General features: G+C 47.6%; 9 protein-coding genes and 1 long non-coding RNA gene across 42 annotated transcripts; 5 read left to right on the top strand and 5 right to left on the bottom strand.

Annotated features, from left to right (window-relative positions):
- Positions 1-146,364: 146,364 nt before the first annotated feature.
- Positions 146,365-237,684, bottom strand: Chst1 (carbohydrate sulfotransferase 1). Of its 2 annotated transcripts, none has more exons than XM_037205027.1 (4): positions 237,590-237,684; positions 149,849-149,978; positions 149,404-149,504; positions 146,365-148,463 (listed from the first exon to the last, which is right to left on the bottom strand). In XM_037205027.1, exon 4 carries the CDS (start codon positions 148,419-148,421, stop codon positions 147,186-147,188), a length of 1,236 nt encoding a protein of 411 aa, XP_037060922.1. In that variant the 5' UTR covers positions 148,422-148,463; positions 149,404-149,504; positions 149,849-149,978; positions 237,590-237,684; the 3' UTR covers positions 146,365-147,185. The 2 variants fall into 2 exon arrangements, with proteins under 2 accessions (XP_037060922.1, XP_028734815.1); XM_028878982.2 differs by lacking the exon at positions 237,590-237,684 and adding an exon at positions 161,444-161,902.
- Positions 237,685-292,971: 55,287 nt separating this feature from the next.
- Positions 292,972-299,883, top strand: Slc35c1 (solute carrier family 35 member C1). Of its 2 annotated transcripts, XM_028878981.2 has the most exons (3): positions 292,972-293,073; positions 294,319-294,848; positions 297,862-299,883. In XM_028878981.2, exons 2-3 carry the CDS (start codon positions 294,350-294,352, stop codon positions 298,419-298,421), a joined length of 1,059 nt encoding a protein of 352 aa, XP_028734814.1. In that variant the 5' UTR covers positions 292,972-293,073; positions 294,319-294,349; the 3' UTR covers positions 298,422-299,883. The 2 variants fall into 2 exon arrangements, with proteins under 2 accessions (XP_028734814.1, XP_028734813.2); XM_028878980.2 differs by lacking the exon at positions 292,972-293,073 and having other exon boundaries at positions 293,645-294,848.
- A 20,024-nt stretch (positions 299,884-319,907) lies between these two features.
- Positions 319,908-352,847, top strand: Cry2 (cryptochrome circadian regulator 2). 3 transcript variants are annotated; one of them, XM_028878978.2, is made up of 12 exons: positions 319,908-320,192; positions 327,997-328,105; positions 330,408-330,550; positions 332,025-332,209; positions 332,802-332,890; positions 338,630-338,770; positions 341,033-341,344; positions 341,558-341,709; positions 341,824-342,026; positions 342,241-342,333; positions 342,916-343,057; positions 350,682-352,847. In XM_028878978.2, exons 1-11 carry the CDS (start codon positions 319,981-319,983, stop codon positions 343,053-343,055), a joined length of 1,779 nt encoding a protein of 592 aa, XP_028734811.1. In that variant the 5' UTR covers positions 319,908-319,980; the 3' UTR covers positions 343,056-343,057; positions 350,682-352,847. The 3 variants fall into 3 exon arrangements, with proteins under 3 accessions (XP_028734811.1, XP_037060921.1, XP_028734812.1); XM_037205026.1 differs by lacking the exon at positions 319,908-320,192 and adding an exon at positions 326,184-327,726; XM_028878979.2 differs by lacking the exons at positions 319,908-320,192; positions 327,997-328,105 and adding an exon at positions 331,740-331,851 and having other exon boundaries at positions 330,447-330,550.
- A 2,236-nt stretch (positions 352,848-355,083) lies between these two features.
- On the top strand, positions 355,084-372,926 carry Mapk8ip1 (mitogen-activated protein kinase 8 interacting protein 1). 2 transcript variants are annotated; one of them, XM_028878975.1, is made up of 12 exons: positions 355,084-355,330; positions 365,373-365,478; positions 367,303-367,608; positions 368,970-369,051; positions 369,193-370,005; positions 370,138-370,213; positions 370,640-370,812; positions 371,088-371,197; positions 371,306-371,422; positions 371,583-371,653; positions 371,770-371,868; positions 372,178-372,926. In XM_028878975.1, exons 1-12 carry the CDS (start codon positions 355,233-355,235, stop codon positions 372,248-372,250), a joined length of 2,124 nt encoding a protein of 707 aa, XP_028734808.1. In that variant the 5' UTR covers positions 355,084-355,232; the 3' UTR covers positions 372,251-372,926. The 2 variants fall into 2 exon arrangements, with proteins under 2 accessions (XP_028734808.1, XP_028734807.1); XM_028878974.1 differs by lacking the exon at positions 355,084-355,330 and adding an exon at positions 363,823-364,341.
- A 71-nt stretch (positions 372,927-372,997) lies between these two features.
- On the bottom strand, positions 372,998-375,125 carry C4H11orf94 (chromosome 4 C11orf94 homolog). The gene is made up of 3 exons (XM_028878977.2): positions 373,545-375,125; positions 373,316-373,389; positions 372,998-373,154 (listed from the first exon to the last, which is right to left on the bottom strand). Exons 1-3 carry the CDS (start codon positions 373,646-373,648, stop codon positions 373,033-373,035), a joined length of 300 nt encoding a protein of 99 aa, XP_028734810.1. The 5' UTR covers positions 373,649-375,125; the 3' UTR covers positions 372,998-373,032.
- A 316-nt stretch (positions 375,126-375,441) lies between these two features.
- Pex16 (peroxisomal biogenesis factor 16) lies at positions 375,442-381,069 on the bottom strand. Its single transcript, XM_028878976.1, has 11 exons — positions 380,641-381,069; positions 380,410-380,445; positions 379,565-379,641; positions 379,091-379,224; positions 378,861-378,961; positions 378,008-378,088; positions 377,733-377,885; positions 377,575-377,647; positions 377,330-377,449; positions 376,204-376,268; positions 375,442-375,626 (listed from the first exon to the last, which is right to left on the bottom strand). Exons 1-11 carry the CDS (start codon positions 380,750-380,752, stop codon positions 375,568-375,570), a joined length of 1,011 nt encoding a protein of 336 aa, XP_028734809.1. The 5' UTR covers positions 380,753-381,069; the 3' UTR covers positions 375,442-375,567.
- A 1,647-nt stretch (positions 381,070-382,716) lies between these two features.
- Positions 382,717-383,797, bottom strand: LOC119087864. Its single transcript, XR_005091359.1, has 3 exons — positions 383,276-383,797; positions 383,029-383,114; positions 382,717-382,848 (listed from the first exon to the last, which is right to left on the bottom strand). It is a non-coding gene; the product is annotated as an uncharacterized LOC119087864 (long non-coding RNA).
- Positions 383,798-385,358: 1,561 nt separating this feature from the next.
- Positions 385,359-391,565, top strand: Large2 (LARGE xylosyl- and glucuronyltransferase 2). 11 transcript variants are annotated; one of them, XM_037205021.1, is made up of 15 exons: positions 385,365-385,453; positions 385,542-385,700; positions 385,777-385,874; positions 386,180-386,262; positions 386,482-386,605; positions 386,815-386,986; positions 387,104-387,208; positions 388,688-388,800; positions 388,876-389,001; positions 389,079-389,234; positions 389,358-389,518; positions 389,923-390,201; positions 390,505-390,657; positions 390,768-390,963; positions 391,098-391,565. In XM_037205021.1, the coding sequence occupies exons 2-15, from the start codon at positions 385,601-385,603 to the stop codon at positions 391,305-391,307; spliced, it is 2,076 nt and encodes a 691-aa protein (XP_037060916.1). In that variant the 5' UTR covers positions 385,365-385,453; positions 385,542-385,600; the 3' UTR covers positions 391,308-391,565. The 11 variants fall into 11 exon arrangements, with proteins under 11 accessions (XP_037060909.1, XP_037060916.1, XP_037060918.1 ...); XM_037205023.1 differs by lacking the exon at positions 387,104-387,208; XM_028878973.2 differs by having other exon boundaries at positions 385,416-385,700.
- Positions 391,566-395,620: 4,055 nt separating this feature from the next.
- On the bottom strand, positions 395,621-575,269 carry Phf21a (PHD finger protein 21A). Of its 18 annotated transcripts, none has more exons than XM_028878959.2 (20): positions 574,282-575,267; positions 573,742-573,800; positions 546,522-546,562; positions 544,972-545,083; positions 539,145-539,285; positions 531,152-531,184; positions 528,839-528,925; positions 435,611-435,844; positions 425,903-426,154; positions 424,619-424,708; positions 422,819-423,112; positions 410,548-410,646; positions 408,438-408,489; positions 407,712-407,791; positions 407,231-407,291; positions 404,765-404,928; positions 399,291-399,446; positions 397,585-397,660; positions 397,154-397,257; positions 395,621-396,375 (listed from the first exon to the last, which is right to left on the bottom strand). In XM_028878959.2, exons 4-20 carry the CDS (start codon positions 544,996-544,998, stop codon positions 396,121-396,123), a joined length of 2,205 nt encoding a protein of 734 aa, XP_028734792.1. In that variant the 5' UTR covers positions 544,999-545,083; positions 546,522-546,562; positions 573,742-573,800; positions 574,282-575,267; the 3' UTR covers positions 395,621-396,120. The 18 variants fall into 18 exon arrangements, with proteins under 18 accessions (XP_028734792.1, XP_028734793.1, XP_028734801.1 ...); XM_028878960.2 differs by having other exon boundaries at positions 574,777-575,267; XM_028878968.2 differs by lacking the exon at positions 404,765-404,928 and adding an exon at positions 404,999-405,021 and having other exon boundaries at positions 573,742-575,268.
- On the top strand, positions 508,688-509,450 carry LOC114699709 (histone H3.3A-like). The gene has a single exon (XM_028878972.2). The coding sequence runs from the start codon at positions 508,734-508,736 to the stop codon at positions 509,142-509,144; it is 411 nt and encodes a 136-aa protein (XP_028734805.1). The 5' UTR covers positions 508,688-508,733; the 3' UTR covers positions 509,145-509,450.
- Positions 575,270-576,716: the final 1,447 nt, after the last annotated feature.

Raw genomic sequence — 576,716 nt, 5'->3', positions numbered from 1 at the left:
TCTCTTGGGTAAGAAAATTCCCCAGAACTGGCAAAGGAAGCGATGCAGGATTGAACTGGTCCATTCCTCACCATCGCCAGGCAGGACTCTCACTTCTGGGTGACGGGACAGGATATCCACACGGTTTTTAGGATGCTTAGATTCCACGCTGGCATCGTCCCTCCAGGAGGACCAGTAGACTGCTGGACATACACAGGACACCCACCCTCATGTCAGAGAAAACAGCAGAGAGGGCTGTTGGGGAACCTGACGATCTTTTCGATGGAGTGTGGAGACATGTGATCAGCAGGATGTGCAATAGTAGATCGTGATTCTACTTAGATTGTCAAAACCAAGCCCTGGTCTGATATTTTAAACTAGAGAAACACAGACAACAAATCAATTTTGTAAGAAAGAAAGCAGAAAGCTCGCACAGATGAGGTCTGAGCCTGCAGTCAGAGCAAATGACAGAGGACAGTTACAAAGAGCACACACACACACACACACACACACACACACACACACACACACGGACGCACGCACACGCGCAACACAACAGGGCGAGAAAAATGAGGCAGGAACTGGAGCAGAGCTGAAGGTACTGTCTTGTTTTATGTGTGTGTGCATGGGTGTGTACATGCATGTGTGTGTGCACTGCATTATGTGTGCATGTGCCTGCGTAAGTGTGCACATATGTGAGTCTGCATGTGTACACGTGTGCAAGTGCATGTCTGATCAAGTGGAGGTCAGAGGTCAACCACAAGCACCTCCTTCAGTCGTTCTCCAACTTGCATTTTGAGACGGGGTCTCTCTGAACCTGGAGCTCATCATTTGGCTAGACTGGCTGTGAGCCTGTCTCCATCTCCCCAGGACCGGGGTTACAGATGCTCACCATCATGCCCAGCGTTTACAGTGTGGGTGCTGGGATCTGAACTCGGGTCCTCAAGTTTGCTGGCAAGTTCTTTATCCACTGCCTTTTGGTGGGTTGAGGCCTGTCTGAGAAAGGGGCAGCTGAGCATGGACCTGAGGTGGAAAGGAGTTGATCCGCAGATGACGAGAGGAAAAGCATTGTAGCCTGGGGGACAAGCAAGCACAGATGCTCGGAGGCAGGAGTCTGCCAAAGAGACCAGTCTCATCTGATCTCCCCAGAGCATCACAGCCTCCCGGAAGGAAAGTCACAGGCTGACCTCCTCCTTGAGGTGAGGGGTAAATCGGCTATTTATGAGAACAGTGACTGAGGCAGAGGGAGGCCCAGGCTCCAGTGTCCCAGAGTCCCATCCAGGGGTCGTTGGCAGGTCCCAGCAGCCTCTTCTACTGATTATAGTCCCAGTAGTTTGTTGTTGTTTGTTTTTGTTTTTTTTCTCTTTCTTTTCTTTTTTTCTTTTTCTTTTTTTTCCCCCAAGACAGGGTTTCTCTGTGCTGTGGTTGTTCTGGAACTTACTTTGTAGACCAGGCTAGCCTTGAACTCAAACATCTGCCTGCCTCTGCCATCCAAGTGCTGGGATTAAAGGCCTGTGCCACCACTGCCCAGCTCAGGCCCAGTAGTTCTTAAACCAAGACAGCTCAGGGTTCTCTCTGGGGGCTCAGCACCTGGGGTGGCTGTGGGGGGTGGGGCACTGGTGAAGTCAGAGCATCCTCAGCAAGAAGAGCTCTGAGTGATGCTGTCTGTCCTTCCTCTTGCCTTTGCTTGCCTGCTTCATGTCTGGTGGCTTGAGAATGTCCCCAGAGGTTTGGGTACAGGGACACTTGGTCCCCGGTGGGTGGTGCTCTTTTGGGGAGGTTGTGGATCCTTGCTGGGGGAAGCATGTCACTGGGGATGGGCTCTGAGAACATACAGCCTCACCCCACTTTCAGTTCAAGTTCTCTGCTTCTTATGTGTGGTTGAGAAGAGATCTCTGAGCTTCCTGTTAGATGGGCCGGCGGCCATGTCTCCCCTGCTGCTGTGGACTCTTCTGGAACTACAAACTTAAATAAACATTTCCTTCTGCAGGTTATTCTGTGATTTACCATACCTACAGAAAAGTAACCAAAATACCATCTTTTTGGTTCACTGGGCCTGAGCTGGGCAGTGGTGGCACCAGTAAACCGTCTAAACCGTCTAGTAAAGGTCAAAGGTCACTGTTTTCTCTTGACACAATCTGAAACTCTTTCCAGGTCTCCTGTGTCTCTTCTACCAGGGCAATTCTCCTGTGTGTTTTGGGTGAGGACTGCCTGCCTTACTTCAGAAGAAGTCTTTTGATCAAGTCCAGGGGGCCCAGCTCACACCGGCTCTTCCCAGCTCACACCAGCTCTTCCCAGCTCACACCAGCTCTGCCCAGTTCACACCGGCTCTGCCCAGCTCACACCAGCTCTTCCCAGCTCACATCAACTCTGCCCAGCTCACACCAGGCCCCGTGGATGTCATTGGGCCATGGCCCACCTCTGATACAGTGAGTCCTGACTGCCGATGATGGCTCACAGGAGTCTCATCTAGAGACTCAGCCTCGGTCCAGCAGGAGCTGGCGGCCAAGGGAGCGTGAGTGGTGAACAAGAGCGGTTGGTTTACTCCATACCACACACTTCCCACTGGGACTGGTCCTGCCCCATCTCTTCCCTCACTTCTCTCCCCCTTCTCAGTCAATCATGTGCACTGGAATCCCTGCCTCAGGCTCTGCTTCCGGCGACCCAGACTGGAGACACCGGCCTGCTGTGACTCCAGGCTCAGAAAGTTCCCCAGATGTACAACCTCACAGACTGTGTTCCCCTCTCTTTCTTTCCTCTGATTCCCTAGAGCAGCCGCCTCACCAGCCCCGCCCGCACACACCTCCACCTCCCTCCAGGTAGCTCCCAAGCCATGGGGCAGCCATGTTTGTTTCCCCCAGCTCTGCACATGGCTGTCTGGCACCTAAACACACCCTGACTCTGAAACTAGACTCTCTCGCCAAACCCAGCTCCTGCACACTGCAGTGGATGACATCCCTCCCTCCAGGCTCTTTCCTGGCTCCGAGCCTGACTGTATCCCTGTCCCAGCTCCCCTGCCAGCTCTGGCATCTGTCCTCTGCTCCCTCCTCACCACCAGCAGCCTCCCACCCTCGTCTACCTCATCTGTTTTGAAGTGATCTTGGCAGACACTTGCTAAGAATGTACCAAGTGACAGACGCGTCCTGCTCAGAACAAACCCTGAGACGGAGAGAGAAAGTGTTAATTTTTCCCATTCTCAGAGGGGGAAACTGAGGCACCAGCAATTAATGACTCACCCAAACTGGGTTGTTTTCTTCTGTCTTCCCCAAATTTCAGCCTCAGGAAAACAAGAGAAGTGGGCTTGGGAGGAGGTTCTGAGACACGCTGGGACCAGTACGACACCCTGCAATCCCACTGCTGAGGCAAGAGAACGGTTTGCTCCTGAGCGGCCTACGCAGTGAGACCCTGTCTAAAAAACAAACAACAACACAAAGGGGAAGGGGCCAGCAAGATGGCCCAGAGACAGGCACTTGCAGCCAAGCCTGAAGACCTGAGTTCAATTCCCAGAACTCACAAGGTGTGGGAAGAGATGGACTCCAACAGATCTCTGTATGTGAGCCATGACACTCAGATCTGAGGGCGCACACACACTAGGAACATAAATAAACGTTTTTTTAGAGCTGGAGAGACGGCTCCGTGGTTTAGAGTACTGGCTGCTCTTCCAGAGGACCTGGTTTGGTTCCCAGCACTTACACGACAACTCAACAACGCCCTGTGACTCCAGTTCCGGGGATCTGACATCCACTTCCGGCCTCCACGGGCCCTGTGTGTGGTACACAGCCGTACACGCAGGCAAAGCACCCACACACAGAAAATCAATAAACAAAATTTTAAAAAAATGTATTTTAAAAAAGAAAAAGAAGGAAGGAGGGAGGAAGGAAGGCCGTAGCAGAGTAAAGTGAGGGGACAGAGGGTGTGACAGCCCAGTGCCCCCAAGTTACCACTGTGGGAATAGGGGGGATTAACTCCCCTGGGGAACACACACGTATGCCCTGTCCCCACTAAGTCACATGCCCTCCCACCCCTCCTGCCTGCCACTGCCCGTTCCCCCTCCCCGGTCCCTCTACCAAGACCCCCTCAGTGGCTCCAGCACCGGCGAGCTGAAGCTTTGGGGTTTACTCTATAGCCAAGGCTGTCTCAGAACAGCGCTCACCTGCACCCCATACGTGCCCCCTGCTGCTCCTACAGGGGGAGTCTTGCCCCCAAGTCTGTGCGTCGGCTAGTCCCCTGGGAGCACCTGCTCTCCAGCGCCAACCAGTGGCAATGCCTATCCTGGTCCCACAGCCCTTCCCAGTGCCCCTTGCTGCAGTGAACACTTCCTCTTAGGACTCCATATTTTGGCCACGCTAAGAACATTTGTCACTGCTGTGACTTGTGCTGTGACGGTAGGTAAGCCCTCTGCCCCAGTTGCCAGTCTGCTGGACACTGATCCCTTACTCTGCACCTGCTATGTGACCTTAAACAAACAAGTGGATGACTCTAGCTCTTGATTTATTCATCTGTGAAATGGAGAGATACTCTAGATAAATCCCATTCTGTCCTGTGATTGCTGTGGGAAACGCTCAAGGAAACTGGTGTGGAGTTGGAAAATGGCTCAGTCTATAAAGCTCTTGCCTTGCAAGCCCAGAACCTGAGTTCCATACCAAAACCTATATGTAAAAAATACAGTGTCACATGCTTGGGATCCCAGTGCAGGGGAGGTAGAGACAGGCAGATACTTGGGGGCTTGCTGGCCAGCCAGCCTAGCCTACTGGGCCAGGGAGAGACTCTGCCTAAAAAACTAAAAGTCTCTGAAAGGACCAAGCAGATGCAATAAACAGGCTGCTCAGTCTTCTCTCAGAGATCAGGCCTCAATTTCAGTTTCCTGAGACTGAGCACAAGCAGTCTCTGGGAGGGCCACGAACAAAAGACATAGTCCTTGCAGTAGCTCCCTTTCTACACGTACACTGACTGCTCAAAGTTCAGCCAGATGTTTACTATCTGGGACCCCTTACCAACTTAGAGGTATGTGCACGAGTCAAGGACAGAGCCTGGACCACTGAGTCAGCCCCCACAGTCAGTAAGTGCTAGGCCAGCCAGCTCCCATGGCAGCTCAAGGACAAAGCCTGGGACTTGTGCCAGACTGCCCCCAAAATGATAATTGTAACCCCCAACCAGTAAATTCAAAGGTTACATACTCTCACCCAATTAAAAGAGAACAGAGACTTTCAAAAATAAAAACAAGCCAATCCCAGTTGCACCCGTGACAAATGCCCCAATCGCCCTGAAGGGCTTGTGGTTTCTGCCTTTAAATAGCTAGCCTCACAAGGAAAGAGCAACTCCTCCCTGCCTCACTCTATTGGGTGTAGGGATGAGTTCCCTGTCTAGACTTGTATCTACAGAATAAACCTTGCTGTTGCATTCTGGACATCCACGGTCTTCAGTGGTCTCTTTGGGGTCACAATCTGGGCATAACAGTCTCTGGCTCCTGAGGTTGGCATTTAAGCTTGATCTCCACATGCACATGTACACGCATGCACACACACAGCAGAGAGAGAGAGAGGGAGAGAGAGAGAGGCAGCCACTACAAGTGTACAAGAGCCAGCCCTCCTGCTGAGCCCCGTCCCTGTGCTGAAGAGCCTCTGCCCCATAGTTAGCCGTCTTTACCCCACATGGCTCTCGGCATAGCTTCCCCACGACGCGGACAATGGATCCTATTAAAGTATCAGTTTGACCCGGCAACCATCTCCCTTTCTTCATGCTCCCCATCTCTCCACATAGACCATCATAGATCCTGAGCTTCCCTCTGCCCTTGGAGACCCCACATGGCTGTCTCCGTCTTCATCTCTAGCCCCTCCCCCCACTTCCAGCACTATGGCCACGGCCTCCCTGCGGCTCTGCCCATACCAAAGGGCCTTTGCAATTTTCACCGCTGGAGGGCCCTCTGGCTGCCACACAGCCCATTTAGGTGTCCATGTCACCACACAGAAAAGCCTCCCCAGGATGCCCTCTCATGCCTACCCCTGGCACAGAGGGCTTTGTTTGCCTGACTGACTGACTTCCTTATCTGCCAGCTCCCACTTCCTGACATTGTCACTCAATGACATTGCGTTTATTCCCTTGTTCACTTATAGGACATCTCTGCTGACTGATTCGAAACTCCTCAGTGACAGAGAGCCCAGATGCTGCAGAATGTGACAGACATACAAAGCGTATTGACTGACTGACTGACCGACTGACGAGTAAATGGATGAATGGAGAGATGAGTGAGTGAATAAATGAGGGAGTGGATGAATGACTGAATGTATGAGCGAGTAAATGAACAAGTGAGTGAGTGAATTAATGAACTGAGCAAATGTTCACTTAATGTGTCTCACCCCAAAGACCCTCTCCTAATATCCTGCGTCCTTCATGCCAACCCAGGCCACAGGAAGTCCAGTGAGGTCACTTCCTCCCTGAACTGACTTCCAAAGGCAGTAGCTCAGCCATGCAGGTTCCTCCCTGGATGCTGAGCCTCTCCGCGCTCAGCCTTCCTTCCAGGTCCTTGAGGTCCAGCTTAGCCCATCAGAAAATGGCAGTGGAAAACTCTCTCAGGCCTCTGGGGACCCCGTCGCCCTTTGCACATGGCCCTGTTTCTCTTCCCCACCCCGTCTAAGTTTCTTTCAGGAAATGCATACTGGGTCGGATTCCCAAGGGACCTGAACCACACCAGGGGGTCCATCTGTTACACAATTCCATTCACTGTCCAGCGCCCCCGAGTGCTGGGGTTTGGGAGAGAAGAGAAGGGAGGAGATGGGCCGGAGTGACTCAGTGTTAGGGTCCCAGGAGAAAAGGAACTGTTTGAGTGACTCAACAAAGGGCAGGGGCTACTGAGGGCTGGAGTGGACCAGGCCGGAAGCTGAGCGGAAACTGGGGACCCGTGACACATGTGTCTCCCTCACAGGACAGCAGCCAAACGCACTGTGGCTTAAAGGAAAAACACCCAGGAGCCATGCGTCCAACAGGCCTCATGCCCATCTCTCTGGGTGCCTGGTTTCAACTTGGAAGCCTCCCTCCTGCAAGGTCTGTTGGACCCTAGTCCCTAGCCTTCTCCAGCCACATGGATCCAGGTATCACCAGAAGCTTGTCCCCGCTTTGGCTGCCTAGTCCCTGTGGGGGCTATGTCCTTGCTTATAAGGCCCCTGACCCCTGAGCAGCTGTTGGAGTTCATGCCAGTCCTTGCAAACACATAGGTATGAGTCCTATGCTCTTCCCTGCCCAATCAGCCTCAGCCTCAGCCTCAGCCTCACTGCAGCATACAGGGCCTGCTTTGCCTTACAGCCTGCTTTAAAAGCCTGGCTCTATGAGGAGTCAGATCTGAGGAGGTGCAGAGCTCTCGAGACGGTTTCCATTCGGAAGACCTGTTACTCTCGTTGCCCAACAGGAGGGTGCAGGCCACACCACCCAGGCCAATAAGCCCAAGGCCACAGAGCCACCTGGGGAAGTGCCAGGTGGATCAGGAGGCAGAGTGGAAGGACACAGGGACTCGAGCCTCTGCTGTGGCTTCTGTGGGGAGGTTTGGAAGGGCCACACAGGTAGACTGAGGTTAGTTGTGTTGGACAGTGTCAGCTGACTTGGGCAGGTGCCTGATCCTTACTATGCAGCTCCTGGTCTGGTGTGAGAAAAGCAAGTGCCATGTAAATTTCCAGAAGGCTAACATGGGCCGTGGGGGCAAGTTGCTTAGTGTCTCCAAGAATGGGCGAGGCCAGAGGGGCCGTTCTCTCAGGCTCAACTGCTGCACTCAGTGGAGCTTCAGGGACTGACCTGACAGGTAGAGAGGGAATGAGGAAAGGACAGACACACAGACACGTGTATAGAAAAGCTGGGATTGGGTGAACTGGGCTCTCCACTAGAGAAGTCACAGTACCCTCAGGGTGTTGATTCTATACCTTTGAGCAGGGAGGCGGGTTATTGCATACAGTTGAACAAGGAGGCAGGGTTATTGCATACAGTTGAACAGGGAGGCAGGTTTATTGCATACAGTTGAACAGGGAGGCAGGCTTATTGTATACAGTTGAACAGGGAGGCGGGGTTATTGTATACAGTTGAACAGGGAGGCGGGGTTATTGCATACAGTTGAACAAGGAGGCAGGGTTATTGCATACAGTTGAACAGGGAGGCAGGTTTATTGCATACAGTTGAACAGGGAGGCAGGTTTATTGCATACAGTTGAACAGGGAGGCAGGTTTATTGCATACAGTTGAACAGGGAGGCGGGGTTATTGCATACAGTTGAACAGGGAGGCGGGTTATTGCATACAGTTGAACAGGGAGGCGGGGTTATTACATACAATTGAACAGGGAGGTGGGGTTATTGCATACAGTTGAACAGGGAGGCGGGGTTATTGCATACAGTTGAACAGGGAGGCGGGGTTATTGCATACAGTTGAACAGGGAGGAGGGGTTCACTAAATCTCAGTAGGAGCAGTCTTCAGGCCATAAACGTACGGGGAGATATACGATGGGCATTTTCTGCACACTGTCAGCATTTGCACTTGGACCCGAGGAAGGCTTTGTCATCCCTCTGAGCCTCACTCAGGGAAGGCTTTGCCACCCCCGTGGGGCTGAGACATTGACATCCTTGACATGGCCATGCCGCTCACTCCCTGGTCTCAGCCAGGACCACAGCCCAGCATCAGGAATCTGTGATCTGTACTGGCCCTCACCAGAATGCCAGACTTGTCAGCCAGACTGGAAGCTCCTGAGGCCACAGCTGGGCCATGGTTGAGCGGTCACACCAGCCTCGCACTTGGGGCCTTTTCAATATTGAGAAGGAGTCAGCCGTGCAAAAAGTTTATGGCAGAGTTCTCTGTTGAAGAAAGGAAGAGGGAAGGAAGGAAGAGGAGAGAAGGAGGGAGGGAGAGGGAGAGGGAGGGAGGAAGAAGTTAGAAAGTTGGGAGGGAAGGAAGGAAGGAGGAAAGGAAGGGAGGGAGAGAAGGAAAGAGGGAACAGAGAGAAAGCGTTCACTTGTCCTTCAGGCTGGTATCCCACTTCTTGTAGCTGGCGCATTTGAGGCTCTGGTAATCCATGCCAGAGTCTTGTGTGCGACAATAACTCCACCCAGTCTCCTGTCACTCACAGAGCATTGCTCGGAGTGACCTCTGCCCTTTGAGCAGGCATTTCTGAACCGCAGGGCGGGACACAGTTTTCAGCATCTTTGCAGTTGACTCTTCACCCTGTTCTCAGCAGAGCCGGCCATCTTCTTGCCAAATGTGTCACTGGTGATAATTAAAGAGGTTGATTTATGGCCCTAGACAATGACGCCTCTCAAATACAAGCAGACAAAGGGTGAGCCCTGCTCACTGACTGAGAAGTTACCTTGCCTCTGGCTAAGCAGGCCACAGGAAGCAGGCTGAGGGAGCCCTAAGGGCCAGACCTTTGGGCTGCCCTGTTCCTTTCTGTAAGGCTCCTTTGGCAATGAGGCTGGGGTCTCAGCTGCAGGGGGACAGAAGCCGTGGGTCCCTCAGGGTTCCCTGCCCATCCCCAAGCTTTGCTGAGAGAGCTGACTGTCCAACCAAGTCACAATGAGCCATTTGTGGAGGCGCTGGGGGAAAGAGGGTGGGAATGTGCTTGTCTAGTTAGAGAAGAGGACACTGTGATTAAGCCCTCCATCCTAGCAGGGAGGTGGGATAGACAGCTTCCCTGGTCCTTTGGGAGACATTTGGGGTGTTCTACCTCCAGCCTGAGGACTGGTGTCAGCAGGGCTCCCTGCAGGCCTTGGGCTCCCACACTCTCACTAGGAGGGCTGGCTGCTGCCAGGGATCCTAAAGGTGGAGGCTGGGGCTGCTTATGGGAGTCAGAGACTTGTGGAGCCCCCAAGTGACTTCCCCCAAGGCCATATAGAAGGCATAGGTCTTTCTTGGTATCACATGGCATAGTGTTTCTACCTCCCCATAACCTTCATTCATCTGCTGGTCCACCCGGTAGGGAGTAGGGAAGCCCTGTTTTCAGAGTCCAGACCACCTTGCCTCCAGGCCTGCTTCTAAGCAGCTCCCACACTATCTGAGTAGATATTGTTTGCCTCAATGTCCTGGCAATCAGAACAGCCTCCACGCCCAGCCAGGCACTCACGGGAACAGGGAAGAATGTGTGCATGTGTGAATGCATCTGTGGCTATCTGTACACACCAATGCGTGTTGATCTCCTTGCACAGACTTATATACCCCAACACTGGCTTGAGAACTGTGAAACCTTCCATTAGTTTCTAGGTGGGCTCACATGGGCTAGGTCTCTCTGCTAAAGACATAGCTCCTCCAGGTATCTCTTCCTACATATTATAGTTCTCTGAAGGTTCTGGAAGTTTCTGGCAACTGATCCTTTCTCTTTGTCTTTCCAAATTACGGGGGGTGGGATGGGGGTTGGGGGGTGTCTCCAATTTTTTAACCATTTATCTATAGGTCCAGGGCTGGAAAAGACAATATAGTTGCAAGCATCAGGTTATGTAACACTGCTCTCTGAGTTCAGAGGACATGGGACCAACCTGGAGGGATGTCTGACAAAGGGTATTGTTTGAATCTTAGATGATCTTTTTTTGTTTTGTTTTGTTTGTTTTGTTTTATTGGTTTTTTGAGACAGAGTTTCTCTGTGTAGCTTTGCGCCTTTCCTGGAACTCACCCTGTAGCCCAGGATGGCCTCAGACTCAAAGAGATCTGCCTGCCTCTGCCTCCTGAGTGCTGGGATTAAAGGTGTGCACCACCACCACCAGCTTTTAGGTGGTCTTTTAACAAAAAAACCCAGAGCCATATAGTAGGGTGAAAGCGGAAAGATCAGAAAAGCAGAACAGCCAGCCACTAGTTCTTACCTCTACAGAATCCTCAGCCTAACCAGAGTGAGTTCCTGTTTCCTCGTGCCTTATTTACCTTTCTCTGCCCTGCTGTATTGCTTCCTGGGATTAAAGGAGTGTGTGCTTCCTGAGATCTCAAGTGCTGGGATTAAAGGTGTGCGCCACCACTTCCTGGTTCTATGTCTAATCTAGTGGCTGGCTCTGTCCTCCAATCCTTAAACAAGTTAATTAGGGTACACAAAATATCACCACAGGGTAGGAGCAGCAAAGAAGAGGAACCAATGAGGATTGAGGCTGTGTGTGGCTGGAGTCCACCTTCCTCATATCTCTGCCTGGAAATACTTATCTAGTGTCGACCTTTTGTTAAAAGAAGGCTCCTCTGTCTGGAGGTGAATTCCATCAGCACCCTGCAGACACTTGGGCAGCCTGGGCAGAGAGCACAAGAGGCCACATGGGGCTGAATGTGGGGCAGGAGGCCGGCCTCTGTCTGGGAACTGGGTGACCTTCTTTTTGAAAGGCCCCTCCCTTCTCCAGGGCCTCAGCTGCAGGCCTCTGGAGCCAGGGTCTGGGAGCAGAGTTGGCTCCTGAATAGTAACACCTGTCGTGAGGACCCCACCTGCCCTGCCCATCTCCAGCCCAGCAGCCCGTGAGCTAAGAGAGAGCATACATTAATAGAGAGGAGAGGGTCACGGTACAAGCTGTCACCTTCAGGGTCAGAGAAGCGGGCAGAAAGGAAAGGGCTGAGAACTTCTAATTTCCACTCATCTCTTCATTTTGAGACAGAGTTTAAGGTATCCCAGACTAGCCTTGAATTCACTAGATAGCCTAAGATGACCTTGAACTCCCGATCCTCCTAAATGCTTCTACTATAGTTGGATAGTACTACATCTGTTTTTATGAAGCGCTGGGATCTGACCCAGGATTCTATGTACACAGACTCCACTAACTGAGCCACATCCTCAACCCTGAGGATTCAATCTTTGGACCAAAGCGGCTCTGCTTAGAAGAAAGGCCTCCCAGAGCCCCTCACTCATGCCACAGGTGGAGAAACTGAGACCAGAGAAGGGGCGTTACTTGGACCTCACAGACCATGCTGGCGCAGCCCAGGCACACCCAGCTCTGCCACCTGCCCCTCCCCCAGCCCTCCCACTGCCCACAGCCCTCACACTGCCCACAGCCCTCACACAGCCCTCCTCACACTGCCCACAGCCCTCCCACTGCCCACAGCCCTCACACTGCCCACAGCCCTCACACTGCCCACAGCCCTCACACTGCCCACAGCCCTCACACTGCCCACAGCCCTCACACTGCCCCAGCCCTCACACTGCCCACAGCCCTCCCACTGCCCACAGCCCTCACACTGCCCACAGCCCTCACACTGCCCCCAGCCCTCACACTGCCACAGCCCTCCCACTGCCCACAGCCCTCCCACTGCCCCAGCCTCCTCCCACTGCCCACAGCCCTCACACTGCCCACAGCCTCCTCCCACTGCCCACAGCCCTCTCACTGCCCCAGCCCTCCCCCAGCCCTCCCACTGCCCACAGCCCTCTCACTGCCCCCAGCCCTCACACTGCCCCCAGCCCTCCCACTGCCCACAGCCCTCCTCACACTGCCCACAGCCCTCCTCACACTGCCCACAGCCCTCACACTGCCCACAGCCCTCCTCACACTGCCCACAGCCCTCACACTGCCCACAGCCCTCACACTGCCCACAGCCCTCACACTGCCCCAGCCCTCACACTGCCCACAGCCCTCCCACTGCCCACAGCCCTCACACTGCCCACAGCCCTCACACTGCCCCCAGCCCTCACACTGCCCACAGCCCTCCTCCCACTGCCCACAGCCCTCCACTGCCCCCAGCCCTCCTCCCACTGCCCACAGCCCTCACACTGCCCACAGCCCTCCTCCACTGCCCACAGCCCTCTCACTGCCCCCAGCCCTCCCCCAGCCCTCCCACTGCCCACAGCCCTCTCACTGCCCCAGCCCTCACACTGCCCACAGCCCTCACACTGCCCCCAGCCCTCACACTGCCCACAGCCCTCACACTGCCCCAGCCCTCCCACTGCCCACAGCCCTCCCACTGCCCACAGCCCTCTCACTGCCCCCAGCCCTCCCACTGCCCACAGCCCTCTCACTGCCCCCAGCCCTCCCCCAGCCCTCCCACTGCCCACAGCCCTCTCACTGCCCCAGCCCTCACACTGCCCCAGCCCTCACACTGCCCCAGCCCTCACACTGCCACAGCCCTCCCCCAGCCCTCACACTGCCCACAGCCCTCTCACTGCCCCCAGCCCTCCCCAGCCCTCACACTGCCCCCAGCCCTCACACTGCCCCCAGCCCTCACACTGCCCACAGCCCTCACACTGCCCACAGCCCTCACACTGCCCACAGCCCTCACACTGCCCACAGCCCTCACACTGCCCCAGCCCTCACACTGCCCACAGCCCTCACACTGCCCACAGCCCTCACACTGCCCCAGCCCTCACACTGCCCCCAGCCCTCACACTGCCCACAGCCCTCCCCCAGCCCTCACACTGCCCCCAGCCCTCACACTGCCCACAGCCTCCCCCAGCCCTCACACTGCCCACAGCCCTCACACTGCCCCCAGCCCTCACACTGCCCACAGCCCTCACACTGCCCCAGCCCTCACACTGCCCCAGCCCTCACACTGCCCACAGCCCTCCCCCAGCCCTCACACTGCCCACAGCCCTCTCACTGCCCACAGCCCTCCCACTGCCCACAGCCCTCCCACTGCCCACAGCCCTCACACTGCCCACAGCCCTCTCACTGCCCACAGCCACATCCATGCCACCTTTGCCTCCATGTCTCACTGCCCGAGACTGCTTCTCCCTCAGCATTTGAACCCAGGAGAGCAAAGGAGACCTGAGTCATGAGTGACTCACATGGGACACTTGAAGCTGGGGTGTTCCCTCTGTGTCCCACTGCTCTGTGACACACTGGTGCTCGCCTTCCTTCCACGGACAGGAAGAGAAGTCAGGCCCTCGCACGGCTGAAGATGGGCATGGCTTTGAGCAGACAGGACGGAACATGGGAAGGGGATAGAGCTGGCCCCTGACAGTGATGAGAACACAGGGTTCCCTGGGCAGCAGCTGCTGTCCTCCGTACGGTGAGTCTGAGTGTGACCTGCAGCCTGCAACAGAGGCACCGTGCTGAGCCTGTCCGGGAGCTCAGGACCTGAGGCACCATGGTCAGTCACCTGAAGGAAGAGCAGTGTGAGGCCAGTGTGGCTGTGAGTGGCTAGTGTGGGGGCGACTTGTTCCGAAACACTGCTCTTGGGGTTGGGGATTTAGCTCAGTGGTAGAGTGCTTGCCTAGTAAGCACAAGGCCCTGGGTTCGGTCCTCAGCTCCTGCAAAAAGAAGAAGAAGAAAAAAACATTGCTGCTGGCAGTAGCTGACAGATACACAGGTCAAAGCTGGAGTCAGGGAAGGCATCTAGAACTTGTTTTGGAGATGTGGCCGAGGGAGAAGGACTGTTGGGGACCATGCCTTGGAGTCTACAAGCTTATGCAAACATGGGAGGGCCTGACACATCCTGGGCACTCACTGCGTCTCAGGGAGGGAATTCTGGACAGCGGCACAGCGACGACGGCTGGACTCTCCTGGCTCCTGACTGTACTTGGCCAGGCCCCCAAACCTCAGCCGGTGAGCAATGAGGCCCTTAAGAATTGGACCTGTGACCAAGCGGGGCCTGGCTGGGTCATCCTGGGTCATCCTGGGACAGAGTCTGGAAGGTCAGTGTTAGGGAGTGCTGTGTCAAAGTGGTAAACAAAGTAGCAGTGTGTGGTTATGTCCCAGCCACCAGGTCAGGGGTCCAGACGTGGCCTCCCGAGCCTGACAGAATTACTTTTCCCAGCTCTACCTCCATTACACAACCTGAACGGTGGGCATCAGAGCACTTGAGCCTTGTGAGAGGTTGTACGAGGTGTGCTGAGTGGCTGCCATTGCCACACAAAGCCCCGCCCCTCCGTGTCTGTCTGTGTGTCTGTCTGTGTGTCTGTCTGTCTCTCTCTCTCTCACACACACACACACACAGTGTTGGTGTAAGGCTGGAACGGGCAGTGGAGGCAACACAACAGAAAGATCATTGGGACTTGATGGCCACTGGTCCAGCTTTAAAAAAATCACCATGACAGATCCTGTCTCAAGGGAACAAGGTGGAGAACAGTGGAGGACACCGGATATCCCAAACATCAGGTGTCCTGAACACTCTAGTCTTCAAGTGTATGCACACAAACTTGTACACCTGCATGCATGTGTGAACACATATATACCACACACACACACACACACACACACACACACACACACTTAACTAATTAATTAAAATAAATGAGGAAAATAGCTTGAGACACCAGCAACTATCTCCTTTGTCCCATAACGCTTCCGGTTAGCTAGAGCGCACACCTGGGTTCCACCGCAGAGCGTTCAGCTCCCAGCAGCAGCCAGGAGGCCCTTAGGGGGCTGGTTTCATTACCTTGTATTTATCTAGCTCCCTAGAGGTTGGTTAATAATTGCTAATCCTATGGGAAATAATTGGGGTTGATTGTCAGTTTGGAGTCTCGGTCTTTCCTTCTCTCAGTTCTCACAGGTGGGTGGAGAACAGCATGGTGGAGACCACACACCGGGAAGCCAGGCAGCCTCAGCTTAGGCTCCAGTCCTCATGCAGATTCCTTAACCTCTCTGTGCACACCACCTCGTTTGTTTGTTGTGAATTGGGAGTGATTAGTCAGGTCCAATCTAGTCTCTGCCTACCCCAGAGTCTCTCTGTGGTGGTATTGTGTTCCCCAAAATATTGTGTACTCTAATAAATTTATCTGGGGTCAGAGAACAGACAGCCACTAAATACAAAGACTAGAAAATGGTGGCACTCACACCTTTAATCCTAGCATTCCAGAGATAGAAATCCCTCTGGATCTCTGTGAGTTCAAGGCCACATTGGAAATAGCCAAGCATGGAGACACACACCTTTAATCCCAGAAAGCCAGCCTTTAATCCCAGGGAGTAGTGGTAGAAAGCAGAAAGATATATAAGGCGTGAGGACCAGAAACTAGAAGTTTTGGGCTGGTTAAGCATTTGGCCTGGTTAAGCTTCAGGCTTTTGAGCAGTAATTCAGCTGAGACCCATTCCGGATGAGGACTCAGAGGCCTCCAGTCTGAAGAGACAAGACCAGCTGAGGATCCGGCGAGGTGAGATAGCTGTGGCTTGTTCTGTCTCTCTGATCTACCAGCATTGACCCTGATAACTGGTCTCGGGTTTGATTTTATTAATAAGAACTTTTAAGATTCCTGCTACATCTCTCCAATGAGCCACTGGTTGTGAAGGCCTAGGTCAATCTCAAATGCTATTCACCCTCATCCTAGGATGTACACACTGAGTGGCTCTAAGACGCAGTTGAGTCCTAAGGAAAGATGAAGGGCTCCCAGTGCCATCAGGAGGTCTAAAATCAGTCCACTTGGACTTGGAGAACTCACCAGTGGAGAAGTCAGACACCATTCCACAGCATATGTGATTGTGTGGGTGGGTGTGGGTGTGTGAGTGTGTATGGGAGAGAGAGAGAGAGAGAGAGAGAGAGAGAGAGAGGCTGACATGAGCCTCAAAAGTGGGAAAAGCAACACATTTGAAAAATAGAAAATGAACCCTTCCCACCAGGTTCCAAGGTCCAGGGAACACAGAGGAAGAGTGGACTGAAAGATTGCAAGAGCCAGAGGGTTGTGGAGGACTGCTGTGAAGTATTGTCTTCCAGACATGACAAGGGAGTCATTATCATGAACTCACAGTAACTATGGTGACCTACACAAGACCCACACAAGATCAAGCCAGTCAGCACTCCAGCGTGGATGAGGAAGGAGCTCGGGAGGTCCCGCCTCTAGCTGAGAGCTATTGTAGGTTGATGGCTTCTGGAGGAGAGAGTGGTGTTGGCCACTGGTAGGTTATCCATGCTCCAGCAGATGGCCCTTCATCCTTGGGCGTACAGGCAGCACTAATTGCAGTCTGTGGTTTAGAAAAAGGAGGAGAAAGGGAAGGAGGGTCAGGGGGAGGGAAGAGAAGAGGGGAAGGGAGGGGAGGAGGAAGAAGGAACCTTAAGCTGGGAGACGTGGAGGAGGAGTCCTGGAGGAGTCGGAGTGGAGAGTGAGGAATGGAGATGATCTAAGTGCATTGATTCACGTATGAAATTACCAAAGAATTTACAAAGTAGGAAAGGGGACTGTGCAAATATCCTCCACACCAGGGCAGTTCGAGAGTCACCTCTCCCCGTCCCCTTCAAGAGCACCTGGGACTTGTCAGGTAAGGATGGAGGGAGGGAGGAGAGAGTGGTCTCAGACCCGGGATCAGCCAGCTCCAGGGCGTCTCCTGACAAGTCCTGTGTCCTTGGGCCATCTCTCCTCCCTCATTTCTCTACTCACCTCACCTTCTTAGCAGCACCAGGGAACGGATGCTGCCTGGACCCATATTAAAGAGACAGAAACTGGCCGGGCGGTGGTGGCGCACGCCTTTAATCCCAGCACTCGGGAGGCAGAGGCAGGCGGATCCCTGTGAGTTCGAGGCCAACCTGGGCTACCAAGTGAGTTCCAGGAAAGGCGCAAAGCTAGACAGAGAAACCCTGTCTTGAAAAACCAAAAAAAAAAAAAAAAAAAAAAAAAAAAAAAAAAAAAAGAGACAGAAACTGAGGCCAAGCTAAGTCACAGAAGACATGGGAGGTCACCAGCCTCTGAGGGTAGAGATGTGATGTGGGCCCAAGAAGGCTTTCGAGCCTATCCCTTCAGCACTGGAAAACGACCCCCTGGAGTCCCAAACACAGGGAAATGCGCATGTGTGCTGGCGCATGCTCAGAGCCGAGATGTCCCTGGCAATCTGTACACTGTTCCCAAGGAGGTCACAGAGAGCCAGAGAGGCTGCATCCAGTCCCCAGCCACGGTCATCCCAGGACACAGGCTGCGGCAACGGCCGGCACAAACCCAGCCGAGCCTTCCTGCTCCCTGCCTCGACTTCCTTCCCAGCTCGGAGGTGAGGGCTCTTCCCGGGAACAGCTTCCTGTCTTTCCAGCTGTTTTCCTCCACTGGCAGGGGGCCACACCCCTGCAGAAGCACTCTGAGCCCCCCAAGGGGTTCCCTGTCCACGTTCCTGCAGCTCTTTCCCAGAAGGGCTGGCTCCGCCTGAGGTCACCCACTGAAGCAGGAAGTGATGCTGGAATCTGTCTGTCTCACCTCCTTCTTCCTTCAGTCCAGGAAATGGCTGTGTGGACAGGAGCTGGGCTCCAGGCTGCGCATAGGAGCTCAAATCAGGCCACTCCAGCTGCATGCAGAGACCTGCATTTGATACTCAGTCTGGCCCTGTAAGGTTCTTCCACGTTATAGGTGAAGGCACAGAGAGGTTGAGCTGCCTCCCTGAGGACACACAGAGAGCTAGTCCAGGAACTGCTAGGTCAATTTTCTTTCTCAATCACCACATCTAGATATTGAGCTAGATAACTAACTTGTGGGCTCAGGGTCTCTTGCCAAAATGGCTAGATTTTTTCTCGCCACAGACACCACATAGAATAGCAGATATCTGCCATCTGGGCTTCCACTGGCGGCTCCATCCACCTGCCATTTCCTCCTTCTTCTCCCTGCTCTGCTTACTGAGTCCCTGTCACCTAGTGCCTATAGCTGAATTTCTAAATGGTTAATTAAATAAAAAACATGGAACCAGAAATTTGGGTTAAAGTCTTAGAGAGATCCGGGAAATACCCAAAGCTGCCAGCTAGCCTCACCTCACCAACCCCGCAGCTTCCAAGGAGCACGACTTCCTGTCTACCCAGGCTTCTATGCCTTGCTGTTCTGCCCTCTCACTGGCCCTTAGCCCAGCTACCTCACTTCCTCTTTTTACACAGCTCTGTCACTGTCCGTCTATACAGACCTCCAGGTCTCTATGGTTGGTACTGGGATTAAAGGTGTGTGTCACCACGCTTGGCTCTGTTCCCTAGTGTGGCCTTGAACACACAGAGATCCTGCCTGCTAAGGGATTAAAGGTGTGTGCTGCCTGACTTCTTTTTTTATTTAAAAGGGCCGGCCTTTTCCCCCTGATCTCCGGGCAAGTTTTATTTATTAACGCACAAATAAAATATCACATTTCGGCACAAATAAAATATCACCACACCTGCCCAGCTGTCTGAATGATGCCCCTTAGCAGGCACATGGGTTCAAATCCCTGCACACTCTCAGCACAGTGAATGACTTCAGTCCACTCACTCATGCATGGGAACTAATGTAAGGTGCTGCCCTCAGAGCCAGACTGCGGCCATCTTAATAAGATCAGGTATGCCTACTTCCAAGCATCCATCCTGTGGGTCCATGGACTGATGGACTGTTGGTATTTCCTCCCAGAATAAGGGGTGGGAAAGGTCCTTGGACCCTTGCCTGAGTATCCAGCCCTTTGCATACAATCCTGTTCTAACTACACATGGCAGAGGTCCTCAGAAAGGGTTAGACTATATGACCCGGGAAGGAGACTCCATCCATGTGGCTGGGAGTGGGGGAGCCATCATCTACCCAGTTGGCTGTTTTGGGGTCACCCTGTTCCTATCAGTAGCCCTTCATGCATGCTCTGTAAGTCCAGGAAACTCACTGGTTTCCCCCGGGTGACCTATGGTTTGTCACTGGGACCTTGGGAAGAGGCAGTAAACGGTGTTTACAGCTTTCCCAGGGAAGAAATCCTCACTATAGGAACCGAGCCTCAGTTTCCTCTTCCACAAATGGGGTGATGGTGCTGACGTGGGTGTGGGGAGAAGCTGGAGGACTGCCAGAGCTTATGGGCATAATTCAATCAGAGCATGAGGACTGCTGAGTGACGGCGGCTTTGGTGGTGTGAGGACCAAGGGTTACTGATGAGACTTAGGCAGACGGAGGCTGGAGAGGTACCAAGGGATGACCACGATCATGTCTAGAGGACCCTAAACAACAGGACACGCCGCCAGTGGGAACAGCAGGTGTGACTAGGCATCCTCCTGGGTTGTGGAGGCCAGCCTGGATACCTGGCAGATAAGTAGTGGATTCCATTCGAAGCCTGGCCTCAGGCTGGTATTGGAGGAAAAAACTCAGACTAGTCCCCCAAGAGCAATGTTTCACTGCATTTTACATTGAATTTTGAGCCAGGATCTCATTATGTAGCCCAGGCTGACCTTGAACTTCTACCGGTTGGGGGTGTATTTCTATCTCTGCTTTGCAGAGCAGGAAGCAAGGCACAGAAGGAAAAGTCACTTCCCACGGTCCAATGGCCCAAAACAGCCAAACATACCTTAGGACCCAAACTACAGGCTTCTAATCCACCCAGCAGTCTACACTGGCAACCAGGGCTTTAGCCGGGAGACTGCTATAGCCGGGTGTCCCCTGACCCCCTAGGACAGAGCCAGGCTGTGGTCAAGTTCCCAAGGGAAGCAGGAGTGTCAGGCTGAACCAAGCAGGCCCCTCAACCCATCCCAGGACTTGTGTTCCTCTCCCTGGGCTCCTGCCCAGGAGCTACTAGACAAAAAGCCAGGTTTGAACACCTTGTTTTAAACAATTAAAATTAACTAAGAGGAAAAGTACTCCATGAGGGAATGAGAGGGCCATGAACCTGTGAACTTGCCGAGTTGGGGCTGACTCCAGCTCTCTTTCTAAAAATAGATCTCAGGGTTTGGACAGGAACCAAATAAGTAAGCCCCGTGGCCCAGTGACAGGCCTCGGGAGGCCAGGCCTATCCGAGACTCTGGATGCAATGGCCAATTGCTCTGCCTGGTGACTCTGTTCATTAGCCTTCACCCCAAGGGACCTCCATGTCAGTTCTGGAGCTGGCCCCACATCTTCCAGCTGAGCACCAGCAGGCTCCCTTTCCCGGAAAGGCCTTGAGTAGAGGAAGTAGTGTGTACACTCCCTGTGGGGGCCTGCTGAGAACCTAGACCAGAGCAAGGCTCAGTCTTCCCTTACTCCTTTGGGGCAGTGTGACCTCTGGCCAGGGGTTTAGGCCTCAGGGCACCTATTAAAAAGGGCAAAGCTGTTATGAGGGTGGGAGCTACATGGAGGTGCCTTAAAATGCTTAAAACTGAGGCTGGGTTGTGGCCAGTGGGTAAGAGCACTTGCTGTGTAAGACACTTGCTGTGTATGAGGACCTGAGTTCAGATCCCGCCCAAGTGTCCATGTCAAAATCTAGGCCAAATGACGCTGTAACCCAGCCCTGGAGAATATGGAGGAAGTTGGTATGTGTGAGATGAGCTATCTGCCCACAGCAAGAATAACAGCTGTATTTAACACATGCCTTCTACGACTGACCCATGGGAGCATGTGTGTGTGGTGTGCTAGCTCACTTCGGCCTCACACGTGTCTGGAGCAGAAGACTCTCCTCTACACCCAGCACATGGGGAAGTTGGGGCGCAGAACAGAACCAAGACGGAGCCTAATCCCAGGAGTTCAACAACTGGCCTCTTCCACTTCTCCCCTTGTTGGCGGCGGCCGATGAAGGCTTGCACCTGCCAGTGTGGAGAACTATGCTAGCTTCTCCCATTCCCCGCCCCCCCAGGAGCCAGTGCTCTCAGAGCCTGAGGGAGCCTGTCCCCCCAGGAGCCTTCTTTGGGGACAGTGGGGATCATCCATTCCCCTGCCTGCCCTTCCTATGCCTCAACACCCCCATTCCACAGGAAGCCCTGCTTGTCCCCTCCTGCCTCTCGGCAAGGAAGGATTTGTAGCTTTAATAATGCAGGTTTTTCTCCAGCAGCCTCCCTTGCTGCTCAGTCCCCTCTAAAGATCCTCAAAATTAAAACACTAATCAGGAATTTATTTTCTCATCAATCCTGCCTTTCAGATTATGAGGCCCTGGTGTTTTCACAACCTGCTGACTGGCCGTGGGGGAGTGTCACTTCAGAGCCAGAGCTGGGGACACGGGGCACAGGGATGCGGGTCCTGACAGGCAGAAAGGAGGCGGGCGGGACAGAGTGAGAAAGATAACAAGGGACGAAGATGGTCTGAGAAAAAGGATAATCAGCAGGACGGTGCCAGAGGGAGGTGGTCAGAGAGACCCCCTGATGAAGGGAGGGAGCCTGAAATCAGACACACAAGCAGCATGGCGGGGGGGGGGGGTGAGCAGAAACTCAGCCAGACTAGAGGGAGAGAAGGGAGGAAAGGAAGGGAGGGGCAGAGAGAGGAGAAGAGAGATGGAAGAGAGAAGAGAAGGCAGCCGCAGGCGGAAGAAGGGGGGATCGCACCAGCTTGAGGAATGCCCCGCTGTAAGTGTGCCTCTTGGGAAGGGGATTGTGAACCGCGTCTGTCTCCCGCTTTCCAATGCCTGCTGTGTGACAGAAGGGCCAGCTGCTGGGAGGCCACAGGGTGGACCAGGTCAGCCCCAAGCTCCTAGGTGAAGCCCCTGAAAAATCCCCCCCTCCTCTTCTCTCTTCTCTCTCCTCGTCCCTCCCCTCCTCTGGCTCTCTCTTCATGAACCATCTGAAGCTTGCTGGACTCCAGGCTCCATCCTCCTTCTATGAGCACACCTCTGATTGGCCAGCACCCCACTCCACCTGCCCAAAGCTGCTGCTTGATCTGGGTGTGTCTTCCCAGCGTCTTCGCCCCTGGGTAGCTCTGTCAGGTCATCCCAAGCATTGGGCACAGAGTCTGCTAGGCCTGATCTCCCTCTACACACTGTGATCACAGGCAAGCTACCCATCCCCAGAAGCTGCCAGCCCTCCAGTTCTTCCTTTGTTTGATCTTAAGGGGTTTTTTCCTACAGTCCACCTGCTTCAGAAGACCCAAAAGAAGCGAAGAGTGCAAAGGCCAGGATTGCATTCACTTGACGAAAGTACCAGGGGTCTACCGGTCAGCTGAGGTGGAGGATGCTGAGCCTGCCACCGGAAGGGTTGCTGTAGAGATCCGGGAGCCGACACTGTCTCTGGCTGCTTCTACTTGTCCATCTGTATAATGGAAGGAGGTAGTGCCCCACCCATCTTGGAGTGTGACTGCTCAGGGTTTTGCCAATAACAGCCAGGTGTCAGAAAGGACCACCCAGCATCAAAGGTGGCAGACACCTCCTCAGAAGCAGGTCACTCCACAGCCAGCCCCACAGCCCCGCATGGGCATTTAGCTGGAATCAAGGTTGGCAGGTGCCCACAGGCCTGAACTTAATAGGTATCTCAATCCCAGAAGGTTTACACTGGAGCCAGACCCAAGTTCAAGTTCAGCACGGACAAGGTCAGTGACCTTAGGTAAGCCGCTTGCCCTGTAGTGTTCCCAACAGCCCTTTGTCACCTAGGATGGAGTCTGAGATTTAGGCAGGAGGTCAGGGGAAGGACAGGCCACAGGCAGGCATTTCACAGAGCTCAACACAGGGCATGGTGTAAGCCAGTGGAGTCCCTGGAAGCAAGAGTCCAGGATGTCAGTGTTATACACAGGCGGAGCTGGAGTCCCAGGGTGCTATTGGAGCTTCCAGGGCACAAGCCTGGCTCTGGGGGCCATAGGCTAGGCTGGGCCATCCATCCCTAGCAAGCTAATTAGAGCTAGCAATGGTGAAATCAGAGGGATTTCTTCAATGTGGTAACACCGGGAAGAGGAGCAAAAAATGGGGCTCAGGGACCCCTGCATCCCTCCTCAGGTACTAACACAAGGACACTAGATTGAGGACATGAGCTTCGGGTCTAACTGGGGTCAGGGAGACATACAGGTGTTTAGGTTGTCCTAGTCAAGGTGTAGGCTGCTGGGTCACTGTCTCAGCATCCATTTGGCATGTGGTCCCAAGAAGTTATCACCACCATTGCCCGAGGATCCCCCGAGTGTGGTGACTCCGACAGCAGGAGCAGCATGGCCAAGTTGGATAATTGCCCTCATCTAAGGGGTCTGTTTGGTAGGTCCTGATGTTGTTTCCAACAGTCCTGATGCCCCTGAACCCAAGGTAAGGGTGGGTCAAGGAAAACAGCTGGAGGCCCTTCTGTGGTAGAGGAACAGGACACTAAGAACGGACAGGGAGGTGCCCAAAGCCAGCTCGATCCTCAGCAAAGGCAGGGTCAGGCTTTCACTGTGTTGGTTCTGCCTAGTGAAGCCCAAACAGTTTCAAGTGCCTATTAGACCTGCTGGGTAGATACAGAGGCCCTGGCTTCTGCCTGTGAGCATCAAGGCTTGCCAGGTCCCGGCATTAACATCCTCCACTGTGAGTCAGCAAAACCCAGGGCCAGGCTGGGCCTCCCCTTCATGCCCAGCAGCTTGTTCCTGCCACGGCCCAGCATGTCTGCCTGATAGGAAATCAATGTGTTTATGATCCGAGGCCTCTTGTACAAAAAGAGAAGGAATAACTACATCCCAGAACCTGTTCTACTGCGTTAGCTCAGGGATCCTTCCTGTGCCAGACTCAGCAGCCCAGAAAGAGGTTGAGGACGCTTCATGCCGCACCTCACTCGGCTGGGAGTCACCAAGGGCTTCCTTCTGTTTGAGAATCGAGTCTGTCTCCTAATGAAATCTGGCTAGCCAGGTCCTCGGAGGCTCTGAATTCTGAAATAACTGTCACAGGCTCTAAGTTAGACCCCTATAAAAAATATTCACCCTTGAGGGAAAGGTAGTTTTTTGTAAAAAGGAACAAAATAATTAGGTGCTTATTGTGTCCTTGTATACCGTCGCCATACTCAGAGTCACCCCTGACACTTCTAGACAGTAAAATACAGGATTCACAGGTGAATTTAATATTCTAGACTCTAATAGAGTTTACCAGAATATGGACGCTTATGACCACACACACTGGGAGAGAGAATTAAAGTGCCTTCCAGTGACGCCCCTGCGGAGGGAACTAGCCTGGAGGAGACTCAGATTGGATTAACTGCAGGTGGGCTATGGGTCTTACTCACTCAGAAAATGTCTGCCATGGAGGGCAGACAGCTAGAGCCAAGGAGGCCACAGCACCACTGTTGGCCACAGAATGTGAGAATTCGGCAGTGGCAGTTACTGGGTGACTGCTATCTGTCTCAATCTGGGATGGCCCCTCTCTGGCAGCTAGAAATACAGGCATCCAAGTGAAAGCACTGTTTCTGTCATACACAAGTGTGGTCCTTTCATGTGTAGCCCTTGTCCGGGGGCAGGGGTGCCCAGAACTGGGAGATCTTTAGGTAAAGTCCCTGGATGACTTTGACTCCAGGTTAGACGGAAAACTAGATAAGGGTATGCGTCTGTCACCGGGGCAGGGGAGTTTCCTGGTAGCTTTGCCCAGCTTGCCAACATGGCTGACGTATAACCATGGGAGGGATGGCAGGTACCTGGTCCCAGTGAGACCCCTGGAGGGTACTACTATCGAAGCTGGCTAGGTGATTCTCAGGTAGCAAAAACAAACACCCCAAGTCCCAGGTCTACCCCTGGGAGTCTCCCGAGGACCACAGGACACACATGCCTCGACCCTCCAGGCCCCTCTGCTGTGGGCCACCTTTGCTGAGGTGACCAGCCAGACCTCAGGATTGCCCCAGTGCCTCAGGCTTACTTGAAGGAACTGGCTTCGTGAGCCTTGCCATCTACAGTCTTACAATCTGCTACTGTTAGAGTTAAAGACAGGCCTTGTGTATTTTATAGACGAAGTAAGCAGAGAGGAAGAGAGCTTTACCCAAGTCACATAGCAGGTAGTTAAAGGCTACACTAGACTAACGCTGGAGTGTTAGTACACTTCTCTTACTGTTTGTTTGTTTCATAAAGAGGGGGTTCTATGTAGCCCAGGTTAGCCTCAACCTCACTCTATAGCCCAACCTAGCCTTGAACACTCCATCTTCCTACCTCAGCCTCCCAAATACTAAGATTGCAAGTCTGTATGGCTCAGTGTGCTCCCCTCTACCCCTTTCTTTGTTCCTTGGAGATGAGAGGTCACTTCCCAAGGAGCCCTGAAGAACCACTGGGGGAGCATTGACCACTAACTTGGGCAACAGAGTAGTGTAGAATCACCACTGGAGGAGGTGAGGGTGGAAACCCAAAAGCAGGATGCAAACCCCGAGGCTCAGTGAGATGAGCAGCTAGAGAGAGAGGCTGAGGACTGAGTCATTGAGTGAGGGTGGACCAGTCAGGGTAAGGATAGCCACTGTAACAAATGAGCCCAGATCTCAGGCCCCGAAGGCGGGAAGAATCCATCTCTTGTCCGTGTTTGTGTGAACATGTGTGGCCAGAGATCAAAGTCTTTGTCTACTGCTCTTTGTCCTATTTACTTGTTTATTTGAATGTGTGTGATGTGTATGTGGATATGTATGCACATGTATGTGCAGCTGTGCTGGCCCATGCCTACATGGATAAAGGTCAGAGGTTAAGACTGGGTGTCGTTCTCTATGTTATTTTTTGAGATAGGGTCTCTCACTGAACCTGGAGCTTGACATGTGTGCAGGGTTGACTGGTGGGTGAGCCTCAGGATCCACTTGCCTCTATTCCTCTAGCCTAAGGTTGCAGGTGCATACCGACACATTTGGCTTTGACGTGCATGGTGCTGAGGATCCAAATTCAGGTCCACATTTGCATAACAAGCACTTTATCAGTTGAATCATCTCCCCACCCCGTTTGAAAACCGTTTGGCATCTGGTAGAAACAGGCTATTCTCCTGGGAGCCCTGGGTGTGATCTGGCTTTGGGGAGGAGGGTGATGGAGTTCGACGTTCAGCGAGAGAGCGGATGCCAGGAAGTGGGTGGCTGTGTAAACGCAGCTTTGTGCAGATCTCTTTCAGCACTGGACTAGTTGGTCACCTTGCCTGGGCTTGTAAACTGCACTTGTTAGTCAAAACAACCCCAATCTAATCCATTTCTCCCAGAGAAGCAGCAAAAGGATGTTCATCTCTGAAGAGCCATGTTCTCTGTTTCTTTAAAATGACCACAGATATCTCTGTTAATTGCCCCAAAATGGCATGCCTAGATTCTGGCCAATTCCTGGAAAGACTTCTAAATCAATTAAACAGAGTGGCCCAGGAACTCACATAAAATACTGGTTAACATAAAAGCCCAACACAGAAAGGTCGTCCAAGCCCTTATTTTTCACCTCGTTTTCTCTATGGTGAATAATGCCCTGCATTTTGGGTGTGTTTACCATGTGTCAGGTCCCCATGCCCAGTCCATTACTGACACCTGTCTTTAAGTCCAACCCACCCTCAACATGGAAGCTGGGGACTGGGAGGTTGATGGCCCCTCCTATAGTCACTTTGATAGTTAAACTTTATCCTCATCTTGATTAAGAATCACAGAGGAGACAGACTTCCAGACTGTTTGGGTGAGTGTTTCTAGAGAGCGAACTGAGGAAGGAAAACCCACCTGGAAATGGGTGGGACCAATCCCTTGGGCTGGGTTCCCAGAATGAATGAAAAGGGTCATAGCAGGAAGCCAGAGGGGCACCAGCATTCACCTGCTTCCTGACTGTGGACGGATGCAGTGTGAACAGCTGCCTCGGGTTCTGGTTCCGGTAGCCACAGCCAATGTCTCTACCATGCCTTCCCCGTCATGAGAGATTGCACGCTCAAACTGTGAGCCCTTCCATCCCTAGGCTGCTCCTGTCTGGTGTTTTTTTAGCAGCGTTGAGGACTGTAATCTGACCGAGGAGCCATGATGGGTCCTTCAGGCCTTGGAGTCATTTGAAGAACTTCAGACCATGACTTCTGGGTAAGGACAGATCTGTTCGTCCTCACTGTCATAGCTACAAGCAACAGAAAGCTCAATGTCTCAAAAAGTTTTGGCTTATATAACTGAGCCCATCAGTGGTCACTGCATTCAGGCATGGCTGGATCCAGGTGCTCAAATGGTATCGCCTGAAGTCTGCTCCCTCAGCCCACCCAAGCTATCTGACTTTGGTTGAACCCTTGTGTGGTGTGTGTGTGTGTGTGTGTGTGTGTGTGTGTGTGTGTGTGGTGGTGGTGGTGGTGGTAGGAGGGGACACAAAGGGCCTGATCCTGACAGCTCCAGCCACAGTCCTAGGGCAGGTAGAAATCAGCTTCCACGGCTTAACTGGCTGATTTCTGGGGTCACTGAGGGCAATGGGTACAGTTTTAGTCTTGACACAGTTGACTGGCCTTCTGAGTCTCACTTTCCAACACACTCCACAGCCCACCTGTTCCAGGTGCTGCCTGGGTTGCACTGTGGTGACTGCAGAAGCCTGGAGCCAGCAAAGACACAGCTGTCCCCAGTGGGGTAGGAGTGCCGCTACCCACATTCTACTTCCGGTCTCCACGGTTAATAGCAGTGGCCAACAGGAGGGCTGTCCAGTGGAACAGGCGAAGGCAGCAGTCATAGCCTCTCTTCTGTCCCCGGCCCTGGGAAAGGGCCTAAAATCCAGCAGCACAGCATGGCCGCCCTCTGTTCCCTCGCAGCCAGCTGGAGGGTGTGCAGGCGAGCCATTCCGCTCCAAGGCAGCAGGATGGCTTGGCCAGAGGTGAGGATGATTAACCTGTGTATTGAATTTCCTATGCATTTTCCCTTCTGAACTATCACAGGATTTGCTGAACTCTGACCCTGGCCAATTTATGATCCAGGTCAGGGACACGCTTTTCTCTGGGAGCCAGGAGCTATTCCTGTGTGGACTTGCTGGCTGTGGGCAGCCAGGCTCCACTCTGGCGGGCTATTCATCCTCCTGAAGGTTGCAGTTTCCTGCACTCTAGCATCCCTTTCTTCTTCCTGGTCCTCCAGGTGGCCGCTGGTCAGATGTCCATCCCATCTCCTGTGTTACCTGACACCATGGGGGTACCTGTCCCCACCAGTCACTGAGCTCTCGGGGGGACAAGGCTCTCGGCTAGATAGCGCTGGCTCATGAGGGGTCTGCCCAGATGACGCCTGCAGAAGGTAAAGAGACACCCAATCCCGACCAGGATTTTCCCTCCATACACACATCCTGGGCTGGCAAAGATGCCCTGCCTGTTCTGAGGTGCTACCTGGCAGAGATGAAACCGTACCACACTGGGCAGGCTCTGCCTTCCCACCTTCCTGATGCTCTCCTCCCCTTCCCCTCCTCACTCCTGCATTCACTCCGAGATTTACTGAGCACCTACTAGATGTTGGGCCTTGTGCCTGGTCTCGGTCCCACCTGGGCACACGGTCCAGACAAATCTCTCCCACCCACTGTCTCGCATGCAGCCACTTATAAAATAACTATTCGGAGGCTTCAATATTAATTACAAACTGTTTAGGCTCATTACTAACTGGCTCTTATAACTTAACTCAACCCATTCCTATTTATCTATGTTTTGCCGCGTGGCTTCATGGCTTCACCTGTTCTCTCACGTTTTGCTTCTCCTGGCATCGGCTCGCAGCTTCTGCCCCAACCCCACCTTTCTTCCCTGTCTCTCTGGGATTTCCCACCTGACTCCATTCTGCCCTGCCATAGGCCAGTGCAGCTTTATTTATTAACCAATGAGAGCAGCACATATTCACAGCGTACAAAAAGACATCCCTCAGCCGGGACACTGCAAATCAGACTGCAAGGTCCCCAAGCTGAGACACAGGGGAGACATGGCAAGTGGTCTCCAGGCCTCACAGCCACGGGATACCAATGGAATACAGGCCAATCACAAGAGCGATGTATGACCTGGGATCCAAATGAGGGAGCGAAGTGCTCTGGTAGAGGGAAGAGATGGGACGAGGGCCCTGGGGCAGGAAAGGACTTAGCTACTATTCAGAATGGAGGGAGGCTGGTATGCCAGGGTCAGGGTCAAAAGCACAGCCAGCAGGAGAGAAGAAAGCACTGAGTCAGTACCCCGCCCCCTCATGCTCCCATCGCCACCACACACACACACACACACACACACACACACACACACACACACACACCTTGAGTCCTTGTTTCCGCCACAGGACACCCAAAGACAGGGACCAGCAGGAGTCAGGAGCTCAGAGGTCAGGAGCAGATGGCCAAAACCCCAGGCCAGGAAAGACAGAATAAAGGCTACCTGCAAACACCTGGAAACTCCAGAATGGGCTTGTCATTTAGCCTAGGGGCTCAGGGAAACTTCTCCCTAAGAAGTGTGTGTGTGTGTGTGTGTGTGTGTGTGTGTGTGTGTGTGTGTGTGTGTCTGTCTGTCTGTCTGTCTGTGTCTGTGTGTCTGTCTGTGTCTCTGTGTGTGTGTGTGTCTGTCTGTCTGTCTGTGTCTGTGTGTGTGTGTGTCTGTCTGTCTGTCTGTGTCTGTGTGTGTGTGTGTGTCTGTCTGTCTGTCTGTGTGTAGGGGCAGGGCTGCTGCTTCCTCTGCAAGGAAGGACTGAGTCCTTCCAGAGGAATGGGAGGTTCTGTGAACCTACAGACTCACATGTGAGAAGGTCTGGAGGCCCATGGGGTGGAGGCAGGTATGCAGGGAAATTCCAGAGGCTTGGAAACTCATTCCTCTCAAGAAATCGGGGGGGGGGGGACACCAAACAAGACTGCTTTGGGGGCTTTCCACTTAGAGGGTGACGGCGGGAGGTGGGGAGCATAAAGAGAGGTGACAGAGGGGGAGGGGCTGGGGAGATGGGGGTTGAGCGACAAGGAGAAAAAAATCCCCCCAAAGAATGTCCTTGGGACCTGGATGACAAGATCTAGAACCCTGGATGGCCTCTGCTAGACACCCCTCATCCATAAGTGGTGGGGGTGGCCCCGGAGCTCCTGACCCCAGTGGAGTTCTACCATAACCACTTACGGACAGACCCAGGGACTGGTTTACCGTGGTTTCTCCCTCTGGCTACCTGAAGGTCTGTTACCTTGGTGAGTTGTCTCCACAGAGGACCCAGTGAAAGCTCCTATCAGTAGCCAGCAGGGGAGTGAGGCAAGAGTAAACCGGGGCCATAGAGTGGCGGAGGAGGGACAGACATCTTGAACCTTGGCTGGGACTCAGGACAGAGGCCAGAACTCAAGGAAGGCTTCCTGGAGGAGTCAAGGGGGTGACCTTGCAAGCTAAGCAAAAGAGCGGAGGGCTGTGTTCAGAGCAGAGCCAGCAGGGGAGCAATGGAGTGACCCAGGAAAGGGGCACAAGTGCCTGGAGCCAGCCCAGAATGTTCTTCTCAGCGCTAGGGCGTGAGTGACAGAATAAGACCGGATCCCACTTACTACCGCAATGCCTGCTGGCTGGGGGCGGGAGCCAGAGAACCCAGGAGGGAGGCCGTGGCTGCCTTGAACAGCCCAGAAGGGAGTCCCAGAACACCAGCACAACCCACTCAGCCGGTGGAGGCCTGGGTGGGGGTGGGGGAGCTGATGCAGGAGTAGCCATTTTCTGCTCTAGTCTCGACTGGGGAATGAACCTGCTGGGTGACCTTGGGCAGATCACTTTCCCTCTCTGGGCTTGGATGTCCCTGCCTGTGGAATTAGTGAGTAGCAGAACAGTGCTCTGTGCTTAGAGGCCCCAGGGAACCAACAACAAATGCAGACAAGGAAAGGGCCACCTGAGAGGCAGGGTTATAGGTCACAAACCCCAGCCTTCTCTCCAGGTGCAAAGGAGACTTGTGTTGTTGAAGTTGGGGTCTGATGATTCTTCAATCTCTCCCCATCCTCCTCTCTAAAGACAGGGTCTTACTATGTAGTCCAGATTGGCACAAAACTCTTGACAATCCTCCTGCCTCTGTTTCTGGAAAGTCAGGATTATAGGCTTGCATCACTCCACCAGCGCCAGACTTTATAAAAATAAGTTTGAAATGATTTTTTATTTCTACCGCGCCACCTTCTGCATGCCCAAATTAAGGGTCCATAACACCACGGGTGCCTGGTTTGTCTGGAGCTAGGGATGGACCCCAGGGCCCTGGGCATGCTAGACGAACACTGTCCACTGAACTACATCAGCACTCAAGATGATGGGGGGGGGGATGATCAGGTGTTCCACTTGGGCTACATAGTGAGTTCTAGGCCAGAACAAGCGTATGTGCAACCCTGTCCCAAACGAACAGAAACAAAATGGCATACACATTCCTTTTTCTTTTTCTTTTTTAACTCACCATTTGGGCTATCGCAACAGCCTGTCACACTCACTTGATTGAGACTCTGTGTTCTACAAAGGGTGCAGTGAGGGAGAAAGAAGGAGGTGGGGGCGGGGAAAGGCAGGGAGGTATGGATGGAAGGGTCTGGGGCCCCTGGGCCGAGGTCCATTCTGCTTGGAGCCTCAGAGCTACTGGGACATCTCCCTTAGAAGCTGAGCTGAGTCAGTCAAGATAGACTTGCGAGTTGTCCCCCTGCCAAGGCCTTCAACAGACCCTGCAAACTTATTTTTCAAAATGGCGGGCAGCCTAGCAGGGAGAGGCCTGGGAGGACCCCTCAGCTTGGCCTCTACCAACTAGACAAGGCCTGGAGGAGGTGGCAGAGGACAGAGCTCCAGGTGATAGCCCTCTGACAGGGCCACAGGGTCAAGGGCAGAGACCTGAAACACCGTGGTCACTCTGCCTGCACCACAGTGAGATTTTCTTGAGGCTCTGCTTCTTCCACTGCAGACTAAACCCCCTCAGGCCTGGCTGCACCAGCCCCAGGTGGGTGGGGTGCCGGGCTCCTCACAGCTGGGCTCCAGGCTGAATGGGAGGGAGGTCACACTAGGTCTGTCTGAAGCACAGCTGAGCAGATGAGAGAGCTGGGACTTGGCATGGGGAATCAACGCTGCCCCTTGGCCTTTGGACCTGCAGGTGATCTGGGATAGCCCCTGCCCCTCACCGGACTCACAAGCTCTGCCTTTGTTTACATCCCTGATGCAGAGTTGAGGCCAGTGAGGAATGAATGAGCCAGACAGAAGGGGTCCTGAACTCTGGGACTTCAGGTTGTGGGTACTGGAGGAGAGTTAAAGACATGAGCCAAAGGCAGGTGATGTCTTCAACCAGAGCCAGAAGTGATGGCATGATGGGAAGGGCGTATGACAGAGCAAGGGGTTGAGGGACCTTATTAAAAAATGTGTGCGGCAGTGAGGTGCGTCAGCCATGTTTAAACACTGGGCCGACCCCAGGCAGGGGACAGCTGGAGAGAAGCCCTCCAAAGAAGAAAGCACAATGCATTCTGAGCGCCAGGAGGCGCCAGGATGGTAGAGTCTGGGAGCCCTTCCCAGTTCCCTGCATCGGAGGAGACCATGGGCTCCCGCCAAAGAGAGAGAGAGGGCGGCAGCCAGGAGGAGCTGCACACACAGAACTGGCCCTTTAATAATCCCAGGTGGGCGCTCTGCACAATTGCATTTTGAAGATCCCAGCTTGCTTAGCACAAGTGGAAAATTACCTTATCGTCTCCTCTGCGGTGCCTTTGGATCCTGATTTCATCATTCATATGTACAGCAGCGCATTTTCAACAGGGACAATTTAATTACGCTCAATTTGTGTAACTGAATTATTAAAGACTCATTTAGAGAGAGCACTGTGTCCAGAGCTTGCTGGGCTTCACAGTGGCTGGCATTTGGGATGGAGCCCCTGTGGGTGACCCTGGGTTCTGGAATGTTCCCCTCCTCTGCCCCTGCACTCACAGCCTGCCTTGTCTTTTCATTTCTATCTCATTGAAGAGGACATCTTTGGGCCGGCTTTTGACAGCATCTCCTCTAATCGTTCCCAGGTTCCTTGTATGCGCTTTCAGTCAACCAGCAAAAAACCTGCATGAGAGTGCTATGAGGCTGTGAGCCTGAGTCAGGAGCCATGGTACAAGCCCCTAACACCAGTGTGTGTGTTTGTGTGTGTGTGTGTGTGTGTGTGTGTGTGTGTGTGTGTGTGTGTGTGTACCAGCAAAAAACCTGCATGAGAGTGCTTGGGGCTGTCAGCCTGAGTCAGGAGCCATGGTACAAGCCCCCAACACCAGTGTGTGTGTGTGTGTGTGTGTGTGTGTGTGTGTGTGTGTGTGTGGCCTGGAATGGGAGGGGCTTGGGATTCCATTTCATCTTCTTAGGCAGTACTGTGGAGTGAGCCACGGGGGCTGCTGACCCCCATAACAAATGTACATGGAGAAATCAAACCTCTAGGTCAGAGTCAGCACTTGAACGCAGGACTCTGGGGGCTCTGCTTCACAAAAATCTTTCTCTTCCAGGGATAAACTGGGTATGAGGGTGTTTGCCAAGTTGGCTGGAGGCAGGAAAGGGGCTATGTGGCCTCGGGGCTCTGGGACAGACTGCTGGGGACAGAGTGCCTGCAGACCTGGAGGCCCAGTCCTGTAGGTGCACTGACGTTCTCCAGAGCAACGGAGACTTAGGACACGATGTACTCAGTGACCATTCCCTCTGAACGGAGGTATTTCCTTCTGCGGGGAAGAGGGCACTCGGGAAGCTAGGGAAACTCAGAAGGCTCAAGAATGTGCAAAGATGCCCAAACCCGTACCCCCTCCCTTTGCAAAGTCACGGTGATCCTTGGGGAAAAGATGCTCTTTAGTGGAGCTGCCTGTAAACTGAGCAAGGAAGCTGCTTTTCAGTAGACTTTCGGTGCCTTCAGCCCTGGGATTCCCAAGTCCATCGGGGCCTCTGGCAAAGCCTCCCACGAGGAAATACTACTTCACCACTGAACGCACACACACACACACTCACACACCATCTCACCACTAGTGGGACTATGACAAGAAAGCATGGACTCAGTCTCGGGAGGAGAAGGCAGGACACATACCTGGTCCTGCTGGCTTGTCCATCCCAACCTGGGAAATATGAGTGGCAAAGGCAGCCTGCTTCCTTGCACTGGAGTTTCTCTCCTTACCTAGACCTTCAGGAATATCCTTCAGGGACCCCCCCCACCGAGTCAACATCTAGATGACATCCAGTAAGTCGCCTGTGATCAAGAACAAAGCCAAGGAGATTGGAACTAGTGAACCTGATGGTAGCTAGAGACCAAGACCAAGACAGGACAGGGGTTCCCAGGAGCCAATACCCCCGTGGTCCTTACTGTGTGACCTTGAGCAAGCCACATTTCAGCTTCTTATCTATAAAACAGTAGCAGGGTATCATAAGACAACCTCTAAGGTTTCCACAGGCATGCCTGTAGATGTAACCAACCGTCTTATTAAATAAGAAACACAGAACCAATGCAAAGAAGAAAGCCAAGAGGTCAGAGCTAAGAGCTAAAACCTTACCCTTCCTCCTGCGGTGGTCCTACCTCTCCGAACCAGAGCTACTTCCTGTGTTAAAGTCTTTTTATAGTGTTTCTGTTCTGCCTTCTCATTGGTTGTAAACCCAACCACATGACTGCCTCATCGCGGCCTGTCTGTATAGACCTCCAGGTTTTCTATGATTGGTATTGAGATTAAAGGCATGTGTATCCAATACTGGCTGTATCCCTGAACACACAGAGACTTACCTAGCTCTGCCTACCAAGTGCTGGGATTACAAGTGTACGCCACCACTGCCCTGTTTTCCTATGGCTTGCTAATAGCTCTGATCCCCGGGCAATTTTATTTATTAACATACAAATAACATTTGAATACATATAAAATATCACCATATTTCCCCTTTTCTATTTTAATAAAAAGGAAAAAGCTTATAACATAAGAAAAACTATATACAAAAGTACAATAACTATATACAATATATACAAGTAATAAGTACCTAAACAATGTCTAGTTCATTTCTCTGAATGAGAAAATAATTCCATTATCTATCCTATTGTATCTAATTCACTTTCTATCCTAATTAATCTTCAAATATAACTAACTAATCTTCAACTCCCTCAGAGACCCAAGAAGGAAATAATATTAGCTAACAAAAATAAAAACAGGAAGTACATGTAAGCAACTTCCAAATAATTGTGAGTTGACAGAAACAGCCAGCTGCTTGGGCAGTCATCTGAGGTTTCTCCGCAGTGTTGGGGCATTATCTTCAGCCTATAGGCTTAGCGTATCTGACAGACTTCACTTGTGAAGTAGGATGTACACAAGGTCAACAGTTCAACCTCACATTGGGTGAGAGCAGTCTATATACCAGAAACACCTGAATTCCACTAGTGTCATGTCATGATTCAGGATTTTAAATTCTGGAAATTGTTGATTTTTTTTTAATTCAGCTGTCCATTCTTCTTGGCTATGTGTGTATGTGGCTTCATCTCAGCATCCCGTTCTTCTCCGCATCCCTCTATTAAATGCCATTCTACTATTGAGAGGCATGAGCTTAATTACTCTTCACATGCCCTCTTGCCATGGGGCCTTTGCTGAGATTCTTCCTCTAATCACACCATTCCACAGAGCTGGTTCCTGTTTCCTCTTCCGCCTCTGCCTGGGAGCTTTCCCAGGTCACCTGAGCTGGGTTAGGTCACCCTGCAGCCCCTGCTCTCAATTTCTCCTACCTGCCTCTTGTCTTAAATGAGTTGGACCAACACATGCAGAGTGTTGGTGTCCACATCGTGTATCAGTGGGGTCAGGAGCCCCAGCTCTCCAGTTCACCTGTGTGTCCTGTCCCCAGGGCCACACTGGGCTGGAGGTGTAGTAGACTCTCAGTAAATGAGTATTGGCTGACAGGACTGCAATGGACATCAAACATGAAAGAGTCAAAAAAACCAGAAGCCACATACACCTCTGAGCACTTCAAGACCCTGGCCATTCTACAGACTACTTCCTAAACTAGGTCCCTACTGAGAAAAGGGGAACCCAGGGCTCAGTGGGTAAAGTGACTGCCTCACAAATTGTGAGGACCAGAGTTCAGTTCCCACGGTCATCTAAAAAAGGCTGGGTGTAGTGGCATGGATTTGTGATCCCAGTGCTGGGAAGGTGGGGACAGCTAGATCCCGGGGTCTCACTGGCTGGCCAGTCTAGCTAAACAGCTTTCAGAAAACGAATTGACCAGGACTTGGTAGGCAGAGACAGGAAGATGTCTGGAAGCTCAAGGCCAGCCTGATAGACATAGAGACTTCCAAGCTAGCTATAGGGAGCTACACAGTGAGACTTGTCTCAATAATAATAATAAATAATAATAATAATAATAATAATAATAATAATAATAATAATAATAATAATATCTGCCAAGCCCCTGCCTTTCTTGTGGCCTTTTTACCTGGTGGCTGGTCCAGGAGATTGGGGAAAGAGCTCCCACTGCAGAGGGGTCCTGCTGAGATTCTCCCACCCCATTCCCCCATCCCTGCCATCCCCTGCTGTCACCTTGGCAACCACTGAGCATCGTTATTGGAGGGTGAGGATTTCAGGTGGCTCGGAGCTGTAAAACCCTAGCTGTTCCCATGTAAATACTGTTAGTGTCGTGAGCAGAGACAAGACAATTAGTCCGAGCTGTCAGGGAAGCTCACATCAGTGTCTTCACTCGGGAAGGCAGCCTCTCTTTCCCGAGATTTCCCCCAGCTACAGTGAGTGCTGCAGGGAGCTGTCAGCTGCACGGAGCGAGTGGAGGAGGAATTAAAAATCAGAATCGACTTTCAGAGAACAAAATCAGACCTGACAACCAGAGTCACTCAAACCAGCCGTGGTTAGCAGATTGCAAATATGTTTGGCAGAAGGGGCAATGGGTGGAGGAGGGGAAGTTATCTCCCTGGCAACTGGGGGAGCCAGGTCTGCTCAGCCAGGTCTTCCTTGGTGTTTGAGACCTGATATCTTGACCTTGGCTTCTTCTGTAACGAAGAGCAACCTCTCTGTCCATCTCCTCCATCTTCCAACTTCTCTCCTGGTTGAGCCCCTTTTGTGCCTGGTAAACTGCATATGATCCAGTCAGGCAAACCTCAAAGGGAGCAGATTCAGCGTCTGCACACTCACCAGGCTCTGAGTCAGTCTCAGGGCATCCACGTGCACTGGAGTTGAGTCACGCCACAGGAGTGTCCTCAGCTGAGGCCCAGCACCCTCTGTCTTTCAGTCCCCATCAGGTAGCCCAAATTATCACCTTCTGAGGTCTTAGTGCCACAATCTGAATAAGTTGGTGCATTTCCTTGGTGATTTTTCTGTTTAAAATGGTCCCCAAGTGCAGTGATGAAGGGTGTCTGGTGTCTTTAAGTACCAGAAGGCTTTGAAGTCCCCTATGGAGAGAATGTGCTATGGCTGCTGGCCATGTGTCAGGTAGGGGATGGCAAATGTGTTTGTTGGAAGCAGGTGGATCCATAGTGCACATATAAACATGTGTATAGCATATACACACACAATACATATTTGTCATCGGTTAAGAGTACATACTGCTGGCAGAAGGACTTGGCTCCTAGCACCTATGTCTGGGAACTCACAGCCACCAATACCTTCAGCTCCAAGGGGATCTGACACATAGTCTCTGGACTCCACAGGCGTACACACACACATAGCACGTAAACACACATAAAAGATTCTTAAAGTTGTATACAAAGTTTTGTGTTAACCAATGAAAACAATATTGTAAGAGCCTGGTGAATATCGCCTTGAATTCTCACTAGAAGCAACGGCTTAGCATTTCTAATTCACCATTTGCTGGGAGTTGGTAGACTCAATTGCCTCAGACAGCAAAATCAACCACATGCGGCCCATGGGGTCAACTTGCTTCTGCCTCTGAAGTTTCCCCCATGCTCTAAGGGGAAGATGGGGGTCTGAGTCACTGTGTAGTCCTAGCACGACTGGTTCTCAGCTTGTGTTTGCTGAGTGGGATTTTGCTGTAAGTGGCATGAAGCATTCACTCTTTCTGCCGGTATGTGTGAAGTGTGCCTGCCAAGAGACAGGTGCTATTCTAGACACTGGAGACGCCATGGTGTAAAAACAGCCCAAAGCCCTGTCCTGCGACACTTTTGCTTTGAAGACAGACATTTAAAATAGTCCAAACAATAGACCATCTCATGCACTGGGTTGTGGCTAAGGTTCCAAATAGAAGCAGGGGAGGGCACTAGACATGGTCAGGGATTGGTTTAGAGAATCTTAGGGCAGGTGGGTAAACTGAGTACGTGGCTTCAGAGGAATGGAAGTGAGAGAGCCAGTATGCAGAAATATGGGAGAAGGTCAATCTATCAAGGAGCAGCAAGTGCTGTGGAACCAAGGCAGGCCCTTGCGAGGGTGTTTGGAGAGCATCAGATTGTATGGGCAGAGCAGAGTAACCAAGTGACAGGGGCTAGGACCAGTAGGGAATGCATGGGCCACTCAGAATGGCCCCTTCTCTGAGTTTGGGCTGATTTCAGTAGTGCAAGATTGGTTTGTCATGTAATCATTACCATGTAGAACATTTATAGGAAAAGAGGAAAACTACATGATCATCTCTCTCTCTCTCTCTCTCTCTCTCTCTCTCTCTCCTCTCTCTCTCTCTCCCTCTCCCTCTCTCTCTCTCTCTCTCTCTCTCTCTCTCTCTCTCTCTCTCTCTGTGTGTGTGTGTGTGTGTGTGTGTGTGTGTAGTGTGTGTGTGTAGTGTGTGCCTGTGGAGGCCGGAAGAGGGTGTCAGGTCCCCTGGAGCTTGAGTAACAAGTGAGACACTTGACATGGAGGCTGAGAACATAACTCGTGTTCTCTGGAAGAGTAGCAAGTGCTCTTAAATGCTGAGCCATCTCTCTAGCCCTGCATGATCATCTTTAAAATGCATTCCTGAGACAAACCCACTTGATTGTAACATAGTATCTATTTCATGTATCACTGGTTTTGATTTTCAGTGTTCTTAACAAATTTTGATATCAAAGTTATGCTGGCATCATAAAAAAAGTTGAGAAGTGATTCTGTGTGTGTGTGTGTGTGTGTGTGTGTGTGTGTGTGTGTGTGTTTCTTCTATTCCCTGAAACAGTATAAGATTAATGATATAATTTCCTTAAATGAGAAGAATTTACCAGTAAAGCCATCTGAGCCTACTACAGCTTCTCTTTTGGTGAAAAGATTTTACTTTGTAGGTTCCAGCTTTAATCATAAAATATTACTCAGGTTGGCTGTGTCTTGAATCTACTTTATAAAGTTGTGTTACTCAGGGAGTTATTCATTTCTTTTAAGTTTTACATTTATTGACATAGGCTTATCCATTTCACCCTCTCATCATTCACTTGTAAGTCTGTTATCCACTCATTATTTACTTGTAAGTCTGTAAGACCTGTAGTGATGCCTCTTTTCCAGCTTCCTAGTCTGTGCTCTTCTTATACTCGCAGCCCATGTTGCTGAGGTTCACCAGTCTCAGTAGCCTTTTCAGTGAGTTAGCTTTGGTTGCACATTTCCATGCATCATAAGTTAAACCAGTCAATGTCATTAAAAATAATTTCAGAAAGCAGCAAGTTCTATGAAAGATAGTGAGCACTACACCAAGTTGACCGCTTTCTCTAAGGTGGTGATATTTGAACAGAGACTTTTAAAATCGGAGTTGCCCTTGAAGGAATCAGAGAGAGAGAGAGAGAGAGAGAGAGAGAGAGAGAGAGAGAGGGATATTTCTAGGCAGAGAGAATTTGTCTTCATGTCCAGGGGCTTCTGGGAATAGTTAGTGTCCAATGGTGTATTTGAGAGTGAAGCAGATGCTGAAACGTGTGAAGAATGCAGAATGGCCCACATAAGATCAAAGTAGACTGTTGTTATTTTTATATTCTTTGGCTCTTTTGCTCTTTTGGAGGCCTGCCACCCACCTCTCAAATAAATGCACACGGAGTCTTATTCTTACTTATGAATGCACAGCCCTAGCTTGGCTTGTTCCTAGCCAGCTTTTATTAACTTAAATCATCCCATCTATCTTTTGCCTCTAGGCTTTTACCTTTCTCTATTTCTATAAACCTTTCTTTACTTCTTACTCCATGGCTGGCTGTGTAGCTAGGTGGCTGGCACCTGATGTTCTCTCTCCTCCTTTTCTTGTTCCCTGATCTTCTTCTCACAGATTTCTCCTATTTATTTTCTCTGCCTGCCAGCTCCACCTATCCTTTCTCCTGCCTTGCTATTGGCCATCCAGCTCTTTATTAGACCAATCAGATGTTTAGATAGAAGAATGCAATGCATCTTTGCATCATTAAACAATATTCCACAGCATAAACATCTTAAACAATGGCACATCTTAAAACAATATTCCACAACAGTGGACAGGCAGGTAGAACTTTACAGGCTACAGCGTCAAGCTTATATCTTAGTTTCTGTGTAATGATACCTTTGTTAGCTATTGTTACAATGATGCTCTGTAGCAACTCTTTAAGCTCAGGGGCCTCAACATTGTTTATTTATTCCCTTATCCACCAAAGGTCATCAGCTAGGGATGGTTGTGGGTCTCCCTACTAGTTGATCTTGGGTCTTCTGTATCTATTTCTCATCTGTGTCCAGTGGTTTCCAAGGGATGTCTGCCTTATGGAAGATGGCAGATATATAAAGATGACTACGTGAGTTCATCTAATGCCATATCTAATGTATCGTGTCCATGAGTGTTTCCTTCACCAAGGGAAGGCACGTGGCCAAGTGCCTTTTCAACAGAACAATGGTATGCATGGGTACAGTCTAAACAAGAGTTATTGACTATTCCTATTGCAAAGGGCAGGCGATTACTCTGGGGAAGAGTGATAGATTAAGAATCATAATCCAACTTTCCATGGCCAAAAGACTCTGGCTACTGTGTGGAGGATGGATGGATGGAAAAATGTGTATGTAGGTGTCAGGGTGAAAATGGAAGAGACTTCACCAGATGGAGAGGATGGTGACCTGAATTCAGGTGACAGCCACAGAGGCACAGTGAAACAAACAAGTTTGGGGTATATTAGAGGTATACTCTAGAGCCGCTAGTGATGGCAGGGGGTGACTGACTTCAACAGTGACATTCCTGCTCTGCCTCAAATGTCCTGGGCTGTGATCCCAGGGCCCTTCTAACTGCTGTTCCCTCTGTCAAGAACACTGTTCCCTTGGACACCGATTTGGCCTACTTCCTCAGTTCATTCAGTTGCTTCCCAATCAGTGTGATCCCTGAGTGAGACCATCTGCTCACCTTGTCAATCACAATCATGCCCCGCCCACTCCAGTCTGTTTTTCCATGGTTCTTTTTAATACTTTTTTTTAAACATTTTTTGGTATGTATATTTAAAATATTGACTACCAAAGGGACTAAACATCTGTGGATAGGTCTGGAAAAGTGGGGCAAAAGGGACTCCAGGGACATTTGTTAATGATGACAAGCAAGCCCAGGCACTGGTTGCTTTTTCAAAAGAATAAAGAGTTCCAGATTGCAATGGGAACTAATTGATTTTACACACTGGCTTTTCAAAAGACAATATCTGCCACGGAAGGTGTTGTGGGAAATGACAGGTTATGTGTGTGTGTCCATGGGAACTATGTAGCTGGAGGGAGTGAACATGAATACAGTAAGAGGAGCACTCTGTTGGGCCTGGGGAAAGAGGGCCGGGTCCTGTGTTAGGGAGGTTACTGTGTGTGCAGAGGGATGGATGGATGGATGGAAGCTGCACAGATGCAGGAGCACACTGTGAGGAGCACATGCAAGGGAGCACCCTGTAGAAAAGACACACAGGGAGCACACACAGACAGGAGCCTGTGGAGTTCACAGAGCACTGTGTACTTGCAGAAACATGTGAACCTACCCTGTGTGCACCGACCAAGATGTTTGGGTTGGGAACAGCTACAATGCCAATGCCAGGGCTCAACCAAGCCACCCTCCGGGGACAGACAGCAGCTAGGTCTGTATGGATAGATAACAAGGGATCACTGAAGCAACCACTGCCACCACAGCCTAGGTGACAGCACCCAGGGAAGGCATGCCTCTGAGTGGTGGCATGAATGGGGACGTTTGGCAGGGGATTGTGAGTCCCTTTCTCCAAGGCTGTTTACCCTAATTCTTTTCCAGAAGGAACCTCTGTCCTAACTGGACATCCTGCTAGTCTGCACAGCTTCTAGTCTACACAAACGGGCCTCAGTGGGACCAGTGGAGCAGTGTCCAGACCCCTCCTCCGTGACTCCAGCACCCACTTCATCTCTCAGCGCCTCTCTGCCCCTGCCTCACTCTCCTATGCTCTAGACAAATGGAGCCCATTGTCACCCTCCTTCCTTGTTGACCTCTGGAATATCCTTGATGCCCTCTGCCACACCCATGTCTGGACACTCTTTCCTCCAATCCACTGCCATCAGCTCTTAGCAATCAGGTTTGTTGAGAGAGGTAGTGAGCAAAGACAAAAGCTCCCTATTTTTTAAAAGAAAAAGAACTTTAAAATTACATTTTTCTTTCTTTCTTTTCTTTTCTTATTTATTTATTTATTTATTTATTTATTTATTTATTTATTTACTTTTGGCATTGCACCAGAGTATGAAACAGCTTCTGGAATCTCCAGGTTTAAGCTGGGAAGGTGATTCTGGTCACACCATGACAACACTAAGGGACCTTAAGTGACCTCTCTTATAGCCTTACCACTCTATTATTTTAGCAATTTAATGGGTATATTATACTCTTCCATTTTGTGTGGAATTAGCTCCTCCCCTTCAAATGCTATAATTATTATCACTTATAATAAAACTTGGATAAAATACTGAAAAATTACATTTACTCATTTATTTGTGCATGCGTGTGTGCGTGCGTGCGTGTGTGTGTGTGTGTGTGTGTGTGTGTGTGTGTGTGTGTGTGTGTGTGCACGTGTGTGTACTGGAGTGTGGAGGTTAGAGGACCTTTCCAGGAGTCAGTTCTCTCCTTCCTTTCACCATATGGGTCTCAGGAAGTAAACTCAGGTCATCAGGCTCAGTGGAAATCACCTTTACCCCACCAGCGTAAAGCAGCCATGCCCATTTTTATTCCCTCTAGTAGCAAACGAATATTCTTGTTCCCAGTCTTTTAGCAGCACTGGATATAGTCATTATCTTCCCCTGTGAGTTCTTTTAAATTAAAATTTTTATTCTCTAATAACTGTGGTTTTTCATACAGTTACAAGAAGCAGGGAGACTCCTCATACCGTTTCCCTACTTTCTTTCAGTGGTAAACCTTGCAAAACCTAGGAGACAATTTCTGATGCAAGATATCAACCCGGACACATTCAAAATGCAGGATTTCTCCGTCTCCTGGGGATCCCTCACACTCACTTTAGACCTTCTTCTCCATCGCACTGCCACCAGCTTCCTAACCCCCAGGAGCCAGGGTGCCATACAATGCTGCAATTTGCTAATTCAGTAATGTTATGCAAATAGAATCTTTCAATGTGGAACTTTTGGGAAGGTCAGGATGTGTGTGTATGTGTGTGTGTGTGTGTGTGTGTGTGTGTGTGTGTGTGTGTGTGTGTGCTAGGCAAGATGCCCTGGAGATTCATCTAAACTGCTGCATAGATCTGCAGCTCCAGCCTGTTTAGTGCTAAATCATCCATATCCAGAGTACAGACACAGCAGGGCTTGTCTACCCCTTCATCTGCTGAAGGATTCTTGGGTTGTTTCCTGGGATAGACCACATTTGAGCATGCTGTGTTATTAGCTTTTCAAAATGTCACTGGCTTCATTTGATAGTACTGTTTATGCATCTAAGTTCATGGTATATGTCAGTGTGCTGATTTTATTTTTTGTAATGTCTTCATCTAGTTTGGGTACCAAAGTAAAGTTGGCTTTACGAAATGAATGGGGAGTCCCCCACTCTTCTGTCTCCTAACAATTCGTGTGGTGTTAATATTCTTTCTCTTTTAAGTGTGTGCTAAAACTTGCAAGTGAGTCATATAAGCCTGGATGTCCTTGGGAGAACATTCTAAGCTGCAGATTTATTCATATCTGTTTTGTTTATGCCTTTTAAGACATCTGTCCACTTCATCAGAGGTCAAATACTGTTCAGATACTTTTATTATCCTGTGTCTATATGGACTGTAGTAGTGCTCCTGATTTCATTTCTGATATAGATAAACATAATCTTTTTTCTGTGCTAGACATCTGTCTGTTTTATTCATCTCCCTATTTCAATAATTTTTCTCTGTTCCTTCCTTCAATTTTACTGGTTGCTACTCCTATCTTTATATACATTTGTTTACTTTGAGACAGGGTCTCACATAACCCAGGCTGATCCCAAACTCTCTGTAGGTGAAGATGACCTTGAACTTCTGGTCATAAATCCTTCTGCCTATACCACCCAAGTGCTGGGATAACAGATGTGCTCCACCTCACCCACGTAATGTGGTGCTGGGGTCCAGCTCAGAGCTTCATTTACTAGGCAAACAGGCAAATGATCTACCAAATGACCCACTTCCCAGGTCCAATCTTTACACTGTCTGCTTACATGGATTGTTTTTCTTCTTTGTCTAATTTCCTCACTTGGACTCTCAGATTCTCTCTACCCCAGGGCCTCCAGTACAGTAAAGTTGTACTCTACCACTGAACTAAATCTCAGCCCCTAGGAGCTCAGACCCATGATTTAAGGATCTTCTTGTTTTGTGATAGAATCATTTATTGATATAGATTTTACTTCAATCACTGCCTTAGCTGAATTCTATAAATGATGATGTAATTTTAATTCACCTTTAAATGTATTTAAACTGTGGTTCTTCCTTGATCCATGAAGTATTCAAAAGTGTGCTTTTCAAATTCCTAAGCATTTGAGGAACGTGTGTGTGTGTGTGTGTGTGTGTGTGTGTGTGTGCTCGTGCACTCAAGCTGCTAGTCTTCTTCCTTAATTTTTGGACAGAGTACCTCACTGAGCCTGGCGCTCACCAATGCTGTTACAGTGGCTGGCCCCAGGAAGCCTGCCTCCACCTCCCCAGCACCGGGGTTACAGGCACACACTGCCATGCCTGGCTTTTACCTTGGGTGAGGGAGATGCAAACTCAGGTTGTCCTGTTTACCAAGCAAGCACTCTACAGCCCGAGCCAGCAGCTCCCCAGTCCGTGAGGAACTGTATCTTTCTGTTATTGGTTTCTGATTTAAATTGGCTTTAGTTGTGATCAGGAAGAACACTCACAGGACCTAAATCCTCTTCTCTGGAATGAAACTTGCTTGCAGCCAAGTACATTGCAGTCTTGGAAGAAGTATGTGCTCTGCTGGTGTCGTGTAGAGTGTTCCAGAGGTCATCTAAGTCAAGTTCTTACCACTTACTTACTTATTGATTGCTTGCTATTGACATGGTCTCTCAGTTACTGGGAAAGGAGCATTGAACTCTTCAGCAGCACATGTAGATCTTATTTTTCCCCTTTTCACTTCTCTTGGTGTCCGCTTCTTGTCTCTCCAGACCCACTCACTTCCTACAGGGGCAGAACTGGTGCACCACTGTAGAAACCGACCGACTATATTCTTTATTCTGACGTCCACTTAACACCCACAAGCCCATACCAACTTCCTTCTGGTGTTTGTGTAGCATATGTGTCTCTGTTAATCTGAGCCTTTTAAATCAAAATGGGTTTCTTATGGATGGCATATCATTGAACCTTGGTTTATTTTTAGCCCAAATGACCATCTTTCTATTTCATTCTAGTATTTAGCTCATTTATGTTTAATATAATATGTTTAGATTTTAATCCACCATCTTGTTCTGTTTCCACATGTCCCCTCCCCCCCTCTCTCATCTTGATGGAATCTATGCTCTATCTCAGAGGCTTGTGTGGCTTCATCTTCAAGCTCTCTGGCCTCTTCCTTAGCAGTTTCTACTTTGCTCTCAATCCTAAGCAGTCCAGTTTTCAACTCACTCACTGTATGTTTCAGCTTTGGAAGTTTCCCTTGTGTCTTTTCTGTATTTTTCACTTCTCTCTCTCTGTCAGTTTGTGCTCCCCTCTGTCTTACTGGGCAGTCAGAAGAGCTGTTTTAATACCACCGTTTGTAAGTTTTATCGCATCTATCCTTTGAGGGTCTGAGTCAGCGGGCTGATTTTTCTCTTGGGCCATGGGTCATGCTGGATGTTGAGCATGGTGGGGTTTAACATCAATGTTTAGGCCTGCAGTTAAGTCCCTGAGGTCAGTTTGATCTTCTGACTTTTGATTTTTGAGCTATGTTTGGTGGATTCAAAACAGCCATTATTGTACGTCTGATTTGCTCCAGCACTAAAGTTATGTGCAACGGATTCAAAACAGCCATTATTGTATGTCTGATTTGCTCCAGCACTAAGGCTGCATCTGACACCCACATCTTTTGAGATCTATCTGTTCTGGTGGGAGAACATTAGTCCCAGCCCTCAATGAGCTCGTGAGCTCAGAGAATCCCTCAGCCTACTGGGTTTTGGTGGTTACTCAGTACTTATTCTAGCCCCATTTCCATCCCATGCCCCTTTGCTAAGGATCAAACCAAGGGTTCACACATGCTAGGAAAGTCTCTACCACTCAGCTGCACCTCCAAACCCACCTCATGCATTATCATGCATTATTATAGCAATGTTCAAACATCGAGAACAGAGCTCTACTCAAAGCTGCCTGTCTGTTTCCATCTGTCACCTCTCTGTCTGTCATCTGTCTGTGGTGGTGACGTCCTCACTGATGTGACAATACCTGACAAAAACAACTTAAGGAAGAAAGGAAGAGAGAGAGGAAGGGAGGGAGGAAGGGATGGAGGGAAGGAGGGAGGGAGGAGGAAGGAAGGGAGGGAGGGAGGAAGGAAGGAAGGAAGAAAGGGAAAAAGAAGAAGGGGAGGGAAGGAAGGAAGAGAGAGAGGAAGGGAGGGAAGAGCGAGGGAAGGAGGGAAAAGGAGGAAGAAAGGAAGGGAAAAAGAGGAAGGGGAGGGAAGGAAGGAGAAGAGAGGAAGGGAGAAGGGAAGGGAGAAGAGAGGAAGGGAGAAGGGAAGGGAGGAGAAGGGGGGCTGGGCTTACTTTGGCTCATGTTTGGAAATCACAGATGGTCATGGTGGGGAAGTAAAGGCAGCAGGAGTGTGAGGGAGGAAGCAGAGAGATGGATGTGGGTACTCAGCTCAGTTTCTTCTTTTTGTTCAGCCTGACTCCGCCCACAGGGTGGCTGGACTGATCTCCCCTCCTCAGGTGAGTCTTTCTGGAAACACACTGGCAGACACTCCCAGTATGGGGGGGGGGGTGCGGTCTACGAGGTGATTCAGAAACCACAATGAAGACTAAGCGTTACACTATCTCCATTCCCATGTTATGTCCTGAGGCCCCAGCTGCCTCAGTTTCCACCCACTCCACTCAGGGCAGCACACTGCGGGGCCCTGCTGGCTTACCTCCCCATGTTCTCTGCTGGATGGAGTTCCCTCCCTGGGCTCCCCTCCTCTGTCTCCTGGGTTTCACAGTTGACACTGCTGCTGTCTGAAGTTTGAAAGATGGTTCTCTCTTATATATTTTTATGTTTTTAGCCTGAGAGAATTCCTGAATCTTCTTACCACCCTAAATTTAAAAAAAAAAAAAAAAAAAATCTTCATGAACTCAGGTCACCTGCCCTGTTGTCGGGCACCTACGACAGCTGTGCCGTCTTGCTAGCACACCCTTATCCTAAAATTTTAAACTAACAAATGAAATTAACCTTGGGCGCTGTCATCAGCCCAGGATGTTTCAGAGTCTCCTAGAAAGGATCCTGTCGCCTGCTTCTCTCTGGCTACCCCCGGCCTGCCATTCCAAAGCTGATGCGGATGTGTAACCGTGGGAACAGCAGGTCTCAGGACCCTGACAGGAGTACACCGGGGTGACAGGACAGATGAGGAAGCTCCCGGCTGCTGGCCTGACAGCCTAGCCTCCACCTGCCCCTTGTCACTGGGGTTTGCTAGGATCGGTATCCACGGGGGCAAAAAAAAAAAAAAAAAGCCATTAACAGGTAAAGAAAAGCATGGATATACTCAAATTCCTTTTCCACCTGGGGCTTGTGGAGGTTTTGTTATTATTTTTCCCCTAAATCAGCGAAGCCTTTATTGCCCCCACAGCCTCCCACGCTCATTCTAAAGCCACACAATGTGTTTTTCAGTTGCTGTCCATTGCTGAGCCTCCCTGCTTTGTCCTGTGGAAAGCCACCAGTTTCCATGGCAACCAGCCTGGCTGATCAAGGAGTCACAAGGAGGGGCAGCACTTTTCAGAGCACATCTGGGGAGGGGCAGAGGCTGGGGCCACAGTCGGGTATAATCTGGGAGGCCATTCAGATACCACAGTCAACCCACCTCAGACACCAGCTGCTGTCCAATGCTTCCTTGGACTGACGCTCCTGGGAAGGCTTGCCCACAGTCCACCCATGGTCAACGTTTACAGAGTGCCTGAGCTGTTGGCCCATCTCCATGCCAGCACCTGCTCCCCAAGATAGCAAGAAATCTAGCTAGAGAGAGAAATAATAGGAAGGGGATGTTTCAAGGATTACATATCTGTCTTAGTTAGGGTTACTATTGCTGTGATGAAACACCATGACCAAAGAGCAAGTTGGGGAGGAAAGGGCTTATTCAGCTTACAATTCCACGTTGTAGTCCATCACTGAAGGAAGTCAGGACAGGAACTCAAACAGGACAGGAACCTGGAGGTAGGAGCTGATGCAGAGGCTGTTTAGGGGTGTGGCTTACTGACTTATTCCCCAAGGCTTGCTCAAGCCTACTTTGTTATAGACCTTAGGACCACCAGTCCCAGGGATGGTACCGCCCACAATAGGCTGGGCCCTCTCCTGTCAATCACTGATTAAGATCTTAGAGCTAGTCTCTCAGTTGAGGCTCTATCCTGTCAGATGACTCTAGCTTGTGTCAAGTTGACATAAAACTAGCAAGGATCACATCATTTTTTAAATTTTTCTTTCTTTCTCTATCTCTTTCTTTCTTTCCTTCTTCCTTTCTCTCTCTCTTTTTCTTTCCTTATTTATTTATTTACTTATTTATTTATTGAGACCAGGTCTCATGTAGCTCAGGCTGGCCTTGAATTTGCTCTGTAGCTGAAGATAAACTTGACCTTCTGGTCCTCCCACCTCTAGCTCCTGAGAGCTGGTATCACAGGCATGCATCATCACACCCAGATTTTTTAACACCCCCAAATCGATGCGTGCTAGGAAAGCACAATCTCCAGGCCACATACCTTGGCTTTTAAATCTCATTTTTAAAAAATTACATGATTTAATTATTTTCATTCTTTGCACCTTGGAGTTATAACTGTAGTTTATCCAAAGTCAGACACGCTGAAAAAGGTAAAACTCAAGCATATGGCTGCTTCCGCCTCTACCTGTGTACACGCCCTAGCAGCCTCTTTGTCTCTCTTCTGGAAGTCTCTTTTGTCTTATCATATAGTAGTTTAGACAATTTTCTTAGAAAGTCTCTCTCTTGTGTGTCTCTCTCTCTCTCTCTCTCTCTCTCTCTCTCTCTCTCTCTCTCTCACACACACACACACACACACACACACACACACACACACACACACACACTACCATGCCTCTCCCATGCTCCCCTTCCCCCTGTCTCTCACCCCGTCTCTCTGGCCCGGTAGCTCTCTGCCTCCAGCCTCTCCCCTCTTTTCTGCAGATAAATATATCATTAAACTCAAGCCCCTGGAAGATGAATTAAACACAGGGACAAATCTCAGCATGGCCTCTGTGCCCCATGCTGTGTGGACCTGTCATTAATGAAGGGACACATGGCCTCATCCCCACTTCGTTCTCTACAATCCCACCTGCTCTGTCCAGACAGGATGAAGCAGCAGCCAACATCAGAAACCTGAGTGGGGGGGTCCTGAGGGAGAGCAACTCCATAAAAATAGCTTTCATGGCAGGCTGTCGGGGGGGGGCAGTGGCGGGGCGGGGGGGGGGGGGGCCGCTGCCAGGCCTAGCCTTTCCCTGGGCTGGAAGAAGAAACTGTTCTCAGAGGCTCCTCCTTCAGGTGGCCCTCACCTTCAGAGCTGGTTCCTGAAGGGGACTGGAGGGACCAAGCTTATAAAGCCAAGCCCTGGCACCTAGAGGGTGCTTCAAGCAACACCAGCTGCACCTAAGTCACCCAGTAAACTCTTGGGGGTAAATTCCCCTCCAGCCTGCCCCATCCCCAACATGCCTCCACCTCCTCTGCCCTGCTCATCTCCCACTGATGCTGGGACCATAGGCCGTCGGGGACCACAGGGCTCTTCCATCATGGTGCCCAACCCTGCTTCGTAAACAAGAACCCAAGGCTGGGAGAGGACACAGCATGAGGCCCATGATATAGACGCATCTCCCAGGACCCGACTCCTGCTTGGGCTGTGGCAACTACTGTCCCAGGCTACTACTCTGGGCGGCTTCAGGCTCAGGGATCCTAAGTGTCCTGAAGACTTGAGGGGGGGGGGAGGTCTTCCTCCAGCAAAGCTGGGGAGCAGGAGGCCAGCCTGCACCAAGGCCTGAAGAATGGCTGGGGCAGACTGAGGACAGAGGGTATGTACGCCTCTGGCACCAGATCCTGGAAATCCCCAACAACTCCCACTACAATATACTGCTAGACAGAGGAGCTGCAGATCGGAGACAAGTTACCCACTGTCACTTCTTCTGTCACGTGAGGCAGAGTGCTCTTGGAATGGCTGCCCTCGGGGACAGAACCGGTGAGAAATGACAGGTAGGGCACAGGGGAGGCTGTATAAAGACACAGCCTCCCCCTCAAGCCTGCCTGGTAGGACCATGCCACTAGGTGCTCTTGGAACGCAACAGCACTCGTGCTGGCCCATGGAGTCCCGAGGATCCTCAACGCAGTCAAGGATGGAAGCCTTGCTCCATTCCCAAGTTGCTCATCTGCCAACAGCTTTGGGTCACTGCTGCCAAAGCCGACCCTCTATCCGGTAGTCAAGTGGGATATGAGTTCTACCTCCCCTGAGCAAGTCCCTGTGCCTCTCTGCGCCTTAGCTGTTTCATCTGAACATGAGAATAACAATAGTACCCATTATGCATGTGTGTATGTATATCAAAATCTATGTCTTCCCTATGTGTGCGTCTACTGTATGTGTGCATATATGTCTATTTTATATGTATGCACAGTGTAGCTACTATATACATGCATGTGCATATCTGCTGTGTAATTTTTCCTAGGGAAATGTGAACAAGAGCTAAGTCACTCAAGAGAAAGCAGAGATTATAGACAACAGAAATGATTTCATCCACGTCCAGTTTGGTGAGCCAGTGAGTTTTTTTGGTGTTACTAACAGGGGTGTGGGTGACTCAAAGACAGATACATCACTGAAGAGCCTACCCCAGCATGCCATGAAAGCTGAATCTCTGGAACCCCCTGAACAATTTGCAGTCTCCGGAAGAGCTCCCTCGCCCTAGAATCTTTTATTGCTTCTGTAGCCTGGAGAGGGATGTTGTGAATCCTGTACCTTTCTGGGCTTCCTGGCCTTTGTAAGTTCTGTGAGCTTCTCGCCTCTTATGAGCCTCCTTCCTTCATCCAGGAAAGGACATTTCAATGCAGAGGAAACAGCTCCCTGATAGTTATATGGGTATTCATCTATGAGTATTGACATATATGTCCATGTATATATGAAGATTCTAACATATGTGTGCAAATACAAGGCTCCTAGCAATGTGTACATATACCCATTAATCTACTTATGTATGTAGATGGATGTGCACACATACAGACATGAAAATTCCCTTGTTTTTGTAGGTTTCCTCTTAAGACTATTTTTTTGAGATGGGTTTTAGTACATAGCCCTAGAACTTGCTGTGTAGACCAGGTTGACTTTGAATTCACAGAGATCTGCCCTCCTCTGCCTCCCAACTCCTGGGATTAAAGGTGTATGTCACCACACCCCGTGTGTGTGTGTGTGTGTGTGTGTGTGTGTGTGTGTGTGTGTGTGTGTGTACTTGAGTGCAGATGTTTGCAGAGGCCAGAAGAGGGCATTAGATCTCTCTGGAGCTGGAGGTGCAGATGGTTGTTAACCACCTAATGTGTGTTCTGGGAATCGAGTTCAGGTCCTCTACAGAAGCAGTACATACTCTCAACTGCTGAGCCATCTCTCCAGCACTTCCACTGTAATGTATATATATATATGTGTGTGTGTGTGTGTGTGTGTGTGTGTGTGTGTGTGTGTGTGTTAAGCTCTATATACATATTAGAATCTTCATTTAACTTTATTGAAGTGCAGCTGTACGTAATCTTTGCCAAAAGACAGAGAAGCAATTGATGTACACGTTATACACAGCAAGTGTGTAACTGGGGGTGGGCTTTGAGAGCTCAAAGACTTTCACCGTTTTGAGTCCCCCCCCCTCTCTGCTTCCTGTTTGTAACTCAAGATAGGAGCCCTCAGCTCTCAGCTGCCCGCTCCAGTTGTCATGCCCACCCACTGTCACACTTCCTTGCCATGTAGTGATGGACTCGGGAACCATAAGCCCCAAATAATACTTGTGTAGGTTGCCTTGGTCATGGTGTTCCAGCACAGCAATGGAAAGGTTACCAAGACAACAAGCCCTTGTGTGTCTGGCTTCTTTCTTATTAGCATCCTAATGTCTTTGAGGTTCCTCTGCATTCTAGCATGCATCAATACTTCACTTTTTCTTGACTGACAGATAATATTCCATTATCTGCATATATCAAGTCTCATTTAGCTGTTAATTCTTTGAGTTGTGTCCGTGTTTGACTATTATGCACAATAATTCATGTTTATGTGAACATACATTTTCACTTCTCTCTGGTATGAGCAGAGTTTGCTCACTGTAGATAATGAAAGAAAGGGGCCCACGGTGAAAACTACACATTGATCACAGTTGTTGGGATTAGAAGGAAGGTTGGTGTTGAAGTGACTATAATCAGAACACCAAGGGAGAGGAAGAAGAGGGCTTGCAGCTTTGAGGTCGCCACGCTGATGAGGTAAGAAGAAAGGCAGAGGCTCCTTGTCCTCCCCCTTGCTTCTAATGCATCAAATCTAACAGACTGCATTATGGGTGAGGATAGCTTCTAACAAGAAGATTCCACCTAGTCCAGAAAAGAGACCACCCTGGACCACTCCAAAGACAACCAATGAGGAATATCAATGAGGAAACCACAGGAAACTGGTGCATTCTGGAGAGTGTGACGGAGCTAGCCCCTCACCAATGTGAAACAGCAAACTGATCATGTAACCAGGAGGACAGAGAGCACTGAGTCTAATTAATAGCCAAAGAGACACCGGAAAGGTCAGCGATTAGAGGTTAACAGGGAGCAGACAGAGGTGAAAAACTAACTAAGTGTAAGACAGGGGTGGAAAGCAAGGTCTCGACCACCCCTGCCTTGATGAGCTGAGTGTGAACAGCACATGGTCATCTCCCCAGCTGGGCTGTGGGGACATTTACAGATCACGTGAGCCCTCCATTAGTTGAGCTTGCAATATGCCCAGAGAATTAACCAGCCTTAATGGAAATCACCTCAACCTTTGGAATCAAAACCCTAACCCACCTGCTCAACTGATTTACCTCTCTTGGGAACCCCTCCCTCTCTCAGGCAGTGTCTCTCCTTTCCATAACTTCCCACTTTCTATAATTTCTCTGAGGTGTGCACTCACCTTCATACTCCCACATAACTCCAAAGCTTTAATCTCCATCAGCGTGAGACAATGAACTTGAAAAACTGCTGTGTGATGTCTTTCTGTATGCCGAGAATATGTGTAGCTCCCACTGGATAATAAATAAAGTTGCGTTGGCCTATGGCAAGAAAGCTTACAGCCAGGCAGAAAATCTAAGCAGAGAGACCGAGAGAAAAAAGGGTGGGGTCGAGAGAGATGCCAGCAGTCCCCAAAGGAGCAATAAGATGTCAGCAGGCCGAGTAACGCCACGGCCACATGGCAACATATAGATTAGTAGGAATGGGTTAATTAAGATGAAAGAGCTAGCTAGCAAGAAGCTGAAGCCATAGGCCATAGAGTTTGTAACTAATATAAGCCTCTGAGTGATTATTTTATAAACAGCTGTGGGACCGTGGGTGGGAGAGGTTCATCTGGACCTCAGGGCTGGGCAGCACCAGAGAAACATCTGGCTACAGAAAAACCACTGACTCCAGTGGACTTTTGGTGACCACTGAGTTCCCAGGATCCAAAGTCCCTGGGCTACAATTCATCCTTGTCTTTGTTCCCGAGACTTGCCCACTGTTAGCTGTGCTCAGTCTTAGCACCAATTACACCCATTTCTAAGGGTGAAATTGGACAAGTCTGAATAGATGTTAGAGTCATAAACACACACACACCTCATTCTGTCATTCCCCCCAAAACCCTGGAGCTCCTTTGCCTCCATCCTCCCAACTCCAGCCCTGGACTACACAGTTGCACAACAGTAGATTGTGTTTGTCTTCTCTGGGGTTTCCCATAAATACAATCACATGCTAAGCACAGAGTTTCCCAACATAGGATGCTTCAACTTACTTTTTTTTTAACTTTAGTACACGTGAAGTGAAACACAGTCAGCAGGAAGCACACTCGGGAGCTTGTGCTGGGTCTTTGTCTAGGTTGGTGACATCTATACAGTAGTCTCTTGCGTGCTGGGCAGCAACAGGGTGCAGCAGCTCCCTGTCAGCCATGACACATGATGACAATGGTTGGGTGGACAAGGCAGGTGGAGTGCGAGAATTTTTGAGCACATAAGTGGAGGCTGATGTGCACTCTTTTCTCACATAGTATCTGTAGAGATGCATTCATTTAGTCTTCCTGCTACTCCTCAGAGACACGAACAGTGCAGTGCAGTGCAGTGTGTGTGTGTGTGTGTGTGTGTGTGTGTGTGTGTGTGTGTGTGTATAGAAGGAAGCAAATGGGGCCTTTTTTTTTTTTTTAAAGAATCACACAAGTCCAGAATCTGTCAACCACACTAGCAGGTTGGTGATCAAGGAGTTGACGGGTCATCTCAGGTCTAAGTGCCCTTCTGCCAGCTAGACTCAGCCTTCCTGGGGAGATGAGCCTTTTCCTGCTAAGACCTTTGGTTAATTAGATAATGCCCAGCCAGAGGGACCAAGGTTTGCTGACTTGAATGTTCAGTTTTCAAAAAGTCAAAAAATTCAAACAAAACAAAACAACAACTTCTGGGCTGGGTTGTGGCACAGTTAGCAGAATTCTTTGCTAGCATGCAGGAATCCCCGGATTCCACCCAAAGCACTGCCTGAAAGGATGCATAGTGGTGCACACCTGAGCTCCTAGCACTCGGGAGGAACAGGCAGGAGGATCAGGAGTTCAAAGGCATCTTTGACTACACAGTGAGTTGGAAGCCAGCCAGAGTAGCTTCCACTGCCTGCAGGAGAGATGTCCTAGGGGAGGGAGCAAAGACTCATGGGACAGGAGACCTTCTAGAATGCTCCACCACCACCCCTTCCCAACAGCCTCTCTGTAAGGAAGGGGTGAACAGCTGTGGTGCAGCTGCAAAGGGGAAGTGGGTCAGGTGCTAACAGGTGTTAACAGCTGCCCTCCCTTCATCCCTCCCCTCCAGGTGGCGATGATTCCCTGAGTGAAAGTGTGTGTCCAAGTTTGTCACCTTTTACCCCTTCAACATGTGTGGGCCAACGAAACCATTTTTAAAATGAGAACTGCACAGTGAATTTTTAATTACAGGTGAGACAAAGAGCTGCTGGTGAGAGGTGACAGACACTGGAAGTTCACAACAGGAGGGGCCATCCGGACAGCAGGAATCACTCCGTGGGAAAGCTATGGCCTGCAGCTGTCAAGATTAGAAAGGATAAGGTGGGCGTGGTAGCTCATGCCTATGATGCCAGCACTTGGAAAATTAGGAGTTCAAGGTTATCCTCAGCAACATGGTAAATCGGTGGCTAACCTGGGCTGCTTGAGAATTTGTTTCAGAAAAAGGAAGAAAAGAAGAGGAAGAAGAGAAATAATTTTAAAGCCAAGACCACACACACACACACACACACACACACACACACACACACACACACACACGATCATGTGGGAGTGGTAGTATCAGGTATCTGGCAGAGCTCAGTCATGTTCACGAAATCAGACAATCTGGTTTCAAATCCTGCCTTTGCTGCTTTGGACTCTCTCACCTTGCAAATATTACTGCACACCCTTCTGCCTTGTGTCCTCCTGAGTGGATCTGGTGGCAGGGTCCAGAGTGTGGCCCTGGGTGAAGACTGTACAAGTCAGCCCCAGAAAGCCCCTGCCGACAGAGCCTGGCCAGCGGTGAGCACTCGCTAGACGCTGGTGGTGTTTTCCAGCCAATGACCAACCCAGTCCTCAGAGGCCTTGTTGAGAGGATGGGCTGACCATGCTGTCCATCTTGTTTAGGGGACTGGATGAATACAGACAGACATATGCATGTCCAGACATCTTTCTTTAAAGGGCATGCTACTTTGTGAATCTGGCTCCAGAGGGCAGGCATGGGCAAGATGGCTACTTGCAGGAAGTCTCAATCTAGCAATGGCTGTCCGTATGTGAGGTAGGGAGCCCCTATCACCTGGGTCCTCAGGCAGAGACTGGAGGACCTTGCTGTGTGGGGTGCCGATATTACCTCTGCAGTTCCGATGAGTGCTGTCAGTCATTTTCAGTCTGGTATAAATTGAATACATGAAGCATTTTCTCAGGTAGCCAGTGATGAAAGAGGTCTTATGCTGCCAAGTAAGGACAGAGATGGTTGTGCGAAGTTGGGGGGGGGTCTGAGATTAACTAGCCATCTCAATTTTGCCCAGAAGCAGGCCTGGCAGAAGAGCAAAACAGTGGCAAACGTATTCCTCATCCATTCTTCTTTAGCAACCAACTATTGAGCACCAACTGTGTACCACATTCCGTGCAGGGCACCCGAGACTCAGCGCGAACTACACACAAGCAGGGCCCCCAAGCGCCCAGGCTGGAGGAAGACAACAGGGCCCACAAGTGAGGCTGGCACACCCACTGCCACTGTGATGGCCTCTGTCCAGCCACACCCAGGGGGGCCTGCCGTAGCCCTCTCCCCCCTTTCCAGGGAAAAGGAGACACAGACACTGTTGTGCTTAGCCCCCGCCGGTTCCAGGCGGGTGGATAATTAGACTCTGAAAGAAGCCATCTGCTTCAGCCCCTGGGGTCTCCTGCACGACTCCAGCCTCAGCCTGGCTGGCAGCTCTCATGGCACCTGACTACCTGCCAAGATCTCCTCTGCCTTCTGCAGTTGGCCCTGGATGAAGCTGGTATCACAGGTCTCCACCATTATAGGGCAGCCCTGCCTGCCTAAGGCCCGCCAAGAAGTGGAGCTCTATGGGAGGGGAAGGTAGGTAGGAGCAGTGAGAAGTCACCACTGATGGCAGCCATGAACCTGTGGGGCTGGAGGGGAGCAGGCCTGTACCACGTGGGCCCCTGCAGCTCTCCTAAGGTTAACTGGGCCCAAGAAGAAGAAAGGAACTGGCAGTCAGATTCTCTCTTTAAGGCCATGTCGGCCATTCCTGGGAGGAGAAGAGGACACACAGGACAGCCGCCATCAGCTCAAAAGGAAAAATCACCGGCCACCAAAGTGCCTTTGCCCAGAGGACCTTTTGTCTTCCAAGGCCACCATTATCCCCAGTATACAGGTTAAGTAACCTGCTGGAGGCCACACAGCTTGGCACCCAGGTCTGTCTGAGTTCACAGCCTCCTCTTCTCTAGCCACGGCTGGGCCGTGTCAGCTCCTGGCCTGGCTTCTCCATCTCTCTTTATGAGGGTGGGTAATCCCCCCACTCATTCTTGGCTCACCCTCCCTCTAAAACAAGAATAGAGGCTGATTGGCACTGTCGTGGTGAAGATGTAATGAGTTAAGTGTGGGGAAAGCCTGGGGTGGTGCTCAGACACCCCCCCCAAGCCTCCTCATCACGCCGAACACCCACTCAAGTCCTCACTGTGGCCTCTGACATTCCCTGTCACCCCCCTGCCTCCCCCCACCACTGCCATTCCCACTCAGAAACCCCAGCTAGGCTTCTGCTACCCGAGACACTTTCCTTAGCTGTTAGCATCTGTCCTTCGGGCACCCGCTCCAGTGGCATTTCTGCAGCAGTGAGTCCTGCCCCTCCTCTTCCTCCTCAGTTAGGCCCACCCCTCACCGGCTTCCTTCCCTCCTGAGTTGACTTCCAGTGCACACAGCTTGCTGTTTCCCCAGTTAGTTACGGACTGATGCTTATCTTTCTGCCCACAACAGAAAAACAGCCTGAAGGAAGAGTTTGTCCGGCACTCTCTTGTGTTCCCAGCACTGGGACATTGTGGGACACAAAGTAGGACCCTAGGAAATATGAGCTAAAGGAAGGCAAAAAGCAGGAGGGAGAAATGAAGGGGTGGTCCTTTACCAATCAGGTACCAGGCATCAGAAAAAACACATTTGCCACATTCGTTCCTTCATTTACTCACTCATTTATTCATGCATGCGTGAATACACTTCTTGCAGTTGATTGGAAGTCTGTTCACACACTCAAAAGTGGAATGTATGTTTTTACAGCTTTTTAACTTGGAAGCCATTGTGGTCAATGCTTCTCTGGTCAGAAATGAGTTTTAGTGTGAACATGGGCACTTTCTGCCCCTGGATGGTATGTATCTGGGGCAAGGTTGCTGGATGATGTGAAACACACTCAAACAATTTAAGAAATAGTGGTGTACATCTTTAATTCCAGCATTCGGGAGACAGAGACAGGTGAATCACTGTGAGTCCCAGGCCAGCCTCATCTACATAGTGAGACTGAGTTGACTACCAGAGACTACCTGAAGAGAGAGAGAGAGAGAGAGAGAGAGAGAGAGAGAGAGAGAGAGAGAGGAGGGAGGGAGGGAGGGAGGGAGGGAGGGAGGGAGGGAGGGAGGAGGGAGAAGAAGAGGGAGAAGAAGAAGAAGAAGAAGAAGAAGAAGAAGAAGAAGAAGAAGAAGAAGAAGAAGAATGAATGAATGATGAATGAAAAGAAATTGCAGATGTTAATGTCACATTTGTCATATGAGGACACTGGTGTGCATACAGGTTGGGGAGCAGCTCCATGAGGCTGAGATGTAGCCAGGTCAGAGAAGCTGACTGACGGCCACACATATCATTTCAGTTGTGCATGTCATCACACAGCCCACCCATCCCTTCATTGACATTGCTTTTAAAACATCTTTCAGGGCTGGGATGTGGCTGAGTTGGTAGAGGGCTTGCTTAGCATGCACCAAGCCCTGGGTTCAATCCCCAGTACAAACCAGGAATGGTGGTGCATGCTTGCAATACCAGCACTCAAAACGTGGAAGAATGGAATCAATGTCTGAGCTGTAGAGATGGCTCAGTGGTTAAAAGCACCAACTGCTCTTCCTGAGGATCTGGGTTCTCTCTCAGCACCCACATGGTGGCTCATAGCTGCCTGTACTCCAGTTCCAAGGGCTCTGGTTCCTTCTTCTGGCTTCTGTAACTTTCTGCATCCATATGGTGCACATAAAATTCATGTAGGCACACATAAAATAAAGCAAATCAGTAAATATCTTTTTTTTTGGTCATCCTTGATTATATAGAGTTTGAGGCCAGCCTAGACTTCATGAGACTGTCTAAATAAATAAATAAAATACTATAAAACAACAACAACCAAAACTTCCTGGAGACCTTGCCTGCTGTTAGGTTCCTGAACTCCACACATCTTTCTACTCCTGTGGCTGTTTCTGTCCACTGCAGGGGCCCTTCCTGTCTATTTAATGTGATGTGTTAATCCCCAAGTAATTCAGTACCTGGTCTCCAGCCTGAAGCCTGGGAAAGGCCCGGATAAAAAGATAAGCTACAAAGGCAGATCCAGAGAACGGCTGGTATGGCCCTAACCACTTGCTCTATGTTGGCCCAGACAGGCTGCCTAGAAGGGGACACAAGCTCCCAGTTGCCTTTATTAAAGACCCGAGGAGGAGGACAAGGCCAACCGACCTGGGCCATGCTCCTAAGGAGCCCTCTAACCCATTGGAGCAGAGGTTGTGGTGGTGGGGGTAGGTTGACCATCACACATTGGAAAAGCATTGTGGGTGATGGTCGGTATCCCAGCAGCCAGAGAACAGGACAGTTCCTGCCATGGAGATGCTTCATGTTGGGGGGGGGGCATTGAATGGAGATGAGGAAAGTCTCCTCAGGCAGAGGGCCGAGAAGGAACACATGTGTGGAGGAAAGGAGGGGGTCAGAATGAACATTGGGCACTGCCCTTCACCTACAGGTTGAAGACCCAGATGATACTCCAAAACGCATGTGACTGACAGATGACGCAGCCAGGTAGGAGGGCGGTGCATTGAGGACCTGCCCCTTGCGTGACTTCCACCAGTGAGGACTGTTGCTGGCTGAGACAAGCCAGGAGCTGTCAGATCTTTGAGTTTTTAAAGAAAGCCAAATGTCCCGGTATTGGAATGAACTATCTATAGTATCAAATACACTGCAGCTGTTTGTTAGTTTTTTGAGTTAAGGTCTCTTGTAGCCAAGATTGGTCTCAAAACTAGCTATGGAGCCAAGGATGACTTTCAACTTCTCATCTTGCCTCTGCCTCTCCAGTGCTGAGACTGTTGGATTGTGGCACGATCCCTGGCTTCATGTAGGGCAAACTCAGCTGGGGGCCACCCTCTGTAGGCCTTTGAACCAGGGCGCCCAGTTCTGCTGGCTTTCCTCCAACCTTCCTCCTGCCCAGAGATTGGCTGGTGGAGAGAACCAGTCAGGACCCAGGAGCTGGGAGGAGGCAGAGCTCGTGGTGATAGAGCTGGTAAGTTTTAATTACTACTCCTCTTGATCCTTCACATTTCTCTAGAAAGGACAGGGGAGTGTGGCTGCGGGTCTAATTAGAAGTGCGTCCCTCTCCATCACCTCCAGTCACATCTCTTTCCTCAGCTCTAATGGAGGCTTTAATTGGATTCTGGGCATCTATGGAGGCCAGGGTGGCATCTCAGGATCAAGGTGGCTTCCCCCCTCCCCAGGTACCCCTGTTACCTGGAGTTGCAAGGATGAGGAGACCTTCATGGTTAGGACCATCCTGGTTAAGCAGGGCTGATGGATGATGTCAGGTGGGTGGCAGGGTGACACAAGATGGAGGAGGCAGGGCTCTCTCAGGCCACCAGGTCCTGGGACCATTCAATTTTTCCTGCCCTGTGTGTGGGCTCAGTTTTCCAGTTCTGGAAGAAAAGTGTCAGGGACAGCAATTAGAGGCAAGCCAGCTACATCCAAGGGTGCTGTGGAGTCTCGGGAAGTGCTAAGTCTTCTGCCCGATAATGAGCTCGCTTCTTTCTCAAACCATCTCTCCTTGTCAGTTAACACCACACACTGCAGCCACAGGAGGGGAGGGGAGCATGGACATGATGTCTGCCTAAGCAGAGAGGGTTCCGTTCTGGGTCTAACCCTGCAGTATTGGATTGGGTAGTGGTGGGGAGGAAGAGGAGGAAACACAGACAGTTCAGAGGCTCCTGTCCTGACCTATAGCTGAGGCAAAGATAAGGTAATGAAAGGAAGAGCTGTGCAGAATGTCCCATTGGAGCCTTGTGACCTTGGAATGCCATCCGGGTTCTCCGAGCCTCGGTTTAGTCACCTGTAACAAGGATTTGACTCAGAGGTGGTATGACAGTCACTCTGCCTGACTGATGAGAAGGGTATCTCATGCACCTGATAGCACAATGCCATATCATGTCCTGGGCTAGGCACTTAGCACATGGTAAGTACCCAGTAAACATAGGCTCAAATCCAAAAGTGTTCTGAGCACTAACATGAAACAATACATGGAAAATCCCACACCATGTGCGATGCTTGTTATCAACAGCCAACTTCTAGACAGGATCTAGAATCTCCAAGGAGACAGCCCCTGGACACGTCTGTGAGGGACTATCTAGAGTGGTTAGTCAAGGTGGGAAGCCTGCCCTGGATGTGGGCAGCACCATCTAGTGGGCTGTGGTCCAGGACTAAATAAGAAGGAGAAAGCAAGCTGAGCTCATCTCTCTCTGCTTCCTGACTGAGGAGACATGACTGGCTGCCTCCTGGCACCCTGCTGCCCGCCCGGTCTTGTCACAATGATGGACAGTAGCCTCCAGCTGTGAGCCACGACTCTTCTTTAAGCTGCTTTCATCGTCGGGTACTTCGTCACAGAGACAAAAAAGTAACCACGAAACTCCATTTTGTGCCCAAGTCATTTAAAAATTGTCTATAATTATATGCAGACTGTGAGTGAGGCATAGAGGAAGCTACCATGAATTTCAGGTTTAGACTTGAGTCTCACTTGAGATATTTATTATGTATATGCAAACATTCCAAAATCTAAAATGAGGAACACGTCTGGTCTCCTGTGCTTCAGATTGAGAGCTTTGTCTGGAGTAACCATGGCCAGCTAACCCCTGTGGGCCTCAGACTTCCCTCGCCACCCAGGGAAGGCTGCTGGCTCTCTTCCCCTCACACGCGGACTAGTCACCTCGTAACACAGTGGTAGTCACATCCGAAGCTCACAAACCACCATGCTTCTATCAACACTATCTCACCTAGTTATCACAATCCCAAGAGGTACACACATCAGATAGTATCCGTTGCCATCTTTTGTTTAGTATTTTGTAGCTAAGAGAACTGGGTTCCAGGGAAGGTGAGTCAATTGCCCGAGCACATAGAGCTTCTAGAATGATGATAGCATTTCAAGGATCCAGGCCTGGGTCCCTAAATGTAAATGAACTCATTTTCATCAGTAACTCTAACGGGTTCACAGGGGTTTCCCTGGGATCCCAGGACTTGGGAGGCAGAGGCAGAAGGATCAGGAGGTCAGTCTGGCTACATAGTGAGACTCCATCTCAATAACAAACAAATGAAGAAAAGACTTGTATAAGCTGACTGGAAATGCTGTCGCTTGAGGGCTGGTGATATTAAATACTTATTTGTTTACCCAGGTTGGCCTTGAACTCGGCTGTGTAGCCAAGCATGACCTTGAACTCCTGATTTTCCTGTCTTCACCTGGAAACTGTTGAGTTACAGATGTGCACCATCATGCCCAGTTCCCACAATGAACTGCTAAAGGGAAATTTGGAACCTTCAAGGAGGAGCTCTGACTGGATCTCCTGAGGCTGTGGACAGTGAGAAAGCTGAAGGCCTGGAGCCATTCCTCCCAAGGGGTTGGCCCCCAGCAGAGCTCTGGGTAAATGTGTACCTCCTTTGGATGTCTAGTTTCATTTCCAGGGTCATAGGAGCACAATCACAGACATTTGCAATGAACACTGGTTCTGCTTGCCTTCAGTCTCTTTTAGATAGTACCCCAGGAGTTTGGAAACAAGCCTAGGACAGCCAGGAAAGGCTCCTGGGAAAAGGTAGCCATGGAGAAGAAAGGTCCAGATTCAGGCCCAAGATCAGTGATCCTAGGCAGTGAGAAGGGCCTGACTAATATGGGAAAAGTTTCATACAGCAGCATCTCCCAGAGGGCATGTGGTGTCAGGCTGGAGCCTTGAATGCCAGGTAGAGTTTGACTTCCTAGTGGCGTTGCCCAGGTCAGAGGTTTCCCAGTGTCCAGAACAGCAGATCAAGTGCTTGCCCATGACTTACTGCCATGTTGACATCTTGCAAGTTAGATTCACATAGAGGCAGAGAGACGGGGAGGAGAGGAATCACCCTAGATGTTATCAACAGACTGGCTTTTCTCCAGGGGTGTTCCGAGGCACACCAGTTCTTCAAGAACCTCCATGAAAATATGGTGCCATGGACTGGAGTTCGGGGAACACAGCATCAGCTCTTAGAACCACAGATTTCGGTCAGGACAGTGCTGCTAGCCTTCAGGAGGCCCTGGGCTCCATCCCCAGCACTTCGGAAACTTGGTGTCACAGTGCACACATGTGACCCCAGCACTAAGTGGGTGCTGGCAGGTTCAGAAGTTCAAGGTCATCACCTCTCAGTAGTCTTTACTCTTATATAATCTTGGGGAAGAAGGGATCCTGTGAATCTGGTAAGTTTCAGGGACTTCCTGGGGTTTGTAAGGTGTCTATTTCCCATTTCAATGAGCCTTATTTTAAAAATGAAGCAACCAAGAGGGTATGAAGGAAAGACACAATGAACAAAGAGATATGCACAAACCACTCAGAGGCAAATGTGACAAGATTTGTGTCAAGGAGTCTTAGGGGGAAAAAAATCAATGGAGAGCCAACTGCTGTAGCTAGTTTTTCCTCTGTCCCACCAGCTAGCTCCCAAATAAACAACACAGAGACTTATTAATTATGAAAGCTTAGCCTATAGCTTATACTTGTGCCATTAGCTCTTGTAACTTAAATGAACCCATTTCTATTAATCTATGCATTGCCTCATGGCTTGTGGCTTGCTTCCTCATCTCCTATATGTCCTGCTTCCTCTACGCTGGATGGCGACTCGGCCTTCTTCTTCCCAGCGTCTTCTGTGCCTGGAAATCCTGCCTACCTATTGACCATTCAGCTTTTTATTAAACCAATCACAATGTAAAGTATCTTTATACAGTGTAAAGACATATGCCACAACAAACTGCTGTGTGAGTCAACTCCAGAAAGGTTAGAAAGCCTGAGCAACAATTATTAGAAAAAAAGAATTAAGCCTGTCCTAAGGCTGGGCAACAATCCCCCCACACCCACCCCAGAGTGTGTGGTAAGTATGCTGGAAGAGAGAGATTGTTACTCAGATTGGGGTGTTGTGGATATTGCTTTGTATAAATAAAATGCTGATTGGCCAGTAGCCAGGCAGGAAGTATAGGTGGGACAAAGAGAGAGGAGAATTCTGGGAAGTGGAAGGCTGAGGCAGAGAGACGCTGCCAGCCGCCATGAGGAGAAGCATGATGTAAGATACCGGTAAGCCACGAGCCATGTGGCAACTTATAGATGAATAGAAATGGGTTAATTTAAGATATAAAAACATATAGCAAGAAGTCTGCCATGGCCGTACAGTTTGTAAGCAATATAAGTCTCTGTGTGTTTACTTGGTTGGGTCTGAGCAGCTGCAGGGACTGGCAGGTGAGAGAGGTTTGTCCTGACCGTAGGCCAGGTAGAACCAGGAAAACTCCAGCTACATTGGGGCCCTTTCAATGGTCAGGTGTGGCTGATGGAGAGTTAAGGGCCACAGCGCTGGCCTGGAGTCTGTCAGAAGGAGGGAGCCAGGTCCAGCAGCAGGCACAGCAGGTTATAGTGAAGCTCTTGGACCTAAGACAGAAGCAGCATCAGCAGCGGGGCAATGTGTATGGATCATGGAAGGCTAAATGGGGGGTGTCTCCTGTCTGCGTGACTATACCCAACACTGCTCTTCTGACTCAAGAATTGATAAAAGCGATGAGACCCTTTCACACCACACTGGGCCTTGGTAACATTTCTTTTTTAGTATCCACTTAACCCTCAAAGTTGACTACATTTATTTGAAATAGACAACGATGGGACTTCACAGATCCTGCACATTCTCTGCAAAAAGGTCTTGTCATGTAACACTAGAGCTTGAGTGTCTTACAGAGGTTTTAGATTTGGTTTACTGTTTCACGTGTATGAGTGTTTTGCCTTCACGTGTGTCTATGCATCACATGTATGCCTAGTGTCCAAGGAGGTGGCGAGCCCCGTATGGGTGCTGAGAATCAACCCCAGGTCCTTTGCAAGAACAACTGCTCTTAACCACTGAGCCAGTACTTCAGCCCCAGAGTGTCTTACAGATTTACACAAACATCTGGGGGGGAGGGTAAACACAACAGTAAACATTTTTCAGAGGGCATCCTACACGTCTGGAGAAAGACAAGTGTCCAAAGCCATAAAGTGGTTAAGTAAAAATGGCAGTGCCAGGAGGGGGTAACTCCCCATGAGCTGTTGGATGGAAGGTCCCCAAAGCCCCCCAGATGATAAGGTCACTGCCACTGCTGTTGGCTGCATACCGGAATTAAATAAGAGTCTCTGGCTGAAGACAATCCATGAGCTGGTCACACGACATAGAGAAGTTAGGCTGGGACTAAACTGGACGCTCGCTTCTCGCTCGCTGCTGGCTTTCATCATGTTGAGAGATGTATCGAAGGCTGCTGGGGGAGGTCTCACCAATAGTCCTACTTGGTTGAAGATGCTGCGTGCAAACACCATCTAAATGTCAAGAGAGATGTATCTACAGGTCCACTAGTGGCGCAGACCGTTTGGGGTACAACCAACAACTTCCGATTAGATTTAAAGCCTATTCCACAGAAGGGAAATCACTCCAGAGTCTGTGAGCCAGGATAGAAACCGGTGGAAGGGAAGCAACAGCCAACTGCTTTCTTAAATGGATGTGGTGTGTCTGTCAAACTACATCTGTGCTGAAGACCAGTTCTAGAGCCTCTCTGTCAACCGCAATTGGTCATGATATTTCCTTTACAGACAATGGCAGCCTACAGAGACAGTCCTGAGAACAAGCAGCTGTTGCTGTTAGACGTCTACACCACCTCCTCCAAGGCTCGGAGAACACCACAGACAGGAGGCAAAAAGAATGGAATGGCTGGAGGAAGGGGTGGAGCGCTGTGTAGCAATTTCTTCTGAATTGAAACATTGTATCCCTAAGGAAGGCTCCTTAAGACTCAGGAAGTTCTAAAGCAAAGTTCATTAAGACCCAGGAAGCAAATTCCTCAAGCCCCAGGATGTCTCTGAAGCTTCCCGGACTCACAGGCCCTTCCTTCTCCCTGGGTTCCATGAGCTGTAAAGACTCTTGAGGAGAGGAAACTCTGACCAGTGGAGTTGCCTGCAGGTTGTGCAGAAAGATCCAGGGTTCCAGCGTTCCTAAGTCCTTGCCTGTTCTGGGACGGACTTTCTGTGATGCAGCTCACTCTGCAAGTAACCCCTACTCTATACTCCTGGAGTTGAAGTAACTCCAGCAGACTCTGGTTCACCTCAGCGGACTTTGGTGTTATCTGTACCTGTCTGTCCCTGGTTCTCTACCTGGGGTGAGTAGACGTTTGCTCATGTCTCCCCAGGAATAGTGTCATACAACGCCCAGCTCAATCTTAAGTATAAAAATGGAATCTCTGCCCACTTTTAATTTGCATTTCCCTCATTACAGAAAGAGAATGAGCAACTTTGCATATGTTTAAAAGCCATTTGTAGCCTGGGTGAGATGGTACATGTCTATAATCCCAGAACTCAGAGGTAGAGGCAGTCAAACCAAGTATTCAAGGTCATCCTGGGCCACATGAGATCCTCTCTCCCATAATACCAACTAAACAAATAAATGAATAAATAAGCAAATATCATTTGTGGTTCCATTCCTACAGGCTATCCCTTCCAATCATTCTCTACCTTTTATAAATGGGAATTTTTCTTTCATTGACTCAGAGGTGCTCTTTACGTATGGAAGGAATTCAACCTTCATATGTGATGTGAGCTTCAAATATCTCCCCTAGCTTTTCATTTGCCATTTGAATCTATACACTTTCATCAAATTTGCAGATCTGAATTTTGTAGAGTTGCTAGGTTTGGGCCATATTAGGAAACCCTCAGTCTTAACCCTTGATCCCCAGTGACTCCCCACACTGGGATCTGGCCTGGCTCTTCCTCTCTGGTTTGACCCGCAGCCGATGCTGGCAGCTCCCACTGTGCACAGCTTTCTCTGGACAGACAGTGGCACCTGCCCTGGACTTACCCTCCCACTCCTCATTGCTCTGCATTTGGCCTAAGTCTTCCTGCACACAGTCAGACTCTTCTGGCCTGCCCAGCCTCTGTCCTCTCAGCATGAAGCCCTTGCAGATGTATGGAGGCTCCTCCCCACTTCCACTTCCCACCCCCACAGATCACATGCTCCCTAGCCACCTCCTCACTCCTTCTAGTCCCTATGCCTGACTTTGAGGCCCTGTCTCCTGGTCCCAGCTGGAATGATGGGGGACTCAGAGATGACCCAGTGGGTACACGAGAGGAATGAGGGGGATCAGGCCAAAAGGGAGGCCGGAACAGAATGAGGCTTCCAGGATCCTCTGTCCTCAGGTCTCAACATGGCTTCTTTCTTCACGGCAACTTAGCCAAATTTCTATCTTTATTAATCAAATAACAAATTCAATTAATTACCTCAGATTGTTTTAATTGAATCGAGAGCAAGAACATGGACAGAATCCCTGGAAGTAATGAAGCCTGGCGTCTCCCGCATCTGGAGCAGAAATGGCCTTCCCCTTCGGCATGGGAATAGAAAAGCCAGCCGCTCCTCACAGCCTGCACCCAGTGGCTGCCCCCACCACCACCACCACCACCACCACCGCCAGGGCCTTGAGGCCCCACCCTCCCGCCCATGCTGTGGTCTCTGCCTCGGCATGGCACCACCAGCAAGTGTCCCTTAGTCCCCGAAGCACACATGGCATTTGCAGAAAGACCAGCATTGGGCCCAGGAGAGGTTCCATGTGCAGCTGGCTGCTAGGCTTTTGGCAGGGAGCCATGCCCGTCTCTAGAAGAGGCCGGAAGGAATCGAGATACTGTCCATGGATGCCATCACCCTAAGCCAGAGGTGAGGACTGTATTGTAGCCAACTGGGCTTTTTGAGATGTGTGTTATGTACAATTAAAGAAAAGGAAACAGAGACCAGAGAGGTGCAGCGCTTTGCCCAAGACGGCACAGCTGGGTAGCAGTCAAGCTGTGCACCGGTGCCTTCCTGTCCCTAGCTGGGTGCTGGTGCCCATAGTGGTTAATCTTCATTACCAACATGACAGATTTAGAATCACCATGGAAACACGCCTCTGAGCGTGTCTACAAGGGCCTTCCCAGAAAGGCTTAACTAAAGAGGGAAAACCACCCGGACTGTAGGCAGCAGCAGCCCACAGTCTGGGGCCTTAAACTGAATAAAAAGGAGAAAGTTGGGGCTGGGGATGCAGCTCAGCTGGTAGAGTACTTGCCTAACATTCACAGGCCCTGGGTTCGATTCCCAACACTGCCAACAAGCCAGGTATGGTGGCACCTACCTGCAATCCCAACATGTAGAGAGGTAGAGACTGGAGGTTCAGAAATGAAGGTCATCCTCAACAATCAAGGCTAGCCTGGGCTACGTGAGACAAAGAAATGAGAAAGTGAACTGAGCACAGACATGCACCTCGTATTACTCCTGACTGTGGAAGCCATGTGATGAGCCGTCTCCAGCTCCTGTTGCCATGACTCCAGAACCGTGATGGACTGCACCTCCAGTCTAGGGGCCCAAATAAACCCTGAAGTTGCTTTTGTCGGGTGTTACATCATAGCAAGGAAATAACATGATGCCCCACAACCCAAGTAAGGCCCTGCCTCCAGCTTCCTCACTGTCCCAGTCAAACAGTCCCAGGGGTCACCCTCCAGCCTGCTCAGTCCATACACTCTCCTTCATTTGACCTCACCCTGGACTCCTCATCTCTCTCCATGCTGGGCATGCCCCTGCTCCAGCCTGATCTTCAGATTCATATCATCTTTAAAAAGGGGGATGCTAAGGTAGGAGAGACACTCTGCTGCCCGTACCTCTAATGTGATGTTACTTTGTGTTACCATCTAATCGCTGCTCTGGCCTGGAGAGATGGCCCTGTGGCTAAGAGAATGTACTTCCCTGTATTGCTCTCACAGAGGACCAGAGTTTGGTTCCCAGTACCCATGTGGGGCAGCTCACAGCCACCTATAATTCCAAAGCCAGGGAGAGTGAATGCCTTCTTCTGGATTCTGCAGGCACCTGTACTCACTCACACACACACACACACACACACACACACACACACACACACACACTCTAAATCTTAAAATAATAATAAAAATAAGCCGGGTGGTGGTGGCGCACGCCTTTAATCCCAGCACTCGGGAGACAGGCAGGCGGATCTCTGTGAGTTCGAGGCCAGCCTGGTCTCCAAAGCGAGTTCCAGGAAAGGTGCAAAGCTACACAGAGAAACCCTGTCTTGAAAAACAAAAACAAAAAAACAAACAAAAAATAAATAAATAAAGGCATGGGTCAGGCATAATAGCACATCTTTGATTTCAGCAAGAAGAGCTTTGTGAGTTCCAGGCCAGCCTGGCCAGACCACACCACACACACCCATGAGCACACCTCATACAAGGCAAATGGGAAGCAGACTATCATTACTGCGTTATTGCTGGTCTTCCTCCCAACACCCAGTGTGGGCACCTCCTTCACTGTGCTATGCTAGGTTCAGGCATCCACCATGGCTCTCTATTACCTGGATCCTCAAGTCCAGACTCCACTTTCTAATTCACAAGATCTTCCCAACTTGGCCCCCAGGGGTCAGGCAGCGTGTCCAACCCACACACTGCCCTTGGAACGTGGATTCAGCTTTAAAGTGGACACAGCAATCCCATCTTCTCAAGACTCTGCTAAGGACTCAGGAAGTGCCGGTGCCTGGTCCTGCCCACACTGTGGCACCCCACCTCATCCATCCCCACCTCACCGGATGTCTTGCAGGATTGGAACTCACTCCACTGTCCTCCAGCTAGGAATCTTCCTTCTCTAGAAACATGTGCTACACTGTCCTACCTAGCACCATGTCACCCTGTCCCCTTCCAGGCCCAGCTCCAGCTGTTCCATCCCTGCCTTGCGTTCATTTGCGATAACAACACAGAATCTCCTGTTCTGGAATAATCCTGCCCTAAGAGGTACAGCCACTTTTCCTGCCCAATGATAAGGAAGAAAACAGGGTGACCAGGTCAGAGCTCCACCAGCCGACCTTCTGTGGCCCCTGCCAATGCCACTGCCCACCACATTGGGGAAGCCTCTGGTCTTTCCACCTTCCCTATGAGACCGAGTCTGTCTTCAGCCAAGGCCTCCCCTGTGTGTCTTATAGGCACAGTTCTTCCGAGAGCCCAGAAGCCCGTTTTTCTTGCCAAGAACATTCTGCTCCATCTAATCCAGAACCACAGCAGGCTGAGAGGAGACACTCAGGAGGGAAGCCTCCTCCCTCGGGCTCAGCTCCTGCTTCCAGACTTGTGCTCAGCAGTGAATGTGGGTCCCAGAGGGAGAAACCTGCCTGCCCAAGATCCACCTGAGGTCACAGGTGAGCTGGTGGCCCTGGAAGCAGACACAGGTAATTCACCTCCTCAGGGGACCCGAGACGCAGACATGTTTCTGAAGGAAATAAGTAAGAACCTGTGATGGCATTTAGAGGTACGGTCAGGTGTCTGCCTCCCTCTCTCCAGACTATAGCTACACTGGCCCCACAACCCTTTTATCTCACAGCAGGCTGTCTCTGGCTCTACCTCCCCTAGGCCTCCTCATTTGTCCTCAGTGCCCTGTGGAGATCTGGTAGGTTGGCACCAGCCACACCTTATTCTGGCAGTTTCCAATGCTCTACAAGTCTGGGGGACGGGGTGGGGGGGATGTGTCAAACAACATTCTCCCCCTATTCTGGAGGGCAGAAGTACAAACAGGCTACACTGTCCCTGAGGGCTGTAGGGGAAGGTCTCCCTTGCCAGTTCAGCTGCCGGTGGCTCCAGGCATCCTTGGCTTGTGGCTACCAAGGCATCACGCTGCCTTTGAGGAATGTTTTCCTAGGAGACTGTGTTTTTCAGACTTCCGTTTCTTTTCTCTTATAGAGGAGCCAGTGGTTGGATCTGAGGCCCAGCCTACACACATTGTGACATCCTGGATAGTATGTCAAGACTCCTTTTTCAAATTAGGCCACAATTACAGGTTGTAGGGTCACTGGGAGCCTCAGCTTCAAAAACAGTAAGGTAGAAAGTGATCGAGGAAGATGCCAGATGTTGACCTCTGGTCTATACACACGAGAGGGAAAGTACAAGTGCTTGGCAGGGCTGTCCTAGGTCCTCCCAAACAGGTGGCTGTGAGTGTACCTTATGACCTCAGTGATCTCACAAGGCATCCCTAGAAAACCTGGCTTCCTCATCACACCTCCTAAATGCAATGCTGTTGTTCCCATTTTACAGAGAAGAAAACACACACTTTGGGGAGCAGTACGCTCCATGGTTGGAAGCCCCCTGAAAGCAGGGAGCAGAATTAAGCTCCTAGGCATGGAGCCAATTCAGCTTAAAATCTCTTATTGCATTTATTGACGTTGGGGGAGGTGTGAATACCATGGCCCACATAGGGGGGTGAAAGGTCAACCTCCAGGGGTCAGTTCTCTCCTTCCACCATGTGGGTCCTAGGGATCTAACGTCTGTTGGTGGGCTTGGAGGTAGGCGCCTTTACCCACTGAGCTACCCACTGGCCTCTAGCTCATATTTTGACATCTGTCCACTTGGTCCTCTCCGTCCTTGTTCCTTTTACACAGGAGTGTCACTTACCTGGTCCAGGCATGGCTGTACTTGCATAAAATTCAAAGAACAGGACGGTTCCCTCTTCACTAATCCACCCAGACCCCTCAGCAGCCCCTGAAGGAGGCCCATAGACATCATTGTCACAACAAAGAGGGGCACATGTGACAAAGGGGACGCTTACAGAGGACTCCAGTGCCACTCCAAGCTCCTGCCACTTGGCCGTGCAGTGGGAGAGCCCAGGTCTTCAGACACACGGTTCTGCTTTATCCATTTCCTCACAGGCTCAGAGCTCCGTCACTCACATCACAGTGAAACTTTCACCCTGGATGACACGGAATATTTCACCACCTTGAAGAACAAATTTCCTTCCCACCCATTTGCTGAGTGAGAACAGACTAGTTCAGAAAAAACCCCTGGGACAGGGTGCTAAGCCCCCTCTCTGCATCTGTTCCAGAATATTCCACAGCCAGCTCCAGGCCTGTGTGCTATACCTGGACTGCATGGCCCTGTGCTGGCAGATCCTAATCCCTGCCACCAGGACAGTGCCAGCCAGAGGGGATGTGGATGTCAGTGGCCAGAGAGCAGCTCGGAGAGAGGTGAAGCCAGTACTGTTCCGAAGGGGCAGCAAGGTTTCATGTCGCCTTCCCCAAGGAAACATCCTCCTTCCCTAAAAGCTGCATCTGAAATAGAAAGACAGAGAGAACAGACCATTCTCCACCATCCCCCAAGATGATCCATTGGGAGATTAGGGTGGGGCAGAGATGGGGGCTGATGGGAGTTCAAACTGGGGCCCTATGGTGAGCACAGACCACTCCGGCAGAAGGAGCAGATGTCCCAGGCTGGCACACTTCATCTTTTATAAATAGTTGTACTTTCTGGGAGCCAGTGCAAGGGCAGGCCCAGCATCTCTGACCGACAGGCTGAGCCTTGTCCATCTGCTCATGTAGTACTGCCTTCCTGCCCAGCAGCCCAAGGCCACCAGAGTGCCATCGCACCCAGGATGCAGCAGCCCAGCATATGCTAGCCCCATGTGGTTGGTGATATATGAGTTTTGTGAGCTAAATAATAAGAAAGGGCTTGGGGACAGACACTTGCTGAAGGTAGTGAGATCCTTGTCCTTTGGAGGTAGCCCGGGGGAGCTGGGACCACGGGACAGGCATGCAGTAGGGTCTCTGCATGGGTCTCTGCAAAGTGATGAGAACGAAGAAAGAAGCCTGGGCCATATCACCTAGCTGTTTGGATCCCAGTGTCCATCTGCAGTGACACAAACTGAGCACTATAAGGGTCATGGGTGACTTAGAACAACTGTGGCCTCCTCTCAAACTCTCCTATGCATAGAAGATCCACTGTGTGGTTCCCTGAGTGCTTGACCTCATGGTGGGGCCCCCAGCCCTCTGGAGCAGGAGCAGCCAAGAGATGCTCCTCTCTTTCACTGCTCCCCACTGAGCACTTGTGTGGCCCACGAGGCCTTCTGAGAAACCCAGGAGCTGGGATAGTCTCTCCCAGATCCTTTGATCCTTGGGGACCCCCATGAGCCTCTTCACTTCCAAACTCCCCATTTGTCACAAGCAAAGCTTTAAAGGTCCCTTGACCTTTGAGATCAGAGAGGATGCCCCGAATCGCAGCTCCACCAGGGCAGGGAGTTCATTCATCCTGTCTTCACACCTCTTGTCCGTGGTGGTATTTAAACAACTAGGATCACAGGGGTGAATGGCTAAGTGAAGAAGTCACCCCACAGCACTGCTCTATGTCCTCTGAAGAGGTGGGAGACAATAGACAGCATGCTACCCTGAGGTCAAACTTCCTAGGTCCCAGGGCTCGCTGTGCCTCTTGTCAAGTGGATGGATGGCCTTGGGTGGGCTTCTTGGTCACTCTACTCTAGTAACTAAGAGATTATCCCTCCTCTGCAAACACATGGTGAGGCTCACACTTTGGTCCAGCATATAGAAAGTATTCCATGAATGACACCTGCCTAGTCCTTACCGCTGTTCTCCAGATGTCTGTGGTCTTACTTCCTCATCCCTATGAAACTGAATGTGGCCTCATGAGCTGCTCCAGCCAATGCCCAGGGTCACGTGTCACTCTTTGAGGGCGCTCTAAGAGCCGTGTGACATTCAGCATCTCCTCTTTTGCCTTCACCAAATACAGTGATAAAATGGAGCCGCACTCAGCCCCTCCCTTTCCAGAATGAGGCGGAGGTAGGCTAGACTTTTCAGAGGAACAGAAATGGGGATGCATTGGAAGGTTGGAAGATGGCTATTGTTATGTTCAGCCCCCTATTACTCCCCTCTGTGAGGGTAGGGAGTCCCTTCCCATGACCCTTGATCATTCTCTGCTCTGCCCCTTTGGTCAATACGGCCAATACGATAACAGAAAAGGAGGAAGCAGAAGCGTGCTCATTGGATCTGGTCTTTCCTCCCAGCTGGGAATGCTAATACCACTGTGAGCAAGCCTCCAATAGCTCCTTGGAAAAAAGGGAGACCACAGAGGGAGGGGTCTCAGCTGTCCCACTGGCAGTACCAGACATGTGAACAGAGCCTCTCTAAACCACCAAGACGCCCTCTGAACTGGAGCAGTCCAGAGTCATCCCTCAACTAACACAGAGAATAAGAGCTATCAACCAGGCATCTTTTGGACCCTATGTGTCCCAGTTTAGCTGCAAATGCACCCAATACATTTTTAGATGACAATGTAGAAAGGTCAGACACCCTTGTATTACTTTGCATTAAATGGTTGTTTTTGAGCCACTGTTTCAAGTGGTTGTACTTCACAGATACAATGTAGCATGAATGAGAAATAGACGTCAGAATATTGAGCCCTAGATATCTAGCGATGTTTGTTACTGCAGCATAACCTACCCATGTTGAATAATACCCTATTTTCTTTCTTTCTCCCCGAGAAAGGAAGCACGTGGCAGTTAAAGCTGCAAGAAGCTTTTCCCTCTTGTTTAACCCTTTCCTTCCAGGTAGCCTCTCTCCTACCTCTGGGTCTAGGGAGGACCCATTCTCATGGTCACTTCCTTGGGAAGGGTATTCACTGGGCTGGTTATGAGCCATTTCCTCTCCTGGCCAAGATCTTCGATGTTGTCTGGAACTTTGAAACAGCATGAAAAGGCAGCCAGGCTGTGACTTGGGTCTTCACTCTGGATCCTCAAGATGAGGAGAGCAGCCTCAGTCTACACTAGTGGAGACAAGGCACCAGCTTCAACACCAGACCCTCATGGGTTGAAATCCCAGCCTTACCCTTCACCTCTTACTCTGGTTTAGCCTAACGGTGGCCATCTTGTGTTGTGCTCACCATAGTTGGCTGTCGGTATCTCTGGTCTGTTTACCCAACAGTTTCCCTGCAAACTAGTAAGAGAACAAAACCATCCAGTGCTATGGGAACTTCATTGGCTCCAGGCATGTGCCAGAAGCCTTAGATGCTGGCTCCAGACAAACCAACTGCATCCTGGCTTGGATAAAGTCACTTTTGTCCTGTCCTTTCTGATCCTTGTCTCTGGCATCCACTGCACTGGTCTTGCTGCCATCGGGGCCCACACTCCAGTCCCAAATTCCCCTATAAATTGCACCCAATCTCATGGCACCTTGATGCTAGTTCTCACACAGTAGGACTATGCTGTTCCAGAATATTTTGTGGCCTCTTGATTGTGGAACTTTGGGGAAATTCTGTAACCCCACTGACCTCAGCTTCCTCCTATGCGAACTCGGAGTTAAAGCAAGGCCGTGAGAACTCTGCATTTACAAAATGTCTCTTGCAATGCCTGGCATGCAGTAGACTGAATTCTGCAGGTACAGTTTCTCCATCAACTTGTAGAGCATCCTTGAGCAAGTCACTGGCTTTTTCGTTTGTTATTGTGGCATATCCTAGCCCATGTTGAGTAATACACTATTTCCTTCCTATCCCTTTCTCTCTGAGAGGAAGCACAGGGAAGTTAAGTGGCAAGAAGCTTTCCTCTTGTGTTTAACCCTTTCCTTCTAGGCATCCTCTCTACCTCTAGGCCCAGGTAAGATCTGCTCCCTGTTGTCCAGGGCCTGGGGAGGGGTATTCACTGGCATCTCCAACCTCACTTTCCTCCTCTATAAAATGGAAAGATGGCTGTCTTTTTGACAGGATAGATGGAAGGCTGTAGAAAGGCAGTGTAACCAAAGGCATGTGTTACTAGTGGGTTCTGAAGGACTGTCCATTCCTCCTCCTCCTCTGGCCAGAAAGTTCCTGGGAAGGAAAAGGCCGGTTGTGTTTCAGCTTTGTGCTCTTCTCGCACTCATACGGAGCCTGCTTCCCACATAGTCAGTGAGGCCGCTGGAGGGGGCTCATCAGGAAGCAGAAGAAGAACCCAGTGACCTCAGATCTGCCAGGTCACCTCAAAGGGGGGAAGCCTGGTCCTGCTGGGGATCCTAAACTGAACGATGGAGTGGAGCCTCGGCAGCTGGGAGAGCTGTGAGCATCTCTTCCTCCTTCCCCCTCCCCTTGCCTCTCTCCTTCCCCCAAGCAGGCTGGATGGCTGCTCAGAGCAGTTTCCATGGTGATAGCATTTTAAAGTTTTCTAGGAGCAAAACAGAAATAATCGCCCCCCCCCTCCTCCTCTCCCATGGCAAGCCGTGGGAAAGGAGCTGATTTGAGATGGAAGGTAGGGTGCAGGGCTAGGAGACAAGGCAGCTTTCTGCTTCTCCACCTGATTGGAGAAGGGAACCTGGGATGCCCCTGCCAGCTCCCTCCCCACCCCATCCTGGGGAGGCTGGATGAAGGGTTGGGATGGGGGGGGAGCGGTGAGGACGCAGAGGCGAGAGAAAAGGAAAGCTAGAGGGAGGAGAGAGCTGAGCTGAAGGGTGCCCATGCGTGTGTGCACCCTCATAGCCCAGCAACTCTGCTGGAAATTTCCACTGACCCTTGTCACTCACTAATGGAGAAGAACTGCCTATCTGTGGGAGCAGCTGGGCCCAGAACCAAGACTCCATCTACATGCTAAAATCGCTAAATTACAGCATTTTCTGCTTCAAATAACAATGCTACAGACTGGGAACATTAGAAAGAGGCTTATTTTGGCTCTGGGTTCTGGCCCAAGGTCAAGGCACCGTGTCTGGTGGCCTTCTTGTTGGTAGAGTCCTGAGATGGCTCAGGGGCCCACAAAGAGACAGAGATTGTTCTCTCCTTATAAAACCGACAGCATCCAATCATGTGTGGGCTTTGCCCTGGTAAGCCTACCTTATTCTAATCACTATTCAAAGTCCCTACCACTAAACACCTCAATCAGATTCAGTCCTGAGTTAATAGCTTGCAGTGGGGGGACCACATTCCAGTCTCAGAGTTCTGGAAGGAAGGGACTCACAGGCATTCTATCCAAACCACACAGTAGTTTCTGAGATAGCAGGGACAGAACACAGCTCTAGGCTATAGCCTCATCACACTAGCCTAAGAGATTTCTCAAGCCTATCTGAGCCTCAGTTTCCCCATTTAGACCTTTAGCCCCAGGGACTCACCTAAATGAGCACCATTCCAACCTCCAAATGGGGTTCAGCTCAGTGGGGGACTTGGGGTGAAATCCAAAGCACGAAGGTACCAAGGAGTAGCTGATTTTCTCCATTCCCTCTGCCCCCCTCTTTCAAGCCTTTGCCCCCAAGAAGACAATTCCCCAGCTCTCTTTCTTTTCCCTCCAGGGACACCTTGATGTGATGGAATTCTCATGGTCCCGAGTAAGACAGCCTTGTGTGTGAGTCTGGCTTAGGTGCCTACTATGTGTCTTGGGGCAAGTGTATCCATCTCTCTGGGCTTCAGCTGGCTCCCTTGTCATTTGGGGATTAAACAATGCCAGCCTCACGTGTTTATGGAATATGTAACTGAGAACACTCACCCAGCCTTCAACACAGGCCTGCCCCGGAGCCCCTGCCCATTGTACCCAGCACGGCAGCCCCCTCTCCTGCTCTGCACCAGGGCTTTGTGCTTTAGCAGATAGCTCCAGCTGGGACATCTCTAAGTGAGTCCCACAGGCAGGAACTGCAGGGGACTGGGAGCAGGGAGAACCTTTTAGTTGTGAATTGTTTTTGAAGCGCCATGGTGTGGTTCCTGGTTATGGCTGACTGAAGGGATTGGAGTCTGGCTTTCCATATCTGTAGCCCTAAATAACAGAGGCCATGGGTGTAAACCCAGAGACCTCAGGAGGTGCTCACACCCCACCCCCCAGCTCCAGGACTCTGCCCTTCATGCTTCTCTTCGCTGGACTGACAGAAGACACGGCCTGCAGTGTTTTCAAAGGTCTGGTTCAGTCCCAGCTTTGCAGCTGACGTGTTGTGTGTCTTTTGACAACTCCGTTGTCCTTCCTCAACTGCAGCTTCCAAATTCTAAACAGGCAGGCTTGGAACCAGGGGTCTCTAAGGGGGCCAGAAATGCACGCTCCTCCACCCACCCCACGCATGTCTGTACTCCGGCTACAGTGACCTGAGGAGCTCTTTCCACTTCTCCTGAGGCACCGTGGACCTCACCTGGACTCGTCTCAAATTCTGTGTGGCCACACCCTCACTGAGAAGGCTATGGGGGCATTTCTTGGACTGCCTGGGGACTTCCAGGCAAGGTCAGCATCTCCTCACATTCTCTACAGAGTCCTCAGGAGGGCCACCATTGTCACTCACTACCTGAGTCCCCAGGACACGACAGAGCAGAGCTGCCAGCTGGCTGGAGATGGAAGGTCTCCGTGCTAGAATAGCGAGCCCCTCTGAAGTCCCAGAACTCTATTGAGGAAGGGCACAGCGGGCACCCAGCAGCCACTCTGTGAGTAGGTGGCGGTCACAATCAGGACCTTCCCCGCTGTTAAACCTCTCTGGAAACTCCTCATGGACTCCCCCAGAGGTGCGTCTCCTAGGGAATTCTAAATCCCCCAAAGCTGGCAATGAAGACGGACCATCACATCTGTCTTAGTAGGGGTTTCTACTGCTGTGATGATACACCATGGCCAAAAAGCCAACTGCAGAGAAAAGGGTTTACTTGGCTTGCACTTCCACATTGTAGTCCATCACTGAAGGAAGTCAGGACAGGAACTCACACAGGGCAGGAACCTGGAGGCAGGAGCTGATGGGGACGTACTGCTCACTGGCTTGCTTCCCTTGCCTTGCCCAGCCTGCTTTCCCACAGAACCTGTGACCCTTAGCCCAGGGATGCCCCCACCCACCATGGGGAGCATGTCCGTCACTTTCGTGAATGTGTGGTGGAGATCCTGGTGGTAGGGGTGTATGGCGAGGGTTCCTACCATCCCAGAGGTCGAGGCAGCTATCACTGTCAACAAACCATTTCTGCTCACCAGGCCACAGTTCCAAAGATTCGAAAACCTCCCAAAGCAGCAGCCCACTGGGAGCGAAGTATCCAAACACAAGTGGGCTGACTACATAGTTCAGCAGGTAAAGGCGCTTGCGGCCAAGCCTGACAGCCTGAGTCCAGTCCTGAGACTCCACGAGGAAATATGCAAGTTATCCTCTGACCACCACCCCCCTCACATGACTGTGGCGAGCATACCCACATGCACACACAAAATAAATTTTTTTAATGTTTTGAAAATGTGTCCAAACACAAGAGCCTGGGGGGGGGGGCATTCCACATGCAAATCATCCCACAGAGGCCTGTGGGCCCTTGACCTTGGAGAAGCCACACTCAAAGCTGTGCCCCAGCCATTGGCAAATGTTACTGCTCAGAGCTCATTCTGAGCCCATTGTCTCCCAAAGAGCCCTGGACAACAGGACTCTGTGGCTCTGGCAAGAATTGCCCTTCTTAATGAAAAACTTATTCTGACAAGCCCTTCTGACAAGAAATGGATGTCAGCCCGACTCTGTAGAAAGGCGTCAGCAAGCAATCGCTGGCCGTGACACTCGGCATTAATTATAGCAGCGTGCTTTCACGTGGTCCCCTCGTGGGTACCATCCACTGACTCCCTCAGTCAGGATGGGATCCAGGTCAGCCACCAGCCATCACATGAGCTGGGGCTAACTGCCCACCAGGTTTCCCGGTTTATAACTCAACCCCCAGAGTAAGTGGGGGAAAGCAAGTCAGACTCTGCTCTTTCGTGCCCTCTCATTCAGAGAAGGAAACCCATACAGCAGGCCCCAGTGTGCGAGAATATGATCCTTCAGAGAAGGAGCAAGGGTGGCAGTCACCTCGCCCCAGAGCGTTGGAAAGACAGATGCAGATTGGGAAGAAGTGCAGAGACCTCTGAGCAGTCCAGTGTGCAGGTACCAGGTCAGACCTCTTACAGGTGGAGTTGTTGAGGTGCCAGCCCATTTTACAGATGTGAAAACTGAGCTTCAGGAGAGATGGAGCCACTCACTCAGGGTCACACAACTGATACAGAGCCGCCCTCTGCAGACCACAAGTCTTAACATGAAAGGCACTGCCTCCTGAACTGGAAGGTCCCCATCTACCAATTTTTCTCCTTTCTTTCCCTGAATTGGCTCCAAGATCAAGCCTCTGGTGGCCTTGTACAGTCTTGGAGATGTGTGTGTGTGTGTGTGTGTGTGTGTGTGTGTGTGTGTGTGTGTGTGTGTATGCATGTGAGGCCGGGGGATAATCTCAGCTGTTACTCTTTGGCATACCCCACCTTTTGTTTGAGACAGGGTCTCTTACTGGCTTGGAACTTTGCCAAGTAGGTGAGGCTGGCCAATGAGCCCCAGAGATATCCTAGCTTCAGCTTGCCCAGCACTGGATTACAAACATGTGCCACCATGCCCTGCTTTTCACTGGGTTCTGGGATGTTCATACTCAGCTCCCCAAGCTTGCAGCCCTCTCCCCAGGCCTCCTGTGCACTCTTACTGAATAAAGAGGCCACCTCAGCGTAGATGGCCCATGTGAGGCTCAGAGGCTCATCTTTCCCATTGGAGGCAAGTGTGCTTCCTGCCATCCTGATTTTCTACAGATATCAAACCATGAGAGCAGGGTGTCAGGTCAACCCCAGGTTCTCCCAAAGTGTGCCAGAACATCTGAGACAGTCACCAGAGGGACGCTCATTAGACACGATCCATAAGAGTGGGTCCTCACACTAGGGATACCCCTACTACTGATTTCCCCCCTCAGCATGTGCCCCTGGTCCCAACTGTGGTGGGGGGTAGTTGAGCCGTGCTGTAGTGAGGAAGGGTCTCCTGCTTAGAGGACCCCCTGTTTTGTCTCGAAACTCCAGCTTCATCCTAAGATGCCAACGGTATCTTAGGCCAGTCCGACTGCCTCGGAGCTCAAGAGCTGAAGAAAACTCTATGTAGCCAAGGCTTGTGATGGAATATTCCTTTGCACTGTGTAAAGATGTGTCACTGTGGTTGGTTTAATAAAGAGCTAAACAGCCAATAGCTAGGCAGGAGGTATAAGGAGGGACTTCTGGACAGGAAGGACTTTGAGAAGAAAGCAGGGTCGCCAGCCAGATGGAGAGGAAGCAGGATGGGCGGTACAGAGGAAAGGTGACCCAGCCATATAAAAGAACGTAGATTAAATGATATGGGTTCATTTAAGTTATCAGAACTAGTTAGGAACAAGCCTAAGCCAAGGCCAAGCTTTCATAATTAATAATAAGTCTCCCCCATCATTTTTTGTGAGCTGGCGGCCCAAAGAAAAATCTGCTTACACAGGCTAGCCTGAAACTCAATTCCTGTCCTCTGGCCTTAGCCTTTTGAGTGTTGGGATTACAGGCACGCCTGGCTTAAAGTGACTCTTTTTTTTTTTAGTACTACAATCATTTATTTATTGTGTGTGTGCCGCACACACAGGGCATACATGCCACATAGCATGTGTGTGGCAGCCAGATGACAACTTGCAGGAGTCAGCTCTCTTTGGCTCATGTGGGTCCCAGGAATCAGGTCATCAGAGCAGGCCTGACAGCAAGCCTTTACCTGTTGTCTGAGTTACTCTCCTGTTGCTGTGATGAAACACCATGACCCAGGCAACTTATAAGAGAAAGCAGTCCATCCCCTACCGCTTCAGAGGAGTATTATCACTACCGGGGGGAGTGTGGTTGGTGGTAGGCAGGCAAGCGTGGGACTGAGAGCTCACACCTCATCTATAACTTCTGGGCAGAGAGAAAGAGTGAGACAAGGCCTGGTGGGGGCTTTTGAAGCCTCCATACCCACTCCCAGTGACTCACATTCTCCAACAAGGCCACGTTTGTTGTCCTAATTCTTCCCAAACATTTCCACTAACCGGGGACCGAACATTCAAATATATGAGCCTATGGGGACCATTTTCATTCAAACCATCACACCTGCAGAACCATCTCCTTGTTCTGTCCCCCCTGCTCCCCCCAACTCCTCCCAACCCCTGGTCCTGCTCTCATGCAGCCCAGACTGGCCTTGAACTTCTGATTCTCCTAAGCACTGCTATTCCAGGTATGGGTCAGCATACCTACTTTTATTCAGCACTAAGGATAGAACTCAGGGCTCTGTACATGCTACCAGCCGAGCTACATCCCAGCCCCTAAGTCCAGTCCTTAAATTCTGAGGAAGCCATACTGGGGGCCGGTAGAGGTGGGGTGTGAGAGCCCTCGGTGGTAATCATGGAGGGGGCCTTGGGGACTTCTCAAGGGCTTTTTAGCTGAGCACTCTTGTTCTTCATTACATCTAATTTCACTTCAGAGTTTGCTGGCCCCTTGGTGTCCTTGTACAACAGCTGCACTGATCTGTCTTGATTGTCGAGATGAGGGAGAGACAGACAGGGCAAGAGAGAGGCAGGATGACTGCACCAGAGGGACGAAAGAAGAGGCCTAGGGAGGGGCATGATGGGAAGAGGGGGTGCTGGTGGAGATCTGGCACCTGAGTCTTGGCTGAATATCCTAGCCAGGGGCAGCCAGAGAGGACCAGTAAGCCCCAAATCCCGGCTTGAATTCTGCCTCGACTGCTTCTGAGCCGTGTGACTGACTGAGCAACCTAACTTCTCGGAGCCTCAGTTATCACCTCCGTAAAATGGTAGCACCAGGCTGGTGGGCTGTGGGTCCTCAAGCTTCACGTGAAATCCTTCGGAAACGCCTGCATGCGCAGCACGTAGGAAGGAGAGCCGTGGGTCTGGCGATGTCAGCCCCACCCAGGCCCTGGCTTCCCTGTGTCCTCAGCCCTGGAGAGCAGCAGTAGAGAAAGGAGAGAGAGGGGAAGGGACAGCTTGGACCCAAGGAGACACCCCTTCCCCCACTGGGAAGGGCCTTCTAGGGCGTGTCCCCCGGGCCCTTCCGTAGGGTGGTTTAGGCACACCGTCTCTCCCCTGACATGGGTTGAGGTCAGACTTCTCCGACTTTGCTGTCACTAATGATCACACAGTAAGAAGCTCTCAGTGACACAGCCCATCAGAGGGGTTGCCAGAGCCACACACCCCCCCAAAGAGGCACGGGTGGGGGACATCCATCTACAGCCCAAGGTGTGAGATGGAAGGGGGACACAGAGAAATGGGAGGGAAGGCGGGAGAAGGGACGTGAGTTCTCTAGAACACCCTGGAGCAGAGCTGATGTTTCTCTCTCAACTAATTACCCTTTCAGGGCAGCTTGGGCCTAAGAGCCACAGGAGAGACTCATTTCTATTAAAGTCAGCCCAAGTCCCTCTTGGAGTCAAGATTCTGATCTGCATGAGTTGAGTGGACTAGAGGTCAAGACGAAGCAGGGATGGAGGGTCATGGCTGCCGAGGACACCGAAGAGCAGCGGCCTACCCAGCCTTCCCCATCTCAGAAGGCCCTGGCCCCACACAGGTTGATAGGCTAAGGGCTATGGAAGAGATTCAGCCCTTCTTCCAGAGCTCTGATAGGGCAGCTGCTTCTCTGAGAGGCTGCTGGGAGAGGCACAGGCCAGGCTTCACAGCACCTCGGCCCACCCCGAGCCTTCAAGCCTTCCCTTCGTTCTCCAACTCCAACACCTGAGTGCCACCTCTCTTGCCCTGTCCCACCAGCCTAACGATCAGGATCAGGTTCCATTGCTAAAGCTGTGATAACATGCAGTGACAGAAGCAGCAAGAGGAGAGAGTAACGGTGAATTGATGCTGACCTGCTTGTGCTCACCTCCGTCTATCCACTCTTCTACAATTCAAGACCCCTCTGCCTAGGGAAGGCTGCTGCCCATGGTGGGCTGGTCCTTCCACATCAATTAACTAGGACAGTCCCCCACAGACATGCCCACAGGCTAACCTATGTAGATAATCTCCCCAGTTATCCTAGATCCCGTCCAATTAACCCTTAAAGATAACACTCACCGCAGCCTGTCAGGAGGCAGTGGGAGGCCATATCTTCTTCAAGGGCAGAGGACTGATAGGAGTACTCCTACTCCAGTGCTCCGTCCTTCTTCCAATGTGGATTCTCCAAAGGAACAGGGGGCAGGGGGTCAAGGGTCCCCAGTGCCTTCCTTCCTGACACGGCCCTCACTCCTGCACCATCTCACCATGCCCATGACTGTACTTAGGACTAATCCGTCGGAAATAGTCTATCAGATAATCCATGCTAAAGTAAGTGGTGGATAAGGGTATACACTATAATCAATACGCTTATACTTACTTTTTTGTTGTTTGTTTTGTTTGAGACACTGTCTTCTGGTGTATCCCTGGCTGGCCTCAAACTCGAGATAATCCTCCTACCCATGACTCTTTAGTACTGAGATTACAGGCATGTGCCACCATGCCTGGATTTAGATAATTTTTGAAACATGGTCTCACTGTGTAGCCCAAGCTGGACTCAGAATCATAATTTCCCTGCCTCAGCTTCCAGAGTTCTGGGGTCACCGGTCTGTACTACTGACTCTGGCTTTACTTAAATTCTTTGAACGTGTTTTTTTTGTTTGTTTGTTTGTTTTTTTTAATCTCAAACTTAAATGGATGTTCTAGTTTTAGTAACTGAATCTGGGGCCCCTCGAGTTTGAACCCGGATGAAGAAGGGGTCCAGAGGAAGGTCTGTCCAGGCCACAGAACCTCTCAATCTACCAGGGTGAGCCCAGCTCTCCAAACCTCCAAGTTCCCAAAGCTTGAAAAGCCATGCGCCTGGATGCTGTCCGCCAGCCTGTCTTAGTCTTGGCACTGTGGCACCCTGCAGCCTGCAGAGCCTTGGGGAGCTATCAGCAGGGTGTTCCTGAGCTGATCTGTCCTAAGCTGGTGTGTATCCTGGAGTCCCTGGGACCGAGCGAAGCCTGCTGAGGAAGAAGCTGTGTGGCCCTGGGCTTCAAGCTCTTAGCCACATCACTACACCGTGCACTCCTCATGGGTATCTGGAAATTGAAACTTGTTCCTAGGCAGATGTGCAGACAGATAGGGACCCCCAATTTAGGCAAAGCATACCCTGGGTCTGTGTTAGATGGGTCCCCAGGTGACTCCTCAGAATAATTCAGCCACAGTCCCTGATTCTAGTCATAAGCGCCTGCTGTCTGCAAGGCTTGTATCTGGCTTAGGTCAGCAAGTCTCATAATTTCTGTTTGAACCAAGATAGTGATTGATTCTGTCTTTACAGTGGGCCCTTAGTCCATCTCCCTCTCCCAAGCTCCATCATCTCTGGGTGTTACAAGGTCCCTTGATACTGGTGTTACCCTGAATTCCCTTCCAGACACCAAGAATGCAGGATCCTGGGAGTCCCTGACCTTCCTGAGAACACAGGAGAAGAATCAGCCAGCTGGTCAGTCACCCAAAGGCCCCTTATCTACGCTGCCCTGCCCACTGCCCCGGCAGCCCTGCGAGGTCCTGCCCAGCCCAGAAAGCTGCGGTCTGGGGAACTGCAGTAAATGGGGGTGGTCTCAGAATCCCTGAGTCCTGGCCACTGTCCAGCCCTGGCTTCCTGCTCCCGCTGAGTGAGGCCAGCGCCAGAGTCACTTCTGAGAGGCTGGGAAGACACAAGCACCTCCCAGATAGCCTTTGGACAGAGCCCCTGTGTGACTGCAGGCAGAATGCTCTGAGATCAGCCACCGGGGATCTGGGGCAGGGCAGTGATGAGCTGTAGGTCATCTAAGCTCTGACCTACGCTGAGCCTCCTGTCCCCCAAGCCCTTGTTCTCACCTGTCCTCTGAAAAGGGCGGAGCCTCCCTGATGACAGAAGGTCAGGGATGGCTGGACCCCTGCCACTCTGGGAGCGCCTCACAGTTGACCCAAACCAATCAAAGGAATCATAGGGCTACGCTCTGGGGTGGTCAGGAGGTGGGGCTCCCTGACCAACCAAACGAGGGAAGAGCCCTGGCGTCCGGTGAGAGCAGCATCTGGGAGAGGTGGGTGGGCTTCTTGCTTGTAAAACCAGCAGACTATTTCTGTCTTTCATATCTAGATGGGGCCGTGACACTTGGAGCAGTGGCCACGGAACTGCTTGTGACCATGGAACTGCTTGTGACCTTGTGACCACGGAACTGCTCCGCTCCAGGGATGTCCGACAGGGAGAAGGAAAAGAGCCATGAGCCTGAGGGATGTTTGAGTCACAGAATTAAGCACTCCTTTGGAATGTCTTATCTCTGAGGCAACCCTGTTCTTGTTTATGTCCCTGAACGCCTGTCACTTGCTGTCTAAGGCATCTGGTCTTCCCCTCATTGACGTGAGTACCCAAGTCAGACATGGGACTGGGCCAGACATACAAGGAGCACAGGCAAGTAGGACAACCCCACCACAGTCCTTACCCCACCCCCAAGATCTTAGACCCAGGAATGACTGAGAAACAAGCTTCCCCTGGCCAGTGATCTAGAAGGTTCGGATTCCCGCTCTTGAGTCCTCAGGGACTTACAGCAAAGGAACCAACCCACTGTGATGTTCCCAGCCGTGAGGGAAGTCCTGTCTGCACACGCTGGAGGCAGCAGCTCCATTGTAGAGCTCCTGTCTCTCCTCTGGAGGGACTTCCAGGAAGCTGGGTATAGACTGGTGGTCTCAGAGATTCCCAGAACTCGTGGCTTCACTTAGGGACAAAAGTGGATGGCATGAGACTCACTCAGAATAAAAAATACAACTCAGAATCTATGTTGAACCCTGACCTTGACTTCAATTGGCATGTGATCCTGAGCCTTTCATGGACCCCTCTGGTCTCAGGGTCAAAGAGGAAGGAGGGATCCTGCCTCTGAGTCACCACAGCAGGCATGGAGGATTCTAGATTTCAAAGTGTTTTGTGCTTGCTGCCCAGGGGATGAACCAACCCTCCCCAACCATGCTGGCAGACCCCGGGGTGAGGATGGCTCCTGAATGTGAAGGGTGATATTCCCATGGGCCCCAACATTTTCTCAGGCTGATTGGTTCAGGGTTCCCAAGCCTTTCCCCACTTAACAGCAGCCTGGCTACTTGTCACCTGTCAGGAGACTGACAGTGACATTCACGTCTCTGAACCCCATTCTCTTATCTAGACCAGGATTTGCCCACCATTTGCTCACAGGCCAGTCACAAAGATGACTTGAGGTGGACCCCAGTGTACCCAGCAGACAATCTGGCCCCAGATACTGCATCCACTTGCCTGGGGCCTGGGCTGGGTTCACCGCCTCCTATAATGTGCCCATTGCTGGGACTCAACAGCAGACAGACAAGGCTGCGTCAAACACTGACCCCCAAGTGTCTCCCCAGATGAGGACCACTCTCGGGCCAGCCTGCAGCTCAGCTCTTATCAGCTGCTGCTTCCAGGCTCCAGGATGCTATTCTCCCCACTGAACATCTGGAACAGTGTGCCAAAATTTCCTCTGGGGACTCAGCAGCCCCTTCCTACTTCTGGAGTACCCAGTGCTCCAGAAGCTACACAACAGTGCCAGTTACATCACAGAAGACGGTGGGCACAGGCTGGACCAGCACCCAGCAGGTCTCCCTCTGCGGGTTCCACCCTGCCTTCTCTCCCTCTGACCTTCAGCTGGATGTCTGTAGGAATGCCTTTTCTTTCGTCTCCCCTCACCTCCTGCGCATTTGCCCCTGTCTGGGGCTCTCACACTAAAGGTCTGGACATATTGTGGAGTTAGTTAGTTAGTTAGTTAGTTAGTTAGTTAGTTAGGTTTTTTGTTTTTTTTTTGAGACAGGGTTTCTCTGTGTTGTTTTGGTTCCTGTCCTGGATCTCACTCTGTAGACCAGGCTGGCCTCAAACTCACAAAGATCTGCCTGGCTCTGCCTCCTGAGTGCTGGGATTAAAGGCATGCACCACCACCGTCTGGCTACCGTGAGGACTTTAGATGAATACAGGCCATCACGAGAACATTGAAGTAGAGCTACGGCAGCCAGCAAGTCCTAAGCTCACGAGGCAGACCTCTGAATTCCGTCCTGTGTCAGTTACCTGCCCTAGAACACAGAGTCTCCAAATAAGCAAGAGACCACCAGGCCAGGGAGCCAAGCCTGCTTCCTCAGCATGCAGCCTGCTTGGGAACCAAGTGTCCTGTGGTGATGGTGAGGAGGACAGTCACTGCAGAGATTTCAGAGTTCTCTCAGATTAGCTCATTTGATCCTCATACAACCCTAGGAAGTTTAATATATATGTATACTTACACATATATACACATACACATATACATATATACATATATATCCCCATTAGAAAGATGGGAAAATGGAGACCCAGAAAGGTTAGTGGCATTCTGAAAGTCACACAACAGGTGAGCGTGGAAGCCATACAACATGCAAGGGGTGCAGCCTGTTACTTGGGCCTATTTTTCATCTGTAAAGGGGAGCCCATTTTGTAGTTGTCTCTAAGCCCTTTCTGAGGTCTGATTTCTTGGTGCAGCCTCCACCTCTTGAAGGCTGCCAACAGACCTTGTCAGGCTAGCCCTGGGGAAGACCTGCCCCTCTGCAGAGACTGGCTGCCCTTAGAAATTTATTCTATCGTGGTGAGACCATGGCGGAGAAGGAGCTGGTTCCTCCCCTGCACTTTCTGTGTGACTTCAGGCAAGCCTCTTACCCTCTCTGGGTCTCCATCGCCTCAGCCATCACTCAGAGTATCTTTATGGCCTTTGGTAATCTAATACTCTGAGGTTCTAGGCTGCTGTCTTTAAACCCTGCCTTCTCAGGGCTAGGACACAGGAGCCAGGGACATGGACATCTCAGAGGTGAGGTGAGCCCTGTTCCCACATTCCCTGTAGACCATGATTCACCGTATCTACAGGCTGACTGGCTGTTTCCACTCTAGAGCTTTGAACAAGCTCTGGGACCAGAGAAGGCACTCATTATTCTTGGGTGGGAAGCAAGGTCACCTGGGCTTGCAGCCTAAAGGCAGAGGAAAGTCTAACACTAGAAATCCCACCCCACCCTGCTGGGAGTCCAGCCAGGTTTATTACGGGAGGTAGGGAAGGGGCCGATGTCTTGGTGAGACCACTGAAGCAGAAAACTTGTTTGAGGTGAGGGCCATCCTGGTCTCCTTTGGGGAGTCTGGGAACCCTCTTCAAGGTTATGTGGCTGCTGGCCACTTCAGGCTCTTCCTTGGTTCACGGTGGGGTGACTCTGCTTCTATGGGGTGACTCCCAACCACATAAGCCTCTGTCTGCAAAGCCGGTGAGGGAGAGCTTGTCTCACCTCCATTCCCTGAGCGCATCTAGCAGAGAGCCTGGTCCCACGGGAGGATAATCTAATCAGGTTGGAGCCCTGGGAGACCAGCTTCCTCTTTTTAAAGTCAGCTAATGGTGGCGGACTTTAATGGTGTCTACAAAACCCCTTCACAGCAGCCTCTAGACTTTGGTTTGGTCGTCACTGAGTGTGTGGGGTGGCTGGTGCTCCCTCCCCACCTGGGGGGGAGGGAGAATGGGGGAGGGGGAGCTCAGTCCATCCCTGTGTGTGGTGTGCTAAGAGGGATGAGTTGTCACTAGAGGACTCCATCAGGAAAGGGGGACACACCAGCTAACATGGGGGTCAGAAAGTGCACCTTAAGAAATGGAGTTTAAAATACAAGGCTTTGGCAGGTAGGTGGCTGCGTGCCAAAAGGCAAGGACCTGGAGCCAGTAGAGAATCCAGCAGTAGACCAGATGGCTGGGGCTGTGAAGAACATGCTGAGGACACTGGCCTCTCAGAAGCTGAGAGCAATGGGTCATCATCGCAGGACTGTGAGTCCAGGAGTGGTGTCGTTTGACTTGGATGTTTTAAAGTAAAATGATACTGAGTTCAGACTGCAGGGAACCCAGGTCAGAGCAAGAGTACCAGTTAGGAGAACTTGGCAAAGCCAGACTCAGTGGTGGCGGAGGTGGCTAGGTCCGGGTGGGTTTTGAAGATCCAACCAGCAATTTCTTGATGGTTATCAATGTGCTGGGGTGGGGTGGCAATGAGGATGATGAGCTCAGGGAGTCTGCATGCAGTCTTCACCTGGGACACCCCAGAGGCCTCTCCACCTGAGGCATGGACCCTCTCACTGCCCAACCCACAGTCCCACAGTTAGCATCCGATCTCCCCTGGGGATCTAGCCTTGTGGGGGGACCTGGAGAAACTCTGTTTTCTATCAGTGGGTGGTAGAGGGACCAGTGGATAGATTGATGGGCAAGTAGAATGAACAACCTCTGGGGACATCTGTATCACCAAACAGACCTCTAGGTGTAGGAGACACTCACTGCCAAGGGATTCAATGCTTATGGATGGACTACAGCATCCCTGAGCAGACATGAGGTATAAGTAGAGAAGAAGTTTGTCCCAAGTCAAAAGGATGGGAAAGTGACCCTCACCACCTTCATTTTCCCTCCTGAGATCACACCCAGCTCAGTGCCTCCCCAGACACACCACTTCCTTACCCTGAGCACGGACTCCAGTTGACACTGTTTCCAAGACTCATATGGTGAGGAAGCTGAGCCAACCATCCATGGCCACACAGCAGTATCAGCGAGGCAACCAGCATCCAGGGCTTCTTGGACCCCTTCTGGGCTCTCTGCAGCAGTCTCCCATCTTCACCTGCTCCTCAAATTCACCAGGCCAGCCTCGCTCTCACATCACCAACAGCCTATTGAACTGGATGTGCAGATGTCCATGCTGATCAGGACTAGGGACCCTTCCCCTCTCTGGTCTGACTTTCTCCAGCCCTGCCTCTGCAAGAGGCCCCCAGGGGGACTTCTGCCTCAACTCCCCACTGCCCTGTACCCTGCAGCTTGCCTCCCCAGGCGTGGCCACTAAATCACTTTTATAGGACATGGACTCTTTCTACCCAGCCACTTTCCTGAGGATGCTAAGTGTCTTTCAGGATGGAGGGAAGACAGGGGGACTCATGGGCTTGCTCATTGCAAGATAAATGGAGGCTGCTGATGCCATTAACCTGTTTTTGGCCCTTCCCTACATTGGTGGCCAGACACGTAGACCCCATGCTCCAGCTGTGGTTCCTCAGAGCCAGGGGTCTATTTGTTGGCTTAGCCCCAGCCCTAGCCCCAGAGACTCATTGAATCCTACTCCACCAGTGAGCATCAGGGACCTTGCCTCCCTCCCCAGAGGCCAACAGTGTTACAATCTGCATTGCCTATGGCCATGGAGAAGGCTTACTCTAATGAGAGAAGCATCTGAAAATGAAGCCTTATATTGAAAAAGGGATCTCAGGCTTGGGGGATGACTCAGCAGTTAAGAGTGCTTTCTGTGCGAGCATGAAGGCCTGAGTTCAAATCCCCAGCACCCATGCAAGCAGCTGGGCATGGCCACACAGCACTGGGAGGCCGGAGGGAAGAGTAGAGAACGAGGTTTTGCTGGTCACCAGTCTAGCTCCAGAAACAGTAAGAGACCATATCTCAGGGGACTGGGGTGGAAGATGACAGAGCAGGCCACCCAGCATCCTCCTTTGGCCTCTGCACAAATGCACAGTTTCATTTGCCTACACAGGCATGTGTATCCACATGCACTACACACATGCATACACAAAGATGATTTCAAACACTGTGGGAATAGTGAATGTAAAACACAGGGAGAGGCTGTGGTGGCCAGGAAATGGTTGTTAGCCTCATTTATCCATCTGTGACATGCTCAAGGCAGCAAGAGTACATGGATCTCTGCAGCCAGATGCTTGAGGGCTGGAGGGGTGAATGTGACCAGGAGCTCAGAGGCCGGGGTGGCACCCTGATGGCCATGAAGGACCTCTTCCTTTAGGCATCAGGAGCCAGTAGAAGGATCTCACTGAGAATGAGGCCAAGATGAGGACTTCTCTGCATATCTCTCCCAAACTGCCCAGGATGGGCCGGGCAGACAGGGAGCCTGTCCACAGGGAGCCCTGCTGCAGAGACTGGTGGCCTATCCCTGGAGGATGCTGAGGCCCGTGGGGGGTAGCTGTGGGCGACAGCAGGGGTGGAAAGCAAGGAGAGGTGTCTGGGAGGCAGATGAGACAGGGCTGGGTGACTGATGGGCCGTGGGAGGTGAGTGACACTTGGGGACTATGAATAACAGAAGCTTTTGGAAGATTGTGGGGAGTGGTGGCCCCCTACACAAACAAGCCGGATGCCTGGCTCAAAGCAGTGCTGCTAGCAAGCTGCCTTCTCCCTGGGGTGCACCATGATCCCCAAACCTTTGCCCACATTGTGTCTTGAACAAAGATGCCCGGTGAGTCTGCTTCAGCTTAAATGGACTCCCTGGGAAGTCTTTTCTCAAAACCTCCTCCGAGCTGCTTTCACACCTGACCTCCAAATGTGCTAGTCATGTACCCACAGTAGGTCCCTGTCCCTTTTAACACTTGTCCCCACAAATAGTCTACAAACTGTCCCAAGAAGGCTAAGAGTCCCTCCCTTACCAACCCTGCGCCAGGGACAATCCCTGGCACTCGGCGGGAATGTAACTCTTAGGTGTGTCTGCTGACCAAGGAGGAGGGTTATGTCACTCCCTCAAACGTGGAATCCAGGAGACGGAGAGTCGGCTTGGGCTCCCCTAGGGTGGAGGGGCTTGAAGCTCATCACAAAAATGCATGGGCAGCTGGTTATAAGGTCCTTGCGCTCAACCTGCGGCTGTAACTCAATTATCAAGCGCTTGTCTAGCATGCACAAGCCCAAGGGCCAACCCTCAGCACTATGTCAATTGAGTGTGGTAGAACACAGGTGTAACACAGTACTGGGGAGGGAGGTGGTGACCGGAAGATCAGAAGGTCAAGTTCATCCTCTGGTACAAAGTCAGTTGAAAGCAACCTAGACTACACGAGACCCTATCTAAAACTGAGAAAAAAAAAAAAAAAAAAAAAACAACTAAATAACTTGTAAAGGATCTGAAGTGCAGAAGGGGGGCTGCCAGGTTCCTGGGACTTCTCTGCCTCTACCAGCCTCACCTCCTTCCAGTCCTGCCATCATGGAGGCCTCTAGAGCACTGCTATATCAGCCACTCTCAGAGAGGGAGCAGCTCTGGGTCGACAGTGCCCACCTCTCCCCTGGGGAAGCTTTTCCTGGGGCCAGTGGAGATTCAATTTCCATAAACAAATGAGGTTTGAGGTTAACTGCACCTTCATTTCCATGTGGAAAACCCTGGAACGAAGCCCTTCCTTCCTCCCTGTTCACCCTCTGCAGGCAAACCCATCCATTCCCATTCCCAGCAACCCACCCTCCACCACTCTTGTGGGGAAAAGAAATGACATTTTCCCTTTACATTGGAAATACTTAAAAGTCCCAAGAATAGATTTATAGGAATATTTTAACCTTTTCTTTGATCCTTGAAATGTCATTGTTCTGTGGGCTGAATCGCCAACGGTGACCTTTTCCAGTAACCATGGGGCGGGGAGCCCCTGCTGGCTCTTTGAAAGGCGCTTCATAGCTCTCTTTGCAACTCCTCAGCATCCCACTCTCATCCCAGCCTGAGCTGGTGGAAGGACCAGAGAGGGGATAAGAACGAGGGCTGGCTCCCCAGCCTGATGCCACTGCACTGGTGATCCCACCAGCCCCACAGAGCCCAGGCAGTCCCTCCAGATCAGTGTGGGGCCAACCACCTGCTCTCTCCACTCTGTGGCCTTGAGACGGACTCTCAAAATGTGGAGATGTGTAGTACTCTTCACAAAGTGGAAGGGGGTGGGTAAGATCAGACAGCGTGTGTTCTATTTAGTAGTTTCTGCTGAAAAACAAAGCCCTCAAAGTCCACTGCCTACCAAGCATTTATTTTCTGAGTGTGTGTGTGTGTGTGTGTGTGTGTGTGTGTGTGTGTGTGTGTGGTGTATGTGTGATGCACATATATGTGGCATATGTACTGCATGCACATGTAAGGGATACACACATGGAAGTCACGTATGTATATAGGGTATCTTCTATAGCTCTCTATTTACTGCCTTGAGACAGGGTCTTTCACTGAACTAGAAAGTCATCTTTCCTATTAGTCTGGCCATCAAACTCTTTCCTGACTGATCCATGCCTCCCAGCTCCCAAATACTTTATTTTTGAACCCATAGACCTTACAAGCATTCTGTGATCCAGCCTGACTTCTTCCAGATATTTCTGCTTCAGGATATAGACTCTGTGTACTCATGTCCTCACATGAAGGAGCCTGCTCATCTCATGATGAGGTCATTGGATTAATTCACACCGGCTCTTCAGGTTTAGGCTCTACACTTGGCCAATGTCACTCCCACCTACTTTCTATTGGGCAAGATAAATCACTCGACTGACCCTGCAATGGGCTAGGGATGAAAGCATGGGCTCAGAGGAGAGGAAAGTGGTTATCTGCTGGGCAGAAATCCAGTCTATCAGAGCTTGTAGAGCCCTGGCACCATGCTTATCTGTAACAGAACTCCAAATATGAATTCCTTTTCATACCACATTGCAACACTATTGTATTTTACCTCTCAGATTAATTCATTATAATTCACTGTAATAGCATCAGCCTTTTGACTGAGCACACACGCCTTACCGTCCAGCTCCAATGGGCTGCAAGGTATCACACATGAATCAGCTCTCCCCAGATTCAGAAACTTAACGCCTTTAAGCTTTTGAACTTTAATTATCTTGAGGGAATTGTTTCTGGGGGTATTTCATAGCTTTCCGCCTTTTCAAACAGAGCCTACTGAGTGCCACCAAACCCTTAACATTGATGCACTGAGGCATCCTTGATGAGATCTGCACAGGTTCTCTGTTGATTTCTAGGCACATTGAGATGCCTAGCTTGCTCAGTGACATGCTGAATGGCCCAGTAGGGCACTCTTTACATCCTGTCTTCAACGAGTGACCTCATGGACCAGCAATGAAGGACCACAGACTCTAGGTAAACCTATGTCCCATGCCAGGCCATTTCAGCCTCACTAAGCTCTCTTCTGATGGTTGCAGGGATGGCTTTATTCTAACAGACTATGGTGGTGCTTCTAATCAGAGTGCAGTTTCAGGAACTTCAACATGGTGTGCTCCAGAAGAACTTGAAAAGAAGCTAAGCCACTCATCCTTCCCAGCAACCATGAGTCCCCGGGAGTGTCAGAGAGCCCATGGAAAGTTCCACAGCAGCTGGGAACCTTCTCTTATCCCAAGCCCTCACCCTGATTCTTTTTCTGTAGCCTTCAGCTGCCCTTTCATACCCTTTCTCTAAGGACCTTCTCCTTTCTGCCTATTTGCCTTTCCTCCTGCCTCCTCCCTTTTCTCTCCCTACTGTGGATAGAAGAGGCGTACCACGGCTTAAACACATTCTAAAATAACTATCTCATCCCTTCTGGTGCTGCTAGGCACCTCCTTCATCTTAAATTGCTTTGGGAACATTGTGTATGTATGGCGGCCAGGGAATGGAGCTCATTTGGGAGAGTGCTCGCCTAGCCTGCAGGGAACCCTGAGTTCGATCCCCAGCACCACTTAAACTTGGTGTGGTAGTGCACACCTAAATTCCCAGCACTCCAGAGGTGGCAGCTGAAAGATCAGAAGTTCAAGGTCATTCTCAGCCTTATAACAAACTTGGGGCCAGCCTAAGCTGTTTGAGAGTCTATCTTAAAAGTAGAAACAAACCTTAAAAAAAAAAACCAAATCACACTTTGTTTTCTGCAAACACTTGGATTCTTTTCAATCAACCTGTGGATGTCTACCACCACCCTCAGAGGTTAAGCTCAGGTTTTGAACTTCTAGGGATCAGCAGCACTGTGAAAGAGCCAAAAGCCTGCAAGGAGCTGTCCATGGTGCTGGAATATGTCTGCGCTCTGTGTTCTGCCTGGCATCAGAAGTAATTTGTTTGTCCTGCCTTAATTTTCTGAGCTGTTCTAAGTGGAATCAATCCCACCACCTCCTGTTATGAGCCCTGTGACCTCTTGTTATACCAGTGAGAGATGTCTGTCTACTTGGCTGGCCAGGATTTTTTGGGAGGCATTTAGGCCAAGAACAGTTGTCTATGGAAATGACAAGCTATTTAGAGATAGGTAGGTAGTGACCAGGAAGCAGGCTTCCTGGGTTATAGCCTTGGCATCAGTTCTGGCCTGGAGTCTGTTTTGAGTCTCTGTCATGTAACCAGTGTCCTCCTTATTCTCTTATTCATTCACTCATTTATTTTGAGATAGTAACTCTCATAGCCCACGTTGGCCTACAATTTATTACATAGCCAAGGATGACCTTGAGCTTCCATTCTTCCCACCTGGACTACCAGAACACAGGAGTAACAGATGTGTACCACCATCGTGCCCTGTTTATGTAGTGGTAAGATATACCCCTATGCCACCACTGGTCAATCTCTCAGCAAATTACCAGTATGCCCTCATAACTCTGTGACAGGTGCCCCACAGAGTACTCTAGGAAGTCACATGTTTATCCTCCTCAAGCCCTAGAAGGAAAGGACTGGTATTAGCTCTTGCTGATGGCCAAAGCTGCTAACTCTGAAGCTGGCATACAACTGCCCCCAAGGTCAAGGGCTGAAAAGTCCATTGCCATATACTCACACATCTACTGGCCACTTCCAAGTGGCATCTATTATGCTATATTAACCCTTTCCTTTAGGTATATTTACATATTTATTTTATGCACGTGTGTGGAGGAGGGCTTGTTCATGCCGAAGCATTTGTTTGAAGGTCAGAGGGCAACTTGGGGGAGTTGGTTCTCCCCTTCTACCAATCTGAGTCCTGGGAATCCAATTCAGGCCATTAGGCTTATTAGCAAGGGCCTTTACCAGCTGAGTCACCTCTCTATCCTGGACCTGTTCCTTCAACAAGGACTAGAAGGCTGTGAGAGGCAGCTCTTCCTCTCAACATTGGCTTTGGGTCATTCCAGGTAGCCCCGGACACCAGGGCAGCACTGAGATGTACTTGGGGCAGGAAAGGAGCTGGGCCCAGGCTGGCCATGGAGTCTGGGAGCTCTGCCTGAGCATAAACACCCCATGCTGAGTGCATGCACTCCTCCAGGAAAGTAGCCTGCCAGGCCTTTCCAGAACTCAGGCTGGAAAGCTCCGGGCAGATTTATCCTCCCAGAGGTCAGACAGTAGCTGTATTTCACCATGGGGCTGGCGAAGGCCCTCAGAGCCCAGAATTACATTTCTATCAAATATCCATTTGTCTGGTTTATGGGTTCCTGATGACCTGGACTCACTGGATCTTGCCAGCCACATACTCCTGGGCAATGGGTGTTCTTCTAGTCTCTGTTGACAGCCTGTTACATATAGGGAAAAAATGGGTGGTCCCCTGTGCCCTTATTAGATCTGCTCCCTCGGCAGGTCATGCCAGTATGCTAAGATTAGAAGCAACAGGAATAAAAGAAAACGTCAATGATTTTCCCAAAACAGAGCAGCCTGCCACAGATGTCACTCACTGGGTGCCCCCACCCAGGGGTGCAGGTGCTCACAGTGCACCTTTCTCTGAAGGTCCTTGCCTGGCTGTGGCCACTGCATACAGAGATGCCTAGGAGGTCACCCCAGTCTCAAGGCAGCCTGGGCCCTGTGACTAGCATGGATGTCGCAATTCCTGCCTCGGTTCTGTGGAGCAAGTCAATGCCCAGCTGCTGCTGAGCCCACACCAACCCCTGCTGCTGCTGCCCTGTCCTGCACCCTTCCCTGAGCACTCTCTCCCAATCTCAACATGCACAGGAATAATCATCTCAATTCAGCTTCTCGGGGACCCAACCCCGACAGTGCCTGGAAGCTCAGGGCTTTTCAATCCTGCTGGGCCACAGCCTCCTGAAAGTCTTCTCGCTTGTGGCAGGGAGGTTGAGGGGCAGTTACTTCTTAGACTGCCCCTGGAGAGACTTCCTCAAAAATGTCAGGCAGCAGATTCTACCTTTGCCATTGCCATCATTACTGGGGTGTCCCCCCCCTCAAAAGACTGCAATGTCTGTGGTTCCATGAAGGGCACGGAGAAGAACCACTCTGGAGACAGTTTCAGGGAAGTGCATCTGCCTTATTGCACATGAGCAACTAATGTATGGCAAAGCCTATCGGCTGTGATTGGTTAGCACGTTAGCTCGGACTGGACAGTGAGCGCTCAAACCACCGGGGTTTCTATGTGGAAGAAGCACATTAAAGAAGACATGGAGAGTGCAGAGTCCTCCACAGGCCAGCAACAGGGCAGTGTGCCAGGAAGGCTGACAGCCAGGTCGAGCCTACATTGTCCCCGACATACCTTGTTGCCCATATGAGCAGAAAGTGACTTGTCCACGACCCGAGATGGTCTGGGAAGACCAGTATTGAAGCTCAGGTCCATCTGACTCCCAATCCCAGGTTCTGTCAGCCACATTAGGCTTGTCCCTACAGAGACCTGGGTGGCCCAAAGGGTGACAAGATGTAGGAGTGAGTGCCTTGCCTTTGGCAGCCTCCCAGCCTCCTCTGCCAAAGCTCACAGAGCCTCCTCCAGGTATACTTTAACTCAGACTCTAGTCCTGTTGTTTCTGGCTACCCCAGTCCCTCCCTGGGGGGTTTCTCTTCCCTCTCTTCAGCATTCCTGAAGTTCAAAGTGACAAACCACCACTGAAGCCTGCAGAGGGGCACATTCCTTAGGAATGACAACTCCAAGCTTTCAAGGTCGCAGGTGGGAAAGAGCCCTCTCTGAGCTTGCCTGTGTTCTACATGGATGCTATGCTCTGATTACTGTCATCGTTTTGTTGGCCTCTAAAGACACTCATGGATCAGTACCCTTTGGCCTACCATGGGGAGTGTGAAGAGACTTCCCATCTGCCCCTCTGGCCCCAGGGCACCTGGGAGCTGGGGCTTCTATGCTTGAGGTCAGCAAGTGTACCTGGGCAATCAAGACAAAGAGAATGCTAATTCTCTCTCTCTCTCTCTCTCTCTCTCTCTCTCTCTCTCTCTCTCTCTCTCTGTGTGTGTGTGTGTGTGTGTGTGTGTGTGTGTGTGTGTGTGTGTGTGTTCTCATGTGTATACATGTGTTTAGGCCAGAGGTTGACATCAGGTGTCTTCCACACTTGCTCTCAACCTTACCTTTTGAGACAGAGTCTTTCACTGAAACTGGACCTCACCAATTCAGTTAGACTGGCTAGCCAATGAGGTTGGAAATCATTCTGCCTCTGCCTCCCCAGCACTGGGGAGAATCACACCACCATGCACACCTTTTGTGTGGGTGTTGGAGATCCAAACTCAGACCCCCCTCACATTGTGACTGACACTTTACCCACTGAGCCAGGTCCCCAGGCCCCACAGTGGCTTTTGACTGTCCTGAGTAACAGGAGCACTGGGCGAGCTCTGTGGCAGCATGCCACCCACTTGTCTACTTACTTGATGCGTTTCTTTACTGTGGCCTTTTATAAAAACAAAAACAAACCAAAACCACAGATGTATTAGGCTTCTGTGAAGAGGGTTCGTGTGTTTGCTTTGATTGGCTGGTTTCTGCGGCATTCAAGGAAAACACTAGATCACTTCTCTACATCTCCAGTTTTTGTGGTTTTGTTGTTTGTTGTTTTTTGTTTTATTTTGTTTTTAGTTTGTTTGGGGATTGGTTTGGTATTTAATACTGGTTGCTCAGGCTGGCCTTGAACTCCTGATTCAAGAACTCCTTCAGCTTCAGCCTCCCCAACAGCTAAAACTAAGGATGTAAATCCTAATATTTTTGTGGGTGGGGGCAGGGTGCTGGGGGTGGGGCTCAGGGCCTCCTGCACCCAGGTGAGCCCTCTAGCACTCAGCGGCTTCCAGTCCTATGTCCATTGATTTAGAAAGGACAGTTTTCTGATTCCCACATTAGAAAACCAGAATGGCTGCCTATAGAAGCCACCTTGACAAGGGGCGACCGCAGACCTCTGGTCCCTCATTAACACCAGAGCGAGGCTGGGGCCCCCAGAGCTAGGCTGGGGCTAGAGCCACAGTAAAGACAACAAGGCCTCCTGCAGAGACTTTCTCCTGCCTAGTCCAGAGTTGGAGCCACTTTCTAAAGGAAGAACCTTCTGGAGAATTCTGGCACCTCCAACACCTGGTGCCCCAAACACTGACTCCAATGAAGCAGCCACCAGACTGGGTCTATACTCACCGTAGCTTCAGCTCACTGACTTTATTATTTCTTCCTGATGAAGGACAGCCTTGGCCACACTACTGCCCATTCCTGCAGGTGCTCGGAACATCATGCAGGAAGCAGCAGCTGTAGCTGAGGATCTGCAGGAGAAGAGAGGCGAGGCTTCAGGGGCAGGCTGGCATCTGTCCATTTCTGACTTGTTTTTTCCTTTTTTTAGCTGGTGGAACAGGCTTTCTCCTAGTTGAATGGCAAGATCAGACCCTCAGCACCTATTGTGGAATAGACTAGCTTTCATTGTAAAAAATTATTATGTTAAGTTTAAAGCAGGGATTAAAATCAAGACATATTCAGTATGCTCCTTAATAAGCAATCTTTCTCTGCCTGTGAGGGAAAAAAATCTATTCCTGCCTGCTGGACTGTCCTAGTTGTGTAAGGGATGCTCGACCAGGTCATGAGGCCTCAGAGCCTCAGGGGACCTGCAGTTCCCTGAGGCCAGCAACATAGAACACACAGGAGCTTTGCTAACAGACAGAAAGAGGACACACGGCTAATACACACCTTATTCGTGTGTGTGTGTGTGTGTGTGTGTGTGTGTGTGTGTGTGTGCATGTTGATGTCAGCTGTCTTCCTCAATCACTCTCTACCTTTTTTTTTGGTGGTGGTGGGGGAATTGGATCTCTCTCTGGTCTTAGAACTCCTTGATCTGGCTTTATTGGCTGGCCGGCAAGCCAGGGGGTCCTCCTAGCTCCCTTCCCTGTACTGTGGTTATAGGTGTGTCCTACAGTGCTTTGATTTTCTGCCATTGTTATTGGAATGAAGAGTTTTATTTACACATCTGTCTATCAAAGATTGTAGAGTAAATATGTATTTCCATCACAATGTTTCAAAAGTATTTTAACTTATTCTTTGACAATTCCATATGCATACAATCCTGCCCTGATTGGACCGAAAACAATTTCTAAAGGAAGCACGTTCTATTTTAGGATTATGGTACTTTCCATCACCTTGCAACCTGTGTTTTGGCAAATGGTGACCCTGAGGAAGCAGCCACAGTACTACATCAATACTCACTTCAGCCTCATACCCACTTTGATCATATCCATCCCCCAGTCCTCCCTCCCTCCCGCTTCCCCCAAGCCCTCATCAATAACTCATTGGGCAGATGTAACACTGCCTGCATGCGCATGGCTATGGGACCATCCACTGGCAAACTGGCACCTTAGCAGGAACCACACCCCAAAAGAAAACTGACTCTCACCCCAAGAAGCCATCAACTGTGGATAGCTTCTCAGCTAGGGGTGGAGCCTCAAGAACCTGTCCTTCATCCATTCTGGAATTTTGACTGGCTTGATCTTGTGCAAGTCTTGTGCACATGATTCCGGCTGTTGTGAGTTCATGGGTACAAATGCCACATCGTGACCAGAAGACAGCATTTTGCAGCACTTCTTCCCGTCTTCTGGTTCTCACTTTTTTTTCTGTCTTCCATCATGTTCCCTTAGGCTTGGAGGCAAGGTATTGATGGAGATGTCTCAGTTAGGGCTAAGCACCCAACAGCCGCTCATTCTCAGCTCTTTGGAATGAGTCTCTGCATTAACTGCTGCCCACTGCAGAGAGAAGTTTCTCTCACCAAAGTTGTAATGATGGACTGGATCAAAAAGATAAATAATGAAGATGCTGAAGGCCAGCCGACCCAGAGAGGAAAGCTGATTCCTACCAGTCTACACCAGGCAGATGAACCACAAGTACGCACAGGGTCAGGAGGGATGGCCTGCCCTAGAGAGGTCTAAGTGAAAGATGGAGAAGGAATGAGCCTTCGTTACCACAGACCAGCTCTCCTCATAGAGGTTAAAATCCGTAATCATCATCTAGGCAGGGACAGGAGACCGCCATATGTCCCTCAAGTATTGAGCAATTAGAAAGGAAAATACTAGGTTTATAGTGGCAACTCTGATCTGAACAGAGCCAAGAGGGGAAAAGTGACATGGCTGGCTGCAGATGCCTCTCCATCTTCATGTCCCTCTGAGACTAGGTACGTCCTACATTCTGTCTGTCCTAACATGACCAAAACAAAGCAGATCAGTCTGTGAAAAGACTGTACAGGTTCATTCAAAGTACCAAGGACTGAGGGCTGAGATGTCTCAGTGGCTAAAATGATTGCCAAGCAAGTGTGAGGACCTGAGTTCAGATCCCCAGCATCTACATAAGGCAGGACTCGGACACTCAAATCTCAATCCCAGTACTTCTGTGGGATGGAGGGCAAAGACAGGAGACCTCCCTGAAGCTTGAAGATCTTCTGGCTTGGCGTAGTCGGTGATACAACCGGCAACCCAGAAGCTAGCCCGGAGACCTAGTCAAGAGGGCAGATGATGAGGACTGATGCCTGAGGTGGCTTTCTGACCCCCACACATGCCATGGCATACAGGACCATGCGCGTGCGCGCGCACACACACACACACACACACACACACACTATAAAAATAAATCATTGGGTTTTTTACTTTTGGCTAGACATGAGTGCTAGGAGCTGAACTTAGGTCCTCTACCAAAGCAGAATCACTCTTAATCACTGAGCCAGCTCTCCAGCTCCAAACATCCCCCCTACCCTGAATGTGGCTTTACACACAACAAGTGTGTCGTGACTTGTTAGCATAGAAACAGACAACTAATATAAGTGGCTAAAGGAAATTAAGGGGGATGCCCAGGATGGTCCCCAGTTCCAGCTGGGTCATTCTAGATGTTTCAGTTCTACATAAAAATACATTACCCCTACACACACACACACACACACACACACACACACACACACACACACACGGAGATTCCCCCAAGGTACCTGCCTCTGGGCTGGGTCCCTGTTTCTCAGTTGCCAGCCTCAGTAACCACTCACATGATCTTCTAATATCCCTTGACTCTGTCCAACTGGAGGTCAAAGGGCAGGGCATCCAGCTTCCACTCACTTTCCCAGAACAGTAAGAGCTCAGCTGTTCACCAGCTGAGGATACTGAGAGGCCAGTCTCCAAACAAAAGCTGTTTAAGAGCCTGTTTCATGGCAGCCTCATTGCTGAGCCATTTTACATCCATGCTCTCAGTCCTCATGATCTCCTCCCAGGTGGTCCAGAGAGGTTATGAGACTTGCTCAGGGTCACACAGCTACCCAGCAGCCGAGACAGTTCCAACTCAGCTACTGGTGATTTGGAAAGCTCAGGTGGTTACCAGCAATGTCTTTCTGGTCCCCCAAGCCCAACCTCAACAGTACTTCCTCACAGACATACTCTCAGTTCCTTACGGAAGTTCAGAGCCAAAGTCACCCTTTTTGGGAGCCCTTTCAGCAGAGTGTCCAGACTTCTACTGCTTTAGAGAACAAGGGCAGGTTTGAGAATAGCACGCCTCTCTCAAGCTACTTTCTTAGCTCTGTTCTTCATCCCTAGGCATTTGGGGGTTGATGGGAGTTCTTGGTGATGCTGCAGCAGCATGTGGGAAAGGGGGTGGGGCAGACACCAGGTCCAGGGGTGAAAGGAGTTGGGGAGGAATGGAAGAGAGACTTGGCCAAGGCCACATAGCTGCTAGGCACTGGAAAGGAACTCCTCCAGGTTCAAAGTGGTCCTGATGCTGGCTCCTGGCCCTGCTGCCCATCCTTCCTTACATGTCCTGTGTTCTCTTGACTGTTCCCAGGTGTGGCTAAGCCCAGTTTTACTTCACTGCCCGTCTCTAGGGATCAAAACACAGCATTCTCCTCTCCCCAGTACCCACCAGAGGACATGTGTCCACACATACGGGTTCTGGATGGAGGCAGCATGCCAATCAACATCTCAGAACCCTGCCCGGGCTGGGCACAAGGGAAGCACTAGGCAAATATTTTGCTGAATAAACAAAAGGACAAGTGGTTGGAAGAAAGACTGGATGAGTGGTCCCTATCTGGGGTAAAGGCAGCCATCTGCAGGGAGCCTCTCCCTCCTACCACTCCAACCCCTTCAGAGCCTCTTAATAAGATGCCGGGTTCAGACTGCTCCCCTCCTGCCGCCTTCCTCCTTGTTTCTGCGATGGAGTCTGAGAGTCACACGGATTCAGACCTGTTCTGGCTGTCACCGTAGTGGGAAGCATGACTATCAGAGGGCCTAGAATCTAAGAGAGACATGCTAATAGGACCTGAATGGCAAGCTTTGCACCCTATTACCTGAGAGGGAGGGTGCTTGCCTGGCTTGGCTGGAAAATTGCACGCCCCATGGGGAAGTTGCTCATGAATATTAGTGGCTCTGGAAACAATGCCACAAAAAAACTTGGATTGGAGAACTGGGGGGAGGGGGACGACTCCCTTTTCTCCCGCCCTTGCCTGCCACTCCAGTGCTGCCTGGAGGGAAGTAGTGTGCCAGCCTGGCTCAGCTGGATGGAGACTGGTAGGCATGAGAACCCGGAGGAGCCACCCCAGCACCCAGTGGTAGCTTGGGGAGGCTACACCAGGTGTTTGTGAAGGAACTGGGCCCCTTTCACCTCCTGATTTTCTCAAGCAAGACAAGTGTATCTCTTGAAGCTAAGACCTGCCTAGGTTCAAGCCTACCTCCACTGGGCTCTGAAGGTTCCAAGAAGGCTACCATGGGGAGTCTCTAAATGTTCTAGACCAGAAGTCCCTCAATGACCACTCTTAGCTGTAACTAACAGTTAGGACCACATTCTGGGGGAACTCTGGAGGTCTGAGAGGTGCCCCAGGGGCTCTGTGTAGGATGCTGGGCATCCAGCTGCAGGTTCCATATGGGAATGTGATTTCTTGAGCCCTGGCTCAGAACTGAGACAGAGGAGTCAAGGACGACGCAGCTCCTGCCCTCTAGTGCAGGGAGGGCAGGAGGGGCCAGTCCTTATCATACAGATGCTGGGAAAGGGCTACCACTGACTTGGACAGTGTGGTTTGTAACCTATTAACAGGAAAGAAAAGGCAGAGACCCCATGGGGAAAAACAGGCGATGTCCCCAACCTCACAGTCTGCAAAAGAGCAAGCAAGCAGGGTGCTGGAGTCTCAGGGGCCCCATTTTTGTCAGCACTAACAGCCCAGTCTGTTTCCACCAGCTGGCAGATGAGTAACTAACTTCTCAGGTCCCCTTTCCTCTCTTAATCATTGCTCAGGCTGACTTTGAGTTTTCTGTGCAGTCAAGGATGACCTTGAACTCCTGATCCTCCTGCTTCTACCTCCCAAGTACTTGGATTTCAGACTCATACCACCAAGCCCATTTCTAGTTCCTCACTTGAAACGGGGGTAGAATACAGGGCTAGTAAATAAAAGTCAGTTAAGAGTTCTCAGTATTCCAGGCAGTGATGGTGCTTGCCTTGAATCCCGGCACTCGGAGGCAGAGCCAGGCAGATCTCTGTGAGTTCGAGGCCAGCCTGGTCTACAGAGTGAGTTCCAGGACAGGCACCAAAACTACACAGAGACGTCCTGCTGTCTCAGGGGAAAAAAAAAAAAAGAGTGCTCAGTATAAGACCCATCCTGGCACACAGGAAGTATCCCACTGGATGCCTCTACTTCCCCCCTTTCTTCTTCCTTTGTGGGGTAAAGCCTGCCCAGGACCTGGAAGCCAGATAGACTAATCAGAGTGATTGGCTCAGGGAAGAGTATTTGCCCTGACTGGGCCAATCACAGCATAGAGATTCAGTCCCAGGACGTCTGTCTGGTTGTTTAGAACAGGCTTGCCCCATCCACTGCCGCTGACAATAGGCGTGACAGGGTATCGCTGGCAGCCGTCCTGCCGCCATGAATGGGGCACATGTTTGCTGCATTCCTGTTTGACGCCCTTCCTCTCAGTTTTAATAACTCTATATTTTCACTACTTAAAAAAAGAAAGATTCCTGAAAGCATCGTGCAAACCCCAAATCCAGCTGTGCTCAAACCAAACTCAGCTATTCCCTGTATTTTCCCCATTCCACAAGCCAAAATATTTTTCTTTAAGCCCAGTGAGTCTTAATTAACCCACCCTGCTTCTCCAAGTCACAAGCCCAGCTTGTGGAATAATGTAACATATGAAATAATCTCTCAGCTTGGCAAGTTCGGACCACAGCCCTACTTGAACCTGAAACTAACCAAACATCACCTTCCTCTTCACTTTTTTAACTCCCCCTGCTCAGTTCTAGGATCCAATTTCTCTGAAAGCTGAAAGTTTGAGAATCCATAGACTTTGTTCCCAGCCCTATATATTATATCCTTTTACCCCAGCCTCCCTGGCCCCTCAGTCTTCAGCTGCAATGCAGAGGTGCCCTACAGTCAGCCCCTGGTTCTAAAGAGGGTAGGCCCAGAGCCCCTGCCTACCCATCTGCCCTCTGGCATCCCAACCTTGAGAGACTGTAAAAAGAACCAAGACGCCCCCCCCCCCCCGCGCTATATCACATAGGAGGAGGGTTTCAAGGAAGGCAGGGCTTGCACCAAGTCCTCACGCTCATAGTCTTTGCTCAAATGATTTTGGATTTTGTAGCTGGAGTTTTCCTGTGTCCACCCAGTTCCTGCAGCCGCTCAGATCCAAGTAAACACACAGAGACTTATATTGCTTATAAACTGTATAGCCGTGGCAGGCTTCTTGCTATCTAGTTCTTATGTCTTAAATTAACCCACTTCTATTAATCTATAAGTTGCCACGTGGCTTGTGACTTACTGGTACTTTTACATCTTGTTTCCTCTGTGTCTGGCTGGTGACTCCTGACTCAGCCTTCTTGTTCCCAGAGGATTTGCCTACTCTGTATTTAAATGTTTGTTTTATCAAAAGATTTTAGAGCTGGGGAGATGGCTCTAAAGAGCTTACCTTGACCTGAGTTCAAATCCACGACCTCTCTGAAAAAGAGCCAGGCACTGTGATGCTGGCTGGCCAGCCTAGCCTACTTGGTAAGTTCCAGGCTAGTGGGATACCCTGATACCCTGAATTAGAGCAAGAAAAAAATGAATGGTGGATGGCTTTTAAGGAGCAACACCCAAGGTTGTCTTCTCAAACACACAGTCTCTCTCTCTCTCTCTCTCTCTCTCTCTCTCTCTCTCTCTCTCTTTCTCTCTCTCTCTCTCTCCCTCTCCCTCTCTCTCCCTCTCTCTCTCTCTCTCATGCAAAAAAAGTTAGTACATATGAAATAATCTCTCAGCTTGGCAAAAGCCTCCATTCTGTTTTTCCTACACCCATGCTGCTGCCTCTCGGGGGCATGTGAGTCTGAACCCCCTGCCCACAGCTGCCTCTCCTTGGGGGCCTCTCAGAGTCTCTGACAGTGTACTCAGCAATTTCCTTGTCTGGAGGACATGGCAGGAGCTGGGAAACCGTGCAATGATTAACATCATTATAATTAGGGGGTATGTGTTGCCCTGTGCCCTTCCAAGCTCTAGCATGCTTGAAAACAGGCTCTGCTTCCTAGCTTCCCCACCCCCCCATGCAGGTCCTTCTGTGAACTTTGGGCTCACCTCTCTTAGGACCTCCTTCATCTACCCCACCTGCCCTAGACCAGGGAGGCAACAACCAAGCAGAAACTCCCCTGCAGGGGCTCTGCTGGTTTGCATTGTATTTGTGGAATAATTACTAATGGTACAGATCATTTTTATTATCTGAGCTGCCTGCATTAAAATGATAGATTTTTTTTATTATTAAAAACATCTGAGGGAGCCGCCATCGCGGCAGGAGAAGGATAATTTTTCGTTTAGCTTAAGAGCAGATGGTTACCAAAATGTTCAGTGGAAATACACCACGGCTGATCCTGAGCAGGGGGAACTGTGGGGGATTTCTTCCAATCTGCTTCAAGGACTCACCTGCACCCCAGTCTCTCTGATTCTTACAGCCCCAATCTGAGGTTGAATTCAGACTCACCAGGCAAGAGGGAGTTATTTACTGCCAGGCTATTTGGGGTCTAGATCTTAGGGGTAAGGGGGGGATGAGAAAAACTTGAGACTCTACCTGGGTCCACTCCAAAATTTGGGATGCTGCTATTAGAGGCTGGAGCTTATGTGTCCAAAAAAAAAAAAAAAACACCCAGGATGAGGGAGGCAAAAACGTTCCTGTACAGAAGAACCCTCCTTCAGCCTTCCACCCGAGCAGTGAGAGTCTTGGACCTGGACCAGCTCCCAAAGTGGGTTAAGTTAGATGGGGGAATATGGTGCTTTTGTTTTGTATTTTAAGCTTTAGCAACCAAAATGACTAGGAAGCTGAAAACACTGTCTTGATTTCTTTTCTTGCTGCTATGATGAAATTCTGTGACAGAAGAAACTGAAGCAGGGAAAGGCTTGTCCTAGCTCACAGTTCAAGGTCCACCACAGGGGAGTCAGAGCAGCAGAAAGCAAGGAATGAGAGCCCCAGCTCCGGCTCAGCTTGCTGTCTCCACCCTTGACACTAAATACCTAATCATATTGACACTGAAAATATGAGCCAAGACTGCAGTCCCAGAAGCCCCTGGTGATTCTGTCGGGTCAGCATTCCTGTATCCAGGTGGCCTGGTCTGAGACATGAAGATGATGTATTCCTTCCCAACCTTTCGAGGCCCCTCCTACCCTGAGGTCACCTGGCGATAACAGAAAGCTGGAGGGCCAGGTTAGGCCTCTTAATAGCTTAGCGCCCTTGAGCAAGCCGCTTCCCCTCTTAGAGACTCCACAGAGAAGTACATCTAGACTGGGGACAGCAGAGAGGCCCACTCAGCGCTGGTCACGTGTCCGAGGCTGTCTGGACAGGCTGCTGTAGAAGATGCCAGGGCAGCTTCTAAGCCACCAATCAACGGCATGATTTTGCCTCACTGGGTCAGGGGTCCACCCTGGGGGTGGGGCTCTGGTGAGGTTCCGGGGTTTCTTGAAGATTCCCATGGGTGTCCTGGAGCCCAGGGTCTCCTAAGAGACCCCCTCTTCCCTAGCTCTCTCTCGAACTCCACTAGACTGGGCCTCGAGCTTAGGGCTTCCACCGAGGCCGTGAGGTTAACCAGTTCCAGGATGGGGAGGGGACTCATCCCAGGAAGCTCCCCAAAGCCGCCCCAGCCCTGGGGCCTAAGGCTCGGGGAACTGTCTGCAAGGGCGCATGCTGCTCACGGGTTGACCTTACTCCGAACGGGAAGTGTGTGTTCCTGAGAAAAATCGCGCTCAAATTGAATTTTTATAAATGGAATCCCATTTCAGCTGTGATTTACAACACAATTTCCCAGACACTTTATCTTCATTTTGGAGTGATGTTTCTAATGGTTTTGCTGTAGTGCTCGCCTTCCTTTCAGAAGTGCCGAGAATGTTCCAGTCAGATAAAGCCCTGGAGCCTACCTCTTCAGCCGTTTCATGTGGAGGCCGGGAAGTCAAGGCACAGAGGGCAGCAGAAAGGACTGGTGTTCGCTGAAGGCCTGCTAGAACTCAGCTTCCGTTGTCACAGAGAAAGAAACCGGGGTTCAAGGCAGATGGAGGAGTTAACAGAGGGACTGTCAACCCAGCTGGCAAGAGGCTGCTCCCAGGCCTCGAGGCCTTCGGGGACTAGGACCCTCCCCTCTCTCTGATTTCACTAGATCTCACCTCCACACCTTAGGGTCTTAGCACCCGCTGTTCCCCTGCCTGGAAAGCTGTTCCCGCTCGCTTGTTCCTGTATGCTGTCAACAGCTGTCTCACTGCTTTCGTTCCTCAACAACTCGCCTCGCTCCGTGGGATTATCTATTAATGGCATGGTCTGTTTGCTCTTGCTATAGCAAAATACTTGAGGCTAGGTATCTTTACGAAGACTAAAGGTTTGCTTAGCTGGAAGTTGTGAATGCTGGGGAGTTCAATAGCCTGGCACCAGCTTCTGGTGAGGGCTTCAAGCTGCCTCCTGACAAGGCTGAGGGGTGGGGATGAAGAGCAGCATGCTGCAGAGAGCCTATCCTTATAACAAAGCTGCTCATGAGAACGGTTCGCCAGGGATCCATGAATATATTTGCCTATGTATGAGGGCAGAGTCCCTGGAACTCACTGCCTGTCAAAGACCCTGCCTCTGGGGACCAAGTTCACTACACAAGCCATGTGGGGGACTAGCCAGGCCTGACCCTGTTTAGCTTCTGAGTTCAGTCGAGATCAGGCACATTCGGGGGGGGGGGGGGGGGAGTGGCCACCAACTCACCCTTAATTTCTAACGCAAGTTTTTGGTGTGTGTGAAGACGTTCCGACCACCCTCTAGCTTGCACCGTGCCTAGCAAAAGTCAAAGGGAGCATCCTCTGTGCTTCTGTACTATTCCTCTGCCTGCTCTGAGGATCGCCTCTTTATCACCGCAGGTTTAGGCTACATGCGTAGTTGCCATTTCCACTGGTGTGTGTGTGTGTGTGTGTGTGTGTGTGTGTGTGTACATGCATGTATGCGTGAGCATGTGTGTACATGTGCACGCATGAGTGTGTGTTTTGTGAGTATGTGTGTGCACATGCATGTATGTATGAGTGTGTGTGCATGTGTACACATGAGTGTGTGTGTGTGTGTGTGTGCATATGTGTGCATATGCACAGGGTGTGTGTCAGTGTGAGATTTGCAGTAGTATTTTAATGTGTGCCAAAGCTTGGAAAGCTCTTTTAGATGATTAGTGTCTGGCCTCATCTAAGTTCACCCTCCCCTGCTGTGCTTCCTGCCCATAAGGCCTGAGTCTCACTGACTAGACAAAGTGCGGGGTCCCAACAGGACTGTCCCAGTGGTCCCAGTGCCCTCCACACACCAGCAGTGTTTGCCGTCCTGCCAGCCACCATCAGAGGACAGGTGGCCTGCAAGGAATCAAGCATGACGGCTCGGGAGATATCCAGATATGGGTTTCCACGGGAGACTTTGTGGGGTTATTTTCCCAAAACAACCCTTTCTGTCCTAATAAATACAACACGTCACTTACATGGTACTTATGCACTGGAGCCTGTACTGAGCAAAGAAAATAACTTTGCTTCTTTATTCCTTGAAGTCTTTATTTTTATTTTATGTGTATGGCTGCTTTGTCTGCGTGTATATCTGTACACCATATGCACGCCTTGTGCCCATGGAGCCAAAAGAGGGCATTGGCTCCCCCGGCACCAGAGTTACAGATGGTTGTGATCCACCATGTGGGTGCTGGGAATTGAGTAGAGGTCCCTGGAAGAGCAGCCAGTGCTCTTACACGCTGAGCTGCCTGTCAAGCCCCTACATGTTTTGTATTATAAACTACTTGCAATAAATGAACTGGGACTCAGAAAGGTCACTCAGCCGCTCTATGGTCACACAACCGTTAACTGTGAAGCTTGGATTCCAACCAAACCTGACTCCACAGCCTGTGGTATTTGTTATGTGGCTCTCGGGAAGAGAGCTGAGGCAAGGCTCTGAGCCTGGGTCTACCTTCCACGCTGGCCTCTTGCCTGACCTAGGGGGTGATTTTAAGTTAAGCAAAACAAAACAGAAACTGCGAAGTGGAAGAATAGGACTGCTTCTATAGTTGTTTTTGTGGTTCTAAAAGAAATACGCATCCTTCAGATGATCCTGAAAGAACAGTACAGGTTAGCAAGTAAAGCCCCCTACATCTCCTGTGAGGACCTTAGGAGTGCACCCATCCCAACCTGCCACAGAGACTCAGTTGCCCCTGAGAGATCACTCCCCCACCACACAGCCATTACTGGCCCCTCAAACCTGCACGGGCTCCCCTCGCTCTGTATGGCAGGAGCAGCTCCATGGAGGAGAGCTCAGCCCCTTGAGGAAACTGGAAATGCCCAACCTGGGGTTGGTGCAGGAAGTGAGACCCTGCCTCAGGACTGGACAGACAGTGGCACTCAGTGCCTTTCCCATGCCCCTCAGTGGGAACATTGTCTAGCCTTAGTGCCAAGACCACTGGTCTCCCCTCCCCAGGACCCCATGAGTCAAGGCTGGGGACAGGAGAGAAAGGGGACAGTTGAAACAAGGGTGTATATACCCAGGGTGGTTACCATGGGGACAGGTCTGGGGCAGAAGAGAGGAAACAGAGCAGGGCCAGCTCCAAGAAAGAGGACCTTCCTCAGGGGCCAAACTCAGTCCCCTAGTCTACCCATACCTATTCACAGAAGACCCAGGAGGGATGAATGCCCCTCTCAGCAGGACAGAAGCTGAAGCAATGGCTCCCTCTTTCAAGGCCTCCCTGAGGAGATTAATTAATTATACATGCAGATACATATGTGCAAATTATATGTGCCCCAGAACTACAGCAAATGGCTGATGCTTGGTATGCCACATTTGACCATGTGTCTGTGCAGTCCTGAGGGCCATTTGTGGGACTTCTGTTGTCTTTTCTGGGGGCCTCTGTGGTGATATAATGTGTACCCTAATAAACTTGCCTGAGGATCTGAGGACAGAGCCAGCCACTAGATTAGACATAGAGGTCAGGTAGTGGTGGCACACACCTTTAATGTCAGCATTTGAGATCCCATGCCTTTGCTTGGGAAGCACACACGCCTTTAATCCCAGGAAATAATATGGCAGGGCAGAGAAACATATATAAGGCGTGAAAAAACAGGAACTCACTCTCTTTAGGCTGAGGATGTCGTAGAGGTAAGACCTAGTGGCTGGCTGTTCCACTTCTCTGGTCTTCCAGCAAGTTTATTAGGGTACACAATATATTACCACAGGCCTCTGTAATCAGTACCCAGCAGCTCACAGAACAGACAGACCCAGTGTGCTGTATCAATTCCTGAAGGCACTGTTTCTATTTCTTTTGGTGTAGAGGATCAAACGTGGGGCCTCAGATGTGCTAGACAAGTGTTACTAAGCTGTGTCCCCAGCCCTCTTTTTAAGTGTGTGTGTGTGTGTGTGTGTGTGTGTGTGTGTGTGTGTGTTTATGTGTGTGTGTGCACGCACATGTGCATGTGTGGTATCCATACACATTTATGTATGTGTGCACATATGTGTGTGTGTGTGTGTGCATGTGGACATCCTGGCCAGAGGTCCATGTCAGGTTCCTTCTTCAATCCTCTCCATGATATATTTTTACGTTTATTTATTTGTGGGGATAAAGTACAGGTGCGCACACAGTACCAGGTGCATATGAAATTAAAGAACAACTTGTGACCATTAGTCTCTTCTTCACCCTGTGGGTCCGGGGATTGAACTCAGGGCACCAGGCTTGGTGACAAGTGCCTTTACCTACCAAGCTCCCCTCCTCCCTCCCTCCCTTTCTTCATCCCCTCCCTTCCTCTTGTCCTTTCTTCTTTCCCCTCCCTTCTTCCCATTCCCCCTCCCTCCCTTCCTTTCCCTTTCTTACCCCCTCATCACTTGTCTCTCCCTCCCTTTCTTCCTACCTCCCTTCTTTCTTGCCCAGCCTTATCAAGTAGTGCCACACACTTGGGTGCAGCCCCCTGGAGGCAGAAGACAGCTGGTGAATGTCAGTTGTGACCTAGAAATTCCTGGCTGATCTGATCTTCCTCCACATTAGCTCTCTGGGACCTGCCCTCCAGGCTGAGAAAGGGAGGGTGAGTAGTCAGCAGTCAGTAGGCAGACAGGCGTCCAGGGGGAATGAGATGAGCCATGGCTGGCTAAGGATGAGATCTACAGGCCTCAGAACCCGCCCCTCTCCCCTCTCTGCCCCCTCCCCCCTCCTCCTCTCTGGATGGAGAACGGAGCGGAGCATACTAAGAGGAAAGGAAGTAGAATAGTATTATTCTCAGAGCTCCTAGGGAGCCATTGAAGCTTTTTGAGCAGCAATGGCCTAATCCAATCTGCAGTGTACTAAGCTGCTCTTTGTGGATCCTCAAGTTCCTTCCCAGATGCGTCTTGGGCAGAGAAGAGTCAGGAAGGACCCTGAGTCAGAACCAGTGGGAGACACAAGCAAATGTTGGATCCGAGGATGGGGAGGACCCTACTAAAGAATTCCACAGGCTTCAGATGAAGGACTCTGAATTGCAAAGGCCAGACGTCTGGAAGAGGCAGAGTTGGGAGGACTGTTAGGCCCTGGTTCCTAAACAGCTTGTCCCAAACTGTCCTTCTAGGATCCCAATTGTGTGGCAGACCTGAGGGCAGCTCTGCCTTGGGAACTAAACTTCCTGGCCCAAAGTCACACCCACCCTGCTCCTCCGTGTGCAGATTACTATGGTAACCTGGAATTCTGCAGAGGCTGCAGAAGGTCCTGAGTCTCCCTGAAGGAAGAGGGAGGGGAGCAGAATGGTTTGTGGTCTTCCCCACAGATGGGTCCAGAGTCCCTCTTACCTTTCTGCTTGAAGTCCCTGGGTAACAGGGTTGTGCAGGCAGAGGGATGCTCAGGGGGGAAGCCAGTCCTAGCTATGGCTGTCTGGGAAGAAGGGCAGGATTCCCGTGGCCCTCCTACCAAGCCTGAAACCCCAAAGTCCCCCAGCCCACCTGTTGTAGTCACAGTGCCCGACACACACAGTCATATCATGGCTCTCTGCAGGGCTGGGGAATGCACACTTATTTCTATTGCGCAGATGAAGAAATTGGGGCTTTAAGAAAGCAAGCTGGGCGGTGGTGGCGCACGCCTTTAATCCCAGCACTCGGGAGGCAGTGCCAGGCAGATCTCTGTGAGTTCGAGGCCAGCCTGGTCTACAGAGTGAGATCCAGGACAGGCACCAAAACAACACAGAGAAACCCTGTCTCAAAGAAAGAAAGAAAGAAAGAAAGAAAGAAAGAAAGAAAGAAAGAAAGAAAGAAAGAAGGAAGGAAGGAAGGAAGGAAGGAAGGAAGGAAGGAAGAAAGAAAGAAAGAAAGAAAGAAAGCCATTGGCACAGGCCACTTAATAGCAAGTGAAGGCTCCTTGCCAATGCCATCATGCTCTGCTCTTGAGGTCAATTAAAGGGTGACAAGCTAACAGCTGTCTGTCAGTTTATCTGCTGGAGAGCTAATAGAGCAGTCCTGGAAGGGGAGGTAGTTTAGCCAGAAAGCACCTGCCCTACAAGTGTGAGGACTTGAGTTCTGATGTCCAGCACCCATGTAAAAAGCTAGGTGTGACAGCATGTGTCTGTAGCTCAGCACTGGTCAGGTGGAGGCAGGGCTATGCAGGAACAGGTGGATCCCTGACTAACCAGCAACTAGCCAGCCCAGCCAATTGGTGAGCTCCAAGATCAGCGGGAGATGGTGCCTCAAAAAAACATGGAGAGTGACCAAGGAAGATTCTTAACTTCAACCTCTGTCCTCCACACGTGTGAAGGGACACACGCATACACACAAACATACACACACAAATTTTAAAGGAGAGCAAGCCTCAGCAGCACAGGGTGGACGACAGAAAGCCTCCTCGAAGGAAGCAGAGCAAGCAGCCCTGAGCACACGTCCCTTCGGCCCGAGTGTGCCTGCCACCTGGGACTTGGCGGAGCCTGCTGGGCCACAGCCCACTGGGTGACATTTCAACTCCAGCATGCTGGAAAAGCTCTTACAAACTCCAGCAACTGCTCCATGCCGGGCTGTCAGCTGCTAATGAATTGATCGATTGGTGTTCAGGGCCCATTCTGCAGCCAGACTCTGGCTCAGGCTGAGATCAGGGTCGGGGCTCAGTCAATGGCAGGGCTGGGGGCTGTGTACTAAGCCAAGGTCAAGGCTGCCATCTGTGCCCAGGTCAGAGATCTACGAACAGACTTTCTGCACAGAAAGCTTCTAGGCGCTTCCAGGGGTCATTGTAGCCTTGGCCTCATTAGCATACAACTTTTACCAACCAGCTGGGCCCATCTGGCTTCTTAGTAATGCAAACATGAGTGGGGGAAGCAGGGTTCTGGGGAAGAAGCCACCCCAGGTAAGAGCCTGCCAGCCATGCTGCCACCCTCCCGCCACTACCCCCTACCCCCAGCCAGGGAAGCTTCCCGCACTTCCTCCCTCCTGTGGCCTTTGTCCCTCCTTCTGATGGCTACATTGCAAAGGCTTCGGGCTGGCGACCAAGTCACATTTCCTGTAAGGAGGCAGGTGGGAGGACCAGCTAGGAGGGAAGGAAGAACTCCATGGGAGAGAGGCAGGGTGGGAAGCAGAGGGAGTGAGTGTCAGGAAGTTATTCAAAGTCCAGCTGTGCCCAGCTGTCACACCTGCTCTTCTCTTTGATGGATGACGCTCATCGCTCCCTCTGTATGCTTCCACAGGTTCCCCAGATGACATAAAAAGCTCAAGTCCCCTCCCCATCACTCTCTGCTCAAGCACTGTCTTCTCCAGGAAGCCTGCCTGGAGCCCCCCAGTGTGTATTGACCATGCCCCACCCACCTTCCTGGTAAGAGCTTTGAACATCCCCATGAGACTCTTTGAGGGCAGGATCCACGTTTAGGTCAGTGATCCCAAACTCTTGCGCGTATAGCACACTGCAGATAAATGTTTCCTCGTTGAGTGGGAGGCTGCATGGAAGAGGAATGCACGCGCAAATGAAGGGATGGGCTGGGTCTTTGGCGGAGTCCACAGAAAGCAAAGCGAGTGCCAGAGTTTTAACAGGCAGGATCTTCACACAGGATCCATACCTATGGAAGGAGAGGAAAGAAGCGGGAGCGCAGACTGAAGCTGAGCTTTAGGGCAGCACACTGTGGCTGCCACCCCGGGGAGCTCAAGAGTAAGATCAGCCTCAGACATGCCCTGGAGGGTCAGGGTGCCCAGCCTGTTATGTTCCCACACTATCAGTCACTGGGTGCAGGCTGTGTTCGGAAGGGCCTGCTCTTAGGCAAGCAGCTCTCTGTGACTGAGACAACAGCTAAAGGAAGAGACAGAAAAAGCCTCGGATACCAGCCCTGCTGGCCAGCGAGAGTGCCAGGGATTCATCACGAGGGGACTCAGGCAGCAAACCATAGTGCCCTCCATAGATGGAGGTGATTCAGGAGGGATGAAGGAGAAAGACGTGGTCGGCTACATGGACAGCTGGATGGAAAGAAGTTGAATTTGTAGAGGCCCGAATGTATATGTGATGGATGAATGGAAGAATAGACAGAAAGATGGTTAGGAGAATAGATGTCTAGATGATGGATGATGGATAAATGGATGGGTGGATGTATGGATGCATGGATGATGGATGAGTTGATCCGTTCATATATGAACTGATGGATGATGGATGGTTGGGAGCGTGATTGGCATGGATATGTGAATGCACAGGTAGGTGAAGCTTCCCAGCATCACTTGTTGAGTAGCTGACTCTCCACTGCTCATCCAGTTCTGCCTTATCCCTTGAGCAGATTCCAAGAAAGAGCTCAGACCGCAATCTCAGCAATCAAAAGGCCCGACCGAGTGGGACAGGCTAACTCACTAGCATCCCTGCCGGCACACAGGGGCTCTTGGGACTCTTACCTGGACCATAGCAAAGGTCTGTAACTGATTAAGGTAGAGTGACCACCAAAGCATGAGGGGGATGGGTGGTAGTGAAGGTACAGCAAGCGCCCACACAGATGCCCTGGGGTCTGCCACCAATGGCAGGGGTCCTGTACGGCCCAGAGGAAGGGCAACTTGCACTTACTCAGACTGCGGGACATTTTCCTCTTCCAGCAGCAGCAAACCCCCCCCCCCCCCCCGCGCCGCCACATCACTCTCTCACCTGCACAACAGGCAAACTCCCCTTTACATGCCAGATTCTCAACCGAATCTTCAGTTGGCCACTCCCTTCTTGGAATGCAGCCAGGAAGAGACTGTGTCAGGTTAGAGAAGAGCTTTTGTAGACTACAGTGATCAGAGACATCCACGGAGAGCTGGTAACTAGACATCAACCATGGCCACCTGTCCACCCATGTCTTAGGCCACAGCTTTCACGGATGGCAGGAAGGAGCCAACAGGAGAGTGTGAACTGAGGAGGAGGCCCCCATCTGGACATCTGGACATAGGGAGCCCTGAGGATGGCTAGCTTTCCCCTCTGTGGCTCATGCTTCCCCATGGTTAACACACACACACACACACACACACACACACACACACACACACACACTCCCAAATGCTTCTGTGTTCCCTTTATCTCCATTCAGACCACTGACAAAACTGCTGAAACAGGCCAGGGTCAGGCACTAACCCCAACAGGGTCTCCCTGTGGGTGGACAATGAGCCATTCATCACAACACATGGTCAGTGGAACACCACCCCACCCAGGCACTGTCTCATGTCTTCTGATTTTTCCATCTTCTTCGCATATATATCATGACTGCATGTGAACAAGCAAGTGCTCCATGGGGGTCCAGAATATATGGATTATGGGGATTATCACCAAGAGCTGAGGAGGAGGAGGAAATGACAATCAACCAAGCATCATGTAACCCGATGGATACTGGGATGGCTCATCTTCAATACTAACTTGACTAGATTTGGCATCCCATAGGAGACACACTTCTGGGTGTGTCTGCAAGGGCATTCCCCAAGAGGTTCAACTATGCTGAGAAGACCCACCACCATGGCAGACTGAATAAAAAAGACACAGAGCTGAGCAGAAGCATGCCTCTTTGCGCTTCCCCACTGTAGATACAATGTAATCAGTTGCCTTTCTGGGGGGGGGGAAGGGTGTCTGTCCTTCCAAGATGGACTACCCTAGCTGAAAGAACTGTTCCTTCCTCAAGTTGCTTTTGTCAGATACTTTGTAACAGTAACACAAAATGTAACTAATTCAGTTACACACCATCTTCGTTGGCTCACTGCTCCAAGCGCCACCACCACCCCCCACTGCACCACCACCCACGTTCTACTGGGTGGCAGATTTGACCCTGTAAATCACCCGCCTGTCTTAGTCTGTTTCTGTTAATATAACAAAATACCCGAGCCCAGTTAGTTTATACCAAACAGAAATGTACTTGACTCATGGTTTGGTGGCCACAGCCTGGTACCACCATCTGACAAGGGCCTGTGAGATTTGCTGTCCCATGGAGAGAGGCAGAAGGACGGACGAGAGAGGATGAGAACAAGAAGGAAGGAGCCTGACCCCACCCACTCCTGCAATAAGGGCCATTTCTCCACTCTGAGGGTCCTGATGGCCTCGTCAACTCTTGAAGGTTCCACATCCCAGCCATTACACCCGGGAATGAGTTTCTAATATGTGTACTCTGGGGGACCCACCCAAAACCCAGAACTGCCTTTATCCCTGGCAGGCTGATCCTGCCACTGGTCATACTGGGGTGATATCAGAAGATAGAAGATGGGAGAAGGGACCATTATTACAGATTGCTGGGCCCTTTTTCATGCCCCTCTGGTCATCCAGCTGGGTGGAAATTCCTGGCAAGTCTGAGCCCCAGCTCTGGGTTCTGGAATCCGAACTTTCTCACCACCTCCCCGAGTCTCCAGACTCATTTCCAGAGATGACAGCAGCTTGCTGATTCTGCCTTGGCTGAGGTCCTGGTGTATTTCTGTTTGCCACTGGAACCCTAAATGGTACTGGACTTTGCCAAAACCAAGCCAAACCAAAAGCAAAAAAAAAAAAAAAAAAAAAAATCCTTAACTTGATCAACTCACCAGAGCCAGCCAGCCATGTAAGCTGAGGTTGGTGGCAATTGTCACGCAGCAGTGGGTAGGAATCCAGGTGGGGTGGTGGCATGACTGGGCTCGGGGAATGAGGGCAATGGAATGTTTACATAGTATCTAGGATTTGCTTCAAACCCCTCGGGGCTGGGGTGGAAGGTCAGCGGTCACGAGTGCAGCAGGCTGGCAGTGAGTTGAACTCTGCTGAAAGGGGAATGAAGACATTGGCTTCGTTGTGGCTTTCTTTCTTTCTTTCCTTCTTTATTTATTTCTTTATTTATTTATTTATTTCTTTATTTTTTTTATAATTAAAGAGATTTACATCTTGCTCAAAACCCATAAGACTGCTAAAGGACTTCAGTGATTTGACAAGGCTTGTTCTCGGCGAGTCCATGCCAAATTCTGATCACATTGCCCTCTTTCCCAGAAAGGAGCCCCTTGAGCCACAAGCCTGTCTTCCAGAGAAAAATGTCGCCCTTCTAAACACTAGAACCCATGTTGTGACGGCAAGTTTTTGTTAGTCTGACATGACCTAGAGTCATCTGGGGGAGGGGAGCCTTACCTGAGAAAATTCCTCCATCGGATTGGCCTGTAGACTAGTCTGTGGGACTTTGACTTGATTAATGGTGGATGTGGGTGGGACGCCCGGGCAGGTGATCCTTGTTATATGAGAAAACAGGCAGAGCAAGCAAGGGGGTGGGCCAGTAAGCAGCATCCTCCCTGGCCTCTGGTTCAGTTCCTGCCTCCAGGCTCCTGCCCTGGACGGGTTCCTGCCCTGTTTCTCTCAATAATGATCTGGAGTCTGGATGTGTATACCAAATAAACCCTCTCTTCCTCAACTTCCTTTGGGCCATGGCAGTCACCACAGCAACAGAAATCCTAACCAGGACACATACTCTTCATCTTCTGAGAGGGGAACAGCCCATACCCCAGCCTATCTTCAGGAATAACCAGGACACTACCACCTCTCAAGGACAAAGACATGGGCTCAGCCATCCATCTCACTCAGTCTGAAGTTCAGAGCTCACTTGGAGCAGCAGGAAAGCACAAGACACTCTCTTTCCCTTCCTTCCCTCCTTTCTTCCTTCCTTCTCCTTCTTTCTTCCTTCCTTCATTCTTTCTTTCTTTCTTTCTCTTCTTTTCACGCTGGTGCTCAAATTCAGGGCTCTGTATGGGCCAGGCAAGTGCTTCATATCTGAGACATGCACCCAGCCCTTCACTCGTGGATTCTATGCAGACACTCTACCACTGAGCCCCCAGCCCCTCCCTGGTGGATTCTCAGCAACCATTCTACTACTGACAGACACCTCCAACCCTAAGGCACTTTGTTCTTCTTCTCACCCTCCTTCCTACTCCTCCATGGTGCTAGGGAACAAACCAATGATGCCACGCATGTTCAGTGGGACTCTACTTCTGAGCCATACTGCCAGCCCACCTGTAAACTTTGTGCCCATTTTCTCCTGCTTTCTTCCCATGCCTGTACTTCACTGATCCCAAAGAAGGCACAGGAGTAAACAAGGAGATGATGAATAATTCTGCTCTGTCCACCTAGAAGGCATTCTGCAGCCTTCCACAAGAACTGTTGGACCTACATATAAGTGGGGAAATGAGAAGCCAAGATCACAGGGCCAACTCCATAACAGGCAGCGGGAAAGTTGAAGCAAAATGTACTAAATAGAGCAGAGAGTCGTTTGACATGGATAAAAGTTATGGCCAGTAATGAAGCCGTTGTCAGGGCCATGAACTTTAATGTGCCGGAGACGAGAGCACTGAATATATTTAGCACAGACTCTCAGAAGTGTGAGCAGCAACTGGCAGAACCTCAAAGACAATGGGAGACTGTAGCCCACCCCTCTCATGCAAGATCAAGTAAGCAAGCGTCAATAAAAGAGAGTCAAGTCTCTGGCCAAGGGTAATTTAGAAGACACTTGTAGCTCCCAAACAACTAAGTTTGTATTTGGTTTGGGGGTGTTTTGTTTTGTTTTGTTTTTTGAGACAAAATCTCACTGTGTAGCCCTGACTGGCTGTCCTGAGCTCAATATGTAGACAAGGTTAGCCTCCAACACACTGTGATTTGCTTGCCTCCACATGCTTACTTATCAAGCTCAGGAACATCAGCCCAAGGATGGCACCACCCACAATGGCCTGGGCCCTCCCACATCAATCACTAAGAAAATGCCCTGCAGGCTTCCCTTTATTGAGGCATTTTCTCAGTTGAGGCTCCCCCCTCTCCAGTGATGCTAGTTTGGTCCAGTTGACATAAAGCTAGCCAGCCAGCACAAGTGCTAACTTTCCTCCACTCTCCTAGAAAATGCTGGCGCTGACTTTGCCCAGCCCCCTAACCCTACTGATAGGCTCATGATAGCCATCAATCAAAGGTCTTTGTTTCCTTCCCACAGCCATTCCTTCAAGAGCAATCAAGGGCTCACTGGGAATAGTACTTAACACACAGTGTGAGAGCCTATGATAGATTCCCAGCACCCACACGAAAAAGTCATCATCCTAGCACTGGGGAGGCAGAGTCGGGAGGATCCCCAGGGCTGGCTGGCCAGCCAGTCTAGCTGAATTGACGAGCTCCAGGGTCATTGAGGGACCCTGCCTCCAAAAGTAAAGCAGGAAGTGATTGAGGAAGATAAACCCTCTGGCCTTCTTCACATCTACACACACGTGTGTCTTCACCTGCACACATATGAATACATATACATGCATGCATATACACACAGAAGTAAGTAAATAATCATACAACCTAATTCACCAGTAACATGTTTCCTGGGACCTCCAGGCTGGGTATCCTGCTGGACTTGAACTTGGGAACCTGTGAACTTGGAACAGCTGCCAGCAGCCTGGCTGTGACAAAATGAATGTCCAGGACCTGGAGAGACTGCTCAGTGGTTAAGAGCACTGGCTGCTCTTCCAGAGGATCTGGCTAGGTTCAATTCCCAATGCACCCATGGTAGCTCACAACTGTCTGAAATTCCATTTCTAGGATATATGACACCCTTTTCTGGCTTCTGCAGGCACCAGGCACACAAATGATGCACATACACACAAGGAGACAAAACACCATGCACATAAAATAAACTGATTAAAAAAAAAAAAAGGAATTTCCATGTGAGAAAGGGGCCCTTGGGGGTTCTCATGATGTCATTTGAGCTCCTAAAACTACTCTTTCTGTTTAATTCAGCTGGAATGAAGCTAGAGTTTGCTTAAAGGGAACTTCTGGCCAACTTCTATCTCTTCTTCTCTTTGAACCTGCCCTTTCAGGCCCCGGGTCACTAGACATGCTTCGTCTCTTTTTCATTCCTCATTCATTTATTTAGGATTCAATGTCACAAATTTCTAGGTTATTTTTCCCCCTAGAACTTCCCAACCCTTTTATGAGCAGTCTTGCCCGCTAGAGAACTATGCCATGGATCATTTGGATTGTCATCTGTTCATGGAAGCCATTGGTCCCTTCTTTCTTTCAGGACGTTTCAAATCTGTCCTTTGAAGTTTTCTACCTGCCAATTGATTCATGCTGACTCTTTCATGTACTTCTAAGTGTGTGTGTGTGTGTGTGTGTGTGTGTGTGTGTGTAATGGATACATGTGTATGTACCTGTATGTGGAAGCCAGAGGACAACTTTGGTGTTATTCCTAGGAAGCTGTCCACTGTATTTTTCTGAGACAGGGTGCCATCTGCCTAGAGCTTTGGCTGGCCAGTCAGCCCCAGGGCTCCACCTGACTCTGTGCCTCTGTAGCCATGGAGTGCACACCACCATACCCAGCTTTTTATTGTGGTATTTGAACTCAAGTTCTGAGCCATTTCCCCAGCACCCATGATGACTACTTTTTACAGCTGGAAGCAGGGCACAGGAGGGAGGAGAGGGGCGGCAGTTGCCACACAGATGGCTGTTAGTTTACCATGAGGCTATAGGATGCCCTCAGCAAGTCTCTCACTCCCAACCACTTGGAAGAGAAGAGGTAGACCAGATGTCGAAAGCAAGCCTACCTGACTGCAAAGCCACGCCCTTCTTCCTCACCACACTGTCTGCCACCCTTTGGACTATTGTTTCTCCCGAAGAGGACCCTGACGGATCCCTAACTGTCAAGGCTTGAGAAGAAGTTCGTGTGGACATGTAGAAGCCTGGGGGAAGTGAGGGCAGTTGACTCAGTTTCCCCAGGAAGAAGCAAGCAGAAGGCCCTCTGGGAACCTGACTATATGACAAGCCGCCCACCCTGCATGGATGCCACTCGCTAACCTCTGTCACATCTTAGGTAGCTGGAGCTAACAATAGGATATCCTTGGCTGTAGGCTGGAGCGCCTTCCAGCCATGGTCCCCAGGCCCAGCTCTGCTGCTCTGCTTGAGCAGGGACTATGGGCAAGTGGCACCTGCTGCAGAGAGCACCTGCTGCCTTGGAGAGAAAGAGAGAAAGAGAGAGGGGGGGTTCTCTGGGTGTGTTTTGTGTGATGGCAAATCGCAATCACAGCTTCACAAGTGAAAGGTTGTTCATTTAGTCCCAAGGATGCTATGGTCAGCAAAAAGTCAGACTTTCTATGGTCTTCCATAGAGGTAGCCCTTCCCCTCCCTCTCAAAAGCAGTTATCCAGACCCCTTGAAAGAGCACTCTCTCATCATACCCATGCTGCTCACTACCTTCCTTCTACTCCTTCTACTGGACATCTGGTATACCAGCCATTTACATGTATTACCCCAATATGAGTGGCAGCTATGAAGTAGATGCTATTGTCCCCTCATATAGATGAAGGAACAAGGCTGTGAAGAGCTGAGATTGGGTCCCTACTTTTTTCATGATTTTTCATCACTTCCAAAGAGAAGGTCATGGTGTTCCAGGCTCCCACCAGCTGGCCACAGGAAGCACACTGCATTGGTTACTTACCTGTTGCTATAATAAACTACCATAACCCAAAGCAACTTTGAGGAGGAAGGGGTTTCCTCTGACTTACAGTCTAAGAGGGGATACAGTTCATCATGGCAGGGAAGGTATGTTGAAAGGAGCCTGAAGCTGACCTGGCACTCAGGAAGCAGAGATCATATAGAAAGTGGGGCCGAATTACATAGCTCTTTAAAGCCCATCCCTAATGACGTACTTCCTCCAGCAAGACTTCACCCCCTAAAGGTTCCATAACCTTCCCAGACAATTCCACCAACTGGAAACCAAATGTTCAAATACATGAGCCTGTGGGGGATAGCTCTGATTCAAACCAACACACACACACACATACACACACACACACACACACAGTGGGTAGGGATGACTCATGTTCTTGTAAATCCCTATGCTCACTAACAAGCCCTATAGCAATATTTGTTTACCCGCACTGAATGGGTACATCTTTAAGTGCTTGGACTGACCCCCACAAATCCCTGCATGGTGCTTTCAGGGACATCTGCATATCGGTAACATATTATATCTACCGGGAGCTTTTCATATGGGGAAATCCCCACCATCACTACCCTTTGCTGAAGCAAAGTCTGGCTGTGTCACTCAGACCTCAAGCTCCATTGCTCCTAGAATACAGGCACATGACTTGGCTCTGCCAATCAAACACTTGCCTGAAAGTCACTGATGCAGAGCTGAGCCTGTCAGGAAGCAGACACATAACCTATGTTTCCAGACTGTCATCACAAGATCGACTTGCAAAGACAGAAGCCACCCTGCCAGCAGGTCCCTGGTGCACATCCCATTGACACAGCCCTTTCTCTGTGGGGCCAACTCTCTGTGTGTAACTCTGGGTATCCCTTCTGGAAGCCTCTCTCAGGTCTGAGGCATCCCAGGGATTCTGCTTGAACTACCTCTAGGTTTCAGTATCTACAGTGGACAAATAAACACTTCCTGGAGCTAGAGATAAGGTTCAATTCCAGAGGATCTGATGTCTCTGGTCCCCATGGCCACCCAAACTCATGGGTATGTACCCTTACACACACACACACACACACACACACACACACACACACACACACAGTAAATACGTAATTTTTTAATTACCTCTCACGCTGGCATCCAGAGAAAAGACCCTAGCACATTAGCTCTAGCCTGCCCTCCCTCACTGACTCCTCCCTGGGTCCCCAAGTCCATCAGCAACCTCCATCTGTACAAGCAGGACACAACCCAGCACACTGTGGTCCCTGGCTCTGAACCAGGGTCATGGTGAACCTAAGAAGATACGTCTTCTTTGCTGTTTTGCTACACTGCTTTTTGAAATCTCCATCTTGGGCTAAGGAGATGACTCAGTGGTGAAGAACTTAACACCGAGCCTCATGGTCTGAATTCAAAGGAGAAAACTGACTTCAGCAAGTTGTAGTGCACACACACACACACACACACACACACACACACACACACACACACCCTACAACAAACAACCAAAAATGTAATCTAAAAGAAAGAAAGAAAAAAATAATCCCACTAACTGAATTGTTTTTGTGATGGGGCACCGAGCGTTACAGCTAGAGGCTTGCTCACCCTCAGTATGTTTCGTAAGGTGGGCGATGCCACCATCAACTCGCAGGTGGGGAAACTGAGGCTTGTGGGATGGCTAGGAAGTAGCAGAGTCTGGCTGGCATCCGGGACTGTTTGGCTTCATCCCAGTGCTGCTCAGTGGGGAGCAGGGGCTTCGGCAAGCTGTGCCTGGAGCAGAGGAGCCCCAGCTGCTCTGCTCTGAAACAGGAAGACTTAAAGCTATTATCCTTCTCTCTCAAAAATGCTCTCTGGACACCTGTGGCCATTGTCTAAGGTCACACAATGGCCTGGGCTTTTCCCACTGCTGAATGCTTTCAGGTCCATAATGATCTAAACATCAACTGTTCCATCCTGTTTGCTGGTCTGTTTGGTCTAGGTTTGGAATAGAGCCTCACAATGGGGCCCAGGTCGGCCTTGAATTTAGGATCCTCTCACCTCCGCCACCTTCCAAGTGCGAAGATTACAGGTATGTGTCCCTCATCCAGCCAATCTCTCTTCTCGCTTGAGAACCGGAAGCTGCCATCATTGCCCCTAGTATATATAGACTGGATGTCGGAGTACTTGCAAAATGCATAGGTTTAAAAATGAATCCCCAGTGTGACACTATTGGGAGACAGGCCTTGTGAGATGTGATTAGGTTGTAAAAGTGAATCCCCCAGACGGGGATTAACACCCTTAGAAAGAAAGCCCAGAGACCTCTCTTGACCTATTTTTGCCACATGAGGATACAAAGAAGAAGGACCTTAGATGCTGCACAAGGGCCCTCACCAAAGCCAGACGGTGCCTCCATCCTGGCCTTGGACCTCCAGCCTCCTGAGCTGTGAGAAGCAAAGTTCTGTGGCTTGTAAGCCATCTGGTTTCAAGGCATTTTGTTAGAGAAAACTAAGATGGTCTCCATCCCTAGGCCTTCTCCCTCCCTTCCCTGCTTCCGAAGAGAATGTTGCAGGCTCCAGGGCTGTCTGGGTGAGCACAAGTAGGAGCATCTCCCGCCAGGTAAATCTCATCTTCTCAGCTAGTGATGGTCCTGAATGACTGGGAGAAACAGGAGAGGCAAAGGCAGCTAAGAGCTGGCTCCATCCTCATTCGGCATAGAACTTAGCAGCAAGCCTGGCTCAGGGCTCTGCTGAGGGGGTATGTGAGAAGTGACCGAATTGCTGATCACCAGAACTCAGTTTCAAAACCCTGAGTCAAACACCTGCAGTTCGGGCTATTAACTACGTTTCTGTGCCGTTTTTATAATAGGCATGGAACAGCCTCTCTGGGCTGTTTTCTTCCTACTGATTTCATTCATTAATTACTCTCACAGGAATCCCAATTACCGATCTATCTGCTCAACATTCCAGGCTTTTTTTTTCCCCCTCTGTCTTGTGGCATTATTTCTTAGGGATTCAGGCGTGTGTGTGTGTGTGTGTGTGTGTGTGTGTGTGTGTGTGTGTGTGTGTACACGTGTGCACAAGCACAGGCACATGCATGAGCGTGCATGTGGGAGGAGTGCTCACATCTGTGTGCACATGTAGAAGTCAGAGGTCAACTTTAAGCAGCTTACTCCCCTGCTCCCTACCTTATTTTTTGAGGCTGAGTCTCTCCCTGAACCAGGAGCTTGTCATTAACAGCTGGCCTGTGTGACTCTCAAGCCCGTGGGCTCTGCCTGTGTCCACTCTTCCCACCAACACTGGGTTACACATGAGTGCCATCACTCCTGGCTTTTGACGTGGGTCCTGGGGATCACAGGTCTTCACGTTTTCACAGCAAACGCTTCCCCCACTGAACCATCCTCCCAGGCCCAGAGTCAGATTTCCATAAAGCACTGAATGGATTGCTAGCCACCCAGATCCCAGGAAGGATTTGGTTGTAAAAATTTTAAAGAAACAAAATAAAAAGAACAACTTACAAAGAGGGAATAGTGACAAAGTCAGTCCTCATGAACAGCAGTGGTACCCACAGACTTGTGGGGTACCGGCCTGGGAGCTTGACAGGTGTTTCCTGACATACGACATCATTTGTGTACAAGGCCAGGTTAAATGACTCTCTAAAAGAGGCAGAGAGGAAAACTTCGGTCTATATGCTCTGACCCCAGGGACCAAGCACAAGCCTCATGCCACCAGCCTGGCAAGGCGCACTGTAAATTCTGGAGGAAAAAGCCAGGTGGGGACCACTAATAGTGTAAGGAAAGTGCAAGATCCTGAGGCTGTGTGTGAAATCTAGGTGCCAGCTGTTCAGGGGACCCCAGGCCAGGGTGTTTACGGGAGACTGGTTCAGCCCATGAATGCTCTGGTGCACAAACCCTCCTCTCCTGTAATTGACCTAGAAACCAGTAGCTTCCCCAGTAGCTTCCCCTGTGGGCCTATAGGTAAGTCAGGGCAGCCCAGCTCCTCCCAGTCTGTGGTTTCCATAGCAACCATTTGAGGTGGCTGAGATTTTTCACTGAAAAAAGAGTCCTTCCCAGACAGCAAGGGAGATGAGGGTGGGGGCGACTCTTGAGTACAGGGAGATCCCCATTGGTTCCGAGAAGTGGGACACTCAGTAGGGCAGAGCAAGACGTCCCAGGAACCTCCTGCTGTGCCACACAGTGCAAAGGACAGTATCAGCACAGTATGTGGGAATAAACTGGATCTGATTCCAGAGTATATACAGGGAACTGGGCAGAAAGACATTTTTTTCTATAATTCTGATAAGAAAAAATAGGTAGGAAATAGGGCAAATGCTAAATATTGAATATGTATAAAACTTCCTTATGAAATCTCTTCAAAGAATTTAACGAGGAGCTTGAGCTGTAGTCCATGAACTCATTTAAATATGCAAACCAGGCTTCCTCTGTATAATTCTTTCTGTTTCTCTGGTTGTTCGGTTGTTTGGTTGGTTGGTTGTTTGGTTGGTTGTTTGGTTGGTTGGTTTGGTCTTTTGAGACAGGGTTTCTCTGTGTAGACCTGGCTGTCCTGGAACTCGCCCTGCAGACCAGGCTGGCCTCAAACTCAGAGATCCGCCTGCCTCTGCCTACTGAGTGCTGAGATTAAAGGCGTGCACCACCGCCAGCACCATTCTTGATCGAGGCATTATAACAATGACTATCTCTTCAAATTCTTGAAAGTCACCATCATCAGGATATTTTCATATATACAAGTACATGATAAAAATGTAACACCATTTCATAACCATTAAAAAATGTATATTCCTTGGATGATATTAAAAGAACCTACCAGCCTTCCTTCTCTCCCCTTGATGAAGGTCCTGTTGAAGTAGGGTGTGCTAACAAGGGTGGACTGTGAGGACCATCAACCATTTTATATCAGGGTCTCAAAATAAGGAGGAAGTTTTAATTTCCAGAGTATATTGGAGTTCTCATCCTGTGGCTGACCTGGATGTCACCAAGAGGACACATGATCCACAGTGGCCTTTGGTTACCACTGTATGTAAAGATGGGGAAGCTGGATCTGGAGGTGTAGGCCTGTCACCTGACTGGGCAACTTAGTAAGAGCTTGTATCAAGATAATAACAATTAAAGGAATTTGTTTTTATTCTAAAAGGTGTGGGACTCAGGAGATGGCTCAGTGAGTAAGGTGTTCATCATGAAATCATGAGGGCCTGAGTTTGGATCCCAAGTACCCATGTAAAAGCTAGGAGCTGTGGCACACATCTGTAACCCCAGTGCTAGAAGAAGGCAGAGAGATGGGTTCCTAAGTTCTCCAGACAGCCAATCTAGCCGAACCAGTGAGCTCGTGGTTCAGTGAAAGACTGTCTCAAAGTATAAAGTGTGGAGCACCTGAGAAAGAAATACAATATCAACCTCTGGTCTCACACAGGAACAAGTCTGTAGCTCAGTGGTAGAGTACTTACCTGCCATGTGCAAAGTCCTAGGTTCAACACCTAGACAAAAAAAAAAAAGGAAGAAAAGAAGAAGGAAGGAGGGAGGAGGGGAGGGAGGGAGGAAAGAAAGCAGGAAAGAGAAAGAATGAAAGGAAGGAAGGAGGAGGGAGGGAGGGAGGGAGGGAGGGAGGAAGGAAGGAAGGAAGGAAGGAAGGAAGGAAGGAAGGAAGGAAGGAAGGAAGGAAGGAAGCCAGGGATTTGAACCCTGGTCCTGGAGCCACACTGGCAAGAGGTCCCATCCCAATTCCTGTCACCCTCACAGTGCCCTTCACAGATGAACATCATACTTCTGGGTCAGCGGCACATGAACTACTCTGGCAGCTGCAGGGACCCTGTAGCCATATGCTGGCCAGATGTTGCTATGGTTTGAACATCCTCACCAAAACTTGTGTTGAAACATGGTTGAGTTAAAGTTGGAGCCTAGAGGGACCAGCAAGAGGTGGGTGGGTTCTAAGATCTCTCCTCTCCTGGGTGAGTTGGTCCACTTGTGAATTAGGGTTGAATAGTTACTTTAGAGTGGGTTTGCCTGAGCCCTGACTCTTGCATGACACTGCTCTTAACACATAATGTCCTGATCAACTCTGTGACTCTACAGAGTCTCCCACCAGATGTGGCATCCCTCCATCATGACCTCCCCAGCCTTCAGAAGCATGAACCAAATCAACCTTTAGTCTTTCTACATTACCCAGTCTTGGGTATTTTGTGGAAGTCACAGAAAATGGGCTAAGACAGATGCCCAGGTACTAAAACCCCTGTTTGGCTCCTCCTCACAAATCTCCCCGAGACCACAGGTATACACCTCTTCCCAGAAAGAGCAGGAAGCCCCAGATCCATCTGGAAGGGAACCAACTGTCCCTTCCTGGGGCTGAGATGTTGCCAGGAATGTGGTCCTTCCAGTGCTAAAATGGAAGACTCCAGGCCAACCAAAATGAGTGAGCCACCTGAAGGCTGCCAGGCTCACTTCCACACAGTTCTCTAACTTTTACTACACACTTAGCTATTCATGACACACACAGTTGAACATTCTGGGAAGGAGTTCCTAGAACCTTCCTGAGCACACAAATAACCTGGGGGTCTCATTTAAACGAAGAGGCTCACCAATGGATTCTGGGTTTCCATCTCGTGGAACAAGAAGTTCCAAGGTACAATTGCACAAGAGGATGTCTACAGAAAAAAAAATAATGTCATCAGGAGAGAAAGATGCTTCAAAAGAAAACATCTTTCAAAGTCTGACCCTGCAGAACTGCTCTTGCCTGTTTAAACTCTACCTAGTGTGTACTGTTTCAATACACCATGTGGCACCTTACAAATATGTACAATTTTGTATTCTTACGTATAGGTTAAAAGCAAAGTCAAGTTTTAGAAATGAAGGTTCTAAAACTGGGTTGTAGGGAGTTGTTGTTTTCATTTTGTTTTGTTTGCGGGACAGGGTCTCATGTATCCCAGGCTAGCCTTAAGCTCAATACGTAGCTAAAGATAACCTTGAACTTTCCATCCTTCTGTGTGCACCACCATGCCAAGTTTATGCGGTGCTGGGGGTTAAACCCAGGGCTTCAGGCATGCTAGGCAAACACTCAACTGACAGAGTCCTGCCCCCTGCTTTGCTTTGCTTTGACAGTGCTAGGGTGGAACCCAGAACCTTGCACATATAAGGCAGGTCCTGAACCTCTGAGTGACATCCCGGCCCAGAATCAGTAAGATTTTCAGGTAGGGCAACCCCACGAGTCAAGTGCCTGGTCCATCTGTGCTTCCATGCTGGTGAGCATCTCTGCATCCCACACTGAGCATAAGCATGCTCATTTACTCTCGTATCTGTTCATTCAAGAACCTATTGGGTAATGGAGAAGGAACTCAATGTGACTTCTGGTCCCATGGTTTGTTAATATACTGCATCTGAACTAGCCCTTATTTGGAAAACAACTAAAAAGTCTGGGAAGAATAGTAAAATGTCTTCTTGAGTGTAAAATGAGCCTTCAAAGAGGTAACTAATATGCAAGGCAAAAACTGGGGTGATATCAAGATCCTGGAAGGTGAAGGGAAACAGGGGCACCCATCCAGAGTTGGTCACTCACCCCTGGAGCCAGAGCTCTGGCTTCCTTGGTGTCGTAGGGCAGAGGGACGAGCTCACAAAGTGGGATTGGAATGTCTCCCACCGAAGAGCTAAAATGTCCCAGAGTTTCATGGTCAGGACTAGGACTAACGGAAACACAGAAGCCCTCCACTGGAGGGACCACTGGGGGAAGTGATTGCCTCCGAATGAAGTGCTAAGTTGAAAATGGAAAAAGTAACTGCTGAAAATCTGAAGCCATCAGCCTCCATTACACAGTACTTAACCGGGATTCACACCTCCTGTGTGGTGCAAATGCTCCACAAAGCCCAACCTTAGAGGGCTCACTGCCAGTTAGTGCTCTCCAGACACCTGGCAGAAACAAGTGTGTGTGCTTGTGTCTGTCTGTCTGTCTGTTTCTGTACACGTGTTTCTGCCTGTCTGTGTCTGTGTTTGTGTATGTGTCTTTAGGTGCCTGTGCCTATCTATGTGTGTCTGTGTGTGCCTGTTCTGTTTGTCTGTCTGTCTGCCTGTGCATATATGTGTACACTTGGGAAGGACCCTTAGCAACCTTAGCTCTTTTTAATTTAGAAATCTAGGGAAAACAATCTACCCCTGCTACAAACCAACCAAACACCCAAGGAAATGAGGTACCACAGTCGAAAGGAGCGGAGAGGAGCGGCAAGACAACAGATCAACAGGAACCGGAAGGGCCGCATTTCATCAAACGTGTTGCAGGGTAAGCATGCCTGCCACGGTAAAGAAGTAAGTCTGAAAACGCCTGCAAGGACTTAGAGGCAGCAGAGAACGGCTAAGCCGATGTGGAAACAAGAACACTTCAAGAAATGAAAAACTGAACAGGGATAAACATGCTTAATTACAGACTAGACACAGATAAGAGGAGATTGCTTAAACTGGAAGACAGTTGAAAGGACCAGAAACGGCACAAGACACCCCAAGACCAAGTTCTCAGCACAAAGGAGATTTGCCAGAGGGGCAAAGGGTGAAGAATAAGAGACAAAGACAGGAGACAGAGGACAAAGGAGAAGGGGAAGGGATATCTGCCCTAAGGGACAAAGGACAGCCTCTGCATAGAGAGGAAACGGATGTGGCCCATAGGCAAATGGCTGTTTATAAAGGTAAAAGGGAAACTCTGTGTTAAGAGTGGGTTTGCTTTGGCTAGACATGTTATTAGGGCAGCCAAAAGGGGACTTTTGATTGCTGGACTTCAATACTTTGATAGCTGGACCTTGATGGTCAGCCTCAGGAGGAGGAAGTGGCCAAATAAGGTGGTGCTTAGCTTTAGGAATGTAATCTAACAGTTTAGCAAGGAAGAGGGAATGGAGGAAGGGCTAGGCCTGCCAGAGCCATGTTTGCCATGCTCAAGCCTGCTAGAGCCCTTCGATAGTTACGAAAAAATTACTCAAAATTGAGCAGAAGAGCAAGGAGATGGGAAAAGGTAAAGAAATTATTCCATGAGCAGAGAACCCTGACTACAGAAATGGAGAAAGCAGAGATCTAGCATGCAACTATGTCTTAGTTACTTTTTTTATTGTTCTTTTATTGCTTGTATTGACACTATGATCAATACAACTTATAAAAGAAAGCATTGAATGAGGGACTTGCTTATAGTTTCAGAGGGTGAGCCTATGACCCTCATAGCAGGGAGCATGGCAGCAGGCAGGCATGCATTAGCATTGGAGCAGTGGCTGAGAGCTTATACGTTGAGACAACAACCATGAGGCAGAGAAAGAGCTAACTGGGAATGACGTGATGTCACTCCCAGTAACATACCTCATCCAACAAGGCCACATCTCCTAATCTTTCCCAAACAATTGCACCAACTGGGGACCAGACATTCAAATATAGGAACCTATGGTAGGGAAATCTCACTCAGACCATCACAATCTATCACTCAGCTTTCCAAATGTGGATGTGATGTGACCATGATCTTGTCTGTGTCACTCTGGTTTTGTCATTTAAAAAAAATGCTTTTTAAAGATTTATTAATTTTATTTTATGTGCACAAGTGTGTGGTGGTTTGAACGAAAATGGCTCCCTTGGGCTCATAGGGAGTGGCATTATTAGGAGGTGTGGCCTTGCTGGAGTTAGATGTGGCATTGTTGGAGGAAGTGTGTCACTGGGGACAGGCTCAAGCTGGACTCAACTGGTCTGTCTCTCTCTTTCTGCTGCCTGCTATCCAGATGTAAGGATTTGCAGCTCCTTCTCTTGCACCATGTCAGCCTGCATTCTGCCATACTTCTCATCACGATAATGGACTAAACCCCTGAAAACATGTCACCCCAATTGAATGTTTTCCTTTATAAGAGTTGCCATGGTCATGGTGTCTCTTCACAACAATAGAGAATCCTAACTATGACAAGTGGGTTTCTTTTTCTGAGTGTGTGTGTGTGTGTGTGTGTGTGTGTGTGTGTGTGTGTGTGTGTGCACACACACACAGGACCCATGGAAGCCAGAAGAGGGCATTGGATCCCTGGAACTGGGTGGTTATGAGGCACCATGTGGGTGGTGGGAGCCAAACCTGGGTTCTCTGCAAGAGAAATAGTGCTTTTAATCACTAAGTCATCTCCCCAAAAGCCCTGCTTTTGACTGTGGTATGCATTGCTGTGCTTATTTTTTATCCTATTTGGAATTCACTTAACTGTCTCTATTTGTGGGTTTGTCATTATCATACATTTGGAGAAGTGCTGATCATCTCATCTCATCTCTTCCCCACCATGATGGACCTCACCTTGGACAGTGAGCTGAGACAAGCCTTCACTTAATAAGTGTTTTCAGGATGTTGTCCCAGTAATTAGAAAGAAACTAAGAACTTGGAGGAGTGCTTGCTGGGCTGTGCAGGGTCTTAGATTAAATTTGCTGTGTCACTGGAAAATCTAAACCAAACAAACAGAAGACAATAGAGCAGAAATCTGAAAAACAGTGAAAAGGGAACTATCCACTTGGAATTCGTAATCCAGTGTCTTAGTCGGTGTTCTATTGCTGTGAAGAGACACCATGACCATGGCAGCTCTTATAAAGAAAGTATTTAATTGGGAGCTTGCTTTTAGTTTCAGAGGGTGAGTCCATTGTCATCATGGCAGGCGCTAAGTGTGGTGGCAGGCAGGCGGGTGCTGGAACAGTAGCTTTGCATCCTGATCCACAGGTAACAGTAGAGAAGTTATAATGGGCCTGTCATGAGCTTTTGAAGCTTCAGAGCCCACCCCTTCCCCATGGCACACCTACTCAAACAAGGCCACACCTCCTAACCCTTCCCACCCATCCACTAACTGGGAAACAAGTGTTCAAATCTTTGAGCCTATGGGGTCATTTTCATTCAAACCACCATATTCCTCTCACAAGCTCCCGTAAGCTTGTAGTCATATCATACTGCAAAATGCACTCCGTCCAACTTCAAAAGTCCTCATAGTCCATAAAAGTCTCAACTCATGGCAATCTCTTAACTGTAATCCCTGTAAAATCAAAATCAAAAAACAGATCACATGCTTCCAACATACAGTAGCACAGAATACACACTACTGTTCCAAATGGGAGGAAAGGGAGCATAGTGAGAAAATACTGGACCAAAGCAAGACCAAAAACCAGCAGGGCAAACTCTGCATTCTGTATCACCATGCCTGATGTCCGATCCAGTAAAACATCTTTCAGAAAATGAAGGCAAAAGTAAAGACTCTGAGACAAACAGAACCTGAGAGAGGTTATCAAATGACCTGTACATCAAGAAATGCTAAATAAAGTTGCTCAGGCAGAAGGAAAATGATATCATGTGGACATCTGGATGGACACAAAAGATGAAGAATACTCCATAAAGAGCCCACAGATAATCAACATGATGGGCTCAAGTCTTCAGAGTTCCATTCATACCAAAAGGTTGAAGAGTTTTTTTTTTTTTTTTTTTTTGTTTTTGTTTTTTTTTTTAAACAATGACAGAGAGTGGAGACCGGGGATGTGGTTGGTTGATGAGGTAGAGGGCTGGCCACTAGGTGTGGTGATTCCTGTCTATAACTCCAGCACTGAAAGGCGGAAGTGGAGGGGTCAGGTCAAAGTCATCTTCAGCTACATAGAGAGTCTGAGGCCTGCCGGAGCTACAGGAGACCCTGTCTCACAAAAACAAACAGCAAAAAAAGTAGTTCAGTGGTTGTCCTGGGCCTGTGGATGGGGAAAGAAAAGTGTGGCCAAAGGGACATGGTGGAATCTATGGAACTGGAAGAGATAATTCTATATCTTGATCATGGAGAAATTACACAATACTTATCTGTCAAAACTTATCAGACAATGTATTTGAAACGGGTGGATTTCATTGCATCTGAATGATACCTCAAATAAGTTGATGATTTTTAAATCAATCAATCAATAAACAAAAAGTAACTGCAGTGTGTTAGTTTTAAAAGGGCATCACCACACACAAAGTTTAAAAGGAGAGTAGAATTAAAGTGTATTGAGGTATGAAGTGTGTTGTCGAGAGAAGAAGGAAGATATTGATTAACTTCAGCCTTACACAGAGAAAGGAGTTTGGAAGTTCTAAGGCTCCACTGAAAGAATAAGAACAAAATCATACTTTTTTAGCCAGTAGGAAGGCCTGGAGGCACAGGCTTGGAATTTTGGCTTCTTGGGTGCCTGAGGCAGGAGAATCTCAAGATCTCAAGGACTTTCTGGACTACAGAGAAAGTTCAAGGCCAGACTGGGCAACTGAGTGAGACACTGTAGAAAGAGAGCTGGGAACGTAGCTGGGATAGGGTGGTTGTGTAGCACATGGCCAAGGCTCTGGGTTCTACCTAAGCACGCACAAGCATGCAGAGCATGCGGGTCTGTGGCAAACACACACACACACACACACACACACACACACACACACACACACATAGAGGTAAAAATAAATTTAATAGAAAAGAAGGTGTCTTCTGAGCCAGACATAGTGGCTGTGGTGGTTTGAATAAGAATGTCAGAATGGCCCCCACAGGCTCATATATTTGAGTGCCTGTCATGAGGGAGTAGAACTATTTGAAGGATTAGAAGGATTAAGAGATGTGGCTTTGTTGGAGTAGGCTTGGCCTTGTTGGAGGGAGTGTGTCATGGTGGTGATGGGGGCTCTTTGAGGTTTCAAAAGCCCACGGCAGGCCCAATGTCTCTCTTCTTCCTCTCTCGGCCTGTGGCTCAGAATGTAGTTCTCAGCTACTGCTCTAGCACCGTGTGTGCCACCGTGATGACAATGGACCAACCCCTGAAACTGTGAGCAAGTCCCCAGTTAAATGTTCTCCTTCATACGAGTTGCCTTGGTCACTGTGTCTCTTCACAGCAATAGAACAGCACACGGGGCAGTCAGCTTAGAAAGGGAAAACGTTCCCTGTGCTCACGGCTTCAGAGGTTCCATCCCATGGTCAGCTGGCCTCATTGCTTCGGGCCTGTGCTGGCATCCCAGTGAGAGCCTACACTGGAACAAACCACTCACCTCACAGCCAGAGAAGCAATGGGGTGAAGGAAGGTCCTGGGGTCCCACATCCCCTTCAATGGCATGTCCTCAGTGACCTAAGGACTTCCCACTAGGTCCTACTTCTTCAGCTTTCCCTGACCTCGCAACAGCACTCTCCCTAGGGACCAAGCCTCCAACACGTGGGTCTTCAAGGTATTTTTAGGATCCAAACTACTACAGACAGTAACCAGGAACTTTTCTTTCTTTCTTTCTTTTTTTTTTTTTTTTTTTGGATCATTTATACTTCACTACAGATTTCTTATGTATTATTACCAGGAACTTTTCTTAATGGTGGCAGGTTCAGTTCATAAGAAATTAGTAACAGTATTGTACTTGTACGCACCTAGAAACACAGCCTCAAAGCTACAGTGCAAAAAACGCCAGAACTACCAAGAGGCAGATGATTCTGCTATGACAGTCTGAGATAGTTAACAAACTTTCTCAGGGACAAAAGGAAGAAACAGATTTCTTAAGACAGGGGAGACATTTGGGGAATGTGACTAGCCTGCCTCAGGCTCATCTGCCATCCACTCTGCGTTACTGCAAAACACAGTCTTCTTAGAGGGTATGTGTTTGTGTACATGTGTCCATGTGTGTGCGAGGACATATGTGTGAGGTTATGTGTAGGTGTGAGAGGTCAACCTCAGATATCTTCCTCAGTTTCTCTCTACCCTGGTTTTTGAAGACAGGATCTCAGTTTTACCTGTCTCTGCCAGGGCTGGTATTATAAACACACCACAGTGCCGAGCTATTCTACATAGGTGTGGGAGGTCAAATCGATGTCCCTGTGCTTGTAAAGCAAGCACTTTATTGATTGAGACATTTCCCCAGTCCAGAAAGCATACTGCTTCCCCTCATTGTCCCCAGACTACCACGGGGATACAGATGTCCTGTAAGTTCACTCATTTCCCCAGCCAGAGGTATAGGACGAGGTCTCAATTTGAGGTTCCTGTCACCTAACTCGCAGATTTTTCTCTCTCTGGGTAGTTCTAAATGTCCTCTGCAACTCCCAATGCCAGGCCTTCCCTGCCTCTGCAGTTATACCCAGCTTCCCCACGCCAGCCTCTGAGTGACTGAAGGCTGACACACAACCTGGGAGAGAAGAAAGCAGGATGGCTTGCAGACTGGGCAGGATCACATCCAGTCTGCTGGAGTGTAACAGAAGGAAGTCCCAGCAGGGTGTGTGTGCCTGGCTAGCTGTTTCCAAGGAGATGCAGACTTCAGAAAACTCTGCCTTCTCCCTCAATGGACTTAATAGATCCGGGTCTCCCTTAGATCTTGGGGAAGAAAACCTCGGCTGGTCACAAGTTGTGATGATTGGGGTTTTTTGTGTGTGTGTGGTTTTTTGTTTGTTTGTTTGTTTTTTGTTTTTGTTTTTGTTTTTGTTTTGTCAACTTGACACAATCTAGGGTCATCTGAGAAGAAGGAACCATAGTTGAGAAAATGCCTCCATCTGATTGGTCTGGAGGCAAGTCTGTTGGGGCATTTTCTTAATTAATAACTGATTTGAGGGGCCTCAAACTGCTGTGGTCAGTACTACCCCTGGGTAGGTGGTCCTGGGTTATATAAAAAAAAGCAGACTGGACAAGTCATGGGTAGCAAACCAATAAGCAGCTTTCCTCTGTGGCTTCTGCATCAGTTCCTGCCTCCAGGTTCCTGCCTCACACTCCTGTGCTGGTGTCCCTTCGTGATGGACTGTGATGTAGACGTGTAAGCCTAATAAACCCTTTCTCAAATTGTTTTTCGTCAGTGTTTTATGACAGCAACAGGGAACCTAACTAGGACATGACTGGAAGAACATCCTGGATCCAGGGAGCTCACAGGAGCAGAAAGTTGCCAGCCAGCTTAGGTCTCTCAGACACCACTTCAGTCAGAAAGCAGACAGCCTTGGGAATACAGAGGAAGGGGGTTTACTCGTGTGATGGCTGGTGCTGTCACCTTGACACAACCTAAAATCGGACCTGGTATCTCAGTGAGGGGCTGTCTAGATCAGGTTAGCCCGTGAGCATGTCTGTGGGAGACTGTCTCGATTGCCTTAACTGATTCAAGAAGATCCAGGCTAAAAGTGGCGGCTCCATGTCTGACCTTTGGCCCTGGGCCGTGTAAGGGAAGAGAACGCTGGCTGAGCACTAGTACACAGGAACTCACTCCCCCGCTCTTGACTGTGGACATGGTGCGTCGACACTTGTCATGTGCCAGGCTGACACTGTGACTAAACGATGCCACCTCTTGACTCACTGCTCAGTCCAGCCACCCCACCTCCCCTGCTAAGGGGCCGCAGCCTGGAATGTGAGCTAAAATAAAGCCTTCCCCCCCTCCATTGCTTTTGGTCAAGGTATTTTATTAGAGCAACAGAAAAGAAACTAGAACCCTTGGCCACCATCTATCCTCTGGTGGAGCCGAGCGCCTCTGAGTGCCACACCGTGAGTGGGCTGGACTGTCCCTGCATATGGCCATCATTCTGCGGGAACCACAGACTTAACTCCCTTTCTCTTTGCCATCAGATGACGTCATTGGTCCTCTTATTGAAGTGTAACCTTGGCCACTGAAAACAACTCAAACGAGAAAACTCCCAAATGTACTTTTTTCAATGAAATTCACTGAATGACTGTCACGTTCCAGGCATCTGACGAGGCGCTATGCTAAAGTGATACTTCTGCTGATGATGGTGATGGTGGTGATGATGGTGATGATGGTGATGATGGTGGTGGGGTGGTGGTGACAACAGATAGCACCAACTGGACACTTTCCACAGCCCATGCTCTGTTCTATGCAATTAAACACATCACCCAACCTTATGCCATCTTCACAGTATCCATCTGAGGGCAGGTCTCCTGATTACCTCTGCACAATTGAGGGCACAGAGGCTCAGAAAGGTTGAGTGGTTTCCCTTGAGTCACACAGCGAGTAAATGGCAGAGACGAGACAGAAGCCCAGAGCCAGGCTTATGATCATAGTAGTTCCGGGAGAGGTAAGACTCAAATTCAGCAGAGCCCGTGTTCTCATGAAGCCCTGGGAGCCTCGCCACACATTAGCTATTGTCTTGTGGGTGCCTTGGAAGGCAGGCTGCAGAATTCCAGGCCAGCCAGCCCCTCAGCGTGGGAGAAAGCTTCCTCCGCACACGTGTGCACAAAGCCCCACAGTGGTCACACGGTTAGTGCTGCAGCTGGACTTCCATGAGTCCTGACCTTCGCTAATTGCTCATGAGGATTTGGCACTGGCCAACCTGCTCTACCGTCTTCAGGACACGGCTGCTTGTGAGCTTTCTCTCTAGGTGAAGGAAGGCTCTCCTCCATGTGCAATTTTCCAACCAGGAAAAACACTCTGGCCTAGAGAGATCCTTCCCCGGAGCGAAGTTTTCCTGCCAAGGAGATGATCCAGGAAGGTGGACAATACCCTGTTCACTTGTAGGAAGTGGGGTCCCCATTGGGCTCCCCAGGATTCCATGCAATGTGTTTGTGACTGGCGGGGAGAGGGGCCAGGTGAACAGGCGGGAACACACAAACAGAGGAAGTGTGTGCCGCAAGAAAATACAGGATGCAGGCAGTGTTAGCCCCACAGCGTGAGGCTGGCCTCGAGTCTGGGGACAAGACCAGGAAGTGACTCCTGCATGCCTCAGGATCTAAGCTTTCGGGAACAACACACAGACGTGGGTTCAGGGCCAGTCCTGCGTACGTGGCCCTGTGAACACCATTTCCTGGCTAGAAAGAGGGACCTCCTTGGTCAGCAGGAAACCACCGCTAGAAAGGGTTGACTAACAGAAGGGGGAGATTTGTGAAGTGTGATCCAGGCCGTGTGGTGCTCACTGTTACACAGAGTGTCGGCCCAGCAAATGACAACAAGCACCAGGCTGGTGGTGACATCACAAGGAAACTGGAACACTGATGTTGGTATGCCGACTCAGGATGTCAGGGAAGGATATGGAACAAAGCTCAGCTCGGCCTCCTAGAACAAGCCAGCAACCTCCTGGGAGGGCACAAGCTGCTCTGGTCTCTTGGATCCTTGGGAAGCTCTGCCTGCTCCATGTGAAGGCTCCAGACAGGCAAGCTCTTTTACCAGCTTGGAAACACCTGTTTCATTCACTCTTGTACTCAGTCGGCCAGTGTTTATTGGACACCTATTGTGCGCCGGGTCCTGTAGTAAAAGGTGTGATTACAACTGCAGTAAACGCTATAAACACTATAAAAGAGATGTACACGGTGCTCTAAGGACCTGTGGTCCGGATATATAAGATAGAGAAGCAGCTATGTAAGGGCCCGTGATCAAGATAAAAGAATCAACTTGGTAAAATCAAGGAAATACTGATCAAGTTGGGATCCAAAGAGTGAACAGACTTTAACTAGGGAAAGGAATAGGAACAGATGCTCAGGCATGAGGAACAGCCTGTAAGGACTCCAGCACGAAACAGCAAAGAGGCTATGTATCAGTCAGATTTGCCGTGTAATAAGTTGTTCAGAAATTCAGCATCTTCAAACAACAGACACGCTTTTAATCCTCAATGCTGAGTCAGAAATCTGGCTAGACTCAGCCAGGTGCCTGTAACTATCCAGACCAGACTGTGGGTGGCATTAACTAGGGCTCCTGAGTTCCCCAGCTCGTCTCTTAAACTCTCTGGCAAGTCGCCCTGGAGCTTACCTCACTCAGCAGAGAAGGCAACCTCTCTCTTACCCCTGCAGTTGATCTCATTGTGTTGACTGAAGCAAGCTACTTAGCCAAGCCCAAAGTGGGTGTGAGCAGCCTCGGCTCATTCCCAGGGGAGAGGGAGGTGTGAGTAAATGGAGTGCTGTGGCTGCAGAATCTACCTTAGTATATCCAAGTGCTGAAATAAATATGGAGACTAGAGCGTGAAGCCGGAGAAGGGCGAGGCTGGTGTGTGCAGGGCTGCAGAGAACAGTGGAGAATCTAGTCTTATCCTTTCTCATTTCAGTGTAACTTGATCATAAAAAAAAAAAAAAAAATCTATTGCAGAGCCGGGGGTGTGGCTGAGCTAGCAGGATGCTTGCCTTACAGACACAAAGCCCAGCACCCCGTAATACCAAGTGTGGTAGCACATGCCCATAATCCCACTACTCAGGAGCTGGAAGACAGGAAATCAAGGTCATCCTTGGCGACCTATTGACTTTGAAGCCAGCCTGAACTACATTAGATTGTGGGGAGTAGGGAGGACTCCCCTGCAGGTTAAACATCCCTGGTGAAGGGGCCAAGTTTGCAGGCTCGAGAAGATGAGGGTCAGGGCTAGTCCAGCCCACCCATCCCCAGTGCAGCCCGGCCCAACATCCCAGGCCTCCCATCCACACTGTGGCACATGCTGCTTCTCCTCAAGCTGGGAGCAGCCTTCTCATTCTTCTTGAAAAGCCAATTCCTCCCTCCCTGAGACCCAGCTCAGATGCCACCACCCTGAAAATGACCCTGACTTGTCTAATCTCCAAGAGCAAAGGCTTGAAGAATGAGCTCCTGAGGCTGACGGAGGAGCCCGTGATCACCACAACAAACGAGATTTCTAACATCAAGTGGATTGTGGCTCCTCTCTATCTGTGGTCCGACCTATGGGTCGCATTTACTGTGGCCATGTTTTCACTTGTTCACTTTCACTAGACAGTGTTTCTTGAAAGAATACCCACAGTCCTACCCGTAAAAGAGTCAAAACTGCATGAATATATTGAATACATCTATAAAGAATGATCCCATCAGCAAAGAGCTTTCTCCCCAAAGTCCCAGGCATAGGTGTGGCAGAGCTTCCTTCCAGTTGAAGGACTCTCTGGCATCTCCCAATTCTAACAGAAAGCCACTCACTGAAGGAGAGAGAACACAGGCTCAGGTTGGTCATAGGAGGAGCCGTCTGGGGGTCCAGGGAAATGTCTCGGTCTACAAACGGTTGGCTGTACAAGCATAGGATCTGAGTTCAATTCTCAGAACTCACATTTTAAAAAGCCAGGCAGGGTGCTGTGTGCTTGTAAGGGCAGCAGCGGAGCCTGCGGGCCGGCCAGCCTAGCCTAATCAGCAAGCCCAGGTCCCAGTGAGAGATCCTGTAACAGAAAACATTGGCTCCCGAGGAACCTCTGGCCTCCACACAAGTGCACACATGGAACACATACACTAGTCTGCTTTATCAGGGGAAGGACCATGCAGCAGTGGTCGTGACTAAAGCCAGCCTTCTCTGGTGTTAGAGTGGCCAACAAATGATGCTGTGCCAAGAAGTCAACTGACCTCTTGACATCTTTCCCGCAGCCTGGGTGTAACCCCTATAAACCAGAAAGTAGTGACAAGCCTAGGCCTGGCCCACCAGTCCTGGCAGACTTTTTCAGACCAGCTTTTTGGTGTTGATCATATTGCCTCCTCCTCTACAGAGAAGGAACCTCAGAAGAGGCACCTAAATCCCAGGAAGATCCACCCTGGATTCATCAGCCACCTTCACAGTACAAGCCACTGAGATGAAAGACCCAGCTCCCCTTGCACCTAGCTACGTCCACACGACCAGGAGCGGAAGGGAGGACTGTCACTTTGAGACTGCACCCATGCAAGCAGAGGTGTGTCTCTGCCGTCCTTTCCCATTTCTTCTCCTTCTTGCAGCTTGGGAATCATTAGACCACACAGCTGAGGGCAACACCTTAGGAAGATGGAGCTTGTCAACAAAGGTAGAGCCAGGGCCCAGGATATCTGGGCACATGACCCGAGACCCCATTCAGACCTTCCTGGTGAGGGAGAATGGAAGAAAACAGGCTAGCTCATCACCTCACACACATTAGGGTGGCTACCACTGAAAGGGAGGAGCAGAGGAAGAGTTGAAAGGATGTGGAGTGATGGAAACCTTGTGTGGCACAGCAACATGCAGCCGTACAGAGGCGAGAGAGATAGCTCAGTTCGTAACACAGCGGCTTTGCAAGCATAACGACCTGAACTAAAATCCCACGTAACAAGCCAGCTGCAGCTGCACACGCACTTGTAACCCCAGGGCCGTGAGTGGAGGAGAAAGGAAGCTTGATGTGGCTCGCTGGCTGCCAGCCATAAACTCCTGGTTCAGGGAGAAACGCTGCCTCAAAGAAATAAGGCAGGGTGACAGAGGACACCCGGCACCTTCTGCTGGCCTCTTCATATACATGCACACGGGTATGCAACCCACACACAGAAAATTATGCACACACACAAAAATGATAACATAATAAAATAGCATGACCACTATAGAAAACAGAGCAGATCTTACAAAAATTAAAAATAATTGCCAGAGGGTCTGGCAATCACACTTCTGAGTATATACCCTCTGTTCACAGCACTATTCACAGCAATTGACACACGGATGTCTTTGAAGGATTAACAGATAAACAAAAGGTGAGATACACTGGCCTTAAAAAGTAAGGATAGGATGATGGAGTGTACAAGGTGATGAACCTTAAGGACATTATGCTCAGGGAAGGAAGCCAGTCACCAAAAGACAAATGTTGCATGATTCCATTTATATGTGGTACTCACAGTAGTCAGAAAAACACAGACAGAAAGTGGGATGGTTGCTAGGAGCTGTGGGAGAGAAAGGGATGAGTTGTTTTGAAGGAACAGACTTTGAGTTTTACAAGATGAAAAGTTATGGAGGAGGATGGTGGTAATGCTTGCATACTATACACGTATTTAATGAGATGTGCACTTAAAAACAGTGAAGGTGGGGGCTGGAGAGATGGCTCAGCAGTTAAAAGCACTGGCTGTTCTTCTAGAAGACCAAAGTTTAATTCCCAGCATGCACATGGAGGCTCACAAGCAACCATAACTCCGGTTCCAGGGGATCCAACAACCTCTTCTGTCTTCCACGGGCGCCAGGCCTGCACACAGTGCACAGACAATACGTGTAGCCAAAACCCCACACACGTAAAATAAAGATGATGGCGGCAATGACTGGAGCTCAGATTTATTTTTCCATGGTAAATTTTATGTTACGAAGCAGAGAGCTTAGAAATGGCAGACTGGGGATCGTGGTCCACCCGGAGAAGAGACTCAGTCCTGGGCCACCTGCTCCAACCAGGTAGATGGGCCAGTCCCTTTTTGGTTCTTAAATCATAGTAAAACATACTGTTCTTATTTTCTATTAAATTTCATGTTACATGTTCTTGGGGTGAGGACTGGAGAAGTCCTCTTAGAAGAGCCTGCTAGATTGTCCACGAAAGATGAGGAGTCGCAGCAGACGCTCCCACTGTGTGCAGACCAGGAAACTTGTCAGGTTGCTGAGACGCTGACCTGTTCCCAGTCCCTGCCTTCTCTCCAGCTTCCTTGGCCCCAGGCCTCCTAACACAGGAGGAACCTCTGGTAGAGGATGGACATCTCAGGACCTCATTCTTACCTGTTCCACTCTGAGTCCCAAAGCCATAGCTCTTGTTAAATACTTTGAGCACCCTGGCCAGAAGATGCCACCCATCATGGCTGATAAAAAGGGAATAAAATTGAAAGCTCCAAGCCATCAAGAGATCTGAAAGGAGGAGCTCCAAGAGGGAGAGGAAAGGGAGAGCTGGGGGTCCTGGGTGAAGTGGGAGGGGAGCTGGGGATTCATATGATCATGACAGATTGTTTGTATGTACGCAACCGTCAAAGAATTTAAAAAGAATATTCTAGTGCTTTAAAAAAAAAAGTTCCGAATGGCAGGTTTCTCATTTAATTCTCACTTTTCTCTCTCCATTTCATCTCCAAAGCAAGGAATATCCAGAACCCATTGTCTAACATTCAAAGGCCCCCAAATCACGCTCAGACAATACTGCACACTTTTATTTACAGAAAACACAAATAAAGCATTTCAATTTTCATTTAGCAAACTGATCCACATTTTTTTTTGTCTTTTTTTTTTTTTGGCACAAAGAAATATCACAGAGGGACCCCAAGATCAATCAGAAACTTCTACGATTCATTAGCCATTATTGGTCCAGGGGTAGCCACAAGACTCAGACAGACAAGCTCATCACAAACCAGATAGAAAGGAAGTAGTCCCAGTTCACCTCACAGTAAAACCCTGCTCACCACCAGGCAAAGGTGCGCAGGAGGGACAGGTGCCCTGCTCGGAGGGAGTGGGAATCTGGGGCAGGAAGCAGGGACGGGGGAAGGAGGAACTCTTCTCCTAACCCGGGGAGAGGTGGTCCCCTTGTAGCCACCCTCTTACCTTGAGAAGACAGCTGCAAAAGTAGAAAGTTGTGTGCTGAGGCGCCTCTCCTCGTGTGTGCCTGGGTGCACGTGTGAATGTGCGAGTGGGTGCCTGTAAACATTGTCCCCGTCCACATAGAGACCCAACAGCCTTGTGTCTGAATGGGGTGGGGAGGGCATACCCCACACATCACACGCCCTCTGCCCCAGTGATTCCCCTCCGAGACATAGTGCAAATTTCAGGGGCAAAAAGAGGCAGAAGGGGAGTGGGCAAGGGTGGGAAGACACACAGACAGGGTGGGAAGGACACACGGACAGGGTGGGAGAGGAAGGAGGGCGATAAGGCAACAGTTAAAAAACCGTCCATAGTAGGTCCACGTCAGCAAAACCAGCGCCACCTGCCTCCCACCCCCACCACACTCGGGTCACAAGAAGGGTCGGAAATCGCGCTCCTCCACCAGGCTGACGGCCGGGTTCTTCAGCTCCTTCTCCGAGTTGGCCATTTTGTAGCCCAGCTGGGCCAGCACTTGCTGGCATGCGTTCTGGGCGAAGGCCACGATATCATAGGAGAGGCGGAAGCGCCACTTCTCGGCAGTGGCCGCAGAGTTGCGCACTGTGCCGTACTTGTGCTTGCCCAAAGTGGGGTCGCCCCGAGTATTGTTCTGGATCCAGCGCGCCACGTGACCGTCCAGGGGGATACCCAGGAACTCGTAGATCTCCTCTGTCTTCTTCATGGGGTTTCTGGCCAGGTCCTCATAGCGCACTAGCATGTATTTGCCCTTGAGCCAGGAGGGCCGCATCAGGCCGGTGGACACGGAGCTGGAGAAATCCTCGCACACTGTGGTCAGCTGCGTCACGTCCAGGTTGTAGGGTTTCCTCCCTGTGCCGTACCAAAGCCGCCAGAGTCGGTAGGTGTCCCGGAAGGTCTCACTCCGGGAAGCCAAGATGCCACGAGGGTCTCGTACCAGCTGGATGACCTTGAGGTTCAACCTAGGGTCTTCCACCAGGGCTCGCAGGTCATTTACCTCAGGCACCCGCACAGTCTTGATGGCCACATGGCTGCGCTCACGACAAGCCTCAGCTGCCAAGGTCAGGTTCAGCAGGCCGCACTTGCGCACACAATCTCCCTCCTCCAAGACCAGATCAGGGGACCCTGGAGGGTCACACACTGGACGGGAGCAGAGAACCCTGCTGGCCCCTCGGCGGAAGACCCTGTCAGTGGTGTGGTTGACAGGAGGTGGCTTGATGTAATTCTCTAGAAAGTAGAGATCACAGTCATAAAGACTCCTCAGCAGGTCCCGGCTGGCCCCTAGCATGACCCTACGATCTGCCGGGCTCTTGCCCTGGGTGAAGCGGGGAATGAGTGTGTTCTGGACGTGGTAGAGAGGCTCAAACAGGTAGAAGACATCCATGTGCTGGTTGAAGAGCTGGCCCACAAAGGATGAGCCACTGCGTGTGGTGGCCAGGATGAGGACGTGGGTCTTCCTAGAGAGGTTATAGGAGAAGGTGGGGCCCTCCTCGCACAGCCGCTCTGCCAGCCCAGTCTCTGCCAACCCAGGGCACGTATGGAAAGACTTGGAAGTGAATGTGCGGATGGCGGTGTACTGGATGGCAATGGAGGCCAGGGCAAGGAGGAGGACAGCCTTCCAGGAACATTGCATGGCTGGACACCGTCATGGGGCTGCTGCTCTAAGGCACAGGGTCTGTGGACAGAGGACAGCCAAGGGTTAAGTGCTTCCCACAGCAAGGGGCTCCGTGGAATCCCGGAAAACACCCAGCCCCTGCCCAGTGCTCACACATCCCCTAGGATCTACAAACCCTGCACTAGACTGTCATTTTCCTGGTGTCTCCTGGGAGCTTCCAAGAGCTAAGCAGACAGATTCCCTGATCCCCAAGAGCTAAGTAAATTGTGATAGCAGAGACCTCATCGAGTGAGCTCTGGTTTCCCTAGCCCAGCCCACTTACTGTGCCAAAGCCCAACTCCCCCACCTCCCGTACTTAGGGGGCGCCTCACGCCACACTCTGCCACTGCCTGTGACTTCTGCTGGCATCTCCTCAATCATGAACATCATCTTCTAATCACACAGGCTGATTGATACCCACCTGCCCAGACTATGGTCTTTCTCTCCACCCTCTACCTACCCTTAGAGAAAGGATGCACACCAAATTCCTCTCCCCAAACACAAGTCCTTGAGAGGGGGGACCCCCTATGCCCCATGCACTCTGAGTTGACAGTAAAAGCCCATGGTCCTTCTACTTTGCAAAAGAGGGAACCCAGCTACCTCCAAATACAGACTTTGCAGGTCCCTGTGATGGTGTAAGTCAACTGGCCTGAAGCAAGGGCAGGTCCCAAAGGTTGCTGGGATGTGGCTCTGCCCAGGACCCAAGGTTTGTTTCTGGCTGTGAGGTGGTGATGCTCACTGCCCAGAGAAACAGTCCTTGTCTTCTCCAAGACACCCCTCCAGCCCTTTGGACCACAGAAAGGAGGATAAGGAGGGGCCACAGGAAGGGGGAAATGGGAAGTACATGCCATGGGTTCACAGCATGCCCCAAGCATCTTGCAAGGGGTGCTGACTCAGCCACCAGGTCCTGAGAGATGCCAGGGCTGCCCCCAGACCCAGTGCCAGGGAGCTCAGCACTTACCAAAACAGGACTGCTGCCCAGTGGAGACTCAGCTGCCAGTGCCTCAGATCCAGCCTGTCCGGGAAGTCCAGGGATCTGCACCTCAGCCCTGTGGCCAGGGGCTGCGGAGACAGCAGGCAGATGGGCTTGGGCTCTGTACCCCTCTCTTTGCCCTTCTCTGTGCCCCACAGTCTGCTCCCAGACCACAAAACATGACTTTGCCTGCTCCCTGCACTGACTGCAGACTCAGGGCCCCAGCTGATCTAACACCACCCCTGAGTCATGAAGCCCCAATTTTGAAGCTGCAACATTTATTGCCCACCCCTGCCCACCTTCAACAAGCCATGATTTCTCTTCCCATACCAGGGCTCCTATGGGCAGGAACTGTCTAGCATGCATGCCCAAGTGCCTGAGGTACCAGGCGCAGATGGGCTCTGTGTCGGAAATAAATGAAAACAGTCCTGACCTTCCAGAATTTAACTGGTCCTGTGATGGAGGTGAATCACCCCAGGCCTTCAGGTCTAGAAGGTAGCTCCACAGGCACAGCTGGGGACAAGGGTCTTCTTCCAACCATATGCAGCACACACAGCAGCTACCTAAAAGCCAAAGACACACTTTACCAAGCCCAATTAAAGCACCAAAGCCAGTGTGGCTTTAGTTAACACCTACTAAGCGTTCACACAGGGCTGAGCCCTTTATCCAAATGAGCAAATTCACTCTGTAAGCAGGTATCAGGCCCCAGCACAGGCAGCAGAGCCTCCTGGGGCCTATGGCCTGCTTTAGCTCCCATCTGGAAGCTGTATACTTTCCCTCCAAGACACAACTCTATTCCTCAAGCGTAAGCACACCTGGCCTTCAAACATGCACCAGATTCACTGCCCCAGCTCATCCATGAATCAGCGTGGCAGGGACAAGAATAGAAGGGGGTGAATTCTGAGACCTGGAATGCATGTTCTTCTTTGTCATTGTGTCTGTTAGTGGTTGGCTTGTGGCTGGTAGGTAAACTCGTATCCTTTGTGCACATCCCCTCCCACAATCTGCTGTGTGCCGACTCCTCTAGAGGACAGGTAAGTGGACCCCTATCTCCCAAGCAAACACAGACGCCATTTGGGGTACCCTGTCATTCCTTACAAACTGCTCTGGTAGAACAGAAGCCCACTCCATTGCTCAGATGGAGAATTTAAAGACCACTGTGCGGCTCACAAATGGGAACTAGCAGGGACCGGAGCCCCTCAGCAATCAGAGTCTGACCAGGGCTCTCGTCCCTTCACCATGGACCCAGCATCCCAAGGAAGAAAGCTGCAGACTCTGTTTGCCTGGGGAGAAGCACAGGGTCTGGGCCAAAATGGTCATGTCTACTGAGGCCTGAGATCTAGGAGTCCCATTTAAAATGTGAAACTCCACTGCCACATGTAGGAATCAGTACTAGGTCGCCACAAAGAGGCAGTCAAGAGGGAAAGGGACACAGTCCGGATTCTTGGGAACCTCTCAGTGTGATCGAAGTCACAGTCTGGACCACACTCAACCTCGCCCCTGTGGCAGAGGTCACTGACCCATGGAGGGAAGACTGAGGGTAGCAGGAAAACATCTCTACTTTAATCCCAGGTCCCGCCGGATGCCCCAAGGCAAATCCAGCACTCTTCCAAGCAGGAAATACCCGCAACAACAGAGCCCGTTTCTTCGACCGTGACTCCACTGACCTCTGCCCTGTTTCTTCACAGGCATCTACCCGTGATCTACACCAACAGGCACTGGTCAAAAAATACAGCAAGTCAGCACTCCCAGCCTTCTTGTGTGAGTGCTCCACCCTCAGGCACATGCACCCCATTGGTCAGCACCTCACAACCCACTGGGCAGAAAAAGAAGCTGAGGCGCCCCAGGTTACAACAGCTTTTCCAAGTTCATGCCCCAAGAAGGGAATCGAGCCAAGATCCTAGCCCAGGCTACGTGCTCTGAAAGTCGTGTTCACATCCATTTGTTGGATCTGCTCCGGTCCCACCTCTACCTCAATCCCTTTGGTTTGTATCAGGACAGATTTCCTTGGCCCTCAGCACTCCCACCCTGCAGTTCCAGCTCTGAAGAGAGAATGCACGCTGAGTTCTCTTCAGAGCACAGCCTTGCACCTTTCCCAGGAGGGGACGGACATTTCGAGCGCTTTCCCCCATTTGCCTTCCCACCCCGCTAGGAGAAACTCAAAGACAGGTCTAAGAGCCGAGGTTGTGCTCAAAGACACACCTCACCTCCCAAGGTGAGGAGACTCCTCTCAAGGTACAGCATGGGCCCTGTGGCCACAAGTTTGAGACCCAGCTGAGAGCCATGTGCCCACCTTCCAGGAGGGCAGAGCCAGAGCATGAGAACAGGAAGGAGGATGTTAGGGCCCACTGAAAGTGCTCTGCTCTGCTGCCAGCCTGGCACAGCCAAGCCCAGAGCTGGCCAAGGGTCCTTGGTATGCTGGAGGCATTTGTCCTGGAAACCAGAGTCCCCAGGGCCAGGTCCTGTTGTTCCCAGGCAAGCCTTCGCTTCTGCAAGAGATTTCTCAGTGCCCTGGTCTTCCAAGCCCGACCTGGGGGCCCATACACCTTCCTGGTTTTCCAGGAGCTTCTGATATGGCCTCCCTCATTGGTGGGTCAAACCTTGGGCATGGGAGTGCAGAATCCCACCTTCCTGTGAGAGGGCCTAGTGACCACACAGGGGAAGGCTTGGACTGTGGCGTCTCAGTCAGGTTGGGAGTGGAGAATGTTGCACAGGGGAGCTCTGATTTGCAGCTAAGGGCTCAAGCCACCATCACACCAGCCTGCCAGTCAGAGGGCCCACACATCGGCTAAGCACCAGCTGGGTCTGAATTCACTTTTCCTGTCGGGAAAGGTGGCCTAACCAGAGCAGTGGTTTTAACTGACCTGAAATATTTATTCATGCCCCAGATTATGACAAGACCCTGCCTTGCAATTGACGAGTGACCTCTGGCAACAGCCCCATGGACCACAGTTCACCTACCGGGAACCTCTCCTAGATTTCTGAAATAATTTTTGCTGTGCTTTTTGCCTTAGGAAAGCATCTCAGAGCTAATTACCGGCACCCCTAGAGTCTACTCTAACAGAGGCAGACCTCTGTAGGGCTTTGCCCACCACTCTTTCTCAAACCACTTGCCCTGCTAGACAGAATTTTCTCCTCTAGGCTGCGGCGATGGTATTTCTGCCTCCCTCTAGTGGCCAGAACTGGTAGTACAGCCTCCTAACTGACTTGATGTGTTCGGAATTCAGGCCTAATGGGAAGCCCAAAGGTATCGTGGGGAGTAGGAGGTGGAATGTTGCAGATTGCAGTAAGCTGTGTTGATGGCATCTCCATCCAGATTCTGGCTTCTGATCCACAGAGAACCTCTTCCTCGGCTTCACACCAAGAGGCAAGTAGCAACAGGCAACCTGGCTTTAGCCGGGCCTTCCCCCGCTGCCCTGCCCTCATAGTGCCCAGGCTGGAGAAGCGGTGTTGAACAGAGCGCCAGCAGCAGGACTAGATGAGTGACACTGGCCCATACCTCTTTGTCCCTGGGGTTTTCCTCAGATCCTGTAACAAGGACCTCTCTACCTTAAGAAGGACCCACCCCATATTCAGGGCCAGTTGAGGCCACGTTCTCATGGGACAGAAGGAAACCCCTGTGGACAGTGGGAAAACTCAAGTCACTCTGCAGAAGAAATCAGTGCTTGGTGTCTCTGCCATCTCCCACCAACCACCAGCCCCAGCCTCATTGGCCATCCGAGACTGTCCCCCAGAGGCTCAAGGATCCGAGGGCTCTGCCCTTAGCCAAGTCCCTCTTGGTGCCCTGTGGAATTTCAGCAAACCACAGTGAGGCTGTTTACCTTCCCTGTTTGTTCCACGGGCGCCTTGGAAACACAGTCCGTCTTCCCAGAAAATGCTACCTGTGCCCAGTTTTACACATACAATTTGGAAGTGTTCGGGAACTCCTGAAGCCAGAGTGCAGGCTACTGCCCCCCTCCACAGAATCCGGGATCCCTCCTTACTGACGCTCCCATCCCGGGGTTGTCTAAACAATTGGGGCAAAGGGTGCTCACAGAAGGGGGAGGGACGAGGGACAAAACAACGTCAAAACACATGTCCAACTGGGCCATTGGTCAGGGCACGATGCATGAACCACCCCGGGAGGAGAGAAGCTAGGAGGCTATGAAGGGATGGGCACTGTTTACAATCAGCTTTGAGTTTATTATCTTTGGGGATACTCACAGGGAGTGACCTCATCCCCGTGGAAGAGCTGGAGAGGTGTCTGAGGACAGGGTTGGTAACCAAAACCATCCCGACACCTCCCCCAGCCTTAGTGTGCAACACATCAGTGCTTCCTCCCCAGCTCTGGTGACACTGTCTATCGGCCTTCTCCTCCCCAACTGTCAACATTGTCCTACAGTCAAGCACTGACCCTGCACAGGTAGACACGAGAGACGGTGGTTGGCTGGAAGCTGCTGAGGACCTGCAATAAGCAAGGCCTTAGAGGGACCTGAAGGCTGCAGGGAGAGTGACTGAGGCTCAACTTGGACAAGTGGCTTCTTTACCTAAAACCCCTCTGAGAACAGTCTGGGGAGCAGGGTGCAGAGAGCAAGAGAAAATGAGCCTGAATACCCGCTACCTGAACAAAGCCAGGACACGGGTGGGGACTCCTAGGCTCCGAGGTACCACGCAGGCATCCAGGCAGAGGCAGGGCACTTGGGCAGGGAAGAATTCAGCTGGAAAGTGACCTCAGGAAACTGCATGTTTAAACCTGTTCAGCGAGCTCTGACCCACCATGGATGTTTGTTTGGTTAAGATTAAAAAAGCAAAACATCCAGGGGATTTTTTTTTTCCTCCCAAGGAAAATAAGGTGATGAAATTGAGGCAAAGAGAAAACAGGAGCAGAAAAGTCTGAAAGAAGGAGCCGGATCAGTTCCAAATGCCAAGTAATTTGTGGGCTTATGGGGTAGAGCTTCCTGGCAGCCAATGGGAAAAGGAAAATAACTGAGCTACATGCTTCACAGGATCCATGAGATAAAAGTTAAAGTGTGTGATCGCAAGATATCTGGCTAATAGAGGTTAGGATCACTAGATCTCCCAAGAGGTCTCCAAAGCCACGTACCACCATGAACCCAAGCTCCCATATCCAACACACATCCTTCAGAATTAGCAGTATGGAGGACAGAGCAATCTTGCAGGGGTGATGACCTGTCCAGGGGACAATGGAGGCAAAGAGCTTCCCTTTGGTGCCATGCCTGTCTCCACTTTAACCTTAGTAAGGTCTGCAGGTCTTCCCTGCAGGATCTGCATGACAGAGCAAGGCATTTTTGTGTCCAGCCTCTGGAGTCCTTCGGCAGAACCAGACCCTCTTTTGAGCATCCCCAGCGAGAACAGGTTCTCAAGGTAGGCCAACCGTAGAGAGGGTCACTAGTTCTGTATCTTTTCACCATAGGAACGCTGCAATCTCCAGGCAGGTCATGCTAGTGCTCATGAGTGCTGGCATTGGGGGCAGGAGGACACTCCTGGCCATCTCGAGCCCCTCTGTAAAGTTGTCATCGGCCTGGAGGAAAGACCTGCCCAGGGAGGCTGGGTGGGAACCTCATTCCAGCTGTTTGGTGGGGCTCAGAAACTCTGAACTAAATGCTCAACCCCTGCTGCCCTCTGTTGCTCCGAGGTGTGAAATGAGAGAAACACAGCGATCACAGCCGGAAGCAGGAAGCCGGAGGCTGAGGATAGGAACAGATCAACATGGGGTGGGGGTGGGGGGCCTGTACAACAAGACCCATCAAGGGGTGTCCAGCGGTGTGAGTTCAGGGACTAACCTAGATCACAACAATCCTGGCTTGGAAATGTTCGCAGTCCCACCTGCAGGGACTTCAGCTTTAGGGGAAGGAAGCTGCTTCTGTCCTGTGTCTGGTGGCCTGGGAGCAAAGTCCTCCCTGACATGGGGTGAACGACTGCCCTCCTGTGCTGACACAAGGGCCTAGTGTACAGGAACCTGGGAGGAGAGATGAGTCAGAAAGCTGGTCCCTGTCTCAGGCAGGCCAGCCTATGAGAGGCGGAACCTGCCCCAGCACCAGACGGAAAGGCCCCGGTTTCCTGTCCACCCCCCCCCTCCCCAGCACGGTCATGGCCAGTCGGAAGAGTACTGAGGCCCCACCCACTGGATCCTGGCTTGGTTTGGGCTTCAGTCATCCTCCCGGCTTCAAGGATGAGAAAACATCAACAGGAGCCTGAGCACACCCGCAGCTGCTGGCAGCTGGCAGCTGGCAGAGCGACCTCCTGTTTCTGCATCCTTAGATCCCCGTCTCCAGCCACCTGCAAGAGGCCCACCTGCCCTGTGTGCACACGAGCTGGAGGTTGGGGGAGTGAGAGAGGATGAGGTACCAAGGCTCGTCTAAGCCCTGAGTCTTAGGTAGGATGGAGAGCCAAGCCAAAGAGAAGACCATGGACCTGGGTCCCACAGGGGGTTGATCCCACAAAGGGACCTCACAAGTAGGGAGAAAGTCCAAAGTCCAACCAAAACAGCTTGTCTCTACAGCAAGGCCAGGGCACCCATTCAACTGCAATGACCCAAGACCTGGTTGCAACCACAGAGCTTTAAGTCCCAGGCCACACCTAAGAACACCAGTCAGCACCAGGACACCAAGGGGTTGATGCCGGGAATGCCAGAACCAAGGAGGCCACCCCAGATAAGCTATTGATGATAATCATGACCTCACCATCAATCCTCAATCCTACACCTACTGACCAGACCAGGTTCTGGTGGTGTCACCTGCTGGGGACAGGGGCTGCCTGTGGTTCTTCCCAAGGGTTCCCTGCCATGTGAATGGATCTGGCTGTCTCACAGCTTCCCAGGGTTCCCACTGTTTCCCTGATGAATGACAAGAACAAAGATGATCACAAGTGGATGTGGCTCTGTTACCTTCTGCACCCCAACTCGGGGCTCTGGGGGAGTTATGACCTAGAAGCTACGACCCAGGAATGTCACCATCTGCTGAAGCCAGAGAACATCAGAGAATGACTTTGTAACCACAAGGTCTGAAACTGCGTGGACTGGATGCAGGGTTTAAGCTCAAGGCCTGGAGAGGCAACCCTTCTATCTGCACCTAGACCTTGCCACCCAGGCTGGTACCAAGGACATGCCTGGGTGTCTCATTTGCCACCTCTCCCAGGTGACAGAATTAGGAGCATCACACTCTCCCCATGTCATGACGAGTTGAACGAACATCTCTGGTTGCTGTGAACAAAGACCTCTAGAGTAAACTGTAACGTAGCTGTTCCCCCAGAGTTCAGAACTGTGGTGTGGCTGCCACGCATCACCCCAAGGGACCGCCTGCAAGTTCCGGGTGCAGACACAGCTGTGTCTGCTGCACAGGTAAGACTCTGAAAGGTTATATAACGGGCCAGAGAGATGTCTCATCGGGCAAAGGTGACTGCCACTGAGCCTGATAATCAGAGTTTGAAACCCAGGACCCATGTAGTAGAAGGAGAACCGCCCACAAGTTATCCTCCGACCTCATCACAGGTGCTGTGGCATGCACACATCCACATATGTGCACACACAATAAAATTAAGAATATATAATTCCCTTTTTAAAGAAAGAGCATTTAGGTGGCTGGATCACACAGCTCAGATGTAGCAGAGTGTGGTGTAGGAGGTCCCCCGGGCTCAGAGCTTACCTATAAGCTTTCCTTTCCCTCTGGCCTCCTGCAGTTTCTGGAACCCCGCTCCCAGCTTAGTTTTCCTGACCCTCTTGGTCCATAGTCCATGCTGGAGGGTGAAAGCCAGACCCGCAGTCTTAGGCAGCCTGACCCTCTCTGAGCCTGGCACACGGGAGGGCAAGGCCACGCCCAATTCACAGGGCTCAAACGAATCAAGTGAGTTCTCGGCACAGGCATGGGTCTGCGGCCATCACTCAATTAGTGCTGTCTTCAGAATGTCAGCAGCACAGACATGTCTGTCCTTTTCTCTACCCTGCAGAATCCTTGAAGGGTAGCTCCAAGGATCCCCTCCCTTAGTGTCCAGCTTGGGGCGCCTACACACTCAAAAGTCCCAACAACTCGCTGGTGTCCCAGAGACTCCAGAGAAGGGGGGTTGGGAGCTTGCCTTCCTCCGCATCCCTGGGAAGAAGACCGTGCTACCAGCAATCCCCAGCTCACAGCCCTTCCAGCTCTAATCAAGGAACAAACACAAAGAGAGAATCTCTAAACATTTAGAAATCGCGGGAACCCTGTGCCCCCACACGGCACCGTGGGGATTTATAAAGAACAAATCATGCCTGACAAACTTGATAGCTTTCTTGATAGAATTACAAGACTGGTGGATGAAGGAAATGCAGGCAGGGTAATATATCTTGATTTTTAGCAAAGCATTTGATACAGCGCCTTGAGTAATCTTACAAAATTAATTCAAACAGACTTGGCCCTCAGCTCTTGTCATGGGGCCTAAGGGCAGGAGGGGACATGTCCCAAGAGTCCTGAGTGGAGGAGGCATGGCCAGGGGCAAGGGCTGGAAGGCAAAGAGTCTGAGAATGGGGGCAGAGTTGCCGGGTCTGTGCCAGGCCACATCTTATCTAACATCTTCATTAATGATCCTGAGAGAGGGAGTAAACAGTCCGTTAATGAAATTTGCAGAGGATATTAAATTGTAAGGTGTTGTGAACACCAATGAGGACAGTAAAGTGGTCCAGAGAGACCCAAGGCAAGACCCCGAGAGCTGGCAGGGACGGGGGTGGGGGTGGAAGGCAGTTGCCAAGCTCCTTGGAGAGCTAGAGGGAAGGAAAGGGGCATCCCCCGGCCTGCTGTGCAGCTGGGAGAGGTCACAGCTAGCTTGGGTCCTGGCCTGGCCGAGCAGGCTAACCCCAGGAATCTTATTTTTGGTGTCTGTAAGGTAGAAGAGGCAGCAGATAATTCCCTGGCAGCTGATAGCAGGTAGGAGTGGGTGGAGGGAGTTGAGGGAATTTGGGACAGGATTCCACCTAACAAGAGAGGGCCCTGCAAGCCATGGGTGTGCTGCATTGACAACGGGTCCCGGGAGGAGACTGTGTGTGTGTCACTGGCAGCCTGAATCTTCCTAGGCCATGCCCCCGCCCCCAACACTGCTGGGGCTGGCACTGTTAGCCTAAACCTCTCCCAACCCTACCAGCTCCAACCTAAGGACTGTGCTCCCAACCCTGATTCTCATAACCAGATGGACCAGCCTCCCAGGATCAGGGGATGGGGCCCGAGCCCTTTTCTCTGCCACAGGGCCCCTTTCTACCTCTACCTCTTCTGTCCTAGCCCCCAAGGGGTTCAGCAAGCGATTCTTCCCCAGGATGCTGAAGCAAAGCCATGTGGCTGGCCTTGGAGGGTTTCTTCTCACAAGGTTCCTGGGCAAGGAAAGTCTCAAAAGGAGCCAGGCTGCAGAGTACCAGGCTGAAAAAGCCTACAATAAATCTCTATGAGAAGAAATGAGTGGCTGACTCCCGGCAGGGGTCCCAGGGCTGTGGAGGACCACTCCTCACAAACAGGCCAGCCCTGACACGTGTCAGAGCAGCAACTGGGACACGGGGCAGGCAGCCTGGCGAACCTCTCCCCATTAAGTAAGTAACCATGACACTCTCCCATCACACACTGTGGTGCTGTTGTGTGTTCCACATTAATGAACTTGACCTTCAGGAGCCTATTAGGTAGGTAGGCCCTCAGTTTACAGAGAAAGAAACTGAGGCATTGAGAGGTCACCAGAAGCTGGAGAACCTAGATCATGGAGGTGTCAGTTGCTGGCCAGAAAGTGGCCCCCAAGGGAGAATCCTAGCCCGTGGAGAGAGGCAGCCTCTCTTCTGGGGGAGATCAGAGCCTTCTTTGCCCATCTATCTTTCCCAACAAAGGGAGTTGGTCCAGCTCTACCACACTTGTGGAGCCTGATTTTACTATATGTTTCCCTTCCTTCCCCCAATGCCTTGCTACACCGAGTCCTCTGAACAAGTCTGTTTCCATGGAAACCATACAGTGACTCAGGGCTTCAGGACCTTCTCAGAACCAGATTATGACTATCAAATGCTCTCCCTCCTCACACACTTTCAGACTCCCAATGTGCAAGGATGGGTACAGCAGATGAGCAAGAGGGACCTGGGGGACACAAGCCAGACCTCACTGAGAACCTGACACCCAGGGCTCCTGCAGACTCCGTGGAACAAAGATGCATCCCTCCTTCGGGGCAGCCTGGCATATTACCCGCACTAGCACCCTCCACACAAGCCTCCCTTTGGAGCTGGGGTCCTTGGGAGAGGGCACAGAGATCTATGCCAGGAGAAGTGACCTGGGGGCCAGGGTAGAGAGAAGAGGGATAACTTAGGATGCTCAAAAGGAAAACATCAGCCCAAAGCTCCACAACTACTCAGCAAAGAGGGAAATGGGGATTTGAAGTCAGGGGAGGGGGGGATGGGAGAGGGTCCGCCGCACTGAGATGAGGAAACAAGGTGTTTGGTGAAGGGGGGTGTGAGATCTCAAAGCCCTGCAGTACCGGAGGATCAGCAGCAACGGCTCTCTCTAACTTACACACCTCTCCTCTCCCCACAGACACTGTGGTCAGGGCTGCTCTTGGGCCACTCACTCACCAAGATCAGGGACAAAAACAAGCAATGAAAGGTTGCACGACAGGCCCCTGCAGGGGTCCAAGACCCAAGGGCATATCCACCCCCTCCCTTCCCCAGCAGCTCCCTAAAGCCCCAAGAGGGCGGGGAATAGAATAGGTTGGAAGCTTGATCTCTCCCTGGTGAATCCAGAGTGTGAGTCATGACGGCAGAAGCACTTTGAAAAAAAAGAAAACAGGGTCATCGTGATGCCTAGAAGTGTGGTGGCTACTGGGGACGGGAGCCTGGGAACTGCCTGCCAGGTAAGGTCTCTTTGTGAGACAGCCCAGCCCCACCTAAGGGGCTGAGGAACCGGGGAAAGTATCTCTCTCCCTGGTCTATGAGCTCCCTGTCTGTTTGCCTCTTACACCCACTGGTATCTTTTTGGCTTTCTCAAGCGGCTCCCTGCCCTTCCAGGATGCCTGCCTCCTGCCGCCATCCTGGGTCCCTTCTTGTCCCTAGGTTCCACCAGATGCTGGGCTGAATTCCTATCCCCGAGTGGACATGCACCCTCCCTGTCCCAGCCTCAACCTCCTCTAACATCCCTAGCACCTGGATGCCTGGATCCCCTGGTGCCCAGGAGCCTCTTGCTTAAACAGTTGTTAAGTCCATCAGGAAGCCATAACTAGGAATGTAATCCTGAGAAAGGGTAGGCCTGGAGTATGGAGAGGTGACACAGTGAGACCCCTGAAATCAAACCAAAGTGCTCCCCCACCCCCGCCCCCGCCCCAGCAGGACCGTGAGGTCTTACCTTCCTCAGATAGCTTGGCCTTTTAACCCATGGATCCCAGCTAGAGCCACAGTTGATTGTTACTGTAAAGTCAAACACTGAGTCCCTTCCTGGAGCCTGAGAGGAGCTGACCAACTCCCCGACCCCCGACCCCAACCCTCCACCCCCGTCCTACTCAGAGAGGAGCTAGGACTGTTTTGGCATGGGGGGCTCTGCACCGTCAGGCAGCCCCAGCCTCCTAAAGGCCCATCCCATCACAAAATAGTGGGAGCGGATGCAAGACCTGGGCTAGATGCAAGAAGCTGGGACAGTGCTTTGCCTCAGGGTGTAAGCCTGGTTTGGAAAGTTAGAGGAGGCACCGGAACCTCAGGGTCTCTGGAAGCCTTGGCAGCCCCGAGTCGAGCTGTGAGATGGTGAACCCGGAGCAGACACCCGAGTGCATTCCGCAGCAGAAAGGGAGCTCCGGGCCGACGCTTATCCCAAGTTTGCTGCCCTCACCAGATGGGGGCAAGGAGGGGCTGGGGCGATCGCCGCGCTCCGGGGCTACCAGCCCAGCCAGCCCCTCCCAGCACCCAGCACTCTGCGGTCCCCGCCACCGCCTCCGCGCACCGCCCAGAGACACCGGCCCCGAGCTAGGGGCGTCTCCCGCCGCGCCCGAGCCCCTCCCGGCTGCTGCGGTGCAGTCCGCTCCCGCCTTCCCCGGGGCCCGCGGGGCCCGGCCATACCTGGTGGCAGGCGCGCTGGGAGCCGCTGCAGCGCCCAGCGCCGGCTCCATCCTTGGTCTAGAGTCAGGATCGTCGGGAGCCCGCGGGTGGCGGTGGCGGTGGCGGCGGCATCCTCCTCCTCCCGCGCCCTGCTCCTCGGCCTCCCTCCTCCCGAGCCTCTTCCTCCGCCTCCACGCGTCCCTCACGGGCCCCTCTCCATGGCCCGGGGGCTCTAGCCCGGGGTGGCTGGCGCACGCAGCACAGTGCCTTCTCCCGGGCAGAGAAAGAGAGCAATCGCTGGTCAGAGGGGCGCAGGGCCAGTGATCCGGACCCTGAGCACTGCAGCCCCAGGCTCCGGAGGACAGTAGCAGCCACAGAGGCCGGAGCCTCACGGAGCACCCTCCTCGCGTCCCCGAGCCTAAAACCAGCGGCCGCTGCTTCAACACCGAGCTAGCGGGTGGCAGGCACTGCGGTCCCGGCTCCACCCCCAGCGCCACCCGCCCCCTCTCCGCCCCACCCCGTCAGCGCGCGCCCTCCCGCCCCCCGCGCAGCCCAGGCCTCAGAGCGCCGGGACACCCCCTCAAGCGGAGCTCTGGGGGCCAACTCCCCGCCGGGCCGGGGCAGCCACGCCCACCCCGAGTTGAGGAGGCCAAGGGGCAGGAGCATCGGTACCTCTTGGCTTGCCCTCTCTCCCGCACCCCCAAGAGGGAAGGCACCGCTCTATCTACGCAGCCAAAACCTCTGGATCTCCAAATCTGGCTACAGCTCCAACCTGACCCTGGGTCCCAATAGCTATCCGCTGTCAGCGGAACCAGAGCAGAGACTCCCGAACCCAGAACTGGAGTCAGCTTTCCACCACATACCCCTGTCTTCCCTGGTCCTTCTCCAAGTAGAGAAATGTTTCTCTTGCCCCAGAGCCTGTGGGGAGCTGGTAAGACGCTAGAGTTCCTTTGCTGGAGGAAGCCTTCCACCTTGCCCAATCCCTGTCTGCTGAGCTACATCTGGCCTCCCTGGTGGAAATCAGGCCACAAGCTGTACTTGTGGGACCAGGACAGCAACAAAGCCCTCGCATTACCGTGGTCCTTCATTCTCTATACAAATATTGACTGAGCATCTCCTGCGTGTCATAAGCACCAAGCACTAGTCAGTGACAAGACAAACAGACCCCGGAACTCTCAGTGTGGCCTGGAGGAAAAACAAGGTAAACTGTGGCCGCTGAGCAGGAGGGGAAGGAAAACCTGCTTCTGCCCATCCACCACCAAGGCTTCCCCACATACAAACCCAGGCCCCACCACGGCCTGTTTCCCTGGCTGAAGATGGGTAGGTAGTTGGAGGGCTCTGGCCATGAGATTGTCCCAAGGCAGTGGGAGAGCCCTGAGTTTCCATCTCCACCACCGCTAAATTCTCCTGGAATCTCTCATTTCCACAGTCGATCACTCCTGATACCAGCGCCAAGAACAGTGGGGATTTTGAAAAGGAGGCTATTCTCCTGGAGCTCCAAGGGGGGCAGAGGGGCCTTTGTGGGTTTGCTGTGGGACTGCATGATGCAGCCTCTCTTGTGCCTCAGTTACTTCATGGGGAAAATGGAGATACCGCTTATCTCATCTCCTAGGGCTACTGTGAACGCCAGAGAGTGAAAAGAGATGTAAAACACACAGTGCTTAACCATGGTAGTGGTTGGCTGTGGAATCGATATTTACGTGCTCACTACGGGAATAATAGAATGTCTTGGATTCTCTGGAAGACCCCAATAGGCATCTCTTCACAAAAGTTTCTACATGCAACCAGATGGCATGAAGGCCCCTGACCCAAGGGTCCCAGTAAGCCAAGCAGTCATTTATCTTGGTTACAGTTGCCAACTCCTAATTATAAACTCCTGTCCCCCACCACCTCCTCAGAGAAGGCAGCGAGCACCACCTCTCATGTGGTGCCCTGAAGCAGTAGCCCTAGCAGCAGCTGTGCCCAGGAGCCCTGCTGGGCTTGCCCACTCAAGCCAGGCCTCAGCCCCAACATTGATAATGACCACATGGCAGGTGGTTGTGTTCTGAATTGGCCAAGGGGAGGGAGCCAAGCTTGCAGAGCATCCCAGGCTTCAGACTCCCTCCCATTTCTCCATGGAAAACCTGGCTCCCATCACCCTGCATGAACCAGAACATTCTCTCTCACCCAGGTTAATCCCCACCTGAGTTTCGTCTAGACAAGAATAGCCAGAGCTTAGAGCCTCCTCTGTCTCCCATTCTCAGATCCCAACAACTCATGTTTCAAACTCTGCTGTATTTCAGGCGGAGAGGAGGGTGTGGTTGAAATGTAAAGATGGAGTGGAATTGGAAGAAAACATATTCAAACCCTAAAAACAGACAAAGACCTGGTCTCAGGAGCACCATGATTCCATTTCCAATCGCCTGAAATCTCCCCACATAATGAAAATAAGTGTTTCTTAGGTGCCTACTATGTGCAAAGCAGTGCAGCCAGTGCTGTCAGGGAAGGGGGCAGAGAAACAGATGCAAAGGCTTGGTGTCAGGAAGCTTGGCTCCTGAGCACACAACGAAACAGCAAATAGTCACTGGTGAGAGGCGGGGTGGAGAGATGGCTCAGCCATAAAGAGCACAGACTGCTCTTGCAGAGAACTCTTCAGATCTCAGGACCTCTGTCAGGCAGCTTACAACTTCCTGTGGCTGCAGCTCCAGGGTGATCTGATGCCCTCTTCTGGCCTCCACTCCACATCTACACTCATATGCAAGACACATGCAGGCATACACATACTTGAAAACAAATGTTTTATTTAAAAAAAAAAAAAAAGAAAAAAACTTTAGAAAGAATAGTCACTGAAAATGTGATTTTTTTTTTTAAATGGCCCAGTAAGTCGGAGGAAGATAAAGCCTTGGAGGGTCATTCAGGAAGGGCTTCTGGAGGAGGAGGAAACTCCAGGAGCTAGAGTTTGTGGGAATGACAGGGCGTACAAGGCAAAGGAACAAAGAGCAGCCAGCCTGACTCTGCCGGTAGGAAAAGAGACTGCTAGTGATATGGCTAATGTCTGGGCTCTCCCTGTGAACCAGGCGCTGGGCTGTTCGCCTCATGGAGATCGCTTTGTTGGGTCCTCAAAAGCAGCCCAAGGTGGGAGGAATTGCCATTCCCACTTTACAGATGAACAAACTGGGGGCCAAAGGAGTCCTGTGACCTGCCAGATTGCAGAACTGGTTAGATACACAGTAAGCAGCCAGGCCAGGGCCTCCCACCGGGGCCACACTGGGCCAGCCTGGTTTAAAGAAGTATCTATGGAAAGGACCGGAGGCCAGGCGGGCCAAGGGTGGGGCTTTCGGCATCTCCCAGACATAGGTGCCTCCCTGAACAGAGCCCCTGAACAGGTCTCCCAAGAGTTCAATGTGAGTCATTTCCTCCTCTGCCCCAGCATTCGGGTCTCAGAGGCAACTGGAAATTTGTTAAGGGATTTGGGACTTGGGATCCTGGTGTTTTAATCTCTTTCAAGTGTCCACGTGATGGCGGTCTGTGCCACCCACCTTGTTATTTCAGTCGACTCTGGGAGATTGATGGCCCGGGCTTTGATTTCAAATGTGCAGCAGAGCTCCTGTGTGTCCTGTGTGTGACACTGATAAGACTACAGGCATGCAGGGGGTAACTCCCAGCTCTCCCTGGACTCCAGACCCAAGAGCTTCAGCCCCTGTAGAGAAAGTCCCAACCAGAACACCCTGGACAGAGCAGGTGGGCCCAGCAGGTAAGCCTACCCCACGTCTACTGCTGAAGAAGGTTGCTCAGTGAGAGCCCTGATGGACAAGCTGGGGTTCCAAACGCGCAAATGACTGACTTACCCGCACAGGAGATGCACTCAGCCTCCACGCAAGTCTACGGCTTCCTGAGAGAAAGGCCTCTTAGACTTCCCTACTTCTGCTCCTGCCCTGCTTCAGATGAGTTCCTTTTCTAAAGAAATGAGAGGAACAGCTCCATGGTTGAAATGAAACAAGTATTTGAAACCTTACCTGTGCCCAGACACGTGTCCGACCCGGTGAGCTCGTCGCTTCAACAGGCCATGCTAAGGAAAAGGAAACCCCTTCCCTGATCCTTCGGGTCCTGCAGCTGAGGCCGCTTGAAAGCTGTCCCCCTGCTGTAGAGGGACACTGTGCTGTCTCCAGACCAGCCGGTCACCAGCCGGTCACCACTAGCCGCCTGTTGTGTTCTTTGCTCCCGTGGGAGGTTTCAAGGGTCTCCCTCCCCACAAGGTGCAGGAAGAACACCACCTTCCCCAGTACCCTGTGGCCCAAAGCAACTCTTGCTACCTTTGCCTCCAGGAACCTCCGGGCAAACAGCTCTTCCTTCTGGCAGTTGCAACCTTTAACCTCTGACCTCAAATCCAGGCTGAGGGGCCTCGGACAAAAGCCCTTCTCCCTCTTGACTGTCTTGCTCCCTCAAGCCACTCCAACAGAAAGTCCCCTCCTTCCCAGTTACAGACCCAAGTCCCCCAGGGAGAAGAAAGGAAGCCACCAAATCCTGGAAGGGAGGGAACAGAGAAATTCAAGGGTTTGCTCTGGTCAGGAGCCAGACCAGACTACAACTGCCATCTTGTGACACACTTGTTACCAGCAGCTGCCAGCACCACCCCACCCCAAGCTCTTGGCCTCCCAGGGGCTGACGGGGACAGGGAGGCAGAGTGACCTGGGGACTGGGACAGAGCGGGCAGGCTCCAGACTCCCGAGCCTCCAGGCTTTATCTGCCTTCCTTTGACCTCATGTGGTTCAGCAAACGCTTGCCAAGGTAAGTGGTATTCAAGTCCCCGAAGTTCCCGAAAGGAAGGAGAGGTCGAAGAAGGCCAAATGTCCACTTCCTTCTGAGGAAGAAGCCTTTCCCAGTCCGCTCTGCTAGCTCTTGCCTTACTCAGAGCTGTGGTCCAAGTGAGAAGATTCAGGGGCCTAGCTGGGGACATCTGGGCTCTTGGGACCCAGGGCTTCCCAGGGGCTCCTCCACCACCTTCCTGCAGTGGGAGTGGAACGGTGGGCTCAGGCCAGAGTCTGGCTTATTTAAGCACAAACACCACCACCACCACCACCACCACCACCACCACCACCACCACCACCACCGATCTGGCACCAGAGCCAGATCCTGAGACACTGGCTACAGCGTCCTGACCCAAGACAGCAAGGTCTGCAACCCTGCAAGCCTGCCACTGACCTAACAAGATGATACTGTGAACATCTCACAGGCCCTGGGGTTGAGTGGGGTGATAAAAGTTAGAGGCAAAGAGCAGAAGAGGGTGATTATGGGCTGCATTTAAAATTCCTCTCCTGTGTAATTCTCCGGCTTCTATGGGGCTGTTTCCATGGTGAAGAGAAGCTGAACCCAGGGAAGACAGGCTCCTGGCCCTGTAGCTACCCACTCTGCTCCTGCACTCAATCCTGGACAAGACACTTCAGCACAGAGTTTACGGTCCAGCTGAGAGTCTAGCAAGTGCCAGAACGAGACTGCGGGCAATACCAGCCCCAAGTCCTGTGGCAAGGCCTCTAATGGGCAGAGATAGAAAGGGAAGGGCAGTATGTGGGTCCAGGGAGTAATTCAAGAGCTTATTCTGGGACTGTCTGAGGCCACAAGGGCTCCCAGGCCCTTTCTAGGAGTAAGAGCTACCTAGAACAGCCACAACGCCCTCACACTTCAAGCCCTCAGGAAGCCTGACCCTTGTCCGAGGAGCCCACTCCTTTTGCCCCTCCCTGGCCTCGGGCCTGGCCTTTTCCAGTCTTCCCTCCTGCTTACCCCTCTGCCCACCTCCTGCATCCCTCATCCCTGCTTGCTCATGGAAAAGACAAGGGGTTTGATACCTTCTGGTCCCCAGTTCCACCTTTCAGCAAGCCCTGGCTGGGGTTGAGAAGGCTGGAGGCACTTCTGGAACATTCTCTGCAGGCAAGGGCAACAGGCAGGACAGGGGTAAGCATTGCCTCCAACAGGCAAGAATCAAAGGGGGGAAGGTCAAGAGGCAGTGTGATCCAGGGCCATTTCTGAAGTCTTTCTCAGGAATCCTTTAACAGGATGACCTGGAGTGCCAGTCCAGAGTGCCATACCAGGGAAGTCTGGGGTGCTTCCTGAAGAAGGAACGACCTGGTAATGGAGGTCTGGAGCCTCCATGGGACCCTCAACAGGACTGCCCACACTTACTCATCCCGGGAGAGAGAAGAGAAAAACAGCTCTTCACTGCCCATGTCTCTTACCTGTACTCCAGCCTCTTATCCGAGGTACCAGCTCTAAAAGCATCATCTGCCCTGACTCAGGAATCAAGGAAGTGTATAGGAGATACCAGGCCAGGAGGAGCTTGGATCTTCTTCAACTGCAACTGCAGCCAGCCTCCCCACCCAACAAAAACAAGACCCATATCATCTAGCTCCCTCAGGGTCCAAACCTTCTCTCCATCAGATACAAGGCCCAGAAATGCCTGAGAGGCTGGGGAAGGCCTTCTACTCTGCTCAAGTCTGTGTAAGCAGTGCCACAGAGACCAAAAAGATGTTCAGGAGTCCAGGGTGTAACGCTTAAGACATCCACTAAGGACATCTCCCATTCCTCAGTCTTTAGGGCCACCTGGAGGCTCTTTTGACCAAATCTTGAGCTGGGATTACAACATCAATACCATCAACCCCTCCACCCTGGCAATGACTAACCGTTAAGAGATACTGGGTGTGTAGACAAAGTGCCTCTCTCGCCAGGCCAGCAGGAGCTCAGACTCTCTCCCTTCCTCTCTCTGAAGAATAGTTGTCCTGCCTGCCAGGGGTGGCAAGCTTGTGGTCTGGACACTGAGGTCACTTCTCCCACTGGACAGCCCAGGCCTGGTCAGTGCCACACCTGCAGGACTCCAAGGACTCAGTCCAGGAACAATGGTGCCATTCACTCCACCTAGCTTGTGCATAGTGACCCTCTCAGTCTGTCTTTGTGGCTAAACAGTGTATTAAGTGTGTACTTTTGTGTGTGTGTGTGTGTGTGTGTGTGTGTGTGTGTGTGTGTGTGTGAGAGAGAGAGAGAGAGAGAGAGAGAGAGAGAGAGAGAGAGAGAGAGAGGTAGAACAGAAGAGCCCAAGCAGAGGCAGCAGCAGGAGCACCAGCCAGGGATTTGTAAGAACACCGATCACCTTTATTGAGCAATTACTACACATGTGCATTATCCTCACTACACCCTGTGATCCAGTTCCAATGTAACACCCCAACACATTTTTGGCATTGCCAGGGCCTTGTGCATGCTAGGCAAGCACTCTACCACTGAGTCACATCTCCAGCCCGTAAGCCACATTTTAAAGAAAACAGAGGTGATGGTGACTTCTACACAGTGGCCTTGACTAGGAAGGAGCAAAGGGGGTCTTTCTGAAGCCCCATTCCTAAGGGTTGCAATCACATGGGTGTGCATATCTGCAGAGGTCCACTGTGTGGCCCACTGAAGAACTGTGCAAAATAGAAAAATGGTGTCTGTTGCATCCATGGGATAGAACTCTCCCCAACTGCAAAATTAAATTTCCAGCAAGGAAGTGCTTTGGATACTCACATAGGTTTCCCAAAATAGTCCACTAAGTGGAAAAGAGCAGCATGAAAGACAGAAAAATGTGCAGACACTTATTCTAAAATTCCATCTATACATGTCTGCTGGTGTGTGTAGATCATCTCCAGAGAGACCCACAGAAACCACAGCTGCTTCTGGGGACAGTAGCCGTCTGGTCCAAGACAGAGGCAGGAGGAAACGCTTCCAAATACAGCCTTTGCTTCACTATTCAAAAATGAAGGGAAGTTAAAGCAAACAATCAGAGACCCTGAGCTGCAGCTTCCCAGGTATGATCCCAATGGCTTTTGTGCATTTGAAACCAATGGACATCTTGACACCAACCTTAGGGCTGTGGCTGCCCCTCCCCCAAAGGTCGAGGCTGACCTCTACTACAGGCGATCCAGGACCCAGGTTGAAGCACCAGAGCAGCTACAAACTTTAGAAAGCCAAGCAACCCTTGGACCCCTGAGTGGGGTGTGTGCTGTAGAATACAGATATTTCATCCTGGATTCCCAAGCCAGGGTGACTCCTCAAGACTACCACACAGTCCAGTGGCTCAGAGCCCACGTCTCTGCCACCTCCCTGTGTCTGCCTACAGACCCCAACTAACAGGGCCTGGGGCTGAGGACCCTGGCCTCCAGGAATCCCGGGTGAGAAGCTTATGGAAGCTGTCAACCTAAGCTAAGGGAAAGATCATGGGAGTAAAAGCAACAGGGCTTTTGCTGACACAGCTGAGCACATGGCTTCTTGAAAAGATCAAGTGTGACTTATCGTCCTGTGTTCAAATACCACTCCCACCAACGTGCTGGCCTTCAGACCTTAGACGAGCATCCCCATCTCTTTCATTTTCAATAAAAAACGATGGCACCTACTGTCTATTTGAATGATTGTGAGGATAACTGGGTCAACAATGATCCCTGATCCCTGAACCTAGAGGAAGGTTAGGCATCTTACAAAGAAATCCCAGATAGCAATAGGGTCTTACCATCAAGTTTTGGAAGGTAACCGAGAATATTGGCAATAGCCTGTAATTTTAGGGGGTCTACGGGACCTCACTAGCGATCCCTGGCATTGACCTTTTTATTTCTCAGCCTGAGGTGTCCAGTGGAGACATTGTTACTCCACTATAGGGTAACTCCATTTAGTGTGATCAGCTAGCTCCCTGCTCCCGACAGCATGCCATGTCTTCCCCACCATTATGGGCTTCTAGACCTCTGGAACCATAAGCCAAAATAATGTTTTTCTAACTTAAAAAAGAAAGAAAAAGAAATCTCAGGAGGAAGCGCTGGAGCTGGAGCTTTATGCCATTCGGCCACTAAGAGCCTTCGTTAGGCAAGGACCGGGCCAGGCCAGGCCAGACACCATGATCAGAGCAGAGATGGTTTTAAATTTACAAAATGCTGTACCTCCTCCTGAAGGGGTGAGTGGGTATCTCCTGGGTTCCCCCCTACATGAGAGTTGTCAGGAAAGTGAAAGTCACAGAGCTGAGGAGGGGTGACATCCCAGGTCCAAAGCCTATCTCTAAGCATCTAAGAGGAACCCAAGTGGGGAGCCTGGGCAGTCCAGGACATGCGAGTCCGTGCTCCAGCCCGGCGGCGGCGGCGGCGGCAGCAGCAGCAGCAGTTACCCTAATCACCTACATTACCCCACACTTTGCACTCCTGTCGGAGACCTGCCACTGACCATTGACCAGAGGCCAGCAGATGTGGGCCCGGCTGGCCTAGAAGCCAAGTTGTGAACCTCTGAGCTTCACAGAGATGAGCTACTGTCTGAGTCTGGATTCTTTGAGGACTGAGCATGGCTGCCACAGACAGCAATTCTTCTTCCTCACCCATCCCCCCCGACCCGCCTTGTCCTAAGACCTCGCCTACTGCATTGAGTTCTCACTCAGCCAACACAAAGGACCATCAATGCAGGCTCAGAGATCTTGAGTAGGCACAGAGGAGGTCAGAATAAACCAGGAGCAGCCCCCCCCCCACCTTCAAAGAGCTGAATGCCAGTGTGGTAGATGTAGGATGTGCTGGGTTGGGAGTAGACACAGAATGTCAAGGACCAGGCAAGATGATGGCAAGTACTAGATCTAAGGGTTAGCTGAAGACCATGGAATGCAGAAGGACAGTTTGGTTCTGTCTGGAAGGGGCTCTCCTGCAGACTTTATCCCCTACCCCCAACACCACATCCACACTCTGTCACCTTAGCCAGATAATCTGAAAGCCATTTTACAATTGAGCACACCAAAGTTCCAACAGGCCATCAGCTCCGAGCTAGGCAGCCCCCAGCACTGCGGCTGTGAGGTACAGCTTCCCTCATGTAGCTGAGAAACTTCCCACTTGTTATTCTGAGGTGATGTGGTCTCAAGACCCTAACACAGTTCCATCTCTCCACACCCTCCTACACCCTCTCAATCTATAGCAGACCCGCTCTCTTCAAGAGGCCCCTGGTAAGGTTCAGCCATTGACCCAGCATTACCCAGTGCCTCACCTCTGCCAACTCTGTTTAAATGCCTTCCCCCTCCCCAAGTTTGAAGATAAAATGGGGGCTTTCGGGGGCGAGCTCACAGGGTTATTTCAGCCAGCCCATCTGAACAGTCCAGGTGAGTTACTTTTGGCCCTCTCCAAAGTGGCTCAAGGCCTGCCCCTCAGCTGTTTTCCAAATAACAGGCTCAGAACACAGCCATGCTGGGAGTGTCTCCTCACACTATGTGCTGACCCCTAACTCTCTAAAGGAAAGGCATCTTTGAAGAGGGCCACCCCTTCCAATAGCAGCCTGCAACAGGTGGCGGGACATTCCAAGGCAGCCAGGGCACCACCACCTCCCATCCCGCTCCTCAGACTGTCGGCGGCGAGCAAGAGCTTCTAATCCCAGCTAAGAGTGGAGAGGAGGAGGAGGAGGAGGAGGAGGAGGAGGAGGAGGAGGAGGAGGGGGAGAGCCCTGGCCTGGAGCACAGGGCAACAGTTTAGCTCCTCGGGGCCTAGTATTATGGAAGACCCCTAGAAAAGGCTTTGGCAGTGTAGACACCTTCCTTACCCCACAGAGAGATACATCCTAAGTCAACAACTTGGAAACAAGAGGGATGCAGCCCTCCACTCACTGCGCAGCGGCGGGAGGGTGAGGCGGGCAGGACTGGCATCCGCCTCTCATCCAGAGCACAGGAGCAACCTTCTGTCTGTGAACTGGAACTTGGAACCAAAGGTCTGCCGAAGAAGCAGCTTTTCCTGAGACCCCGTCAGTCTCATCCCAACCCCTCCTCTCTCAACAGATGTCTGGTTTGACCACCAAGGCCGCCTCTGCCTCAGTGACCTTTGTGAGTCCCTCTCCTTGAAGAGGAAGGTCTCCTGGTAAGGGCACAGTGAAACAACAGGCTCTTTGTCCACTCTCGGCCTCCGTCTTAACTGGGGGCATCAACAGTACAAACCTCACTGGGTTGTTGAGAGGAGTAAAGGAAAGAAGGACCTGAGCTAAAGCGTTTAACAGTAGTAACAAGCACCATAGATACTCAATAAATGTCAGGTACTATCATCATTAGGGCCCTCACTGGTCCTGTGGCTGAGAGACTGCCTACAAAGGGTCCCTCTGATGGCCCCGACCCCTCCCCACCAGTGACGTAGCTGCTCAACTTTGTAAAACCATAAGGAGAAGAAACAGGACTCCCTGGAGGGGACTTTGCCTACAGATGTGAGAGCTTTTGGAGCTCGAGGTGGTGAGCAGGAGGGAGGAGCCGGCCAGGCTCCCTGGAAGCCCTACAGACAGCAGAGGCTGCGGTTACAGGCGGCCCAGCAGCATCTGAGCCTGTGGGGGAGGCCAGGACAGGGAGGTGTGCAAGGAGCGAGTGTGGGAACACAAAAAGGTAAGCACAGCATCACTGGCCGAGGCTGTCTCGGGCAAACATCCTGGGCAATGCTCTAAACCTCTGCGTGAGGCCAGAGCTGCGTGAGGCCAGAGCGAGGGCTAACCCATGAGGCATCTAGGAACCATGCCTGTTCTCAAAGCTCGCGCTACCTGCAGTCCCTTCAGTGCATGCCTTGCTCCAGAGCATGCGGTGAGCTCTCGGGTCACACTCCTTAAATCAGGGCAAGGCTGCTTCCAAGCTCTGCTTTCCTCTGTTCCCACCCTATGGGACAGCACAGTGACGTCAGGGCCCCCAGTTCTACAGGAGACCATATCCAGACAAAGTCCCATTTAATATGCTGTGTAGCGCAGGGACGGGAAGGGGGCATTAGCAAGCTCCACTCTCCCTTTCCTCCGTTGACGCTGCCTCTGCCCCCTGGTTTTCAAAGGGGACTATGGCCCATTCTGACCCTGGACCACCTCCCTCGATTGCCCTCCCAGTGGCATCCAGGCCACCTCTATCATAGCTGGTAGCCACTAAATTACCAACTAAATGAATCATGGAAGTGATCACACAAAGCAAGGTCAATGGGACCGACAAGTAAGTTGATACAAAGGACTTAAAAGCAGTGTACCAGGAACTTAGGCCCAGGCTTGGACCAGCCAGTCCTTCCACGGCCTCCTCCCTGTGTAGAGAGACACCCCTCCCCCAACCCAGGCCTGAGCCTTGGATGAGAAAGAGATTCCTCTGTTCCAAGGATAAATCCCTGAACGCAGGGCTCCCAGTAAGCCAGTCTGCTTACTCAGGGTCTGTCCTCCACCCCTTTCCCTTCAGGAAGAAAGGAAAGGTCTGCATCCAAATGCCAGCAAGGATGTCACTGGCATACCCAGGCTCCAGCTAACCTCACCGGAAAGTCCAGAGTTGCACTACAGTATACAGGGGTCACCTGCCCCCACTGCAGTCTGCATCCAAATGCCAGCAAGGATGTCACTGGCATACCCAGGCTCCAGCTAACCTCACCGGAAAGTCCAGAGTTGCACTACAGTACACAGGGGTCACCTGCTCCCACTGCGCCCTCAGTCCCAGGCCCAGTCAGTCTGCAGAGGGTCCAACTGTCCCGTGCTGACTCAGAGTGCACTTTTTTACTTGCAGGGGCAGTCAAAATGTCCCCTATAGGCTCAAGCATTTGAACACTTGGTCCCCAGTTGGTGGCGCTGGTTATGAAGTGTGGCCTTGTTGGAGGAAGTATGTCCCTGGGAGTTTGGCCTTTGAGAGTATGTGCCTCACCGGCTCCCAGGTCCCTCTCTGTTTCACGCTTGGGTCCAAAGTTGTGAGCGTTCAGCTTCCTGCAGATATCGCCACGCCTGCCCCTTGCTGTCGAGCCTGGGCCCCGCCATGACTAACTCTCTAGAACCATAAGCTAAAATCAGCTGCTCAGGATGCGTTATCACAGCCGTAGGGAGCCCACAGAAGGGCCCAGAAAGCACAATCTGGTGGTATTGCTGGAGCAGGTCCACATGACACTCAGCTGTCCCGTGCAGCCCACAGATCTATTGATAGCTTCCCTGAAAAGAAGGCACCTGAGCCACTGGGGAGTCTCCAAAATGACAATCTGAGAAGGATCCCATGTCCAGGAAGACAGCAGACTGTTTCTTCCAAATGGATCATTCATTCATTCAACACACAGGAAGTACACCACTTGAGGCACAACCGAATCCTCCTGAGGTTGTTATGGGGCCACGTGTCCTCTGTTTCTACCATAGGTTCCAAGAACTGAACTCAGGTCATCAGGCTTGGGAGGCAGGGGCTTTGAGCTGCCATGCCGTCTCTCCAGCCCTCTGATACTCTGAAGAGACACTTAGTGTTGCTCACTTGGCTTATCAGACTATTGAAACAATGAACCCTAAGGAATTGGAATTTCCCCAGGAATAATCATGCTTGGAGAAAGAAATGGCTAGGGGCCCAGGAAGAGATTTTACGCAGTTCTGACAACTTCTCTGACCACCTTGCAGAGTCTGCAGCCTAGACGGTAATGATGGGCAGGACCACACCATGGCCAGGACTGCTTAGCTATGTATACCTCTTGCTCTCTATTTAAACCTAAACTTTATGTTGTAAAGGGGGACTTGGGGGATGGGGTGGGGACCTCTTTGTTCCTCTTGCCAGTGTGGTCACATTGAATAAATCTCCTTTTTCTGCTTTTTATTACTTGAAGAATGGGCCAGTTGAGGACCGGAGATGGAGCCTGACTTGTTAGAGGCTGCCAGGCCTCAGGGTCTGTCCCTAACAACTCCGGTAACAATTATTCAAGGGCCCAGCACATAAGCCATGTGACATAGCTACTCAGCCCCAGCAATGGGTCCCGGATTGGGGGCTAAAAAGACTGGGAGTTACGGGTTGGCATTCAGAGCTAGAGTCCTGGCAGCAGAAACCTTGGAAGGCTCTTTTTGCCAAACACCTGTGAGTAGGCTGAGAACTCTCATGCATCTGCATCTGCACTGAAACCTTGAAGAGGGCTCATCCATCCTCAAATGGAAGATTGACAAGCAGCTTAGTTTATTCAAGTTGGCAAAACACCTTCATGTGGATTCCATTCAGCCCTCTGGAGGTTCCTGTGCAGAAGGCACCTAGCTCCCTTATTTGTCACTGGGTAAACTGAGTTTAGTACTGTGGAGTCTAAGGCATCTGACCTCACATCCACAACATGTGTACATTGAGTGACAGGGCTAAGGACCCTGGTACAAGCACTAGGTAGGTGGTAAGTCATCAGAAGTAAAGGGCACCACTGTTTGCATACAAAAAGTCAATCATGAGCCCAGGGAAGGGACCCAAGTATACATGGCTTTCCCGAGGCCTTCAAGACCATAAGTATGGAAGACTCAACAGAGGAGCTGCAGGAGTGTGGCTGAGGATGGCGAGCCGTGCTTACCCTGCTCTCTGGAGACAGAGGGCATCACAATACAGAGTTCACTGCAAGGCCAGGCCTCCCGTAGCCAACAGCTACCTGGGGAGGCCATGCTCAGTAGCAAGCTCTAAGAAGCCCACAATGAACTGAGCCTGGAGGAAGAGAAAGGCCATTGCAGGCGACAGAGACCACAGACTTTCTGTGATTTCCCCCTGGGAAAACAATAAAGGCAAGTTGCAATTCAGTGAGGAAGTAAGGGAGAGGGATTCCAAAAAGAATCATGGGCAGTGTGGATGGACAAGGGGCAGAGGCCACAATCAGAGAGAAGGCAACAGTGATAACAGAGGCCCCCACACAACAGGCTCTAAGGGCAAGAAGCTGGGCCTGTGCTCGTCCTCCACACCCACACTGTCTGCTGGTCCTCCGAGTTCCAAGATCATTTGTGGGTGGACTCCCAGCTGACTCCCTCCACAGGCTCTTCCCAGCTGTTCTCTTGGCCCCACAGTGGGTCCCCCCTGCTTTCTCCTTCTACTTAAGGAGTCAGAGAAACAAGCCATTGTGCCCCATGGCCCCGAGGGCTGGAAGGTAGAAAGCTAGGGAAGCCCAAAGAAGAGACAGAAAAAAAAAAAAAAAAAAAGAAGTGTCGTGGTTACCCTCCTACCCTCCCCCAAACCCAGAAGGGGAGAATCCAGATTAACAGACACTAGACCTCTGTTTCCCACGGTGTGTCCACTGAATGGTGATGTCCCCAGGAATGAAGGTTTCTATGGTCAAGTAACTTTGAAGAAAAGGAGATTTCAGCAGGGTTTCCCTGGCAAGTCCTTCCAGAACCTTTAATGTGTGCATATGCAAAAGGAAAGCCAGCAGGCTGTACTTCCCAACCTTCACCAAGGACCAACTTTCTATGGAACGTGCTTTGGACAACACACAACTAGCCCTAAGCAATGGGTTCCGGGTTAAGTATTTAAGTATGCTGATATGGAATTCAGCAACCAGGGAGGAGTTAGGTGGGCAGGTAGGCAGAATTTTCCACTAAAAGGCTGAAGGTCTAGCTTCTCTTTCATGGGTCTCAGCATCATTGCCTGAATAGTGGAGCAGTTGAGGTAGTGAACTCCTATAGCCTACCTCGCTGGCTCCCCAGGACTCTGCAGGATCAAAGAAAATATGTGGGACCCCTCTGCAAGAAACAGCACTACCAACCATAGGGCCCCCAAAGCAACCTCCTTTGGGAAAAGGCACACACTTAACCATTATGAGTTAACATGACAAAAACCCGTAAATGTTATATAAAGCAAGATACACCCATGTAAGATAAAAATGTGACAGCGGGGGGCGGGGGGCGAGAGGGAGCACCCCAAAAGGAGAAAAAGCTAGTGTCAGGAAAGAGAAAGTCAACAGCAGCCAGGAGTGCTGCTGCTACCCACCCTGCTCCACTGGGGGGTCCTGGTCACATCCCTCGCTTTCCTGGACACACGGGGACTTGCGGTGATCTCTGAGGTGCTTCCTGAAGTCAGAATGGAGACCCAACCTTGGATAGCCTCCAAGGTGACTGGATGTCTCGAGCAGCACTGTCAAAGGGAGGAGATCAAACCCAGGCTAAATGGGAGGCTCGAGGGCTGGCCAAGAAGTCACAGCCACCCAAGAGTACAAGAGACCCTAGCTATGACACTGGAGGCAAGCCCCACATCAGAAGCCAGTAAGTGCAGAAAGTCAAAAAGCTCCCCATCTATTCAGGCCTCAGCATTGGGGGTCAGGCTGGAAATCTTGTCAAAGTTGCAGAAGACTAGGACATCACATGACTTGCTGCCAGAGAGGGGGGGCACCCTAAAAGAGAAATGGGCCCTCAGAGTGCAAGAAGTCACGAAGTCCATAATGATGGACAAGGGAGCAAATAGCATCTCTTGAGACTCCTGTGGGGTGTGGAGGAGTGTCACCAACCCACCTACACCGGAGGACTGGCCTTTCTAGGCCCTACTTTCCAAGTTTTCCCTACTTTCCCCAAGAAGGTTCTTCTTCCATTTGCTACAGAGACTGCAGCTAACTACAGGAGACTGGGCAGTAGCCGGGAAATGCCCATACTTAGTACAATAAAGGGGCAGTCTGGACTTGAGCCCTGCACTCTCCCTGGCCCAAAACTCAGGTGAGGTCAAGAGACAATGAGTGTCTAGCATTTAGAGATTCTCCTATGAACACCGTATGCCGACAGTGTTTGTTACCCAACAAGTATGCAGCCTATGAGCAATCCAGTGTGTCCTGGTGTCTGCCGCGGAGAGTATGAACGATACTGAAAAATCAGTGCATGGTCCAGGAAGCATGTTTGTCCCCATTGACCTCTGGAGACATTAGGGATGTTGGACTGGATTGAGTCCACATCCGCAGGATTTCTAAAGGCCTCACAAAAAGTGAGGTGCACGTGTGTGGCACACAGTCAATGTATTTGGTGACAGTAGCCTTTGCTACTGACTCCATCCAAGGACTCACTCACTCAAGGGCAGTAGCCAGATTGCTCAGCCTCTTGGGCTCTCAGTCTCCTCAGCTATGTGCAGGAGACTGGACTAAACTGCTGATGTCCCTGCAGGCTGGTCTGCGGCAGAGGGGCCAAGGTGGATTGTCATCCGCAGGCAAGGACCTTCTCCCAAGCCCGTCCTGAGCCCAGCATAGCTCCTTCCCAATCAGGCCTTGGTCTTCAGGCGTGAGGGCACACAGAGGGCAGGGGTGAGGGCAGGGGTGAGGGCAGGGGTGAGGGCAGGGGTGAGGGCAGGGGTAAGGGCACACAGAGGGCAGGGGTGAGGGCAAGGGTGAGAGCAGGGGTGAGGGCAAGGGTGAGAGCAGGGGTGAGGGCAGGCAGAGGGCAGGGGTGAGGGCACACAGAGGGCAGTTGTGAGGGCAGGCAGAGGGCAGGGGTGAGGGCACACAGAGGGCAGTTGTGAGGGCAGGCAGAGGGCAGGGGTGAGGGCAGGCAGAGGGCAGGGGTGAGGGCAGGCAGAGGCAGGGGTGAGGGCAGGCAGAGGGCAGTTGTGAGGGCAGGCAGAGGGCAGTTGTGAGGGCAGGCAGAGGGCAGGGGTGAGGGCAGGCAGAGGGCAGGGGTGAGGGCAGGCAGAGGGCAGGGGTGAGGGCAGGCAGAGGGCAGGGGTGAGGGCAGGCAGAGGGCAGGGGTGAGGGCAGGCAGAGGGCAGGGGTGAGGGCAGGCAGAGGGCAGTTGTGAGGGCAGGCAGAGGGCAGGGGTGAGGGCACACAGAGGGCAGGCAGAGGGCAGGGGAAAGGTTCCATCATGGGAAGATGATTCTCAGTCACTGCCCTTGCTTGGATGTGAAGCTGCATGTCAAGAAACCACTTCTACTCCGCAATTTCAGAGATTAGTCCTGGCCTGAGTCTAAAGTCGGTGACTAAACCCCCTAGCAGAGCTCGGGACGATAGACAGCTGTCCACTGGAAAGCATTAACCTGGGGCCAGCAGAAAAGCCAAGCCGACTTCAAGGTCCTGCAAAGTCCCTGGACAGTAGACTGGGAGCTGCACACAGAGGACCAGAGGAGCCTCCAACCCGAAAATAAAAAGGGTGAAACTAAAGGGCTCCCCAGACCTAAGGTCAAGGCCATGACGAAGAGATGCCGTGCCCACTGGGCCTCTCCTCTTTAAACTTACTGTCAGTCTGCCTTTCCTTTTTTTTTTTTTTTTTTTTTCTTTTTGGTCAGAAAGTACTTAAGTGAGTGTCCTTGGGGACATGCAGTTCCATCTAATTCAGCTCTTAATTAACCCAGCACACCCCAAAGAGGGTACAGAACTACTCATAAATTAAATATGAAAAGCATTATTTATCTAGGAACAGCCTTTTAAGGGCTCGGAGTCTGACGTTTATGGTTACTAATGAAGATGGATTTGGAATGAGAGAAGTTGGAAAGAGATACTGTGGGAAAGGATGGGGCCCTCAGGCCTCAGACGTGTTCCCAGAGCTTGGGGAGGGGTCAGCTCAGTCCAGGGAACTGTATTCTTTGGTTCCAAGGAGGCAGAGGTGCCATGGGCCAGTCTGTGGGGCCCTGCTGGGATCCAGCCCCAGACACTACCCACTCACACTCTCACACTACCCACTAATCCTTCCCCGTGCCCCTGCAGTGGCCTCCTGCCGACCCACCACGTGGTCACATCCTCCCTGCTCCCCTTGTCGTCCTCGCTCTTCAGGGTAGAGTGAGGAAGAAAAATGATGAAGAAGAGCAATTTAAAGCCCATCCCAAGAGAGATGCACCATAATCGGCCATTCTTGGGGTCCACTTCCTTCTCCAGGCCTCCTGCTCGCCTTCGTGAACCTCCTACAGGCCCCAGAGCCCCTGTTCAGGATGGAGAGGAGGAAGGAGACAGCTCTTAGAACAGGAAGGAAGGTGTCTGCATAGCCTGTACTCTCAGAGGGGTCTCTGTCCCTGCTCTTCCTCCACATCTCTCAACCTTTAGACAAAGGCAATCCTGGCCATTCCTCCACTCAAGATGATGACCTCCCTTTGAGTGGTTCAAGTCCCTTCAGACCTTACACAGCTGAAAATTTAGAGCTTATCTGCTAAGCCCTCCATTCTTTGCCAGGAGCCACCAAGCCTGTCACAGGCCACACTGATGCCTGTCCTCTCTTGCCGAGGAACCACTGTCCCATGGTCCTCCACCATGTTAGTTCTGTTTTGAAGCACTGGGTCCGTAAACCCAACCGTATTTACCTCAAATGGGTGAGGAAGATGGGTTCGGCACAGTTCAGGGCTCAGGACAGGAGTAAGCAGATGCACACAGCTGAGGTACCCAGGACCTGGCCTAGGCCAGGTCCACCTAACCTCTGTACAGTTCCCAGAAGCCTGGCGGTTTGGTGTTCTGGGACCGGACGGATGATCATGGATTCCATGGAGCCTTGAAAGCCATTAACAAGCACTGCTAACAACTAACCCAGTAGAAAAGATCATGTAACTACCCATAGTGGTGGTGCCTCCCTGAAGCAGAGGCCACTCAGTGGTAGGCCATCCATCCTCAGGCAACCTCAAACTAAGGAGTTTTATATGTTCTTAAGGACAAATAACCACAAAGAAGCCAGCATATACCCAAGATGACAGGCACGACACTGACTTCAGAAGTGGAGGGCTCTCGCCAAGGTTCACAATGCTTCTGCTAACTATTATTTATTGTCTGTCCTATCATTGTAATTACACCCTCAACTCACCAAAAGATTTCTCAACACAACCTCCCCTTATCCTAACCCTGCGGACTTGTATCCACCTAACACCCACCCCAAGGCCTTCTGTCCCTAAAGAATAAAGTAACTGTCCTGTGTTATGCCAGCCCATGGTTAAATCACAAGTAATTTGAGTGGTGAAAATGTTTAAGTTCTCTCAAATCTATCAGAAGCTAGCTTATCAGCTATAATTAACTGCAAGCATTTTTTTTTTTAACAATTAGACTTTGACCCCATTACAGAAAGATGTTCCTGTTTAGGTCATTGTAACTCCAGCAGCAAAGCACAGTCTACCATGAGTGGAAAGTGTCTTGAGTGGTTCTTGTTATAATAGTGGGTCCCTTTTAGAGAGTCTCAATCCTGCTTCTCCTCTACTCAAAGGAAACTCCCCATCTGGGGAATGGAAATTTTAAAACTTTAAAAGCCTAGCTCACTCTTGTTAGAATAAGTGACATTCAAAGGTCAAAGTGTGTAGGAGAGTGTAGGTGATGTCTAAAAATGGGCTGACCATTCCTGCTTCCCTGGTGGGCACCAGGCTTGTGCACACCCATTACCTTGTCCTCTGTCTTCAAGCAGAGTTTTTAGAGACTTTGAGATGTTTAAAAATTACCAACATTTAGAGAATGACACTCCCCTGAAAGGAATGTCCAGAAAGTTCCAAAAGGAGATGGACATGAGATGGCTGAATGCCCTCACAGGGAATCACTATGTGCCTCCTGTGCACACCGTAGTTCACGTGGTGGAGACTATCCAGAAACGCCTCCAATCCCTCCCTGATCCTGCTGGACCCCATTAACTCACACACTGCTGGCTCTGGAAACAAATTCTGCCAGTTCACATCTAGGTGTGCAGGCCGGACCTTGTGGGCCTCTGTTCGTAAGATCCCACAGCCCTTAATGTCCTACTTAGTCTGGGAGGGCCAGGTGAGTCCTTCCTGCTGCTCGCATATAAACACCTCAGACTCATCCAGAACAGCTTATGTTCTGGATGTCTAGGAAAATGTCACTTGGGTCGGAGGCATAGTTTCCTGGCCTGGGCTTGTACACCCAAGCCCTGTCTTCAGGGTCTCTTCTTAAAACTAGTGACAAGTCCGTTCCTCGTCCCTGCCTGTGCTGCTGCTGGCTGATGTCTTCTGTTCAGAGTCTTCCTGCACTTGGTGCAGTCCTGTTTCATCAGATTTGAAGATCTAATTTTCCCAACGGACATAAAAAGGATTCTTATCCAATTGCAGAAACCTCTAAACAGGAAAATGTTGACAGTGGGAAAGACCCATGTGCCGCAGACTCATGTGTACAAGCCGATTCTGCCCTTGGTCCAAGGTGAGAACCAGGAAAAGGCAGGTAGCCCCGACAGGACTGACCTGGTCTGTCTCCCTCCCTTCCCCTTCTGAGTGAAGAGAAAGGGAAGCAAGCGAACCGAACCCAAGAAGAATCCAGTCAAATATCCCAGAGCATAATTACTAAAATATAGAGATTTGAGTGGCCTCTGAGTCACAGGAAAGTGATGAGACGACTGCCTGGCTAGCTAACCAGAGAGATAGCTGCTTCTTTACCAGCTATGGTAGGAGGCTTGTTCATTCCTTAAGATTTCCTTTGGATGGATGGACTGAGGAGCTGAGGAGACAGCTCAGTGGTTAACGTGCTCACTGCTCTATGGTCATGAAGCCCTGAATCTGAATACCTAGCACCCACACTTAAAAAATGAAAACCAAACCCTGGGTGTGGCAATACACAACTGTAACACTAGCACTGGGAGAGGGGTAGAACAGGAGGAATCCTGGAGCTCATGGACCAGTCAGCCAGCTGATGAGCTCTAGGTTAGTGAGAGACTCTTCATCAAAAACCAAGACGGAGAACCACTGAGGAAGATGCCTGACTTAGACCTCTGGCCTCCATACACTCATGCCCTGTACCTGCACCTAGTCATGTACACACCACTACCACACACAACAAGAACCTGTGAGGATGCTCATTTAGAATGAATACCTTTACCTGTCAAGACTCAGTCCAGAAAAGTCCCAAGTCCTTGAGTGCCCAGATCACTTAAGACAAGGCCAAATCCTTAAGTAGTATCTGGCATTCTTATTAAAATTCCCCAAGATCCCATGAGTAGTGTATATATTTCTTTGGTTGCAGTGAGCCAACAAAAAACCCTGTCCAATGGTATGTTTCTGGTGGCCTTTAACTAAAGGGCATAGATACAGTTAGAAGCAACTGGACAAGAAGCATCAGTTAAGACACAGCATCAGTCTAGGGGGAAATTATGTGGCTGTCTTGCAAAATTGCTGGCTAGTTACTGAACATGAAAAAGGTGTGTTGTAAGCATTCCTGTACATAACTAATCATGACTAAGGTAGGAGGGGCTTTATCATTCTCCCCGCTTCTGCCTTTGCTTGTTTAGAACTAGGAGACTAGGCTGAACTAAGTCAGAAATGTCTGTCTTCATCGACAAGATAATCAGGCATCGAGATGTGAAGAAGAGGGAGACACTGTCAGTGTTGACAGTCAGAGACTCACAAAGAAACAAATCAGAGCCTGCCTCGGGGCTGTGAAGGAGGTTTGGGCAGAGAGCACTGACTGACACCCAGCAGGGAAGGGTTGAAAACAAGTGCAGGAATCGGGGCTGGTACCCGCTGTCCCTTCGATGCCCCTTCTCTTAAGGACGCCACCAGATGACATGTCTTGCAGATGACTGTGGCCATCGCATCATAGCAGGCTCTGAGGCTGGAAGGATGCACCCTCAGAACCGTGACATGGCACCACCACAAGAGCACAGGGGCAGAGCACAGGGCGACACTGGTCTCCTGTCAGCAAACAAATGTTTGACATGCGAGGAAGGATGCCTCTCACAGAATCGAGAGTGCAAGTCAAAATCAAGACCAAGAACTCTCTCTCCTCTTGACAAGAAAAAAGCACAGCCCGACAAGCACCCAGCACCCCAAAGGAGCTTCAACCGATTGAGATGATTCACTCACAGTTCCTCATCCAGTGTTTCTCCTGAGTCCTCTCCTTTACCTTACCTCACACCCAATAGAAATGCCATGGCCAAGAAGAGTTTTTGCAGAAGAAGCAACTGACTTGGACATTTACAAATTATCTCTTTTTTTGTTAATTGAGACAAGAGTCTCTATGTAGGCTCACTATGTAGCCCAGGCTGACCTCAAATTTCCATTCCTGCTCCTTCAGCTTCTCAAGTGTGTAGGGGGATTACACATATCTGCTGTCATACCAGGCTACTAATGTCTTATTTTACAAATGAGGAAACTGAGGCCTAGTGATACAGTCCTCTGCTGACTGGAACTGTTCCACCTGAGTTTTGTTTGTACAACATCAACACAACTAAAGTTTGCAACTAAAATCTGCATTATCCTACATTGGAAAAAAAATTACCATCTTCTCATTGGCATTGCTGTGCAGAAACACCCAGGGAAACATTAAAACCAAAGTAAGCAGGCTAGAGCACGTCCAAGCCCTTTGTTATTAAAAAAAAAAAAAAAAAAAAAAAAAAAAAAAAAAAGTCTGAGGCTGCACAAGCTCCTAGGGTATTACAGCTTAGGGCCTGCTTATCTTTTTTCCTTACCTATAACATGCATTATGGAGACATAATTACAGTAATCAGAAAACTAAACCATTGGGTGGGCCGGAGCCCATCCCCAGGGATTCCAAGAGTTGGAATCACTCATGTTTTACAGCACTTAAAACCATCACAGGCCACATGCTAACCTGGATTTCTCTCTCTTTTCACAGACCAAGTACTATTTCAGATACTTTTCATGGTCACTGATCCAGACTTAGTTCTCAGAATTAATCCTCCAAAGCTAAAATAGGTGATGCAGATGCCAGAGTGGGCCCTGGAACTTCTTGATTCTTAAGAGTGTGTGGTCACTGGAGAACCATGCCCTAATTCTCTGGCAATTTACTGCCAAGTTTCCAGCAGCTTTATTTGCTCATCTAGGCATCAACATGGTGCCTTCACAGCAGCTTGGATTGCACTGGCCAGACCTTGTCATACAGACCTGGATGCTACTCTTAGCTACCTCGCAGGTTGGGACACTCACTGTTTTTTCAAGGAGAACAGAAAAGTAGCCTGATTTCTGTCGCCACCAGGTTCACCTGTACCTGACACAGGCGCCCATGCATGCCCATCAGGCTTGTCTCCTCTGGTGCCACTGCTGGGCCTCGCTTCCCCCATCTAATGGTTGTCTCACTGATTCTACTGGGGCCTGGACATGTGAGATACAAACAGTGAGCAGCTGGAAGTCCGTTTTATCAGACGGACTTGCCTTTTGGCTTTTGTGAGCCTCCCTGCTCTCCCCCACTGCAGACTCACCGGTCCTGGATAGGTTTCTGCAATGATCTTCTCGGGCGCCTGAACCATATGAACCTTCGTCAGCCTCTCCAACCACTCTTCCCCAAGCCCTGCACAACCCCCTGGAAGAGCTCCTCTGGGGACCCCTCTCTTTTCAGAATATGGATTCTCAGAAAAGGGAGACGTGCCCTGGAAGACCTAGCTTCTCCCCGCCCCCTGTGGGCTCCCATAGAGAGAACTCACTTCGGATACTGTCTCTTTCTTGCCTGCTCTCTCGTCTCTTCTCTCTCCTGCTCTTCCTCCCCACCCTCACCACTCTCATTCACCCCAGGCTTTGAATATACCCCCCTCAGTCATCATGTACCCCTGGCTGCTTCTCCAACCCTGTGAATCAAAAGGAGCCTTCTCCGAAGACGCTCACGTCTCGTCGCTTCCCGACCTTTTGGCTAAGATCAAGTGTAAGACTCTCACATCTCCATCCCTGCGGACAAGCACAGGCGCTTGCACAGGTCACACACTGACCCCTCCACCTCTGCTCAGGTGTCCCACCCCCCCACCCCCCGGCCAGATGAGACACACTCCTGGAAGCCAAGGAAGTACTCACTTCCAGCCCTCAGCCCTGACGCCAATGAACAAGACAAGCTTCCAGTGTTACTCAGGAGTGGAGAAACCTTTTCTAGGGTACAGGACAGGAAAGTGTAGGAACCACAGACGGTGTTTCCCAAGTTCAAAGTTCCAAGTCAGGCATTATAGCCCAAGAGGGTGTTCTGCTTTGACAAAGAGTTGCAAATGTCAGGACTATAAAGGTAGATTGGTGCTGGGGGCGGGGGTCATGATAAAAACAGCCCTTTAAGATGAATCTGGAAGTAGCACTTAGAATGGATTTGAAGAGAAATGGGAAAATTAGATAAAGAAATCCTTGTCTGTGCTCATGGGGCACCCACTGTAGAGTCCTCTCTGTACCCCAACAGGCCTCCTGTGTTGCTGTTATCTCAACTTGTTCCCACCAAAGCTCCCGAGGCCAGAGGGCAGAGGGGGTGGGCGTAGGCTCCAGGCTGGCCTTTGGCTCAGGTGAGCGTGGTAGAAGGGAAGTGCGCAAGCTAGCCGCTGATGGCTGGAGGACACTTTCTGCCCTTGTCGTCGTCCTCCTCGGCGGTCACACTCATGTGCAGGCTCCGTCTCCCCAGGGCGGTCGAAGGCCTCTGAGCTCCCCCTTGTTGTCACTACGCTGAAGTGTTCAGACCGTGTTTCCAGTTGAAGAAACTAAGCCCCTAAAGACCAAGGGATTTGTCCCCATCCCACCGCCGGCAGGTGCCAAGCCCAGGCTCTAGACCCAGCCTTTCTGACTCTTAGAGATCTTTTCCTGGCTAGTGTTGGAGTGGAAAGGGGGCTCCTCCCCAGGTTCCTGGCTGGATTTCCACAGGTCCCTAGGAAGTGTGCCTGCTTCAGGGACCTTAATATGACAGATTGACAGGCAGCAAGCCTTCGTTACCTGCTCTCTACATAGAGCATGCCTGTCTAGAGTAGCATTGTCCTGCCTTTCTGCCACCTTGCTATCCTCTAAGGCTGTAGATTCTTCCCAGGGGACTGGAAACATCCATTTCTTACAGTTCTCAGTAAACCAGAAAGAATTAATGGGCTTGGGGGAGAGGCAGTTGCCTGGAAGCAACTCTCTCTGCCTACCCCTGGGCCTCACTGGTCCTAGGGTACCTGTTTTCTTTATCACCAATAAATAAGAGGACCAGAGAATTTGCCAGATTCTATTAAGAAAGTCATTCAGTTGAGCTCTGGTGGGTGCTCACTCTGTATAAGTACCAGGACATGGAGATTCTGGGAACTCTGACACCTCTCGTGCCCTCTACTTCCTGTCCCCGTGCCATTGCAAGTCCACCCCAGTAGACGACGGACTGCAAGAGAGTCTTACAGTGATCCTCCATCCCCACCATAACGACGACGACTCCATACACTGCTCACCCCTGGTCCATCTTACACATGAGGGAGGTCCCCAAAGCGCCTTTGATCCTATCATACACTTTGACTGGGTTCATTTCAGCGGGCCTGAAGTGTGGTCTTGCTGCTAACTAGCTGTGTGACCTTGCCAAGTCCTTGACCTCCTGGACACAAGTCGCCTGCCAATCTTTCTTACAATACTTATCCATTCTAAGCTCCACCTGAGCAGTTTGATCTTGGTCAGCCTCACAATTTACATCCTCTAGCTCCTTGGAGGCAGAGCTCGCATGTGGCTGATGGTGTGGACCACAGCAGGTGTGCAACATAGATCATGAGCGCCAAGTTCAATAAAGACCCCACTGTTCCTTCCAAGAGCTGCCTGCTTGTCCTCCCTGGAACAAAATGCCACACTCTGTAGACCCCAGGATCAGACTTCTCAGCTTTGGTCCCAGGATCTTTGGAAGCCCAAATACTCAGCAAGCTTGTGAAAGATAGAGTTTTCCTGTCTCCACATCGGGCGTGTAAAATTGGCATCTCTGGAGACTGTCAGCTGTAAGAAGTTCTCTGGCAACATTGGATCAGGACCCGAAGCAAGAAAGGAACTGATAATGCTTCCAGAAGTGACCTGGAGCTGAGAACTCTGGGATGCTGCACCTGTTAAGTACTGGAAGTCTTCAGTAGCTGTCAATCAAACAGAAGGGCCATGCTCCTGCCCCTACCTTGCCCTGCCATTGTTTGGACTGCCCCTCCCCATACCATCTGCCCAACAAGTCTGAACTTGCTGTTGTTCTCAGTTAACCCCTCAAAGCCTCCGTCTCTCCTCACTGGCTTGAAACACCTTTTTTCCCTAAGATAAAGCCAGAATACCCCAACCCACCTTTTTCCCCCCGTCCAGAAGCATGCTAGTATATTTTTCCAAACTACCCCATCCTAAAAAGCTTTTCTCAGCCATTCACTTTGAAGTAGGCCTCCCAACTGCCCAGGAGGCCTCTCATTCCCAGGGCTTGGGCCCTATAGGGCCCCTACCACACCTCCAGCTCCAGGAGTCTCTGAGGGAGGAGCCCTGGGAAAACAAAAGCTTGGGCGGACTAGCAGTGTTAGGTCTTAGTGGTGTTGGAGGAGGTCACAGTCTCCATCTCAGACTGAAGGACAAACAAGGATTTGAACCAGGTGAGTCTCAGTATACTCTGGGTCTCAGGCTCTAGGATTAGGGGACTTTAATAATGACTCCATCAGTCTGGGATGCAGGATAAGAAGACCAGAGAGAAAGAGATATGGCCACAAGGGCAGGCAGGACTCAAAGTCCCATAATCCTCCCATGTTGGGGACAAATCTCAGCACTGGAAACTACTCAAGTGTGGTTTTACCAGGAGATGAAAGTAGCACTCCGAACCGGAGAATCACAGCAAGTGGTATTTCTTTCCTAAAACAAGCAACCTGTGGAGACTTGCCACCCAGTCCTCCCATTCTGTCTCTGTGGCACACACAGCAGGCAGGCTTATTATTATCCCCATTTTACAGATGAGGGAACAGGCTCAGGGCAGGTAAGCAATGCCCCCAGGGTCACAGAACTGGCAAGTGATGAGAGACAATATTTAAACCTAGGTGATGTCCTGTGAGTCCCCACCCTTGACCACAGCCTCAGTGCCCCTGCCACCCTAAGGAAGACCTGGTCTCTCAGGCAGTGCCCTTCATAGCAAAGAAGTGGGAGTCAGGAGGTATGGTGCCCGTGCTACCGATTGTTAAGGGTGAAGTGTCTGAGGCCTAGAGTCGGATGATGTCCACGGCACAAGTCTACATCTGGAGATAGACTCGAATGCTTCCAGAATGGAGGCCCCAGGCCACGTGGCCATGGTGAACACCAGTTCTCCAGCACCCTTTTCCTTCCTTCTTCCCTGTTCCTTCCCAGAACGCTGCTCACCTTTGCACTGCCACCCCTGGGGCCCCACTACTGCCTCGCCTGGAATGCAGAGAACTGGCCTTCAGAGTGGCCCTCCCTGGGCGGGCGGCCTTCATTCTTTGGGCCTCTCTAAGCCTTGTTTCTTCACACCTAGAGGAAGACGCAGGAGTCTGAGCCTGAGCAGTCAGGTGGAACCAAAGCCAAGCGTGTGACGTGCTCTCAAGCTCCCTCCCCTCTACGTGAGGAACAGGGTCCTGTGAGGTTGGCGGGAAGAGTTGGGGGACTGCATGCGAAGCCTCATGCTCCACATGAGTGTATAGCAAGTACTGCTGTGACTGCCGCCTCAGGTCCCATGGTGACACCACCTTCTTCTTAAGTGAAACTCAAAGGCAATCTTCAAACCCGGGTTCCACCAGAGAAAGCCTTCTCTGAGCATCACCAGGTGGCCAGCTGCCTGAGGAGCCCCTCACATGGACTGAAGCCCATTTCCCAAGTTGCCTTGGCTCAGCTCCCTCCTGAATTCACCCTTCTGCTTATTTCTGGTCTTATGGGAACGTGCTCCCCACCCCCACCCCATGGAGAAACTGAAAATCACACCCAGCGACATGGTCCAAAAGGCCCCCAAGCCATGTCTGCCCTCCTCCTCCTCTGCCCACCATACCTTGTAAGACCTATTTGCATATCTCCAACTCAAGCCCCGCTCCTCTCGCAGTGCTCTGCTGGAATTACACTGCTTTCTCAACCAAAGAGACCCATGACATTGACCCAGACCCATGATATTGACTGGAACCATCCCTACTTGGAGCCATCAGGAGTCTGTCCTGGGCATCTGGATACCTGCCAGCTTCCCCAACCTGTTTCTGGGCTCCTTGAAGAGAAACCACACCAGGCCCTTCTCTGAACCTACCCACAGTCTAGTCCTGGAGGCCTTGACACATGGCCTACACAGTCCATACTTGATAAATGGATGGGAAGGGATGGGGTACATTGGCATGCCCTAGTCACCCACACAAGTTAGAGATCAGCTGGGAAGCCTGGACCGGACATTTTCCTACAGCCAGGACTCTTGGACACTGTAGATACTGCTTGAGCATTGCCATGATTGTCTTTCCTTTTAAAGATGGTCCCCATGCCTCTTTCTAAACACAGACCCATAAATAGAGGCCAGGGTAGGGCTCGGCTCCGTCAGGGCCTGCTGCTTAGGAGAATTGGAAGAGACCCCATGTGTCCTGGGACAGTGAATGAAGGCTGAGCCTTTGGCCTGTACTCTGTCTTCTCAGCCTGAACCCATAGGTCCACCTGGCCTAGGCCTGAAGCAGCTGGGTCCGGGGGTGTAGCCATCGTTCCACGGTTAGTGGGAAGTGTCGGGAGAAGCCGCTTCACCCACAACCCTTTGATTTGGCTGTGCTGTACGGGGGTGGGTAGGTGGTAGCTGGCGCTTTCCTGACAGTCCCTCTGGTCACTTATTAAAGGGCAGGCCATGGGAAGCACTGCACTCCCTAGGTGGGGGAGGGGAAAGATGAGGGTCTTGTGTTTTTTGATTGAGAGCCAGCTTTTTAGGACTTTAAGGATTAAGGTCCACCCACGGGTGGAAATACTGTCCAGGTAGAAACAAGCATAAAAAAATAACTCCTCAAGAAGAGCTTCTAATTGGGGAAAACAAAATGTACCAAAAGTCGGATAAAAGTTCAATGGTCAAATAAATAACGGCAACTCTTTCAGGGTAGGTAAGAGGTTGTACTTATGCTATTTTGAAGTACTGCAATGGGGTAAGAAAATGAGTCTGTTATTGTGAGGAAAGGTTTGGCATTAGACTGCATACGCAAGCATCTGTACACTTAACTGGCCACGTCTCTGGGGTCAGGAAGAGAAGCCATACAGAGTGCTGTGCCGCCTCCAGAGAGGTTTTGAGTCTCTTCTCTTCTGGATTCTTTTCTGAGTGCACCTCTCCAAGTTTTCTGTACTCTGCCTATGTTCTTCTCACCATTCTACATTAAAAGGGGCCAAAGATGAGAAGCAGAGAGGGTGCCGGGATTGTTAGAACGGAAAGAACAGGGAAGAAGAACAAGAGCTCGGCCCCTGCCTCAGCTACCCTGGGCAGCTCAAGTACCCATAGAGACTGCAGAGCTGGAGGGTAGGAATTCACCAGTCATGCTAGAGCCTGCAAAGAGTGGCCTAGGATCCATCCTCAAGCTTAAAGACAAGGCAAGGAGACTTAAGGGGCAAGACGCTGGTCTCCACAGCCATATCTTTTCTATTCTATATCAGGACAGGAAGCCACCTGTCACCTACAGCCAGTAGCCAGCTGAACAGAACATGTCCTGAAGTAGCAGCCCTGCCAGCTCTTCAGACATACAAGTATGGATGCATAAGTGGAACACAACGCATCCATCTTGCAGTCTGTCCACTCAGCCCTCACTCCTTCCCCTAAAGGCTGTAAAGACGCTCAGCCGGTTAACTAAGCTGCTGCTGTCGGGCAAGTGCCCTGCCTCCCCCCAGGAAGCTCCAGCCTCACTTCTCCTCATCTCTCCAGCCCCCCCCACTCCCCTCATGCCACATCCTTCAGTCACAGACCTGGCTCCTCTTTTTATTCCACTCAGCCCTAGGGAGGCTCCTTCCCAGCTCCTGCCTGCTCTGCTGTCCCTTCAGATATACCATCTCTCAGCACTGCCTGCTGCCCATCCTAACTCCATCATTGTCCCTTTTAATTTCTCATGTCCCCTGGGCCTGACTCTGTGTCACGTGGTTGATCCAGTGTGTGCCTTTTGGAGAGTAAGAACTGAAGAGTCAGCGGCAGATTCTGTCCTTGTCACCCATCTCTCTACAAAACCCACAAGGGTGAAAACTGGAAGAGAGTTCCAAAGACACCTGAAGCTGAGGCTGCCTGCACTGTCTCTGCTCTGCTTGGACCCCGAGGCAAAAAAAAAGCAACTGCAGCCTTCTCATCCAACAAAAACAAGAATGATGTCTGCTCGCTCCCTCGTGGTCCAAGGCCCAGAAATGCCCTGGAAGGCTGGAGAAGGCCTTCTACTTTACTCAAGGCTATCTAAGCAAAGCCACAGAGTCCAGGAGTCTAGAGTGTAATGCTTAAGACATCCGCTAAGGACATCTCCTAGTCTTGAGTCTTTAGGGCCACCTCGCAGCTCTTCCTGCTGCCATCACCCACATGAAACCCTCCCCTAAAGGGTGAGAGACACTCTAACTTAACTGGGCTCCCAATTGAGTGTGCTACGAGTACTCCACTGCAGGTTCTCAAGGAACCCCAAACTCCAAACCATCACAAATGATACAACTAACTATCTTAGGATGTGGTGGCCCCTGCCCGACCCTTAAGTCCTTTACTTGGAGTCTCAGCCAGAGAGTGAGAGTCCCAAAAGAGGAGGAAAGGGGTGTGGTGATGTATTGTGTCCCCAGTATATTGTGCACCCCAATAAAGTTTATCTGAGGATCAGAAGGAAAAGCCAGCCACTATAGTAAACATAGAGGTCAGGCAGCGATAGCACATGCCTTTAATCCTATCACTCAGGAGGCAGAGATCCACCTAGATCTCTGTGAGTTCAAGGCCACCCTGGGAACAAAGCCAGGCATGGTGGTACATACCTTTAATCCCAGCACTAACCATAAAGGTCTAGAGGTCTGTACAGACAGACAGGAAGTGACAGAGCTGAGCAGGAAGAGGAAGTGATGTAGCTGGGTGGAGAGAGGAAATGAGATGGCAGAACAGTAAGGCATAGAGACATGGGTAGACAGGAAGTAGCTCTCTGGCTTCTTTCCGCTTTTCTGATCTCTCAGGTTTTAACCCCAATATCTGGCTCTGGGTTTTTTATTAATAAGACCGTTTAGAAATTTGTCTACAAGGGGGCATCACCCTTTCCACCCCCAGACCCACCACACACACCTCTTTTATCTATATCCCCAAGGAGGTATGGTCCCTTTTGATCATCCTGTGCTTTGTTCCCCATGGCTCCCCAAGAAAGGATCACTTTGATCTTAATTCAGCTGGAAAAGTGGGGTAATGAGACAAGTTCCTGTCTCTTGGTCTCTCATGAGTATCAGTGCAAGCACCGGCAAGGATCCCAACCAGGCTTTGCCACAGGGCTCTGCAAACCTAGAGCTTGAAGCTATATGGCTGAGGAGCACAGGCCTGGGAGGTCCACAAGTCCGTCAGCTGCAATTGAAAATGTCTGTCCAGAAGCTCTGGGCTTGGGGACAAGGAAAATGAAAGAGAGCAAAGACAAGCAAGAAGGAAAAAGCACTGGCCATTTGCAGGCACTGTGCCAATGCTGGGGCATAGTGCCCACCCTGGCTCAGGGCACCCTAGATTCTCCACCACCACCCACCCGTAGGGAGGTTGCAGAATGGAAAATCAAAGTGCTTACATGTCAGGCACAGCCAGGTTCCCTTCCTGATTCTATTGATTCCTAAGACACATGATACCCTAGAAAATCGCATTCTCTGAGCCTCAGTTTTGCCATCCATAAATGGGAAGTTATATAGTAAATTTGACACCTCAAAGTGTTTCAGGAAGGCTAGGTGAGACAAAGTGTAAAGACTGCAAATATTTCCTGGCCTGTGACAAATGTCTGATTAGAAATGAGAAATATGAGCTGTGGTGGTGGCACACACCTTTAATCCCACCACCAGGAGGCAGAGGCCAGTGGATCTCCAAGTTCGAGGCCAGAGTGAGTTCCAGGGCAGCCAAGGCTACAGAGAGAAACCCTGTCTCAGAAAAAAAAATGAAAAATGTAGTTTCCCGGCAGTCACAAACACTTCTCCAGCAAGCTTTTAGTCAACTGCCCCCTTAAATTAAAAAAAAAAATCCACCCCCAAGAGGCCCAAGTGTTATGAGAACAGTCTGTTCGTTCATTCATTCATTCATTCATTCATTCATTCATTCATTCAATTGTTCTTTGAGGCCCCCATGTGTTGTGACAGGGAACTTGTAACTGGGAACAAAATGGGATGTCTGCTGACATTCTAATCACAGAGGAAACGTAATTAATGCAAGATGCCAAACAGGGGCTAAATGCTGTTTAAAACATGATGCTAACTGGATCTCACTCCTAAACTGGAAATTTCAGATGACAGAGGGAGCTTATTTTCCAAGACCTGGTGGCTCTTGCTATTCTCAGGAGACACAGGAGGGGACCTGTGCTGTCCTCACTGTGCTGTGCATATGCACAACAATTGGAACATGTGTGCTGGCCCACTAAGACTTATACCCCACTGACTGTCAGCCTCTGCCCTAACATTTCACAAAGTATCTCATATCAGGGGCCACGTGCAAGGTCCTGCTGTCTCGGGTATTGATCTTGGTCGTAACGAACTATCATATGCCTTTTCGATTATGTGCTGATGGTTCCAGCCACGACATCCTATCTTCCAGATTCCCTTCAGATAGTGACCTTCCCAATCTACAAGCTCAGATGTGCTTGTGCCCCCCTCAGGTTGCATGGGTTGAGACTTTTAATCCCTGGATAAGTGGGGTCTAAGACCCATCCAGCATGGAAGAAACCACAGAAGACACAGCGCTGGCCTTCATCAACCCTAGGATTCAAAGGAAAAGTCTTAAGATGGGGAGCAGAGGAAGGATAGAAGCACAAGGAAAATGAGAGGGGAAAGACAGGAAGACTTCACCCTGGAGTCTGGTACACCTCCTCGCCACCTGGGAATCCCAGCACAATTAACAACATCTGCTGCAAAGTTGTCCGTACACAAAAGGTTAATGCTCCTCTCATACACAGATGTTTTGTTGAAGAAGCAATGGCCCAGGCTTAAGGCCCAGATGGTTTTAGCCTTTAGCACATCCTTTTCTTTTCCCCAGACATTGAGAATCTGAAACAAGACTATTAACTTTGTTTACAGTAAAGGCATCCACCTTCCTGCATCCCTGTGACCTTATCAATTTCCATGCCATCGGGTGCCCCCTCAGGAGCCACCCTTGTTCTCACTTCGGTTCCTTAGCAACCCTTTGAAGACAATAGGTTTAAATCCCACAAAATGATGTCTGTAGTGTCTGTGGTAAAGGCAGTGAGATGGGGCTCTCAGGCGTCTCTTTTTTTTCTTAACTTCCATGCTTAAAGCTTAGATTAAAATATCTTTACTAATACCCACCCTGGAGTGGGGTGGGGGTGGGAGATAAAGTATGGTGAGAATGTCTTTTCCACAGACTAGAGAGGGTGGCACTCCAGATGCCTGAAGAGGTGAAACAACCAACCATCTGTGATCCCACAAGGGACAGGGGAACAAAGGCCGTGGGTGACAGACAGCAAGTTCTAATGAGGGCAGCAGACACCGACTTCTGTCAGCCTGGGTCATAAGAAAGGATCACACAGAGCACACATTGTGATCGACCTTACAGAAGGGGTGGATTTGGACAATGTGGCTAGGGGAGGCAGATGACTCCTGTGATGGCTGGTGTTTCTGGAATCTCGCTGACCCCACCTCTGCCTCTTGCTTAACTGAAAGAGAAAACAGAAGTCTAAAGTCATGCTACCAGTTAGCAGGGATGTCCGAACAGGAACCTGCCCCCGGGAAGCCTGAACAAAGGCACTATCTCATTGGACCTGTCCTTTTTCTCCTGTCCCCAGGGAGACTGCCTCAAGATTCCCCCAGAGGCTTTGGTAGCGCTGTGTACAGACGAGAAGGTGGCTCGTTCTTGCTGAGACTTAGCACACGTTTCCAACAGAACCACGTGCCCTCTCCACTTTCCTCTCTCACCAGACCCAGGCCTTTGCACAGTGGCCTTCAAGTCCCTACACAGAGGATCACTTTGACACAGGCGTGACTCCCTTGACGGAAACCATCTATACCCAAGCAGCACGCCTAGAAATTCTAAGCCTGTCGTCCATCTTCCTTAGAGTCTCTGAGCATCCTAGCTGCCAGGCCACCCATCACCCTCACAGCTCTGCAGAGTGCCACATGTGATGATTAATACCCTATTTGGAAGGAGAAAGACCACTGACCCAAACCATCATCTCCAAATTAAAGCAAGCAATTAATTAAAGCAAGCTTTTTTATTTGTGTGCATGGGCTGCCTCCCCTACGGCGGAGTTTGAGAGGTAAGCCTTGTACGTGAGGAAGACAAAACATGTATAGCTCAGAGAGAGGTAAGGGGTTTCCAAATGAGGGATTCAGTGAGCAAAATAGGCGGAGTTTGGAGAGCAGAACATAATCATGACAAGCTAGACCCTCCTGAAACAAAGATATGGTTGCACGGTGGGCCGAACAGGCAGCCATAGTCATAACTGGGTCGTCATAGGTGGTCATCTAACCTTTTGAAACAAAGTAGGGTTGTGAGCTGGTTATAAATAATGTTTTGAAACAGACATGATTGCCATTCCTGGAACAGGCAGGACAGAACCATTTGTAGTTAAGGTTACAGGTGGGGCATAGCCTCAGTTCTTGAGAAACAGAGATTTAATCATAAAAAGGAATGATCCTAGTTTGTCTTTACTATAAGATGGCTTTTAAGCCTAAGATGGAGGCAGGGTGGTTCTTCATATTCTCCCAGCAAGTAATTATAATTAATGCCAAATATCAAATCAGGAAATCAGCCATTAGTAGGAAGAACTAGCTATTTATTTTCATTTTATCCTCTGCTTCTCCCTCCATACACACCCCTATCCCCTCCACCTCCACCCTGACCTCCTCTCTCCTCCAGTTTTCCAAGCTCAGGCCAGAGCTGAAAAAGAGACAGTCAGTCTAAACTTACATTTTGTGCAAGCAAATGTCATAAACACCTATTTTAAGCCCATGTTAGGCACTAAAGAGACAAAAACATCCAGTTCCTGTCTCAGAGAGTTTGTGAACTACTGGAAAGCAGAGGGCTAAACAGGGGCAGGGGACACTGGGAAGGGCCTTTGCTTGTTCTGTCCGGGAAGATTTCCAAGGAGTAGCCTTGAGCCAGACCTGGAAGGAGGCACAGTGGCTTTCCAGGTAGGCAAGATGGGGAAAAGACATCCTAGGCAGAAACCGAAGGATACAAGAGAAAATAACCAAACTACAAACAGTGCACATTGGAGAATGAAGAAGGTTGGCCCGGGAGGCAGTGTCCCTACGGGTGGGGCTGCTGATGGGAACATAAGAAAGAAAAAAAAAAAAGTCTAAGAAAACCCTGAACAGAAAAGGCCCCAGGCATGGGCTGTGCCCAGGGAGAGTTCAGGAACCGAATGCCTGGAACAGAAGAGATGAAGATGAGACCAAGGGGTGTGGCTGTAGAGGAATGTGCAGGGACCCAGAGCAGAGTGCAGGAACCAGTTTCTTCTCCTTCACTACTTATTTCCAGAGGGTTGGGCAACCCACCAGGCTTCTTGTCCTGAGAGCAACAGTGCAAGCTGTTAGCATGAGAGCGTGGAGGGGACAAAGAAGAGTGGCTGCTAATGGTTGGTTCCCGGGAGCAACAGTGTATCACTTCAGATAGGGACGTGGTGATCAGGTGACTGCCGTGGTGAGCATAAGGCACCTTCGGCAGACAACATGCCTGGAGGCAGAGGAGGCAGGTTCAGAGTTTCAAGAAGAGATCCCTCGAAACCTGGTTGGTGGGAACCTGGATCACCCTGTCCTGGGAAAGTTGGTAAAGTATCTAAAGAGCCAACAGAGGAACCCCACAAACCTAACTCAATGGACTGCCCAAGTGTCTAACATCACCACCCTTGTCACTTCATCCCAGGAAAGTACAAACAGGAGAATGGCTCTCCGGGCCCAGCTGCCGTCTGGGATGGGGGAGGGGAGCGCAGGACAGCGCAGACACTCTCCCAGACCAACCTCGGCAGGTGCCACACAGAGCTTACGGAAGCCAGCAGGCGGCTTCAGGCAGTCACACTCAGATGCAGAAACAGTACCTTGAAAAGGAGGAAGCCTGAAGCCAGTGACCTTAGAACTAAGCTTTGAGAAGCATGTCGCTTTGGGCACCAGCTATGGAAGTGTCCCCCATATACATGCTTTGGAAGCCAAAGTAGGTCAGGCCCAAGCAACCTGACCCATGGATCCACAGAGTTTCCTAGCTCAAAGGGCTAAAATAGCATCCTCAAGGGATGCTGGACCTAAGAACTCTGAAGTTGTCCTCACTGCCGACATCATTCTTTTAAGATAGGTGTGCAAGGCCAGATTACAGGACTTCCTGTCACCAAGACCCCATGGAATTTCCAACCCAGGATATATCTTAGGTGGGGATGAGGACCCCCTTCAACATAGGGTAAGTTGAGGCCTCTCCTAAGCCCCTTTCTCCAAGTCTTGACCACAAGTTAAGCCCAAGAATTCAAGCTTAACTCTCCCAGCTCCAGTCACTGAGCATCGAAGCCCTCAGCTCGCAAGTCTCCTCCTCTCTGCTCCTGCGTCACAGGAGCGTCTATCTTTGCTATGAAGAAGCGTGCTCAGAGACGTGAAATGACTGTTCAGTGTTACATCACAGCTCTCAGGGCCTCAGCTCAGATCTGACCAGCTCTCCAGTCAAATAAATCCCTTCAATGGGTCCTGCCTACCTCAGTGACTCAAAACTGTATTCTGGGTGAAATACAGCCTGTTTTCAATTGACTAGAATTTTGCCCAACCAAAAAAAGAAAAAAAAAAAAAAGAGTTTCTCTTGGGTAGCTACCGTAGCTACCGGATACCTAAAGATTGTCCCTAATTTTCTATATGCTTAATTTTATTCTAGATCCTTCCACTGCCTCTGCCTAACTTTAGAGGTTCTCCCATTTTGAACCCAAGGCTTTGCTCCCAGACTTTCTCCCTCCCACGTCACATCTGGACCTGACAGATTCTAAGAACCCCCTTTCCACCTCCCCCCCCCCCCCCGTCACTACTACATCTCCAGCTACAAAGGCAGAAAGTTTGCCTGGCCCAAGGAGAGCTGAGCCGCCCTGCTGGCAGACCACTAGTCACCCTTAGCCTGGGGCACGGTACCTGGGCTCATTCTCCTGACTACAATTGCCCCTCAGGAGTTAGCTCTATAACCCTGGCAGTGGAGAAAAGACCATGACCCAAGGAGCAAGGACCAGACTGAAATTAGAAATGTAAATCATCACCTTTAACCCCCAAAGAAATCAACAGGGAAACTGTCCTACAAGCTTCCTCGAGCCTCCATGCTTGGAATCCCAATTTGCCAAGACTAGTTGAGCACACGGATTAAGAAGACTGTCTGTCCTCAACTGAAAGCTCCGAGTAAACTAGGCTTCCTTGGAGAATAAACGACTTGGCTTGGTAACCAAAAAGAGGTCCTGCCTCACCCCTAAATGCTTTGTGTCTATTGTTTGGGGCATCTCACTCAGGTCCACAGAGCCTCGAATTCCTTGTCTGTCCACTGACAATAATCATCTCAGTCCCGGCTCTTAAGATTATTTTCAGGGTCCACTGACAGCTCGGATACAAGAGTGCTTTGACATCTGGAGAAAACTAGAGGGGGAAAAAAATAGCATCTGAAAATCAGTGAGCTTGTGCCCGGCTGCGGGGCTCTCTCCAGGTAGTATTCAACCTGGACCATAAACACCAGCTGTGCCTGTGGGGGCGGCACAGTTCCAGACTGCAGACTTCGACAGTGGAGGCGTCATGTGCAAACAGAGCCAGCCCACCCCTTCGTACCACTACAGTGTTGAGTAGCAGGGCTCAAAGGAGCATGGACGCTGAAGACAAAGATCGAGAGCACTAGCTGGGTCTCTTAGTTACTATACGACTTCTTTGAGCCTCTATTTCCTCATGTGTAAAATGGGGACAGGCCCTCTAATTCACAGTAGGGTCGAAGACTTGTAAGGGCTCTGTGACATCATTTTTAGAAAGCTCCTGGTGACTGTTCTCATTAGTAATTGTAATAACTCCCCCTTTGCCACCGCCTCATCTCTGAAGCTAAGGAGGCGGCGTACAATGCCTCTTAATGAGAAACGCACCATCCGCCTTACAACAGCTGGCCGCAGTGGGTCCTCAGCAAGCTCACTGAGCATGAAATTGGGGGAGAGCAGCTATGTGTCTCCTTGCACACTAATGAGGCTCTCAGTGGGTGGGCAATGGTTTCTGTGGTATTCTATACTAGTGATGGGAGACCAGGTAAGAGGAGGAGGCAGGGATAGGAGCAGCAGCAGGCAAGCTGACACTCCACATGAAAAGCCAACAGCTCTTGCCTGGTGGTGCCCCCAACTTGGGCAAGCGGACAAAGCCTCTGAGGCATTGGACACATCGTTCTGGCCAAGGACTGAATGAATGCACAGTAACTCAAGCATGGTCCTTTTGCAAGAGGGCAGCATCACACCCATGGATCCCTGGGTTTGGGGAATTGGGGAGTGATTGTATAAAACCCTAAAGAGCTAGCCACCCTGACATCTCCCCTCATTTAGGAAGCAATAGCTTCAGTAGAGAAATAACATTAGAACACACCCAAAGAGGGTCTCTAGGGGAAACATCCCAGTGAAAGGAAGTAGAAAGGGAAGTGCGGTGGGATGGAATGTTTTACAGTTGGCCAGAAGAAACTGGGGAGAGCAGAGCAGGTGTTAGGACCAAGAGTAGATTGATCCCTGCTTGGAAATGCATGGGTGACAGAATCAGAACACTTTGTGAGCCCAAGGGTTTTATTCATGATGGGCAGTAGGATCTTTGATAGCCATAAGCCTATGGAATCCTTCCAACATCCCAGGAGACACAAGCATCTCATTGCCCCCTAGGTGAACATGACAGAGCTTCAAGCCATTGCCTACATACTCCAACTCTTCTGTAATCATTTATCCTTGTATTTAGATATCTTGGCCCCTGAGCACAGGCTCTCCCTGATCTTCCAGCCTTTCCAGTTTATCCATGAATTTTCCACTTCTTGCTTGAAGAAGACACAGTCTTATTAAAATGCAAAAGCAGACATCATATGACTTTTGTTTTTAAAGAATAAATGAATGAGTTACCCAACTTGATTGATCAAGAACCCATTACTTTTCAGCAGCTCACCTCCAATTTCAGTTTGGAATCAAAGCCACCCACCACCAACACCTCTATTAAAGTCTCTCTCTCTCTCTCTCTCTCTCTCTCTCTCTCTCTCACACACACACACACACACACACACACACACACACACACACACACACACACACACACACACACACACACACACAGGCACTGCTGAGATTAAAAAGAGCAACATGAGTCCAAAGAACTAGCCCCGTCAACGCAAAGAGTCACCATGCAAGGAACAGCAAAGTCTGTGGCCACTGCCTGATGAGAGCAAGCTATTGATAGGGAACAATGTAGGGGAGGTAATCAGGATGGTGTCTGAAGATGCAGGCTGGAACTTGAACCAGCAGAGTTTGAGCAAGCGACAACAGAGCTCTAAGCAACTCTTGCCCTTCAAGCACACACACCGGAGAATTTTCAAACCTGTACACTGTGCACTTGAAAGTCGTTGAAGAGGTTAGAGCCAAAACTACCTCGACAGAGAGACGATTCACTGCTCAGCAGATAAAATGCTGAGTGGAAAGCTCCATGCCATTCTGCATCACGTGGAAGAGACCAAGCAAAGTGTCTAAACTAACAAAGTGAATGTTGACACAAAGGCCCTAAGGCCAAGGTAGATTTAATGGCAGCCCTCAAGCCAGAACACACTCCAGCCCAGTCAAAGGCTCCTGAGCCTGTGCGGTCCATTCCATCCGCAGGACCTAGTAGTCACACTGACTTCCGGAGCCAGTTTGGAGTTAAAGAAGGCTAGTTGTAAGGTTTTAACCTATGTCAACCAAATCATGCAACTCATCTCAAAAGAGAAAAAAAGTCTCTCTCCACTTCCTCTCTTCCTCTCTTCCCTGACAGCTGTTGAGTGCCCCTGCTGATGTTCAAGTCCAGAGATAAAGCCTTACTTAATCTGGCCTTAAATGTCCATATTTTCAAAGCAGCTCCATCCTTTCCCCAGACCAGACAGGGCAGTAAGATTATGACTGAAGAGGGCAGCCGAGGTTCCTCTAGATTAGATGTAGGCCCTCGGGAGCTAGCTCCCAGTCTACAAGAAAGCAAAGACAATGAACAACCCAGGGGACAGTCTGCATCCCACACCAGCCAAGAAGGGGCAATTGGATGGATGGCTTCTCTTCATCTGCCTGTAGAGAGACCATCCCTCTCCTGGTGATACAGAGCTGGGCCAGGCAAGGCCTCTCTGACACAGTCCGTCTCCCCACACCCAACTGAGCTTCACAAAAGGCGACCTTGGCCCAATGTCTTCCCGTTTCTCGTCGCCCACCACCCCAAATCTGAAGAAAACTCCTGTGTCTCCTGCATCAGTTTGTCACTTGCAGGACTTTCTAGCAGCTTTTGCCTTGAAGCTCAACACAGTTGTTTGCTGTCTTTGTTTTCTTGCAGCCTGTGAGCAAACCTCGGGTGCATGACTTCCGTCTAATCTAGAAGAGTTTCAGTTACCCTCTTTAGACTTGGTCTTTTTTGGTTTTTTCTTTTTCAGGCAGTGGTACCCAGAGCCTCACATACGCTAGGCAAGCACTCTACCGCTGGGCCATAGCCCCTGCCTTCAGACTCAGCCTTATGTCTCTTTCAGCTTCCCTATAGCCAAGTCCCCCCTGCAGCAGCTGAAAGAGGATCTGCCTCAGTGTCCACTGAAGAACACGCAAGTTTAACAGCATCTCTGGGTGGTTTCCCCTCTCATGAACATCAGGCTTATCACTAGGCCTCCAACAGGAAGTCTTTTTCACTGGCAGGCCCCTTACCCATCTGCCGTTCAACATCTTTAGTTAGAGGCAGCTACACTTAGTGTATACTTTTCTGCTGGCCTGTTGGTACCAGTGATGTTTACCAGATATACAAATACGAGACAGATTTGAACTTAAGGTCCTAGGCTCTTTGTGTGGGGCTAACAGATGTGAAGCCACAGCTTAACTTCTACAGGACACTTTCTAAAGAAACAGCTTCAGCTCTCTAGTGGAGATGGAAGTTCTTCACAATATTTTCTTGAAAATGCCTTGGTGTGTCAGGGGCACATAAAGGCAGGAGAGCAGAGTAAGGTATAAGTGGAGTCCCCCAAACTGATGGGCATACTTAGACTTCCAAAGGGAACCTCAGTGATGTCTGGCCCAAAGTAAGACAGAAATCACCTTTACTGGAAGAATCAAGCTCTGGAGCCACCCTCAGAAGCAAGGAATAGCACCCATTGCCCAGTGTACACACTTGTGGTCAGTGGCACTCATTGTCCTCACCAGGCACTGTTCAGTCCTATGCTCCTTAAGTCAATGCCGATGATACTGATTCTAACATTTGTTTTGTGTGTTGTTTGCTTCCTATCAAGCCAGACTCAGATGCAAATTCTGAAAGCTGCTTGATCTCTTGCTTTTCTGCAGCCCAATTTAGGCTGTGATGTGGTGAATACGAGTATCGTCATAAATAAGAGGTAAAAGTCCCAGAAAGCCCTTTAGCTCTATCATATTTTCTAATCTGCGAGTGTGAGTTTAACACAGCTAGTCTCTTCATTAGTAGAATGTGAGCTAACACCAACAGAGAAGTGGATGTGATGATCCTTTGGACACTTCACTACTGCGAAGAACCAGGGGGTTCCTTACCATGAGATCTGTAAGAAGAAGACAGGAAGACCTCTTCCGAGACACTCTCGTACCTTCGTTTCCAATACAGTTAGCATTCGCTTGACCAATTTAATGCATCCAAAACTGGCTGAGTACTTACTGTGTACAACACACATACCAGATACCAGGGATACCATGAATATGTGAAAGTCAGTGTGTGTGCTTCCTTGGAGCCTACACTTCTGTCAGGGAAGAGGGACAGTCATCAGGAAATATTCTCAGTGCTGTGTGTTGTTAAGCTTGGCCAACCTGGGCAGCCTTGGCATCCTGCACTGCGGGAGAGCCATGTTTGTTTGCCCTCCTGAAAAGGGGACATTTGAATCAAGGTCATAATTTTGGAAAAAGATTCTGCCCAAAGGTCAGAGGAGAGAACATTCCAGACAGAAGAAAATAGTTAGGCAAAGTTATTCCCTAGGGAACAATGTCTGTGGTGTATTGGGAGGCTGGAGGCAAGAAAGCAGGCAGAGGGGCTGGAGAGATGGCTCAGAGGTTAAGAGCACTGACTGCTGGCAGCTCTTCCAGAGGTCCTGAGTTCAATTCCCGGCAACCACATGATGGCTCACGACCATCTGTCCTCTTCTGATACGCAGGCAGAGCACTGTATGCTTAATAAATAAATAAATCTTAAAAAAAGAAAGAAAGCAGGCAGATAGTGAAGGCAAAGAGATGCGCTGGGATGTGCTAACCATCCTTTAGGCTGTGGCAAGGAACTTGGATTTTATTCCAAGCCCAGAGGATCACCAGAAAATTCTTTGAAGCCAAAAACTCAAACAAATTGGATTTACATTTTTAAAAGATGGCTCTGGGGTTCTATGGGGCAAACACAAAAGCTGTTGGGGTACACACCTAAGCTTTCTGTAGTGGGGACCTTGTCTAAGGGTGGTAATGAAGAAGAGATGAGTGGAGCATATATTCAGAGGCAACACTAACAAGATTGGAAGGCAAATTCAATGCAGAGGTACAAAGAAAGATAAACCAAACGGGACCCAGATCAAGGGCTGCTCCAGTTTAGGCCCTCTGAACAAATGGAAGTCTGATTGTGCTGCAGAGAAGATTGTAGTGGGAGCAATTGAAGATGAGGCAGGAAGGACCCCCTGAGGACTGTGTTTTTATACAGAGAACCTGTGAAATGCCTGTCATAGCCAGTCAAGCCAATGCTCAGCCTAGCCTTTACTGAGACCTGGGGTTAGAGACACCAAATTGAATTGAATGGGAGGGGATCCTCAACACATGTTCTAAAATCACGCCTAAGAGTATGGAAGGATGGAGGTGAAAACCAAAGCCCCAGGACCTAGTCCATCGCAGAGACTACTGAGCAGTGATGCCTGGGGATAGTAGACATAACTCTTGCCTGCAAGGGGGATGCATCGCCCCAGCTCATGAGCCTCCTGTTCTACACACCAACAACAACTGAGGGCTCAGGACTGCCTCAGGGTCATCGTGACACCCGTGGCACAGCCCTGACCCTCTAAGCATGTACAACTAAGGGAACTAAGAAATGACTGCCAGAAAAAATGAAAGACTTGAAATTCAACTCCACTTCTTGGTAGTATGGACTCCCATCCATCCACAGAAACACCAGAAAGGAGCAGCACGTAAACCAATTAAACAAAGAAACAAATTGATGAAACATGTACTCTATGTACAGATTAACAGATCTTTACTGTAGCTGGGCTACATGAGATCCGGCCTCCCTACTGGGCTCACTGAATGTAATCCTCCTTGACCTCTAAGAGTCTCCAAGTCTTACAAGGAGCTATCACTTGTCCAGTGACATTTAACAGCCCCAGGTAAACCACCCCAAATCCTGGGAGGAAAGAGAGGAGGAAGATGTGATGAGTCACCCTTGATGTCACACACTAGTGTCCGTCAACATAAGGGCACAGTAAATGTGAGTAGAACAAGCATCCTGAACAGTTTCTATCAGCAGAGTCACATGAAAGGAGCAATGCTCTGAGGCTCCCTGGGACGGAGGAGAAGTGACTGAGTTATTTTCATCATAATGATAGGGAAAGAAGAACAGTGTCTTGTAGATATATTTCTAATACAATTTAGAGACCGTTCAACCCCCCCTTATTCATCCTTTTTTTTCTGCCTTTTTCCCCTGTCCCCTGCTCCTAAAAGCCACACCATCCCTACATCAGAAGACCAAAAGACCTGTAGAAAACACCCAACCTTGCACACCAACACTGTCACTAGCAAGGAGGCATCCATTAAAAACAAGCATTATGTGCACATTTAGAGATGTTCTGGACTCCAATTCTGGTTTTTTGTTTTTTAAGATTTATTTATTACATATACAGTCTGTCTGTATACCAGAAGAGGGCACCAGATCTTATTACAGATGGCTGTGAGGCACCATGTGGTTGCTGGGAATTGAACTCAGGACCTCTGGAAGAACAGCCAATGCTCTTAACCTCTGAGCCATGTCTCCAGGCCCTGGATTCCAGTTCTGAAAGTAGTATCTCACCAAGACAGAGGCGAGAAAATCTCTCAAACCACAAGCAGCCGTGCGGCATCTTCCCTCCTGCTGCCATGTTGAATACATTAGCCAGAGAGAAGCAATAATGAGGGCAGGATTAAGGAAGAGTCAGGGGAACTGAGGATGCACTGTATCAGGGAACAGAAGAACAGAAAAGATGAGTGGGAGGGAAGGAACACTCTGGTACCAGGAAAGGTTTGTTGGTGGTGTTTTTAAAGAGTGCTTTTGTGTCAGGCTTTCTATATTTCTGCCTCTTTCTCCAATTTCTACCTGGTAACCTTGGGGCTTCCGAATCTTTGGCCTGGCAGCTATTGTCTTGGGAGAAAGAGGGAGCCACCTCAAAGATAATCCTGCTGTGGGGAGGGCAAACAAATCTATTAAGACCATCTGCTGCTTCAAGGGAGAAGCCTGGGGAAAATAAGTCGAAGAAGGTACGTTGCTCAATGTCTCCAAAGCAACAAAGGATTTGGCCTCACTCCCCAGGGAGACACTAGGAAAGTATCAAAAACTGAACCAAAAGATTTATTTTCTCCTCCTCTCCCCTCCCTTGTTTTCTTTGCGCCCCCAGGCAGGAACTTTCAGAAAAGCCACTGTTCCTGATCCTAAGCCATGTGCCTGAGAAGAGAAAAGCTTCTCGGTGCCTTGACCTGCTCATCCCTGGGCAGAAGCAAGGACTACAAGAATGACTGAAGATGGGGTTCAAAAGCAAAGCGCCCCAATGTTACCTCTGCTCCGATGACCTAAGGGAATAGTTAAAGAGCATCGTGATGAGGAAGGATTTCCAGGGAGCTGACAAATCAATTGCATCCTCTATCAAAAGCTGCATTGCTTTCACAGAGCATCTGCCAATGGGTGAACAAGCTAGCAAATTAGCTGAGCTCTTCTTCAGTTCTTTCCCTAGGAATCTTGGTGGGAAAATGAACAAATAATAAAAAATTTCAGTAGACAATCGACTTCTCTACTCTCCCCACACCAGTATTACCAGTCCTGGCCTTCCCCTAACGCTCTACCATTGCTTCCTGTTTCATATTGATCCAAAACCATTACATCTCAAGACTGCACCCGCAAAGTTGATTTGACCTCAAGCACGCTCCAAGGGCAAGGCTCTCATTTACCCAGTTCCTCGGGAAATGATCTTCTAGCTCATCTATAACTTAATTCCTTTACAGTTGGCACGTGGTTCAACCCAAGCCACCTCCACAGGGCACATTCTTTTTGGCCAAGCAAGTCAATGAAGACATCAGACTACAATATTGCTTGGTAAACACAGAATCAGAAAAGAGAAAGTAGTGACTTGCTCAGAAGATATTAGCAATACATTGTAGATAATGGATGTTAGGACATCTGTTCAGATAAAATCACCCTATCAGAGGGTCATCCTACACTCATCAGGTCACCTGTTTTGATTGGATGACTAAAAACAGGCGAAGTTTTAGGATGTGATGTGCTTCATGATACTCATGTCCAGAGTAAGTGTGTCCAAAGATGGTGGGAAAATAGGTGAACCATGGCTGTGTGATTCACCTGGCCATATTCCATCAGGCTCCATGCCATTCGGTGCTGTTTAAGTGATGGAAAGCAAGACATAAAGGTAGCATCCTTCACTGTATGCTAATAGCAGAAAAGAGAGAACTACAGTTCGTGTCTCCTGTTCAGGATCATGACTCAGAACGCATCTGAAAAGACTGTGACGCAGTGGGGCAGAGATTTACTAAGGAGACTCCCATACATCCTGCTCTTCCATCACTTTCCCTGGAATAAAATGGACAGCCTTGCTCCATAACAGGGCAGATTTTGAGAAACAGAAAAATACCAGATGACTGAGTTTTTCTCTGTCCTACAACTTCCTTGGACTGCATTAACTAAATTATTAATACTCAGGTAATGAATGATTTAACTGTCAGGGACATTGATGACTTATTGCAAGCCCAAAGAAGGGTAGAAGAAATACATACTATGGGGAACAGTGGGGTGGTAGCTGGAGGAGCCAAGGAGAGTTACAGTAATCCCAGGAGCTGCTGGCTTGCTTTGCATATTTTATGTGGAGGGGAGATTTTAATGGGGTAATCGAAGACTGAACTAGCACCCAAAGAGCCTAGTTATAAGGAAGCTAGATATCAGTTCAGTGAAAAGATAACATGACTCTAAGAACTCTCAGTGGCAAATGTCCTGCCTTCGATGATCGGCTGCCTGACAGGAGGTAGAACGAAAGTTCCCCTAGACAGTTAGCTCAGACACCAGCCAGTCAGTTTCTTAACACCTCTAAGAACTATCCAGCGCAGCTGGACCAAATCAGCTTTGCTGGGGCTTCTGCTGTAACATGGGAAACATGGGCCCCGCCTCTGAGCCCTAGGCATTGTTCCCAACAGTCATATCCATATTTCAATAAGTGTAGTTGTGAACACGTGCAAGCTGACTACGTCTTCATTCTGCCCCCTATTTCTAGACCTGGAGCCTTACTCTGCCAGTGTCTACAAGCAGGTCTTCAAGGCCAACCCCCAAGGGTACCTCCCCAACCCACAGACGTCCAACAAATGCCAACCTGGATTGACATCAAAGGGATGCCAACCTGGATCACTGCCTCTTGCATATTGCCAGCAGACCTGATGCCTGGCTTGTCCACTAATTTTAAAGCAATTTGACAAAAAACACCCTGCCATCAGGAGTTAGACTTTAAGTCATCTCCTGCATATCAGGCACTGGGGACGGACACACACACACACAAAGTAAAATAGAAACCCTGATCACCAAAGCGCTCCCAGTTAAGCAGAGAAATCGTCATGTCAGTACACCACTCAAAGTGTGTGAATAAGAAAGTAGTATGCAAAGTGCTGCTGGGGTACAGAGGAGGCAGGTCTCATCCAAACTTCCCTTCTGCTGAGAAGATAAGAGAATCTCAAATTAGACACAAGGCTAAGGCACTTGAGCTGGGTTTTGAAGGATGAGTAGAATTTGGTCATTTGTAAAATGAGAGGGAGGGAGAGATGTGGAAGGCATATGTATTGTATTATGTTTTAAGTATCAGTAATTTGCACTTGACTCTAGGGCATGGCTGGGAAACTGGGACGAACTGGCATGATTTGAACGCAGGTGGCCACTTGCTGGCATCTCTCCCACCCACCGGGTGACAGGTAGGGCCCACTGCTGTTGTCAAAGCCAGGCAGGGCAGCAAGCCCCAAATCCCTAAAAACATTATATGTTCTGAGATCACACCATTGGAAGCTGAATTCTAGGACTGCTTCTCCAGGGCAGTTTCAACAGTCTGACTCACAAGAGTCACCTCTGAGCTTATATCCTTCCTATTTTGGCAAATATATATTTCACAAAATATATTTGTAAAATATAATGACTGAACATCACATTTACATGTGTAATGCTCTAGTCTAAAAGAAGGGGGGGAAAAGTGAACCTTCCAAAATTTGAAGAGCAGGCTTCACTGTTTGTGAGCCCAGCATGCCAGGAGAGCAGACTGGTGAAGGACCTCCAATGCTTCACTTCAGAGAACGGGGAACCTCATTGTCGACTGTCCTTCGGAGGTCCAATCAAGAACTTATCGGCTAGCTTCCCTTTCTCCAGCCGTCATGGCGACTGTGTACACAATACCACACTGCTCATTCTTCCGGTGAATGCACAGTCACCGCAAAGGTTGACTTCCTGATGAGTTGGGGGGCCTCTGACATCAACATGTGAGGTATCTGCTCTCAGCAAAACGGTCAGTCACGAAGAGATTCTACAAGTGTTGAATCTTACTGGAACTCATAAGCACCTGACGGCTTGTGTTTGGGTGGGAACTCCTCCACAGGCGCACTGTTATTCTGATCCCCTCCTCGGCAGAGGCCACCCTCATTGAGGTCCCATAGCTTTGTCCTCCTGTTCCAACATCACGTGGAGAATCATCTTTTCCCTCATCCTCCTATGTCCTAGCAATGGTGATCTCTGACCATGATGTGTTCTGGCAAAGGGAGGCAGAGTCTCTCCTCCTTGCCAGATCTACGACTTACAGGAAAACTTAAGAACTTTCTGAGGAAGAAGTATACATGGGTTCTGAAGTGGCAGAGCCATTGCCCGAGGCTGCCATGGTCTTGTGTGCTCTTTACCTGTCCCTTCTTCCACCTCGTTTTACCCAACGCTTTCCCACACCCATCCCATCCCCTGTCTATAGAGTGTTCATTCTGCTTTTTGTGGATCATCTCCTGCTCAACCCTCTACATTTATGGTCCTTTTTTTTCTCTATTGAAGCCAACTCTGTGTATTTACCCACATGGAAATTCAACAAATAATTTCGTTCCATACAATGAATCCCTATTTATTGAGCTCTTACTATGTGCAAACTGGAAGAGTCTGCTCCCCGCACTCAGGGAAGAAACCACCTTCTACCTAACCCTGACTCAAAAGTTCTCTCCATCCTCTGGCCCTCTCCGTCTACACAAGCCTCAGCCCCATGAGTAAGGAACCGGGCGGGCGCAAGGCTCTTGGCCAGAAGGGCCCAGCAGCTTGGAAAAGGCTGCTGTGTATCGGTTCCTTTTCTATTGTTCCGTTGAACTATTTGAGGCCGGGTAAAGGTAACTTTGTATCCGAAGAAGCTCTTTGGAGTTGGGGCTGGTCCAGGACCGACTGGAATGACTCATCACCAGGGTCAGCCTTTCGGGATTAGTTTAATTTCTCTTTCTCCTTCAGCTCATCCCATTTTGGTACCCTTCAGGGAGAAAAAAACTTTGGAAAGTACGAAGAAAGAAAACAGGCAGGGGAGGAAGACCATCTTGCAGCACCAGCTCTGAGAGCAGGTCTTTGGAGGAAACATGAGACGCACTGTGGTCATCAGACCCGTTCATCTGCAGACCCTGCTTCTCCATCTCATTTCAAAAGAGGTCGTCCCCATGCCTAAAAATTCTACGTAGGTAATCTGAAGAATGACTCTGCGCCATCCCTGTCACCCAGTCTCCCACAATGTCCGGGGGCTCATGACCTCCCATAACTAACCCAAGAGCCTGTCATACCCTGGAAAGTAACCCTTCATTTTGCCTACCAGAGAAAAAGGCTAACCATTCTTCTTCCAGCCTCCCTCCAGTATAGTTCTTGTTTTCTACCGGTGTAATCTGAGTAAACTTGAGTAGAATCAGAAGATTCATACTCTAAAGCTCTTTACTGGGAAGGAAAAGTCCCGCCTTGTACCCCTGCCCCACCCCACCCCCACCTTTTGCTACCACCCTGCCTTTGCTTTGCCAAACTCCCCAGTTCTTTTGGCGTCAGCCTCCTGGAGAGCTAACTACCAAGAGAAAAGCAGAGCTGGGTGGTGACGATGGTAAAGAGCTTTAAAAGGAGGCGTGGTCACACCACACAGACCTTCTCAAAGAGTGGAGAGCCAGAGCATACTGTATTCTGCACACTGGCTGCCTCCCCTCCTTTGTGATTAGGATATCAGTTTCACCAGCTGTGGCATGAGTCCCAACAGGTCCTCTCCAGATCTAGATCCAGGACCCGGTGAAGATGCCACATACAAAGGATGAGTTTTAAGTGGTGCAAAAGAACGGCCTCTGGCTCCCACTTCCTGTGCTGGCCTTCCTGCCCCGGCCCACACTTGCCTCTTCTGATATTTAAGAAGATCTGACTGCTCCCTGTCATGCTATTCTTTACCGACCCCCCACACCCACGCACCCCTGACACCCACCCACCCACCCCACCCCCGACCCATTTCAGCCCTCGGCCTTTGGTGGCTCTCTCCTGGATCACCCAAGGGAAAAAATGTGTTCCTCTGATGTGTGGCACACCACCAAGAGGAAAAGAAGGTAACTGGCGGGAACTCTCCCCCTTCACACGCCACTGAGCCTCCGCATGCCCTAAGTGGATCAGAAACCAGGACTAAGGTACCTCACTGAGCCCAGGCCTGCTTCTGTGCAGGTGAGGACTCTCTCCGAGCTCAGGAGGGTTACCTGACATGCACAGCAGCACTAGTTTTTCCTGGAATGCTCTGCTCTAAGTACCAGGGCTTAGCCAGACTGTGTCTAATGGCACACAAGAGCATCGTAAGGAGGAAAGGACGTCATCTTTTCTTACCTTCTCTGTTCCTCTCTCTACAAACCCACCTCTCACATTTGCTGTCTCTTCCTTCGGACAGACATGTCTCCACCCCTTGCCACCCCCAGGAGATCTTGGAGAGCCCAGGAAACGGAATTGACCCTGGGAATTCTGAAGAGCCCTACCTATCCTTAGGTGGCCATGCTAGACCCTACAGACTGTCAGTAAGACGATCCCTGGTACTTCCTACCATTGCACTGACCTACCCGCCAGCTACTTCCCTTCCCGTTGGCCATAGGGAAACCACATATACCACTCAGAGCCGTACCAGAAAGTAAGTGTCCTGGCAGGCTTTTCTACAAGGATCCTTCAGCCGCTCTCTAGGCCAGCTCAAAAGACCTGCTGGATCCTGATCCAGCAAGCAGCAAAACATCGGTTTTTTAGACTCCAGCCCACTTTGCTCTGGCAAGGCTTCCATCTGCAATTCCAGACTCAGCATTGTCTCCTACTCCCTCTCCACAAAGCGTGCTTTTCCTTACCATCATACCTTTTGTCAGAGGATTTGTCACCCAATTGTCAGAGGACTGGGGACGGGGGGGGGGGGGGGGGGGGGGGGGGGGGGGGGGGGGCTGAGAACTCTGGAGAACTAGGAAACACCAGGAATAAAATGCAGGAAGCAGGTCCTTGCTCTGGCCTTCCAAGGAATTAGGCAGACAGCGGGTTCTCTCACTCATTCACCCTAAGAAGGTACGGGGATGAGGAACTCAATGCATTGCTTTTGAAAATGGTTCCAAACCACCACCCCAACTCTCGTCCCACCAATTCTCATTAACTCCGGGAGAAACCTCCTTGGCCCGCAACCGCCCCGTGTACATAAGCCCAGGGTCCCAACCCCAGGGTTCCTGCCACCAGCTTGGCACTAACAAGCCACATCCGGAGACAGGCACAGTCTCCTCCAAACTTTCTCCTCTTCCCTCTTTTTGAAACATAACTCCCAACTGAGGCAGGGCCCTGGCGTGTCTCTGAAGCCTCCCTCAGGCCGACTGACACCCCGTCCCTACGCAGCTCGCCCTGGAGTTACACAGAACTTGAGCTCTGCCACACACATTCTTGACCTACTGTGGTACAAAAAAAAAAAAAAAAAGCCACCCTGAAGCCAAGCCCATGGGCAACAAGGCTGCCGAGGGTCCCCAGAGACACCCCACCCACCACAGACCGGCGAAAGCCTGAACTTGCTGACAAAGCCTCCCCCTGCCTGATGCTCCTCCTTCCTGACCCACCTGCCTGTCACTTCAGCACAAGCCTAAGTTCACTCTCTGCCTAAAGAGCAGCTGTTTTTAGGTTGAGGGTTGAGAGTGTCCAAACTTTGGGCTCTGTAAAGAAATGAACTTTTTCCTTGGAAGAAAGGTTCCTTCCACAGTATTCAACATTAATTTTGGAAAATTATGAAGGACTGGATTTTGTAACCATGAAGACAGGGATGGGGGAAGTGGTCTTGGAAGCCTTCAAAAAAAAAAAAAAAAAGGTGCCCAACAAGCCTTGGGCAGGACTCTTTCCCTTTGCTAACAGTGACCTTGCTGTTCTGCCATTCATAATTGCAGTTTGTAATGCTTCTCCATAGTCCTAAATGCCCTGTACACAGGTTAAGAGCTAGCACACCCCACAGCTCAAATTCTCTCAGTCAACCCAGTGAAGAGGCCTACAGTAGCATGTGTGTGGCCAGGACTAAGTCTGTCCAAAGGACAAAGAAACCCGGAGGTGAGATGGGCAGAGAGGAGGAACTTAACAACAGACTGAGGGCAGACTGCCTTCTTCCTCCCTCACCCAGAGGGAGGAGACACCCCAGAGTGAAGGAGGAATCCATTCAGCACAAGACCAGGATGGTCCCAGCACATTGATGATGAGGCAAAAACTACCAGTGAGATTAAAAACCTGGATGGGCCTATCTTGCACATATTCTAAAAAAAAAAAAAATATTTTCAATAAAGTTGCTGTTTGAATAATTCTGGCCTCGTCGCGGGCTGCTGTGGTTAAAAGGGAGTATGCTCTCCTCCCATGCAGCAGCCAATACTGGCACACAGCTTTGCGACACCCTGAGTGGGACTTCTCTGATTCTCAGGAGAGGGTCTGCAGGACGAGCACTGAGCCAGGGAAGAGCAAGGATCAGTGCCATCTAAGAATGGGGTGGTCTGTTTCCTTTGAGTCTTAAGACAATGTCATTCTTTCCTCCTTGAAAATCCAGCATTCCACCTGAAACACTCCTGAACTTCAAATAGAACTGAAGTGCGGATTACTCCTGGAGTAGGCGAATATGGAGGCCAGAAGTCTCGTCTCTTCCACCCAGCTCCTGGAGGGGCCAAGTCCCTCGGGCAGCTCCCCAGCTTTGCCCTTGTGCTATTACCGCGAGACTCTCATCACCTACCCTCTCTCAACCAGACCATTTCAGACTTAAGTGACTCACTCCTTCCTGCCTCCACAGAGGCAAGGTCACAGTTGCATAGGTCTGTCCTTCCGCCTTTGTGTGGAACTTGTCCATCAGTCTCATAGTGGCCCGTGTGAAAAAGAAGTGAGCAACTCTTAGGGCTTGTTGCCCAACAGTGCCCTGCCTTGTCTAAGAACTAGTGCTCTGTCTACGAGTCGCTTCAGCTCTCCCTCGGCTGAGGGACCTGACTTTAGCAAGTAGGACCACCAGTAAAAGTTGAGCAAAATCAGCTCAGGAAGTCAGGTGACTGGAGCAGAGGGCTCTGAATCCTTTATGGAACCGGTAAATGGCCCTGAGACTGAGCAGAACCAGAGATTATGACAAGATGCAGAAGACAGAGTTAGGTAGGGTCATCTCTGCAGAGGTCCTACCTTTCCATCTCTGTATTTGACCTTGCCTTGGCTCAAGCAATCGCCCCATCCCCAGCTCTCCTGCCTCTACCTCCCCTCCCCACTTGCCACTCCTCACTCTGCCAATAAGACAGATGCCAGCCACAGAGGACTGAGGAAGGCCAGATCAAGTCTCACAGGACGTGGCCTAGGAGAGACAGAGGACCACAAATGACTCGTGTGCCACTTGATCTGCCACAGGCAGGCCTTCTCCCTTCAGAATAAAGATCCCTTTGCCTCCCTCGCTCGCTCACTCTCGGCTCCTCAAAACCTCACGGCTTTTGGATGCTATCACTACTTGCAGCTGTGAGATGGAAGAAATTGGCTTAGCAGGATATCAAAAGAGCAGAGAGAGAGAGAGAGAGACACGTCTGGGGTGGCTTCAAGAACCAGCTTGCTGACTGTCTTGCTCACCTCTCCCACAACCTGTTTCCTCTTCTCCAGCTCTGGCTCTCCCTAAGCATTTCTCTGGCCTGTTCAATCTCCCTCTTGGTGAGGCGAGATGCAGATCCACTTGTTCTAGCAACATCTGGCTTCGGGGGCCCTGTTCAGCAGCTGGGTCCCTTACCCAACCCTCTTCCCTTGCCTTCTGTTGACTGGGGAGAACATCTAGTCACCAACTATGAGTAAAATCAGCAGCTCAGCATCATCCTAAACCAGGCTTCATGAAGGGCCAGTCCTCAGCTCTCCCCTCGCACCTTCACGGCCACCACACTCCACACTGTGAGGCCAGCACCCTCAAATACAATACTTCCCACGACTGCTTTACAGCCTCGAGTGGGATGCCACCTTCCCGACACACTGCCATCCCACGTGCTTGTTCAGCGCTTCATCCATGGAGATGAAAAAGGAGAGCAGCTTCCAGAAGCTGACTTCTTAGCTTTCACAAGTCCTGTCTCCCTTCTCCCTGCTGGCTTTCGGCCTCTTGCCTTACCCGGTTCTGAACCCCATGAGCACACAACCACTGAGACTTTGCTCTGGTGCATCCATGAAATTCTGGAAAAGGTTCATGTAAAATGGAAAATGGAAATAATAAATGCTACACTTCCTGGAAGCGCTGAAGACGAAGAACCTTATACATCTTCTTTGTAAAAATAGGTTAGAACCACAGTCAGTGGAAATGGAAATAGAAAAGACTTGGGGAGCTTAGCAAATAATGTGTGTGCTGACCCATTTCCTCCTTAGGCCCTGTTGCCACAGATCTCCATCATGCCTCTGTCCCTTTCCACCTCTCTCCTCCTGTCTCTTGTTGCCTATTTGGTGTCTCCCTCTTCCACGTGCTTTCTCCCTATATCATAGACCAGAGTTTCTTAGCTTGGGTAGGCTAATACAAGTGCCTTTTCAGTTCAATTGTTGCAAAAAGATGCCTTTTGGTTCCATATTTACAGTTGTGAGGCTCAACCTCTTTTTCTTTAAACATCAACATCACGTGACTTCTCTTAGCTGCCTCAAGAGCACCCCACTCTGTATTCCTCCTCCCCTAACAGATGCCTCAGATTCAATGACTTGATAAAAGGGAACACAAAGTAGTGGGTATAAGGAAGGCAAAGAGAAGTAGAGACAACATGGGAGCTCCATTCAGAACCTTAGTGAGTGCATTGCGCTATTTCTTCTGTATTCTGGAGCCTTCCTGTCAAATGGACTTTAAAATCTGTCTCTGGGTTTCTCCGAGGGACTTTTCCTGTCAGACCACAAAAATCGGTGGTCCCTGAGTAAATTGTCACTTTAGAGAATGATGTGCGGGACACATCCCAGTAAACATATTCAACACTAGTTCTTTTGACCAGAAGAAATGAGTAGGTGGGTTCCTGCCCACACCCTCAGCAACCACAACAGCTATTATATATAGCCTGACAGGGGCTCAGCCTGACCTGCCCATCTTCCATCCCGTCCCCTTCTCCAGCCCTGCGCCCGCCTGAGGAAGCTCCCCCTCTTCTTTCACCTCACTGCTAACAGCCCTGTTTGGAAAGGCAGCTACCGCCCGCCCCCAGGTGTGCTGCTCAGCCACGGGCTCCTGACCCCAGCACACACCAACATCCTTACTCTCTAGTCTTTCCCTCCTCATTCTGCAATGTCAACAGTCTCTTCAACTCTAACAAGCCAGTAGGGAGACAAAAAAGGCAATTTTAATGGCCTGTTTCCCCGGCTCTCTCTTTTAACTTTTTTTCATCTGAACCACTAGATAGGAGTGGACGGACCCTCCGTCGCCCCTCCGAGAGGGGTGACAATAATAGCTAGCACTTACTGAGTGACAGCCAGGTGCCAAGCATGCTTTCCCCAGGGCTCCTGGAAACCCCAGCTCTGAACTCCTATGGTAGCCAATCCTTGCTTTCTAATCGCCTTCCACCACTCCCCTCTGCCTGCCTCTTTTCATCTCTAGTTCCATCTTCTAAAACCAAATGTGTAGTGCCTCACTGCTCTTCTTCCAAAGGCCACATCTTCCCGGCTAGACCTTTCAAAGATGGGACACTCCATCTCTGTCCAGCCATGTCATGGTCCATGTCTCTCCTCTTTCCTCCCTAAGCCTGCTCTTCCAAGATTCCCTCGTCAAGAGGCCACATGCGTGGGCAGGAACAACCCAACACTATCCTGCCTAGTATCCGTTTGGCACTTTGACGACCATGGCCCCCAAAGTCCCCACAGTGAGGCCATCATGTTTCCCTCCAGCCCCAGACCTATCAGCCCCAAGAATTACTGTCTACAAAAGCTGTGGTGAACGCCTTCAACTCCAGCCTGGTGAGGGCTGTCTAAGTCCTCTCTGTGAAGTGGCTGATTTAACAAACATTCTGTATTGTCTTGGAGGGTTTATTTGTCCTCTTAAGCTGCCATGTGTCCTTTTGGGAGAGACTCAAGTACCTTCCACCCTTTACTAAAGATAACTGGGTTCTGACTTTTGAAAGAAAAAAATAAACGGCTGAAGTGATAGTTCCCCCAAAACCTCGTTACTCTATAAAGTCTACGTGTGTGATGAGAGCATCAGCCGGTAACTGCCACGGGGAGGGAGGAGGGTGTTTCTAAGGGTCGTCGTTCATTGGGCTACTCACCTGTCAATCACTTCTGCTGAGCCAATGAGGACAGCAGCATCCTCACTGGTGCTAGAAGGTGGGACCACCAGGCCAATGGTCTGGAGCAGTTATTTTCACAGTTGGAGCTTGCGTGGTGGTCTGGGCAGGAGGATGTAGGGAGAGTACAGTCAGCTAGATTCTCATGCAGCTTAGGGATTTGGCAAGGGAATGGAGGAGAAACCATCACATACTATAATAACAGTAGGAGGGATGACCATGCTAGATTCTATCCACACCCTTCACAACGGTCCTCGCCTGTGTGACCCTCCTGGAGTCTTAAGTCTTTGCCTCAGCCTGAGCTCAGCTGCTTTTTCCAACTTCTCGACCCTCTTGTTCTGTTATTTTGGAAGATATGGCTCAAACCCCACTTAACCACAGGCTAGTTAACTGCCCGCATAAACATAGGCCTCAAAAAGAGGCTGTCCTGGGACACAGAGTCAGGAGGATGCTCACAGGGAGCAAAGGGGGAGGTCTTCTGCCCTATGGATAATTGTGCCAGGGAGTGGGGGTCACTCACCAGAAGGGACTCTTAAGTGTGAACTCAAAAAAGGCAGAGATAGCACTTGTGCTCAGCGTCTACCACGTGGATTAAGGAATTAAAAGTGAGTGCCTAGATCTTGAGTCTCTACCCCAGTTACAGATTGTCTTGTTGCTTTCTATTAAATTCAGAGTTTTTTAAAAAATTATTCTTCAGACCAGATCTTACTTTGTAGCCCTGGCTAGCCTAGAACTTGCTATGTAGGTAAGACTCCCCTCAAACTTACAAAGCGCCACCTGCCTCTGCCTCTTGAGTGTATCAGTTGTAGTGTATAAAGTCTGCCAGACCCTCAAGCACCTCTTGCTATTGAAGTGCCTACCCAGAAGTTTCTGGGTCTCAAATCACGGTCTGCCCTAACTGCCCCCATGTCCTGTCTCTCTGTTTCACCCACTGTCTCCTCTGTCTGGCTAGATCTTTCTCTGTGTGTGTACAGGTGTGCACTCATGCATGGAGAGCTAATGGTTAAGGTTGGCGTCTTCAGCTGTTTCACTGCCTTTTTTACTTTGGTCTGGTTTTTATTGTTTTGTTGTTTTTGTTGCTGTTGTTGGGTTTTATTTTTGTTTTGTTTTTCACTGAACCTGGAGCTCACAGGTTAGGTAAGATTGACTGGCCGTCAAACCTCAGGCATCTTTATTCTTTCCCGGTGATGGGATTACTCCTGTTTATTTTGTTTGTTTGTTTCTTAATAGTGCTATTTATTCTTTGCAGATTTTATGCACATATATGACATATTTTGGATACTCCCTCCTTTTAACCCCCCTCCCCTGTGATCTCTAATACATTTTATGTCTGATTTTATGGTTTCTATTTAAAATTACTAAATCACTGGTTCCAATTAGTTCTGTGTTTGAGCAGTACACTGGGGTATGGGATACCTACCAGCAGCCACATCCTAAAAGAAAAGTGACTCGCCGGGCAGTGGTGGCGCACGCCTTTAATCCCAGCACTCGGGAGGCAGAGCCAGGCGGATCTCTATGAGTTCGAGGCCAGCCTGGGCTACCAAGTGAGTTCCAGGAACGGCGCAAAGCTACATAGAGAAACCCTGTCTTGAAAAACCAAAAAAAAAAAAAAAAAAAAAGCGACTCATTTACCCCCAGTAGCTACTTAGAAATTAGACACTAAAAAAAAGAAAAGCTCAAATGTTACAGAATGTTGGACAAAGATACACATAAAAAAATTATAGGCAAAAAAAATTGATTTTAAAATAAGAAAGGAAAACAAAATATTAAAGTTTTCAATCAAAACAAAACAAACAACAACAAAAAACCTTTAGCCTCCCGCAGAAGATCAAGGCAACAAGATCAATCAACAGTCTAGCAGGCTACACTGATGGGTACAAAACACACATACGCACACATCAAGACATAAAGATGGAGGACACACGGAGGCATAGGAGTGAGGAGGACATGGGGTGGTTGTGGTCAAGGCACGTTGTCTATGTGTTACGAAACTGTTAAAAGTATAAAAAAATTAAAACAACCAAAAACCCTTCAAACATGTTCAAGATCATGTCTCTCTGACTCCATTTTTTAAAATATGTTTTAAATGTTTTTGTACAGTATGGTCTGCTCACAGTTCCCCCTCCCTCGTCTCCTCTCAAGCTCATCCCCCCTCCCCACTCATCCAACCCCATGCCTTCTTTCTCTCTCTCTTTAGAAAACAAACAGGTTAAAAAAAAAAGGCAGGCCAAAATGGAACAAAGCAAATAGAGAGGGAAAAAGAAGGCATGAGCAGCACAGGTGCACACCCGTACACAGAACACTTAAAACACAGAATTAGAAACCCGTAAGAAACAAAGACAAGGTTCAAAAAATCCCAAACAACGTATTATGATACAAAACAGTTCCGAAAAATCTACCGCTGGGAATGGGGCCTACCCTCAAGCATGGTTTGTCTCCCCGGTGACTCCATTGGAGAAAACCCATTTTTTTTCCTTTGCAAGTAGTTTTTTTTTTTTTTTGGTTTTTCGAGACAGGGTTTCTCTGTGTAGCTTTGCGCCTTTCCTGGAACTCACTTGGTAGTCCAGGCTGGCCTCGAACTCACAGAGATCCGCCTGGCTCTGCCTCCCGAGTGCTGGGATTAAAGGCGTGCGCCACCACCGCCCGGCAAATCTTTCTTTTTTTTTTAATTTATTTATTATGTATTCAGTGGGCACTAGATCTCATTAGATGGTTGTGAGCCACCATGTGGTTGCTGGGAATTGAACTCAGGACCTCTGGAAGAGTAGCCAGTGCTCTCAACCTCTGAGCCATCTCTCCAGCCCTTGCAAGTAGTTTTAAACTGGAGATAGTTCTGAGTTAGGGAAAGGGGCTCATGTCCAGTTCCCCTCTCAGTGCTTGGACCCCATCTGGCTTGGACCTGTGTATACCCTGTGCATGCTGCCACACTGGCAGTCCTGTTGTGTCTAGAAGGCCTTGTTTCCATGGTCTCCTCTGGCTCTCATACACTTTCCACCTCCTCTTCCTCATATATCCTTTAGCCCTCGGGGGAGGGATTGGATGAAGGCATCCCATTTAGAACTGAGTGTTCCAAGGTGTCTCATTTTCTGAGCTTTGTCTAGTTTTGGATCTCTATATATCTCTTCTGTGGGAGGAAGCTTCTCTGATGCTGGCTAAGGAAGACACTGATCTATAGGTATAGTAGAGTGTCACTAGGAGTTATTGTATGACTGTTTCTTTAGCAAAACAATGAATAGTATTGGTTGTCCCCTAGGTTCATGGCCTGTCTAGTTTCAGGTTCTCAGTCACCCAACCAGTGTCAGGCATGGGTTCCATCTCGTAGAATAGCCTTAAATCCAATCAGTCAGTGGTTCCTACAACTTCTCTGCCTCTATTGTACCAGTGTATCATACAGAAAGGTCACCATCCTAGACTGAAGGGTTTGTACCTAGGTTGATGTTTAGCTTTCTCCTCTGGCAGCGTGCAGAATAACTAACTTCCAGTGCTCTGGACACTAACTAGTAAGTAGGGTTGAAGGCTCTTAGTTAGGCACTTGACTTCTCCGTGTTCAGTGAAATATGTAGGTGTCTTCAGCAATAAGGCCTTACAATCCATTTGTGAAGAGCAACCAATAGCCTTGACAATAGTCTGAGTTGTTTAGAGGTTTCCTTGGGGCCCTTTGGCCCAGCCCATTAGATGCAGCCCATTCCTGGCACTGGAGGTTTTACTTGGTATCTAGAAAAGTCTAGTTAGGTTTTTATCTGCCCTGTTATTTGATGACTCCATTTATATTACTTTCATATATGCATATGTTTTAAGACATTTCTACTATAGTAGGTTTCCATATGTCCCCTCAAAGAGCTGTGTTAGCTGTCCCTCCCGAATCCCCTCCCTTACCCCCCACCCCCTCTTTGTTTAATCCCCCCATTCCTGCCTCATCGCCCAAATTCTCCATAACTATATATTCTATTTCCCCTACCCTAAGAGATCCTTCTCCTCCAACCTAGTATCTTATTCCATACCTAACCTCTGTGATTACAGATAGTATCTTGCCTATCAAGGGCTTCAAAGCTAACATCACACACAACAGAATACATACCATATTTGGGTCTGGGTTATCTCACTTGGGTTGATTTTTTTTTTTCTAACTCCAAAAACCTTCAAATTTCACATTGTTAACATCTGAGTAATATCCTATTGTGTAAATGTACTAAATTTTCACTTTCCAGTCATCTGTTAATGGATATCTAGATTGTTTCCAATTTCTGGTTAGAATATTTTGAATAGAGCAATAATGAACATGATTGAACAGGTACCTCTGCAGTAAGATGTAGAGTCCTTGCCTAAGAGTGGTATAGCTGGATCTTGAGGTAGATCAATTCCCACATTCCTGAGGAAATGCCACACTGATTTCCATGGTGGCTGTACAAGTTACTCCATATTCTTGTCAGCATGAGTTGTCATTTGTTTTATTGATATTAGCTGTTCTATTACTGGTAGAAGATGAACTCTCAAAGTTGATTTGATTTGCATTTCCCTGAGAACTAAAGATGTTGAACATTTCTAAGTGTTTTCTCAATTATTTGTGCTTCATTTTTTGGAGAACTCTACTTAATTCCATACTCCACTTTTTAATTGGGCTGTATGTTTTCTTGATGTGAAGCTTTTTATATATTTCAAGTACTAGCCCTCTATTGAATTAATTTGTAATTGGGAAAGGTCTTTTCTCATTCTGTAGGCTACCAATTTGTCCAAATAAAGTTTTCCTTTGTCATTCAGAAGCTTTGCAGTTTCGTGACCACTTAACTGTTCTTAGTGTCTGTGCTATCAGTGTTCTGTTCACAAAGTTTTTTCCTGTGACAATTAGTCCAAGGCTATTCCCCACTTTTTCTATCAAATTCAGGATAATTGGCCTTATGTTGAGGTAAGTCCTTGATCCATTTGGAGTTGAGTTTTGTTCAAGGTGATAAATGTGTATCCATTTGGATTCTTCTACATGAAGCCATCCTGTTTGACCAGCACTATTTGTTGAAGATGCTATCTTTTTTCCAGTGTGCATTTATGGCTTCTTTATCAAAAAAAATAAAATAAATAAAAGTGTCCATAGGTGTGTGGACTTAATTCCATTGATCAATGTGTCTATTTTTATGCCAATATCATGATGTTTTTATTACTACAGCCTTGTAGTATAAAATTTGACTTCAGAGATGGTGATATCTCCAGCGGTTCTTTTATTATTTGTGATTGTTCTAGCTCTCATGGTTTTGTGTGAGTGTGTGTGTGTATTTCTATATGAAGCTGAAAACTGTCTTTTCAAAATCTGTGAATTACGTTGGAATTCTATAGGAATTTCATTGACTCTGTAGATGGCTTTTGGTAGGCTGGCCATCTTCACTATATTATTCTGATCCCGTGAGCAAGGGAGATCTTTCCATCTTTTGATATAGTCTTCAATTTCTTTAATATCTTTGATTTTATTATACAAGTCTTTCACTTGTTAGAATTACCATAAAATATTTTTGAGGCTATTGCAAAAGGTATTGTTTCCTTAATTTTTTAATCTTTCATTTGTATATAGGAGTCCTGCTGATTTTTGTCTCTTAATTTGGTATCTTGCTACTCTGCTTGAATGTGTATATCAACTGTAGAAGTTCCCTGGGGGAATTTTTGGATCATTTTTGTATAAAATATCTGCAAATAAATGTGCTTTCGCCTCTTCCTCTCCTTTGTGTCCCTTTGGTCTCCTTGAGTTGTCTTATTGCTCTAGCTAAGACTTCAACTACTGTACTGTATAGGTATGGAGAGAGTGAACAACCTAGTCTTGTTCTTGATTTGAGTGGAAATGCTTTAAGTTTCTCTCTGTTTAGGTTGATGTTGGCTATGGGTTTGCTGTAAATCACCTTTATTTTGTACAGGTATGTCCCTTGTATCCCTAGTCTCCCAAAGACATCCATCATGAAAGGGGTGCTGGATTTTTTGTCAAAGGTCCTTTCTGCATCTCATTAGATGATTACAATGAGTTTTGTCTTTCAGTTTGTTTATATTATGGATTACATTTGTTGAGTTATGTATGTTGACCCATCCCTGCATCTCTGTGATGAAGCATAACTTGGTCATTGTGGATGATCTTTTTAATGTGTTCTTGAATTCAGTTTGCAAGTGTTTTACAGATTTTTGCACCTGTGTTCATAAGGAATATTGGTCTTTAATTTTCTTTCTTATGTCTCTATGTGATTAGAATATCAGGGCAATTGATAAAAAAAATTAGGCAATGTCTCTTCTGTTTCTATTTTGTGACATAATTTGAGAAGTATTGTCATTCTTTGAAGATCTGTTAGAATTGTGCACTGAATCTATCTGGTCTTGAGCTTATTTTGGTTGGGAGACTTTTAATTACTGCTTCTGTTACACTAGGTGTTGTGGGTCTATTTAAATTACATATCTGATCTTGATTTAACTTTGATAGGCCATCGATATCAAGAAATTTATTTCTTTTAGATTTTCCAATTTTGTGAAGTACAAAGTTTTAAAAGTAGGTCCTTATGATTGATTCTCTAGATTCCTCTATCTGTCATGATCCCCCTTTTCATCTCTTAATTTTATTAATATGGATCTTCCCTCTAGATCTTTTAGTTAATTTGTCTAAGAGTTTATCAATCTTACTGATTTTCTCAAAGAACCAACTTTTTTAATTTTTTTTTTTTTGTAATTTTGTTTCTATTTTATTTCTTGCCATCTATTTCTTTTGGATTCTACTATTTATTTTTTGTTCTAGGGCTTTCAGGTGTGCCATTAAATTGCTAATATGAGATCTCTCCAGTTTTTTAATGTAGGCATTTAGTGATATGAACTTGCCTGTTAGAACCTCCTTCACTGTAGCCCATAGGTTTGGGGGTGTTGTGTTTTCATTTATATTTAATTCTAAAAAGTTTTAGTACCCTTAATTTCAGCCTTGATCCATTCTTATTTAAATATTTCATTGTTCAGTGTCCATTAGTTTGTAAGTTTTCTGTGGCTTGTTGATATCCAGTTTTAATCAGATGGGGATGCGAGGTATTTCGGTTTTCTCATATTTGTTGAGACTTTAGGTCCAAGTAGGTGGTCAGTTTGGGAGAAAGTCCTATGGGCTTCTGAAAAGGTATATTCTTTTGTGTGTGGGTGAAATATTTTGTAAATATCTACTAGATCCATTTGATTTATGATATTTGACTATCATTTCTCTGTTTAGCTTTAGTTTGGAAGACCTGTCCATTGGTGAGAGTGGGGAAGTCTCCCACTATCATTGTGTGAGGGTCAGTGTGTTATTTTAGCTATAGTGGTGTTTCTTTTATGAACTTTGGTGCCCTTATGTTTGGTGTGTAAATGTTTAGATTTACAATATCTTGTTGGTAGATTTTTCCTTTAAGTATATAATATCCTTCCCTATCTCTGATTAGTTTTAACTTGAAGTCTATTTTGTCAGATATTAAAATAGTTACACTAGTGTGCTTCTTGGGTCTATTTTCTTGGAATATCTTTTTCCATTCTTTTACTCCGAGGTGATGTCTATCCTTGATGGTAAAGTGTGTTTCTTGGATGCAGAAGAAAGATGAATCCTGTTTACACATCCATTCTGTTAGTCTTTTTGTTGTGGAACTGAGGCCATTAATGTTGAAAATTATGAGTTACCAATGAATAGTGTTTATTGATTGCCATTATTTTGTTGTTATGGTATGGGTTCCACCCACCCATATGTGGTTTTTTATTCCTTGTGTTTTCTTGGGTGTTAACCTCTTCAGATTCAAGTTTTCCTTCTAGGATCTTCTGTAGAGCTGGATTTGTAGGTAGATATTGCTTAAATTTAGTTTTATCATGAAATGTTTTTCTTTCTCCATCTATTATGATTGATAGTTTTGGTGGGTATAAAATGCAGACAGGCGTATGTGGTCTCTTAGAGTCTGTATAACATCTGTCTAGGTCCTTCTGGATTTTAGAGTCTCCATTGAGAAGTCAGGTATTCTAATAGGTTTGCCTTTATATATTACTTTGTCTTTTTTACCTTGCAGCTTTTAATATTTCTTTTTCTGTACATTTAGTGTTTGATTATTATATGTCATGAGGAATTTCTTTTTCTGGTCCTATTTGTGGTTCTGTGTGCTTCTTGTACCTTGATAGGCACCTCTTTCTTTAGGTTAGGGAGTTTTCCTTCTATGATTTTGTTGAAAATGTTTTCTGTGTCTTTAACCTGAGTTTCTTCTCTTTTGTTTATTATTCTTATATTTTGTCTTTTTCATAGTGTTCCATATTTCCTGGATGTTTTGTACCTAGAATTTTTTAAATATTTCCTTTAGCTGAGGTGAGCTATTGATTTCTACTATCTCGTCTTCAATAACCAAGATTGTCTTCCCTGCCTTAGACTTGGTTGGTGAGGCTTACCTCTGAGGCTCTTGTTTTACTTTAAATTTTTAATTTTCAGTTTTACCTGATTTTGGGTTTTCTTTAGTGATTCTATTTCTTTGTTAAATTCTAGTTTCCTGTCACTGTTTTCATTTTTCATTCACCTATTTGTGTTTTCATAGACTTGAGGGATTTATTCGTATTTTCTCTAAGGTCTTTGAACATACATACTAGCTATTTTGAAGTCTTTGTCTTGTGCTTCAGCTATATTGCATTTCTGAGGGCCTGATGTAGCAGAGCTACTGGATTCTGGTGGAGGCATGTTATCCTAGCTGTTAATGGTTGTGTTATTGCACTGATGTCCAGGCATCTGGGGTTGGGATAATTGAGGTGACTCTAGGTGTTGACATCTGGTCTTGTCTTTGTTTCATGGGTATTCTATTCCTTATTACCATTGGCTTCTCAGGATCTTAGGAAGGTGTGGCTGCTGTGGGTTGCCTGGTAGGATGCCTGGCAGGGAGCGCTGATGCAGGTTGGTGGGTAGCTTAGAGGAATAGAGGTGGGCTTGGAGAAAGGCTGGGAGGACTTTATGAAAGAGCTAGGGGAGTCCTATTCACATCTGGAGGTTAGATTCACAAGCAGTTGGGGGTGTGGTGGGAAGAGAGGATCCTAAAAGTAGGTTGCAGTAAGGCAAAGAATTATCTGGAGAGACCGGAGTGAATGGACTAGAGGACCCCTGGTTCTGAAGCAAGAGTTGAGTCTCCAGTCAACTCAGCTAAAGTGGGAGGAGGGGCACTTGTAAACACATTGTTACTGGTCTGAGGGCGAGAATGGAGAGAAAATGGAGGACAGGAAGGATAGTGTGATTCACCTTGAGTCACTGCCAGGTGTGGGGGTCCCAGGCAGAGAGTGTTCCTAGGTTTGGGGGTTACCACGAAGGAATGGGGATGGGTGAAGGGGTCAAGAAGGTTCACAAGGAGGAGGAAAGCTGGGTCTACTCCAAAATCTGACAGAGTTCCCTCTGTCAGTGAGTGGAGGTAGAATGGGAAGACTGGTCCCTGCAAGAAGGTGGCTACAGGCCTGGGGATGAGACCAGAGCAGTTGTCGTGGGAGTGGAAATGAGAGAACCATTCTCTGAGCCCCAGCCTGCTGGGGCCGCTGGGGTTTCTAGGTAGAGGCAGCTGGCACAAAGTGATGAGAGAAAAGAGGTTGGCTGGATCTTCTGTGAGGTTTGCTGGAGATCCCAGGGACCGGAGGTAGGGAGGAGGGCAGGTCCCTGCAAGCAGGGCTGAGGATGAGAATGGAGAAATTGGAATGGCAGACAAAGAGGCAGAGTGAAAACTGCCTGCTTCCTAGCCAGAGCGGCCACAGGGCTCCCAGGTAGAGAGAGTTGCTAGGTACAGTGGCTGACACAGAGATGGGGTGAGGGAGGAAAGATGGGTCGGAAGCAAGGTCTAGCAGAGTCCCCAGGAATGAGAGTAGGGCGCTCGGCTATTTTACATCGCTTCTGAGGATCAAACCCAGGTCCTCATGTTTGTTCAATGAACACTTTACTTTATGGAGCCAACTCCCCAGCCTGAGTTTTCTTTCAGGTGTATTTTGTGTGTTGGGGTAGTTTTTGGGGTGTGTGTGTGTGTGTGTGTGTGTGTGTGTGTGTGTGTGTTCAGATCAAACAGGAAGACACACTCCAAAAAAGGGGCAGTGATAGTAGAAGCACAAGGGGAGCTTTGGTCAGAAGCACACATCCTCCTGTTCTCATCAGTGAGTAATGCGCATGCGTACACACACACACACACACACACACACACACACACACACACACACCCTACCTTCTGAGTCTTCAAATGCTTCCCTATTCACCTGAATACCAGGCTTGTACTCTGGGCTACTACAGTTAGTACACACACAAACCACACACACACACACACACCCTACACTATTATGGTAGCCAGCCAGATGGCTCAGTGGGTAAAGGTGCCTGCCATCAGGCCTCACATCTTGAGTTCTGAGTTTGGTCTCCTGAACACACAAAGTGGAAGCAGAGAATTGTCTTCCACAAGTTGCCCTAACCTGGCTTCATGTACCACGACAGGAGCACACACACTGAACAAAAATGTAATATAAAGATGTATATTTTTCATTTTTTATTTTTATTATATATATATATAGAGAGAGCACATTTGTGTATCTAAAGTGCTATATTGTTTTGAAATGTAGCAACGAATTTCTTCCCCTCTCCTCTTCCCCACTGAATCTTTTCTTGCACTACAATGGGCATGGGCGGGAGAGGCTTAGGAGGGTTGTATGCATTCATTACTGGTTACTATGGTTACTACAACGACTGAAGAAGGCTTTATAGGAAAAGGTTTATTTAGCTCACAGTTTAGGTGGCTAAAGTTCACAATTGGGTGGGTGGTACTGTGGGGACACTCTTTGGAGAGTGTGGTGGCAGGCGGCATCGTGTGGGAACTCTTCCAAAAGTAACAGGAAGCCAAAGAGTGGAGGAGAGGCCGGGCTTGCTCTTTCTGTAACAATCCTCTGGTAAGAACCAACTACAGTAAACAGTAACCACTTCTGAGCGAAGCGCCCCAGTGACCTAGGGGTCCATGCAAGCTCCATGGCCAGCAGAGAAAAGAGCCATGAGGTGCAAGAAGGAAACCCAGCTCATCACGACTTATTAGCCAGGCTGGTTCAAAGTGCCGAAGTCTGACCCCAAGTGGTTTAGTTTTTACATACTTGTACACAGTAAAACTTTGAGGAAAAGTTTCCTCATGACAATTTTCACCACAAAGTTTAAGTCATGGTTCCATCGAAACTCCTTTGCAATGTACATATCTTTTTCAAAGCACCTATGACCTCTTCCTTTATCTACCAGATAAAATGGGTTTTATCAGTTGAGAAAAGGTGCCCAGGATAAGATCCAGGATCTAGGGAGGAAGGATTTGTAATAAGTATAACAGTATAGCTCTTTTGCAAAGTACATGAGACCTCTTCATAAGGATGGTTTCTATTGACTGAGAAACAATGCTCAGGATAAAGGGGATTCTTGTGAGGTCTGGCTTTACAGAATAGCAAAAGATCACCAGGTTGTTAAATAACATCCACTCCAGCCTTCCAGGTGACTAGGTGTCAATTTTTTCCATTGATGAAAAACAAACAAAAAACCCTGTGTGTTTAACAGTCCTGACTTCTCTAGTGCTCGTCTGAGAACATGAAGGAAGACCTCATGTCCTTCACAGTGACCCAAGAACGTCCCACTAGACTGATGTCAGTCACTGAGGTGAAGCCTCCATCAGACACATGAACCCCTAGGGGACAGACCCTCCCTAAGCCACCCCACAGGCAGCACTGGGCAGAAGGTGACACTGGTTATTCCTCAGACTGACAGTGAGCCATGCGGTGTGCTTGTGAGCAACATTTTTGGGAACCCAAATATCACTGTCCCCCGAGCTAAGAAACTGGTGTCCCTGAGCCCAGGACACATACTAGAGGGAGATGCTGTAACATAGACGTATAAGAAGGTTCTGTGTGGTTATAATAAAAAGCTTAAAACAGTTGTATTTGGGTGAACCATCATGCCGATGTTAAAACACACCTGTGAGCTGGGTGTGGTGATGCATGCCTTCAGTCCAAGCACCTGGGAGGTGGATCTCTGAGTTCAAGGGCAGCCAGGTCTACAGAGCAAGTTCCTGAACAGAGAGGACTGTTACACAGAGAAACCCTGTCTCAAACAAAAAACTCACATTTGAAGGGATGGAGAGGCGGCTCAGCCACCAAGAGTGCTTCTTGCTCTTCCAAAGGACCTGAGTTCAGGTTCCAGCACCCAAGTCTGACGACTCACAACCACCTATAACTCCAGCTCCAGAGGATCTGATGCCCTCTTCTGGCTTCCAAAGGTGCCTGCACACATGTGGCACACACACACACACACACACACACACACACACACACACATATGCACCACATCTCCACACATTTGAGAATTGTGTGTTATGTATGCACATGTATGCGTGTTCATGTGTGCAAAGTGCACTTGTTGGGACTGTGCATGCCCATGTGTGCACAGGTACCTTCCATCTTTTGTTTTTTAATCTGAGGCTCTCTCACTGGTCCAGAACTCACCAAACAGGCTAGACTGGCTAGCCAAGGAGCCCCAAGGATACCCTGTCTCACCTCCCCAGCACTGGGGTTACATGCACATGGGCTCAGGGGGTTGAACTCAGGCAAGCACCTTACTAATGAAGCCATCACCCCAGCCCGAGGAGTATTTGATGACAGGAAGAAAAGTATATTGCAAAATTGTCCTGCAGTGTGCTCATAATAGTGTGCAACAAAAAGTTAACTCTCAGCTGATAAAGATGCTTGCTGCCAGACCTGATCACATGAGTTTAAGCCTTAGTACTACATGGTAGAAGGAGAGAACAGACTCCCACAGGGGTTGTCCTCTGACCTCCACACATACCACGGCACATGTGCGTGTACATGCGTGCGCGCGTGCGCGCGCACACACACACTTTTAAAAATGGTTGCTTCCTCACTATCTGAGAACAAAGAGGAAGCTAACCTCATCCATGAAAGAAGCAGCCGCATCCAGTGATCTGGGGCACTGACATGGTAGCAGTCAGAGGGCTCTCCTGGGAATTAAATCTTATTGTTAGTTCAGCCAGTTGTCAGAAAGAGACAAATTCTGATTTACCTGGGGCTCCACCTGAGAAGACAAGACAGTCTAGGTCTTCCTCCCCTCATCCCAACACACCTCTTCCTATCTCTTCCATTTGTATTTTCCGAACACTCACTCTACAGGTGAGGGATTTGGGTTCAAATCCTAACCCTAAGTAGATGAATGACCAACTGAGTCTTGGTCCTTTCTGTAACCTGCAGAGGGAAGCTAATGTGAGAGGCTTGCACCTAAGGACATTTGCCTTTTTTTACCCCTTTTCTTGGATGCTGGTCATGTGACTAGTTCCTCCCGGCCATTGAGTCACAACTCAAAAGAATACCTCCTCAACAAGTTCCTCCCTCCCTGCACGCCCTCTCCATGACATTCCCCTGCCTCACGTCTGCAAAGCACTGATCCCTCCCTGAAACGGTGCTGTGCCTGCCTGATTATTGCAACCTAGAAACTAGCCTCGGTGAAGTGCGCTGATCTTGTGTCTTGTGCACCATTGCCCATTGCTAATTACATGAGTCAGGCAGGCACCCACTGGCACATTTTCACTGTATTTTGTCTACCCAAAGAAGTCCATGTTCTTTGCATAGGAGGCGAAGGGTGGCATCAGATGAGGAGGGGGTCATAATGAAAACTAATTCCAAACCACTTTTCACTTAGATACCCGCATTGCTGGTGAGAGGGCAAGAGGCGTGTTTTAGAGAGAAATTACTTGTTCAAGGGCAGGAAGGCAGACATTAAGGACCAGCCTGTAGGCCAGAAGGTTCAGAAGAATAAAAAGGCAAAATTAGGTATGGGAAAGAAACGGAGTCGGGGACCAGAGGGGTGGTTGCAGTTCTGAATCTTGATGCCATTTAATTTTAAATTTTAAAATTATTGGGTGCAGGCAGTGTACATGCCGTGGATTGCACGTGTGGAAGTCAGAGGACAAATGGAACGCGTCTATTCTCTCCTCCTACCATGTGGGCTCCAGACATCCAACTCAGGATGTGAGACTTAGCAGCGAGCAGCCCGCTGAGTCATATAACCGGCCCTTGAGGCCATTTTTTAAGCAACACACTGTAGTTTTTATTCATTCCACAAATAGAAGTTAAACACCTCCTGTGGGGTTAGGTGATTCAGAACAAGCCTGGCTTGGGCAGTCCTGTCTCTGGTCGACGCTTAGTGTGTGTTCTAGGTGGGTCAGGACTCATCCGGGCTGGCAGAGTTTCTGGTGTCCTTGTCCTCTCCGTGTCTGGGTAGCAGGGGTTACCTGCCCAGAACAGAGACAGATGGGAAATTTCTGTCATCATTAAGGTTTATTGACCAGCGCGGCTGGAATTTCCCAGAGAGAGGAATTAATCTCGCTGCCGACTGAGAACAGACATCCTGCTGGGAGTAGTTACATAAATTCTGTTGCTCAAATTAATTAGGATTGTGATTCATTTGTTTAATGAATCTGATGGCGAGAGGCAAGGCAGCCTAGTCTTGCAGAGCTCAGCCAATCCCGGGTGACAGTGCGGCAGATGGGGTGGGACCAGGCCCGGAGCTGGCCGCTGATGGGCAGAGACAGCCAATGAATGCGGAGGTGGAGGAGAAGCCGGTGGGAGCCGCTGCGGTCCCCCAAAGCTGGTGGCTGGGACGACTCTCGGGCCCCCAGCTTGGAAAGCTTTTCCAGCTTCGCCTAGAGGCTTCCGGCCTCCTGCTTCCTCTGTGCGGAACAACTGAGAACAGCTGAACGCGCCTCATTAGCACTCCGGACCGATCCACCCATTTCCTCCTGCCACCCCCAAAGGCCAGACTCTTGAGCTTCTTGCAACAACACAAAGTAGGAACAGACAGAATGCCCCGGCTTACTCCCACCTGCTTAAGAAAAGACCCCTCCCCTTTACCCAGACTCCCCTGCCTGCCTGTGGAAGGGCAGCCCACCCTTTAGTCGCCTCTGGGAGCATCTTCCCCGCGCCTGGGAGCCTGGCTCTCAGCAGCAGTTACAGAGGTAAGAGACAGGGAAGTGGCCCGAGGGAGATAGCCCTGGGTGAGGATGGAGAGAAGCGGAAAATGCCCGACTCCAGGGGTCCGTGACTGATTGATGGTCTGTGTGGGTAACACTCTCTGGGATAAGATAGAAAAGGTGCTTCCTGACTTCCCTAGAGAAAAGAGGTTCAGGTCGGAATTTGTTTTGAGTGAGTTTGAAGGATTTGCTGATGGAGTGGATGCTGGGGAAGAAGAGGCTAGAGAATTAGGTAAGTTTGGGGACTTTATCCATTAGTGCCACACCTGCAGGAGTCCTCCCCGGGAGCCATGTTTTCCTTCTTAATGGGACTGACCCGGAAAGCCAAGAGTTGGACCCAACAAGACTTTTCATGTACCAGGAATATTAGAAGGACATGTGTCCTGCTCTCTTAGCCCACACTTCCTAGACGCCTCTCCTGGAACTCATTTACCAGGAGCCAGTGTCCAGAACGGAAAGAACTGGTAGAAATGCTTGGGCTGCCTAGGCCTCAGATTCCCTGGCTTCAGAAGGTGCCTGCTGACCCGACTCCTCTCAGTGGCCAGGGGCAATCTAAGCGTGAATGTTTCTTCTCACTCATTAGGCTTTATCTCTCTGAAAGACTTCCCAGCATATGCAGATTTGAAAACCTCAACAAAGCCATCCAGCCTAAGATAGGATGATCTGACCGGCCCGCTCTGGTTACCTCAGCCTCCTTGCGGGTCACCTGCTGTCTACACTGGTGTTCCTTTCCTCCATAAAGTGTCCCACCGCTGCTGTAAAGCCATGGCGCTGGCTGCTCTCGTTCCCTGTGCTGTGGTTGGGATGTAGATGCACTATAGAGGACTGATGACTGGAGACAGTGTCGAACTGGTGCCACTTTTACTGAAAGGCCTATAGGTCATCTGGTTGCCAAGGGCTAAGGCAATTCTCATGTAACCCTGAGGTGGTTCTCAGGAGAAGGCTGCTAGAAAAGAGCCTGGCTGCTGTGTCCTTCTACCTCATCCTGTGGTCCCTTCATGCACATTCTTACCACAGAGAAGCCATCTACCATGAAGCCTTCACCAAAGCCAGCCTGATGCTGGTGCCATGCCCTTGAACCTTCAGAACTGCGAGCTGCAGAAAGCTCTAAAGTTACCCAGCACCTAGTATTTCATTATAGTGCTATAAAGTGAACCAATGCCGTGTACAGCATTAGTGGCTGGGGGTACAGACCTGAAAGGGGGACTCCCAACATCAAGGTTAGCCAAAGAGCATTAAGCAAGGCTTTCAAGTAGGAGTGACGGATTCAGATCTGAGATGATGCATGTGCGTGGAACGGAGGCTAGAGACACTTAGAAAGCTGTTAGAATAGTCCTCCAGTAAGTGGTATTTAGATATTCAAAATACCTCCCTGGGTAGTGGTGACGCATACCTTTAACCCCAGCACTTTGAAGGCAGGGGCAGGCAGATCTCTATGAGTTTGAGGCCAGACTGGTCTACAAAGCGAGTTCCAGGACAGCCAGGACTGTTCACAGAGAAACTCTGTCTCAAAAAACCAAAAAGAAAAAAACAAACAAACAAACAAACAAAAAAAAAAAAAAAAAACCTCAGGATAACAAATTAAGGACTCCCCTTCCAAAATGTCACCTTGTGTCCTTCAGAAAGGACAAACATTATCCTCACATGACAAAACACTTCTCTGAAATCTGTGTGTGCCTTGTCACAAAACTGATGTAGTAGTAGTTAATATCCTGACATCTAGAATCACCCAGGAAACAGGCCTTGTGGGGGAGTATCCTAACTGAGCTAATCGAAGTGAAAAGATCTGACCACTGTGGGTGGCAACATTCCCTGGGCTGGGCTCTACCAACCTACACTATATAAAAAGGACGTGAGTTGAATAAAATCATTCTGTTTCTTGACTGTGGGTGGAGTGTGACCAGCTGCCTCAAGCTCCTGCCTATGTCCCTTCTCCACGATAGATTCAGTGAGCCCAGATGAACCTTTAAGATGCTATTAGCAGGAACCTGAGCAATGGGAAAATAGTTAAGACAACTAGGGATCTTAGTTAAAGGCACAAAACTTGAGAGGTGGGGAGGCCATCTATCACAGGATAGCCAGGCCTTGGGTCCTGAGAAGTGGCCAGTTCCTTGCATCTGCCCCTCCAGAACGTGAAAATGTTCAGCGTTGGAAGGGACCTTTACCTGCCCGTTCCCGATATCTCAGCAGGAAACAGGACTCTGTTCTAATAGGTCAACTGAAGACTCTCTAATGAACTGTTTATAGAGAGCTGCACAGGATTAAAGATGCCAAGGAGGATGCTGGGAAAGCTGGAGACTGCAGACTGCTGAAACCACCAAGGCCCACAGGAGTGTGGCTGGACCGAGAGAAGGCTAGGGGTGGGCAGAAGAGCTGTGTGCAGGAGCTTAAGCAAGCAGAGGGGCACAGAGTATTCCCATCTCCTCCTTCCCTCCAGCCTCCTGCCAGTGCCTTCCATTGGCCCAGAGCACACTGGAGCCAACCAGCAGGGAGCCTCGTGACTATTGTACAAGGTCAGCTTTCTGAGGCACAGGACAGGGGAAAGGAGGGGAGAGCTCAGCCTGCAAAAGACAGAAAGCAACGGGCTGTAGGATCTGCATCCACCCTGCCGTTTTTTTTCTAAAGCAATGTCAGAACGGAGGCACCTTGGCTCTTGCGGGGCAAGTCAGTAAAAGGCCCTTGGTCCCTCTCCTTGTGGTCAAGTTTCATAGAAAACGGGTCTGGCCCAGAACTACCACTGTAGAGGGAGGCGGCAGAACAAGGGCAGTAGAAGGCGGCCCCTTCCCCAAGAGGATGGCGCCCCCCAGAGGATGACGGCCCCTTCCCCAAGAGGATGGCGGCTCCCCGAGAGGATGGCAGTCCCTCCCCCAAGAGGATGGTATGCAAGAGCTGCATCAAGAAGGTGATGGGTGCTTCTTCCCTGTCTCTTCATGGTCTACCTGATACCTGCTTCTGCCCCATTTCCCTAGGCATGGAGACAAGAACACAGTCCTGAGGCTGGCAGGGAAAGAAGGAGGAGACACTGTCTGCCTCATCGATTCCCTGGGGCTGCTTACTGATCCAGCCCAAGGTGGTTTAACTGAAGTCCTTACAATACATGGTGCAGAAAAGCAACACCCTTAGTCTGTTAGGAGCCGCAAGGACACGGAGCTGGGAAACCCTGTGAGAGCGAGCAAGAGCAGTCGGCCGACAGCTGTTGGAAAGCGACTGAGACCAAGAAGCCATAGAGTCCGGGCTTCAGTCCAGTCTCTGCCTCTCTGAGCTGTTCTGCCCTTGTCAAGGCCTGGGAAGAGCCGAGACCATGCCTGCATCTCCTGCCCCGCCCCAGAGCGTCCCACTCCATTCTCATTGCAGCCTCCCAGGCACTTGCGACTCACACTCCATCCAAGCCGCGCTCTCCTCCTGCAATGCCCTCCATTCACTGTTCCTTGGCCCCTTTGAGCCACCTCCTTTGGGAAGACTTCCCTGGCCCAGCCTCCCTCCCATAAGCGTCCCATCATCGTGGCCACCTGGATGCCGGACAGTCTCCCTTTCTCCCCTGGCTTAGCGTCTCTTGTAGATACAAGGCAGGAACTGTATTTTTTCTCACCTTGGCTTGCCTAACAGGCCTCACCGGGATCAGGTTATGAGAGGAAGCAGCAGGTGGAGAGAGGAGGACCTAGGGCCCAGAGGTGGGCACAGCCAGGCACAGCAGTCCCTGATATCAGCTCCTGTGTGGCCCTGAGCTCCCTCCCAGCTAATTAGGATGGAGCATCCGTCATCCGCTTATATCTTTAGCAAGGGACACAGCCTTCCCTGTGCCTGGGCCCAGCTGGCTCTCTGCTCAGACTCATAAACTTGTAACTGACTCAGTAGCAGAGGACACAGGAGCCGTGCTGTGAAATCATAAAATGAGCATGAGAAGGAACCTTATCATGTGGAGAGAGTGAGGTCTCCACAATCCCAGTCCAAGACATGGGAGTCTGGGTAGCTTCCTCAGGCCCGGGCACGAGAGACGCTATGTCTAGGTACTCGGGGTCACAGCACCAGCTGCCAGCCATCTCACGGAAAGAGAGGCCCACCTTGGGCACCCAGTCAGTGCAGCCTTCAGACTCCAGACCCTGGCACAACCACACAGCAAAGAACCTCCCAGCTAAGTTCAGCTAACCCGTGAAACTGTACGGGATATTTTACACTCCAAGAAACTTCTTGCATACAGATGGCACTTTACAGGTGAGCAGCTGCCACCCCAACCGTCATGTGACCTACTGAAAGCCTCGAGGTGGTCAGAGGCAGAGTCCATCACCCCAGCTCCTGTCACCTTACCCCACCGCCAGAAAAGGTAGACCTGAGCTCTCCAGAGCAGAAGAGGAAAAGAAGGAAAGATGAATTTTGTCGAAAACATCCCAGATGAATCCCATGTATGAAGGAAATTGTTCTCTGTGTGTGGTTTTTATTTTCAGTCTTCCAAATAGCGTCTTGGAGTTTATAGAGTTAATTGTTCTTATTTCAGCCTTGGGTTGATTATATCTCCCCCCCCACCCTCCCCACCACCACACACATACTTTGAGATAAATAGAAACAAGCTTACCTGGTCACATTTTTCAGAGAGACAATGGCCTCAAATGAAGAGAAAGGAGTCCCCTAGGAGAAGCCCCAAAGAAGGCCAAGTAACAACCTAAGCCTCCAGAGAAATGCTCATATTTTCTGAATGATCCATCAAAATAGCATGCACCTGTGGAGGCGGAGCAAGCTAAAGAGTGACGGAGCCATCCCTTGTACCCAACAGTGCTGGAAAAAACCTTGATCAGAGGTGAGCCCAGGCCCAAGGCAATAGCAGATGCCCTTTTCCAGTTCAATGCCCGGGAATGCAGCTGAACCACACACTCAAAGGGGAAGTCCTGGCTTTGCCTGGTTTTTTCCAGGCCCTTAAACGGAAGCACCATTGAATTTTTCAAGGCCTAACCTGCTCAGTAGGCAGCATTGGAGAGTTCAGGAAAACAGCGTGTTACTTCATGATGAGCTGGAGGCCAAGCTGGCCTTGGATTTTACCGAAAGGCATCAGCTGACATATGGATGGATAGTCCTTGGTTTTTATCTGGGCCCCAGGTCCCCTCTGTGTCACAGAGCACTGAAAAAGCCACCATCTTCTCAATATGTCCCAGGAACACTACTTAGTTTTGGTCTTTCCAGTGACCCTCAGGGGGGATTTTGTAAGATGAAATCCAGAGCCCGGGTTCCCTGGAAGCACCCATGGCCCGTACATTTGGAATGGTCAGTGGAGTGGTTCTCCTGGTCATAGTGAGGCTTGTTGGCGTCTACTGGTCCAGGCTGGTCTCAGCCGCCCCACATGGCTGTCCTCCTCCATCAGGCCAGCCCAAGTGCATTCTCATGACAACAGTGAGGGCGCACAAGAGAAAGCAAGCACACTGATTGCACAAGAGTTTTGGTTGTCGCTGTTCAAGCTCATGCTTACACATCTCTGTCACCATTCCTTTGACCAGAGAAAGTTCTATTGCCAAGGCCAAAGCCAAAGCCAGAGGATGTTAAAAACCAAGGGTGACAAAGTGTGATGGGGCCAGGCGGGGTTCAGTGGTAGAGCACCCGCTTTGCATGTGCCCTGGATTCAATCCCCAACACTGACACGCGTATATTGGAGACCATTTTTGCCATCTACTTCTTAACCTGGGCAATTCCAGTCACTGCTCCTGCATTTTTCTGTACATGACTATGTCTACTTTGTAAGGTGACCAAGGTGATAGCTAAGTGTTCTTTCTGCAGGTGTATCTCACAGGCCCAGGGGTGTCTGCACACACCAGCTGAAGAAACACAGATGAACTCAGATCCTATTTCCAGAGCCCTGAAAATTTCCCACAAGCCCTCGGAGGTGAGCCAGCCTGGTTGCTGACATGATAAACACGAACCGCAGGAAGAGAATAAATCAAGGCAGAAAACAATGAGTCCATGATGTAATTAAAGTTACTGTGAAAGAACCTCTGAAGGAGAGAATGAGTCAGCCTCAGATGTAAGCGGTGAAGCAGGGAGTGCCGTGTTGGAGAGTTCTTGGCTATTTCCGGAAAGCCTGCTGTCCCCGCTGAAAGAGCACCTTGAGCCCGACGACATCTGGAAGGGAAACGCTCCTGTCATCCTAATGCCTCTTCTGTGGCTGCCACAGGCAGTGGGAGCAGCAGGGGGAACAGGCAGAAGACAGTCAACACTGAAATCTCTCCTGGGAGAAATGGATAGATAAAGCATTGCTCAAAAGTGCTCAAGGGGACTTTAGTTTCCCGAGCGGATTTGAACAAGGTCACTGAAAATATAACCACCATAAACGTACATAGACCCAAGTCAGATATTCAAACCACACTCTGTGTCAATTCAGAGAAGGGGTGCGTGTGTGCCCATGCATGTGAAAGAGAGCAACCTTAGGTGTCATTGCTCAGGGACCATCCACTTTTTAAAGATTTATTATATGTACTTGGAAATGCCTGAATATGTGTATGTACATTACATATGCCTGCTGCCCATGAAAACCAGATGTCAGATGCCCTAGAACTGGAGTTACAGTTGTGAGCTGCCATGGGGGTGCTGGGAACCAAACCTGGGTCCTTTGCAAAAGCAGCAAGTGCTCTTAACTATTGAACCAACTCTACATCCCCATCTACTTTTAATTAAAAAAAAAAAGACAGACTCTCTCATTGTCCTGGAGCTCACCAAGTAGACTAGGCTGGCTGGACACTGGCATTGGATCACAAGTATATGCCATTACACTTGGCAGGATTTTTTAAGATTCTATGAATTGAACTCAAGTCAACATGCTGGCAACATAAAGGAGAGGCAGCCCCTTGGAGTAAGTACAGAACACACCCAGACACCAAATTCTCGGCACAAAGGAGATTTATTACCCTGGAGGGACAAGTGGGGTGGGGTGGGCTGCCTGTGGATCTGGCAGAGGCAGACAGCAAGCAGCAGCAGCAGCAGTGGGTATTTTTTGCAGGAGTGGGTTTTTAAGCAGAAAAAGGGGGAGTCTATGCCAGGGTGAGTTGGTAAATCCTGATTGCACAGGTTAGCCAAATAATGGATTCTGGTTGTTGGACCTTGGTGTTTTGTCTCAGGGGTGAACCAGTGGCCAGATAAAGGAATGGACCTTGGAGGTTAGCTTTAGGAAGGTAACCTAATGGTTTTTAGCAAAGGGAGACAGAAGGGTAAAGGGCAAAACCTGTTGGTACCATGTTTGCATGCTCGGGCCTGTTAGAGAGCCCTGAGGCAGAGCAAGCACTTGACTGAGAATTCAGGTAAGTTTATGAACTAAAACCAGAAATGCCTTAAAATGTAAAACAGCACATTAGAACAGGCAGGTTCCAAGTGGAAGTCACAAACCTAGAAGACAGATGTCTGGAAGGTTCGGAGACTTCCACACAGGCATAAGATTGCAGGCCTGGAAGGGAAATTGACCCACCCTGCATGGAGACAGGGTTTGGTTGGACAGTGTCCCTGAAGTCATAAAAGAACATCAGTGGAGAGGAGAACTGATATCCAGAGGTGCCAGAGACTCAGACACAGGTCAGACGGGACCCTCCTAACGCCCAGGTCCGTCCCCAGCTTTATCCAGGTGTCATTAATAAGCTATGCTATACAGTGCAATGTGTTGATGTGTGGACATAGTGTGAAACATTTGCCAGAGTCAACCGAGTTAGATTCCAGCTCCTCACACTTTTTCCATGGTGTGTGTGTGGTGTTCATGAGCGTGTACATGTTTTTGAACATAAGTGAGCACATATGCATGTGCATGCAGTAGCCCAAGATTGATATCAGGAGTCATCCCTGATCAATCTTACACCTTATTCATTAAGGTCTCTCAGTCAAACTAGAGTGTACTGACAGGACTAGGCTTGGCAGCCAGCCTGCTCTGGGGATCTTGTCTCCCCTCCTGAGCTAGAATTACAAGCAGGCCACCAACGTCACTCTGCATTTACATGAGTTTCTGGAATTGGGGTCCCATAGAAGCCAGAAGAGGGTGTCAAATCTCTTGGAGCTGGAGTTACTGGCAATTGTGAGCCATTAGATATCAGTGTAGGACTCCTTGGTTCTCGTTCTCAAACTGACAGAAAACCATATTCGTATTATTGGTAAACTCATTGAAAATTTTAAGTATGGCCAGCTGGTGGTGCTACCATCCCAGCACTCGGGAGGCAGAGGCTGGCAGATCTCTGTGAGGCCAGCCTGGTCTACAGAGCAAGTTCCTGGACAGCCAGGGCTGGTGCCCAGAGAAACCCTGTCTTGGCAAAAAAATAAAAAGTCTGTAAAAAATAGCACTGGATATTTACTGAGAGGCTGTGGTAGTTTGAATGTAATTTGCCGCCATAATCTCATAGGGAGTGGCACTATTAGGAGGTGTGGCTTTGTTGGAGTGGGTATGGCCTTGTTGGAGGAAGTGTACCACTGCTGGGGGCGGGCTTTGAGGTTTCCTATGCTCAGGATACCCCCAGTGTTTCAGTCGACTTCCTGCTGCCTGCAAGCCAAGATGTAGCAGCACTACCCCTGCCTGCAGGCCACCATGTTCCACAATCATAATGGACTGACCCTCTGAAACTGTAAGTGAGCCACTCCATTCAATGTTTTCTTTATAAGAGTTGCTGTGGTCATGGTGTCTCTTCACAGCAATAGAAACCCTAACTAGGACAGAGGCAGTATGTTTTGGGTGTCTTGGACAGCCTTGGCCAACAACTCAAAAGAGAGTTTCTTATAGCTGGTATTGGTATTTTTGTTAGGTAGCTCTTGGAGGAAGCACCATCAGCCAAGATAAGAAAAGTTTATTAAAATTGTATGTGTGTGTGTGTGTGTGTGTGTGTGTATACACACACACACACACACATACATGGAATTATGTGTGGTAAAGGTTTTTCTTTTTAGATAAATAGTAGTATTCCCTGCCACTTTTTCCGATACCCTTATTGTTATTTTGCCCGCCTCCCTCCTCCTGTATTTACTTCCTTCCCCTCCCTAAATAATGCTCCCTTCTTCCATTTTCCTGATCAGGTCACTTGCACCCTGCTAGTCTCCTCTCTATGCACCCCCCAAATTCCTTAAAACAATGTTGAAGAACTAGGCTAGGGATGCGACTCGGTTGGCAGAGGGCCTGCCCAGCATGCAGAAAGCCTGGGGTTTGATTCCCAGACTCTCATAAGCCAGGTGTTGGACCCTCGTAACCAAGAGGTTGCACCCTCATAATTCAAGAAGTAAAAATAAGAAGGCTGAGATTTCAGTCCTGGGTCATCAGTTCTACAGTGCTCAAGACCGGCCTGGGATACGTGAGGGTCTGTCAAGGTGGGGTGGGGCAGGGGCTGGAGAGGAGGCTGGGCGCTAACAGCTTATCTTCGTTCCCCCACAAACTGGAGTTTGGTTTTGGTACCCATGTCAGGCAGCTTCTGGAGATCTGATCCCTCTTCTGGACTCCACCTGCACCCACAAGTGCGCAAAACCACACAAATACACATCATTGTAAAATGATTCTTTTTTCCTGGAGGGAGGGAGGGGAGAGGGAAGAAAAATTGTAAGCATGACAGTGCATTTAATCCTGGCACAGGCTGAGATGACCAGCTCCCTCCATTTTACAGGTAGGGGAAATTCCATGGCGCTCAGGGCGCTAAACTACCTGCCTACCTGCTGAGAGTCCCATGAACTGTACTTCGTGAGTCAGGATTCACACTCAGGACCACGTCCTGTGCCAGCTACCACTCAATATTGGGGACTGACGTGCCCCACGTGGCCCCATCTGCGTTATTCCCATCTCATGCTCTGACCGTGTTCCGTACCCCACTCTGCCACCCTGCCACCTCTCACTGACACACGCAAGGCTGAGGGATGAGCGTTTGTTGGTTCGGGGAAGCTGAGCTATGACCCTGAGCTGCTGACAGAATGTCTGATATTTATAGCAACTCACAGTCAAGCACCAGGGAAAGTGTGTTTTAGGCTGTTGCCGATGTCCTCAGGGGGAAAGAAAAACATCTCTGTGAAAAATCGTGTGGGATGCTGAACTGATGGTGTATCAAACGGGAACGGACAAGCCCAATGGGTTTGCATTCCAGCTAAGAAAATAATGGAAGCGTAAGCAGCCAGCCGCGACAGACAGCATTCTTCAAATGCTTTTGATGTAGCCATGTGAGAGGCCCCACCACTAGATGAATTCATAAATGGCCACCTTGCACTCAAACTTTATGTATGCACTTATCTATTGGTTTAGGTGTACTTCACCAGGGCTTTGAAACTGATCCTTTGATTGTACTTCACCAGGGGTTTGAAACTGATCCTTTGACTGTGAAGATGGTGACAGATTGGTTACATTAGTGGCCACGTTTTTTTATGCCTCCCTACGTCCTTGCCCTTGGCTAGTGTCCTCCAATGGCTCTGGGCTGGATACGGTGACTTACTTCGGCCAGTAGGGCAGCAATCAACCTGAGGCAAACACAACTTGAAAAATCACACAGTGGAGAGGCACATTGCCCTAGCCAAGGCTAACCCAGATCAGCCAGACTCCGGCCACCCTGCCAGGGACCACAAGACCCCATTGAAGCAATAGGATCTGGTCCAGATCAGCAGGACCACCCTTAGACCCATGAGAAATAGTAGACTGTTCTTCAAAGTCACAGGCTTGGGGGGTTGTTTGTTATATATTAATAACTAATATAGGGGCATGCATTGTATGTGTGTGATTTTGTGTGTGTGTCTGTGTGTATGTGTGTGTGTGTGTGTGTGTGTGTGTGTGTATGCATGTTTGTAAGTGTATGCCTGGGTGAGCATATGTGGGAGTACACGTGTGTAGGGGTGCATGTGTGTGCACTGGAGATCAACTGTCAGCTGTTTTTATCAGTCTCCAACTTATTCTTTTGAGACAGGGTTTCTCACTAAAATTAGAGCTCACCACTAAGCTAAACAGCCCAAGGATTCTCCTGTCTCCACCTCCCCAGCACTGAAATGACAGACACGTGCTACCACGGCAGCTCTGAGTACTAGGGATGCAAACTAGAAGCCTTCTGTTTCCACGGGGAGCACTATACCCACTGAGCCATGTCCTGAACCCCAAGGGATTCACATCTTAGAAACACAGTCAACTGGCATCTATAGAGTGTGAGTTCTGGGAAGAAAAACATATTAACATATGCTCTCCACCCACCCACTCAGAGATATTTGCAGATGTCCCCTGACTTACAGTGGGCACACACAGTCACACACACCCAACATAAGTTGGAAATATCCTAAGTCCAATATGCCTACACTGACAAACCCCATAGCTTAGCCTAGGCTCCCCTGAACATGCTCCCAACACTTACATGAGCTGACAGTTAGGCAACACCATCTCATGGAAAGCCTGTTTTACAATGGTGTAAACACACATATCACATGTGATTTATCAAATACTATACTGAAGGTAAAAAAAAAAAATGGTTGTGTAGGTGCATTTTCACACCAGGTAAAGTTGGAAAGCTAAGGCTGATGCTTCATACCTGGACAGGATAAAGGAAAAATTCTATTAAAGACGTGAGCCCTGTGAAAACTGTTCACAGCGTCCCTCTACAAGGCTGAGCTCAAATGCTCTCTTCCTCTCAGCAAGTTCCCTCCCTCATCTTAGGGCCAGGTTGAACTGTTAACCTCTCCTCCCCCACCCTTCCCCCTTGGGATACCTGAGATCTATATATAGAGACCTCCCACAATGCCTTTGGTGTTGTGCTTGGGGTTATGGTTAGCTAAAAGGATGTCTGTTTCCTCCGCTGATTGTAAAACTCCTTGGTCCTCAGTATTGTGTGGGCCTCCATACCCAGCAGGATGACTTGCACAAATATGAGGAATGTGTGTTTAAGCAAACGTGAGTTGGACGTGAAGAAAGCTCAAAGAGCTGTGAGAGAGGCCTTAAAAGAGGCCACAGTTACCATCTCATAGAATCCAAGTATAGACAGAGGCTTTTCTCTGTTCCACCCCCGGCCCACAGCCACTTCCAAATAATCACTCAGAAGCTTAATATAAATTATAAATGTTTGGTCAATGGCTCAGGCTTATTACTAGCTAGCTCTTACATTTAAATTAACCCATATCTCTTATCTATGCTTTGTCACATGGTTCGTAGTTTTTACCTTATTTCTTACATGTCTTGCTTCCCCGTGGCTGGCTGGCTGGCTGGCTGGCGTCTGCCCGGACTCCACCCTTCTTAAATGTACTGCCTAACCTCATTCTACCTGGCTATTGGCCACAACAGCTTTGTTTATCAACCAGTAAGAGCAACACATAGTCACAGCATACACAAAGACCATCCCACAGCATCCAGGTGCTGTGTAGCAGTTCCCTCCAAGATTAAAACCTTATACCTTGGATGGAATCTCACTAAGACACAGGATGTTCACAGGGAGGTGAAGCAAGAGAAGGTGTGAAACATTCCCTCCTGCGGGGAAGCCCATTAAACAGGGAAATGAGCAACTCAAAGACTCCAGGAAGTCTCTGAAACTGATCAAATTCACTAGGCCCTCCCCTTCGTTAGTGGATACAAACGTAAGAACTGTTAAGACACTCTTAGACTTAATACCACATGTACATACACACACACACAAAAAGTGCAGCTTAAAAAATGGTTTTTTGTTTGTTTTTTGGTTTTTTGAGACAGAGTTTCTCTTTGGAGTTTAGCTTTGGAGCCTATCCTGGAACTCAATATGTAGCCCAGCTGGCCTCAAACTCTCAGAGATCGGCCTAGTTCTGCCTCCCGAGTGCTGGGATTAAAGGCATGCGCCACCAGCGCCTGGCAAAAGAAAAAAAAATGTTTTAAGTGGATGTGTTTGGACTTTTGGGGGACCATTAAGATAAAGCTACTTTCCCTCATCCCAAAGAAAAGATTATTAATTCTACCTCTGTCCCTGGGTAGAGACTTGATATGGCCTCCTCCATAGTGTGCATGGCTTTAATCACAGCACTCGGGAGGCAGAGGTAATCGGATCTCTGAATTCGAGCCCAGCCTGGTCTACAGAGCTAGTTCCAGGACAGCCAGGACTTCACAAAGAAACTCTGTCTCTAAATAAATAAATAAATAAATAAATAAATAAATAAATAAATAAATAAATAAATAAATAAATAAAATGAAGTTAGTACGACTGTGCCCATCAATCATGTGATCAAGGATCCTCCCCTTCACTCCAGTCCCGGGAAAGCTGGTTCACCTGAAGCCTCGAAAGAGGATGGGAAGGCATCTCCTTCCTAAGACCTGCCCTCCAAACCCTGTCTGGGCAGGGGCTTGCACTCCTTCTGTGGTGCCGCACTACAGAGCCCGGGCACAGAGCACTACAGGGTGGCTTTCCCTTTCTCTTTTGGATGCTGATCAAAGCTTGGGTATGCTTTCCTGACACTCGGGGCTTTCCCGCTCATTCTCAGAAGCTCTCCCCATCCCCAATTCTGTCATGTGACTCAGTGTTGACCACCACGCCCCATGTCCTAACCCAAACAAAGACTGTCTCTCTCCCTCTTCCTCACTTCCCTTCTCCTACCAGTGACCCAAGGTACAAAAATATTTCCTGCCCTGCTGTTTTTCTCTCAATAAATTGTCCTTATTTCTATAATAAAATTGTCCTTGGGCTGGAGAGACGGCTCAGAGGTTAAGAGCACTGCTTCTTCTTCCAAAGGTCCTGAGTTCAGTTCCCAGCAACCACAGGGTGCCTCACAACCGTCTATAATGAGATCTGGTGCCCTCTTCTGGCCTGCAGGGATATGTGCAGACAGAACACTGTATGCTTAATAAATAGATAAATCTAAAAAAAAAAAAATTGTCCTTGAGCTTCCTTGCAAGTTTGTTCTAAATTCTTTTGTTAAGGAAACTAAGGTTTCAAAAGGAACCTCGGTTTCCCTGGGAATATGGGCATGCCCCAGTGACTTGCCTCCTCCTGCTGAAGTTTCCAGGACCTCCCAAGACAGCACTACCAACTGAGACCAGGAGCCTGTAGGGGGATAATCCAGTTCCAAACCGTAACACCGTCCATGATAAGTATTGGCTTCGAACCACAGACTAAAGACATCGCATGCATTCTTCCCACAGACTAAAGACATCGCATGCATTCTTCTTCCCACAGACTAAAGACATCGCATGCATTATCCCATCACGGGTAGCGCTGCCGGTGTCTCAAAACACCACGTGGCACCGTCCGTGCTTTGATATGAAGGGGTGTTTGACTGTGATGAGAAAGATATCACAGTGTGGTTTTCTGATGTTTTAGTAGGTGCTTTCGACCACCTTCCTCCGCAATCCTCAGTGCAGGGGACCTTGGGAATGCACAGCAGTGACAACCAGTGTTTAACAGGTGGACCCACCAGACACGAGTCCCTGTTGGGGGGACCCCCTTGGCAAAGCCGTGGGGCTATTGACTGTAAATGACTGGCTGGTTTTTGTCCATAACTTTCTCATAGCCACTGCTATGCCTCCCTAATAAGAACAGTTGTGGGGTTCTTCCCACAGCCCTTCGGTAGTGTGTTTTACACTTATTGGGCACACATATAACTGTGGATGTTCTGGAAGATGATATCTGTTTAGGCTGTATAATTTTGATGTATAGAAATAATATTAGGATATTTTACATTACTCAGACTGGCATAGGATTCTCAGTCGCAAAGAAAGCCTTTCACACAAGCAGTTAATTTTGAACTTCAGAACAAATTCAAAAGAAACTAAACTGCCCCTGCAGAAAATACACAAAGGCTAATTCCCAGGTGTTGTTTATTGCTAAATCAAGGCCAGGCTGCCTTTGATAATTTTTAGGCCTCCTGAAGGCCTCTCCGCCGTCTCAACAAACCAAAACAGAATCAGAAAAAGTCCAGGTTTAATGGGTGAAGCGTTCCTGGGCGATTCCGGCCCCACAGAGAAGAGACAGGGACTTGAGACCGGAAGAACCACGAGTCTGTTTTCTGGGATGCCACTTATATATCCCCTGTGGGAGTGGTCTTGAGCCTCTCTGGGGGAGGAGCTGTGTTTGGTGGGCTTTGCAGGGGCGGGTTTGGGGGGAGCTGTGTGAGGTGGAGCCCCCTCCCAAACACTAACACTGAGACATAGTCCTTTCAGTAGCTCTTTCTGCACATACCCGCGCGGCTCACTGTTCAGCCAATTGTTTACTGTCTGGGATCCCTCACCAACTTAGAGCTGCATGGGTCAATGTGACCTTAGTAGCCTAAGAGAAACTAGGTGACTTATCTTGTGTTTTGAACATGAGTAGGGCCCTGAAAACGTAACTTATGATGGTCCAGAGTCCGGCTGTGAGGCGGCAGCAGCGGTGGTGTGGAGAGAGAGGGCTGTGTAGATGTGTAGAGCTATGAGAGAGCTGCTGCAGAATGTGAGTGAAGTGTGTGTGCGCGTGCGTGCGTGCGTGCATGCGTGCATGCGTGTGTGTGTGTGTGTGTGTGCATGTGTGTGTGTGCGCGCATGTGTGTGTGTGTGTGTGCTGAGTGAGAGACAAGAAGAATTATGAGAGAAGTGTGAAGCAGTGAGTGGTGAAAGAGTGAGTGGATAATGTGAAAGAAAGATGGATGAGTGAGTGAGAGACAGGGAGCGCTGTGTGAAGAGCTGCTGCTATAGAGGAGCCATGTAAGAGCTGTGTGGGGAGAGAGCTGTGTAAGAGAGATGATGTTCAGCTGTGCCTGTGTGGGGATCTGTAACTGTGCGGAGACAGAAGAGTCAGAGACCATTCTTAAGATGAAGTAAAAGAGAAAGTTAACATCAGAAAGCGTGTGTGTTTCCTTATTTCACCGCTCAGATAGATAGAAACCTATTTCTAAACACCCTCGGATAGAAAGAGTCTAGCCCTCAGATACATTTTTAAAAAAAATTTCCTAAGCCCTCGCTGCATTTGTGGATTTTCTCGAATTACTCTGGTAACTAGGGGCTGCCCCTCCCCCGTGCCCCCCCCCCCAGCTATCGATACATAAATATTTTGTGTTATTGTTTTAAAATCTTTTCTGGTTTTTTTTTTGTGTGTGTGTTTGTTGGTTTGGTTTGGTTTGGATTTTGGTTTTGTTTTGTTTTTGTTTTTTTGAGACAGGGTTTCTCTGTGTAGCTTTGCACCTTTCCTGGAACTCGCTCTGTAGACCAGGCTGTCTTTGAACTCACAGAGATCCACCTGGCTCTGCCTCCCAAGTGCTGGGATTAAAGGCGTGTGCCATCACTGCCTCCTGACTGACTTGTTTTTTAAGGGGAGTGTCTGTCAGCTTCATCAGACCACTGAATACTGTCCATGACTCAAAACTAGCTAAGACCCCTCCCTGCCTTGGAGAACAGTCAGACTGTGAGGACACAGAGAGACACAGCAGAGGACAGCTGGGAGAAGAGAGGAAGGGTATGTGCTCCCAGCCTGCCCTGGAGCGTTCGTGTTGGGACTGCGCAAGGCAGCGTGGCCGAGTCGCTGTGTGTGACACCAGGGAAGCAGGGGAGAGGCTGTGTCTCAGCCCTGCTCTAAGAACTAGGAGAATTTCTGTTCTCCAGGCTCTCACCCCACCTCTCCCTGCAGGGTGGACCCAGAACTCTTGAGTGGAGGGCTGAACCTGGAAACGACGAGACGGATGGACATGTCCTCTAGAGACACAGTGATGAAACTATCCAGGCTGCTGCGGCTGTGCTCTGGGGGCCAATGTTGGGCACCATTTGGGGTTCTCAGGAAGCATCTCACTGGTTAACTCAAAGCCTCTTTGTTGTTGTTGGTTTTGCTTTATTTTTGTTTTTGTCTTGTTTTTGTAAGGCAGGATCTGATATAGCCCAAGCTGACTTCAAACTTCCTTGTAGCTAAATCTAACCTTGAACTTTTCTGGTCGTCCTGCCTCCACCTCCTGTTGCCTGTGTGGTCAGGTCAGGGCAACAACTCATTGTTTCAACTGTTCCTCCAGGTCATTCTCTTCCAGGTAGCAAGTGACATCAAGCTTGGAAATGAGCAGTACAAGCAGTGTTCTAAGTATATCAATAAATCAGTGTCTTATAACTGGCCGTTCCTGCCTTATTCTACTTCCCTCCCAAGTGCTGGGATTACAGGCACGCACCGCGGCACCAAGCTCTGGGTAATGCTCAGACTCTTTTAGAAAAATGGGATGGTGACATTGTACCCTCCCAAACATTCCAGGAACAACAGGGGAGTGGCCACATGCCCGGGGACAGCAGAGGCCACACTGATGAGATCAGAGGGTGTGGGGTGGTTCTAGTGATGCTAAGTGTGGTGGGGAGATGGGAGTGGAGGAGGGGGGAGCAGGGAACTCCAGCGCTTCAGTGATGAAGAGTTAGAAGACGGTCCAGGGGACAGACGGTTGTGGCTGTCTCAGAGGTGGTGAAGTCAAGACATCTCAGAGGACACGACCTGTCTCATCCCCTGGAGATTCCAGAGAACTCCAAGGAGATGCGGAGATGGGATTTAGAGACGGATCTCGGAGAGGGAGTGATCCACACAGGCAGTCGCACAGGGCCACCGAAAGTCATTCGAGATCATAAAAGAAGGGCCAGAGAGGTAGGGAGACGGCTCAGCAGGCAAAGACACCGGCTGCCAAGCCCCAGGACCTGAATCTGAGGGTAGAAAGACAGAACTGACTCTCACAAGTTGTCCTCTGACCTCAAGCACCCCATATCATTTGTGTACCCATACTTACACATGCATACACAATAAATAAATAAATGTAGAAAACAGGTTTTCAAAACAAAGGCAATGAAGTAAAAGAAAAGATCGGAATAAACAGATTAAGAGGGAAATTTGTTTTGTGTATACCTGTGTGTGTGTGTGTGTGTGTGTGTGTGTGTCCATAGATATGTGGTAGACACACACAAGTGTTTGCACGTGTGTGGAGGCCAAAAGTCAACCTCAAGTGTCCTTTGTTCCTCAGGAGCTGGGCACCTAATTCTTTGAGACAGGGTCTCTCACTGAGTCCTGGGCCTCCTCAATTAGTCTAGGCTGGCTGTCCAGTGAGCCTGAGGGTCTTCCTGTCTCTGCCTCCTCAGCACTAGGGTCGGGTCACAGCACACATCATCAGGTCAGCCCTCTTTCTGTTGAGCTGGGGATCATTCTCAGGTCGTCATGCTGGCATGGGAAACACTTCACCCACTCAGCCGTCTCCCCAGCCAGCAGTTTTGTTTTCTAGTAACAGTAAAGTAGGGCTCCTGGATGACCTGAAGCCAAGGGGTTGGGGGGGGACGACATTGCAACGAGGCTTAAATCTGGTTTGAAGGAGGAAACACCACCAGGCCCCTAGCTGAGGCCTCTGGGGGGCTGATGGATTCTAAGCAAGCAGTTCCCACAGAGGAGTGTGGATGGAAGCCAGATGAAGCCTGCTGGGTAGTGAGTGGGTGAAGCATCCAGGAGGCAGGGAGGGCTGGGGGAGGGAGGGGGAAGAGGCAGATTTGCAGGGCAACAGCATCCAATTCAATGTTTTCTTTCCAAGACCATCCAGTTTTGAATTAAGGAAAGAAGGAAACTGCAAATCTGGAGTATTTAAAGGTCGTGTGAAAATCCCGGAACCCTCAAGTTCAATCTGTTCCCACCTAAATAACATTTGTATGGAAACCAGGCAAGGCCACTAAACCCCTCTCAGCTCAGATCCCGAGATGCAGCTGCTCACGGGGCCTTGAAATGTGCAGATGTGGCATTCCCTGAGAACACGCCGGCCAGTTGGGGAAGCAGGTAGGCCGAGTGCAGATCTTTACCTCCTCCTTCTCTCCATATCTACAGCCCCGTCTCATCCCATCAGTGCGGCACACCACTTGCTGCAGCTTCCCCACCCCTCCATCTCCCGTGGATCACACAGATCTTTCCCTCCAAACTTCCTTCCCCCAACTCATCACTTTATCCCAGCCTGCAACTCCAGCAGGCATCCCCTGAGAAGCCACAGGCCACTCCAGCCAGGAAAGCAGGCAGCCTAACTGCAGATCTCCACCTCTCCCTGTATCTAATCCCCAGGTCTCATCCCCAACCTCATAGCAGACTACCTGCTGTGGCTCTCCTCCCTCTCTGCCCCCATTCCCAGGGGACTAAGCAGATCCTGGTGGAACACCTTGCTTTCCTCTCTTCTGTGGACTCCCTCAGCATCACCCTTCCTAAGTGCCAGTTCCCAATACCTAGAAATACATTTTACCTGGAACCCCCAGTGGCCACACCTAGCTGGATCCCAGATGAATTCCCTGCCTGGCAACACACAGCCACCACACCCACCTAAGAACCAGAGAGGGCAACAGAAGCCAAGGAACAAAACACTCACCTAACAAAGATGAGATCAAACACCAGAACTTAGAATTACAGTCTTCCAAACCCAGATGCCTAGATGCCAACCTAAAAACACAAAAACAGCCAGGATAATATGTCTCCACTGGGGCCAAGCAACCCTACCACAGCAGGCCATGAGAACTCCAACATCGTTGAAACATAAAGCAGAGACCTTCAAATAGCCTTTATGGATATGATAGAGGTCCTTAAAAAGGAAATGAATAAATCCCTTAAAGAAATCTATGAAAAAAAAAAACTGGATGAATATGAATAAAACAGGTCAAGACCTGAAAGTGGAAATAGAATCAATAAAGAAAACCCAAACTGAGGGAAATCTGAAAATGAAAAATTTAGGAATTACAACAGGAACCTTGAAGGCAAGCCTCACCAACAGAATACAAAGATGGAAGGGAGAATCTCAGGCATTGAAAACATGATAGAAGATATGGTCAAAGAAAAATTAAATCTTAAAAAAATCCTAGCACAAAACATCCAGGAAATATGGGGCAATATGAAAAGATCAAATCTAAAAATAATAGGAATAGAGGAAGAAGAAGAAACGCAGGTCAAAGGCACAGAATATTTGCAACAAAGGCATAGAAGAAAATTTTCCTAACCTAAAGAAGGAGATGCCCATCAAGGTACAAGAAGCTTCCAGAACAACAAATAGACTGCAGCAGAAAAGAAATCCCCTTTGACACATACTAATCAAAACACTAAGATGTAGAACAAAAAAAGAATATTAAGAGCTTCAAGGGATAAAGACCAGGTAACATATAAAAGCAGACCTATATTAAAAGACCCAACTTCTCAATGGAAACTCTAAAAGCCAGGAGAGCCTGGACAGATGTTACAAAGACTCTGAGAAACCACAGATGCCAGCCCAGACCACTATACACAGCAAAACTTTTATCACAGTAGGTGGAGAAAATAAGACATTCCATAATAAAACCAAATTTAAGCAATATCTACCTACAAATCCAGCCTTGCAAGAAGCATTAGAAGGAACAGTCCAATACAATGAGGTTAACCCCATACAAAAAGCACAAGGAATAAATAATCCCAGACCAGTAAATCAAGAGGAGAAATACACACACACACACACACACACACACACACACACACACACACACCACAAACAACAAAATAACAGAAATCAACAAATATTAGTCATTTTTTATCACCCAACATAAATGGTCTCAATTCCCTAATAAAAAGACAAACACGAACAAAATGGATGTGAAAACAGGATCCATCTTTCTGCTGTATCCAAGGAACACACCTCAACATCAAGGTTAGGCATCACCCCAGAGTAAAAAGATGGAAAAGATATTCCAAATATTTAGATGGACCTAAATAGCAAACTGGTATAGCCATTTTAATACCCGACAAAGCAGACCACAAACCAATACTAACAAGAAGAAATAGGAAAGGTCACTATATACTCATCAAAGGAAAAATCCACCAAGAGGACATTGCAATACCTATGCACCAAATATAAAGGCACCTGAGTTCATAAAAGAAACACTACCACAGCTTAAATCACATACTGACCCTTACATACTGATAGTGGGAGAGTTAAATATCCCCCTCTTACCCACAGTCAGGTCATCCACACAAAAACTAAACAAAGAAATGCTGGAGCTAACTGATATTATAAAGCAAATGGACCTAACAGATATTTACAGAACATTTCAACCAAACACAAAGGAATATACCTTCTTCTTAGCCCCTCATGGAACTTTCTCCAAAATTGACCAAATACTTAGACACGAAGTAAGTCTCAACAGAGTCAAGAAAATTGAAATCAGACCCTGTATCCTATCTGACCCCCACGGATTAAAGCTGTATAGCAATAACACAACAGAAGGCTTACAAACTCAAGGAAACTGGACAACTCACTACTGAACAAAAAGTGGGTCAAGAAAGAACCAAAAGACTTTCTAGAATTGAATGAAAATGAATACACCGCATATCCAAACTTACATAACACAATAAAGGCAGTTCTAAGAGGCAAATTATTAGTGCCAAGTGCCTGCATCAAATATTGGAGATATATATATATATATTTGGTTTTTTCAAGACAGGGTTTCTCTGTGTAACTTTGCGCCTTTCCTGGATCTCACTCCGTAGACCAGGCTGGCCTCGAACTCACAAAGATCCGCCTGCCTCTGCCTCCCGAGTGCTGGGATTAAAGGCGTGCGCCACCACCGCCCGACAGGAGATATTTTTTAATGGTAACTTTCAGCACACCTGAAATCTCTAAAACAAAGAGAAATAATCACACTCAAAAGGAACAGATGACAAAAAAGATTCAAACTCAGGGCTGAAATCAATAAAATTGAGAGAATAATACAAAAAAAATCAATGAAACAAAGAGTTGATTCTTTGAGAAAATCAGTAAGATTGACAAACCCTTGTCCAAATTAGCTAAAAGGCAGAAAGATAATATCCAAATTAACAAAGTTAGGAAATTCAGAGAATTATAAGGCTATGCTTTAAAAACCTGTACTCCACTAAATTGGAAAATTTAAAAGAAATGGATAATTTTCTTGGCACATGTCACTTACCAAAGTTATATTAAGATCTGAGAAGCAATTTAAACAGACCTATTACCCCTAGTTAAATAGAAGCAATAATTAAAAGTCTACCAACCAAAACAAGCCCAGGGTCACATGGTTTTAATGCAGAATTCTACCAGAATTTCAAAGAATTAATTCCAATACTCTTCAAATTACTCCACAGGATAAAAACAGAGGAACATTGCCTAATTTGTTCTACAGAGACGCAGTTACCCTGATACTCAAAAGACATAAAGATTCAAGAAAGGAAGGGAATTACATACCAATTTCCTTTATGAGCATAGATGCAAAAATTCACCATAAAATGCTTGCAAACCAAATTGAATAACACATCAAAAAGATTATCCACCATGATCAAGTAGGCTTCATTCCGTGGATGCAGTAATGGGTCAACATAAATAAATCAATAAATGTAATCCACTATATAAACAAAATGAAAGAAAGAAACCCACATGATCATCTCATTAGATGAAGAAAAGGCCTCTGACAAAATTCAACACCCTTAAAGTCCTTAAGAGAATAGGGATACAAGGGACATACCTCCACGTTGTATAGGCAGTTTACAGCAAGCCCATAGGCCACATCAACTTAGGTGAAGAGGAACTCAAAATAGCTTGACTGAAAGCAGGAACAAGACAAGGTTGTCCACTCTCTCCATACCTATTCAATATAGTACTTGAAATCTTAGCTAGAGCAATAAGACAACAAATAAGACAAGCAATGAAAACCGGGCAGTGGTGGCGCACGCCTTTAATCCCAGCACTCGGGAGGCAGAGCCAGGCGGATCTCTGTGAGTTCGAGGCCAGCCTGGACTACCAAGTGAGCTCCAGGAAAGGCGCAAAGTTACACAGAGAAACCCTGTCTCGAAAAACCAAAAAAAAAAAAAAAAAAAAAAAAAACCAAAAAAAAAAAAAAGACAAGCAATGAAGATCAATGGGATACAAAGGAAAGGGAGATGTCAAAGTATCTTTATTTGCAGATGATATCATAGCATACATAAGCAGCTCTAAAACCTCTACCAGGAAATTCCTACAGCTGATACACACCTTCAACAAAGTAGCAGGATACAAAATTAATTCACACAAGTCAGTAGCCCTCCTATATACAAGTGACAGACTGAGAAAGAAATCAGGGGAATTACACCTTTCACAATAGCCTCAAATAATATAAAATATCTTGGGGTAACTTTAACCAAGCAAGTGAAAGACTTGTATAATTTTTTTTAAAAAAAAAAAGCATGTAAGACATTGATGAAAGAGACTGAAGAAGATAACATAAGATGGAAAGACCTCCAATTCTCATGGAATTGGAGGAACATAGTAAAAATGGCCATCCTACCAAAAGCAATCTACAGATTCAAAGCAATCCCCATCAAAATTCCTACATGATTCCTCATAGATCTTGAAAGGACAATGTTCAGCTTCATATGGAAATAAGCAAGAAGAGAAAGAGAGAGACAGAGAGAGAGAGAGAGAGAGAGAGAGAGAGAGAGAGAGAGAGAGAGAGGAGACAGAGAGAGAGATAGGGAGAGAGAACCTGAGATGCCTAAAATAATCCTGAATAATAAAAGAACTGCTGGAGGTATCACCATCCCAACCTCAAACTGTACTGCAGAGTTGTAGTCATAAAGACTGGCACAAAATCAGACATGCCAATCAATGAAACCAAACTGAAGACCGGGTATAAATAAATCCACACACCTCGGGATACCTGATTTTTTATAAAGAAGCCAGAAATACACACCGGAAAAAAGAAAGCATCTTCCACAGATGGTGCTGGTCAAAGTGGATGGCTTCATGTAGAAGAATCCAAATAGATCCAAACTTAGCACCTTGCACAAAACTCAACTCCAAATGGATCAAAGACTTCAACAAAACCAGATACACTGAACCTGACAGAAGAGAAAGTGGGGGATAGACCTGAGTTCACTGGCATAGGAAAAGATTTTCTGAACAGAACACCATTAACACAGTCACTAAGATTAAGAAGTAACAAATGTGACCTCACAAAACTGAAAAGTTTCATATGCAAAGGGCACCATCGTTAAGACGAAGCAGCAACCTAAAAAATAGGAAAAGACTTTTACCGGCTACACAGCCAATAGAAGTCTACTATCCAAAATACATGAAGAACTCAAAAACACCAATGTCAAGAAAACAAATAACCCAATCAAAAATGAGTTATAGATATGAGCAGAAAAGCACAGAGGTTGGGTATGGAGTAAGGGACGTGGGCAGGGATACAGCTAGGTCTCCCTAGGAAAGGGAGATAGACTAGATAGTTATGGATGGATGGTGGGGGGACTGGACTGAAGATCAAATGGGTAAGAGGAGGGGAGGGGGGACAAGGGAGGGAACCTGGGGAAAGACAGCTTAAATTAAGGGCCATTTATCTGAAAACCTAGTACAACAGAAGCTGTGTAAAATATTTACACATCTGAAGGTAATCGAAATGAAATCGCCAAATAACACGGAAGACATCCCCAACGGGCCATCTCTCGTCACCAAATGAAGCGTCCAGTACTATCTAAGTGACTTTTTGGCCAAAGGGGTCCCATAGGAAACTCCACGCAACCCAGGCTGTTGCCAACACTATAGGTTGTTCCCCGCAAACTGACAGCAAGACCCCATTGTTAAAGACAACATATTCGCAACTCATTGAACATGGAGAAGTCGGGCTGGTGTCTACATAGAGCCTTCATCCCTGTGTGCTAGCATCTTTGGTCCGGGAAGGTGCTCTGCATGCTACTGAAGGAGAAATGTAAACAAAGCTTGGACCTACTCTAGTGCCTGTAAGACATGCTAGTGCAGGGGGCGCACACAGCTTGCGGGAGGAACCAGGCAACCTCTGGTGTGACTTAAGACCCACTTCACAAGATGGAACCCACACTTGAGACTAGACAGTGCAGGGACCTGGGGTAAAGTCAAACGATACTGTTCTTTTTAAAAGACAAATAGCAATAAAATGACTCCTAATGATGTTCTGCTATACTCACAGGTCAGTGTCTTGCTCACCATCAGAGAAGCTTCCCCCTGCCGCAGATGGGAACAAATAGAGACCCACAGCCAGACATGCAGTGAATGAGAGACCTTGAAATCACAGCCCTAAATAGGATGTCTCTGTCAAATCCCTCCCCTCTGAGCTCAGGGGACCCTGCGGAACAAGGTGGAAAGTGACCTTTGCGTATGTAGTGTGGCTTCCAGTTTAGTGTTTTTATGGCTTCCTGAGTGTGCTAACAAGTGGGTCTCTGCATCAGTATCTGTTTCTTGTGCCTTTTCTTGGGCTTGTTTCTTTCTGTTTGTTTTGTCCTATTCTGATGCATTCATTTTTGTTTTATCCTATTATATTTTATTTTGTTTTAACATTATCCCATAGAAGCCTGTTTGTTTTCTAAAGAGAGGCAGGAAGGGAGTAGCTCTGGCTGGGAAAGGAGGTGGGGAGGAACTGGGAAGAGTAGGGAGAGGGGAACCCATAATCAGGATATATTATGTGAGGGGAAAAGGTAGTTTCAAGGGGGGGGGAAAGGAGCAGATGCAGCAGACCTCATGCCCACACACACACCAAGTGCCCAGTGGCATCTCAGACCGAGGCCTTGGCTTCCCGGAAGATCCTCAGAAAGGAAGCAAAGGGACAGGAAGTCAGAAAGTGGAATGGAGGGAAGAGTGGCTGTTTCTGAAGAGCCTGCAGCTCAATGAAAAGCTCCATGCTTCACAAACACCCACTGCATGCCAGGCCCATAGCCACACACTTAGGATCCTGAGATCAACGTGTGAGGGCAGTACTTTTTGTGTTACCCTCCTCCTGACACAGGTGAGTCATCTCTAAGTCCCACCCTGTCCCTACAGCCTGCGCCCTCAAGCAAACCCACCCACCTTCAACTCAAAAATGTCATTACTGCCTGCCACAGCCTATGAAGGACAAATATCCTTTTGTGTTATCCTGGCTTTACCAGTTTGGCCAATTTAAGAGTGTTTTGTCCTGGGTGGTGATGGCACACACCTTTAATCCCAGCACTCGGAAGGCAGAGGCAGGCGGATCTTGGTGAGTTCGGAACCAGCCTGGTCTAAAGAGCGAGATCCAGGAAAGGCGCAAAGCTACACAGAGAAGCCCTGTCTCGGAAAAAAAAGAAAAAGAAAAGAGTGTTTTGTCTTGATTTTTGAGACAGGGTCTCACGCAGCAGAGGATGGCCTCAAACTCACTATGTAGCTGAGGCTAACCTTGAACTCTTACTTCCCCTGCCTCCACTTCCCATGTGCTAGAATCAGGCATGTACCACCACACCGGCTAAGTTTTTGTTCTTTTAATACTTTTAAGTTTAAGCAACTCTATTCACTCATTCCACAGTTATGTGAGAAGCATGTCTCCGTGTCCTTGTTGGGCACATGACCTCAGTGGCTCAGGTTTTGCTCCTAGGGGTCATTGAGAAGTCTTCCATTCACAGAGGACGAAACATGATCTCTAATTACTTTCCTCCTATTTATCCTTTGTCTGTGTGGGCATGCGCGCCACCGTGCACATGTGGAAGTCATAGACAGCTCTTGGGAATCGGCTCTCTCCTCTCACCACGTGGGGCCCGGGAATCGAACTCCTATAGCCGGGCTTGGTCGTAAGCACCTTTGCCCACTAAGCCATCTCACTGGTTCCCCAATCTACTTTTCATAAATGAGTTTTGTTTTCACCCGAGTATTACCTGAAACCCATTTGAATAAAGGTAACAGTCATCCCTCAGTACCCTCCCATGAACCCCAAGATCCTTGCAAATTCCAAACCTTAGGAGCCCGCATCTTTCCAACAACACATTGTCATATTTGCATATAGCCTTCAACCTCTCATGCTTAAAATCATTTCAAAATTACTTATTATATGTAATACAATGTAAATGCTATGCAAATAATTCCTATATTGTATTTTTTAAAGGATAATAGGGTTTTTTTTAAGCCGCCCGTGTTCAATGCTTACACTTTTCCTCTCTCAAACCTGCAACTGATTGACTCCAGGAAGGCGGGGTGGGGGTGGGGGGGTAGTGGCTGGAAATAGCAGGCTCAGGCATCACCAGCCTCCGCCTCCCTGTGCTGCAGCTAGCTCCTCCCAGGCTCTGAGAGACACTGTGCTCCGAGGCCCTCCACGTCTTCCTCTTAACCTTGAGCCAGGCCTCTTCTCCCATCCTTTCCCCCTCTCCCCACAGGCTCCCCGAGTAACTGCTTCTCAATTTTCTAAACCCTTGCTGCATCTTCCACTCTCGTCACAACCTAAACACCGTTTACTCCTGGGCCGAGTGGCAGATCACCACCGTTTCTTTTTTGTTTTTCTTGTGAATTATTACTGTCATTTTTTTCCTCAGCTTGGGATTGTTTATTTATTTACTTACTTACTTATTTATTTATGACAATTGACGGAATCCTTCCAAGCCCTCAGTATAATTTTCCACATGACCAAACCTGTCCTGTAATTTGCCAAGCCCGTTTATTTTCCTGGGAACAAACTCCCTAGCCCTTAGGGCCTGTGGCTTCCTGCCGCCCTGGGCAAGGGACCCTGCTGTCTCCCTGGTCTCCCTGAGCCATTATTTAAGGAATACTTTGCCTTCTCCTCTGTTGAAGCCCCTGTTTCTGGTCCAACTTCTTTTTATCTCCGTGTGTGTGTGTGTGTGTGTGTGTGTGTGTGTGTGTGTGTGTGTGATATGCACACGTGTGTGGGGATCCAGCACATGTGAGGAATCCGCAAGAGGACATCAGGTCTTCCACTCTCTACTTTATTTCTTTGAGACAGGGTCTCTCACAGAATTTAGGCCTGCGCAGGCAGCCAGCAAATCCCTATGATCATCCTGTCTCCACCAGCCACAGTCCTGGAATCTGAACTCAGGTCCTCCTTGTACCTGCTCAGCAAATGCTCTTACCCACTGATGCATCTCTCCAACTCCTTTACACGTGTTTTAACACATGTATGCTTGCATATGTGTGCATGGGTGTGAGCAGGAGCATGCGTGTATATGAGCATTTGTGTGTGTGTGTGCACATGCACATGCACGTGGAAGTGGAAACCAAAGGACAACTTCAAATGCCATTATCAAGAATGCCAAGAGGCCTGGAGCTCATCAATTAGGCTAAATGGACTGGGCAGCAAGACTCCAAGACCTTCCACCTCCCCTGGACTGGGGTTGTAAGCACCAGTCACTACATCCAGGTTTTTGGAGGTGCTCAGATCCCGTCAGGTCCTCAGACTTGCTGTGCAAGCACTGAGCTACATCCCCAGCCCAAATCTCCACTTTAAATAAGGGTGGGGTCCAAACCTGTAGCTGCACCACTCCAGCTCACCTGCCTAGACCCAGCACCAATAAATCTTGTTTTGGGGTAATTTTTTTTTCTATTTTGTTCTTCATTTGTAATTTTTCTTTATTATTTCTAGATCTTTTATAATCTTTTAAAAGGTTTTCATGATCCATTAAAATTTGTGCATAGGCGAATGACTCCTTTTCCTCATCCACATCCCATTCCATTCACCCCAGAAACCACAGAACCACTCATGACCCACTACTGAAGTGTCACGGCGATGACTTTGGGTATGGCTATTCTTTTTTTTTTTTTTTTTTTTTTTTTTTTTTTTTTTTTTTTTTTTTTTTTAAGATTTATTTATTTGCTTCTTAAGGATACAGTGTTCTGTCTGCACATATCCCTGCAGGCCAGAAGAGGGCACCAGATCTCATTATAGATGGTTGTGAGGCACCATGTGGTTGCTGAGAATTAAACTCAGGACCTTTGGAAGAACAAGCAGTGCTGTTAACCTCTGAGCTATCTCTCCAGCCCCGGGTATGGCTATTCTTTTCCTTGATTGAATAGGAAACTCAGGGAACTTGCCATCAGGAACGCCTGTCCTTTAATTCTGGAAAGTTTTCTTGTATTGTTTCTTTGGCAACTTCATGTTCTTCTCTCTCTGTTTCTGGAACTTCCACTAGCTGAATGTTGGACTTCTTATGGACACCTTGATTTCATATGCTTTTGTCTCATTTCTCCACTGGCCCTGACCATCACCCCTGTTACACATACCCTGACCAGACCCACACCTACCCTGACCACCATCCCTCCTACACATATCCGGACCAGGCTCCCTAGAGTTGATCAGGACTGGGTACTGGGAGTCACACTGTGTATTTGCAGCCTTACTCTATTAGCTGTAACAGGTAATGTAACTTGCTTTGTCCAGACTCTTAAATGGCCTCTTCCTTTAGGCCTTGTCTGAGTCCACTGCTGTGGCTTCCAGGGCCTCTGACCCCTAACTTGCATAAGCTTCTTCCTGGCTCAGCTCTCTTTGTGCCTTCCCTCCACCCCCACCCCATGCATGCAGAGGTCTGAGTTCCCTCCTCTCCATGGGGCCCAATACTGATCCAGGGGCTTCCCCCAACCTGCTTCAGATTTATGGGAGAGAGGTCTATGAGTTCCATCAAAGATGATGTTCAGATTCTTGGTGATCCCCACACAGTTTGCAGGAGAACCAAGTGGAAACTCCTGTCTTCCACCAGGTTGGAAGGTGGAATGAAAGCTCAAAAGGACAGGAATGGACCTAGTTGATAAGGCTGGGGAAATCATGCTTCGGCAGAAGGAAGAGGGTGAATCTAGGCAAAACAGAAATTAACGAACTGCTTATAGTGTTTCACGGCTGGAAGCCTAGATCCTGAAGCTGGAGGGGAACTTGAAGAGACAGTCAGTGACCAGAGTCACCTGTCTGCATCCATAGCAGATGTGCTGAGGACAGGGAGCACCCAGAAGGAGCACCAGCCCCAGAGGGAAATGACCGTGGTCTCCAAGTGAGAGATGGCTGGGGTACAGATGGTTGGGATGCAAATGGACACCCAGGTGACAGGTCAGAGGTGGGATCAACAGGACTTAGAGAGCCTGAGGTGGGATCAACAGGACTTAGAGAGCCTGGGGGTAGAAGGAGGAGCCTAGTCTGAACCTCAAGTCTCGGGTGCAGACAACAAGCAAGAGTTGAGGAGATTCACCGAGGGGGGCAAGCAGGTGTGGGAAACCGGGATTGCATTTATGCAGTGTAATAATGACCCTTCTATTGCTGTGATAAAACCAAGGCTGCTTAGAGAAGAACTTTATTTGGGCTCACGGTTCCAGAGGCATCAGAGTCCCTCAGAGCAGGGAAGCGTGGCAGCAAGCGGGAGGCATGGCCCCAGGCGCAGGAAACCGAGGGCTCACATCCTGAGCCACAAGCAACCGAGGGAAAAAAACTAGAACTGTTTCAAGTCTTTAAACTCTCAGAGCCCACCCCCAAAGACACACTTATTCCAGCAAGGCCAAACCTCCTAAACTTCCCCAAACAGTGCCACCAAGGGGGACCAAGTAGTTGACTGCCTGAGACTATGGGGGACATTTATCGCCAAGCCAAGGTGCTCTTGGCACAGGTCTCTGCTTCCTCCCTGTGGGCCGGGTCAGAACCTGCTCTACCACCTAAAGTGAGTGTACAGAGGAGGAAATCTTAGCTGCATCACCCTCTACATCATGGACACACCCCAACTCTCCCTGAACCCTGAGAATTTTCTTCACCTGCTGGTTACCATGTAGCAGTGACTCTTTGGGGGCTTAGAAGGAACATGGCCTGGCCTCCTCTGTTTGGGCTGCCTCCTCTCCACAGTTGGGAAAAGTGGACTCATTGGTTGTTATGGCAACAAGGGCTCCCAAGATGGAAGGAAAGGAAGGCCTTGCTCTAGGGTTGCCATAGCAACCTGGATCCTCAAGGCCAGTTTTGAAGACAAAAATCACACCACACACACACACACACACACACACACACACACACACACACACACACACCAACTTAACAAAGAAAGTGTCCAGGCTTTCAGGGTTCTTCATGGCCTAGAGAGCAACAGAGGACGTGAAAGCATCTCACGTCAAGGCGTCCGGTCTTACAGCTGATTTCAGACTTTTCAGAGGCAATGGATATTCTACTTTTCTGGGAAAATAGCCAGGGTTTTGCAGGCCATAGACATACTAAGCAAGCATTATACTGAGCCGACTATGTGTCCAGAACACGGAGATAAGACTTCTGTCATGCTCTCGCATTGGGCAGGACTGCTGTGAGGTGGAAACAGTCCAATGTTCCCTAAAGACGATCTGGCCATGACCATTGCAATGATCCAGCAATCCCGTTCCTCAGACCCTGCCTGCAGCAATGTTCCCAGAGCTGGGAATTGTGTATTTACAGCAGTAGAGCATGAGCTAGAACTTACATGCCAGGCCTGCTGAGGCGGCGCTGTGGGTGAGGGTGACTGCTGTGCAAGCCGGAGGGGCTGAATTCAAACCCCAGCACCCAAGTGAAAAGGTTGGGTGTGGCTGGGGGAGGGAGCAGAGACAGGAGGATTGCTGGCTTGCTGGCTGCCAGTCTAGCTCTAGATTCTGTGAGACACTCAAAGGCTCGAGGCAGAGAATGGTAGAGCAGGGAGCCCAACCTCCTCCTCCAGCCTCCACATGAATGCACTCAGGAGCTTGAGCCTACACACATATGCACCTCCCCCCAGCACTCGGGAGGCAGAGCCAGGCAGATCTCTGTGAGTTCGAGGCCAGCCTGGTCTCCAAAGCATGTTCCAAGAAAGGCACAAAGCTACACAGAGAAACCCTGTCTGGAGAAGCCAAAAAAAGGATTTAAAACTGGGAGATAGGTAGGCTAACGGACATAGAGGAGATGCGGGGCTAACACGCTGGCCTTAGCTGGTTTTAATATGATGCAGAAGAACTCCGCAGACATGCATGGGCCAGGAGCTCTGAGAGGTTGTGGGGGGATTGTTTATCCCAAGGAGAAGGCAGAAAGGCTGGAGACACGGCAAGAACAGAGGCTGGGAAGCCTGGAGGGCCTGTGTGGCAGAGATGGCCCCAGGCTTGACGCAGAGAAGGACATGAGGAGGTGAAGACCTAAGAACTTTGTCTGAGTGGACTTGAGGGGGAAAGCGCCAGGGGCAGGGACATGCCTTAGTAAGCAGCTGGAATCATACAGGGGAGCCGAGATGGGGACTCCAGCTTAAGGCAGTGTGAGGAGAGGAATGGCAGAGGTATCACTGAGAAATTCGTAGACTTACGTTCTGTCCGAACTGGAGGGATTCCCTTAGCCTTCAGATGAGGAGATCCAGACCCTCACAGGATGGGGCGGGGGGATCTCCGAGACTTTTAAGTTTTCTCTGGACCCTGTGGGGCTTGGCTCAGATCTTCCAGGACCTGGACCTTTTTGCCTCCTGATTGCAACATTCCCAACTGAGCTGGAGGGGCAAAGCTGAGGCTGCTGCCTGGAGCCCCTTGGGAAAACAAGAGGGGAGAGGGAGAAGGTGTCCTTTCATGACTGGGAAGCCAGGACCACCCTCAGACCTCACAACCTACTTAAGGCCACACTCCAGGCACAGGAGCTGGGGACAGAACTGGACACTGAGAGGGGTGGCTGGAGGCGCCTTGGTGCCCTCAAAAGCTGGCCCATGATCCCTCTGGTATCTGCCTTTCTGGTGTCTTATGCCACACCAGCTACCCAGGCAGTACTGGGACAGTCAGAGGTCCTGGACCCAAGAGCTGGAGCCCTGGTGTCTTCCTGTCCTGCAGCTCCATGAGCTGACCTTGAACTTGTCATGTAGCCATCAGAGTGCTGTGGGTCCAGGAGGCCTGGGACACAGGGGGACAAGTGCCATACGGCGCATTGCATCTCCCTACAAAAGAAAGAACCTGGGGGTGGGGAGTGAGGGTCATGCCATCCTGTCTGCTGTCTGCATCTATCCGGCAAGTTCAAAGAAGGACAATCAGCTCTGTGGACACTGATCTGAAAGACACCTAGTGGGGAAAGGTTATCTGTTAGGCCAACTCGGGGGACCCCTAAAGGCTCTTCTAGCTCTTAGGCACACTACCTTCCTTGTCTATTTACTTGTTAAAGGAGCTGCTGTTTGCTGCTCTTCCCAAACGTGCACACTTGGCACCTCCCCCTCTCCAGAAAGCTTGTGAGCAGTCTACAGAAAGTGGGTTCCATGGAACACACCTTGGCAAGAACTGATCTGACTCATAGGAACGGAGAACTAAGACTAGAGATTTAGCCGGGTGGTAAAATGCTTACCTGGCATGCACAAAACCCTGGGTTCATCTCTAGCGTGGCAGAGGGAAAGGAAGGAGAGGGAAGAGGGGAGGGGAAGGGACAGGGTGAAAGGAAGAGGAAGGACTAAAAAGAAGAGAAAAGGAGGCAGCCCTTTAGGTGGGTCCTCGGACCGTTCAGCAAAGGACACCTCTGCCCTCTCTCAGATCACGGCAGAAGCAACTGCTTGCTCCCAGGCCCGGCGTGCAGTGAGCTGGTGAGGCTTTTGCAGGACTCAGAGCAACAGCAGCCTCATTGCCAAGCCAAAGCTTGGCTGTGGCAGAGCCTGCTGTGGCTCAGAGACCAGAGGCTTCCAGGTGGGCGGCGGGGTCAGGCATCTGGAGCAGCCGCCACACAGATGTCCCAGCCACTCTTGGATCCCTGCCTGCCTCCCGCTTTCCCTAATTCCAATATTTGGCTGCTTCTCTCGCCTAATTCATATTCCAATGTCAACACTGCATAATCTCCCCCAAACACTGCAGCCCTGAGGCTGGGAAAGGGGAAGGGACAGGAAAGCAGCAGAGACACAGAGACCTGGGGATGGGGGGAGAAAAGGGGGAGAGGTACAGGCCAGAGACAGGAAGCCCTATACCCCTAGCAGGAAGTGCTTCCTGTAAGATCCCCCCCCACCGCCGCCGCAGCCGCCGCCCCAAGTATCGCCAGAGGGACAGATCTGTGGGCCCAAGGACACCAGTCAGCACCATAGACACGCTATGTTCCACAAGGATGATACTTCCACGTGCCCAGAGAAGGGGACCCAGAGACTCCCCACGGTGATCAAATTGGGGGGCACAAGTTGTATGATCTGCAGAAAAGTAATGGGAACCCCATTCCAGTTGCCTGGGCCTTGGTCTCTGCCTCCAGTTTAGGCTCTAGATGGTTGTGTGACCTAAGGTAAGTCTCCATTTCTTGGACTAAATGAAGAAACACCACCAGCACCATCTCTAGCCACTAGGCAGGATCAAGAAGAGCCTCCTGGGAAGCAGCCAGGCCCCAGAAGCACCGGCTCCCAGTGCCTCAGCAGCAGCTAGGCACAGGCAGGTGGCTACCACCACACAGGGAAGCAGAAAGAACAGGGTTCTCCAGGCTCTAAGCTGGACAGGGAAGGAAGGTGTGGGGCCACCAGAGAGGACTGACCTTCCAAGTCTGGACCCTTGGCATGCCTCATCAAACACAGTCCTTCCAGGAGGGACTATAATGAAACCCATTTTACAGGGCAAAACTGAGGCTCAGGAGTTAGCCCAGGGAACTAGCGCAGGACTGATACAAAGGGCGTAGCCCAAGCTGGCCCCATGCCGTCCAAGCTGCAGGAACAACTAAGGCGTGGCCAGCTCTACCGCCTGGTGGTGGAGGCAGACAGCACTGGCCCCTGGTGGCAGGCTGCTCCTACAGGCTCCCCAAAGCCCCCTTCCCTGCACCCCCTCTCCTCTCCACCCTCCTGCCCTACCCAGCCCTCTCTTCCCACCCCTCAGCATCCCAGGCACCTGTCTTCCCTGGCTGGCAGTGACCTCCACCCAGATCATCCCCCAGGGCTGCATCCAGTCAGACTTCCTGAGGTGGACTGCTAATAAAGCTGTGATTTGCATGTAATTTGCATAAACACCTAAAGACCTGGGAGTCGATTTTAAGTTAAAGCTCTAGCCATAGCTGCTTATCTCTCGGTCCCTTGTGTGCCTTTGAAGCCTCCTGGCCCTGGCCTTGTCGGCTCATTGCAGGGAGGAGGAAGACTTTAAAAATCAATTTCTTGAGTGCCTACTGTGTGCCACACCCAAAGGGGTGACTGAAAGGAAGTAGGACAAGGCACCTTTTTTTCTAGCCCAGGGGAGAGATTGAATGGGGCTCACAGGGATGCATTTCCCATTTTAGATATATCACGGATGGGACTCTTGGGGTCTGTAGTTCCTGATCCTGAACCTAGAAACCCATCCTCTTCAGGCTGCTGGCTATCCTGTCCCAATCCAGCCTCACCTAGCAGAGGCAAGGCCTCGGCTCCAATACTGGGCTCAGAGACACATGAGGGGTGGGTGTGAGTGCACCTCAGAGAGTGCTCACCATCTGGTCACAGCCACGGGTTCCTGGCCATGGGCTATGTCTCCAGGTGTGGTACACATGGAGAACTAACTTAGTCTTAGGTTTGCCAGCTGAATGTCATCCTGGACCCTGGGCAATGGCAGGCCAAGAATGTGCCTGTTGGCCAGATGGTGGTGGCACACACCTTTAATCACAGCCCCCCAGGAAGCAGAGGCAGGCAGATCTCTGAGTTCGAGACCAGCCTGGTCTACAGAGTGAGTTCCAGGACATTTAGGGATATACAGAGAAACCCTGTCTCTGGAATATATATATATATATGGTGTGTGTGTGTGTCTGTTCCTGTAATAGATGCTTCCCCCATGTGACGGGACATCCCAGGGGTAGGTGATATGTGGCCTCTATTTCAAAGGGTTCACCTGACTCCTCTAAGTCCATAACCAGAAAATGCCAGAATTTGACACTGGAGCCCAGGTCTGCATCTCTCCAGAGTCCAAACTGACTTCCCATCCCCACCATTACCCTCAGCAAGAATCACCCAGGCCAGGGAAGGGGACAAAGAGAGTGTGTGGATGAGAGGGTCAGGGGTGACAGAGGGTTAGATGCAGATATGGGGAACCCAGCGTCTCATGACCAGCACAGGGATGGCCTCAGACCCAGTGGAGCAAAGGACCACACTGTCCTGGGTCCACACAGCAGAATAGTCTAAAGGGTGGAAAGAACTGGAGCGAACCGAGCAAGTTCAGTCCCAGCTCAAACAAACCTGTCTTGGGTATGCAGTGACATACGGCCAGGGCCACCAGATCTGCTGCTCTTTCAAGGATTCCAGAAGCCAAATTATTGCACAGAATCTCCCTATTTGTACAAGTTGGCTCAGCATTTACGAAAAAGGACAAACATTCAGACAAACAGAATATCACTGCCCCCTGGCCACAGTCACAGCCTCTAACAATCCAACCCCATCAGCTCACAGAAGCTCGCTGGAGTGTGAGCTCCCAAGCTCCAGGACTGACCATGTTTCCATGTCTGGCGGTGCCAGGGCTGGCACAGGCATGTATTGTCAGACTTTGGGAACGTGGGAATGGAAGCTGGTTCCCAGACAGCAAGCAGAGACCTGGCTCCCACTACTGTGTCCCGACCCTGCTCGTAACCTTGTTCCCTGTTCCCTGATGCTGTTTCCAGTTTCCAGGGCTGCAGAGACGGGTCAGCCAGTAAAACGCTTGCAGTGCAGGCGTGAGGACCTGATTCAGATCTCCAGCAGCCAGCCGTGACGGCTTGTCCGTAAGGCCATGGTGGGTGGTCAGATGGCCCTGGAGTTCATTGGCTAGTTAACCTAGATGAAGAGAGAGCGACTCCAGGTTCCATGAGAGAACCTGCCCCAAAAGAAGAGGTACAATGACTGAGGAAGACACCGACCTCAACATCCACATGAGCATATGCAGACACCCACATGAACACACACAGTGCAGTTTCCCAACAGGCTTGCTCAAGCACACCAATAATCCCACACCTATAATATGAGGCAGAAACAGGAGGGTGGAGAGTTTATAGCCATCCTGGGCTATCTAGCAAGTTGGAGACCAGGAAAGGCTATAAAGTCTCAAAAAAAAATAATGTTTCCTTTACTACACTCCAGCTCCATGGGGACAAAATCTTAGCAGACAGAGATTAGAAAACTGTATTACTTTTATGAGTATGGACGTTTTTCCTACATATGTCTGAGCATGTGCATGTAGTACCCACAGAAGCCAGAAGATGGCATCAGATCCACTGGGACTGGAGTTAGAGATGGTTGTGAGACTCCATGTGGATGCTGGGAACTGAACCCAGGTCCTCTCAAAGAACACCCAGTGCTCTTAATCACTAAGCCATCTCTCCTGCCCCAGAAATCTATACTTTCAGTACTTTTGAAATTCATGTATCAGTCCCTTCAGAAGTTAAACTTAGAGGACCTCTAGGAGCCAGAATTATGCAAACTCTATGAGAAATTAAGATGTGTCCACACAATGAAGTGGTACATGAAGGGTGACTAACCCAAATGTCCATCAGGGGGCGCATGGAGAAACTGTGTGCCACGGTCCCCACTGGATTATTATGTGGCTTTTAAAAAGGAATGAGATGAAGTGATTTGTGTTACCATATAGATGAACCTTGATTTTTTTAAAAAGGTGCATACAAGGAATAAGCCACTCACCATGTCATGAGTGCTATGTGACATTTTTGCAGAATGGGTGCTTGGAGCCCCTTACCACTGGCCAGAGAAGGAGACAAGAGGGAATCGCTGCTGGGAGGGTGGGGTTCTTGTAATAAAAACACTCTGGAACCAAATATGGAGATGGCTGTGCAAGCTTGAAATATACTAAGTTCTATGCTGTCAACTGTATGTGGATTATATTAAAAATAGACCGTTCTCCAGTGTCTTACCCAGTGGGGTGTATCCATGCTAAAAAAGACGAGGCAAGAAAGAAAATAAAGACACCAGAAGGTAAGAGCTAAGAGCTAAGCAGCTGGAGAGTGGCAGAAGTACGCCTGCTGCCCCCACCCCTTGGGGGGGGAGGTCTGCTCTCCGCTGCCGGGGGTCTGCTCTCCGCTGCCAGGGGTGTGCTCTACGAGGCCCAGGGGTCTGCTCTCCGAGGCCCAGGGGTCTGCTCTCCACTGCCGGGGTCTGCTCTCCACTGCCCGGGGGATTTGCTCTCCAGTCTGAGCTGCGGCAGGTAAGTGGGAGGAATGTGTGGATGTTGGTGTATTATAACCTCAGCTGTTGCCTGGGTTGTTGGAGGAGAAATCAAATGCTTGTATCTCTTGCCTCAGACTTTCTATTCTGAGGCTCACAGTCTCAAGCCCCCTCCCATGGCTCTGGGGATTGGCTAAACGGGGATTGCTCACCCAGCTTGCACAGAGCCATGGGTTCCAGCCTCAGTGCCACATAAGCTGGTACAGTGGTGTACCCCTGTAATCCCAGCGCTTCGTGAAGGAGCCAGGCGGAGTTCAAGGTTATCCTCAGCTACGTAAAGAGTTCAAGGTCAGCTTGTAATATGTAAGACCTGGTCTAAAAGAAATTAATAAATAAAATAGCCTCCCAAAAGATAGGTATGGTGGTACATGCCTTTGATCCCAGCATTATAGACAGATTTGTGGGTTTTTGCCAGTCTGGTCTATACAGTGAATTCCAGACCAGTCAGGGCTATATGAGGAAACCTCCTCTCAAAAAAAAAAAAAAAAAAAAAAAGCTAAGTGTGGCTGTACACCTGTTTCCAGTGCTATGAGAAGGCAGAGGCAGGAGGATTGGGGGGTGTGGTCGTTTATATAGGTTTGACCCCCATAGAGTCGTGTGTTTGAATGCTTGGCCCATAGGAAGTGGCACTATTAGGAGGTGTGGCCTTGTTGGAGTGGGTGTGGCTTTGTTGGAGGAAGTGTGTCACTTTGAGGGTGGGCTCTGAGGTCTCACACGGCTCAAGTTACAGCCAGTACTCAGTCTCCTGCTTCCTGCAGATCAAGATGTGGAACTCTCAGCTCCTTCTCCAGCACCACGTCTGCCTGCATGCCGCCATGTCCTACCATGACAATAATGGACCAAACCTCTGAAAGTGTAAGCTATCCCCAGTGAAATGTTTTCCTTATAAGAGTGTCATGGTCACGGTGTCTCTTCACAGCAATAGAAACCCTAACTAAGACCGGGGGCTTGTTGCCAGTCCAGCTCCATGCTCAGTGAGACTGTGTCTCAGGGAATAAAAAGGTGGGGATTGCAGAGCACCTCACCTAGCTTGACCTCCACGCACACACAGACACCCCACACCCCCACAGCTACACCGCACACACAGACAGACAGACAAAATAAAAGCAGATAAATCATAACAAAGAGCGCGGGGAACACATAGCTGCTGAGAAGTGCTGTGTCATGGCCGTGATATGGTCACAGTGCAGAGGACAGGGCAGAGTGAGGTATCTGGTACTGAGTGGGGAGCGGGGGAGCTGTAAAGGCCACGTGAGATGGGGGACACTTGGCTCTGTGAGACAAGAGTTCCAACTGACATCGAGAGTCCTCCACTCACTCCCTTACATGGTACTCAGGCTGGAACCCCTGATGTCTGTATTCACTGCAGAGGGAAAGATAGTCAAAAGCCAGCCCCCAACAGATTGTAATAATCCCTTCTTTAAAAACACAAAACAAATGTTATAGGACCTGTTGGTTTTTTCATAGGATCTGTTGATTTTTTTTTTTTTTTAATTTTCAAAATAGTTTTAGACCTGGAGGAAAGTCAAGCCGCACCTGAACCTCTCATCACTTCTGGGCTTTTTTTGAGTTTTCAGGTTTGAGTCGGGGGAGTTTCTGCTTTCTGCTCCCTGAGACTGGAAGAGCCCTGACTGACTCAGGTAAAACTGGACACACAGAAACAAAAGCCATCAGCAGGCTTAGGCTCATCACCATATCTCAGCTCTGTTTCTATGTTGCTTTCACTCTCAGGCAGGCTTTGCTCTCCCATCCAAAGACAACATCTGAAAGTCTGAATTCAGCTTAGCCGCTTCCATGCGAAGAACACAGTCAGCATCTGTCACGGCAATGCTGTATAACAAGCATTTCCAGAAAGCTCGGTCGCTTAATACAATCTTTTTTTCATACTCATAAATATGTGGATCATAGGGTTATGCTGGACTCCAGACTTCAGCTGGGTTCGGTGAACTCTCCATCCTGGAACCTCCAGAGGAGCTGTCATGGCCAACTGGGCAAATCTTCCTCAAAGTGGCAGTCAGGGGCAAACACACCTCATGCTTCCTTCAGGCCTGACTTGGAACCGGTGACTTGTCACTGCTGGACAGCTTCCATAGACAGAAGCAAGACAGGTAGCTGAACCCATGGTGGATCAGAGAGGAAGACTACTGTCCCACAGCAAGAATGGCAGGGAGGAAAGGGACTATCAACAGATAGCTTTATCTTCCTCTAGAGAACCTCCTTGAACTGAGTCCCTCACCTGACTCGGGGTGACTATCCTCCCCACTGTGTCCTGGGTGGGAGAGGGTAGGGAGGCTCATGGGCACTGTAACCATCATCAAGGCTACAGGGCCTTTGTAGGTAGTCAGTCAGTCAGTCGGTCAGTGAATTGGTGAACTGCTTAGACCAGTGCTCAGTGGCTTTCAAAGCACATACCCATCTCTTGGGAGTTTTATGACAAGCACAGTTTCTACTTTGATGGGTCGGACAGAGCCTGGGAGTCATTTCTACAAGGACCTGCTGGGTGCCTAAAGACCAACTACAGCATCTGAGTCCCTCAGCCCTCGAATGCTACTTTTGCATTTGCAAAATCCCACCTGCCATGCAGACTTACTCGGCTACATCCTAACTATTACCCCTTGTTCACCCTATGCTCCTCAACTCCTAGCCTCTAGGAAAGAGCTCAGCCTGGACCAGCCTGGAGTCAGAAGCAAGTATCACTGCACTTCCCATTAACTGCCCTAAAATGCTCCCTGTAATACCATTGATGTGATTCTCAAGACTCAATTATGGTTATCAGGCAATTAGGTGCACCACAGCGAGGTGATTGCAAAATTAATGCTGGCACCATCCAGCATCTTTGGATCCCCCCAGGGAACATGACTCCACCATCCCACATCTGGGAGACAAATAGCAGCTGATCTCCCCCAGGGCTCTAAAAAGAATGTTTTTAGGAGAGGACTCTGGAGCTCCAAGGGAGGGGACAGCTGATTCAGTATCTGCAGAAAGCCCTGAGCAGCCTGTAGCCTGCAGAGCAGGTGCAAAGTAAGGTAAAGTCACGCAGAAGAATTAAAAAGGAAATCGCATCTTGGCTACTCTGTGCTGGGCAGCGGTCAGTGCTGCTAAAGGCTGATATCATCGCCTTTTAAAGAGAAACAAAGCCCCCCTACCTGCAGGTTGTGTGTTGCCTCACTGTCTCCAGGGGCTCCTTTCTGAGCCTCTGTGTCTCCAGCTATAAAACAGGAGAGTAAGTCATGTCCAGCCTGTGAGCTAGATGAGAGGACAGTGTGGAGGTGACTTTGGAGCTTGGTGTGGACAATGCCATGTCCTAGTGACACTGTGCCTGGGTTCATATTGCACCCTCAGGGGGGCACAATTCCTGGTCTCTGTCCTTGGGAGACCATTGTACAAAGGGCAGTGGGTGTTCACCCACTCGGGAGAGAGAAATTTGCAGTTACCTGGATGTGGAGAAAGAAGGATCCATTTCTAAATGTGATCTTCGACTTTTAAATGAACTTTGACCTATACCGCTGGTGAAGTGGTGCAGTGGGGACCCCAGGAAAGGGAGCTGGGTGGAGGTGAGGGGCAAAGGAAGTCGGCTTCCAGAGGAATGGGCGAGCCTTGGCGACTGGGGGTCTCGCTTATCATCTCGCCATCCCAGTTGCTGAAGCACACACCTACCTGGACATGTGTGCTTCACTCACACACTGTCGCAGGCACAGTCCCACAGCAACATGTATGAGCACATGCCTACAAACTAGGGAGAGTAGGCTTCAGGGAAAGTCACCAACAGCAACATGCACTCCAGAGCAGACGTACACACAGATATATACAGAGATAGCCACTCACAGAGACCAACATACATGATCAGATGCACGCACAAACAAAGCACACACTCATACACATACATGATCACCCGTGACACCTTCAAACCAATCCTCTGGCCTCCAGGCTCAGCCCCACAGCATCCTTTATAGCTGTGACTCCGCAACTGTCCACTAGACTGCGCTCCTGCTCTAGAAGTCTCGAGGCCCTAGTCCGTTCAGAACAGAGAGCCAAGACTTGCTTGTGAAGACTCCCTGCCCTTTCAAAAGTGAGAAAACTTGGGGGGAGGGCGCGTTCTAGCTCCTACCCCGAGATCCCAGCCCTATTTCTTACAGGATATTATGGCCTGAAATGGAGAGCCGGGCCGAACCTGTAGTCACCATCCTGTTTAGAGAGGGGAGAGATAAAAGAAGCTGAGGTTACGAACACGAGTTCTCAGGTTCATCAGACACGGTCCCTAAGTCACTGACTCGGTGACCATGAGTGAGTCACGTGGCTTCTCTGTTCCCTGTCTCCTCATGTCAGACCTCCCCAGTTCCTCTGCAAACCCACTTCTGCCCCCACATCTGTGTCTATTCAGATCACTGGCTGCTCTCCCAATCCAGGTCTCATCTCAGCAGCACTACACACATGCGCACGCACACGCACACGCACACGCCATACACTCACCACCCATGCACATCCAACAAGCCTCCCTGACCCTCTCTGCTGATACTTCTTGCAGCTTTGAAACTGCCACATTGCTTCAAAATTTGGCATGTTGTTTAGTCTCCTTCCGGAGGATGGGCTCTTAACCAAAGCAAGACCTGAGTGTCCTCCTTATGCTTGTATGGCCTCAAGCATGATGCCCGGTAGGACCCAAGGCCCAGGCAAGCTCTCCGGGCTCTGCACACGGTCTCAGCTCTGTGCTGGTGCTGCCCTCCAGTGGCACTGGGACCATGACAGCTGCTTTCTCCAGTGCTCAAGGGTAACCTTTCCACCTCCTCTAGCCGGTCCACTACCAGGCTGTCCCTAGGACACATCTCTGTGGGACGTAGTGGAGAAGGAAGAACCTTGTCTCCCAATAATCATCCTACCTGGGTTTGAATGACCAGCCCCTGAAAAAACTAAGCTTAATGTCAGAAGACACCAGATTGTGATATGGTATCTGTCTCTACAAAGTTCCCTGACAGGGACAAGTCAGTCCGACTCTTATTTTATTGATGAAACCGCTAAGACCCAGCCCCACAAAAGGCAAAATTGTCTGGCCTGAAATTGGAGAGATAGTCTGATGATTATGAGCACTTGCTGTTCTTGCAAAAGACCCAAATTTTGTTCTCAGCATCTACATTGGGCTGCTCACCCACAATGGCCTGCTCCAACTCCAAGGGATCAGACGGCCTCTTCTGGCGTCTACAAACACTGGCACACACATGGCATGCACAGAAATAAAACATTTTTAATTGCCTGCCCTAAGGTACCTTGAAAGCCTTCATCCTCCACCCTGCCTGAGCACAGGGCAGCTGCATCTTGCAAAATGCACGCTTGCAAGTGGAAAACCACCCGGCATAAATCCGCTCCTGGCGTGGTATGTTTCTGCTCTGAGGTTACTTTTTCTTTTCCTGACATTGTCACTAATATTTCACTGAGGCTCTGCTGGAAATTAGCAGTGCGGTTCCAGCGTCTGGTGGCATCTCGCTTCCTTCCCGGAGTTATTGATTTTTCGGGCTCCTGCTTCAGCACCACCACTGATAGAGCATTCGGATGACATCGTTACAAAACAGGTAACAGTGGCTGACTGTGGACAGAGGCAAGCTGGTAGTCGGATTCGCCGCAGAATTTACAAACTGCAACATGCGTAAACAAGAGCGCATGCGCTGAAGAAGGCAGCTGTCTGGGTTTAATGACCCTCGGCCACTGTGTCTGTGGCCGGTTTGCAGTCCCCAACAATAACCCACTTAGTGCCTCCAACTCTAGGAACTTGGGCAACGGTTGGGAGGATGTTTTCGGTGGTTGTTTGTTTTAACAGGGGTGGGGGGTTGCATTGTGATCAACTTCACACAAGCAACTTACACCTTGCCAAAGCTACTTAGGGTAGCCTCGATTCTCAGGAAGGTCTCTCTGGTTGTGCCCTTACCACCACCACCCCGAGAAGGTGGGATATAAAAGCATGCTCAACAACAAAAGAGGAACCTGGCAAATTCCAGCCGATGCCAGGCCGTGTGGGTGCCAGCGGCTACTGAAGTCCCCTGCATATAATTTGGCTGGCCTAACTCTGCCAGGACAAGTGCTGCTGCTGCTGTTGCTGTTGCTGCTGCTGCAAGCTGAAGAAGGGGGTCCACCAGCCCGGTGTGGAGCCAGAGGGGCTTTAGATACATGCTGGGTGGTGGAGGGTAGAAAGAGGCCATGCATAGGATGGGGGACTGTCTGAGTTTGAAGTATGTGTAAGGTTATCTACATTCCCACATTGCCAAGAAGGGCTTATCAGCCCAGCCCCTGTGGCTTGTCCTTTCGCTTTTCCCTGGCCAAATACTGGCCAAGTATTGCTTCCAGAAAGCTCCCTCACCTAGCTCCAAAAGAAGTATGGCCCCTCCTCCAGCTTAGGAAAGAGAGGGAAGGGGCAGCTAGGCGGAGCTCTGAACTAACTGGGTTTGCTTGCGTATAACCTTGAGCAAGCCCCCTGGAGACCCCCTGAGCCTCAGTTTCTACCTCTCTAGTACCATCTTCTCCCCAGAATTAAGTCAGGTGGCTCACAAGGACGGCCCTACTGAGGGAGGGCAGGAGCCCACTTCCGACTTTTCGCCCTCTGGCTCGGAGCTGGGTCTTGCCTGAAGGGGAGGTGGAGCAGCTCCTGAGGCCTCTTCACTCCCAGCTGCCCCACCCAAGCCTGCTTCTCCCTGCTTCTCCCTGCTGCCCTGCTTCTCCCTGCCCTGCTTCTCCCTGCTTCTCCCTGCTGCCCTGCTTCTCCCCGCTGCCCTGCTTCTCCCTGCAGCCCTGCTCCCAATACAGTGGCAGAGAAACAGGTGGGCTTGGTTGCGGGACATCGAAGGCCACACTTATCTGGTCTCTTGTTAGCCAAAAGCATCAGGTAGGGTAAAGGCCATGGTGACCCCTCCGGGATTCTGTCCCGTTGGCAGGGTTCTGGTGCCCCCCCCCCCGGGATTCTGTTCTGTTGGCAGGGCTCTGGTTTGGGGTATGTGGTGGTTTGACTTCCCTGTGAATAGTTCCCCTGCTGTGCGCTGCAGTCTGTGAGACTTTCAGTTCCCTGTATAAGAGTTCAAGATCTTGGAAACACTCAGACCACAGGTGAAACCTCCTCCAGGAAGCCCTTTGGGGCTAGGAGGGAAGCCCTGGGAGGGAAACCCTATGAGAGCTAAGACAGTATGAGAGGCTTCCCAGAGTCTCCCGAACACCTCCATTGAGGTGATGCCCATGTGCTAGTCCAAATCAAGTAACCATTGCTCTGGGGAACCAACCACCTCTGAAGGACCCCAGGGACCGCCTGCTATGGTCACGGGTGCTGGGGACAATTGCTCAGTCAAGGGGTGGATGGCATGTGCCAGCCGGACTATGCCCAGTTGTCCCCTGGGTCACATGCAGCCTCTGGGCCTCCCCTTCCACCATGTGCACACATGAGCCCTGAAGCTACATAGGCCATCCCCCTCCTGCACTGGCATCCCCTTCCACGGGGCAGCGAGCACAGCCCTAGACTTACTCACAAGACACTGAAGAACTGGAATATTTACTCACTGGCCAAATGGATAAAATCAGAGCCCAGACATCAAAATCTAAAAATGAGCCAGGTATGGTGGCATAGGCCTATAAGCCCAGCAGTCAGGAGGCCGAGGCAGAGGATCATGAGCTGAGGCCTATCAAGAAAGATTCTTTACCCAACAAACAGATTTAAAGTCCCCTAGAAGTTCAGTTCTGGACCTCCTCAGCCCAGCAACTGCTCATTCTATTTCATACAACATCACCTTAACAAAATCAGCCCCCCAGCCACCAGCCAGCCACCATTTCCTCAGCACAGACTGGGGGGAAAGATAAAAAAGATCTAACAAAAACAAAGCAAAACTATCCCAGAGCCTGGAAGGATGGCTCCCGAGTTAAGAGCAGTTGCTGCTCTACTTTGAGGACTCAAGTTCAAATCCCAGCACCCACACAGCTCACAACTGTCTCTAATTCTAGTTCCAGGGGGATCTGATAACCTCTTCTGGCCTCTATGGGCACATGTGTGCACAAACACACCACACATACACGTAACAGTAAATATTTTTTAAAGTTACTGATTTGTTTGTTCTGTGTAATAATTATATACCGTGCAGGTGAGACTAAGGTAGTAGCATAATTAATAATAATAACATTTTAAAATTGAACACTAACAGATATAGCATCTAGCATATTTCTTAAGCACTTAATACACTGTGTTACTGGACTCCAGGATTCTGTACTCACAATCTCATTGAACAGCTGTGATAACAAATGAGGCAGGCATTGTTGTTCTCAGCCCCCATCCTTTAGGACTGAAAATGTGGGTTAAAGCAGTTTAATTTGCCCAGAAGGCTGATACACACTTGTAGTCTCAGAATCTCAAAGCTCAGGAGGTGGAGGCTAAAATTCAAGGCTTTCCTCAGCTACACAGTGATTTAGGGGCTAGCCTGGACTGGACTACCTAACACCTGTCTCAAAAACAACAAAAGAAGTATTGAACCTGAACTTTTTTTTTTTTTTCCAAGACAGGGTTTCTCTGTGTAGTTTTGGTGCCTGTCCTGGATCTTTTTTTTTTTTTTTTTTTTTAAATTATGTATACAGTGGTCTGTCTGCATATACATTTGCAGGCCAGAAGAGGGCACCAGATCTCACTATAGATGGTTGTGAGCCACCATGTGGTTGCTGGGAATTGAACTCAGGACCTCTGGAAGAACAACAGCCAGTGCTCTTAACCTCTGAGCCATCTCTCCAGCCCCTGTCCTGGGTCTTGCTCTGTAGACCAGGCTGGGCCTCAAACTCACAAGAGATCCGCCTGGCTCTGCCTCCCAAGTGCTGGGATTAAAGGCGTGAGCAACCACCGCCCCGTGAACCTGAACTTTCTAGGGTCACATAGAGACGTGATGACAGAATCTGGGGACTTCATGAGCTCATTCTGTGTGCCTTTGGCTGTAATTTTTTTTTTTTATTTGTATGGTCTTCTCTCTGACTCTGGGATTTTTGCTGTTTTGATTGAATGACCTAATCCCTTTCCTGTCTCTCCTGCCTGCTTTGTTTGTTTGTTGGGCAAGGCCGGGAACTGTCAATTTTCTCTTCCCTCTAAGAGAGTGGAAATAAATATCAGTGGAGTTTGTGAAAACATAGCTAAATAGGTAGAGTGGGCATGGATGACTGAAAATGAATTTTTAAAGTGAAACAGCCGAGAAAGCAGACAAAATTGCTTTCAAAATGCAAGGGAAATGGGGAACTCTCCCCAGGGCGCACCGACCTTATCAAGCCGTGGACCGATGGCTGTAAACATGGATTTCCAGTCAGATTCCTTTCTGCTGATGCCTGTGGAATGTAGAGAAGCTTGGAACAGCTTTGCCTGATAAATGCATAATTGCCGGGAAACTATTTCTAAATTAGAAGTCCAAAAGTCTGACGGGAAGGTGGGAGGTAGAAATAGAATCTAAAATAACGCAAGTTGAAGGCTGCTTTGATGGTTCACAGACGACAGTGATAGGTAAAGAAGAGAAGGCTGAAATTCTGTTTGAACAGTGTGTGTGTGTGTGTGTGTGTGTGTGTGTGTGTGTGCTCCCAAGTGTGTGTGCACACACGTGCATGTGTCTGTGTGTGCTCTTAAGAACACTCTAGCATGTATATGTGTGCAGGCATCTGGGAGGGCAAAGATCAATATCATGGCTTCCTCAGGAGCCATCTGCCTTGTGTTTTAGAAACAGGATCGTCACTGGCTTTGAACAGTCAGGCTGGGTGGGCCGACCAGTGAGAACCAGGCATCGTTCTGTCTGTGTGTCCCCAAGTCTGGGATTACAAGCATGCACAGCCATGCACAGCTCTTCTCCATGGGTTCTGGGGGTCAAACTCGAGCCCTTACCCTTGCAGGATAACTACTTTGCCAACTGAGCCGTCTCCTCAACCAACTTAAAAAAAAAAAAAAAAAAAAAAAAAAAAAAAAAAAAAAAAAAAAAAAAAAGATGTACTTAATTTTTAAGTATGTGTATGTGTGTGTATCTGTGTAGGGGTGTGTGCACATGAGTGCGGATGCCCAAGGATCTTGATTCCCCTGAGCTGCAGTTACAGGTAAGCGGTCCAACTTGGGCCCTGGAAACTAAACTCTGGTCCTCTGAAAAGCAGGAATCAGCCTTAACCACTGAGCCATTTCTCCACTCCCTTCCTTCCTTCCTTCCTTCCTTCCTTCCTTCCTTCCTTCCTTCCTTCCTTCCTTCCTTCCTTCCTTCCTTCTTTCTTTCTTTCTTTCTTTCTTTCTTTCCTTTTGGTTTTTCGAGACAGGGTTTCTCTGTGTAGCTTTGCACCTCTCCTAGATCTCGCTCTGTAGACCAGGCTGGCCTCAGACTCACAAAGATCCGCCTGGCTCTGCCTCCCGAGTGCTGGGATTAAAGGCGTGCGCCACCACCGCCCGGCTTGTCTCAGTGTTTTCTATCTGGAACAATACACTAGGTGGTCAGATGACAGGTCTCGGGGGCTGTCACCACTGCAGCGGCAAGTGATCACCTCATTACGGGGTGCAAATGGAGCCTTGCCTTAGACTGGGGTGTCTCATGAGTTCTTGGGCTTCATTTTTCCGATATGATCTTAATATGCCCACTAGCTTTGAAGTACTTGATAGGTTCATATCATCCCCTTCTACTTTTAGGGATAAACTGTTCATGGGTCTGTGCCACAAGGTGGTGCCAAGCCAGTTGTGCCCTTGATATACCCACCCAGTTGCACAGCCATCCTTATCCTGAAAATGGAGTTGGATGGAGTCTCTCTGGGCAAGGAACGGCCTGATGTCAGCACTCAGCATCACTAAAGGGGTGCAGGGTTGAACAGCAACAAGAGAGTCCAGATGTGGCTGTTTGAATATACTCATATATTGAGTGCTTGGACCACAGTTGGTGAAACTGTCTGGGAAGGAGGGGTGGGGGTGGGCCCATGCCATTTCTTAGTCTCTCTCTCTCTCTCTCTCTCTCTCTCTCTCTCTCTCTCTCTCTCTCTCTCTCTCTCTCTCTCTCTCTCTCTCTCCTTCTCTCCCTCCCTCTCTCCCTCTCTCTGCCTTGTGCTTGTTGATCAGATATGCGCTCTCAGCCACTGCACCAGCACCATGCCTACCTGCTGCCATGCTCCTTGCCATGATCATGAACTCTAACCTTCTGGAACTGTACTGTGAGCCCTGAATTAAATGCTACTCTTTATAAGTTGCCTTGGTCATGGTGTTTTGTCATATCAGTTTAAAAGTAACTAAGATCCAGGACATGTTAGAATGGATCAGTCCAAAAGCCTGACAACACCAAGCAACGGGAACTTTTTCTTTTTCTTTCTTTCTTTCTTTCTTTCTTTCTTTCTTTCTTTCTTTCTTTCTTTCTTTCTTTCTTTCTTTCTTTCTTGTTTGTTTGTTTTTTGTTTGTTTGGTGGTGGGATTCAAGACAGGGTTTCTCTGTGCAGTCCTGGCTGTCCTGAAACTCACTCCGTAGACCAGGCTGGCTTTGAACTCACAGAGTTCTGCCTGCCTCTGTCTCCCCAGTGCTGGGATTAAAGGCGTGTGTCACCACTGCCAGCTGCAGCAGGAACTCTTATTCATGCGATTGAGCAAGCAAAATAGAAAGTCGTTTTGGAAAACTGAGAAACACAGTCTTACCATACAAGCCAGCAATCATATCCCTCAGTATTTATATCCGAATGACTTGAAAACACAACCACTGAAGGAAAAATAGCTTCTACAGAAACGTTTACAATAGCTTTATTCTCAATTGCTCCAAACTGGACGCAATTAAGATGCCCTTCACAAGATGAGTGGATAGATGAAGTGTGGAATGTCCTATCCAAGAATGGAATATAATTGGATTGTACCTCTCGCCACCGATTCACATGCTTAAATCTGAATCCCTCTCCCCACGTGACTGTCTGTGTAAAGATGAAGACCAAGTATAAACATAGATGTACCTAACAACAAAGCCTTAAGAGATGTAACACAAAACTACCAGAACTGAGAGAGATCAGTTATAGTCATCTGTTTATTAAACTGAGGAGACTGGAATCTTCATTATTTGCAATCATTTTATCCATGAACATCTTGTATTTATTTATCACTGAAAGAGATAAAGTTCAGCAGTAGATCATGCACATATTTTGTTAGAGTTATCCAGAACATTTCAGGGTGGGTTTTTTTTATGGTATTTTGTTGCTTTTCATGCTGTTTGCTATTTCAAGTGCTACATTTAAAAAACCTCAATTTTCACTTGTTTATTTCTACTTATAAAAATACAATTGATTTTTGTATTGATCTTATATTCTGCAGCCTTGCTTAACTCACTTATAAATTCCCATGACTTTTTAAAGCAGCATTATTAAGATATAAATCACACACCATATAGCCTACCCACTCAAAGTCCACTGTTTGGTGATTTTTAGTGTACTCAGGACTCTAAGCACATCACCACAATGGTTTTAGAATGTTTTCGTCATCCCGACAAAAAGCCTTCCTATACTATCTGCCCATTTAGAATATTCGAGTCGATGGCTTTTAGTATATTTGCAGACATCTGCAGACATCAGCCACTTCAGAATATTTCTCCACCCAGTAAAAGACCTTCATCTCTGTCTCTTAGGTCATTTCTCATTTCTCCCAGCTTAGCTCCGAGGCAAAAGCTTGTGTACCTTCTGTTTGCCTAGATTGCTCCATTCTAGATGCTGTAGAGGATGTTGTAAGATGTCGAACACGCTGGACCTAGTGGAAGTGGTTAGGTCCTTAAAGACACTGTCCTTAGAATAGATTTGTAATGTTCTCATGGGACTCTGCTTAATTTCCTTGAGAATGGGTTGCCATAAGAAGAGCAAGCCTGAGTTCAATTTCCAGCACTTACATGGTGGCTCCCAACTGTCTATCATGGATTTGATCCCTTTTTCTGGTGTGCAGATGTCCATGCAGGAAAAACAAAAAAAAAAAAAACATAAAAAGCTGGCCGGTGGTGGTGCACACCCTTAATCCCAGCACTCAGGAGGCGGAGGCAAGTAGATCTCTGTGAGTTCGAGGTCAGCCTGGTCTACAGAGAGAGAGTGTTGATCTTTAAAAAAATAACTTAAAAAGAAGAGGAGGAGGAGGGGAAGCAATCCTCGCTCATCCCCCATCTCTGGTCTTCTCCTTCTTCTTCTCCTTCTTCTTCTTCTTTTTTTTTTTTTTTTTTTTTTTTTTTTTTTTTTTTTTTTTTTTTTTCTTCTTTTTTTTTTTTTTTTTTTTTTTTTTTTTTTTTTTTTTTTTTTTTTTTTTTTTTTTTTTTCTTCTCCTTCTCCTTCTCCTTCTCCTTCTCCTTCTCCTTCTCCTTCTCCTCCTCCTCCTCCTCCTCCTCCTCCTCCTCCTCTCCTCCTCCTCCTTTCCTTCTCCTTCTCCTTCTTCTTCATGTCTTCCCTTGTTCCTTCACGGTCTCACACACCTCTCTGATGCCAGCGACCCAACACCAGCACCAGAGCCTAGCAGACGCTCCACCCTGCTCTTGAGGAGTTCCCAGACAGGTTTTGGAGACAGGGCTATGCTTTCTTTCACATTTGTGGCAGTGAGTGTCCCTCGAAGCACAGCTTTTCTTACACCCTGTATGTTTTGACATGTCACCATTTCCTTTAAGTTACCTCAAATATTCTACATTCACATATCATTCTTCTCTGTCCCTTTGCTTAATCTCCAAGTACCTGTGAGTTTCCAGCTTTCTTTCTGTTGTTAGTTTGTAGTTTCATTCTATTTTTGGTTGGAAAATATACTCCTGTGGCCTAACACATACTCCTTCGTGAGGTTCCCTGCACACATGAAAAAAATGTCTATTTTGAGTTGCCGGATGAAGTTTTCCACATCGGTCAGACACATTTAGTTAGTGGATGGCATTAACATCTTCTGTGTCCACAGCAATTCCCATTCTGTTGCTCTGTCCGTCACTGAAAGCGAGATAGTGAAGTAGCTGAGGTCTCCAGCCATCATGGTAGGACTGACATCACAGACTGAATCGCTGCGTTGAAGTTCCCTTTCCTATTGCTGTGATAAAGTAGCCTGGATGGTGGTACCATTCCCTGGTTTGGGGTCCTGGGCTGCACACAGCAGAGAAAGCTGGCTGATACTGAGCATACACGCATTCATTTCTCTCTGCCCTGGATGGTGGCTATGAGCAGCTATTTCAAGTTCCTGCCTCAATTTCCTTACAATGATGGCAGAACCTGGAATCATGAGCTAATATAAACCCTCTCCTCAAAGTTGCTTTTTATCAGCATATTTTCTCACGCCAACAGAGAAAAAACTAGGATTTTTTTTTTCTTACATTCTTTATCATGGCTGACTGGAATTTAATTTCCCATGGACCCTATTCTATTTTAATAATAATTTTTCTTCCTTGTAAAAATTTTGTGTGGCAAAGCAGACATTTTTTTCTTTTAGTTGATACCACAAAATATGAATAATTCTCAAATAGACACTTTTTTGAGTGATTAACAATCTAAATGGAATTAAATTCTTTTGTTTAAAGTTAAAATACTATTCTGCCAAATAATTCTGCCAAGACAGGAAATATAAAAAGTAATTGAATCTCAATTATCCTGCCTAGTCATCTTATTTAAATTTATATAAACATTTGTTGCTTCTGAAAGAGTGAAATAAAGTTATCTAGCTAACACATGCTTTTAATATTCACATGAACTGTCTATCCATTTTCCCATTTATTTAAATAGTTGAAAGGTAACAATTATTTTCACACAGAAAATAACAGCTTTCAATTATCATTAATTATTGAGCCATTTTTACCCAACATAATAAACATTAGTGTGTCCACCAGCCGATGGGGATAATTGCCTCATACGAAACACAAAAGAAGATTTCTACACTTTTCTATGTTTAAAAAACAAATGGTCAGCTATGAAGAATACTTCCAAATGGCCAGTTTGTGTTCCTGGTGTGATTAGATTGCTCGAATAATGTCTCCTAACTGGGCATGGTAGTGCATTCTGTCACCCCAGCACTGGGGAGGCTGAGGCAGAAGAATCCTTGTGAGTTTGAGGCCATCTGGGCTACGTAGTAAGATTCTATCAAAAGACCAAATAAACAAACAAACAAACAAACCAACTAGGGCTGGCAGCAAGACGACCCAGTGAGTAGAGACAGCTACCGTCCACCCTGGCTGTCTAAATTCTGTCCCAAAGACCCACATGCCAGAAGGCTAGCACCAACTCCCCTAAGTCATCCTCTGGCTCCACAGGGGCACCCACCCGCATATGTGCACACAAAATCAACAAGTTACAAACAATAAACCTATTTAAAAAAATAAGCAAGGCTGGGTGTGCTGATGTAGACCAGTAATCCTAGCGCTCAAGGGCCCAGACAGAATGATTATACTGAGTTTGAAGACAGCCTATACTATGTGAGTTCTGGGCAAGCCTGGGATAGTATATATATATAACTCCTGTATCAAAAGTGTGTGTTTTTAAGTGTGTATGTGTGTGTATATGTATGTGTATATCTGTATCTGAGGTTGTGTATGTGAGTGTGCATCTGTGTGTATGTGTGATATGTCCCTTTCATAATCCCAGTTTCAGATATCTCACAAATGACATAGATATTCAACTATCTGATCTTCCAAAGGCAGAAGCTCAGGTGCTGTGATTGGAATATGACTTGTGTCCCCAGAGTCCATTGGAATTTACCCCTGGATCCTGGGGTGGTGCTGAAGGGAGGTGGTGGATTTGTGGGGGTGGGGTCCTTAGAGCACTATAAGCTGGACGTCGTTTCTGTGAGGTGCCTTGAGTTCTTGTAAGAGAATTCTTACAGAAGAGGTGTTAGCCTGGCATGTTGGCACACACCTCTCGTCCCAGTGCTACAGAGGTAGAGGCAGGTGGGTCACTGTGAATTCCAGGTCAACCTCGTCTACATAGAGACCAGGGTTACATAGGGAAGCCCTTTCTCAAGCCAGCCAGCCTAACCCTGCTCACCCCGTTTTTCTGCTTCTGTTCCAGGGCTGCTCCTAGCATGCACCTCCACCTTGCACTTGCTCAGTCAGCCACCAGACCTCCATTGGGCATCTACAGCACCCTGTGCTAGGTACCAGGGACCCTGTGGAATGGGATTCTGTGTCCTCCAGCATGAGCATCACCTCTGTACCTTTGTGTCTCCAAACCTGGCGCACCTTATGAAGACACCAGTCAGGAGATTTAGGGCCTGCTTTGAACTGGCATGTGTTCATGATTCAGTCAGCCATAGTTGTAGAAAGCCTGTTTGTATTCTCATTCTGAGGCTGTGGGTAGGAATCCAGGGGTAGATGTTACTCAGCCTGCACACCTATGATGTGCTAAGCAAGCTACAGGCTGCAAGAGACACCAAAGCTGCGTCAGACTGCAACGATGTGTCGAACAGCCTGAGTGTCAGTCTCCTACTCATTCGATGCACACTTCCTGTGGGCCTACTGCGTGCAGGGCACCATGGGAAGTATCAAAGAACAGACTTCTGGAACTCAGCCTCATGCTCTTGGAGCAAAGGCCCGGATGCTGGCAGGGCTGGAAGCTGAGTTCAGTCTTTTTAGGAAGTGCTCCAGATACGTTCACTCCTTCTGAACCCATGGCCTTCTCTTCTTAGAGACAAAGACAGTCCCTAAGGTCCTGTGAAGCTCTGATGTTCTGAGAGCTTTTCCAACATGTGAAAATGCTTTGGCTGGGCCTGGTGATATAGGTATAAGCCCAGCTACTAGGAGGCAGGGGCAGAAGGGTCACAAGGTCAAGGCCATCTATTCTACAGAGTGAGTTCAAGGCCAGCTTAGGTAACAGGGAAACCCTGTATCAAAATTTAAAAGGAAAAAAAATGGGGGGGGGGATGCTGTAGATATAGTGGTAGAGCACCTGCCTAACATGCATGAGGCCCAGAGTTCAATCCCCAGCACAGAAGGAAGGATGGAAGAGAGGGGGGAGGAAGGGAGGGAGGGAGGGAGAGAAGGAGGGAGGGAGGGAGGGAGGGAGGGAGGGAGGGAGGAGGGAGGAGAGAAGGAGGAAGGGAGGGAGGGAGCGAAGAGGGAAGGAGGAAAGAGATCCTGTGAGGTGCACAGTGCTATACATTAGGGAAGGTAGAATATCAATAACAGTGTAGCTAGTAAGTCGCTGCCCAGGTTCAAATCCCAGCCCTGTCTTTTACAAGCTCTCATGACCCTAGGCGGGTCATAGGTTACTTTACTCTCTGAACCTCAGTTTCTTTTATTTAGTTAGTTCTCTCTCTCTCTCTCTCTCTCTCTCTCTCTCTCTCTCTCTCTCTCTCTCTCTCTCTCTGTAATGTCTGTGTAGCCCAGGCTTGCCTGGTCTTGCTATATAGCTGAGGATGACCTTACATTTCTGATTCTCCTGCCTCCGCTTGACATATGCTCAGACTAGTGACGTGTACCACTCTGTCCTGTTTTATGCAGAGCTGAGGATCAAATCCAGGGCCTCACACATACTAGGCAAGCGCTCTACCGGCTGAGTCCCACCCCTAGTCCTTCAGTTCACCTTCTAGAAAGCGAGGCAATGGGAGTCACTGTGTGTGGCCCTGAGGCCACAGGGTGGCCTAGGACAGTACTGTTAGTCACCACTATCTCTACACACTATTACCAGGAAGCTCACAGCTGCAGTGGGAGATAAAACCAACGGGTGATGGAGCTAGAGGAAAAGACTGAACAGTGGATCAGCCGTAGGGCTACCAAGTTGTCCCGTAGCAGGTACCCTATGGATTGGGACAATCTGGAGCCCAGGCATATCCTTCAGACAAGAAGTAGCAATGCCAGGACACTCCCTAGACCCAGCGTGTTAATCCTTAGTTATGATTTTGAGCTAAATGCCTGGTGCAGCTACTAATAAACCTAGCAAGTTTCTTCAGCTGACACTTAGCGGTTCCAGGGTGTGGCACCGGTACCTGTTGAGTTCTGGAGAGGATCTTCCAGTGGGTGACACATCATGAAGAGGCCATAGCAAAGAACACACACGAGAGAGCATGAAGACTTCCCTGTTCCCTGCACAGAACAGGAAACAAGAGGGCTGGGTGGGGCAGGGCCCAAGCTTTTCTCACAAAGCCCTTGGAATAACTGCCTAGGGGTGAGAGTCCATGAAAACTACCTTAATCCCTTCTAAGGGTCCAAGAATGTCCCATCAGTCTCCACTTCTCCAAGGCCCCACATTTCCCATATTTTCTTTTCTTCTTTCTTTCTTCTTTTTTTTTTTTTTTTTTTTTTTTTTTTTGTTTTTTGTTTTTTGTTTTTTGAGACGGAGTTTCTCTGTGTAGCTTTGCGCCTTTCCTGGAACTCACTCTGTAGCCCAGGCTGGCCTCCTGGAACTCACTCTGTAGCCCTGGCTGGCCTCTAACTCACAGAGATCTGCCCGCCTCTGCCTCCTGAGTGCTGGATTAAAGGCGTTCGCCCCCACGGCCAGCCCTTCCTTCTTCCTTCCTTTCTTTTCTTTCTTCTTCTTCTTCTTTTTTTTTTTTTTTTTTTTTTTTTTTTTTTTTTTTTTTTTTTTTTTTTTTTTTTTTTTTTTTTTTTTTTTGAGACAGGGTTTTTCTGTGTAACTGTCCTGGAACTTGCTCTATAGACCAGGCTGTCCTCAAACCCACAGAGATCCTCCTGCCTCTGCCTCCTGAGCGCTGGGATTAAAGGTGTGCGCCGCCGCCGCCGCCGCCGCCGCCGCCGCCGCCGCCACCGCCGCCACCACCACCACCACCACCCAGCCCCATATTTTCATACTAGGGAACAAATCTCCAATGCACAGACTTCAGGGGACAAAGGACATCCAAACCATAACATCCAGGTACCTAAGAGACTAAGCAGAAAACAGAGTGAGCTGACTTCATTCAGCTCAGGAGGCAAACGGGGCAGGGTTAAAATCCAGATCTCTCGACCTCCTCCTCAAGGGCCTCTTGAGCTAGACTTGCCAGTCTGGGCTTCGATTTTAATGACTGCACCTCACAGGGTTCTGTGAGGACCAGCCCGAAGAACATCCAAGAAGGTCTGCGCCATCCAGAGTCAAGTGCTTAACGGAAGTCACCTCAGGAAATAAGGATGATGCCTTAGAAATCTGACTAAATGAAGAGCTGGCTCTCTGCTCATCCCTGCATCTTTCCAAGGCTTGCCTGAAAGCTGTGCTCTTCAAGCTGGTACTCCTTCTGCTGACAGGCCCTCTTCACCCCAGCTCCCCTGCCTCTGACCTTGAATGTCAGCCCCACCTCTGGAGTCCTGCAGTACTTGCAGCTCTGAGGATTTGCTCCGCTCTTTGGTAACTAAACAGCCTGCATCGTAGCCCCAGGTCCAGCAACTATCCAATCCCAAGCCTTTCCTGGGGCCTTCAACACAAGTGGTTAGCAGCCCAGAACTACCCAGGAGAACTGTTTCCATAAGGCCTCAGTTTGGCTAGAAAAAAGCAAAGACTAACAGCCCCACAGTGGTTTTAACTGATAGTTATTTATCTCCTACAATAAGCTGAAGGCAGCTCAGAGCAAAGGAGGGTTTAGGGAAAAGCTGAGTGCCAATGATTTCCCCCATGCTCTGATCCATCGTCCTTCAATTCGAGGTCACAAGAGAGCTGCTTCCCTTCCAGACCTCAGTTCTGCATTGTAGGCATGAAAAAGGAAATGGAAGCAACAAAGACAACAGTACTACTTATTATCCAAAAGTATAGCACATGGTCACCTCTAGCTGCAAAAAAAAAAAAAAAAAATCCGGAAGTAAGTAGTTTAGGTGGGCACACTGGCTTACAGAATATAGGTAATATTAGTAAGGAAGAGAAATAAAATAATACAGGAAGAAAACTGTAGCCTGTGAGCCAAAGCTGGCTCACTATTTGTTTTTGATAAATAAAGTTTTATTGAAATGCAGCTGTGCCCATTTGTTTACAATACTAAAATTATTGAGTGTTTACTAATACTAAAACTGAATGTTTACTCAATACTCAGTGTTGAGTCATGTTAAGAGACTATCTGGTATCCAGAGTTTAAAATGTTTGCTCTCTGATCCTTTACAGAAAAACTTGCAAACCCCCCTGGATAGAACAGTAGTGGTATCCGACACAAGTACCAGCAAAAGGCAGACTTCTCCTGGTCCCATTATAACTCTTACAGTAAACCCCCATATCTTACGCCCCTTTAAAGCTGGTTCATTCGAGGCAATGCACAGACTAAGCCTTGAGTTGGGAGCTGCATCGAGCAGTGGGGACCATGCTGCCCTGAAGCTTTGGGGACAGAGAGTTCACCCCAATGATCCCGAGACACATGAACTGATACATGACAGGTCGATGGTCCACTGTTATGTGTCCCTCCTCCCAAGGTGTGATTAAAGACATGCACAGTGCTCAGTGTCTCATGTGCGGACTGAGAACCCGGACTCACACCTTCATGCTTGCAGAGAAAGCACCCTTCCCCACCGAGTCACCTTTCTAGTCCTGTTGCTTTCCATTTTTGAGACAACTTCTCACTATGTATCGCAGGCTGGCCTGAGACTCACTATGTAGCCCAGGCTGGCTTCAAACTGACCATTCTCCTGCCTAAACCTCCCTAACACTGAAACTACAGCCATGGCCCACCTACACCGGCAACTTCACACTTCTATTTCCTGGTTGAGTTCATTGACTTTGCACTCACCAAGGATGAACCAGCTGGAGTTTAATTACAGGGCCAATTGCACGGAATACCGCATAATCAAACAACTTCAAGGAAGTAAACAAACATAATCTCAAAACAGACCAGTTTTTCTTGAAGACCAACACCAGCTTGCCTGACTCAGAATAGTCCTCTCAAAAAAAAAGGCAAATGGTTGATAGCCAATTTCTTCCAATTGTTCAATCCCCTGCAGTTGTGCTGGTGACTGAATGTAAGCTCCCGAGAAAGGCCAGTGAGGGGACACTCATGAGCAGGGAAAGAGCTCCACCACCACCCCCAAGTCTGCTGGTTTGATTTCTCTCTGGCTGACACTCAAAAATTCAACATAATTATCTAGGCCACCTGTAACAAGCTCCTTTCTGGAAAATGCTACCAATGAGATTGCTAAGATGAACAAATTATGCCTGTAGTCCAACTTCCTGTGACCTGAACATAAGAGTCCTGAGCAATGTTTTCTGTGAGTGCTCCCTTCCCCAGCTGCAGGCCTGACAATTGTACCTTAAAAAGCCTCCCCTGAAACAAAAACAAAACAAAACAAAAAAGCCTCCCCTGAAAGGCAGAATTCTGTGGACACGATAGTGTTCTCACAAATGCTTCCCCTAATACCCTTACTTAGTTACAATAAATCGCATGCAGCCCCTGGTGAGGCACACAGGGCTGCCCCTCTGCTCCCCTGTACAGTTTCTTCTCAGACACTGCAGGAACCTCCCTCTTCCTAAAGTAGCACTTGTCTCTTCAGGCTGGACAGAGGCCACCTGTACCACTCTATGCTAGCATAGAGAGAGCTGTCCATAAAAAACAGCACATCTATAGCTAAATGTGTTTCAAGTTTATATTTTGACAAGCAGTACTGATCCCCCACCCCTTTCCCTTGCTGTACTGGGAATTGAACCCAGGACCTTGTGTATGCCAGGCAAGCACTCTAACACTGAACTACAGCCACAACCTTTTATCAGTGTCTCTCTGTGTGTACCCACACCCACTTTTTATTTTGAGACAAGGTCTCACTAAGTGGCCCAGGCTGCCCTTTAATTTTCTCTGTAGCCCAGACAGGCCTTGAACTGTTGATCTTCCTGCCTCAGCTGGGATTACAGGCCCTTTATCACAGTATTTGAAATATTTTAAACACGACATCTTTATGGTCAAGCCACACAAGCAGTAAGACTGGAACCCACTGCTTTAGCTAGTTCCACAAGGAAGCCAGCTTGGCTTGGGACAAACTTGCCCACCCAACATTGGTGCTAGGAAGAAAGCACAGACAAGTCGGTCCTCCCAGCTCGGGAGCTGGTGGTCCACTCAAGCCAGGTACGCGGGACCGGGAGGGGTACCCTCCTCCGTAGTGGCAGCATTCAGCGATTCCCCCACCCACACCCTTCTGGAAGCATCAGCTTGGACCCGCAGAGCCAGGAATGCAGCTTTGTCAAGGGACGCGCCAGCGACGGTAACGGGACGGAGGAGTCCCAGGAGGGTTGGGGCGGAAAGTGGGAGACAGGGTTGTTCTTAGATAGAGGAAAAGGGCCTTCTGGCTGGGCTCCCGGGGTCACCGCCCCACCTCGCCCCGGAGGAGCCCGACGTGGCGCGCGCGCTGGGGACAGCGAGCAGGAAGTTGTACTGGGGGCGCGGCTTGGGCAGCATCGCAGGTGCAGCCCAGGGCAGTGCTGCCAGGTACACCCGAGGGCACCGCGGGGGTGAGCGCCAGGTCCCTGCACCAGTCAGGAGCGCGCGCTAGGGGCACCGGAGCCAGGTCCGGCGGACGGACAGACGGTACGTTCTGGAAGGAGAAGGGATCCCGGATACGGGTTGCTGCATCGAGAGGCTCTGGTCTGGTAGTCCAGAAATGACTGTATCAGGCGGAGGTGATGTGGCTTCCGGTCTCTGGAAGTGCTGCTGGGGTCTCTGTGACCTCGGTCCTCCTGACTAGGTTCGGAAGGGGTGAAAATGGGGGTAGGGAGAAAGGAGAGGACTGCAACAAGGTCTTCCCGAATGGCCTGGGCTCCGGGGGACGGGGAGGGGAGCAAAGGGCTGTTGTGGGGGTCTCCAGAAGCGGAGGGATGGTATTCTCTTTTCTGGGAAGATGGTGTAGATGCAACCTGACCAAGTCCTGGTCGGTTTGAAGAGGCCAGGGGAACAGACAGTGCGGGTGGCGGGGAGAATGACAGAGCCCTTCCAGGAAATGGGAGAGGCTCCAGCACCTGCAAACCCTGCCCTGGCCTCCGGAGGTTCCCAGAAGAAGCGGGCAGGACCATGGCCACAGGTGCAGACGTGCAGGCGCGCTCCGGGCTGGCGAGGGTGTCCCGGCGGCCACGGGAAGGGCGAAAGGCCCGGAGAGCGGGCCCTTTAAGGCGCCCGGGAGGCGTGTCAGGAAACGCGCGCTGGGCCCGCCCCGCCGGGACGCGGCCCGCGACCTGCCTAGCTGAGCCGGAACTCGCACTCAGCTCGCTGCCTCGGCGAGGCCTTGGGCCTGCCATCCTCCCTCTGTCAGTGTTCCTCGGGCCACCCCCCTGAGCCTCCGTGACCTCCCTGCAGCCCGCCCTCCCTTAGGCTCGGGGCGAGCGCTTCCGGGCGCTCCTGCAGCCCGCCCTCCACGTAGCCCACGCCTCCCTCTCGGTGCTCCGTTTCCCACGAGGTCCGCGCCCTGTTCTTTCCTCCTCCACCCTGCCCTTCTGCCCCGCTCCCTTCTTTTCTCCCCGCGACTCGTCCCTAGTAGGCACCAGCCCCCTGTCGCCAGCCGGCCGTGGTTGTCAAGGCCCACACCCTTAGCTAGGCCCCTTCTCCTTTCCCTGGGTCTTGTGTCTCATGACCCCCTCCGCTGGGAGGGGGCGCGATGTGGAGAGGTGCATCTGGGCAAATCCGGAAGCAGAACTTCATCCAAGACGGAGGAGGGGACCGTTAGGTCACCCCATGTGATAACTGAAGCCTGCACCCACAGACCCCAGCAGTTTGGAACCCTGTAGCCCAGGGAATGCTTCTGGCCGTGGGGTGACCCAGCTCTTCTGCCACCATGAACAGGGCCCCTCTGAAGCGGTCCAGGATCCTGCGCATGGCGCTGACTGGAGCCTCGGTTGCCTCGGAGGAGGCCGATGCAGACAGCAGGAACAAGCCGTTTCTGCTGCGGGCGCTGCAGATCGCACTGGTGGTCTCCCTCTACTGGGTCACCTCCATCTCCATGGTATTCCTCAACAAGTACCTGCTGGACAGCCCCTCCCTGCAGCTGGACACCCCAATCTTCGTCACCTTCTACCAGTGCCTGGTGACCTCGCTGCTGTGCAAAGGCCTCAGCACCCTGGCCACCTGCTGCCCTGGCACCGTTGACTTCCCTGCTCTGCACCTGGACCTCAAGGTCGCCCGCAGCGTGCTACCACTGTCGGTGGTCTTCATCGGCATGATAAGCTTCAATAACCTCTGCCTCAAGTACGTGGGGGTGGCCTTCTACAACGTGGGGCGCTCGCTCACCACCGTGTTCAACGTGCTTCTGTCCTACCTGCTGCTCAAACAGACCACTTCCTTCTATGCCCTGCTCACATGCGGCATCATCATTGGTGAGTGGGGCCCGGGAACTGGGGGAGCAGGATGCGCAGCCTACCGTAAAGGTGAAAACACTGTAGGTACCTTTGCTTTATCTGTCCCAGGTCCCTTGCATCATGAGTCGTGGGAAGAGTCCTGTAGAGAACAAATAACTTCCTTATGGTCACTCACAAGTTACGGACCCAGCCAGGGTGAAAAGAACAATGTTAACAGTAACTGCTACAGCAGAGACAACTGTCCCTGCTTGCCTGCTTAAAATGTGCCAGGCACTCAGATCTAAGTATTTGATCCATGTTAACTCAACTAATCCCCATTACAAGGGACAGGGCGTCTGCATTTTACAGAGGGAAATCCAAGGCACAGAGAGGCTCAGTAACTTCGCCAGCATCACACAGCTAATCACTGACATAGCTGGGATTTAAACATATCACACTTTGGCCACCATGCCACTGTTCTTTTCTCAAGAGCTCCAGGATCCTGATTGTCTGTCCGTTTCTCTCTAAAGAGGACAGAGCATCTTTTAATAAGCTCATTGTCTCCCTCTGACATTGCTACCTTGAGGTAACATCTGAAATAGTGGGTAGACATGTTTAAAAATTTGCTCTTACTTTTTTCTGGTGTGTGTGTCGAGGGTGAGGGCGCACCACAGTATGGAGATCAGAGGACAGCTTGAGAACTGGCGCCCGTTCTGCCACCACGTGGGCCCTGGGGATTGAACTCAGATCATCGGGATTGGCACAAGCACCTTTACCTGCTGAGCCATTTCATTGGTCCTGTATGCATGCTTTAAGAGGCTCTAACTCTCTTTCCAGACGTGAGTGTTGTGCTGATCATTAAACACGCAGCATCCTCTTTTACCCAGAAGCCCTCTGGGTGGTGGCATCCCTGTGGTCCTCTCCATACAGTTGAGGAAATGGAAACTCACAGAGGCTAGGCTACTTGTCAGGGCCCCACAATTAAGATAGTCTGGGATGCCATCCCAGATTGGCCACACTCCCTGGCCTGGGTCTCAAGCCAGTCTGCTTTGATCCAGCCCATTGGAAGTCAGCAATCGGACACAATAACTACAGGCCAGACGTGCTTAAATTAAAGTCAGACGAACTTTTAAACACCTAGCTCCTCAGCTACAGGAGCTAGAACCTGATTCCGTGACCATCTTTGCAGTGCCCAGTAGTCATATGTAGCTCGGGGCTCTTGGCTTGGACAGCACGTGTTAGGCAACATGCCTGGCGGGTGTTGAATTAAGTGACTGCTGGGTTACAGAGACCAGGGCATCTGTTCCCTCAGGCGGAAATGTGACCTTCATTTGTACCTGCCCAGGTTCATTAGTCTGTCTTGTTTGGCCTACTTAGTCTTCTCTGGTGTCTCAAGGGCCCAGGCTGGGAGCTCTGGATGTGGGGACAGGCTGAAGCATACATCTGCCCTAGAAATGTTCCGCTGATTGAGCAGCTCCTGAATCCAGCAGTAAGGGGTCTGGGCCAGAGAGGGCAGGTGGAAAGCTGTCAGCACTGGGGGACGCCCACCTGCCCCCCACATACATCCCTAAGAGAACTGGTGCTCCTTACTCCTGCTTTGTCCTATGGGGTACCCTGGGATCCTCCTTCAGTTTACCAGCCCTGCCAGGGTTAGAGGGGACGGGCCTCCTAGTGGGGGATTTACATGCAGGAAGTAACCAGAGTAACCAGTAGCTGATAGTGAGGCGGCTGAGAGCCATGGCAGCCTGCCTGCGTGGCACGGACAAGTGGAACCTGTTGTCCCCAGAACTGGCCCCGTCTGTTTCATCTCCCCTCCCTGCCGTCTGTGAGGGAGGGCCTGTCTCTGATAAGGGCTGTGGGGTCTAGAGGGAGTAGGGAGCAGGAGGAACAATCCAAGCAGACTTACTGAGAAGTCCTTGCTGACACGAGGCTGCCCAAGTAGTACAGACTGGACACACACAGTAGACCGAGCAGTCTTTCCTGGGGACAATGGGGAGCCACGGAGGAAGATCATTTTAGTTACAAGACAAAGAGTAGATTGGTTGACATGGGAGCAAGAACATGGCCCCAATTTTTATAGATGAAGGAAACTGTAACTCAGAGAGGTTAAGTAACTTCTCCCAGGTAGCTCAGCTTCAAAATCACAGAGCAGTCAGAGTCCAGATCTCTCTGATGCCTGTGCTGATCCTGCTATTCTATGTGCTGATCCTTATGGAAGCAGTAAGCCTCTGCCTTGTGAGAATGCAGGATCTAAATAAAGAGACCAGAGTGTGGCCATGGGCAGGCACCTACCGGCAGGGCAGGCACCTACCAGCCAGGGGCAGGCAAAGAGCGTTGTGTTAAAGGGCAGGAAGCAGGAAACTGGGAAGAGGCCTGGGTACTTGGTGGGTCTAGAAGGGATTCCCCTGAGGGGCCAGCTTTGGCCTTGAAGAATGATAGAATCCCTGGAAAGACTAGCGTTTTGGCTGCAGACACTCTGTAGCGCTCTGTAGTGAGAAGTGGGGAGCTGAGAAGGTGGCTTGAGGCCATCGAGTCACAGAGGAAGTGCTGGCCAGACGTGGGAAGCCCAGTGCTGTGGCCTGGGGAGCCATGCAGGCTCTTTGAACAGAGTCCCCGAGGGACTGTGCAAGCAACATAGGCCAGGAGCAGCTCTGACCTCATGCTCACCCTGAGGGAGCCGAAGCCAAGAGTCCTGTCGCTTGCCCAGGGTCACTTTAGCCACCAACTGGCCCTCCTCCTGTAGAACGTCCCCCTGCAGGCCATGTCCTAGCCCGCATTACAGTGACTACAATTGTAATTAGAGAGGTCACTGGGCCACACTGTCCTTACACCTTCCCCCTCTGCCAGACTGTGGCTGGGGGAGGGGCAGGGGAGAGGCAGGCTCTCATTCTGGCCTCTACTCCCTCAGCCCTTGTTTGGTGTGGGAGATTAAACGCTGGATGTGCTGGTGATAAGGGCCCCAGAACAGTCTGAACTGCGGTATCAGAATCTCGTCCCTCCCCCTCCGGTTCTCATCCCTCTTCACCTTGTCACTCTTCTGTCTCTGCTACAGGTGGCTTCTGGCTGGGTATAGACCAAGAGGGAGCTGAGGGCACCCTGTCCCTGGTGGGCACCGTCTTCGGGGTGCTGGCCAGCCTCTGCGTTTCCCTCAACGCCATCTATACCAAGAAGGTGCTGCCGGCGGTGGACAACAGTATCTGGCGCCTAACCTTCTATAACAACGTCAATGCCTGCGTGCTCTTCTTGCCCCTGATGGTACTCCTGGGCGAGCTCCGTGCCCTCCTTGGCTTTGCTCACCTGGACAGTGCCCACTTCTGGGTGATGATGACGCTGGGTGGCCTGTTTGGCTTTGCCATCGGCTACGTGACGGGGCTGCAGATCAAGTTCACCAGTCCCCTGACCCACAACGTGTCAGGCACAGCCAAGGCCTGCGCGCAGACGGTACTGGCTGTGCTCTACTATGAGGAGACTAAGAGCTTCCTGTGGTGGACCAGCAACCTGATGGTGCTGGGCGGTTCCTCCGCCTATACCTGGGTCAGGGGCTGGGAGATGCAGAAGACCCAGGAGGACCCCAGCTCCAAAGAGGGCGAGAAGAGTGCCGTTGGGGTGTGAGCTCCTTCAGAGACCCGGGGGGGCTGAGCCCAGGTAGGGCCTTCACAGCACCGAAGGCTTCCCATGGAGCCAGCTGGTGCGGCCCTGAGCAATATGGTTTACATCCTCCTTGGAATATAATCGAAGAGGAGCCAGGGTCTTTCCTGGGAATGTCAGAAAGCTGCCGAATCTCCTGTCCGCCCCAGCCTGTTTTGGGAAAACTCTACGGGAGTGGGCACCCCTTCCGGCCTCCTCTTGGGGCCCTGTCTACCTCCACGTCGCCTCTGGGGTTGGGACCAGCCGCAGCCTTCAGAGGCCGAATTGATAAAGTAATGTCTTGCCCTCCGCACAAGGGAGAGGGGCTGTGACTCCGCTATGGCTGGTTGAAGGGAGTTGGGTGACTCTGGGACCCAGGGCAGGTAGAGTAGTCAGGTGCTATTAACATCAGGAACACCCCAGCCTGCCTTTGGAGGGAGGTGGGAGCTTGGCCAAGGGAGGAAATGGCCATTCTGCCCTCTTCTGTGTGGATGGGTATGGCAGACCCATTCATGGGCGCTGCAGCCAGGCGTGGCTGATGAAAAAAACATTCACCTCTGCACTCCATATTGCAGCTTTAGAACAGGGGGAGCCACACACCTTTTACAGGTTAAGTAGGGTGACGAACCCCTCCACAGGCCCTAACCCCGGCTTTATTGCCTGGCTTCTCTTGGCCCAGAGGGGCCACCATCCCTTTCTCCAGCACTTGGCCCAGCTACCTAGCTGTACTCCGTTTCCGTACTCTTCTCCATCATCAGCCTCCCCCAACACCTCCATCTGCAGGTAGGTAGTGGGGTCCACTCATAGCCTCTGTTCCCATGTGCTTGGACCCCCAAGTCGCTCATGACAGTAGGAGACATTTTATGTTCTCTGAGACTAGGACTAAAGGAGTCCACTGATTCTCAGAATTAGCCCATCTGGCTCCCATCACAAAATAGCCTAGACCAGGTGGCTAAGAACAGAAGTTGGTTTGTAACTGTGCTGAGGACAGCAAAGCTCAGATCAAGGCACTCATAGACCCAGTGTTTCAGAGAAACACTCTGTCCACACACTCATGTGGGAAAAGTACAGACAGACAAGCTCCCCCGGGCCTCTTAGGTAGGAGCACTAGCCTCATTCATGAGAGTTCTACCCCATGACCTGATCACCTCCAAAGCCTTCAACATAAAGACTCCAACCTGAATCTGGGGACAGAGGCGCTCAGACCATAAGCCCAGCCCCACACCCTCATGACCTCAGGGTGGCGTCATTCTCCTAGTCCCTTCTCTTGCCTTTTGTACCCCCATTTCCTTGGGGTAACGTCTGATGTTTTTGTTCCTGTCATAAAAAGACGGGGAGACTGTCCAGCCTTTGATTCCTGTTTCCCAGGTTCTAATGAAGTTGGTGGGGCCTGACGCCCTGAGTTGTATGTGATTTAATAATAAAAATAAAAAAATAGCAAGACATAGAGGATGTGTGTGGACTGAGTGAGGGACACAGGGCCCAGTGGGAATCTAAAAGCCAAGTCTGCAGGGACCCAGCTACAGCAGGCAGCCTTCCTGAGCCTGGAATCTCTTGAGACAAGGATCCTCCATATACCTGCTCTGGGAAGTGGGTGGCCAGAGCTGAAGTTGCCATTGGTACCAGCTGCCGCTGGCTGTGCGCTTTACTGAGGGCGGACATGGCACCGGGAGCTGCCCAACTGTCATTCATCTCCACAGCCATTTCTACTGTGTGGGGTGGGAGCCGTCACCGACTCCCCACCCCATTTTACAGATGAGGACACTGAGGCGCAGAGAGGCTTGTGTAGAGGAAAGTAACAGAGTCCAGTGTGGCTGCTGTGTGTGTTTCTTTACCCCCAGTAATAGCCTTTCTTCAGCTGCTCTTACACAGAACAAGAGCAACAAAAAAAGCTATGAAGCTGGGGAGCTGGTCCTGTCGGGAGCTGCTAGCCCATGCCTGAGCAAGGACCTGAGGTCCATCACCAGAACCCACGGGGAAAACAGGCATGGGGGCACATACCTGTAATCCCAGTGCTGGGGAGGCAGAGACAGGTGAAGCCTTGGCCAGCCAGCTCAGCCTAATCCCTGGGGCTCGATGGCCAGCCAGCCTAGCTTCATTGGCGAACCCAGGCCCTAGCGAGAGAACCTCTCCAAACAAACTATTGGATGGCACCTAAGGTTGACTCCTAGCCTCCATGTGTACACGCATAGATGTGTGTACACACGTGAACACACACACAATGGTAATAATTATTAAAGTCTGTTGCGGGCTTAGCGTGTGCCAGGCACTGGTCTAAACACCGATGTACATTCATGTTCCAGACAAATTCTGGTAGCATCCTCATGTCACCAGTGAGGGCTCCCCAGTACAGAGAGGTGAGCATAACAGCTCACAGCACAGAGCAGACTCCCTCTCTGCACACTGAGACTCTCCATGAACACACAGGCAATGGCCAAATCATCAATGGCCATAGAATTCCGACCCACAGCCTTGACAGCCACGGGACCAAAAGCCACCCACCTCCGAAGTGTTGGAATAGGAAAGTCAGGACTCGGTCTCCTCCCACCACCTCCTCCGTGGACAGACACTTCCAAGCCAGAACCCACCCCCTCCTAGCCTGCGTACCCCTAGTTAGCCTGCTGCCGGCACCCCCTGGGCCATCTGTCCAAGGGCGGCAGCCCTGAAGCCTGCCTTTTCTTCCCAGCAGGCCTCCTCCCTTCCAGTCTCTACCAGCTACTGTATTAGCAATGGTGACCAACTCCTCGCCATAGCAAGCTCTAACCAAATCATCCTCATGCATTGTCATCTGGGTAGTGTGGAGGGGCCCCAAAACAGCTTGACCACACAGCTGCCATGACAGGCTTAGGGGCCCAGACACAGCTTCTGTGACAGGCTTCCTGGCAGGCAGCACCCAGATCCAGGAAAAGCTATAAGCAGAAACCACCAGGGAGGGGGAAGTACCTAACATCCCAAACATCCCAACCATTTGATAAGGTGGCCAGATGTCCCTGAGTTTAGCACATACTATTTTTGTTTTAAAGATACCTAGACAATTATCAGCCAATCAGGATCCTGAACCCTAGAAATCCCCTCACCCCAACCTCTGCTATGATTTAAAAACAAAAATAAAAAACTCTACCCTGCTTGGGCTCAGGGCTCTCTGCTCCCACCGATGCATGGGACAGACAGACCAAGCCCTGGAGCTTGAAAATAAAGGCTCTTTGCTTTTACATGCAAGATTCCATCTCCATGGTGGTCTTTTGGGGGTCCCCGAGATCTGGGCATAACAGTGGTAAACACAGGACTGGAGAGCCCTGTAAAAGGCCTCCCAAATTCCAAATCTTAAAAAAATACCACCGGCCAAAACTGTTTGTCACTCTTTGAAGTGAGCTGAGCCCAAGTTGCAGTCTGTCTAGGCAGCTTTCTGTCGCTGTGTCGCACAATGCCTGAGCTCATCAACGTGTAAAGAGAAATGGTTGGCTAGGCGGGATAGCTCTGCCTATGATCCTTGCACTCTGGAGGAGGCCGGAAGAGAGAAAGCTGGAGGATAGCCTGGGCTCTGGTGATATTTGTTTGTGCTCTAACAAATAAAGCCTGCCTGGAGATGACAGTGTGAGCTAGCCACTAGAGGCCAGGCAGTGGAGGCACACACCTTTAATCCCAGTACTTGGGAGGAGGAAACAGGAAGTGATATGGCTGGGCAGAGAGAGGAAGTGATAAGACAGGATGGAGACAGGAGTTCAGCCCTTTCAGTCTGAGGATTCCTAGAGGTAAGAAGTCTTTCCAGTGGCTGGCTGCTCTGCTTCTCTGATCTTCCAGCTTTCACCCTGATATCTGACACCGGGTTTTTATTATTAAGACTAATTAGAATTCGGGCTACACCGGACTATAGAGCAAGACTCCAGAAAGGGCATGTTTTCCTAACCATTGTTGAGTTCAGTTCATGACTAATGGCCCTGCTTCAGGCTTGTGTTGAGGCAGCGCATCTTGGCTGGATTATGAAGCAAAATCACAATCACTGACCTCATAGCTAGAGAGCCCATGAGAAGGGGGGCTCACCCTGATGACTAAGGACTTTTCATTAGGCACCCCTGCACTGCTGCCTGGGGGTTCTGTCTCCATGGTAACCAAGCCTGCGACTTACAGATGACCTCTGGGGTGGTTGAGGATCCGCACCATAGCAGAATGTCAGCCTTGCCAGCTGTTTCCTTGATCACCACACTGCCGCAGCCTCAGTTTCCTGGCCATGTCTCGGCTGTGACTGTAATGTCTGGACATCTCGGGACCTTGTCTGTCTAACCTGTAGAGTAGGATGACACTCTTCCCTCGTCCAGAGGACAGTGGAGTGACAGGGTCACAGTAGCAGAAAAGGCCCTAAGGAAAAAGCATTTTCTTCAGATCAAGAAAATGGGATCTCCAGCCTGGACGAAGACCTAACATTTCAGTTGGGCAGGTCAGTCTCCAAGGTCCACCCTCAGGAAGCAGATCCACCTTACAGCATGCTGAAGAACTAGGAGGAATAATTATCCCTTCAATTAAACAATATGTCTTTCCTTCCCAGAATTCCTGCCTCCTGGCACAGTCTCTTACAGGGCCAATAGCCAAGTACCTTCGAGAGTCTGCCAGCTTTTCTTTAAAAGAAAATATATAAAAATAAAAAAATAGCATATATATATAATTTTATGTATGGGTGTTTTGCTTGCATGTATGTTTGCACCATGTGCATGCCAGATGCCAGTGGAAGTCAAAGAGGATGTTGCATTCCCTGGGACTGGAGTTAGGAACTTCCATGCTAGTGCTGGGAATTGAACCTGGGTCCTCTGGAAGGACAGACAAAGCTCTTAACCACTGAGCCATTGCTCCAGCCTTTAAATTATTTTATTAACCAGACTAAGAACCCCAAGCAGAGACCCCGATTTCCCTGGTAACAACAGGATGAGATAGCATACGTGACCTAGCTCCCGGAGGCAGAGCAGTGTGACTTTGTACAGACTTATCTCAGACCTGGGGGTTTGGCTGGGAGGGCTGCCAGGATAGCTTCGTGCCCACTAGGAGAGAGCTGACCTGTGGGGGCTGCCCTCACCTCCCCAGGGCATCTCTGCTCCCTCCCTCCTGCTGCCATTGTGGGAGGCACAGGCATGAAGTCCTAATGAGAACACCAGCATGGACCGACCACCCGTTACATCCATGTGGACTGAGTGGGGACCACAGTGAACTGGACTGGAGGGCCAGCTACCCAACTCCTGCCATCTTCTATTCATTTGAGCATGTGCTTGTCTAGTCTGTCTTGTGTTGCTTTATCAAAACACCTAATTCTGGACAATATATAAAGACAACAGGGTCATAGGCTCCTTGTTCTGACAGTTGGAAGATTTAAACAGCGTTACATCTGTCCAGGGTGCTCCTGGTGTGTCCCGTGTTACCTGGTGTCGTGGGTGTGTGCCAAAGAGTGGCCCTCTGTGAGGGAAGAAGCAAGACTCTGGGAACAGCCAGACTGTAAAAACAGCCCACTCTTGTGGGAGCTAATCCACTCCCGAGACCAACATTAGTCCCACCACGTTGATCATGACCAGTCACCTCCCACTAGGTCCCGCCTCCTAAAGAAGTCACCCCTTTGTCCACATCTTACAAGTGGGGACTTGTGGGGTAACTGTCTAGAACTTCCTTGCAAGAAATCTGGAATTTTATATTCAGTCTCCTGGTCTTTAAAGGAAACTCAGATTGTAAGATGCTGTGTGGGCTGTGTGGCAAACATACGTGCTGGCTGCAGCCCAGGGCCCTGTGTGCAGGCGTCTTGGCATTTAAATTCTTTGAAAGCTTGCCACATCACACAAGACCCACGGAGCAAAGGTGACCGCGGGTCTATAAGTGAGAGGCCACCACGGCCTGGCTCAGTTAGCAATGCCCTTCTTTCTCCACCTCCACAGAGACAAGCTTCCAGAAAGATCTCTGGCTGCTTCCACCATTTTCCTGCAGCACTAAACAATTCTGGATTATAACGAGTCTTTCTTGTCAGACTTTCTTTGGCATCTCCAGCCCCCAAACAATGACACAGAGACATATTATTAATTATGAAAGCTTGGCCTTTAGCTTAGGTTTGTTCCCAACTAGCTCCTATAACTTAAATGAACCCTCTTCTGTTCATCTACATTCTACCATGTGGTTTTTTTTTTTCAACCTCGCCTCCATTCTGTACGTCTGACTCCCTCCGTGTCTCGCTGGTGTCTCTCCATGCACCTCAGATTCCTCCTGTTCCTCTCTCTCCCCTGAAATGCCGCCTATCCTCTCCTGCCTAGCTGTTGGCCATTCAGCCCTTTATTAAGCCAATCAGGTGCTTTAGGCAGGCAAGGTAAACCAGTGACGCATCTTTACAACTTGTTCAAACATCCCACAACACTGGACTTTGGGGGCAGGGTAGGATGCTCCACAGCCTTCCTTACTGACCTCTTGCTACTTTACAGGGAGTCTGAGAGATCAGTTCTGAGGTTGGTGTTGCTGCTGTGATGTTGACAGTGTGAGTGAGGGACCAGCAGCAAGGCTGGCTGTTATCCTGAACAAGGCTGGCAGGGGGGCTTCACTATCTCTTCTGAGAGAGTCAAGTGGTGAATTTTAGCCTACCAATTTGCTCCCCAAATCCCTCGGGTCTCACTATCATGTTAATAGGTAGGAAAGGCACAGTCATTTGGTAGCAGCACTGCAGTCTACCCACAATTCCCTCTTCCTGCTGAGAAAGTACCTATCACAGCTCCCTGAAGCCAGGCTCTACCCCAGCCCAGGGGTGAATTGTTGTTGGTCTGGATTGCATCAGTAATCCCTGCCTATTGGTCTGGGCAGTGGCAAGCATGCAGATCAGGTCAAAGTGAGCTGAGGGGAGGCGTCATGGTAGAGAGCATCCTGACGATTTCCCTCTCCTTTGCAAAAGGAAGGGTTTGATTGGTCATTTCGCTGCTGTGAAAGAGGCAGCTGCACCTGAAAATGGATGCGCACAGGGATGGGAGGAAGCTGGATGCCTGACTGGTACTTATCTCATTCGGCACTCGAGCCTTCTGCCATCCATCCTACCATCCATTCTCGATGTTCCCACCTACCTCAGGACCTTTGCCCATGCTGCTCTCTCTATCTGTGGTGTTTCTCCCTTCTTCATCTAACTAGTACCAGTATACTGTCCTTTCCATTCTCAGTCAAACTGTCCAATAAAAATAGACACAGGCTTAGTGGTTGAGGGAATTTGGTTAGAAAGACTGAAATAGTAACTATAATTAATAGCATGACATTGTATACTTGTAATTTGCTAAGAGTAAATCTTAAATATCCATACCACTAATAAAAAGATTACTACCTAAGGTGGTAAATAGGTTAATTAGTTTGATTACAATAATCATTTCATACCATATTCAGACATCAAAATATTACATTATATGCCTTCAACATATAAAATTTTTATTTGCCAATTATAACTCAATAAAGCCACAAAAGGAGAGGAGAGAGGGAGGGAGGGAGGGAGAGAAGGAAGGAGGGAGGGGCTACAGGAAGGCTGCACTGGCCTTAAAATGGAGAAGAGTTTTCTGGACAGGTAGCAGAAAGGCTGGAAGAAGTGAGTGGAGTCTATTCTTGGGTGGTCACACAGGAAGAGGCAAATGCCCACGGGGTCTGACAGAAGACTCTCCCTGTGGTAGCTGGGAAGGGGAGGCAGCTTCTTTTCTCCCACACTTGCTCAGGACTGGGCAAGGGAGTCCAGAACCTGCAGGGAAGGCAGAAGCCAGAGGCAGGTTTGCTCCAACAAAGCAAAGACTAAGAAGGAGGCACTGGACACACTGGGCAGCAGCACGCTTTCAGAGAAAGCCTCTTTCTCTGTGCAGCTCTGCCTCTGTGGCCAGACTGCCTGGGATCGAATCTCAGTTCTGCCCCCTGCCAGCTCTGTGGCCTTGTACAGGGTCTCAAGGATCCAAGGTTGGCCTCAAATTTCCTATGTAGCTGGGCATGACTTTGAACTTCTGACCCTCCTGTCTCCACCTCCTGACTGATGGGATTACAAGTGTAGTCACCACATCCAGTGTGTTTCATCACCTAGCCAGTACTGGTGAAGTGGCCAGTGTGTGGAAGGCTCTTAAAAAGAGTTTTTTTGAAGAATGCAACCACACAAACAGCACTCTGGCCTGCCGGAGTTTGCTGAGAGCCTGGGAAAATCCTTGCCCCCACAATGAGCCAGTCGGCCATGGCATAAACAAGTAGCAATATATCAGCCTTCGAATATGATGCTAAATAAAGATGGTGGGGGCTGGGTATGTGGCTGAGTTGGCAAAATGCTTGCCTAGCATGTGGGAAGCCCAGAGTTTGATCCCCAGAATTGCATAAAATGATGTGGAACACTGCAATTGTCACCCTCAGGAAGTAGGGGCAAGATGACCAGAAGTTCAAGGTCATCCTGATCTACACAGCAAGCTTCATGCCCACTCAGGCTGTATGAGACCTTGTCTCAAAAAAAAAAAAAAAAAATAACAGCAATGAAAGAGCATGGACATGGTTATGTGAAATGCCTAGGATTGGCAAACCTCTAGAGACAGGAAATAGATGGGTGGCTGCCTCAGGCTGCCACTCATTCCCTCTGAGGTGGGAGGGGAGAGGAGATGCTCTAAAATTAGATGGCGGAGGCGGCTGCACAGCTCTGACTGTAATAAAAGCATTGACTTATACATTTAAGTGGGTGCATTTTTTGACATAGGTGCTATGTCTCAATAGAGCTGCCTGGAAAGAAGGGTGCTCATATTCACAGTGGCACTACACACAAAATCCCGAAGTGGACACAGCAGTGTCTGTCAGCAGATGACTTATGAAACGAAACACCCTGCACAGATACAGCGGACCACACTCAGGCAGTACTTCACAATAGGAGTTCCTCCAGAGAAGAACGGCCTGATTAAGCAATCTCCTCACTTAGAGAAAGCTGAAGTTACTCCCTCATCAAGGCCTCCTGAGGCACCAGGTGTGTGAGGCCAAGACCCCTTCTGTATGGCAGGTGAATATGCCCCCAAACCCACAGGACAAAGTATGGTACAGAAGACATAGAGCCCATCATTGTCCTTCGTCATCATTATCCCGTGCCATACACTGTACTTTTGTGACTGTGGCATGGTGCTTTGCTTAATCCATATGCTTTGTGTTTCTATGTGATGTGCATCACAGCATCACGGGCTGGCAGGAACTTCATTATAATCTCCTGGGACGCCAACTGTACTCTATGAGATCTGCCGCTATTCCATCCTTTGTGTGGCAGGGGGCTGTATCCATCTACAGAAGAAAGCATGTGGCTACACGTGGAAATATTCTAAGTGGGAGAAACCAGACACAAAGGGACCCTTACGTGGTTGGGGGTTAGTCTTCAGGAGCTGGTACCAGAGCAGAGGTAACTAAGGCATTGGGAGGAAGGAACGGTGGCCTGCTGTTTGATGGGTACGGAGTTTCTATGTGGGATGATGCAACCTGGTTAAAATGGTTAATTTGTGCTGTGCATATTTTACAACAGTAAAATAACTCATGCACAAAAAAAAATGGGGAGGGGCTGGAAACGTAGCTCAGTTGGTAGAGTGCTTGCCTGGCATGCACAAAGTCCTGGGTTCGACCACCAACATCATGTAAAAAACTGGGTGTGGTCGTGCACACCTGTAATCCTAACCCTTAGGAGGCTGAGGCAGGAGGATTCTGCAAGTTCAAGTCCAGCCTGGGCTACATAGAGAAGTGTTCTCTCAAAAATGAATTAGTTAGGGCTGAAGAGATAGCTCAGCAGTTAAGAGTACTGGCTGCTCTTCCAAAAGACCCAGTTCAGTTCCCAGGACCCAAAGCCAGCGGCTCACAACACCTGGAACTCCAGGGCCAGGGGATCCAGTGCCTTCTTTTGGTCTCCTTGGGAACCAGGCACACCCATGGTTTACAGACATACATGCAGGCAAAACACCATACACATAAAGTAATAAAGGCATAAAAATAAAATTAATTAATAAAATAATAGCAATGTCAGGAAAACCACACACCTGAGGTGACATAATAATCCTAATAACCAGTTATCATAATAATTCTAACCCCATCACTCAACACTCAGGACAGGGTAAACTACACAATTTAGAAAACATAATCCTTGCAATAGCCTAGGAGGGAGGTAAGGTTATGAACTCTGTTTTCTTTTTTATTTATTTTTATTAATTTTAAATGATATATATGTGTCTGTGTGGGTATGTGCACATGAGTGTGGGTGCCCACAGAGGCCAGGGTGCAGATACCCCTGGAGCTGGAGTTACAGGCTGTTGTGAGACAACTAATGGAGGTGCTAGGAATTGAACTTGGGTCCTCTGGAAGAGCAGGATATGTGATCAACCACTCCACCATCTCTCTAGCCCCATGAGCTCTGTCTCATAGATATGGGAGCTGCAGCTGGAAAAGTTAAGGGCCTTGCCACAAGTCACCCAGCAAGAATCAGAGTCAGAAAGCCAATACACACACAACACACACACACACACCACACACACACACACACACACACACACACACACACACACACACACACACCTTTCCTTGAGCTTAAGCAACAGTTGCTCTTCTTTCATGGGCAACAACCCACGAAATTTCTGGTTTAGAAGGAACAAGGCTACAGGCTGTCCTTTGTTCGTGGTTTTGCTTTACTGTATTAGCTCTTTGTCAATGAAAGGTCCACTGTCTGGGCTTGCTCCTTGTAACCCAGGGCAGGAACTGAGAGCAGCCCTCCTGAGAGCTGGAAGTGACTCATGGCTCAGTCCAAAGGGTTCTGAGCACGGCCTCCCACTCTTTCCCTGGCTTGTTCCAACATCCAATGGCCACACGTAGGCTGGAAGGGTACATCTTGGATGAGGCAAAGATCAGAAAGGTGGTCACTTGCTCATGGCCTTGTCCTTAGTTCAGGGTCAGCAGAGACTGAGGCTGCCTGGCAAACGCCTAGGATGGACTGATGAAAAGGCACCCTGGCCACTTCCTGCTGGGGTGAAACAACCCTGTCTACAGGAGCCCAGGTACTGCCAGCAGCCAAGCTCAACTCCTGTGGCCTGCACAGCAGTCCTCTTCGGTTCCTAGGGAGATCCCCAGGACACTCGGTACCCTACAGCAGGCTATTAGACTTTTCCACTCAAGATTCATTCACTGTTCAGTGAGAAATTTTTATACAACACTGGCTATCTAGTTATATAAAATAAGGACACAGGGCCAACAAGGCAGCTCAGCAGTAAAGGTACTTGCCACACAAACCTGGTGACTTGATTTCAATTCCCAGAACCCATTTAAAGATGAAAAGTATGCTTTTAGCAGGCAGATACAATTTCTGCTCTTCTAAAACCATCATGGTTAATTATAGGAAACAAAGACTTTTTAATAATTTCCTGTGAGTATTTCTCAGGATACAAGAATCACATTAGTGCCTTTGGATTGTGTGTGTTAGAACTCCACACATGTACCATAGCATGCACTCAGGTGCACACGTGTGTACGCACACAAAAAAAAATTATAGATAAAATATTGAAAATACATATGCATATCAGATATTACTGATAATAAATAATAAATTTATTTCAAAACAATTCTTTTATATGCATATAATTTTAACCATTCATTAGCAATGAAAGCAAATTTGCATGCTAATGAGAAGAATGTGCTTGTTTATTTTTATAGAAAGAATTGGATCATGGATGGGTATTTGACGCTGCAGGATGTACAGTGTCTTCAGAGTTGACTGATATTTTGATTCTGTAAGCATCAATGCTGTAAAGAAGTGTGTTTAGGGCCATTTGCCAGAAATTCTGTTCTAATCTAAGCCAAAATCAATACGATTATTTTAACATTAGATTCTATTTGCTTATTTGTTTATTTATTTGTGTGGGTGTGTGTACACCCCACACAAATTGATCCTCTCCTTCTGTAAGTGGGTCCCGGGAGGTAACTCAGGTCCTCGGGCCTTACAGCAGAATCTTTTTATCCAAGAAGCCACCTCACCTGCTCAAATTTGATTTTCAGTGAAACTCAAGCTAGCAACTCAAACAACAGTTTTTAAAATCAAACATTCTAACACACACAATCCAAAAGGCACTAATGTGATTCTTGTATGCTGAGGAATACTCACAGGGAAGTATTAAAAAGTCTTTGTTTTCTATAATTAACCATGATGGTTTTAGAAGAGCAGAAATTGTACCTGCCCGCTGAAAGCACTCCAATTCATAGTGTGCTGAGGTGTTACAGGCAGCGTTCCCTGGTGTTGTGGGACCTGACAGCATGCATGTGCAGAGGGCAGGCGCTGTGTGTTCAGAACTGAGGTTATAGTGAAGTTACAGGACACACCATGGGTGAGCACCACTCGTGAACATCACTGTGAGCTCCACAGGTGAGCACCATAAGTAAGCACCACTGTGAACACCATAGTGAACAACAGTGAGTACAATGAGTGAGCACCACTGTGAGCACCGTGAGGGAGCACCATGAGGGAGCACTACTGTGAATGTACTGTGATACTCAGTATCACAGTAAACACCACAGTGAGCACCACAGTGAGCATCACAGGGAGCACCAGGGTGAACACCACAGTGAAACTCTCACTCACAGGTGAAACTCTTGAGTTTTGAGGCTAGCCTGGTCTACAGAGCGAGTTCCAGGATAGGCTCCAAAAGCTGCAGAGAAACCCTGTCTCGACAAACAAAACAATAACAACAAAAAGAAGTAGCCAGATTTGAACCAGCGCCTATATACCCAAAAAAGGTCGGGATATTCAGTTGGAACCTCCACCCTCCCCCTGCATGATCATGAAAGCCCCATTCCTGTCTCTCTCTCCAAACCCAGCCAGCTCAAAGAGCCTCAGAACAAAGGAAGGGAGTCAAAAAGCCCAGTTCTGCTTCTTGGCGACTACTGCAGCTTCCTCCCCTGTTGCCGCCAGCTGCCCAAGTCCCTGCCTCACTGCTCAGCTTTTGACCACACTTGGACACAAATCAGCTATGGCCGACATGTCATCACCCCTCCCCTACAATTTATAAAGTCTCCCTGCTTTAGTTCGGGGGTGTGACTTCTCTGACCTCACTCTGAACTCGTCTGGGAGTTGCTTTGCTCAAATAAACCTGTTATTACACTTTTTCAGTTTGGCTTGACCTGGCCAAATGCATTAGCAGAGAAACCTATTAAAATGGACAGGTATAGCCAGGCAGTGGTGGCGCATGCCTTTAATCCTAGCACTTGAAAGGTAGAGGCAAGTGGATCTCTGTGAGTTTGAGGCCAGCCTGGCCTACAGAGCAAGTTCCAGGACAGTCAGGGCTCCACAAAGAAACCCTGTCTTGAAAAAGAAGGAAAAAAAGAAAAAAAGAAAAGGACAGGTGCAGATGAGTGGACTCTGAACCCATCATACCAATCCCAGCTTGAGCACTGCTTTTTCTTAAGCTTCTAAACGGAAGTCTAACATGCATGCTGTCTCGTTACCCATCTGTTGCTGTGATGCACATCATAACCAAGGCAACTCACACAAGGAAGGGTTTATTTGGGGCTCATAGTTCCAGAGCAGGAAGCATGGTAGCAAGCAGGCAGGCATGGAGACTGGAACTCAAAGCTGAGAGCTAAGGGTTCACATCTCACACCAATAGCAGGAAGAAAGCAGAGCACACAGGACACAGAGCATGACTCTTGAGACCTGAAAGCCTTCCCCCAGTGACACACATCTTCTATCAAGGCCATGCCTCCTAAATCTACCCCAACAGTATCACCCCAAGAATACAGGGGTATCCCATTCAAGCCCCACATGTACAAACACAGGGATGAATCATAAATATAAATATAAATCAAATATGTCCCAGTGGACACCACAGAATGAACATCATCCATTCCAGAAATTTCCATAGATGCCCTCATACCAAAGTGGCAAAGCTGTCCAGGTATCTAATGCCATATATGAGTTCTTGTTGTTATTTTTAACTTGCAAACTTAAATTTATCTTCAGTGTGGACACAACAGACTTGTTTATTCAAATTGTCATAAACTAGCTGGTTGTGGCGGCACCTGCCTTCAATCCAACCTCAGGCAGGCTCTGTGAGTCTAAGGATCAGCCTGGTCTACATAGCAAGTTCCATGCCAGCCAGGCTGCACAATGAGACCCTGTCTCAAAAACAAACAAAATTACTAAAGCCAGTCACATAATTCAGGTAAATAAAGAGCCTCATACATCAACAGAAAACCAAATTTGAAAGAAAAAAAAAAGCGAAATTGATGGGAACCATGTAAATGGATTTTAGAATTTGAAGGGAAAGTTTTCTCTTGGAAGTCCTAAGCTGAGCTCAAGTTTATTTTCCGTTTCTGTGGCAATGCTCTGTAATTTTTCTGTCAACAGAGTTGTTTAGATATGGTTTACACTCCAAAAGCTCCACCCACTCACAGTACACACCTGAGTAGTTTTTAGCTTTTTCACAAAGGTGTGATGTCATCATTACCATCCATTACAGAATACTTTCTTCTTCAGATTTGCCCTCAGCCCTCTTTTTGAGTTTTGTTTGGAGACATTGGGTTGTCCCCAGTGGCCTTGAGGTCACTCTATAGCTCAGGCAGACCTTGAACTTGGGATTGTCCTGGCTCAGCCTTTTAAGTAACTGAGAATACATCTTCTCCAGCCCTTCAGACCCCAGAAAACACGTTTCCTACCTCTGTAGATTTGCCCATTTTGAACATTTTACGTAAAGTGGAATTCTGATATATGATATTTTGGGGCTGACTACTTAATATGTTTTTAAGATTCATCCATGATGTAGTTCATGTCAGAACTTCCCTTTTAGAGATTAATCCTATTCCTTTATATGGATATACCATATTTTATTTATCCATCAATTGGATGATGGACATTTGAGTTATGTCTTCTTTGGCTATTAACACCAAACATTACTATTCCTGGTTGTGAACTTCATATAGTGGATATGTTCATTTATAAATGAATTCTTTTCTGTCTGGCTTCTTTTGTTTATGAGGCTCATCCCTGTCTCCATTTATAACTATAGGTTATTCATTTTTACTTCTGTTTAGTATTCTTTTGATAGAGTATAGTAAATGTATTTATCCATTCATTCCTTACAGACACTTGCATTGCTTTTTATTTAGAACTGTCACTGATAACATTCCTGTGAAGATGCCTATACATGTCTTTGGGGGCACACACACATTCATTTTTTGTTTGGTATATGCTAGAAGTTAAATTACTGGGCCGTATTGTATACTGTTTTGGGGTATCCACCAGAGAAGACTGCTCGAACAGAGATTTAAGCCAATAGAAATTCTTCACTAGCCAGCTGGCAACTACCTTGGGTGTTTGGGATCCCAAGGTGGCCCCAAGTCTTTCTCGGAGTAAGCTTTTAAAAATAAATGCCGGGCGGTGGTGGCGCACGTGTTTAATCCCAGCACTCGGGAGGCAGAGCCAGGTGGATCTCTGTGAGTTCGAGGCCAGCCTGGGCTACCAAGTGAGCTCCAGGAAAGGCGCAAAGCTACACAGAGAAACCCTGTCTCAAACCCCCCCCCCAAAAAAAACCCTAAAAATAAATGCCATCTCCAGGGTTGATATCAGTTAATGAACAGTTAGCCAGAAGTGAGCTACAGAAGCCAAAAAGCAAAGTTGGTACATTTAGAGACTTTCCCAGAACTATATGGACTTTGATAAATTAGGCCTATGTTCTCATTTTGGGTGATGGGACTGTCTACGTGCAGAGTTTTATGGCCTGGATGGTACTTGCATCATGGAGTTGGTTGTGCTAAGGTCTGAAGGCCTGTTACAATATTGTTTACTGTAGGGTAAACAGAATATAACGGCTGCTTTGGAAAGTGTGGTGACTTACACTCCTAACAGCGGTGTATCAGTGTTTCTGTTCCTTGCTGCCCCCACCCAGTACTTGATTTTATCAGTCTTCCAACTTTGCCCATCCTGGTGTGCCTATAATAGTAGCTCCTTGTGGTTTTTACTTCATGTTTCCCAATGAATGAATAGAGGTGAGCCTCTTTCCACGCATCCAGCGTCTGCTGGAGCATCCGTCCCCTGGGGTGGCAGTGTGTGGGAAGTGCACAGTCAAGCCCTGGAGGAGGAGTTCACAGCGGCTCCCTGTGTGCCTCTTTTTTGTTTGTAAGATTCTTTCAGTATTCTGGGTTTCAGCTCTTTCATTCATTTTGAGTATTTGTTTTCTGAGACAGATTCTTGCTATGTAGCCAGGCTAGCCTAGGAGTTGGGGTGATTCTGCCTTGGCCTTCATGTGCTAGGATTCCAGCTCCCAGCTCTAGACTTGAGCTCCTTAGGGGTTATTAGGGTCACCACATCTTCCTCTTTTCTGTAATTTGTTTCCCCACTTTCTTATTGTTTTTGATAAGCAGATGTTCTTAAATTTAATGCAATTCCAAACTCCAACTCAACAGCCTTTCCCTGAATGGATGTGGGGTTTTTGTTGTTGTTTTGTTTGGTTGATTTGGTTTTGTTTTTTTTTTTTTTTTTTTTTTTTTTTTTTTTTTTTTTTTCGAGACAGGGTTTCTCTGCGTAGCTTTGCGCCTTTCTGGACTCACTTGTAGCCAGGTAGCTCGAACTCACAGAATCGCTGGCTTGCTCCGATGTGGGATTAAAGGCGTGCGCCACCACCGCCCGGCCTCGGTTTTGTTTTTTATGAGACAGAGTTTCTCTGTGTAATAGCTCTGGAGTACTGGAACTCGCTTTGTAGACCAGGCTGGCCTCGAACTCATAGAATCCACCTGCCTCTGCCTCCTGAGTGCTGGGATTAAAGGCATGCTCCACCACCGCCGCCTGGCTGAATGGATGTTTTTCATGTCTTGTTCCAGAAATTATTATCTGCAACACCAAAAGGTGAAGAAGTTTGCTGTTTCAGTTTGCCCATTAGACATAGAGTGAGCTTGTATGAATGTTGATGCAATCAAGGTTCTCCTTCTGGTTTTTTGTTTTTTTACATTAGGGTACCTGGTTGACCTGTTACCATTATAGGAAAAACCATCCCCCCACACACACACATTTAACAAAGACATAATGTTATGAATAAAATGTTCAAATTTTTATTTTATGTGATTGTTTTGCCTGCCTGTATGTGTGTGTGCACCATTTGCATGCCTGGTGCCCACAGACTCCAGAGATGGCATAGGTCCTCTGGAACTGGAGTTACAGACGTCTGTGAACCACCATGTGGGTCTTGAAGACTACACCTGAGCTCCCTGCATGAGCACCAACTGGCTCTAAGCTCTTCAGCCCTTGTCCCCCAATTCTTATAGCTCTGCTTCGGGATTCTCAATTTTGAGCCATCTGTCATTGACCTTGCTCTCATGCTACACAGCACCCGCCATTCTCTACATCTCTGTTCTTCAAATGAAGAAAACGGGGCATGGAGAAATTAAGAAGCTTGTCCGAGTAAATACACCACTTACTAGTTAATGGTGGAGCTGAAAACCGAACTAAGAGAGTCTGGCGTTGCGCTCCGTGCTTTCAAAAAGCTCAGCGGCTTCTCAAACTGGACAGTTGAAAGGACGATTATTTTTGTCACTAGGTTTGGGTGTATTGGCGGCTGCACTTAGGCAGGAGCCCCATGGACTCGTACTTTCCGAGTCTGACCACTAGATGGCGTGAGCACCTTAGAGTCGCCATGCATGTCCCGCCCTCTGCGTGGTCACCTTTCCACCAATCATCAGATATTTATACAAAGGGCAGGTCCAAAACAGAATGTGTCGCATATCGTCTCCACAGAGGACTTGGACGAAAGGAAACAAACAAAACAGAACCGATCTGTTTTAAAACTCTTCGGGGAAGGCAGACAACATTCACTTCTAGCTGACCAGTCACATCCTTGAAGTACCGAGGTCTCCCCTTCGCTCCTCCTCCCCTTCTGCCTTCAGTGGGAGCAGGAGCCGCTGTTCGTTGCCCATGTGAACAGGAAGGCGAGGAGCTCTGAGGAGGCCGAAATAGAATTCAGATTTCCGTTTCTTTAGTCATGTGCAGGCTTGTTTGCCCTCTCTCTGGTATCTCTACACTCATTTTAAAGCACAAAATTCCAAAGTGGACTTCGTCCTCCAGTACCCTTTCTTCATACTGACTTCCTGGCCCTTGAATGTTGCCCAGGTAATTCACCCATGTGCTAGGCAGCCATTCTGTGGAATGAGTCATCCTTATCAACCTGAATACGCAAGCCACATCAAAGTCGATGACATAGCAAGATGGAACCACGGCACCGCTAGCTGTTGAGAACACACTGCCCCTCCCTCTTGGCTCAGATTTTACAGGCAGTGTCCATAAGAAATCACTGAGTTGTTTAGGCTTTTCTTTGTTTTTCATTGTTGCTGTAATTTTGTTTTTAATTAATAAAAGTCTCATTCACTTGGTCACTTATGGAACACGTGGTATGTGTAAGAAAAGGCATGGAAATTGCAAGGAAGGCAAAATTGGATGCAAAGCCTGTTCTGCATAATAGCAGCTGCTCACTGTGCCCATGGACCCACTACAACCCTGTTGTATCTATTAAGGAAGTGACAGGGGCTGGAGGGATGGCTCAGTGGCCAAAAGAACTACTTGTTTGTGGTGGATTCAATGAGAATTCCCTCCGTAGGCTCAAATATTTGAATGCTTGGTCCACAGTTGGAAGAACTGTCTGGGAAGGATTAGGAGGTGTGGCCTTATTGGAGGAGGTGTGTCACTAGGGTTGGGCTCTGAGCTTTCAGAAGCTGAAGCCATTCCCAGTCAGCCTTCTGTGTCTCGTGCTTGTGGATCAGATGTGAGCTCTCAGCTACTGCCCAGCACTATGTCTGCCTGCCTGGGGCCATCCTCCTCGTCATGATGGTCATAGGCTACTGTCCAGCACTATGTCTGCCTGGCACCATCCTCCTCGTCATGATGGTCATAGGCTACTGTCCAGCACTATGTCTGCCTGTCTGCAGCCATCCTCCTCGTCATGATGATCATAGGCTACTGTCCAGCACTATGTCTGCCTGTCTGCAGCCATCGTCCTCGTCATGATGGTCATAGGCTACTGTCCAGCACTATGTCTGCCTGTCTGCAGCCATCCTCCTCGTCATGATGGTCATAGGCTACTGTCCAGCACTATGTCTGCCTGTCTGCAGCCATCCTCCTCGTCATGATGGCCATAGATTCTAACCTTCTGGAACTGTGAACCTCCACATTAAATACTTTATAAGTTGCTTTGGTTATGGTGACTTGTCACAGCAATAGAAAAGTAACTAAGACACTGAAGAATAGAGTCTGGTTCCCAGCACCCGCATCAGGTGGCTCAGAACCCCCTATAGCTCCAGCTCCAAGGGATCCAATGCCCTCTTCTGGCCTTCCTGCCATCCACATCCACATGGCATCCACTGACAAACATACACATAAATAAAATAATAAAGGTAAATTAAATGATAACAACTAACAGAGAAATCAACGAGCTTGTCCAGGGTCACACAGAAGAAAAGCAAGTGGAATTTGAGTTCAGCCTCTCTATAAATAAGATAGGCAGTCCTTGACTGCAGATAGCTCACAGTTTCCAGACACAGCGTTCTGGGAGTCTAACAGAAAAAAAAAAAGAGAGAGAGAGAGAAGAATTTACTCCCTGAAAGGCCATTTGTGAAAGAACCCCCTCCTTACTCTATTTTCTTCCTGGCAGGTTCTCAGTGTTGTGGGGACCCAAGGAGACAGAAGAGAAAGGAGTATAATGCCTCAAAAGAAAAGGAATGAGGGACTAGAGAGGTTGATCAGTGGTTAGGAGTGTGTACTTTTCTTGCAGAGAACCCAACTTGTGGATGGTTCTCAGCATCCACATTGGGAGGCTGGCAACAACCTGTAACTCCAATCCTGGGAAACACTCTGTTCTGGACTCCATTGGGTGCCTACATTTATGGGCACATACTCATACACAGACACACAGCTAAACATGGCATTGAATATAATAAAAAACACATTTAATGTGGGACATCAATTCACTCAGCAAACACTTGCAGAGGAGATTCAAAAAGGTGAGGGCCAGGTAGACGCTGGGATAGACTTGAAGGCACTGGCCAGTCTGAGTCTCTTCCTTTTGATTCATGTGATCCCTCAGTGCCAAGTACTGAGCTAGACCTGGGAAATGACACTGACTGTAACTTAGCCAAGGTCCCTGCGTGTCTGGGCTTATAGCGTGATGGAGCAGACATACCATAGCTAAGAAATTCCACTAGCGTGAGCTAAGGCCAGTGATCAAACAAAGCACCAAATGAGATGAGGCGCTGTGCACGCTAGATCCGGGAAGCTGGAAAATGACAGCTGCCACAGGGAAAACAGGAGATGCAAAGACTGTGGGCTGGGGCGTGTGATTTTTATGAGGGAACAACATGTACAAAAGCTCTGGAAATGAGGATCACAGTGACGCTCTGGATGGAGAGTGGTGCCAATTAGCACCATTACATTGCTGACTAAATTCTAGATTATTTCATTGCTCATTCCCAGGTCGAGGAAGGGTTCTGAGCACCGGACCAACACAAGGACAAATGGAAACAGTCCTCCGCTTAATAGCTCCAGCACTCCTGCCCACTCAGGCCATCTTGGGCAGATGCAATATTTGCTGCACTCGATCAATCTGCAAATACTGTGCTAGAATCTCCAAAGAATCATAGGGCTTCCAAAGAAGAGGTAGGGTAAAAATGCCCTCCACATCTCAGATTCCCACACGGAATCCAGTTCAGAGTTGTAGACGATAACAGCACTGTGTCTACTAAACAGAAAGTAAATAAAATAAATTCATCTGAGGGCACAATTACTGCCTCAACCCACATCCTCTGCAACCCCTGCCCTTTCTCCCAAACTCACTTCTGCCGCATAGAAGGACTTCCTCTTCATCCTTAGGCCTTGTTGCATGCAAATGCCAAGATTCTCTGCGAGAAAGTGAGTTAAAAGTAGAAGCTTTGAAATCGGAAATTTCAGAGCGGAATCTTACTGGATTCACGGTATTGCGCAAGCCATTCAAATTGGGGCGCCCTAAGCTTGCCTCATCGGCAGAATAAGACTAACAAGCATCTGTTTCATCCGGGCTTGTGGAATGAACGTAACCGGGATGAGATGAGAATAGAAAATAGGGCAGTTTGTGTAAGGCAATCACCGCTCAGCTTGGCATGTGAACAGTACAACGAACCGCAAGTACGGGCCTGGTGACAGGTCTATCAGCCACCAGCGGGAGTCACCGCAACCCCTGTCCTTCCCAGAAGCAGGCGGGGGACGCGAAACGCGTAGGAGATCCGGGGTCCCTCCAGACTCAGCCCACGCAGGGCGGGCGGCAGCGCCATCCTGCGTCACTGGCGAGCGGCTGCCGGGCGGGGACCACACATGGTGGGAACGTGAGGGGGCGGGGCCCGCGCCGGCGCTGCCGGCCAATAGAGCGGAGGGGGTGTCCCGTCCAATCAGAGAGGCGCGCCCGGCCTCAGGGGGCGGGGCCACGTCGGGGGATCCGCGGTGTCATAGGCCGCCGGGCGGGCGCTGAGCCGGACCTGCAGTGTGGTCAGGGGCGGAGCCGCTGCCGGAGGCCCAGTCGGGGCGGCGATGGCGGCGGCAGCAGTGGTGGCGGCGACGGTCCCCGCGACGACGATGGGCGCTGACGGCGCGTCCTCGGTGCACTGGTTCCGCAAAGGGCTGCGGCTCCACGACAACCCCGCGCTGCTGGCGGCCGTGCGCGGAGCGCGCTGTGTGCGCTGCGTCTACATCCTGGACCCGTGGTTCGCGGCCTCCTCGTCTGTGGGCATCAACCGATGGAGGTGAGGGGAACCCTATACACGGCGGGGTGGGAGCCCCGAGCGGACTCCGGCTGCGGCCACCGCTGACAGAGCGGTCTGGCCCCTCTGAACGCCACGACAGTCGGGCGGGGGCGCGGGGTGGCGGGGTGGACGGGGGACGACAGAGGTCATGACTCCTCGGTGCTGACGAAACTCTCGTCAGAAACGCGAAGACCTGCAGCCTGTTCCTGACAGAATGGGGACTTTCTGGTCTTGGGCTTTTAGAGAGGTGCCAGGGGGTGGCGTGGAGAGGTGAGGGAAAGCATTCTTCGAGGGAAGAAGGCCCTCTCTGACCAAGCCTCCTCAGGCTTCCCTAAGCCTCGGATTTGTTTGACTGTCTCCCACCCCGTTTTCCCATCCTGGCTAACATCCTTACACAATCACCCTGGTGGTGATTAGGGACCCTAGGTTAGCCTTAGCCAGCATTAAAAAGACCCCAAGGGCGTCTTCGGTTAGTGCCACTTTGTGTCTTGACCTCCAGAGTAGTTCTTAACCCTTAAAATTACTATTATATGTACTTTTTAAGTTTTTTGGGAAAGGACATGCCATGGCGGTGTATAGAGTTAAGAGGACAACTTGCAAGTTCTCATTGACCATACAGCTGGCTCCAGGATTCAAACTCAGGTTGTCAGGCCACGAGGCAGGTGCCATTATCCGCTGAGCTATCTCCCAGGTAGCCCCCTTAACTGACCTGAGAGGACCCCTTCTGCAGTTACAACTTTACTAAAAAATATTCAAAGAGCATGGCATTACCCGTCAGCCCTTCCTCCTATTGTCATGGTATGATTTTTAGAGGACAGTGGACCATTATAGATAAGACTTTTAGGAGCTGATATAAGGGTAAGGAACCACAAAACCACAATGTCAAGAGCCCCTGATAACTCCCTGGAGGATGAGTCCTTCCCCACATTGTGTGACCCAATTAATAAATAGGTAGCTGATGTATTTTCTCTGTAGCCAGTATTCAAAAACAAGTTTGGATACATCATGTACCCATCACTCTTTAAATGCCTCCTAGCAGTGGCTTGATTTGTTTGCATTGTTATGAGCGATGTTTGCTTATGGCCTTGCTGCACAGAGGAGCAAGGTAATTCCCAGGAGACAGTGGCTCTCAGCACCCCATTCTTTCCTCTCCAAGAGGGGTCTGCAAGTGCTCCTAGTAGCGTGTCTATTAAATGCCCCTTCCTGTCCCATTTACGCAGAACAACAACTAAAGATAGTCCTGTGGAGAGCCAGCCCACACTGTTTTCAGGCTGCGCTATTACTCTGTCTTGCTCCAGTTTCCGTAGATAGAAGGTTGAATTTGACAAACACTGGCAAATGACCATCTACTGTGGACATTAAACCAAGCCTTAGACTTTGCCCTCCCCTTCTTTTTGGCAGTGTGCCAACCTAGACAGAGTCAATAGAATCTGCCTGTTTGTTATGTTGTCATGAAGGGTTTTTTTTTTTTTTTTTTTTCTTTCACTGAGAATGTGGGGAGCATTGCCTGTGACTGCCTCTTCCTTTGTGGTAGTGGAGATAAAGGAACCACAAAGTTGGTTGAACTCCAGTATACTAGTAACTTGGTTTTATGGGGTTTTGTGGGTCACCCTTTTGTAGTTGCACCTTCAAGAGAATGAAGCAGGAAAGGAACAAGGCAGCTCAGATGCCTGAGTGAACTCTCAAATCGTGTGGGAATGCAGATGTTAATTGAGAGTTATTTTGTGAGTTGTAGCTGGTGGGCCGCTGCTAAGTACGGCAGTGAGCTCAGGTGTGCTCGCTCCCACAGCTTCCAGAACCTACGTTTGAGTAGAGAAAGGCAAGTAAACAACCACAGTGGAGGAGGCCTGAATGCCATAAACAGAATTAGATGAGGGACAAACTACAGATGTGTTTTTAATATTGGAATCTCTTAAGGATCTTTGAAAGCTTTCTGGGCTCCCCTCCCGGACTTATGATTCAGTTGCCCTGGCCTGGGTTGGTTGTTTTTTGTTTTGTTTTTGTTTTTGTTTTTTAAGCCATTGCAGCCAAGTGTCAGAAGTGCTGCACTAAAGAACCACAGAGAGCCAGGCGACCTGGGGAGTGTGTTGCTTCAGTGCATTGACCGGAAGTCTAATTAGCTTTGGCATTTAGGAGAATGAGGCGAAATAACACCAAACAGATCGAATATGGTAGCTGCTCCTGAACCTGGCAGCAGGCACACACACTCCAGCAGCCCCGTCATCGCCCTTGCTCCTGATGGCTGGAGAGCAGGACTGGGTGCTGTTTGGTGCCCAGGGTTGGAGGCAAGGAGTTGCCCCCTCCCACTCCAGCTGCACCTCTGCATAACTACAGCATGTGTAATCTTTCGGCGCTGCTTCTGGAACTCGGGAGCAGACTAAGAGAATGGGGCTGCAGCATAATGGCCCTGCCCCCACTGCTTCAGACTGGCTCTGAAAAGTCTCTCTGGAAGGGGGGGGTCCATCTGGCAGAAGCGGAGATCAGAGTCCGTCATCTCTGTTACACTGGTTCCCTCCTGCAGATGGAATCAGATTAAAATAGCTATCGTGTCAGCTAAAGAGAAAAAAAACCGGAATACACATGGATGTATGTGCTTCTCTATGCCAACAGCACCTGTGTGTGCATGTATGTTCTGTTGCATGAAAGACTGTCATATTGCTTGCCTTGGTGAGGGTAGGGGCCTATGGGTCAGTGCTAGCTCTGTGACTCCCAGGAATGCTTTTCTTGCTCAGGTGCCATTTTCCTCTGTCCGTCCCTCCCCAGCTTTGCTGCATCTAGAAAGGAGGTGGTACAGGCAAGAACCCAAACAAAAGGCAGCTGTGAGCGGCTTCTAGATTTTAAAATGGGTCAGACTTGATCCATTTTTACTTCCCTTCCTCTCCCTGTCACAGCTTAGATGCTGCCCAGGTTCTCCTCCTACTCCGTTGAAATCGTTTTGGCTCTGGCTCTGTGCTGCATCTCTTTCAGGAGCTTCCAGAACAGAGGGAGTTATAGAAATATGTTCTCTCTTAGCCATTTCTCTCAGTAGCCAGTGATACCATCTGGGAACTCATGTTATCTGGTGAGAAAGAGCTTGCCTCATCCCAAGTGCTCGGAGCTGAATGCAGCTGGACATCTAGACTGTCGAAATGAGTGGCCTGGGAACTTGGTCAGCAAGGAGATGGAGCTGTAGTTGCTGGGAGAGCCATTGTGTTCCTTGAGCTGTTCACACTGCAATTCTAGCAAGGGCCTTCACTGTTCTGTAAGCCAAGGACACGTTTCCATTTGCCCAAGAGGGGTGAAAACTTCAATCAAGCTCTTTGTTTATTTTTTTTTTTAAGATTTATTTATTTATTATGTATACAGAAGAGGGCGCCATATCTCATTACAGATGGTTGTGAGCCACCATGTGGTTGCTGGGAATTGAACTCAGGACCTCTGGAAGAGCAGTCAGTGCTCTTAACCTCTGAGCCATCTCTCCAGCCCCAAGCTCTTTAAAATTAAGCACTCCCAAAAGAAAAAAAAAAAAGAAAAACCTATATTTCTATCTGAATGAGACTTAGGAAGCAGTCTCTGCCACAGACTGTGGGTTTAAATTATCCTTTTTGTGGGGTTTAAACTCTCTCAATTTTTAGAAGTGAATTTTTATCTATTAATATCCTGTCACCTGTCCGCCAGCCCATAATATCATTGTTATGGTGAAATAAGCTTGCTTGAAGCAGAGGAATTTGGTCAAGGACCATCTGTATCCAAGAGAACTCACTAACTCACTATCACCCCTCTCCTCTGTGTTAACAGAAAACTGTTTCTCAACACAGCCAATGCCATCCCTAGAGGAGTTCTCCCTGAGTGCAATGTGTATGTAACTAGCCTGTTCTGAAGGGGTAGCCTTCTGGAGAGTTCTTTTTTTTTTTTTTTTTTTGAGTAAAACTGAAATTTATTATAAGCCACAGTCGTCCTAGGGACCTCCATGCTATATATATAGCCTCTATGTTCTATGGGTTGTGGTCTGATTGTTCTTTATTTTATATCTAGAATCCACCTATGAGTGAGTACATACCATGACTGTCTTTCTGGGTTTGGGTTACCTCACTCGGGGTGATTTTTTCTAGTTCCATCCATTTGCCTGCAAATTTCATGCTTTCATTGTTTTTCTCTGCTGAGTAGTACTCCATTGTGTATATGTACCACATTTTTTTCATCCATTCTTCCGTTGATGGGCATCTAGGTTGTTTCCAGGTTCTGGCTATTGCAAATAGTGCTGCTATGAACATAGTTGAGCATGTATCTTTATGGTATGAATCAGCATTCCTTGGGTATATGCCCAAGAGTGGGATGGCTGGGTCTTGAGGTAGTTCGATTCCTAATTTTCTGAGAAACTGCCATACTGATTTCCACAGTGGTTGTACAAGTTTACATTCCCACCAACAGTCCTCCTGGAGTTCTTGAATGACAGTTTTCTCTGTATTTTTTGGAAATTCCAATTTGGTTTTCTCCAGTTCTGTCTGCCCTGGCTCCATGGGACTTACGTAATTCTGGTGCACATCTATTGAAAATGGTGAGCTCTGACTAGCTCCCTCCAGGGCTGTGTGCTCTGCCATGTGATCACCACTTGGAGCAAGGGTGAGGGTCAGCTGTGTTCCTTTGGAGTCCCCCTCCTGAAGTAAGGAGAAGTGGACAGGTACAGAGGAGGGTTCGAAGGGAGCAGAGAGGGAAGGCCCAGGTTCTCCCTGGCTAAGAAAGCCTAGGCCTGACTGGTGCTCTTCAGGAGCAGCTTGCTCCAGTTCCTTTGTGCTCTGCAGAGGTGATGCCATAGCACTGGCTTCCCTGTCCGTGGCTGCCTGGAGGCTAGAGACTATACGGAGACCTCCCTATGTCTTCTTCCTATTGCCTTCTGGGATGCTGTTCTAAGTTCATCCTGGGGAGGAGGGATGGTGGATATAATGAAGTATTCCTTAAGGGCCAAAAAGTTTGAAACAAAAATGTGATGTGGTGGGGGTGGGGGCTCAGTAGAAGCAAATTTGAAACAAAAATGCACTTTGTACATCAAGGTCAAAGTGAAGAGCATTCCACGGTGGAGCTTCTTGAGTTTTCATGGACAAGTGCATTCCCAGACAATCATATGGAAGGGCAAATTCAGTTCATGGCGATCTAGGATGGAGCCCAAGAGTGTGTCTGTTCTAGCAAGTTCCTGGTCATGCACAGCTAATGCTGCTGAGCCTCACACCACACTTTGGGGAGCAAAGATCTGCAGAAAAGGTGTTAGTGTGAATTGAGCTCTGGTGCTCCCTACGGACTGAGGCCTAGCCAATACCACCCACCTCAGTGTACATTGCTCAGAGCCGTGGGTGTGCTCACTGCTGAGGCTTAAGAGCCTGGTAGCTGAGAACAAACCCTGAACTGTAGGGTCCCCAGGCCACCAGTTCTGGCCAGTTGCCAAGTATATTGTGTTGGGGGGAAGTTACTTGTCTTTGAATATCAGTTTCCTCAGCTGTAAAATAGGCACGATAATAGCACCCACCTCGTGGGGTTGTCTGAGAGTTAATGCATACAAAGTAAGTAAGATAGAGCTTTGCTCCGGAAGTGCTCAGTAAATATAGCCGTTGCCATTGGGAATTGCACCATTGTTTAGTTGCTAGCTAGCTGCAGGCTTTGCCTTCTGCCTCCTGTCAGGGAAGACAAGGGTACTCATCTGTGCTGCAGAGATGCTGCAGGAAGCTCTTCTTTAGATAATGAGTCCTAAAAATAAAGCTGTGTAGAAAGCAGGTTGCAACGCACTCTAGAACCTATATTTCCTGTGCATTGCAGCCTGAATAGCTGCAGATGGATGTTCTCTGTGGTGTGGTGAGCTGTGAAGATAGAGACCCCTAAAGTGTATGGCTGGGGCATCTTGGGGGCTTCGGATGGAAGAACCTCCATCTTCCTGAGGTGTTGTGGAATTGTGCCCTGCACTGTGCCTCGCAAAGCCCCCTGTTTCAGGTGGCTAAGGCTCTCTGCTCCCTTGAGCCTTCCTTATTTTTATTTTTATTCTGTATGTGTGCTGTGGGGAGCAGCAAGGCCCAAGGGAGACCACTTCGAGCAGGCTTGTGGATCCCTTACCATTTAGAGGTGCCAGGTTTTTAAGTGAGCATTTCACAGCAGGGGAGCTTAAGGAGTAGTCCTAACAGCCTCTGCTTTCAGTCTCCAGTCTCAAGCCTTGATTGAACCTATGTGCTCTTTAGCTAAGGTGATGCTGTGGGCTAGGCTCCTGCTGGAATGTGGGCCTGCAGCATTGGCCACGGAACTGTGACATTTTGTGTACGTCAGAGGCAGGCGGGGCCTAGTTCTGATTGGCACCCTCTGGCTTCTGTAAGCCTCCAGTAGTCAGGGAATGTAGCTGGGGATCTACCCCAGGTTTTGGAGGGACCATGACGTAGAAGCTGGCCTGTTGAGGCTCAGGTCCTGAGGAGGACGATAGGCATGTGAATGGACAGCCTAGATGAGGCTTGTGTCTGTCAGAGAGAGGAATTCCAGGCTCAGGAGACTCTGAGCCCTGGAGCAGAGAGCCTACTTGACTGAAGTGATTAGAAATGGGCCACTGAGAAGAAAACATGGCTTTCAGAGTCTGATTAGCCTGGGCCTCTATGCCAGCTCAGTCACTTAATAGCTCTCAGTTTTGGTAAATTCCCTAACCTCTCTTGTCTGTTTCTTTGTCTGCAAAATAGGAATAGTTCCATTTCCTTCAAAATGTGTTGAGGGGTCAAATTAGGAAAATACAAAGCATAATAGATTCATGATCAAACTGATAGTCTTGGTTGCTTTGGGGAGGCAAGAGAGAACATTTCACTCTGTACCCATTTATCACTGGGGTTTTGAACCACATCAATAGTTACCTGGTTAAATGTTAATTTAATTTAAAACCACACACTGACAGACTCAGCAAAGGTCCATTTCCTTTCCCTGTTGCCTGGTGACCCAGTTCTCTTGCACAGGCTCATGAGTACTTGTGTCCTTATCACACACCCAAGCATGCCGCAGTATCTATCCAGAACACCTTTAAGTCCCTGCCTCTCTTGGTGAAAACCCAGTAGCCAGAGTGATGGAGAGGCCAGAAGAATAAGCAGTCAGACAAACAAAGCCCATGTGCGAGGGCTGAAGTGTCAGAAATGCCTGCAGCTCAAGCCATGCATGGTGTCTCATACCTGTAATCCCAACACTTGAGAGACCGAGGCAGGAGGATGACAAATTCAAGACCAGCCTTAGCTACATAGACAAAATGAGTGCACCATGCTTGAGGCTCAAGGGACTGTGGGACACAGAGAGGCCTGGAAAGTGAGCTACCTCCCAAACCGAGCCTCAGAGACAGCCCAGCTTGTGGGTGTGGCTTTAGTATTTAACAGACACACAGAAACAGTAATACAAGCTGCCCACACTGATCACGTGGACTCTATGCCCAGCTCTGTGCCTGAGATTTTCCTTGCATTTGATAGGATTTTCTTAGTGATTCCATGAGTACTGGCAAGTCTACAGGCTCTACTGTTAATTCTAAGCTATGGATGAGAAAACAGATAAAAAGGTTAAGTCTCTGCCTCCTATCACACAGCTATCTAGTAAGCTGGAAGTTAACCCCATCACCCCTGGACTGAGCTCAGGCCAGGCCCCCAGCCCTATATGTATCATACCAACTTTTTGGCACAAGCGGTGGCTGGGTTCTTAGGAAGGAGAGAGAGAGAGAGAGTGAGTATGTGTGTGTGCTGTGTCCTGTCATTCACCACCTCCACTCCCCACCCCACCCCACCCCATCCCACGTCCCATGTCACTAATGAGGCCTTTGTGGATTCTGCAGGTTCCTATTGCAGTCTCTGGAAGATCTGGACACAAGCTTAAGAAAGCTGAACTCCCGTCTGTTTGTAGTCCGGGGACAGCCAGCTGATGTGTTTCCAAGGCTCTTCAAGGTGAGTGTGGAGGACTGAGGGCGATTCTGCTGCCTGGCATTTCCCCCCAGAGTGAAATGCTATTCTGGCTGGCAGAATGGAAATACTGGTGCCTGTCTGGCCACTAAAATGGCTGCTAGGGAGGTTAGATGCAGAGACAGATGGTCAGTTTGCCAGCAGGGTAGAAACTGGCAAACTGGGAAAACTGGAGTTTTTTTTTTTTAAAGGGAAAAAACTCTGTAAAACCAGCATCGTGTTGGAAAGGTCCCAGCTCAGCCCAGACATGCAGTGTGCTAAGTCCTTCCACCCCACTGCCTCTGGCTTCCTTATGTCTCCTTGGCTCAAGCTAGGATGTTTTATTAGGGTTCGTTCCTGCCAAGACTTTAAGGGTGAGGTTTCCTGTCTAACAAGGGGTACTGCCCACCTCAGCTTGCTCTGCTTATTAGGGAAAAAGTCACTCAGGCATTTGAGGGAGCATCCCTGTTTCTCTGTGGTAAGCCATTAGTAAAAGCTTCATCTGAGGGCCATATTGGAGGCAAGCCCATTTATTTCCTCTTAGCCCCTTTAAAATGCATGTTTTAGGGCCCAAGCAGAGGCAAAAGTTCTCACAGATAGAGAGCATTCTAGAGCATTCTCCTTCATCCTCAGTAGCACTCCAAACTCTGTGCCAGGAGGGGAAAATCTGATGTCAAAGAAAATAGCTTCATAGTGTGTCTCCCCCATCCCATAATTTTGTACAAATCTATGAGTCACCGGACACCACACTAACACTCTCTGAGGGCTGACTGTGAGTCCTGTTCCAGCTGCTAACGCATGCTAACACCCACCCCAGAGCAGCCCCCGGGGCTAGGTTCTGCTGTCCCAGGTTTACAGGGGAGGCAAGAGCGTGCTCCCTGGCCAGGAAGTGGTCTCAGGCTCTCGGACACAGAGCTGTGTGTTTACCTGCTGTACCATATACACGCATTTGTTAGGCTGTGGCACTTGCCTACTGTGCATGAGGTCCTGGGTTCCATCCCAAGCACCACAGCAAAACCAAGACAACAGTAACAGGAAACATCGTGTCTTTCTTATTCCTCCCTCCACATTGCTCCTCCCTCTCCCAGCAGCTCGGAGGCCTAACAGGCTGTTGCTCTGAAGCATAGACCCATTGCTCACTGAGGCACTGCCTGCATATTTACTGAGCTGCTACTAGCTATCAGGCCCCTCGCTGGCTGACGAGACCATAGAGATGGGTGTACAGCACACATGATTTCTGTTGAGTTCACACGATGATGGGCAGAATGGGCAGGTCATGGGCAGCTTCATTGCCTGGGACAAACGCTGTGTGGAAATCGGACACAGGAAGCCCCCGAAGGATAGGCCATCGTTTAGTGAGCCGCTCCTGAGTCACGAAGTTTTGTGACTGCGTAATGATGCCGTCTATGCAAAGCACTTATCAGAAGAAGGGCTAAGGACACGTTTAGTACATTTGTGCTTTGACAGCTGGAGAGCCACCCTGCGAAGAACTCACTCCCCAGGCAGGATTGAACTAGGCTATCTGCCAGGGGTTCAGAGCTTTATAGGCCTGTGACCACAGACTGGTTAGATTGTTTGCGTCTTGCTAGTTACATGCTGTAGGGCTTTCTGTGACTTGTCTGGATAGCTTTCACTGGGGCAGCTTTCTCCTGGTGTTGCTAGGAGACCAGGCTATTCCTACCAGAAGTGACTGAAAGCTCAGAAGAGAATTCCCCTCTTCACAGCCTGCAGCCCTCCAGTTTGTTTTCCCCAGCCTCTGGACTGAGGATTGCTCCTCCTTCTCCAGCTCTGAGAGCCATTAGCTCTGTTTGCTTCTGGCCTTGGGAGTGTTGCTGTGGAAACCATTAAGACACTTTACATAGCACAAGTCTGCCAAGAAAACTAGGCCACAAGTTAGACTCTGAGGAGGCCTGGGAAAGGCTGCAGAGCAGGCCGGAGCTAGTGATCCTGTGTGTGTCTCCCCCACCCGTTTCCACTGTGAGTCAGTGCCTCTCTGTGGGCCAGGGGCTCCCCTGGGAACATTGTATTTATAGCTTCATTGTCCCACCTTAAGGCCACAGTGAATGCGCGGGGCCTTCCCATGGACTCCACCACGGCAGTGCTATTGGCCTGACTCTCCTGACTGCCTGCTTCACACTTTCTGAGCCTCAGGTTCTTTGCTTTCCAAGTGGATGATTGTCTGGTGCCCTTTGTTTGTTCTGTAGCCATTGTAGCATAGCCAGGATCGGGCCTGTTCACCTGAGAAGAACTGAGTGCCCCGGTCCTGCTTCTCAAACAGTCCTGAGCATAACAGATTATCTCCCCACAGGAATGGGGGGTGACCCGCTTGACCTTTGAATATGACTCTGAACCCTTTGGGAAAGAACGAGATGCGGCCATTATGAAGATGGCCAAAGAGGCTGGTGTCGAGGTGGTGACTGAGAACTCTCATACCCTCTATGACCTGGACAGGTAAGACATGGGGGCTCTTGGTAAGGTTGCCTGTGGTGAGGCGTGGTGATTTGCCCCCCCCCCCAGTGGAATTTGGACCAGTTCAGCAAGAGGGCCACCTGGCTGGTGAGGTATGGTGCTTTCTATAAACCGGACAAGAATGGGCCAGAATTGGGGGCTAAAGAAGTCACCAAGAGGTTACCCAGTTTGGATAACAAAGGCTTGGTTAAGCTAAGCCAAGCTGTGGAAGCAGGGAGGATCCGTCTCCACACAGGGTCTTCGTAAATGTGCTGTTAGCTCTTTGTGCGTCATGCTCCGCACTTTGCTGAGCTCCCAGACTCCATCTCCTGACCTGACAGACCCCACCTGTCACTCTTCCCGGCAGGTCTCTGTTCCCACAGACCTAGTTTCCAGCCCTAGGCTGAGTGCCGGCTGCCCTGCCTAGCTGGGTTTCCAGGCCGTGCATTTTGTTGCTGTTTGAGGACTCTAGAGACCCCTGCAGGGCGCTGGTAACCACAGCAGAGTCCCCTTCCCCCGTGGCCGGCCTCTGTGCATCTGTCCCCCTTCCCTACTGGAGCTGTCACCCTTCTGTTGCCCCACTGCTCCCTGCCCTCCTCCTGCAATCCAAGGCTGGCTGCCAGAAGGCCGGCTCACACAGCTGTGCACGTGAGCCAAGCCCCGGAGAGGAGGAGAGGCTCGGTGTGGAGCCCTTCCCCTGCCACGTGCCAGAGGGGGGCGGGGCTGCAGAGGCGGGAGCCAGCTCCTATGTGGGCTAACGGGGCAGTGCAGGGAGAGCAAATAGGAAGTGAACTCACCCAGACAGGCAGGCCTTGCATAAGCCTCTTCTCAGGCAGCAGGAGCCCAGGAATCTGGCTGCAAACCTCCCAAGTTTATGCTTATGAAAACAGTGGCATTCTCTTCTTCAGCCCCCATGCCTGTTCTTCTGTGTGTGAAAAATACTTGGCATACTTTACACCTCTTGATGTTGTTGCTGTTTACCATGGCCTCTGATTTAGGGAGCCTTAGCTGACCTCTACATCTCTGCTCTAGTAAACAGGGCTGATACTCCAAGCAAGGAGCATGTCACAGCCCTCACCATACATGCTGGAAGTGGGGTAGAGAGAACCTTGGTGTGGTCACATACATGCCCAGAAGGCCCATGGGGGATTTTCTGTCTGATTAGAGAGATATGGTCAGTCTCTGTCTCTAGGCTGCTCCACGTGGATACCAGGGAACCTGGAATTGAGTCCCAGCTTTGGCCCTGCCTTGCTCCATTACCTGAGGCACCTGTTCCAGCTCTCTGGGCTTCATTTTCCCTCTCGGTAAAATGGAGATACAGCCTCCCCTGCCCCCCGTTTCTACTCAGGGGTGGGACCATGAGCTGATGAGGAGAGTGACCCTCAGAGCTTCTGAGTCTGTGCTCTATTTTGGGTGGTCAGGGACCCCAAAATCAAGGGCCTCAGGAGTGACTTCAGATGTGCTTTGGGCTCCCCAGAATCATCGAACTGAATGGGCAGAAACCACCCCTTACCTACAAGCGCTTTCAGGCCATCATCAGCCGCATGGAGCTGCCCAAGAAGCCAGTGGGCGCTGTGACCAGCCAGCAGATGGAGAACTGCAGGGCTGAGATCCAGGAGAACCATGATGACACCTATGGCGTGCCTTCCCTAGAGGAGCTGGGTGCGTACGTTCTGCACCACATCACACAGGCTGCTGCTCCCTGTGTGGCTATGGCTTTCTGTTTCTGTCTTTGTCAAAGTTGGAAAATACTGGCCTAGTAGCACATGCCTATAATCTCAGAACCTGGAAGACAGAGGCAGGAGAAACAGGCCAGCCTGGGCTACATGAGACCTTGCCTTAAAAAAACAAAAAACTAACCCAGAAAAAGTTGCTATTACCCCCACACCTACCCCCATGACCAGTGAATTCTGCCTATACCCTCCCAGGCTGCTGTTTCTACTTGGAGCCTCTTTGTGTAGTCTCTTCTCTCCAACAGGAGTGGCCCCGGCTGGCTCTGGCCTGGTCACTGGGCTTCTCCACTAGGATAACTAAGTCCACCTTCCTCCTTCTGTCCCCATGCCGCCCATCTTCTCATCAGAATAAAGCTAGCCTTCTTCACTTGAAGGGTTTTCTCAGTCCCAGTAGCACCAAGTCCAAGGTCTGTGGTTTCATTCAAAGAGCAGATCAGTATGAGTAGTGGGAATTACCATCTTTATAATCATTAATCCTGACCTGCAGTGCTCTCTCTCGCCGCCCGCTGCTCCTTTTGTAGGGTTCCCCACAGAGGGACTTGGCCCAGCTGTCTGGCAAGGAGGAGAGACAGAAGCTCTGGCCCGCCTGGATAAGCACTTGGAACGGAAGGTATGGTCCTGTTTCTGAACCCCAGAACTGCAGGCACACAGCAGGGGTATGGATCAGATTCTTGTCCCTGGAGCCTCTTTTCTCCAAGTGGTTGAAAACTGGAAACTTTCTGGTGGCAGAAGTAACAGCAGCTCCTGGTTAGAGTCTGTCCCTGTGCTGGCCACTGGCTTGAGTGCCTGGTTGTATTGTCTCCCTTCATCTGTCCAGCAGTTCCACAGGCATCTGATAGATCACAAAGCCAGGCTTAGAGAGGTTGAGTAACCTGCCTGAGGCCACACCATTGGTAAGTAGCATAGGGAGGCATAGTTCCATATGCTCACACCGTCTGCACCACATTGACTTTCTTCTGTGGACAGGTTCCACTTACTGAATGGGCATCTAACCAGGCTCGGTGAATGCCAGCAATCCCAGCATTGAAGAAGGCTGAGGCAGAAGGATTGCTTTAGGTTCTAGGCCAGACTGGGCTACAGAGTGTCCCAAAAGAACCAAATCATAGAAATATTCAGTTGGTAAAGTCCATAAGGTCAATCATTTGGTGTCAGATGGCCCTCCCCACCTTTGTTTCCTCTACAGCTTTACTTCCCGTTTGCTTAGACCCAGATAGCAAATGGCCCACCTATGTGGTGGGACTCAGCAAGAAGAAGGAGGGAGTCTGAGGCCCCAGAGGTTCTGTCCCACAATGTCCATAGTCCTCACCTGCCTGTGACCAGAGGAGCAGAGCAGCTTCCACAGACTGAGGACTCTTGCCTCCTAGTTCCCTGGTGCTGTAGCCTCTAGAGTCTGGCCCTTAAAAGCACAGCTTTTTCTGTCCCCACTCAAGTGACATGGCATTTTGCCAGCAGCCAGATGATAGCAATGGAGCTAGGGTCCATGGCAGCCTGCTTAGGAAGGACGCTTTCCAAGCCTCAGGAGTACCCATCCAGCACTGAAGGCTGTGCTGATGGCCCCATCCTCCCTCAGCTCAGCAGACTCAGTATTCCCATCCTCCAGTCTGAGTCAGCAGCTACGAGGGACCAGCTTTCTACGTCCATCATGAGCTTTGCCCAGGGCTGGGTTGTAGCATGGTGGGAGAGTGTTTTCAGACATGCTCAAACCCCTCATCGTCCTAGCAGCAGATGAAAGGGAAAAACAAAGCACTGTGCCCAGAGTCTTAGGCTGTTTGCAGGCAGAAATGGGGTCAGGTGCAGGGGTGGAGATGACCAAGGGAATGGCAGGAAGAGCAAGACTCAGGAGTGTCAGAGTTATTAACCTGTGGCCTATAGAGTCTCTGTTTTATTCCCGTAAAAGTATCTTGTAGAGGACTGCCCCTAAATCATCAAGTTGGGAGCCTGTTTCCTTACACCCCTGGATGCCAGCCCACTCCCCACTCACTGGGGACAGCCAGAGGTGTTGAGTTGAAGAAATTAAACTTTTTGGTTCTTCATATCTGAAGGGAGCAGCCATTTATATCAGGATGTTCTATGAGCCAGAAAGGCTGATGAGCAGGACAGACATGGAGAAGCTTCCAGAAGAACATTTTGTATAGTTACGGATGGCCTAAGGGTTAGGAGAGCAGCAGGGTTCAGAGGGCTGCAGGAGCAAAGAGCACCAGGATTAATTATCAATCGGGGGTCACTTTCAACTGGCTTTTGAAAGAGAAGTTTTTCAAACTAATCTGAGGAATCTAAGGTGCAGCTTTTGGGTATAGATAGATCCAGGTGTCCCGAGAACATTTGAGTAGATGTCCTCCATCTCTTGACCTCGCTGTCCTCTGTGTGAGCCCACTGTTAGGTTGACTACCCTTAGCAGTGGAGAAGGTAGTCAGCTTGGCCTGTTTTCTGTCTGTCTAGCTCACCAGAGGAAGGGGCTTGCCTCTCTTTCAGAAGCTTCAGTAAAAGTCCAAAGAAGTATTTTCATTGACTTGGCTTGGCTTGGGTTACATGCCCTTCCCTGGCTCGATTACTCTGGCCAGGGATGGCGTGTTTCTCCTGACCACTTTCACATCCTGAGCCCACTCCTAGAGTCTGAAAGTAGGATTAGATCTGCATTGCCCACTAGAACTGAGATTTAGAGAAGGCAGGTGCTCCATTAAAACCCTTGATGCTCTTACCGAACGAGGGTAGACTGTATGTTCTTTACCTCTGGAGCTCTCTGTGAGGACATTCTGATTCTTCAAAAAGATTGATTTATTTTAATTCTATATGTCTGTTTTGTTAGCATGTATGTTTATGCACCATGTATGTGCCTGGTGCCCACAGAATCCAGTAGAGGGCATTAGATCCCCTGCAACAGGAGTTACAGACTGCTTTGAGCTGCCATGTGGGTTCTGAATCCTCTGAAAGAGTAGCAAGTGCTCTTAAATGCTGAGCTCCAGTATTCTGATTATTAAATGAGAAAAGGATAGTAGAATTAGAGTGCCACCATTTTGCAGCCTCAGTGATGACACATGCATTACTGACCACAGACACCATTAGAAGAGAGACAGACAAGCAGCAGGTGCCCCGTACTGTAGACTTCACAAAGGATCACACTCAAGTTCATTCCAGTCTCTGGTACCAGCCAACTTAGAGGCAATACAGAGGACGAACTGTACCATGAGTGTGCAGGTAGCAGAATCCACACAAGCGCCTGTGTCCTTCCACAGAAACAGCAAAAGGAAAAGGAAGAGGTGGCAGAGTATATGCCTAAAAGAAACTTCGATGTGAATACTTTCTAAATGGCTGGAACTAAGCTATAGGACTGAGGAATGCACAGTTGGGTGAGGGACAACAGGTACTTAAAAATCCAAGAATGCTTGTGGAAGAACGAAGCTGCTCTAAGAACACTTTGCGAAAGTAGAAAAATCTAAACATCTAAAAAATGTAGGAAGTTATCATTATAAAAGCAGAGCTGATGTCACAGGCAGGGGAGAGGAGCCCAGCCTCCTGGGTGGCTAGCAAGGTCCTGTTTCCAGATCTTTGCTGGTGATTACCTGGATGTTTGCTTTAGAAGAATTCACAAAACCACACATTTGTGTGGGTCTCTTTGTCTGCCTTTCATTTAAAATAAAAAGATTGAGGGCTGGAGAGGTGGCTCATGGGTTTGTTTCACAAGCAGGAGGACTGAGTTCAGATCCCAGCACCCACATGCACAGCTAGTCATGCAGTTTAATGTCGATGGAAAATATGCTTCTGCCAAAAAAAAAAAAAAAAAAACAAAGAAAAGAAAAAAAAAGATGATCGTGACCTCACACACCTGTAACTCTAGTTACAGGGAAGATTGCTGGGGCTGTCTAGCAGTCTAGCCCCTCCCCAAAAAGAACCCACAAAAATGAGCTCCAAGTTCAGTGAGAGTGCCTGTCTGAAGGAAATATGTTAGAAAGCAGTAGAGGAAGATACCCAGCATCTCCTCTGGCCTCCACACCTGCACACATGTACACACGTATACAGGCACACACACACACACACACACACACACACACACACACACACACATGTGCGCACTAAATAAATGAAAATGTTATGGGGGTTGAAACTGCAGGATCAGGGCACAGGGAGTAAGGAGATGTGCTGGCAGAAGTATCAGTGTCTGCTAAGAGACACTTAAGCAACCAAGTGCAAGTGCAAGGGAGACAGGCACCAGACAAGGACCCGTCGGCCACTGCTGGGGACAGCCAGGCGTTTAAGGGACGGGAAGGAGAAGCCGGAGAAATGTGAACTGCCTCGGAGCTGTGTGTCCTTCTCAGGCCTCGGAGCAGTACTGGTGGCGCTCCATTCCCAGTGTGGACAGTGCCTTGGAGGAGGTTATCTTCATATTCCAGTCTCGATATGGTCTTAGCAGTAGTGGATGGAAAGAACAGGACACATCTGAGAAGTCTGGGTGAACAGTACCAGGACATGGGGAAGGATGGTGGCTAGGTCTGTTCTTGAGGAGTGAGGTGGATAAAGTTGCTTTCTCTGGAAAGACTCCAGTGCACGTGTGGACTTAAGGAAGAGAGCAAGTCTGCACATGGCAGCCAGTGGAACCAGCTGGGCTGCAGCGGTAGACTTGTGCCTGCTCAGAGATGCGCCTGGGGGCAAAGGCAGACAGAGCCCAGGCCTGTAACATTGGATGTACCGCCTAGCCTTATTCTGACTCACCATTGGCCAGACAGCTTTATCAGAGCAACACATATTCACAACATGCAGAAAGACATCCCACAGCAGTGGGGTGTGAGCAGCAAGACGTGGTACTGCTGAGAGCACCCAGAATACACGGGTAGCAGTGCCTGAGGAGTCGGTGGTGTGGCAGGGACTGGAGGCTGGTGGGTACCAATGAAGTCAACGAGCAAGGCTTAGGAGGTGGCTGGAGAGTGGAGATGGGGATGGGATAATGGAGATGGGTTGACTGGAGGAAGGGCCTGGTGCAAGAGGCCCATGGCTATCATAAGTCCTTTGTTTTGGGGATATTTGGTTTTCAGAGGAGAAATGAGATCATTATTTCATATTCTTGGCATGGAAATGGTGGGGGAGAGTGTCTGGCCCCAAAGACACACTGGACAGGTCTCACTCAGTCCCTGTGGCTCCTCCAGCACTCTCACCCTGTCCCTGCCCTAACCCGCTTCAGCTCAGCGGCTGGGCTTCCCTTCCCCCAGCTTCTGATTTCTGTGTAATCCAGCCTCTCTGGATATGAGTTCTCTTGGTCTGTTGGCCTCCCTCCTCTCTCTTTTCCTCTCTTACACTCCTCTCCTCTCCTCTCATGATCCTGTTCAGTCTGTACCCTTCCAGATGCCTCTGACTGAACTTTGCCTCACATCTACAGTAAAATCCTTCTCCTCAACTGTGCCTTGGAGCAGCCACGTGCTCATTCTCATTCAGAGAGGAAGAGGGTGCGGGAAAGCTTGTCAATGATACTGGGTGCCTGGAAGTAGAGGTGTTTTCCCACCTGGCTGAGGAAGGGTGAGGTTTTTAAACTGCGCCTGTCTGCTTCCCATAGGAAGGAAGGACACCTGAAAGCTGATGGGGAGGTATTGGAGTGGGCAGGACGGAAGGTGTCAGGAACACAGAGATAGGAGCATGGAGACTGGAGTCCAAAGTGAGACTCCCAGGCTCTCTTACCAGACCCTAATCCCAGGAGAATGATAGAAGCCTTTTGAGCCTGATTACTCTGTAGATGATAATAGCAGATACTCGAGTATTGTTAAGAGCTGGTGAGAATCCTCCTTGGAAAGGAGAGCAGTGTGCTAGGGACTGTGGATGAGGAAAACAACCAGTGCTGTGAGACTGGAAAGAGGTCTCAGGAGTGAATGGCTCTGTTGGTCTCCGGAAATGGGTTAGGAGTTTCCTATTTTCCTGACTCTTTAACAATGGTGAAAAGCCCCTGGGTGTCCTAGACTCAGCGGGGGCAGCCTCTGCGGCCAGTGACTAGAACAGGGACTGGGCTAGGAATATTGTTTTCTGTAAAGCAGATGCCTTTCCCCGCCTCTATGTAATTACAGAGTTTGTTTCATGCTTTCAGCATTCTTTCCTACATCATTTAATCCCCAGAGACGGTAAATGTTCTTATTTAATAGCTAGGTAGCTGAGGAGCTAAGTAAGTCCTTCAGTCATTCTGTAGACTGAACTTGGAAGTCAGGGCAAGGACGCGGGTGGCTCTCCTTCCCAGAGTCCCAGGCTGGAGGGTGGGATGCTGCATCAGTGCTCAAAGCCTGGCTCTGGGCCTTTGCTGTTTGTTCTTTGACCTTAGGTGAAGAACCCTCACTCTAACACCCAGGCCTTTCCTCTGTCCCCTCTCTCTTCGCAGGCCTGGGTGGCCAACTATGAGAGACCTCGGATGAACGCCAATTCCTTGCTGGCCAGCCCCACAGGCCTCAGCCCCTACCTGCGCTTCGGATGCCTCTCCTGCCGCCTCTTCTACTACCGCCTCTGGGACTTGTATAAGAAGGTGAGCACAGGAGCATGCGCTGTCGCCCCAGGCACGGCACCCACCGCAGAAGGCCATCCCAGAAAGGGCCCTTCTGAGTCGGAGGTGACAGCTGCCCACGACTCAGTCACTGATGCGAACCCAGATTCCCCTGTGGTTCTGGGGAAGGGACAGGAAAGCTAGCCCAGGGCCTTTAGGGATGGTGCGTTCACTAGCAGCTGATAGAGTAGGCTGGGACTGGGGGTGGGAAGTGAGCAGGCTAGAGGCAGCCCTCAGCAACAAGGACCACAGTTGACAGGAAGTCCAGGAGTGGCTGCTGTCACTCAGGAATGGAGGGCTGGCCTGAAAGGCTGCATCAGGACTGTGCCAGGCAGCCCGGGGGAGGCTCTGGGAAAGCACTCCACAGAGAGGCTCCTCGGTCATACTGTACCTTTGTTTTTCACTGTGACTTTGCCCAGCCAGCATGGCTTCGTGGAATGGGGTTTGGCAGTTTGGTGGATAAGTCATCAGGGGAGGGGGAAATCACTGTGTAGTCCCGTAGTCCCACCTGATCCTTTCACGTCTCTGACTGTTGCTTATACATTATTTAACCAAATAAGAAGACTTGGTACTTCTTAATTTTTTTCAATTGAAAACAGAATTTTTTTCCTATAGTATATTCTGATTACAGTTTCCTCTCCTCCAATTCCTTCTAGATCCTCTCCACTTCACCACCCACTCAAATCCACACTCTTTCTTTCTCTCTTTCATTAGAACACAAACAGCCATCTAAAAAAAAGAAGTGAAAAGAAAAGAAAAAGAAAAAAGAAAAAATAATATAAAATAAAAACAAACCTGAACAGGACAAAACAAATGAACAAGATTGAGGGCGGGGGCAAAGAAAAAGCCCAAGAAACACACATTAACAACGCAGAGACATATGCATTCACACACAGAACTCCCATAAAGACACGGAACCGGAAATCATAATATATAAGCAAAAGACCTGCTAGGTTAAATTAAAAACAAACACCCAGCCAAAGCATTATGAGACAAAAACAAACAAACAAACAAACCACCATTGACTTTGTTTTGTGTTAGCATCTACTCATCTACTGCTGGGTATGGGCCTGCCCTTAAGTGTGGTTTGTATACCCAATGAGACCCCATTGGAGAAAACTATTTTTCCTCTGTGAGTGGTTCTCAATTAGAGGCAGCTTCTAGGTTAGGGGTGGGGGCTTGTGTCCGCTTCCTCTCTCAGAACTGAGGCCCCATCCCCTTTAGACTTGTGCAGACCTTGTGCATGCTGCCATAGTAGTTCATATGGGCTTCAATCCTGTTGTGTCTAGACAGCTTTGTTTCCTTGGTATCTTCTATCCCCACTGGCTCCTACAGTCTTTTACCTCCTCTTCCAAGGAGTTCCCTGAACCCTGATGTGAGGGATTTGATGGAGACATCCCGTTGAGGACTGAGTGTTCTGAGGTTTCTCACTCTTTGCACATTGTCGAGCTGTGGGTCTCTGTGTTAGTTCCCATCTACTGCAGGAGGAAGCTCATCTGATGAAGGCTGAGTGAGACACTGATCTGTGGAGATAGCGGAATGTCACTAGAAGTCATTTTATTGCTGTGTTCCTTTGGTTTTTCCTGAGGTCCACGGCCTATCCCCCAAGGTTCTTGGCCACCTGGGCAGTGTCAGGGGTGGATTCCTTCTCATGGGGTGGTCTAAATCCCATCAGAGAGTGGTCGGCTGCTCCCACCCTTGGTGCCACTGTTGTAGCAGTGTATGGAGCAGGCAGGACACCATTATTCATCAGAGGGTTTGCAGCTGGGATGGTGTTTAGCTTTCCCTCTGGTAGCATGCAGAGTATGTTCTAGTACCATGAGCACTAGTTAGTGGAAGTGAAGGCTCTAGGTAGGCACCAGTTAACTTCTCTAGGTTCAGTGATAAAAAAGTTAGGTGTTTAGACTTTATAGCTTTTAATTGCTGATGATGCGTAAAATCTCTTCAATTTTCTAGAAGGTAGAGTCACAGAGTCCTGAGTAGTCCTGAGGACTTTGGTTCCCATGGCAGGGTCCCATAGCAGCATTCCCCACTGCTAGCCATCTATGGCCGTTCTTGGTGCTCAGAGCAGGGCCTGCATGTTGCACACTGTGAAACTTGGAAGTCTAGTCCTTTTGCACAGGTCGGGGATTTGGAGCCCCTGCACTTGGGAGCTATTACACTCACTCTGTACAAGAGACCTGAGCATCACAGTGCCAAGAACCAGGCAGGTGCTCACCTTTGTGTGCTATGCCCACCCCTCAGGTGAAGAGGAACAGCACACCCCCCCTCTCCTTGTTTGGACAACTCCTGTGGCGAGAGTTCTTCTACACAGCGGCCACCAACAACCCCAGGTTTGACCGGATGGAGGGGAACCCCATCTGCATCCAGATCCCCTGGGACCGCAACCCTGAAGCCCTGGCCAAGTGGGCTGAGGGCAAGACGGGCTTCCCTTGGATTGACGCCATCATGACCCAACTGAGGCAGGAGGGCTGGATCCACCACCTGGCCAGGCATGCTGTGGCCTGCTTCCTCACCCGCGGGGACCTCTGGGTCAGCTGGGAGAGCGGGGTCCGGGTGAGTGCAAGCTGGCCTGTACCCTGTGACCAGGCCTAGCCAAGGTCAGCCCCCTTCTAGGCTGGGGGCTGGGGTGGGATCCCTGGGTCCAGGAGATCCCTTCCACATCCTCCGTGTCCTCAACAGGAGGGCTTTGGCTCCTTGGGGTATTACAGTGACTTAGAAAGAACCAGAGCGTCAGGTCTCCAAGAAGGCTGGTTGTCCCCTATCTAGGTATTTGATGAGCTGCTCCTGGATGCAGATTTCAGCGTGAACGCGGGCAGCTGGATGTGGCTGTCCTGCAGTGCTTTCTTCCAACAGTTCTTCCACTGCTACTGCCCCGTGGGCTTCGGCCGCCGCACAGACCCAAGTGGGGACTACATTCGGTGAGGATGCTAACCACACTTTCTGGCTCTGAACCACGGGGACGTCCTTTGGGACTATGGGCCCTTTGAAGAAGAGCCACAGTGTGCTGACACTTCACCCTATGTGTGTTTCAGGCGATACCTGCCCAAATTGAAAGGATTCCCCTCTCGCTACATCTATGAGCCCTGGAATGCCCCTGAGTCGGTTCAGAAGGCCGCCAAGTGCATCATTGGCGTGGACTACCCTCGGCCCATCGTCAACCATGCTGAGACTAGTCGGCTCAACATTGAGCGCATGAAGCAGATCTACCAGCAGCTGTCACGATACCGGGGACTCTGTAAGGAGCCCCTCCCCACTGATCTCTCACTCACTCTGGGGAGGACTTAACCTGAGGCCGTGAAGAACACTGCAGGCTGAGCCAGACCGGGCTCCCTGAGCAGCTAGGGGTGCTGGGAAAGGTGGAGGCTGTGCCTCCTAGGAGGTCTTGCTCTCCTAGCCCCGTTGTTTCCCATGACCTACAGCCCTCTTCTGACTTTGTCTTTGCCTCCCAGGTCTTCTGGCATCTGTCCCTTCCTGTGTGGAAGACCTCAGTCACCCTGTGGCAGAGCCCAGCTCTAGCCAGGCTGGGAGCATCAGCAACATGAGTGAGTAGTTACATGGCCTCTGGCCACCCTGGCCTTCTGTGAAGTACCACCAGCAATTCAGACATTCAGGACTGAGGCCAAAATGACTCTATGCCTGATGAAGCCTGTATTCCACTCAGGGAATTCCACAATGGGACAAGGTCCGTTGAGCTTTTAAAACTCCACTGCTGGCCACATAAACAGAGAGCAGTGAGGAGCAGTGTAAGGAGGGAGGTGAGGAATAAGGTGGCCCAGGGGTCTAGGTGGGAGAAGCGGGCGAGTGAGGGTGCTGGTCAGCTTGGCGATGCTTCATAGTATGGAGTGGCCAGAACTCCTGGGGTTTCCCAGGGCTGCAAAGGGAATGCCTCACCTTCCGAGCAAGGACAGCAGATGTGCCACATCAGTCTCTGGTCTGGAGCCAAGGACTTGAGACCAGAAGTTGGCCCTGTCGCCAGCAGGCCAGGCCAGGCCCTCCTCACACAGCTCTAAGTGAGGTCACTGCTGAAAAGGAGGCCAGGGCAGGGCTCCCTGTCCCCAAAGAGCAGTCATTGTACAGCGTGAGACCATGTGGTATGTAACTGTACTTGTCTCTGCTCTCCACAGGCTCCAAACCGCCGTGCAGTGGCCCAGCTTCCCCGAAACGCAAGCTAGAAGCAGCTGAGGAGCCTCCCGGGGAAGAACTGAGCAAGCGGGCTAGGGTGACAGAGATGCCTGCCCAAGAGCCATCGAGCAAGGATGCCTGAGAGTGAGTCCTTGCAGAGGGAATGACACGGTTTAGAAAGCTGATCCTTGCCAACCGGAGGTTCAAACAGCAAACCAGATTAAAGTCTGAGAGGAGTGGGATTTCAGCTCAAAATCCCACCATTCTGGCTCTCTATCTTCTAAAGCGGTGGTTCTCAGCCTTCCTAATGCTGCAACCCTAATCAATGCCTCCTGTTGTGGTGACTCCCAAACCATAACATGATTTTCATTGCTACTTCATAACTGTAATTTGGTACTATTATGAATTGTAATGTAAATATCTGATATGCAGGATGTCTGATACCCGTGTCGAGAGCCACAGATTGAGAACCACTGTTCTAAACCTCTAGGGGAGCTTGTTTATTTGTTCGAGATAGAGCCTCACTGTGTAGCTGAGGCTAGACTTGAACTTGTAACAGTCCTCCTGCCTTATCCTCCTGAGTGGCAGGATTTCAGATGTGAGTCAACATGTCCAGTTTACCTTATAAAATGTAAAGGAAAATTATTATTTTTTAAGGAAAGAAGGATTTATTTTGGAAGAAAGAAATTTAGAAGTTTAACTCCTTTGTTTTCTGACTAGGGGAAAAGGAAATGGTTTAGCTTTGTTCTTTTTTTTTTTTTTTTTTTTTTTTTTTTTTGGCTTTTCGAGACAGGGTTTCTCTGTGTAGCTTTGCGCCTTTCCTGGAACTCACTTGGTAGCCCAGGCTGGCCTCGAACTCACAGAGATCCGCCTGGCTCTGCCTCCCAACTGCTGGGATTAAAGGCGTGCGCCACCAACGCCTGGCCTGCTTTGTTCTGTTTTTCACTTGCCTTTTCTGCCTGCTAATGGGAGGCAAATCTGAGACCAGGTTGTGAAGTTGTGAGTGGCAGCTGGGAAGCCGTGTTTTCTAGGCAGGCCAGATGAGGGCAACACTGAGCTCTGGGCATGGGGAAAGGAAGGGCTCAGCCCTGGGAGGACCAGGGGGCCCAGCTGGCCTCTGCTTCTGTTTACAGGGCCCCTCCTCTTTTCACAGAGATGAACTTTGCACATCCCTGTCAGTGCTCATCTTTTCTGGAAGGTTCCTGAACCACTCCAAAAGGAAAAAAAAGATAACAGATCTGCCTTCTCCCTGTTCCTCCTTCCCCAAGGCAGGGAAGGCTTTTATGCCAATATTGGAGAAGTGTAGCCTCGGTTCTCCACTTATCATTATGTCAGGCTGTTCTGTACATCTACATCAGTGGATTGGAGGGTGCTTTTCACTGCGGAGCTGTTTGGTTCTTTTTCTGGTCCTGATCACTTGAGGGCCTCACTGGGGCTGTCTGTGTGGAGTGTCTCAGTTTGTGTGCTCAGTGAGATGGCAGGCACTGGATGCTTTTGCCCTCTAGATATTGGCAGTAGGAGGACAAGGGCTGTGCTGCCTTGTCCCCGGAGGAGCCAGCCACCATAGATGCCATGCTGTCTGTGGTGCTAAGCACAGCTAGTTATGGCTAATGAACTTGCTTGGGTAATGCCCTGATTTGGAGGCAACATTAACAAACAGAAAGATTGGGTGTGAGAGTCAAGACTGCACAGCAAGTTATGACATACGGTACAACATGGGCTTGTTGCATGCAGATGTATGGGGAAAGTGACATATAAAGCATTCATATTAATGTGGGATCCATCCACAGCAACTTAGGAAAGGGAGGCTAATAGGCTACAGTTCCCAGAAAAGAACGGTACAGACCTTCAGCTTATGAAAAGAGAGCTGTTTGGTGATGGGCTGCGGGATCAAGGAACGTGAAATGAACTTTACACCAGGGAACCTGAAGAAGAATTGGATTCAGGCAGGGTAAAGAGTGTTTTAAATAACAGAAAAATCAAAGTTCACTTGATTTTGTACAAATTACTTAATCTCTAGGAAGACAGTTTTCCTTCCTGAAGATCAGTTGTTGTTCCCAAGATCAAGTGCAGCTGTCAGTCAGGGACATGTGGGAGTGCAGGTGCAGGTTGAGCATCCCTGCATCAGAGCTCCTGCATCCACAATGCTCTGAATCCATAACAGTTTGAGCTTCAACAGTGAAGTCTGTGCAGATTCCCAAGTCCGGAAAACCCTGAACTGTAAAACACCTCTGGCCCAGGGCCTATCAGATAATGATGTGATATCACTCAGCCTGGGATACCAAGCCTCCCGCTTGGCTAAAACAGATAGGACCGTTTTTCTTACCTCCTAGGGGCCTCAAAGGTAAAGCCTGTGGGTTTTGGTCTGGTGAGCCAAAGATGGCTGTTGCAGCTCAGCTCTCAGCCTCTTCAAGGCAGGGACAGGACAGCAGGAGTGGCTGGGCCCACGCACTCAGTTAACATCCATGTTCCCAATTCCCGTGACGGGTCCTAGACTCGGGTTATGTTGTGCACTGGACTGGCATCCCCCATTTCCACTTTGGGTGATAATAGTAGGAGGAGACGGTGTAAGTTGGGGTATTTTTTTTCCTTTTACTTTATTTTACAATACCATTCAGTTCTACATATCAGCCACGGGTTCCCCTGTTCTCCCCCTCCCATTCCCTCCCCTTACCCCCAGCCAACCCCCATTCCCACCTCCTCCAGGGCAAAGCCTCCCCCGAGGACTGCGATCAACCTGGTAGACTCAGTCCAGGCAGGTCCAGTCCCCTCCTCCCAGACTGAGCCAAGTGTCCCTGCATAAGCTCCAGGTTTCAAACAGCCAACTCAAGCAATGAGCACAGGACTTGGTCCCACTGCCTAGTTGGCTCCCAAACTGATCAAGCCAATCAACTCACACCTATTCAGAGGGCCTGATCCAGTTGGGGGCCCCTCAGCCTTTGGTTCATAGTTCATGTGTTTCTATTCATTTGGCTATTTTTTTTTCAATAATTGAGTAAAACCGAAATTTATTATAAGCCACAGTCGTCCTAGGGACCTCCATGTAGCCTCCATGGTTCTATGGGCTGTGGTCTGATTGTTTTTTATTTTATATCTAGAATCCACTTATGAGTGAGTACATACCATGACTGTCTTTCTGGGTTTGGGTTACCTCACTCAGGATGATTTTTTCTAGTTCCATCCATTTGCCTGCAAATTTCATGCTTTCATTGTTTTTCTCTGCTGAGTAGTACTCCATTGTGTATATGTACCACATTTTTTTCAACCATTCCTCCGTTGATGGGCATCTAGGTTGTTTCCAGGTTCTGGCTATTACAAATAGTGCTGCTATGAACATAAGCTGGGGTATTTTAATAAGAAGCCATAAGTGTTCAAAAGAAAAGATGTAGCCGCATAGGAAGAGAGAAAGGAAAGGCTGGGACGCAGAGGGGCTGCTGACTCAGAAGCTGTGCTTTAAGGATCCCTGGCTTGGACTGTGTCTAGGACAGGCCCCTGGGGGCGGGGGCAGCGGAGGGAGGGGGGCGCAGTTAGCTAGGAAGTATAGATCATGGTAGACACCAGCAGTGTCACACAGTGTGCAGGCCTCACAGCCTGGGCCTAGCTCAGAAGCCCTGGAGCATAGTACTCCCTGCTGGGATGGGTATTATTGGGATTCTTGTCTATGCGATCTGATGCTCCTGGAAGACTATAATACTAGGCAGAGTTCTATAATACTAGGGAGTTCTGGGAGAGAGGCCACCTGTGGAACAGGATGGTCAAACTTGCATCTGGAGGATGGGGCCCTACAGAGAACCAGGTGGGCAAGAGTCACTTGAGAGGCCTGATGCTGATGCCAAGCCACGTCGGCCGTGCAGAGGAGTGCCTTTCTTGCCTTACAGTTTGGGTGCCCATGTGTCACCTGCTGGGATCTCCAGGGCTGTTTTAATGTCGTTGCTCTACATCTTCATTTAGGTAGTTAAGCCAGGCAAAGCTCTTGAAGATGGAAAGGAGCCAGGAAGTCAGAGGATGTGGCAGGCGCAGACTTCTTTCCAAGACAGACAGTGGGAGCGCCATGTTTTTGGAAACCCCAAAAGAAAAGTGCCTCCTGTGTGCAGGCTAGGGCATCTGGGCCTCAAGACCCTCGTCTGTTGTATTAGACACTCTAGAGGAACAGAACCTACAGAATGTTCATGTTTACAAAAGAAAGTATTAGATTGTCTTACACAATGGGCTAGGTAGTCCAACAGTGGCCATCTGCACACTGAAGAAGCTAAGAACCCAGGAAGCTGCACAGTCTGGGGGCTGGTGCTGAAGGCCAGGGGTTCAATGTGAATCGGAAGGTCAAAGAAGGATTCTGATGTCAGTGAAGAAGGGCATGGCAGAATAGATGCTCTAGCAGCAAGGAGTGTGGGCAGACAGACAAACAGCCCTGCCTCTCTCTTGGACCTCTCTATCGGGGCTGCTGCTAGAAGATGCTGCCCCGGGGACGGTCTTAGCCTTCAGTTAGTCCTCCCAGGGCAAGTCCTCACAGACCTGCTCAGAAGCAAGGCTCTTGGTTGATCCCAAATGCAATCCAGTTGACACCCAAGATTAGCTCTCGCAACTGTGAAGTGCTTTGTCGCTCTGTCACCTGCCCTGCTGCTGGGACACACATGTCAGGATGTCAGGAAGAAAAACGAAGCCTTTGTTTGAAAAGTCTTAACTGAGCGAAGCACACCAGGCCGGGGAGGGCACAGTGCAGTCTTGCATGAGCTTCCGAAGGACTCTGCTCACCTGACTGGTGGGCCACAGAGAGGAGGCTGTGGGCCCAGGCAGAGTTGTGTGGATGGGAACACGTGCCCCTTCCTGCCCATTCCTGTCCATTTTAGTCACATGACTTGGGCTGCAGGCCAGTGCATTCCCCATTTTTAGTCTCTTGGCTCTGCTCTATGGCATTGTGACCTGCTGTCTCTGGTGCAGCTGTCTCATGAGCAGTCATTATGATTTAAATCAGTGTGCAGAAAAACATCTCTAGGATCAGTGGCTTCCATGCTTGCCTCAAACCCACGCCAAACGAATGTTCTACATTTAGTTTTTACAATGTTCACTAAACTGAAAAAATAAAACAGTGAGCTTCCAAATAGCAATCCTGTCAGCTGGTTCCCTTAACCCCCAGAGCTGCTGACACAGGATTCCGTCAGCCTCCAGTTATGCACCGGCTTCTCTCATTGATCCAGTGAGTTTACTGTGGGACAGCACATGTGTCTCATTTTCCTTTCCAGCTCTGCACAGCAATCTAGTGAGAGAAGCCCCTCCACGCACAAGGGTCACAGTCAAGGAGCCCCTTCCCTCCCTGGCCTGTGCTTTGTTATGCTGAGGTTTCATTGCCTAGAATGTGACTTCCAGAATCCTCCTTGTTACTCTGACACTTGTGCAATTGGTATGTGGCAGGTGTGTCCCTGACAGCCTATCCAGTGTGGAGATGGAGACAGGCCAGCCCTCCCAAAGAGCCTGGCTCTGCATCTCAGGCCTGTGCTGCTGGCTGCAGAATGCTCAGGTGTATCTCAGCTCTGATTCTTAGCTCCTGACATGGAAATGAGCCATAAGAGAGGAGGCTGAGTGCTCTTCATAAATGATAAATGGGGGTGGAACTAGGTTTGAATTGATCTCAGGAACACGTAATGTGTACATGTGTTAGAATAGCACATGGTAAGCTAGGCATGGTGATGCCTGCCTGGTATCTCAGCACCCAGAAGACCAAGGAAGGAGGGTCAGCAGTCCAAGGGCCTTAGTTATAAAACAAATTCAAGGCCAGCCTGGATTATATGAAGTCCTGTCTATGAAGAGAAGAGGGAAGGGGCAAAACATTTTTTAAAAATCACATACTATGCCATTCTGGGTCATTTAAAATGAATTTAAAATTTAAAAAGGTATGTCCATAATTCCATGAGCCCCCAAGAGTCGAGGGCAGAAGGAACAAAGTGGGGGTGCGCTTGAGTTGGTGTTTCAGGAGGTTTAACAGCAGGCTAGCTCTGCTCAGAAACTGCACTCAGTGTTTCCGTAAAACAGTGCTCCTCACAGAAGAGCATGGCTACCTGCTGCAGCGTTCTCCATGGGGAGGTGCATGGCTGTAGTTACACTTGGTTAAAGGACAAGGTCCTGGGAACTGCCCGCACCTGTATCCACTTCTGCTCTGCCTGCTGCCCAGCTTCTGTAATCTAGACAGTGTCACTCTCCAGGTGCAGGGGCTTCAGATGGAGCGTGCGGTCTTAGAAGGATTGCCTGAGCTCTGAACACCTTAGTCCCAGCACCTAGGAAGTGGAAGCAAGAAGATCAGGAGTCCAAGGCTGCCTCAGCTGCATAAGATAAATACCCAAAATAAGATGGAATGTGCTAGGAGGCTGTTAGGATCCATGTCTCCAAATGTGTCTGACTTTTAAGAGTATTTTCTCATTCTAATACCTTCATTTTATCTTGTGTAGGTATCAATCTCTATGCCACTCTGTTGAATTTCTTCCTTTTTACATCTTGTAAAAGTCTTGGTGAGGTATAATATAAAGTTCACTTACTGGTTAAAAACAAAATGCAGGGGCTGGAGGAGAGATGCTTGGAGAAGCACTGGCTTCTTGTAGATAACCCAAGGTTCGATTCCCAGCACCCACATGGCGGCTCGAAACTGTAACTCCAGCTCCAGGGGAACCTGGCTGGTTTCTGGGGGCACCACGTACTCAATGTGGTGCACAGACAGATGCCGGCAAAACATTCATACACATAAAATGAGTAGTTTTTTGAAGCTCACAGTTTCTGAGTCCTGAGGGCCTGGGAATTCCTATCTTGGCTATTTGTATGGACACTCCTGTCAGGTCAGTTTCCCATTTGTGAACATGGAGGCATAACAGGTTGTCTTGGTCTGTGAGGGTCTGCGAGGGCCTCCATAGCAAAGCACCCCAGAAGCAAATCCTTGCTCTGGAGTCAAGGTCATGGTCTCTGGTGCTTGCGAAGGTTTTTCCTTCTGTTTTGTCTGGGTCAAAGTTCCTTTTCATTTTATGTCACCCTAGTCATCTCATTTTTACCTAAAGAGAGTCACAGCCTTAGTGCTGGGAGTCAGCACCCGAGCCACGTAAACGGGGACACCAGTTGTGGACACAAGAGCATGCCTGCCCTGTGACCACTCCATCAGCCTGTTGTTACAGGCAGCCCAGTAATTATGATGGGCTTATTACCCTGTCCTCTGGTATCTGATAGGGCCATTTCTCTCTCTGCCCCAGATCCAGAATGTTCTAAATCTTTGAAATGATTCACTTTTGTGTCCCCATTCCCTTCCTTCTCCCCCACCCCATCCTGCCATTGTAGCCCTGGGCCAGGGTTCTGTGATTGGTGTGTGGAAGTTTGCCCTGCTGGTTCTAAACCCAGCCATTGCCTTAGTCTTCAGAATCACTGGAACCAGGCAACTTCTCACCCAGCTACTGTTCCCGACTCTCCATCTCAGAAGCAGTGCTGTGATCTTGCCGTTTGTGAGCAAGTGTCCTTCAAGAAGTCAAGTGATGGCCATGTAGCCCTGTCCTCTACTGCCCTCACCCCTGGGTAGAGGGTCTGCAGGGAACAGTTGTCCTGGGTTCCGAGAAGTAGCATTCAGCCACCCCCATGGTTGCCCAGCAACAACCTGGCCCTGGGGACTGTGGCCCAAGCAGCATGTTCACCGGGCTGTCCCACTCCCAGTCTGGGGATCCCTAGAGAAGCAGCCAGAGGAGCTGGTGCCTGGGCAACTAAGCAGCCTCCTGAGTACTTTGCACATGTTTTTCTCTTTCAGCTGGAGAGTCATCGCTCCGTGACAAAGCCCGGGTGCCTGAGCTGCCACGGCCTACAGAGAAGCCAGTCACCAACAGACAGCGAACGAGTGTGTGTGTGTGTGTGCAGAGGAAGGCGTGGTGTGCCATTTGCGTGTGCATGCATCTGTTTACACTCTCGTGACCCTGAATGTTGCCTGGGCTGGAGGAGTCTCTGGATCATCCTTGTCACCAGGGCTGCTTCCTCAACTCCAGACACAGGACAAGAAGCCCCAGCAGTGACCTTCAGCCCAAATCTGTCCCTGGGAGCCCCCTTCCTTGTCCCAGTAGAGCGTGGTGGTAGGACCCTAGCTGGAGTTCTGGTCTCTGCTTCCCCAGACTCCTCTTCCTCCCTCCTCTCTTCAGACAACTGAAGAGAGGGCCACATGTTTTTACTCTCACCTAAAGTGTGAGGTTCCAGAGGCAGCCAGAGTCCTGCTGGCTTAATTCCTACTTTTTGACACTAGAACCTAAGCAGGCTGGAGTAGATGCTTCCCATTCAGACTTAACCAGCTTGGCCAGTCTTTTAAAATCCCATGCCACTGGTGAGCTCTTCCTTCGATGTCTAAGACTGCAGACTGGTGTGTTGTATGCTCAGTCCTGCCTATGCCAGCCTCGGACAGCATATCTGTCTTTGTAGGACCTTCTAGAAGCCAAGTGAGGACTAGACTCCAGTCCTCTGTCCCCTCCCTAGCAGCTAGGGGCAAGCCTCAGCCTCCCAGGAGCTGTAGACAGGCCAGGATCAGAGCTGGTGGAGGAAACCAGGTCCCATGGCATAAGAGCCCCTGGTCCTCTGGCCACACTCTCAGGCACATGCTCCAGCAAGTACTGCTGATACCCAGGCAGGCAAGCTAGCCAGTCTGCGTTCTGCGGGCTTCCAGGATCCACCCTGGACTGATCAGCACCCGTACTGCCGTGTCAGCTCTTTGGGACTGGGCTTCAAGGGACTCAGACAGAGGGACTGAGGTGTGGGGTCCTGCCTGGTGCAGTTGGTGAAAGGTCAAATAGAAGTCACACCTGGCACACCACCCCTTCCCAGAGAGGCAGTAGAAGGTTTGGTCTAGAGAAGCCAAACCTTGCTTTCCAGGGGAGCTATCTCTCCTTCCCACTGTTGGGTCATGTGGAGAAAGAAGTTATGAAAAGGATTGTGGGTAACTGAGCAAGTCTTCCTTCCGCCCCTGTGGCCTGCACTTGAGCCACAGTGTATGTGTGTGGAGTGAGTGCAGGGTGTGTGTGTGTGTGTGTGTGTGTGTGTGTGTGTGTGTGTGTGTGTGTGTGTGTGTTCCTGTTTGGATTTTTGTTCTCACATGTAACATTAAGCTGGCCTTTGGGCCTTTTCCTCTCTACCTCCCCTGTGACCTTTCCTAGCCTCAGAGTTATTAATACCCTTGGCCCTGGCCTTCATGTGTCAGACCAGAACCCTGGGGCCAGGCTCCCCTCTCCTCCAGCTGTCCAGCACATCTGACAGGCTTCTTTTTGAGATGGCCTCAGGTTTTCTCATCAGAGAGCTGCCTTTAGTCCAACTGTTTATGTCCATCCTTCTGATTAGAAACCTCCTATGACCGTGTGAAGGAACGGCATGGGTGATGTGTGTTCCGAACCCTAGGGTTTGACCTTCTGCTCCCCAACCACAGGCCAAGAGGAAAGAGCCAGGCGATCTTGCTGGAGGGAAAGCAGAGAGAGCCTGGAGAGCTGGTCTGAGAGAATCAACGGCTAGGTCTGGGTCCAGTATTTATTTTGCAACACCTTCAGCTGTGGGGACAATGCCTTTCTGTGCTTATTTGATGATGGCTCTCTTCCCAAGGCACAAGTTGGCAAGATCACCTGTCCCTCCACCTCCTTGACATGCTGGCCCATTTTCAAGACAGCTTTCCAATGAATGAAGCAGTCCATCCACCCCCAGAGCTACAGGATGGACTGGCCAGGAGCCCTGGGGTGGCTTCATGTGTCCTTTTGGCTAGCCTGAGTGGCTCTGAAGGCTGTCACGGAGCAGTGCCCCATGTCCTGCTCCTGAGACCTAGCATGGAGAAGAGGTGGTCGCAGGCAAGAAGCACTTTACAGAGCTCCCTATTGCTGGGAAGGTTGTGTTTCTCCCACAGTATGTTTGCGAATGTTACTGTTTTATAAACGTCTGACCCTGTCTGAGTAAAGCTGTGTTGTGTAGTTGATCTTGTGGGGGGTCTGGAACCTGGTGCTGCTGAGGTTGAACTTGGGTAAAGCTTTTAAGCCAGGCCATGTTGGTTCTCTTGCAATCGAGTCTCTTACTTCCCCTTGGATAGAGGAGGCTGTATAAACTACTGTGGCAAGCTGGCAGCAACCCTAGAGCTTGGTCAGAGTCAGAGTTAGTCAGCTGAAACAATGCAGGGCACGAGACAGGTTCCTGAATGTCACCTCACAATGGCACCAGGCAGCCTACTGAGATCCGGGGCCCTGCATCCATTCTTTATGATGTTCTAAGAATGCAAGTGTGCCCTCTGGACACAGTGAAGGAAGGCACAGCCAAGCCCCGAGGCCTGGTTGCTGGCTCTGTCTTGGGCCATCTGGCCAGAGTGCCATGCACATGGGTGTTCCTGGTGGGAGAGGGGCTCAGGCAAAGCCAAAGAAAATCACAGTCTGCTCTACAGACAGGAGGAGCTTGACTCCAGGACTCACCTCATTCCTGGCTCTGCCTCTAGCCCCCACTGGCCTACTTCCTGCCAAGACCAGGGCCAGCCTCCCTCTCTGGGCTTCTCATGTAGTTCTGGCTGGGCTGGAGAAGCTGAGATACCTTTGTTCTTGAGCAGAAGGTTCTAGAAGAGGGACTGTCCTACATACTCCCATGCCTCTGACTTCCTGAGATGTTGCCTATCAGAAGCAAGCACACATTAACCATGATAACTAGGCAAGACTGCTTTCCTGGGCAGAAGGGAGGCACCGTAACAAGAACAGATGGTTAGGGCAGGGCCTAGTGTGAGAGGCCTGAGCCAAAAGAGAACGTTAAAGTGACCAAACACCTCTTGAAGCATCAACGGCAGGGAGGGGAGAGGCAGCCAAGGCCCCTGGCTCTGGGCTCTAGAATGTTCTTAGGGCTGAAGCAGGGAGATTGAATTCTGCAAGGCAGTGGCCTGCAGCTTCTTGCTGGGAAAGAAAAGGAGGCGACGTTCCCAGTTGGCAGTCAAGATTTGCAAACGGAACTCCGCAGGCTTTAGAGCATTTGTCTGTCCTGCTCTACCTCTGTGAAGGGCAGGGTCTGTGGCCAGAGGAGTGAAGAACGTGGGGCGAGGCACTCTCACCCACCCAAGCTGGGCCCTGGCCTTGGTAGTCCATGCAGTGTGAGAAAGCCTAATACAGGACCAGGAAGAAACCACGGCTCAACTCAGAGTGAGTGTGGGGAACACAACCAACAGGCCCCCAAGAAGCCTGCTCTGGGGCAAGAGGAAGGTCCTGGGTACAAGAGGCCCCAAGAAGCCAGCTCTCAAGGAAGGCCTTCAGACAACCAACAGGTGCTCTGGGGCAAGAGGAAGGTCCTGGGCCTTAGGGTGGGAGAAGCCAGTTCAGGAGTGTGTGGGTGTGAAAGGGGTGCCCTGCAAAGAACGCAGTGGGAAGACAAGTGCTGGGGACCCGGGCATGGGAGTTCACACTAATCCTCAGGCTTAGCAAGAGACTCAAGATTGTCACCAGTTCAAAGTCAGCCTAAGTCACATAGTAACTTCCAGGACAACCTGAGTCCTGGCATAGAGACTTCACAGGGCTAAGAAGCCAAGAGCAGCGCTCAGGTCATCATGGGCAAATAGGGTTCAAGGAGGTCTTAACAGAGGTGCCCCTTTAGAGAGAGTTCTGGGAGACATGAGGGCTAGATCCCAGTGCACAGGTGGGTGTTCCCTGCAAGCATTTCTACTCTGTTTCTTCCTCACCACAGACATGGAGGGATCACACCCCATTTTACAGATGGGAAAGACAAGCCTTACAGCTGTGAGGTCACCAGTGCAAGCCCCCATTGCCTGTTTACTTGTGGACCCAAGCTGTGGTCTTAGGCCACCTGGCTCCAAAGCTGACTGCTTTTGGACTCCACTCCACCACCCTCTCTCTCCTTTCTCTGCCATCTTCCGAAACTCTCCTTCCCACTCCCGTTGCTGTGGAGGGCCAAAGACGGACTTGGGGAGCAGGACCCTGCCATTAGCAACCCGATGCCCTGGATCTAGGTCCCACTCTCTGGTTGCGGGTTCCCGTAGAGTCCGGGGAGGGGTGGTGGTGGGGGAGGCCGGGTGGACCCAGGGCCACCGGACCAAAGCGTCAGCACCTCGGAGAGCGCCGGGGGGCGGGGCGGGGGCGGGGCCACGAGACCCCAGCCTGCCCGGGGGCGCGCGCGGGGCGCTCTCGCGGGGGCCGCAGGCAAAGCGGCGCGCGGTCCGGAGCCGCGCCCGCCCCAGCCGAGTCCGAGCCCCGCGGCGGCGGCGGCCTCCTCGCCGCGCCTCCTCCTCCATCGCCGCCGCCGCCGCCGCCGCCGCTGCCTCCCGCGCCGCGCTCCGCCCGGATGGCCAGGGCTGCGCCCCGGAATGGCGGAGCGAGAGAGCGGCCTGGGCGGGGGCGCCGCGTCCCCGCCGGCCGCCTCCCCATTCCTGGGACTGCACATCGCGTCGCCTCCCAATTTCAGGTGAGCATAGCGGCCGCGCGCGCCCCGCCCTTCGGCTTGGCCTGGAGCCTCGGGATCCCCAGGGACCCAGAGGGCGGCGTGACTTCCGGGCCGAGCCCCCAGACCCTGCAACCCAGGTTGGTCCAGGTTGGTGGTCACCGCGTGTCCCCCCTTCCCCCCATCTCCCTCCACCATTTCATGTCCTGAGGTGGGGTGCTCGGCATGGATCTGGGGCAGACACCTGGGAGATCGACTTCCCCCTCCACCTTGGAGCTGAGAATGGGTCTGGGGTTTAGATGGAATTCTCGGTGCAGCAACCCGCCCAGACTTTTACCCCACTGCGTTCCAAGGTTTCTGGCCCAAGGTGGGAGCAAGCTAGGGCTTGGGGGCCCGCGGGCCCCAGTTCTCTGAGGTAGCAACCTTGATGCTGTAAGGAGGGTGGTCCCCTCCCCCAGCTCGCCTGACCAGATTGCTAGGCTATCGTGGCAAGGTCTGGATTTGGGCAGCTCCCACCTGGTCAGTTGTATAGGCAGAAGAATCGCTTTCAACCAGTGGAACCCAGTATGCTTGTGGGAGGGGAACCTGCCTGTGAATACCCAAGGATATCATCGGAGGTCCCTCCTGTGATACATACTCAGGACCCTGACCTGAGCTCTCCTTCTATCCACCTCCAAGTCTGATATTAGACCAGGTGAATTTCAGAGACATAAGGGGTGATGTGTTGTGCCGGTAACATCCTCTCTTACACCACACACACACACACACACACACACACACACACACACACACACACAGGAGAGAGAGACAGAGACACACAGAGAGAGTTGGTGAGGAAGAAGAGAAGGGTGTCACTGCTCCAGAATCCAGGAGAAAGAAGCTGAGACCTATCTCATTGTTCCCCCATCTCAGGAGCAGGCGCCTCTCCCTCTCCTGGGGCCCTTGCCCCAGCCAGGCCCCAGCTGGGCTCTGGCGCCAACTCATCTGTTGAAGGGGTCTCTGGCTCCCAGGTCCTCAGGTGGGCAGAGACCCCCCCCAGGGATCTCAAATGATATGATCGGTCCCTGAATCCTCCAAGGGGGCCCTGAGCCCTGCGGAAAGAACCAGAAGGAGGCGTCCAGAAGGAAGGCTGGAGGGCTGCAACCTCCAGGCTAAGAATTCAGATTCTCCCTAGCAGGTCAGAACTTTGCAGGGGAAGAAAATAAACTATGAGGACCATGGGTTCAAATCCTAGCTCCACTGTTTCCTCGCTGCCTGATCCAAGCATGCTTTTGTCTGCTTTGGCCTCATCTGTTGAGTGGGCTAATTAATATTGATTCCAGCCTGGGAAGGAGACAGTACATATCAAGTCACTGTTCAACAAGTAGCCTTCTACCCTGGCAGGAAGCTGCCCGGCTTGTTTCTGTCAAAGCATTTCTCCAGGGTAGTTCACTGAACCTTCACCACCACCCTGAAGGTGTACCTTGGTCTGCCTTTTGTAGAGCAGAGACATTGGAAAATACAGAGGGCAGAGGGGCTAGCCTAGGGACCATAGAAAAGTCTGAGACTGGGTCAGGACTGGAACCTGAGACCGGGTCTGAGCCTGCTCAGTTCCCCCTCCCTACAGGCCCTACCTCTGGCCCAGGATAGGCTCACCCCCCGACCCCCATTCTGGCAGGAAGTTATCATTTAGTATAGAGGTCTGAGAAGCTGAGATGAAGGATACCAGCCAGGGAGCATATGACCAAATCTGGGCTATGGAGAATGAGGGCAGCAGTATACCAAAAGGCTGAGGACTGGGCTGGCCCTCCAGGACACTGTGCCCCGGCTGTGAGACAAAGCAAGCTCGTGGGAATAATGCTGGGCAGTGTCTTGGGCCCTGCATGCCTGCTGCCTACTTCAGCAGCCTCCCCTGCCCTTTCTCTGGTCCGGCCCAAGCAGCCATTGGTCCAGCTCCGTTCAACCCCGAGCAAGGATGCTGTCTTGTGGCTCTTTGGTAGGTTGTGGGTTCAACTGCTCCTTTTAGCTGTGTGCTCCAAGAGTGGGCACTTTTGGGTCTTTCTTTGTTCTTCAAAATGTCTTCTTTAGGCCCTGCTCAGGATGGTCCTAGAACTCAGGTGTGTGTGTGTGTGTGTGTGTCCCATTGCTGCTGTGAGCTTCTAGAATGTGTAAGGGGTGCATACTCACACTTTGCTGTCCCCGTTAGCAGCAGCTAACTCAGCCCAGAATAGGTTCTCAACAGTGCCTTACTGGTTTATTATTGAATTGAGGATGGATGTCCTGGGAACATTTCCCCTAGAGAACAAACAGAGTAGTGGTGATGCTGACCTCAGGGAAACCATGCTAAGAACTTGTTGTGGACAAGAGTGTGTTCTCCTGTAACCATGGGAACAGGTTAGTATTGCCCCTTCTTTCAGATGTGTAAACCAAGGCATAGAGAGGTAGAGGAGCTGACGTGAACCCAGAAAGTCTTATTTCAACTCTGCCACTAAAAAAGAGAGCCCTGGGATACTGAGGAGCACCTTTGGAGGGATAAACATGTGTGGACTTGAAAGATGGGAGCGTCTGTTGGAAGTTGATTTAAATGAGTGTGTTCTGGGTGGTTTTTCTGATTATGGAAATCTTCCATCTGGTCCCTAGTGGTTTGTCTGGATGTGGGGTGGAGCGAGGACTTTGTGCTTTTTACTTTACCTGTTTGGTGGGTACCATTTGGCTTCTTATTTTTGGATTAGCATGTGTATAAGTTACTAAGTTACTTACAGCATAGCAAAAAGATATTTTTAACTGATCCATGTTCTTCATAAAGGAAGCTCTAGGGGAGAGAATTTAGAGCATTACACAATGGATCCATTGGTCCTGGATGTGTGGGATGAAGGGTGGAACAGGAGGCAGACATCCCAAATGGAAGGACCACAGAACAAAGAGGTATTCATGGGAAGTAATATGAACAGCCTGCTTTAAGGGTATGGCTGAGTTCTGGAGACCTCAGATTTCAACTCATCAGGGCTAGGAGTATGATGCACTACTAAGTATTCGCCTGGTGTGCTGGAGGGCCTAAGTTCCAACTCTACCACTGCGGAAGAAAACAAAATAGAGAAAAGAAAAACAGTCCAGGAAATCTCTCTTACGTAGAAACATGAAAGGGCCGGTGACTTCCCCCAAGAACACCCAGCAAGTTAATGACGTGGTTGGGATGGAGCCCAGGACCCGGACTCCATCTGTGGTTTCCACTGATCCTACTGCACTGCCTGGGCATGAGAGGTGCCCACCACAGAGCAGGGGTCCCATTTTCCTCTTTACAGAGCTGTGTACACTGTCTTCCTTTGCCGGGCTCACTAGGAAGGGCAGTATGCAGAGGTCCTGACATGGGTCTGACCCCCATGCAGGTGACAGTGTAGAGGAAGACAGTGTCTGACCAGCTAGGCCAAGTGTGGTGGCCGTACAGGTTCAGGGCCCACAGGGGAAGGTCAAGCAATCCTCACAGAGGAGGAAAGTCCAGTGGGGAGGACAGGCTAGAACAGGCAAGCCTGCAGGGTGACACCTGTCTGCCAGTGTGGAGAGCAGAGTTGTGCAGGAGGCTGTGTTAGGAGGCTGGACTCTTCGGCCGCAAGCAGGGGGTGCTGGCCTGGGGTCAGGCAGGGACTGACAGCAGCCAGCAGATAGTCTGCTCTCGCTCTGGCTGCTAGACAGAGTAAATGGGTAGGCCAGGAGACTGGTGGTCTAGCCAGCCATCCTGCCATCCTGCAGGCAGATGAGAAGGCGGCATGGGGACTGGATGGGAGATGGTTAGGGGATGGGGCAGACCAGATCCTCCCACTGAAAGGGAGGGATCTAGTCGGAGGATGAGGAGGACACAGCAGTGATCAGCTGGTACTGGCATTCCTTGGGAGGTGAGAGGCAGGCAGGCAGTGGTCTAGTCACCTTGGCAAAATTTCCAGATTTCAGATTGGTGATCTTTGCTGACCCAGGGAGTTGAGTGGGCAGTTGGTTTGGGGTATGGAGCTTGGGGGAGGGCATGTCCTAGAACCATGGTCCTTGAAGTATCAGTGTTCAGAGAAGATAGCTGTCACCTCAGAAAGAGCCCAGGGGATGGTGGAGGACAAGGTGACCCGGTAGCCAGGCTGGGGACCACTAGCCATGTGTGGTGAGGTAGGTCAGTCACTGCCTCTGGCCTGGCTCCTGGTGAACCTATGGTGTAGAGCAGAGGAGCTGACCAGCCTCACACAGCCCACCTGTAGCCAGGGAAGGAGTTCTACCCCAGCCTTGGAGCATCCCAGCCCTCATTTGGGTCTCTGGATCTCTGGGAAATGGTACAGCCTAATTCTGCCTTGGGGACTAAAGGTTCCTATAAACTGTGTCACCATCCCTGGCCCCTACTCAGGGGTCTTCTAGAATGTTATCTTTGTCCCCTGGCTCTGCCCACATTCATGTGCAACTCTGGGAACCTCTCCTGGGTACTGGCTGTGTTCTGTTACCGGATATGCAAGTAAGGGCCACACAGTCCCCCCCCCCCCCCCCGCCCCCCAGGCAGCCAAGGACTCCATCATCTAACGGGTGCTTAGTTAGTGTCTGTGTGAATAGCTTTCCTTAGGATGGGGTGAGTTTAGGCTAGCTCCTGACCTCACTCTCAAGAAACGGGCGGTGGGTAGACTAGGAGCGGAAGTCGGTCGGGCCTAGGCTGTGGGAAGCAGAACCAGATGTTTGCCGGGTACAGCAAAGGCAAACTCGTCAGATTTCACCCCTCCCCCCCCCCACAACTCCTGTCCCTATGGGTCTTGTGTGTGTGTCTTCCCAGGGAAGCCCTGGGCCATCCAGCCTGCCTCCTCCATCCAACCCCCACCTTTAAAAAAGACCGTGTCTCAAGTCACCCAGACTGGCCTGGAACTTGCTATGTCATTGAAGAGGACCTGGAGTCCCTCTTGTTGCCGCCTCCCAAATGCTGGGGTCACAGGTCCGTGCAGTGCGGGGCTCAAGCACCGCCTCGTTGCGTGCGAGGCCGGCGCTCTGTGGGTGGAGCTGTCTCCAGGCCCAGACTGCCCTGTTGCTTATTCTTTGGTTATCATTCTCCATATTCACGCACAGACTCTGTGGTGTTCATTCCAGAAGACACACAGACTGTCTGTTCAGTGGAATGCGGTGCCCACACTTCCCATCCCACTCTGGGTCAGACTCCTGCATGGCTCTAGCGACCCAGTTCTAGCCTGGTGCCTGAAGGGTCCCACAAATTGGGTCAGCAGTGCCACCCAGTACAACATCATGCACAGTTTTGTATGTAAGGGATTTCCGCCTGTGGAGTCGTACATTTGGGGGTGCTTCTTCCAAGCTGAGTCAGCCACTGTTCACAGAATCCCTGCCACATATCTCCGAACTCTTTGGGCAAATTTAGCAGGTTAACCCTGAGTGGGGGCTGTCCCGTGGAGGAACTCATTTCTCGAGCTGACATTTTGCTGTTGCTGGTGGTGGTGATGAATCCCCAATGGAAGGGGATTAATTCTAGATCAAGAAGCAATTAGACCGCCTAGTCCACTGGCCAGGGGGACGAGGGTACCCTGAGAACCTGGCTTACCCTGCCTTCCAGATTCAGCCAGACTGTTTTCCCAGAGGCCCGGATAGCCTGCCCTAGACTCTCTGTTGAGAACACAGGAAGTTGGATCCAAAAAGGGAACTGACCTAGACCTTTGCATGGCAAAAATGTAAAGACCCGGGAATGCTGTGGTTTGCTCAGCCCTTACCTCGTGGCACCTTACATTACTGGCCAGCTGCCCTTTGAGGGGCCACCCTGGGTCATACAACCCAAAAGGAAAACTACTGTCCTTCCATAACTGCCACTAGGCAGGGCTAAGAGCCACCAGAAAGGTGGAGTGTCCTGTTCTTCAAAGTCAGAGGAGCCAAGGAGCTGGAGGCTAGACACTGGGTACCCTCAGGATCTCTTGAGAGCCAGCTCTGTAAGATTTAGGGCTGCCAGGGCAGGCCGGACCCCTGGATCTCAGGTGGGTTCTATCACAAGAAACCCCCAGGGGCGCCGTGGCTGGGGCCAAAGGTCCCTTAGCTAGTCTCCGTAACTTAGACAGGAAGCTGGAAGGCAAGGCTCAAGAGTGGCTTCTGACAGCCCACACCCGGCCTTACTCAGTGAAAGCTCAGCACTGTGCTCGGCCCTCACTTCCTGGGTACGGCCACCTCAGCCTGTGCCTGGTTGAAGGCATACATGAGGAGGCGAGGACCAGCCGGGACTGCTGCAGGGATGGACACACGGCCTAGAGTACCCCGGGCAGCTGAAAGCCCATGAGAATCCCGGAGCAGCTTTGCCTGAGCCCAGTCCAGGACACCGTAGAGAGTGTGGGGCGTGGCCATGGCCAGAAGCTGAGCAAGGTGTTGCTGGGGGCCGTCACTGCAAGAGGGTATGTTCTGCAGGAAGACAGATGCCCGAGTCAGTGTGGGGTCCAGTGACCAAACTCAGACACAGGGCCAGCAAGCATGGCTGTGCTGTGTGTCTGTCTGCACAACACGGGCAAGTAGGGCTGCTACCCTGGGAGGCTGCCCGAGGTCCAACCCCGAGGAAGAAGCTGCCAAGCCTGCCAGGGCTGTGTGAGTCTCCTGTGCCACCTCCCAGGCCAGGGCTCAGATTTCCAAGAAGTGCCTTAGGCAAGGTCGGGAGGAGCCTCCTGCCTCCCCGACTCCCCGACTCCCCGTTACTCCAGCCTCCCCCTCTTCTTCCTTACTGTTGGTGTCCCTGAACATATTGTTGCCAATCCCCTTCCCTTCTCGAAGTGTCTCTGGGCTCTGCCCGGGAGATCTAGACCATCAGTGCCTAGAGAAGAGTGAGGGACAGCAGAGGACAGCCCTTGGCCAGTCCTTCCCCCTCTTCTTTGGTAGTGGCCTCCTCCTGACACTAATTCAGACACTCCGACTCATTCTGAGGTGGCAGGCAGAAAGGAAACCGCGTCTTACCCCTGTGCCTGAGTCTTGGGGCACCCTCCTCTGTGAGATGGCCCAGAACCCCATCCCAAGGTAGTAAAGAAATGTAGCAAGGTTGGTGGCCCTGCTGGTGGCATCTTAAGAAGGGGGAGGATTTGCTCTCAATACTCCTACTACCAGGCCTGACCCGGGGTCATTCCGCTTAGGAGAATCACCCCAAAGACAGACAAGGGTACTGATACCAAGGTTTCTAGATGGATGAAACATGTCATCCCCGGGCCTTCTTTCCTGGTGAATTTAGGAGTGAGAGAAGGCAAGAACACCCTCCCTGCCCTGAAGGCAACTAAGGATTAATGGAAGGCTCCTGACCTCTAGTCCATAGCTCTTCCTGACTTTGTCCAATTAACCCAGTGCCCTCATCTGGCTTGTCTCACTCAGACCGTGGTTCAGGAAAGGGCTCATCAGGCCATGCTAAGGGGCCGTGGATACACAGGGACGCATCCTCTGGCCATATAGACTCCTGCAGCCCGACTCCAGACCCCTGAGTTTGAGCGGAAGGGTAGAGACCGAGGCTTTCCTGTGGCCAGCACCTGGCATGTGTCTGCTGAGCACAGAGAGTGTGTTTGACGTCCTCACCAGCTCTGCCCTCCAGGAGCATCCAGTCTAGATGGGAGCCGGGAAGGGAGAAATGGGGATGATAAGGGGGCTGCATGCCACCCAACTCTGTAGCCAGGATGGGTCGGGCATCTCTGATGGGTCCACCCAGAGGATGACGCCTGCCCTATTCAGAGGGGTAGGCATGCCCAGTTTGAAGGCCTTCCACGTGTACCATGCAAGTCCCAGGTTGGGACTGTTGGGGCCCATTCTTGAGGAGCGAGGCTCCGTAAATAGGTCATTGCACACAAGGCTAGAGTCTGCCCCCTTGCAGAGAGCCCAGGAGGGTTTTGAGTGAGGATGGTGGTGTCCCTTGAGACTTTGCCTCGTGGCCATAGGAGGAGTAGTGCAGGTATAGGGAGACGGAGGCCAGCGGGCAGGGGCACCCCCTTGTCTGGTGGATGCAGGAACTGGACCAGGGTTTGGCAGGGAGGTGTGTACAGAGGGCACCAGCAGAGCTGGGGCACCTGAGGACACCTCCAGAGAAGATGCCCAGTGGGACCCAGGGACTGAGTGCCACACCTTACAGGTAGGCTGCGTTTAGTGTCAGCTACAGGGCCAAAAGGCCGGACTGCGGAGGATGCTCTGGTCTCTGGACCAGCCCCCTGGCCACTTCCATGCCAGCTGGTGGCCACACCCCCATGTCTGGAAACCTGTTCCCCCTTGGGGTCAGAATCTTCCAGGACAGTTGCTACTGGAGACCTCCAGACCCAGTCAAAATCACTCCCAAATGACTCCCAACCATGCTCCAAGAGGGTCCTCATCGCTCTCTCTCCCGAAGCCCCAATCCCCGACCCAACCTCCCCGGCCCTGGGCGGGCGTGCAGAAGCTTTCGCCGACGCGGTGTGGAGGCGGAGCCTGTGACTGTGTAAATTCGGGTGTCCATTTTTGGGGCACCTTGGAAGCCCCTCCATCTTCCCACTTGGCACCCTGAGTGTGGCGCTGGCCCTTTAAAGCAGATCAGGGTCTGGCTTTGAGGGGGAAAAAAAAATAGCAGATTTCTGCCGTCAGCTTACAAGCCTGGCCTTGGGAGGAGGGAGGGTCACTCCAGCCCCCAGCAGGGGCATTGGAAGGGCAGGTGGAGCCAGTAGCATTGATTGCAGTAACCTGATCCCGCGGGGGAGGCGGCGACATCGCAGCGCGTCGGGCCGCCTAGGGAGGAAGCTGCCCGCATCCGAGGGTTGGGCCAGGAAGAGTTGGGGCTGGGGCCTGGGTCGGCAGCTGCGGCCTCCTCTCGGGCCCATCTATTTTTAATGAGCTCCTCAGGCTTCTGCAGCCGGCAGGATGCAGAAAGGCAGGCCCGGTTGGTGGAGGCCAGGAGCCTCAGCCCTGCCTTGAGCTCTGGCCCCCCCACCCTCCTGGGCATGAGAGGGCAGCCCTGGAGCCCCGCAGCCCCCTGGCCGGGCAGGGCTCTCCATGCAGCTGGTACTGAAGATGGATTCGAGCCCAGACAATGACAGCTGGTTGGAGGATCAGTGGGAGCGCTGGTAGGGTCCTGGGGGCTGACCTCAGGGTGGGGGAGGGGTGAGCCGGGAGGCGCTCCATGGAGCTCAGGGCCCCTGTTCAGATTGAGTGAGGTAGAAGACAGAGGTGTGAGCCTTCTAGGCTTCCCTGGGAGCTGCACCCCGTCCTTCCTTTCCTGGGTGACCTTGGATGAGCTTGTGTACCTCTGCTCTGTGCCTAATCTCCTGGTCTCTGGGAAAAGGCCCAGGCATTCTCTTCAGCTCCCCAGATGTCCCACTCACGCCGAGCCAGACAAAGTGCCAGGGTTGGGATGGGCAGGTACAGGGCACAGGCCGTCATCACAGTGGCTGTCAGCAGTGCATCCCCAGGTGGGCACACAGGCTGGCCTGGGCTCCTGGAAGCCTGCGAGTGTCTGGGACCCAAGGGTTCTTTGTGGTCTGTCACAAGCCCGAGCCTGGGCCCTCCCTGACCCCATTTGCTCAGGGTCAGATGAGATTGTGTAGTTGAAGAGACGAGACCAAGAACGTAAGAAGAAGCCATAGCTTTTCTCAGAGCAGGCAGATTCCAGGTCCCCCTCACTGTTACCCTGGCTCAGTGGTGTGTAATTTTTGTGGGTAAGAGAAAGGGGTACCTGCTGTGCCTTCTGGTAGCCCTTTGGGTCTTGTTACTGTAGAATGCAAAGGTTTCCCTGCTCTGGGTACCTCTTGAGGTTGAACTAGCCTTGGCACTTGGCTTTGGAGGCATTTCTCCAACAGAACTGAGGCTCTGGACAGTTGGGCCTTCTAGGACCGCCTTCTGGTTGGCAGCAGGATGGAGAACTCCCAGCTGGTGATGCTGGAGGAACCTTGAGCTGCCTCCTCCGCCACCCTAGGTGGAATGCCTTTTGGCTCCAGCCCCAAATCCTTCCCCTGCCACCGGTACAGACAGACTGAGTCCTCCATCTGGGAGCTGTCACCTGCCTTCCAGAGGCTTCCCCCGAGAAGTGGGAGACACCAGCAGGGTTAGTGGAGGCTTAGGCCCCCTAGGTTGTAACGCTGGTTTCTGTCCCCGCCAGGCTCACCCACGACATCAGTCTGGAGGAGTTTGAGGATGAAGACCTTTCAGAGATCACTGATGAGTGTGGAATCAGCCTGCAGTGCAAAGACACATTGTCTCTCCGGGTAAGGGCTGGGTCTGGAGAGTCTGCGTGGGGTGGGGGGATGGGGACAGAAGCAAGGGCACCCCTCTATTTACAAAGGAGCTTTTGAGTAGGTGTGGCACCCCTGGGAAGTGAATGAACAATGCAGGAAGCACCTAGTGTAATGTTTGGCACATCTTGGGTGCTCAAAGCCAAATCTTAATGTTTTGTATTGTATTGTCTTCTCGGTGCTAAGGCAGGAGGCAGCTCCTTCAGTTGCTCACAGAGAGAGAGCAGGAGGGCTTGAGATGTAGGACAGAGCAGTGAGGGTCAGATTGAAGGCAAGGGCCTCTCAGGAGCTTCTTGGCAGGGGGCCTGCAGCGGTGCAGGGTGGAGTCTGGTAGAATCTGCAGTGCTTTGGGCCAGGAGAAGGGAGCCAGGCTGCTGCTGGACTCGCTCCTGTGGCTGCTGCTGCTGCACCACCCTGACCACACTACCAGCCTTTGCGGCTTTCCGTGGTGCCTGCTGAGGGGTTCTTCCAGTATTGGTATTACTCTGAGCCCCTTGGCTTTACCATAGTGACAGGTTGTCTCCTGTCCTTATGTCTGAGTGCCAGGGTGCCCGGATAGATGGGAATCCCCGTTCGGTTGTCTGAACACAAACCAAAGACTTGCTTGCAGGATGGGGAAGGCAAGTGCTCTGGGCTAAGTGTCCGAGTCCAGCACTTTATCTAGCCAGGTACTTGAGTAGCTAGATGTGGCATTTAGACAGCTGTAGAGTGAGCGAGGGAAGGGTATTTGTCTTAGACCTCCTGCTATCCCTAGCACTTTTAGAAACTTCCAGGCAAAGGCAGGCAAGCCCTGAGGATGACCTTCCAGTTCCCATTCCCAATCCTCTACCTTCTGGCCAGGCCAGAAAGGATGGAGGCAGTGGCATTCTCCTCTGGGCTTGGGGAGTGGTCCCAGAGCTGGGTCACGACTTCTCGAAGGTCCCATACCTGTTCTGGAGATTGAAACTACTGTCTCCTACATGCAAAGCTTTCAAGAGGGTCTTTTCCCGTTAGCCAGAACCACCTCCACCCCTACCCTGGTAGTGCCCTACTAACTAGAGCAATCCCCCGGTGGGAGCTAGTCAAAGTCTCAGTGGCTTTCATGCACACTTTGCAATGTCCTCTCCTCTCTGGGAACCTGGAAGACAGCAGTATACAGCCAGGGGATCTGTCCAAGGTGCCAGGAGTTAGTGCCAACATCGGAAGTAGCAAAGAGGGACTATAGAGGCAGGGTTGGATGAGGGAAGTGTTCGGGTTAGAGCTGACTGGCAAGGGCTCCCCCTCAGAGTCCCCCTTGGGGTCCAGTCGGGGCCTCCAGTCCCCACTGCAGTCTTTCTCACCTGGCCGACACGCACTTTTCCCAGTTTGCTTCAATGGCCCCTTCAAACGCCAGCTGTCTCACCCTTCCCTATTGGGGCCAGAATTCCTGGGCGACCCCTAGGTCTCCGTGGCAACAGTGGTGATTTCACTCTGGGCTCGGCTTACCACCAGAGTGAGGTCACTGGCCGTTGCCAAGGGAACGGGAGGGTGCAAGGAGTCGGGGGGTGGGGGACCGTGGGAGCGGAGAGGCGTGAGCGGTTCCTTCTGGCCCGGGGACGCGGCCTCGTGGTGGGTGGCGGGGGTGGGGGTGCGGACGGGAGTGGCCCAGGGCTTGGGTCTCTGCTCGGCTGCCTGTCTCCCTCCCTTCGCGGCTGCCGAATGGACTCGTCCGGTGGGGAGGGAGGCGGGGCACAGCGGCATCAGACCCGCCCCTCCCGCGAGACCCCGCCCCCGCTCACGAGGCCCCTCCCCTGACGCCCCTCCGTCCGCGCCGCGCAGCCCCCGCGCGCCGGGCTGCTGTCTGCGGGTGGCAGCGGCAACGCGGGGAGCCGGCTGCAGGCGGAGATGCTGCAGATGGACCTGATCGACGCGGCAGGCGACACTCCCGGAGCTGAGGAGGACGACGAGGAGGAGGACGACGAGCTCGCTGCCCAGCGGCCGGGAGTGGGGCCTCCCAAAGCCGAGTCCGGCCAGGAGCCTGCGCCTCGCAGCCAAGGCCAGGGCCCCGGCACGGGCAGCGGAGACACCTACCGGCCCAAGCGGCCTACCACGCTCAACCTCTTCCCGCAGGTGCCGCGGTCTCAGGTGAGCTGCTCGGGGCAGAGCTGAGGGGGCGGCGCCCTGGGTGGACAGGGAAGATGTAGGGGCGTGGGCCTGCTGGTGGGGGTCGACCACCCTGGCATGGTGCCTGGGAAGGAGCAGGTTCTCTGCAGGTAGGCCAGAGGAAGGACTTGTCTAGGGGCGGGGAAGTCTGTCCTGAGAAGGGCTGATCCCAGCAGGCTGGGTATGGGTTCTGGAAAGGGTCGAAGGGGGTGCCAGGGATCCCAGGGGGGAGAGTCGCAGGGGACTAACAAAGGAGTTGGGTTCCTACAGTTGCGACAGGGTCCTCTTTGGGTTGGGGGCTTTGGTGAAGGTTGAGACAGCGGCAGAGCCTGGAGAAAAGAGCATCTGAAACGGGATGAAGGTGGAATGGGAATTTGGGGTCTGCAGCCAGTTGGACATCTCAGCAGCTGGACATTCCAGACAGCAGCCATAGAGGAATTGTTTGGCTGAGTTGGGGCCTAGGGCCCCTGGCAGGTGGCTGGGTGCCAAAGCGGCTGCCTTGACCCATTGTCTTGTCGGCCTAGGCAGGAGAGGTACTGGGAGGAAGGAGCTGGGGCGGTGGGGCTACTGGTGGAGAGCTGAGGGGCTGCAGGGAAGAGGTTGGTCCCTTTCCCAGGATCCTCCGGCATGGCTCCTGGCAGCTCGGTTCATGAATGTGTGTGTGTGTGTGTGTGTGTGTGTGTGTGTGTGTGTGTGTGTTGCTTATCGTGGTCCCTGGAGAGGGAGCCCAAGTCGTGTGTGGAGAGCCCTGGGCATGGGCTCTGTCCAGGGGTCTCAGGAGGCTGAATGTGGCAGGCATGAGCATTCTGGGAGATCCAGGAAGGAGGGCCGCTGACACTACATCTGTCATTCCTTGGTCACGTGGGGGGAAGTGGGGGTGAGTGTTATGGAGTCATGATTCGAATGATTCATCCAGGCCCACAGGCCAGCTTCTGGGGAGACCCTTCCTTCTCTGCGAGACCCCAGCTTTCTGGGTCAGTCTTCCCGTCCTTCACCAGGGCTGGGTTTGAGCATCAGAACATGTCTTCCGTCAGTGCCTGGGGCTGCTGGCTGACTCTCCTGGGATCTGTGCTTCCCCCTCCGCACCCTCTACTCAGCACCCACGCTGGCCAGCGCCACCACTGCATCTCTTGAGGGTTGTCTCCAAGCCGGCAGGCCTGCGGGGAGGGTGGTAATTTCCCACCCTGGCTGCCCGCTAGAGGGAGGTTGGCAGAGAGGCCTTTGGCAGGGCCAGATGGGGTGGGAACAGCCTAGGGATGGCCTGATGGGGGCAGGACCAGGGCCTCCCAGTGCCGGGCACTGCTGACCGCTTCTTCATAAGAAGCCTTTTGTTCTCTGCACAGGACACGCTGAATAATAATTCTTTAGGCAAAAAGCACAGTTGGCAGGACCGCGTGTCTCGGTCATCCTCCCCTCTGAAGACAGGTAAGTGAGACCGACCTCTCTCCCCGAGTTGGAGACCCAGTGTCTTCACCTGGCCCACCTGGGCAGAGGACAACTGGGAAGAGGAGGGGCAGCCATCTGGAGTGGGTCCCAGCTCTCAGTACCAACTCGCCCATCCTCTAGGGGAGCAGACACCGCCCCATGAACACATCTGCCTGAGTGACGAACTGCCGCCCCAGAGCAGTCCCGTTCCCACCAAGGATCGCGGCACCTCCACCGACAGCCCTCGCCGCCGCAGCGCTGCCACGCAGATGGCTCCTCCGAGTGGTCCTCCTGCCGCCGCACCTGGTGGCCGCGGCCACTCCCATCGAGACCGAATCCACTATCAGGCAGATGTGCGGCTCGAGGCAACTGAGGAGATCTACCTGACCCCAGTGCAGAGGCCCCCGGACCCTGCAGAGCCCGCCTCCACCTTCTTGCCGCCCACCGAGAGCCGGATGTCCGTGAGCTCTGACCCCGACCCTGCGGTTTACTCTGCAACTGCAGGGCGGCCACACCCCTCCATCAGTGAAGAGGACGAGGGCTTCGACTGCCTGTCATCCCCGGAGCGCGCCGAGCCACCCGGTGGAGGGTGGCGGGGAAGCCTGGGGGAGCCGCCGCCGCCTCCACGGGCCTCCCTGAGCTCGGACACCAGCGCCCTGTCCTACGACTCGGTCAAGTACACGCTGGTGGTGGACGAGCATGCCCAGCTTGAGCTGGTGAGCCTGCGGCCATGCTTCGGAGACTACAGTGACGAAAGCGACTCTGCCACTGTCTATGACAACTGTGCCTCTGCCTCCTCACCCTACGAGTCAGCCATCGGCGAGGAGTATGAGGAGGCCCCTCAGCCCCGGCCTCCCACCTGCCTCTCGGAGGACTCCACACCGGACGAGCGTGATGTCCACTTCTCTAAGAAGTTTCTGAACGTCTTCATGAGTGGCCGCTCTCGCTCCTCCAGTGAGTCAGTGAGCGGGGAATGGTGGGGGGGGACCCTGGCCGGGAGAGCTGATCGTCGGTCCGAGAGCAGGACAGAGCTTTCTGCCTGCCCCAAGCTGAGGCCACCTCCTCCAGCCTCTTGACTTCCTACAGGTGCCGAGTCCTTCGGGCTCTTCTCCTGCGTCATCAATGGGGAGGAGCAGGAGCAGTCCCATCGGGCTATATTCAGGTGAGGGCTGCCCCTTTCCCTGCCTCTACCAGCCCATCACTGGCATCCCCCTGCTGCTGGGGGACAGTATCCCCCTGTAGGAACTCAGCTCGATGACAAAATGCTGGGGTGTCACGGGGGAGCTAGGACTATGCACTTAACCTGGTGAGGGGCCAGAGAGGTACCTGCCCTGCACAGAACCTGCGCCCCATCTTGCCTCTAGGCAAGGTGCTCACTTTCCGTGGCCTTTTCGTTATCTAGGCCTAGGCTCCCTTCCTCCCTGGCCCCTGAAATCTTGGGTAGCAGATGCATATCTGAGTGTCATGTGTCCCCTAGGAGACAGCACTGTGACAGGCGCACGGGTATTTTGTAAATGTCAGTGGCTCAGGACCCCACAGTAGGCTAAAGAACCCTGACGATCAGCGCCTCACGTGCCTTTGGGGACAGGTTTGTGCCTCGACACGAAGACGAACTTGAGCTGGAAGTGGACGACCCTCTGCTGGTGGAGCTGCAGGCAGAAGACTATTGGTACGAGGCCTACAACATGCGCACCGGAGCCCGAGGTGTCTTCCCTGCCTACTATGCCATTGAGGTCACCAAGGAGCCTGAGCACATGGCAGGTAGTGCTTTCCTCCAGTTTGGTCGTGTGTGCCCCCCCCCCAAACCCCCCGGCCTGGCTGCCAGCGAGCATGCCCCGCAGGTCTTAGGCAGCCGGGGAGGAGAGCAGAGGTTCCATTACACGTTAGTCAGTGAGGCCCAGCCAATCGGGGCATGTGAGGACGGCTGTATCCTCTGCTGCCTGAGTTACACTGCACATGCTGCACTGTCCCTTCTTGGCTTGGCCCTGAGCCCCCCCGCTGATGGCTCTCTTGCTTATTGTATGGTTGCTTTCTAGCCCTTGCCAAAAACAGCGACTGGATTGACCAGTTCCGGGTGAAGTTCCTGGGCTCCGTCCAGGTTCCTTATCACAAGGGCAATGATGTCCTCTGTGCCGCTATGCAAAAGGTACCCAAATCTGGCTCCTGGCCTTTTCCTGGGGGGTGCCCATGCTCAGCCAGCCCTCACTATCGGGTCTCGAGGCCGTGCTGAGACATGGCTCTGTCCCTCCTGCAGATCGCCACCACCCGTCGGCTCACCGTGCACTTTAACCCACCCTCCAGCTGCGTCCTTGAGATCAGCGTCAGGGGTGTCAAGATAGGTGTCAAAGCCGACGATGCTCAGGAGGCCAAGGTGACTTCCTTCAAGCCCCAGCCTTCTTGCCCCATGTGCGTCGTCTCCTTCCCCTTCAGTTCTCGCCTGCCGCGGGCCTCTCCCCTCCCTGTGGACCTACCCTATCCCCCCTTGCCCGCCTCCCCTGCAGGCTGACTGTCTTCTCTCATGCCTCCTGTAGGGAAATAAATGTAGCCACTTTTTCCAGCTAAAAAACATCTCTTTCTGTGGATACCATCCAAAGAACAACAAGTAAGTGGGAGAGGCAGCCACGCGTCCCAGTGGCCGTCCTGGGCCATCGTGGGTGGGGATGGGTGCGAACCTTGTCTCACAGATGGATGCCTGCCTGCCTGCCTGCCTTCCCACAGGTACTTTGGGTTCATCACCAAGCACCCCGCTGACCACCGGTTTGCGTGCCATGTCTTTGTGTCTGAAGACTCCACCAAAGCCCTGGCAGAGTCTGTGGGGTGAGTGTGTGGGTGTGTGTGTGTGTCCAGGCAATATGCCCTGTCACAAGACTGGGGCTTCTTCATGCTCAGTATTAGTGCCACCCTTGTCCTGGAAGCCCCACTCCTGGAAGAGGTTGGGAGGTACTAAGGAGCCCAGGGTCTGGGCCCCTTCCTTGCTAATTGGCTGCTGGGCCCTTTCTCAACCCGTCCTTTCCTCTTTGGGAAATAACTGCCCAGAGAACAGAGCTAAGCTGTGCCAGCGTCCCCAAGAGCTTCGGAAGACCCTGGCTCGAGGCTCCTGGTCACCCAGTGTCCCCCCCTTTGCAGGCGTGCATTTCAGCAGTTCTACAAGCAGTTTGTGGAGTACACCTGTCCTACAGAAGATATCTACCTGGAGTAGCAGCGCCGTCACCCTGTGCAGCCCCTCAGCCCCGGCCAGTGTAGGACGGCTGGCTCTGGACAGGATGTGGTACTGCCACAAGAAAATGGGGGAGTGTGGGCTGCTGGGGTGGGGCGGGGTGTGGGGAGAGGCAGATGCAGTTTATTGTAATATATGGGTTTAGATTCATCTATGGAGGACGGGACAGGCTCTCTGGGGACTGGGGAAAGGTGGGGCTGGGGGGTCAGGCCTCTGACCACAGAGGGATCCCCTAGGAACAGAGGCACTGCCCTCTCCTGGGCCTTGTTCCATGCCGAGGACCCTGACTTCTCTGGCTTTCGGCTCCTGCCTTGACAAAGCCCATTCCACCCGGAAGTGCCCACCTTCCTGTCCCCACCTCACCTAGAGCCCTGCGCTCAGGCTGAGCCCGACCACCTCCCAAGGACTTTCCAGTGAGGAAATGGCAATGCACGACAGTGAAGACCTTGTTCTCGGCTGACGTCCCTGGGGCCCCCAGGCAGCTCCGACCTCCAGCCTGGCCAGCATGCTGGTCCTGGCAGGCGTGTGTGTGCTAGCAAGGAGAGGCTACAGCAAGCCCTGCCTGGCAGGGAAAGGCGGCCTCTCGGCGGGTCCCAGCCGATCCCATCACTGTCTTGTCACCTGGCTACTACTATTAAAGTGCCATTTCCTGTCTGGACCACGGTGGGTGTGTTCACTGGGACCCCTGCTGGGCCGTCTTGTCACACACACAGGCTAGCAAGCCAAGCATTTGCTGCCCAGAATAGCTTTATGCGGGGTTCCCATCACAGATTCACGTCATAGTAATAGTCAGCCATGTTGGGCCCGTCCCGCTTGCGCTGCTGGGCCTGAGAGAGAAGGGGTCGGGGCCCTCGTGGCCACGGGTGCTTGGGTCTGACCCCAGAGTCTAAAGAGAGAAGAGGAGAAGGGTGGAGGGAAGAGCTGCTGACTTGGAACAGGGCCGTAGCCAGCTCTGAAGAGGCAGTCTGGGAGGAGGAGACCCGGGACTTGGCCCTCGGGGACCTCTGGGGCACCTGCTGTGGAGGGTGGGGAGGGAGAAAGTCCTACCATCCACGAGGCCCGAGAGCGGAGCCGAGAGTTCCAGCGGAGCTGAGAATTCCTCAGGAACAGATCGCAGAGACCTGTGGGAAATGTCGCTGTGCTGAGCCCTGGCCCCAAAGGCCACAGCCACTGTCCTCTGCGGGACAGCCCAGGGTGAAGTCTTCATAAACCAACCCTTCCCAGGGTAATGGTCAGCCTTGTCAGAGTCTTCTGGGCCCTGAGGCTCTGGCCTTACCTCTGGGGCTGCGGTCGAAGGAGGGCGCCTGCCAGGATGAGGTAAAAAAGGAAGAGGCTGAGCCCAGCCCTGGGATAGAGAGCCCCCAGCATGGCGAGAACCATCTCCTGTACAGTCCCTGCTGTGGCTTCTGCCTGCCCCTCCCCCAGCAGGACAGAACCTGGTGCCCGTTCTCAGGGCCACCTCACAAAGGACGTTAGTTCCAGAGCTCAGCATCCGCTCCAGCACTACCTTCCTTCGCGTCTTGAAGACTTTGGAGACAGGGTTTCTCTGTGGAGCCTTGGCTGTCCTGGGACTCACGCTGTAGACCAGGCTGGCCTTGAACTCTGCCTCCCAAGTGCTGGCATCCAAGCTGTGCACCACTACTGCCAGCCTGGAGAAGACCCTTGTCCCATACCACTGCTTTAGTGTTATGTCCCTGCCAGGAAACCTCTTCCTCAGTTCTAGGGACCTGGAGTGCCATATGCTGGCCAACTCCAAAGCCTCACCCATCCCTGGACTCCTGGATACCACCCTGTCCCTCTACCCACAGCCCCCATGGTCTGCTACGGTTATTCATCCCCTTGCCCCATTGCCTGAGTGTGGCCCACGTCATGGCTGATGTCACCCACTCTCGTCTCTGCGCAGAACACCAGGTGTATGGTGCCCTACCAGACCTTCCCCTGGGCCTCATGCCACCCCCTCCTCATGCCCACACAGCACAGCACTTCCGTGTTATCTCCACCAAGCCCCTGCACAGCTGTTCCACACACAGCCTTCCCTGCTCCAGCTGTGGTCAGGAGCCTGACCTCCCGGTGAGGGGTGCGGCTTGGCGGTTAGTCTCTACCATCTCCAGACTAACACAACCGCTGCAGTTTTTGAGTCCCACCGCCTGCTGGAAGGCCTCGCTCCCCTCTGCCACACCACCTCCATCTTCAAGATCCCACTGCAGTCCACACACAGATGACCCAGTAGGCGGGGACCGCAAGGCGGGGACCACAGGTGGCATGGCGCTGAAGCCTGCTACAGTGTAAGCACGCAGGATGCCCGAGTCTGAGCAGAGGGTCACGGGTTCCGAGCCCACAGACTGAGGCTGCCCTCGCCACTGCTGCTCAGAGCCCAGGGTTGTGCTGCTCACAATCACACGGCAAGCATGTCGGGTTGAGTTGGCTGTGAGAGCACACTGGAGGGGGGAGGCCTGGAAGACAGGTGCAAACCGTGTCCTCCAAAGTCGAGGGGCGCCTCTGCTGGGAACAGTCCATGCAGCAAAAGGACGGGAACAAGGTAGGGTGACAGCTTAACCCTAGAGTCCCACACTGGGACTGCCGTGAGTTTGAGGCCAGTGAGTCTGTCTAAAAGACAGAGAGAGAAGGACAGAGGGAGAGACAGGAGGATGGACACAAAGACAGTGAAGTTCGGGCCCTCTTCTCACTTCCCCACAATAGCCTGCATGGCTCCAGCAATCTCACGCGTGTGCACACACACACACAGATCCAGGTTCGCACTCTCTCCCGTCCCAGCCCTGGCAGATGTGACTTCTGCCATAGAGAAGAGCTTCTAGGGCGCAGGGCTTGCTGGTTAGCCTGTGGGTGAAGGGGAAACAGACCCTGGCTAGCAGGCATAGTGGACCATGGTCCTCCATGGCCTAGATCCACTCGTCTTCACCAGGGACCAGTGAAAAGGAAGCATCTAGTCACGCAGTTCATTCAGTGGTGGCCCATGCTGGACAAAGTCGAGTCAGTCTGCTGTGCCAAGATGAAGCTGCCCCCCGGACCTGATGGGGACTTCCTGCCCAGTGACAAGGCAGCTGCTGTGGCTCCATCCCAGGAAGGTGTGAGGAGCAGTAGCTGTGGTGACCAGGGCTGAGGAGGCAGAAGTGCCAGGGCAGGCGCTGGCTGGTGGACACAGAGCCACATGCTGGGACACGACCAGAGTCACTTTTATTAGAGAAGAGGGCCCGGGGGACTGGAGGGCAGAGGCGAGGCCCACCCAGAGCAATAGAGCACATCACATGACCCGCTCTGCACCCACTCCTGCGCGTCTGTCAGCCCCAACTGTAGAAATAGATTTTCTGCCAGGAGGGCAGGTAGTCCATGAGCGGCCCTGCAATGAGAGGGAGAGGAGTTAGGGCTAAGCCGGCCCCGGGCACCGCCCCAGGCCCCCGGTGCCGCCCCAGGCCCCCGGTGCCGCCCCAGGCCACCAGGCACGGCCCCAGGCCCCCGGGCAGGGCCACCAGCACAGCAGCTCAGACCTGCGCCATCTGCTGGGTCTCCTGCCTCTCTGCCGCCATGCTGGAGATGTGATTTACAGACAAGGAGCCCTGGCTTCAGGGGCGCCAAGTAGCATGAGCAGCATGTCTTCCTTTATGGTCGGGTACCCAGACAGGCCCCAAGGCCCCTCCTTGCCTTACCAGATCAGACTGCCTCCTGTGATTCAGGTCACAGTCAGGAGAGGGCTTGCCACCTGATGTGGCCTAATAATCCTACACCCAGGTACTCTTCCAGCCACCTCCACACCTCCATGGGTCAACTTAGACCCTGGAGTGTCACCTCCCAACACCAATTTAGGGTTCACACTTGACTGCCCAATAATCAAACCAAAAAGAGACAGAACAAACAGTGAGACGGGCCATTTGTGCCTCAGGGACATTCCGCAGCCACACTGTCCCGCCCACACTTACTTGCCACTAGGCCAACGCCAGGGACATGGTCTGCAAGGAGCTGGAGTAGGAAGAGGATCTTGGCTCTGAACAGGAAGAGAACAGCATGGTGGGGTGGGTCCCTGCACACAGGGAGCTAAAGGCCTGACTGAGCACCAGGCATTTCAGAAAACAAGGGGCTAGGACGACCACTGGCACTCCACCTATCTACAGCTGCACCTAATGCTCACAGCTCTGCCCACTTGGCAGCTGGTTCACATCACAACACACTCTCTCCCCTCTTTTCAACCTTCCCACCATTGGCATTCAACAACAGTGCTTCCTAAAGGTCCCTGTGTAGCAAGGCCTGTGTCCTGGAGGTTTTTGGAGGGAGGTACACTGGTAGGAGAGCTGAGCTACTTAGAAACCTCATAAGCCAATGCTCAGAGTAGGAAGGGGCCATGGTGCTAAGAAGGGTCCCTGCTGGCTCAAAGAGATGCTTGTTGTCTAAGACATGGGACTTTCCACAGGGGAACTTGGGGTGGGACACAATGATGTTGGGAACAATCAAAGAACACGTATGGGATGGAGGTGTAGTTCATGTTTGAGGCCTTGGGTTTTGTCCCCAGCAGCACCGAGGTTAGAAAAAGACCTAACATTTATCACATGCTCACTGCATATACCAAGCACGGCCAGACACATTCAGTTATCTGACCCGACACCACCCTCTCAGATGGTGCCGTCACTATCCCCACTTTCTAGGTGAGGAATTGAGCCCAGAGATCTCACAGTCCAGCTCCTGCTCAGTTAGATACTCTACCACAGACCACAGGCACCCTGGCAGGCCATTCTGAGAGATTCCTCTGGCTAAGGCAGAGGCTCTGGTCCCTCATAGGTGATCAGTGTGGGATGGGCCAGGGCTTTGAAGTGCAGCATCTGCTCTGAAAAGTGGATACCCTGTGGTGAAAAGAGCTGGAGACAGGTGGTCTGCCTCAACTGTGGCCTTGCAGAACTCTTAATCTACCCTTATAAACTCACACTGGCCTGATGAGGGTCGGTGGTTCTAGTGGCTGCTTCCTGAACAGCTCCAGAACCAGCAAGTACTCAGCCGACCCCAGCTCTCTCCATGCACCATGGATGGCCCCGCCGATGTGAGGGTGGTCCTTACTCAGAGAAGCGGTCATAGAATGGCGAGCGCAGCAGGTAGTACAGCAGCAGGATTGTACGGCGCCTCAGCTCTAGCCGCTCCCTTCGGGTCAGGCTCTTTCTGTCACTCAGGAGACTCAGGCTGTTGGGAAGGGACATAGGAACAAGGATGATCTACGTCACTGAGAGGGAAAAAGCCATAGACTGGGATAACCAAAAAGCAAGCAGAAAGCCCATGGAAGGAATGGAATCCTTGCGGACCCTCACCTAGTCATATCTACCACACCAGACAGTAGCCAGGGTGTCCATGACCGCTGACCCCAGAAGCCCAGGCTGAGCACTGACGGTCAAGGTGTCAAGGATGTCTCCAGGGCAGGGTCCAGCAACGCCCCTCCCCAACCCGCCTCCAGCACGGATAAGGATACAGTGCAGCAGGGGCCGGGCGATATACAAAGACTCTGCGATGGTCTCCTGCAGCCCCAGAGGGGTTGGGGGTGTGCTCAGTTCCTCCTGCTGCTGCTTCTGCCGAATTTCCCACTCCTGGGGGGCTCCCCAGTGTCGTGAGTGCAGGGATGGGCCTAGAACATAAGGATAAGGTAAGTCAGCCGGAAGCCGAAGTGGATGCGGACAGAAGCCAGTCCCTCGAGCTCACACTGACCTCAGCACCTAGGTGCCCAGTCCAGCTACATCTTCCACTTACTGTTCTGGAGTGTCCGAACCACTCTGTTTGACCGTTTCCCCACATAGGATGGCTCATGGCTGCCTGGGTTGTGCTCACCATCTAGCAGGTAGAGACAGGACATAATGTAAGAGGGACACATTCCTAGCAAAGCCTGCAGAGAACATGTGTGGAGGGAATGCTTGAGGAGCTAGCTCCTGGGAGAACACAAGAGCCTGTCCCGAGGCAGCGGCTGAGCAAAGGTAATCACACCCAGGGACTGTGGTTCACTAAGAAATCTTTCCACAGAGGGAAGCATTCTGGAACTCTCCTGGCCCAGGAAGAAGGCCATCATTACCCATAGTCACAGCTAAACGAGAACCTAGGCTTCCAAGACACTGGAGGAAGAAAGGGAAGGCCCAGCCCAACCACAACTATTGGGGCTATGGGACCATGAGGCCATGTTCTCTCCATCCTTTGCTGTCAATATGTGGATGTGGGAGGCACATCACTGTCTCCACTCAAGGAAGGGCGGAGACAAGGCTGACGGAGGGCCAAAGCAGTCTTGAGCTGCCTCTTGAGGCTGTGGTTCATGATACAGAACCAGGCCCAGGGACACTGTCGGCAAGACACCTACTTGTCCTAGCTCCTGAAGCCCACAGGACAGAAGGAGGACTCTGACACCACAAGATCAAGTTCAGGGGTGGGAGTGTATCTCAGTGACAGGGCACTGAGTTTGATCGCTAGGATCAAGTTGAAGTTCTGATTTTCTCCAAACCTTGTCTTTCTTTTTCCTTCTTAGAGAATAATGGGTGCTGAGCAGGTGGGAAATGTGCTCCAGATCCACAGAGCAGTCCCATGTCCCATCCCACTTCAAGGTAGAGAAGCAGCTTACCCAAGGGCTGTGCCTGGGCCTCCCTGTCCAGTGGAACAATGGGGGGTGAGGTCTGAATGCCAGCCTTGAACCAGATCAGCAGGAACATGCGCAGGACGGCCCTGGGTTGGGGGTATGGTACGGTTAGGGGGAAGTGGCGAGGGAGCAGGTTGTAAGGCTGCTCTGCCGAGCACCCTCAAAGCTGGCCTGGGCCGCCCCACCTGAGTCCTGCCCTCCACAAGCCAACCTACTTGGCCAGCTGGATGAGAGCGATGACGAGCCAGCGGCCTGCTTCACCCCACACCTTGGCAGCCCCCATCTCCATGAACACCTCCACACACTCCAGCACGCTCAGCCATGTCAGCAACTTCTGCTGGGACAGCGACTGCAAGAAGCCCAGAGGTCAGGGGGCCTCTCTAGCCCCAAGTGCCGTCCTAGAGAAAGAGGCTCTCTGCAGGTGGGGACTTCCCCTTCCAGGCCCCACACCTGAGAGCAGACACCACCTCCACTGCTCACAGGCTGGCTGGCTCGGGACAGGCTTTCCCATCGCCCTGACACTTCATTGCATGTGAGACTAGGACAACGAACAGTGGGCTGAGCCTCATACGGACACGGGCCTGTCTCACACTCTGAGACCGCAGCAGGTACCACGCGTGTGCTGGTGATGACTGTTTTCTTCCCAAGTCCCTGAGCTCCCCACCCTCGGCTCCCGGCAGAATTCTCACCACAGGCAGCTTTTTTCGAAGCTCCTTCCGGAGGATCCCATCGTTGAGCAGCACCAGCAGGTTAGAGGCAGAGTACACTGAGAAGCAGAGCGTGGTCTTCAGAAGCTGGCTCTGAGGTGGCCTTCACCCATCTCACCTTTACCCCAGAGCCCTACAGATCATCTGTCACAAGTCCTACTCAGCTACCCACAGACTGTGTGGAAACCAACATGCCTCTTCTCCCACTTCCCGAGAGCCCTGCTCTCCTGAGGATGGCATCTGAACCAACAATAACTGAGCCGATTACAGTGACAAGCTAAACCCTTGCTCTGCTGGACTGCACTGGTTACTGAGCTATTCGGAACTGCCTGTCGTCCTCCAAACAGCCAGATGTGTGGCTCCACCACGTCACCTTTGCTCTCTCTGCAGATCGTCCCCTCCTTTTCAAAATCTACCTCACCCTCTCATGACCATCACTGCCCTGCTAACTAAGCAAACACAGCTGAGGCACTCATAGTATGGGGGTTGCAGCATTTGGCCCGAACACCAGGGACCATTCCCCAGCCTCACTGACCTTTTATTCCCCCAGCTAGACATTACAACAGTGCCCTCCTCATACGCATAGGACTGATCAACTAGAAAGGGCAGAAAAGTTGCTCAATCCTGAGCCAAACCAGGAGTGAACGGCCAGTCGAGGTCCTCCCTCACAGGTCTCCCAGCCCTGGGAACACCGAGGGTCCTGGACAGTGGGCAGCTGAACTTGTCTGACTGAGTTATGGCACATCGATCTAAAGGGCAGCCCAGGCCCCGGAGCCAGGGTGGTCCTCTGGAAGCCTTCTCCCTCCCCAGTCCAGAGCCCAGCTCACCCAACTCAGACAGCTCGTGGGAATCGGAGAAGCGACCTGGGAAAGAAGGTACAGGAGGCGTTGGTGAGCGTTTGTCCCACCCTGCGGCTTTGGGCCCCCTAACTCTCTATACGCCACAGGAACCTAGACAGAACTCGAACACAGTGACCACTCCCCTGGGTCCGCAAGGAAAGGGCCACAGGAGTCATGGGTCAGGGTCCCCAAGAAATGGGTCAAAGGTGAGCGTGGCACCTGCCAGCAGGTAACTGAGGCCCCGCACTGCCGTCTCCAGCTGGGCCGTGGCGGCCGGGTGACGAGTCACGTACTCCTGGTAGCGGAGGCCCAGGAGTCGCAGCTTCTCCATCCTGCTCCGGCCACCGACAGTCCCACTCGCCGACAGCACAGCTGGCGCGGCGCCCTGCGTCCTGCGCCCTCCTTCCTGCTTCCGGCCCTAAGCCCGCCTCCCAGTTGCTCAACTTCCGCAGCCCCGGACGAGCGAGCCGCGCGAAGGCCCTGATCGTCCCTTCACCCCATCTCTAGCACCTCCTCCCAGCAACCGTGAGCTCCCACCCTCCCTCCTCCCAGCCATTGGCTCCCTCACTCTCCGCCCTGAAGCTCCCAGAGCCTCAGGCATGCGGTCTCCAGCCTTCCTGGTTGGCTGTCTTGGCGCCTGCGCGGTTGCAGCTCGGCAGCAGGCTGAGCAGTTCATTCTAGAGAAGGGAACACGAAGTCTCAGGCTTTCCCAGCAGATCGCCGAGAGGCTCGAGCGAGAGGGCGGGACAGCAAAGGGCTTGGGATTTAAGGCGCCGGGAACCAGGAAACTGTCGTAAATGGGTCTCACAAACCGCCAGTTTCCAGTTCCCCACAAAAGCCCGTGCCGAGGAAACTGAGGCAAACCTAGCCAGCAGACTTAGTGCCGTGGCTGCGGCTCCAGCTCCGTCAGGGCATGTGGACCCCCAAAACCCGTACCCTCATGACTACTTCGGCGGAGAATACCCTGGCCTAGCCTTCTGCTCTCTACTTGGGGATGAACCTGCGCATAAACTTCCCTTATCTGCACCTCAGATTTCCCTATCTACAAAATTTTGGGGGCCGACTTGGACCTTGAACTCGGAACGAATGTCAGCGTTTTCTGGCCCTTAGATGTACCTCCTGGCTCTCAGCTGAGCCCCAAGAGTTGGGGTAACTCCTAGAGATCCACTTCTGAACCGAGCAACAAAACTGCTAAAGTCAAGGCGCTGTAGAAGTGGGGGGCGGGGGGCGGGGAAACCCGTTCCGGGGAATCAGCTGATTGGCCGTGGGAAGAGGGGGCGTGGCAACTCTGCGCCATTGCTGACTCCGCCCGCGAATATATGGTATCCGTTGAATTGTAACACGTTTGCTTAATACCCTACCAAATATTATCTTCAGACAAGGACAGGATATGCCCAATAACGTCCATCCAGTATATCACATGCATGTACGAAAATGCCATCATGAAGCCCATTATTTTGGTTTGTTTGTTTTGAGATGGTCTCACTATGTAACCTTGACTGACCTGAAATTCACAGAGCTGCCTACTTGTGCTTCTTAAGTGCTGGGATTAAATGAGACTACCATCAGGACAGGCGAAGCGCATTGTTTTGTACAATTCATAAACACTAATAAAAATGTTCATAAAGGAGCTGGAGAGATGGCCCAGGGCTTAAGAAATGTTCACTTAAGAATCTTTTTAAAAGCTGGGTATGGTACTGGATAGAAAAAGCACTTGTTGCTCTTGCGAGGTTTGGTTCCCAGTACCTGCATGGTGGCTCACAACCATCAGTAATTCCAGTTTTAAGAGGATTAGATGCCTTCTTATGATCTCTTGCAGGCACCAGGCCAGCCCACATGTGGGTATGCAGAAAGACATGCAGGCCAAACTCATATATATATATCCTAAAATAAAAGGCTGGGCATGGTGGCTCATCCCTGTAAGTAATTCCAGCATTCAGGCAGAGTCAAGAGGATCAATGCAAGTACAAAGCCAGCCTTGCCCGTATAGTGAGTTCCAGGTTAGCCTCAGCTAGAGTAAGACTTTGTTTTTTTGGTTTTTTTTTTTTTTTTTTTTTTTTTTTTTGGTTTTTCGAGACAGGGTTTCTCTGTGTAGCTTTGCGCCTTTCCTGGAACTCACTTGGTAGCCCAGGCTGGCTTCGAACTCACAGAGATCCGGCTGCCTCTGCTTCCCGAGTGCTGGATTAAAGCGTGCGCCACCACGCCGGCAAGACTTTGTTTTTAAAAATTAAATTTAAATTATTTTATTATTTTTAAAGTCATGCCTGCTGTGTCTAGGCATGATTGGAATGCTGCTTTAGTCTGAGCCAGAGGCAGGGCATTTTCGACACCACACTCACCAGGAGCCACAATCCACTCTCACTCCCTTCCCTTTCTTGTCTGTGTGGAGTCATGATCCTATTGTTGCCAACCACACTCACGCCATTCCTGCAAACAAAGATTCAGGGAGAGGTGCTCGAACCTCTGAAGAGTCTATGATACAGGCACCATAGAAGTCATTCCTCACCCTTCCCAAGTGCCACAATGCACTCCTCCTCCTATTGGCAATTGTGATGGTTCAGTCTCCATTGTCCACTAGGTGGGTTTGGAATCACTGTAGAAACATACCTCTGAGTGGGTCCATGGGTGTGCCTCCAGCCGAGAGGACTCTGCCTAGATGTTTGTCTCCTTATTCCGTGGGTTAGAGTCCTGAGCTGAATAAAAGAGAAAGCAAGCTGGGCATTAACGAGCATCTTTCCCTGTCTCCTGATTGAGGATACAACATGGCCGGCTACTGCAGGCTTCTGAAACCACAGCTGCCCCACCATGGTGGATGACACCCTCAGACTGTGAACCAAAATAAATTTCCCCTTACGCTTGCTTCTGCGAGGTATTCATTTTGTCACAGCCACGAGCAAAGTAACTAATACATCAACCTCATCAGATTGGTGGGAACTCTTGTCCACAGATGAGGCCCAACTGCTTGTCCCAGATAGCACAGCAAGGCCCTGACCAAAGGGCCGTTGGGAGTATTCTCTAACCCAGCATGAGCCATGACATGATGAGGCAGGCTTGGCTAAGATCTAGGCTCAGGAACTCAATGACTTTACTGCCTTTTGGGCCGTTCCTCCCTCCAGCCCTCTGCTGCAGCTGGAGTGAAGGTGTGTGTGTTTGTACTTGTGTGTACATGTGGACAAGTACATGTGTGCAAGATTTCACCAGATGGCCTTTTGTTCTGGGGAGGAAGGAGAGGCCTGGAGGACAGAGTGGAATCCCACCTCCCCTCCACATCCAGACAGTGAAGGGTTTTTCTCTCCAGTACAGGGCACTGGACCCAGCCAGGCTGTCTGCAGCAGGGCTGCCTGAACTTCCTCTCTAGATCAGGAGTCTGATTAGGCTCTGAGACAAAGAGCAGAGGTGTGTGCAGGCTGGGCAGACTGGAAGGAGGCCCCTCCCTGCTGGATTCCTGCCTGGACCTGGCCTCAGGGCTGGGCTGCAAAGGCCTCTGGATAAATTGGGCTGGATCCTCTCTCCTTCAGTCTGTCCCAAGTCACAGAGGAAGAAAGACCAGTTGGACAGGCACAGATGAGGACACCAGAGACCCAGAGAGGGTGCTGGACAGGTCCAAGATCACAAAGTAAAGTCCTGGGCAGGGCTGGCTCAAATGGGGTCTCAGCTCAGAGGGCTAGATTCACTTAATTCCTAAATGCACAAGGGGCAGCTTTTGGTTTCCATAGCAACCTCCAAAGGCTCACAGGCTGATCCCCATCTCCTAGAGAAAGGCATTCTGATCACCCAGGGGGAGGAGCCAGCCCCAGGCTGTTGTTTATGGGTCTGCCTCATTTTATACAGCTGGACCTTGGGCTAAAGATCCAGCCTGAGCTCCTGGTGAGGCCTAGTGGAGTCCTTGGAGGGCAGGTCCTTTCCACACACACTGAACACCTGGAATTGGGTGTTGGGGGCGACCCACAGAACAAACAAGCTCAGCTACCCTTGAGCTGGGAAGACAGCATGAGATGTGGAGAGTTCTACATTCCTACATTCCGGGGGAAGGAAGGGCAGGGCCAGGTCCTGAGGTAGAAGACCTTAGGGAAGGCCTGGTCACAGCTGGGAGTCTGTGCAGGAGCAGTAACAAATGGCCGAAGGGTGTAGGTTCCTTTCACACTTCAGGACAATCCCATCTTGTGTCCTCGGGGGTGATGTGAGGATTAACTAGGCAGAGGCTTGGCGAACACTTCGCTCAGGGCCTGGCGCTCAGTACGTGCTCAACCGACCATGGCGGGTCTCCTGCACAACCCAGAGCTCCCCGCACCCCCACAGGATCCGAGACGTGCCTGAGGCCTGCTGAGGGCTGGAGGGGAGAAGAGGGAGGAAGGGATCCAGGCCTTGGAGCCCGGCACAATCAATACACTCTAGACAAGGGCGGGGGAATCCACGGCCCTGCCCAGGCGGCAATGAGGCTCTCTGCCAGCTCTTGTGCAGGAGAGGAGGTGGCCTTCAAAAGGGCGCAGTGCCCGTGTTTTCCAGTCGCTGCTGGGCCGGGCTGGGCCACCTGGACTAAGGGCCAGGGAGGACGCGCAGGCTACAGGTGTCCCTAGCAGGCCCAGCGTCCTGTCCCCCGACCTGAGCAGGTGTCTCCAATCCTTGGACCGGACATTCCTTTCCCATCCCCCGCCCCTGGACTCCCGCGGTGCCAGGGCCAATCCTTTGATCCTGAGCTCCGGGTCACGGGTCCCTCCCCTTAGGGGGAGGAATGGGGTCCCAGAGCCAGGAGGGTGCAGGTAGCGGGCACAAGGCCATCCTGGATAGCTGTCCCCGCGGCCTTAAGCCCTCCCTTGAAGGGGGTTGTAGGTTCGGGGCGGGTTTCGGAGCTGTCCAGTGCAGGGTGAGGGTGGGGCCCTGCCAGGGGTCTCCCCGCCCCTTCCAGCCCAGACAAGCAAAAGGTGAAACCTGAGCCCAGGTTGGGGGCGGGGCTGGCTCGTGGCCCTGCCCTAGTCCCCGCTACCCCGCAGTCGCAGGAGGAACAGGGCCTTCCCCCAAGCCTCTGGAGCAGGTGAGGCCGACGGCTGTGCCCGGGCAGGTAGAGCAGCCGACGGGCCCCGCGGCCCAGAGCTCCCCCTCCTCTGGCCTTTGGTCCGCAGGGTCCGTGATGGAGTCCGCTGCCCGGGGTCGCTCCCCGCCCTGAGTCCCTCAGACAGCCATGCTGCCCCGAGGGCGTCCCCGGGCACTGGGGGCCGCCACGCTGCTGCTGCTGCTGCTGGTGGTGGTTGGCTTCTTCCTGTTCGGCCGAGACCCTGAGTGTGAGCACTGGGAGCTGGGCAGGCGAGGTGGGGACCCAGTGTGCCCTCTGCCTGCTTATGCCACGTGTCCTTTCAGACGGACTACGGGCAGCTGCCACCTTCGAGGGAGACCCGTACGGGAGCCGCAACCGCTCCGCCTCCGGCCTGCATCCTCCACTGCCACCCAAGTGCGAGGTAGGTGAGCGTGGCCCCTGGCGGCTGCCACCCCCAGGGTTCCTGACCCCAGCCCAGTCATCTAGGCATCTCTGAGAATCACAGTACGTGACATCTGGCCACCCGGCTGGGACATCTGAGGACGCTTAGAACGCACGCCCCCTCCACTCCCCATTTTCTCCACTTGTGAAATTCAGGCGTTGCCCCTAGGCAGCCCTTTCCCCAGCTCTGATCCAAGGTGGGGGCTGCAATGTTCTAGGTCAGGCTGGCCAGGCCGGCCAGTAGAAGTTGGGGACTGCTGCTTGACCTAGCTGTTCCCTCCCCAGCTGTTGCATGTGGCCATCGTGTGTGCGGGACACAACTCGAGCCGAGAGGTCATCACCCTCGTGAAGTCCGTGCTATTCTACAGGTACAGACAGGCCTCCTGGATGAGGATCAGGAACCCACCCACCACGCACCACTGGGCTGGGTTCGTTTCCTCAACTGTACCGAGGAAACTGAAGTCCTCTTCTTAGGAAGGGGGGCGGGGCCGGGGGGTGGGGACATCGGAACAACCTCAAGAGCTCCTTGTAGGAGATAGGGCCTCTCTATTCCTGCACAGCCATGCCAGGCTCTTTCCACCCAAAAGGAAAAATCCGCTGCACCTCCACCTGGTAACCGATGCTGTAGCCAGAAACATCCTGGAGACGCTCTTCCGAACATGGATGGTGCCGGCTGTGGTGATCAGATTCTATGATGCTGAAGAGCTCAAGGCAGGAGTCCCGTGTGGTGTCTCCCCCCACCTCCCCATGCACTCCTGCCTAGCTAGGCCCATCTTCTCCTTACTTACCCCCAGCAGTGGGTGGTGGGAGGGGAGAGACCTTCTCCTACCAAGCCTCCTGGAGCCCAAATCTTTCACCTTTTTGGGGGGGTCATGGCTGCTTTCCATTGTGCCACTTGGCATGCTCTCCCCTCCCCCCAGCCCCTGATCTCCTGGATCCCCAACACACACTACTCTGGCCTCTATGGGCTAATGAAGCTAGTACTTCCCAGCATCCTGCCTCTCAGCCTGGCTCGAGTCATTGTCTTGGACACTGATGTCACCTTCTCCTCTGACATCGCGGAGCTATGGGCACTCTTTGCTCACTTTTCTGGTGAGACACCTGCAACTCTGCCTTGGTCTGCCCCTTCCCCGGCTTACCCAGGTTCCTGCTGTGGACTAGCCCGGAGCCCACATCTTCAGGCAGCTCCCTCCTGCCCTCCCCTCCCAGACAAGCAGGTGGTCGGTCTCGTGGAGAACCAGAGCGACTGGTACCTGGGCAACCTCTGGAAGAACCATAGGCCCTGGCCTGCCTTGGGCAGGGGATTTAACACAGGTGGGCACAGTGGTGAGGGAGGCAGGATGGGGTGGGCAGCCGGGCCTCAGTGGTGGGATGGGCACAGAATGCTAGGAAGCCCCCAAGAAACTCTGGCAGCGCTGTGGAAGGGACAGGGGATGGAGAGAACTCTCCTCCCACTTTGCATGTTTGGACCAAATGGCTGTGGTCAACTCATCGTTTCCTTTAAGACCCCGTTTTCACATCTACTTCATGGGAAGAGTCCTGCCATTACCAACTGTGAGAGGACAGCTGGGGAGGGCCCTTCTCTTCCCCTCTACCCAAGGGAATTATGGGTGATTATGTCTGAACCTCAGAAAATATAGTTCCGTATTAACAACTGGGGCATGGTCGGAGAGATTTGCCATTAGGCAATTTGACTGCTGTACAAACAGCAGAGGCTGTGTTTACACACACCCAGATGGAGTAGCCCACTCTTCTCTAGGTTGTGGTGTGGTCTGGGAGCAACAGGCATGCTACTGAATTGAGTGTTCACTGACAGGCAGGCAACTGTAATACAATGGCAAGTATTTGTGTAGCTGAAAATGGAAGAGGCATGGGAAAAATACTAGGTTGTAGGTTGGTTGGTTGGTTTGACAAGGACTCAGTCTGGCTTTGAACTCTGAGGATGACCTTGAACTTCTGATCCTCCTGCCTCTAGCTCCCTGGTGCTGGGATTACAGATATGTGCTACTTGGTTTATGCCATATTGGGGCATAAGCCACGGCTTTATGCGTGATAGACAAGCACTACAGTTGAGCCATATACCCAGCCTCAGGTGGTGACTTTTTACCTCATATAATCACGTACTATCCGTGGTGTATGCTTTATATTGTCGACCAAAGCACCTGTACCAGTTAACACCTGGCAGCCTGGTGTGGCGGTGTCTGTTGTTGTCATTTCATATAATTATGTGTCACCATAGTGTGTGCTTTATATTGTTGACCAACGCACCATTAGGTGACACCTGACTGACCTCCAATTAACACCTTGCAGCCTGGTGTGACGTTGCCTGTTGCTGTTGGTAACTCCGGTTTCTTGGGAGGCTGAGGCAGGAAGATTGCAAGTGTGAGGCCAGCCTGAGAAGCTTAGTGAGACCCTATTTCAACATAATAGTTGTTTTTGGAAATTTGTTTTATGTCTATGAAAGTTTCTTCTGCATATGTGTGTGTGCACTGCATGCAGTCTGGTACCAGCGGAGGCTAGAAGAAGGTGTTGGATCCTCTGAAGTTGGAGTTCTGAGGGTTGTGAGTCACCACGTGGGTTCTGGTCAGTGAAGCTCGGTCCTCTGCAAGGGCCACACGTATTCTTAAATATGAGTCCATCTCTTCAGTCCCTCAAACTCAAATTTAAAAAGGAGCTGTAGGTGCAATTCAGTGGTAGAGCGATTGTCTTGAATGTACTACAAAACAAACATTTCAAAAGCTTCGTGATCTGGATGTCCCTGGTGGGCTTGGCAACCTCTCTCCCTGTTGACAGGTGTGATCTTGCTGTGGCTGGACAGACTTCGGCAAACTGGCTGGGAGCAGATGTGGACCTTGATGGCCAAACGGGAGCTCCTTACTCTGACGGCCACGTCTCTGGCTGACCAGGTCTGGAGGACTCTTTGTGGGAGCAGAACCGAGGGGCAGGCTGGGGGCTGAGATGTGATGTCTGTCACTGCCTAGGATGTCTTCAATGCTGTCATCAAGGAGCATCCCGAGCTGGTGCATCCCCTGCCCTGTGTCTGGAATGTTCAGCTGTCGGACCACACACTGGCTGAGCGCTGCTACTTGGAGGCAGCCGACCTCAAGGTGAGTGGAGCCTGCAGGACAGGGGACTGTTGCTCACTCCCTGGTCTAAATCCCTGCCGATACCTCCCGGAGCCCAGGTGATCCACTGGAATTCCCCAAAGAAGCTCCGAGTGAAGAACAAGCATGCAGAATTCTTCCGAAACCTGCACTTGACCTTCCTGGGGTATGATGGGAAACTGCTGCGGAGAGAGCTCTTTGGCTGCCCCAACCAGCTCCCTCCTGGGGCTGAGCAGGTAAGAGGGGCCACACTACCTTGCCTTTGGGAGGTTTTGCCGCTCTGGACTCAGGTGGGCCTTGGCTGGAGGGCACGTTGTCCTGGGCCAGCCCCATTCTTTCTTTCCCTGGACCCTGCTCAGTTGCAACAGGCCCTGGCACAGCTGGATGAGGAAGAGCCCTGCTTTGAATTCTGGCAACAGCAGCTCACTGTACATCGTGTGCATATTACCTTCCTGCCCCACCAGCCGCCACCTCCCCGGCCTCACGATGTCACCTTGGTGGCCCAGCTCTCTATGGACCGGTGAGGGTGTGGAGGGCAGCCCCCGGTAGCATGGCATAGGCTGAGATGGGATTTGAGAGAACTATTTTATCTGGTAGCCTGATGGTGTGGTAGGGAGCTGCTGGTCCCTGGAAGAGTCCCAGAAGTTGGAGACATTGGATAAGCTTGGGCTTTGGAAGTCTTTTTGATGCCTGGAACTGCCCCTGGGGTGCTGGGGGACCATGAATAAGCTTTGCTGGTCCATCACATGTGGATGCAACCCTGGGGGGTAGTTGTAAGGATGAAAAGAGACCAGCTGTGTGATTGTAAGGTGCTTAGTCACGGGATGGGGCTCTGCAGCTGCTAACTTTGGGGAGGATTTCTAGCCATCCTGGGCTTCGGTGCTCAAGGGGCCCGAGCAGGGCTGACCACCCACCTCACCCCAGGCTGCAGATGCTGGAAGCCCTGTGCAGGCACTGGTCAGGCCCCATGAGCCTGGCCTTGTACCTGACAGATGCAGAGGCTCAGCAGTTCCTGCATTTCGTGGAAACTTCGCCAGTGCTCTCTGCGAGGAAGGATGTAGCCTACCATATAGTGTACCGGGACGGTCCCCTCTATCCAGTCAACCAGCTCCGCAATGTGGCCTTGGCCCAGGCTCTCACGCCCTACGTCTTCCTCAGTGACATCGACTTCCTACCTGCCTATTCCCTCTATGACTACCTCAGGTGGGCCTGGAGGGCCGGAGAGGGGCGGCATTTGGGGTATACACCGTCGGGGTCAGGGTATCTTGGGAACCCCAGGTTGCTGTGTCCACTTCTTTCTGGGGCTCAATGGCTTCTGCAAAACGGGGCTTGTCTTAGGCGATTTCTTTGGGCCACCACTGAGTCAGGGAAGCAAAGCCTTACTTCAAACAGCAGTTCTGTGTGGCAAGGCTATCTGAAACAGCCGCACTGGCTACCGAGGCGGCCGTGGCTCAGCAGGGGTGAGCCCCATGGGCTGAGTGCTCCTTCTCACCTGCCCCTCCCCAGGGCCTCCATTGAGCAGCTGGAGCTGGGCAGCCGGCCGCGGAAGGCGGCTTTGGTGGTGCCTGCCTTTGAGACCCTGCATTACCGCTTCAGCTTCCCCAACTCCAAGGCAGAGCTGTTGACCTTGCTGGATGCAGGCTCTCTCCACATCTTTAGGTCAGAGAGACCGTGTTCTGCCCCATTGATCCCATGCTGCCCCTCCCCGCCCCCCCATGAGCTCACAGACTCCTAGCCTCAGCCCTGTTCCCACCCGATCTGTTATGCAGGTACCATGAATGGCCACAGGGTCATGCGCCCACAGCCTATGCCCACTGGCGGGAGGCCCAGGCACCATACCAGGTGCAGTGGGCAGCTGACTACGAGCCCTACGTGGTAGTGCCTCGTGACTGTCCCCGATACGACCCTCGCTTTGTGGGCTTTGGCTGGAACAAGGTGGCCCACATCATAGAGCTGGATGCTCAGGTGAGGAGGGTACCTTGTTGCCCTGGCTGTGCTCTGCCCCCTTCCTGGGGGGCCATGGCACAAGCTTGCACTTCGGCCCTCACTTGCTCCTCCCTAGTTCAGCCCTGGCCCGGCGTCTGTTCTCGTTCTTACAGGAATATGAACTCCTGGTGCTGCCCGAGGCCTTCTCCATCCACTTGCCCCATGCTCCAAGTCTGGACATCTCCCGCTTCCGCTCCAGCCCCGCCTATCGGGACTGTCTCCAGGCCCTCAAGGAGGAGTTCCACCAGGACTTATCACGGCGCTATGGGGCTGCAGCCCTGAAATACCTCACTGCCCTGCAGCAGTCCCAAAGCCGGGCCTGAGCTTGCCAAGCTGCCCCTGGCCAAGGCTCACTCTCCCACACGCACACTCCCAGAAGACACTGGAGAACCCTGGTGGGTGCCCACCCTTACTGCTATTTAAATTATTTAAGGTTTTTGTCAGAGGGGCTGGGGTGGGGCATCTGCGGGGTTCCTGGCTGGTTTCCCTGTTGGGGTCCAGCCCTTCTTGGCCCCAGCTGGTTTGGGGCTAGTTCCCCCAACCCCCTTTCATAATAAAAAAATTAAAAATTTTTCATTTTATGTGTGAGTGTTTTGCCTGTATTTATGTATGTATGTGCAAGAGGGCTCTAGGTCCCTGGAACTGGAGTTACAGGTAGTTGTGAGTCACCATGTAAGTGCTGGGAACCAAAGCCAGGTCTTAAGTCCTCAGCCATTTCTCTCGCCCCACAGCAAAGATTTAAAGACCACTTTTTGTCCTCTGGCTGGGGAACCCAGGACTCTTAGGGTCCGAGGGCATCAGTGGGCAGTGGGAGTGGATTCCAGCTAGAGTCCCAGGACAGTCTGAACCCTCAAGGGCCACAAACCAGAGATGCAGTATCTAACCCACGCTTTCCCACCCTAGCCCCAAACGCAACACCAAGAGGCTGAGAGGCTTTATTTGGCTTTATTTAGTAAAATGTTAAAATAAATAAATACAAATTGATCGGCTGCTCTGTACCCCCCCACCCCCTCCAAACAAAAACCAAACAAACAAAACAGAAAGTTTGAAGCACAAAACTCCAAATACAAATTCTACCAAGACTGAAATCACAAAGGGCATGGACACAGACAGCACAGGGTCTGGCTGGCTCTTACCTAGGAGCTCGCTGACGTCTGGTCTGCTCAGCCCACCCACCTGTCTGCCACTCACCCTGGGCTAAGAGCGAGGACACTGGAGAGGGGTGCAGGGGCCAAGGCTGCCATGTGGAACTGCTAAAGAGTGCCACCCTGGCTCTCAGGACTCTTCATTCCTTGGGGAGGGCCAGCGGAATCTTCCCGGGGGTCACCCATCTCCTTGGGGAGGAGCTGACAGGAGCACAGACTTGAAGGCAGGATGAGAAACGAGACTCCCATTTTCTGCCAAGGGTGCTCAGATGAGGGGCGGGACAAGGTCCACAGTCATTTACACAGAGCCACGTAGCCTGCCTACAACAGAAGCCATGGGCTCTGGAGAAGCCAGTGTCCGGAAAAGGGCCACCGGTCCCTCCTACTCCTGCCCCTGGGAGGAGTGTCCTCAAGAGTTCAGCCCTTTAGTTAGGTAAGGTCCATATCCAAGAAGGACCTCATGGGAAGAGACCACTTGAAGTGTGAGCCGGGGTGGTGGTGGTGGTGGTGAGTCAAGAAGGCTCCAGAAGCCCCAAGAGGAAGCATCATGAGGTGGTGGAGAGGCAGCTGTACATGCAGACAGACAGCTGGGAACCCTGGGTCAGTGCTGGGTACACATGGACCCTTAGCACGGCCTGTTGGGCTTCAGACAGGAAGCAGCAGCAGCAGCAGGAGAGGGGGCCCTAGAGGATACCAATCACCAAGATGGGGGCCCTCTGGAGACTGCCTGGTGGCTGTCACCGGCTCCAGAGACAGGCCCCACACAGGTAGCGCCATCCAGGGACTGTGCCTAGCTGAGTCCTCCCTGAAGGGTGCTGTCAGCAGGCAGATAAGGAAGGAAGAGATGAGAACTGGTGGAGTCAGCAGAGGCAGGCAAGACTGTGGGTTCAGAGAGAGAAAGGCCCCTTCAAGTGAGAAAGACGAGAGGATGGTGCTGGCCTCCCTGCCTTTACAGCCTGCGTCTGCCAGCCTGATCTGGGGGCCCAGGGGACTCCAGTCCAAGGCCCTCCAAAGCAACTGCCGAGCCAGGGGGCCTCACACATGGGGCTGCAAGAGCAACAGACTGCAGCGGGGGAGGGAAGACGGAGCGGTGGGGGGGCAGCTCAGGAGGAGCGGCCTGTGTGCCCCACGCGGTCACAGGTACTCGCAGGGCTAAGGGGACCAGGAGCTCTGTGCTAACAGAGTGAAGGGCATGTAGATGGAGGAACAGGACCCACAGCTCATTTCCAAACATCAGAAGAAGGGACTCTACGCTGCCCAGCTCCTGCATGGTCACCAGCAAGCAGCTCTTCTGGGGCAAAGGCCTGCAGTGATTGGTTTCTCAACCGCTTTCCATCACAGGGAGGCACAGTGTGCCAAGCCCCAGCCTATGGGCCCAGACAAGTCCAATGGGGTTGGGAGGCTGAGGGAGCCAAGACGGGGCATCAGCCTGCTGCGGGTCTCTCTGATCCTCTGCCAAAGATTCCTCCGACTAGTCCAGGCTTCTCCAAAGCTCACGAACTAGACTTAGCACCTTGGTCTCTGAAGAAGAAAAGAGGGCTCTTTTCTGCTCCCCTCAGTCAACCCGAAGTCATAGGCCTGTATGGCCAAACTACATGCCCTCTTCTCAAATGCTTGGGACAGGAATGGATGGCTGGTGTGGACGGGCCTTGCTCACTCTCAGAAGCACCCTTCTCTGCTGGAGGTACCGTCAGGTTCTAGCTCTTTCTCCCTGGACCTAACTGGGCAAGGAAGAAGCAAAAGGGCCTTTCCTGCTATTCCTAGACCTGGGGGCCTGGTCGGCTCCAGAGAGATGCTGCTGTGGACCTGACGGCAGAGCCTAGGTCTCTGTCCCTCCACTCAAGGCCATGTAATGGCCAAAGGCTTCCAGTGGGAACATGCATCTCATAGATGACTTTCCCCATGGTATTGTAGGGGAGATGGCTAGAGAGCCTTTTAGAACCCCAGTTTTCCAAGAAGAAAAGGCCACAACAGGCCAAGCAAGGCAAGCATAGTGGATTCTAGCCCAGGGACACCCAGGAAGCATGTGGGTGGGTGGAATGGGAGTGAATTCTGACCCCGGTGCCAGGAGGCAGAGGACAGCTGGAGCGTCAGACCTCTCTCTTCAGTGCAAGATGGACTTGAAGGTCACCTGGGCTCTCAGAGACATAGGGACCCTCAAGGGATCTCCTTCCTTAGTTCTGATGCAGCCAGCCTGCACCCCACCCCACCCCCAGAGGCCAAGTGTACAGGCAGTGAGGCGCCTCACTGGTCCCTCCCCCAGGTGCCCCTGAGGCGTACATAACGCTGGTGGCTGAGAGACTGAGAGCAGCACCAAAGGAAGGTCTTAGGTGGGCACCAGCCTGCACTCCAGCAAGGCCTGAGACCGTGGGGAGACCCCACCACGCACACTCCATTTTGGCTTAAAACAGGAGAGGCGATCCCTGTACCAAAAAGACAGCACAGTCTGAGGAGGGGGAGGTGGGAGGACCTGCCATTCTGAACATTGGCCCACCAGTCTAGAGGCACAAACACAGCAAAATGTCATCGTGATCAGCAGGTTCTGTGCTAAAAAAGTATAACTACACGGCATTTTCTCCAGTTCTGACACCTTTTTAATATAAATCACCGTTTTTAGGAAACAAATAGCACTTTTGTAATTTTTTTTTTTACAATGTTTCTTACCTTGATCTTAATTTAAGTAACACTAGGAAGACCTCAATATCTTTTATTTTATTTTCCTTTTTAATTAAAAAAAGAAAGTTGCTGTTGTTTTCCCCAGGTACAAAGATTTTTTTTGCCCTTGCATTAAAAAAACAAAACAAAACAAAAAAACACCAAAAAACAAAACAAAAACAAAACAAAAACAAATAGTGCCCAAACGATGACACAGGACGCACAAAGACTCACTGACCTCACTGACACTATAACGCCTAGTCTACCATGCAAGGTCTCACTACCCTTAACAGGACCGTCAGCCTGAAAACAGCTTTTCTATTCCTTAGTTTAGTTCTTGTTACAAAAAAACAAAACAAAAACAAAAACAAAAAAGGTAAAGTAAAGAATGAAATAAAACTTTGTTTAAACAAGAACAGAAATAAAAAATAAACTTGAAGAAGAGAAAAGGGTCGTCTCCATTCACACACACCTGATCGTGCCCCACCTGGGTCATGCTGCTCTGCTCAGAACCTTCTCTTCTTATAAATATAGAAAAAGGATGGAGCCTGTTTTCAAGTAAAACCTCTGATCCGCCTTTCTCCCTCCTGGACCACACATCCCTTCCCTTCCCTGCTTCCCAGCCTGGGGACCCCTGGGGCTGTGCACTGCCCAAGCAGAGGAGAGGCAGGGCTGCTGGAGGCCCGGGAGAGCGGAGCTGGGGAGGGGACTTGGGCTCTCCGGGCACCAGCCCCCTCCAGGAACATTAAATACTGCTTATGTCATATACTTTCCCACCCTGGCTCCCCCCCAGCCTTCCCGGCCCTCCTCTGGGCACTGGGTTAGTTAAACCTCTATTTCCTTTTTTTCTTTTTTTTCTTTTTTTTTTTTGGTTTTATGGTAGTGAAAGTTTAGGAACAGGAAAGCCCACACACTCTTTGGACTTGTCTTTTCTACCTAAACCAACGGCTCCCAGTAAGGATCTGAAACCTGCTCTCCTCCCTCCGCCCGCCCCTGCTCCCCACCCAACAGAACAAAACAAACCCACCGTGGCTGTGGAGGCTGCTGCAGGCACACACTGGTGTATAATAGAGAGAGTAAATATATTATTTCACTTGGCATGGTGCTGGCAAAGAACCTCCAGCTGGCACTATTTCATGTAACATGGTCCAATCTTTGCATGTACACACAGAATAAGAAGAATCAATTGGCAAACTCGGGTGCCACTGGCACAAGCATCTTCTCTCTCTCTGGAACCAAAGAACCAAAAGAATTCTGTCCTTTCCAGAAGAAATCCGGTTTTGCTTCTCTAGAGTCTCCTCGCCACTGGGACTGTGGCGTCTCCTCGAGGGCTCTGTTATTTAGTCTCTTCCGCCTGGTTACAGTTCGCTGTGCAGCTCTGAGAGGACGGGGAGGGGGCAGGTGTGGAGGCGGCGTTGGCAGGGGGGGTGCAGTCTGGGCCGTTGGAGAGGGCCCCCACAGTGGCCTCAGAGTCTACAGGTTTAGAGAGGTCGATGCCATGGATGAGGCGGATGAGTTGTTTCACCTTGTCCAGGGAGCCGCGCATCTCCTTCTGCCGTGCCAAGATGGTGTTCTTCATCTCCATACATTTCTGCAGCAAGTCACAAGGGTGAGCACTCAGCCTCTGGGGCCCGGCGGCCCCGGAGGAAAATGCCCCCATAAACCAACCCTGGGCACTGCTGTGCGCCCCCCAACTGTGCTGTCCCACCTGGCATGGGCAGACACTAGCAAAGGACGACATAAAGGCTGGGGCCGGTGGATAGGGTGAAAGCCAACTCTGTCGGATACTAGCACCAAAAAAGCCGCCCTGAAGCTAGCTTCTGCCGTGGTGACAGGGGTTAAAAAGCCAGTGAGAGATGCAGGGAATTTGACTGGAGGGTCTGTGGAGGACCACTTACTCACTCATAATTTAGAGGTGAGGGCCTGGGTGGACCAGTAATGTTTAGGAGACCTGAGGTCAAGGCAAAGGACTCCAGTCAGTGAACCAGGCCCTCTAGGTCGGTTACCAGCTGGTAGTCCTTCTCTTAGTCCAGTAAATTAGGTCTCTATAAGAGTCACTCACGGGCCTGGGTCTGCCCAGGGTCAGGAGAGGCTCTAGGCTCCTCCCAAGCACGAAAAACTGCACAGGCACTGGGTGGTGCTGCTCAGTCTCTGCCCCCGAGACTGAACACCCTCTCAGAGAGCAGCCACAAGGACGCTCCGAGCTTGGTAAGGTATCTACATGTCCCATGGCCATGGCTCCTGAGCACCGCACACTGACTCCCAAGGCAGACTTCGGCTACCCCGGTTGCTCACATCCACACCCAGGCCGTCCACACCCAGGCCTGGAGCCCACCCCGTGTCCAGCGCTGAGAAAGGAAGGTGCTTACACTGATAGAACTGCTCAGCTCCTTCACCTTCTGCTCCAGTTGTTCTCGCTCCTGTTTCAAGTCTGAACTCCACTTAAGTAGCTTCTGTTTCTCCTCTTCTTTTGCTGGGGAGAAAGGAAGTTTTAAGTGATTGATTCTTTGCAAAGCTTACCTGGTCAGGACGTTCACCAAAGACAGCCGCCCTAAAGTGCCCCTCAGCCACACGGCCAGGACACAGCACCTGACCACCTGGACTTTTCTTCTTCCAGTGTGCTGGCCTTGGGGGCTTGGGCCAGGCTTTACATAGGTAAGGTGCCACCCTTCACAGCTCCCATCTCAAAAGGTGGTCCACACACTTTCAATTCCATTCAATAACATATTCTCATTTTCCTTTGAAAACAAAATCAACCTCACCTTCTAGTGGCATTTTCTTCTGAAAAGGCGGACCTTACCTGCTTTGTAGGCAATATAGGAATGAACAATGGCTAAAGTTCCAGGCCATGGAATTGCTTCTTCCTTCTTCAGCATCTGAAAAGAATTTAGAATTCTATCTTGAGAACCAAGGTCACAGCAAACACCAGTGTCTGTGGCTGAAGATCTAGGGAGGCTTGTGGCTGCATCACCCAAAATCAGACTACAGATAGGGGTAGAGACTTGGAAGCATCCCTGTATCTTCAGAAAAGCCACATGAGGGGCTGGAGATATGGTTAAGTGGTTAAGAGCACTGGCTATTCTTCCAGATGTACAGGGTTCAAATCCCAGCCCCCACATGGCAGCTCACAACTGTCTATAACTCCAGTTCCAGGATATCTGATATCCTCTTTAAGGCTTTGAGGGCATAGAGCACTAGGCATATTACAATGTACATAGATATACAAGCAGTTAAAACACAGATGCACATAAAACAAATACATAAAAATATAAAAAAATGCCACATGAGCTGGGCATGGTGGAGCACACCTTAAATCTCAGCACTTGGGGAGGTAGATGCAGGTGGATCATTGTGAGTTTGAGGCCAGCCTGGTCTACAGAGAGTTCTAGGTCAGCCAGGGTTACACAGTGTGATCCTGTCTCAAAATGAAGGCAAAAATAAAAGCATCCATTCAATCAAGCAAACAATGGCCGTCTAACTCCAACCACTTTCTATAGCTAGAAGCAGCACCTAGCATGATGGTAGTCACCTCAGGCAATCTTGCCTGTGATTAGACATAGGCTGGCTGTTTCAAATTTAGTTTTGTTATCTCCCTCAAAAACTCCAAGGAAGTTAAATACAGTTCTCAATCTAGACTCTAGCCCCTGTGTAGGCAACTGTCAGGAAGGGCACATGACAGGAAAGCAGGTGAAGGGCACCCAGATGACACCAGAGGCAGGCGATGGGATGAGGTCATAGCTGTAGGCCAGCACTTAGGAAGCCAAGGCAGGAGACCCCCAAGTTTGATGCCAGCCTGGGCTACAGAGAGATCCTCTCAATGCACTGTGGACTTAAGATGCAGCTCTCAACAGTAGAGAGCTTAAGTAGCATTCACAAGGCCCTGGGTTTGGGTCCTGGTGTTACAAAAGAAAAAAAAAAAAAAAAAAAAAAGAGGAAAATTTAAAAAATGATCTCAAATCAGGCTTTATTGATTTATTTTATTTTAGTGTTTTTGATACAGTATTTCCCTTCGTAGCCCTGGCTTGACTGGAACTCATTATGTACACCAGACTGGCCTCAAACTCAGCGATCCACCAGTCTCAGCTTCCTGATTGCTGGGACTTAAGGTGTGCACAACCAGATCCGGCCCAGAAGGAGCTTTTATGCATCTTAACTTATTTTTTTTTTCTTTTTTGTGGTAGTCTCACTATGTAGCTCAGGCTGGCCTTGAACTTGTCAAGCTCTTGGCTCAGCTCTTCAAGTGCTGGGATTATAGGCATGTGCCAGTATGAGGGACTGAGGGTCTGCGCTTCAAAAGGGAAAATGAGTCATTCCTCATAGAAAGAAGTGACACATGCATGCTGTGTCTGCATGCTGGGCCTGCATGCTGGGCCATGAACCAGGAGGATGGGGCCTTTAGAACAATGACTGAGAAAAGCTTATTCCCCAGGATGGGAAAGAAAGGAATTTCCAAGGCATTGTCTTTCTCTTCCTAGGTCCCTCACCCATGTGGCCCACCCCCAGTACCTGGTCTTGACATCTGGGGCAGATCCACATGCCCTTGGGAATTGTTTTCAGAGGAGGGTCTAAGCAATCCAGATGATACACACGCGAACACGTGTCACACATCAGCAACTGGCCACTCTTTCTGCAAACACTGCAAAAATCCTCGTGGATGTCACCCTAGGAGACGGGGAGAAAGGTAAGAAAGACAAGGGAGAAGGTGAGCCTGCCACAGTACCTTGTACACCGTGACTACACTGAGTGTTTTCAACAGCGAGCAGATGGCCCAGAGACGGCCCTCCAACAAGCTAGTGTTATGAAAGAAGTCGCCAATAGCACAAACTTCCAACTGCTCCACAAATCTCAGTTTCTGGGGTGGAAATTTAACTTGAAATTTAAACATGAAGGGCTTTCTTTAAACTTACAAATTTAGATTGAGAATTTAACCTTATAAATTGGAGTTTACAGCAAAGATCTTCAGTTGCTTGGGCCAAAATCAATGGCTTAGGTAACAGGTTGGCACTTCCAATGCCAAGAATCCAACTCACAGACCAGAGATCCACAAACCAGAGATCCACACTATGAGAGGAGCAGCATTTATTATCTATTATTTGAGGGGAATTTGAGAAGAATTTGGAAACACGGGCACAAAATACACTGAGCATCTTGCTTACTTGGGGAAAGTATAGTGAATGTTCAAAAGTGAAAAGCCCAAGCCAGGAGCGGACAACTTATCGAAGCTTCTAACATGTGGAACTGGAGGAGCCACAGTGGCAGCCGATAATGCTCTGTAGAACTAGCATTGGCATTTGCTGCTCAACACACCATCATCCAGCAGGAGGCTTTATTCTTCCCCATAAAATATTTCACTAGATGAAAAAGATAGGCAGCCCCAGTCCACTCTACTACCCCCTTGTGATAGTTCCGGGGCTCAGGTGCTTCTGGAGCCCTCAGAACAGAACACACCATCAAAACACAACAACACAGATCTATTTAAAATCCAGAGGAAAGAACACAGGGAAAATAAAACAAGAGCTTTTAAAGAGGTGTGTTTCAGCAAGTCAATGCGCAACTTGTCTGGAAGCAAATCAACACATGGATGAGTGCTGTGGGACGGTCTGTATGTCAAATCTGTCGCTCTGATTGGTCAATAAATAAAACACTGATTGGCAGTGCCAGCAGAAGTAGGTGGGACAAGGAGAGAGAGAATTCGGAAGCAGAAGGCTGAGGCAGAGACACTGCCAGCTGCCGCCATGATCAGCAGCATGTGAAGACGCTGGTAAGCCACCAGCCACGTGGCAAAGTATAGATTTATGGAAATGGATTAATTTAAGCTATAAGAACAGTTAGCAAGAAGCCTGCCACAGCCATACAGTTTGTATGCAATATAAGTCTCTGTGTTTACTTGGTTGGGTCTGAGCGGCTGTGGACTGGCGGGTGACAAAGATTTGTCCTGACTGTGGGCAAGGCAGGAAAACTCTAGCTACAGATGAGGATGACAGGGAAGGGAAAACCAGGGCACAAGCTGGAGGACATAACAAGTCAGTGCTAGCAGACTGCTTTAAGATGCCTGCGGTATTCTGCTAGAAAGCCTACCACAGAACTGCAGAGTAAGCAGCAAGACAGGAGGTGATGCCCAGTCCCTTCTCCACCACCACACCACTGAGGGAATGCATCTTCCAGTTGTAGTTTCTCTCTGCAGGAAACTCCCTTGTGTGTATGTGTGTGCACGTTCACTTACACATGGATCTTTCCGGCCCCATCTTTCAAATTTCATATTTACATACTCTACAGCAGCAGTATCTAGTGTTTGAGTAGTAGAATTTCTTTCTTTTTTTTTATAATTTATTTTTATTCTAATGTGCACTGGTGTTTTGCCTGCATGTATGTCTGTGTGAGGTTGTCAGATTCCCTGGAATTGGGATTACAGACAGTTGTGAGCTGTCATGTGGGTGCTGGGAAATGAACCCAGGTCCTCTGGAAGAGCAGCCATCTCTCCAGCCCAAGTATTGGGATTTCTATGTACTGCAAATCATTGAGGACTTCTGAGTTAATTATAGACTCTCAGAAGTTCTAGCAACAGCACACTGAAACAGAACAATTCCAGAACACAAGTGAGCGGTAAACAGCCACGACAGCACATGGGATGCCGTATCTGGAATTCCCTGTCTAGTCCTGAGGAAGAAGGCTGAAATGGCGCCTGACACATTAGTGTTGCCTTGTAAATAATTTTGGTTTATGTATCCCTGAAAAGTGCCGGTGACTCCAGACCACATTTTGAGAATTGCCCTAGCCTAAGAGTTTAAATATAAAATTCCAAGAATGTCAGAATGAATATAAAATACAGAGACAATTCATCCATCAAGGTCAGTCTTTGCCTAAAGAGTGGAGATCAAAAGGCTTAACTCTGGTGACAGGTCATAAGCAAATGGTAAGCTGAAATGTGCCTGACCATGACATTGCTGGGAACATGCTGCCTCTACCAACTCCGGCTTTACTGTGTGCTAAAAATGTAGAATTAGTCAACATATCTTCCCTCCCCATAAAAATGACAGCAGCAACAAGGTCCATCCTGAGGACTAGTGTCTGGCTGCGTCTTGTATTACCAGGTCCTTCTAGATAGTTATTGATCCCCAGGAAATGCTTGGCTCTCAACTGTTTCTGTTTAATTAATGTCGAGGCTTATGCTACCCAGCAGCAAACACACAGAACTCTGTGTGTTGATTTTAATCACGGCTGTTGTTGGGATACTGTAAAAGTAGAAGTCAATTATCTTTAGAAAAAAAAAATGTATCCCATTGGGTTTAACTTAGGAAATTCTGAACATTTTTAGTGATTTCAGAAAAGCGTTATTTTGCCTTTAGATTTCTGCAAAGAACTCTGTTTGTGTTTTAAGATGAAATCTAGCAGAAGTTTTCAGTTTGTGATTTGACCAGAGTGAAAGAAAAGCATAAACTCGACCAAAGAACCCAGACCAAGACAACAGGGTATAAGACACTTGAAGGCAGAGGTTCAAAGCTCCCCCCTCCCCAGCACTGTGCACCAGTGCACAGGGAGTCAGTGACTGCTGGCTCCTTTGACTGGGGAAAAACTGGAACAGTCTTTGGTACAGCAAACATGGCTCCCGACAGGGAGGACTCCTAGTGCACATCAGCCTAAGTCAGAACCCTGCATCGGTGACCAGGGCCAAAGGAAGGACGCATGGAACACCAAGTCTTTAGAACCAGGAAGAGTCTGTAGCTACCGCTACAGCGGGAATGGAACCTGCTGGGAACAGAGCTCTCCTATGACCCCAGTTATCCAAAGATAAGACTCAGTTCACTGTCTCCCAAATTCTCACTCAGGGCTTCAGGTGGCATTCTCGTGGAGAGGGGAGTGCCATTAGTAAGTCATGAGAACCTTCAACTCAAGGAACATTCCACCGGAAGACGGCTAACAACAAGCTCTGCCATTGCTAAGGGCTGAGGGCACGGACAAAGACGTTCCTGTTTTGTTGCTCCAGCCTGCCCTTCTTGTCATCGTCAGCAAAGGGCAGCATCAGTCTGCTGCTTGTTTAGGCCAGGAACTTCAAGGTTATCCTTGACAATTCTCTTTTCCTCATTACTCAGTTTAATCCCCCCAAATCTTCAAAATACAAACAAAACTGCTCGCTTTTCTCCATCTCTGCATCGGCCACTCCATCAGGACCAGTCAGGTGTCATTATCTCTTGCCTAGAACACCACAGCAGCCTCCTTATTGGTCTCTCTGCTTCATCCCAACCTTTCCAAGGTCCCTCTCTCCCCAGTGCTCCTTTCAAAATCCAGCTGGTTCTGTAAGCATCAGGAGCCATCCAAGGAGGCTGAAGTCTTTGGTTATCAGTCTGTTAGGAAACTAGACTTACTATCCACATGCACTCAAAGCTGTCTCCCGCCAGAGGGAAAACAGACTTTACAAGCAAAAAAAACTCAATGGAAATTATCTTAAGAGATGAAAGTTAACACCACCACCACCAGGCTGATGTCACATGCCTCCTGCTGCAATACACAGAGAGGAACCTGTCATTCCTGATTCTAGGTGCTTCCGTCTATTCTGGAGACAATCCAGCGGAGCAACTGTCCCACTGAAAAAAGATGCCACCATTAGGAAAGACACAGATGGACTGAGGGCCTGGTGAGGCAGCTCAGTGGATAAATGCCCACGTCACCAAGCCTGAGTTCAATTCCAGGGACCCACAAAGTGGAAGGAGAGGACTGATTCTCAAAGCGGTTCTCTGGCCTCCACACATATGCCGTGGCATAGGTGTATACACAAAGACACAGACACACATACTCTAAATGAATAAATTTAATAAAAAAAAAGATGGCCTAAGAAACTCTTTCAGAATAAAGGAGAGTAAGAGATTCAACAGGATCAACAAACGCCAAGAGTGACCTTGGACAAAGGCAATTACTGGAACAAGTAGAAAAACTGGAATATGAACTGAATATTACACAACCAATGTTAAATTCCCATAATTTCATTACCACATGGTGGCTACACAACAGAACACTGTCATTCTTAGAAGTGAAAAATTTTAATTGCCTCAGAAAAAAGTGTGCATACATGCACATATTTGCACATGTATGTGGGTGCAAGCATGTAAAGGAAGACACAAACACAGCGAGTTAACTGATGAATCAGAGCAAATGGTGCTACCGTCCACTACACCACTGCTGCAACCTTCCCACGGGTTTGAGAATCGTTTGGAACATTTGCAATGGAGATTATGTCACAGCACTGGTGGCCTCCTGTTGTACTTAGAATAAAAGCACAGAGCCTTCTAGTCACCTCTCTGGTCACATCTCCCACACATAACCGAGAGGTCCCTTCTCCCTCTGCATGGATGATGCCTTCACCGTCCTGGCACTGCACCTTGTCCCTTACCGTTCCATTTCTCCTCCTGGTGCTCATCTCTGCCTGATGGGTTACATATTTGTTCCTTCGTTGCCTGCCTCTTCCTACAGAACACAAGCCCCCGAGTGCTTGTACATTGCCCAGCCTCATGAGCAGCATTCGCTCAGCAGAACAGTGTTCGGTCAGGATCTGCTGAGTGAACTTGTTGCTTTGTAAGTGCTGGAGCCTGCTTCTGACCAGTTCCAAACAGAAAGTGTTGCACTTCTAGAAGTGTGCCTAACAAAGCAGCAGGGCCACTAGACGCATCTGCTCTACTCACAACAATGACAGAGACCGCTCAACTGTGTAAGTCCATGTCCCCACCCTCCTCTGAGAGTTCATGCAGAGCTGATCAAATCAGACTCTGAAACCCTGGGCTCCCTGGATTTATGTGAACATGACTCTCTAGGACAAGAAAGAGCTGAGACCCTAGAAGACAGCTGCCTGGCATGGCATGCAGGCATTCTGCAGGGTCTACTGCTGTTCCCGGGCTATGGAGGAAGGGTCAGTCTGGTGAGGAGACGACACAGGACATGGCTTTCCCCTGGGAGCTCTCGGAGAGAGTGCAGGCCCCCCAGTTACTTACGTCTGTGGAGGTGGGGCTGGGCAGGGACACAGGCTGCACAGGTGCAGGGAAAGTGAATGTGGTCTCTGTCTTTTCATTTTCAGGGGAGTCGGGATGACTGGATGGGGGGGATGTTGGGGTAAGGGCTCCAAACCCCAGCACTGCATTGTATTTTGGAGGACGACCTATATACCAAGAGAAGGGAACAAAAGGGGAAAGGGGGAGGGAAAGACAGGGGAAAATGGTCTTACATACCTTTGGCCAGTGTTCCTCATTGGCTAGCATGGAAAAGGAAGTGAGGTAGCAGACAGAAGGTTAATACACAGGCCAGAGGAAAGAAAAGAAGCAACGATTTCAATGCCATTAGAAACAACTACATGAATTCTAAAAGAAGGGAGGAGAAGGGAGCCTTGGAGAGAGGTAAAAGGTGCTGGCATTTGTAAAAAGACCCCATCTCTGCAGATCATGATCATTCCTGGACTCCCACAATCTGAGGTTTCTAATAGGAGGACCCAGGGGTCATGAAGCAAAGGAGCCTAAAGCCAGAACAGTTTCTTTCCTGTGTTTTATGCAGTAGTCACTAAGGTTTTTTCTGCAGCCATCACTCCTAAGGACCCTCTGTTCTTACGAATGGATTTATTCAGCATTTCTGCTTTTCCATGTCTCTCTTGTCAACAGTTTAGACTTTTCCTGCTGGTAAGAGTGGAGGGAGGCAGTGTGAGGAGGCAGAATTCAGCCGACTCCTCTGGCCCTCTGCTGGCAGAGCCACTGGGAGGGAGTTTCTAGAAGAGCTGGAGTGTGGGAGTGTCACAGTAAATCCATAGGCTTCCAGCCTCGGTGGCCTCTGTGCTGCTCTGAGAGCCGCCTCACTGCTTCACACCACCAACAGGCATGGACTACATGTTTAAGGAAGGACAGGGGCATTTTTGTGAAAGGTCCAGTCTGAAGCAATCTATAAGCAGTCTAAAAAAGCAGAGCCCAGGGTCACAGGAAGTCTAGGGCAGTGGCTCTTACCACACACCTAAATCAAGATCCGTGTCTCCTGAGAGTTGGATGACAGCCTCTAAGCTGTCAGTGGTCATGAGTACAAACCCAACACACCAAATTAAGAAAAGCCAGTGAAGCCTGCTTTGCCTACGAGCACCGGTGAAGGCTTTCCCACCAGGCAGTCTCTCTCAGGGTCATGCACGGAAGTTATGACAGCCAGACACCACCCTAGCACTGCCTGTATCAGTCAGTCAGAGTCTGTGTTCCAAAGACAGACCGACGGTCTTTTCCTACAGAACCTAGTGCTGTGACGAAGGAAACCGACAGCAGACTCTTTGCTTGTCCATATAAGGCATGTCCACAGCACTGCAAATGCAGGCTTTAGCCTCTGACCTTTCTGGCTCATTTAATCTCTGTTCTCTAAGTAGATACTACCTCCCAACAGGCCAATTAATTGAGGCCACTGGCTAGGGACCTCTTATCTGAGAACAGTGTGGCCACTAAAAAATAGCTAAACACAAAACCAAAAAGTACCTTATGACTGTGGCCCAGGAAGCCAGTACAAAGCAATAACTTAAGGTTTCTCATCTAGATGGGTTGGTCACTTTCAGGGCAGGACAGATGAAAGGTCGTCACTGAGGCTGGCTATGCCTCAGGAACATAATGCACATTGGTAGGTCTGCCCAAGGCAGACAAAGGTCAGGGTGACCGCCAAAGTCTCCAATGGCTCTGAGCGTCTGTGTGCACGCACAAAGATCAGTTTGCTAGTCACTCTCTCGGCAAGCTTTCCCGCCTGCAACTATAACTCAGGGTCACATTACCACATGGAAAAAGGGATCCTGGGATATATTACTAACATCGGAGGGTGATTTCAGTACCTTGTTCATGAGTCAAAGCCTGAACTATTAAGACCTACTTAGACCTGTGTGATGAGAGTTGCTGCTGTTTTGGTCTGCCTACAGTAAGGTCTGGAAGATAGGAATGTTTGCGTTGAGGAGCCTGTTTTCCCAGCATCCTTTTCTTCTGTAGCTAGAGATGCTCATGATAAAAGATTCTAAATTCTCTTTCTGGAAAGTCTGCAGATCATGGAAACTCAGTCCTTTCCTACCCTCACTGGCAAGAGGACAACTGAGACACTATTAGGAACACCTTGGCAACAGCAGTGCTCAGCTGTTTAATGATACTAAACGCTTCCTTTCACACGGTGTTCTCTTCACTGAGCTATTCATGGATGGCCTGGTATACTTGGGGCAGAAATGCTGCATTAAGCCATTCTCCTGAGCCAGCTTAGACAGGACTCAAAAAGTCAGCTTTTAGCCCTGTGTTCAGAGCACTAAGAAATCTCTCTTCTCCTCCATATTCTCAGAAAACAACAAAAACTAAATTCAAGGGATACAGGAGCTAGGTTCTAGGACAATGGAAAAGAAGGAAGGAGGAGAAAAAGAACATAACATGGAAAGCAGAGGCAGAAGCAAGATAGGGTTTTTAAAAGGCACTCACCTCTCTTCCGCGTCCCAGGATGCATTGTGCTGTTAAGGTAAGTGACTGCGCTCTTCTTACGCTTTGGAGATTTAAGAAGGAGAGGTGACTATTGAATAACATGGTTACCATGAACACTGCAAACATGCTTATCACATGCTAACCAGTCTGTGCCAAACATCCCAAGGTCTCAATGCAAATGTGTTTTAGTATATGTACTTGGCTCTGAGAGAATACTCCAAAGGGGCCTGCCTCTGCTCCACGAGTGAGCTAAAACTGTAAGGCAGGATTGTATTTACTCAAACTTAGCAAAACAAATCCTTAAGAGGCAAGCAGTGATGGATAACACAGGAGTGTTCTGATCAGAGAGAAGCACGTCACTTCATAGAGCTGATGAGGCTGAGGACAGTCACACTGCTCTTAGCAGCAGGCTTTCAGTGGGAGGGACTAACAAGCCACCCAGAAGCCAGGGCACAGGCAGGGCCAGTGCTGGCTGCAGTACCTCTGGCTCAAAGACGGCCCCACTATACACCGGGTTCGCGGTCGTCCTTCTCTTCCGTTCCTGCCTCTTGCTTTGGATTTCTTGAGAAGAGAAAGGCTTCAGTTAGAAGATAGGAACAAGGAAGCTAAGGAACAGAAGTTCACCATTTAATGTACTGGGTTTCCTGCAATCAGCAAGGACAGGGGCAAGGCTTTGTCTCACTAAGGCCTCAACAGGAGCAGGCACACTATTCGTGTCTCTGAGCAGGTGAGGCCACACTGTCCTTCAGTGCACTGCTTTGTGAATGAGGGCACTGATGTGGACCACTCTTGTACACAGCCATTCTCGTTTATTTTTAGACTGCTGTGCATACAGGTCTGTATGAATTGTAGCCACAGACTACCAATCAAAACTTCTCAAATTCAGCGCCCTGAACTAAGCAACAAGAGGCTGCAGAGCTTTGTAACTGTCCTTAGGATCCTGATGGTCCGTCACTGGAAAACAGAGACAGACTTGTCAAAGGAGCACTGTTGTGAGATGAAGACCAGGAGTATGAATGGTACTAGGAAGAGGAGGGTCTGGGCATTATATGGACAGGAGGCAATTCTTCCTCTAAAGAAAATCCAGTCCACACTGACTGAATTATACTCTATTTGTGCCCCAACTTCCTGATCTAGGAATTCAGGCAAATAGCACTTTTAGGAACAAAACTAGGAAAAAGACCATGCTGAGAATATCTTCTCTTACCTTCTAGATGGTCATGTGTTACCAACCCTAGAGACACCATGAAGGCAAGTTTCTGTGACAGAGAAACAAAAGAATATATTTCAGTCTGGGATCTCGCAAGGCCAATCATAGGTTTCCTAGTCAGAGAGCAGGAAAGCTGCCTTGACAGAGGTGGGATTCACATGAAGAACCACCACAGAGGCTTTCTGTTCTAACATTTCCCACTTCTGCAAAGTCACACATCAGCATCTGGACTGACTGGTGTTTGGATTTTTTGTCCAGCAGAATAATAATCTTCTTCTTTCTTCTTCTTCCTTCTTCTTCCTTCTTCTTCTTCTTCTTCTTCTTCTTCTTCTTCTTCTCCTTCTCCTTCTTCTTCTTTTTTGGCTTTTCGAGACAGGGTTTCTCTGTGTAGCTTTGCGCCTTTCCTGGAACTCACTTGGTAGCCCAGGCTGGCCTCGAACTCACAGAGATCCAACTGCCTCTGCCTCCCGAGTGCTGGGATTAAAGGTGTGCGCCACCACCGCCAGGCTAGCAGTTAAAGAGTATCCACAGTGGAGGAGTATGCAGAGGGCTAGGGAACCTCACAGCAGCAAGCTTTGAGTTCTAAGCATGCCACTCTTCACTGGGACACTGGTTCCTCACGTTTACTCCCACGGCCAGACAGCAGGAATACCAGCTAATGTTTTCAGGGACAGTGGTAGGTGATTCTGCTTAATACTGGGATTTTCAGGTAACATGAAAACTAACTATCATGGGGCAATTTCCCTGCACCTGTGTCCCTGAGACAGAACATAAGATCTTTCAACTGGAAAGAGCAATGGACTGATGGTTATACTTTGCTTTGGCTGGCTGCGATCTGAAAAGTATGTCTTCACTGTCTACTGAAGCACTGCATGGCTCCTACAGACCCAAGTACAGAGAAGGACATAGTCTCTGGTGAATGAAAACACCTTCAACTATTAGTCAACATATTCCCATAGTTACTAACAACAGTTTGGTCTTACACACAAACAAACACACACCTCTCCAAGAGAGTAATCTCAGAAGGCTATATTCAACTGGAAGATAGCATTTGCTACTACACATGATGGCACCTGCAATGGGTCACTGATATGAGATATCCTTTCTTTTTACAAATAAACTACCAGGGAGGCAGAAGCAGGTGGATTCTGCAAGTGTAAGGCCAGCCTGGGCTACACAGCCAATTCCAACTTAGCTAGGAACATACAGCAAGGCCCTGTCAAAACGGTTTCTTTTTGCTAAGTTTGCTGTTTCCTCTCAGTGTAGTATTTGCTTTTTGTGAATGATCTCCAAGTTTTTCAGCAATATTGGTAACAAGCGCTTCTTTTTGGTTCAAGTTGTGGCCCTTTAAAAAATACAGCTGATTTCACATCAGAGAGAAGTATGTTTGGTACCTGCCGGTTCAATAGATCATCATCTTCATGCCACTGTCTGGTATGGTTTCACTATGAGAATGCATTGAGGACAGAGGCTCCCATAGACGCCACCCCCAGCTCTTTACATCATAACCATACCACCATCTGTGCTTTCCTTCACATCTGCCTGTGCAAGAGCATCAAGCTAGAATGTCCTCTCCTCCAGGGACACACAGACAGCCCGTTGCCTAGGCTGGGCTTGTTGACCGCTTATGTCATAGTGAGTGCGGACATTACCTTCCTCAACCCACTTTCACACTCTACTTTTGAGACACTAACTCCTTTGGGATTTATTGCTCTAATATAATAAAGTGACCTAACGAAACTGAACACACGATGGCAATCCACAATGTAAAGAGACATCAGCTGATTCCCTCAGCTGCCCTATAGACGTTGTCTGAGACAAGCACAGCACCGCCTTCCTTAGGAATGTTACAGGACACCTGGGAAATCAATCACTAATCTTCTGCGTCAAGTTTACAGGATTTATATAAAAACATCATTTTAGAATTCTTCCTTTCAGCACCCGTACTTGGGCCCTCGGGACTCTGTGCTAAAAAACCCTGCCCCAGGTCGACCTGGGTGGTAATTGCAGCGCTGAGGGGAAAGAACCCGCCACCCCCCCAGAGGAGTAAACCCCGCCCCCGGAGCTGATGCAGATACAGACGCCCTGGGCCGTGCAGACGCCCTACCTGAGGGTTCTCTTCTCGTTTTGGTTTTGGGGCAGCAGGCGGAGTGATGGTGCGGCTCTCTGCTTGTTTCTCCTCTGTTTCTGTGTGGGATTTAACTGTCTAGGAGAGAACAATTAAGCAAAAATTCAGAATTAGTTTTTTTTATAAAAGAATCGAAAACAGTTTAATAATGTACTCAAATACAAAACATTAACAGATAAGTTCATATGATGCATTTTGTTGAGGAAGAAGAAAAAATGTCAAAGTCCAGGAGGAGACACTGGATTTCATGACTGGGGTAAATATGACTCTATAAATACAATCAGATCAAGGTATTTAGTTCTTACATATAAAAACAGAAGTGCTGAAGGTAAAGTACCTGTTGCCGAGTTTGATAACCAGAAATTTGATCCCCAAGGTCCACATGGTGGAAAAAGACAACTAACCTCCCTGAGTGTCTCTCGACCCCAACATGGGCACCACGGCACACTCACTGCCCAGGAAATAATAAGGCAAACAAGGGCTCAGAGGTTAAGAGCACTGGCTTCTCTTGCAGTGGATCTCGGTTCAGTTCTCAGCACCTACATGGCAGCTCACAACCATCTGTAACTCTGGGCCCTCTTTTGGCCTATTTGGGCACCAGGCACACACATGATGCACAGACATAAGTTCAGGCAAAATATCCAAACATATGAAATTAAAAGGTGGTAAGAAATATTTTTTTAAAAGGCAAAGAAAAACTAAAGTAGAGGCTGTTTTCCTTGGCTGTGGGACGTGGAGATTTCCAGAAACATCCCATTGTTGTTATATATGGGTCAAGCTCTGTGTCCACATGTGCTTAAGATCTGCGTGACCTAACAGTTCTTCTATCTCAAGCTTTTCTTCAGAACAACCTCAAGTACTACCCAGAACTACCTTAACTTGGGGTGCTTAAAAACTGCCTTGCAAGAGGCTGAAGTTCTAATCCCTCCCAACTCCTAGAAGCATTCACTTCAACACAGAAACACCAGTTACATTACTATCTGCTGACACAAATGGTAGCTAGTACACAGGCAGTCTTGCATTACTGTTCTTATTATGAGTAATGGCTAGTTCCTTTATGAGTTCTGTAGAAATAAAATGGTTTTAGAACAGTAGATACAAAACTATAAATACAAACTTAATTTACTTTTAGAAAACTAATGAAAATTATAGGTGCAATGGTCTTTTTGTAAGGTAACAAGTAATTAAGTAAATTAGAATAACATCTGATTATTGATAGGCAAGAGCTGACTGCAAGACTTTAGCCCCATAAAAATGATACCGAAGTATCTTTTCATACTTCGCTCTGGCTTTGCATGCTGTTACATAGGTATAAGATGTACTATCAATACGGGCCAGTCACTGCACCGGGGCCCATGCTGCCCCACTGCTCTACCCACGTCCCGCCCTAAGTCTCCATCTGTATCACAAGCCATGTGAACAGGGGTAGCTTGTACACTCCTTGTTACTGTACGCCTTTGAGCTGGCATGGCACCTCATGCTTGCATTCAATAAAGCACTGGCCTCCAGGAGAATCAATCAAACTTCAATCTCTCTCTCAATCCCCTTCTCCTTCCTTACCCACATAGTTTTTAATTTAGCCCCCAAAGGGCCTATTTCCTCCATAAAGCAAACCTTTAATGGGAAAGCCATTCATAGTGACATTACTAAGGTTTGAGGTACTCAGAATCAGCTTATTTTCCTGACGTTGAGTGTGGAAGGACAGGAGAGTGAGACAGGTCAGCCACAGGGTTTGTATTCCATTCCTGGGAACAGATCAACAGTTCCCTGAGAGCCTCTCTCCTATTTCCAAGGTCGAACCAACACTTGGTGGCAGTGCTCCTGGGCAGGGCAAGCCCCTCTGCACCAAGGGTTACCCACGCCCGCATTTCTCTTTCTCTCTCTGGAAAGCAGAACACACTGAGTTGCATAAAGAACATTGAAAAAACTGCATCCAAACAAAAATAAAGCAATCCAAACATTAGGGGGAGGTCCTTTCTCTCAACGACCTTGGGCTCTAGCAGAGGGCAGCTGTCATGTGCCCAGGACCATGGAGACATTCAGGCCAGATGAAATAGTCTCCTGCCCACAACCAGCAAAAAGCAAGGCCAAGAATCACTTGACTGAATTTAGACATAAACTACCCAACTCTAGTTAAGCCTCGGGACAGCTGCAGCTCTGGCCTGACTACAAACTTGTGAGACCTGGAGCCCAAACTATCCAACTAAGCTGCAGACCAGAAGGCAGAGGAGCAATGTTCTTAAAGGGTTGCATAAAACAAACAAACAAAACCCAGAAAAAACAAAGCCATTGCCTAACAATCCTATATTGTATTAAAACTATCCTTGAAGAATGAAGGATCAATTAAGAGACTGAGATAAACAAAAGCTGAGGCTCTCTTATCCACTGCCAGCACACCTGCCGTAAAGAAATGACAGGCAGGAAAACTGTCACCTGAAGCCACAAAGAGAACTCCAGTCAAGGTAACGACACAGGCCGCATCACAGCAGGTCTGATTAGTAACTGCTCACTCTTTCCCTATATAAAAGACGGATGTCTGAGACAACTGTTAAACCTGGGCTAGCAGACACACACTGTAAGATGTGACTTTGACACAACATGCGTTGTAGAGCAGAGCTGCACAGGAGCAGAGGTTCCCTCTGTTACTGAACTGACCTGGGATCAGTTAAAATGAGACTGTTAAAGCCAACTGTAATCTTCACTGTAACTACTAGAAAATTAAATACACATGGAAAAGAAGGATATAGTGAAGAGAAGAAAATGTACACCAGGAAAAAGAAACACAAAAGAGGCCAGTACTGAAGGCACAAGGGAAGAAGACGGTGTAAGACACGCGGACAGCAACACAGCCAAGTACCTCCACACTGGTGACCACCGAAGTCCCCTGGCTTCACCCACAACTAAAAGGCAGAGTGGCAGAATGATAGGTAAGTCATGCTTCCTCTAGAGCCTCACTCTAGAACGGACGGGAGAAAGGGAGGGCCGGAAGGACAACACTGAACAGACTACTGTTGTGTGTTTCGGGGCGGATCAGCATAGAGTTTGTTCAGTTTTCTTATTTACTCGTGTGTTCCTGTCTAAGTGCTGCAGCTATTATTAAACTGGGGAATTAATACTTCCAGCCATTGGTGTGGGACAGTCTGTCTCTTCAATTCTGTCAGTATTTACTTCATAAGACTTGGGATTTTCTTGATGGGTGTATATATTAAAATTCTTATACCCCCTTTACAGATCAATTCTTTCATCCCTGTATTTTGACACAAGAAACATCTATGCTGGGGCTGGAGAGATGGCTCAGCAGTTAAGAACACTGGCTACTCTTCCAGAGGTCCTAAGTTCAATTGCCAGCACCCACATGGTGGCTCACAACCACCTGTTATGAGATCTGGCTCTCTCTTCTGGCCTGCAGGCATACATGCAGACAAAACACCATATAATAAATAAATAAATCTTTTTTCAAAAGAGGAAACATCTATTCCTTTTGTGTCTTTAACTTAGAGTTGATTTTGGCTGGTGTAATATAACCATCCCTACAGACTTTAAACATAGTAGGGGCAGGGCAGAGGCAGGGGCAGGGGGCATCTCTGTGAATTCAAGGCAAGCCAGGGCTACATAGTGAGACCTTGTCTCAAAATAAACAAACAAATGAACAAAAAACTCAAACTTGGTCCTTTGGGAAAAAACATCAACAAGAGTTATAAACTTCTGGAGACCAAGGAAAAAGATGAAATAATGAAAAAGCAGAAGAGGGACATTATTCTTAATCTTACTTATAGTAGTGAAATAGTATTTTAAAGAGACTACATCAGATAACTGTATGACAATCAGGTAATACAAAAGAAATGGACAAATCTCTAGAAATACATTACCCAAGCTGACCTAATATGAGACAGTTAAGTCTAAACAAACATTGAAACACTAGACTGAAACAGTAATCAAAGTTTCCCCAAACAACATCAGATGGTTCATCTGGGCTCCAACAAATTTAAAGAATATTAGTCAAAGTCCTTTAAATAAATAGGGTCCCAGGAATTCATGAAATGGCTCAGTGGTTAAGGGCACTTGTGTTCTTGTAGAGGACCTGGGTTGAGTTCACAACACCCATATTAAGCAACTCACAACCACCTTTTAACTCCAGCTCCAGGGACCCAAAGCCCTCTTCTGGACTCTGCAGGTACCTGCACACACACGTAATTTGAAAATTAAAAACTCTTTAAAACACACACACACACACACACACACACACACACACACACACACACACCCTACCAAAAGCTAATAATCTCAGCAAAGTCCAGGGTATAACAGTGTATTGAAGGACAGCAACAATAAAGTGAAAAGACAACCTACAGAACAAGAGAAAATATTAAAGATACTGTTGTCTGCTAAGGGCCAGTATCCACACTAAGTAAAAAATTCCTACAGTTCGCTAAGACAAAGAGTACTGATTCTACTTAGAAGTGGACAAAGAGGGTCTGAGAGATGGCTCAGTGGTTAAGAGTTCTTGTTGGGAGCTGGAGAGATGGCTCAGAGGTTAAGGGCACTGGTTGCTCTTCCAGAGGTCTTGAGTTCAATTCCCAGCAACCACATGGTGGCTCACAACCATCTATAATGAGATCTGGTGCCCTCTTCTGGCCTGCAGGCATACATGCAGGCAGAACACTGTATGCAAATAAATAAATAATTCTTTTTTTAAAAAAAAAGAGTTCTTGTTGTTCTTGCAGAGAAAGGACCCAGGTCTGATTCTCAGCACCCACATGGTGGTTCACAACTGTCTATAACTCCAGTTCCAAGGGATCTAATGCCCTCTTCTGACCTCCATGGGTATATGATGCACAGACACACATGTGAGCAAAACACTTACCAAACACAAAATAAATAGATCTAGAAATTTTTTGAAATAAAAAGTGGAGAAAGGGTTTGAACAGATAGTTCTTTGAAGAATATATACAAATGCCAATAAACATGAAAAGAAACTAAATAGTATTAATAATTATGGAGATGAAAATACCCACTTTCTTTGCATATTTCACACATCCTAGGATAGCTTTAAACAAAACACTCTCATATTAGCATGAATATCAAGCAAATGAAATGCATATATTTTATTGTTGGGAATGAAAATTACTTAGTGTAACTTACAGGAAGTGTGGCATTACATGACACAGCAATCATATGCTTAGCTGTACATCCAAAGTAACTGTAAATGACATAAGGTGCTTATGAATGAATATTCCCAATGGTACTCACTAGTCTCCATGGCTACAAGGTAGACACAATTCAAATGTCCATCAACAAATGATTGATAAACAAATTGTGATACACACAAAAATGTACAAATATAAGCCAGTCATTAAGAAGTACTGGCAATGTTACAAAATAAACAAATCTTGAAAACACGCTAGAGGTGGAAAGTTTTACATAAAAGGTCACTTATTAAATTGTCCCATTTATATGAAACAACAGCAGTCATCAATGCCACAGACATAGCAGGAAGTGGGGGTGGGGGGAGCTTGCCAGGGACAAACAAAGGGATGGATAGAAAATAGCTGCTTAATAGACAATGAGCTTTATTTTAACGTAATGAAAATATTTTGCAACTAGACAGACAGTGGTTGCATAACACCGTAAATGTACTAAATGCCATTAAACTGTTTACTTTTGGATGGCTAATTATTTGTGAAGTGACTTTCACTTCAGTTAAAAAATAGTAAGAAATGCTGGAAGGTGGTAGCACACGCCTTTAATCCCAGCACTCGGGAGGCAGAGCCAGGAGGATCTCTGTGAGTTTGAGACCAGCCTGGACTACAGAGTGAGATCCAGAAAAGGTGCAAAGCTACACAGAGAAACCCTGTCTTGAAAAACCCAAAGAAAAAAAAAAGTAAGAAATGAAGAGCGATGATTCTAAAAGTTTGGTCTCTTCTCTTAGAGCAAATAAAGCATTATTAGGATTGAAGCTGCCCTGAAGACGTTACCTTTTTGCTTATGTGGTGTTTAAATAGTTACCAGTATTTAAAAACTAGGCAATTCTTCAAAGCATCTGGATTGTGGACTTGTAAGTGTCCGTATGATCAAAACTGGCTACTGCCAAGCAGCAGCTGCTTCCTTGAAAATAAGCCTTTCCCATTTTTTTTTTTTTAAACTGTCAATTATAGTCACGCTTGTTGGATTATTTTAAGAGGAATTAAGAATGGAATTAACATATCCCTTACAGTCATGCTCTATAGCAAGTGGAAAAAGAGGAAGTCCACTTGTCTCCCCAGCTCACTGCTCACTTCTATCTCCTGCTTCACGCATCCCTCTACACCTGTCTGATGAACTCCTGCTCCTTTATGCATGTATAAAAGATGGACTCCCCAAACTTTGTCATGTCCAGAACTAAGGTAATTATTGATATCCCAGATTTCAAGTTCCCCATGTGACAGGTGCAGTAGGCAAGTGTTCAGGTAGTTTCACTATTTGAATGATGGCAATTCGGACTAGAGGCAAGGCAAAACTGCTATATGGTCAGTCACTTGTACTCTCAGCTCAGGCTCACTGGGAGGGAAGGCTGGACAGCACTGATGTATACTCTCCTAAGCATGCCTGCTGGAGAGGACACTTCGAGATTCCTATGAAAGTTGGGGCCTGGGTGGTGGTAGTCTGCCATTTTTCCCCTCTAGACCTCCCCCTCCCCTTCTTTTTAAAGCAGTTTAGCCTTGGGGATATAGAGGTCTTTGTCACGGGGTGTGGATGGGGAGAAGAAACAGACAAACATAATTCCCTGAAAATTGGATCTGCATCAGGAAATACTTTAGCACATGTTACCACCAGCCGATGTTGGTCCCACTGCACAGTCCCATGAAGCACGTGGGTGGCGGGAGGCATGGGACTGCAACAAGTCATCTCCTTCTACTGTGTTTGCTGCACTGAACTTCACGGACACTGGCAGGGATGGAGGTCTATGGCACTCCTATGTCACCTAATTTTATTAGTGGCATTTCCCCAACACTGTATAAACTGCGTGTCTACTGTAATGCTTGGTAATTCCTGCAATATTTCAAACTTTTTCAAGATCCTATCTATAGTGGTCTGTGGATCTCTTGTGTTACTACTGTAACTGGGGTGCCACACACAGCCAGCACCCACTAAAAAAGGTGAACTTAACTGATAAGTGATGTGTGTGATCTAACTGGCTTTCGTTCCCTCTCCTCCTTGAGCCTCCCTGTTTTGCAGGACTCCAGAATATTGAAATTAGGTTAATTAATAACCCACAGTGGCCTCTAAATGTTCAAGTGAAAGAAAGAACCACATGTCTGTAATTTTAAACCAAAAGTTAGAAAATGATTAAGCTTAGTGAGGTTAACACAGGCTAAAAGGGGATTCTCTTCTACCAGACATCCAAGCCACACACCCAAAGGAAAAGTCCTGGAGGAAGTTAACCATGCTTCTCCATGAACTCAGGAACAACAAGAAAGTGACAGCCTACTATTGCTATGGAAGACCTAACCAGCCACAACATTGTACAAGACAAGGGCTGGTCCAAAGCAAAAGCCATGTCCTTTCAACTCTATGATGGCTCAGAGAAGCTGCAAACGTCCGATGACAGCCAAGGGTGGCTTGTGGGTTTGAGGAAAGACACTGCCACTGTATTACAAAAGGACAAGGAGGTGTGAGGGCGTTGGTGCAGAGGCCGCATCAGGCTGTCTCAGTCTAGCTAAGCCTGGTTACCCCAGACAGCAGATGCTCAGGTAGAAGAAAAGAGCTTTCTGCTGGAAGAAGATGCCACCAAGGACTTTCATGGCTAGAGAGAAGTCAGTGCACAGGCTCAAAGCTTCGCAGGCCAGGCTGCTTCTCCTGGTAAGGACTGATGCCGCTGTGACTTTAAGTTGAAGCCAGTGCTCATTCTGAAAACCCTAGGGCCCCTGATAACCACACTAACTCTACTCTGCCTGTGCTGTATACATGAAGCACACAGCCTGGATGACGGCACATCTGCACATCTGTTTACAGAATGGTGTATAAACAGTGTAAGCCCACTTACTGCTCAGATAGATTCCTTTCAAAATAATAGTCTCACTAGCAATGCACCGAGTCATCCAAGAGCTCTGATGGAGTTGTACAAAGACATTAACGTTGTTTCCATGCCTGCTAACACAATGCCCATGGGTCAAGGAGCAATTGTGACTTTCAAATCTTATTATTTGAGAAATATATTTTATAAGGCAATAGCTGCCATAAATTGAAAACCTTTTGGAAAGGATTCAATATTCTAGATGCTCAAATTCAAGACATATATAGAGAAGGTCAAATATAAACATTAACAGGAAGTTGACCCTAATCTTCACAGACAATTTTGAGGGGTCCAAGATTGTAGCAGGAGCAACAGAGGTGGTGGAAACAGTAGGTGGCAGAATCAGAAGTGGAGTGTGGCGCTGTGGTGGCGCTGCACTCATCCCATGATTAAGCGCTAAACAGGGAGGGGTTGTTCCCTATGTTGAGAATAGTAAACGTTTTCTTGAGATGGAATCTTATCTAGAGAATATTAGAGATTCATTCTGGTTTTTCAAAGAAGTCCTGTCATGGGAAAGGTGCCACCACACTACATCACATGCCGCAGAGAAATCCCTCCTGAAAGGATATGTAACTGATGAAGGAGTTCAATCGTCAACAGCCATCGGTATCAGAGCAAGACCTTCAACTAGCTGCAACATTACCACTTGTTGAAGGTTTTAAAACTGAGATATGCACATTTTTTGGACACCACAGTGTTGCTGTAGCCTGAGACTGCAGCACAGTGTATACATGACTCTAAATGTACCAGGGAGAGCAAGTAAGTCATGGACCTGGGCTTATCTTAACTGTGGTGGTCTGCAACCAAAGCCCACGGCATCTTTATGGTGCTCCCGGTGCTGTCAGCTTTCAAGCTCTGTGAACTCCTCCTCTCCTCTCTCAGAACCACAGTGTAATGTGGCTTCAGTAAGGGAGACAGCTGAGGCTCTCCAGTGAGGGTGGGTAAGAAGACTCCTGATAGACAGAGTGAGGCTACTGCTAGTATAACTCCACTGCCTTCTTTCCTACATCAAACAAAGAGAGGCCCCGGGTCAACAGAGTCTGCCATGCTCCCTCCCCTGAGGCAAAGCCTCAATGCCTGCTCCAAATACACCCGAGACAGCTCTGTGTGGTACAGGCTTTGATTCTTTCCTTTTCATCTCTACATACAAACTCCATGAGGAGCAAGTGGCTGGCCCTTGACTTTGTTGTTGCTGTTGGGGTTTGTTTTGGTGGTGTGAGGGATGGAACACAGGTCCTTGTACATGCCAGGCCAGAGCTCCACCACTGAGCTACATCCCTTGCGCTCACTAACAGACTTTTAAGAAGTGCATAAGGTTATTGCCTTTGAAGAAACAGCAAACCTAGCAAGCCTTGAGAACACAGGCTTAGTAATCCTGTGAACAGGTGGCTACTTGTTTCCTACGTTAGCCCACCTAAGAGAAGCTCAGTGGAAGCTCTGAAGAAGGGAACCTAAGAATAGAATCTCGTGTAAGGAGAGTCCCTGTTAACTGGGCTAATCTGGAGGACTGCTAGGCCAGATGGCCTGCCAACTAAACTAGCAATGACTGGGTTCCTATATTCTAGCAGAGAGAAGATGCCAGGACATACGACTAGCAAGAAGGCCTTCAACTTAGAACTTCTGTGCTCTTCAAATCAAACCATAAAACACCATCCACATGGAAGTGCAAGACATGAAAAGATGTCTCAAACCTAGAGAAGACTAGGTTAAAACACACAGTTGGCTTTAAAATTCTGTTAGTATATAAACAGAAAGTATCTACAGGCACATAACAGAAAATGTTAATTGCTGTGGATATTGCTCTATATAAATAAAACACTGATGGCCAGTGACCAGACAGGAAGTATAGGCGGGACAAGGAGAGAGGAGAATTGGGGAAACAGGAAGATGGAGGGAGAGACACTGCAGCCACCACCAGGACAAGCAACATGTAAAGACGCCGGTAAGCCACCAGCCACATGGCAAGGTATAAATTTATAGAAATGGGTTAATTTAAGATATAAGAACAGTTAGCAAGAAGCCTGTCACAGCCATACAGTTTATAAGTAATATAAGCGTCTGAGTGATTATTTTATATGTGGATTGTGGGACTGCAGGGCTTGGTGGAACCTGGAGAGAAGCCCTCCAGCAACAGTTAATAGTAATTAACTACTGGTAGTAACAGATTAAAATTACAGAAAATGCATAGGTTATGGGAAAAGCATCTTCTATAATTCATATTTCTGCGATGTTTGCAATTTTTAAATCATATCTATTTACCTGTATAACCAGAAAAAGAAATGGGAAAATAAGATGAGAATGAAAACAGCTTTTTCTTTATTTACCGAAGGTGAAAGAGATGGAAAAGGCTCTGTGGACACCACTTTCTGAGGTACAGAGGCCCCACAGCACTTCTTTGTTTTTTGCAGGTTTTTTAAAAAATTTATTTATTTTATGTGCATTGGTGTTTTGCCATGGGTGTTGGGTGCCCTGGAACTGGAACTATACACAATTGTGAACTGCCATGTGGGTGCTGGGAATTGAACCTGGGTCCCTTGAAAGAGCAGTCAGTGCTCTTAACCACTGAGCCATCTCTCCAGCACCACCCCTCCCCCAGCACTTCTGAGGGTCGGCACAGCCCTCGAGGACTTGTCCCCTAAGGCCCCGTACTTGAGCATCTGACTTTCCATATCTGAGCACCAAAGCCGGGCTGCCAAGCACTCTAAACTTCTGATCTAGAGCTGTGTTAATAATTTATTTCAGAATGCTCCTCAAAGCACTTCCTGGTGTTTGGGCAGGCTCCACAGGAATGCTGATATGCTGTCTTGTGTTTCCTGAGCATAAGGTCTTGTAATTCAACTCTGCTGCACTGATGAGTGGCCTGAGTCCAAGGCCCGGGAGTATATGTGCAAGGTTCCTCTGTCCAAGAAGCCCAAGGCAGCATTTCCTGTGATGCCCCCGCCAGGGACCAGCCTCTCTGAATCACAGCTGGCCACCCACTCAGGTAGAAGACTGAGAATCACCAGAGACTATTATAACATGAATGGGAAGTCAAGTCTGAGCAATTAAAAACAGACCAGGAGAATGACTTTTTGTGGCAGGCATGTAATTGGAAATATTAATAGTAAGTACTGGAGGTAAATTTTTGTTAACATTTCAGAAAGTGAATGTTAGGGGGAGAGCATCTTCTACAATTTCTATTTCTGTTAGTATTTCTTAAAATCACACATATTATCTGTATGATCAGAAAAAGAAACGGAACAATAAAATGAAGAAAAGCTTTTCTTCATAAAGAAAAGTGAGGTTTCGTGATGGAAAGTGGCACTGTGAAGCCACTTCCAGAGCACGGAGCTCACAGTGGAGCAGGGTGGCCCTGGCTCAGACTGGCTCCAGGTCGTGGCAATCTTCCTGCCTCAGGCTCCTGGGTACTGGGATTATAGATGGGCCCCACCGTGCTGGGCAGACTAACGACTAGTTAAAGCAACTTTCTGGAAACACTGCTTTTGTCTGAAGAATTCCTTCTCGCCCCTGGTCTTTCTCCGGACGGGACAGTGACATCCTAGAGACTCCTTGCTCTAGTGCTCGTTCTACCTGGAAGCTGCCTTTGGAGGTGACCAGCTTTGCTCCGGTCTCACTCACTTATGAGGAAACCTGACTTTAGAAAATGTGAATGTAGGGCTTCACCACGTGAACAGATGTCTGCTGCATCTAGTCTAGAGCTCAAAGGGTGAATTTCAGAAGTTATCTGAGGAAGTCCCGTTCCCTGCTCCGCTTACTGCTCCTGACTTACTTTTATAGTCAGGCCCACACTTGGGTTCTTACTGGGTGAAGCTAACATGGTGTTTTCTGATTCAGGTGTGTGTGTGTGTGTGTGTGTGTGTGTGTGTTGTGTGTGTGTGTGTGTGTGTGTGTGTGTGTGTGCAAGTTGGGAGCATGTTTCCTCACTGAGGCAAGGACCTTACCTGTGAATTTCTACATCAGAGCCAGCAGGGGGAGCTCACTCACACAAGACTCTGTGCCAGGTAAGGTGGGAAACAACTTTCTTCAGGAGAAAAGGTTCTTTGGATGTGACTGAATTGCCATACAATAAAGCAATAGGATGTCGATTTGGTGCTGAGATGAAGAACCCTTGACAAAGCATATCTAGAAAGTGTCTAGCAGCCACTGCTTCAAGGTCAAGGCTTATGCCACAGCAGGTGTGTACATAGTCTGCCATACCTGTTTCTCAAGGCTTGGTTTGCTAAGCTGTACAGTCTGAGGTCCAGCGAGTCTGGTCCCTGGAGTAGCTATCACAATGCTGGTGAGCTGGGCCATGGGGAACGTTTTGGCTATGGTTGCGGTCTGCCCATTGACGACACGGACGGGGTGGATGGAATTCTGGGATGTGGGGAGGGTTGTGGGTGTAAACTTGGTCAGCATGACAGGCCTCTGGATAAGCTGAGGAGCTGCAAGCATGGGAGGAGGCGCTGGAGCAATAGGAATGTTATTCTGGGCCACAGGCTTGGGGCGGACCTATGAGAGAGAAGAATACTGTGTTACTGGAGGTAGCCAAGGCTTCTAGCATTCCCAAGCTGACTGCTGCCAAATGTGGCTCATGACAGTCTTTTAAGTCTGAATATTTATCTTAACCTAAAATGACCCTGTGATGGCTGCTTCTGAGACAGTAGTAAGAACTATGTTTAACATTGTTATCAACACCCATGGACATAGATTCCTAAAACAGAAAAGCTTCATGAAATCTACACCCCATTGATTTCATTGTTTAGTCCTTTTGATTCCTTACTGAAAACTCTACCTAGGGCTACTGTGAGAATGAAAACAGACAGCCTCTATGACAGTGGATTCACATCATTTCTGATAACGCCCTAACTGCTCTTCCTACTCAGTCTTAAGTACTTCCAACCTGTAGTCTGCACAGCAGAAAGAGGGACTTTCTAAAACATTAAGTGTGATCATGTCATGTACTTGCCTGAAGATACTTCCACAGATCCCCCTGCTGCTAGGATATAGCCCATATCTCTGCACAGTGGCAAGGACCTCAGGCTCTTCCCCAATGTACCTTTCCAGGCTCTTCTCTAAGTCTAACTGGGTCACCTTTGTGGTCTCTGCACAGCCACAGCAATCTCCTTGGTTCCTTGAACACACGTGTGTGTCTCCACTCCATACACACAGCTTACACTGTATTCTCAGTCTGGGGCATTTTTTTAAATTCCTTCTTCAAAATTTTATCAGACAGACTTTCCTGGGACTTTAGGCCTCACACTGAACATAGATTCTTCAAGGAAATCATGAATGTACCTTCTCTATCAGTCTAGAATGGTCAGTGTCCCTTCTGCCTGCTCAGCCTACCATACATCCCTTATGGACACTGTAATTCCCTACAGGAAACTGTGACGCTACTCTCGGACAGCTGAGAACTGTGCCTTGAAACTCAGTATATTCAGGGCACAAAAGCTTAGTACAATGTTTGCTACCCACAGTACTTATTAAAGATGTATCTGGAGAATAATAGGATGGCCTCCTCTCATGTTAGCACTGTATGACCCCTCACAGACAGACTCTTTTCTCTGTCTGAAAGCTACACCTCAGAGAGAGAAACTCTTGGCCTTTCTATTGGATGGACTGCCTAGAGTCCACCAGGGTTGGTCTAGTGCTTGGAGAACTGCCAGGGGTGAGGAGCAGCAGTACTGCTTGGGCCTGGGCAGAAAAGCCCAATGCAGACTCCTACTCCAATTTCTGTAAGCAGGATTCACAACGACTTGTTTGGCTGTTGGCTGTTGATTCTGTCTCTTTTTAGTAAGGGGAAAAGACATCAAAGTGGTACACATCTCTGCTCCCTGCTGCCAGGACAGTGTGACTACATTTCCCTCCAGCAAGTCAGTAGTACCACGATGCTTGCCCTGGCCTTATCTTGGCTGCCTTCCATCCAGGGTTTCGCTCCACTTTCACTCCTTGGGCAGGCCGGTGGGGACTGCACGCCACTCCACCCACCACTGGGTTTCTCACCGGCTCACTCACCTGTGGAAGAAAGTTTGGGCGTGGAGTGAGTCTGGGGGGAGGGATAAACTGCGGTACTTTGATGGGCTGAGGAGGTGTTGCTTGAACCTGCTTAAAACAAACAAAAACAAGAAGACAGATAAGCATGAGAGGGCAGTCACAGTTCAGTGTCAGAGGCAGACACTCAGGACACAGGGGTCTGCTCTCCACAGCACGCAGTACTCCTTCCCACCAGCTCTTGCCATGCACTTCACTATGTGAATTAACACTGCTTTAGGAACGATGTCTTTCCCACTGCACACTCCATCCCATCAAGTGATCTACCACACGCCTGTCTCCTCACATACCTTCTGCAGAACAAAGTATGCTCAGCAACCTTGGACACTTTCTCTGATACTCAGGAACTCTCTTACACTTAGATATTTTAAGAGTCAAAACTATATCTGAAGTAAAATCAAACTTGCTGCCTGTCTGAATGGATCCCCCCACCCCCCCAGATTCAAGCTTTACTCAACAAAGAAGGGCTGAGTGGCTTTCTTCCTATAGAGAACTTTGGAACCCTAGTGTCTGGCTGGATGACAGGGCTACTTCTCTAAGGACTCCTGGGTAAAGTGACAAAGCTTCACTTGGTTGCTACGTTTACTCATTATTGGTCATTATTCAAAAACACCAAGAGCTTTGTCATTTGAAGAAGATAACTGAGTATCACAATTTGGACCTGGTTCTCATAAACAGCCAAGAACAACAGTGTCTAATGGCTCGATCCTGGAAATTCTGGACAATCTTGTTCAAGTATTCCCTCCAAGGGATCCTCCCTCTGGTAGGACTTGGCCTTTGACACATTCATCTCTGAATTTCTTTAATATTTTTAAAGTGTGCCCCAACCAACTCTAAGTACTTTCTGGCTGCATTCAAATTAGAGGGATAATGAATAGAAAGGATGCAGCAGGGGTTTTCCTCAAAGCAGACCACAGCACAGGGAGTTTCAGCACTCAGAATTCATGGGAGATGTGGGGAGGAGACAGTGGACAGAATGGAGGGAAAGAGAAGTAAAACAGCGTGTGTCTTTGTGAAGGACATTTTCCCTCCCAAACCAAGTCCTAATTTGACCTCAGACAGTGTACTAAATCCAGTCCCTGGTGTCAGGACACCTCTGTAGTTAACTGACAGGCCCACAGGGGAGTTTGCTTTGCTAGAAAAATGATAGGAGCTTAGAAACCCAGCAGGAGCCTAAAATGGAAACACTCTACAATGCACAACCTGAACCCTCTCATGTGAACACACGAGTAGCAGCTACTGGCTTACCAGAGTGACTGTGTTTTTTGCCACAATTTGGACAGCCTCTGCCCCAGGCCCAGGGACCTTACTAGACGTCTGGAGGTTGACTGGTGTGTTCTGCACATCAGTGCTGAGCACAGCTTTCTGACTGTTGATGGCGGTCACCATAGCAATGGTAGGTCTCTGGCCCACAACAGAGGCAGGCATGGTCGCAGTTGCTGCTTTCAAGACGAGAGGTAGTGTCTTTGTGGTAATCATAGAAGCTGTAGTTACAGTCTTCTAGGAGACACGGAGAACAGACATTAGGACACTGGAATGTGATCCCATTGAACAATATGTTTCTGAACTCCCAAAGGAAAAAAAAGCAATCAAGTTTGTCTATCAAATGAACATTTGTGATGTAGAATATGTGTCTTACTATAGAGAAAAACAACCTCTAGTTTCTCAAGTTAGGGTCACTTGTAAACAGGAAAGCTCACTGCAGTGAGTGCACACTCATATAGACACAAGGTTTTAAGCAATGGACAGTGCACATCTACAGGTACAGAATATGAGTGCATTTAATGCTTCTGGATTTTCTAACTCTGATAAAGTGAGTTAATTCATATGTAAGTTGCACACTGTCTCTACCCCTGATTTCTATAACCTCACCCATAAGGCTACTTGCCACCTGTGACACAAGGCAAAGGGCAGTGTCTTTCCATCTGTCTGAGGGTCCCCCTGGGGAAGTAGAAGGGAAACTCACAGGAGGACCAGCAGAACTGCTGCCTCAGAGGTAGTAAACCCCAAGCTCCAGATAATGATGCTGCTAACGAGCACAGGAAACGCCAGCTCTCTATTCCAAAGGGGGCTGAGCCACTACCTACAGTCTTTCCTCTGGAGAACTGATGTGGAAGTGATCAAAGAGTCAGAGAAACCGACAAGGTGGGAACAAACACCTGGCTTTCAAAAGCCTTGGGAATCAGAGGAGGAGTGTCAGTGAGGACCTGACTCTTCCAGGCTGTCTCTGAAGCATTAAAGCTGCATTTGCCTAACGTTTTACTAGAACAATTACAAAATCTGTTACAGAAACCACTCATTACACAGCACACACATCTACCTGGCACTACTACCAACCCCTCGAGATGCAGACCTTTCAGGAACACAAACATTCATCTCCAACTCACTGGTTCTGTTACTTACTCCACTTTAACTTCTTTTTCTAAAATGTACTCTACAGTTTGGCTTTTTATAAACTTTAATTAAAAAATTAAAGGTCAGTCCTACACTTGTACTCATCACATTTTTCTCAGCCACATGTGGCAAGCAACTAGCAGCTGGGCAGTGGGGTGAGAGCATACCCAATTCTGCAGGAGTTCTATGGCAGCCCTTTCTCCTCCACACACCTGGAAAACCTCTCTGAAGAAGTTTCACCTCTATGCCATGTGAGCACCATGTGTCCAGCTACTGAGTGTGTATAATTACTTACCTTTTCTGCCTGACATGTGCGTGCATGCATGCACACACACCCATCTTTTAAAATTTCCTTTTAACAACAAGAAAGACATAATAATGTGGCCTCATCTATCCCACCACAATTTAATCAGCAATCCTTATTGGTGTTTACAATTAAAACCCCCCAAATCTTTGCTTTAGTTTCCAAGGCACAACACAGGCAGCTCATGCCACCTGCCACTGCCGTCTCAAATGTGAAACGGCACCTGGGCGGCAGCAGGTCAGGGTTGAAAGTGACAACAGCTAACTGCCATTTCATCACTGGAAATGCAGCAGCACAGGCTCTCTCACAAAGCCAGTTGTTGTAGAGTTTTAAACACAGTATGCGATCAGCCTCATCTTTCAATTTAAAATGCTTGACTACAAAGAGATTTTTGAAGTGGTGATGGCCTTCAATCCTAGTGTAACACAGGCTGTGGACGTGAGGCTCTGGTCAGCAGAACTCAATGACACAGATTTTTAAAGCAGTTTGTGTGTTGATATCGCTTTAAATGAGGTCAATACACTTTTGTTTGAAGCACCTCTAGTTGAAGCAAATCATTATCAATATTGGATTAACTCTAAACTGATTATTCTAGCAAATACTGAATAAAAACACAAATCCCCCAAAATTATATACTTACCATTAACTCAATGGTTCCATAACATTAAACCTGACAAGTTACTTCACACTGTAACTCAGCATTTTTATTTTCCTTTACATGTATTTAACTGTGTCTAATTTCATTTCACATATTTTAGGATCTATGTAATTCTATGTAGCACATAGGCCAAAGATGTAGTATGAATGTCATAGTGAAAGCTTCTTAAAGAATGTATTCACGGCTTAGCTAAGGTTCTCACTTCTGGTCTGCTGCTTGCTCTATTACAAATATTTGGGAACATGAAGCCAACTCTTGGAGTGTTAAGGTTTAGATGAGAAGGGGACTTTGACCTATAAGCATACTGAAAATGTCTCAGCTGTCCCAACAGGAAGAAGAGAAGATGCAGAAAGGATGGGTATCTGAAATCAAAGACAATGATTTTCATGGAAGTTGTGTTTAGATCTGGTTAGTTAATGCTGCTCAAGTCTGATGAGGTATTATAGTTGCATAAAGTTCTTTAATAATGACAAAACATGAACTTGATAGCTAGAAGTTCACACAGACATATATATATATATATATATATATAAACACTAAGAGCAAAGTCCTTTTTGCTTTACTTTAACTAATTAAAAATTTAAGATTTATTTATTTTATGTCTATCAGCGTTTTGCCTGTATGTATGTATGTGTTCCATATGTGGGTCTGAGTGCTTGAAGAAGTCAGAAGAGGAAATGGAGTTACAGATGCCTGTGAACTGCCGTATTAGTGCCGGGAACCAAACCCAGTTCTCTGCAAAAGCAATGGTGCTCTCAACTGTTGAGCATCCCTTCAGCTCCTAAAAATGGTTTTCTGGGGACAAAGTCTCACTTGATAGTCAAGCTTGTGGTAATCAAACCTGTCTCAGCCTCCTGAACACTGGGATTACATGTGTGAACCACAAAGCTTGGCTAAATACCTTTGTATGTTTTGTAAAGTTTTTACTGTTAGCCTGTAAGATATGAGGCATTTAAACTTACAAACATATGATCCGATGTACAAACCAGAACTTCTCTCTCTCTCTCTCTCTCTCTCTCTCTCTCTCTCTCTCTCTCTCTCTCTCAAATAACAAGTATCTTTAAAAAATATTTATTTATTTATTGTGTATACAGTATTCTTTCTGCATGTATGCTTACAGGCCAGAAGAGGGCAACGTATCGAATTATGGATGGCTGTGAGCTACCATGTGGGTGCTGGGAACTGAACTCAGGACCTCTGGAAGAGCAGACAGTGCTCTTAACTGCTGAGCCATCTCTCCAGTCCCCTCAAGGGATATTTCTATGGGCTCTAATTAATCCCCACATCTATTTTAGTGTCTGCTTAATTTTGAGTAAGAAGTCACCACTGTTTTATGCTCAACCACAAATAGAACTCGCCCTCCCCTTTGTTTTAATAACTACATACCTCTTTTTATGTGCATTTTATCATTACAAATGAGAAGGTTGTTTCTCTCCCCTTGGCAGCCACTGACTGCCTGTAGCTCTCCATGTAGGGTATGGCCTTGACAGCCAGATGCTGTCATTACTCAGGTCTTGTTTGGGCAACCACATTGTTGAGATTTCATGGATACAGCTTCCCTGTCATGTCTAGAAAACACTGCCTCACAGCAGGGTCCCTCAGCTTAGGAAACTTCCCCACATAGCATCTCCCTGCTGCCCGCTCCGATCACAAACATTAGTTATTCCTTTTAGATGTTACATATCTCATATATACCATTCTTAAACCTATCTGTTCTTAGGACTTTTAATGACTTTATATGACTATCAAATACCCAAGTTTTATCATGCTTTAGAGGTAGCTCCTTCTTGCCATCATTTCACACTCCATGTTCTAGCTACATGAGCCCACTTGCTACTTCAAAGGTATGGTGGCTTGAGCGAGAATAAACTCATAAATTTGAATGCTTTGTTTCCAGGTGCTGGACTATTTAGGAAGGATCAGGAGGTGTGGCCTTGTTGAAGAAGATGTGTCACTGCAGGGTGGTGGAGTGGGGGAGGGGCATAGGCTTTGAAGTTTCAAAAGCCCAAACCAGGCCCAGTCTCACTCACTTTCTGCCTCCTGCTTGGTGATCAGGATGTAAGCTCTCAACTACTGCTTTCACATCACGCCAGCTGGCCAGCAGCCACACCTCCACCATAATGATCATAAATTACCCCTATGAAACTGCTTCCAATTAAATGCTTTCTTCTGTAAGTTGCCTTGGTCAACTTACAGAACAGTAACTAAGACAGAAGGCATGCTTTTGTTGTTTTCTATTTACTTCTGTTGTTTTGAGACAGACTCATTAGGAAGCCCAGGCTGGCCTTGAACTCTTCATCCTCCTGATTCATCCTCCTGAGTGTTGGGACTGTAGCACTACACCTGGCTTTGCATTTTCTTCTCTAAAAGAAAGATTTTATTCATATTCATATATATATATATATATATAGTTTTTTTGAGACAAAGTTTCTCTGTGTAGCCCTGGCCATTCTGGAGCTTGCTCTGTAGACCAGGCTGGTCTCAAACTCAGATTCTCCTGCATTTGCCTCCCAAGTGCTGGGATTAAAGGCATGTATCACCACTGCCCAGATCTACTATTACTTTTAATTTTTAAATTTTGTATAAATGTGTGTGTTTGCGTGGGGATTTGTGCATGTAAGTGCAGTGCCTGGGGAGGTCAGAAGAGGGTATCAAGTCCCTTGGAACTAGAGTTAGAGGCAGCTTGAGTTACTTAACACAAGAGGTGAGAAACTGAACTTTGGTCTTCTGTAAGGAAAGTACAGGCTCTTAACCTCTTTGCAGCAAAACCTACCTCTCCTGCCCCTCCTTTAAAAAATTTTTAAAACGCGCACGCGCGCGCGCGCGCGCGCGTCTGTGTGTGTGTGTGTTAGAATGTGCACATGAGTGTAGGTGTTCGTGGAGGTTAGAAGATGGTAATGGATCTCCCTGGAGCTGGAAGTACAGGTGCTTGTGAGCTGAGGGACAAGGGTGCTAGTTAGTGAACTCTAATCCTTTGCAAGAGCAGTGCATACTTTTAGCCACTGAGATCTTCTACAGGTTCCAAATTGACTTTTTATAAATTCTCTATTTTTTTAATTGTCTTCCTATCTACAATTATGCTCTTTACTCTCTGCTCTACCATGGAAATCCCATTCATTGGTCCGGATCCTGTCAATGCCACCTCCTTTAAGAAGTGCTTTTGATTCCTCTAGTGAAAATTACCCTTTCTCTGGTATTTTCAGTCCTTCACTGGTACTTTGAGTCTAGCCTCCACATTCCCTAGCTCAGTGCTTACACAGTGTGGACTCAATAAATATTTACAAAATGAATGAAAATGAATTACCATAATATGCCAGATTCTTGGCAGGGACTGTTGCTCTTTGTATACCATCTAGCACACAGAGAGCAGTCAATAAACACTGAATGGAGCTCACTGCAAAGACAAACAACAGAAACCCAGAGGGCCGTTGGGTTTAGCATTAAGCCTTTGCATTAAACAAAACAAAACAATATAAAATCAAGGTTAGCTAAATCAATTAAATGTATCAGGTGTGCTACCAGATGGAGAGAAGCTATGCAACACTGGTCTGGAGGCAGTGCTGGGCCCTGTTGTCCACCAGCCCAATGCAGATACTCAGGTGAATAGAGGAGCTACCAATTAGGCATTTGTTTATAAATCTGCTTGATTTGTGTAACATAGACTATTACTTGAATAGAAAATTCCATGTATTAAAACAGTAAATACTCGCATATCACCAAACAACAATTCTACCCTGTTCTTCCCATGTAAACACTCTCTAATCTAACTGCATTTTGAAAAGAGAACCTAATTCAACTCCATCTAAAACCCCAGGAAAAGTAAATTTATAAGCAATCTTTGAGAAGTTATAAAAGTTCAAGGAAACCTTGAAAGAAGAAAGGGAGAGAAGGAGGGAGGGAGGGAGGGAGGGAGGCAGGCAGGCAGGCAGGCAGGCAGCCAGTTAGCCAGCCAGCCAGCCAGCCAGCCAGCCAGCCTGGACAGCTCACAGCTGGCTGTAACTCCAGTGGAGAGTCAATGCCCTATTCTGGCTTCTGCAGGCACTGCATGCATGTGATGTGTACATGTACATCCAGGTAAATACTCTCACATGCAGAGGCAGGAAGATCTTTGAGTTTGAGGCTAGCATGGACTACACAGTAAGTTCTAGGTTAGCTGGAACTACATAGTAAGACCCTGTTGGAGGAAAAAAAAATGTCTAATTTACAGATAGTACTGGATGATTAGTGGGAAAGTGTTTGATGCCCTAGTTCTCTGATTGAAGATTTATTTATTTATTTTTACTTTATCATTTTATGTGTATGAGTGTTTGACTGAATGCATGCATTTTACACTAAGTGTTTGCCTGGTGCCCTTGGAGGTTAGAAGAGGGTGTTGGATGCCCTGGAAATGGAGTTACAGACAGAGATGCCATATGGATGCTGGGAATCAAACTTTGGTCCTCTGTAAGAGCAACAAATGCTCCTAACTGCTGAATCAACTCACCGACCTCCTTTCTCTTCCTAGGTTTCACACTGTGCTGGTATCCCCTTACCTGGCATTGTCTGGCAGCACAGACAAGTAGCTGAATGGACAGATTTCTCATTCAGAATTTCTGGCTTCAACTTTGGCTCTACTGAATACCACCTATTATATATGTTTTAAATTTTCCTTTCTAAAAATCTGAACTCTAGGATTAAGAGTGAAGAGCATGTCCACTACACATGCAAAACCTTGCATAGTATGCTGGTATTCAGTAGCCTCTATCAAATTCTAGGCATTGTTAGTTTTTTTTAATAGGTGGTTCAATTCTTTACTTTATACATGGCTAGGTGGTGGTAGTGTACACCTTTAATCCCAGCACTTGGGAGGCAGAGACAGGCAAATCTCTGTGAGTTTGAGGCCAGTCTGGTCTACAGAGTGAGTTCTAGGACAGCCAAGGCTATTACACAAAGAAACCCTGTCTTGAAAAACCAAACAACAACAACAAAAAGTTATACATGAACTAGTCTTAGGACTACAAATAATAATTAGATTCCTCTACATACACAGTGAAGATTCAGTATTGGTGTGTTTCAGAAGACCCAAACCACTCTGAAATATGTAAAGTAACTGTACTGAGTATTAACGTACATTTTTCTATGGAAGGGTACATAGCTTTCAACAGTCCTAAAGGGTTTTGTGATATACCCAATTCCCAGTGAACTACTGTTCACTACTCTTATTCATTTATTTTTGTGATGCTAGGTGTAGTAGTTTGAATGCAATTGGCCCCCATAAGCTCATAGGGAGTGTTACTATTAGGAGGTGTGGCTTTGTCGGAGCAGGTATGGCCTTGTTGGAGAAGCATGTTACCATGGAAGCAGGCTTTGAGGTCTCATATATGCTCAAGCTATACTTCCTGTTGCCTGTGGGATCAAGATGTAGCTCCTTCTCTAGCATCATGTCTGCCTGTACACTGCCATGCATGATGATAATGAACTAAACCTCTGAAACTGGAAGCCATTCAATTAGATGTTTTCCTTCATAAGAGTTGCTGTGGTCGTGGTGTCTCTTCACAGCAATAGAGACCCTAACTAGACACTGGGGATGGAACACAGGATCTGACACATGGGGAACAAGTACTCTATTGCTGAGCACATCAGAATCTTTTTGTTGTTGTTTTTCAAGACACTGTTTCTCTTGTAACAGTTCTAGCTGTCCTGGAACTCTATCTATAGACCAGGCTGGCCTTGAACTCACAGGATCCTCCTGCCTTTGCCTCACAGAATGCTGGGATTAAAGGCATTTGTCACGATGCCCAGCTAGACTCCTAAAAAAAGACTTCTTTTATGTGTATAAGTGTTTTGTCTACAGGCATATATGTGTACCATATGCATGCCTGGTGCCTACAGAGGCCAGAAGAAGGCATCAATCCACTGTTACTAGAGTTATGGATGACAGTATCACCAAGTGGGTACTGAGAATTGAACTGGGGCCCTCTGTAAGACTAGTGAATACTCCTAACTTCCAAGCCTCTTCATCCCCCCCGCCCCTTTTTTTGGTTGATTTACTTATTTGGGTATGAGTGTGTGCAGGTGTGCAGACATGTGCCGTTCTCCAGTTATCATCAACTTTGCTTTGTTTTTTATTTATTCATTTGGTGTGTGCACATGAGTGCCTGAGTGTGTATATGTGCACCCTGTGCATGCAGATGCCTGGAGAGCCAGAAGGAGGAACTAGATTTCCTGGAATTGCACTTACAAATTATTGCATGCCTCTCCATGTGGGTTCTGGGAACTAAACCCAAGTCTTCTCCAAGAGCACCAAACACTGTTAACTGCTGAGCCATCTCTCAGGCCTCACCTTGGTATTTGAGACAGGATCTCTCACTGGGATCTTGAACTTACAGCTTCAGCTAGGCTGGCTGGCTAGCAAGCTCCAGGGATTCTCCTGTCTCTGCTCCCTAGCACTGACATTAAAAACACACACGACCACACACTGTCTTTTTTATGTGAGTGCTGGGGTTAGAACTCAGGTCCTCACGCTTACACAGCAGGCACTTTACCAACGGAGCCGCCTCACCAGGCCCATCGGCTCCTTTTAAAAAGGTGCATTTATAATATATCTAAGGCTGTAGAGGTCAAGCTTGAATAATTTTCTTACTCAAATGTCAATTCCAAATATGCCCTTTCAGTGTGTCTTGACTCTCTCCTCACATTCTGTGCTAGGTAAAATGCCCTTTCCAGTAAAACATTTCCACAGCTGCATCAGGCATTCTGAGTCTCACCTGCACCCTCATTCCAAGAATGTGGACTTGAAGCAAACTTGTTATCTCTGTAGATAATAAAAACATATCACCCTCTTGAATGCTTCTGTCTACTCGGTCCCAAAAGCATGGGCACTGGAACAGCTCTATGCCTAATTGCTAAGAAATTCAGAAAAACAGTTCCAGAAGGGGTCAAATCACTTTAGAACAAATACAAATAAACACCCCCCCAAATTTTCCAGACTTTAATTCAGTTGGGGTGCTCGGAGTAATTTGTCTTTGGTGTTGATGACAAGTAGAAAATCATTTAGCAGGTATGTATGCATATATGTGTGTGTGTGTGTTGCTAGGCTTGGGCATGGTTGGCAAGCACTCTATTGCTGAGCTCCACTCCCAATGGAAATCATTTAACTTTTTTTTCCTCACTCCTTTTGGTTTTTTGTTTTTTGAGATAAGATCTCATGCAGCCCAAGCTGGCCTCAAACTTTAACTTCTTGTGTAGTCAAAGGTGACTGACTTTCTGATCCCTCTGCCTCCACCTCAGAGTGCTGGGATCACAGGCATAAACCACCACACCTGGTTTTAAGTGGTGCTGAGGATCAAACCCATGGATTCATGAATGCTAGCTATGCCCTCCATCACAACTGAGCCACACTCTCAACTCAGTCATTTGACTTTTGCTCCCTAGAAGGCTCTTTCCTTCTGCCAATGAATTTAACTGATCCTTATAGTAATAGTAAAACCCAAAACAAAACCCAGAAAACTTGCTTAGTGTTAGGTGAGCTTAGGATAGCTAAAGCAGGATCTAGTTCTACATGATCAATAACTAATCAACACCCAGCACTCAGCCTTGGCTGCTCCACCCACACGGTTACCTGTGATGCAGTCAGGCTGGGCGGTGCTGCTGACTGCTGGGCGTGCTGCTGCTGCTGCTGCTGCTGTTGCTGCTGTTGCTGCTGCTGCTGCTGCAGTGGCTGCAGTGGCTGCAGTGGCTGCTGCTGTGCTGTTTGTAGTTTGTTTTCAGACTGTGACAATGGCTGTATCTGGAACTTGTCCGGCTGCTCTTGCTTGACTATCAGGTTCTTCCGCAGCTGTTCAACTACTCTTTTCTACCGAATAAAAACAAAAACCTATCAGAATGCTGTTCACTCTCTAACACCTTTCCACAACTAGCTTCCTCTAACATTTACTACATCTACAATTTACAGATTCTAATATGAGGAACTCAAAGAACCTTACAGATATTTTAATTAATATGAAATCACTGTTATAAGAAACGTATTATATATAAAGGAAACGGAGGCATACAGATTTAAAAAATGAAGCAGAGCCCACTCTCCCTCCCTTCCACCCTCCCTCCTTTTTTTCTTCCTCTCTTCTTTTTTCTCCCCTGCCACACTCTTTCCTTCAGGTAGCTTCACTACGTAGTTCAGTGGGCCTTGAACTCACTGTCGTGCTTCAGCCTCCCAAATGCTTGGATTCTAGGGATGAGCCGCTATAGCCAGTTCAGATTTCTTGGCCATTGTCAACTTACCATGTGAGGTTGGAAGAGCAGAACAGCACAGCCGTATAAATGTAGCTCTAGAGCTACACTGTCTAAACACCTGCCCAGTTTATACAATGCTGGGCAGGAGTTTTTAACTAACCTGTCCCGTAGTGCCCTGGTCTGTAAAATGAGACCATAGAGCACCTCTTATGAGCAACAACTGAACTGATCTATATGGAGTACTCAGACCTGACGGGCATATTACTGGTCATTATTAACTTTTTCTGTCTGATATTTAACAATTGAAGCAAGCATCATGTATCTACCCCAGTTTGAAACATTAAGTAAGGTTCAGGACATAGCTCAGTGGTACAGCACTTGGGTAACATCTGCAAGGCCCTCAGCTCAATCCATAGGACACTCTTTCTCCCTCTCTCTCTCCCACCCTTATTTTTAAATAAAGAAACTGTGGTATGCTATACAAACAAAAAGCAGTCTGAATTACTGAAATGTGCAACTACTGAGTAGGACTTCTTCGCTGGGACAGATTTTAGGAATATATAATAGAATCATATGCTATCTGTTTAGGCAGAGTAGAAGTTTAATTACATAGAAGAGAAATTTAAAGTCAAGCTGGATGTAGTGATGTACATCTTTAATCCCAGCATTCTGGAGGCAGGAGCAGGTGTATCTCTGTGAGAGTCCAGGCTAGCCTGGTCTACATAGTGAGCTCAAGGACAGTTTCTGATACATAGTGATGTCTTTTTTTTTTTTTTTTGGTTTTTTGAGACGGGGTTTCTCTGCATAGTTTTTGGTGCCTGTCCTGGATCTCACTCTGCAGATCAGGCTGGCCTCGAACTCACAGAGATCCGCCTGGCTCTGCCTCCCGAGTGCTGGGATTAAAGGCATGCACCACTACTGCCCAGCCATAGTAATATCTTGTCTCAAAAAAAAAAAAAATAATAATAATAATAAATAAGTAAGAAAACTTAAAGTCAAGGTTTATAAAGGATGTATTTTTTGATATTTTCATTATTATATAATAATATATAATATTATTATATTATATATAATCTATAATAATCTATCCCTCCTTATCTACCTCTCCTTTCTTTTTGGTACAGAAAAGTGGTTTTCAACCCCATGCCCTCAAAAGAAAGCTTTAAATAAGGGGCTCATGGAATCCAGAACAGTCAGGTTAATTTGCAAATTACGAATGTGGCTCTAACTGACTTTGCTGCTCAAAGTCTCTAAAGAACCTGAACCCGAAAGCTACTTCACTTAGCATGGTGGGGTAGTAAAATATCCATAAAATAGATTAAAAAAAAAAACACTTAAGTTAATACTAAATACATCCCTGAAAAGTTTTTAAATATTGTTATTAATTCTTTTCAAATAATGAAAATACCACATAAAGGCCAATTTAGGGGAGGGAACCAACTGTACATTACACCCCATATTAGCACTGCCTTTATGGGTATAAAAATTTTTTTTGATGCAGTCCAAGGCTTTTGGAGAAGACACAAGCAGAATAAAAATTTAATAAACTATAAAATACTTATAAAATAATGTGAAGTCTTCAAACTATTTCCTGAGTATAAAAGGCCCTGCAATGGAGGTGCTGCAGTTCATGGTGGGGTGCTGCAGGGAACCGTGAGCACCGCAGAGACACGTTAACCCTGGTGCCTGTCTGGACACTTAGATGTTTAAACGTGAAATATTATTAGAATTGCTTTCAGTCTTTCTCCTCATCAGATACCAAGTAGGCATCACTGGAGAAAAAGACTGCTACAGGTCTTTTTACAAACAGAGGGAGAAAGCAGGAGGACACGGAAGGGTGGCCCGTGCCCAAGGGTGGGGTGGGGGGCGAGGAACTGTGAAGTGGTGTACCAGGCACAGGGGAAGGACATGGTGTTTTCTCCTCTCCAGCAGGACTACAGTGTGTTGTCCTGATTAGCCTACGGAAGTGAACTACAATGAAGACACAAAGCCCAGGACCTGTTCCCCGTGGTGTGTGTAACGGCAAGGAACCTCAGAGGCAAGAACTAAAGAGATGCAGGCTACAGAACTCTTCAGCCAGATGGCTAGAGCATGGTGATGGCCATTCGGAACCAGAGGCAGAGTGGAAGTCAAGTGAGTGACACTGCATTCATAACAGTTCCTCCCCAGAGCCTAGAACAAAGTCCTGAGACCTGCTGGTGGGGAGGGAAACCTACACCCAAATACTTGTAAAGCTACATCAGTCCTTAAGAGAAAGGAAGAAAGCCTGTGGGTTGGACGGTTCAGATCTCATGAGCTGGGTAAAGTTTCCTGTAGAAGACAGTTCCAGTATTTTAAAGCCTTGCCCAGACCAGAACAGTCTGGTCCCTGTCCCTGCTGCTCTCACCAACTGGAATACCATAGGCACGTGGCTGTGTTTGTCTGAAATTTTTGAGAGCTCAAGGTTTGGGGAATGTTGTTGCTTCCTGTCACTTAACTATCTGAGTTGAGTGCAGTCAGAAGTCCAAGGATGGAAAGCAGAGAGCTCTGTTGCAGAGGTGCCTGCACCCCAGCAAGGCCAGGCTGCTGAGGGGGCACTGCATGCCTGAGAGATTCTCTCAGTCCCATAGTCTCCATACTCAGACACACACAAAACAGTTCAGAGGACCTGGGCCAGCACCAGATCTGGGTACAAGTGAGAGAAGACAACGACGGTATATCAGCAATCCTTACCAAGTGTGACCAGACAGCATTCTCAATGCCTCATAAAAAGACATCCTCTCATCACCCAGCAGATGAGCCCACACTTGCACCACTGTGTTTTGAACAAAAAATCACGTGTTTTTTTGGTTGTTATTGTTTTGTTTTTTTGCCAGCCATTATTGGAGGTAACTCTCGTATAAACAGTAGATTTTCAACGGTGTTCACATATGAGAAAGATCTTTAAATGTGGCCAATTATCTCAGTTCATTATCCTGAAGTTCTCAGGAAAGATTAAATATCACAAACTGGCCATTTGACATTACTAAGAAGTTTTAAAAGGTTTTTAAAGATTAGTAGTAGTACTACTAATTAATTTTGGAGAGAGGGTCCCTCTATACAGTGTTGGCTATCCTGGAACCTACTATGTAGATCAGGCTGGCCTCTGCCTCACAGAGATCCATTTGCCTCTGCCTCATGAATGCTGGGGTTAAAGGCGTGCTTAAAAAGGTTTGTTCTTTTGTTTTGTTTTGTTTTTAAAGGAAGTGGTAACTGAAGGAAACGAAAAAGAAAATTAGAAAAGAATGATGGTAGACAGGAGGGAGAAAGTAAACAACTTCTAGACTTCTCTCAGTGTATTTTCTATAAACAACAGGCCAGTGTGGCCTGCTCCCAGAAGGGCTGGTCCTGTCCCTCAATCCCTCTGTCAATGTTCTATAAACTAGTCTGTGACGAGCGCCTCACCTCCTTGACTCTTATATCACACGGTTTCATTTGGGCTTGTTCAGGCAGAGGAGTTCACAGGGTATTGGTGATCGATACTATGACATTCAGAACTGTATAGACCCAATAAACAGAATACAGGCTCATATTCCTGTCATCTCAAGCGGCAGTTCCAAGTTCCCTGGCCATGAACACAGAAAGAGATGGAGAACAGGACGGCAAGCCTACCACTCCCCATGTGAGCCACTCCTTGTTTCCATCACATCTGTGCACAGATTCTAGAGCTTGTCTCTCAGAAGAAACTCAAGCACTCGACCCTTTTCTCCACAGCTGAATGCTGTGCTTCAAATCTTTGCTTTTGCACAAGGTCACTCAACTAGTTTGTGCTCTGTGTAGCATCATCTATTCTGAATCAATAATGAGAAAGCCACACCCTCTCAAAAAAATCTTCTTTCAAAGTAATGCCTTAAACATTTACCTTTACTCTCCAAGAACTAATGTAGAATCTGAAATGTGACCTTTACCTTTAAACAAGAGGCTGACTAAGAAGTTCTGAAACTAAAATGTGAAGAACCAGTTTCGTTCATCTTCACATCCAAAATACAACAAGCATATGTCCAGGTCTTCAGACTCATCCACTGCTCAAAATGAAACCAGAGTATTATATTATATGTGAACAGAGAAACTAACCTGGACTGGTATTTGCTGCTATCAGAACTTATCAAACGGCACTGAAGGAGGGGGTGTCTCAGTGATGGAGGGGGGCGTGCGGCTGCTCAACTGGAATTCAACTACTGCACTCGAATGAACCACATTCATTAGCGCTGCGGATGCAGCAAACATACACGACAGTCTTCAGAACGTGTCATACAGCTGTCCTCTATTTGGCCATGCACGGCGGCACTGCCGCCCTAGCTAGCACTCAAGACATGGAGACAGGAGGACTCTAGGCCAGCCTGGAATAAGCAGAGACCCCTTTTCAACATGAAACAAAACTGCGCGTGGTACTGACCTTAGTGGTCAAACTACAGCTCTGAACAAAAGGTGTGTGTCGTTTAAAGAAACAGAATTAAGTGAGACTCCACCGTTTTGTGAGGAGAAACACAAAACATCATTTTATGAGCACAAATATGGGAAGAAAGCAGTGAGCTCACAGTGAACTCCCCACTCAGTGCAATAAGCAGACTCAATCGAAGACTATGCAGTGCACCATTGGAGAGAACGCTCCCAGGGGAGTACAGGACAGAATTCCAGCAGGGAGGAGGAAGAGGAGTACTGGTAGCAGTGGCTGTAAAAATATATTTTGCTAAAAATAATTGCATTTTATTCACTTGTAGGATACTAGAAGGCTTTCCCCGAACTCTCTGAGATGAGTTTTACTAAGAATTAGACAAATAGCTTCTGCAAGGCATCAAGGAATTGGTACAGTTTGATAGAAAGGAATTAAGGAGCAGGGGAGTTCACATTACCAAAGCTTTTCCCAATAATTGTCTGTATGGATGTTTAACAGACGGTAGAGAACACATATCATGATATTGACTAGGCTGTGGCTTACCTTCTTAATTAAAAAAGGCTTTGGGTTTTATTCTTTCAGAACACATACTTCAGCCAGGTGCAGTGGCTCATACCTTTAATTCTAGCCCTCAGATAGCTGAGGGAGGAAAGCTGCTGTGAGCTCAACGTCAGCCTGGGCACTAGAGCGAGATTCTGTCTCACACACTCCATCATGTATGCACACATAGTTATTTGCACTAAAGAATTTTACATTTCGTCTCCATGTCACTGAGATCTATACTCTATCTCTAAAGGGTAAGCCTATTGGAAAAGCATTTTATTTTAATAATAAAAGCAGTTTTTATTTTAAAAATAAATTTCTTTATTTAGTTCACTCACATTCTAACAGGTAAGCACAATGCCAGATTCTTCCCAAATTTTGTATGTATGGCAATGAAACACTAATAATATTGCCACAGTGGAACTCTACTCATACCAAGGGGTCCTAAAAGCCAGGGGCCTGCAACAGGAAAGGGTGTAGAGAGAGCTACAGAGCCAAGTACACAGCACAGAAGCTGAGGTGCAGCGTGATGGCAGAGCATTTCTGTCCTACATTCCAGGCCCCAGTTCAATCCCCACTACCATAAAAAGGTAAAGACCAGTATGTCTGGGTCCAATAGTGGTAACACCCAGATTACAAAGGAACACTGCATGCTAGAAATAGCAGTCATCATATTTTTTTCTTTTTCTTTTTTTTAATCGAGATTTTCTATTCATTTTACATACCAACCACAGATTTCCCCGTTCTCCCTCCTCCCGCCCCCCAGCCTTCCCACCAACCCACTCCCCATTCCCACCTCCTCCAAGGCAAGGTCTCCCATGGGGAGTCAGCAGAGCCAAACAACTGTCTCGCCTATCCAGAGGGTGCAGTCCAGTATCATGGGGGCTCCTCAGCTATTGGTCCACAGTCGTCATATTTATAATAAAAGACCAAAAGGGCAAGAGTCAAGCCAGTCTCTTCGAATCTACATCTTCTCTGTCTCCTTAAATCCCAAGCCATACTGTACTGTCCTCTTGGCTTCAAGAAAATGTTAAGGATCCAACATATTAATGGTGAAGAGTGCTTAGGGAAGTGTGAAAACAAGGGATGTAACTAATAATAATAATACAATTTGAGGATATGAATTTTCAACTCAAGTTGACAGTTAAATGCTACTTTTATTTCAAATGTCAATTATATATATAAAAAAAACAAGATTTTTTTTAAGCATAAAATCAAATGTTTTGTTTGTTTGTTTCAAGGCCTGATAATTTATTTGTTACTCTTAAAGACTTATTTTATATTGGTCTCAGACTTAGAAGTAGAAGCTCTCAGTGAGGACAGCCTACGTCTCTTGGCAATCTGTTCCTGGTGTTTTTCTTTGACTTCCTTTATTCTCTTGGCCAAAAGTTTAGCATATTCTGCAGCCTCCTCCTCATTTTTCTTAGTGCATTGTTTCTTCAGAGCAATACATCAGCATTTGTGTTGCAGGACACATGCAGTAACAGAAGGCTCTGACCTTCTTGGTTTAGGGGCTTTCTGATGAAATACTGTCAGACTTTAGAGACTGAAAAGCTTTCAGATTCTGCAGCTCTTTTGGATGCCAACCAATGAGGCACAGTAGTATCTGTCAGTCCAGGAATATCTCCCTTCCCCTTTTTTTTTTTAACAGTAACTAAGTTGAGAACACTCAGATTGACATCCATGAACAGGCTTGCGCTTCCTCTCTCCAGTTCTCCTTGGTCTATAACAAGAATGCCCCTTATTCAACAGCGGGCACATTCTACCATGTGGGCCTGGACACCTTGCTTCAGGAGAAATCTTGTTAATCATTCCTACCACTGATGCAGACCACATAATCCCTCCTTTTCACACAGAGCATCAGCAGCTACTTCTGTGGCTATGTGCTTCTCACAGAACAACCCATGAAGCTTGCATTCACTGTTGACTTCAGTGAGTTTCTGACAGCCAGTGGCTGAGGAGGGTATTTATTCCGCTTCATCTTGACACAGTCACTACCTAGGGGATGCTACAAAAAAAGCTGTTTGCTGGTTTGAAATAGGGTCTCACTATGTAGCTCTGGTTGACCTGGAATTAACTATATAGACAAGGTTAGCTTCAAACTCACATACATCCACCTGCCTCTGCAGGAGTTAAAAGTGTGTACCAGCACGCTTGGCTCAAAGCAAATGTTTTAATGTTAGTTCTAAGTGGCTAGATTTAAAAAAATTATGATTTATTTCACATTTATGTGTTGGGGACATATAAAACATATACATATCTTAATTACTGTTCTATTGCTGTGAAGAGACACCACGACCAAGGCAACTTATAAAGGAACACATTTAATTGGGAGCTTACAGTTTCAGAGGCTTAGTCAGTTCATAACCATCACGGCCAGGAGCATTGTGGCAGACAGGTAGGTCTGGTGCTGCAGCAGTAGCTGAAAGCTTACATCTTACTGGCAAGATGGGAGGGAGTAAGGGAGGGAGGGAGGGAGGTGAAAAGAGAGAAGGAGAGAGAGAGGGAGAGAGAGAGAGAGAGAGAGAGAGAGAGAGAGAGAGAGAGAGAGAGAGAGACTGGGCCTGGCATGGGCTTTTGAAACCTCAAAGTCCACTTCTAGTGACACACCTCCTCCAACAAGCCTGTACCTCTTAGTCCTTCCCAAATAGCCCACCAACTGGGAACTAAACACTCAATTATAAGAGCCCATGGGGCCATTCACTTTCATACCATCACAGTGCACATGTAGAGGTCAGAGGGCAATCTGGAGGAGTACACGCTCTCATCATCCTACCATGTGGATCCAGGGGATGGGACTCAGATCTTCAGGATTGACAGCAAACATCTTCACCCACTGGCTAAGTTTTTTTGGTTGTTGTCATTTTAAATTATAAACAAAAGAATACAGTATCAAGAGAGTGAATGCTACTTACTGCCTTTTTATCTCAGAAACCGAACACAATCTGAAACATATCTTTGTGTTGAAATCTGGCTCAAGACACTTTGCATCTCTATGGACTTTCATAAGTTAGAACATATAAAATAATGTAGAATTTTACTGTAGGATATTATTTTAAGGTGTGTTACTTTTGTTTATGTTGCATTTGTTTAACTCTGTGAAGCTGTGCTACTTTGCCTGTCTAAAACAACTGATGGTCTAATAAAGAGCTGAATGGCCAATAGTGAGGCAGGAGAGAGAAATAGGCAGCACTGGCAGGCAGAGAGGATGAACAGAAGGAGAAATCTGGGAGAAGGAAGGGGATATCAGGGGCCAGCCACCCTGCTACACAGCCAGTTACAGATAAGAGTAAGATTTACAGAAGTAAGAGAACAGGAAAAGTCCAGAGGCAAAAGGTAGACAGGATATTTTAAGTTAAGCAAAGCTGACAAGAAACAAGCCAAGCTAAGGCCAGGCATTTATAATTAAGAATAAGCCTCCATGTGTGACTTGTTTGGGAGCTGGGTGGTAGGCCCCCCAAAGGAGCAAAAACAACCAACAACAGAATTTAAACATGAACTGACCTCAGATACAGTAGTGAGGGTAGCAGAAAACCATTATTAGTAAAAATCATTCACAATCTGCACAATTGAGCTTTTTGCTACATGAGAAAGCACCCACTCATTGTGTTTGTCCTTCAGTGAGCTACGACATGGAAGTTGTCAGTTTGTAAATTAAAGCTTCAGTTCATCAAGAAGCTTGTCTCCCTGTAACTTGCTGCTTATAGAGCACTGCCATACACATACCACCAGCTCATCACTCCAAACCCCACAGCTATATCCTATAACTTAAAGGGCAGCACTGCATTGTTAATGTCCAAGTTGTCTCATACACTACTGAAATCATCTCATTCTTCTGCCCTAAAGCTGCTACCCATTTCCTCACAAAAGAACTGTGACTTCAGATGGTTACACAGTAGCTGTCCTGACAAGTTGGATACAAAAATACAATTTAACACAGTGATGATTGCTGGGTGTGGTGGCATAAGCCTTTAATCCCAGCACTTAGGAGGTAGAGGAAGATAGATCTCTGTGAGTTCAAGTCCTCCCTAATTTACACAGCAAATTCCAGGACAACCAGGGCTACCTAGAGAGACTAAAAAACAAACAAACAAAAAACCAAAAACAAAATAAAACAAAACAAAGCACAGTGATGACCCTAAAACTGGAAGGGGAACAAAAGCAACCCTCCTGTCTTTTTCAGGATTACTAGTGAGATGAAGCATGTTGTCTTCCTGGGACATCACTTGAGATAACATAAGAAACTCCCCTTTCACAGAAACACTGGACAACAGTGGATACAGGAAGAGGTAAATAGATGAAATGATGAAGTTTATGCAGAATCATCTACCAAGTCACAGATGCGACACTGTCCAAACTGACACCACCTTCCAACAAACTTCAATCCTAAAGCTTCTCTTGAGAAAAAAAAGATAGCAGTATTAGATGTGTACCATGTCGGGCAGTAAACATCTTACAGAAAATATGTGCTGGCGAAATTGACTATTTTCTTGATATTTAAGCAAAAGTAACTATTAAATCCATAAACGCTGAACTTTTACCATCCTGAACATGGTAGTCCTGGTGCTTCAGAACATATTTCCATCATCTATGATGAGACTATAAACATACTTTTTAAAAGATTCTAAAGCTACTGAGTCAACAGTATCTTAACTTGTCAAGCCTTCTGGGTTTGAATAACTGAATTTATCTTAGTACTTGTTACATATAATCACTTAAAGAGAAAAGTAACAACATTACAAATGGGGTTTCTGACAAGACCCTACATAAAACAACTCGGAAAGCACAAGTCCATCATGTATGTGGATAGCTAACTTCCAGCAATTGGATTTTCTGGGACATGTGACACAATGTGACTGCACAGCTCTGTGTTCAGTCTGAGTTTTCTACATCAGAAACAGAAGAAACTGAAGTGAGAACAGGGCTGCTTCTTTGTTTTAAAACTCCAGCCCTAGAAATCTTAAGTCAGTAGTGGCAAAGCAGGAATAATCTCTCACGGATTTAAATACATAAACTGTACACTTTTATCCATGTTACTTTAGGAAAATAGAGACTCACAGAAATAAAGGCTCTCAGCCTAATTTTTGTCACTAAAGAAGATCTGTGACAGGTGCCAAAATCAGTTATTTGCCCAGTCAGCCTCAGCTCTTCCAGTTTCTGTTAAAATGTGAGTCTCTTAGCGGCAAACATGCTATTTCCTGGGATATTCTCTCCTCCTCTACAGCACTGGGCACAGAAAACTAATCCTCACTCTCAGTAGCCTGGATGTACCATGAGAGTCTAAGTTACTGAGGAGCAGGTTCACTGAGAGTTCCAGGCCACTCGCCCTAGGTGCAAACTGCATTCTGCTAACAATTAACGGGATGACTCCTTGTTACCAGAAAGGCAATGCACAGAAATGAAGCCAGCCAGTTATAAGACAACGGAGAACAATAGGAAGGAAAGAACTACTCTGAGCACTGTGAGTCAAAGTATCTTTGCTATCCAGGGGCCATCAACTCCTAACCTAAAGACAGTAGTTATCATGTTAGTGAGAGAAGACCTCACCATCACACAGAAAACTTTCCACAAGAGGTTAGTCAAAAGGATTTTTAGATAACCAGAAAATCCAAATGGCCTTCTGAGTAACCACGGTTTTACCATAATGAAAGAAGCTGAGTATGATTTTAGAAAAGACTGCAAACCTAAGAATCAAGCTGCCAACAGCAATAAGACTACAAGACATCCCAGGACACGAGGAAAAGAATAACTTTATCCTTTATACAAAAACACAAAGGTGAGAATGAAAGAGCAATAATAACATGATCCAAAATGGAGCCTACATACCAAAGAAGCCTCAGACACCTTTCAGAGCTGTAACCTATCAACATGGGAGCCAACATAAGGAACAACTGGAATCAAAGTCTCCACTATTGTATGATAGCTGTCTGTAGGGTTGGAGAAAACAGCTGTTGAAGCAGCCATACCCTAGAGGTCTGAAAAATGAATCTCTTGCTGAAGCCACCTAAGTTATCACAGTAAGCAAACAGACCACTGGACTCAGAATCCAATCAGAACACTTACAAGTAACTTCAAGCACTGAGGGTTCTTGTCTCATAGTATTTGGATATTTCTTTCTTTGGGTTTTTGTATATTTGTTTTGTTGAGACCTGTCTAACTATGTAGCCCTGGATGGCCTAGAACTCCTTATATAGATCAAGCTGCTATAGAACTCACAGAATTCTGCCCTGCCTCTGCCTACCTATTGCTGGCATTAAAGATATGTGCCACCATGCCCAGCAAGAACCCTACATTTTGAAAGAAACATTTTAATACAAATATTCCCCTAATGATGTTTTTTAGCACAAGCACTGCCATGTTTATGCATTACTTTCCACTTGTGTACTTTCCACACCAAATAAGATTCTTGAAACTGTGGGGTGAATGAAAGTAACAGTAATAGATTCCAGTGAGAAAACAGAAGCACATGGTGGCTGGTGCCAATCAAGTTACAGCTATGTGATAGTTAAAAAAGCGGGGAGGGACTAAAATATGGAATTCCTGCCTCAAAAACCTAGTTTGCATTCAACTCCACCAATCTAATCACTGAAACTCATTCTTCTGAACCAGATTCTCTGGGGCTGACAGTAGCTGGGTGACATCCAAGTACACTTACAGAATATACCGTGATATGGAGCTCTAGGTTGGGGGAGTGGCATGCTTCCCTGGTCATCAGTCTCCAGATGCAGGAAAGTGTTGGCAAGCAGAGTCAGGCTCGTAGGATCCAAGGGGAAATGGTGACCTGCTCTGTGAACTAAAGGAGCTGAGCAGGAGGGAAGCCAGAAGGTGCAGTAATAGGAAAAGGTCGGCCACAGGAGAAGCAGCCCCACCTCCCCTGAGACAGGATTTCTCTATGTAGCCCTGGCTGGCCTTGAACTCAGAGATCTGCCTGCCTCTGCCTCCGAAGTACTGACATCAAAAGTGTGTGCCACTGCTACCCAGCAGATTATTGAAGGATGGTTCCAGAATAAACTATACCACCATGCCAAAGCAAATGTCCTACAATGAATGGTTTCTACATGAAATGTTCCCAAAGGTTTTTTGTTTTTGTTTGAAACAGTGTCTCACTGTGTACCCCTGACTGGCCTGGGACTCCTTATTTACATCAGGCTGGCATGGAACTCACAGAGAACCAACCACCTCTGCCTCCCATGTGCTGGGATTAAAGGTGTGTGTCAGTATGCCTGGCTTAATTAAGGTTCAGGTTTCGAATGCTTGCTTTCCAGCTTGTGGTACTATTTTGAAGGCTGTAGAATCTGTAGGTGGTTATCTCCCTCAACTGCTTTTCACTTTTTAAAAAGCTGTGTGTGTGTGTGTGTGTGTGTGTGTGTGTGTGTGTGTGTGTGTGACAGCATGTAAACGGAAGTTAAGGACAACTTGTAGGACCTGGTTCTCTTCCTTTACCATGTGGGTTGTGGGGATCAGACTTCAGCTGTCAGGTGTGGTGGCAGGCACCTTTACCTAATGATCTTGCTGGACCATTCACCATATTTTTAGTCAGGGTCTCTCACTAACCCAGGAGCTCACAGACTGAACTAGACTGTCAGGCCAGCAGCTCCAGGGATCCTCCTGCCCCTGTCTCCCCAGCACTGAGATTACAGGCACGTGCTGCCACACTGGATCTGTGTGGGTGCTGAGGACACAAACTCAGGCCCTCATGCTTGCATATGAGAAGCATTTATTCAGCCGAGCTACTGCCCCAGCCCCCAGCAGGGAGGGGCTTCTCAAAGTTATAGTCACTCTGGCTCCACACTATGTCCTCTGCCCACTGGTCCGCCACCATGTGAGGAGCTTCTACCTCACACTCCTGTAGTTAGGAATTCTACCCTGTCTTCCCAGCTACTATGGACTGTTCACCCTAAAACTCTGAGCCAAATAAGCTCTTTACCCTTAAGCTGTTTCCACCAAATATTTTGGTCATAACAAGGTAAAAGTAGTGTGTGAGTATATACATACATACATGTGTGTGTATATATATCACATACACTTCTTACAAATAGTTCTGAGTATTTCGAAGGGCTGCAGATGTTCTCAAAGAAACTGGACAGAGCTGCATAACTTGCTTTAAAATGTCAAGAAGAATTCTGTCACTTTGACATTTTTCTCTAGCAACTGAGCAGGAACACACCCTGGAGCTAACCCAACGAGAATGAGAATGATGCGCCTCCCCATCTAAGGTGTATGAATGAGAATGATGCACCTCCCCATCTGAGGTGTGTGGTAGTATTGTGTTCCCCAAAATATTGTGTACTCTAATAAATTTATCTGGGGTCAGAGAACAGACAGCCACTAGATACAAAGGCTAGAAAATGGTGGCACTCACACCTTTAATCCTAGCATTCCAGAGATAGAAATCCCTCTGGATCTCTGTGAGTTCAAGGCCACATTGGAAATAGCCAAGCATGGTGACACACGCCTTTAATCCCAGAAAGCCAGCCTTTAATCCCAGGGAGTGGTGGTAGAAAGCAAAAAGATATATAAGGCGTGAGGACCAGAAACTAGAAGATTTTGGCTGGTTAAGCATTCAGGCTTTTGAGCAGTAATTCAGCTGAGACCCATTCCGGATGAGGACTCAGAGGCCTCCAGTCTTTGGAGACAAGACCAGCTGAGGATCCGGCGAGGTGAGATAGCTGTGGCTTGTTCTGTCTCTCTGATCTACCAGCATGGACCCCAATAACTCGCCTCAGGTTTGATTTTATTAATAAGAACTTTTAAGATTCATGCTACAGAGGTGTATAAGGAATGAGAATGATGCGCCTCCCCATCTAAGGTGTATAAGGACAGTCCTGAGAGTCTGTTGCTAACTTTGCAGCCTCGAGCAAAAAAGGATTCAGGGATAAAACAATGACTTCAGGTTAATAAACAGAGTGGACACTGGCAGTACTAGGACAGGGAAACGCTGGGCTCCAGTGGGTTTTTAAAGAAGGAAATCATAGGAAGCTTACTTGATATCCAGCATGAAGCTGGATATAAACTTTTGTTTGTTTGTCTGTTTGTTTTTGAGGCAGGAGCTCTCTATAGAGCCCTGGTTGTCCTGGAACTCACTATGTAGACTGGATTGGATTTGAACTCACAAGAACTGCCTGCCTCTGCCACCCAGTGCGGGGCTTAAAGGTTTGTGCCACCATACCTGATCTTGGAATCAAAATTTTAATTACAGCCAGGCAGTAGTGACACAAGCCTTTAATCCCGGCACTCCAGGGGCAGAGGTAAGCAGATCTCTGTGAGTTCGAGGAATCCTGGTCTACAAAGTGAGTTCCAGAAAATCTAGGACTGTTACACAGAGAAACCCTGTCATGAAACCTCCCCCCAAAAAAGAAAAGAAAATGAAAAAGAAAAAAAAAAAACTACTAACAGATTTATCAAATTGCCATAAAAACTGTATGTATTTTTTCTTCCCTTCTTTAAAAATAAGAGTGTAGATGATCAAAACCAACATGCAAAGTGGCTAGGGTATAATACTACAAACCACACAAAGAGGTTTTAAAACCTCCCTTGCTTTCAGAACTGCGTGTACGGGTCCTGCTGCTCCTCCCCCAGCAGCCACACAGGTCCAGGGCTCAGTCAGTAGGACTGCTGTGAGAGTGACAGACATCACTTCTGCTTAGCCTCTACAGGCCTAACGTATGTGATGCTGCATCTCCTTATCTCAGTAGGCAGCACAGCCTCACCAAGAGTGGTATGTTTCAGGCTTTGTAGGAACAAGATGTCAGGGGGGTGTTGGAGCTGCATCATTCCGCAACGCCTTATTTCAGTTTTATGCTGAGCTGGCGGAAGCACTCAATCAGCCCAGTGGCCTGGCACTGCTTAGCTCACCCTTTAGATGCTCTAGTAGCAGGGAAACTTCACAGAATGGCCTGGCAGCGTGATGCTAGTAACACAGACCTGTTCAAGTCATCAAGCCCTGAACATCTCCTACTCCTTCTCCATTCGTGACCCATCTCACTGCATTTTCCCTATTAAAAATATTCCCATGATATTTTCAACTAAAGGACATTAGAATCTAATTCTGTCTTAAACTCACAGAAATGCACATAATCTCAGGATTACATGGAGATGCTGGAGGGACCAAGCTCAGATGCTACCTGACTGAGCTCCCTACATCTGCTCATGATGCTCAGATTGTCAAGAGATGATTATTTTGATACCCTTTAAAAGGAATCTGGAGCTGGCGGATAACAGTATAGCTCAGTGATGGAACACTTGCTTAGCATGCTCAAAGCTGTGTGTTCATACTTTCCCTCAATCTAGCTGATTTAAGGATGGTGTGGGACAGATAAGACAGACTGCATGGAGGACAGGGCAGGGCTATCTGCTGTCTATGAGTGAGACAGTGAGACAGACCCACTCATGTGCCAGCTATCAGCTCTGCCACTAATCAGAGAGGGCAGAAAGCTCCTTCAAAAAAAGGAAAATGGAACAAATTGAGTGGAAATGAAGAAGTGACACAAAAGTACAGTGTTTAACAAGCAGCTTTCCTTGTGGTTGAAGGCAACCCTGTCCTCACCAAGGCTCCTGTAACAGGAAGGCATCATTCCTACATAGGGTGCACACCTATACTTCACAGGATGTTTGTTTGTGTGACAGTTATACTGTCATAATTTTAGATGGTTAAACCTCTGCTCCAGGGTTTACAAAAGATCAGAGCACTTGTCACTTGTGGTGCAGGTAGAGGGAGATAGAGTAGGTGAGCAGTTCGTTTTTCTTTATAATTACACTCCATTAACCTTCCGCATGAGAGCTCTCCTGTGCTTTCATACCAGCAGCACCAACTGGCTGCATTTGATAAGGTTCTACCGAGTCTGCAAGAACAGCACAGCAACAAAAGGAATACTCTAATGCTGCAGACTTAAGCGGAAGCTGCGCGCAGTTCTGTTACTGGCTCACATATTCAGTTGGAGGCAAAGACAAACCAAAAGCAGAAAGCTGGAACGATGAGAGCTGATTTAAATAAATGTGATCTGAAGATCTTCTGATAATCTTCACAGTATTAAAACAATCACTTCGGTGTTATTTATTTTAGGCTTTAATAGTGGTAGGAGACACAGAACATAGTATTAGATACACTAAAGCTTATAAGGTGACACCATTCCAAGGTGACCTACATCAAATTGGATCACACTGGGTCTACAAGCTGCATGTCATGAAGGGTTGGTATTTAGTTGTTAAGGTATTTCTCTTTATGTACTGCTCAGTGACTCACTTAAAAATAAATTTCCATTTGCATCCTTCTTGACAATGGTCACATAAGTGATTTCCTTTTTGAGAGTGAGAGGAAAAAAAATCCATTATTAATGCATTCTCCTACAGTTTTCGATACAGTGTCCAGAGCACTCCTTTCCATGTGCACAGAGGTAGACTGGTGCCTTTCTACCCTCAGCAAAGGTTAAGTGTGCATGCTTGAGAAGATAAAATGAAAGCCAGTTTAGAAAGTAGGTGCTGGCACAATTTATCTTGAATAGGATCCCAATTATTGGGGAAACAAAAGGTAGCTCCATTTGTACCTCTTTAACCAATGGCTTCATGGCCCTCATAGCATTTCAGAGCAAGCTTTTCACCATGGTATCTTGCATCTCTACAAGCCTAACTACAGAGACCTAAGGACTATCAACAATCTCCCCAATAATGTTGCTTGCTACTAGCTCTGCCTCTTAGGACACATGTGTGCACAGGGGACATGAGCATAAAACTCAACACACCCTGAGGAGGAGGAGATGGAGAGGCTGGAGTCCAGGCAGCACATCAGCTCACTCTCCAGGCATCTTTAATGTACTCCCTGTTTTGTCTTAAAGCCAAGATTCTACTATGTAGTCCAGAGTGGTCTGAACTCACCATGTTGCCCTGGCTGGCCTCAACTTCTCAGCAAACCCCCATCTTAGTCTCTGAAGTGTTGGGATTACAAGTATAGACAACTTTCACAAAATCTTGGTTTTGAAAATTAGTGAGATGCTTAAGTACTGTTTTCTTTTTTTTTATTTTTTAGTTTTTTTCAAGACAGGGTTTTTCTGTGTAGCCCTGACTGTCCTGGAATTCACTCTGTAGACCAGTCTGGCCTCTAACTCAAAAAGATCCACCTCCGCCACCACCACCACCACCTGGCTACACCACCACTGCCCAGCGCTTAAGTACTTTTGAAAGTGTTTGGCACAGAGATGTTCTGTAGAAACCCTCATATGCTGAAGACAGATGACTGGATGAGCCAAATTTACTACATTCTTCTTTTGGCTTTTCCATGAACATTTTCCCTGTTTAAACCATTACAAACCGAGGTTGTGGTATATTTCTATAATGCTTACCACCGAGGTATTTTTTTGAAAAGAGCTCTCCTTAACCTCAATATGAGATTAAAAAAAAAAAAAAAAAAAAAAAACAACCAGTATAATTTTACTATTTTCTCACTGTGTTACATGGTGGTGTGTTCACAGTAAAATGATGTTGAATGTGCAGATGCCAAAAGACAAAGCTAGCTCACGTCTGTAAGAAACAGATCCTGCAATGCTGGCTTCTCGGGCTTCTCCTCTGCCTAACAACCCAGGCTTTCCATTTCTCAATGAACAAATTTCTTTCACTATATGCTTGGTTTTAGCCCTCAGACTGGCAGGATAAAATTCCACTCTCTAGAATCAGGCAAAAGCCCGTGTACCTGTTCAGGATCTGTCGCTTTGACTCATTGTTGGGCCATCTGTTTATGTGTGCTGCTTGTCTCGTGGTGCAAATCAACCCACTGCTGGGCAGACCTGCCGCATGCTGCAAACTCATTCTGCAATTTCAACCTCCCTCACCGGCAATAGGTCCTCTTATTGGAATCTAAAACCGCCACTTCAATCACCTAGAGTCAGACCTTATTCTATTGCTCCTGTTCAGAAAAAATGATACACCACAGGCCCACGTGCAAACAGGTCATCTCAGCACTGGGCTCATGAGGAAGAAGGCAGTACGGTTTTGCTCCTATCAAAACATTTTAGTACCATCAGCGGCAATCAACCCACTACCCAGGAATATACATGCACAAGCAGAGGGAGGCTGAAAAGATTGCGGAGTCTCCGAGGACCAGAGTATGAACTGCAAATACAAACCATTCAGTCTTCTGTGGGTTTCTATCTGTGAAGTGACCCCACAAGTTTAATGCAATTCAGGAAAGGTTCTTAGAACATCCTGTGAATCATCCACAACTATTCATTTGCTTGCTGTTTACATGTTCTTCGCTAATCACGCTCTCATCCTAATTTTGAAAGGTGTTAGAGCAATGAATAGCATGGTGGGCAGAACAAGGATGGGGGCAATATACAGTAAATAGTTCTACTGGTTTGCAATATTACAAAGAAGCACATGTGCCTGTTCTTTAAGAAGATTCTGCTTGCTTCAGGGGACACAAGATGCTCGTGGAGTAAAACTACTCTACTCCTTATACTGTTAACAGCAAAACTGTTGGAATATTCTAGGTATGCAGAGAAGGAAACAGAGAAAGTGAGGTCTCAAATAAAAGACAAGGTCAAACATGGGGGAGTATACACTTTAAGCAATACTAAACCCAAGGAAATTTCTTCTTGATAAAAACATTAAATACAGGTTGTCAACACTAATTGAAAATTACTACTTTGGGAAAAGGTGAGTTCTCGCGATAGTGGGTGAGCACACAGTTTCCTAATGGATCAGCCATTAATCACCCACCCACAAGGAATGGAAGAACTTCCCTGGGCTCTGTTCCTTATAAAATGAAGCCTATTTGAGAAGGGAGATTTAAAAATCTATCTGCAGGACTCAAACACGGTGTAGAAGGGATTGCTGGCTCAGCAGCCACAAGTGCACACTGATGACATGCAGGAAAAACAAATTGAAAGGCGCACATCTTCCTTATTTGGCAATGACAAAGCACAGGCACGTGAAGACTGATGTCTTCCAGAGATTTCTGCATGTCAGTAAGTGAGAAGTTCATCACATTATTCTTTTCAAGCCCTTCAAGTCTCAGTGTTCACAAGCACTTTGCCTTTCTCTCAGGAATGAGTCACTCCGTGTGAACAGAAAGACCTATCCTACATGGCATTCAGGGAGTCACAGTCCTCTGCAAGGCTGGTGGCAACGTGACATTAGATGAACAACTAGCAACATTTCCAGATTTATTAAACAGACATTGACAAATGACAATCATGATCTAAGAGAGATTCTAATTTTTAACCTGGTTAGAAAGTTGAGGCTACTTAACCCTCTCTCAACTGCAAACAAAACAAATCAAAAAGCACCAGTAAAACGGTAAGTGAAGGCAGCAGACTGTAAAGACAACAGCGACATATTTAGTATGAAGAATCAGCTGCTACACTATATGCCAAGGAATACAGTGGTATTGGAAACCGTGTCCTCCTACCTTTACTGATGGCAGCAGCAGCTAGATCCTGCTTCTTCCTAGGCCATGGGGACTCACAGGGTCACTCACTAACATGGGTTAATAGTCCTAATGCTTCTCAAGTTACTGCTGAAAATGACCACTGGCTATTAGTTGAGATGTGGGACTAGAGGTAAGCAAGTATAGCTACCAAACTCTAGGTAGCAGTCCAACTGCAGGTGTTACTAAAGGCTTTATAACATCCCTTTCAAAAACAGCAGAGATTTGAGATTGACCCCAAGCTTCCCATGCTCCACAAACTAATGACAACTCAAATTCACCCTTGTGAGTATTTCTGTTGGGATACACACTTAGTCCTCAGTTCTTTATCACTTATTGCACATTACAGATCACTATTTGTGCTATTTTTCTATATTTAAAACTATGTTACACCAGACAGTGGTGGCATACGCCTATAATTACAGCACTCTGGAGGTAGAGGCAGGCAGATGTCTGTGAGTCCAAGGCTAGCCTGGTCTACAGAGCAAGTTCCTGGGCAACACAGAGAAAACCTGTCTCAATACCCCCCACTCCCCTACCCCCCAAAAAACTATGTTGAAATGAAAATTTAGCTAGGCTGTGGTGGTGTACACCTTTAATCCCAGCACTCAGAAGGCAGAATCAGGTGGCTCTCTTAGTTCGAGACCAGCCTGGTCTACAGAGCGAGTTCCAGAACAGCCAGGGCTACACACAGAAACCTTGTCTTGAAACAACAACAACAACAACAACAACAACAACAAAAAAAAAAAAAAAAAAAAAAAGAAGAAGAAAAGAAAATGAGAATTTGACACTTTAAATTTAATAATGCCACACCAATAACTCAAAAATATCCATGATAAACACATATTACTACTGCAAAAATGCACTAGAGTTAATTAACATAGCTGCTTTAGGAGCAGAAATATCACAGACATTTAAGGAGAAAAAAATTTAGAGCTTTGCATGGTTCTGGAAGAGAGGCTAAAGGCAATGTGGGTTGAAAACTATCTAGGTACAGTCAAGGGTTCTGTGACTAATGGAGTGAGGCCATAAAGCTGTTCTGTAAGGATCCAGGCAACGTGGGACAGACGCACTTATAACCCCAGAGGAAGCAGTGAATTTTAGGCCAGCCTGGGCTATATAAAATCTTGTCTCAGGAGGGGAAAAAAAGGATGTTTTCTCACTATGTCCAATGACAGGACACTATATATTGGCATATTGGTAAATTTCTATTGTAATAAATTATTGGTGTGTACTTAACCCACAAGGCTGTAGGCTCTAATGAGATAAAGCCGCATTGATATAACCTAGGAAATAAATAATGGGACAATAATGGAAACCGAAGGCTGCAACAACTGCTCGAGCTTCTGCCACACGCACCACAGACTGAGGTGTCAACAGACTAGACAATAACCCAGGGAGAACAAAACACTGCAGAGTAGGAAAGGAACTAACTACATTCTTCCCTCTTTCTGATGCTCAGATTTTAAAAATCACATTAGTATCTCACAGATATTTCCAGAGGAAAGCTGCACATATCAGAATGAACTGGAACGCTAGGCCATGGGAGAATAAAACCAATAAGCAACCTTGGTGTTCTGCACTTCACAGGGCTGTCACTCGCACTAGAAGAACGTCACTTTGAAGCCCTGTTTGCATTCCATTTTTAACTAGAGGGAAGAGGATGGAGGTCTTTGGTTTCTATGACAACCCAGATGGGCCATAATACAAGATACTTACAAATGTTCAATTGCAGGGATGCCAAATCAAATTAAGGCAGAGTTAGCACTACTTCATAAAACTAGATGGGGAGAAAACAAAACACTTACGGCAAAATGATGCCATTTCTACAAGTGGTTCTGAAGGATTTCACAAGAAAATATACAGAGTAACTATTTTTAGTATAAACAAATAAGACAGCAAAACTAATATATAAAAATAAAACTCCAGTTTACATGAGTAAATGCTTTCATTAAAATTTGACTACTGAAAATTACTACCTCACTTAATATTGGTTCTTTTTTTTTTTGTTTAAATCCCTCCCAAATAACAGGGATTTCATTAGTGATTTGAATCATTACAACCTGGCACACGGTGCTGCTTAACATCGAGTTCGGCTCCTCTCGCGACTCTGTCCTTTGCTTTATCCTCATGATCTGTTACTGTATCTGGCCTTCATAGCTCAAAATAATGGGATGCCCATGTTCCAGAGAACACTAATTTGTAACTTACAGTTATATTTTGTAAATTTGCTTATTACTAGTCCCCATCAGTAATTTATGATTATCACTTTTCATTTATTAATTGTGATTTGAGAGTTACCCACAATGAACACTTCTGGTTTTGTAAAAGCATTATTTTGAATAACAAACAAACACCATGTAGACTCATCATTTGAGCTGGGAAATGTTTTGTAGTCAAAGTTAGCAAAAGAATTGACTTAATGACAGAGTTTACCACTGGGACAGGGAGTGTTGCACAGCCTTACAAAGTCATAAGGGAACATGCTCTCCCCAAATGTTCTAAGTGTGCAGACATGCAAATGGATTCAGCACAGGGGGCAGGCACACATGAGTGCAGATACACACATGGTCATGCGCGCGCGCGCACACACACACCCACACCCACACCCACACAAAACAGAGCTCCTGGCTTACATACGTATTCAAGTCCCTCTGCAAAACCCAAAATTAAAATTTGTAACAAAAAATATAGCCCCCCAAACAAAGCACCCAATGTTAAACTATTAAGTAGACTGACACTATTACTATTTAGCTTGATGGACAGTGGCTATACAGAGAGGTGTCTGCTGCAGACACATAACTAAGATTGTATACTCAGACTTCAAACTCTTTTCAATTTGCAACTCAGTTTGTTTCTGTAACTTTTATCCAAATGGCATGAATCTATTCAGAATTGTTTAGAAACATTCTGAGATTATAAAGCAGTACTAGAACAATTTCTTCAACCGAACATTTTGTAAAGCAAAGGTATTTGTTATTTTGAAAAAAGAACCTGTATCTGAAGGGTTTTGTTTAAACAGAGAACCAAGACAGTTCTGCGTGTTACTCAGAGGAAAGGGCTTGGGCTAAAGGAAACAAATAAAATTTGTTTGACCCAAATAAGATCCTTTCTTTCCACACCACCTTTGTGAATGCAGTCATCACTAGGCCTCCCTTTATTGGTAGTTTCCACAGTGAAAGTGGGATGATAGCCACCCTGCCACGGCTTCTAAAATAAAACCTTTATAAAATTACAAAGTTGATACATTCAATCTCCAGAGAACTAACAATGACAGTAAATAATCAACGGATAGTTTGAAAATACCAACAACCTTGACTTATAAAGCACCACAAACCTGGCCCTGACCCAGTGCGATGACGACATCTCACAAGGGCAGAGTGGGACAAGGCTGGGAGCCTCACCGGGAGGAGAGGACACTCCCAGCAAGAACAATAGGTTATGTACAACAGCAGCAAAGTGAGCACCGAGTAAGGCCCAGCACACAACAGAACAGCCGAGCAAGGTTAGTTCACTCTGGTGGGCCTGGCAAGATTCTGCACACAGGCGCAGGAGAATACACTGAAGAGCTTCATTAGACTACGCAGACATTTGCCCTTTATCAACTGTTTCCTAAACCAGGAGTTCCTTCTTGAGTGGTGCAACCTAATATTCTTCACCCAGCCAACTCTAGCCTGTTTTGGAAAGGTTCCCTCTTTCAGAGCCTGGTGCTGTTTCCATTTAGAAATACATCTTTATGAAAACATGTACCATTTCCAGAACAAAAATGCTTCGATATATTAAGTTTCAGCCTTAAGTAGTATTTTTAGAAAAGTGGTAATTTCAGAATCTTTGCTTCAAAATTACAGTTGGTTTTTTAAGTGGAGTCATAAAGTAAAAAAATTAAAAAGATATACCAAATGAATAAATATTTTCCCTCTTTTTTTTGCTCTGGTTTATGTAAAATAATTTGAGAGGCTGGAAGGGTAGCTGGGTTATGAGGGGTGGTCAAGTTTGAACAATGGATACTAAGTGTTGGAGAAGTTCTGGTATTACATTCCAAAGTTAGCTAATGTTGAAAAACTATACATGTCACAAAAACTAGAAGAAAGGACTTTATTCTTGCCACAAAGAAATGAAAAACGTTTCTTCCAGGAGGTAGCTATGTTGTCCTGATTTGAATATCACACAAGGTACAGGTGTACTGAAACAACACATTGTGGCCCATATGTCTTTTTTATGTTTTAATTAAAAATATTTTTAATCCAGCTACATATACTTGTAAGATTATTCATCTTTACTCTTTCATAAAAACTAAACAATACTGAAGAACTTTATAGTCAATATTATCTCTGTTCATTTACTTATGAACGATAGAGCCTTGCTAAGTAGCCTAGGCTAGCCTGGAACTCAGAATCTTCTTGCCTCAGCCTCCCAAGTGCTGGGATTACAGGTGTGCACCACCACATTTGACTACAACAGTTTTCTAAGAAATGATCTGACCTAATAGATGGTGTTTCTGTATAACAAGGTGAATCAATCTAATCTATCTTGGACCCAGTAACACATGGGTGCATATTACCAAAGGAAAACAATCTTCTTTTTTTTCTTTTTCTTTTTCTTTTTTTTTTTTTTTTGGTTTTTCGAGACAGGGTTTCTCTGTGTAGCTTTGCGCCTTTCCTGGAACTCGCTTTGTTGACCAGGCTGGCCTCGAACTCACAGAGATCCGCCTGCCTCTGCCTCCTGAGTGCTGGGATTAAAGGCGTGCACCACCACCACCCGGCTGGAAAACAATCTTCTTACTTTTAATAGATAAAAAATGAGATCCTAGGGGGAGACAGAAGGAAGCCATTATTCTGAGATTATGCGACTTATGTCATTTCTTTAAAAATTTTTATTACATTTATTTGTTTGTGTGTATGTGTGTGTACATACAAGCACACACACAAGCAAATGGAACACAGTGTGTGAGTAGAGGCCAGAGGACAACTTAGGAGAGTCAATTTTCTCCTTACTAAGTACTGGGCATCAAACTCAGGTCATCAGTTTTGGTGTCAAGAACCTTTACTGGCTGAGCCATCTGGCTAGTTCAGTGTTGATATTTCTTAAACAATCTGATTAATAATTATAAGAGAATATCGAATGTGCTTCTTTTCAATGGGTTTTAGAGAACTGAGTTCATTGATTTGTCCAACACAAACTCACTTTTCTTTATGTTATTTTGCACAGCACCCAAGTATTTACTTTTGAAGCTAAGTTGGCAAAATGCTTACCTACAATATGTAAGCCCTAGGGTTCAATCCCCAGAACTTCATCAAGTGGGTACACACCGGTACCCACATCAAGTGGGACCACAGCACACAGAAGTGGAGGCAAGGGATCAAAGTTCAAGGTTAACCTTGGCTACATATCCTATGAAGAAATGCCTGAGCAACATAAAACTTTTGTAAAGGAAGAAGTATTTACTTTGTTACAGTCTTACATTTTGCCACGGATGCATACTAGATCCCACCAAGACTGGGTAGCTCTCTCCACTAAACTGTTTCCACAGACTACGGGACTCATCCTCTAAGATCTGCTTGTAAAACAGCTACTACCTTCTGAGACCACACCCTACCCTTTCCTTCCCTCCCACTCTCTCATGCACACATATATATACCTGTAGTCATTCAAAATTTATTCACGTTCTTTCTTCCATTTACTGCCTACAAAACCTAAACAAACCCACAGGGAATGAAGTTGAGTGCTTTGCATCAATAACTCTGTCCCTTACAACACCAGTTCTCCTGTGCAGACTTCTCTATGGAAACTGAGATTATCCAGCTCAATTTTTAGTATAATCTTTTATTAATTTTTTGAGAATTTCATACATATAATACATTTTTTATCATATTCACCATCATGCTTTCTCCTAACTCCTCTATACCTACTCTCACCCCCAGTCAGTTACATTTGAACACATGACATAGACCCATAAGCATTAGTGTGCACTGGTGTGATCAGATGTATGTGTATAAGTCACAATATTCCTTTTATGTATTAAACTTCTGGTTGAAAAGAAGCAACTTCTGGTTTTCTCATCCAAAGATATAGTAAAAGCAAATCCCTCCTTTAAGACATTCTGATTAACAGGATGCAGACCTTTCTATTTAGACTATAAAATCAGTTATTTTGACTGTATAGGAGCTTGGCAAAAGTTCCTGATTCTCCACAGATTTTTATTATATGCAAGTAAGTGAACTGATCATTGATCTTTTCAGTAAGAAATCTGAACTGCCTTTCACTGAAATAGCATAGCAAACAAGAAGGAAGCCACCAGCATCAACCACTGACTTCCCATGAGCAATGACTAAAATAATAATTTCTCTAGCACAATTAAGTCTCCACTGCTCAAGATTAGCATCTTATCAACTCTAAAACAATTTGCCCTAGATGTGTGAGTCTGATCATCAAGGGAAAAACAAAAACAAAAACAAAAAAAAACACTTCGAATGAATTGTGGCAACTTTTTTGCACATGGAAAGCACTCTACATATGTAACAACAAATAAAGATAAAGGCTATGAATTTGACAGAGAGCAAGGAAATTCATGGGAGGGGTTTTAGGGAGGGAAGGGGGAAATGATGTAATAAGAATAAAAAAATAATAAATATTATTAAAAACTTCAACTCTATAACTCATAAAAACAGTGGAAAAAAACAAAACAAAAAACAAAAATGGCTTATTTAGAACCTACAAAAAAAAAAAAGAAGTCTGAAAGCATAACTTCAAACTGAAAATGGGTTTCTCTATTGTGGATGTCTCTGTAGATGATAACTGCCTTTAGCTCAACGAGAGAGAACTGCAACAACTGTTTCTCTGTCCTGTTGATCTAGTTCTTATGAATAAGAACTTAGTTACTTAAAATTCATTCTGGCACGACCTACTTGCTTTAAGTCTGCTTCCCAGTTTCATTTGTTTTCCAGCATTCCCAGAAACCCAAGTAATAATTATGATAATATGGTAATAAACTAAGAAAAAAACATCAAGTTTATGCAGGGTATAAAATTAGGGAAAAGCTTAAATCAAGCCAGCCTCAATATTCACCTAACAAAATACTGTAGTATATATACTGGAGCATTTTAGTTTGAATCAATAAGACCAAACTTCTATGAAAACCACACGCCACTCAACAGAACGCGCCGCTGCCCCTCACCTTCCAGATACTCAAATCAACTGAATACAGGCTGCTGGGCAGCAGGATGAAGTTTTCACTTAATGAGTTAACGCCATCTAGCGGGGGCAGTGAAATTTCAGTTGAACCTACTCCATCTCTTCATGTGGTCAAATATCTGATTTCAACCAACCCTCTGGTATTAATCAAAGAACTACACTAATGTAACAAACACTCCTACATTAAAAAATGGTACAAAATATTTTAAAACTAGCAGTTCCCACACATAAGGGAACAGCATTCTATCCTTTTCTTCAAATGCACAGAGTAGAAATCAATGCATACCAACAATATATACATTTGAGGAGTACGGAGTATTTCAAAAATCAAAACAGCAGTCAATGAAAGCATTACAATACCAATAACAAAAGCAGTTATTTATTATTTATTAAGTGTGTTGTCTATGCCAGATATTTGGAGTTTTAATCCTAAAGGTACTTTGGCATCACACAGATGATTCCCTATGGAAAAAAATTTAAAAACTAATCAAAATGATGGTATTTCTTCTTTTTTTAAAAAAAGGTTTTTATTATTTTTAAATAAGTGTATGTGTCTGTGTGGGGGTGTATGCACGTGAGAGCAAGTGCCTGTTGAAGCCAGATGCATCAGATAGCCCTGGAGCTGGAGTTATAGCCACTGTGAGCCATCCAACATGGGTGCTAGGAACTTAACTCCAGGTCTTTGCAAGAGCAGTAAGTGCTCTTAACCGCCGAGCCACCTCTCCAGCCATACTGACCTTTCTTACTTCCAACATGATATGAGTGTTCTATCTACCAAACTAGATCAGTGCATACATACTATGTGCCCAACAATACACAAAGTAGTAGTGGGGTTAAGAGAGGAAGAAAAGAAAGAAAGAAGGAAGGAAGGAAGATGAATAGAGGAATATCCTAGTTTGAGAATTAACTGAAGAAGATCACTCAAAGACAAAAACTAAAAGCTCTCTCCTATCTCATACTCATAAAGTCTCTTGAGCATTTCTAAGAATTAATAATGGAAGTTTAATAATTCAATGATTAAGTCACCTGGGAACAGGTGTAGCATTGGTCTAAGACATACAACTATTTTTCAAATGTCAGCATTCTATAAATACAACTGACATTACAGTGTACAGAGCATTTCTTTGATACATTACATTACTTATGCCTTGTAAGAATCCTGTGGAGAGATTTACTTTGCAGAAGGGTAAAGCGAAGCTCACATAGATTAGTGACTTGGGTAAATGGCAGAACCAGGACACAAATCTTTGTTTCCTACTTTTAATGCCCACACTCTTCTGCCTTACTCTGTTGGGAATATTGGTATGAACATTATCTGAGTGTATTTGGGGATCTCATCTCCCAATAATTCATAACAGTACAAGTCAACAACAATCACAACACAGAACTCTGAGTACCCTTCTTAGCTTTGGAAATATAGCAGGTTTCTTATTTTGGTGTACAAAGCCTTGGCCCAGAAGTCAGACAGCAAGAAAAACAAATGCAGACCCACAGCGTTCTTCCCCCTTTTCTGTCTTCCTCAAAGAATCGGAGCTTTGATCTTCCCTTGAGGGCAGTGATTCTCAACCTTCCTAGTGCTGTGACCCTTTAATACAGTTCTTCACGTTGCAGCAACCCCAACCATAAGATTATTTTTATTGCTACTTCATAACTGCAATTTTGTTATTGTTGTGAATCGTAATGTAAATATCTGTGTTTTCCAATGATCTTAGTTGACGTGCCCCCTGTGAAAGGATTGTTAGCCCCAAAGGGGTCGCAACCCAGTTTGAGAGCCACTGTTCTAGCATGTGGGCTCCTGGAGGACAACATTCAACTTTTCTAATGGTAACTTAAGTTCTTAGTCTGGTGAATGGTAGGATGTTTTTAAGGCTTTAACACCTCAGTTGTTGAAATAAGAATGGCAATTTCTGCAGGGCGGTGGTGGCGCACGCCTTTAATCCCAGCACTCGGGAGGCAGAGCCAGGCGGATCTCTGTGAGTTCGAGGCCAGCCTGGTCTACCAAGTGAGTTCCAGGAAAGGCGCAAAGCTACACAGAGAAACCCTGTCTTGAAAAAAAAAAAAAAAAAGAATGGCAATTTCTAAGGTATCTTTTGGCTCCAGAACTTTATGATTTCAAGACAGCTCCACTTGGTACCAATCAGAGCCTTTCCTCTCTGAATTCATGAGGTCTGGCTGAGGACTGCTCTCTGACCCCTGCGGAGTAGAGGTAGGGACAGCTTTAGGGTGGTCTAGGTTTGAGTGGCAGAGATTGAGCCTTCAACACTCTAAGCAAGTGCTTCATAAACAAGCTACATCCCTATCTCAGGAGCAGTTTTTATTTAATAACTACAAAGCAATGTCTCTTAAATCCTGCCTTGCTTTATTTAATTTTAAAATTGCATATGCAAATACCAAAAGGGAACAAGAAGAGCTTCTTATAAATTAGCTATAATAATTTTAGAATACTATGTACAAGAAGCAGAAACAAATGCCCACTCCCCAGGTCTTTCATTCCATCACCTACTCACAGCTTCCCTGTCCAAGTGGTACCTGAGGTAAACTACCATGCTCTCCCTCACACACCTTCCTTTTGACTGGACAATCCCCACTCCTGAGTCACCTGTCACTGCTGGAGAGAATCCCTGATCTTCAGCCACAGGCTCCTCCATCTTCACCCTCCTTTCCACCCTTATGTGCTCATTTGTGAATTTCCCTTGGAGACATTCAAACCAGATGCTTTTCAAGTTTCTGTTCTCACCTCCCCTGCCCCATCCATCTTCTCACTCCCAGGGTAACTATATTAAAGTCTATAGTTATTTTCAACATGGACTATGGAAGAGGACATAACTTGGATAAGATTCTGCACTTGTGACTGGCTGTATGGGCTCAGACAATTATTTAACTTTATTTATAAAAAAAAGTTACTGACTTTTTAAAAAAATTTTATTTTATGTGCATGAGATTTTGTCTAAATGTACATATATCACATTCCCATCTACAGAGGCCAGAAGAGGGCATCAGATCCTCTGGAACTGGAGTTTCAGACAGTTGTGAGCTGCCTAATGGGTGCTGGGAATTGAACCCAGGTCCTCTGTAAGAATAATAAGTGCCCTTAACTGCTGAGTCATTTCTTCAGCCCCTATCCATTTCTTTTTTCTTTTTCTTTCTTTTCTTATTTTTATTTATTTATTTATTTATTTATTTATTTATTTATTTATTTATTTATTTATTTCTGGTGTTTTAAGACTTAGGGTTTCTCTTTGTAGCCCTGGCTGTCCTGGAACTTGCTATGTAGACCAGGCTGCCTCCCTAGTGCTGGGATTAAGGGCATTCACCACCTCTGCCTTGCTCCCTACACACTTCTTAAATGGAGACACAAGTTGAGAATCTTTTATCTAAAATGCTTGGTATCAGAGATATTTCACATGTCAGAGTTTGGGCATTTTGGAATGTGTGCATAGACTTTTTATTTAATGAATATCTCTAATCTGAAAAACTTAAAATCTAAAGCCCTCTATTGCCACACTGCTCCTCGAGTTTCAGATTCCAGAATGTTTTGGATTTGGGGTTTTCAAATTGGAGTGCTCAACTGCAGACGTCTCTGTCTTCAAGAGGAGGAAGTACACGGAGGGGAGCACAGAACCAAGAGCTTTGCAGAGCCCAGTCTGCACCTCCAGCCTCGTCCTGCCCGCATTCCACTCGCATTCCTACCAACTGCCCCATCAACACCTCCAACCTGGTCTCGGGACCTCTTAAAATTGCCCATCTTAACGACACTGCAGCTGCTCAAGCTGAAAATCCTAGGCATATTCACTTCCTCATCCCTCACTCAGATACAGCTCATAGTCCCGGCACTGCCTTGCACTTCTGACCCACCACAATTCAGGCTCTACACTGAGACAGTTTCAAAGTCCCTAACTGACATCTCCCCACAAAGGGCAGACAGATGTTTTGCTGGCAGAACAATCCTTCTTAAGAGACCTCACCATGTCACTTCTCTGCTTAAGATTTCACAGCATCTCCTTAGTAATGAAATAAAGCCTAAACTCATGGGTAAGATGTTTAAAGCCCTCACAACTGTATCTTGTCTCCCCAAATGTCCATGTCTTCAAGCACTTTAAATTATCTGATACACCCAGAATATGAAATGTTTGTCCCTGACCTGTACCCTTGTTTAAAATACTCCTCATCTACCACTAAAACACCTCTCCCATCTAAACCTTACATATTCTTTTTTAAAAGATTTATTTTATTTTGTGCATAAATGTTTCTATAAATATATGCATATACACCAAGTGTGTGCATGGTACCCTCAGAGGCCAGAAGAGGACATCAGATCCCCTGGAATTAGAGTTACAGACAATTGTGAGTCATTATGTAGACACTGGGAACCCAGCCTGGATCTTTTGCAAAAAGCAGCAAGAGTTTTTCACTTCAAAACTATATCTCTAGGTGCTCATCCTCCTTTTTTTCTTTCTTTTTTTTCTTCCTTTTCTTTTCTTTCTTTTTTTTTTTTTTTTTGTTTTTGTTTTTTGTTTTTTGTTTTTTGAGACAAGGTTTCTCTGTGTAGCTTTGCACTTTTCCTGGAATTCACTCTGTAGACCAGGATGGCCTTAAACTCACAGAGATCGGCCTGCCTCTACCTCCCGAGTACTGGGATTAAAGGCATGAGCCACCACAGCTCGGCTCTTTTTTCTTTTTAAATAACTAGTTAGTTTGTTTTGGTTTTTGAGACAGGGTCTCGCCACACAGTCACAGCTGTCCCAGAACTCATTACGTAGATCACAGAATTCAGAGATTTGCCTGCCTCTGCCTCCCAAGTGCTGAAATTAAAGGTGTGTGCCAGCACATCCAGTTTTTTACATTTATTTTTAGAAAACATTTATTGTGTGTGTTCACCTGTGTGGACAGGTACCACGGCATGTGTGTGGAGGTCAGAGGACAGCCTTGAGGAACTGGTTCTCTCCTTCCACCTTGTGTGTTCTGGGGAGCAAACACAGGTTAGCAGCAGATACCTTTACCAGTGAGTCATCTCCCTGGCCCCCGTGACTGATGTTTTAGGTTTTATACTGTATATATTGAGTGCTGAAATCCACCAGTCCCTCTGTTCCCCCAGAAAGTCTCACTTCCACTTTAATGCCGATATAAACAACTCTGTATTCCAGTCTAGAGACCACACATGAGAGAATGCACATGAGAGTCGTACTTCTTCGACAGCAGAAGTCACTTAATACGATTATCTCTAATTGCACCATTTCCCTACAAACACCATAACTTGGTTCTACTTTATGGATGGAAAAATTCCATTGTGTATACATACCACATCTCACCCACTTCTCTGCTGTTGGACACCTAGACTGACTCCACAGCTTAGCTATTGTGAGGAGCATTGCCATAAACATGGATGTACAAGTATCTCTGTGAGATGTGTGCTTGGGGGTTTGGGGTAAAACACAGGAATTAAACCCTATCTATTCTTAAAGATCCAGATAAAACATCATCTCTCACACAAAACTTTCCTATCAGATTAATTTCTCTCTCTTCTAGATTCACAGAGCACTTAGATTTGCTCTTCAAACAAAACAAACTGGGAGCCAGGCGGTGGTGGCGCATGCCTTTAATCCCAGCACTCGGGAGGCAAAGGCAGGCGGATCTCTGTGAGTTCGAGGCCAGCCTGGTCTACAAAGTGAGTTCCAGGAAAGGTGCAAAGCTACACAGAGAAACCCTATCTGGAAAAACCAAAAAAACAAAAAACTGGGAAAAGGGACCATTATCTTTGCTCACGATGATGTTTCCCTAGATGCTGCAAAATAAAGATTACACAAGCCCAAAAGCAAACAGTAGCGACTCCTTCTTGAGAAGCCAGAAGCCACACTTCTTACTACTTTTTCTTAGGTCGTCTGTCTGTCTGTCTGTCTGTCTCTGTGTGTCTCTCTCCCTCTCCCCTACTGTCTCTGTCTGTCTGTCTGTCTGTCTGTCTCTGTGTGTCTCTCTCCCTCCCCCTCTCCCCTACTGCACTGAAGTATAAACCCTGCACCTTTATTATTTAGTAAACTTTATTATTTAGGAAACATCAATTTTGCTTCAAAAGACATAGCTTTGTCCCTGAAAACTGATAAATACACAGATTGACATAAAACAAACAAACAACTCATCTTTCTTTTACAAATAAATCCATGTTCAACTGAAAAAATTATCTGTTCTTGGATGCAACTCAACCCAAGAGCTCGGTCCTCAGCTGGGGGTGCTGTTAGGGGAGATGGTGTAAACTTTGGGAGCACAGCCTTGTGGGCAGAAGGTGGTCACTGTGGTATCTTTAAAGGTTGAACCTGGTCCTTCCTCACTCTCTGCTTTCTGCACATCATGAGGTAAGTCTCTGCAACAAGGTCCTGGCATTATGGGGTTTTGCCTCACCAGGGACTCGGGATCAAATGGACCAAGGACTATGTGCTAAACCTTCTGGAACTCTGAGCTTATATCAACGATTTCAGATAAACTACAACAATGGAAAGTGACGTAACACAGCATCAAAGAGAAGGAAAATGCCACCAGCTGTCCACAGTGCATGTCATCTTTCTAAATTTCCCACCTTTAGGATCTCAACTGGCACATACAGAGAAAGGTGTTGATTCATTAGATTCTTTCCCCCAGCTATCTGTGGGCATTCCCATGCTTCCTACACTACCTTACAGAAGCCTCCAGAGTATCCTGACATTTGGGTGCCATCTCCCCTACTCAGTGCCATCTCTTCTACTGCACAGTGTTCAAATTTCAGCTCTGGTATATACAGCCAGCTGAGCAAATCTATGGAGGAAAATACAAAATTTTGATAAAACTGAAAAAAAAACAAAAACCTGTCTAAGGATCTCATCTCTTGTCAATACAGAGAAACGGTTATCCTAAAGTAGCTGTCTGTGAATAATTTAATTTCTATGTCTATTTGAATCCCTTTTAAATCCCATTATCTATGTGACTCAACTTCTTACAGGAGGTATAAGTACAAGTATATAACACATGACTTGGCAAAGGACAGTTTAGCAAATATGAAGAGAATTTTGACATGGACATTGAATCTTTTGATAAATTCAGGAAGACCAAAACAACAACGACGTTCTCTGAAGAAGGAGTCCAGGTAGGAGCAGATGTGATGCTCACTTAATGACACCGTCTACTGCATACCACAATGTACTGTCACAGATGCACATCACTAATTCCTAAGACAGCATCTCAGAGGAATGTAGCACAGCCCAGGGCACTTACACAGAACTCACGTGTCATCGCTGTCAGCAGCAAGAACACACAAGCCACATAGAAGCCAGTTATAAGGAAAGGCAAACTCATCTCGTCAAAACATGGGCAAAAGAAATAGACAAAAGAAGGATAATAATATAAGCTTCACAGTTACTCTAAGTCTAATCTATTTTTCTGTTTGGTTGTTTGGTTGGTTGGTTTTGGGTTTTTTGAGATGGGTTTCTCTGTATCGCTTTGACTGTTCTGGAACTCATTCTGTAGACTAGTAGCCTCAAACTCAGAGATCTATCTGCCTCTTCCTCCTGAGTTCTGGGATTAGAAATGTGTGCCATCACAGCTGGCTTCTATTTAAAAAAATCTGAGCCTCTTAAACTCCCAGACCTTATTAAAACTTCTGTGGATAGAATCAAGCCCATATAGTACATGGATATGATCAGTCTAGACAAAGTCTATTCAAAGTAAGGCCAAGAGGAATTTTGTTAAAAATACTCTGCCATGCCCCAACACTGGCTCTAGTGTTGGCATGATAGAGTTTCCTGTTCTTGCTGATGATATGGACTGCACCATGTCCACTTGCAAATATGTCTGTCAAGACCTTTTGTGTTAACTTCAGCAATCAGGCTACATTCCAGTCTTACCAGGGAAATGTAGCCTCTTTATTCTCTAGTGAGATTTGGCTGGCTCCTCTGATTTTTCATCCTGCCCTAGTTAAGTGGAAGCTTTAGTCTAAGTCAACACTACATGGGAGGAGAGACACATCACACCTGCATGTTCTATAACCTCCGCAGAAAGAACCACACAGCACAAGAAGCTCAAGGTTATTAATAACTGAGGTCATTGGTGATGCCACCCCAAACCACACTGTTCAAAAGCATGTTTCACTAGTCTATACTTTCCAACTCCCTCTGTGGCCACCATTTTGAAAAGGGTCACTTGATATGAATGCTAGGAACCTAGAGTAACTGAGAGGTAGAGACACCCTCATGAATCAGGGGTTCCTCTCCACTACTGATCGCAAGAGAATGGGCAGCCACTTAGCATTCTGACAGGGACTATGACCACTTTTCTTGGGTATGGACCCTACTTTGTGGCACCAGCCATGTCATCTCCCAGTGTCTTCTGTTCCTCTCTGACATTCCCAACATGGCACTTCATTTTTACATGCTGGGGCTGTAGAGCAAACATCCCGTGACATGTCTGGGGATCTCACTGGAATTCCCAGAAGTAGCTGCTAGTGTCCTGCAGCAAACCAATTTTTCACTGCAACTGCCACCAAGGAACAGGAGAGCCTGCTCTGACAGTCTGCTTGGCCTGGGTCCAGTGGGACGAGGGAAGAACCTTATGCACAGGCAACAGCAGCAGCACTCCACAGCAGGTACAGTGCTGTGTATGTGTCCATGACTGTCCTGTCTTCTGAAGCAGGCCCTGGATATATCACCTGCTCTCCCTTTTATCTTTTCTCTCCCTTCATCTCTCATACCATTGGGAGACCTCATATATGAAATGTTATCCTCTTCAGTCTGTACATCATAAATTTTCTCAAATATGACACAATTTGAACTTAATGCTGACATGATAAAACTATAACAGGCATAGTGGAAAAACTCTTTAGGCATGTCAGATATATAAAAGGGATCATTAGGCATATTTTAAAAACACACTGAATTCTAAACTATTAAGTACACACCCACCACTACCACAATACTGTGAGTGCAGAGTAGTACTCTCATTGGGCCAAAGACATCACAGAATGTACCATGGAAAGCAGTCAAAAGACAAAGCCATTTCTCTATCTATCTATCTATCTATCATCTATCTATCTATCTATCTATCTATCTACCTATCTATCTATTTATTATTCACATTTTGGGAATTCCTGAGGGAAAGTAGAATAATTCATTTTGGAAGGGAAAAAAGGACAACAGAAAAGGTAGGCATTAAAAGAGTGAACAGAGAAAAGTCTGCATGTGGAAGGCGTATGTCAACAATATATTCATTGGATTTATTTTGTGTGTGCCTGCACATGTGTATATATTTGTGTGAAGGTTCATGTGTGCCATGGTATAGTGTAGCAGTCAAAGACATCCTGAAGGAGTCGGTCCTCTCCTTCCATTATGTGGGCCCCAGGGATTCAACACAGATCATCAAGTTTGGAGGAAGGCAACTCTACTGGCCATCTTGCTGACCCACAAATATTTTCTTTAATGAGACATATGAGAGAAACAAATAACAGCATGATCCTGGAAACTTGTAATTACTAGACCCAGGAGGCTGAGGCAGGAGGATTGTATGAGTTACACAATGAGACCCCATCTCTAAAGCCAAGTAAATGAAAAGAACAGAGCATAAAAGAAGTAAAGTTAGTCACATATACACATGACTATTTCATTTTTCTATCATAGAATAAAACAGTATTGATTTCCATTACAGTACATAGAGTGAAGCTTTATGCCTTGTATGATAAGGAGGTAGTTCAGAGAAAGAAAAAAATGAAAATAAAAAAAACGAAACAGTTAAAGAATTTGTATTCTCTAGGCTGGAAAGAAGCCAGGATTTTGGAAGGTGCAAAGGGAAAACTAACTGATGGATAGTTACGTAGGCCCCTCTGCTCTGAATGGTCCATGAGTCTGCCTTGAACTGGACTATTCTATACTCAACAAGAGAGCTTATTAATTAGATGGAATTAGGCATGCTGGCATTGCCAGACTCAAAGGGACACCCGCCTCCTGTGGCACCAAGCAAAGGGCAGGTGGTATATGGGGATGTTTCTCAGCTTTGTGACCAACCAGGTCACTAGTCTTCCTCCTTTTCTTCTCATCACAAGAGTCTTTTCTAGGCGTAAAGTGGTTTCCCATTAAATTAGTACTTCCTATGATTTTCCTAATTCTCCTGCTCATACCTCAACTATAAGTCCGCCTCCTCTGCTCCTGTTCTCCCCTTTCGGTTCATTTTCTTGGTAATGCCCTCCTTTCTGTTGTTGTCTACTTGTTTTAAGCAATGTTATTTTCCTTCCACTAAAACAATGCTTGCAATGGGCATAGTAGAGCTCACCTGCACTAAGGAGACTAAGGCAGAGAGAGCATGAGTCCAGGACCACGTTGGCCTACAGAGTGAGACCCTACCTCAAAACCAATCATATTCTTCAATTCCTCTTTTCCTTCCTCTACCACAGTGACCCCCTCTTTCCAGACTAGTCTAGACGGTTATTAGCCCTTGTTACTAAACACTCTTTCAAATGAATAATTCCACAAAGGGCTGTACTCAAGACAACATTTTGTTATGCTGTTTCACTTGTTTCTTGATCCTATCAATGATTTATTTCTTACGTTTGAATGCTGTCCCCTAGAGGTTCACCTCCAATGTAAATGTTGAGAGGTGGAACCTTTAAGTGGTGACTGGGTCACGAGGAGAGACTCTGCCCTCATCCGTGCAGTTATTCAACCCATGCATACCTCTGAGTTGAACTGACGCTGGCTGTGCAGCGGTACAGCAGCTGTGATAACCCAGACAAGACATTCAGGATATCTGGCACATTAACATTCCCTCATGGAGAGAGGGGGACTCAAGAGACAGAAGACCCTCCTCAAATGTCACCTCCCAGAGATTCCAACAGCCATTACATAAGAGGTGAACAACTGACTGAAGGGAATTCCCTGTGGTGTAGAACCTGTAAGAAGCCCCAATAACCTTGATAGGTGACCAAGATGGAGAGGATCCTTTCTTTGGTCTGTTGGGGACCTCTCTACTTGGGGTGAATAGATTATTATATCTCCCCAGGAAGTCACACAACCCTCCCTCCCCCTTTCTCTCTTTCTGTCCCTTTCTCCCTTCCCCTGCTCATTCCATGTGATATTCCCTGCCATGTTATGAGTAGCAAGGCAGCCCTTACAAGTTGTGGCCCCTTGATCTTGTACTGCCCACCTTTCAGAGCCACAAGTCAAGTAGATTTCTATTGCTCCCTATCATACCCAGTCTATGGTATTCTATTTTAGCAGCACAAAACTGACCAAGCACAAAACTGACTCACCAGCCACAAAGAGAAAGAAAATATACACTGCCTACCCACAAAGAATTTTCTTTAAAAGATATAACTGGCAGATCACAGGAAAGAGGAAGAATTTTCTTTCAGGCATGTAAGTTATACTTTTTACTTTTATTAAAGTGTATGTATACATGATATGTTGGGTAGTTTTTATTGTTGTTTTTGTTTTGTTTTTTGAGATTGGTTTCTCTGCTCACACCTGGCTGTTCTGGAACTAGCTCTGTAGATCAGGTTGGCCTCGAACTCACAGAGATCCACCTGTCTCTGCCTCCAAAGTGCTAGGATTAAAGACATGTGCCACCACTGCCCAGCTATGCTGGACAGTTTTATGTCAATTTGACACAAACTAAAATATTCTGAGAGGAGGGAACCTCAGTTAAGAAAATGCCGCCATAAGATCTAGCTGCAGACAAGCCTGTAGGGCATTTTCCTAATTAGTGATTGATGGTGAAGGGCCCAGACCATTGTGGGTGGTGCCACCCCTGGGCTGGAGGTCCTGGGTTTTATAAAAAAGCAGGCTGGGCAAGTCAGTAAGCAGCATTCCTCCATAGCCTCTGCATCATCTCCTGCCTCTATGTTCTGGCCCTGTTTGAGTTTCTATCCTGACTTCCTTCAGTGATGGGCTAAGATATGGAAGTGTAAGTCAAACAAACCCTTTTCTCCCCAATTTGTTTTAGGTCATGGTGTTTGATCACAGCAATAGTAACCCTAACTAAGACACAGATTTATACGCCCCCCCCCCCAAGACAGGGTTTCTTTGTGTGGCCCCAGCTGTCCTGGATTCCGCTCTGTAGACCAGGCTTGCCTCAAAATCACAGAGATCTGCCTGCCTCTGCCTCTCAAATGTAGCTACAGTTTTCCTGCCTTGCCCACAGTCAGGACAAATCTTTGTCACTCGCCAGTCCCCCAGCCGCTCAGACACAACCAAGTAAACACAGAGACTTATATTGCATACAAACTGTATGGCTGTGGCAGGCTTCTTGATAACTGTTCATATAGCTTAAATTAATCCATTTCCATAAATCTATACCTTGCTGCGTGGCTCGTGGCTTACCGGCATCTTCACATGCTGCTTGTCTTGGTGGCGGCTGGCAGTGACTCCTTCTGCCTTCCTCTTCTTTCTTTTCTCCTCTCTGTTAGTCCCGCCTATACTTCCTGCCCAGCCACTGGCCAATCAGTGTTTTATTTATTGACCAATCAGAGTAATTTGACATACAGACCATCCCACAGCACTCAAGTGCTTGGATTAAAGGTGTGCGCCACCACTGCCCGGCCCACAGGTATATTTTTAAAGGCTAACATATATTTGTATGTATATGTCTATGTGAATGTATGCACACATACACATGTGGGTGTGCACATCTGTGCAAGTGTACGGAGGTCAGAAAAGGGCATCAGATGTCTTCCTCCTATCATGCTCTGCCTATTCCTTTAAGACAGGGTCTTTCTATGAACCTTGGTGACGGGGGACCTATATTTTGTTGGCTAGGCTGAAAGTGCTCAAGGCTTGCAATTCTCCTGTTTCTGCCTCTTTCAGAATTGGAGTTACAGGTCTGCACAGGATGCCTGGCTTGTTCTGTATGTGCAGCGATCCAAACTTCAGTCCTCATAATTGTACACCAAGCACTCTTAGCCATGAGCCCTCTCCAGCCCCTGTGAACTTTATTTTTAAAACCCTTTTTCTTCCAATAGGGTATGGGTACTCTCGAAAGAAAAGGGGATGGCAGTCTTCTCATGCCTCCCCATCACAGAACTTCTTCTCTATTAAAGTACCCTGTGTCCTTTTTACACAGACGGGTCTGATAGGCAAGTGAAGGCTCTGTTACTTCCTAGGTGACTTCTGATGAAGCATATAAACCCCTTTCAGCACCAAGTCTGGACCTTCCGCAGCGATGGATTAAATTAGCAGAGATGTCCTGCTGATGAGACCATAATAAAATCCTACTCAGCTGCTGTTCTGGCTATAAAAGATTCCTTCGATCTGAGGGATGATTCTCTAGAATCTTGACAATATTCTAATACAATTCATTTTTCACCATTTATAAGTTTTAAAAATCCATTTTGAGATGGATGTGATAGTCCACACAAGTAACTCCAGCAACCCAAGATGTCAAGGCTACCCTTAGAGGGGCCAGTGTGGCTCCATGAAACCCTGCTCAAATCAACAAAACTTCCTTTTACCATCATTTCAGGCTATGGAAAAGTTACAATGACAGGAGTGCCCATGTGCTTCTCACCCAGTTCCCCGGGGGTCAAGCCTGTGCTCTGTCCTATTAGGCTTGCCTTGCCTCTCTCCTCCACCCCCTGCCCACTATTTTCTGGACTCTTCCAAGTTACAGAAATAATATCCCTTTGCTTCTATTCGGAAAACAAACAAAAACAAAAACAAAACAAAACAAAACAAACCAGGTTGTTTTGAGAACAGATGTGTGGTGATGCTTGTGTTGGTAATGGGCCCACAAATGCTTGGGTGTTTGTTCACTGCAAACCCTTCCAACTTTTGTTGTACATTTAATTTTTTTTAAATACAGTGTTGAGGGAAGGAGAAATTCAACACTGATAGAGGGATATTATCTATAGTCCTTCAGATTCTGCCAACATCCCAATAATGTCCTTTAAGCAAGAGAATCCCAGCTCATACCTTCTTAGTAAATACATTCTGGCTTCTATATGTCTCTGATGGGTCATCAGAGGAAACTAATCTATGTAACCAATCATATATGTGAGAGATCTGGGCTAAGGATAAACCAAAATACCAGGATACCCCAGATTCTGTTATATTTGGCTTTAAATTTTTGTTATTTTTTAAAATTAAAATTCCACAAGATGCTCTGAAACACCCCAGCACAGCAGCATAGGATGTTTTCTGAGGTAAAATGTGCCTTAGGGGAAACTGCCTGGGAGGAAAACTCAGTTGCAGAGAATCTATGACGTAGACACCAGGAGGCACCACACAGAGTACAGAGCTGACAGGAGCTGGGGGTGAGAACCATTCCAGTGCTTCAGGGTTCTTGTGAAAACAAGTGTCGAGGGGATGTCTATTAACACACTTGAAAATAAACCTTAGGAGAGCATTGAGGAAGGTTGATTCCCTTCTCAAACTGAAAATGTTAAAAGGCTTCAGCTACCTTTTCCTACCTGCTTGCCTCCAAAACAAGTTTATGTGGTTAACTGTCTCCATATTGAATGGCTGACTGCCTTTTATAATCTGAATTAGAAAATACCAAAAAAAAAAAAAAAGTCCTTTAAAAATCAAACAGTGGAATTAACATATGAGCAGAGCTCCTGTGGGCATTTAAATCCATAATTAAAAAACTGAGACTCGTTGGCTTGGCAATGGTTATTGTCTAACGTGCACAGATAGCCAAAAGGTACTGAAATGCGACATCCTGCCCCACATGACTCACTCAGCAGAGGCAGCCTGGAGAAGAATGCAGGGAAGGCCTGGTGTCTTTAAATGCCTGGCCCACCAGAGCTCTTCCCCCAGCATCGCAAGAATGCCCAGGTCCTGAGGAGAGACTGTTGAGTGTTTGCAACTCTAAAATCTGCTTTGGCTGGCATGCTCCATTGCTATGCAGGAAAGGGGATCCTTTGCTGAAAAATTAGAAGTCTGGGAGCAGGAACACCCGTGCGCATGCACACACACAGGCAAATCATCATTCCTATCTGATGCAGGCACACAGCACACAGCGCGGCAATCTAGCGACAAGCCTCCCGGATTATAAATAGGCTGCCAATCCAGGCAGCAGCTGTCTCATATCATTCTGCTTTTCCACTCTGATTTTGTATTTCAAAGATGATGCCCTGATTCCTACAAGTTTTCTCTACGCTAACAGGTATGACAGGCAGAGGCCAAGGAAATTTGTTTTTAAGATTACTCACATCAACCAATATTCCATGCTAATCTGCCATTGTTTACCTTATTTATACATGTATAAGGGCTTTAACAGGTTTGCACTCCTGCATTTTCTGTTATAAATTAAGCTCTCAGTATTATAATTCTGCACTCAATCGCAGTCAACCAAGAAATTACCTTTATAAAGGCAACTGAGCACCCTGCCCTTTCTGGGCTTGGAAAACAGTGCTACCTACACCTGAATGCAGACGCTTGCACAGGAAACACACAAAATACAATGCAATTTGATTAAGTCTTTAATGCATACGACTCTTTCTCAAGAAAGTAGCAAACCAATCAACTAAATGTAATGCTTAAGATCTTTAAAACACCCAAGTGCAAAAGACATTCCCTCTTCACCTCTCAGCACAAGAAGGCTAACTGCCAAGGCTATGAGATGCCTTTGTTCCTGAGTGAAAGCTTCCTTCCCAGAAGTCAGTGTTGAGGATACAATCTCATATTCTCCATCCCACTTTTGGCATGTAATTCACATGGGGAAGGTAACAGGCAAAGTTGCCAATATTTTGCTTTCCTATTTGTATTAAGTACATTAAGAATTTTGATTTGGCTTTCACAGAAACTCCTGATGCAACATACAACCTTCATTGTGCCGAGGTGAAAGTGGTGTCAGTCAACTACCATTCCACATCAGCCTATTAATACAAACAGGTTAACATTCACTAGAGTTAGAATGATTTAGCAGATGGCACTCTAACAAAAGGCCTGAGCCAGAAGTAGCTGGGGCATAAAAAATTTTTTTCTTTATAAATGGATTTGGAAAATACAATACAAAAAGAATTGAAAAAGACCCAAAACTTTATTTGTATTCTCAAAAAAAAAAAAAAGGTTGTATGGGTGTGGGCTTGTGCACCTGACAGGGAGTTGGGAGTCCCCGAAGCTGGAGTTCCAGGCAGTTGTGAGCCACCCTGAAGGGATGCTGGAATCAGAATTGGGGTCTTTCGCAAGAGTACTCATTCTAGACTCTCCACTGCTCAGCCTTCTCTCCAGACTCTGTTCTTAACTATTCACCAAAACTTCAACTTCCCAGAGTTTATTTGGTATTAGGTTGCAAAATCATTTCAATTTTTAAGCATTGTACACAGTTATCCCTCTTGGTTCTTCTAGAACAATCTCACATTAATTCCTATGGAAATGAAACACACTGCGTATCAAAATGTGCACAGTGGTGAGCTTGAAGGCAATTTCTGCCTTGGTGACTTGGCAGAAGACTTTACAATAAATATAGATTGCTTCATAATTAAAAGAACAATTATATCTACTGGACTTTACAATTAATATACATTACTTCATAATTAAAATAACAATTATATCTACTGCATGTTAAGAAAAATTTTCTTCCTCTATGGCTTCCTGATTCAGCTATAATTTTCACCTTGCCATCTACGTGGAAGAGCTTCTTTCCATTTGAAAAGCTTGCCTTTCAAGGTGTTTTTACCTCCTTTTTTACTCTAATAAGTCTTTCTACACCCATGAAGGACTACATGAGCCCGAAGAGAACAGACTGTCAGATGCACTTTCAATCCTGGAGGATCTCCAAATTGAAACCCAAATCTCACGCCCATGTAATCATGCTTTATTCATCTACCTTTGTGTTTTAACACACGGTGTAGCTGTGAAAGAGCCCTGGCTCTCGTGACAGGAAAGTGAGGAGTTAAAGGGTTGACTGGAGAAGTTAATGATGATGTGTTTTTGCACTTGGCAGCTGAAGACGCTCTTTGGCCAGTTGACACTACTTGATACTGACTTTCATCAAGTCTAATAGTTACTCAACTTGAAATTTCCCTCACATGAAAGCCCCCTCCAAACAACATCCTACTCTTTTATAGAGCCCCAACTAAGTGACCATTCTGAAAACAGCCTAGTGATTATCCTACACTTCCTTCCGAGTTGAAGATTCAAACACTTCTTCTATGCTGTACTCATCCTTGCATTTTCCTTAAATACAATCTACATCAATTCCACATCATCTCGAGTAGCACACCCAGATGCAAAGTAACAATTTAGTTAAGAATTATTTTAAATCCCCCCCCCAGCTGTTTTGTAGTTAGTAAAAATAACAACAAAGGCCAAGAAGAAAGTTAATAATGGTAGGAAGAGGGAGGTGAAATACTTTTTATTTCTGAAGGTATTTCAAAGACTTATTCTTTAGATGGTGTTTATAACTTGATTTGATAATTATCCTTCTCATGGAAACACTTTCTTAAAACTGAAAGTAACGCACTACCCTTTGTTTAAAAAAAAGAAAGAAAGAAAAAAGAAAAAAGAAAAGGAAGCCCTGGCATACCCAGCTAACAGAGGAGGGTGGTGTTGTGCATTACAGCTTTTGGGACAAAGAATAAATACTAAACAATAGAGCAAACTGCTGACTGTATCTCAAACTACCGACACTCAAAGCTACTGCAGCCTTAGAATCCCACCCTCTGTGGAGACTATGACCAAGGTACATTGTTGGCCTCTAGTCTCCAATTTTTTTAAGCAAGTGTCAAAACAACCAAAAATTATGTTTTATCCCTAGAACTCCTACTCCAATCAAAAATTCTTTCTTTATTGTATGAGGACATGGCATTATCTTTCTTCTAGCCATATGATTTGCTTAATATTTTCATTAAGAGTTCTTCTCTTAAAGCTGTGGAGATTAACACCTGATTTCAATACTAGCATCTGTTAAAAGAAATCTAAAAATACACAATAAGAAAAGTGTTCTTTCTTAGGCTGAGATGTAGAAATACTTTTCCTTATTCTACTTTTTTTTTTTTTTTTTTTTTTTTTTTTTTTGGTTTTTCGAGACAGGGTTTCTCTGTGTAGCTTTGCGACTTTCCTGGAGCTCACTTGGTGGCCCAGGCTGGCCTCGAACTCATAGAGATCCGCCTGCCTCTGCCTCCCGAGTGCTGGAATTAAAGGCGTGCATCACCACCGCCTGGCCCTTATTCTATTTTTATTAAACTTAATTTTATTTATGATGGTGATGATGGGTACATTCGTGACACATTCGCATGCGGAGTCCAAGAACAGCTCTATGGATCCAATTCTCTCCCAAACGCAGATCATAAGGCTGGCACAGCAAGGACCTTTACCTGCTGAGCCATCTCACTGACCTACTTTTTTTAAAAAAAAACATAAATTTTACTGTGTACATTTAAGACACATAATATAAAACACATGTATGCAATAAAATGGTTATGATAGTGAAACAAATGAACATATCTATCATTTAAGTTACTAGCCACGCTCCCAAGAACAGTTGTAATCTACTTATTTATCAAACAATCCTGGATACACTACAGTTATTAACTATAGTGCTCACTATATATAAAGAACTGTTAATCTCACTCCACATATTTGCTTCTTTGTACCTTCAATGTATCTCAACCCCAGCCACGTTTTCATTTTCTATTGCTATATATTTATCATAGTCTACTCTCTGAATGCACCTAAAAATAATTTTAAACAATCTTGAACACAAAATCAAAAATAAAAATTTAACATTTTAAAACAATTGTAGCATAGAGAACAAAACCAATTTTCACCAAATCTCAAATTTTGTATTCAAGATGGATGTAGTAGTGCATGCCTTTTAATGCCAGCACTTGGGAGGCGGAGGCAGGTGGATTATTGCAATCTGTCCTCTGTAAATTCGAGGACAGCCTGGTCTACAGAGTGAGTTCCTGGACAGCCAGAACTACAAAGTGAAACCCTGTCTCAAAAAAAAAAAAAAAAAAAAAAAAAAAAAAAGTGTTCAAGTATTTTTGTCTCCTTCAACTATTTTTAAGTCTTTTTAAATTCAGATTTTTAAGAACTTGAATATTACTTCTTCCAAACAATAGAGGGGAGGAGAGGAGGGAGGGGAAGAGAGAGTGTGTGTTTCCAAGAGGAGTCAGGAGTTAACTGATCAGAGAATGCTGACTCATCCATATTGGCTCTCAGGTCTTCACTGTTCAGCAAACAAGGTGGACTCATGAAGAAAGAGCTCCAGGGAGGACACTTCCCTGAGGACCAACACATCAGGGAGGACTTGAGTGCTTAGTGTTCTTCTTGAGCAGCACATTTTAATCACCCAGCTCAAAACCTCAGAATTATTTCTTCCTGTCATATGGCCATTTCAATCAATGCCTAATCCCTATTTTTCGTTCTGTAACATGTCCATTCCAACCATTCTTCCCCAGGCCTTTTGCTTCCTGTCTGTGTCAGAAATGTTTTTCTGCCCTCAACTGCAGTAAATGACTGGAACTACCTACCTTTCACACAGGCCTGCCAAGTTCACAATCAAGAAACCAAAGTTTGGAGTCAGGCGTGGTGGTGCACGCCTTTAATCCCAGCACTCGAGGCAGAGGCAGGTGGTTCTCTGTGAGTCCGAGGCCAGCATGGTCTACAGAGTGAGTTCCAGGTTAGCCAGGACTACACAGAGAAACCCTGTCTCGAAAAAGAAAAAAAGAAACCAAAGTTTGGATTATGTTACTTCCTTGGCAGAAACAAAGAACCAAAAGGAACCATATCCTCCTGGGCCCTAAAGGACATGTGCTGCAAGAGGAAGGGAAAGCCAGTGGGAACTGTCCTCTAAGGAGGGAGAAGCAGCACAGGTTCACTCTCCTGAAAAGCAAAAATGCGGAAGAAGTCTACGTGTACCTCCACCGCTCGGTTAGCAGGCTCTCTGCAGATTAACAGGCACAGAGGCAGGGCAAATCAAAAGCATTTTTCCTCTGTGTTTAACTCTGAGGCCAAATAGTGTTCAGAAAAGAACTCAATGCTTTTTTCTCTTCCAGAGACTTTATTAGCACTCTGTTCAAAGTGAAAGTATCCCTAAATACTCAGAAGTGACTCTCAACCAGAATGAGACATGAATGCCTGATTAAGCCAGCAGCAGGTTCAAGGTCTAGATTGTACTGGGGTCACATAGCTTGCCCAATTTCCCCAAATGCAAAACCTTTTGTTCTTTTCTATACCAAAATGAAAACCACAGTTTTATTTGTTGATAGCCAAATCAGTCAAAACCCAATTGTAAATGCTGGTCTAAAGAGAAATGTTTGGGGCTAGGGGCACAGCTCAGTGTTTGAACACTCTATAATGTGCATGGGAGTCTAGCTTTAATCCCAACACTTCGAAGAAATAAGAGTGGGAACTGTGCCAATCTCTATCAATTTCTCAAACATGGACAAGCTGGCACCAGAGTCTAACTTAGTAAGTCTAGAGCAACATCCAGTGTCCTTAATATAACCCAAGCTACACAAAATGATGCCCATCTCCCAAGAAAAACAAAAATGTATTTTCATTTAATTTTTTTCTTTTGGTGCTGAGGACTGAGGTGTCTTACACACACCAGACATGCATGAATTCCAGTATGCCATACCCCCAACCCTAAATTAAAATAAACACAAAAACACATGTGTGTGTACATGCACAGAGACCAATTTAAAATTTGTATTTCTTAAAAACAGCTTGGTACTGGTATGAAAACCGACATACAGACCAATGGAATGGAATTGAAGACCCTGACATTAATCCATGCACATATGAACACCTGGTTTTTGACAAAGAAGCCAAAACTATACAATGGAAAAAAGAAAGTATCTTCAACAAATGGTGCTGGCATAACTGGATGTCAATATGTAAAAGATTACAAATAGATCCATATCTGTCACCATGCACAAAACTCAAGTCCAAGTGGATCAAAGATCTGAACATAAATCCAGTTACACTAAACTTAATAGAAAAGAAAGTAGGAAGTACTCTTGAATGCATTGGCACCAGAGACCATTTCCTAAATAAAACACCAACAGCACAGACCCTGAGCACAACAATTAATAAATGGGACCTCTCGAAATTGAGAAGCTTTTGCAGGGTGAAAAACACAGTCAATAAGACAAAAAGACAGCCAAAAGAATGGGAAAAGATCTTCACCAACCCCACATCTGACAGAGGATTGATCTCCACAGTATATAAAGAGCTCAAGAAACTAGACATCAAAATACTAAACAGTCCAATTAAAAAAAATGGGCTAAAGAGTTAAACAGAGAATTCTCAAAACAAGAATCACAAATGGCTGAAAGACATTTAAAGAAATGCTCAACATCCTTAATCATCAGAGAAATGCAAATCAAAACGACTCTGAGATACCACCTTACACGATCAAAAACACCAATGACAGTCAATATTGGAGAGGATGTGGAGCAAAGGGAATATTCCTCCATTGTTGGTGGGAATGCAAGCTTGTATAACCACTGTGGAAATCAGTATGGCGGTTTCTCAGAAAATTAGGAATCGAACTACCTCATGACCCAGCCATCCCACTCTTGGGCATATACCCAAGGAATGCTGATTCATACCATAAAGATACATGCTCAGCTATGTTCATAGCAGCACTATTTGTAATAGCCAGAACCTGGAAACAACCTAGATGCCCGTCAACTGAAGAATGGATGAAAAAAATGTGGTACATATACACAATGGAGTACTACTCAGCAGAGAAAAACAATGAAAGCATGAAATTTGCAGGCAAATGGATGGAACTAGAAAAAATCACCCTGAGTGAGGTAACCCAAACCCAGAAAGACAGTCATGGTATGTACTCACTCATAAGTGGATTCTAGATATAAAATAAAGAACAATCAGATTACAACCCACAAAACCATGGAGGCTATATATATTAGCATGGAGGTCCCTAGGACGACTATGGCTTATAATATTTTACTCAATTACTAAGCAAGCCTCAATGAAACATCTCACTATTAAGATAAGAATACATACTCTATCAAGCTGATAATAGAAAAATACATTAATTAATTAATTAATTTTAAACAATAAAAATAAAAGAAAATTTTGAAATATTAAACAAACAAACATTTTACTAAAGTTAAAAAAAGGGAGAACTAGGGACTCATCATTCCTCTCCACATTCTATTCTTTCCCTTGTTTTTTTTTTTTTTAAGATTTATTTATTTATTATGTATACAGAAGAGGATGCCAGATCTCATTACAGATGGTTGTGAGCCACCATGTGGTTGCTGGGAATTGAACTCAGGACCTCAGGAAGAGCAGTCAGTGCTCTTAACCTCTGAGCCATCTCTCCAGTCCCCTCTTTCCCTTGTTTTATATATTTTAAATTTTTTTTATCAGTGGATTCTGCTGGAGTTTATTGGTGGATTCTGCTGGAGGATCCAATGCAGATAAGCACTGGAGGGCTCCTGTTGCAAATCACCCTCTGGAATGATGGAAGGATCTTTTTACTAGCACGTGGAGGAGACCCGATCTAGTGTTGGTGTGGCCCCGGAGTTTGGTTTATGTCTTTCCTCAGGACAATGAGGTTCCTCTTTGGATTTCTGAGCACTGAACGTGCCCTGTGGCTGCTGCTGAAGTCCAACATGACAAAGACCTAATGGGTCTTCATGAAAAAATCTACCCTTCTGATGCCAATAGAGACTGTGAGCCCATTATGGCCAGCTTTGGCAAGTATTAATGTAAGCCTAGGAACTATAGCCATGAGATTGGATTCTCCAGAAGAGCTGCTAGCTAAAGTCATGCTGGGATCAAGAAAAATGGGCCTTGGCGGTTCATGTTCCCGGAGTTGTATCCATGCCAGTGGATGTCCACACAATCCAGAAGAGAATCTGACATTGCTGCTGCCGCTGTTGCTGTTATAACAATGGTGCACACCTCTGCAACTGTTTCTGGGATTACCATTTCATAATTGCTTACTACAGCTAGCACAGTGGAGACCCTGGCAACAAAAGTAGCTACCACAGTTAGTTAATCTTTCAATCTATTGGGCATGATAAATTTAATTCAGTAGTTATATACATCTTGATTGGTTTTGAAAATTATAAATTTATAAACTCAAGTTCCAGTTGCTTTTGGGATACTATCTTACAAGGACTCCAACGTACAGTATGGCTCGTTAAGGAAGGGAATGGCTCAGTTGACTTTAGTCTACTGGCTATGGGTGAGACAGAACCTCTGTTGGTCTTTTCTGTATCGAACACACAGATTGCAAGCCCAGTGCCACTTTGAGATCTTTGGCAGCAATTAACCATGCAGCTCACACACGATTGAGCTGGTATGAAAATGAGTATTCAGAGACGGGTAATGCCTAGGGGGCACTCACCAACCTAAGCCAGAGCACCTGTGTGGCCTGGGCAGGTGTTTCCATGATGGGTAAGGTGACCTGCTGACGTCCCACGCAACCCAAGTCAGAAGCTCATTTTTTAATAAAAGGGGGACCTGCAGGGCCCTGGCCCCCATTTTGGGTAACTGTTGCCTTGCTTGCGGACCTTGATATCCTCCCAATGCTAATTCCCTGCCAGGTTCCACCCTCCTGAATGCTTAAGGGAAGTTCCTTGTCTGTGTATCCTGAATAATGGGTGTTAACAGCTTGGATGCAAGATTGTAAAACATCAGTAGCGAACTTCTGCCCTCCGGGGTCCTCCCATTGTGCTGTAAGCCTGTATTTAAGACCTCCTGCCCCCTTCAAGAAATGACTTTTGACATTTAAAATTTAAAAAAAAAAAAAGCACTCTGGCTGCTAGTCAGTCAGCCTGCAAGATTCTTACCACATAAAAAAAATAAAAATAAAAAATAAAAAAAAATAAAATTTGTATTTCTACTATCCAAAAGGCTGCAGAGTCTCAAACTATGAACACTACTGCTCTCTAAGTACATGAACTTCACACTGTTGCTTCGTTGGAGACAGGATCTCTCTATCTACCACTTGCTATGTAGTACAAATGGCCTAAACTTCTCAAACTTCTGGACTTAAGTTACCTAAGTCCTGGGATCAGTGGTAAGCATACCAGCCTGACACCTTCACATTTTAAACCAATTTCATGGGCAAAAACCCCCCACTCCATTATTATCTTATTATTCTTTGATTAGTGAAACTGAACATTAACTGTATACTGAGCATTAATGACATGTGTATATGTACTTGCACATTTATCTCTAAGGGACAGGCTGAGTGTATGTGTTCATCTATAATGAACAGGTTGTGTATGAGTGCATGTGTGTGTGTGTGTGTTCATCTAATGGACAGGCTAGCAACAGAATCTTGAGTATCTACAAGCTGTTTCTCTCCAGCTGTAACCATCTCTGACTTGAGGCAAGTACTAGTCTCAATTTTCACTCACTTTTTTCTTTGTAATTTTACTACATATACATTTGCCCATTTATAACCCTCCCTCCCTCCCTCCTCTCTCTCTCTCTCTCTCTCTCTCTCTCTCTCTCTCTCTCTCTCTCTCTCTGTGTGTGTGTGTGTGTGTGTGTGTGTGTTTGTGTGTGTTGCTAGGGATTTAACCCAGGTCCTCACATGCTCACATTAGCCAAGTCTCCACTACTCAACTACACGGCCCCCAATTATATTTTGTTAGCTCCCAAGTATCCTTCTGTAACCTTCATTTTCCTCCAATATTGTGAAATTCTCCTATTGATTAACAAATCTGTAGTTCATTTTTCTTTGTAACTGAAGTAGAGTATTTCACTGTAAGAATGTACCACCATTTGGATGCTCAGATTGATTGTTATGAATTTTTTTCAGCTATTATGGAAAAGGCCAATATAAATATTCTAGAGCAAGTCCCTCTGTGTGCCAGCAAGGGCATCTCTACAGCTATACTGTCCAATACAGTATCTGTTAGCCATATGTGGCTATTGAACATAGAATCAGGGCTATGGCAGATGAGATGTGCTGTAGGTGGAAAATACAAACATCAGACTTAAAGATTTTGTAGGGAAAAAGTGTAAAATAGCTCACTGGAAATTTACAATGTTAGTCATATGTTGAAGTATTTTAGATTTTAATCAAAATACTTTAAAATTTATAGTGAAATAGTACATTTTACAAAATGCGTAGCTAAAACTGATATCATAAATAAAATTAATTCTGCTTATTTCTTGTAATGCAGGGACTATAACATGCTATTTTACATTTGTAGTAGCCACACTGGACAATGATGCTGTAGAACACACATCTAGGAGAAAAACTGGTAGGACATATAGATACATACTTCAGATCTGCTACAAAATACAAACCTTGTTTCTCATTGTGGTAAGCCAGCCAGCAGTACACAAGATTCTCAACTCTATACCAGTAACTATTGTTGACACTGTGTATGTTAATTTTTGCCAATGTGTCAAAACAATATCTCATGGTTTTACGTGTATGTATATGTGCATATGTATAGCATTATGGCACTAAGAGCTGAACCTGGAGCATTGTACATGCTAGGTAGGCAGCCTATCACTAAGCTACATCCCCAGACCTTTATTAATTTGTTTATTTTTATTTTTTGAAATAGATCTTATTATGTAACTCTGGCTGGCCTGGAACTCAAAATGTAGTCCAGGTTGGCCTGGAACTCACATAGATCCACCTGCCTCTGTCTCCTGGGTGCTAGATTAAGGACATGTGCCACTACATCCAGCCCTTGGATCCTTTTAAATTTTTTATTTTGAGACAAGGTTTCAATAATCTGTATAGGCTGGCCTTGAATTCAATCTGTACATAGTCCAGACAGACTTTGAATTTATGATCCTCCTGTTACAATCTCTCAAGTAGCAAGGATTATATTCCTGCACCAAAAAGCCAGGCTACAGGTTTTCTGTTTTGTTTTGATTTATTTATGGGTAGGGGACACATGGCATTTTAATGGAGGAAGAGAGGACAACTTATAGGGGTCAGTTTCCTGTCCCACCATGTGGGTCCTGGGGATCAAACACTAGGTCATTAGACTTGGCTGCAAGCTCCTTTACCCACTGAGTCATTGATAGCTCACAGACTAGGTTTGAAATCATATTTCTTCCACTGTATAAGGCTGTTCACTGCTCGTAAACTCACTGTTTTCTTCTTTGGGATACAGACTAACATTTTTACTTTTTTGTGAGTGAGGTGCCTATTACTACTCTTGTTGCTCTTGGGAGCTCATCCTTTTGGGTTAAGCACTCTTTAACATATAAATCTGATGACCCTTTGTGAGATGTGTGAAAATAGTTTGAGACATTTTATCATTCTTATAATTTTTATTTTACTGCCTTTACCATAAAGAAGAGTTTTTTCCCCCTTTTATCCTCTTATGTTATTAACTCTTTTCCTGGTTTCTGGCTTTCATATGCTAACGAAGATCTTCCATCACTATGGGAAAAAGAATAAAAATCCCATTTTCTTTCAGTTTTTAATAATTTTTTATTTTATATAAAATCCTAATCCACTCTATTTTTGCATAGGACACTAAACAGAGGTTAAGCGAGGACAGAAAACATCAGAGTGACCAGCCGAAAACCATCACAAGTCACCTCGAATGGCAGCTACACTCCCTTCCTTGTTTGAGAAAGGCTTTCTTCATCCCATCACCCTGAGATACACGCACACGTGGACTCCCAGAGCCCACGCTGCAGTCTGCCCGCTCTCCTTGGACACAGGGCTTGCTCTAAGCTGTAGACTGGGAGGGTGGGTGTATGCCCCAAGTCACATGAATCAAAGTACCTCCCCAGGGATTTTCAACACAGAGAGCTGGACAGTTTGCTTTTCTTCCAAAGGTAACAAAGCCCGAAGGCTACATTCTCTGCCACACTAGAAAATGAAACAGAACACAGCACAAGAGAGTATCTCCATAGCTCGCTAATCAATTGAAGACTGAGAGCCTTGCTACTTCTTGAATTCTGGAGGGGAGACTACAGCTTTTCTTTCATAGCCTCCAATAAACAGCCCTTTCTGGCTAAGGGTAGATTGAGTTGAGATCGTAAATTTTTTTTTTTTTTTTTTAAGGATAGGATCAAAGCTTTAATGGCAATGCATGATACTGATAGACTGGCTTTTTTTATTTTTTTATTTTTTAAAGATTTGTTTATTTATTATGTATACAGTGTTCTGTCTGCATGTATGCCTGCAGGCCAGAAGAGGGCACCAGATCTCATTACAGATGGTTGTGAGCCACCATGTGGTTGGTGGGAATTGAACTCAGGACCTCTGGAAGAGCAGTCAGTGCTCTTAACCTCTGAGCCATCTCTCCAGCCCGAGATCGTAATTTGTAATTGAAAGTCATAACCCAGAAACTCACTTGCTATTCATTCTAAAATATATAAACTACTGCTCTTAGATGGTTTAATTAAATAATACCTCTTTCTCTACTGACCTGAACTATTACTATTATGCATAAAATTCCAACTGATATGAAAGTTTGACTGCTGAGTGTGTTTTATTTAGCTCATCAGTTTGTTCCTTACCAACAATTTACTGTTTCACCAACCACTTTTTAGTATGTTTTGGTTCTAGCAACTGATTCATTGACTACGTGTATTTACTGAGTCTATTACATTATGTCATATATAGAGACTACCCCCTTGAATAAGTACACCAAGTCCTGGCTCTCGTGGAGTTTAAAACTAGAAGCAGACAAAGACAGTTAGGTAAAAAAGACAAGAATATATTCGAAGACCATTCAGACCTAAGCTAGTTAAGAGGCCAAGGAAGTGGTTTTCACACAAAGGCCTGAAGATGTGCAAGCCTCTACCAAGATGTTAGAAAGAGTACCTCAGAAGGGAGACTAGTAAGTGTGAAGGCTCAGAAAGAATGGTGTCTATTTAGTTACTGAGAAAAAGCTCGGCAATGGCTGGAGCCTGAAATATCCAAGAGAGAAAATAGAACACTGGGAGACCAGAAGAGAAAGTGAATCTTGAGAAAAGGGACAGGTATTGCACATTCCTAGTTACATTTACCTAGAGCTTTTACCATATTTCTTTTGTGAGTGAACTTTTTTCCACTGCAAAGTATTGAACCCAGGACACGCAGGTACCTTACCATTGGCTCCGTCTCTAACTCCAATGACTTGGCTAATTGTTTCTAGTATTTCTTTCTCAGTAAATAAAAGGTTTTGGTCTGACTTCACCTTATGTGTGGGCACCTCACTACTACTAGTTGTAGCAAATGCCCCAAATCTCCTGTTCTCTTAAGTAGACAGGCATGTCACCTGCAAACAATGGCTGAAGGCAGCTTTCAGCTTTCAGTGCCTTGTCTGCAATAGGGAGACTATCCAGAACAATCCTCTCTCTTTGCCCTTGGTTAGGTAGCTACAGGTTTATTTGTTTCTTTTTTTAAATTTTTTTATTTATGTTTATTTCGGGTGTGTTGGTGTTTTGCCTGAATTTATGTCTGTGTGAGGGTGTTGGATCCTCTGGAATTGGAGTTACAGACAGTTGTGAGCAGCCATGTGGGTGATGGGAATTGAACCTGGGTCCTCCAGAAGAGCAGGAAGTGCTCTTAACTGCTGAGCCATCTTTCCAGCCCAGATAGCTAAAAGTTTGTTAAATTTGATGATCTTTTCAAATAATTGACTTGGTTTTGTTTACTGTCCCTGATTCTCTAACTACTTTGGCTGGAAAGATTCTTCTGCAAAATGTTTCAGGACAGCTGTGTTCATAGCATACTTTGCAGTCTAGAACTGTCTTTTATCCTCACACCATGATGATTCTTTTTCTAAGAAGTCCAGAGTTCTTGGGTCACACTCTCCTGCTTTCTTCTTCTATCTTCAGAGGGAGTGCAGAAAATAATATACTATAGAACTGATTCACATTCTTTTTTTTTTTTTTTTTTTTTTTTTTGGTTTTTTGAGACAGGGTTTCTCTGTGTAGCTTTGGAGCCTGTCCTGGAATTCACTCTGTAGCCCAAACTGGCCTCCAACTCATAGAGATCCACCTGCCTCTGCCTCCTGAGTGCTGGGATTAAAGGTGTGCGCCACCACTGCCCGGCTCACATTCTTCTATATGTAACTCTTTTCAGCTGCTCTTGTCCTAGACTGAGGAGAAATCTAGGGTATTCTATTTACTTGAGAATTTAACATTTTAAGCAACAGGATGAGTCTCTCTTGCCCCCAAAGAACCTTGACTGACACGAACTTTCTCAAATGCTGAGACTTCTTTGAGTCAACGGTTTTTCATTGGTAACTTCATGGGCACCTGTCTTCTGAAACACTTATTCTCTAGAGGCTAAATCTTAACTCCAGTTTCCATGTTCCTTACCTCTCACTTACTTTCCATTTCTGACCCTGTGCCACACCAGATCTCTTCTACTTTACTAACTTAGTCACACCAAGTCTAGTCTGTTATCCACCCATGCTGTATTTAACTTATATGCTCTTATTACTGTTGTTTGGCTTGGTTTCTTGGGATGGTGCCGAGGGTCAAATCAAGGGCCTTGTGAACACTAGGCAAGCATTCTACCTTGCAGATACACCCCCAATCTTCCAAAACCATTTATTGATGTGCCAGATACTGTTTTAGGGTTTGTTTTTGTTTGTTGTGTTTTGAGACAGGGTTTCTCCGTGTAGTTTTTGGTGCCTATCCTGGATCTAGCTCTGTAGACCAGGCTGGCCTAGAACTCACAGAGATCCACCTGCCTCTGCCTCCTGAGTGCTTGGATTAAAGGCGTGCACCACTACCGCCTGGCTTGTTTTAGGTTCTTTAAAGAGGTAAAGGAGTCTGCATTCCCACCAACAGTGGAGGGGTGTTCCCTTTGCTCCACATCCTCTCCAACATTGACTGTTATTAGTGTTTCTGATCACAGTCATTCTGACAGGTGTAAGGTGGTATCTCAGAGTCATTTTGATTTGCATTTCTCTGATGATTAAGGATGTTGAGCATTTCTTTAAAAGTCTTTTAGCCATTTGTGATTCTTGTTTTGAGAATTCTCTGTTTAGCTCTTCAGCCCATTTTTTAATTGGATTGTTCAGTATTTCGATGTCTAGTTTCTTGAGCTCTTTATATACTTTGGAGATCAGTCCTCTGTCAGATGTGGGGTTGGTGAAGGTCCATTCTGTAGGCTGTCTTTTTGTCTTACTGACCATGTATTTTGCCCTTCAAAAGCATCTCAGTTTCAAGAGGTCCCATTTATTAATTGTTGTGCTCAGTGTCTGTGCTGATGGTGTTATATTTAGGAAGTGATCTCCACTGTGGAAATCAGTATGGCAGTTTCTCAAAAAATTGGGAATCGATCTACCTCAAGACCCAGCCATACCATTCTTGGGCATATACTCAAGGAATGCTCAATCATACCACAAAGATACATGCTCAACTATGTTCATAGCAGCACTATTTGTAATAGCCAGAACCTGAAAACAACCTAGATGCCTGTCAACTAAAGAATGGATTAAGAAAATGTGGTACATATACACAATGGAGTACTACTCAGCAGAGAAAAACAATGACATCATGAGGTTTGCAGGCAAATGGATGGAACTAGAAAATATCATCCTGAGTGAGGTAACCCAAACCTAGAAGGACAAAGTGGTATGTACTCACTCATAAGTGGATTCTAGATATAAAGCAAAGAACAATCAGACTGAAACCCACAGAACCAGGGAGGCTATATAGCAGGGGGGACCCTAGGATGACTGTGGCTTATAATAAGTTTTGGTTTTACTCAATCACTGGGCAAGCCTCAATAAAACATTTCACAATTAAGATAAGAATTTATACTGTATCAAGCTGATAATAGAAAAAAATGAATTTAAAAAAAAATTTAAAAAAAAAAAGAGGTAAAGGAGTTAGTTGTGCGACCAACCACCCAAGAGTTGGGTCAGCAGGAAAAGGCACTTACCACCAAGCTTGATGACCTTAGTTCAACATCCAGAACTCACATGATGGAAGGAGAGAACTGATTCCTCAGATTGTCCTCTGACATTATACATAAGCCATGGTATGTGTGTGTGCTCCACCTCTCACATAAATAAATGTAATTACACTGTTTAAGAATGAAAATTCTTACAGGTAGAGAGAAAGGTGATACAAAGTTCTAAGGTGAAAGTAGGCCTGTCACTGTGGGAGAATCAGGAGCCCAGAGTGGCCGGAGGAGAGGGAAAGGGAGATAGGGCAGGAAGGACCCAGAGGGGATTTTCTGAGGGTAAGGAGAGCAGCCTGTTTGTATTCACTGAAGAAATGCAGTCTCAATGTCACCAGGAGAAAGAATGAAAACGTGAGAAGCTAGCTCCTGCTTTCTTGGGTAGCTGTTTCAGTGGAGAGGGGGCAGAAGTGGGAGTTGACTCTTAAGCTATATTCTCCCAGGTCCAACCTGCAGCATTTATTCCTAACTTGAAACTTTTTCTTGCCTGCCTAGAGTTAGAAATAAAGGTTTAGCTTAGTCAATTACTTATGAAAAACAGAAGGTTTTGTCTTGGGATAATGACCACAAAGTACACTCTGGGAAGGGTGGCAGGCCCAATCCTGAAGAAGGCAGTTTGGCATAATCTTTCCTACTGCACTGTTAACTCTCAGGAGCTTGTAGGCATCAGGATGAGAAAGACCGACTCAAACCTAGGGCTCCTTTCTCTAATAGTCTATTCTTTCTATGAATAAATAAGATCTCAAAACTCAGGATAGGCACAGGCTTGATTCTAGTTCTAACATGACAGAATTAAGTTCAGTACTCCACCTTTCTAATAGTAAACACAAAAGGGCAAAACTACAAAGAGAAAACTAAAACTTCAGATCCCTGTCAGGTTCTTGGTCCAAACTAGAACCCGCAGCTTTCCCAGCCCGATTAACATCAGAAATAACTTGAAATTTTCCCTATGGTTAAAATGATGAAAAAGCCCTCAAATGAGTTTGCTGTAGACAGTGAAAGTGGCACCGGTGAGGGGTAGACTTTCTCTAGCCTTTTTAACGGCACAAAACTGTCACAGTACCAAAAGTGAACCTGCCACGTCTCTCTGTGCTAGTTTCTGAGTATGAAACATGCCAGATAACAGGCTAACTAGATGTGGTTTCTTCTGAACAACCTTTGGCAGTTATCATTCCACTACTGGATTTATGCAGACAGAAATAATATAACACAAGTCACAAAGAAATGGAATTTCATCAAACATAGTGGTCCTATGTCAGTAAGAATGGAGGAAAAGCAGAGGTCAAGTAGGATAGAGGTGGACCAAAATCCCTACACTACAATGATGACATTACTGGTAACAATAAACAAAGAAAAATAGCACATTCCATAGACAATAAAGTGTTTAAAGCACTCTCTAATTCTAAAAGAAGAGCAAGACAACTATACAGAGAGGAGACAGTGTTTGCATAACGACTGTAGGAAGGTGGGGCCGGGGGAAGGGCTTAGAGCTCTGTCGCTCTTGTTCAAGCCAAAGTGAGTGTCTGAAAAGAGAAAGTGGGTGACTCATTCTTATATATTAGAAACTCAGAGCTCGGCAGTTACCACAGCCCAACACACTGAAAATTATGTGTGACTGTATTAAGAGTCTTGCTGCTAACAAATGCTTGCTCAATCCTGAACTATCTTACACAAAACTGTGTACTGTGCTAGAGTAGAGGATTCAAGTTTAAATATCACAATATCCCAGACTCTCTCTCATGAATTGAAGATTTAAACAGCAACAGCCCAGGAATAGCTCCTCCTTCCTTTTTAGTTAAATATAAATCTATTCACTCGAAGAACTACAGTCTTGGAGCTCAAAATAGAAGACTGCATACGTGTGTGAGCGCATACACACACATACACACACACACACACACACACACACACACACACACACACACACACACGCATGCACACACATGAATGTTCTTGTTAGATTCAGTCAAGAGTTCCAGGTTGGTTCCACCTCCATTAAGGCACCAGTGGTGACCATGCCATCATAATAAACAGGATTCCCTCACCAACTTTCCATAGCGAAGATAGTGTGGCAAGCCTGAAATACAAATACTTCTTCTTTTCAAAAAACATGTATTAAAGTTCAACTTTCTCTTTCTCTTTTTCAAAAGCCTACAACACATTACAGAAACAAAAATTGTTATCTTCTTAAAAACTGAATTCTCTCATTCCATATAAACACTATTTGGAATACATAGTCATATGACCAGAAAAGAAAGTCAGAGGATGGCTTCATTATGAGACTCGGGGAAACAGCTGTGTCAATAATGATCCAAGCACTGTGCTCATTTCTTCTGAGCAGGAACAATTTCCACTGTACTATTACATACATTAAAAATAGATTATTTTTCATCATCCAGGTCAGATTCATGCTATGTCAATCCCAAACTCAAGAGTTGCTTCCCTTAGCTTCAACTACCCAGGTTCTTACATCTTTCTGGATGGCATGATCTACCTGGCGAAGGATGTGATTCCCAAGGTACAGGTACTGACTGGCTTGTTACTTTACAGCACACCCAGTACACAAAGACTCCAACTTAAACTAGTAAGCAATGTGCCTTTGATGATTCTTTGTAAGACTTCAAACACACAGAAAAATTCAAAGAACAGTACAGTGAATGTTGTGATGAACCTATATTCTATCTATCTATATCTATCTATATCTTTATCTCTCTATATATATTTCCACCCTTCATGACCAGTACAGCTTTCTTCTCCCATGAGCCATTTGAACTTACGACATTTAGTTCCTTTTTTTTTTCTTTTTTCTTTTTCTTTTTTTTGGTTTTTCGAGACAGGGTTTCTCCGTGTAGTTTTGGTGCCTGTCCTGGATCTTGCTCTGTAGACCAGGCTGGCCTCGAACTCACAGAGATCCGCCTGGCTCTGCCTCCCAAGTGCTGGGATTAAAGGCATGTGCCACTGCTGCCCGGCAACATTTAGTTCTTAAACCCTCATCAGGAGATATTCCTATTACAAAAGGATTCTGTGCCTTATAACAAAGCTGTGGCTCTGAATTCCTTAAAATCCTAATCTCTGTGATCTTAGAAAACAAGATTCATTTAACATATTTCTAAAATTCTTGATGTCTGCTTATCTGTTAAAAATAGTGATTTTTTTTTTTGCTGGGTTGTGACTTAGTGCAAAGCCATGGATCCAATTTCCAGGACTGTAAAATAATGTGAAAAATGTACATGTGTGTTTAGGCTGGTGTGCATGTGTGGATGCATGTGTGTGGAGGTGTCTTTTTCAGCATGCCCACCTTATTTTTTGAGACAGAGTCTCCCACTGAACCTAGAGCTTACCTATTGGTTAGATCCTAAGGATCCTCTTATCTTTTCCTACCCCAACACTGGGTAGAGGGATGTGCCCCCATGTCCAGACTGTATATAGGTGCTAGGGATCCAAATTTGGTCTTTATGCTTATATGGCAAGCATTTTACCAACCAAATCAAATCCCCAGCCCCTAGAATGTAACTTTCCTGCTATATTTAACATTATTTTACAAAATAATCTTCACAACTAATGTCTAAATGAATGCAAACAAATAATTCCTCAAAAGTACCAGATTAACAATATTCCGGTTATTTCTCAGGGTTCCAGGCACTTAATGTAGTTCATTATATTCATATGAAAAAAAAAAGGAACTGTGAGAATGTTACGTAACGAATCAAATTCTTCAACAGATTGGATACTGGAGTCAGGTTAAGACCACTGGATGGGTCTTTGGCCATTTTAAACTGAGAGATAAGATTTGACCATAATAAAGTGTATACTAGAAGGAGCCATGAAAGTCTGTGTGATTAACAAACTCGGGAAGAGTGCCTTACCACCTGAGTTGATCCGACGGTACAGGATGGGCCAAGGACACTCTGTAAGGTTGCCTGAACCTACTGAATGTCTTCTGTAAACACTGGTAACTGAAGAGAAAGATGAAATAGGTAACATTTCATCTGGACAACTCTCTCAGTCTCATCTAAGCCCCATGACTAAGGAATAAGGCTGTTTTAAGTACTTATCCCCCAAGATTCATTTGTTGAAACTCAATCTCCAATTTCACAATATCAAGAGATGGGGCTTTTAGGAGGTAGAGATCATAAGGGCCCATCCTCACAAACAGGATTCATGCCCTTAGAAGAGGCCTGATGCAGCTGGTGTGTCCCCTCTGCTGTGTGAGGACACAGATAACGAGCTCTCATCAGATACTAAATCTTTTGGCATCTTGATCTTGGATTCCCAGCCTGTGGGGCTGTGATCTGTAGACTATGCATACTGAGATGCTGTGCTGTAGCAGTCCCATGCACCAAGACACATGGTAGTCAGGATCTCCAGATCCCCTCCCCTCAGTACCTCAGACTGCTGTCACCTCCTCTTTCCTCGCATCTTCAATCTTACTCTTCACAAAAGACACGAAAATTTTTAATTCTATGATTAAAACATGACATGTAAATGTTTGAATTCCATATGGTCTCTTAGATATAAGAAGTCAAATCAATATAAAGTACATTTTATGGGGCTGGAGAGACAGCTCAGCAGTTAAGAGTGCTTGCTGCTCATGCAGAGGACTGAGGTTCAGTTCTTAGCACCCACATCAGGTGGTTCACTTCTAACCCCAGTTCCAAGAGATCTAATACTGGCCTCCATGCACATGGTTCACATACTCACACAGGCATACACACATAAAATAAAATAAATTTTAAAACCTTTTTAAAAAGTACACTCTAGTCCCTAAACTGGAATGATTAATGTAGGAATGAGATTCATAACAAAACAGATTCAAAACAATGAACAGAAAGATGGCTTTCAAAAGTTCTCACATCCAGACAGAAAAATAAAACAAATGTATACCATTGTGCAGCCTGTTCTGGAACATCATGTATCTGAAGAAACAGCTGACCTACCTCCACCATCACCTTTATCCCCCATATACACATCAAATAAATGCTCTCTGGCTAACATACAATATCCCACGCCCAGAAAAGCAAGCAGATAAAGCAAAGAAAATCGTATCACAGTCCATTAGTTATTAATATCTGCAATGCCCTCCCCCTTCATCGGCCCCTGAAGTGATAGGGTGAGTCCTGCCAAACTATCCCCTTCTCTAAGGCAGTATTAACACAGTACAAAGTGCCAAACGGGCCATTTAAAAAAAAAAAAAAAAAAAAAAAAAAAAAAAAAAAAAAAAAAAAAACGGCCCACTTTTAGAAGTCAGCAGCTTTTCCTTCTGATGAAGCATGAATATTTAAATCAGGCAAATGAATCAAGGATTGAACACTCCACCCTGAATGTAGGGTGTGCATTGCTGGCTACGGGCTCCAAGAACCCAACCTAACCCACCAACATGGAAGTGAGTGCTCACTTAGGATCCCAGAAGGAGGTTTTCTAACCACTTCTCTACCTTTCACACTGGGAGTTCTACATTTGGATGTAAGGGCAAAAGATGGACCAAGCAACTGCTTTAAATTATGTAATTAATGATTTTCATTGGGTGTAACATAATTAATTTGTAGTAAATCAAGCAAACAGAGGAAAGGTTAGGACTTTGGTTAACAGCTGTACATTTATTTTTACCTTCATCATATTTAACAATGTATCAGAGGTGTACTGCACTTGAGAAGATGATAAACCTATCATAATAAAATTGCCTAGAATCAAGTTTAAACACAAGTACTAATGTTTAAATGGGACAAGTAACAGCATCTAAAGCAAGATACAGGGACACCAACTGACAAGCCACTATTCAGTATAGTTAGAGGTGACTTGAGGTTTCATTGAGAACACAATTATTAAATCAAAATGTGGGGCTGGTGAGATGGCTCAGCAAGTAACGGTGCCTGCCACCAACCTCGCTACCTGAGCTGGATCCCTGGGACCCAAAAGGCGAAAAATGACAACTGACTCTTGCATTGTCCTTTGACCTACACAAACATTGTAGAATGCACTCCTGCACATGTACACACACACACACACACACACACACACACACACACACACACACACACACTAAACCCAAATGTGCCTTTAACTAATATAAAAATAACTATCAGAAAATCTATATACTAAGGTAAAAGATGCAACTAGGAATTTTAGGGTCAGCTGATCTTGTCCAAATCTACAGAAGCTCACTGCTATAGCCCTGGAACATGCTAGGTAGAGCAGGCTAGCCTCCAAGTCTTCTCCAGTGCTGGGACTGAAGGTGTGCACAGCCATGCATGGCTCTGGGCTTATACTCTTAAACTCTTTATTTGCAGGCAAATAGTCCAAGATCCCACAATTAAGGAAACAAGATCCCATTTGTAAGGAAAAAAATTCTTGCTCTCTCTTAACTATAGATCTGGCATCTGTCTAGAAGATGAACTGATTTAATCCCCTGAATTTATAAAGGCCAATAAAGCCTTATTTCCTCAAAATACAAGCTTTTCTACCTGCCAGATGTTAAAGAACCCCACTTAAGCAACAGGCACTGATCAAACCCTTCAAACAAGTCAAGTTAGAGGTAGAGGCTCTATGCTGTCCAAGCAAGGGGGGCCCTGTAATAATTGTGCGAGTCTATTTTCTTAATCAACACTTTAAAGGAAAACTGAGGGTTTCATGTGTATTCAATATCATGTTTGTGCCATCTTGGTTCATATGATTATTGCCATCAATTGAGCTGGGCATAGGGCCACGTGCTTGCAATCCTAGCACTTGGGAGGAAGAAGCAAGAAGATCAGGAGTTTGAGGAAAATCTGGGCTATATACACCTCTCTCCCTTTCCCACCTGGGTTCTCAAGCCTTCTCCACTGTACACATGCTAACTCCTTATCATGTCTGTTCTTCTCTGTGCACACACTAACTCTTTATCACACAGTGGTCTGTTCTTTGTGCACATGCTAACTCTTTTCCCCCCCTTTTATTGATTCTTTGTGGATTTCACATCATGCATTCCAACCCCACTGGGGCTAATCTTGGATATTCTGTTGTTGTCCCGTGTCACGTAGATTCTGCTGTTTTGGATCTGTAGGTTTGTCCCCTTCATATGCCCCAACAATTCACAGATGAAGTGGATGTTGGGGTAGGCCAATTCTTAGTCCTGGTTCTGGGTCTGGGTGGTAGGTGGGTTGGTCAGCTCATTAGCTTTCCCTCATCATCACTACCCAGGCGAGCTCTCTAGTACTGCCTCAGCTAGCTCACCCAACACAGCCTACAGCAAGGAGCGAGGCCAGTTGTCCTGCTCTCAGACGTCAAATCCAGGTTCCCCTCACTCATATCGACAGGGTCAGCTCTACTGTTCTGTCCAGCACATGCTAACAGTGGTCTGTTCTTCTCTGTGAACATGCTACCTTTATCATGCGGTGAGTGGTCTGTTCAGTCGCTGATACATTTTTAAGACTCTACTATGACTCCCTAATATGATTTACTAGCAAGTTGGAAAGTAAAAGAAAATTATTCAGAGTTCTTTAAATAAACAGCTTGTATCTCGGTCTTAATAGACAGAATCACAAGAAGGACTCAAAGTACCACAAAATGTTTCAAAAAAGGGGTGCTAGACAAAAGGATTCTTTCTCTAAACATTGAGTTCAATGAAAAAAAAAAAGGCAGGAGTCAAACTTTAAATCACTATCTGTTCTCTAAAACATGTAAATACCAGACATCATCAGCATCATTATACTATTAATAAGGCAAGCAAGTGTGCATGCCATGGTGTGGAGGTCAGAGAGAACTTTGTAGAATCCATTCTCTCCCTACACTTTTTTTTTTTTTAATTGAGACACATTCTCTCTATGTAACTCTGGCTGTCTTGAAACTCATTATGTAGACCAGGCTGGTCTTGAACTCACAGAGATCCAGCTGCCCCTTGTCTCCCCAGTCCTGGGATTAAAGGTATGTGCCACCACATCTCTCTCTCCCTATACCTCTTCATGGGCTCTGGGGATCAAACTCAGGTCTACAGACTTTCACAACAAGCACTTTTACCTGCTGAGCCAGCTCACCCTCCCTGCACCACACTTTTGTTTTGTTTTGTTTGGGCTGGGTTTGGGTTTTTTCAAGACAGGGTTTCTCTGTGTAGCCCTGGCTGTCCTAGAACTTACTTTGTAGAGCAAGCTGGCCTCGAACTCACAGATGCCCACCAGCCTCTGCCTCTCAAATGTTATGATTAAAGGCATGTGTCACCACACCAGGCATGTACCAGACTTTGGAAAGCACTCCTTGCCCTTTGTGAGCCCCTAAGCCACAGCTCATGCTGCAGTGTGGAAATGACAGCCAGGTGTTTTAGGAGGAGGAATCTGTACAAGGACTAGCTTCTTGGGATGTGGTCATCAGAGAAAGGAAAAGAAACTCTTATTGAGTTGGACTTAGCAGCCCATGAATTCACCACTGGCTCTGTTTCCTTGCTTATAGAGATAAAGCACCATATTAAAACTCAATACATTTTGGGAGGAAAAGATAAAAATACAAAAAGGGCCTATCTTATCTTCAGAAATGCAATTCTCAGCTTTGTGAGCTTGGCATTCAGCTAGCCAGATTACCAAGCTTATTTAAAAGCTGAAGGCTTTACCCCAACTCCCATCTTTATGGTTTTCAGGGTTTGTTTCCATGTGTGCTCCTGAGCTTACATACATGCGCTTCACTCAGTCCCAACACATCAGTGAGCAGCAGCAGCAGCAGCAGCAGCAGCAGCAGCAGCAGCAGCAGCAGCAGCAGTAATCCAGGTCTGCAGCAGGCAGTTTAACTAACTGTACACAAGACAGTGCCAGTAGCAGTGGGGCCCTCTCTCCTGTGGGGCAGCACACCAACACGGCTATTCTGCAAGGAGAACTCCCTTCTGGGGTAGAGAGGTCAAACAAGAAAAAGAGAAAACCGAAACACACTCGACAGCAACAACAAAAGCGTGCAAAGCCGCCTCATCAAACTAGTGCTTCTTCACGCCAGGCTGCAGAAAGCCAGAATCCCATGTCCCCAGTGTTTCCTTGCTTTCTGGTAGGCTATGAGCAACTGCTCCCAGACAGAGGTCCTTCTCATCAACCTTGGGTCCTCTCATATACATGCTCTGTCAAAAAGCCTGGCAGAAGGATGATGCCAATCATGGGAAATGAACTTTCTACATGTAAATACGATGAAGAGCTCGAGGCCTTGGAAGTCAGCCTTCTCTGTGTAACAAGTGTCCGTACAGATGAGAACCATTTCCATTCATTAGGCACCTTTCCTGTCTGTACAGCAGGACAGGAAATTGCAGGTTAGCATTGCTCCTCAGAGTGAATGCTCACACTAAAGTTACATTCAGAAGTTCTGTATTGCTCTGTAGACTGGATCAAGGATGACACAGCCAGATCAAAACAAACAGCTTTACTTACAATAGAGTTAAGCTCACCTAGTGACACCATTCCAGCCTTTTTTCATGTTTAACAAGTAAGAAACCCATAGAAATAAATGTACTTGGCCAAACAAATACCACTAGGGACAAATAAATGAGCAATTGGTACAGTACAGAGCCAGCCTGAGACAGAGCTTCAGGCAAGTTACTCCACTCCAGCTCCTGGGACATCAGTTCCCACATAGCTTGCAAAGATGAGGGACTGATATGATGATGTCGGTACAGCACTCTGCTCCTCAGGGAACAGGGACATAAGTGGTTATTATTAATCCTGCTGAGGTCGTACAATTGAAAAGCATAAAACAGAAGATAAACAATGCTCCTCAGTGGTTTACTGTGAAGCACTTGTCCAGTCAGGCAGAGGTTTTAGCTGTCTTCTAGCAATATATAAATGAGGCCAGGACAGGGAGCACGCCAACTCCCATTTCTACATACAGAAACCAGAAGAAGAAAATGACTTTTGGAGTGAAAAGTATCATCATCTCCATTTCTAGATAAGGAAAGCAATGCAGAGATCAAAAGTGACTTTTTTTTAGCTCCATTAAAGAAGCAAACTGGTTAAGGATAATCCGTCTGAGAAGTACCGAATCATTACTGCTTTGCAGCATGCCTTAGGAGGGCAGTGGCTAGTGTGCACAAAGCCTGAGAACGAACACTTGTTCCACCATTTTTTCTTATGCTTGTCAATTTCCTTTGCATAATGGGGTCTGACCAGGATCAAACTGGATAAAGCATGTGAGAACTGCCAACAATGGCACGCTACACAAGTTAAGTCACGTCTGTTATGAACTTGGCATCTTGAGAATGTGGCTTCTAACACTGCTACCTTAAGAAAGATAGTTCAGTGTCTTCGCTCAGATGAAAGATGAAATAGTTAACAGCTTTATGAGATAACTCACATGTACTAAATCCACTCATTTAAAGTATACAATTCAGGCACCTTCACAGAGTGGTGTGATCACAACCACAACAGACTTAGAAATATTTTCATCACCCCAAAAAGAAACCCTGAATGCATCAGCAGACACTCCTGGAACCCCAATAACCCCTGGGCAACACTGATCAACGTTCCATCACCATCACCATGAATCTGTATGTTTAAGGCATCTAATATAAATGGAATCATTTAATGTGTAGCCTTCTGTGACTGGTTTCTTAGGCTTGGCCTAAAGTTTCCAAGATTCATGAACACTGCAGCATACATCAGTACTTCATTCCTTTGAACTGTTAAATAACATTCCCTTCCTTGGATACACCACATTTTCTTTAGCCATTCATCATCTGATGTGCTTCCCTTAGTACTTCTGAGCCATCATGAACAATGAGGATATCAACCTTCACGCTGGAGCTTCTGCCTGAACATCTGCTTTATTTCTCTTGGGAACACAACCAGAAGTGAGACGGCTGAATCACATGGCAACTCCATGCTTAACATTTTGAGAAACTTGCCAGACTGTTGTCTTTCAAGTGACTGTACCGTTTTCTATTCCCACCAGCAATGCCCGAGGAGAAGATAATTGAAGGGAGACCATAGAAAGGAAATCCTTAGCTGGATGCCTGTGCAGGGAATAGCTCAACTAGTTCAGCCAGATGACAAGCTGTGTCACTGACAATGTGCATTACTCACAGCAGGGAGGGCAAAGCTTCACTTTTAGAAAGGAGATACTGACTGTTGGGGCATTTTCCTCCTTTTCTCCCTGCTCCCTTATACTCAAGCCTAGACCAAGGCAAAGAAGAAGCTTTCTTTATACACAGAATAATGTTACTTCCATCTCTAACACAAAGTACTACGGAATTTGCAGTGCCAGAATTTAGAAGTTCTCTATTATCCCTCAGATCCAGACAGTAAACTGTGCTGCCCAAAACTGCTGTATGAAATCTTCTATGATAGGCCCTCACCTTTTGGTTGACACATCAGACTGAGCCCAGACCCAGTACCTATGGTCAAGTACAGGTCGAGCACAGGCTAGCTTCCAGTTCATTCCTGTATAGTAGCTCTGACAAGCCAAACAGAACATGGGGGAATAACAGATGGCCTTTAACAGGGAAAGGAAAAAAAACAAGAAACAGGAGGTCAGGTAGAGGAGGTGGAGAAGGAGGGACTAGAGAGGGCAAGAGAAAGGCAAGTGTATTTCTGCTCTTGCTCTCCACCTGTCACAGCACTCTCCTGCTGCCTGCCAGCATGCTCCCTTGCAAACACAGCTGCAAGTGACAAAGAGCAGCCACTGTCCTACTCGGGGGTCCCTCCCATGTTCCGTATTATAAACCGTACTGAAATGCCAACGGCTTACAAAGAAGGGAGTTATATGCTGGAAAGAGCCACAAATAGCACACTATTGCCTATATCCCTCAAATTAGCACTGAGACCTGCAGGTTCCCTAAAAAATAACAAGACTACCTAGCAAACTGCAAAAAGAAATGTAACACAAGATTAAATATTAAAAACTATGTAGCTCGCTTAAATTTTATAATTTGTCAGACCTGTGATTAACTCAATCAAAGAAAAACCACATTCTATCATATATTTCATGTAGTTGCCACACACTCAATTTGCTGAGGGGCTCTGCTCTTATATAATTAAAAAAATTATTCAGTTTTTTTCCCCAGGAAAGTTAAGGACTGCCACCAGGGACTGCCGCCGAAAAGAAACCCATCACGCCCAGCTTCAGAAAGGCAAGAGTCTGGTCATGACTGTGTTTCGCTCCTTTGCTCACCCCCTTGTCCTGTCCTGGTCACAGGCAAGGCAAAGGGAACACCATGCTCTCTACACAGACTCACGCTGCCAGCAGCTTTCCAGTGGCCTTGCTCTCCGCAGGAGAAGGCGTAGTGACTAACACCGCTGGGTCTTGTTTTAGAAAAGTGGTTGACTTCCTTTGATCAACAGAGTGGTGTACTGATCAGTGTGATTTCCTGTTCTGCTGACTGTGAGCGTGTTGAGCAGAGCAGGAGAGCTGGCTTCTGAGCAGCCCATGCAGGGAAGCCAATTCTACAGTTGGAGAATGACGAGAGCAATGAGAACTAGAAGAGGTGGAAGTGGAGGCAGACACCTTCCTTCTGCCAGCTCGGTACTTCCTGATGTCAGGGTGTCTGGGACGAGTGGGAAGCTGGTGCTTCTACAACTACCCTGTCGGCTGCAGTTCTACAGGTGACTATTAGCAACAATGTTCCAGTCCTGCAACTGCAGTTTTCACGTTTGAATTGTCCTGTTTCATTTTGATGAAGAGAAAAATGGTTTTACTGAAACTGAAACTGAAGGAGAAGGGTCTCGTGGCACACTCTGAATCCAGGGTAGTATGTCCCAAACCTCAGTGCACAGGACTGCAACAGCATACACCCTCTCTTCCATTCACCAGATAAGCAGCCACTGATTAACATGAGTTCATCTCTTGCGTGGTACAGATTTTTTTTTTCCTAGTAAATTGCAATTTTACCTAAAGCTAAATACAGTGCCTAGTTCTCTGCTGCACTTAGTTTCTGCTGTCTTGGGTCTCATCAGCAGTCTGTCCTTCCTGGAAAAGCAGTGAAGGGTGGTTTTCTAAAAGTGCAGTTAGTCTCTGAGGGATGCATATCATATACTTAAATGACTTCTTTTCCAAAAGGATTAACTGTACCCTTCAAAGTTTTAATTTGTGATAAAGTGGATGATTTCTAACACTAGATCTAATCATTGTTGTTTTCAAGAGCAAATAGTCAATTGTAAATTGAGCAAACTGCTTTGGCAATCCTAGGACCAGAGATGAAATGGATTAGGTCAGCAGGTGGCATGTCATTTCAATGCTGCTTGGGGGCCCAAAATACAGTTAGGTCATTTTTTTAATTCTGGTGACAGACCAAAAACCAGAGCATTTAACTTACCTCCTGCCTCCATTGCCACAGCCATCATAGGCACAAGAGCATTTACAGAAGTCTCGAAGCCCACATTTCCAATGTTCAGGCTTCTCAGGCTTCCAGAGATACTCAACTGACCCTGAGACAGGGTGCCCCCACTCAGATCTTTAGAGACAAGGCTTCTGTATACCAGGAATCTGGGAGTTCTCGTTAATCTGGTATATTAAGCACTACAATAACACTGTCTTTGAAGGAAAAGAATGGTAGTTATGCCTCAACCCAAGGAGGGGAAGAAACTGTCCAGCCTGCTCCATAGCAGAGCTAGAAGAACTAGAAACAATAACTTTACACCAAGAAACCAAAGGAATGTGATAGGAGGGAAAAGCATGCTGGAGAGGGTAAACAAAGAAATCCTTATGCTCAGAAGTCAGGAGTCTCATGCGATGTTGGGGCCATAGAAACAATCTGACTATCAAGACTACTTTCCCACATTGTGTCTCCACCTACTAGTACAACTCCAAAACAAAGGTGGCCTCCCAAGTTGCTCTCCTGATAACAATCAACAGTCAACATCCCAGCCCTGCTTCAGGGATGGCACATGGCGAGCACAGCTGATAAAGAGACTGTGGTCCCCTGACCACAATGAACAAAGTTTGACTCAAGAAAGGACCTGAAAATGGTGGCAATGTCTTAGACTGGCACTTCTTGGGATAGCAAAAGTGTGGGGGGTGGGGGGAGGCAGGGGCGGCGGCACTTGCAAGCCTGCAACTGCTAAAGCCAACCTGTCCGTAAAAGCTAGTCTGTGCACTGCCAATGATGCCAGGGGAAGAAAACTCCAGTTCACCCACACATGAGACACACTGCCACATCCTCATCTTGCTAGCCACACAAGTCAATGAATTTCGTTTGCTTCAAAAAGGTTTACTTGAGTTTCTATTACTAGAAGTCAGAAAATCCTCACTAATACATCAGCCAAACAACTCAACCTTGCTGCCTCTGATTCCTGAACTCTGGGCAGAGGGCATGTTTGTTTACTTTACAAACTTCTCAAACTGCTAAGCACTACATAGAAGGCATTTCTAGTTCAACAAAACAGAAGGGAGGGAGAGAAGGAGTAAGGTACTAATGGGCTAAACTGCTCCTTCCTTCTAGTACCCATGAGATAACTCTGTTGTCTACCAGTTTCTCATCATTTGCCCTGGTGGAGCTCTGGAATCTTGATCAAAGCAGCTCCAGCCTCATAGACTACTAACAAGTCTGTGAGAAGTTTCCCTTCTCTCCCTTTCCATCTTCCTGGTGATACTTGCCTAGGCAGTCTCACCACGCTCACCTTAAGGGGTAAGCAACAGGATCACAGAGAGGGAAGTGAGCAATCCTACCTTCAAGAAGCAGGAAGAGTGCTCATGTGCATACAAACACACTGGGGATGAGCAGGGCAACTTCTCACACAGGGCAAACCAAGAACAAAAGGAAGCGAGCGCTACACAAGGTGAAGCTTCACTGTCAAAAGGGTGTTATTCGAAGGGCAGAACTGAACTATTTAGATTGCCTCTCCAACCCCCAATGCATAATTAGATAACATGTGTATTCTGGAATTTGGCTTGATGGAACACTAGATCATCTCTCTCCATGGACACCAGCGCCATAACCTCCTCTGGTACACATACTTGCTCTGGAAAGGAAAAGAGATGCCTAAAAAGACCTGCAGTCTTTTGAGTGGTGCATGTATGCCAAACACATACATGTGCAACTGTGCTTCACAGGAACGAGGAAGAAAAGCTATCCATGTGCCACACCTGCAATTCCAAGGACTCTAGACCAACAGCAGATGGACCCATCTTAAGAGTTCTTACTTGGCGGTGTGTTTGCAGCCGTCGCCGCGCCGCCTCTCGCTTGCAGAGCTCCAGCAGAAGGAGAAGGAGGGTAAGTAAGGAGGTGCCCATACCATGGCTCCTACAAAACAGACTGCCCGCAAATCCACCGGTGGTAAAGCACCCAGGAAACAACTGGCTACTAAAGCCGCTCACAAGAGTGCGCCCTCTACTGGAGGGGTGAAGAAACCTCATCGTTACAGGCCTGGTACTGTGGCACTCAGTGAAATCAGACTTTATCAGAAGTCCACTGAACTTCTGATTCGCAAGCTCCCCTTCCAGAGTCTGGTGCGAGAAATTGCACAGGACTTCAAGACAGATCTGTGCTGCCAGAGTGCAGCTATTAGTGCTTTGCAGGAGGCAAGTGAGGCCTATCTGGTTGGCCTTTTTGAAGGTACCAACATTTGTGCTATCCATGCCAAACGTGTAACAATTATGCCAAAAGATATCCAGCTAGCACGCCGCATACGCGGAGAACGTGCTTAAGAGTCCACTATGAGGGGAAACATGTCATTCTCAAAATTTTTTTTCCTCTTCTTCCTGATATCAGTAGTTCTGAATGTTAGATATTTTTTCCATGGGGTCAGAAGGTACCTAAGTATATGATTGCGAGTGGAAAAATAGGGAACAGAAATCAGGTATTGGCAGTTTTTCCATTTTCATTTGTGTGTGCATTTTTAATATAAATGCAAGATGTAAAGCATTAATGCAAGCAAAATGTTTCAGTGAACACATTTCAACAGTTCAACTTTATAACAATTATAAATAAACCTGTTAAAATTTTCTGGACAATGCCAGCATTTGGATTTTTTTAAAATAAGTAAATTTCTTATTGACAGCAACTAAATGGTATTGTAGCATTTTTATCATACAGTAGATTCCATCCATTCACTATACTTTTCTAACTGAGTTGTCCTACATGCAAGTACATGTTTTTAATGTTGTCTGTCTTCTGTGCTGTTCCTGTAAGTTTGCTATTAAAATACATTAAACTATATATATAAAAAAAAAAGAGTTCTTACTTTGTAAGATGTAGTGGTGCACACCTGAACTCAGGAAACTAAGGCAGGAGGATTGCTGCAAGTCACAGGCAGCCTGGGTTGCATAATGAGACACCATCCCAAAAAATTCAAAATGATGTAAGAGATTGAGATTTTATTTCAAGATGTTGTCAATATCTTGCTCACCACATATAATAACTACATGTTATTCCTGATTTAAAAAAAAAAAAGAACCTCAGTCAGTGTTTCATATAAGCTAAATGTTTAAAGAAAATAATATAGTGTGTGTGCGCGCGCGTGCGTGCGTGCATGTGCCTTCAATAAAGTTTCTGAGCCATACAGCATTTCTGAAAGCTAAAACACATGGGTTAAAGTTTCAAATGTCTACCTATAAGTCAGCTTACCTCTGAAACTTTTTTCCTCAAAGGAAAAGCTGAAAACCAAAGTATTAATAGCATACTAATCTCTGAATTTTATAAAATGTAAAGTTTGTTCTCTAGCAAGATTCCAATAAATCATTAACTTTGACAAATTCACACATATACAGACTGGTCCCCAGATGATTCAGGAAGAAAAAAGCAATGTCAAATTAACATGAAATTATTAGATATAGTTTGGGCATTATCGACTATTTTAACTTCAGTTAACCTGCACACATGCCTGTATTCCTGGGCCCCCTCTCAGAGACTCTGATTCAACACAGGCCTAGATGCAACATTTTCAAAATCTTTTCAGTTTACTCAAGGTTTAAGCTGGGGTTAAGAAACAACAGTCTACAGGTAACTATGGCTTTGGCCCTCATTACAAAGACAAGATTTTATTTTGATAACTATTCCACAACTGTTAAGATAATCATTATGATTTAAGTCATGGTACTTTCAGAAATGCCATTGGCTGACAAGCTCCTCAAGAAAAGAAACCCTATCAGCTGTGTTCTGAAGCTGTGCAGAGTACCTCCATAGAATGCACACCGTAAACACCTGTGGGTGATGAAATGCTGAAAGATCACATCTCACTCTAGTAGTGACTTGTCATATTACAGGAGAGGCTCTCTTAACCAGTAATGATCAAGACTAGTAGTTGGTAGATGAGAAAAAAGCCACATATATCAACGAATCATAAAAAATTGACACACATATCCAAGCACTTCATTTTAATTTAAATGAAACTTTATTTGGCTCTTGTAGTACAGGACCAGGCCTTTTGTTTATAGAGCGTTATAGGTAAGAGTGCAGAATGTTTCTTACAAACTATAGTTGTGGCAGTAGCATTCTTTACCATTTCCATTTTTAAGTTTTAAAGTATGGTGAGAACTTAAAAAAAAATATTAGCTCATAGGTTAGAGAGATGGTTCAGTGGCTAAAAGCACTTAACTGGTCTTACACTGGTCTTCCATAGGACCTGAATTCGATTCCTAGCACCCACAGCTCATAACTGTGGGATTCTGTACCTTCTTCTGGCCTCTGTGGGCAACAGACATGCATGGAACACAGACATACATGAAGACAAAATACCCAGACACATAAAATAAACAGAAAAGAATTAGTGTATATTAGTAGTATAAAATAATATGGATCATTATAACACTTTCATATAGGGAGTTAATGTACTTTGAAACATCAATTCCAAAGCCTGGATGTTGTTTTCCTGGGAATCTTCCTCTAGGAAGGGTTAGTAGAGTTAACTACAACAAGGGACAAATGGTATGTGCAGGCTTCAAACAAACACAACCCACCCTTCATAGCCATCCCAGCAGGAAAGGCCTGCTGACTTCTAATACTTAGCTCAGACATCAGCTCTGTTGGTAGCACTTTACTGGTATCTCTCAGGAGAAGCTCCCCTTTCTGAGCACCATACAAGAAGAATCTGATTTCAGACTTACTGTAATTGTTTACATACCCATTTCCCTGATGAGCTCAGGAAAACCTCTCAATACACATGTAATGTTTCCTTTCAATCGTGGGGTAAGGAAGCTCCTCTGCCACAGGCTCCAGGGGCAGTGACATTTTGTCCAAGCACATGGATTCCGGCACCATAACCAGAATAAACCTTCCCTTTCTTAAGTATTTTGGTCCCAATGATGAAAAAGTAACTAAAGTAACAGTTCAGGGTAGTCACCAGCCTAAGCAACCTATCTAAGGATGGTCTAGACTTCGTTTCAAAATAATACATAGAGTTTAGTGGTTAAGAGCACTGGTTACTCTTGCAGAGACCCAGGTTTTATTTCCTATACCCACATGGCAGCTCACAAATGTCTATAACTCAAGTTTCCAAGGAATCCAGTGCCTTCTTATGGCCTTTGAGGGCACTGGGCTTGCATGTGGTACACAATCATACATGCAGGCCAAGTGCCCATACATATAACATAAAAAATTTTAATAATTAAAAAAATTACAATGTCTTGCATCAACTCTTTTCATACCTTTATTGTTTCAGCAAACACCTTTCAACTCTTCTGAGAACTTCCTCTGGATATTTACCATGTCATTACATTCATATATATCACAGAGTGTGTATGTGACTTTATTTGACTCACTGCACTGAATTCCTACCACAGATAACTGAACTTTACTTCCATTACTGTTCCTCCTACCCAAGCCCATCAGACTGACTGTAATTTCTACTGAATTAGTACTGAGTGTTTATAGTAATAGAACTATTTAGTTAACAGTGATTGGTGAGGTAACTACTACCCTACAATTATACATTCCTTCTTGCATTTTGTTACTCCTGGAGCTAAAACTGGCCTCATTTCATCATTTGCCTGGTTTTCTATTCCCATCTTCATTATTCCCCAAATAAGCTATAAAAAGTCAAATAATGGCTTAGGACACACACCCTATGGCCTGCCTGCTTAGCCTCTCTAAGACTTTTATATAAGACTCTTCAAGATTAATCTTCCATCAAACATATTTTTGTCATCCTTTTTGTACTGGATTTTCTAGATTCCTATCTTCATCTCCTAGGTTTAATTTCTTATTTTGATGAAAAATATTCTCAAAGCTGATATGTGAGAGTTACATTTTATGACCTTCCACTTCTAAAACTGTCTTTCTTCTTCACCCAGACATGATCAAGAGATGGTTTTAACACAGAATTCTACATTGGAAATCACTGGTTTACAGAACTTTAAAAACATCCTCCTAATGAGTCCTAGCTTCCTGGGTTGCTAAGTGGTTTGATATATCTTGGACCAATCTCCCACTTGCAAATGGTTTTGTATTCCTCTTCTCTAAGGAAGCTTAGGTATTTTATTCCTGTTTTTATTGTTTTACAATGATCCACCCTGGTATGGAGGGGTGCTTTTTCTATTCATAGTATTAGGCACTAAGTTAAATATATTAATATGGTATTATATGCCCTTCAGTGGTGGTGAAATTCCTTATGTTAGTCATGGAATGATTTTCTCTTCTGCATTTTCTTTGTTCAGTAGTTTCAAAACTTTTATTAGTTCAAACACACAGCCTTGTAAGTTGATCCATGTAAACATTCTCTCCTTTTTTTTTTTTTTTTTTTTTTTTTTTTTTTTTTTTTTTTTGGTTTTTTGAGACAAGGTTTCTCTGTGTAGCTTTGCACCTTTCCTGGAACTCACTTTGGAGACCAGGCTGGCCTCGAACTCACAGAGATCCGCCTACCTCTGCCTCCCGAGTGCTGGGATTAAAGGCGTGCACCACCGCCTCCTGGCTGCAACATTCTCTCCTTTACTGATGAAAGTCTCTTCCATTTATTTACTGGAAGATGGCTCTAATTCCTTTTCCAACCTTCCTGTGAACTAAAAGTTTTCTTTTTCATTGTTCCACTATTCCCAGCATTCTGTGCATGTTTCACAGGTACAGCATCTTCTCTTGCTGATGCAAGGATCTAAGCTTAGAGTTCTTTTGCAATATTCCTTCCAAATCTCCAGGTGCCCTGATTTTCAGGTTAATGTTAATGGTGATACCTGGATGGTATATTAAAATTTAAGAATGAAGTGGTATGGATGCAAAATGACTAACTTTCTCCTATGTTTGCTGGAGGAAATACAAAATGGCAAGCCACATTCTGGCATTTATTAGAAAGTTAAAAATGGGCTGGAGAGATGGGTCAGTGGTTAAGAGCAATAGCTGCTCTTCTGGAGAACTAGATTTGGTTCTCGGCACACACTTAGTGGATCACAACCATCTATAACTCCATCCAGTTCAAAGGATTTGAACACCCTCTTCTGGCTCCAATACCTTCTTTTGGCTCCTAGCACACCAACCACACACACAGTTGTTGTGTAACAGCTTCCTCTAAGACTGAAACATTCCATTCTGTAGGGAAGCTCCTTAAGCAGGAGGGCAAACGAAAGAACTTTGGGAAGTCCCTGAAACTGACCAGATTCACTAGGCCCCTCCCTGCCAGAGTAATACAATAAAAGCTGAGAGTCGCCGGGCGGTAGTGGCGCACGCCTTTAATCCCAGCACTTGGGAGGCAGAGCCAGGAGGATCTCTGTGAGTTTGAGGCCAGCCTGGGCTACCAAGTGAGTTCCAGGAAAGGCGCAAAGCTACACAGAGAAACCCTGTCTCGAAAAACCAAAAAAAAAAAAAAAAAAAAAAAAAAAAGGCTGAGAGTCCCTCTCAAAGTGAAGCTAAGCAGCAAAGAAGACTCTCAGACAAGCTGAGCTGCAAAGACTGAGAGGAGAAATGCTGCAAAGAAGACTCTGAGACCAGATCAACTGCCTGGAAGAAGCAGAAACCAGCCAAGCTACCTGCAAGAGGTTTATACCAGAGTCACTCTGGAAAGTGCACTCTCCAACCTGTTGAGCTGCCTGCAGGCTTTTGCAGTGAGCTCCATGTTCTCAGCTCTGTGAATCGTCACCCATGCTGGGGTGGGCTTTGGTAATGCAGCTGTCTTTGAATCAGTTCTGCTCCTGTAAGTTATCTCTTACCCATATTCCTGGAAGTAAACCCAATAAAACTCATTGCTTCATGAAACTAGGCTTTGGTGGTATCTGTACTTTGTTCTGTCCTTGGATCCCTATCTTGGGTGAACAGACATGTGTGTTGTGTCTCCTCAGGAAAAGTGCTGTGACACAACAATGGTACGTAGACATAATGCAGAGAAAACACTCATACACGTAAAATAATGATAAATAAATCTTTTTTTTTTTGGTTTTTTTTTTTTTTTTTTTGGTTTTTTCGAGACAGGGTTTCTCTTGTGTAGCTTTGCGCCTTTCCTGGAACTCACTTGGTAGCCCAGTCTGGCCTTGAACTCACAGAGATCCGCCTGCCTCTGCCTCTCTAGTGCTGGGATTAAAGGCGTGCGCCACCACCGCCCGGCAATAAATCTTTTTTTTAAATAAAACATATAGCTACTGTAGAACCCTGGACATCCTGAGATATTGACCCAGGACATGCCTGTGCTTCACACAGACACTTATGAATGACCATAGCAGCTTATCTGTAACAGCTAAAGGAAAATCAGAATCAATACAAAGTACACACTGTACCAGCCCATCTGTTAAAACCCTACATCTGTAAGGAAATGCACAGCAACAAGAAGTAGACAAGTGTTTGGCTGAGGACCAGGTTAGGGGAAAAGGGTAGGATCTCCAAGGAACAGGGACATAAGAAAATGTCCAGAGGTGGTATGCTGTGGGATGGTCTGTATGTCAAATTGTTCTGATTGGTCAATAAATAAAACACTGATTGGCCAGTGGCCAGGCAGGAAGTAGGGGGCCAGGCAGGAAGTAGGTGGGACAAGGAGAGAGGAGAATTCTGGGAAGCGGAAGGCTGAGGCGGAGAGACACTGCCAGCCGCCGCCATGACCAGCAGCATGTGAAGATGCCGGTAAGCCACCAGCCATGTGGCAAGGTATAGATTTATGGAAATGGATTAATTTAAGCTATAAGAACAGTTAGCAAGAAGCCTGCCACAGCCATACAGTTTGTAAGCAATATAAGTCTCTGTGTTTACTTGGTTGGGTCTGAGCGGCTGTGGGACTGGCGGGTGACAGAGATTTGTCCTGACTGCGGGCAAGGCAGGAAAAGTCTAGTTACAGTGGTAGATAGGCTTCTTAACTTGACTGTTGTAATGATGTCACACTGTCAACATTTTAGGACTGCAGACTTACGGGGTGCAGTTTACTGCGTAGTAATTATATCTAATACAGCTGTAAGGTAGGGCGTAAAATAAAGTGGCCAAAAGAATTATGAAGTGTGAAAAATGATCTGAAAAGTAAGGGACTGACCTGTGTATAAGGGCACTTCTTGGTCTTCAGTATAAGCCTGCTTTCAGTGTGGTACTAATTCCTCTCCTAGACTGTTCCTTTGTTCCTTGTTTGCTTGCTTTTGCTTTTATTAAGACAGAGCCCATGTAGCCCAGGATAGCCCCCTGCCCTACACTGTGAAAGCATGCCAATATTTCAGAGTTAAGTATTGTTCTGATTGTTTCTCTAGACCTCTAGAGTAAGGTCAGCAAACTTTCCACTACTGGAATATAAGAAAGCAGCCTTACACAATACATAAGTGAAAGAGAATAACTGGATTCCAATAACTTCATTTACAAAATCATGCAGTAGGCCAGACTGGCCCAGGAGCAGATCTCTAGCTGCTCTAGAGAATCACTAGTCTTTGGAGAACTAATCAATTTTTCTTTGGAAGGATACTCTAAAATAACAATTAGAAGGAGTTTATACCTAAAAATGACAATTAGCCAAGTAAAATTTAGAGAAAGGAAGTTACAAAAGGTTACTAAGCCAATTGAGAAGTCATATTTAATTGTATCAGCTAGCAGTGTTGAGGCATGGGGAAGCACTTCTGATGCACAGTAGACACCATTTCATCTGAAGAGCTCATATCCATGGGACAAGCAAACTGCAGCAAGAAAAGTGTGTGTTCTCCAAGGGTTTTAGACAGAGGTGCATAAACAGCTTTTAACCAACTGTGGTAACCATGACTTTTATCATGGACTTGATTTAGAGGTTTTGGGTGGGAGAGTTCACTTAATCTTGATTGTTTTTTGAGATGGAGTCTTACTATGTAGTAAGTCTCTTTATAAATGCTCCATCCTTCTACTTCAACATCCCAAGTACTGGGATTACACCCAGTGAGCCACCAATACACAACTCATTACAGATCTTTTTTTAAATATTATTTTTATTTTATGTGTCTGAGTATTTTGCCTGCACGTTATGTCTATGTACCATATATGTTCTGTGCCTGTGGAGGCCAGAAGAGGGTATCAGATCCCTGGAACTGGAGTTATGAATGGTTATAAGCAGCCATGTGGGTCCTGGGAACTGAATCTGAGTCCTCTGAAAAAGCAGCCAATGCTCTTAAATACCAAGCTATCTTTCCAACCCAGCACTACAGATTTTTTTTAAGTCAAATTCCATGGAAAAGATGAGTTTCTAAAGGTAATTTTTTAAAGGTAATTGTGGATTAACTCAAAATCTTATGTAAAATTGTTTCAATTCATGACAAACTTCTATACTAAAATAAATGAGGTTACATGCTCAGAAAAGAATACTTCAAATTTTACTAGTTAAACACACTAGCCAGCTTCCCTGAAATCTCAGACAACACATCTTTGAAAGGGCTCCTCTGTTCTGGAGGGAAAAGGCTTCTCACCTGCCCAGTAACAGAAGACACGAGCATGGGATAAGGTGAAGTCAGTGACAGACTGATCTCTACCTTTAACATCTGTGGTCAAAACGGCACAGTTTGTTACGCAAAAGGGCGGAAAAGGTTCTATTAGAAAGTAACAAGGATGGGGCAGAGGAAAGGTGACAGACATATCAGCTGAAAAGTTCTGGAGCTTTATTTTTTCAGAGCAAAGGACTGTTGGGGTTGTAACTGAGGGAAACTAATCATCACTGTCACCTGCAGACAGAGTTGATGTGACGAAGGCTGCCCAAACCCTGTGACTCAACCTCTGTCCACTTCCTGACACAAGAGCAAATCACCTTTGGGGACACCTTCTGAAAAAGTGATTTTGCAAAGCAGTCCCTTAACTAACCAAGAACCGTGAGAGGATACTTACTAGAGAGGAAACTACTTCCTGTCTCTTTATTTCACTCTAATTTGCCAGGAAAAGAAATAAAAAGATGTATGACTTCGCCTGTCATTTAGTATTCAACATTTTAAGAAAATGGAAATGTGAAAATATTATATGGTTTTTGCTAAGCAGTGGCATTCCTGAAATGCCAATGTGGTCACATTAGTAAGCAAAAGACACCAGGCTCCTTTGCTTCAATAGCATAGGATGATGATGGTGGCGGTTTACAAACTACTTTAAAATATCTGTAATTCACATTTGAAATAAGTTACATTATTTTCTGTAAAAGGCCAACCTTCTAATAATGTTTGTTTTGGCAACAGCAAAATGGCTTTGCTTTAAAAGCAGATTGCTAGCTGGGGTTGCAAAAGTAGACTTCTAAAATAATCCCCAAAACCACTGAGGAGCACAAATGACTACTGATACTATGGTACGTGAGCACATGTCTTCCTTTACATACCACATCTACTTTACATCAATGGAAAGGTAGACCATGTTGATAGCTTTGGGGCCTTTATTATTCCCTATTCCTCTGCTTCCTAACAAAAAACAACCCTGTTTGCCTATCCAGCCTCCAAACACGTGAGAGGTGAATTCCAGCTTGAGGGCATAAATCAGTCTTGGACTCTTCCTTCCACGAGCTAACTGTTGGCATGAGGCAGAGGTGTGACCAATGACAATTCTAATGACAGGCCTCTAATTAAAGTTTTCCTTGCTCTTTGGAAAAGACAGTGAGGCCTTTTCTTGCCCAGAATGTTGTTGTGTAAAGATGCAAAGACTGAGCTCCAACAGCCATTCTGTGACAGGAAGTAGTGTGTCACAAGCTATGAGTAGCCAAGAAGACAGTCAGAACATTCCTGGGTTCTGGTGCTGCGGAGCTCCTGAGCTAAGTGACCCAAGCAAGTTCTCAGGACAGAAGCAGTGAGCTCCAACTTGCACCAGTGACTTTCAGACGGACTTCCTTTACCTACCAGGTGACAGCCAGCACCCGAAACAGAAGGGAACTTACAATGTCCATGCTGCAAGCAGAAAAGCATGTCAGAGAACTCAGGCTTTGGGAGACTGAGAAGCAAATGGTTAAAGGTATATGATGGAGTTAGTCACAAGCCACAGATCGCGAGAATGTTAGTTTACAAAAAAGAAAGCATTTCACTATACCAAGAACAACAAACCATTTTTCAGTGATTTAAAATTTCAAAAGGTAACTTTCTATGAATCTATAATTATTTCAAAAGTTTTAAATGTCAAAAGTAATCTTATAAATAGTGTTAAATAGAATACATCAGACAGGAAAGCATAGACTAGGTCCCCAAATTAATCTCTACTGTTAAAAGAATCTCTGGGGAGGGAAGGGGTGAATTGAAGGAGGCACAGCAATGTTGCTGTGGTGATGCTAATGTTCTGATTACTGATAAGGGACTAGTCCCCCAGGTGTTTCAATCTAAAAAAACAAATCTGAGTCATCGGCCAAGACATATAAATATATTTTTAAATGTGTGGTTTTCTGTATTTGTATTATCAATGGATTTTAAAAACCTGGCCTGAGATGGGTGTGATGGGACACATCCATAATCCCAGCACTCAGGAGGCAAAGGCAGGCAGATCTCTGTGAGATCAGCATGGCCTACATATGAAGTTCTAGGACAGCCAGGGCTATATATTGAGACCTGTCTTAAAAAACAAACAGATTAACAACAACAAAAAACAATGTAGCATGTATTCCTTACAAAAATAAATTCCAACAACAAAAGAACATATATGGTTAAGAACACTAAGTTTCTGTGGTCACCCTCTTGAATCTCACTTCTTAGCGCACTGAGAATACCAGTGTCCAATAATTCTAGGTAACCAGAATGTGTTCTTATACTTTTTCAAGTATAAATGACTCTTTCTTTTCCTTTTTCTCTCTCTCTTTTCCCATGTGGGCGGTTTATTGAGGGGTAGGGGAGAGAAAGGGCAGCGAAGGGGGCAGAAACCAGTCCCTGGGGATGAGAGCAAAGGAAGAGAGAGAAAGGAGAGGAGCGGTGGGCCTTTCATGAGGAACCGTAGTGAATGTGCACAGGGGCTACAGCTGAGGACATATCCTGTCAGGACCCTACGGGCAGGCCAGTACAGATGCCTAACTGCCAAATGATTTTCTTAGTAGTTTATATTTTTTAAAAGGAATTATATATACTGTTCATGTTTTAAATTTTTTTTTTTCACTTTTCACCTATCTTTCCATTCAGTTAAAGCATACTTCCATAGCATGCCTACAGAGCTACCACTTGACACATCACATGCTACAGCAGGCTGTTTTTATCCACAGTTGTTTGCAAAGTGTCTCCCTTGGCTGTTCCTGTGCCACACTATCCTGTAAGTGCTGCTACAAAGACAGTGGCCTTAAGCTTACACTAAGGAAGGTAGGTAGAAAAGCATACCCTAGGTTGAAGAAATAGGAGAGTATAACCAAGGAATTAAGTGTTGGATAAGTCTAGAGGACCAAATGTGAATGGTTGCAGTAGAGAGGTGGGCATGGGGTAGGGGATGAAAGCTTTCAGAGGGAAGTCATGTAACAACACTGGAGGCAGATTCCAAGACAGCTGACCTCAGACTCATTTATTACTTTTACAACTTTGCTCATAAAAGTTAGCTTTTTATGAAACTGATGTGAAGCTACTCTGAACATCCTTAAAACTGTAACACAGGAAATGATATTAAGAATCTCGCCTGGGGCTACAAAGATGGCTCAGTGGTTACTAGCACTGGCTGTTCTTCTGAGTACCAGGGTTCAACTCCCAGCACTCAAAAAATGACTCACAACCACTTGTAACTCCAGTCCCAGGAGATCCAACCCTCTTCTGATATTGGAAGGCACCAAACATGTATGTGTGGCAAAGACATGCATACAGGCAAAACATTCATAATACATAAAATAGATGAGCACGGTGGCTCACTCCTTTAATTCCAGCACTCAGGAGGCAGAGGCAGGGGTTCTCTTACGATTTCAAGGCCAGCCTAGTATACAAAGTGAGTTCTAGGACAGTCAGGGATGTTACACAGAAAAACCCTGTCTTAAAAAAAGAGAGAAAGAGAGAGACAGAAAGACAGAAAATAAAAAAAGAAATCTTAAAACAATTAAAAAATCTCTCTCCACAAAAAGGAAGGACTGGGGCTATCTGAATGGGAATCTTTTAATGGTGAACCTCCTTGATATGGACATCCTTGGCTACCTCATTAGCCTCCTGGATGTTTAATGAATTAATATATTCAAACATACTGTGTTTTTGCATACCGTGCTAGAATTCATGAGTACGGATGTTAGTAAAACAACAGCTCTTGCCCTACAGGACCTTACAGATGATTACACAACAATCCAATGGTTACTAATAAGTACTACAGTGACAAACCAGGAAGTATGTGTACTATACCTGGAGGAGGGTGGAGAGGAGCCAAGGAAAGCTTCCTAGAGGACTGTAGTCAAACGGTCTTCAAAAGGTAAGTAGGAATGTGCCAGGCAAAGAGAAAAAAAGTTCCAGTTGCAAGAACACGAGGTTTAAGAAGAGCCTTGGGAGGGAAGATTGACACTGAGGATTTATAGGGTGTGGTTCAAAGAGAAGGATGCAAGAAAAGCAGAGAGAACGAACTGCTGAAGTGTCTGTACTCATGAACAGCAGTGCCTTACAGGGACCAGGCTTGTGAAGTGATACAAAGATTGTCATTCTCTGTACCCTCCTGGGGTACCACCATTCCTCTCACCATAGTAAATTCTCAATAAGTGCAAGGAATAAATTGACGTGTCAGATTCTTGGAATTACAGTTTCAGAAAGTAGATCAGCCTGGTGTGGTGGTGCAGCCTGTAATCGCAGTGCTTGGCAAGCTGAGGTATGGAGGATCAGAAGTTCAAGGTCAGAGTTGGCTAAACAAGAGTTTGAGGCTCACTGTGTGTGTGTTATAGTGGAAAGGGGTGTTACATAGATCTGTTTAAAAAAAAAAAAAGTAGAGCTCCTAGGAAAAATGGAATAGGGGAGAATCAAAGGCACAAATGAAGTTCCTAATGTAATTGAAAGGTGGAGTGAGAGTCACATTGGCTCCTGTAAAGCACCTGTCATCTACACCATCTATCTACACACCTTAGAATAACGCTGTCCAATAGCCAGAGCCCCTCAACATTTTGAAATACAAAGAGTCCATGAAGATTGAAAACAGTTCCACCAGAAGAGGCATTGGCTTGGTTTTCACTGGCTCAAAGTGACTACTCTAAGCTAAGGAGGGGAGACCAGCAAAGAGATAAAGAACACACTATAGAGTCTAGTCACCTGGGTCAACATGTAGCGCACCTCACGTGAGAGCTAAGAATTTCAAGTTGAACTTGTTCCACTTGCCAGCACTGAAACTAAATGATTAGAACAAATTCTTGAGAGGACAGTTTTATACCCTCAGTTCCCCCAATACTGCTGCTACAGAGGGCAGTGTTCAGCCACTGACTGCCTTGATTTACTCCATGGTACTACACTGAGCATTCTGCAATGACACAGCAACGTTACTCCACCAAGCTTCTCTCTCCTAAAGACATCATCCGCTGTCTACCCAGACAAGCACAGAATATTGGCAACAGACAACTATACTACAAGAATAAAAATAAGATAGGTTAGAAAATATAGTACTGTGAACTACATTGTGTCACTCACTTGAAACCTTGGTCTTAAAACCTTCACATTTACTGCAAATGTTCAAATCCTTCCTCCACATCTGCCCAAGATAAGCCATAAGATTTCCCCAGAAATGGCTGGGCTGTGATGGGCACGCCTTTAATCCAGCACTCGAGAGGCAGAGGCAGGTGAATCTCTGTGAGGTCGAGGCCAGCCTGGTCTGCAGAGTGAGTTCTAGGGAAGGAGCAAAGCTACACAGAGAAACCCTGCCTCAAAAATAAAATAAAATTTCCCCAGAAATCTGAAATATTGTATTTGCTATATTAGATGGAAAGGATAAGGTGCTGATGTCCTAAGTATACAAGTGACAGCAAACTCAGCAAACAAATAGTCAAGTAGTTTCACACAAATATGACACAGGCAACATGAACTAGAGTGACTTACAGGGGATGTGTATGCTCTGGATAATAAGAAGATAGGATAAATAAGACAGATAACAAAAGCATCTCTAAGGAAATAACACTTCTAAATTGTGCTAAGAATATTAGCCGATCACACTAGCTAAATTGTGAACCAGGGAACATTCTATGGGTACTGGTTGAAACTAGAGATAATCAAGTATCAGGTTACCAAAATTAGAGCACAGTAACCAATGAGCCCAACCAATGAGAACTCAAAGAAACATTAACTATTGTGCTTAATGTCCTATTTCCAAGAACATTTAATAGGTAAAATCCTACATAGTAATTTACTATCTAAAACTGAACGAAGCGTACACTGCCATGGATTCTAGTCTGGTGAACTACACAGTGAAGGCTAAGCTGCAAAGTCAATTACAATGATGCACTCACACCTGCGTTAAATGTCAATGCTCTAGCTCCTTAGAAATCAGTGTTTTACATACAGGATGATGGAGTTACATAGCCAAGTGACGCATCTAAATGCAGCAATTCCCTTCTGAACAGAATTCACATTCCCCAGACTGGACACACTCAACAGACACATGTTCATTAACAGCTAAAGGCACTGTCGTACAAATCTTCCATAAATAAGGAAGTAGATGCACTAAATGATTGAGATATGAAACCTTAACAACTAACCCATTAGAAAGTCAGGACTAGAAATGAACTCCTAGGGCCCCTATTCCTATCCACTCACCACTGTTCAAGTCACCTACTGTCATCCATGGCATGAAAATGAAAGTGTCCCTGAAAGGCTCAGGCTCAGGCCTGGGAAGTAATATGGGTCTTCAGAAGGTAGGACCTTACTGGGGTATTGTCACTAAGCCCCAGTCTCATCCTCTCTCTGCTTCTTACTTGATTTGTGAAATGAGAAGTCTGTTATGCCTTGTGCTCCTGCTATGATGTGCTGCCCTCACTAGAGCGTCAAAGCACGGAGCCGTATGTTCTTGGCCTCTGAACCTATCAACTTCTTTATTAATGACCTCAGGTGCTTCACTACAGTAGCATGAAGCCAAGTAACACACGTGACTTAGTTTAAATTATGTTGTTCTAGCTGGGCGATGGTGACGCACGCCTTTAATCTCAGCACTCAGGAGGCAAAGCCAGGTGGATCTCTGTGAGTTCAAGGCCAGCCTGGTCTACAGTGTGAGACCCAGGACAGGCACCAAAAACTACACAGAGAAACCCTGTCTCGAAAAACAAAACAAAACAAAAATAGTAATTATAAGTAGATATGTGATCATAATCAGTGATATGCTACGGTGGTAGAAACTGTATTTAGCTGCAGTATGCAGTGCCTAAATTTATCTGGCCACAGCCTCCAGAAATAAACTACACTTCCCAGTCTTCCCTGCAACTAGTGAGGCCATGTAAATAAGTTCAAATCAAGGAGATTTAACTGGAAAGGTACATAAAGCTCCCAGTAAACATCCTTAAAAATACAGGGCTCCCTCTCTGTTGACTCCCCTTCTCACCAGATGGAGTTGCTATTTTGGACTCTGATGTGAAGCTTCATGCTGAGAATGGCAGAGCATCAGAACAGGAGGTGCCTGGGTCACTGACACTGTAGAGATGCTCTTTCCAACCTAGTCCACTACAGAGCTTCTGGACAACAGACAGGTAGAAGTATACCTGTTCAAGCCATCTTTATGTGGGGGTTTCATTCACAGACAAGCCTGATTGAAAATGGCATTTACTATAAAGAAAAAAAAGAGGCTTCAGTGAGATTATGAGTGGAGAAAGGGGCGTCAGGGTTGGCTCCTCAGAGTAAGTAACAACTCTCAGCAGGGAGGGCAAGCCAGAGAGTAGGCTGGCAAACTAAGGCAGGGAAAGCCAACTTGTATGAACATCAACTTGGCCTAAATCCTCCTAGGACAAGAGACACACTTTGGAATGTTAAGACTGCCTGTTAGGCTAGAGGTGTAGTGCAGTTACAATAGTGCACTTGCTTAACATGCACAGAGCTCTGGGTTCCATCCCCAGAACTCTCAAGAGTAAAAAAAAAAAAGAGGAGGAGGAAGAGGAAGAAGAGGAGGAGGATGAAGAGGAGGAAGAGGAAGAAGAGGAGGAAGAAGAGGAAGAGGGAAAAGATTGTTTTTACAAGAAATTAGAATTAAAACAGAATACTAAAGCACCTGAGCATTTTGGCTCCAGAATCAGAATCTCTCTATTCTGCCACGGACCACATATTGCCTGTCAGATATAAATGGAGGGGGAAGTGCAGAATGAGAATGAATCCTGTTAAGGAAATGAATAACTGCTTCCACATGTTAGCCTCACTATGGTTCAAAATAGTTGAATTCTCTGATTAGAGTGGATCATCTATCATGAAGAGAATGTCACACAGTTTTCAAACACTAACTATTCCAGGGACAAACCAAAACTGCTGTCAAAAAAATTTTTTTTAAACAATGTTTCTTTTTTTCCCCCTATCTTAAAATGAAACATATGTATTATGCAGATTTTTTAAAAACACACACGCAGGAGAATAAGGGGGAAAAAACAACTATGCTGGGGATGCTATGAATGTGTTGCTCTGGTTGATTAATTGATTGATTGATTGATTGATTGATTGCTGATTGGCCAGTAGCCAGGCAGGAAGTATAGGCAGGACCAGCAGGATAGAGAATTCTGGGAACAGGAAGGCTGAGTCAGGAGTCGCCAGCCAGACACAGAGGAAGCGAGATGTAAAAGCCATGTGGCAACTCATAGATTAATAGAATTGGGTTAATTTAAAATGTAAGAGCTAGTCAACAGTTAGCCTGAGCTAATGGCCGAGCAATTTTAATTAATATGAGCTTCTGAGTGATTATTTTATAAGTGGGCTGCGGAACTGCGGGGGCCTGAGTGGGACTGGAGTGGGACTGGAGAAAATTCCAGCTACACAACTATATGTAAAATCACCACCTCCCAACATTTTCTACTGATACTGCTTTCACATACATTTGTATTTCAACACACATGTAATGTACATTAAGTCATATATGACTCTTAGCAGAAGCTATTCTATATCACTAAACCACGATTTTAATTGGCTACATAACATACAATTTATTTAGCCAACTGAACCTAGGAATGTTTTGAGTTAACTGTCAGAGACAAACTGAATCCCTGTAGGTGAAGCTGCCTTCTAAACCCACCCTAGAATTTCTATTCAGGAATCTCGAGCTACAGTTTGAAAGCACTAGAAATTTCCAAACAAGCATTCAAGGAAATTCATTGGGTTTTAGCCACAGAGGATGCTCACCGAAGACTGTATTTTCCCAAACAAAGCACTATCAAAGAGTAAAGTTGTATTAATGAATAAGAACCTAGTAAGTCTACTCTAAGAATTGATGACTATCCGCAATGTTATATTTCTTTAATAAAGAAAAATAAGAAAATGTTTATATTTTACTTGTACAATTAACTTTACAAATAAATATATAAGAATGTATCAAGACCTGGGCAGTGGCACACACCTTTAATCCCAGCACTCGGGAGGCAGAGTCAGGTGGATTTCTGTGAGTTCAAGGCTAGCCTGGTCTATAGAGTGAGTTCTGGGGCTACACAGAAAAACTGTCTCAAAAAAACCCAAGGATTAAGTCTTTAACTGTAAGTATGACATTATTCTTCAGACTTTTCTGTATTTAACTTTTTCTCACAACAAAAACATAATGTTAAGCTAAACTATTAGTCATATGAGTAAGATAACTCAGATTTTAGCTACTAAAGTGAAAAGAAAAGTTTTGCCAAGGTCTAAGTAGTCTTTGACAAAGAAAAACAGGTAGCATCAGAAATTCGTTTCAAAATCAAACACTTTTAGATTTCAGTCTGATGAACAACAGCAAGATTTCCTGCTGGAATGCTGAGGAAGAGTCAGGGCTCACAATGGACAGCTGTTCCTTCTTTAAACACTGTCCTGTCCTAGTCTATCAAGAAGGCTATTTTATAGTTTAAGCAAATACAAAATCTGAAAGACTGCATTTCAGCTTAAGGTCTTTCTGATGTTTCTGTCAGTGATGACTAGACAACTGTAATTCTCTAAGTGAGGTCAGTCAAGAATAAGAAGTTACAGAATAAACCAAACTGAGGTGGTTTGAATAAGAATGGCCTCTATAGGTTCATATACTTGGATGCTTAGTCAGCAGGGAGTGGAACTCTTGGAAAGGATTAGAAGGATATGGAGGTGTAGCCTTGTTGGAGGAAGTGTGTCACTGGGGGCAGGCTTTGAGGCTTCAAAAGCCCATCAGGCCCAGTCTCTCCCCCCTCCCTCTTCCTTCTCTCCTTCCCTCTATTTCTCTGCTGCACCCCTCTACCCCACCACCACCACCACCCCCTCCATCTTCCCATATCCCATGCTCTGCCTGTGAATCTGATGTACCTCTTGGCTACTATTCAAGCACCATGCTCCCTGCAATGATAAGAATGGATTAACTCTGAAACTGTAAGCAAACTCCAATTAAATGTTTTCCTTTGGAAGAGTTGCCTCGGTAGTCAGGCGGTAGTGGTGCATGCCTTTAATCCCAGAACTCAAGGAGGATTAAGGCAGATCTGTGAGTTTGAGGCCAGCCTGGTCTACAGAGTAAGTTCCACGACAGCCAGTGCTACACAGAGAAACCCTGTCTTGAAACCCCGCCCCCTCCCAAAAAAAGTTGCCTTGGTCATAGTGTCTCTTCACAGCAACAGAACAGTGACTAAGACACAAACCTTCACACTAGTTGTCACAAACAAAATTTTCAAATAAATGTAATTTTTTCTTTGATTGCCCCATTTCCCTGAAATGCAGCCTTGAGTTCTTTTAGCTTTGTAAAAGCATTTCCCATCCCCATTCCACTAATCATTTTCAACTTCTCTCTGCTAGAATACATGAAACTTTCAGCAAAAGTGACTCACTCATTGGCATCTTGTCAAAGGAACCCTGCAACTATCAGAAGGCTCAGAACTAAACAGAGCTCTAAAGGCAGACACTGTCACCAACATACTTCACTTTAGAGAACCCAGTCACACACTAACAAGTCCTGTTTACATTTTCTCTTACAAGTTTTTCTCTTCCTCTGCAGCCCATCACCTCCCAGTTTTACTCTGGCTCCTCCTAATCTAAAACACTGTCTGTGGAGGGACAAGATTGGAAAGCACCGAAGAAAGAGGAATCAAAAACAGTGGTTCACCCAGCTTAGGAGATTAACTATCTGTGGTTCTCAAAGTTTATTTCTCCCTTCAATGAAATGAAAAACATGGTCAGAAGTCTGCAGGAAAAAAGTATTTGTTGCTATTGTTTAGACAACAACATAAAACTCAGTTACCGAAGACCATTTTGACAAAACTCTTCAGTAAGATTTCACTAGCACTCAACTGTCAACTGGCTCACAGCTATTTGCTCATTACTCCAGGACAGAAACTGCTCTTCTAACCAGAGGGAGAAGAGTGAGCAAAGAAGAAAAGGGGATGATTCATAGATTACCACAGGCTGTACCGAGAGCACCAGCGACGGTCACACTCCACCTGGTGGCAGGTAAAGTGGAAGCTGGTCTACAAAGTGACCAGAGCACTTTGCAGAAGTCCTTGTACAAAACACAAGATGGCCTTTCTTGCCCTACATAGAGTGACTACAACAAATTCCACCAAAGAGTTTTCAAATAGTAGGTCAGCATCCGATGAACATCAGCATAAAAGTCTGACAACATTGACAACAGGAGACCTACATGGAGAGCCACCTAATAAGGAAAATGTCAGCTCAAATCTTTGAACAGTTAAGAAGACGACACAGCCGCTCCCGGACTCCACATCACACCCACTCCCATTTTCTTTGCCCCTTCCCCTATGGGCAAATTACAGTGTAATTAACACGTTAACAGCAGCCTGCCACATTGCTTTTAGGTATCTGCCAGTAGCATATACTCATGGGATACTCTAGAGACTGATTTCAACCAAAAATAAAAATAGATAAACAGCTCAAGCAAAATTAAACTGAGTCTGGCTGCCCACACTTATTTTCACACATGAAGAAAAACAGCAGTTCTCTTAGAAGCTTCAAGCACACATATCTTTAGAACACAATGTTAAAAATATGTCCCCGCCTTCCCCTACCTGTTTCTCACTCAAAGCTGTGATTTTGGCTTGGAGTTCATGAAGCTGTTTCTTTAAGTCAGCATTCTGATTGGAAAGAAAAAATATCTGTGAGAAAGATATTCATTTGTTAACATAATAGTATCAGGAAGATTATGCATATACTGCATTACAAGTGCTGAAGCAACCTTTAGCTATCAAATTTTCCATGCATTAAATTATAAGCATAACATCGACCCCTAAAACAGAATGGAGCAGCTTCCTCATAACTGTTTTAAATTATAGGAAGTTTTATACAATCTTATCTTGCACTCTAATAGTACCTTTCTCCTAAAATATTGTTATTCTTTATGGAAAGTATCAGTTGACAGAAAACCTAAAGCTCCACTAATCAGACAAAAACAGGAAAATGGAGGTTAAAGGACGCCACCCCACTGCTTAGCGGCATTATCAACAAAGATAAGAGGCTTTTCTCTACTTGTCCTCTCTCTTATTTAGTAAAATACATTTGTTATTTTAGCCTAGATTTGGAAAGCTGTCAGCACTGTAACTGCCTTAACAGCACATCATTCAAATCAACACGCTGAAATTCCAGGAATCGAAAAGCAGTACTATTTGAGATGAAATGCACTGAGCATGTCTGCCTTTTGCGGGGGTAGGGGGTAGGGAGGTGGGGGAGTAGGATATTAAAGTTTTCAAGTGTTTAACATAGCAGGAAAGCTGAATGTCACCCCAGTGAGAGACTTACTTGTTTCACACACACTTCCTCATTTCCCTGCCTGGTCTGTCGGGGTTGGGGCACACACTCTTTCTGTGCTCAGCTTACCTCATTTGGGATTGTTCAGGTGTATTTAACATAAGGCTTCTCTGAAGGCACTTAAACTGTTGTCCAGTAAGTTATTGGCCCTCAGATTTTCCAGGGTCATGGAAATTTTAAGAATTTACTGTTATATGATCATGAATTATCAGAACTGCTGGCTTCTGAAACTACTTCAGTTATTGACAATATAGATCACCATATTAAATATAAAGGACCTAGCAATCTGTTGCCACTTGGTTCACTAAATTCAGTTTAAATTGTGAACACACTAAATAAACATTAAAAAAGGCATGTTTCTGATGGAAGGCAGATGTGGCCACAAAGGCTACTTCTCAGAGTCAATGAATTATTAATACAACAGTCAGACCACTGAAATTATTATACCCGACTTAAAAAGAAAAAATTAATCTGCCTTAGTACTACTCTTCAAGAATTTATTTTACTTTATAGAAAGTCATGTATGACCCACTGTCTAATGGATGCCAAGAAGACACTACCTGAATAATATGAATCACTAGAGGGCAAGGTAACTTTGGAGAAAGAATTCTCTATAGAAGAGAATAAAATTTCCAAGTCAAAACTCCTATAAAAATTAAATTTAACATTTTACCAACTATTATATTATATAAGATACCTCTAAACTCTTTTTAAGGGTTCTTTTAAATGTAGAAATTTCAAAACCAGGTATGGGGACACATACCTATAATCTCAACACTTGAGAATTAAAAGCAGGAGGAATAGGAAGCCAATGTCATCTTTAGCTACATATGAAATTTGGGGCTATCCTGGAACATGAGATCTTGTCCCAAAACAAAAAACAAAACAAAATGTACATTTCAAACTTTTTATAAATTATCCTAAAATTTTTACTGTCAATGTAGTAAATCCAATATTCAGGTGTCCTATATATAAACTCCACACAATTAAAAATGGTTTGGGGGCATTTTGTGAGTTTTGAGACTTTAAAAGCCTGCTTAATTCTGAATATGTGAATCTAAGCCATATATGGGGACACAAGCATGTAATCCCAGCATTTGAGAGCTCAAGGGAGGAGGATTGAGAGCCTGAAGCCAGTCAGGTAAAGTGTCAACAGTTGTTTGCCTGGCTGTCCTAAACTTGCTCTGTAGACCAGGCTGGCCTCAAACTCAATGCACTGCCTTGCCTCTCAAGTGCTGGGATTAAAAGCGTGCACACACATACACCCTACTCTCTTCAAAAGTAGTTTTTTAAAGAAAGAAATTTAAGCTATATGAAGCCTGTTAAACCTTTTTTTTTAACAAATATTCATAGCAATTAACAAAAAAGCAAAATAACAGTAACAAAGTTGAAATGATAGCAATTTTATACAACTGGATTTTTTTAAACCTATAAAACATAAATATCAACATGCAAATATATATGATGTTTGGGATGAAACTTTTAAATTTAACTAACATCCGCATTTTACCAGTTTATTGTCATTTTCAATTTATTTTACATTTAAAAATTAAATTAATAACAACAGAAATTTTTACCTGTGGATCCTGCTTCATTTGAGCAACCAGTTTCTAGTAATAAAGAGAGAAAAAGAACTGTCAGTTTCACATCCTAACTCCTATGGCTACCTAGGTTTGGGGGGGCACATGCACGCAAACATGCACGCACAAAAATAAAAATAAAAATAAATCAGTATCACCATCAAAACAGACCAAAAATTTTGGTGAGGTCTGTAAAAGACTATTGAAGCACTCTTTGTACAGAATAAAGAATCAACTATCCCTTTATTTTTGCAATAAAAAAGTACCTGATTTGTCAGTGTGGAGGAGGATAGTGACTTCTGCAATTTAAATAAGCAGGATGTACAGGCCGGGCAGAGTGGCGCACGCCTTTACTCCCAGCAAACAGGAGGCAGAGGCAGGCAGATCTCTGTGTGCTCGAGGCCAACCTGGTCTATATAGTGTGTTCCAGACAGCCACAGCTACATAGTGAGTCCCTATCTTAAAACAAACAAACAAAACAAATAAGTAGGATGCTCCAAAGGACAAATACTCCTTTAAACTATTGTCACCATCTGGATTCCCAAACAAGGTCTGGAAAGAAGCTGTACCGAGACAAACAGGGCTGTTTGTATACAGCAAAGTAAAGGTCTGGCAGGCCTATTGGTTTGTACCTCACAGCAGAAGGAGCCTCGTCAAGTGACTTTGTGCTGTCAGCTCTCAATCACCTGTAACTGCAGGCCCAGAGATGGGTCCCTTCTTCTGGCCTCTGTAGGCTTCAGGCACACATATGGTGCAAATATACATGCAGACAAAACACTCATACACATCAAATAATAAATAGATATCATCTGATCTAACCCAACTGGTTAAAAAAAAAAAAAAAAAGAGTAACAATACCTGTGGACAGAGAGATTTAAACAATAAAGGAATATGAGAAGGCTGCCTCCTAAAACCGAGGATTGGGTACCTAGGATTAGCTCTTTTCCAACAGAATCTTCATATAATAATAGAAAGAGTTGTCACACTCTTTGGGTGACAAGGCACTTTTAAAATGTTGTTATAAAAAAAATATAAAATATGCAATACACTCATCTACTTTATTAAACAGAAACCAAGCTCTTATAGTTAGAGGAGTGATAATATGATAATATACAATACTATATAACAATATGACTTGCAAAAAGTCCCAAACCACAATGTTATAATGAGTCCTTACGCCTTTTAGATTTTTTAGTCTAGTTCTTTCTTCTTCTTCTTCTTTTTTTTTTTTTTAAGATTTATTTATTTATTCTGTATACAACACGTATGACTGCAGGCCAGAAGAGGGTACCAGTTCTCATTACAGATGGTTGTGAGCCACCATGTGGTTACTGGGAATTGAACTCAGGACCTCTGGAAGAGCAGTCAGTGCTCTTAACCTCTGAGCCATCTCTCCAGCCCCCTAGTTCTTTCTTCTTTCTTTCTTTTTTTCCTGAGGGTTTCTCTTTATGTAGTCCTGGCTGTTGTGGAACTAGCTCTGTAGACCAGACTGGCCGTGAGTTCACAGAGATCCACCAGCCCAAGTGCTGCGATTAAAGGCGTGTGCCACCACCACCTGGCCTAGTTCTTTTTTGTTATTGTTGTTTTGTTTTGTTTGTTTTTCGAGACAGGGTTTCTCTGTGTAGTTTTGCGTCTTTCCTGGAACTCACTTTGTAGACCAGGCTGGCCTCGAACTCACAGAGATCCGCCTGCTCTGCCTCCCGAGTGCTGGGATTAAAGGTGTGCGCCACCACCGCCCAGCTCTTTTTTTTTTTTTCCAGAGCTGAGGACCGAACCCAGGGCCTTGTGCTTGCTAGTCAAGCACTCTACCACTGAGCTAAATCCCCAACCCCCCTTTTTTTAATTAAATATTTTATTTAAAATATTTATTTGTATTACATATTATTTTATTTAAATATTTAACATTAACTATGTTGTTTATTGATATATATTAATTAAATATATATATATTGTTTTAAGTAGTTCACTTGTGTATGTGCACCTGTGTCGTGGTGCACATGTGGAAGTAAGAGGATCACTTTCAGATGTTCGTTCTCTCTTTCCACCATGTGGGTCCCAGGAATTAACATCAGGTCTTTGGGCTTGGTAGCAGGGCCCTCTATCCATTTAGCTTCTTGTCGACCCCTTTAATTCTTAATTGTCAAGCAATCCGCTAACAAATCCTGCTAGTACTATGCCACTTTCTAAAAGCAATGAACACCAACTCAGCCTTGCTGCTTCCGATGCTATGTAATAAACACACTGGACTAATTTTAAGATGAGTGACCCGGCTGCAATAGCCCAAGAAATGCTTGGTGAATGATATGACATGTATTCTAACTGGACAAAAGTCTTTCTTCCTGGTACTAAAATGCATTCTGGATAGCTGAGGCCATCAAATACACAAAGTGTACATGATGAAATTCTGCTTCATGTCTGACAAAACTACCTCTTCAGTAGACGCATCGAAATCTGTGTAGTAATGCACTGTCTATAAGCTCAATGGAATGGAATGTCTACATCCTTACAAATCTTGCCACACTTCCATTTTAGAAGCTGATTTGGGCTCGGGAGATGGCTGAGTGGGCAAAGGTTATTTCCACCCAAGACTCAAAACCTTAGCTCTATTCCTAGAAACCACCTGGTGGAGCAGAGAACCTATTCCACAGAGTTGCCTTCTGACATCTATGTGTATGCTGTGACACACAAACTCACACACACATAAAATAAAAAATAAAGTCTGAGTGTCCTTTTTGATTTGGTTACTGCAGAACTGGCTATTATCTGTAAAGTTATTTTTGAGGCTAAAAGAGTTTTTTTTTTCCCATAACATTGGATTTTTTATTGCTATCTATTTATTTAATGTATATAAGTTTTTGCTTGCATGTAATTCTGCTTCGTGTTTGCACCACATACAGGCCTGTCACCCTCAGATGGCAGAGGTAGGTGTCAGACCCCTGGAACTAGAGTTACAGATGGCTGTGAGCCACCATGCGGGTGCTGGGAACCAAAAGTGGGTTCCGCAAAAGTGACAAGTGTTCTTAACCTCTAAGCAACTGGTGTAGCCCATGGCACTAGAATTTAAAAACTGACTAGTAAGATCTACCTCTCCAGAAAATAAATAAATCAGCTTTTCTATGTACATGTAGTTAAACCACATTTACACAAACAAGACGAGATGAGGAACTCACTAGGCCATCCATACCCCAGATGACATTCAACTGGAATTGCGTCATCAAAGTCCTTTTCCACTGAATGCCTGATACCATTTTCCATGACCTATATTGTATCAAAGATAAGAAAACAACAGCCAAGCAGCCAAATCCAGACCACCAACTGCTTCCTAAATAAAGTCTTAGGAAACCGAGCCACACCCATTTGTTCACAGCAGAGGAGTGACACAGATATGAATGGCCTGCAGTTTAAATACTTCACCATCCAGCCCTTTACCGAGAAAGTATGTTAACTTCTGCTTGCTTTATACTAGTCTCCATCCCATATGGAGTTAATACTCTGAAACAGACTCCAATACACACACACACACACACACACACACACACACACACACACAATTAAATGTAGGTGACCCCCCCAAATGGCCACCATCACTTAAGTATTTATTGACCATAAACTATGTACACATTGGTACTTCTGCCTACACATGCAAAAACATGAAGAAACGAGACTCCCACCAAAGCAACACTGGGCAACTTCTTAATACAGATTTTACCTTAAAAGCTTAACTTTTACCTAATTTCGTTTCCTAAACAGAAATGCCTCAAAGGTGTTTTTTGCTTTAATATTTATTAAAAGTCCATTCTTGCTTTGGCTTCCCCCTAGCACCCAAGACCCATGCTCTGGCATCATTTCTGGCCATCCTGAACGTATCCTGTTCAAGAACTACAAGCATCATCAGTATACAGTCAATCAGAACTGGACCAGTTTTCAGAATAAAGACTATCATTTGGATTTATTGCTACTTTTTTTTCAAAAATAGGGAGACAGGGTACTAAGGAGACAACTCAGTTAATAAAGTGCTTCATTCATAAATCCTGAGTCTGGATCCCTGACACAAACAAAAAATGTCCAGGTGTGTGGAGGTACACCTGTAACTCTAGGGTTGAGACAGACAGGGGGATCCTGGAATCTCACTGGTCAGCCAGTCCAGCCTATCAGTGAGCTTCAGGTTCTGGGCGAGACCCTGTCTCAAAAGAAAAGTTGGATAGTGATAAAAAAAAGATATCAATATCTACCCTTACCCTGTGTGGGTGCACACACAGGCACATGCACACACACACAAATAAATAATTTAAAATACATTAATTGGTATGGAAATTACACAAATAGAATGTATAATAATTAAAGATGAAAACAGGATTATAATTTGGGGGCTGAAGGGATGACTTAGCTTTAATGCAGAGGACCCAGGTCTATTTCCCAGCACCCACAGCAGGTGGCTCACAACTGCCTATCACCCTAGTTTCATGGAATCTGACACTGTCTTCTGACCTAGTAGAGCACTGCACGCACAAGGTGCATAGAACATATACTCAGACACACACACAGACACAGACACACACACACACACACACACATATATATATATATACATAAAGTAAAAAATATTTAACTAAATATCTAATTTAAAAGGCTATAATTTTTTGGGTTGGGTTTTTTTTGTTGTTGTTGTTTTTTTTTTTTTTTTTTTTTTTTTTTTTTTTGGAGACAGGGTTTCTTCTGTGTAGTTTTGGTGCCTGTAGCCCAGGCTGGCCTTGAACTCACAGAGATCCACCTGACTCTGTCTCCCGAGTGCTGGGATTAAAGGTGTATACCATCACCGCCCAGCAAGAGGCTATAATTTTATACTTAAAACAAATAGTTAAATATATAAACAAATTGACAGCTTATATTCAGGGTGTTTAAAATAATTAGAAGAATACATATCCCTTGAGTCAACAAGTATAACTTATTATTTTATTTTATTTGGTTTCTCTGTTTAACAGCTCTGGCTGTCCTGGAACTCACTCTGTAGACCAGGCTGACCTCAAACTCACAAAGATCCACTTGCCTCTGCCTCCTGAGTGCTAGGATTAAAGGCGTGCGCCACCACTGCCCAGCTATATTATTATTTTTATTTAGAATGTGTATGAGGGAGAAATAGAGAGAAAGAGAGAGCACACATGTGCACTCACACATGGAGGTCAAAGAACAATTTTCAGGGCTCAGTTCTGCTTCTATGTAGATACCAGGGATCGAACTCATATTATAAAACTTGGCAATAAGCACCTTTTCCTACTAAGACACCTTGCTGACCCTAATTATAAATCTTTGATTAGACTTTAAAACATTATCATGAAGACTAAATTTTTCAAAGTTGTTATGTTTATGTAAGTGATATATCTGATTTCAAATTATGAAATAAGATAATACTTAAAATGTTCAATTTAAGGGCTGGAGAGACGGCTCAGAGGTTAAGAGCACTGCCTGCTCTTCCAGAGGTCCTGAGTTCAATTCCCAGCAACCATATGGTAGCTCACAACCATCTATAATGAGATCTGGTGCCCTCTTCTGGAATGCAGGCAAACAGGCAGACAGAACACTGTATACATATTTAAAAAAAACAAAAAAACTTTTTTTAAAAAAGTTCAATTTATAGATAATTCTTTCAAGAAAAATTAATTTGAGACATGTGTCTTATGATGAAAAATTAAAAGAATGTAAACTATATTCTAAAATTTCTTAAGAGAAAAAATTCTAAAATCACATATACCACCATAAAATTATCTTTGATTCACACAGATTTCAAATTGTTACTATATTCCCAAAATCTACTAGTGACATCAGCTCTAAACAATTATGAATTTAAGGTTTGTTACTTGCCACTGACCTGAGATGGGTTCAATATTCCTCTCTGTTAAAATATTTTCATCCAGGAACTGGGAAATGGCTCAGTGGTTAAGAACCCTGGCTGCTCTCCCAGAGGTCCCAGATTCGGTTCCCAGCACTCACATATAACTCTCTGTAACTCCAGTTCCAGGGGATCTGATATTCTCCTCTGGCCTCCAAAGACACCAGGCACACATATGGTACACATACATGCAATACATATAAAAGAATAATTTTAAAAATAATTTTGATCCAAAAAAATGTTGGCTTTATGGATAAATTTTGACTCTCCTCAATAAAGACCAAAAGCAAGGCCAAACCGAACAGGATGCCCATACTGTACACTAAGAGAAGCACACCCTGCAGGGCGACTACTGAGCAAAGATCTACAGGGTCCAAACAGCAGCAGGAACTCCCAAACAAGAGCTCCAAGTGGAAAACAACAACAACAACACACATAGCACGTAACTTTGAGGCTTTCCTGTCAGCTCTAATCCACATTAATTCTGGGGCAATAGGAAAACCCAGTAATTATCCAATGCCCAGTGTATATCCCAACAATTTCAGAAATCAATGCTGTATTAGCTCACATAGGAGAAAAACAGAGAAAGTATACCCCCAAGCAAACGCTTTTAAAGAGTAATGTATGGGTTGTGGTTCAAACTTGTAGTCCCAGCTTAGAAAGCAGAAACAGGAAGACTGACAAGAGTTTGAAAGGAGACCCTAAAACAAAAGTATATTCTAACTGGAAATGCAGCTCAGTGATAGATCAGTCACTGACATGTGCAAAGTCCTGAGTTCAACCCAAAATATCACACACAGAGTAGTTCCCTTCATCCATCATTCCATCCCCACATTCACAAATGTTATATGGTCAAAAGTAGCCAAATTATCATTTATCACTTTTGAATACCAAAGATTATGCACATGTATGTTTATTTGTACACCTCAAACCAAATGCCCAGCTGATGTCTAAAAAATGAAACAAACAGTGATAGTCTATTTATATAATAAATGTTAACAATGTAGTTAGTTATTTTTCTGTCTTGATTATAATTATATGTTTATGTTTATATATTTCCGTGTCAACATATACAAATTAAAATACATATTGTTAAGCTTATCATACTACAAAAACAACTGTATAAAATGAATATAAAATTTATATATACATTTTATAATTATATACTTTAAAGGTTTGTTTACTTTTATCTGAGATTAAAAATATAAGGGTTAGCCAGGCGGTGGTGGTGCACGCCTTTAATCCCAGCACTCGAGAGGCAGAGGCAGATCTCTGTGAGTTCAAGGCCAGCCTGGGCTACCAAGTGAGTTCCAGGAAAGGCGCAAAGCTACATAGAGAAACCCTGTCTCGAAAAGCCAATATATATATATATATATATATATATATATATATATTATATATATATATATTTATTTTATATATTATTATATTATATATATATATGTTAAAACATTTAAATATCGATAACAGCAACCAGATTATCTTTATCAAAGACTGGAATCATCAAAAAAGAATAAAAAAAACTTCAATGAGGTATAAAGATGAGTCATAGAGGAGCACATGTATTAGCATGTGTAGTAAGTATATATATACTTGGCTTAAATGCATCTCATCTTTATTATGGTGAAGTAAGGAAAGTCGGCACTGGGTAAGCAAAGCATGTGGACTGATGCAAGTTCAAGGTCAGTGTAGTTTACATGGGGAGTTCCAGGCCAACCAAGTCAACCTAGTGAGGCCCTGTCTCAAAAGATCAAAAATAAATTTTAAAAATAAAAAAAAAATAAAACACACAAGGAAGGTATCACGTGTATAAAAGGCCTTCAAATGGGTCAGAAAAACTGCAAAAAGCATTGTTTTTTCCAAATACCTTTAGGATATGAAAAAAAAATATTTCCAGTCCCTTTTTTTTTCTGGAAAAGATGTCAGGAATATCTTCTTAAAGTTCTCAAAAGCAGTGGGAGTGCGTTTGTGGCGAAGTAACTGCGGGCAAATGCCATGGCCATTGGTTAAGTCTTAGAATGATTGCATAACTTGACCAAAACACAGAGCTGGGTCTGTTTCCTTAGCAACACAGTATACATGGGTAGCCAACACACGACATACCTGGTGAACCTGAATTTCCACTTTCAGAGCCTCCTGTAGGGTCTGCAACTCCATCCTCTGCCTTCTCCCCTTTCTTCGGTCTGCTGATTCTACAGTGTCTTCACCTCCCTTTAAAATAACAAGCTCCTCTTGTTGCTGCAGCTGTAGAGATCATAGAATGTTTGGGATCATCAATGAAGAAAATTTTTGTCAAAATAATTAAATTAGAAATCTTTTATTTTGTAACACGAAGTATCCCCAAAGGACTTTTAAAAAACAGTTCAGTACCAAAACTTCCTAGGTTTTCTTCTTTTGAGCATTCCTCTACAGAACATTTCAAATAACTAAGAAAGACAACAAATACCCAGTGTGCTCAGCACTGAGGGCAGGGGGCTAAAAGACCACTTCCACCTAGATGAGAACTAGCAGGGGAGACTGTCATCATCCACAACACTCAGACACAAAACATGGTTGGTCAAGCATTTTCAAATCAGAGTGGATTGGAGAGTTCCCAGTCTTGAGGGGGGGGGGGCGCTAAGTTAAAGGACCATGGGAAGGTATTTTAACTTGATTGCACTTTTACTCTATCTAGAAACAAGTCCTAAAACAAAGGGAAAGCCTTGAGTGACTTATGTGTTTCAATTAACAACTTACTATTTAATCCAAATACAGTGCACTGCAACACTACAGTCACCCCAGGAACTGGAGGGACCCACCTTCATGGGTAGAACTGGAGGGACCAACCTTCATGGGTAGATTTTGAGATGGTCTAACCCAGTAACTGGAGGGACCCACCTTCATGGGTAGGTTCTGAGATGGTCTAACACTGGCACATGTTTCTAGCTTTGCAGTGACTATTGTCTCCTTTTCAAACTTGACAGTGCATCTCTCCGACCATATGCGTAACTGTATGTAAAGATGTCATCTGGATTTATGATTGTAAATGGGACACCTAGTCTCACCTTCCTGTCCTACACCATCACTATTGCAGCTTAACCAAATGGCTAATTTTTCTTTTAACCTTTTTTTTTCTTTTCTTAAATGTGGTCATAATTTGGGGTATTCTATCAAATCAAATATATTTTTTTTGTCTGTATAAATTTAAACTTTATTAAAAACCTCTTTTCTTCCTTATACCTATAAAAGCTGTAGCTAGCGCTGCTTTTTGGCACTGAGGAAACTTGTTCCTGACAACAATATGACGAGACTCATGACCACCAGGCTCTCTAGCAACCATTTTTCCACTGACAGTCCTCATCAGCCTGAGTCTCTCAAAGTCTGTTGTCAAACTGAATTCACAGACCTATGATGAAATCATTAACTATAAAATATATTCTTAGGAGTTCTAGTTTCCATTATATTTACTTAATCTCTCTGGGCTTAAAACATCAATGACAATCTCTCCTCTAGGGTTTATACACTATGTTATATAAAATCAGAATATTCTAACCTAAAAAAAATTAAATTCTCAAAGTACAAAATTCTTTCAAAGTTACATCTCTAGAAGATTCACTTTGCCAAACTTAAATTTGTACAGGCAGGAGATTTAGGGGAAATAATTTTTAAAAGGAGACATATCATGAATTTCAGCCACTTACTGTCCTAAAAACTGTTTGGAATTAAAATAAATACCAGAATCATTAGTAACTCATGTAGAGCAAGACTTCTTGTTGTCATTTACACTTTCTCGGATTTGCAATTGCTAATTTGAAAACTATACCAGCTACTTCAATTTTAAATGCTAAAATAATCTCCCTTCTCAAACTCTTAATTTAAACATGACAGTTCTGTTTTACAGGGTTTCACTGTGTAGCCCAGACTTGCCCTAAACTTCCTGTAGATACCAACCTGGCCTTGAACTCACAATCCTCCTACCTTGGCCTCCTAAGTACAGGGACTATAAATTTAATCTACTACACTCAGTTTATATTACAACTCTTTAAAAACACATGGTCTTAATTTTTGCAAAGTCCTATCAGAAAATGTGTCCAAAAAGATTCCCTACAATTCTTTTTACATTAAGGATGGCCCCACTACAAAAGCATGTTCAAAGTCAGAAAGGCCTATTTTACTGCACCACTGGTAACATCACACCACAGCTCAGCTGAACTCAAACTCTTAAAACAAGCAGATCACAGACACAGAGAACTTACAATACCCACCACAAAAGGTTAACAGTGTTTATACAGTCAAGGCTTTCACACATTAACAAAAATTCTCACAAGAAATAAGAATGACCAATAAAAATTGTGAATTCAGTTAAAGTCATGTGAGTGAAAATACCTTTATGAAACTCATCCTAACATGAATATACACTCACAACAATTTTAATGACTGGCCAACGACTATAAAAAACACCAGTCTGTACTAATGACAGAAACACAAATCTAAGAAGGAAGGTTTTGCCTATGCTGCTGAAGATGCATAATAATAAACTCTAAGCTTCCTAGGGTGGGTCTGATGCGCTTCATAATCCTGCTGGAAGCCATCTCGGGGTGAAAGGGCTACTGAGATTTCTTCTTTTGGGGAGTATCAATATTCTCAAATTTTTCCAGAGTCAATGCATACCTCCTATCAACTAAGAAAAAAAAATAAATGAGAATAAATAAAGCATCAGAAACATTTATAACCTAAAAAAAAAAAAAAAACCTCAAAAAAGAAAAAAGCACTTGGGTATGATGGCACACTCCTGGAATATTAGTACTCATGAAGTGGACACAGGAGTTCAAGGCCAATGTCCGAGCTACACAATGAATTTGAGACCAACCTAGGCTACATGATATCCTGTCTCAAGGAAAGAAAGAAAAAGGAGGGTGGAGGGAAGGAGGGCAGAGAGGACGGAGCAAAGAGTGAAAACAAGGTTTTAACCTGGAGACTCTAAATGTCAAAGCATGCCTTGTAAAACAAGCCTGCCAGTCAAGCTAATGAGGAGCTGGCAGCTTGTACTTCCTCATCAGGTTGTTGTCTGCTTATTAGATATATACAAAGGCATTTAAATGCCAATTACCCATTTTGTTTTAGAATAAGACTGAAGGGTTAAAAAAGATCGTGACTGATCACAAAGAAACTCATGGAGGACTAGAAGACAATTTTGAAATCTTTCTTCAGAAAGGTCTCTTTCTGAACAGTTGTTTTAAGAGATTGGTCTATACAATTAAAATACATAAAGTTATAATTTACTAACTCAAGCTAACATGTTGGAGCCTTTAAAAAAAACACTAGAAGCTGGGCAGTGATGGCACATGCCTTTAATCCCAGCACTCAGGAAGCAGAGGCCAGCCTCGTCTACAGAGTGAATTCCAGGACAGCCAGAGCTGTTACACAGAGAAACCCTGTCTCAGGAAAAAACAAAAACAAAAACAAAAACAAAAAACACTGGAATCTTAGTGAATAATATTTAGAGGCAGTCTGTAGCTTCACAAAAAGTATTACTTTTAAAATTTTTTTAGAATATCACTTATTTACTGGGTAGAGCAAACATGCCATGCAGTATGTGTAGAGGTCAGAGGACAATTTGAAAGAGTTGGTTCTTTCCTTCCACCATGTGGGTTCTGGGGATCAAAAAGAGCCTCGGGCATGGTGGCAAATGCCTTGACGTGCTGAGCCATCCTCTCATCAGCCCCCAAAAGCTGTTACTTCTAAATGTATAAAAGACAATTTATTACATTTGCCCAATTCTAATAAGGAAAGGAGAGAGAGAGACAGACAGAGACAGAGAGACAGAGATATCAGTGACTGAAAGGTGACTATAAACAGACTCACAAGACAGTAACAGACACTTCCTACACAACATCTACACAAACCTCCATCACTGGGGGCATCTGCCGAGCACAACATGCCAACCTCCTGCCTTCAACACTGTACACATTAAACCATCAGGTAACCTAATAGCTTCGCAAGCAACAAAACAAAACAAAGCAGAAAACAGCCAGGTACCAGGGTACACATCTGTAATCATTAACACTTGGGAGGTGGAGGCAGAAGGATCAGGAGTTCAAGGTCATCCTTACCTACATAGTGAGTTCAAGGCCAGCCTGGACTAAAAGAGGCATTGTCTCAAACACACACACACACACACACACACACACACACACACACACACACACCAAACATCATAACAAACTAAACAAACAATAATTAGATCTCATCCCAAAACAAGGCAGCTGGATAGTGAAGAAAGAACATTGACTACCTCCCACAAAACCAAACCAAACCATTCATCGTGTAGCCAATCTTATCCCCTGGGAAAATGGGGCTCATGTCACCTCTATCAGGACTGTTATGAGGTTTAAATCAAGTAAAAGTCTTGGAAAAACCTTTTGTAAACCACCAAGTTTTGGGCTATTGACATACTTCTTCATGCTTAAACTTTCTCAAATTCTCAGGCTGGAGAGTTGGCTCAGTGGCTGAGATTACTTGTTGTTCTTGCAAAGGACCTAGGTTTGATTCTCAGCATCCATATGGAGGCTCACCACCTCTTCAGGCACCAAAAACTCATTTGGTGCATAGATGTACATGCGTGCAAAACACCTGTACACCCAAAATAGTAAAAATGAATCTAAAAATAAAAAATAAAATTGAAAAAGTCCAAATTGTCTTAAGAATGAGGCTGCTATTGCTCTGAACATTCTCCATTAGGCACACGACCTCTGGGTCTTCTGCTATGACTCTTAGGACTTGTAGGGAAGCTCTAATCCCTTTTATTGCTAAGAAATAAAATACTTCACTGCAAAATTGACAAGAATTCTTTTCCTATTCAAATCTGCCAGGCCAACCAAGAGTTACTTTAATAAGTTCATGACACGGTATGCTCTGGAACTGTCCCTCAAAAGAGCTCTGTGCTCTTTATACCATGCATTTCTTATGTTTACAAGCATCTGCTTCTGATCTACATTCACGGGTGTTTTTTAAATAGGAAAAATCTAATTTTTTCCTTATTATTCTGCAAATTTTCATTACATCTTGACTTATTTTCAGGGCATTATTTCTTTGGTGACACTCCACAAATCAACAGAAAATGTCCCTCATAAAACTTGACAACCCTGCTTTAGAGGCTGACCAGGCTGTGTGCTCAAGTCCTGCTATGACAGCTATTGGCAAAACCACCACAGTTAGCTGGTTGTTTCCAAACTATTCAACTACATAGTTACTGTTGTTTACTAGTTAATAAATGTTTCTTATCTATTAAATTATCTGTTTATCTGGGTTTACAGGGAAGAGAACAGGTCATTTCTTTTTCTAAAGACTATGTACAGAGTTCACAGCACTGCAGCCCAAGGGCTCTTGTGGATTCTGGGTCAGGCCAGGAATTCCCACAACATCTCCTCAGAGGCTGTACGTCTTCCCACCATCAGGTTCATCCCAGTGCACTGGTCAGACTCAGCTTCTGGGACACAGACTGCCTGCACACTTACATTCTTCTACCTCCTATCCTTCCGTAGGGAAAGGAAGCATGCCATTTAAAATCCCAACCACACCCAACAAGGGGAACACTGAAACACTAAAATTTAGTTTACAGAAACTCGAAATGAAGGTCGGAAGTGGTGCACAAAAGCACAGTGATAAAGTGTATAAGATTTTAGAACTGGTTGCCACATTTACTAAAAAGTTACTAAATGATTTGAGGATGGGGGCTGTTCAGGCAAGCCTAGCCAGAAGCTTATAAATACACACACACACACAAAACAAACAAACAAACAAACAAACCAACGGTAACACAGGAAGGTGTGGTGGTCCCAGCATAAACAATCATATCATACTTAGTAAAAGTAAAGTCATGGAAGATAGATTTCAGATCAGTATAAAGAAGAACTAAGGATTAGAACTGTACAAAAAAGGAATGGGTTACCTTATGAGGTAGTGGGCTCCCTGTCATTAGAAGTATTCAAGAATGCTGCATATCATATCCCCATCTTGGAGATTCACAATGCACATTAGCATATTAAAGGTTCTGAGAAGTCCTGCAGTAAAGAAACCTGTTTAACTTAGTTTAGTGCAGCATTTCCCAAATTATTTGACCACAGAACCCTTTTCCCACCCCAGCCCCAACCTCAGAAATATTTCTTCAGTTTCTGTAGAACCAGAGTTTCTCAAAACACATTGATTACAGAAAACAAAGGCCTCCATTTTTTTTTTTCAATGTAGTATTCAATGTGCACCTGAATAAGTAACAACCTGTCAGGGATGTAAGCAAAGCAATTGCTATGCAGGACAGATGTGTTCTAGAACACCACAAGGTAAGGGGTCTTGATTACTACTTTACAAGGTTCCATGAGGGAAAGGCAACAGAATTACATAGTAGCAAAATTCAAGGTTCATTGGCTCAAGAGACTCCCTCATACATTCAAATCCCAGTTTCAAAACCCAGAGAGATACTAGGACCACAAAGCCAAAAATCTGCTGGGCATGGTGGTGGTGCACGCTTTTAATCTCAGCACTCAATAGGCAGATCTGTGTATTTATTCATAGCCAGTCTAGTCTATATAGCCAGCTTCAAGCCAGCCAATGCTACATAGAGTGAGATCCTGTCTCAAAAAGTCAAAACCAAACATCGGCTCTAACTATTCTACACAGTAAGTTAACTACTATTTGAGGACAGGTTTTTTTTTTTGTTGTTGTTGTTGTTTTTGTTATATTATTTTCTTAAGCAGCCTTACATTAGAGGATTACACAAATAAAGCTTGATTTTTTTTTCAAAGCACATGCTCTCCAAATAAAGTAAATATCTGTCAGATGCTTAGTTGCATCAGATCACCCAGTGCAATCTAGGATCTTGAATTAAGACATCCAAAAACTGAATAAGTATGATAAGATATAAGCTGTTAAAAAGTCTATTAAAGTAGCTATCAAGAAAAATGTTCTTGTCTTTCTCTTTTCTTTTAAAAAATTATACAAAGCAACACACACTAAAAAGCAATCTCAGACTTGAAGACAATCTAATGTCAAGTGTAAGAATACAGACATCAAGAAGCTCCAACTTCAAGGTGAAGAAGGCCCCATGGCTACAGTAACCTGGCCAGTCTATACATAGGAAAGCCTCAAATGTAACAACACAGTAATACAGAACACAATGGGAACATGAACTTGTCTTTCCTGACTTTGAATTCTCAGGCCTAACTACTGCATTAAGGGCATTTTGGCAAGAGGACCTTCAACTTTTAATGAGTTATCAAATTCAGGAGCATGCAAGTCTAGTGGAGTTATCAGAAAGAAACGCAAATGTATTTCAGATACAGCTATGTGAAGCTAAAAATTCACTTCCAGTGCAAACAGCAAAGCCTTCTTTTGGGGAAGGAAGCTTTTTTTGGAGGGGAAAAAAATCACTTATAATGTCACTTAATATCTGAATGAGTCCAGCTAGAATCAGGCACACTGTGCTTGCTTAGTTAGAGTACTTACCAATTTTGGGGAAACTGGCTCTCCTTCAGCTCTCTAATCCCCTGTAACAGAAGGAAAAGCAGAGTTAAAACTACAAACAGATTTATGATGTCATCAAAAGCTAAAGACTCAAAGATTTCTGACTTTAAAGGAGAAAAAAAAAAAAACCCAAAAAACAAATACCAATCTCTAAAATTTAAAACCCAACAATACACAAGGAAGAAAATGAGTAGTTTTTACAGCAAAGAAGGAATTCAAGAGCAGTTAAACTTCTGCTTTAATACAGCTTTTCAAGACCAGGAAAAATAAGTACAGGTGACCCTTGAACATTGGGGAGGGCATTGCTAAGGGCACAGACATCCTGAGACAAAATTAGAGCAAAAATTTTGGTTCCTCAAAAAACTTAACTACCTTAGCTCCACCTTGAGCTGTCAACAGGAAGCCTAACCAATGAAACTAACAGTTATCAACTGACACTCTGTGCTTTTCAGGTAACATGCAAAAACAGTGAAAAGTGAGTGATAACCACAGATGACCCACCCACACAGAGAGAGACCAGCACACTACCACATTTTCCAAATACTTAGACACCTGAGCTCGGGACCACACTTGGAAAGCAACAAGAGGGACCATGAGTTATTCCAACCATGCAGTGTTAGCAGCCAGCTTCATGTAGTTGTGATCTGACACTTAACGTTTGTTTGCACTGCTCTCGGCTGTAAATGCATGTGAACGTATGTGGATATTTTGTAGACTGGTAAAAGACCTAGCCATATATATTTTATTTAATCAAATGGCTCCGATGCACTCTCTTTACAATAAAGCATATAGAATACTGTAAGTCCTTAGTTTGGTCCACCTAAAAGGTCTCTTGGTAATAAATCTTTAAATGGATTTGCTTTATGCAAAGCTTTAAAGTCACAATATTCTATAATGTATAATAAATATAAAATAATATTAGTATATTAGTAATAAATAATGTAATCAGATTTTTAATTAAATTTTCATCCATATTCTTACATTTCTATCACTGCTTGGGACTGTACGCCATAAACACATAATGGTTCTTCTTTGCCACATTCATAACTAGTGATAAAGCCAGAAAGAAATCCTTATATTCTGACCTAGTATTAGGGAACTAAAATTAAAATGGAGCCCTTAACATTTTGAGCACTCAACTAGCTAAACTCCACGACATGCTCGGTCTTCATTATGCCTAAAACATGTTTGCTGACCTCTGCTATTCCAATAGTGTCTTGTTTCCTTAGTGTATTTCAAAGATCCTGCCTCTCAGATGAGACATTTTTGTTAACCACGTACAGTCATATTAAGCATACAGTAAAGTTATTTAAAAGGCCCTTGATTCATGCAGTCTACATTTATTTCCAAAAAGAAATTAACCTGGCTATTCTTCCTTCTTTTTTTTGTTGTTGTTATTGTTGCTTCTTTTGTTTTTGTTTGACAAGGTCTTTCTACATATCCCTGGCTGTCCTGGAACTCGCTCTGTAGACCAGGCTGGCCTCAAACTCACCGAGATCCACCTGCTTCTGCCTCCTGAGTGCTGGGATTAAAGGTGTGCACCAACATGCCCAGCTCCTCCTTTTTCTCTGACTACAGTTCTTTTCAAAGTTCTCAGGAGTCCATCTAAATAGCTATTTTAATCATAGGGATTAGAATGGATTCCCAACCACAAGAAAAATCATGCAACAGATCCGTAAAATAATGCAGTTACTAAAAACTAGACTCTAAGTGTCCTCCTGCTTCATATGACTTTCTCTGCCAAGGATGGGAGCTTTGAGTCATAGCTGACCCCTACTAAACTGGATTTAGGGCCAACAGGTGCAATTTACAGAAACAGTTTCACATCTGCAGATATTCTAAGTCTCAAGTTGTTTCTCATGCATATGCCACATGCAGGGTAAATGCTTAACCAATTCTCAGAGTGCTGAGACTCTCTTTAGAGACGAGTTTTCTGCTGTTTGAATGTTAGTGAAGTGTCATAGAAATTATACTCATTACTGGGTGTGGTGGGGCACACCTTTAATCCCAGCAGCACTTAGGAGGCAGAGGCAGGTAGATCTCTGTGAGTTTGAGGCCAGCCTGGTCTACAGAGAGAAACCCTGTCTCGAAAAACAAAACAAAAAAAGAAGAAAAAAGAAATTATATTAATTTATGAAAGGATTTAAAATCTAAGACACATTTTTTTCATGCTTGTTTGTTTGTTGTGTTCTTTAACAAGCTTTTAAATACTTTTATCCTCTAAATCCTACATTGTCTTTGCTGTCTTCAACAACTAAACGCTATTTTGGAACTACTTTTTTTTTTTTTTAAATAAAATTTCCTCAACTTTGTGACTTAATGATACAGTTAGCTTTTGTGATTACTGCCTCTCAACTTCTAAAATCCTTTCAAATAAAATAATTAGGCCCACAAAAAAAGTAGATTCTCATTATTTCAGTTACTATAATGAAGATTCCACAGTACCACTCAAAAGATACCTAAAACAGTGCCAGGCACATAGTGAGCACTCAATAAATGGTCAAGTCAGTAGACTGGTTGAATGGAAACAAACTGCTGCAGGCTCATATTCCTAGTTCCCCAACTTTCTTGTTAGATAACTCCTTAGACATCAGTCTTCCACTGTACTAACTACATAGATGAATGCGTTTCTAAAACTGTTTTTATCTACACCGTTCACCAGGAAGTAAGACAATACCACTTCAAAATATAATGAAAAGAGAAAGACTGACAAATTAGACTAAACTAAAATTCAGGACTTGTGTTCATTTGAAACACAAAATGAAACACCATATAATGCACGAAGGCCAGCAAGATAGCTCTGTTGGTCAAAGGGCTTATAGAAAAGCCTAATGATCCCCAGGACTTACATTGTGGAAACTCACAATGTGGACAATTCCTACAAATCTTCCTCTGGCATGAAGGTCCATACACATAAATAAATAAATGTAATAAATTCTTTAAAGTATGATTGAATATCCAGGATATGTAAAATCCATTGATACTCAAACACAATCAGGACAGGATGAGTTTAACTTCTATTTAATACAGCTTCAAGAAAAGTGTAATGACATAAACTCTTCTGAGAAGTCAGCAGAAAGACAGTACAATGTATGCATATATATCTAGTGCCCAGGCATTTTCTCCAAAATTCAGTGGCACATCCAATCCTAAGCTAATAAAGTGAAAATCATGAAGCCATAAGATCATGAAACTGATTATAAATTGCTTATAAGGAATATAGAAAACACACAAGAAAGCAAAGCCTGAGAGACATTTCTCAAAGGGCACTCAGCTGGTTGGTGGTTAAGGAGACAAGAACTCGAAGGCTTGGGGCCCCAGTGACTGAGCGTACTCCTCCACCAGATATCACTTGCTCTGAAGCTGCATGAACTCCACTGCTCTTCTAAGAAATGAGCAAAAATTAACATGGAGAAATTGTCTCGGCACAGTTTTAGAGGAAAAAAAAAAACACACGTAAGCTACTTAGGGCAAATTTTAGAATTCAATATCCTTTATGCTTGAGGATAATCACAAGCGGGCTTCAGAGGGCTACACCAGCAACAGACGGACAGTAGATTCTGTATGCATAAGCAGAGATGTAGCTTCAGGAAAACAGGTCCACAGTATCAATCAGACCCTCAAGGAGACTCAGACGCCCAAGAAGAGCAAATACTCTCAGACTAACATCTTAAAAGTGTGCATATCAAGACTTCAAGGGTTTCTTTGGAAGACTGATTGTTAAACTGACTACCAAGTGGAAAGTAGCCAAAAACGAAAAGAAAAGCAAATATTTCTTTTCTATAATTTAGTAATGCTGAGCAGCCAAATGTAAGACTGACATCTAAGTCTGCACATTTTGCACTATCCATGTGCAGGATGTACCCAAGTGTGAAGTTTTATTTCCTCACTTCAGGTTGATAGTGGTCTGTCTGTTTCTTACTACATTTCATACTTGTAACTGAGGTCTTTTAAAACCGTGTTTAAATCTGCTTAAATATTTTAAATATGGATTTCTTCTTGAAAAATACACTCAAGAGCTGGACATGGAGACTATCTATGTGCCTGCAACCTTAACAAGTGGTAGGCACCTAAGATAGGGGGATTCAGAGTTCCAGAACAGCCTGGATGAACATAGAGAATTCCGGGCTAGTCTGAGCCACACAGTGAAACCTGGGCTACACAGTGTTTTAAATAAGTCAACAAAAAGGCATTCAAAAATACTCAAGTTAGAGTAAATACGATTTTTTTTGCTTTTAGAGATGAGTATTATTTTGCTAACCTAACTTCACACACTTTTTTATAAACTCCCCCTCTATAGAACTTCACAGGTAGCTACTTTAATTAGAGCAGGCAAAGAAACAAGTCATTCAGATTTCTGGTATGGTTATGAAATTTAAAACATTATCAATAAATCAAAGATGATTAATAACCACTTCTTAAGTACCTTTTGTAAAGCATCTAAGAGCTTTGCATCTAATCTACATTAAACAATAAACAAATTTTGCAGAGAAAATTTTAACACTAGATCATGTTTTAAATTAGGCTAAAAATTTAATATGCCCACTACAAATTTCCAACAATTAAGCTTATAGCCTGTGCTCAATCATAAATTTTGATCAGGGACTAGAATAGCACAGGTAATTGTTATTCAAAAATACTTTGAAATGTTACCTCACCTACAAGATTCAGTCTCTCCGCTTTCCTCACTATATCTGACAGTCTTCCAATAACTAAGTTGTATATACAAGCTTTAAGCTTTATAGCTTTCTGTCTGTCCTTCCTAACTTCCAACAGAAAAGCACATTAAGTTTGAAATAAATGCAAACATAGATAAATGGTTAGGAGAAAGAGCAGAATTCCATTGATGGTAAGTTCTGTAGCCCCCCCCCCGTGCTCTGTGCCCACCCCTCAATACTTGACACAGAGGTATCTTAAGCTCCACAGCACAAAATTAAACTCTTGACTCTGCAGCCTCCAGCCTCCTACTCAGCCATTAGCATCTCCATAATGGCAACCCCGGTCTTCCAGCAAAAACACTTGAATGTCATACCCCACATCCAATACAAGTAGCCATGCTGCCTCTACCTTCACAAGGTCACCTGCTTCGACCAAGTGTCTCAGCTCCACTACCACTTCCTCGCTCCAGCTCATGAGTATCACTTGACCTCGACTGTCCCCCGTTTCTACCCCAGCCCTACTACAGTATTCTCTCAACAACTTTTCAAAATCCAAGATAGATCATTACCCTTCAACTCAAAATCCTTCAGTGGCTTGGCACCAAACTCGGAGAGAGAGCTAATGTCCTCTAACAGTGGTCCCCAAGCACTAAGTGACGTGGGCTCTGCCACTTCAGCCTCCGACCTCCCCCAGGCTCAGCCTACCCCTGCAATACTGGCTTCTTGTCTGCATTTCAGCCATTCCAAGCTGCACTCCCTACTCAGGGCTCCCCTTGTTTTCCCTACTAGTCAGCACACTCTCTTCCTCCTCCAAGTTTTGTCACAGCTCACTCCCAAAATTGTTTATGAAATCTACCAGAGTTTCAGAGAATAGTAACATAAAGACTAAAGCTGTAATCCTAACTGTCCTTCTCCTCATACTTTTACTCATGTTCTTTTCTATACCAAGCATATCCTTTTACCTTCTGCTAACTATGCAAATCTCATTCAGAAACTAGAGTCCTGACAAAGGTTCACTGGTTGACAGAGATCTTCCCTTCCATCCTTATTCCTAGTAACTCTTTCTTTAAACTTCCAGAATATTTATCATCTTTCTCGATTGCTTTTTTCTTTCTTTGTGGCACTGGAAACAGAATATAGGACCTTACACTTTCTAGGCAAGTGCTGTACTTTGAGCTCCATCCCTAGACCCTGTCATCATTTTAAAATTTAACCACATACTACCTAATGTAATCTATACAACTCTATGTCCCTAACAGAAATACACACATGCACGCACACATGCACATACATACGCAGGCATGTGCACACACAGAAAAATGTATGCCAAAACACAGATGCACACATATACAGGGTGCACACACATGTACAAATGATACCTTATACATTACTTTTCAATCCTAAATTAAAAGCACAAATAAACTAATAGACATAGAGTTGCTGGCCTTATCCTTCAAGCTTCTGGATTCTGAATATGTTACTTAGAGCCCAGATACTTAGGCTTTTTCCCCCCATAGTTCTCCCAGAAGATCCTGATGGGCAGCCAGGTTAAAAAACACTGCCTACCTTACAGTACTCCCCTGCCTTTTGTGCCTTCATACCCTCAGATAGCCTAGAACTAGAAGGAACAATTATGAGAGCCCGAGCCACACCTTCATTTCATAGCACAGAGGTCTAAGAAATCCAGAGGACTAACTAAAAATCCACAAAGATAACAGGCAACAAAGTACAGCCAAAACTCCAGAATCACTGCTTTCCATCTAAGAAATAAATCTTTTAAACTATATATATATATAAATGAAAGGCATAAGAATCCCTAACTCACAGAAAGGTGCAGTGAGCTGTGGCTAACATTTGACCAGTGGCTACAGGGTCTAAGCTCTACAGTAGTGCACAGCAACTTCAATATGCTTACCAAGTGTGAACCACACTAGCTGACTAAAGACTCAGAGGCCAGAGAGTAAGTGTGGAAATGCTTCTAAGTGAAATACTAGTGATGATGATGATGACTTTTACCAAGTTCTCCTACAATATCCACAAACTGTTATAATCACTTACTTGTGGTTGAAGAATAGTAGAAGAAATAAACAGAAAGAGGTCTTGCTTCATCATAGTACAAAGTACAAAAATCATCAAAAGTTTCTACAGCTCACAAGCTATAAATGTTTTGAGTCTAATCCCAATGAAAACTTCTAATTACAGATCAGACTTAGTAATTCATTCCATATCCCAAGACAACTCAAACTCAGTCTTAATAGTCAGTTAACCTCAAGAACAAACCTCCCGCCATCATCAACAAAACCACCGAGGTATCTACAAGGCATTATAAAGGAGCCTGGGCTTATCTTGGTGTACGGGGACTTGGCAAGTGCCTCCTATTAACACTAATGGGAGTTTGGAGCACAGACCATAAGCACCAAGGAGGAGGAGGAATGCCCAGCTCTTCACCACAGAGGCCCTGCTAACACACTAACTGTAACTCCTGGGAGTTCTCCTCTCAGAAATGGGGCAAGAGACCCAAAATCCTATGTCTCTAAAGCACAATGACAATTCAAATAAAAGCCACTAAGGAAGGTCACTGGTAAACACCAGATTTTAAAAAGAAGCTCCCACACACACACACACACATTTAAAGAAAAAATGACACTAAGGGAAAGTTATAGAGCAATATGAATATGCACAGAAGAACCTGTGTCTCTCTAAGTATGAAGCACGTGACATGAAAACAAACCGGACAGGGTTAAGCAACCGAGGTTTTTGTTTTTGCTTTGTGATTAAGGTACAGTAAATTCAAATCCAATGAGAAGCTTATCCAAAGAGACATACACACCACAAAACAAGAGCTCTTCCCTGGAGGAGCCCCAGGTACATTACAACCCTGTTTTTAAACATGGAAGAAACCCTGCAGTCCTGATAGCCAAAAAAACAGAGCCTCCCAGACAAATGGCAAATGATCACAAACTGCTGAGGCCAGCCTAAGTGAACTACATACAAACACTAGCACCTCAACCCATTGAGTGCCACCCTGCCTCCCTCTCAGGGAAGTACTGCTCAATGCACCAGGCTGGAAAAGGAACAGGTAGTCTGTCTCTCCCTCCCCCTCTCTTGATCTCTCTCCTCTCACCTCTTTCCTCCCTCTGCGAACAAACACAAAGGGAACTCGACTCTTTCAGCTGACCCGACTTTAGAAAGGCAAGGCTTTGGTATGGGCTGGGAAACTAAGAGCAGGCCTTACTGAATTAGTGAGGGGGGGAAAGCGAGGCTTTTCCCAAACCCAATCCACAGATTTAAAGAATGGACATTTATTTTAGCTAATAGGCACTGGCAACAATTCACTTTCTAAAAAAGAAAGAGAAATTAAGATCTTCCCTGTGTCTGTCTCCAAAGAAAATCAGAATCTTTCCACCTACTAAGTTGAGCAATATACACAGAGCCCTGATTTGGGCCTAAAGACTAAAGCTGGTTCCCAGGCGATTTACCTCTAAAAACCTTGTGGTCAACGTATGGATGCTTTACCCTCACTGCTATACTAATGAACATCCATCTTCTCTGTACTGTGAGACATGCTGATGAGAAATTGAAACTATTACAATATGTTAGGACTCTTAACTTTTGGAACAAAACCACCAGGAAACTGCAGTGTGAAGCATACAGCTTCTATCCTAAGTAGTCCTAAAACTTGAAAGTGAAAGCAATACAGACCTCAAAAGAAGTTGTTTGCTTGATGGTAATGCTAGCCTTTAAAACCAAAACTATGTTCTATTACAGAAGACTGAAATAAGGGCTTCCATTAACCTTGTTTAAAAAAAAAAAAAAAATCCCATGAGCATGGATTTTTTTTTCCCTAAGTCTCTTCATCAGAGCAGCATGGGGTCCCATTAGGCACCCTATTTTACTTCCACCTTATAAATAACGTTAGCTGTTCGCTATTTCCATGGAAACCAAGTACAGAGAAACCCACTTAAATGAATACCGGTTAAAGGAATAAGTTTTATTTGAGAAAGGTTTTTGCTGCTCTAGATGAACTCTACTGGGGAATACTACAAAGTCTTCTTAAGTATAATTTTAAAAAATATATCTTTGGTGTAGAGGGAGCTTATTAAAGGTCCTGTTAAGTAAGTACGCTCCTTGCACTAAACTAAATATGCCAAACAACATCATAACATTAAAGATGCATTTTCTATGCACTGCACGGGGGGTTTCAATGCACAACTTGCACTGACTAGACTTCTCCATGCACTGGGGTGGAATAATTACCCCTCTGGGTCTCATTTAAACTAATAAAATGAAAGAAATTCAGTAAGGCTAGCATCACCTTTACTGACTGGTAATGAATGGGTCCCACACTGCAGGGACATGTGCAACTTACTGCTCCAGAGAGAAGCTGACAGAGAACAGATAACTAAGCTCCTCCTCACTTGTACCTGGTCTAAAATCAACAGACAGTTCAAACTCCTGCCTCAGCAAACTACTCTTCAAGTTAGAACAGGAATGCCTCAATACATAATCATCAGTCTGAATACAAACAGAATACTCACAAGGAAGTGTATGAGACTGGGCAATTTACAGCTCTGTCATATAGTATCCTACAGATGCTAAAAATGACAATTACAGGTGTCAAATACAAAAGTCATAGATAGTCAAGTGTACATACAATAAGATGCAACCTAAAAGAAGAGTAAATTTAAAGGTCTGAGGATGGTTGGGCGGCAGTGGCACATGCCTTTAATCCCAGCACTCTGGAGGCAGAGCCAGGCAGATCTCTGTGAGTTTGAGGCCAGCCTGGTCTACAGAGCAAGATCCAGGACAGGCACCAAAACTACACAGAGAAACTGTCTCAAAAAAGCCCCCCCCCCCCAAAAAAAAAAGGGTCTGAGGATGTAGCTCAATTGGTAAAGTGCATGCATGCTCAGAATGCTGGAAGGCCTGGTTCAATGGCCAGCACCACATGAGATGGCACAATGGTGCATGCCTGAAATCCCAACAGTTGCAAGATATAGAGGCAAGAAGATCAGAAGTCGTTGGGTGCAGTTGGTGCATACCTTTAATTCCAGCACTCTAGAGGCAGAAACAGGCAGATCTCTGTGAGTTAGATGCCTACATTGTGAATTCCAGTTCAAGGTTATCTAACCATACATATCTGATTTGAGATCAGCTTAAATAAATGACATCTTGTCTCAGAAGAAAAGAAAAATTTTTAAAGAGTTTTGAAGAATTTCTAAACAATACAAAGGGTAAGAAAATTACAATCTTTCCAGCAGGAATGGTCCTTCATTAAGCTAGTGGTGGCTTAACCATCTTCACAAGCTGAAAGGCAGCTGAACATACCGCCATAGAAGGGGTTGCCAGCATTAGACTTGACAATCTATGAAAGAAGCAGCACCCCCCACACATTTTTCCCTTGGAGAATATCAATGTCATGTATGTGTATTACGTGTTTTGAAAACATTTCTTTCTTGGTACATATTTTTTATTTGTTTTTCACATTTATATAGGGAGGAGTTGAAGATATCCATGCCACAGAAGTGTGCATGTGGAAGTTAGAGGATAACTTTCAGGTGTGGGTTCTAGTTATCACACACAGCAAAACACAGTTCATCAGGCTTGTTGGCAAGTATCTTATTGGCCAAGCCATCTCACTGGCCCTCTTGGTGTTCACACTATAAAGACTGGCAAAATTGTGGTGACTGCTGAAGTTGGGTAACAAGTACACAAGATTTTTTTTTATACATTTTTCACTCTACCTTTATAAGATTTTAAACTTCTATAAGTTTTTTTATTGCTATAAAGTTAAGGGGTTTTGTCTCAAATATTTTTCTTTGTACATCATTAAGTAACAGAAAAAAGGCTTGGTATACTTTGTATAGTAATCTAAAAATTTACTTAAAAAAAGTCTGACCACTGTGCTCAGTGAGTGGATGGCTTGGACAACCATGCCTACATAGGCAGCAAATGGGGGAAGGGGGAAGGGGAAGAGGGCACGAACCCGGGGGAGGGGGAGCTAGAGAGTAAACAAGTGGATCCTGGAGAGTTAGGGGAAGAGTGGGCAGTGACTATTAAAAGATAGCCTTTAATCCCAGCACTTGAAAGGCATGAGCAGGTAAATCTCTTACAAATTCAAGGCTAGCCTGGTATATATAGTGAATTCTAGGACGCTAAGACTACATAATGAAACCCTGCTTCAAAAATTAAATAAATAAAACAGAATACATGTATGTATGCATACAATTCTCAAAGAATAAAATAAACTACCTATTTTTTTTTAAACCCTCATACAGATCTTAGAGCCATGGTTCTCAACCTGGTTTCTGTGACCCTTTGGCAGGTAAACAACCCTTTTACTGTTACGATTCACAACAGCAGCAAAATTACAGTGATGAAGGAGCAAGAAAAATAATTTTACAGCTGGGGGTCACCACAACATGAGGAACTGTATTACAGGGTCACGGCGCTAGGAAGGTTGAGAACCACTGCCTTAGAAGCTAATGAATTTATATCCAACATAATCATTAACTTAAATAAACACAATTAATTCCAAATTTTAGGGACTAGAGAGATGGCTCCAAGGCTAAAAGCATGCCACTGGCTGTTCTTCCAGAGAACACAGGTTCAATTCCCAGACTCACATGGTGGCTCATGACCATCTACAACTCCAGTTCCAGGGGATCCAATCCCCTTTTCTAGCTTCCCTGGGCACCAAGTACACAAATGCCATATATGTAGGCAAAACACCCATACATATAAGATAGTAAATAAAATTTCCAAGTTTTACTTTTCCAACTGAACAATTCAAGCTGGGTGTGGTAGCGCATACCTTTGATTCCAGCACTCAAGGTAGAGGCAGACAGATCTCTTTGAGTTTGAGGCCAGTAAGGTCTACAGAATGAGTTCCAGGACAGCCAGGGCTGTTACACCGAAAAATCCTTTCTCGAAAAACAAAAAAACAAACAAAAAATTCAAAAACCACTAGCTGCTACTTGGCAGCTATCACCTAATGAACCATAAGTTACCAATACACAATAACAAGGCAACATAAGCCTATTTTGTATTTTGCATATCAAAACAATTCCAATTTCTTTCTTTTTTGCTTTTCGAGACAGAGTTTCTCTGTGTAGTTTTGGTGCCTGTCCTGGCTCTCGATCTGTAGACCAGATTGGCCTCAAACTCACAGAGATCCGCCTGGCTCTGCCTCCTGAGTGCTGGGATTAAAGATGTGTGCCACCGCTGCCCGGTCCAATTTCTATATTAATAAGTGAAAATACTCGCAAAATCATCAACATAAAAATCTCTCTTTTCTCCTCCTGTTAAGTCCCTATTGAAGCAGCATGACTGTCCTGAACCTCTCCCTCACCCCCTACCAGAAATAAAGCAATCTCTGAGGTAAAAGGTCTTTTGTTTTGGTTTTGGTTTGTTTTTTGAGATAGAGTCTCTGCATTAATTAGCTCTGGCTATCCTGGAGCTCACTCTGTAGACCAGGCTGGCCTCCAACTCACAGAGGTCTCCTGTCTCTGCCTGCTGAGTGCTTGGATTAAAGGTGTGCCCTGCCAGGCCCAGTTTTAAGGTCTTTTTCTATTCTCTCCCTTTGTTCAGACTTAGAGTAATTCACCAATATTCAGTTACTTTGCAAGTAATTTTAAGTTACTTATCCAATGCCAGTTGAGGGCTGAAAGTCGAGAATGGAGTTTCACAAACTAAAGCTTTAAGGCTGTGGTAATGGCTCTCTGCTTAAAGACTAGGAATTACAAGAGTATTTTGTTTTCAGAAGAAACAGAAATAAAATGATGGCTCTGGAGGGGTGGTGTGCAACATACAAGTGAGAGTGTGCAAAGACAGAAGAGGCCAATAGGAAGCAAGGAGAGAGGAGGGCACAGAAACACGGTGAGGAGGGTAGGCCTCCGGGCAGGACCTTGCTCTGTGGAGCTATTGGACATGATCTGGTATGGCCAGAGCACGTGCTCACCCAACACAGGTGGCACCAATCTCTACATATTGAGCAGGGAAAAAACTGTTCTGAAAACATCAACCACAGCTACATATAGAGTCTATTTCTAATCTATATATTTATTAAAATGAAATTCACTTCTAAAAGGTCCCAATTTTCATTCAACCATGTGAAACAACTTTCAGACCCCCTGCATATGGCTCAAGTAGGGAAACACACTGAGGCTGGGCTGGAGCACAGTGGGAGAGCATCAGTCTAGTAAGCATGAGGCCCTGAGTTTTATCTTAAGGGGAGCAAAAGGAAACACTGAATACAGTTCAGTAATAAAGCACTTACCTAGCAGGTACCATGACTGGGTGCTATCCCAATCACCTCCCCCAAAAGACAAAACAGGGCTGGTGAGATGGCTCAGTGGATAAGGAGTCTTTGCTACCAAGGCTCCCAATCTGAGTTCAATCCCCAGAACCCACATGGCAGAAGAAAAGAAGTAACTCCCCAAAACTGTCCTCTCATTTCTAAGTGTTATGGCATGCAAGCATGCATACACACATCTATGTACACACACAATAAATAAAAATTTAAAGACTTATTTTATGCTAAGTTTTAAAGTTATAAGACTTGACCTCTTATTTACTGTAAAGTGGTGCTGTAATTTTTTTTAATGAAAGAAACTATATACCGTCTATAATATTGCTTAATTTTTTAAATACCTCTTGGGCAAAAGTATAGCAGTTTGTTAGAACAAACTTGAAGTTTCTAGTCAGAAAGCAAAAACAATGTTTTAGGGGTGCAGACAAAATAAAATATAGTAAACATACTGACTCACCTACCAAGCCTTCATCAGCTGGTACAGACGGGTAATGAGAACAGAACAATACTGGGTGCTGTTAGGTAACTTTAACTCAAATGCTTGCAAGCAGATTAGACACATATTCAGGTGTCTGTGTAAGCTACTACAAATTACACTTGCTGAATCCCAGAGGGATTACACATCACAAATGTTTGAGATACAAATCAGCAGTCAATGAAATAAAAATCTGTTACACTCTTAATCTTTTCCCCTTCTTCAATTACTAGGAGGGGGAGAAGACGAAAGGCATACAAACATTCTGATATAGTAAACTAAATTCTTCACCAAAAAATAAAAACCCTTAATTCTGAGGTCACTGTGGCTTTTCTGATGATCAACCTGTCACCAGAAAGAAAAAGAACATAACAAGTAGCATAAGACCAGATACCAGATGAAAGGGGATCTCACAGAGGCAAACGCCCAAATGAGAAAGCAAATAGACCATGCCTGTCACTCCTAGAAAGCACTTGTGTAGTCTTTCACATCGCCAGGGCTCCACAGCTGTTCCTGTCAGGTCTTACCCCTGAGCGTACATTAAGGGCTGAATACATAACTGGTCAACTCCAACAGACTGGCTGATTAGCACCTTGGAATAGTCTACTCTTGACTTGATGTTAAGTGATGCTGAGGGGCCCACTATAAACTCCCTCATGGTCTTGCTGCTGGTTTCTGGTTGCTAGGGGCGGAGGAGAGGCTTACAGCACTACCAGTTTTAATAAAGTACTCAAATATTTTTAAAAGATTCAGTTAAAATTAACATATTCCCATGTATTTTCTATTTTTCCCAGGAGTATTCATAAATAAGAACTCATTAGATATACTTTTTATGATGTATCATCTTTTTCAAAAGAGCATTTTTTTGGAGGGGAAGTCTGTTTCCCAGCTAAACTGTTCCATATTAACACTGTTCCCATGAACTTTTAGCCAGACTGCATCAACAACAATACTACATCTTGTTTACTGAGTGTCTTGAGATGCCCTCATTCTCTCTTCACATGAATCCTAGGGAGGTTGCTATTACTAACCCTGTACCATAGACAAAGAAACTTAAGCCCACCTGACCAATACAGTAGTCTACAAATAGTTCAAAATTACACGTTCAATTTTTAAGTAGTTGTACTAAAATTTCAACAGGGCAAGCCACAAGGCCCAGGCTCTGTTCCCACTGTGCAACATTTGTCTCAGTTGTGGGAAGGGAGGAGAAAGGAGCAGAGCGCAACAAGTACCATTTAGTACTTCCTAAACCTAGCCAGTACTTCCCCAGTTTACAGTCCACTCACTTATTCTTCAAAACCACCTCAGAAGGGGGTATTATCTATGCATACTTTGCAGAAATTGAGGCAGGTGCAGGAGAAGTGAACTGGCCATGGTCACAAGCTAATACATGACAAAGCCAAGATGTATGCCTGTTGCATACTGGCTCAAGCATCAAGGTTCTTAACAACTGCACTCTACTGTCATGCTGAAAAGTTGCCTTGAATTGCATGAAAATGAAACTTTCAACCTTGCACCAAATGAGTAAATCGTGTGCTTGGATTAACTGAAAGATTGGTAGCAGTGCTTTCTAAGCATGTGAACCAGACACATGGGTACACCCCTGGTGAATAGATCATTGCACTGCTCAGGAAGCTATACACTGTAAATCTGGTTAAAAACCCCCAGTCCACCCCTCTCTACACTCAGACCCATACCCGCTATGTACTGTAAGAAACAGGCAATTTGGAGACATCCCAGTGCAATCCTCTATAAAATGAATGTCACTCTGGAATCATCTGAATGTATACAGTACCCTTCTATCACCCTTTTTCCTTCCAAAATGCCATTAAAAAACAACAACAACAACAACACACCTCAAAAGAAATGAATGAGTCTAAGCTACTTAAAAATCCTAACAAATGTCCAATGATAACTATAAATTTAAATGAGAAAAAATAAATGCAAACACTCATAATTCTGTAACTTGTCCAAATCCTACATCTGAAAAACACTGGGCCTCTTTGAAAGACTCAATTCTTAAACAAGCTTATTATGAAAGTAACTGGAAGGGCACAGAGAAAAGTCAATTTTTGCCTCAGATTCTAAGTATCTTGATATGCATATTTAAATTAAAAAAAATCACTGCTGTATTTTAAGTTACTGGGCTCCTTACCCTAATATCTAAAATGCATGACAATGCATTTAATTACACGAACAGAATCTGCAGCATGAATGAAGAATTTGTGTATGGATACTTAATACCACAAAACATAGTTGAGCAGCACAGGACAGGACCGGGAGGTGCCGAGAACTTCACAGCGCACACAGGAGCCATTGCAGCTCCCTCCATTGACATCGTAAAGTTGCCACATTTTCTGGGCTCTCTTTTGAATTAATGTGGCATCTGCTCCAAGTACAGCATGCTAACATTTTACTAAAAGACATTTTCATTGTACGTTTCTATCTGGTTTGCTTTTCATCCGAACTGTTTTATTTCAGTGGTCATCATTTCTTTATATCAAGTTGTGAAATTGGCATTCCTAATCTATCTCCTGAGCACAAGGGTGGGAAGACGACGTCCGCTTAAAACCTTTTAACAGCAATAATTACAATATGCTTTGCATATAGATTAAATAAAGAAAATAAACAGCACAGAGATTTTTGTAGGCTTTTTAGTATCAAGTCCTGATAAGTTAACAGCATCTGTTCCTTTCAGAAAAAGAATTCTGCTCTGAAGTGTTGGGGGTGGGTAAGAAGTAAACAAATACTAAACAGAATCATTCAAGTTACAAAGTTTGGTCCTGGTGAAATGATGATTTCAATGATTTGCATGGTATCCACCCTAGCTTGTGATAATTGCTTCCTAAGACATCCTCAAAAATGCGGCAGCAACGAGCCAAATACAACCACTTGTACTTAACATGCATGCCGCATACTCTACAGTGTTACGTCATATCAGGCACAGAGAAGACGCTTACCAAGCTATCCTGCGTTCTATAAACTGCCTAACAACAACAGGGAAAAAGCACTGCCATTTCTACGGGATTGGGAACTAGCAGGGGAGAAAGCCTTTTTCCTCCCTTTGGTCAACTCGGGTGAAAACAAATAAGGCTTGTATTTCTGTCTTTTGAGCTCACCTCTCAAGGCCTTTACTCTCAATCTTTCAGCTTTTCACAAGAAAGAAAGGCTGATTCTTTAAAACTAAAGAGCTGCAAAAGATCACTCCAATTTAAAAGCCCCACACCTTTTACCAACTATCCTCTAGCTGTCCCCATGGCTACTCCTCTTTTGCAGGAAAATACGGCCCAGCAGTGCGGTTGGTATCCAAGTGGGTGTGGACCCCTAGAAAGCCCACCCCCAACTTGCATTTTAAATCTCAGCCTTTTAAAATTCCAACTTGCCTGCATGTTTGACAGAAGATATTAAATACCAGTTCAGATTATTATACATTTGCTGGGAGCCATGATTTTAAAAAGGGTAGAGACCATGGGTCAAGAAGGCTAAGGACAGAATTTAAAAGTGTGGGAAATCAGGCTGTGTCTGTCATTAACCAACTAGGATTCTTGTGTGTGCCTCAGTCTCATAACCAGTGAGACTTCCTGAGCTCTTTGCTTATAAGACTCTTATGAGGAAGAAGAAAATATTCTCTCAGGCGTGGTCTGAGCCACTCAAGATGAAAGCATATTTATGAATGCTACCAGAGAGAAACACTCTTAACTTGGCTTATTAAAACACTGACACCCTGTCATACCCAGTCTTAAGGTAAAGCTTCAGCACTTGACCAGCTGTGGGTCTAAAGAAGCAGAAAGCACTTGAGATGCATGCAGAGTGTATTTTTAGGGTTAGAAAGCTTCTTTTTTTAAAACTACTATAATGAAAAACTTTTTATTAGCTATGCAAGAAAATGTTCAATTTAAAAATTACTAAGGTGAATGATGACAAATAACCTCAGCAACAAGTTAAAACACTCAAAACAGAATCAAAACAAAAACCACTAAAATAATTTACCTTTAAAAAATTCTTAAAAAATTAGTGGCACTATCAACAAGGCATTTGGTGGCAGAGTGAGTGGGCACAGTTGACAGGGTGAGGCAGCCAACACTACTCAAGTGCAGATATAAGCACAAGACAGATTCCCAGGCGTCATCTCTTTCTGCCCACGAAGCTAAAGAGGTTCGTTATTTAAAATACTACTCGATCACCATCTTGGTTTTAAAGCTCTGCTTTGTAAATATGAAGTGAATGCTTGACAAGAGACTACCAGTTTGAAAAGAACAAAATGGAAAGGTTCATCTGAAAATACAACTGCTATCTTTGTAAGTGTCTTCCAAAATAAACTATAAAATCTTAAGTTTCATATGGTGCCTCCTAAATACAGTCCAGAAAACAGTACTGTCACTTTAAGCTGACTTTTTAGAAGTGTTTTAAAAGTAATGGTGGCCGCAAATAAAGTACTTAGGATACTTTTTTGTCCCATAAGGAACAGTCAGTCCTGGGACATTAGGTTTATAATCGGACACTTAAGTCTTACCCATTTTTCTTCTTCCAACCCTGTTCCCATTCTCTACATGAACCTTATTTTCAAAAACAAGCAGGTTTTTATACGGTCATCTTTCTGAAAGAAGGAAACTTCACAAGTGTATTATGCTGCAATTCCACTCCTTCTCAGATGTATGCACATACACATATATAACTGCACAGAAACACAAGCAGTGTGAGAACTAGGAAACCTTTAACTTTTCTTCTTCTCTACACGCATGCTGCTCTAATGACTTTCATAATTGAGACTGCTTTTATACTATTTCTTCAAAGAAAGCATTCTTAATTATGCTCTAAAATGTCCAGAAGTTATATAAAGACTAAAATCATAAATGTAAACAATTTGTGTGTACCAAAAAGATTTGTAAAGCCCATACTAAAGTGTCGTATTAGGCCACACCCATGCCACTTGAGGCGCCCTGCTCATCCACGAGACAGGCACTGCCTTAAATGTCTGTGCTTCCATGCCATCCCGGTGCCTCCTGTGCAGTCCCCAGAGCTCCACCACCACCACAGAAGTCTCCAAATGACCCTGCATTGCTGGGGCCATTTCAGTACATTACACACTTCTCTAAGTTTCTGTGGACAACACAGTTTGGAAAGCATTCTGCACCCTTAAGAGCAGAAGCTCAGGGACGAAAGGGGCCTGGATACAAGCTGCAGCGTTTGCCACCGACCTGACTCCAGGGAAACCCCGACTTCCACACTTCTAAAATGGAGGATAATTACAGCAAATCCTCAACTATTTCTGATAATTAAACAAGATACTTATGTGTAAAAGCTTATTAGCACCATATACATATACTCAATGATAAAGTAATATTAACAGATAACCCAACAACATACATTGATGCACACTTACTATTAACACATGAAAATATTTTCCAACATAAGAATGGCCACAATTAAAACATTACAACCTGTTGGTACATTTCTCATATCTACACTATAATGTATACATAAACATATCAGAGTATCTACTATCAAGAACAAGTTACAAATTATGTCTAAACACATCAAAAAACTTGTCAGAACCAGGTATGGTGGTATACACCTATAATGCCAGTACTCAGGAAGCTGAGACCGAAGTTCCAGGCCAGCCTGGGCCTCACAGCAAGACTTCCTCTCACAAAAACTTATCTAATGAGACTGGAGGGACGGCTCAGTGGTTAAGAGCACTGGCTGCTCTTGCAGAGATCTCAGGTTTGGATTATAGCACTTACATCAGGCAACTCACAAGTGCCTGTAACTCCAGCTCCAAGAGATCCAATGCCTCCCCAGGCTCCAGGCACACATGTAGGCATGTGGGACACACAGATACATGTTGGCTCTCACCCATACAACATAAAATACAAATAAATAAATAAACAAAATGCTTTAAAACTTGTCTACTGTGGGCAGAGTAGATCACTAATTTTTGGTTCATTTACACTCTAACTCAGAAACTTAAATTTTATAATAATATTAACAAAACAGATATTTAAATATAAATTCAATTCACATATACTATTTTAATCTATAAAGTACATTCACGAATACTATCTCATCTAGTCCTTTTAATAGCAAGCTCATATTTATTTTCCACTGGGAAAACTAACCCCCAACAAGACTGAATTTCCCAGGATATTCCTTATACCACATCATCATGTGATATGCAGTGACCTGAGACATTTCATGAAAAGAAGGGAGAACAGTGTTCAGTAATTTTAGTGTGTCTGAAGAGTCTACAGTGAAGAAAAGTAACCACCCCGTTTTACTGTCCTGATTTCCTGTAGTGTTTCAGGAACTATGTGACTCCATATGGCAATCAATTTACAGAAGGAGAATTCACACAAGCGTGATTATTTTCTGTGGCAGCCCATTAATATCAAAGCCATTTCCCTCCTTACTGTCAGTCATTCCATTCAACTCTTTGTAACTGCTGAATTTATTCATTTTAATATTAACTTTAAAAACAAACTAATAGAAAAGAAATAAAACAATTTATAATATAGAAACATATCCAACCAGATTCCATATATTTTTTGACACTTCTAAAAGATTTTGTCCTCCTACGGAGGGCAAGGCTAGATTTAGAGTCAATTGATACTTTGAATACTTCTAAGAAATAGTTTCAGTAAATAGCTCAGCAGTAGTCTATGAGCATGTTTTAAGAAGTCCACGCTAGGGAATGGATACCAGTTAAGCAGGTAAAAAGACAATTATCTGATGCTTCTACATCCCAACTAAGGCACAAACACCAGAATTTCTGTTTATAATTTTCAATATTCCTAAGTATCCCTGTCCTACCTTAAACATCCCTTTCTCATCTCAAATAGATAAAAGCAAAAATATCCCCAAAGTTTAAGAGCCTAATAAAGTCAATACCTTAAAACAGAGCTGGAGAAGGGGGGGATGTAAATACTTAAAATGTAAAATCTTCTGAACCCATATTTTTTAAGTACAACCCAGACTTAAAATGACCTTGTATAGGGGTGAGGACAGCTCAATGCATCCATGCCTCCTCTACATCAGTCCCTTAACACTGCATCTAGAGGTATGTGCTTCGAAACATGACAGGGTTTCCCCAAAGGTGCACTCACCATGACACTAAGAGCATTTCTGCAGAATCTTATTTTTATTAACCAGCTATTTGGATATTCTAACAGTACAAACATGACTAACGAAGAAATTGTCATCATCTTTTAAACTCTCTCAAGTCAATGAAACACAGCAATACAATAATACTCAACAGGTACGGCTGAATCCTGCCAACACCCTGCTACTGGGGCTCATTTGTCCTGTTTTGGGCATGTGTCATTTCGGTTGAAAACTGAGGCACACAGACACTTAATGCACAGCAAAATCATTCTAAGCCACATTGTTACCATAAGCTAAAATCTCGAGGCCTTTAAAAACCATGTGAACTTCTAATCAAATTACAACATGAAAAGAAGTAAAAAGGTGAAGGAAGCATTTTAAATAAAAATGACTGCCGCTAATTCTAAGCATTTCCTGAGCTTTAATTGTATGCCAAGCACTATGCTAAGTAAGTGGACTTCTGCACCCAATCCCTGTAACAGCCCTAAAAGAGTTAATAAAGAACTTTCAAAAGAAAGTTTTGCAATCTTATCAATGAAAATCTAAACTATTTAAGAACCTTCCCTTTCCCTCTCCCTTTCAGGCTGCATCTTCTAGTACTCCATCTACATGGAGCAGGGTGAAGTAGAGCAAGCCTGTAAAACAAGGACTCCAGAGCAGGGGCAACAGGATCACAAGAGAAAGACACCAGTCTGAGCTAGAGTGAGATCCTGTCTCAAAAAAAAGGAGGGGGGGGACCTGAAGCAATAAGACTGTGAGTTCAAGTCCAGCTTGGACTCTGCAAGACTCTGTCTCAAAAATTTAAAAAAAAAAAATGAAATAATTCAATTACATTGAATCATTTATTTTTCTCCCAGTTAGAAGGTACTGACAATTATTAGAGAAGCATCACACAACTCTGAATTTAAACACTGGAACAAAAACCCCTCTGTTCCCACTGGGGCAAAAGAAGCATATGTGTTAGGCCTATCCAACAGGCTTCTACTGCCCACACTAGAAAGCAATGATGCCATACTTCTTTAGTAACCTATTCCCCACATACACAGAAACCACTTAAAATTTCCAAGTCGTTTTGAATATGTTATTCTGCATTTAAATCTTATAGAAGCCAGTAAAAGCACTGTGATAAACCAGAACACTAAGCTGTTTATAAAGTTTCACTTTAGAATTTCACAAGTGGAATAATCATGATTTTATTAATTAATGAATTTTCTTTAAAAAAAAAAAATAAAGTTTTTAGAAGCTTGGAGACCTTTATATATAAAATGGAGCAGACATGAAAGAAGAGTTCTCTGTGCTAGTTAAACCAACTACATGCCCCAGCATGCAATGCTTTAATATGAAGTTAGGAAAAAGCTGCAGTGCACCCTGGGACTTGTAGTAAGTAAACCAGCTTCTTGCCACAAGTTTCAGGAAAGACTGAACTATGGAGTACAATCTGATTAGGTCTTATTTTCAGGGTCCAATCAAAGATCAAATCTGTTTGTTCTCTGCTCTAGTACTGCTTCTCCAGCACATATTAGAGAAAGTATCAATTAGCATTAATATTTCCTACCAGAAAAACCTTAAATGCACAAAATGTTTTAAAAATAATTGGTATGATAGAAATGTAATTTTACACTTTTTTTTTTTTTTGTTTTTTCGAGACAGGGTTTCTCTGTGTAGTTTTTGCATATACTCTTTAAAATAAGTTTCGTTGGGCCGATTGCAACATTCTTATCATTTCTCCCCCTCCCCACAATTTTTTTTGTTGTACAGAGTCTTAACAATTATTCAAGATGTATTTTTAAATAATTTTTCTCGAAATTTTTCAAGAAATTCAAGCCAAGCATTTCCTATACTCTAGGATTGCCCACTAGAATATATTCTCACAGTAATATGCATACACATCCTCACAACGAAATATCTAAGTTCTTCTTTTGTCAAATCCTTCCTTAACGGTTATGCCCACCACTCATCACGCTTAATTCTATACACACATTTCTGTAAAGTATTTTTAGAAAAAAAAATATTCTAACTGTAGGCCTAATTCTCTCATTCACAAACTTCCTTCAAAAATACAAAAGTTTTTGTACGCTACCAATAACATGTCCAAATCAAAGCTGACAAATCTGAACTATAGTTTATGTATATATAGTTCCTTACTGACACCCCTGTTTTCTCCAAGACTCTGGAAGGCAGCTGAGAAAAAACTGTGCAGTCTGCATCAGGAGGCTTACCACAGGTGGTGGGTTATTTTCAGGCAACAGTACCTTTGCAAACATGCTGTGGAATATGGTCCAAGAAACTCCTAACAAGGAGAGATAAGCTGGCACATAGATTAACACAATCCAGCTAAAAGTCACCTGCAGCATGTGCTAACACATTTCACCATAAAAGTGACAGGCTACTAAAGTATCTGAAGCCTCATCAATACAACAGGACTGTCCATAAGGCCAGAGATAGCAGTTGCCATGGTTACTATCACCCACTTTTATCATGAAATTACTGTCATTACCCTGAAGTTTCAGGTACTTACTTAAATGTTAAAAAGGAGAGTTCACTGTTCTGTCGAGGGAGAGAAATCAAGTGCTGCCTGATTTGTAAGCATGCCACTTTAGAAATGCACATGGTTAACAACACTTGGATCTGCAGCAGGAAAAAAAAAATCAATTCCTTTCTGCTGCTCCTGTTCCTCAAGCACTGACAGTTTGTATTTTCAATGCAGCCAAAACAATAAAACAAAACCCATCTTTTTGGCCTCTGTGTCTGAGTTATGTTTTTCCCCAAGGCCCACAAACAGAGTCAAAATAAAACTATTAGGCCCCACCCCTTCCTACCTACATATTACTGGTTTGATTTTTCCTCTACATTAAAAAGCAGAAAATGTTACCTTAGTGGATTCAAAAATACAGGAAAGAAGAGTTTCCTGAAACTGTACATGAACTCTTTTTTTTTTTTTTAAATGAATAAAAGTAAGGGGAATAGAGGAGAGGGACTTGCAGAATGTTGGGAGGAGAATAGAGGGGGTGGATTCAAAATGCCATAGAGTCTGTGAATGAAAGTTACTCCAGCAAAGCAGTAGTGATGAGAGAAGCCCGTCTCTACATGAGAAGACTCACCCCCCACAGCCAGGTACCCCAAGGACAGACAAGCAATTGGAATGTTGTTCTTCAGAGTCTATCCCAAGAGGGGCATGGTAATTCATGCCTGCAGACCCAGCACTTGGGAAACTGAAGCCTGAGGATTACCAAAAATTCTAGGCCAACCTGAGCTCCTTAGCAAGACCTCACCTCAAAAAGAAAAAAAAGAGACTATTCCAACATTGTTGCAGATGATAACTATTCAAAGAATTATATAAAAGTCTATAAAAAGAAAATCTGTATATACATAGGAGCATACAAAGAAAAAACTGTGCTCTTTAGAAATAGTTATCCAGGAGGAAGATGGCTCAGTGGTAAGAGCACTAGCTGCTCTTGCAGAGGATCTGGGTTTAGTTCCCAGCACCCATGTGGCAGATCACAATTGCCCATAACTCTAGCACTAGGGGATCTGACACCTCTTCTGGCCTCCTTGGGCACCAGGCATGCACATGGGTGCACAGACATACATGTGGGCACTGTTTCGAGACAGGGTTTCTCTGTGTAGCTTTGCGCCTTTCCTGGAGCTCACTTGGTAGCCCAGGCTGGCCTCGAACTCACAGAGATCCGCCTGGCTCTGCCTCCCAAGTGCTGGGATTAAAGGCATGCGCCACCAACGCCCGGCTACAAATAAATCTTTTAAAGAAGAAATAATTATCTATAGTAAGTTTTATGCAGTATTAACATACTACCACTGAAAAATAAATACCAAAGTGGCAAAAATAAACACTTGGTGTGGTTAATATGATCAAGACATATTGCTACACTTCTAAAGATGACTTAGGCCCACATAAAAATCCACAGGCAAATGCTCCTGAGAAGTCAACATAAACCCAGCACAAAACAATACGAAAATTCAAATGTTTCACCTATCTGAATAGACACATAAAGGAATTCTAGCAAAGGTCAGAGGCCTAAACTTTAATCTCATCCAGTCTCCTTTTGGATAGGAGACTAATCATAAAAGCCTTCAGCAATAAAACACTAAGTACACAAAAATTTAAAGGCATACTGATGTGACTTTAACCTCAGAATTCCTTTACAAAATAAATAAATAAATAAATAAATAAATAAATAAATAATCTGTGTTCACCATGGCATAAAAAGTTACCATCTTCATGAGAAGTTTCCTTTTGATCTAAACAGTTTCATGCCTTTCTTGCCCTTCCCAAGAGCAAGTTTCTATATTTACTTTCTAACTTGGGCTATTTCATGAAGAACACTCATTTATAAAATTCAGAACACAACACTCCTAAACACAAGGGTTCCCAATTAACTCTATTTAACTTAACTTTACCATTCCAAATTTGTAATCAGAGTCTATGAAGAAAGACACTTTTTGGTTATTTTTACACAGACACACACACACAAGCATTTAAGCCTCTAGAACTGAGTAGTCATTTCCTCACATAACCTTCTAAAAGGAGAAAACAAAATAACATATATTTACCTAACACTAATGCACAGCCATGCACATTTCACTGTGAAACAAGGAAGCACTTTTCAGAAAGTTAGCAGTCAATCAAAACTTTAGCAGGAACATTTGTTACTCTGTGTATTAATAAAAGTCTACCAAGAGTCCAGAAACTTAAATATTCACTAAAGTCAACACTACCACACAACAGAAAAAGGAAGAAAACTTTTAATAGGGGACATACATTTCACGCTATCTTCAAAAGAAAAAAACATTTTTTTTTTTTAAATTATGAAAAACTGCCTAAGCAGCATTTTTTTAAAAAAAGCTTCAAAAGTGTTAACAAAGAAATTTGGGGTAATGGGGGGGGGGGGTTCATAGTGTCCAGCATGTACTTTTAAGCATTAATGTCCTAACTGATATGGAAGAACTTAGCATTTTAAAACAGAACTTTGTTTATGTTTTAATCCATTATCTATCTTATCAACAATGTCTACATGGCTTCTGGCAATTTACAAAGAACTTTCACATGTACTACTTAATTTGATTTTATTGAAAAAAAAATACAATACTATATCTATAAAATTGAAAGCTGGTCCATCCAATTTTCTCTGTGTTTCTAAGTTTCAAAACTTTGATACAAAACTTTACAAGCAATCACAGTAGCTTATTTTGACTCACAATCAATTCATCTAACACTAAGAAGTTCAAAGGACCATGTATCACGAAGGCCATGAAAATGTTAAAGTGGCTACTTTTAGTTTTCTACAGTCATTGTTAAAAGTTACTAATGGACACACCAGCAAAGATATATTCACACAGGTGTAACTTTCCTTCAAGTTTATATTTCTTGAGACAAGGTCTTAGGATGTAGGCCAGGCTGCCATGACTTTCAGAGCACCTGCTTCCCAAGCCTACTAGGATTACAGGCCAATCAAGTACTGGAATTACAGAGCACTCTATCTAATTTCACATATAGTTTAAAAATCACAGTCTTTGAAAAAAATCATTTTCCCCCAACAACATCCCATTTTCCAAAAATGTCTGTATATCCTATTTCTAGTATCATGTTTGCAAGACCTAAAGCCTGACATCATGCCACTTATTTTTGTTTATTGCAACTTCAAAGAATTTTTTCAAATTCTACACTCCACATATCAATACCACACTAACTCCCCTTTAAAAGAAAATAATCCTAACAGTACCCTACTCTTAACCCCAACACCCACAATAACAAACTTATTCTGCATACTATCATAGGCGGGTACAAAGCAGATTTCCAAGAGCCAAGGCTATTTATTAAGAGTATTTTAAAACAGACTTACTCTAAATCTTCCTGGAACTTTACTCCAGTTGCTTACGAGCTAAGAGAGCTTCAGGAAGTAGCAAGACCCTCACAATTAGAGAGATTGCCTTTAACTTGTGGAGCACCTCCTGCTGGATGGGCCAGAGAGCGTCATGTAAACAGACGGGTTTCTGAAGCAGCTCCTTCCAGATAGCTGAACAGGAAAAAGAACTGGCCACTGGAAGCCAAAGGAAATAGAGTCCCCTTCGTCACTTACATCCCCGTAAAATAAAGTATGGCCCAGGCAGGTGTCTTTTCAATGTATTATTCTTCCAGCTCCGTAAAGATTTGCCTAAGTCCAAAGTTTGACCACCTTCACTGTGTGAAGTCATCTAAAAATCTTAAGTTAAAAATGTCTTCAAGAGCACTTCAGAAAAAAATAAAATAAAATAAAAAATAAAAGATTTTTATAATAGGCAACCAAGTAATGCCAGTCAAAATGTACATACTGTGCTACCAAAAACCAAAAGTCTCTAGTAAAAAAAAGCCCCTAGAACAATTCTAACATGTTAGTCAGATGTTTGTGCTTTGAGAATTACTCTATTACTAGAGTCTTCACTTAAGGATAGCAGCACACATACTCAAAAGTTGAGAACTGAAATTCTTAATAAACATGTGCATTACTACACTCAAAAATTTCTCTTTGCCACCAAACATGTCCTCAGAATTTTTTTTTAATGTATTCTTAGACATTTAAAATGGCCCTCGGTAAGCTAGTGTTAAGCTCACAACAGATTTCATACACATGTGAAGACAGAAGAAAACAGCAAGGAACTTACCGAAATTAAAATGAGTAACAGTATTCCCAGGAAATTTTCGGTCATGCTTTCCTACAAGGCTGTAAACCAAGTAGATGGTAAAACTTTGAAAAGGGGGAGGGGGCTAACCTTCAAAAACCAATAGGAGAGCTGACCTACTTATTTCTACTGCCCAACTGTGAGGAAACATGAAATGTAAACAAATAACATAAAGACTTTTCCAAAAAGTAGCCTTACACTTCTTAGCCTCAATCTGAGCCCCCTGAACAGGCCCTCAATAAAGCTACGGATGATGCTAAAGATTTCTCTAAAAGGTGACCCCCCCCCCGCCCGGCGCGCGCGCGCGCCCCCAAAGAGCCACCATAAAGAGCGTCTGCCAAAGGGCTTCCTTCCTAGAATGCACAACTGCCTTAAAGGAAAAAAGGAAGAAAGAAAAAAAAAAAAAACCCTCAGCCAGCCCAAATGAATCTGATTCTAACATTCAGCTATCAATTATTAATAAATAAATGCCCTTCCCTCTCTAACTTCCTCAGCTCAAGACTCTACATTCCTGATACCTACCATTAAGCATAACTAGCATCCCAGCTATGGAGTAAAATCTTAGAAGTAAAAAAAAAAAAAAAAAACACAGCCACAAAGTTCACTGTCAAGGCCAGTGCTGAGGCCCACACATGCCGAGACCTTAAAATCACATTTGAGATTCTAGAAATCCATACTCCCGAAGACATCATTTAAAAACAACACAATGTGGACGTGCAGAGGGAGATCCTCTACTTCAAGACCTAAACAAAGAATATTTCAACATATGACCGGAATATGATGACACCGGATTCACCCACAAAAACAAAACCTGTCTACCATTAGCCGCCGTACCCTCATCTCAACAACTCAACTACTTAGAAATCACTCCCAGCACATCTACACCCCACAATCGGCATGTGGCCTCCTCCCGGGGTGCAAGCCACAAGACAAAGTTGAAAGGAGACCTTTCTCGCCCGGTGCCCCCATGTCCACATCAAACCCCTCCCCTGCCAGGGCCACCTTGCAGCTACCCACCATTGCGAGCGTGGTCAAGGGAGGAGGAGGAAGAGGAGGAGGAGGTAGGGGGAAAAAAAGAGAGAGAGAGAAAGAAATCCTAACAGCACCGCTCAGCAGAATAAAGAGAGCAGAGAGAGGATGACGAGAAGTGTTGGGAACTGCGTGCACCGCGGGGCTGGACCAAACGGAAAGAGTCCCACTCCGCGCGCCCCTCCCCCCGCGGCCCGGGGGGGAGGGGCGGCCGCGGCCCCTCTCGGAGGGGCCTGTGAGTCCCCGGCCCGCGCGGGGTCCCGGGGCGGCGGGCGGGCGGCGGCGGCGGGAGGGCCGCCCCGGGGTGAGGGGTGCAGGCGGACTCCTCGGAATAACAAGTTGCAGAAGAAGAAGAATAAGCGGAATTTCCCCAACGCTGCTCCGGCCACCCAAGACAAATGCACCAACACACACTCACTCACACACACTCGGGCCCGGCAGCGTCAGCAGCCGCAGCTTTTTTTTTTTTTTTTTTTTAAACCAGATCTCTCAGTCCCCAAAAAAGATGGTTTTCCAAAAAAAAAAAAAAAAATTTTTTTAAATTAAATAACCATAATAAAAACTTCCCCCGACAGCATCCCGGGGGGTGGGGGTGGGGAAGGGGCCCAGGCGGCCATCCCCCGGCCGCAGGCACTCGCGGGGGGCGGCCTCGGCCCGCGCCCCCCGCGGCCCCCCAGCCGGGCCCCCCGCCGGGACGCTGGGTCGCCCCCTCGCCGCCACCCCCGACGCGCCGCCCCTGTCACCCGCTCCGGCCCTGCACTCAGCGCCCAGGCTCCCGAGGCTGCTCATAAACTTACTTCCAATCTATCCTAGGGAGGGGTGGAGGGCAGAGGGGAGGAAGGGGGGAGACGAGGTATTCCCATTGTCTTTTTTTTTTCCTGGGGGGGGGAGAGAGGAATAGGAAAAGGGCACGCAGGGGGGCGCCCCGAAGGGGAAGTTATTGCTGAAATCTCAAGTTGACTGAGGGGTCCTGGCGAGAACACCCCCTTTCCCTCCTCCCTCCCACACACCCCTCCCCTCCCCCTACCTCCCCCCCCACAACAAACTCCAAGCAAGCAGCCCCTGCTCCTTCCCAGAGACAAACACCAGAGACAAGACAGAGGGAGGGGGGGAGGGAGGGGAAATAGAGCTACTCCAGAAAAAAAAAGAGAGAGAGAGAGGAGAGTGAGGAGAAGAGAGAATGGAAAAGCTGGGATACTGCACCCTCCTGCTGCTGGCTGGCTGTCCCCCTGGCAGCTGGAGGCAGGAACTCTGAGCAGGAGAAGCAGGAGGAGGAGGAGGAGGGAACTCTTCTTCATGGGGAGGGAGGGAAGAGGCTGGAGCTGCTGCTGCTGCTTCTGCTGCTGCTCTGGGCCTCTCGCACTTTTTAGATATTAGTGTGTTAAGATGGTAGGTTGTTCCCTTCTCCCTCCTCCTCCTCCTCTCTCTCTCTCACTCACACTCTCTCTCTCTCTCTCTCTCTCTCTCTCTCTCTCTCTCTCTCTCTCTCTCTCTCTCTCTCTTCTTTCTCTCTCTCTCTCTCTCTCTCTCTCTCTCTCTCTCTCTCTCTCTGGGCTGTTTCTTTCCTCCTCTTCCCCAGGCAAGGGGGGGGTGGGAGGAGGGGGTGGGGGGGAGGAACTGGAGCCTCCTCCTCCTCCAGGAGAGACACACACAGGCCCCGGGCCGGAATGGGGAGGGAGGAATCAGAGCAGCAGGAGAGAAACTGTGGGAGACAAACAAGCCCAACTCTTCATCCTCCTCCTCCTCCTCCTCTCAGCAGCAGCAGCGAGCACCACCAGCCCATTCACCACCCGGCCCCGGGCCGCAGCACCTCCGCCGCCTCAGCCCGGGGATCCCTCCGCCCAGGCCCAGACACACTCGCCCGCGCGGGAGCCCGCCGCGCGGCCCCGCCGGCCCCGCCGCCGCCGCCGCCGTGCGCGCCCCCGCCG

Source organism: Peromyscus leucopus, chromosome 4, assembly GCF_004664715.2.
Source record: "Peromyscus leucopus breed LL Stock chromosome 4, UCI_PerLeu_2.1, whole genome shotgun sequence".
Lineage (NCBI taxonomy): Eukaryota > Metazoa > Chordata > Mammalia > Rodentia > Cricetidae > Peromyscus > Peromyscus leucopus.
The sequence above is the reverse complement of the archived record's forward strand: the minus strand, read 5'-3'. Positions and strand labels throughout refer to the sequence as shown.

Bases quoted from the DNA above. Each gene is read 5' to 3' on its own strand.
- Cry2 (XM_028878978.2), top strand. From the start codon at position 319,981: ATGGCGGCGGCAGCAGTGGTGGCGGCGACGGTCCCCGCGACGACGATG. The intron at 328,106-330,407 runs GTGAGTGTGGAG...ATCTCCCCACAG, and splicing joins TGTTTCCAAGGCTCTTCAAG to GAATGGGGGGTGACCCGCTT. The intron at 338,771-341,032 runs GTGAGCACAGGA...CCCACCCCTCAG, and splicing joins TCTGGGACTTGTATAAGAAG to GTGAAGAGGAACAGCACACC.
- Slc35c1 (XM_028878980.2), top strand. From the start codon at position 294,311: ATGAACAGGGCCCCTCTGAAGCGGTCCAGGATCCTGCGCATGGCGCTG. The intron at 294,849-297,861 runs GTGAGTGGGGCC...TCTCTGCTACAG, and splicing joins CACATGCGGCATCATCATTG to GTGGCTTCTGGCTGGGTATA.
- Large2 (XM_037205014.1), top strand. From the start codon at position 385,601: ATGCTGCCCCGAGGGCGTCCCCGGGCACTGGGGGCCGCCACGCTGCTG. The intron at 387,209-388,687 runs GTGGGCACAGTG...CCCTGTTGACAG, and splicing joins GGGCAGGGGATTTAACACAG to GTGTGATCTTGCTGTGGCTG. The intron at 389,002-389,078 runs GTGAGTGGAGCC...CCCGGAGCCCAG, and splicing joins TGGAGGCAGCCGACCTCAAG to GTGATCCACTGGAATTCCCC.
- Mapk8ip1 (XM_028878975.1), top strand. From the start codon at position 355,233: ATGGCGGAGCGAGAGAGCGGCCTGGGCGGGGGCGCCGCGTCCCCGCCG. The intron at 370,214-370,639 runs GTGAGGGCTGCC...CTTTGGGGACAG, and splicing joins TCCCATCGGGCTATATTCAG to GTTTGTGCCTCGACACGAAG. The intron at 371,869-372,177 runs GTGAGTGTGTGG...CCCCCTTTGCAG, and splicing joins GCCCTGGCAGAGTCTGTGGG to GCGTGCATTTCAGCAGTTCT.
- Pex16 (XM_028878976.1), bottom strand. From the start codon at position 380,752: ATGGAGAAGCTGCGACTCCTGGGCCTCCGCTACCAGGAGTACGTGACT. The intron at 379,225-379,564 runs GTGAGAATTCTG...GGCTTCTTGCAG, and splicing joins TTCGAAAAAAGCTGCCTGTG to TCGCTGTCCCAGCAGAAGTT. The intron at 378,089-378,860 runs GTAAGCTGCTTC...TCTACCTGCTAG, and splicing joins GGCCCAGGCACAGCCCTTGG to ATGGTGAGCACAACCCAGGC.
- Phf21a (XM_028878961.2), bottom strand. From the start codon at position 544,998: ATGACAGGGAGCCCACTACCTCATAAG. The intron at 528,926-531,151 runs GTAAAAATTTCT...TCTTTCTCACAG, and splicing joins AAATGAAGCAGGATCCACAG to ATATTTTTTCTTTCCAATCA. The intron at 397,661-399,290 runs GTACTGGGGGTG...AATTCTTTTCAG, and splicing joins GCCCCAGATGTCAAGACCAG to ATGCTGAAGAAGGAAGAAGC.
- Chst1 (XM_037205027.1), bottom strand. From the start codon at position 148,421: ATGCAATGTTCCTGGAAGGCTGTCCTCCTCCTTGCCCTGGCCTCCATT.
- LOC114699709 (XM_028878972.2), top strand. From the start codon at position 508,734: ATGGCTCCTACAAAACAGACTGCCCGCAAATCCACCGGTGGTAAAGCA.
- C4H11orf94 (XM_028878977.2), bottom strand. From the start codon at position 373,648: ATGGTTCTCGCCATGCTGGGGGCTCTCTATCCCAGGGCTGGGCTCAGC. The intron at 373,390-373,544 runs GTAAGGCCAGAG...CATTTCCCACAG, and splicing joins CTTCGACCGCAGCCCCAGAG to GTCTCTGCGATCTGTTCCTG. The intron at 373,155-373,315 runs GTAGGACTTTCT...TTCTCTCTTTAG, and splicing joins GCTCTCGGGCCTCGTGGATG to ACTCTGGGGTCAGACCCAAG.